At 43.4% G+C, this 496,775-nt stretch overlaps 1 protein-coding gene across 1 annotated transcript; it reads right to left on the bottom strand.

Moving 5' to 3' along the window:
• Window positions 1-160,307: 160,307 nt before the first annotated feature.
• LOC124795560 (probable cytochrome P450 4aa1) lies at window positions 160,308-466,706 on the bottom strand. The gene is made up of 13 exons (XM_047259633.1): window positions 466,639-466,706; window positions 388,435-388,663; window positions 302,449-302,605; window positions 270,008-270,117; window positions 230,731-230,821; window positions 222,651-222,830; window positions 216,353-216,425; window positions 206,315-206,441; window positions 201,638-201,713; window positions 199,447-199,559; window positions 187,594-187,843; window positions 168,311-168,490; window positions 160,308-162,071 (listed from the first exon to the last, which is right to left on the bottom strand). The coding sequence occupies exons 1-13, from the start codon at window positions 466,704-466,706 to the stop codon at window positions 161,881-161,883; spliced, it is 1,845 nt and encodes a 614-aa protein (XP_047115589.1). The 3' UTR covers window positions 160,308-161,880.
• Between the last annotated feature and the right edge of the window lie 30,069 nt (window positions 466,707-496,775).

Here is a 496,775-nt window from a genome sequence, read left to right as displayed (position 1 = left end):
TTGACGTTATTTGTCTCATGCATTTGCCACCTCAACGTTAATTAAGAAGCAGGTAAAATAAATGATTGTTAAGATTTCTCCTGTTATAATACAAGGCTCTTCAACAAGGCACCTCGGAATCTTGTAAACCACCATACGTATTTACACAAAAGCTACCTAACGTACCTTCGTGCACACTGCTAGCCGTTCCCTTCGCCAGATGGCAACGTAGGAGGTACGTGCGTTAAAATCCTGTCTCTGGCCACGGATTTGACAAACTGAACATTCATGTCTCACTACTAGTGCGGGCTGTTGAATGAGTCATGTGATACGCTCTCACCATCTGAGTTACCCGAAAATGTACCTCACAACAGTGCCACTCTACAAGTTTGATGTCTGCACAGATTCTGTTCTGATACCCTTGCCGTTTTAGTCTGTTATGAAAGATCATTCTCGATATACTTCACTACAAAGTGAAAGGTTCTTTGTGAAACCAATCCTCGGAAAATGGCATATTCTCATTACCACTTCTCCCAGAAGTGCTACGCCTGCAAGTTACTGGGAAGTTGAACTTCACGTCGATTGGTAGCACGCATTAAGGTAGCTCACTAGAAAACACCGTCGCCTACGGAATCTTTATTTGACATCATTTCACGTTTTTCACTGTTTTTGTCGTCTCCAGGATCTGCGATACACTGAATTAAAAAAAGAATCTGTACAAAGTAGTTGAATCGTGCAAGATAGTAATGAAAGAGAGATTTACATTGATCTGGAGAAAGAAAGGCGCGACGTTCAACTGGCGAGGGACAATCACAGACCGAATGCATGTTATTAGAATGTTCAGTCTGCGAGAAGCGAGAAGTGTCAAGTGTCTCCGTGAGGTGCGAGGCCCAGAAGAGACACTCTTCGTCTACCAGAGGGTGGCAACACGTAAAGCTCACCCACAAGAACGATTCAAAAGTGTAACAAATACGTCATCATGAATAAAGTCGCTGGAAATACAGCACTACTGAGAAACGTGTGTTAACAAATATAATTGTAGACCAAACATACGGACATAAAGCAGTCATCAATGAATACTGAAGACAACTGAAGGTACTTACTGATCAAAAAGGACACTATGCTCTCAGATCCTCTAAAACCACGATCTCCGCTTCGCCTTCCAAATCCGTCAACCACTCGGACCCTCGATGAACATATTTACTGTCTGTCTCTTCTCTCCCACATTCTACATCTTTTGATTTTCCTGTACTGCCCAGACCACGACCTCCAACTCCCTATCGTTATACCCGAGATTGTCGTATTAACAGCCTTCACACTCTCCAGCGATGGCACCAACACATCCCCCCCCCCCCTGGCCCCGTCCCACCCCTATAAGTTTTAAACTTGTTGTATATAAATAAACGTACCTACTATGCTGTCATAATAGGAGGAGAGGTGATACTCCTACGTGGCGCGTCCCAGGTGGCGGATAGGTAAGTCCGGTTTACCGGCGGACTTGAGTGAAATAAAATAGCTCTCGCGGACCAAACACACCCTCTGCGGTTAATAACCGTAGTTGTAAATCGGAGCTTGCTCCAACTAAGGTTGACAACCTTCGAAAGTCAAAAACGGAAAGGTCTTTTAGGAAAAAAATTCCACCGTCCTGCTCAAAAAGGCAGGAAAAGGCTACATCGGATTCGGTGGGTAGTCAACTAGAAGACAGCAGCGAATCGGAGCGTTTGCAACCATCAAAATGCACACTAAAACACAAAAATAAGATTAAACATGAGCAAATAAATTATATAGCAACACACAACATAAACTCACTACTTCAGACCGGAAAACTCAAGAGGCTCACAGATGAACTAAATAAACAAAAAATTTTAATAACAGGGATCCAAGAAATGAGAAACACCAGAGAGGACCCATTCAAATCACAAGGATACAGAATTTATAATGGGAAACCAGGACCGAGGGCAATGAAACAATGTCCCCAGTTCGGAACAGGGTTTTTAGTAAACATAAAAATAATAGATTAAGTAACGGATTTCCAAGCAGTATCACCAAGAATTGCGACTCTGATCTTTAAAACAATGAATAAAACCTATACAATAATAAATGCACATGCCCCAACAAATGAAAAAAATTGTCTAACAAAAACGAAGGAAGAGGTAGATAAATTTTGGGACCTTCTAGAACAAACTGTGAACAGAGTAAATAAAAAGAATATAAAAATCTTATTGAGAGATTTCAATGCTCAGTTGGGAAAAGCAAGGAAAAATAAAGATATAATTGTAAAATGGAGTCCACATAAATTTACGAACAAAAACGGTCAAGGACTTGTAGAACTCTGCAGAGAACACAACCTAATATCTAAATCAACATACTTTAAGAGAAAGCCAAGTAAACTTAAAACATGGAAACATCCAGACTGGAGGAAGGGAGAGTGGCAGCTAGACCACGTCAGTATGGACAAAAATTTTCATGAGGAGATCCACAATGTTAAAGTACTGAGAGGAGTAGACACAGGCTCAGACCATTATATAGTTAAAATTAAAATCAAATTCACTCCGATAAAGAAGAGGAACGGAAAAACTAATAAAATAAAAAGGCGGTTTGACCCCATCAGCTAATTAAAAATAATAAATACCAACAAATAACACAAACCATCAAATTAACAGATGATCTAGAACAACTAGTGCCTAATCTTAAAAAAGAAGCAGAGAATCTAGCTCCCTTGAACCCCCGAAGGAAACATGCCTGGTGGACATCAGAATGTGACAAATTCCATGAAGATAGACACCAAGCATGGTTAACGTTTAATACACATAAAACTGAAGATAATGCCATCAACCTAAAAAATGAAAGAAAAAAATTCAGACAAAATATTAGAAGAATCAGGAGAGGATTCCATAAAGATATTATAAACTCTTTAGTAGGTGAAACTTCTGGCAGATTAAAACTGTGTGCCCGACCGAGACTCGAACTCGGGACCTTTGCCTTTCGCGGGCAAGTGCTCTACCAACTGAGCTACCGAAGCACGACTCACGCCCGGTACTCACAGCTTTACTTCTGGCAGTACTTCGTCTCCTACCTTCCAAACTTTACAGAAGCTCTCCTGCGAACCTTATCATAAAACCAACTCAAGGAACTACTATAAAATCTTTGGGAAACAACTACAACAGTAGAGGCCCCTACACTAATACTGAAAGATGAAGATGGAAGAATGACACACAGTAACAAGGAAAATGCAGAAATCATGGCAAAAGCATTTAACAAACTTCTGAATTGCGAGGAACCCAAAGAACTCTTACAAATCAACATAAATACCTCAATAAAAACCAAACCTAACAAACTAGACCCTCCAACTTTCCAAGAAGTAGAAAAAATTCTTAAAGAACAAAAAAATTATAAGGCATGTGGAGAAGATCAGGTTTTTTTGAAATGTGGAAATATGCAAGTGACACAGTCAAGACCTCCTTACACATGCCTCTAACAAAAATTTGGGTAACAGAACGATTCCCCAAAAATTGGACCACAGCTATCATCCACCCACTACACAAAAAGGGAGATAAGAGCAACCCAGACAACTACAGAGGAATCTCTCTCCTAGATTGCACATACAAAATTCTATCCAAGATCCTATATGAAAGAATCAAGGAGCAATTAGAACAGGAGTTAGGTTTCAGACCATGGAGAAGCTGTGCAGAGCAGATAATTAGTTTAAAATTGATTATGGCATACTACAAGAAACGGAACAAACCTCTGGCAATAACATTTGTAGATTTCAAGAAGGCATATGGCTGTCTCCACAGAACTTCAGTATTAAAAATTTTAAGAAATCTAGGACTCAATCCAAAACTAATTAAAATAATACAACTCACTCTAACCAACACCAAATCGAAAGTGAAGTTTAGAGGAGAAATTTCGGAACCATTCCTCATAAAAACAGGCTTAAGACAAGGTGACTGCCTATCACCATTACTGTTCAACTGTGCACTGGAATACATAATGAGAGAATGGTACAAGGTCAATCCAAAGATGATAAGAATTGGAAGTGCAAAAGATGATATTAGCTTCAACTGCTTGGGATTCGCTGATGATCTTGCTCTCCTAGCCAACACCGTTCAAGAAGCCAGGCAATAAGTGAAATCACTACAAGAAATAGAGAAAGTAGGCCTTAGAATATCATTTGAAAAAACGGAGATTATGCTAACTGATCCACTACTTGCAAACAAAATTACAATAGGAGAACAGGATATCAAAATTGCCGATAAATTTAAATATTTAGGCGAAATAATAACATACAATCTAAATGTGAAGCCATCATGGCAGAATAGAATAAAAAAACTGAACTACGCAAATTACATTACCAAAACTACATACAACAAAAAAAGCCTATCTATAGATGCAAAATTAAAACACTATAAAACAGTTACACAACCAGAAATAACATATGCAACTGAAAGTATCTTCAAAACAACTAATACAGTAGAAATTGACAGAATACTAAAAATAGGTAGAAGAATAATTAGGACACGTATAAATAAACAGTATAAATAAATGGACACTGGAGAATAGCATCAAATGAAACCATACATAAGAAAATAGAACCAGTCATGAGCACGATCAGGAAGAAACGCATCTCATTCTTTGGACATCTGACGAGAACTCCAGAAAACAGAATTAGTAAAAAAATAATACAAAAATTGTGGAATAGCAAGAGCGACATTAAATGGATCACAGAAATTAAGGAAGATATAAAAGAACTTCAAATTACAGTAGATGACCTAAAAAACAAGACAGAGAAAACCAGAATACTGCAAGATCCGCAAACCAGACTAAAAATGAAAATCAATAAAAGGAGTACAGGAAGAGTGGTCTCAAATGAAGAAAGAAAGAAAATATCTGAAAGAATGAAGAAATATTGGGCAGACAGAAGAGCAAAACACCTTTCATATAAGAATAAATGCTAATAATTATATTACTTAAATATCATATTAAGTTACTGTTGAGCCAAATTGTATCCCTGTGTAACAACTTGTTTATAACTTTGTATTTTTGACTAGAGTGGTCCAATGAAGACCATAAAATAAATAATAAAAAAAACGTATACAATATTATCACGAATGTGAAACAGTCTAACTGTGAAGCATCATTTAAAAGTTGTATAATTACGAAGCTTTCCACTTTTTGGAGGATGTCGTTTGAAAATTTCGCGCACTGACTGAACAGAGCAATTAAACAGCAACTTTTCGTTCTACGTTCAATAAGATCATTTGCGTATCTCCATGCAATTCACTTATTCTGTGCCTGCAAAATTGTGGTGTTTTGAAGTGGAGGAAACTGTCAAAAAAGTCGGAAATACAGAGTGCAGTTATGATGTTAGATCAATTTTTTATTTCTGAAAAAAGATGAGAATGTTGTGGAACTCATGGAGCGATCAGAGAACTACAATAGCGATTTATAACAAACGTCCAAGCAAGCCTTGAATATCCCGATTTTAATGTTTTAGTTACATTACTTTGTCCAAAATATTCCTACCGGAGAGCAGATACATAGAAATGAGCCGCAGTTTAAATTCACGCCCAAGTACACGTGTCAGAGGCACAGTATTTACCTTTGCAGTCAGCCATACGACAAACTGTAAGGGTTGGTGACGGACAGTTCTTAGAAACCGTTACAGGAACTGGATACAAGAGCTGTATATATGTCTATATCAAGTGGAAAGCTAACCACAGATTTCGTCGAATATTTGGATAGATTCACTGTCATACACGTTGTTGTGCACTAAATCCCTTACAAATTTTAACTACAGTGTCAATCCGGAAAAAATTTTACTTCAGGCCAGATAATCATAGGATTGGTCAGTGTGAGCGATGTAAATTTTCCACTTGATGCACTCCAGCTTACTATTCAGTGATACAAGTACATTATCTTCCGAAATCTCTAGCAAATTCTGGAATATCTGATAGCAAAAGCCCGTCACTCTCGTATGCAGTAGTCCTTAAGTTACCTGACGTGGCAGTTCGCGTAATCAAATGATAACAAATGTTCCGATACAAAATGGTTCTTGTTCACTGAGCTTCATTTCAAGACATTAATTATTCTGCGTCATTTTGAAAATACGTTAGAATATTTATTCAATAAGTGAACAAGGTTTTCTCTCACACATGAAGACAAATGCGTTGTTGTATTTAATTTCTCTTGCAGTTGGTAATTTTCGTTAAAGCTTCTTTCGCCTTGCTCCGAAGCAAGTGTGAAGTAATCGTATATCATCTTTCACTCAATTGCATTTGCAACACCAGTTTTTAAAAGTTCATCTGCAATATTGTCACTTCTTTTCTCACCTTGTTCCTTTTGTTTTTGTTTCGGTCAGACGATGTCTTCGAACTATGATCCTGAAAATCAGTCTTCTCTCTGTTCACACGAAATCACTCTACGCCGAGCGCGAAGTTAACATAAAGATCTGTGACAAGATGGACGCTTTGTTGACATACCAACTTGTGCAGTGTAACCTCATAGTCCTTATTTGTCTAATTTCGTTACCAACAGCATTTCCAGTTTTTAGTATACACACGAGGATTGTTGACAATCCTGCTGTTTCCGCGAGTTAGTGACAAAATTCCGAGGAAGTAGTTTGCACCTTGCTGCACCAGAATCAATTCATCAGTCTTCAGTCCCAACACTGAAGCACGCACCATAGACAATGGCACATCTAGAGTTATCATCAGTGCTGTGCCGTAAATGTTTGTCCAGCTCAGTTGCAGGCCGCCTTCACATGTTTTTCAGAAGTGATTCTCCATCAGCAATTGAGGTGCTGCCGTATCTTTGAAATTTTTCCCATTTCTCATTGGCGAAGTGAGTGGGCCCCTACGTCTCCCACAGTCGCACTGTTCTCTTTGATTTCTCTTGCATCGCGACTACCAGTTTCTCTCCGCCTCATTGTTCATTCTATGAGGCAAGTTCATAAAGTAAGTGTTTTGTTACCATAACGGGCTGTGGTTTTTTTGTTTTTTGAGGGTTGGGAATACTGAGTGGTGGAGGGTGATCGCGTGACCAGAGAGAGCACCGCGGGGACACGTTGAAGCGTCCAGATGCGTGAAAGATGTCGGCAAGAAATCCCGTCAGATGGAAACCACATGCTGCAACCTGCTTCCTACTCCCGGATGCAGTTAGACCTAACGAAATTTTTTCGCGAATCAAAACGATGTACGGCTATCCGGGTGAGTGGATTCGATAGCGATGACATTCTTTTTTGATTATTTTTACGTGTCACATCAAAACGGATGTGTTTATGTGGTGCTGGGAGTTTAGTTCAGTCAGAATAAATGTTTATTACGAAAAGAGTAGTGGAAGACCTTCCATTTTGACGAGATGGTGCAAAAACTTGAGGAAACTGTTCGTGAAGAAAGCCCACTGACAGGAGTTGAAATTTCTGTAATGTTTCCACACCTCTCCAGAAATTTTTTATACGACATACTCATAGAATGACTGGGATACCAGAAAACGTGCGTAAGATGGGACCCTAAACAGCTGACAGGTCAGTACAAGCAAAATGGGGTCAATAGCCCCCGCGAGTTTCCTGAGAAACTCGAATTGGAAGGTAAGGTATTTCTGACCTCTTTTTGTGACTGGAGATGAAACGTGGGCGGCTCATAATACGCCTGAGACAAAAAGATAGTCGTCACAGTGGCTTCACACCAGTTCCCCATCTGTCAAAAAATTCAAAACCACAATTTCGAGCAAAAAAATTATGGCTTCAGTGTTTTGGGACCGAAAAGGCATAATTTTTGAAGGATTTTTGCTTCAGCAGAAGACTGTCAATGCACAACTCATATGGTTGGCATGTTTTGAATCCCCCCCTCCCTTGATGTCCTCAGATTGTCGTCTTTTCACCTCCCTCAAGGCACACTTTCAATAGACGAGCAGATGCAGTAAGAGGTTCTGAATTGGAGGAAGGAGCTCGAGGGAGAGTTTCTTGAGGAGGGCACAAAGAAGCTTGCGCCACGACTCACAACTAGCAGTGAACGGGATGGCGATTGCGTGGAAAAATAGTCAACAAATGAATCAACAATATCCTGTAAAATACTCGTTTCTAAATAACATAAAAATCTAATACACTTACTTTCTGCAAATCCTTCATCCATGTTCCGTCGTAGAGACGGATGATCCCAGAAATGACTATTGCTACGTCTCTGTTATCAAGGACACATACCTTCTCTCGTGTTCTTCTCCTATAATCCATTAAATCAATTATCTTAAAATTCTTGTACCGAATTATTGACAGTTTTTGTCTAACTGGAACCGGTGCCCGTTTTTCTCTGACTGGGCTTTCACCAAGTCAGAATCTTAATTAATTGTACGTCCTTCGCCTAGTCCTCTAGATACATAGTGAAACGGTATCTTATTTGGGCAATGGTTTGTACAACGGAACTGTCAAGAAAACACGTCCGTCGTCTACGTTTAACCGTGGCTGACGGACCATAGTTAAACAATCAGCGAGGTTACAAACTACCGAATGATAGCAAAATGAACTCAATTACTATACATTTATTTCACAAGAATCTCGTACATGCGGAAAAACTAAACATAATTAATGTCTTCGTCCAAAAGTAAAAGAATGCATTAAACTGTCTCAGTTACACGTACCTGACTGGCCGGCAAGGTACTGAGAAGCAAAGTATAAAAGAGGCTTTGTCTCCGGAGATCGGAAATGAATCGACTTGAAGAGATATGGCAGAAATAACTGGTTTACCAATGCTACCAGGAGAGGTGGTATTCAGACATGCACAAGAATTAACATGTGCACTAGCCAGGTAAACGAGCAAGACATGCCAACACACGATTCACTGTAATATGCTTCGATTCCCGAAGCGCGAAAGAATTCAAGTAACTAAAATTAGAGTCATCAATTCCGCTTTAAGTAACATCAAACGCTATCGTGACATTCCTAAAATTCACACAGTGCCAGTTTCTGTTAAGTTCAAACACCGAAACCAGAACACTCGCCACTCTTCACAACACTACCATCGGACCCCGTCTATACTTCACCAGCATTGGACCCTGAGTGTATACTGCTCTATAAACAAACCAAAAATATACCAGTTCAAAAAGCAGATAAGAAATCGCTTGACGCCTTCCTCAGAAACAGGCTCTACTCTTTCCAAATTAGCAGTGTAAGTGTAGAACAGATGAGACTTGAACTCAAACAAATAGTATCAATAGCAATTGATGGTTTTAAACCAAAAGAATTAAGACAGGAGTGAAGTGATCCCCTTAGTACACAAAAAGGGACAGAAAATTGTCGCAGAAACAAAGAAAAAAGCTTGCCTAACTTAAACGCAAGCAAAATCCCCAAGAATAGCGATCTTTTACAGATGATCGAAACATAGCGCGGAGTTCAATGCGATATGCTTATCACAGTTTCCACAGCAAAACTTTATATCGAAACCTAGCAGAAAATCCGAAGAGATTCTGGTCGTATGTAAGGTACGCCAGCGGCAAGACACAATCAGTGCCTTCTCTGCTCGATATCAATGGAAATACTATCGACGGCAATGCTGCCAAAGCTGAATTAGTTAACACTGCTTTTCGAAATTCCTTCACCAAAGAAAATGAAGTAGATAATCCAGAATTCGAATCAATAACACCCGCTAACATGAGTAACTTAGAAGTAGATATCCTCGGAATAGCGAAGCAGTTTAAATCACTTAATGAAAGCAAGTCTTCCGATCCAGACTGTATACCAGTTAGATTCCTTTCAGAGTATGCTGATGCAATACCTCCAAAAAAAACCGCTCTCTCGACGAAAGATCCGTACCCAAAGACTCGGCTGTCGCACAAGCCACGCCAATATTAAAGAAAGGCAGTTGGAGTAATCCACTAAATTACAGACCCATACCATTAAAGTAGATATGCAGCAGGATTTTGGGACATATATTGTTTTCGAACGTTATGATTTACCTCGAAGAGAACGGTTTATTGACACATAGTCAACAAGGATTTAGAAAACAATGGTCTTGTGAAACACAGCTAGCTTTTTATACACGCGAAGTGTTGAGTGCTATTGACAAGGGATTTCAAATTGATTCCTTATTTCTAGATTTCCAGAAGGCTTTTGACACTGTACCACATAAGCGACTTGTAGTGAAATTGCGTACTTATGGAATATCGTCTCAGTTATATTACTGGATTCATGATTTCCTGTGAGAGAGGTCACAGTTCGTAGTACCTGATGGAAAGTCATCGACTAAAACAAAAGTGAATTTTGGCGTTCCCTAGGTAGTGTTATAGGCCCTTTGCTGTTCCTTATCTGTGTGAACGATTTAAGAGACAATCTGAGCACTCGTCTTAAATTTTTTGCAGATGATGCTGTCATTTATCGTCTAGTAAAGTCATCAGAAGATCGAAGTCGATTGTAAAACTATTTACAAAATATATCTGTATAGTGTGAAAGTTGGAAATTGACCCTAAATGATGAAAAGTGTGAGGTCAACTTCGTTTACACGATAAATCAGTCAAATTTAAAAGCCGTCAATTACAATTACGAACAACTTAAAATGGAAAGAACATATATAAAACGTTCTGCCGGCCGAAGTGGCCGTGCGGTTAAAGGCGCTGCAGTCTGGAACCGCAAGACCGCTACGGTCGCAGGTTCGAATCCTGCCTCGGGCGTGGATGTTTGTGATGTCCTTAGGTTAGTTAGGTTTAACTAGCTCTAAGTTCTAGGGGACTAATGACCTCAGCAGTTGAGTCCCATAGTACTCAGAGCCATTGAAACATAAAACGTTCTGGTGAAGCCTAACCAAAGACTGCTTTTTATTGGCAGAACACTTAGAAGCTGCAACAGATCTACTAAAGAGACTGCCTACACTACTCTTGTCCGTCCTCTTATGGAGTACTCGTGCAATGTGTGGGATCATTCCCAGATAGGATTAACGGAGTACATTGTGACAGTTAAGAGAATGCCAGCATGTTTTGTATTATCGAAAAGTAGGGGAGAGAGAGTCACAGTCATAATACAACATTTCGGGTGGGCATCATTAAAATAAAGGCGTTTATCGTTCCTGCGGGATCTTCTCACGAATTTTCAGTCAATAATTTTGTCCTCCGAATGCGAAAATATTTTGTTGACACCGACCTACAAAGGCCGTTCAAAACGTTTTGCATAGTCATCTCAATTTTTTTTAATTTTTTGCAGGAGGAGAACGAAATTTTTTGTGAACATACTTGCAACATTTAGCTGTACATTGAGCCAACTCAATGTAGTCTCCATCAGCTGTGACGCATGTAGCCCGATGTTCTTTCCATGATGTAAATTCACATTGGTAAAATTCTGGGAATTGACTTCTACACTATCGGTAGACACAGGAAATAAGGTCTTTCTCACTATCAAATGTCTTACCACGCAGGTGGGCCTTCAGACGACCAAAGAGGTAAAAATCAGACGGAGCCAAGTCCGGACTGTAGGGAGGATGAGGAACAATTTTCCAACCCATTTTCCTGATTTTCTCCTACGTCATAAGGGCTGTATGGGGTTTGGCATTGTCGTGGTGTAGTCTGATGAGCTGACCCTGAAGCTGTGGTCTGTGGGTCTTGATGGCACGTCGCAGCTTGTCCAGTGACAAACAGTAACGGTCCGGTTAATTGTGGAGCCAGGTTCCAAACAGTCAATGAAAATGACACCACACTAATCCCAGAAGAAGGAGGCGATCACCTTTCGGCCTGCTGTTCGTGAATGTTTTGGTTTCTTCTTCCGAGGGGAACCAAAAAAATGGTTCAAATGACTCTAAGCACTATGGGACTTAACATCTGTGGTCATCAGTCCCCTAGAACGTAGAACTACTCAAACTTAACTAACCTAAGGACATCACACACATCCATGCCCGAGGCAGGATTCGAACCTGCGACCGTAGCGGTCACGCCGTTCCAAGCTGAAACGCCTAGAAACGCACAGCCACACCGGCCGGCTGAGGGGAACCAGATGACGCCCTCCATGGATTGGGTATTGCTCTCAGGTTCGGTAAAAAACAACCGTGTTTCATCCTGGGTAAAGGTCTTCATGAGACACTCGCACGCATTCTTCCTCATCGTTTTCATTTCTCTTGTCAGTAGTCTAGGCACCCAACGTGCACAGATTTTTCTGTTGCCTAGTGACTGTACCAGTTATACCACACTACCCAATGACAAACGAGTCATTTCAGCAAGCTGTCGTGTCGTCACACATCTGTGACTTTGAATGATTTGATCAATGGTCTCCTAGTTCGCATCACTCACTGCCGTCGATGGTCTACTGCATCGTGGATTGTCCAGTAGGAAGAAATCACCTTCTTTAAACCTCTGCAAGCATCGCTGGATACTGCTGCGATCCATAAACAGAGAGCAACTTCCTGTGAATCGATGTGGCAGAGTCATCGCCGGTCTTGAAGGGGAACTGCATCACCGACCGTTGTCGCAACCTGATATCTACTTCACGGTCCATTATGGCACACCTGTAAATAAAAGAAAATACTTTTATACACCAACTTATAGCTAAATGTTCCAAGTATGTTCCCAAAGAATTTCATTCTTCTCGTGCAAAAAAAAAAAAAAAAATTAGAGGCGACTTGTAACACTCCGGTTTAATCTACTGACTTATCCCGCTCGATCGGGATCTGATAGCAGCCCAAATAGATAATAATTAATGTGACCGTGTACCTAATGGGCTGGCAATCGGATTGGACTGCTACGGAAATGTTACATTCCATTTTGTCCTTCTCAAATGCTGTAATAAAGAAATGTCTGGTGCCAAGAAGAACGACAACACAGCTTCATTAATCAGCAACTTATATTCATCACAAAAACACAAAGTAAGGAGACAGCCACTGCCTTCGTCGTACAGAATTAATAACGGCTAATCTCAGCACAGGCCCTTTCGTTATTCATTATCGCCACACGCAATTTCAATCACTGCAATCCAACACTGCAATCCAACACTGCAATCCAAATAATGCCGGCGCGGTAGACGCGAAAATACAAATATCGGCACTGAAATATCACTGAATAACACTAGTAATTGTACTTGTTCACTTTCCCGTATATTTCTAACACGAAAGGGGTTAAACCGCGGCGATGGCCACCCCCTTTGTCGGTACGGCCTTGCATTGCGGCCACCGGCCTCCCCACGGCCCGGCCCGCAGCCTGGGTCCCACTCTACTGTCTCAACACTCGCTCTCGCTCTCGCAACCCGACCACACTATCGATTGTTTGTCCTGTCGACCTGTGCTGTCGCAAAACTTATAGTAAGGGCCTACGGACCCCTTACAGACTGTGCAAAACTTTTTGAACTGCCTTTGTACATGGGGAGAAACGATCATTGTAATAAAATAAGGGAAATCAGAGCTCGCACTGAACGATTCGTTTTTTCCACGCACTGTTCGAGAGTGGAATAATGGAGAATTATGATGAAGGTGGTTCGATGAACTCTCTGCCAGGCAGTTAAGTGTGATGTGCAGAGTATCCATATAGATGCAGGTGTAGGTGTAGATATAGGTGTACTCTCGAACCTCGAATGTCATCCTTTGCCGCTCTCTCATTCTTGGGTCCGACCGAAAAGAAGACCGCCAGAACCAGCGTCAGCCAACCAGGGCCCGTGGTTATTTCTTGACCTTTCAGAGAAATGGAAGAGGTTAGTCACAAATTCCGTTCTCTCCCCAGAAGAGTTCCAGAGAACGAGCAAAATTATTAACCGCCAATCATTACTCTAGACTGGTTGTTAGCCCATGAGACAAGAAGAGATGCTCGTGCCAATCCCTTCGTGTAGAATATTTCGAAACATTTTAACAAGACTAACGGACCATAAAAATGTGAGAGCGATTTACGAGGTTCAACGGCAGCGGCCACTGGCACCGCCGAGGAGCAGGTGGGCATCATCTTATTCAGTAAGATGTTTTCACTGCGGACAAATTTTAGCGTGACCGACTCCAGCCTCACTTGAGAAAGAGTGCGTGTGAGACTCAACTGCCAAAAGCCTGAATGAACACCTGTTTCAGCTACGACCGCTGCGAGCTGTGCGGGAAGAGAGTCAATGAGGTTCTGGAAGTTCTGGAAGGAACCGACAGGTGTGTGGAGCCACGCCGGTTCCAGTGCCGTGGCCAGCTGCGCCAGGTTTCTCCTTTGAGGATTCATGGTGCGAACAGCCCGGTCGAGATGGTCGCGCAGAATCTTGATGGATTTTAATCCGTGGAGTTTGGTAGCCAGCGGGGTACGGTAAATTCATCCTGCTGCTCTCGAACCACGCACCACGCACGTACGCTGCCAACTGTGCGACACGTTGCATTGTCCTGCTGATAGAGGACATCGTGCGCGTAGGGGTGGACATGGTCCCCAAGGATAGACGCATACTAGCGTTGATCCATTTTGCCTTACAGAATGACGAAATCAAGAAGGGAATGCCACGGAAGCATTCCCTATTCGCCAACCGATGAAGGATAAAACGTGTTTCATCTAAAGAGGCCAACTATCGTGACTCAGTGGACGTCCAGTTGCGTTACTGGCGTACAAATTCTAGCTTTCATCGCACATGAACAGGGGTAAGCTTAGGTATGTGCACCAGACGCCTACTACTGTGGCCCATGAGCAGTAACGTCCGCTGAACGGCAGTTAACGACATACCTTGGCAGTCACTTGGCTCATCTGTGTGGTCAGTTCCTCAACAGTTCACATATCCTGAGCAATCGTTCACCCCTGGTGTACCACAGTTGCCTCGGCGCCGGTTTTGGAAGCGCAATTTTGCCGTGCACGGTAGGCTGGCGTTGCGCCAACAGTTTACAAACTTAGCCGTTTCGGAAATGCTTCCACCCTTGGCCCGAAAGCCAACGATCACGGCATTTTGGACATCAGATAAACCGAGCCATTTCCACATTATGACCATGACTGCATTGTTTTCCGCGTTCCTCCGACATGCTTTATATGCTCCCCCCCCTCCCCCCCCCCCCCCCCCCCCCCCCCCCCGCCGCCCCACTGCTATTTCTTTCATCTGTCCACCTGACGTCTGTCAGTGGTTATTGCACTTTGGCGTCGAACGTAGGCGGCTGTGACATTAATGTGACTAGAGAGTGTAGTTCAGGAGGTATGACATCGCAGACACTGAGATGTATGAAAACTGCCGCCTCATGAATGAAGTTTTAGTTAGTTACTTCCTTACTGCTAACTGTGAATGCAATATATTTTGCTTGTCCACACATACCACGGGATTTACCTGCAAAATTTTAGCATTGTACGTCCCACAGGTTGAGGGGGGGAGGGGGAGAAGGAGATGGATAAGAGAGGGCGAGGAGTGAGAGAGAGGGAGGAGAAGGAATTCGACAGAGAAATGGAGGAGTAAAAATAGACAGAGAGAGTGTAGGAGTAAATGAAGAGAGAAACGGAAGATGAGGATGTGGCAGAGAGGGCCCGTGGTCCATTTGGCTTGCTGCCACGCTGAGTACTGGGGAGATGGGCTCGCCAGCCTCCCCCTCCCAGTGCCACGCCTTACCAAAGGCCGCACTCTGCCTGCGGTCGGACCAGAAGCTCGTTCACTGGTTGAGTGACACAGAATTTAGTTTACTTTTACTTGAGCGAATTAATTTCTTGTTGTCGTTGGCTAATTGGGTGAGTGTCAGACAAAAAAATTCAAAGGTCCAAGGTTTAACCCTTAGTCGGCCTTGTGAATACTTTCTGTCACTTATCGCAACTTTCATCTGTGACAATGAGTTACATCTGTGGTAAATGTTTAGTTGCGTAGTGGTTTCGAATTCAGTTTAACTGTAGGTCCTCCTATATCTGCGGATAAGTCAGTTCAAAAATCAAAAGATGACAAGGGTATGCAACATCCTACAGGACAACGGCTTGTATAGCTCTCAGGTGTTGGGACCTATCGTTGGGTTGGGGGCACCTTTACAATGTACGAATTGCGTTTGTATGACACTCCTCCCCTGCGAGTCAGTGAACATACTTGTAGTGCAACCTCTTACTAATGTTATTTAATTTTGTGACATAGCAGTCTGATTGTTCACTTGAGTACTTGTTCCTACCCTTTTTGTTCTTCTGTCGCTAATTTTTCACGCACTTGTCTATATCGTTAAAAATGGCACTTCCTTTGTTTTCCGCACTCATAAGTGATTTAACTCCGTATGTACAATTAGAACAAGAAATTTTGTAATATGCCGATAACATGAGTGCATAATAACAAATAATAGTAATAATAGTAATAATAATAATAATAATAATAATAATAATAATAGGAACTGTACGATGGATGACCTTAGATTCTACGACCTAGTAGACTAATAAAGCAAAAAACTATAATTCAAATTTTATGATTGTTTCCTCATTTATTTCTACTATGAATGATGTCAAAGTCAGTGTGATTGTTAGTAAGAGGGTTCAAATATTTCATACAACACACTGGTAAACAAGACAAAATGCTAAAAGTTAATTTGTATTTTTTATATTACCGTCACTTCGGAACTAGACTTACATAATCGACTTTTCATGCTCAGATAACTGGACATAAAAACCTGAAAAGGAAGAAACCCAGGAATAATACAGGATTACCCAGAAATCAGCTAATAGATCATGTGCAGCACCTAAACATTGTAGCACTAGACCAATAATGTCAGTCACTACCTGACACATTTTATTTAGAAAAAGATTTTTATCGCATTCAACTTGCAGTCAAAGGAAACACTTACGTAATAATGCCATCTCCGGTATTCACTTTTTTCTTGTAGTCAAGTTGTTGCAGGAAACATAAGTATCTATTACTTCTTTCATGGATGCGCTCGTTATAATGAAATGAAATAACGAAAATAATTCTAATAATAAATAAAAATAACAAATAGAGTTGGAAAAGGTACAGTATTCCAAATAGTAAATGTTATTATTTGTTTATTCTTCCAAAGATTATTTTACAATCCTATAATATACACTCCTGGAAATGGAAAAAAGCACACATTGACACCGGTGTGCCAGACCCACCATACTTGCTCCGGACACTGCGAGAGGGCTGTACAAGCAATGATCACACGCACGGCACAGCGGACACACCAGGAACCGCGGTGTTGGCCGTCGAATGGCGCTAGCTGCGCAGCATTTGTGGACCGCCGCCGTCAGTGTCAGCCAGTTTGCCGTGGCATACGGAGCTCCATCGCAGTCTTTAACACTGGTAGCATGCCGCGACAGCGTGGACGTGAACCGTATGTGCAGTTGACGGACTTTGAGCGAGGGCGTATAGTGGGCATGCGGGAGGCCGGGTGGACGTACCGCCGAATTGCTCAACACGTGGGGCGTGAGGTCTCCACAGTACATCGATGTTGTCGCCAGCGGTCGGCGGAAGGTGCACGTGTCCGTCGACCTGGGACCGGACCGCAGCGACGCACGGATGCACGCCAAGACCGTAGGATCCTACGCAGTGCCGTAGGGGACCGCACCGCCACTTCCCAGCAAATTAGGGACATTGTTGCTCCTGGGGTATCGGCGAGGACCATTCGCAACCGTCTCCATGAAGCTGGGCTACGGTTCCGCACACCGTTAGGCCGTCTTCCGCTCACGCCCCAACATCGTGCAGCCCGCCTCCAGTGGTGTCGCGACAGGCGTGAATGGAGGGACGAATGGAGACGTGTCGTCTTCAGCGATGAGAGTCGCTTCTGCCTTGGTGCCAATGATGGTCGTATGCGTGTTTGGCGCCGTGCAGGTGAGCGCCACAATCAGGACTGCATACGACCGAGGCACACAGGGCCAACACCCGGCATCATGGTGTGGGGAGCGATGTCCTACACTGGCCGTACACCACTGGTGATCGTCGAGGGGACACTGAATAGTGCACGGTACATCCAAACCGTCATCGAACCCATCGTTCTACCATTCCTAGACCGGCAAGGGAACTTGCTGTTCCAACAGGACAATGCACGTCCGCATGTATCCCGTGCCACCCAACGTGCTCTAGAAGGTGTAAGTCAACTACCCTGGCCAGCAAGTCTCCAGATCTGTCCCCCATTGAGCATGTTTGGGACTGGATGAAGCGTCGTCTCACGCGGTCTGCACGTCCAGCACGAACGCTGGTCCAACTGAGGCGCCAGGTGGAAATGGCATGGCAAGCCGTTCCACAGGACTACATCCAGCATCTCTACGATCGTCTCCATGGGAGAATAGTAGCCTGCATTGCTGCGAAAGGTGGATATACACTGTACTAGTGCCGACATTGTGCATGCTCTGTTGCCTGTGTCTATGTGCCTGTGGTTCTGTCAGTGTGATCATGTGATGTATCTGACCCCAGGAATGTGTCAATAAAGTTTCCCCTTCCTGGGACAATGAATTCACGGTGTTCTTATTTCAATTTCCAGGAGTGTATGTCAAATGATAAAACAACAAAACATGTTAAAATGTTAACTATTTCTTGAATGCAGGATTATAATTCCCCATAATTGATTGTTACAATCATTTATATCTTACGTACAATTCTATTTTTGTGTAAAATATATGTAAACCAGATGATTCCTAATACCAAAACTATTGTTACTCTTTTCGTCATTCACATATCAACGACCACTGCTTTTCAGCTGATACACGCATCACTGCGATAGCCCTGCCTCCCAGCCGATTCTCCACAGTTTCCACTCTGTGTGTCCAAAAAACAATTAGCAACCTCAATAATTTTGGAGAGGTTCAGCGCATGACTTTCCAATGGCAAAGATTCTACTGTGAAAGTATGTGGCAGAACGAAAGAGGTGTGTTAGTATTCGCTAATATTACATTTTAACAACTGTACTGTGTGTTGTTTAGGTACTCCTTTACTGTCTAATATAGTTGAGTATATGTATGATGCAAGAGTCTTTTGCGCATCCTGGTTGACAGCTCGAAGTCATCACCATCAGTAATATGAAAGTGGAAAAATAACGAATCAGTTTTTAATGTTAGGAAAAAACTAAAACGAAGCTCCTCTTAATGACTTTTTTATGCATCGTGACACAAACGATTTTCTTATATACTGCGTGACAATGAAACTGTTTTCTAAACTTAAGCGACTGCCGTGCGAACATAAAGCTGCAAGTAAGCTCCCAGACTATGAACATGAAATTGTTTCCATAACTTGTAAATTTGTGCCTGATAACGCTTACTTTGGAAACAGTAGGCAGCGACAATCTCTCGAGGTACATAAACTTGCGCTTCAGCGAAACGCCTTGTCATTAGGCAACGTATACAAGACAAGTGGTTGCCGGGATGCCTAATCGTAGGAACTTCCTAATTCTCCAGGCTGCAGCTGCTACACAATGAACGTGTTTTTGCTCTTGTTGAACGAAAGAGATGATTTCATTGATGATCTGTTGCATGCGAAGTGGTCCGAACAATGTAAATCAGCAAATAATAAGTGAACAAAGTAGTTTATTTAGATAAACACTAGCAGGGGAGACATTCAATGTGAGTTAAACAGAATCTACACCGAAGAAACAGAGCTAATTAATATTGATTGCCACAAAAACCTCTTCACCTTTACGGCAATGATATTTGTTGTCGAGAGAGAGTAGGATGATACTGCAAATGTATGTTTTCATTCATTATGAGAGTCTAATATTTTCAGTGAAAAGAATTTAGAGGTATGGTAGCTATCGGATAGTACATAGTTGCCCACTTACTCTCACTGACAGATAGCTGTCTGGTGGGCAGACCAATTAAGAGAAGAAAGTGGTAAATAGTTTTAAACAGTGATTGATTCTGCATGATGCACACACTTTCAGTCATATCCATCAAGCTAAGACGAAGATTTGTTAGACAGTTGACTCAATACCTAGAGGAATTTCAATCGAAACCGGTCCCAGACATCGGTTTTTGCAGAGGTTGATAATAGCTACACACTGAAATCAGCTGATGGAATTCATGGGAATGCAGAAACAAAGAAAAATTAATTTTTAAAAATATTAAAAAGTATATGTGGAGAAACGGTGCTAACCTTAAAATAGATGCCTAGTTTTAGCCAACAATATTTCATATTTGTCCACTTCTGGTATATGCTCGATGGATCACATTTGAAAGCTGATGCGAGTCATTTTCTTTTTCCATTTTACGTCAAACGTATGCACTACACGGCCAATCTATTCAGAAAATGTTCTCGCACTGTCTTATACAAATATGTGACCGACATACAATTCAGCCATCACAGCACTCTTTCTACCCACGACCAGGGCACACAAAATTTGAAGAAAATTTGAAACGACAAATGCAAGTGTTTCTGGCAACCTTCAGAAAGAACAGTGAATTTCCTTTCATATTTCTGTTGAGGTCTACAGCGCAAAGTACGAGGACATTTCAGATTAATTTGCACTGAGACAGAGTAGCTTTTCAGTTTCATAAACTGATGTCTGTCCCCGCTTCTACGACGTACAGTCAGTTCCACAAGAAAGTGAGCGCCATAATTTTAAATGTAATGTCCGCAGCGACTTCTCTGGTAGTGTCTGTTGGTCCATCGTTGACAGGGGACATTGGGTGGTTAAGTAACTGTCAGTGTCAATGAAATTCACCAACAGCCGTGTAACTTAAGATATAATTTCATTTTATTGTGAAAACTATCAGTTTCAGCATTAACGGTCTCGAATCTGTAATCATTTCGCTTTTGTACAGTGTTAAATATGTCACGGCTGCAAAATACTAACACAAATTCTTTACAGACTAATGGACAAAATGGGAGAAGCCCACCTCGGGGAAGGATCAGTTTGGATTTAGTAGAAATGTTGGAACACGTGACGCAATACTGACTTATCTTAGAAGATAGTTTAAGAAAAGGCAAACCTACGTTTGTAGCACTTGTAGACTTAGAGAAGGTTTTTGAAAAAGTTGATTGGAAAACTCTCTTTCAAATTCTAAACATGACAAGGATTAGATACAGGGAGCGAAAGGCTATTTACAATTTGTGCAGAAACCAGATGGCAGTTATAAGAGTCGAGGGACATGAAAGGGAAGCAGTGGTCGGGAAGGGAGTGAGACAGAGTTGTAGCCTATCCCCGATGTTATTCAATCTGTATATTGAGCAAGCAGTAAAGGAAACAAAATAAAAATCCGCAGTAGGTATTAAAATCGATGGAGAAGAAATAAAAACGTTGAGGTTTTCCGATGACACTGTAATTCTGTCAGAGACAACAAAGGACTTGGAAGAGCAGTTGAACGGAATGGACAGTGTCTTGAAAGGAGGGTATAAGATGAACATCAACAAATTCAAAACGAGGATAATGTAATGAAGTCTAATTAAATCAGGTGCTGCTGAGGGAATTAGATTAGGAAATGAGACGCTTAAAGTAGTAGATTAATTTAGCTATTTGGGGACCAAAATAACTGATCATGGTGGAAGTAGAGAGGATATAAAATGTTGACTGGCAACCGCAGGGAAAGCGTTTCTGAAGAAGAGAAATTTGTTAACATCGAGTATAGATTTAAGTGTCAGGAAGTATTTTCTCAAAGTATGTGTATGGACTGTAGCCATGAAGAGAAGTGAAACGTGGACTGCATCAAACCAATCTCTGGACTGAAGACCACAACAACAACAACAACAACATAGATAAACAATGTGAGAGTTGAATACTTCGTTTTGTCGGTTGCAGTTTAAAATGAATGTAAAGTATCTGAAGCGTCCCTTATTTATTTATTTATAAAAATGCCTTCTGAGGTCCGTTAACAAGCTATTTTGTTCGAATGAGACAAACTGGGTGCTTCATGAGCATAATGTCCGAAACATCGCACCCGTCTTGTACAGTGTGGAAACAAAACAGTGAGGTATCCACGACGGACAGGCCTGCAGTGTCTCCGGAAGAAAATCCAATCTCAAATGTTTGGCCATGTATTAACAAGAAGCTTAAAGGAAAGCCAATATATACTTTGAAGCAACTGGCATACAAAACCAGGACGATATGAAGATAGTTACCGAGAGAATATGCAGAAAATCTCATGAAAAGAGTGTCAAAAAGGTGCCAAGCTATAAACGATAGTGGTTCCGATTAGATTAACTATTCGATAATTGTACAGTGGTAATAACATGTATTTTCATGTAAACATATATTTGTAATAGCGTCTTTAATTTAATTTCGTACAGATAACGGCGTACACTTTCTTGTGGAACCGATTGTAATACACTTTAACCGACGTGTATTCGTATCTAAAGGAAAACAGAAATGGCGTTCGCAAGCACGAATGAACGACTACTAAGGTCATTGCACAGTGATTACTTACTCAGTATTACCTTTTCTACATTGCTTCTACATTAAGATACATTTCTCATGATCGGAAGAATTTGGCTGATACCTTAGTGGAGTCAGTGGGAAAAAAAGCCAGACATATTAATCTAAAGCTGGCAGCTACCGAAGCGTAATATTTACTTCTTTTCTATAAAATAATTTCTACCGTTCCTATTCTCTAACGTCATCACAACGTCGATCACCGCAGTAACAAATTGTTAGAAGTGAACTGCTTTTTCGCGCGATCGCAACGGTCGCAGGTTCGAATCCTGCCTCGGGCATGGAGGTATGTGATGTCCTTAGGTTAGTTAGGTTTAAGCAAGTCTATGTTCTAGGGGACTGATGACCTCAAATGTTAAGTCCCATAGTGCTCAGAGCCATTTAAACCATTTGAACTGGGTCTAAAACACAGGAGATATTTGTGGTAGAACAGTACCGAAATGCCTTAGTCGTACACGTATGCGTATCGTGTGAGGCACTTCCTAGAACGCTCAATACAACAAGGTCACGGCTGCTTACTTACGTAATTTGCTCTCTGACCGGCGCAGAGGGAGGGAGACAATGTACATTTAATGCCTTGTTGACACGGACGTCATTAGGAGAGGTGTACCAGTTCACTTGGTCGAGGTCGGTAGCAGATACCAGTCCTGATCCTGTTGAAGAAAACATCCTGGTATTCGCTTAAACTTGTATGGCGCAGTCGCATAGTACCTGACCAGCATCAGAACGTTTGTCTCGTAGATTTCACACCTCCTCGTCTGAAGTTACGTATTCTAAAAAATCAGAAAAACAAATGAGCTATATGTCCTAAGCAACTGGTCAACCGATCCGCGAAGTAGTAAAATAAGATTTTTCGGAATGGAGATCTACGGTCCATCACGCGGCCTCAGTTGTCAGCTAGTTAATTGCAAGTCTCGTCCATCATATGTCATATTGCGACAACTTGTGAAACGTGCGAGTAGGGTTACAAATAAAATGCTCTTTGATCTTCGTCATGGTAGCGGTTTGTTATCTCGTGCCCTGCGTTGAACACTGCATGGCTGCAGATCTCTGATTCTAGGTGCAGCTGTCCTTGAATCGTCAAGTTATGCAACGAAGGTACACAAAAGTATGCGCGATGTGTAGAAATTCTCCTGCCAGAATTACTCAACGGAGAAAACTGAGTGCGCTGAATGGGAATTACTACAGGGGCACACAGCTTCTGGCATTCATTCAGAGGGACTAAGTAAAAGTTTCACGTACACCGTTTTATATTATTGCGAACGGGAAACAATTGGGTAATACCGAAGCTAATCATAGCTGTGGCATGCCAGAGAAATTAACTATCGGGGAACAAACTATCGAACTCTGAAGTGGTCTATAGGATCGCTAGTCAGTGAGGCAACAAAGAGGGTTTCCGTTGTCAATCATGTAGGAGGGCCTGTGACACAATGATCCATCGAGAGAGTCAATATGACTCAGGTTTCAGTGTGCTACAGCCATAGCACACTGATCACAAAAACCAGTGGGTTACGTATTCTAAGAAATCAGAAAAACAAATGAGCTACGTGTTCTAAGCAACTAGTCAACTAATCTGTGAAGCTGTAAAATAATATTTTATGGAATGGCGATCTACGGTCCATCACGCGGCGTCAGTTGTCAGCTTGTGAATTTCATGTCTTGTCCATCATATTTCATATTGCGACAACTTGTGAAATGTGCGAGTAGGATTACAAGTAAAATATACTACAAACATAATTTGAGCTTTAATTTTGATTCACAGGTACAGAAATAAAAGTGTGTGTGAGGAGGGGGGGGGGGGGGGGGGGGAGGTGAGTGAGCGTTTCCAGCAAACCAATCTAAGAAGAATGCTCTGGAGGTAAACCACCACTAGCACTCTTATATCAAGCGATGGAGGTGGTAAAGTGATTACAAGTGAAACCCAAAGTTAGAACGCTTGGAACAATTTCTACCAAACACGGCACTTGTTTAACTTATTGTACGAAATATATACTCTTGGTTTAAAATAACCCGAACTACGCCAGGGGACGAGATAGGACCGTGAGTACGGTGACACGTAAAAATAATCAAAAAATAATGACATCGCTATCGAATCCACTCACGCGGATAGCCGTGCGCGTTACAATCCGGATCCCGGGACGGGGAGACGAGCCGGCCCCAGTCAGGATCGACACGGTGGCTTGAAGGAGAGGGCCAGTGAGCCGGCAAGCCTAGATGTCGTTTTTAGGCGGTTTCCCACATCCCACTATATAAAAACAGGGCTGGTATCCACCTACGGTCTCAAGATACACGCCACGCAAACATTTGTCCTCTAACTTGCACATATAATTTATTTTGGACATAGATGTACGGGGTACCCTAAATATGTCTTGGAGGAAAAATAGCTGACTGATGACCTCAGATGTTTAGTCTTCTTAAATCAGTAATCAGCAGTAGCAACTATTTTTTTTTTGGTCATCAGTCTACTGACTGGTTTGATGCGGCCCGCCACGAATTCCTTTCCTGTGCTAACATCTTCATCTCAGAGTAGCACTTGCAACCTACGTCCCCAATTATTTGCTTGACGTATTCCAATCTCTGTCTTCCTCTACAGTTTTTGCCCTCTATAGCTCCCTCTAGTACCATGGAAGTCATTCCCTTATGTCTTAGCAGATGTCCTATCATCCTGTCCCTTCTTCTTATCAGTGTTTTCCACATATTCCTTTCCTCTCCGATTCTGCGTAGAACCTCCTCATTCCTTACCTTATCAGTCCACCTAATTTTCAACATTCTTCTATAGGACCACATCTCAAATGCTTCGATTCTCTTCTGTTCCGGTTTTCCGACAGTCCATGTTTCACTACCATACAATGCTGCACTCCAGACGTACATCCTCAGAAATTTCTTCCTCAAATTAAGGCTGGTATTTGATATTAGTAGACTTCTCTTGGCCAGAAATGCCTTTTTTGCATAGCGAGTCTGCTTTTGATGTCCTCCTTGCTCCGTCCGTCATTGGTTATTTTACTGCCTAGGTAGCAGAATCCCTTAACTTCATTGATTACGTGACCATCAATCCTGATGTTAAGTTTCTCGCTGTTCTCATTTCTACTACTTCTCATTACCTTCGTCTTTCTCCGATTTACTCTCAAACCATACTGTGTACTCATTAGACTGTTCATTCCGTTCAGCAGACCATTTAATTCTCCTTCACTTTCACTCAGGATAGCAATGTCATCAGCGAATCGTATCATTGATATCCTTTCACCTTGTATTTTTATTCCACTCCTGAACCTTTCTTTTATTTCCATCATTGCTTCCTCGATGTACAGATTGAAGAGTAGGGGCGAAAGGCTACAGCCATGTCTTACACCCTTCTTAATACGAGCACTTCGTTCTTGATCGTCCACTCTTATTATTCCCTCTTGGTTGTTGTACATATTGTATATAACCCGTCCCTCCCTATAGCTTACCCCTACTTTTTTCAGAATCTCGAACAGCTTGCACCATTTTTTATTGTCGAACGCTTTTTCCAGGTCGACAAATCCTATGAAAGTGTCTCGATTTTTCTTTAGACTTGCTTCCAATATTAGCCGTAACGTCAGAATTGCCTCTCTCGTCCCTTTACTTTTCCTAAAGCCAAACTGATCGTCACCTAGCGCATTCTCAATTTTCTTTTCCATTCTTCTGTATATTATTCTTGTAAGCAGCTTCGATGCATGAGCTGTTAAGCTGATTGTGCGATAATTCTTGCACTTGTCAGCTCTTGCCGTCTTCGGAATTGTGTGGATGATGCTTTTCCGAAAGTCAGATGGTGTGTCGCCAGACTCATATATTCTACACACCAACGTGAATAGTCGTTTTGTTGCCACTTCCCCCAATGATTTTAGAAATTCTGATGGAATATTATCTATCCCTTCTGCCTTATTTGACCGTAAGTCCTCCAAAGCTCTTTTAAATTCCGGTTCTAATACTGGATCCCCTATCTCTTCTAAATCGACTCCTGTTTCTTCTTCTATCACATCAGACAAATCTCCACCCTCATAGAGGCTTTCAATGTATTCTTTCCACCTATCTGCTCTCTCCTCTGCATTTAACAGTGGAATTCCCGTTGCACTCTTAATGTTACCACCATTGCTTTTAATGTCACCAAAGGTTGTTTTGACTTTCCTGTGTCCTGAGTCTGTCCTTCCGACAATCATATCTTTTTCGATGTCTTTACATTTTTCCTGCAGCCATTTCGTCTTAGCTTCCCTGCACTTGCTGTTTATTTCACTCCTCAGCTACTTGTCTTTCTGTATTCCTGATTTTCCCGGAACATGTTTGTACTTCCTCCTTTCATCAATCAACTGAAGTATTTCTTCTGTTACCCATGGTTTCCTCGCAGCTACATTCTTTGTAGCTATGTTTTCCTTCCCAACTTCTGTGATGGCCCTTTTTAGAGATGTCCATTCCTCATCAACTGTATTGCCTACTGCGCTATTCCTTATTGCTGTATCTATAGCGTTAGAGAACTTCAAACGTATCTCGTCATTCCTTAGTACTTCCGTATCCCACTTCTTTGCGTATTGATTCTTCCTGACTAATGTCTTGAACTTCAGCCTACTCTTCATCACTACTATATTGTGATCTGAGTCTATATCTGCTCCTGGGTACGCCTTACAATCCAGTATCTGATTTCGGAATCTCTGTCTAACCATGATGTAATCTAATTGAAATCTTTCCGTATCTCCCGGCCTTTTCCAAGTATACCTCCTCCTCTTGTGATTCTTGAACAGGGTATTCGCTATCACTAGCTGAAACTTGTTACAGAACTCAATTAGTCTTTCTCCTCTTTCATTCCTTGTCCCAAGCCCATATTCTCCTGTAACCTTTTCTTCCACTCCTTCCCCTACCACTGCATTCCAGTCGTCCATGACTATTAGATTTTCGTCCCCCTTTACATACTGCATTACCCTTTCAATATACTCATACACTTTCTCTATCTGTTCATCTTCAGCTTGCGACGTCGGCATGTATACCTGAACTATCGTTGTCGGTGTTTGTCTGCTGTCGATTCTGATTAGAACAACCCGGTCACTGAACTGTTCACAGTAACACACCCTCTGCCCTACCTTCCTATTCATAACGAATCCTACACCTGTTATACCATTTTCTGCTGCTGTTGATATTACCCGATACTCATCTGACCAGAAATCCTTGTCTTCCTTCCACTTCACTTCACTGACCCCTACTATACCTAGATTGAGCCTTTGCATTTCCCTTTTCAGATTTTCTAGTTTCCCTACCACGTTCAAGCTTCTGACATTCCACGCCCCGACTCGTAGAACGTTGTCCTTTCGTTGATTATTCAATCTTTTTCTCATGGTAACCTACCCCTTGGCAGTCCCCTCCCGGAGATCCGAATGGGGGACTATTCCGGAATCTTTTGCCAATGGAGAGATCATCATGACACTTCTTCAAATACAGGCCACATGTCCTGTGGATACACGTTACGTGTCTTTAATGCAGTGGTTTCCATTGCCTTCTGCATCCTCATGTCGTTGATCGTTGCTGATTCTTCCGCCTTTAGGGGCAATTTGCCACCCCTAGGACAAGAGAGTGCCCTGAACCTCTATCCGCTCGTCCGCCCTCTTTGACAAGGCCGTTGGCAGAATGAGGCGGACCTCTTATACCGGAAGTCTTCGGCCGCCAATGCTGATTATTTATCAAAATTTGAGCAGTTGCGGGGATCGAACCCGGGACCGAAAACGTTTTGATTGTGAATCAAAGACGCTACCCCTAGACCACGGGTACCAGTAGCGACTATCGAATCTATAATTTTCTGCGTCTGTGGGATAATTGTCAGCAGCCCAGATAATCCTCAACCATTGTGGCTCCAATTGTCAGTAAGAACGAATTATACGTAAAATATAATTCCACTGTGAGACTATGGCATGCCGTTTTCTTCTTTATGCATATATTACGTTAGATACGGAAAGAACTAAATTATGTTCATAACGTGAAAACGAACTTAAATTCCGTAGATGGTTTTAATCGTATAAATACAGTACACGAACTGTATACCGAAATTTTCTATGAATTCATTCTACATTAATTTAACCCAAAACTTGATTATATACAATAAATTTAGAACCTCTGGAAGTGCAAAAGTAAGGAGGACTTTGGTGAACCCACTTTTGGGTTAGGAAGGTAGAGCTTCCTCTGGGAGAAGCTGTCTCCACCTTGTTCGGTCGTGGGCCGTAACTTGATGAAGATTCACAGCCCTCAGGTCGTTGTGCGGAGGTTCGGCCCGCCGCTGTCCTGGTCCTCTGGGGCCATTTCCCATGATATCCACTGTGTATGCTGGCTTTGCAGTGGAGTCTTTCTCTGCTAGCAGAGCTCGCAGACGGCTTTGCCACATTTTCCTCTGGATTGGAGTGAACCCGTAACGTTTCCTGATAGGTCCTTGTAAACGCGACCCAGCCGATTGACGCCACCTGTCCATCTGAGCACCTTACTCTCCATGCCGCCCAATCGTCGTTCTGCTTGTTTTGTAGCTGGACAACGCTCGGTGCCGTAGAGAGCAACCGGACGGATGACAACATGGTAGATGTTTGACTTCCGACGGTCGCAGGTGACGCCTGCTGTCGTTCGCCACTTCATCCAGCTGCCTGTGCCCTTGCGCTGACCTCGTCTGTAAGTTGGCCATCGCTAGAGATTGCAGACCCGAAATACTTTTCCACAGGAACTCACACCCACTGAGTACGTGGTTTGCCACCAGGGGATCCCGAGTGGAGTCTGGTACTGCTTCCACTGCTTCCACTTACTTACGCCATCTTTCCTGTCTGCCCATCCTCGGCCTCCTCTCATCCTTTGCCGCCCCCTGTACTGTTAGGTCTCGAGGACTATGGTGCCTTTCGATTTTTCAACCCCTACTTCCCAGGTTGAGTGGTTAATAGCTTGGAAGAAGGAAGCGGGCAGTCTGTAAATTCTCAACGATGGAAAATGAGCGTTTGGCGTCATTGGCCGGGAGGCCCCTCGCGGGGCAGGTCCGGCCGCCATATCGCAGGTCTTATTACATTCGGCGCCACATTGGGCGACCTGCACGCCGGATGGGGATGAAATGATGATGAACACAACACAACACCCAGTCCCTGAGCGGAGAAAATCTCCGACCCAGCCGGGAATCGAACCCGGGTCCAGAGGACGGCAATCCGTCACGCTGACCACTCAGCTACTGGGGCGGACATTCTCAACGATGGTAAGGACGGATGAATCATCTTTCATCAACAAAAACAGTCCTAAATGGCAACTACAGATGGAGACTATCGGTACGGTGCAGTTGGCAGACAAAAAAGTTGCGTCTGTTCTCTATAGGAGCAGCTACAAAAAACGTCTATGCTCCATGTCTGGAGCGTCCTAAATTCAGGCTGGCAGCAGCTTCTATGATGTCATATGAATGCATGGTCTGTGTTATTTCGGACATATTCGAAAGAAAAGAAAGAACAGTCACCACGCAGAATCCGCAGCTGTGAAACATTACACGTAAATTAAAGGTGGATCGCTGCTGTCAGCTGCAGAAGAACAGTACGACGATAGGTGGCTCTCGGTGGAAATGCGAAGCGTGTCGAGATAGCCCGCCCAAATGCGACAACGCCGTGTCACGTATGGTGCAGTGTTTAACGCACCTGCCTAGTAAGCAGGAGACCCGGGGTTCCAATCCCGATCCGGAGTACATTTCCGATCATTGTCGCTAATTCAGCGTAATGTCTCACTGGAGCTGACAGTAGTGATCGCCCTTTAATTTACGATTCTATACTACTTGGAAACAGGTTTTGTGAAAATCGGGTCGTAAAACCGCTGTGACAACGTTATCGAAATGAAACTTGACACCATTGCAACGAATAAATATATTGTTAGCGCCGACGAATCAGTGACTGAACCATAGCTAGTTACCAGTCTGGCACCCGAAGCACTAAAAAATGGACATCGTTGACCGGCTAGAGGATAATACAAGTTGACATAATTAAAAGAAAAAAAGACAGTTCTGTATAGGATAAAATTCGATAGCACCAATATGGAATCGCGCTGATGGAAACCGATGTTTTATCGAAAATAGTTTCAGCGAGATTTAGTCGTCAACTTAAAGAATGAGATTTTCACTCTGCAGCGGAGTGTGCGCTGATATGAAACTTCCTGGCAGATTGAAACTGTGTGCCGGACCGAGACTCGAACTCGGGACCTTTGCCTTTGGTAGAACACTTGCCCGCGTAAGACAAAGGTCGCGAGTTCGAGTCTCGGTCCGGCACACAGTTTTAATCTGCCAGCAAGCTTCATGACAGCGCACACGCCGCTGCAGGGTGAACATCGCATTCTGGAAACATCCCCCAGGCTGTGGCTAAGCCATGTCTCCGCAATATCCTTTCTTTCAGGAGTGCTAGTTCTGCAAGGTTCGCAGGAGAGCTTCTGTAAAGTTTGGAAGGTAGGAGACGAGGTACTGGCGGAAGTAAAGCTGTAAGGACGGGACGTGAGTCGTGCTTGGGTAGCTCAGTTGGTAGAGCACTTGCCCGCGAAAGGCAAAGGTCCCGAGCTCTAGTCTCGGTCCGGCACACAGTTTTAATCTGCCAGGAAGTGCCAACTTAAAGGTCTACGAAAGGTTATACTACAAGGTGACTCGAAGGGTATATTAGAAGGCGACTCGAAGGTTAGCGCAAAAACTGAAGCAGCTCATACAGCTGGATTAAGAACTGGTCTTGGAAGTAACCATGAGCTTTGAAATGTGAGGGAGAAAAATGAACATCAATGCACACATCCCGTAAGTTCAGCAAAGGTAGTATTCTGTTTACTCTGCACTGTTACACGTAGCAGACGGCGGTGTTCGAATTGGCGACCAACACATACAGTAGAAGGATAACTTGTTCTTAGAAAATTCTGGCGCACTCTACCAAGTGCATAAGGGATCCCATAAACCTCATCAAACGTTACAAGCATTCTGGAGTGTATCCTGGTCGGGAACTGCGTCACGTACACGAGGCTTTTGATATTACCCCTCAAAAAAAATTTAAACAATAAAATAAAAGAAACAGAGGGCTCCGACCGGTAGCGTGTAACATGACGGTGTTTACCGTAAGTGTGGCGCTGTGCCGTGAGACCCTTGGAAAAGTGAAGGCACGAATGCTAAGAGTTCGCTCGCACATGCATGGAGAACCCTCTCGTTCAGCATCACAATGCTAGACCACACACGACCGGCCCGACATCGGCAACTATCCCACGCCTTGAGTTCTCCGGTATCGGTCGTCCACCATATCGTACCAGCTTAGTTCCGTACTATTTTCATCTGTTTCCAAAACTTAAAAAACACCTTCGAGGACATCACGTTGATAGTGATGAAGCGGCGCAGAGCAGAGGTGAGGTTGTGACTTCGTCAACAAACGTCCTGCAGCGACCGTTATCGACAACCTGGTGTCTCACTGAGAGTAATATGTTCGCCGCCAGAGTGACTAGGTCTGCTGAGAAATAAGTCTGTGGACATGAACAATAAAGATCTAGAAAGGTAATAAAGTTTGTTTTATTTAAAAAGCTTTTAGACTTTTCACTTACAAAATTACGAGGCACTGCTTTGCAGCAAGCTCTGGTACTTACACAGAAAGTTGAGCAGATGCTTCGTCTAGTTGCATCTAAACGTACGAGTGTATACACAGAAACAGTACATTACCTTTCCTGAACTTAAGGCGTGTGTGCATTGATTTTACTTGATGCTCCTCACATTCCAAAGCTTTCAACGCCTCGGCATTACTTCCAAGATAATAAGTATCCGTCCAAAAGTCGTTGTATTTGTATTTCGACTCCTTTATCAGCTGCATGAATTTGTGGGCAACCTTTTCGATCATTGTTTATTATAGATAGTTGCGAGGTACGTACACTACTGGCCATTAAAACTACTACACCACGAAGATCACGTGCTACAGACGCGAAATTTAACCGACAGGAAGAAGATGTTGTGATATGCAAATAATTACCTTTTCAGAGCATTCACACAAGGCTGGCACCGGTGGCGACACCTACAACGTGCTGACATGAGGAAAGTTTCCAACCGATTTCTCATACGCAAATAGCTGTTGACCGGCGTTGCTTGGTAAAATGTTGTTGTGATGTCTCGTGTGACGAGGAGAAATGCGTACCATCACGTTTCGGACTTTGATAAAGGTCGTATTGAAGCCTATCGCGATTGGGGTTTATCGTATCGCAAAATTGCTGCTCGTGTTGGTCGAGATCCAATGACTGTTACCAGAATATGGAATCGGTGGGTTCATGAGGGTAATACGGAACGCCGTTCTGGATCCCAACGACCTCGTATCACTAGAAGTCGAGATGACAGGCATCTTATCGGCATGACTGTAACGGTTCGTGCAGCCACGTCCCGATCCCTGAGTCAACAGATGTGGATGTTTGAAAGACATCAACCATCTGCACTAAGAGTTCGACGACATTTGCAGCAGCATGGACTATCAGCTCGGAGACAATGGCTGCGGTTACCCTTGATGCTGCATCACAGACAGGAGCGCGTGCAATGGTGTACTCAACGACGAACCTGGGTGCACGAATGGCAAAACGTCATTTTTTTGGATGAATCGAGGATCTGTTTACAGCATCATGATGGTCGCATCCGTGTTTGGCGACAGCTCGGTGAACGCACATTGTAAGCGTGTATTCGTCATCGCCATACTGGCGTATCACCCGGCGTGATGTTATCGGGTGCCATTGGTTACACGTCTCGGTCAACTCTTGTTCGCATTGACGGTACTTTGAACAGTGGACGTTACATTTCAGATGTGCTACGACCCGTGGCTCTACCCTTCATTTGATCCCTGCGAAACCTTACATTTCAGCAGGACAATGCACGACATCATGTTGCAGGTCCTGTACGGGCCTTTCTGGATACAGAAAATGTTCGATTGCTGCCCTGGCCAGCACATTCTCCAGATCTCTCACCAATTGAAAACGTCTGATCAATGGTGGCTGAGCAACTGGCTCGTCACAATACGCCAGTCACTCGATGAACTGTGGTATCGTGTTGAAGCTGCATGGGCAGCTGTACCTGTACACGCCATCCAAGCTCTGTTTGACTCAATGCCCAGGCGTATCAAGGCCTTTATTACGGCCAGAGGTGGTTGTTCTGGGTACTGATTTCTCAGGATCTATGCAGCCAAATTGCGTGAAAATGTAATCACATGTCAGTTCCAGTATAATATATTTGTCCAATGAATACCCGTTTATCATCTACATTTCTTCTTGGTGTAGCATACATTTCTTCTTGGTGTAGCAATTTTAATGGCCAGTAGTGTATTACCACATCCAGTGCGTAATCCGTCTAATTACTTTCGCGTGGTTATTACTTGACTACAATACAAGGTCACTGAGCTTTACACAAGCACCAGCAATGAAAACAGTGTCTAGCGTCGGCAGGTAACAGGAAAAGCGCTGCAGGTCTCTGAGCCCGAAGCTGTGTGTAGGTCGCATTTCGTGACCTGCTACGTACAAGCACTCAGTCAACATATTGCACAACACAATTAAAAAAAAATGGCTCCGAGCACTATGGGACTCAACTGCTGAGGACATTAGTCCCCTAGAACTTAGAACTAGTTAAACCTAAATAACCTAAGGACATCACAAACACCCATGCCCGAGGCAGGATTCGAACCTGCGACCGTAGCGGTCTTGTGGTTCCAGACTGCAGCGCCTTTAACCGCACGGCCACTTCGGCCGGCCACAATTAAAAGGTCACTTTTTCTAAACCCCGCAGTTACCTTACGAACTGTTGTTATTGTTGTTGTTGTGGTCTTCAGTCCGAAGACTGATGCAGTTCTCCATGCTACTTTATCCTGCGCAAGCCTCTTCACCTCTGAGTAACTACTGCAACCTACATCCGTCTGAATCTGCTTACTGTATTCATCTCTTGGTCTCCGTCAACGATTTGTACTCCACAATCTTCCCTCCATAATTAAATTGGTGATCCCTTGATGTCTGCGAATGTGTCCTACAAACCGATCCCTTCTTTTCGTCAGGTTGAACCACAAATTTACCTCCTCATTAAACATGTAATATACCCACCTAATCTTCAGCATTCTTCTGTCGCACAACATTTCAACAGCTATTCTCTGGAACCGCGCGACCGCTACGGTCGCAGGTTCGAATCCTGCCTCGGTCATGAATGTGTGTGATGCCCTTAGGTTAGTTAGGTTTAAGTAGTTGTAAGTTCTAGGGGACTGATGACCTCAGAAGTTAAGTAACATAGTGCTCAGAGCCATTTGAACCATTTTTTTTCTATTCTCTTCTTGTCTAAACTACTTGTAGTCCATGTTTCACTTCTATACATGCCTACACTCCACACAAACACTTTCAGGAAGGACTTCGTGACACTTTAATCTATACTCCTCGTTAACAAATTTCTCTTCTTCAGAAATGCTTTTCTTACCATTGCCAATCTGCATTCTATATCCTCCTTACTTCGGCCATCATCAGTTATTTTGCTTCCCAAAGAGCAAAACTCATCTGCTACTTTAAGTGTCTCATTTCCTACTCTAATTCCCTCAGCATCACTTTATTTAACTGGACTACGAAGTAGGAGTCTGAAATTTGCCTCAAAGCTGCGTACGACCTTCCTCTATAATAGAGAAAACGCGTGGCGCCGCGTGACATCAACATCTGGCTCGGCGGCACTTCAAACAGTAACGTGTCAGCACATGCGAAAAACAAAAAAAAAAAAAAAAAAGCCACCGCTCAGGATTTCATATAATGTGTAACGGGTTAATGACGTCGCACTAGTATCAAATTTCACCAGACTCCCACCTGGCGCCACGGTGGACGTGTCAAACGACGGAAAGGTCGTCACATCCCTTGTTACCTACATTTCACCCCTGCTTTCGACCTCTCTGCCATGGAGGTAGGAACTGCGAAATCACATGGTTTTGCTGATCCCCACACATTTTGCTGCGGGAAACGACAGTCACAGTGCTGTGAGCGACAGGGGTGTTCCAGACAACCACTGACACTCATCCCCCCTCCCCCCCCCCCCCCCCCCCCCGCATTGTGATAGCACTCATGGGAAGTAGTGAGACAGCAATTTTTGCTTGTTGTACATGCTGTATCTACTCGAGGCCGTTCAAAATCATTCGACGAAATCTGGACCTGATCCGAAGCAGCAAGGAGTGTCTACCTTTTCTCAGCCCTCCTGTTTCGATCGTCCTGTGGAGAGGACGGGGGGGGGGGGGGGAGGGGGCTTTACAACATTGACTCTTGAGTGAATACGGCAAAGGATTCCCTGTTTGGCACCACGCTCAGTGCCACCCGTACACGTTCGTTGAGTACTTTAAAAATGTACCTGTACAGAGACAGCTAGTCACTGATTCCTAGGCGCCAATGTGACAGGCAACTATTTCGACACCCCTGACCTGAGTGGCCGTACGTCACTGAACCGGCGCCTGCTGGCCACACACGAGATCTGAGAGGTGTCGAAAGGGAAAGGTCTGTCACGACAGCACGATAGGCGATTCTTGTTCGAATGTGTGTGAATTTCTAAGGGGACAAACTGCTGAGGTCACCCGTCCCTAGACTTACACACTACTTAAACTAACTTATGCTAAGAACAGCACACACAACCATGCCCGAGGGAGGACTCGAACCTCCGGCGGGAGGGGCCGCGCAGTCAGTGACATGGAGCCTCTAAACCCGCGGCCTCCGCGCGACTGGGCGATTCTTGGCAACTGCTTTAGTACTGCAGACCGTAACAGATCTCTTTTCCTCCTAAATCTGCATTGCTCTCACTTTATAACTACAGTCGCGTCGCAGTGAAAATATCTTCTGTTCTCTCCGTAGACATCTCAGCATCCTCATCGGCAAATAAATGATACGTTTCCCTCTATCTTCACTCTATTTACGCATCAGTTAAAACAGATTTACAGTAGAAAGCTATATTATGCCAGTGTTCCGCAGCTTGGAGACACCAGCGTACTCGATGGTTGTTAACAGAGCAACCAAAATGTGGGACGTGTTGTGTGTTTGTGCGTGCCTCCACAAAGAGTGTACTGCTTGCTCTCGGTGACGACTGCCTTCGTTTTTATCTGGCACGAGAATTAATTACTTACAGAGGGAGGTGAGGTGTTAATTGCGCTAACCGTTGTACGAGTAGTATGCATCGTGAATGCGTTTTCTGTTTAGTGCATCATCCTTTGGCATCTCGTGAAGAATAGCTGACCAAGCATAATGATGCCAGTGCAACCATATGAGCTCCAATAAAATGTGCTGAGTGTACCAAGAAACGAACTGTAAGAGGGAAGATAATTACAACGCACGCTTCCCCTTTTTGTTTTAAATTGATTGCCATAACGTCTTTTACTCTGCAGACCTTATCTACAGGCATTATTTATATGTACGTGTGCCTTGGGGAGAACAGCACCAATTTTCACTGCGGCACCTCAGAGATCTGGACTTTGTCAAACACACACTGGAAAAGTATATCCAGGTGATAAAACCACTCAACCCAATATTCTCGCACAGTGCTGGAAGCACCTGAGAGAGAGAGAGAGATGAGAGAGAGAGATAGGAAGAATCAAATGAATTTTATCCATAGTGGATGCTGTCGAACTCCGTGACTGTTCCTTTATGGGGTGTAGAAAAATATGCGCTACCAGTCACAATAAAAGGTTATTTATTTGTCACACGACCGGTTTCGGGCTTGCGCCCATCTTCAGGTGTTTATGCATTCATGTACATGTTTATACTGTTGGAGATCACTGTATAAATACAAAAAAAAATTATTTGCTGGTGGCTACACAGATACAAGTGGGACAATTGTAAGTGGTAAGGCAGCAGTTGACGAAAATATATCTGTACTTACAAAAAGATGAAGCACCATTATTACAATTATCACCACAGCATAACTGTAATAATGGTGCTTCATCTTTTTCTAAGTCAAATGCTGCCTTACCACTTATAATTGCCCCACTTGTATCTGTGTAGCCACCAGCAAATAATTTTTTTTTTTGTATTTATACAGTGATCTCCAACAGTATAAACATGTACATGAATGCATAAACACCTGAAGATGGGCGCAAGCCCGAAACCGGTCGTGTGACAAATAAATAACCTTTTATTGTGACTGGTAGCGCATATTTTTCTACACGCCATAAAGGAAGAATCGCTCAGGGGTGCCTGAGTGGCTGTAAGAGCATAATCATTGAACGGCAAAGGTCGAGGTTCGACTTCAAAAATGGTTCAAATGGCTCTCAGCACTATGGGACTTAACATCTGTGGTCATCGGTCCCCTAGAACTTAGAACTACTTAAACCTAACTAACCTAAGGACATCACACACATGGTCATCGGTCCCCTAGTACTTAGAACTACTTAAACCAAACTAACCTAAGGACATCACACACATCCATGCCCGAGTCAGGATTCGAACCTGCGACCGTAGCAGTCGCGCCTTTCCGGACTGCGCGCCTAGAACCGCTAGACCACCGCGGCCGGCTGGTTCGACTTCGAGCAGGCAGAATGGTGTAGGACTGGATGTCATTTTAAGTTTCAGACGCAGTTGCAGTAAGCTGTTGCTTAGTAAAAATTCGTTTAATCATTGTTCGTCGTTAATAACTAACGAAGTTTCTGCCAGACTTTCGGTGTTTCATTAGACGTCCGTCAATTCTTTGTCGGCGATCGTTTGCTTACAACACCCCGTCTGATTTTCATTTGTGTTGGTAGGCGTCATTGATCATCTTAACTGCACATAAATGTCTCACTGTTCGTTCCAATAGCTTTATTTCGGAAATTATGATTTTTTTACCGCAAACACTGGCGCGGACACTCCCTAGCTCAAATAGCGATGTCCCCAGTTATCTCGTATGTGGTACACGTAACCACAGACTGATGCGTACATCCGCATAGGTCGACAAACGTATTGTGCACTTCATTAGGAACGTACCCTACTTTTCTGTTCTGGGTTTTATAGTGATGTAAATTTTAGTGATCGATGTTTATGTCTTGTGCATCCCTGATGTTGCTGAAGTTTTGCTTCCGCAGTCCACATTTCGTCTCCGTTAAGATTCCACTGGATGGGTGCCATGCTCACCAGAGGTATGGCGTGCCAGTTTTTTCGCTTACCTTCGTACCTCATTCACAGGTTTTATGACGCAGAAGTGAATGCCTGTAGCCTCGGTAGGTGCCACAAATTCCCTAGTTTATTACTGTGGTGCTTAGCGATTTGTATGCCGAGTCTGTCTGTCCGTCTCTCTCTCTCTCTCTCTCTCTCTCTCTCTCGCTGTGTGTGTGTGTGTGTGTGTGTGTGTGTGTGTGTCGGCCCGATGTGGTTCGTAAAGAAGGGCGGGAGACGGTAATACGTTTGTAGGATATGAGCCTCTGCCACTCAGAACTCGTCTTGGTGAAAAACGTTCGTTTCCGATAGACTCTTTATCTTTTCGTAATCTGTCTTACATGTGATGCTCGATCGCTGTCTTATAGTATGGATTTGGCGTTTCTTGAGTGCATTATTAAGTCTCCCGTGACAATCGAGGAAATAGTGCAGTTCGTCTTTGAACTTTGTCACCTCTTCCGTCATTTGGAATCTCCAGATATCGCAGTGAGTTGGGCACTTATTTAATGTCTTATTTCCTTATTTATTTGTGGCATACGTTGCCTAGAATTTTAGTGCTGGCTTTATTCGTTCTTACTCAAATTATTAGTATTATCAGTCATATAATACTGCTTCCAGAATGAGATTTTCACTCTGCAGCGGAGTGTGCGCTGATATGAAACTTCCTGGCTGTGGCTAAGCCATGTCTCCGCAATATCCTTTCTTTCAGGAGTGCTAGTTCTGCAAGGTTCGCAGGAGAGCTTCTGTAAAGTTTGGAAGGTAGGAGACGAGGTACTGGCAGAAGTACAGCTGTGAGTACCGGGCGTGAGTCGTGCTTCGGTAGCTCAGTTGGTAGAGCACTTGCCCGCGAAAGGCAAAGGTCCCGAGTTCGAGTCTCGGTCGGGCACACAGTTTTAATCTGCCAGGAAGTTTCATATAATACTGCTAATCAACGCCATAACTAATTCTACTATTAATAAGATTAGACCTACTATCATTCCGAAATATACCCACCACTACTATTGCCCTGCAAATTGCTTCCCTACTATCTGTCACTGATATAACTATAACTAACTGAAGGAAAAATGGATGCCAGTGACATATTGGGGAAATCACGTTCTAGGACAGTAGTAGTGGTATATACAGCTCACTATGGTAGTAGTTGTAGTCTTATTCTCCTCATTCCTCCTCGCGTTACGCCGTGCCTTCGAAGGGTCGACATGTTAATCTGGATTTGGCATTGTTAGTGGTGGAGGATGGCCAGATGCCCTTCCAGTCCCCACTCCGTCCCTGGGGGAGGAATTTGCTTACGCCGTATGTCTGCTTGCACTGTTATCCCACGTGAAAGCTTGTGAACATTTTTCGAAATGTTCGTAAATCATGTGACTGACAGCCCGGTAAGAGTCAATCTGCAGGGCACTGATTTGTTTGTAAATCAACCACAACATTGCGATCGCCCCTCTGTAAGTTACTGCACTAATTGAAGCTTATTTAAATGCGACAACTTTCCTGCAGTCATTTACATTCATTGTGATTTGAATTATGTGTTACATTTCTACAGAATAGTTAAATATCATTTACCGCCGAAAATACAGTATTCCACACAGTACCACACGGCCTGACGACAGTTGAACTCAGACGAAAGCTTTTTTATTAGGAGCAGTCAAATGAAAAAGTGACCAATAGAAAAGGCAAAACTGTTTATTACTTCAATAGTAAACGCCGCCGTGAGACAGCACGGTTATTGTCTCCTTGGAAAATGGAAAAATATTTGGGGTTGCCTGTGGTACCATGATAGTATCCAGGTATGCATCTCTTCGTCCGAAGGAAATCGAAGGCCATAAGTGTGTTTATTCAGGGCTTCGAAAATCAGGATAATCGCATGTGGAGAGATTGTGACTACATGGAGGCCTTTCCAGCAAAATGTCTATCGTATACACGTAAAAAGCTTGATAACCTGTGCACGAGTATTTTGTTGGCAACTTGTATCGAGTACACTGCAGAAGTTTTGCTGTGAAGCCCTTACACATACCACATGAAGTCCCTATCTCTACCCATGCGATTTCCATGTTTCTGGAGCCCTGAAGAAAGTCATTCTTGGCATTATATTTGCTTCAAACGAACAGGTAGAATGTCTACAGTCATGGTTCCATAGGCAACCACAAATATTGTTCCATGAAAGTAATGACCGTCTTGTCTCACAGTGGGAGAAATGTACTAACTGTTGAGTCGATTACTTTTGAAATAATGCATTACTGGCCATTAAAATTGCTACACCACGAAGATGACGCGCTACAGACGCGAAATTTAACCGACAAGAAGAAGATGCTGTGATATGCAAATGATAAGCTTTTCAGAGCATTCACACAAGGTTGGCGCCGATGGCGACACCTACAACGTGCTGACATGAGGGCAGTTTCCAACCGATTTCTCATACACAAACAGCAGTTGACCGGCGTTGCCTGGTGAAACGTTGTTGTGATGCCTCGTGTAAGGACGAGAAATGCGTACCATCGCGTTTCCGACTTTGATAAATGTCGGATTGTAGCCTATCGCGATTGCGGTTTATCGTATCGCGACACGGCTGCTCGCGTTGGTCGAGATCCAATGACTGTTAGCAGAATATGGAATCGGTAGGTTCAGGAGGGTAATACGGAACGCCGTGCTGGATCCCAACAGCCTCGTATCACTAGCAGTCGAGATGACTGTCATGGCTGTAACGCATCGTGCATCCACGTCTCGATCCCTGAGTCAACAGATGGGGAAGTTTGCAAGACAACAACCATCTGCACGAACAGTTCGACGACGTTTGCAGCAGCATGGAATATCAGACGTTTGCAGCAGCATGAAATATCAGCTCGGAGACCATGGCTGCAGTTACCCCTGACTCTGCATCACAGACAGGAGCGCCTGCGATGGTGTTCTCAACGACGAACCAGGGTGCACGAATGGTTAAACGTCATTTTTTCGTTTGAATCCAGGTACTGTTTACAGCATCATGATGGTCGCATCCGTGTTTGGCGACATCGCGGTGAACGCACATTGGAAGCGTGTATTCGTCATCGCCATACTGGCGTATCACCCGACGTGATGGTATGGGGTGCCATTGGTTACACATCTCGGTCACCTCTTGTTCGCAATGACGGCACTTTTGAATAGTGGACGTTACATTTCAGATGTGTTACGACCCGTGGCTCTACCCTTCTACCGGCCGAAGTGGCCGTGCGGTTAAAGGCGCTGCAGTCTGGAACCGCCAGACCGCTACGGTCGCAGGTTCGAATCCTGCCTCGGGCATGGATGTTTGTGATGTCCTTAGGTTAGTTAGGTTTAACTAGTTCTAAGTTCTAGGGGACTAATGACCTCAGCTGTTGAGTCCCATAGTGCTCAGAGCCATTTGAATCTACCCTTCTTTCGATCCCTGCGAAACCCTAGATTTCAGCAGGATAATGCACGACCGTATGTTGCAGGTCCTGTACGGGCCTTTCTGGATACAGAAAACGTTCGACTGCTGCCCTGGCCAGCACATTCTCCAGATCTCTCACCAACTGAAAACGTCTGGTCAATGGTGGCCAAGCAACTGGCTCGTCACAGCCCGCCAGTCACTACTCTTGATGAACTATGGGGATCGAGTTGAAGCAGCATGGGCAGCTGTACCTGTACACGCCATCCAAGGTCTGTTTGACTCAATGCCCAGGCGTATCAAGGCCGTTATTACGGCCAGAGGTGGTTGTTCTGGGTACTGATTTCTCAGGATCTATGCACCCAAATTGCGTGAAATGTAATCACATGTCAGTTCTAGTACAATATATTTGTCCAATGAATACCCGTTTATCTTCTTGGTGTAGCAATTTTAATGGCCAGTAGTGTAAATAGTTTACTTACTGTTTCTTGTTTACTTGTTCATGCTGAGTAATAAGGGGCGATCTGCAAATATTCAAGATGGAGGAAGACAACTTCTTAGCCGAGATAGCATTCTTAAACCCTTTATTTACAATGACCTGTTTTGGTGACCAGAGTAACCATCATCTGACTTCAGTATGGTTAACAGCAGAGATTTGCCACATGCCTTAACCTGTACTGAGGTCAGATCACGGTAACTCTTGTTTACCGAAACCGTTCATCGTACATAAAGGTTTTCAAAATGCAATCTCGGCTGAGAATTTGCGTGCCTTCAAGCTGGATACATTTTTCTACGTGTCTGGTTTTCATTTGACTGGTCCTTATATGTTTCGTGGACTTCTGTGTTAAGTGTTGGGGCCACTCCTGTTCCTTATTTATATAAATATCATGCCCTCTAGTATTGCGGGTAACTCTAAAATATTTCTGTTTGCGTATGACACTATCTTGGTAGTAAAGGATGTTGTGTGCTACATTGTCTCGGTTTCAAATAGTGCAGTTCGTGACATACGTTCATGACTTGCAGAAAATAAACGAACGCTAAATCACAGTAACACTTAGTTTTTACAGTTTCTAACATACAATTCAACAAAACCCGTCGTTTTTATTTCACAGAAAGGGCATATATTTCATGAAACTAAATAGTTCAAATTTCTTGGTGTTCAGATAGATAGTAAACTGTCGTGGAAAGCCCACGTTCAGGATCTTGTTCAAAGACTCAATGCTGCCATTTTTACCACTCGAACGGTATCCGAAGTAAGTGATCGTTCGACACGAAAATTAGTCTACTTTGCTTAATTTCATTCGCTTATGTCGTATGGTGTTATATTTTAGGATAGCTCTTCCCATTCTAAAAGGATATTTTTGGCTCAGAGACGGGCCGTTCGGGCAATAATTGGTTCACAAACCTCCTGTCGACCCCTATTCACTAGTCTGTGTATTTTGACATTGGCCTCTCAATATATGTATTCTTTACTGTCGTTTCTTGTTAACAGTATCAGCTTATTCACAAGAATAAGCAGCTTTCACTCAGTTAATATTCGGCAGAAATCCAACCTGCATTTGGATCGGAATTTCTTAACTCTTGTGCAAAAAGGTGTGCAGTATACTGCTGCATCCATTTTCAGTAAGCTACCACAAGAATACAAAAATCTTAGCGGTAATCTACGCGCTTTCAAATCGAAACTGAAGAGTTTCTCACGGGTCACTCCTTCTATTCCGTTGAGGAGTTCCTCGAAAAATTAAGCTGATTCTTGTGTCATATTGTTGATTGCGTCTACATAAACTTATGGCTTGACTTTTTTTTGGGTTCATAAACATTTTATTTTTGTCTGTTATTACTTTTATGTTGTAATCTCATATACTGACAACTTCCATCACCTTGAGATTTGCTCCTCAATTCCGCCCTACGGAACTTCATGTGTAAGTAAATAAATAAAAATAAATGTTCTAACGACAGACGTTCCCCAGGCTGTCGAAGTCGCATACGTACTGCGTAGTGCAGCATTTTAGTTTTGTGAGTCCCGATGATAAACCCGCTTTTTCAACTTAACCGAGCCTCTAATTCACGTAGTAATATAGGCTAGACACTCTAAAAGCAACCACTAACGAGTCACTTTTAACAGTTAAAGCAGTTGCTCATGGTAAGCAGAACAGCGTGCTTCAAACCTCACTCAGGCAAAAATGTCATTTGTGGCGACGTATGAAAAACAGACTGCTTCTCTCAACTGAATAAGACAAAAAGCATGTATCATGTACGATGCGAAAGAATAAATACTTGTAACGAAGTCTTGATGGCCTTAAACACTTCTTGTTTTCGCTGAAGTTGATATCAAAACATCAGACTCTCCACAACTTTCTGTTACTCTTTTTGTTTCCATGCCATAACGAAATTAATCTACAGGCCCAGACAACGAGACAGAGTAAACAACGGTATTCTACCTCCTGCATACCTCATAAAAGTGAAAAAGCTAGAAGCGAATTGCGATAGAAGATGTTCCTGTACAATAAATAGACAAATTTGGAAAAAGAAGTATTGTCGAACGACAACTTTGTGATCAGCATAATAATTTTAATAATTCTGATGCTAGGTAATATATGTTTCATCTGTACAATATTTGCCTGTTTTGATAATCGTGACAACGGATGACTTGTGTATGCAGAAGACATTATAGTATGCGGTTTGTTGTACTAGGTTCTGAAGACGACTACTGTGAACAGATAAAAATGCCTGTCTCCGGCAATAAACTCGTAATGCGCAATCAGGCGTATTTCGTTTCCTGACACGGTATCTCGTGTTAACGTATGCTACCTGTAACATGCGAATCCGCACACATAAGTGGGCTACAAATCGTGAAACACTGTTTGAAAGCTTCGTGTAGAATTCTGAGGCAAATGTTGATATCTCAGAACATATCGTTCCTTTACCCGTATTAGCATTCCCATTATTAGGTGCCACGTCTACACTTTCATTTAATTTTGAGTGAGAATAGTTATTGTCTGTCTTTCTCAGTCGTCGAATGACACAATGGTTATGTGAGAATAACTTTGTCACTAAACTGTGATTTTCTTAGTCGTTGCAGACATCGAATCAAGAAAGTCAATTTGACGAATTTTGAACAGCCGCACTGCTCACGGAGAAGTACTTCAAAAAAACTGATGATGATGATGATGATTGTGACAATAATAATAATAATAATAATAATAATAATAATAATAATAATAATAATAATAATGAAAAAACTGAGTGAGCTTCTACCGGTGTTCTGGCCACAGAGAGGACAATCAGAACCCACCAACTGCCCTGTAATCCATCAGTCAGTTTGGTCATTTGGAGGCGGCATGTAGGAGTGTAAGATTCGCAGACATGGTGCCGCTACCACTCCGTCAAGTTGCTCCTCAAATGGCATCACGTCGCTGAGTGCACCCTATTCAAGCATCCTACCAAAGAAAAAATTCCTGACAGTACTTGGAATCGAACTCCCCCCACAAAGCATGGCAATCAAACAGGATGAGCAGTCAGCTACGGAGACAGACTATCATTAAGAAATGACTTTTTTTAATATTTGGTACTGAATAGCGGTATGATATATTCCAGATCAAAATTTATAGCACATTATTGTTTTAGGCCTCTATACCCCTGCATACACTGAAGCGCCAAAGAAAATGGTACAGGTATGCGTATTCAAATACAGAGATATGTAAACGGGCAGAACATCGCGCTGCGGTCGGCAACGCCTACATAAGACAACAAGTTTTTGGTGCAGTTCTTAGATCGGCTACTGCTGCTACAGTGGCGGGTTATTATGATTTAAGTCAGTTTCAACGTGATGTTATAGTTGGCGCACAAGAGACAGGACACAGCGTCTCCGAGGTAGCGATGAAGTGGAGATTTTGCCTTACGACCGTTTCACGAGTGTACCATGAATATCAGGAATTCGGTAACACATCAAATCTCCAACATCGCTGCACCCGAAAAAAGATCCTGCAAGAACGGGACCAACGACGACTGAATAGAATCGTTCAACGTGACAGAAGTGCAACTCTTCTGCCAATTGCCGCAGATTTCAATGCTGTGCCATCAACAACTGTCAGCGTGCGAACCAGTCACATCATCGATGTGGGCTTTCGCAGGCGAAGGCCCATTCGTGTACGACACGAAGCTTTGCGCCTAACCTGGGCCTGACAACACCGACATTGGACTGTTGATGACTGGAAAGATGTTGCCTGGTCCCCGAGTCTCGTTTCTAATTGTATCGAGCTGAAGGACATGTACAGGTACGGAGACAACCTCATGAAATCATGCACCCTGCATGTCAGCAGGGGACTGTTCAAGCTGATGCAGGGTCTGTAATGCTGTGGGGCGTGTGCAGTTGGAGTGATATGGGACCCCTGATACGTCTAGATACGATTCTGACAGGTGACACGTACGTAAGCATCTTGTCTTATCACCTGAATCCATTCATGTCCATTGTGAATTCCGACGGACTTTGGCGATTCCAGCAGGACAATGCGACACCCCACACGTCCATAATTGCTACAGAGTGTCTCCAGGCACACTCTTCTGAGTTTAAACACTTCCGCTGCCCACCAATCTCCCCAGACATGAACATTTTTGATCATGCCTGGGATGCCTTGCAACGTGCTGTTCAGTTGAGATCTCTTACGTATTTATGGACAGCCCTGCAGGACTTACAGTGTCAGCTCTCTCCAGCACTACTTCAGACTTTAGTCGAGTCCATGCCAGGTCGTGTTGCTGCAAGTGTACCAGTTTCTTTGGCTCTTCAGTGTAATTTTCTCATGTCTAGGGAGTAAGTAGAAAAGAGTAAAGCTAGAAAAGAGTAAAGCTATCCGTGATTGTGATTCTTGAGTTTCTGCCGGCGTATTTGATAATCAAATTATCCACGGGTGTACTGCCGGTCTACAGTGTCCAACGGGCACAATATTTCGGCGATCATACATGTCGCCATCATCAGGTGAACTGACGAATTGAGCTCAGTCCGTCAGTTCACCTGATGATGGCGACATGTATGATCGCCTAAATATTGTGCCCGTTGGACACTGTAGACCGGCAGCACATCCGTGGGTATTTTGACTATCCATGTTTGCCGAGCATTTAACTGTAGCCTACTCGTAATTAAGTTGCTATTGATATCACAGTATACACAGACTGACTTAGAGAGGGACTTAGAATGCGAACTCCGTAACGTGCTCAAAGGACATGTTATCGCTGCAACAGCTGAAGTCATTGGAAGACAATTCCCAATTATTGAAATATGAGAGCCCCAGATACGTTATAATTGTTAAAAAAAATACGCTCATAAGCAGATGCCTTCTTTATATATCAGCGAAAACATGCACCGCAATTGTATTGGCGGATGTAAGCAATTCCTCTTTGCCTGCTAAGTCAGTGTTCGTGATCTTTTTCTTTTTTTTCAGTACTCTAATTTGAGTTTTCGTAATTCAGCTGATTGCAATGTCGACAAAATCTGTAGAAAATACACTGAATGTCATGGAAACTTTCTCATACCCTTTCGAGTGTTTGAAATACACTCCTGGAAATGGAAAAAAGAACACATTGACACCGGTGTGTCAGACCCACCATACTTGCTCCGGACACTGCGAGAGGGCTGTACAAGCAATGATCACACGCACGGCACAGCGGACACACCAGGAACCGCGGTGTTGGCCGTCGAATGGCGCTAGCTGCGCAGCATTTGTGCACCGCCGCCGTCAGTGTCAGCCAGTTTGCCGTGGCATACGGAGCTCCATCACAGTCTTTAACACTGGTAGCATGCCGCGACAGCGTGGACGTGAACAGTATGTGCAGTTGACGGACTTTGAGCGAGGGCGTATAGTGGGCATGCGGGAGGCCGGGTGGACGTACCGCCGAATTGCTCAACACGTGGGGCGTGAGGTCTCCACAGTACATCGATGTTGTCGCCAGTGGTCGGCGGAAGGTGCACGTGCCCGTCGACCTGGGACCGGACCGCAGCGACGCACGGATGCACGCCAAGACCGTAGGATCCTACGCAGTGCCGTAGGGGACCGCACCGCCACTTCCCAGCAAATTAGGGACACTGTTGCTCCTGGGGTATCGGCGAGGACCATTCGCAACCGTCTCCATGAAGCTGGGCTACGGTCCCGCACACCGTTAGGCCGTCTTCCGCTGACGCCCCAACATCGTGCAGCCCGCCTCCAGTGGTGTCGCGACAGGCGTGAATGGAGGGACGAATGGAGACGTGTCGTCTTCAGCGATGAGAGTCGCTTCTGCCTTGGTACCAATGATGGTCGTATGCGTGTTTGGCGCCGTGCAGGTGAGCGCCACAATCAGGACTGCATACGACCGAGGCACACAGGGACAACACCCGGCATCATGGTGTGGGGAGCGATCTCCTACACTGGCCGTACACCACTGGTGATCGTCGAGGGGACACTGAATAGTGCACGGTACATCCAAACCGTCATCGAACCCATCGTTCTACCATTCCTAGACCGGCAAGGGAACTTGCTGTTCCAACAGGACAATGCACGTCCGCATGTATCCCGTGCCACCCAACGTGCTCTAGAAGGTGTAAGTCAACTACCCTGGCCAGCAAGATCTCCGGATCTGTCCCCCATTGAGCATGTTTGGGACTGGATGAAGCGTCGTCTCACGCGGTCTGCACGTCCAGCACGAACGCTGGTCCAACTGAGGCGCCAGGTGGAAATGGCATGGCAAGCCGTTCCACAGGACTACATCCAGCATCTCTACGACCGTCTCCATGGGAGAATAGCAGCCTGCATTGCTGCGAAAGGTGGATATACACTGTACTAGTGCCGACATTGTGCATGCTCTGTTGCCTGTGTCTATGTGCCTGGGGTTCTGTCAGTGTGATCATGTGATGTATCTGACCCCAGGAATGTGTCAATAAAGTTTCCCCTTCCTGGGACAATGAATTCACGGTGTTCTTATTTCAATTTCCAGGAGTGTATATATATATATATCCAGAGGAGAAAGGAGGTTCAGACCATAGAAGCCTCACATATTCTGTTATAGCTGTAAGTCCACGAGTTGATCTATTATTCTGTGAGGCATAAGGACATGCGCAAATATTGCGGAAAAATGCAGTCTGACGCAGCAACAATGAACGCTTGCGCGCGACATACGTACGATGCGGCATCGACTCAGCCACCTGCAAGGCGTTACGTTGCTGCTGAGTCACGAGTCAGTGGTAGGAAGAGTGACTAAGGGAAACGCAGCAGGCTACCGCTGGTGAAATCAGTAACCTGACTCCAGAAAATCTCTTCCCAGTCATGCCAAAAGTGATGACGTCACGTTAAGTCATCATTATGATGGACTTTGCAATCTGACGCACGATTATTGTACTGTTGCGAAATAAGTCATCTGTTTACAATGTTTTTTTTTTTTTTTTTTAACTTGAATTCCAATGCATCACGTGCTAGAAGTGTAGATTCTATTTGTTAACAAGGTGGTAACGCAGATAGCGTTTTACCCTCCATTGTGGCTGATTACATAGTTCACGTTTAACAGTTATGTGAATTCCTCCATTTTTTGTGGAATTCATTTATCCACTTATAGCAATCACTGCATGCATCTTGACAACAATTTTAAATTTAGTGGTATTTTTTACTTACGTCTCCCAGAGATGGGAGAGAGTGTCTGATTTGTGTGCTTGTTTCCAGATATAGCAAAACGTTTTAGATAGTAGTAGTAAGTGACAAAGACGGTCACGCATTGGTATTAACAGCCATGGACATGAAAGTGGTGATCAAGGTGATTTGGAGGTTAAGGTGTGTTTCCTCTAAATCGGAACCCAAATATTCGATTTAAGATCTGAAAAGAGTGGCAAACTGTACGTATAAAATGATACTTATTCAAGGTCGTGGCTAGATTCAGTGAAGGTTAAACAATCAGAAATGTTTTTAGTTCTAATACGGATTAACTCGGAATAGATGAGGGATAGAGAAAAATACAATGTTAGATACAAATTGGAATGTATGGCAAGGGGAATGAGAAGCACGGGGGCTCACTCACTCAGTGACCTGTAAATCAGTGGGCTATGTTATGGCTCAAAATGGTTCAAATGGCTCTGAGCACTATGGGACTCAACTGCTGTGGTCATAAGTCCCCTAGAACTTAGAACTACTTAAACCTAACTAACCTAGGAACAGCACACAACACCCAGCCATCACGAGGCAGAGACAATCCCTGACCCCGCCGGGAATCGAACCCGGGAACCCGGGCGTGGGAAGCGAGAACGCTACCGCACGACCACGAGATGCGGGCGGGCTATGTTATGTTAGTTGTGTCATGCTAACGTTAAAATAACATCTATACATTGCGATGCAATTATTTTTTCCAATAAATTCGTCAATTAATACTTACAGTTAAAAGCTCTCTTCACTGTTTCCAAATCCGTCGTCACAAATAGGGGTTTCCATGCAATAAAATGGAACTCTGAATGACCATCGACAATTACCTTTAAGAACATGGTTACTGGTGATGATGCGTGACCCCTTACGCACCTTCCAATTTGTATCTAACATTCTATTTTGCTACGTCCCTCCTGTATTCAGACATAATCCTTACTATAACTAAAAACTTATTTGACCTTCATTGAAGCTTGCCATGACCTTGAATAATGTATCATTTTATAAGTACAGTTTGCCGCACTTTTCAAATCTTATATCAAATATTGGGGTTCCAATTTAAAAAACAAATTTGAACCTCCAAATCACGCTGAAAATCACATTCAACGTCACGGCCGTTAGTAGCAATTTGTGACCCTTTTCACCACCTACAACTTTTATCTAAAACATTTTGCTGTATCTCATATATTCCCCATTATGAATTAGTGGTCCGTCATGTATATTGTGCGTGTACCCCACTATGGATTAAAAACGTCCACCCTATATATATATATATATATATATATATATATGTGTGTGTGTGTGTGTGTGTGTGTGTGTGTGTGTCTACTAGCTACAGGAAGAGCGTTTGAACCTTTTTGTGGAGAATTGCAGCAATCTTTGGACCAAAGACCACAACAATATTGAAGTAACAACACAAAAAGGTTCAAACGCTCTTCCTGTAGCTAGTGGACACACACACACACACACACACATATATATATATATATATATATATATATATATATATATCAGCCTCTTTATCTACGAATAGATGCTACAACGTACGTGCGTTTGAAGCTGCTTACTAAATTCGTCTCTTGGTCTCCCTCGATAATCTTCACTCGATAATTCACACGTTAATTAATTCATTTCCAGTGCACAGCCTGTGGTTCTAATACCATATTTAATTTAATGTTTATATCAGTTGGGTAGGCAGTGGTTCAGGATGAGTATATAGGTAAATTGTACTGTTATCTACAAGCACCGGCACCATGTAACTATATACGTCCTCCACCCGATCTATGACTGGTATTTGAAACTGTAAGAAAATGAAACGTCCTTATGATCTTATTTATTGTGTAGGTACCAGTTTCCGCCCTTCAATGCGCCATCTTCAGGCCATACTTAATGCTGAAGGGGTTATCACGATCCATATATACACTGCATCAGTAGGCCTGCATAACTGGTTTCGCAAACTATCAGTAAGTGTGGTGTCAGCACTCCAACCATCAACAGCCATCAGCTGATGGTAGTTGATTTCTGGAGTGCTGACAACGCAGTTACTGATAGTCTACATAAACCCGTTAGGCCACAGATGCAGTGTGTGTATGGATCGTGATAACCCCTTCAGCATCAACTACGGCCTGAAGATGGCGCACTGAAGCGCCGAAAATGGTAGCTACACAATAAATAAGATCATAAGGATGGCTGTAGACGCTTCATTTTTTTACAATAGTGAACGGAGGTGGTCCCCAAAATCTCCATTTAAAAGGCTGGACATACAAAAACATGATATTTGAAATTCTTATCACCTGTATTGGTTCATACAGACGCATATAACACCTAATTTTCGCCCTTTCCTCTTCCTTTCTCTAAAAAATATGATTTACGTACCGTTCGTTCAATTCAGTACCCTGGCTGAAATACTTCTATTCCATAATCATTACCCTGCAATATACAAAACATGAAACCGATGCAATGGCTGCACAAAACACCTATCTTTCTCTAAGTTAAACAGTAATGCAAATGACCATGCGAATCTCAAATTCAGTCACTAGTTTCTTGTGACATAATCACAGGCTGGAGCTACTTACAACTTGGTGAGCTAAGCTTCAAAATGGTTCAAAAAATGGCTCTGAGCACCATGGGACTTAACTTCTGAGGTCATCAGTACCCTAGACTTAGAACTACTTAAACCTAACTAACCTAAGGACATCACACACACTCATGCCCGAGGCAGGATTTGTACCTTTGACCGTAGCAGCAGCGCGGTTCCGGACTGTAGTGCCTTGAACCGCTCGTCCACAGTGGCCAGCAGCTAAGCTTCAGATTCCTTTTTGTTACATACGTTTTTGTGTGCAGTCCTTCATGATTTCCTCTGAGAAGGGTTCCCTTATCTATGGCAACGAATATAATTTGATATATCTCAAAAAGAAATTCTTCGTGTACAGGGACAAATTTGCATTTATGTAACAGTTCCCTGACACATCGTCGCATTATTGACCGATGGTCCTCCTAACATGATCCAGACAATATTATTGTCTTTATGTCGAATGATTCCATAGCACATCATGTCTGCCCACACATAACTGTGCTCCTACACAACGAGTGTCGTCCTTTCGCGCCTCACACAAACTACTATCCATCAAGGCTACTCCATAACCACATATACGTCGCGCTGTCGGCGACCAAAGGCAAAAAATCCTCGGAATATCAGTATAGCACTGTCGGCGATCAAAGAGTAAAAGTCCGTATACATTACGCAGGGAGCACGGTGCACACCAACTGGTCTGTGGCCTCAGATACAAAATACGTCCATAAGCACATGTCCACTCGGATTAAACGCGCATTCTCTAATTCCCGCTTTAGTTTCTCACTGACACAAATTGAACTACTGCCCGAGTCTACTTTTCACGCGAACATTCTGGCAAGATATTTCGGTTCTGTAGATAGGGTTCATTCATCGCATCACCTAACGAACTTCATTAGCCTATGTTTAGACGCAAAATAAATTACCCATTAATCAGTACAGCATACCTCACCACTAGCTTCTTACCCTCGAAACAGAACTTCCTCCCTCTCAGACACTGTACTTAATACACGAAAGAAAACGCAACCAAAAATATACATTTGCATATGGTTAGATGCTGTTGTTCCTCTTTATTTTTATCCATAGATACAAAATAATGTACACATACACGCACAAAAAGGATAGAATATACCACAAGATAAGAAAAACGTGTTAAATATTATCCACCCGAGCACTACTTCTTTGCCGGCCGGAGTGGCCGTGTGGTTCTGGGCGCTGCAATCTGGAACCGAGCGACCGCTATGGTCGCAGGTTCGAATCCTGCCTCGGGCATGGATGTGTGTGATGTCCTTAGGATAGTTAGGTTTAATTAGTTCTAAGTTCTAGGCGACTGATGACCTTAGAAGTTAAGTCGCACAGTGCTCAGAGCCACTACTTCTTCACTGCGTTACTAGTGACTCTCTTACGTCAATTTGCATCATTCCAGAAAACGTTTAATTCTATGTGACTAACGGTTATTAATTCTTGCAAAACTCATTATCATCGTCTGTCTATTTTGGTTTTATCAGAGAAATTTCCGCGGGGAGTTTAAGGAGCCTATCCCGCGACTGTTAATTATTCATTATTGATGAAAAGGAACTGGATTTAATTCTAGTAATCTCGGTTTAGCTGCTGTAATTTAGTCACCTGTGCTGGCTCGGCATCCCTTCTCCCATCTCTCCGAGAATTCACCGCTTTCTCTTCGTTTCCATAACGACGCTAGTTCCACTGTCTGTGATTATTTCATGGCAGGCCCCAGTTACGGCTGTTGTGATAACGGTTTTCGTTATCATTGTTACACGGCTGTGGTCGGTAATTTCCTCCTCACCGAGTCCTACTTTTGTACCTGCCATTGCCAAATTGATTATTATTGTTATTCCATTGTGGTTGTTCTCTTCTACGTTCGCCAGCATTGTTTTCTTCAAAAATATATTCTAATTCCCGTGATAAGTTTTTGAATTCTACCACGTCCCTACTGCACTTTTCCATTAAGGGCTGCTGACCCTGTAACGGTAACTTCTTATAGCACGAGCGGATAATTTTAATGCTCCAAGTTGTATTCTGGTGATTTTTTTCTGAATCATTGCCACATAATGTTTAACGGGGTTCTCGTAACCGGATGACTCGAAATCTTTACACATCGTAATTTTTAGTTTTAGCCTTTCCTGCATAGCCTTTAACCAGTATCTATCCAAGAATGATTCTCTGAAGTCCTCATACGTGTGGCATGTGATAAGAATTCCACGCACCATTTGCTGATACATTTCCTTCGAGGTACCCGCAAGTGAAGAATAATTTAAATCGCACAGGCCAATTTTGTGACAAAAGTACTCGGAATTGAGACAGCCAAATCTTGGGCTGCAAAGAATTCCTACTGTCACGATACGTCCGAAAATTTTGTACTGAAACTGTTTGAAATGGAAACCTACAGCGTCTTACGTTACCGTGTCACCATTATGATTCCTCTCGTCAGCGTGCGCCGCGGGTTCGTAATTTACTCCAACATTGCCGGTAGATCAACAAGCTGTGTGCATTCCGGCAAAGGTATGCAACTGTTTGCCAAGGACTCAGTAACACCAGTAACTCTCGTTTGTGTGGTTTTACCACGCAAATTACCAATGCGCCTTTCAAAGCTCTTCGTGTACTCTTACTGACTTCTACTGTACGCTTCCTGTCGCGTTTTGAAAGCCAATAGGTCGTGTACTTCTTCAGTTTCACCCGCTAGAATTTGATTCGTGACGTTTAATGCTTCCTGCACCTTACGAATTTCTTGTTGCAATATATCTCGTTTGCTTCTCGAAAACTGTTCGTAGCCTCACCAAGTTTGGTTACGATGTGTTGTTCTACTTGGTTCATTTTATCCTCGTTGGCTTTAATACGCTGTGTCATGATTCGACTGCCCTTACTGTAACTTGATAATTGATTTGTGCGCCACAGGAACCTGTTCTGCTAGCAGTTTCACAGCAGACAAAGAATTGTTAGGTCTGCAATACTGTTGGTACTGGTATACTGTTTTGGTACTGTATTTTTTATCCACTCGTCAAAGTCTTTTCGCATTTTTTCCTGGATTGCTTTTATTTCATCGATTTTATTGCACTCTTTATAATTTCTCTCCTAGCGCCTTTATCGTTTTCTCATTTACGCGATCAATATGATCAATGAGATGTTTGTTCCCTCCCCGAGTTCCTCGACTGTCTTTTTGCTCTGTTCTCCTAGTTCTTCGACAAAACATTTGTCTTTCTGCTCTGTTGTATTATCAGTCTTTCTGTTAGGAGGAGGAAGAGGAGGAGTAGATTGGTGTTTAAGGTCTCATTGACAACGAGGTCACTACAAACGGAGTACAGGCTCGGATTAGGGAAGGATGAAACTCGGCTGTGCCCTTTCAAAGGAACCATTCCGGCATCACGGAAATCACGGAAAACCTAAATCAAGATGGCCGGACGCAGCTTTCAGTCGTCGTCCTTCCTAACGCAGTCCAGTGTGCTAACCACTGCGCCACATCACTCTGTCTTTCTCTTGGGCGACGAGGCATGAGAGTTCGTATGAACATTTTCGTGGCTGGGAAGTGGATACTTTTCCCTCTCGTCGTCACTTCCATCGAAATTTTGAATTGTTACAACTGCTTCTACGTGCTGTGAAACTGTATTTTCCGATGTCGAATTGTCTCCTGAATTTTCGTTCTCTGGTATCAACGTGTCGCCACCAGATGGTTCATTTTCGAAACAGATAGGATTTGGCTGTTCTGCTCTACCTGTGGCATTTGCATGTGAAAATTATTCTGCAGTTGCTCCATGTTATTAGCTGCACAATCAACTTTATTTTTCTTTTGGCCACGAGTTCTGCTCTTAGTTACCGCTTACTTTAACAACAAAACTAGAAAAGATATTAAAAAAATTTAACTACTGTGCCATCCTTCCACAAATTAATTTGCCTATCACAAAGAGTCTCTGTGTTCTCAACGACAAAATATGGCGATGAAATGTACGATAGAACCAAGCTGAAAATACCAAAAATGTTTGTAAAATGTGCCAACACTACACTACTAATATCATGTGACTATAATCTCTGAAAAAAAACTATTTCATTTTGAATTTTTTGAATGCACATTCAAAGATAAATTTATTTAATGGCTGCTACACAGGAAAGCCATGAAATTTTGCATCCTGGCAGGGTCGCCATTTTTTAATGCAAAGTGCCAGTTGGAGTAATTAATTTGTTAACTGTTGTCTGACTCATGTGTGCATATATGAAATGCCACATTACACCTTTCTAGTTACATGCCTGATAAACCCATGCAAGGAACTGAAAAATTATATCTAAAGGAATGAGTTTCACCCTGTCATATTCAATATAAGGTCCAGCATCTAGCACAAATTACTCCTGCTACTAACGATTAATAATAATGCATTGGACCAACAAGAATTTAAATTTATTGCTTCATCATAAATCTGTATTTATAACATACATATATCAGTGATGAAATGGTGCTACTACTTGAAGCAGGAAGTTATGTTCACTGAACAATATTGTTGTCAACATATAGAAATTGACACTAAACAATGACTTTAAAAACTCCTGAATACATTAAACATGAAACAAAAGCTGCATTAAATCACAATAATGAATTTGATTGAATTAGTTGATGTGTGTCTGGATTCAGAAAGCAGGATATAGAAACTAACAGATTTTCTACTTTTCGTTCGAGAGACAATAACAGTGAATGTGCATTACAGATGTTAACGAAATTTAGCATGCCTTGAAGAGAAAGAACTATCCTGTGTCTTTCCAACTAACTTCCCTACCTTGCTGCAGCTGAGTGGTACTTTACCACAGCTAGTGACTGTACTACGGCATCGTGGCAGTGGTGACTAATGTTGGTCAGAATGCGTTCTGCATAACGGGTCTGTGCTTACAGAGATGGCTGGCGGTGGTTGATCCACGACCCACAACCAATTCTGCCCTACGCTGAAATAATTTTCCGAAAAATCCTATCTCAGTAGGATGACAGTATGCGTCCAGAGCAAAATCAGAGCCTATCTATACACTTGTGCAAACTTCAACATAAAATGAAGAAAAACTTCAAACGGAAGAGTAAAACATATGATCCTGAGTGAAGCTCCTCAATAAACGCGCACTTGGAGCCAAAGCTCCCCTAACATGGATCAGCAAACAAAACTTTTTCTAAGTGCTTTCCATATTCCGTCATCATAACAAGGAGACTGTCAAATCTTGCAGCTATGAACAATCTGTCAAAACCTAATGTTAAACAGAAAACTGTCTACTTGGCAGTGTTGTATGACATATGGCTGCCCTGCACTTGCTAAATACCAAGCAGAAGTACCTCATGTCCGTCGCCAGGGCAGACAGATATAGAGATGCCTGTTACTCTCACGAAAGAAGCAAGCAACTAAAAGGAATTCAGAATTCAGAATGCTGAATTCAGAGATCAGAATCAAGATTGACGCAATATTCCCGCGCCGGAAATTACGAAGCTTCGCATTTCCCCACTTTCTATCGCTTCTTGCATGCCTCTCACAATCACTGGGCGGAGCACGGTCGGAGAGTCTGTATTAAAAAACGAAGAAACATTTCTCTCCAGTCCCGCGTGTTACTTCATTATATGCTTGCCAGGGAAGCGTCCTCTACCGCCCCTCGGACGTCATGGTGTATGAGTCAATGAGCATTTCTCTTTCTACATATTACTAAAGTCACAGCGTTATCACGCTCGGTTCGCAATAACTACGCTGGTGTCCAAAATTACAGCAACGAAACGCTATTTTCCCGTCTTGTGTCTAATTCACAGTATAATCATAGAAACTGTCAATAGATGTCTGTACAATCGTGTTCTGAACGGAAGATGGCATTCCGGTCAGCGGACAACAACGTACACGATGACGTCAGGGTATCTATCAAACGGGATAGTGTTTTCCAGGTGGTCCCACATGCACAGCCGCTGTGTTTGAAGTCACCGAGGGTGTAGCATGACACAAAGAAGACGTCTACCACACTCTCTGTCTTAGAGGGCCATAAGAAGAGTGTAAGGAGGTCAGTCGCAAACTGATAAGGCCGATGGCTTAATGTGGATTGTTCTGTTGTTTCTCGAATGTGGCAACAGTTTATAGAGTCCAAAACTGTATCGTAAGATCAGGGCAGGGCCAACCAAGTGTGATACCGGAAAGATAGGACCGTTATTTGGCTGTAAGGGCACGACAGTACCGCCTTAGAACTGCTCGGCAACTGGCGTCTGACCTTGCATCATCGATTGGACGTGTTGTATCGAGGAATACGATATACAGGCTTTGGCAGAGTGGCCTTTATTGTCGGAGACATGCTGTATGTCTACCTTTGACGCGTCTTCACAGAAGAGAACGTCTAGAGTGGAGTCGTCAACAGCCCACCTGGACTGTCGAACAGTGGGCCAATGTTCTTTTCACAGAGAGTCCCTATTTGGTGTGTAGAGTGATTCACGGCAGATTCGCCCTTGGAGGGAACGTGGGGCACAATTTCTGGACCCTAACATTGTGGAAAGATTCCGGTACCGACGAGGATCCCTTATGGTGTGGACAGGGATATGTTGACCACTCGATCATCTCTTCACGAAATTGTACGAGTGAATCGGCAAGATTTAACTGCTGTCAGGTATCGCGACGAGACTCTGAGACCTCATGTGTGGTTGTGGCGAGGTGGTGTGGGCCCAGGCATCGTAATGGTGAACGATAATGCTCGAACTCGCTCGCACTTTACCTAATTGGATAGTGCCTGGCTATCTCTAGGTTATGCAAGTTAAGTGCTTTGCAGTATTCCTGCGCTTCCTAATGTGTATTTTAGGTGGTCCTATTATCAGTGTTGGTCCTATTGTGTGTTGAGCATTTTATGGTGGTTAAGATACATCGCTGTGGCGGTTTATACTGCCTTAGCAGGTCGGGCCATCTCGTTGTGCCCCTTCCATGTGGTTTATTCCCGAGGTTCGAGACAAGCTTGTTTTCTGACTGCTGTGACTTTTCGTAAAAAAATAGAGCAGTCTGTCTAATTCTATACTTTATTGGCTGCACTCCTGTGATATTATGTAACTCCCTAGTGGGGAAGTCACGTGGGAGCTTCATGATCATCCTGAGTATTCTACCCTGGAGACCTTGCAATCTTCGGATGTGGCAGTCTGCCGCATTGCCCCACGCGATTGGGGCATATTCCATTACTGGCATTATAAGAGCGAGAAACAGCGCAGTACCGCAGCGTGTGGGTAGGGTTCTCTTCGAGTTCAAGATCGGGTACAGTGCTCTCGGTCTTCCGTAGGCTTTATCCCTAAATCCCTTATGTGTGGCCACCACGTGAGGCGCCTGTCCAGGATCACTCCGAGGTACCTCGCAGTGCGAGTCCGTGGGATGACGCATCGGCTGTAGTTCGATGGGGATCTTTTTCCTGGTGAAGATGATTGCCTGACTTCTGATGGCGTTGTATTTGAGGCCCCTGTGCCTAGAGCGTCACATGACGCCTGCAGGCGGCGGCACATGAGTTCGCTTTCGCCCTTGTGGTATACAGCGCGGTGTCGTCCGCGTATAATGCGAGCGAGACTCTGTTGGCCTTTGGAGTGTCCCAGGTACATGGGAAGTACAGCAGGGGTCCGAGAACACAACCCTGCGGTACTCCCGCCTGTATGGGCCTTGCTGCAGATACGTCCGCTCCCATTGAACGTTCCACCACAGAGGTAAGACTCGATGAGACGGACGTGTGGTGTCGGTACCCCCAGTACAAACAATTTGTAGAGGAGGCCCTGGTGCCATGTTGTAGTTGTTTTTGTTGTTGTGGTCTTCAGTCCTGAGAATGGTTTGATGCAGCTCTCCATTCTACTCTATCCTGCGCAAGCTTCTTCATTTCCCACTGCCTACTGCAGCTTACATCCGTCTGAATCTGCATAGTCTGTTCATCACTTGCTCTCCGTCTACGATTTTTACCCTCCACGCTGCCCTCCAATGCTAAACTGGTGATCCCTTGATGCCTCAGAACACAGAACATGTCCTACCAACCGATCCCTTCTTCTAATCAAGTTGTGCCACAAATTTCTCTTCTCCCCAATCCTATTCAATACCACCTCATCAGTTATGTGATCTACCCATCTATTCTTCAGCATTCTTCTGTAGCACCACATTTCGAAAGCTTCTATTCTCTTCTTGTCCAATCTAGTTATCGTCCATGTTTCACTTCCATACATGGCTACACTCCATACAAATATGTTCAGAAACGACTTCCTGACACTTAAATCTATACTCGATGTTAACAAATTTCTCTTCTTCAGAAACGATTTCCTTGCCGTTGCCAGTCTCCATTTTATATCCTCTCTACTTCGACCATCATCAGTTATTTTGCTCCCCAAATAGCAAAACTCCATTACTACTTTAAGTGTCTCATTTCCTAATCTAATTCCCTCAGCATCACCCGACTTAATTCGACTACATTCCATTATCCTCGTTTTGCTTTTGTTGATGTTCATCTTATATCCTCCTTTCAAGACACTGTCCATTCCGTTCAACTGCTCTTCCAAGCCCTTTGCTCTCTCTGACAGAATTACAAAGTCATCGGCGACCCTCAAAGTTTTTATTTCTTCTCGATAGATTTTAATACCTATCCGAACTTCTCTTTTGTTTCCTTTATTGCTTGCTCAATATACAGATTGAATAACATCGGGGATAGGCTAGAACCTTGTCTCACTCCCTTCCCAACCGCTGCTTCCCTTTCATGTCCCTCGACTCTTATAACTGCCATCTGCCTTCTGTACAAATTGTAAATAGCCTTTAGCTCCCTGTATTTTACCACTGCCACCTTCAGAATTTGAAAGAGAGTATTCCAGTCAATATTGTCAAAAGCTTTCTCTAAGTCTACAAATGCTAGAAACGTAGGTTTGCCTTTCCTTAACCTATTTTCTAAGATAAGTCATAGGGTCAGTACTGTCTCACATGTTCCAACATTTCTACGGAATCCAAACTGATCTTTTACCAGTTTTTCCATTCGTCTGTAAAGAATTCGCGTTAGTATTTTGCAGCTGTGACTTATTTAACTGATAGTTCGGTAATTTTCACATCTGTCAACACCTACTTTCTTTGGGAGTGGAATTATTATATTCTTCTTGAAGTCTGAGGGTATTTCGCCTGTCTCATACATCTTGCTCACCAGATGGTAGAGTTTTGTCAGGACAGGCTCTCCCAAGGCTGTCAGTAGTTCTAATGGAATTTTCTCTACTCCGGGGGCCTTGTTTCGGCTCAGGTCTTTCAGTGCTCTGTCAAACTCTTCACGCACTATCATATCTCCCATTTCATCTTCATCTACATCCTCTTCCATTTCCATAATATAGTCCTCAAGTACATCGCCCTTGTATAGACCCTCTATATTCTCCGTCCACCTTTCTGCTTTCCCTTCATGGCTTAGAACTGGGTTTCCATCAAAGATCTTGATATTCATACAAGTGGTTCCCCTTTCTCCAAAGATCTCTTTAATTTTCCTGCAGGCAGTATCTATCTTACCCCTAGTGAAATAAGCCTCTGCATCCGTACATTTGTCCTGCTTAGCCATTTTGCACTGCCTGTCGATATCATTTTTGAGACGTTTGTATTCCTTTTTGCCTGCTTCATTTACTGATTTTTAATATTTTCTCCTTTCATCAATTAAATTCAATATTTACTCTGTTAGCCAAGGATTTCTACTAGCCCTCGTTTTTTTACCTACTTGATCCTCTGCTGCCTTCACTATTTCATCCCTCAAAGCTACCCATTCTTCTTCTACTGTATTTCTTTCCCCCATTCCTGTCAATTGTTCCCTTATGCTCTCCTTGAAACTCTGTACAACCTCTGGTTTAGTCAGTTTATCCAGGTCCCATCTCCTTAAATTTCCACGTTTTTGGAGTTTCTTCAGTTTTAATCTACAGTTCATAACCAATAGCCAACTTACAGCAACTAAAAGCTGAACAACTATTGTCGGAAGAGTTAGAAGGTGACTGAAAGAAGGATAAGGACAGTAAGACGGAGAAAATGTATGCACACTCATTGACTATTCATACTAGTAGCATAACAAATTTGCTTAACCTCTCGATTTAATGATCTGTGAAGCACTCAAAAAGAGAGTTTTAAAGGAATAAAAATATGCAAAACAGTGAGTACATTCGCGACGTTTTTCAACAGTAAAATGGATCATTAGTTTATAAATTCAATCTCTTATTAGAAATGACGAAACAACATATTGAAACATTCTCGAGTGAGGTAAATAATTACTTATCCATTTCAAAAAACAAAGGCATAAAGAGAAAACACAAGTCAGTGTTACAGAAAACCCTTTCATGATTAATTTGTTTTTGTTGTTTCCATAGAGAAATCGAACGGTACAAAAGGACGCAAAAATATAAAATGACTTTATTCAGAAATGGGCTATGTGAGATAGTAAACAACACAAGTTGCGTTCCAGGAAATTGGCCGTAATTATTGCATCTTAGATTTCTAACTCTTCGTTACGTTGCTAGTAAACGTCTCCTCGAAATCGGAGTGGATGGACCACTGACACAGATTCGACAAGAACAGATAAATGACGCACCTACCTGTATGTTCCTATGGGACGAAACATTCCAGCATTTAATTGAAATTGTTCAGGGAGGCCATAGTTCACCCTATGTCATTCGCTCGATCGCCAATGCAAATTGGCCTTACTTAAGACGTTCTCTGGTTTAATGAGAGGAGCTTCCAACAGGTTTTCCAACATTTCAACCTCTGAGTGGAAATTACCAACCGCCTATAATGAGTGCAATCCTGGTCGCATCGTTTTCTGTACGTCAGGGAGTGGAATTTTCCAGCAACTGGTGTCGACACCACGTATGGTTGCGTAAAATGCAAGAACGCTGTGTACGCGAGTGTATGAATAACCAGCAAAGCCGCAACTATTTTAGATTCTCGTCACGGTGTAATGTGAGTCGCCTGTAATAGTCGTCGTAGCGGACATGCATAAAGGGTGCAAACAGTGATAGAATTGTGTAATCAATAAACACACAGTAAAAGTAGACGAGAGAAACCATTTAATAGAGTTGATATCACAGTCGTAAACAGTGACACTCAGTTATCTAGTGACAGCAAATCTATAGATATATTAATAAAATCAAAAGGCAAGTATTTTGCTTTCCATTCTGTTATGCACGCACTACTACGTTCGCGAGCACTGTGAACCTGAGTTGCTCTATTTTCCTACTCGGATTATTGTGATACTCGAAAAACCACGTGATTCCTTTTACATGAAGTCGTGAAGCAGTGCAACTCTTTTTTACAACCTGTCCATAAAAGTGATTCTATAGGCGTTTTCCTCAACAAGATGAAGCGACGGAGCAGAGACACATACTCCTCGTTTATTTAAAATTAATGCTTATTATTTATTACAATGATTAATTTTCTGCATACTAACAGACACAGCGTAAACCAGAATGTTTTGAGAAGTCAGAAACGAGCAAATAAAATAGAGTGAGGGAAACACGGTTCCTCATTACAACGATACAGTTTCTGACGTGAAAAAAATTTCTGCCCAGATAACTTCCCGAAATAAATCCTTACAATTGCTGCGACGGTATCATACAAGTATTTATGCTGTTGTAACTCTTCAGGCTATCCCGGCGATCTAAAGACATCTTGGGTTGTCGGGCGTTCTGCCGGATATCACCGTCGTACTTGCACGATATTTCGGTCACGTAGCTCGAAGCGGCAACGCTCCAACAGGTCGTGGTGAGCAGGCGCGGACCGCAGGGGGAACGCCTGGTACCCCAGACAGCAGATGAAACCCCCAGGAGCGGGTTTGGTGGGCGCGGACCGCAGAGGGAACACCTAGAACCACAGCGGGCGGAAAACGGAGCAGCAACGCTCCAGCAGGTCGCTGGGAATGGGCGCGGACCACAGAGGAAGAGCCTGCAGCCGTTGGAGGAGGGGGAAGGCCATAGGCATAAATACTGGACCAGGTCCACTCGAGGAGCAGTCTCAGGTCGCACCTGATGAAGGTCACGAGCTACGTGACCGAAATATCGTGCAAGTATGACGCTGATATCCGGCAGAAAGCCCGACAACCCAAGATGTCATTTATGCTGTTTCTTATCCAATCCGAAGTACAACCACTTTACTAACCTTATTTTCGTCTTCTTTGAAGATGAGGACAAAAATAAGTATAGGTGATATTTCTGGTTTAGTGTCCCTTCGATTACGCGGTCGTAAGGATAAAGAGGGGAACCCCATAGGTCAAGATGGAAAATAAATTTGGCGATACCTCTTTTAACAGAATCATTCCGGCATTTGTCTTTATCGACTCAGGAAAAACTACATAAAACCTAAACATGGAGAGAAAGCTGTCAACTTGAAACCTGCTCCTTCTAGATTTAACACCAGTACGTTCATCAGAGTACGGCTTCGCTCGGTTTGTTGAAAGATATATCTGTGAACATGGCATACGGTAGCTGTTTCACGTGATGTTGGGATGTCCCTACGAACACCCCTGAAGAGTGCTTTCTAATTAAACAAATGATACAATACGAGGACAACTTATTTTATGACGCTGTCTTCTACGTCGATGCAGTTTGTCCAACGTTTTCAACGTAATAGTTTTGATGCTTTAAGTGAGATCAAGGATTGTTTCCTAGAAGCTTTTCAGTCCACTGAAAATGTCTTCCACGCAGAAATTTTATTAGATATAGGGATAAGTGGAAGTTTATCATAGAGGTAACCAAATGTTGTCCACAATTTGAACTGTCCATACTTCAAACACCTGCCATAACAATGTTAGTAGGCAAAAACATTGCCCACATGAAGGTTATTTGTATGCCATCCAATCGTCTGCTTTCATATCCCCCCCACTTGTTGGAGGACACTTGAGCAATATTGAATAAACATGTAATCTATAAGAGCAATCTCAAAAATGACATCGACAGGAAGTGCAAAATGGCTAAGCAGGGACGGCTAGAGGATAAATGTAAGGATGTAGAGGCTTATCTCACTAAGGGTAAGTTAGATACTACCTACAGGAAAATTAAAGAGACCTTTGGAGAAAAGAGAACCACTTGTATGAATATCAAGAGCTCAGATGGAAACCCAGTTCTAAGCAAAGAAGGGAAAGCAGAAAGATGGAACGAGTATATAGAGGGTCTATACAAGGGCGATGTACTTGAGGACAATATTATGGAAATGGAAGAGGATGTAGATGAAGATGAAATGGGAGATATGATACTGCGTGAAGAGTTTGACAGAGCACTGAAAGACCTGAGTCGAAACAAGGCCCCGGAAGTAGACTACATTCCATTAGAACTACTGACAGCCTTGGGAGAGCCAGTCCTGACAAAACTCTACCATCCGGTGAGCAAGATGTATGAGACAGGCGAAATACCCTCAGACTTCAAGAAGAATATAATAATCCCAAATCCAAAGAAAGCAGGTGTTGACACATGTGAAAATTACCGCACTATCAGTTTAATAAGTCACGGATGCAAAATACTAACGCGAATTCTTTATAGACGAATGGAAAAACTGGTAGAAGCCGACCTCGGGGAAGATCAGTTTGGATTTCGTAAAAATGTTGGAACACGTGAGGCAATACTGACCCTACGACGTACCTTAGAAGCTAGATTAAGGAAAGGCAAACCTACGTATCTAGCATTTGTAGACTTAGAGAAAGCTTTTGAGAATGTTGACTGGAATACTCTCTTTCAAATTCTGAAGGTGGCAGGGGTAAAAAATATTGAGCGAAAGGCTATTTACAATTTGTATAGAAACCAAATGGCAGTTATAAGAGTTGAGGGGCATGAAAGGGAAGCAGTGGTTGGGAAGGGAGTGAGACAGGGTTGTAGCCTCTCCCCGATGTTATTCAATCTGTATATTGAGCAAGCAGAGAAGGAAACAAAAGAAAAATTCGGAGTAGGTATTAAAATCCATGGAGAAGAAATAAAAACTTTGAAGGTCGCCGATGACATTGCAGTTCTGTCAGAGACAGCAAAGGACTTCGAAGAGCAGTTGAACAGAATGGATAGTGTCTTGAAGGGAGGATATAAGATGAACATCAACAAAAGCAAAACGAGGATAATGGAATGTAGTCGAATTAAGTCGGGTGATGTTGAGGGTATTAGATTAGGAAATGAGACACTTAAAGTAGTAATGGAGATTTGCTATTTGGGGAGCAAAATAGCTGATGATGGTCGAAGTAGAGAGGATATGAAATGTAGACTGGCAATTGGAAAGAAAGCGTTTCTGAAGAACAGAAATATGTTAACATCGAGTATTGATTTAAGTGTTAGGAAGTCGTTTCTGGAAGTATTTGTATGAAGTGTAGCCATGTATGGAAGTGATACATGGACTATAAATAGTTTAGACAAGAAGAGAATAGAAGCTTTCGATATGTGGTGCTACAGAAGAATGCTGAAGATTAGATGGGTAGATCACATAACTAATGAGGAGGTGTTGAATAGGATTGGGGAGAAGAGAAGTTTGTGGCACAACTTGACTAGAAGAAGGGATCGGTTGGCAGGACATGTTCTGAGGTATCAAGGGATCACCAATTTAGTAATGGAGGGCAGCGTGGAGGGTAAAAATCGTAGAGGGAGACCAAGAGATGAATACACCAAGCAGATTCAGAAGGATGTAGGTTGCAGTATGTACTGGGAGATGAAGAAAAAAATGTTCAAATGTGTGTGAAATCTTATGGGACTTAACTGCTGTCATCAGTCCCTAAGCTTACACACTACTTAACCTAAATTATCCTAAGGACAAACACACACACCCATGCCCGAGGGAGGACTCGAACCTCCGCCGGCATCAGCCACACAGTCCATGACTGCAGCGCCCTAAACCGCTCGGCTAATCCCGCGCGGCTGGAGATGAAGAAGCTTGCACAGGATAGAGTAGCACGGAGAGCTGCATCAAACCAGTCTCAGGACTGAAGACCACAACAACAACAACGTTAGAATAATGCGTACTGTATTCCATAAAACTCTGACCATAACTCTTCTCGCAGATGAAATCGAATTCACATTATTAAGGGCAGATCCATTGGCTCCCTTCGACCATCCCAAATGCGAGAAACCCTAACTCACGGTAAAAACATAGCTGAAAATTTGGTCTTCGCCTTGTTTTCAATAAGAATTCAGTAAATGCGGTAATTATCTTCATCTAGCCTCTCTTAATGCTAGTTTTTCGAGTAAATTGTGGTATATTCCTTCTCCCGATAAATCTGTGGTGCAAACTATTCACATGCTCTCAATAGCTGACAGCCTAACACCACAATGAGCACTTTATTCATGCTCTCAACTGTTACTTCAGCTTTATGGCGTCTTTCATATTGGTCGTATTCAAGAGGACTTAAGACTCGTTCGAGTTCTCCCATCCATTCACCACCCATTAGAAACAAACGATAAGACTGTTATGAAACTACAGCAGCTTTGGGTGGTATGTCGTCGGCCATTAAATGCCCAAAAGGAAGTCATTTAAGTTTACGTTAATTGAACGAAACACAACATTACACGACTCTTCTAAAACGCCACGAAATAAAATTATTCAGAAACACTCAATCTAAACCTGATTTGCTTTATTCTACCACATGTAACAAAATACCCAAAACAGATTTTCGTTGCCTCCAACGCCAAGTCTGTCACACTGCTTATTTTTCGACTTTCTTTTTGTACTTGCATAGTCTCGTTCTCTATCATATACACTTGGTGACAAATAAACAGTGAGTCTTAAAACAGAAAATTAACAAAAAAGTAACAAGTATACAACTCTATCTGGCCTTTATTTTTTTCGTGGAATTTGAAAGGTACCTGTACCGAAAAGTGTTTATTTATCATCACAATAACAGATATAGCGTTGTTCTTTGGGCAGAATGGAGAGAGCATCAGTCCAGCATTAGACTCCGGGTCACTGACTAAAAAAACTAAACTAAACTCCTCCCGAACAGACCATGAAGGCCCAAAGGTACCGACCGGCCGCCGTGTCATCCTCATCCAATAGGCGTCACTGGATGCGGATATGGAGGGGCATATGGTCAGCACGTTCTCTCTGCCGTATGTCAGTTTCCGAGACCGGAGCCGCTACTTCTCAATCAAGTAGCTCCTCAGTTTGCATCACGAGGGCTGGCACTCCGCTTGCCAACAGCGGTCGGCAGACCGGATGGCCACCCATTCAAGTGCTAGCCCATCCCGACAGCTCTTAACTCCGTTAGTCTGAGGGGAACCGGTGTTACCATTGCGGCAAGGCCCTTGGCCGGGTCACTATGTTTTCATTAAATCATTTATAAGTTCGTAATGAGCTTAAGAGCAATTTTAAGCCGTCGTGTAACATTATACCAGTCACAAAAGAAACTTGGTGTTGTTCAAATAACTGACGGTGAGTACAGTCGATATTTCTGCACCTGCTCACCCGGTGATATTCATGGCATAAATGCAGAAAGAAAGCGCTGTGCAGGGTATGTCCAAAGATACAAAAGACCATACACACACACACACACGCGCGCGCACACACACAAAAAAACACTGGCACCACCACACAACTAAACATGACTACTTTCTTAAAAACAACTATCCTAATAACTGGAAGTAAATGCCAGAATCTCCGTGTTGTTATATTTCATTTTACGACTGTGAGAAAACAATGCAATAGCAAATTTGCTCGGTTGTTGTAAGCATGTGTGAGTCTTCCTCCGCGATCCTTATGGCCTGACATATATGACACGGCACTACAGCAGGGAACACTACACACACCCGCCATAAGCAACCCAAGATTATCGTTTCCGGATCCTAAAAGGACCCTAATCTACGGTGGTGGTAGAAAGAGAAGTTGCAGCATTAGAAAATTGTAGCGAAATGCAGGAAGATCTGCAGCGGACAGGCATTTGGTGCAGGGAGTGGCAACTGACCCTTAACATAGACAAATGTAATGTATTGCAAATACACAGAAAGAAGGATCCTTTATTGTATGATTATATGATAGCGGAACAAACACTGGTAGCAGTTACTTCTGTAAAATATCTGGGAGTATGCGTGCGGAACAATTTGAAGTGGAATGTCGTATAAAATTAATTGTTGGTAAGGCAGGTACCAGGTTGAGATTCATTGGGAGAGTCCTTAGAAAATGTAGTCCATCAACAAAGGAAGTGGCTTACAAAACACTCGTTCGACCTATACTTGAGTATTGCTCATCAGTGTGGGATCCATACCAGATCGGGTTGACGGAGGAGATAGAGCAGATCCAAAGAAGAGCGGCGCGTTTCGTCACAGGGTTATTTGGCAACCGTGAAAGCGTTACGGAGATGTTTAGCAAACACAAGTGGCAGACTCTGCAAGAGAGGCGCTCTGTATCGCGGTGTAGCTTGCTCGCCAGGTTTCGAGAGGGTGCGTTTCTGGATGAGGTATCGAATATATTGCTTCCCCCTAGTTATACCTCCCGAGGAGATCACGAATGTAAAATTAGAGAGATTCGAGCGCGCATGGAGGCTTTCAGACAGTCGTTCTTCCCGCGAACCATACGCGACTGGAACAGAAAAGGGAGGTAATGACAGTGGCACGTAAAGTGCCCTCCGCCACACACCCTTGGGTGGCTTGCGGAGTATAAATGTAGATGTAGATGTAGATGTAGATGAAGCCCCGCCTCCCTCTCGAAGCGGTACCATCCTATGTCCGCGTACTGTGCTTCCACGAAACCAGAACTGGCATAACGGTCATCGGTATCTCTGATTCCTTTTGTTGTGATGAGACACGCATTCGAATCATTTTATGCGCCATGATAGTCTCTTCACTCATTTCAAAATAAGAAAAATAAATCCGTAACACAAAGCAAATTGGAGCACACAAATTATTTGGTAGTGTCTACTGCGCAGTTGTTTGATACAGTTGGCAGAGGTACTATTGGATATCATGGGCTGATATATATATATATATATATCTATATACATATATATATATATATATATATATATATATATATTATGACTTTTGAACACTATTAAGGTAAATACATTGTTTGTTCTCTATCAAAATCTTTCTTTTGCTAACTATGCCTATCAGTAGTTAGTGCCTTCAGTAGTTTGAATATTTTATTTGACATAATGCACTATAGGCACCCAGCTGCGTGCCAGCCGCCTGGAGAAAAAGCCATTAGCTAGAGAAAAAAGAGGCCATTAACCCCGCTATTGACATTCCTTTCTAGAAAGCATCGCAAATACGACACGCTCATTACTTGGAAAGATACTTACATCTGCACACGTGATTGTGACAAGCGTCTTTCTACGAGAATTGAGAGAATTTCTACTAACTTATGAAATGCCACATGACTATTGAATGATACTTTCATGCTTTACGTTGTACATAGTTGCTTATTTCATTTGATATCTGGTTTCCAGCTGTGTTGCAGCATTGGTTATATAAAATAAAATTAAATGCATTTGCTGATGTAAACACTTTCTGTCAACAGATCTATTAAATAATAATTTTATGATCGACATTCTTCGAAAAAGGAGCACTTGGAAAGGAATGAACAACAAGAAGGGACTAATAACAGTAACTGCATATATAATTTTCTTTTCAAGTACTTGGTAATTTTTTGTAGAATAAGTTTTTGTGGTGCACCACTTTAATTACATAGACATTAAGATGTGAATATATATTTCCCTTATCTGCATTGTTGTCTTTAGTGTACGATATTTTCTGCTTGTTGGTTTGTCATGTTTAGATATAAGTTATTACATTTACTGCTTCTTGCTTTGCCAATTTTCATTTTTTTGTCATTGTTGTTTGTGTCAATTGTTTTGTGCTGCTGCATTGCCTCGTCCCTTAGTTTAGCATCTGAGCTCAGTAGATTTAAGTTAGCTTAAGATGGAGTAGGCTATATAAGAGAACGAGTTGTGATGAATTGGAAGAAATGCATTGAGAAGCTATAAGAAAATGGTTTGGCCAAAAAAGTATTTTGAAACAGAGTATGAGCAAAAACGTAGGGTTTAGGGACAACAGGTTTACGTAGGATTTTCTTGGAAATAAATGATGAGGTAAGATAATGGAAAATAAATAATGAGGTAAGAAATATATGAACATATAAATACAGAAAGCATGGTTGGATAGGATTTTTTTGGTGGAAACAAATGTTGAAATAAGACGAAAGATCTATGGAATGAAGTTTTGGGTTGGACTGCAGTAGAAAATGTTACACTGAAAACAAACCCTGTCCTTTTCTCCTGTGTTATTCTGCTATGTGTTTGTGTACTCTTGTGTCTTTATGTGTTTAGCTAATAAGATTTATGTTGTAGAATTTTTCTAGTACTAAGCTATATTCACTATGATGAGGAATACTGTTATCCTCAAATATAATTTGCATTAATAATATGTTATTTTCTTTGTAAAGATGTTTATAGACATTATTAATTCTGTTCTGTTTCCATGCTCACGTGTGAAATTAATGTTTCGAAAACTATTCTCATTATTTTATATATTTTCTTATGTCATAATTCCTGTAACACTGATGTATATGTTTATTTCTATTCTTTTGTAAAGCCTGTGTTACTACAAATGTTATCTGTATTGTTATGTTCTTTAATGATGTATTTTGTACCATTGTAACTGTATTCTCATGTTATAAAATTGTAATGGACACCAGTTCAGCAAATTAAGTAACTTGTAAGCATTCATTTCAGTGCACACGCTTCTGTTGGTCATAGTATATGCACAATATGTGAGAAGTTGGGACCGTTAGTGTTTGCACATGTGTTAATAATTCAGCAAGGGACTTGTTAACAGCATTGCTGGTTCTAAGGACATTTCAAAAAAAATTTTGTGAGTGCACGAGTGGTGGTTCATGGACTTGCTATATTGTCCGCAAGACTCTTCAATGGTGATTGTACACCTGCACAGGCGCAACAGATGGCTGCTGGCCGTCTCTACAAGGACTGCAGTGGGTCTGCACCTCTGGTGGCCCACCAATACCGTAATCTCTAACAAGACTACAGTGGTCTGCTCTGTGATGACCTACCTACCAATATTCTTCAACTTCGACTGACTCTGCTGTGGGTTTGCTCTGTTGTGGCCCATTACCTGTCTGCATGTCAAGAGTCAGCACTGTCTTTCTGTTGGAAGGACGACACTACTTCTTCAAGAGTGCATGGAAATCCACTACTTCTGTGCGCAATTTCTTTTACTAATGAGACTTTGTGAAAAAACTATAATTACTATTGTGATAAATGATCAGTACTGTCTTTATGAGAACAATTTTTGCTTTTGACCAACAGTGTATCAATAAGTGTGTGCATTTGATATCTTTGTTACTGTAACTATAACATTTTTTTTCAAATCTGTATTGGCCACTGCCCAAAATAATTTGTAAATTTTTTTGTGGGAAGCATGGGGGCTATGTAAGTACGCTCTTTAGGTTTTTTTATTGGTAACACCATGTAGCGCTCTATATGAAAATCACTGACTGTGCTGTGTGCAGTCTGAGGCTGGTTTGCGTTGTTGGAGTATATGCTATTGTAGTGTTGGGCAGTTGGTTGTTAACAGCGCGTAGCGTTGCGCAGTTGGAGGTGAGCCGCCAGCAGTGGTGGATGTGGGAAGAGAGATGGCGGAATTTTGAGGGCGGACGATCTGGACGTGAGTCATTAAGATAGAGTAAATTTGTAGTATTGGATATCATGGACTGATATATATATATATATATATATATTGTGACTTTTGAACACTATTAAGGTAAATACATTGTTTGTTCTCTATCAAAATCTTTCTTTTGCTAACTATGCCTATCAGTAGTTAGTACCTTCAGTAGTTTGAATCTTTTATTTAGCTGGCAGTAGTGGCGCTCGCTGTATTGAGTAGTTCGAGTAACGAAGATTTTTGTGAGGTAAGTGATTTGTGATTTGTGATTTAATTTAGTCAGGGCCATTCTCTTGTAGGGATTATTGAAAGTCAGATTGCGTTGCGCTAAAAATATTGTGTGTCAGTTTAAGCACAGTCATGTATAATTTTTCTAAGGGGACGTTTCAGTAGTTAAGGCCCGATGTCTACCGGTATCTTACGGAAACATAGTTACAAACACTCCCCACCTGCCACTGCGACGATGTAGTGTCAGCATAATAGTAAACAAACATGATAACATAGTTTCACGGATTTATGTACGATGTACAAAAGACGGCGTAAATTCCCTTTTTTTACGTGGTAGTGAATGACTTGCGTATCTCTCTCATGTGGATGGCACATATTGCTTACGGCACGCGCTTTGTTTGGGAAACAGAGTGTGAAATCCAGTGTTGGTGAACTAGACTCACAGCTACGAAAACCTTACTCGAAAGAACCTTCCGTGGTGACGTGCCATTAATACGCGAGACGCTAGTGACAGTTTTGAAATTTAACCTAGGACGAGTCTACAGGGTCTGGTGATGAGCAACTATGCGATGCGATCTCTCCCTCTTTTTCCGATATAGTATTGGTGATGATACTGTCTTCCACGGCATTATTACGGCTCCCAACGATCTGGTCGTGCGTTATGCTCCTATTTACGACCGCAGGGACAGATTCACAAGTCCAAAAGCTCGATACATTTTTCATTTGTGATAAATAATTGTTTTTGCTTTGTTTCGCATGGCTGTCTCATATTATCAACAGAGAGGAACTGCCCGCAATGGGACAAGCTATTTGTTGCACTCACGTGCCCAAGAGTTCGCCTAAATTTCATAAAAGTCTCCGGAAATCACTCGAATTCAATGAGAGGATGGATTCTTTCTCAGTATTGTTTTATCTTTTTTAATCCTTTGACGGGACTTAGAAACAGCTTATTACGTAACTGTCCTAGGTTTGACGGAGTGCAAAATCACAGGTGAGTCTGAGTATGGCTCTTTGGAACTCACACACACTGCAATTACACGCCTACGGTTGTTGGCGTGTGCCGGTTTTCTAGAATATGCCGAGATTTATTAGCGATTTTGCATGCTTTTCTTCCACCACGGAGATACATGATAGCGCGAGGCAAGAAGTACTCCACAATTATGGCGTGCCTGCGTACACCTTATCGGTGTTGGGCACTGCCTCTTACGTTAATGCCTACCGTGTAACAAGACGATGATTCACAGAGCGGGCGTAATTTTCACGCATTTAATTATGTAATTTCTTCACACGGACCCCGCTTTTTATTTATAAGCTTATTCTCAACGTCGTATCGTACTATCCAGCTGCGGCAGTGTCTGCTGCCTTGGAAATAAATATTAAGCCTTAACTCCCTAATTCATTTACCTACTCAGCGCGTCATTATTACCGCAAGGACGAAATATTAAAAAGAAAAGTGTTAATACCTGAGTGAGACGTACATCTGGTGATGAGTGGCAAATAATTCAGTAGTAAAATTTTCAGCTCAGGTTCTAGCCTAAGGCAGGTGAAGTTCTGGTAAAATGATGGTCTCGTATTGGAAGAAAAACCAAAAGAAAGTACGCGAGATTAAGATTCAACCGGAACCCATCAGTATTCAGCTGTTTCTGGTTCAAATGGTTCTGAGCACTATGGTCATCAGTCCCTTAGAACTACTTAAACCTAACTAACCTGAGGACATCACACAACACCCAGTCATCACGAGGCAGAGAAAATCCCTGACCACACCGGGAATCGAACCCGGGAACCGGGGCGCGGGAAGCGAGAACGCTACCGCACGACCACGAGCTGCGGACGCTCTGTTTCTGGTGATATAGTCTGGTGTAAATATTAGCTTAAGTACAATATGTTTACTCGTGCTATAAAGAACAACTGGGAAGAGAATTCTTAACCAGTTAGAAAGAGCAAATAAAGTTTTACTTTACATCACGCTCACCAGATCCCTGTAAGCACAGGGGAAAGGAAGGAAGCAATGCGCCGTGGCGGCCACGTTTATAGTACTGCGTGCACGATGTCAGTGAAAAACTGCTGGCGCCAGCACTTGTATATCTAAATCTGCATCGATACTCCGCAATCCATTTTACGTCGCGTGGCGGAGGGTGCTCCGTACCATTACTAGTCATTTCCTTTACTGTCCCAGTAGCCGGCCGCTGTGGCCGAGATGGTTCTTGGCGCTTCAGTCGGGCCCGCGCTGCTGCTACGGTTGCAGGTTCGAATCCTGCCTCGGGCATGGATGTGTGTGGTGTTCTTAGGTTAGTTCGGTTTAAGTAGTTCTAAGTTCTAGGGGACTGATGACCTCAGAAGTTGAGTCCCATAGTGGTCAGAGCCATTTGAACCAGTTTTAATCTCAAATGGAATGATCACATTACACAAGCAACGGGTAAGGCTGTAACGCTGGAAATGCATATCCTCCTATTTCCATCTATTGTACTGTAAATTTTTTCCTTATTTTGTTACCTGAATATATGACATTTCTGTGCCTTTATATATTATAATTGTTTTACTATTTGTATATATATATATTTATGCATTTATGTCGATGTATAATTGATTTGTTGTGTAAAGATTATTTGTATTTATACGCTGGGTCTGGCCTAGGGAAAACTATACTATCGAACCAACACATCGATAGGTCGTGTGGAGAACCAAAGTGTTTAGGATCTTTGGTAGCGTTAACTCTGTCGCGTGGAGCGCGGACAGAGGGGGAGTCTGGCTGGGGTGGTGCAGTGGAGCAGGTGTGTTGTGTGAAGCTCCCGCGAGTTGCCGCGCTTTCGGGGTTTGGCAGCATGTAATTGCGCTCGACTCGCGATGATAGTTTCTGACACGGTGTCGCGGACGGGAAGCATTAGCTGGCGCACATCAAGAGCCCGTTTCGTCTGGTGACCGTGTCGAGAAGAAGGCGCGCCAACATCCAGCTTCTGCAACAGCGACGGCCGACAATGAGTGACTGTCGCCGCCTCCTCGATCGACGGCTTCAAAACTTCAATCAACCAACAAGGAAGACTGGAAGCACGTAAAGTTTTAGAACTGTATGGCAGACCTCAGCTTTTCAAACTTTTAAAATTGTTGCATCACAAAATTACAGCAACTTAGCATGAACCTTTGTTGCTCATTGTCCCAACTGCATTACCAAGCAGGATCCCTTCCTTTTCCGAAATGAACCCGAGTGTCGTTGAAATTCAAACGCCAGCATAGTTCCATTTCAGTGCTTTAATTTCAAAGTTCAGTTAAAGTATTCATAGCTGGCTACAATATTTAGATTACGCAAGCACAAATTAAGAGTGCGAGTTTTGTTACCGTATTTTAGCTTACCTGTGACTGCAGCTCAGCTTGGTACGTACTAAATCTTACTATTGTTAATTGTTCAGAATCATTTAATTCAAGTTCAAAGCTAAATCTCTTATTTCTAAATTGCGTAGATCCAAGTAGCTTTTGAAATGATTGTTGAGGTAGTCCAAGACTTCCGGTTTTATTAATTCTTTTGCTAAATTAAGTCAGAGTGCAGCGAAAGTTATTACTTCTGACAAACTTTCAGTTTCCACACTACACGTGTCAACCTTCAGTTGCCACGCTTCTAGTGCTAATTATATGTGTAATTACCTTTCTTTTTCAGTTACTATAGTAATTGTCCTTAGGACTGGCGACCGTAATTTCCCCCAAATCTCAAATATCTAATTTCCACTAGTTAATTGTTAACGTAACGGCCGCACATTTACTTTCTTCATTAACTTTACCCCTTTTCAAAATTAATTTCCACCAGTTTCATTTGCATTTATCCTTTCATTTAGATGTATCCCTTTCCTCCCTCTTTACCGACAGATTAACTTCGGTGACGATTGCTTTTCCCAAATTTCCATTAGGTACACGCGGTTTAATTTTTCACTGTCATTAAGGTCGATAAGTGAGGGGGAGGTTACACGTGGCGACCTGGTGACAGGACAATCTTCAGATTTGAGGTTGTTCTGGACACGAATATTGCATTGTGCAAATCTCGTAACAAAGTACTGGTTACGAAGTGGTCGATACGTCAGCGAGAATATTAGTGTGAGGAATCCTAATTAGATTTGAGATTTGGCATTTATATTGAAAATTATTAAAATGAGTGGAGGCAACAATTACCAAAATTTGGTAGACTTGGATACGGAACAATCGGTCGAACAGTGGGGAACGCGCACCGCGGTACCCATTGTTCAGGGGCAGGCGGCGAGCATGAAAGACGCGACCGCCGAAACGCAACAAAGAGCAGAAATGGAATTCCAAACTTTAGAAAATGTTTCGGAATCGGAAGTGAAAATCAAATCTGAATCCCTTGATGACTAATACGGGGGGACAATTAAAGAGGAAGCCGCTGTGGAAGTAAAACCGGTAGTTTCCGGGAATTTAACTGATTTATTGAATGTTTTGAATAACGAAATCAAAAATTGAACGAATGCTAGACAATCAGAACAAAGCTATTAATGTTGTTAACAACAATGTTGAAGTTGTTAACACAAAAGTTGATAAAATCAAAGACGATATTGTCTTGATTAATACCGAAATCGGTAATCTTAAACAGGAAATGATAGGCGTTCAGGCGGAAATTGCGAGCATAAATACTCGTTTTGATTCCGAAATTAGCAGAATCGAGAAAAGTGTAGGAGACGCAGTTGCTCCGATCATCGAGAATAAGGTGACGGAACAAATTCAATTAGTGAGAAAAGAGGATCAACAGAAGGTGGAAACTTTAAAGGCTTTAGTATCCGAAGTAGATACTAAAGTGAGGAAGCAGGCTAATACCTGCGAAGAGAAAAAGAGGGAAGTGGAAACGCTTGCGACAACCACTTGCCAAGTGATTACGAGAGTGTCGGAATTAGAAAAGGAACTTGAAGAAAAACAGAGCTATGTGCCAATCTGTGCACATAGTCCGGAATTGACGAAAGAGGAGCGGTTCGACCCCTTGAAAAAAGGCGGTATACACGCGACGGATTTCATTAAAAATTGTGAAAGAGTTTTACCCAGATCATAGACTAATGAGAGAAAAATTAATGCGGTTATTGATGTGTTGGCTGGTGATGCCAAGCGTTGGGGCTTAAACCTCAACATTACGAACCTGACTTTTGACGAGTTCAAAAATTTGTTTCTGGCTGAATACTGGTCAGAGCAAAAACAGCAAAGTATCTGGCGCGAATTTGTCGTATCGAGGCCTTTCGATGCGAATTCGCGCGGCTCGATGAAGGAGTTTTGTGAGGGCTGGATCCGCAAGTTGAAATATTTGCGCGATCGCCGCACGGAATCCGAAATAGTCTGGGAGCTCTACAAGAAGCTTCCAGATGATACAAAACGCTACGTAGGAAGCAATTACAGGACAATCAATGAGTTCCTGGAAAGAGTTGAGGACGAGGACAATTGGCGCAATAATCGCGACAGTGGTAGAGGCCGTGGAAACAACAACGGCTACCACAGGAACCACAACAACGATAACTATGGGAATAATGCATACCGCAATCTTGGCAGCAATAACAATAATGGTTCGGGCCTTAATGACAATCGGTACAATGCAAATAATAACCGGAATGACGGAATCAGTATCATACTAGCGTGATACGGGCTGCGCAGAATAGTAATAACGCCAGAGGGTGTGACCAGCCGCCTCAGCAGTATCCGGGGAGCGTATCTGCTGGGACAAGACAGGGAAACCATTAGCCGCGCCGGTGAGGGGCCGACCGGGCGTGGAGAAATTTTGGCGGCCCAATAACAGGAGAAAACCCAGGTGTCGTCGTTATGAAAATTCCGTATGGAATAATCAACGGCGGGAGAGTGTGCCAGTGTTAGGAGAAAGGAGTGCGCCCACGAGTAGTAGATCAGCTGTAGACACGGCAGTAGAAAATACATTCACTGTCAGTGAGAACAATTTAAGCAGTGTTCCGGAAATCGATTATAAAGTGGCAGCTGTAACACCCACAGTGGAACTGGAGATTGAGTTTAAGAATGATTCGCAAGTGTTGAAAGAAGATCAGGTGTCGGATAAAACGTCCGTCATCGAGCGAGGGGATGCAGAGAGGGATGAGGTCTGGTTAAGGCAGTTCGGTCGCTTATACGACGAACTAAGAGATTATAGGGGCCTGTACGGGAGAAGTGTTTATGGGGAGCGCGGGCAGGATTTGCCGCGTCTCGTGCCGCAGGAAGATAGTGATTGTGAAGTGATAGAAAGTTCTGGCCCTAACCGGCAGACTTTACCGAAAGTTGTAGTGGTAGAAGTAGCCGACCCATCCGACGCGAACATCCAGTTTAAACATTGCGAGAGTATTAAGGAGAAAGATTACGAAAATTTTAGTGATAGCCGGAAACGGTTGGTAGAAAAGCACGTAGATTACAGCGTGTATGAGGTTAGAGCTGACGTTATACGGTCAGGCGGTAGCAGTGTGGGTTGCGCAGATCCAGAGGAAGTAATTTCAGATGCTACTGGGCACATTCTTCCAGGTAGATTGGCAGATGAGATCAATCTGACCAAAGTGGAATCAACGAAGGTGACAATTAGTGAATTGATAGCAAAGCAACACTCACTAGTTGACGAGTTACAGGAAAAGGTTTCGGTATTGGAGGCGAAGCTACAGACTAAGCCTCAGGACAAACGTGTTGAAATTAAAACTGTATGTGAACAGAGGCTGAAAAAACCACCAGATAAGCCGAATTTAGGATCAAAGCCGGATGGTTGTTTCTGGAATGACATGGATATAGACGAGGATTTATTATGGGAAAATAAAGAAACAGTCGAGGACAAGTGTAGACAGACAGTAGTGTCTGTTAATATGCACGAACTACAACTAAACGTGTTGATTGACACTGGTGCAGAATTGAGTGCTGTATCTGGGAAAATATTTGAGTTACTGAAAGACAGACCTGGCATCGTAGTTATGCCAGTAACAGGAGTGAAAATTATCGGTGCTACTGGGAAGGCCAGTAAACCGGTCACAAAACAGATTTTTGTCAACTTCGAGATATGTGGGGCACGATTTGAGCAAGAGTTTGTCGTCGTGCCAGACTTAACTACGGAAGTAATTATCGGGTTAGATTGGCTATTAAAGTACCGTGCAGTGATTAATTGCGAAAGCAAAACTTTGACATGTACGTCACAACATAAAACAATGGTAGTTAGCTTTGAAGAGGCAGGAGACGGTGTGCATAGGCAATACCAGCCTATACACATTGTTAACTGGCCGAATGGTATTGATGTAGGTATGAATTTGAACTACTGTAATGTGAGGAATCTCGGCATTGACAATAGTGTAGAAACTGAATTGGAAAGTATTGTAGACGGTGTGTCAAACGTAACACACGAACAAAGACGAGGCCTGTATGAAGTGATAATGAGGAATAAGAGTGTGTTTTCAGACAAACCGGGACTTGTTGAAGGATATAAATGCAAGTTGCATGTGATTCCGCACGAACCATTCTTCGTGAGACCGTATGCTATACCGCTGTCCAAAAAGGAAGCAGTGCAACGGGAGATAGATAAGATGATCGAATGGGGAGTGATTGAAAGAAGTACGAGTCCATATAATAACGGTTTGGTCATTGTAGCAAAACGGGATGGTAGTGTGCGTATTGTGATTGACGCATGCACGTTGAATAGGGTCGTTCAACGTGAAACAGACAGACCAGAGAGTATGGAGGAGATTTTGCAACGTTTTCATGACGTTAAGTTCATGACTAGCCTCTATCTGACGGCTAGTTACTGGCAAATAGAACTCGAAGAAGAATCTAGGCCATACACCGCCTTCTTGTTTGCGGGCAGGTGTTATCAGTATAGAGTACTGCCGTTTGGACTTAATATATCTGTGTCCGTATTCATCAGGGCCCTAGATAAAGTGCTAGGACCGGCTTTGAGTTCAAGATTAACTGTATATGTTGACGACCTATTGTTGGCCAATGCCACTTGGCATGACCATTGTGACCTGTTAGATGAAGTTTTTAGAGTATTGCGCCGTGGCGGAATGACTCTAAAGCTAAAGAAATGCGAATTTGTGAAGCAGGAACTGAAATTTTTAGGGCATGTAATTACCACTGCTGGTATTACGAAAGACCCAGAGAAACTAGAGGCAATAAGGAATTGTCCTCCACCCAATTCTAGGAAACAATTAAAAAGTTTTCTAGGGCTCACAGGATTTTACCGTAAATTTGTAAAAGGCCAAGTGTTTAATGATGAAAATTTGAATAACCTCTTACGCAAAGATGTTCCGTTTGTGTGGACTGACGGGTGTCAGACCGCTTTCGAGAGATTAAAAAACGAGTTGTTAAGATCTAACATACTATTTCATCCTGATTTATCGCTACCCTTCCATCTGGGAACGGATTCGTCGAATTACGGTGTGGGGGTAGAACTGTTCCAAGAAGTTGGTAAAGGAGAGGATAAGGAACACCGGACGATAGCGTTCGCGAGTCGAACTTTATCAAAAAGTAAGTTCAAGGGTTACCTATGGGACCGTAAGGTGATTATTCATACGGACCATAAGGCGCTCACTTATCTGAAGGATTGTAAACTACTTCACGAAAGACTGACTAGGTGGTCGCTGTATTTACAGCAATTTAACTATGACATCTGTTACGTAAAAGGGACCGACAATTGCGTATCGGATGCGCTGTCGCGGTTGCCCGAGTCTAATCAAGGTCTATTGAAAGATGAGGCAGATGGAGTGGTCAAATTGTACTATTTTAAAGAAGTTGAGTGATGTAAATTAATAATGAACATTTGTAAGAATCTACGTCGTCATCAGAACGAGGATGGTTGTTTAAATATGGTGAAAACCCGATATGATGAAAAGAGTCCAGAAGGAGAGAAATTAAGGAAGCATTACAAGATATACGATCATATCTTGTACATACGTAAGGGTGAAGATAGTAATATTTGGCGGGTATGCTGGCCCAGCAAATACGTCACGGAAATAATAGACTACTACCATTTGGCGTATGGTCACTGTGGACCAAATTAATGTACGGAAAAGCTGAGTGAAGTAGTGCATTTCAACAACATGTTAAAACGAGTTACTGACAGAGTGAAAACTTGCGATTTATGTCAGAAGGTGAAGGTTACCAACTGTACGAGTCGTGGTCCTATGCAAAGTATAAGGCCTAACGACACCTTTGAGTTACTGTGCGTGGACTTGTACGGACCTTTGCCCAAGTCATCAGGAAACTTTGCCTACATTTTAGTAGTGCTAGAAGCTTTTTCCAAGTCCATCAAACTATACCCGATTAGGAAAGCTACAGCCAAAGCGGTCTATAGCAAGCTTGTGAACGATTATTTTGTTCATATTGGCAAGCCCAAGGCGATTCTATCAGACAATGGGGCACAATTTACTTCTAAGTTGTGGAATGAAGGCATGGAAAGTAATGGGGTCGAGGTGATCCATATTTCAGCTTATTGTCCGGCTGGGAATCCCGCTGAGAGGTATATGCGCGAGCTAGGCCGACTTTGCCGTACCTATTGCCATCACAACCATAGGGCATGGGACAAATATGTAGCAGTATTTGAGAGAATTATGAACACCTTGAGACATGAATCGACGGGATTTTCTCCAGAGGAAATCCTGTTGGGTGACAGAAGTAAAAGTTTAGTGGAAGAGATAATCAAATTCCCTCCACGGTTTGACATTAGTATTTGTGTGAAAAAATATCGTTTGCGAGAAGTAATGAAGCTAAAAGCCGATGCTCGCATACGTCGTCATGACGCTAAAGTGCGTTTTGCTAAGTTTGCAATCGGAGACTTAGTACTTGTAAAAGCTCATGAGAAATCGAGCGAGATAGACAATGAAATCTCTAAATTTAAGTTTGTTTATAATGGACCATATAAAGTCATTGGTATACCTCACACAAATGCTTATTGCTTAGAGTATCCAAGCTCTGGAAAACTATTAGGTATACGGAGCATTGTAGACTTGAAATTGTACCAACCTAGGATCGATTAATACCACACAATGGGTAATTTATACAGTATGTAAAATAGAGTGTAAGATTTAACGATTTGCTAGATTGCCATGCTTTTGACTGACCAAGGTCATTAAAGAAGTTGTAATTAATAAGTAATTAATTTTGATTAATCAATTTAATCATGATCTAATCAACTGAAAAATCCAAGCTGCTAGTTTAAGTTTTCAGCTGAGTCACAGTAGATTAAGCAATGTAAATATGATTTTGTAACTAGCTGTAAGATTTCATGAATATGTGTTTTACTAGTCATTGCCGATGTACTTAGACGCTGTTTTAAGTTTCAGGCTAGTACATGCGTGTGATGATGGACAGTGTTGAGTTATCCACTGTGATAGTGTTAATGGACTCCTTGAGATTACTCGGGAGTGAGTTTTTCCCAAAGAATTCAGTGAAGCGGACGTCCTGGAAATGCCGTTAGACAGGCGAGTGAGATCAAACGTGCCGCACAGGCGGGCGCAACAATACTGACGAGGTGGAGCCGCTGTCGGCTCTTGTGCCGCCGTAGGCTCTCCGTGCCGCTCTCGGCATTCTTTGTACTTGCGGGTATGAAAGACGGAATAGTTTTTCTTCCCGGACAGCTGATGTGAAAGAATTCTGCTGTCAATATTTATGTTTTTTTTCGATCTACTGAATGTTATTTTCTTGTTTAGCGTTAAGTGGAATCTCATGACGAGATAATAATTATGAAAAGGTTATATAAAATGTGTATTCTATGTAATTAATAATTAATTTGCATATTTTGATCTACCTGTTTTTATGACCATGTACTCTGATTGATTTTGTAAATAGTATTCCATTTCTTGATACTGTTAGGAATTTTGACAATTTTAGAATAGCTAAACCATTTTCTATGTATTCTATGAATTTTAATATGTTGTCAACCTGTTTTATTTTGTGCAAGATGACAGAATGGAATAAGATTAGGAGTGTCTCCACTAAATTATTATGGTCTAAAAATTGATTTATGCTTAATTAGACGAATGCTAAATTTTTTTGATGTTTTGAGCATATGCATTTCCGCTGTTTCTTTTTTGGGACATTTTCTGAGTCTATTTAGGTTACACGAACATCCTCACACAATGTGGGGCACGTGTAACGCTGGAAATGCATATGCTCCTATTTCCATCTATTGTACTGTAAATTTTTTCCTTATTTTGTTACCTGAATATATGACATTTCTGTGCCTTTATATATTGCAATTGTTTTACTATTTGTATGTATATATTTATGCATTTATGTCGATGTATAATTGATTTGTTGTGTAAAGATTATTTGTATTTATACGCTGGGTCTGGCCTAGGGAAAACTATGCTATCGGATGAATACATCGATAGGTCGTGTGGAGAACCAAAGTGTTTAGGATCTTTGGTAGCGTTAACTCTGTCGCGTGGAGCGCGGGCAGAGCAGAGGGAGTCTGGTTGGGGTGGTGCAGTGGAGCAGGTGTGTTGTGTGAAGCTCCCGCGAGTTGCCGCGCTTTCGGGGTTTGGCAGCATGTAATTGCGCTCGACTCGCGATGATAGTTTCTGACATGGTGTCGCGGACGGGAAGCATTAGCTGGCGCACATCAAGAGCCCGTTTCGTCTGGTGACCGTGTCGAGAAGAAGGCGCGCCAACATCCAGCTTCTGCAACAGCGACGGCCGACAATGAGTGACTGTCGCCGCCTCCTCGATCGAAGACTGCAAACCTTCAATCAACCAACAAGGAAGACTGGAAGCACGTAAAGTTTTAGAACTGTATGGCAGACCTCAGCTTTTCAAACTTTTAAAATTGTTGCATCACAAAATTACAGCAACTTAGCATGAACCTTTGTTGCTCATTGTCCCAATTGCATTACCAAGCAGGGTCCCTTCCTTTTCCCAAATGAACCCGAGTGTCGTTGAAATTCAAACGCCAGCATAATTCCATTTCAGTGCTTTAATTTCAAAATTCAGTTAAAGTATTCATAGCTGGCTACAATATTTAGATTACGCAAGCACAAATTAAGAGTGCGAGTTTTGTTACCGTATTTTAGCTTACCTGTGACTGCAGCTCAGCTTGGTACGTACTAAATCTTACTATTGTTAATTGTTCAGAATCATTTAATTCAAGTTCAAAGCTAAATCTCTTATTTCTAAATTTCGTAGATCCAAGTAGCTTTTGAAATGATTGTTGAGGTACTCCAAGACTAACCGTTTTTTACTGAATTTCGATGCGCTTAAGAAAGAAAGCTTCTTATTAATTTCAGTCACTAAATTAACTTTCAGTTTTCCGGTTTTATTAATTTCTTTTGCTAAATTAAGTCAGAGTGCAGCGAAAGTTATTACTTCTGACAAACTTTCAGTTTTCACACTACACGTGTCAACCTTCAGTTGCCACGCTTCTAGTGCTAATTATATGTGTAATTACCTTTCTTTTTCAGTTACTATAGTAATTGTCCTTAGGACTGGCGACCGTAATTTCCCCCAAATCTCAAATATCTAATTACCGCTAGTTAATTGTTAACGTAACGGCCGCACATTTACTTTCTTCATTAACTTTACCCCTTTTCAAAATTAATTTCCACCAGTTTCATTTGTATTTTTCCTTTCATTTAGATGTAACCCTTTCCTCCCTCTTTACCGACAGATTAACTTCGGTGACGATCGCTTTTCCCAAATTTCCATTAGGTACACGCGGTTTGATTTTTCACTGTCATTAAGGTCGATAAGTGTGGGGGAGGTTACAAGGCGAACTCTAGATTGCGGTTTATTGGTAGAATCCTGAAGCGATACAGTTCTTCAACAAAGGAAATAGCTTACAATACGTTAGTTAGTCCAGTCTTGGAGTATTGTTCGTCTGAATGGGACCCTTACCAGTTGGGTGTGATTCAAGAGATCGAGAAGGTCCAAAGATGATCGGCAAGATTCGTGACTGGTACATTTAGCCATAGCCAGAGTGTTACAAATCTCATAGAAAGTTTGAAGTGGGGCACACTTGCAGGTAGACGGCTCGCTAAACAGAAGGGGGTGCTCACTAAATTCCGGAATCCGATCTTCACCGAGGATGTAGAGCATATATTATAACCACCAGTCCTTCAACAGAGATAATAGCTTACAATACGTTAGTTCGTCCAGGCTCGGAGTATTGTTCGTCTGTATGGGACCCCTACCAGTTGGGTCTGATTCAGAACATTGAGAAGGACATCATTCAAAGATAAGGGACATAAGAGCTCGTGATGAGGCGTTCAGACAGTCGTTTTTCCCTCGCGCGACCCGCGAGTGGAACAGAGGGGGGAAAAATATGACTTTGGCGCCAATTGTGACCTCCCCCACACACCGCTTGCTGGCTAGCGGAGTATATATGTAGATGTAGATGTAACTCATTTGTATCGGTTGTGAATAAATACTTGCCACTGTTTAAGTTCCAACCCTCGTAATGTGGTGCTAGTGACAGCCTACACATGTGTCGACAGTTTCCTAGTGCGGCTGTTGACAGTCTCCAACCACTGGTGCAGAATGACGCAGAATGTTGCTTGGAGTCGATTACTTGCGATCAGATTGGAGGTGCAAGTGTTAAGGGGTTACGATGTGTTTGGTGCACAGTGCGGCGACCCTGTGATGATGTGATCAGACGTGGTTCACCATGGCGATACGCCTACCGTCACGTTCCCACTGTGACATCCGAGTTTCCCCTGGATCTGGATACTGTCGTATTGAACAAGCCGGCCAAATGGAGTCCCCATAGTGACGCCTCTTTCAAAGTGTGTCCGGTGTCGACAAGGCTGGCTCACATGAGTGCTGTTCACGACCGTTGTATAACCTACCAGGCCTGGTAACAACACCAAACATGATGAGCACTAATGCACTCTGGTGGCCGTTCCACCTATTACAGAAAACTGCAACGCTAATCATTTACATATCTACCGATGGTGTGCACGCATACGAAGTTAGCTTATACTGCTATCCGACCATACCTTATGGGAGCTGCACTTTCCTTCTCAGGCAATTTATTTAGTCGTTACCACGAACGTGGAACGCAACGAATTCCGAGAGGCACGGGCTTAATATCGGTAGATGACCGACGAAATAAGGCGTACCAACCGAAAAAAGTGAGTTCTTGTAGATTCTTTTGAGGTAATATGTAACACTTATATCGAGTAGGTTTAAAGTATGTTTATATTATGTAACTGTGTACCTGCGATTATGTAGTATGTATTCGTTGTTACTTAAAATCATTAATTGGTGACAGGAAATTCAGAGTTTTGTAATGTATATATGAAAAAATCAAAATGAGTTGTCAAAATAATAAATTTTTATAATATGTGTATGTTTATAAAAAAGACAATGTTTATCGAAAGCCGAATAAAGGTACACTTCGACGGTGCCAAGAGAGGCAATAGGAATCTGCTTTGCAATGATTTTTGCCTCGGATGTTGATCTGGCTATTATTTGGTATTCTCGCCAAAAAGGATTGGCTCTAATACGCTGAAAAGCCGATGCCAAGAAGAGATTTTATAGATCATTCGAACATCAAGAGCCGTGAGTACAGTAAGCCGCCATGTCGCATGCAACCCAAACTTTGCCATTGCTTTACTAAGAAGTTAATTTTGGAAAAGCTAATTTGTGTGTGTGGATTTTATAATAACCCAAATGTTATAGATCTGTGTCCAGAACCACATTTTCTATCCTGATCACGAACTTATGCAGGGTCCTCACCTAAGTGCTATTAAAACTGTCCTGTTTTAAAGGAAAATTTTTTGTCAAATGTAAAAGGAGTAGTAAAAGTGAAGTTGGATAGAATTTTGCTAAGGTACTCTTACTTTATTGCAAAGTATAGCTTTACAGGAATACAGTGCCAGATTGTTTAAATGTTATTGTCTAAAATACCTGCTTCACAGGTGACAAAAAAGGGCAAATAAGTCATGCTCATTTTAAGAATAGTGTGGTCTTGATTTCTATCATGAATGATTTGCAAAGTTAATTAAGCTCACTGTTGATTTTTTTGTCTTGGAAAGTAAATTATCAACTACTCCAAGTGAAGTGAAGGGTTAGCTTTGTTTGAATTAGTCTTTTCTACTGAAATAATCATAGAGCTCGACTAGTGACAACTAGTTGATGGATCCCCGTCATATTCTCCATATATTAGAAAGGTAACTGGATTATTCCTGCTGCTAAGGAAAACTGATACATGTAGAGGAGTTTAGAGCATTTATTTATTATTTATCTTTAACTATGTTTTTTTCTTTCGTGTCAGTTACGATAAAAGCCCTTCGTGTCCAAATTCAGTTCTGCACTTCATGCAATAAAGTTTCAGTATTGGTTTAAGTAATGATCTTGAGTGTAGCTGTTACTAGTATGAGCCTGGTGCAAATTTGCTTTCTATAATTACTAGTGCATGCATTATTGGTAACTGCTCATACACATAGTTCAGAGTCAGTTGACATCCTGTGTGACATTCAAAGACAAATGTTAATGAAAGTAACTTCAACAGCCAATATCCAATTTTCGAAAAGATATATTTCCAAATTAATATGCATAATTGGGCTGGCGACCGTTGATTTTTTCATTCACATACGAATTTTACCACTTTCATTAACTACCAAGGTTAAAGCCCATTTAGATTTTCTGTTTTTGTTGTTGTTGTTGTGGTCTTCAGTCCTGAGACTGGTTTGATGCAGCTCTCCATGTCCCTATATCCCGTGCAAGCTTCTTCATCTCCCAGTACCTACTGCAGCCTACACCCTTCTGAATCTGCTTAGTGTATTCATTTCTTGGTCTCCCTCTACGATTTTTACCCTTCACGCTGCCCTCCATCACAAAACTGGTGATCCATTGATGCCTCAGAACATGTCCTACCAATCGATCAATTCTTCTACTCAACTTGTGCCACGAACTTTTCTTCTCCCCAATCCTATTCAATGTTTCCTTATGTGATCTACCCATCAAATCTTTAGCATTCTTCTGTAGCACCACATTTCGAAAGCGGCTATTCTCTTCTTGTCCAAACTATTTATCGTCCATGTTTCACTTCCATACATGGCTACACTCCATACAAATACTTTCAGAAACGACTTCCTGACACTTAAATCTATACTCGATGTTAACAAATTTCTCTTCTTCAGAAACGCTTTCCTTGCCATTGCCAGTCTACATTTTATATCCTCTCTACTTCGACCATCATCAGTTATTTTGCTCCCCAAATAGCAAAACTCCTTTCCTGCTTTAAGTGTCTCATTTCATAATCTATTTCCCTCAGCATCACCCGACATAATTCTGTTACATTCCATTATACTCGTTTTGCTTTTGTTGATATTCATCTTATATCCTCCTTTCAAAACACTCTCCATTCCGTTCAACTGCTCTTCCGAGTCCTTTGCTGTCTCTGACACAATTGCAATGTCATCGGTGAACCTTAAAGTTTTTATTTCTTCTCCATGGATTTTAATACCCACTCCGAATTTTTCTTTTGTTTCCTTTACTGCTTGCTCAATATACAGATTGAATAACATCGGGGAGAAGCTACAACCCTGTCTCACTCCCTTCTCAACCACTGCTTGCCTTTCATGTCCTTCGACTCTTACAACTGTCATCTGGTTTCTGTACAAATTGAAAATAGCCCGTCGCTCCCTGTATTTTACCCCTGCCATCTTCAGAATTTGAAAGATTCTAGTCAACATTGTCGAAAGCTTTCTCTGAGTCTACAAATGCTAGAAACGTAGGTTTGCTTTTTCTTCATATATTCTAAGACGTAGAGTCAGTATTGTCTCACATGTTCCAATATTTCTACGGAATCCAAACTGATCTTCTCAGAGGTCGGCTTCTACCAGTTTTTCCATTCGTCTGTAAAGAATTCGTGTTAGTATTATGCAGCTGTGACTTATTACACTGATAGTTCGGTAATTTTCACATCTGTCAACACCTGCTTTCATTGGGAGTGGAATTATTATATTCTTCTTGACGTCTGAGGGTATTTCGCATGTCTCATACATCTTGCTCACCAGATGGTAGAGTTTTGTCAGGGCTGGCTCTCCCAAGGCTATCAGTAGTTCTAATGGAATGTTGTCTACTCCCAGGGCCTTGTTTCGTCTTAGGTCTTTCAGTGTGTCAGACTCTTCACGCAGTATCATATCTCCCATTTCATCTTCATCTACATCCTCTTCCATTTCCATAATATTGTCCTCAAGTACATCGCCGTTGTATAGACCCGCTATATACTCCTTCCGCCTTTCTGCTTTCCCTTTTTTCCTTAGAACTGGGTTTCCATCTGAGATCTTGATATTCATATAAGTGGTTCTCTTTTCTCCAAAGGTCTCTTCAATTTTCCTGTAGGCAGTATCTGTCTTACCCTGGTGAGGTATGCCTCTACATCCTTACATTTGTCCTCTAGCAACCCCTGCTTAGCCATTTTGCACTTCCTCTCTATTTCATTTTTGGGACGTATGTATTCCTTTTTGCCTGCTTCATTTATTGCATTTTTATATTTTCTCCTTTCATCAATTAAATTCAACATTTCTTCTGTTACCCATGGATTTCTTCTAGCTCTCGTCTTTTTACCTACTTGGTCCTCTGCTGCCTTCACTACTTCATCCCTCAAAGCTACCCAACTTATTCTACTGCATTTGTTTCCCCCATTCTTGTCAATTATTCTCCCTGAAACTCTGTACAAACTCTGGTTTAGTCAATTTATCCAGGTCCCATCTCCTTAAATTCCCAAGTTTTTGCAGTTTCTTCAGTTTCTACAGTTCATAACCAATAGACTGTGGTCAGAGTCCACCTCTGCCCCTGGAAATGTCTTACAATTTAAAACCTGGTACCCAAATCTTTGTCTTACCATTATATAATCTACCTGATACCGTCTAGTATATTCAGGCTTCTTCCATGTATACAATCTTCTTTCATGATTCTTGACCCAAGTGTTAGCTATGATTAAGTTATGCTCTGTGGAAAATTCTACCAGGCGGCTTTCTCTTTCATTTCTTACCCCCAGTCCATATTCACCTACTACGTTTCCTTCTCTTCCTTTTCCAATTATCTAATTACAGTCCGCCATGACTATTAAATTTTCGTCTCCCTTCACTATCTGAATAATTTCTTCAACTTCTTCCTCATCTGCAGAGCTAGTTGGTGTATAAACTCGTACTACTGTGGTAGGCATGGGCTTCGTATCTATCTTGGCCACAATAAGGCAGTCACTATGCTGTTTGTAGTAGCTTACCCTCACTCCCATTGTTTTATTCACTATTAAACCTACTCCTGATTGTGTTTTATAACCCTGTATTCACCTGACCAGAAGTCTTGTTCCTCCTGCCACCGAACGTAGCTAATTCCAACTATATCTAACATTAACCTATGCATTTCCCTTTTTAAATTTTCTAACCTACCTGCCCGATTAAGGGATCTGACATTCCACGCTCCGATCCGTAGAATGCATTTTCTTTTCCCCGATAACGACGTCCTGTTAACTAGTCCCCGCCCGGAGATCCGAATGGGCGACTATTTTACCTCCGGAATATTTTACCCTAGAAGGCGCCATCATCATTTAACCATATAGTAAAGCTGCATGCCCTCGGGAAAAATTACGGCTGTAGTTTCCCCTTGCTTTCAGCCGTTCACAGTACCAGGCCGTTTTGGTTAGTGTTACAAGGCCAGATCAGTCAATCATCCAGACTGTTGCCCCTACAACTGCTGAAAAGGCTGCTACCAATCTTCAGGAACCACACGTTTTTCTGTCCTCTCAACAGATACCCCTCCGTTGTGGTTGCACCTACGGCAGGGCTATCGGTATCGCACGCAAGCCTCCCCACCAACGGCAAGGTCCATGGTTCTGTTAATTTCATAATATTCAAAATTATAGTACTATACCTTTATCCATTAGATACACATGCGGTTAAAATTCTAAATCCTTTCGGAGGGTAACATTAGCTTGTTTCATGCCAAGTTAGTATTATAAATACTAATATTGGTACTATGGAATGTGGCAGATGTCGACATACGTCTGAAATACTCGTATCTAGTGGAAATTAGCCGGTACCTCCATTTAGACTGCAGAAAATACCTAATAAGTGCCATAGACGCCGCGTTAGTAAAGCACATTCTTTATTCAGATGACGAGATATTCACTTCCCGATCAGGCAGCTTATGATTTCTGCCTCCTCAGTAGTTTTGTCCAGGTGAAAACTACACCAATTCTTTCTAAAATACTCATGTTTAGGTGTATTGTCCCCACCTCCCTCGTCTATAATTACCTCGCGATTTTGCAACATTTCACACGCTGGTAGAGGTATAGGAATAGTCGCTTGCCACCTCCTTCACGTGCAGAGCATTAGGTAAGATATGATTATGTAATGCAACGTAGACCGGTCTCTTAAACTGACATACGACCGGCACAGTGGTGTGCTGACCACACGTCCCTCCATATCCGCGTTTTGCTTTTGTTGATGTTCATTTTATATCCACCATTCAAGACACTGTCCATACCGTTCAACTGCTCTTCCAGGTCCTTTGCTGTCTCTGACAGAATTACAATGTCATCGGCGAACCTCAAAGTTTTTATTTCTTCTCCATGGGTTTTAGTTCCAACTCCGAATTTTTCTTTTGTTTCCTTTACTACTTGCTCAATATACAGATTGAATAACATTGGGGATAGGCTACACTCCTGTCTCACTTCTTTCCCAAACACTGCTTCCATTTCATGCCCCTCGGCTCTTATAACGGCTATCTGGTTTCTGTACAAATTGTAAACAGCCTTTCGCTCCCTTTTTTTTTTTACCCCTGCCACCTTCAGAATTTGAAAGAGAGTATTCCAGTCAACATTGTCAAAAGCTTTCTGTAAGTCTACAAACGCTAGAAACGTAGGTTTGCCTATCTTTAATCCATCTTCTAAGATAAGTCATAGGGCCAGTATTACCTAACGTGTTCCAAACTAATCTTCCCCGAGGTTAGCTTCTACCAGCTTTTCCATTCGTCCCTAAAGAATTCGTGTTAGAATTTTGCAGCCGTGACTTATTAAACTGATAGTTCGGTAATTTTCACATCTGTCAACACCTGCTTTCTTTGGGATTGGTATTATTATATTCTTCTTGAAGTATGAGGGTATTTCACCTGTCTCATACATCTTGCTCACTAGATGGTACAGTTTTGTCAGGGCTGGCTCTCCCAAGGCTATCAGTAGTTCTAATGGAATGTTGCCTACTCCCTGTTGTATACTCCTTCCGCCTTTCTGCTTTCCCTTCTTTGATTATAACTGGTTTTCCATCTGAGCTCTTGGTTTTCATACTGGTGGTTCTCTTTTCTCCAAAGGTCTCTTTAATTTTTCTGTAGGCAGTCCTATCTTGCCCCTAGTTATATATGCCTCTACATTCTTACGTTTGTCCTCTAGCCATCCCTGCGTAGCTATTTTGCACTTCCTGTCGATCTCATTTTTGAGACGTTTGTATTCCTTTTTTCCTGCTTCATTTACTGCATTTTTATATTTTCTCCTTTCATCAATCAAATTCAATGTTTCTTCTGTTACCCATGGATTTCTACCAGCCCCTTCTTTTTACCTACTTCATCCTCTGCTGTCTTCACTATTTCATCTGTCAAGTATTACTTTCCCCCATTCTTGTCAATCGTTCCCTAATGCTCTCCCTGAAACTCTCTACAACTTCTGGTTCTGTCAGTTTATCCAGGTCCCATCTCATTAAATTCCCACCTTTTTGCAGTTTCTTCAGTTTTAATCTACAGTTCATGACCAATAGATTGTGGTCAGAGTCCACCTCTGCCCCTGGAAATGTCTTACAATTTAAAACCTGGTTCCCAAATCTCTGTTTTACCATTATGTAATATATGTGAAAGCTTGCAGTTTCTCCAATCAGGTCTCTTCCATGTATACAACCTCCTTTCATGTTTCTTGAACCAAGTGTTAGCTATGATCAAGTTATGCTCTGTGCAAAATTCTACCATGCGGGTTCCTATATCATTCCTTACCCCCATTCATATTCACTTACTAAGTTTCCTTCTCTCCCTTTTCCTACTCTTGAATTCCAGTCACCTATGACTATTAAATTTTCGTTTCCCTTCACTATCTGAATAATTTATTTTATCTCGTCATACATTTCATCAATCTCTTCGCCGTCTGCGGAGGTAGTTGGCATATAAACTTGTAATACTGTGGTAGGCGTGGGCATCGTATTTATCTTGGCCACAATAATGCGTTCACTGTGCTGTTTATAGTAGCTTACCCCTACTCCTGCATTACCCCTATTTGATTTTGTATTTATAAACCTGTATTCACCTGACCAGAAGTCTTGTTCGTCCTGTCACCGGACTTCACTACTTCCCACTATCACTAACTTCAGCTTATCTATCTACCTTTTCAAATTTTCTAACCTACCTGCCGGATTAAGGGATCTGACATTCCACGCTCCGATTCGTAGAACGCCAGTTTTCTTTCCCCTGATAACGATGTCCTCCTGAGTAGTCCCTGCCCGGAGATCCGAATGGAGGACTATAAAATAGCAAACCAAATCATATTACGCATTTAATGTAAATTAATTTAGAGAGTACACAAATATTGCGTTAGGGGATAGGTTTATTGGAGAAATTGTAATGATTTGTTGATGAGAGGGCTTGCAGTGAAACATATCTTTTGAAAGTACATTGTCTCGCTTCTTAAAACACAAAAAGTATTTAGATAACTTTATTGACTTAATCGATAAAATCAGAGAGCAAAATTGTGGATACACAAGCCAGAAATGAGAAATGCCTAAAGACATTACCATCTCCGACCAAAGTCCGTTCTTACGTAAATGTAAAGCGTGTGTGGTATTAGCTGTCATAAATTAATCTAATTCTTTTACGATTTTACTCCAAAATTGCTATTGACAAGGTATTTCAGATTGATTCCGTATTTCTGGATTTCCGGAAGGCTTTTGACACTGTACATCACAAGCGGCTTGTAGTGAAACTGCGTGCTTATGGTTTTCGTCTCAGTTATGTGACTGGATTTTTGATTTCCTGTCAGAGAGGTCACAGTTCGTAGTAAGTGACGGAGTGTCAGAATAAAACAGAAGTGTTTTCTGGTGTTACCCTAGGTAGTTGTATAGGCCCTTTGCTGTTCCTTATCTATATAAACGATTTTGCAGAGAATCTGAGCAGCCGTTTTAGGTTGTTTGCAGATGACGCTAATAAAGTAAAGATCAAAACAAGTTGTAAAACGATTTAGAAAAGATATCTGGATGGTGCGAAAATTGGCAGTTGACTCTAAATAATGAAAAGTGTGAGGTCATCCACATGACTGCTAAAAGGAATACCTTAAACTTCGGTTACACTATAAATCAGTCAAATCTAAAGGCCGAAAATTCAACTAAATACCTAGGAACTACAATTACGAACAACTTAAATTGGAAGGAACACACAGAAAATGTTGCGGAGAAGGCTAACCAAAGACTGCGTTTTATTGGCAGGACACTTAGAAAATGCAACAGATCTACTAAGGAGACTACCTACACTACGTTTGTCCGCCCTGTTTTCGAATACTGCTGAGCGGTGTGGGACCTTTACCAGATAGCATTGACGGAGTACATCGAAAAAGTTCAAAGAAGGGCAGCACGTTTTGTTTTAGCGCGAAGAGTTTGCGAAAGAGTCACTGAAATGATACAGGATTTGGGGTGGACATCATTAAAACAAAGGCGTTTTTCGTTGCGACGGAATCTTCTCTCGGAATTCCAATCATCAACTTTCTCCTCCGAATGCGAAAATATTTCGTTAACCGATCCACATAGGGAGATATAACCACTTCTCGCCATAGTCTGCTAACCGCGTAAATACAAAACGTCTGTGGTTCAAAAAATGGCTCTCAGCACTATGGGACTTAACTTCTGAGGTCATCAATCGCCTAGAACTTAGAATTACTTAAACCTAACTAACCGAAGGACATCACACACATCCATGCCCGAGGCAGGATTCGAACCTGCGACCCTAGCGGTCACGATGTTCCAGACTGTAGCGCCTAGAACCACCCTGCCACTCTGGCCGGCAAAACATCTGTTGTGCGAACTCTCAAAACTTTATAGGAAATATTTACAGCATTATACCAAAATATTACGTCACTCTTTATAAAACAACACAAAATCTACGTGAAGTCGATATTTTAGAATTTCACATGAAATATAATGAGAACAGTCGCCAGATGCAGTCACACCATGCGTCAGGACAACGTAGACCTAAGTCTCCCTCTGACGTACATAATTTAAAAATATAAAAGTTAATTACAACATGGCTGTTTTGTGTAATTGGTGGTAATCAAAATTATGATTGCAGTTTCAGTCATACCTCAATAATTCACAAAGTTCTTCGCTTATAAAAAAAATTAAGTCTAAAATTTCTACACAACTATAACACATTGTAATCCTCATACTTCGTTTACACAGGCACTTGAAAAAGGAAATCTTCTAAAACAGCTTTCGTAATAAGCAATGGATGTTTTGAGCAGTGGAACTGGAACTTTAGTTACAAATTACGATGAGTTTATTTCTTGCTGGTGATTTGCAGAGCTCATAACGAGTTTACCGTTCCAAAGACTGCATACGCTCTCCTTGAGTGGCTGTTGCAATCAATCTGCGAAGGCTGTAATTACTCAAATGGTCACACGAGCCGTCAGAAACCTGTTCGTGGAGCAATTACTGCGGAAGCGAAGAGGTCAGCACTGTACGAACGATACAAATTACACTATACATAAATACTTCCTACAACGGCGAGATCGATAAAACACTGCACTTAATCTTTCACGGTCTATTCAAAGCTGAAGAAACGCATGCTGAAGAAACTAGCTTTCAGAACCTCCCACCTGATTAAGTTGCCTTTTGGAGTGACACTTTCAGACGAAATGCCTAAGACACTGTGTGTTTTGCAGATGTTCACCTAGCGACATAGCCTTGAGTCATTATCAGTATTATTATCGTTCGCGAGGTAAAAGTAGACATTAAAACACATTGGAAAATTAGTGCTTTAGGCACAACGTAAATTTACAGCGACCTAACTTACAGAATTATAAGGGCGTCTATCTCAAAATGTTCAGCAACGGATTATGCTAGCTGGACTGAGATGAGTAAAGCATGACCCCTATACGAGGCAGTTATGTTCTTTCCTTTTACTATCAAGAGTGGGTCTACAGTTCTGCCAGTAGGCAACTCTCTAGACAGAGAACAACGGGTTCCTGGAACAGGAAGTCGGGTATGATCTACTGTCGTCTTCTTAGAACTTCCAACTGGGTTGGCGTTTTCTTTTTCTCCACGACTTTGCTACAAGAGATCAAGACATCTTAGTCACTCGCTAGGAACGAGTATTTGAGGCTCTGCATGCTGTCAGGACTACGAATAAATTGTGAGGTTCTCACGGAAACGCATCGCTGTTTATACCAGTATTCGATTCTTGAAAACACCCCTTGATTTGATGTGAATTTCGTAAATAGTTCGTTATTCAGTGCATCGATGAGCTAGTAAATTAGACCCGGCTACCCGGCTCTCTTTAGTTTAACACATCCGTCCTTGCTTATTAATGGTCCCACTCTGCTTTCGACATCCTCTTTGATTTGGCTTCCCCAAGTGCACAAATACTACATCATGTCTAAAAATTCATATATTGATTAGAAGTAGTTGTCATTCAGAAATTCTTTTAATTTGTTTTTAAATACTGGTTGGCTACCTATCAGACTTCTAATGCTCTTTAGCGAAGGACCATAGATTTTAGGGGTGAATTATGATAAAAAAAAAATCTTTGGTCATTTGGCAAATAGCATTAAAATTCTGACAGGTGGTCAACCAACATTTGAAAACAGATTAAAAGGATTTCTGAATGACAACTCCTTCTACTCAATAGATGAATTTTAGATGTGAAGTAGTAACAGTAAATTAAAAAAAAAAAAAAAAAATTATATTGTGTAAAGAAAACTTGCGTTAAACTGAGACGTTCCACATCATTACAGAATGTCGTATTCATGATCTACGGAACAAGTATTAACGTAATGTAACGTGCAGCTCTTGTCGCCTCTCGTTTTACCATTATACTCCTGCCAGTGCCCTGTGGCAGCTGATTTCTTTGGCCGCTTCAGTCAGTGTATCACCGATGTCCCATACACCTTCCTTCGACTCGGAAGCGTACGAGGTGGCGTAGTGATTAAGAGAATGGATTAGCATGCCGGAGGAAATAGTTCCCGTGTTCGATCACACAAGCATAATTTAGGTTTTCATATCGTTTGCCTAAATTGCTGCAGGCACATGATGGAATTGTTCCTTTGAAAAGGCCGACGTCGATATCCTTCTAAAGGACGTTAAACTCTAATATTCCTTGCCTTGACTAGAACAGTTCATCACAGATCGACTGTAGACTAGAATAACTGCGCACGCTAAACTCGTGCAATGACACAAACAGAGCTAGGTCAATCACAGAATTATAAAAATTGTTCAAATGGCTCTGAGCACAATGAGACCTAACATCTGAGGTCATCAGTCCCCTAGAACTTAGAACTACTTAAACCTAACTAACCTAAGGACATCACACACATCCATGCCCGAGGCAGGATTCGAACCTGCGACCGTAGCGGTCGAGCGGTTCCAGACTGAAGCGCCTAGAACCGCTCGGTCACAGGGGCCAGCTTATCGCAGAATTACAACACAAAGAATTTTCACTCCGGTTAGTTTACAGGAACTGTTAATCATGTATGGAACGTCAGGAATCTTGTGAGCTGAGCTGGACTATTTCACTGAAGTTATTTAGGGAAATCCTAGGAAGCTAAAGATAGACCTATTGGACGCCAAACGACATCTACCAGATAACAAATTCATTACGTCTCAGCGATAGAGACATTTAACACCGACCTCCTACGTTGCAACTACAAGCAACGCGGATTCTCGTTGTAAAAGTAAGACATGCATCAGAAAATTATTGGATAAGTGCTGCAGAATCCTCTCATCACATTCTTGATACAAAGTGATTAAACAATGTTCCATGTTCAAGACCGATTAAAAATACACGAACTATAGAGATTACACATACCGTCACAGAACACATGGCTTCTCTTATCAACAGAAGCTTAACGTTTGTCGTCCACTGCAAGTGTCCCTCCATACAGATGAGAATCACTCAAAGCGATAAACAAAGAGATTCGCTTTGTGGATCTCGGTATACGAAATAAGTGAATAAGTTCGCAAAACTGCTGTGCGTCACTTGAAAGGTTTATATACCAAATGAAATCCTAGCAAATCACAGTTAGTTTGGTATTTTACCACTTGGTGCATCTCTGAACGCAAATATAATGAAAATTATCTGTTTATCCGAAGTACTGTGACTTGGAGAATCTTTGCATGATGACCACAAGCCTTACACAGTTTCTGTTTTGCAGAGGTTGCAATATTAAGAAATGCGCCGACAAGAAAGCAGGTAACAGCGGACTAGAGTAGCAGGCTTGGGCAGCAGTAGCTGAGGACAAACAGAAGGTGTTGTACCACGGCGGAATGAGGAGCTTGGGTAGCGGATGTGACGCACAAGTATTTCTGTTTGAGACGTTCCTTGACGTGCAACCTGAGGACGAAGGATGATTTTTAAGATGATTGTATAAAGACACAGCATATCAGGAAGAGGTAACATATTTTGAGTTTGTCAGCCGCAAGCGGGAGCTCAATAATTGTTGCTGTGCAAGGATTTTATTGTGTCCAATAATCACTACGTGTTGAAGGTCAAGGAGAACTATCAATCACGTGTTCAGTGCTCTAAATAGCTCTCACCTATTTAGATTAGTTAAGTAATATTGTATTACAAATTCGAGAAAAGAAATTTTTGTAATAGAAATATTTTGTAGAGGCAGACATTATCGATTATGAGAATATGGAGAGAGAAAGAGAAGCAGACATTATCGAGTATGACAATACGGAGAGAGAGAGAATGATGGCTGTTAGTATTAGTAGGAGCTTACTTTCGAGTTATTAAAAGGATTGAATTTCAAAGAATTTCCGTTTGTAATGTACAGATATTTCACAAAGCATATCCCTACTGTTCAAAGAAAAATGTTTATTAGAATTTGCGTTGTCACGCATTCTGCTTTTGCGTATACAATAATGGATAACTTCGAAAAGAGAAGCGAAAACTAATTTGCTAAAACAACAGCTTAAAATAAAGAAGAATAAGAAGGCAACCTGCAGCGAAGTGGTGTATTTCAGATCATCGTTTGCAGTGCAGCCGGAACAAAGTTGTCTGTTGGAAGGTAAGAATTTGTTGTAGGGCCTGAACGAACGTTTTTGACAAAATATTCGCAATAGATATCAGTTGATAAAATTTCATCTAAATTCAACAGATGCGTTTATGTAATAGGGCACATTTAAATTACTTAACAATTAGCCATTATGAGTAGTTTTCTGAATCATTCTAATAGCATTGGTAAAAAGTCATTCGCATAAATAATTTGTTGTTCAAAAACGGGGTAGGTACGCCGATTCTAGATCCGAATCTGTAATTGGAATTTTAAATCAGACAGTTTTTAGGCTGTTAATGAGAAATTGAGTTACACGCAGTTCCAGCATACAGTTCCCAGCTACACAAGTAACTTTCAGCCTATCTCTACATACCCACATTGCAGTCAGCTACACGGACATCGGAGGTAACGTAAAACACATGCTTGTGCGCTCAAAAAATTTGCAGATAAAATTTAAACCATCACAAATGAGTACATGCTTCTCTGTCAGTACAACCAACGCTCCAAAATGCGTTCACATGGATCGAATACAAGTAGACATAATAGTGACCGATGTAAAAATTAGGTTACGCAGTGCAGGTTCTTGTGACAAGGTGAATAAATAAAACAGTACTGACTGACCGACTGTGGAAAGTAAAGTCGTATGGCGTGACTGGCTAGGAGACCCCGAGGGGCAGCCCCAGCCGCCTAAATGGAAAGTTTTCCCTGTTCTCCGCACACAGTGGCGCCTTTCCCTCGCGATGAGTGAGATTCATGTGTTGTACTGTATCTGACATATGTAGATGACATCTAGCGCCGGCATTTAGCTTTCTCCTCCCGAATAGCTTCAAGGGAGGGCGCCGAGGTTAATGTCCACATCGGATGGACGGATACCAACAGTGTGACAGGTCCTCACATACGACGAAACTCATGCACTAACTGGCAAGACTGAGCACTATAAGAAACAGACTAGCTCTTCAGACAATGAGGACACACCACACAGCAGTCTTTGAGTCAATAACTTGTTCTGAGGCTACTGCTTGGGAGCATCGATTGTACTTAGGTACGCATGGAACGACTGTGAGGCGGGAGCCAGGACCAGAGGAGTATCTTACTCAGAACGCCGGGGGCTTTCGGCTCTTCCTCGACTGAGGCACTGTGCGTGGTGCTGAGAGTTTTCCATAGAGACATTACAATCCGGCACAGAGCAGCTGCATACTGGCTGAAGAGGGGAAGACACGACAAAATAACAGAAATAACTGGACAAGGCATAACCGACAAACGGAAACTGAAAAAGTGGGGAATTGACACATAGCAGACAGAATGGGACACAAGTGGTAAGGGAAGTTGAAATACGAGGGTGAGTCAAATGAAAACCTTAAATTTCTAATAACAAATCGAAATTTCGCGCCGTTATCCTGTAAGTTGGTAAGCGTGCTACAAACAGCGTGCAGAATGGCCTGCAGGTGGCAGCATAGTGCAGATGCACACATACCGTCGCAGTATCAGTATAAAGATGGCCGCCCCACTTGCGACTTGCAACCAGGGAAGAACAGCGTTCTGTTATTCGGTTTATGCGTAGTGAAGGCGTGAAACCTATTGAAATTCATCGACGAATGAAGGTTCAGTACGGTGATGCTTGTTTGTCACAGCAGCAAGTCTACGAATGGAGCAGGAAGTTCGCAAATGGTGTGACTTCAGTGGAAGATGCTCCTCGTCCAGGTCAGGCACAACGAGTTGTGAGTCCACAGAACATTGCAGCAGTTGAAGCCATAGTGAAGGAAAACCGACGAGTGATACTGAATGACACTGCAGCATGTTTACTGATTAGTCATGTGTCAGCACACCACATTGAGCATGATGTGCTCCAGTTTCACAAAGTGTCTGCAAGATGGGTGCCACGGCAGCTGACTCCTGAAATGAGAGAACGACGTGTTGATGCTTGTGAAGCACTTCTTTGGCGCTTTGAACCAGAAGGTGATGGCTTCCTTGCAAGAATCGTTACTGGGGACGAAACCTGGGTTCACTTCCACCAACCGAAAACTAAAAGAGTGAGCAAGAAATGGCGCCATTCCTCATCACCAAAACCAAAGAAGTTTCGAACAGAACCATCAGCAGGGAAGGTTATGCTGACTCCCTTTTGGGACGAAAAAGGCGTCATTTTGGAGCATTGCATGCCCAGAGGGACCACAGTCACCAGTGAATCATACACAAATCTCCTAAAAATCATCTGCGGCCTGCAATCAAATCAAAGCGACATGGATTGTTGTCAGCAGGTGTCGTTTTGCAACATGACAATGCAAGGCCCCACACTGCCCGGTCAACAGTTGCAACAATCACAGACCTGCATTTTGAGTGTCTTCCTCATCCATCATACTCAACAGATCTTGCCCCAAGTGAGTTCCATATGTTTGAAGCACTCAAAGACGCAATGAGAGGAAAGAAGTTCCGTTCTGATGAAAAGGTACGCCACGCGGTGCATGAGTGGTTGCGCGGACTACCAAAAGAATTTTCTTCTAAAGGAATTTATGCAATTTGTAAGCGCTGGAGGACTAACATTGAGCGTGGGGGAGATTATGTTGAAAAGTGATACAACTTTGTACCAATTCTCCACAATAAATAGCATCTAAATAAAAATTAAGGTTTCCATTTGACATACCCTCGTACATAAATCCAACTCGCGACATGGCGCAATTTCTCACGGGTCATGACCCGTATCCTATGCATCTCCTAAAACAGACTCAAACTTGTGTCTGTGGTGAGAATGGCACACCTGAACACACAGTGCTCAGTTGCTCATTTGCGATGCCCTAGGACACATAAGACCGAGTTTAGGAGACCAGACCACAGGACAGTTAATAAGCAGACAAGATCACTGCAACTCTGTAAGCAGCATCGCAGACGATGTATCGCGAGCACTACATTCGGCATAAAAACAGGTGAGACCATACGCTAGAATAAGAAAAGCTCCACATTGGGCAGATCAGCAGTACACAGTAAAAGACACAGACACAAGCACGGATACTGAATCAGATGATTCATCACGCTCAGGAAGTGTAGACGAGATAGAGATACAAAAATAGCAAAAATAAGTTAAGGTTCTGCAATACTAAATCGAATCAATCTGAAAATGTAACTCTCTATGCACCTTGATTTACGTATGTTATCTTGACAGTGGTAATAATTTTATGTATTGATTAGTTAGGTTATAATATGTTTCCGAACTTAAGGTAACAGTGGAGATTAGAGTTGATTTAAAATATCATGGTCTGCTGCAACAGGTGCGAGGGCTTGGTAAACTACCAGCCAGTCACACCTGACGCAGAGAAAGAAGAAGAAATGTCACATCTTCTGATACTGTTACACGCTACGAAATGATGTGACATTTCTTCTTCTTTCTCTGCGTCAGGTGTGACTGGCTGGTAGTTTTACCAAGCCCTCGCACCTGATACAGCTGACCATGATATTTTAAATCAACTCTAATCTCCACTGTTACCTTAAGTTCGGAAACACATTATAACCTAACTAATCAATACATAAAATTATTACCACTGTCAAGATAACATAAGTAACAGATGTGACCATACACGCAGAACGTATAAAGGGAAGAACTGTCACATCATGTCTAAGCCAAATTGCCATCTCTTGTTTCTTCTATAAATACACTTTTAATTTCAGTTTAAAATACATTCACAACTTATTATGTATCTTATAAATTATAGAGTGAAGCAATCAGTCGTCCTTTTTTTAGATTTTATTACGCAAATCCAGATTTCGGCTAGTAGCTAGCCATTCTCAGTGCCCTATTTTATTATGTATCTCATTTATTATCATTATCTAAGCTACCAACAAGTTTAAACAAAATTGTGTACATGCATTTGTACTTAGTATATATTTGTTTTTCTTTTTAATTTTATTCTTTTGTAAAATTTTCAACAAAAAATGCACTAGAAATAAAACTGAATTTGTATGATATAACATGTAAACTCGCACAATGTACTACCTGCTATATAATAACAGGCACCAGGTCTTTACTTGAGAAATAAAGAAATGCATGAGACACAGCACGGAGATCTGGAATTTTATGTAGGACACTGGCGCAAAGTCTGGTCATCAGGATGTTTGCGTCTCACCTGCCCTTTGACAGAAAGGAAAAATTACCAACGGCGTATGACGTACCCGGTCGGTTAGCCACCGAAGTACCGACCACTTCCGACGTTGTTCGATGATCTGACAGGGTCAGGTGTATTCACCAAGGCTAGGTCTTTGGCGACTGACTGGGTATCCACCAGCAAAGTATGTGGATCGTAGAAGTCCTCTTAGTCACCTAGGCATCTGATCGGAAGGACACTCGTGTGCAGCGCAGATTCTGAAAAGCTCCGTGCTAATGATCATACTTTCGTAAGAGTGGCGTCCGCACATTCAAACATCTTGAGCTTGTCATCGGTTGTGTAGCTGTACTTGAAATCGAAAACGCCCATACTAGGTCGTGTTTGCATCAGCAGCGTTCGTTATTAGAAGTTACTAATAAGGGGCAAATTATTTAGTTTCACCTGAGTGCTTCGGTAGTTAGGTTTTCGAATATCTGCGTATTACTAAACACAGTTCGTGCGTTTCCGGCAGGGCCTAGAGTAGGGTTAAGCAGCACGTGCCGATAGTCATTTTATATGCATAGTTTAGCTTTCCACGGTCATTAGTATGAACAGGGACTGCGAGTGATGTGTGCGGATGCGAGCCGAGTTTGTGACACTTCGCCCTCAGCTTCAGGCTGCGATGGCTTCGGTTACACAGCTTGAGGCTGCAGTGGATGGGCACCACTGTTGTGGGCCGGCCTTGGGGATCCTACGGAATTCCAGCACGTCAGAGTCCTCCGATCGGTCCTCACCGGTGACCAACCCAGTTACCGCTGGCACTGAGGCTGACCCCTCACCAGTGGTCGAGTGGGAGGGAGGTCGCCCTGGGGCGAAGCAGGCGGCCGCGCGTAAGGCCTCCCCGGTTGGTCTGACAGTTTATTTTCCAGGTGCTGTCTGTGGCTGACGCGGTCGCCTGTCCTGTTTCAGAGGAAACCACTCAGCCTGCAAGATCCGGGCAATCGCAGACGGTGGGATAATTGATAGTTGGGAGCTCCAACGTTAGGCGCGTTATGGCTGACAAGAAGGGTAAGGAAACCCATGTGCACTCCGTGTGCATACCGGGTGGAGTTATTCCAGATGTGGAAAGGGTCCTCCCGGATGCCGTGAAGAGCGCAGGGTGCAGCCAACTGCAGGTGGTTATTCACGTTGGTACCAATTATGTGTGTCACTTTGGATAAGAAGGATTCTCTCTGGTTTCGAGCGGCTAACGGAAGTAAAGACTGCCAGTCTTGCTTGCAAGATGAAAGCAGAGCTGACCATTCGCTGCATAGTCGACAGGACCGATTGCGGACCTCTTCTACAGAGACGAGTGGAGCGTCTGAATCAGAGGCTCAGACTGTTCTGCGACTTTGTAGGCTGCAGATTCCTCGACTTGTGCCAAAGAGTGGTTGGGTTTCGGGTACCGCTGAATAGATCAGGTGTCCATTATACGCAGGAGGCGGCTACACGGGTAGCAGGGGCTGTGTGGCGTGGACTGTTTTTTTTTTTTTTTTTTTTTTTAGGTTAGAGGGTCTCTGGAAAACACAAGAAGGGCTTCAGTCACAAAGGGTGCAGGCTGAACACAGGACGTATAACAGTTGTAAATTGTCGTAGCTGTGTTGGGAAAGGACCAGAGCTCCAAGCGCTAACAGAAAGCACTGATGCTCAAATCGTTATAGGCACTGAAAGCTGGCTAAAGCCGGAGGTAAGCTCAGCCAAAATTTTTGCAAAGAACTTAACGGTGTTCCGAAAGGAATGCTAAACACGGTTGGCGGTGGCGTGTTTGTTGCCGTCAGAAGTAGCTTATCTTGTCGCGAAATTGAAGTAGATACTTCCTGTGAGTTAGTATGGGCAGAGGCTGGCAACCGAAATCTTGAATAAAACCAACCTGCTTTCAGAAAAAAAGGAAGGTGTTGTATTATTTATTGAACGCTCCTCGTATTTGTAATGTTTTTTTAACGATGTCTACTTGAGGTGATGTTTATGAGGTGACGTTTTGGCTCTATTTTTAATTTTATATAAATGTCATTCTGCCTGTATTTATTCGCATGTTGGGATGATCATTACTGATTGAAGTCCAAATTAAAGATCGCGTTCAACACTATTCATGATGAGCGGCTTCAACAATTAGGAGTGTCATCTTCCGTATAGTGATGCATTTACATAGCACATGTGTATAATCATTATTTATACTTGCCATTAAAAAAGGAGAAATGGGAATTCTGCATTTTCATACCTTCAAAAAACTTGTACGTCCTGTTCCATTATGACTGTATCACCCATGCCATGTTGTCATTATAGTCGACAGTATGCAGCACATTCCACTACAATGTCAACATGGCATGGATGACACAGTCATAATGGAACAGGACGTATAGCAACAAATTTTATGAGCCTATGAAAATGTAGAATTTCCATTTCTCCTTTTGTAATGGCAAGTATAAATAATGATTATACACATGTGCTATGTAAATGCATCACTACACGGATGAGAAGTTGACAGTCTTAATTGTTGAAACCTGTCATCAGGAATAAATAGTACTGAATGCACTCTTGGCAATTGGAAGTTTCTTGAAAGCAGACACAGGCTATTGCTTCCAGCCTCTAATTATGAGAACCATTAACGCAATATAAAGGGTATTCTTATTGTATCATGAGCTGGAAATCAAGAAAGACATTGCTGCATCAGCCGAATCACTGTTTATACTATGCGCACTCGCTGAATTGATGCCAAATGAGCCAAGGACGTCCGATGCTATCTCACAGAAGACTGCCTTCACGCATTACTGGAATTTCGGTAGATGATGGTAGAGAACACATGTGCCTGTGGACGATCGCTGTAAAGCGCGACTAAGTCAACAGAAGGAATTAATGTAGCAGTCAGTATACGTTGAACAACTGAGGATGACGATGATGAAGATGGCGCATGTAAATTTGAACTCTACACGTAGTTATAACGGAATACAGTATTTCATGCAGCATTAGTTATTGTGAATGCGGATTCCAGTTGTACGCCAACGATACCGTGAAACTTACTTCAAAATAAGAATATAGACCGAACAATAAGGCACTTTCCTATAAGTTAAGAAAAATATTATTGTATCGTCCATTTAGTGAGAGAAGCTGCTCACTTGAGAACTAATCGGTCGCCTAACAGTGTATTGTTTACAAGCAAGAGTCGTTCAAACATAGGAATATGAGTGGAGAATAGAAGAATGTGAAACATTTAGTCGATAGTATAACGGCAATGCTTTTTGAAACTCTCTTTGAGTCTTCGTATATTTAAGACAACAGATCATTTGCTCTATAAGGCTTTTGTATTTCCAACTTTCTTCTCACGTAATCTTGTTGTTGTTGTTGTGGTCTTCAGTCCTGAGAATGGTCTAACGCAGCTCTCCATGCTACTCTATCCTGTGCAAGCTTCTTCATCTCCCAGTACGTAATGCAGCCTACATCCTTCTGAATCTGCTTAGTGTATTCGTCTCTTGGTCTCCCTCTACGATTTTTACCCTCCACGCTGCCCTCCAATACTAAATTGGTGATCCCTTGATGCCACAGAACATGTCCTACCAACCGATCCCTTCTTCTCGTCAAGTTGTGCCACAAACTCCTCTTCTCCCCAATTCTGTTCAAAACCTCCTCATTAGTTATGTGATCTACCCATCTAATCTTCAGCATTCTTCTGTAGCACCACATTTCGAAAGCTTCTATTCTTTTCTTGTCCAAACTACTTATCGTCCATGTTTCATTTCCATGCATGGCTACACTTCATACAAATACTTTCAGGAACGACTTCCTGACACTTAAATCTATATTCGATGTTAACAAATTTCTCTTCTTCAGAAACACTTTCCTTGCCATTGCCACTCCATATTTTATATCCTCTCTACTTCGACCATCATCAGTTATTTTGCTCCCCAAATAGCAAAACTCCTTTACTACTTTAAGTGCCTCATATCCTAATATAATTCCCTCAGCATCACCCTATTAAATTCGACTACATTCCATTATCGTCGTTTTGCTTTTGTTGACGTTCATCTTACACCCTCCTTTCAAGACACGGTCCATTCCGTTCAACTGATCTTCCAAGACCTTTGCCGTCTCTGACAGAATTACAATGTCATTGGCGAACCTCAAAGTTTTTATTTCTTCTCCGTGGATTTTAATACCTACTCCGAATTTTTCTTTTGTTTCCTTTACTGCTTGCTCAATATACAGATTGAACGACATTGGGGAGAGGTTAGAACCCTGTCTCACTCCCTTCCCAACCACTGCTTCCCTTTCGTGCCCCTCGACCCTTATAACGGTTTCTATACAAACTGTAAGTAGCCTTTCGCTCCCTGAATTTTACCACTGCCACCTTCAGAATTTGAAAGAGAGTATTCCGGTCAACATTGTCAAAAGCTTTCTCTAAGTCTACAAATGCTATAAACGTAGTTTTTCCTTTTCTTAATCAAGCTTCTAAGATAAGTCGTAGGGTCAGTATTGCCTCACGTGTTCCAATATTTCTCCGAAATTCAAACTGATCTTCCACGATGGCGGCTTCTACCAGTTTTTCCATTCGTCTGTAAGGAATTCGCGTTAGTATTTTGCATCGGTAACTTATTAAACTGATAGTTCGGTAATTTTCACATCTGTCAACACCTGCTTTCTTTGGGATTGGAATTATTATATTCTTCTTGAAGACTGAGGCTATTTCGTCTGTCACATACATTTTGCTCACCAGATAGTGTTGTCAGGACTGGCTCTCCCAAGACTGTCACAGTAGTTCTAATGGAATGTTGTCTACTCCCGGGGCCTTGTCTCGACTCAGGTCTTTCAGAGCTCTGTCAAACTCTTCACGCATATCTCGCATTTCATCTTCATCTACATCGTCTTCCATTTCCATAATATTGTCCTCAAGTACATCGCCCTTGTATAGACACTCTATATACTCCTTCCACCTTTCTGCTTTCCCTTCTTTGCCTAGAACTGGGTTTCCATCTGAGCTCTTTATATTCATACAAGTGGTTCTCCTTTCTCCAAAGGTCTCTTTAACTTTCCTGTAAGCAGTATCTATCTTACCCCTAGCGAGATAAGCCTCCACATCCTTACATTTGTCCTCTAGCCATGCCTGCTTAGCCATTTGGCACTTTCTGTCGATCTCATTTTTGAGACGTTTGTATTCCGTTTTGCCTGCTTCATTTACTGCATTTTTATATTTTCTTCTTTCTCCAATTAAATTCAATATTTCTTCTGTCACCCAAGGATTTCTACCAGCCCTCATCTTTTTACCTACTTGATCCTCTGCTGCCTTCACTACTTCATCCCTCAAAGCTACCCATTCTTCTTCTACTGTATTTCTTTCCCCCATTCTTGTCAATTGTTCCCTTATGCTCTCCCTGAAACTCTGTACAACCTCTGGTTTAGTCAGTTTATCCAGGTCCCATCTCATTAAATTCCCACCTTTTTGCAGTTTCTTCAGTTTTAATCTACAGTTCATAACCAATAGATTGTGTTCAGAGTCCACATCTGCCCCTGGAAACGTCTTACAATTTATAACGTGGTTCCTAAATCTCTGTCTTACCATTATATATCTGAAACCTGCCAGTATCTCCAGGCTTCTTCCATGTATACAATCTTCTTCTATGATTCTTGAACCAAGTGTTAGATACGAGTAAGTTATGCTCTGTGCAAAATTCTACCAGGCGGCTTCCTCTTTCATTTCTTACCCCCAATCCATATTCACCTACTATGTTTTCTTCTCTTCCTTTTCCTACTATCGAATTCCAGTCACTATTAAATTTTCGTCTCCCTTCACTATCTGAATAATTTCTTTTATCTCATCATACATTTTTTCAGTTTCTTCGTCATCTGTAGCGATAGTTGGCTTATAAACTTGTACTACTGTAGTAGGCATGGGCTTCGTGTCTATCTTTGCCACAATAATGCGTTGACTGTGCTGTTTGTAGTATCTTACCCGCATTCCTATTTTTTTATTCATTATTAAACCTACTCCTTCTTTACCCCTATTTGATTTTGTATTTATAACCCTGTATTCACCTGACCAAAAGTCTTGTTCCTCTTGCCACCGAACTTCGCTAATTCCCACTACATCTAACTTTAATCTATCCATTTCCCTTTTTAAATTTTCTTACCTACCTGCCCGATTAAGGGATTTGGCATTCCACACTCCGATCCGTAGAACGCCAGTTTTCTTTCTCCTGATAACAACGTCCTCTTGAATAGTCCCCGCCCAGAGATCCGAATGGGGGACCATTTTACCTCCGGAATATTTTACCCAAGAGAACGCCATCATCATTTAACCATACAGTAAAGCTGCATGCCCTCGGGAAAAATTACGGCCGCAGTTTCCCCTTGCTTTCAGCCGTTCGCAGTACGAGCACAGCAAGGCCGTTTTGGTTATTGTTACAAGGCCAGATCAGTCAATCACCCAGACTGTTGCCCCTACAACTATTGAAAAGGCTGCTGCCCCTCTTCAGGAACCACACGTTTGTCTGGCCTCTCAAGAGATACCCCTCCGTTGTGGTAGCACCTGCGGTACGGCTGTCTGTATCGCTGAGGCACGCAAGCCTCCCTACCAACGGCAAGGTCTATGGTTCATAGGGGGCACATAATCTTAATGTTGAATATTAGTTTCCAACAGAATTATTCATCTCCTTCCACCTGTAGCTGTATTTCAGTTGTTAATTTTGTTAGAAGTGAAGATTTGTTAGAAAGCATCTTTGTTAGAAAGCATCTTTTGCAGAAGGCAGTCTATGAAATGAGGAGGACACGTGTTGGTATAACAGCAATGAATTATATAAGTCACAGCGCAGGCTTTCACATCTGGTGTTTACTTCAGTCAAATTTCTGAGGTGGTCCAGTTACAAAATTATTCACTGATCTTTCATCCCCATTTGTGGGTAGTAGCTTCAAGACAGAGATAAATCAGCAAACTGCTTGGAAAAACCTAGGATACTCCCAAATTTATAGGTGCATTGTAGTAATGTGCAATCACCATCGTTTGACACATCATGCCGAACGTGTGATTATCTATCGCTAGATTAAAAAATAATCGATAGCTCCTCTCTTGAGTTGTCATTCACTGGCGATGTGTATTAAATTGCTCGTAGTTCTGGTCAAGTATAAATGGAAGCAGGAAAAGGACTATAAACAGTAGCTTAGCTGAAGATAAAAGAAACTGTTGCTTTCAAGAAAGTGATAAGCCAGCCAGAGCGGAACATTTTCTTCACTTTCAAATGCATGAAATAAAATGTACCGTGACTAAAGTTTTAGCCAAGACAGTGCATCATCGTGCGCACACTCGTGTAGAGAGGCAACAGAAATTTACAACCATGATGACAATTTTAACAGAAGAGCGAAGGAGTTACATAAAAGAGTTATATAAAAACAGAGTAAAGATCAGTTACTTTTAAAGAAGAATGATGTTACGAACCAGAGACAATCACAAGTACGTTTTCACGTGACGAGTGATTGTATCCTCCAGCGCGCCTAAACATTTAGGACGCTTTTGTTGTTGCCGATTCATCTCTGAATATATTTCCCGCAGATTGAGACCAACCGACAGTGAACAGTTTTATAATTCGACCACGGCCACTCAGATCCGAAGTTTTAACTGCAAAATTTGGAGCAGATAAAAAATAATTTTTCCTAAACTGATTTGTGACTCTTTGTGGGTACACAGAAGACTTTTGCCTCGTGATATGTATTCACAAACTGCGGATACGTTACCACCTTAGCTATACCGTTTACGGCAAATGAATGAAAATTTGTGCCGGACAGGGACCCGACCCCGGATTTCCCGCTCTGCTCGAGCATTCGGTTTAAGCGTTTCGGCTATCCTAGCACGCTTCACGAACAGAATCAGACTTCTATATGTCCCACTGTCGGCGACTTATTTAGTTTTCTTGTCAGGTTTCCTTGGTTTTGACGTCAAATATGATAGTGCAGTGTCTGTATCTGGCAGTGTGTGTAGAGTTAGAGGCAGTGTTCCCTCAGACAGCCATGTATGTCCGAAGGAACACTGTATCGAAAATATATGAGGCGTATTCGGAAAGTAAGTTCTGATTAGGCGCGAAATGCAAACGACTGTGAAAATCCGATGGAACTCTGCACAGATGTGTTGGGCAGTGTCTTTAGTGTACCTGTCGATCGCTTCATGTCGCTCTTTTCAGTTCAGAGTGCAAAGTGATCACGTAGAAATGCCTAATACAACAGACTCTCTCACCAAGTATGTATATCTGGTGAGAGATTTCGCCTGAAGCTATGTAGCCCGCATAACGTAAATGTCATGCGTTTCTTTCTCCAAGACAATTTTCAGTCGCATTCTGCGGGGTCAATGATGACGCTCGTGGAGCGTTGTCGGTGCGAAGTGTTTGATAACCAACAATACAGCCCTTAGTTGGCTCCCTCCGTTGCTCATCTCTGCTCACGTGAACCGCTGACTAGGAGGACAACATTCTGGCACAAACAACTAAAGGCAGACTAGCGTAAAGAATTGACGGAAAGATCGTGCCGCTGCTTTCTGTGAAAGTTTGTACAACGTCACGACAAATGTCTAAGTCGGAGTGGCGACTATTTAGATGGGTAGCTGGAGGGCGTGGATAACTGATGCGAATAAAAAATTTTAACTTGCCACCCTGCGCTGAGGGCGACTAAATAGTTCCCTTTTGAAAAATTTGGATGTTTGTGGTAAGGTCTTAACGGGATCAAACCGCTGAGTTCATCGGTACCTAAGCTTACGCACTGCTTAATCTAACTTTAACTTACGCTAAGGACAACACACGTCCATGCCAGAAGGAGGACTCGAACCTCCGGCGGGGGAGGGAGGGGGGGGGGGAGCCGTGGACCGTGACAAAGCGTTTCAGACCGCGGGGCTACCCCGCGCGGCGCTTCCCTTTTAAACAAACAGTATTAAAAATAATAACTGCAGATGTGACATTCTTCTGACTTCTGCCACATAAAACGGTCGTTGCAAAATGATGACGGGACACTCTCAGGCCTGACTTTCGGAGCCGTCGCCTAGAGAGCCAACAGTGACGCCGACTGCTATTTCTGCCCGCCGGCCTGTCGTACTTGAGCGCACTGCCGCTGGAGACGTAGCGGCTGTCCAGCACGGGGACCGAGACGCGGCTCTGGAGGACGCCCTGCTGCAGCACTACGTCATCCCCAAGGTGAGCTGCTCGTCCAGTAGTCACAACACAATTCTTGCTGTGACGTGCTGTGGTCCGCCTTCTCCTAGGTGTATCTGTGTGCCTAAACAACAACACAGAGTTGCTTGTTGCTACTTTCGCTGCATGCCGCAGACCACTCCAAACTTTCAACGCTGCAGCCAAGAATACAGTGTTACGATGAAAGTGAACATTCCCCGGTATTGCTTATGTCAAGAATCCTAAATAAAAGACTGAAAAAGACGATGGAGAGGAAGTTGCGTAAGAAGTAGTGGGAGCTCCAATTGGACTCTTACGAATTTTGGAAGATAACAGTTACTCTGAAGGGAATAGACTTAGACACACATCAAAAAAAGTTTTACATCACCCCGGTTCCCAGAACGCCTGAAGATAGACATTGACTGTGGATATAGACGCCCAAACTCCAGAGTTCGTCGCCGATGAACGGCAGTCAACATGATTGGATGAACCAGCAGCTGCGGAAGCCCGTAGGCAGCAACGCTTACTGACAGGCCGTTGAGGAGGCACTGGTGGTAGCCCCTCGGTTCATCCGAGCGACCAGTTGCTCAACAGTTGCACATCTACTCGCCCGTATGTATTTCCGCCGTCCACCCCTGTCCTCTACGGCCCGTGGTGCACCACAGATTCCTAGGCGCCCGTTTTCGATAGCGCACCCGGCCGGTGTGGCCGAGCCGTTCTAGGCGCTACAGTCTGGAACTGCGCAACCGCTACGGTCGCAGATTCGAATCCTGCCTAGGGCATGGATGTGTGTGAGGCCCTTAGGTTTGTTAGGTTTACATACTTCTAAGTTCTAGGGGACTAATGACCTCAGATGTTAAGTCCCCATAATGCTCAGAGTCATTTGAACCATTTCGATAGCGCAGTTTTGCCTTGCGCGGTATACCTTTACTACTATGGCACGCGAACTGTTTACGAACTTAGCCTTTTCGTAAATGCTTCCATCTACGGCCCGTAAGACAATGGTCACGCCCTTTAGACGTTAGATAACTAGCTCCGCTTCCGCATTCCGGCAACAACTACACTGTTATTCGAGTTCCCCCGGACGCGCTTTATATACCCTCCACTGCTTGTGCTACCACCTGCCACCTCTGAGTGGTTAATTGCACGTTAACGTGGAACATAGGCGGTGATCATATCTGCGTGACTTCATCGTGTACAGTTTGGGGAAACGAAACTGGCCCGGAAAATGTTCACCACTAGACTGAACTGCGATTGGTCCCTGTTACTGAACGTCACAGAAGATGTCGATGCGGCACTGAGCTCATTTCATGAAAGTGAGAGGCGCAGCAGCTCCGGCTGACGGCTAGCTGCGATAGCTTTTTCGGTGTTCAGCTGTAGCTCTTCGAGTGTGTGAGGATTATTTAGGTGTGCCTAATCTTTCAATTTCCACCACATGTAAAAACCACTCGAAGAGAGATGAGGCGATAGAGGTGGCCAGGGGACAGCACTGCCTCCGCCTGTTGTCCTCTCCTGACCAAACCTCGTGCCATCGTGACCAGGTTGTCGACACGGTGTGTGCTGTTGCTCAGTCTTGGTGTTTTTTATTATTTAGCGTATGGCATTTAAGTACATTTCAGTACTGGATCACTTTATTCTACATTACATAAAATTTCATATATTCACAGACAAGCATCTAGTCCTTAAATATTTTCGATGGGTTTTTGGGATGCCACGAGGAATTCTTCGAACTCTCCACTGAACGCTCTAACACTGCATTCTTCACTGATGCGTTGAATGGTCTGCTTAGCCGCGCCGCAGCCACATGCTGGCGAAGACAGCAGTGCCCATTTGAAGAGTGAGTCAGTACATCTTCCATGCACAGTTCTTAATCGGTGCAGAGTTGACCAGATCTTGCGGGGCTGATCAAACCCAGGAACTGCCTCGATAATACAAGGCATTAGGTGGCAAGTTGTTGGGGCATTCGGGAGCCATTCTCTTCTCCAAGAGTTGATGTCAGACCCAAGGAGGCTGTCGAGAGCAACGGGAGGATGTCTTGAACGAAGCCTTTTGGTACTCAGATCAGGTGTATCGATGTGTACTAGTAGTTCAGGGTTTGCTTCGATCTTGCTGTATTCCCTGACTAAGGCTGCTTCTCGTCATATTTTTGGGGGTGGTATATGACTCAGGACAGGTAGCCATACGGTGGGGTAGACCTAACGGTTCCTGAAATAATGCGCATGTTGTTGTTAATTTCGACATCGATTTTGTTCACATGACTACTGTTTAGCCATACTGGTGCACGGTCTTGCTGTAAATATCCATACAGCCCTCCCATTTCTGTTGGTTGACCCACATATGGATTAAACGTTTCCTGGACACTCCGGTTACAGTCAACAGTTTGGTGAAAGAGTTGTGTCACAAAGAGGACGCCAGACATTGCCAGAAAAAGTAATGGCACTAGGGTAAAACAAAAAGCGAAAGATGGAGAACCATTACAACATAGGTGATTCGTCCAAACTGAATTTAAACCAACCTGTCAACCTGGTCACGTATCCTCGTAAATGTTTACAAATATTTTACGTTTGAACTTCGTGTATGCACGCGCAAGTATAATGCATTGCTCCTGTAGCTCTGCAATCAAACGCAGTTCGGATTTCCATGCTTGTTACTAACATGCATAGTAAGTCCGATTGTGAGTACGCTGTTTAGGTTTTTATATTGGTAACGCCACATAGCGCTCTGTATGAAAATCACTGGCTGTGCTGTGTGCAGTCTGTGGCTGGTTGGCATTGTTGGAATAATCGGTATTGTAGTGTTGGGCAGTTGGATGTGAACAGCGCGTAGCGCTGCGTAGTTGGAAGTGAGCCGCCAACAGTGGTGGATGTGAGGAGAGAGATGGCAGAATTTTGAGACCGGATGATCTGGACGTGTGTCCATCAGAGACAGTAAATTTGTAAGACTGGATGTCATAAACTGATATACACTCCTGGAAATGGAAAAAAGAACACATTGACACCGGTGTGTCAGACCCACCATACTTGCTCCGGACACTGCGAGAGGGCTGTACAAGCAATGATCACACGCACGGCACAGCGGACACACCAGGAACCGCGGTGTTGGCCGTCGAATGGCGCTAGCTGCGCAGCATTTGTGCACCGCAGCCGTCAGTGTCAGCCAGTTTTCCGTGGCATACGGAGCTCCATCGCAGTCTTTAACACTGGTAGCATGCCGCGACAGCGTGGACGTGAACCGTATGTGCAGTTGACGGAGTTTGAGCGAGGGCGTATAGTGGGCATGCGGGAGGCCGGGTGGACGTACCGCCGAATTGCTCAACACGTGGGGCGTGAGGTCTCCACAGTACATCGATGTTGTCGCCAGTGGTCGGCGGAAGATGCACGTGCCCGTCGACCTGGGACCGGACCGCAGCGACGCACGGATGCACGCCAAGACCGTAGGATCCTACGCAGTGCCGTAGGGGACCGCACCGCCACTTCCCAGCAAATTAGGGACACTGTTGCTCCTGGGGTATCGGCGAGGACCATTCGCAACCGTCTCCATGAAGCTGGGCTACGGTCCCGCACACCGTTAGGCCGTCTTCCGCTCACGCCCCAACATCGTGCAGCCCGCCTCCAGTGGTGTCGCGACAGGCGTGAATGGAGGGACGAATGGAGACGTGTCGTCTTCAGCGATGAGAGTCGCTTCTGCCTTGGTGCCAATGATGGTCGTATGCGTGTTTGGCGCCGTGCAGGTGAGCGCCACAATCAGGACTGCATACGACCGAGGCACACAGGGCCAACACCCGGCATCATGGTGTGGGGAGCGATCTCCTACACTGGCCGTACACCACTGGTGATCGTCGAGGGGACACTGAATAGTGCACGGTACATCCAAACCGTCATCGAACCCATGGTTCTACCATTCCTAGACCGGCAAGGGAACTTGCTGTTCCAACAGGACAATGCACGTCCGCATGTATCCCGTGCCACCCAACGTGCTCTAGAAGGTGTAAGTCAACTACCCTGGCCAGCAAGATCTCCGGATCTGTCCCCCATTGAGCATGTTTGGGACTGGATGAAGCGTCGTCTCACGCGGTCTGCACGTCCAGCACGAACGCTGGTCCAACTGAGGCGCCAGGTGGAAATGGCATGGCAAGCCGTTCCACAGGACTACATCCAGCATCTCTACGATCGTCTCCATGGGAGAATAGCAGCCTGCATTGCTGCGAAAGGTTGATATACACTGTACTAGTGCCGACATTGTGCATGCTCTGTTGCCTGTGTCTATGCGCCTGTGGTTCTGTCAGTGTGATCATGTGATGTATCTGACCCCAGGAATGTGTCAATAAAGTTTCCCCTTCCTGAGACAATGAATTCACGGTGTTCTTATTTCAATTTCCAGGAGTGTATATTATGACTCTGAACACTATTAAGCCAAATACATTGTTCTTTATCAAAATCTTTCATTTGATAACTATGCCTATCAGTAGTTAGTGACTTCAGTAGCTTGCTCTATTGCAGTAGTTCGAGTAACGAAGATATTTGTGAGATAAGTGATTCATGAAAGGTATAGGTTATTGTTAGTCAGAGCCATTCTTTTGTAGAGATTATTGAAAGTCAGACTGCGTTGCGCTAAAAATATTGTGTGTCAGTTTAGTGTTGATCAGAATAAGGAAAGAGAGAAATGTCTGAGTACGTTCAGTTCTGCTCAGCTGTTTGAAAATCAAATAACGTAAGGGGTTTATCAGCACTACCATTGATAAATTTTTCTAAGGGGACGTTTCACGTTTCTTTCGCGTGGCGGTCTGAAGTTTCTACAGTGTGGATACTGTTCTTAAAAGCTGGCGATCGATTTGTTTCTACTTCTGGCACAAGTGGAATGACAAGTCATTCAGCAGTTTCCTAATAGGGAGAGATACTTCGCATCGTCTAGCACGCTAGCAGCACACCGGGCGGTATGAAAACCATTAACTTTTAATTTAAGTGGTTATTTAAAACAGAATAAACAAGAAGACGTTCATAATTCATAGAAAATATATGTGAATGCATCATTGGGTGTTGTTGGAAGATGATAGGAAATAGCCTATGCATTTTCATTACTCCTCAAGATTAAAATTTAGTAGCCTTACTTATTGCAAACGTTGGTAGCTCCATGAAGTGCCTGGAGGTTTTAGTACCAACAATACTAGACGTGCAGTTAAACTGTAATAAGTAGTGGTAATGATTAACTGATTGGTGAAGTATACTTCGGTGTGCCCTATCAGGTGCGACGTGTCCTTGTCAATTTGTCTTGTCGTTGTGTTGTCGAAAGACAAACTGTGAGTGGCCTAGTATTTAAATCATTACTTTGCAAGGCATGATATCGCCGACTGCCTCAAACTGGCACGAACGAGTTTATTTCACCACAAGATCCACTGAATTTTTTAATTGAAAGCCACGCGGGGTAGCCGCGTGGTGTGAGGCGTCTTGTCACGGTCCTTGCGGCTCCCCCCGTCGGAGGTTCGAGTCCTCCCTCGGGCATGGGTGTGCGTGTTGTCCACAGCGTAAGTTAGATTAAGTGGTGTGTAAGCTTAGGGACCGATGACCTAAGCAGTTTGGTCCCATAAGATCTTACCACAAATTTACAATTTTATTTAAATTGAAAACCCTGCATTTTTCTCTATCTTTCTTTGGAAGGTTAACTACTGGTGAAAGAAAGAAAGACGTCGCCAAGCCTCTCTATAAAAAAATCTATGAAAAATTTGTAAGCCGTTTCCAAGTACAGTGGAAGAATACCAAACCACGGTTAAGTGGCAGGGTTGTAAGCGACATTTTTTTTTTTACTGTATGTTATTTAGAATAGGTAATGACTGCTTTTTAATGGCGTAAGTGGGGAGTAGGCCAATGGAATGCTTAAAACTTCTTTTCGAAAGCTAAAAAGCATAACTGTTCCATTTCACCTATCACAGCAGTAGTTGAATACAATCAGCTAAGTACGAAAAGAATTGACCATGCTATTTCAATACAATCAGCTAAATACAAGAAGAATTGACCATTCTCTTTCAAAAGCAACACGCCTGGAATCTTGGAAACAACGAGAAGGTTGATCGAAACAAAAGTATAATGAAGAGCCTTATTTCGACTATCTGCTTTTTAGCACGGAAAGAGTTAGCTCTTCGAGGTCATGACGAATCTGAGGTGGCAGTAAGTAAAAGAAATTATTTAGAACTTTTGGATTTCTTGGCTGAAGAAGAACCATACATGAAAGATCATTTAGCATCCAATGGAGTACTTAAAGGCTCTTCCTCTGGCGCACAGAATGAATTAATAGCTTGTATTATGGATGTTGTTAAAGAACAATTTTCAAGTGAGGTTAAAAATAGTCAGTTTATATCAGTACAAGCCGGCGAAAAACGCTTGTCTCGACTAGAAGTCAAATGAGTGTAATTTTTTATTTTGCAAATAACGAATCAGGACAAATTCAGGACAGATTCATAGGATTTTATGGCGTACCCAGGACCGGAGTGCACAAAGCACAGCCACTGTTTTGTTGCAAGTGCTAAGCAGCTGGAATATTGACAAAAACAAATTAGTACGACGGCTGCAGTGCGAACGGCACGGAAAAGGGGTTATGGGGTCCATTCTATTGCGAAACAAGGGTAGCCTCATTCTCTCTTCATCCACTGCTACGCACATCACTTGAACTAGTCCTCCTCCATGCTCGTAAAAAATAACGCAAGTAAAACTTTTTATGGGAAATCTATCAGGATTTCACGCATTTTTAGCCATTCCAGTAAAAGAAGTGTGCTTCTGTGAAAAATGGTATTTACACTACAAAGTCTTTGTAAAAAAAGGTGAAAGTTTCATTCAAGTGCTGTACAAAATGTTACTCTTCACTATACAGTCCTCAGAGCACTATTTAATGATGTGATTAACAATGAAGGGTGGGATAATAATTCGTTACGTCAAGCAATTGGGCAAAACAGTATACTGGATGACGAAACTTTTCTTTTTCTACTGCAGCTGTACAATTCGATTTTTCAACGTACATGCATTTTGTTTGATATCTTGCAAGGTAAAAATGTTGACATTATACGCTGTAAGCTCGAAACTGAAAACTGCAATAAGGCTGCTGAAAGACTAAGATGAGAGGAAATTATTCCGAAATGCCTTATAAACGTAGCAGGAATATCTGAAATTAATTTTAACTAAACATAAACAGATATACAGAAAGTGAGAAGACTAGCATTGCAAGTAATTGACATAGTAGTAGTAAACATGGAAACTAGATTCCAGGACTTTCTCAAATGGATTTTACAGAGCTTGTAAACGAGAAAAAGTTCTCAGGTTAAAGTAGGCCAAACAGTTTCACGATACGTGAAAGCTGAAGAACTGCTTAAAATATATCGTTTCTTTGACAGTGAGAACATTAAAAGAGAACTTACGTTATTCACAGCAGTGAGGGTAAATGTCTACAACCTCAGGACCTCCTTAAACCACTTAAACCAGTTATAAGCAATGCATTAAAAAACGTGCTGAAAGTGCGAAATTACTGTCGTTGGTTCTTGCACTTCCAGCAACCACAGCATCTTGCGAAAGAAGCATGAGTACATCAAAATTCGTTAAAACCTACTTTCGCAACGCAGTAACCAATGACAGCTGTCAAACTTCGCAATTTTGGCTGTACAGAAGGGAACTCTGAAATCTTCAGTCAAACGGCAGGAGGTCATATCTTGTGTTATCGATGTTTATGCACAGAAAAAGAACAGGAGGATAGAAATTATTTATAATAAGCTGTAACGACAAGTTACTATCTACTATAACGCTATTAATGTGTAGTTGTTTAATATTTCTATGCATTTATTTATAACACTTACTCTTATAATTTCAGTTTTAGTAGACATCTACAACTAAGTTCCATTTGCAGGTTTCTATCTTACAAGTTTGTGTTTTATGATTTTTTTCCTTTTTCGAAATTAATAATTCTCAGCCTACCCTACAAAATGTCACGTTTCGCCACTGATCGGGCTATATGGAGGATGCGTAAGCGTCTCCCAACGGAACCTCTGCAGCACTGCGGAAACAACTTTGCCAACATCCGAGCGGACCCACATTTTGCCGAGGTTTGTTTCAGGTTATCTACTACTTTTAGTGTCTCATATCCTAATGAAATAACCAAAGCGTCACACGAAGTAATTGTACTACACTTCATTATCTTCAAGTGATTCAGAGTAAACATGGGAAATCTCAATAATTTTTGTTAGCCGGGAATTGCATCTCCTTTCTTCACGAATTCGAGTCTATTGTTACAACCATTGAACCCCAGGCCACAACAAAAAAAAATCAAAATGATATAAGATTAGGTAGATAAAGTATGTTGTTGTTGTTGCTGCTGTCTTTAGTCCAAAGAATGGTCTGATGCAGCTCTCCATTCTACTCTGTTCTGTGCAAGCCACTTCAACTCAGAAGAACTACTATAACCTACACCCTTATGAATCTGCCTACTATATTAAGCTCTTGGCCTCCCTCTTTTCAGCTCTGCCTACGCCCCACCCCTCCCCCTCCCCCAAACCCAACCCACTTCTCTTCAGTACTAAATTGGTGATCCCTTGGTGTCTTAGGACGTATCCGATCAACTGATCCATTTTTCTAGTCAGGTTGCACCACAAGTTTCTTTTCTCCCCAATTCTATTCAGTACCTCCACATTAGCTAGGTGGTCTACCCGTCTAATCTTCAGCATTCATCAGCAAGATTTCAAAATCTTCTATTCTCTGGCTGTCTAAACTATTTATCATCTATGTTTCACTACCATACATGGCTGCACTCTGTAGAAATACTATCAGAAAAGACTTTGTTACTTAATTCTCTCGTTCAGAAACGCTTTACTTTCCGTTGCCACTCTATAGTTTGTATCCTCTCGACTTCAGCCATCAGCAGCTACCGTATTTTTCTGCCCAAATTGAAACGTCCCCTTTGAACAATTATACACGAGTGTCCTTAAACTGACATACAACATTTTTAGCGCAACGCAATCTGACTTTCAAAAATCCCTGCAAAAGAATGGCCCTGAGTAACATTAAACTATACCTTTCACAAATCACTTACCTCACAAAAATCTTCGCTACTCAAGCTACTGCAATACAGCGAGCGCCACTACTGCCAGCTAAATAAAAGATTCAAACTATGGAAGGCACTAACTACTGATAGGGATAGTTAGCAAATGAAAGATATTAGTAGAGAACAAACAATGTATTTACCTTGATATCATCATATATAAATATAGCAGTTCATGACAAATTACAAATTTCCGCCATCTCTCTCCCCACATCCACCACTGCTGGCGGCTCACCTCCAACTGCGCAACGCTACACGCTGTTCACATCCAGCTGCCGCTGCCCAACACTACAATGGCGAGTATTACAACAATGCAAAGCAGCCACAGACTGCACACAGCACAGCCAGTGATTTTCATACAGAGGTGGCGTTACCAATAAAAAAACCTAAACAGCCTACTTACATACCCCCCATGCTCCCCACAAAAAATTTTACAAATTGGATCGGGCAGTGGCCAATACAGATTTGAAAAAAAATTTTCATAATCACAATAACAAAGAAATCAAATGCACACACTTATTGATACAATGTTGGTCAAAAGCTAAAAATTTCTCACAGTCCATAAACACAGTCCAGATTGTTCATCACAGTAAAAATGCAGAGTTTTTCTCAAAGTCTGAGCAGTAAAAGACAATGCACACAGACGTAGTGGATTTCCATGCAGTCTTGAAGAAGTAGTGTTGTCCTTCCAACGGAAAGACAGTGCTGACTCGACATGCAGACAGGTAATGGGCCACAACAGAGTAAACCCACAGCAGAGTCAGTCGACGTTTTGAAGAATATTGGTAGTTAGGTCATCACAGAGCAGACCTACTGTAGTCCTGGTAGAAATTACGGTACTGGTGGGCCACCAGAGGTGCAGACCCACTGCAGTCCTTGTAGCAATTGGTGGGCCATCAAAGATGCAGACCCACTGTAGTCCTGGTAGAGACGGCCAGCAGCCATCTGTTGCAAATGTGCAGGTGCACAATCACCATCGAAGAGTCTTGCGGACAATATAGCAAGTCCATAAACCACCACTTGTGCACTCACAAAGTTTCTGGAATTGTCCTTAGATCCAGCAATGCTGTTATCCAGTCCCTTGCTGAATCATTAACACACGTGCAAACACTATCAGTCCCTACTTCTCACATATTGTCCATGTACTATGACCAACAGAAACGTGTGCAGTGAAATGTTACTTAATATGAAGAACTGGTAACAATTACAATTTGGTAACATAAAAATACAATAACAAAGGTACAAAATACATCATTAAAGAACATAATAATACAGATAACATTTGTAGTACAGGCTTTACAAAAGAATCGAACTAACATATACATCAGTGGAAATATGACATGAGTACATACATAAAAGATCACAATAACTTTTGAAACATCAACTTCACACATGAGCATTAAACAGAACGGAATTAATAATGTCTAACATCTTTACAAAGTAAATAACATATTATTAATGCCAATTATATTCGAGGATAACAGTATTCCTCATCATAGTGAATGTAGCTTAATATTAAAAGAAGAAAAAATTCTATGAAACTACACAGAGACAGGAAGAAAACAAATACACAAGGGTACACAAACATATAGTGGGATAACACAAAAGGGAAAGGACAGGGTTTGTTTTACTGCAGTATTTTGCATGGAGATCTCCCTTTGTTCATCATTATTCCCAAAAAGTCCTATCTAAGCCTGCCTTCTGTATTTTGTTCACATCCTCTGTCAATAATAGTTTTTCTCCACTGTACAGTATCCTATTTCTTATAAATTTATAGTAGTTAGTTTCTTATATAGTCCACCCCCTCTTAAGCTAACTTAAATCTACTGAGCTCAGATGCTAAACTAAGGGACGAGGCAATGCAGCAGCACATAAAACAATTAATATAAACAGCAATAAAAAAAATGGAAAATCGCAAAGCAAGCTACAGTAAATCTAAATTACCAAGCAATTCAACATTACAACTAATATGAGGCAATGCGCAGCAAAAAAAAAAATTAAATCTGGCTTAGCAGAGTAACACAAATTAAAGTTCAGTAGCACTATGCCTGGCAAACAGCAGCTTATATCTAAACATGACATAGCTCAAGCAGAAAAAATATTACAGTAAAGATAACAATGCAGATAAGGGAAATGTATAATCACATCTTAATGTCTAAGTAATTAAAGTGGTGCACCACAACAACTTATTGTAAAAAAAATATTACCATGTAGTTGAAAAGAAAATTATGTGTCCAGTTACTGTTACTAGTCCCTTCTTGTTGTTCTTTCCTTTCCAAGTGCTCCTTTTTTTAAAGAATGTGGATTACAAAATTATCATTTAATAGATCTGTTGACAGAAAGTGTTCACATTAGCAAATGCATCTAAGTTTATTTTATAAAACTAATGCTGTAACACAGCTGGAAAACAGGTATCAAATGAAATAAGCAATTACGCAAACCAAAGCATAAAAATACCATTCAATAGTCATGTGACATTTCATAAGTTAGTAGAAATTCTCTCAACTCTCGTAGAAAGACGCTTGTCGTAATCAGGTGTGCAGATGTAAAAATATTTCTCGTCATTTCATTAGGCATTTCAGTAAATATCATAAATTACGAGCTCCACAGTATGCTTTCAACAAGGAAATGTCAATAGCGAGTATAATGGCCCCCCTTTTTTTTTCTACTTGTGCCGCTGAAAGGCTAATGGCTTTTTTTCGGGCGGCTGTCGCCCAGGTGGGTGCCCGCGACGCATTACGTGCAGGTGGTCACTTAACTTTCTTACGGATATATTTACGACAGCAGTTTCCGCTACAGTGACAGTCTCACATAAAAATATTTCACAGGTCAAGAATTAGCGTTGCAAATCTGTAGAAAGAAAATCCTATAAATATAACAGCGTCCAAAAAATTTTCGCCAGCATTGTGATACAGTCACGCATATACACACATTTCATAACTCTTAAAGTACGATTCTTGGTTTCCAACAACCTTTTCCACAAATCAGAGTCCCTAATCACTACTCATTATTCCTTACCTTATTCGTCGACACTTCTTCAGTATTTCATCATAACAGATGCGTAGCATATTCAAATAACTCATATAGCATCAGCTTATTGATCATAACCATACCACAACAGCATAATACACATAGTCATCGTAATAATAACATCATAACACCTCAGTCAACTCTCAAAATCGTTGTAGCTTTCTCCAATAATTTCAAAACCTAAAGAAAATTCTCTGCTCATTTCAATAGTGTCATCTACCTCAAATGTACTTTAAAAATCATGCTCCCTTACCAAATACATCATTCAAAGCTCTCATAGTATGACAATGGTTCCGGAAAAATATGAGCATTTCACAAAGTACAGACAAAATACAATTTCATACGTGTGAAGTTATCCAACTGTGTATTGCGTAAACATGTGTCACTGATATAGTAAAAAAAAATGTTTATCTCTCAGTTAAATGATCAGATAGCTGGGTAATTTGTGTGTTAGAGAAATATGGTACCGATGTGTAAAGTTGTATAAGCAAATACCATATTAGCTAGGGTTCCTTGTGGTTGCCACACACATGGTACACAAAGTAAGCGTGTACCCCCCTGAGGATTAATGTAATTATACCCTCAGGTGTTACAGATTACAGCAATGAAATGAAATGTATCACTGAAAACCTTTGTATCATTGTACTTCAAATATCTTTAAAAATAAATGTTTTAAGTACAAAATTAATCACTCAAATGCGTGTCCTGTAGCGCTAAATGTGCGTCTTGCTGTAAGATAATTCTGTGGAAGTGTCGTACTTATCGTCCTCCGAAAGCTAAGTTCTGCAGAAGTCAATGTACTTACCTCATGATAAACAAAAGTGAAATGCTTTATGTATAGATATCTTAGTTATTACGCTTATTGCCATGATGAAGAAAGTACTGTGCTGTAACGTATTGTTGTGCTACGGAAAAGGCAATCTCATTGTAGCTATACCACAAAAGTTACTACTAAAACAGGTTTTACTTTGCAGAATAAAACAGAAAAACTGTGCAGATATGAAACAGAAACACCGCAAACAGATTCTAAGTCTGACAAATCATATTAGTAATGTGAAGCGAAAAATTTTGTGGGAAAGTCAAAGTTAAAAGGCAGATTATCTTTCAATAAACGGTTTTACATGTGAAATGTGGTACAATCTTTTACTCTTCAAAGTACTCAGAATTTCAGCTTGAACGCAATTATCATGCAGTATACGTCGGTAATTTTTCACAAGGTTAGCGTCAATGTTATTTTTCTCTGAGCCAGCCGGCGCACGTGGGTGCCTGCGGCGCGAGTCATTGTCTGTCTCTTTGTTGGCGCGCGTTGTTATTGGGATTAGGAGACCTAACTTCTACAAATTCGCCTTGCCGAGAGGGCCCAGCTCTGTTTGAATCCCGCCAGTTCTGATGAAATTCACGTCTGTCGTTTTGTCGGTAGTTTCCACAGTTTCTTGTTTGTCGGTCATGTGGTGGAGAATTTCTCCCTGAATCGTAACTCTGCGCCGAACTGTTGCGTCTGAAGTTATTCTGCCTCCCTTGTTTTGGTTCCCATATTGTCTGTTTCTCTGATTGTCTCTGTGATAGTCATTACTACGGAAATGCGATCTTTCTCTGTAACTATTATTACTCTGCCAACGGTTGTCGTACGGGTGGTGTCTATTTTGGTCACGATTTGCGTTGTAAGAATAGACCAGTCGTGTCCGGTTATTGTTTCTGTCGTCACGGAATTGTGACGGTTCAAAATCTGCAGATGTAGAGGTAATTTCGGGAGTACCGCAGGGAAGCGTGATAGGACCTTTATTGTTTACAATATACATAAATGACTTAGTTGACAACATCGGTAGCTCCGTGAGGCTATTTGCAGATGACACGGTTGTCTACAAGAAAGTAGCAACATCAGAAGACTCGTACGTACTCCAGGAGGACCTGCAGAGGATTAATGCATGGTGCGACAGCTGGCAGCTTTCCCTAAACGTAGATAAATGTAATATAATGCGCATACATAGGGGCAGAAATCCATTCCAGTACGATTATGCCATAGGTGGTAAATCATTGGAAGTGGTAACAACCGTAAAATACTTAGGAGTTACTATCCGGAGCGATCTGAAGTGGAATGATCACATAAAACAAATAGTGGGAAAAGCAGGCGCCAGGTTAAGATTCATAGGAAGAATTCTAAGAAAATGTGACTCATCGACGAAAGAAGTAGCTTACAAAACGCTTGTTCGTCCGATTCTTGAGTATTGCTCATCAGTATGGGACCCTTACCAGGTTGGATTAATAGAAGAGATAGACATGATCCAGCGAAAAGCAGCGCGATTCGTCATGGGGACATTTAGTCAGCGCGAGAGCGTTACGGAGATGCTGAACAAGCTCCAGTGGCGGACACTTCAAGAAAGGCGTTACGCAATACGGAGAGGTTTATTATCGAAATTACGAGAGAGCACATTCCGGGAAGAGATGGGCAACATATTACTACCGCCCACATATATCTCGCGTAATGATCACAACGAAAAGATCCGAGAAATTAGAGCAAATACGGAGACTTACAAGCAGTCGTTCTTCCCACGCACAATTCGTGAATGGAACAGGGAAGGGGGGATCAGATAGTGGTACAATAAGTACCCTCCGCCACACACCGTAAGGTGGCTCGCGGAGTATAGATGTAGATATAGATGTAGATGTAATTGTTGTGTCCTTGTTTTCGCGTTCCGCGATTATCAGTGTCAATTTCTAGTTCTTGTAACAGTCCCTGAAAAGCTTCAATGTCGTCTTTGCAACGTCCTGCTAAAATAATATGCCGTAAATGTTCAGGTAATTTGATTAAGCAAATGCGGATGAGTTCTGAGGGGCTGTATGGGTTTGACAGGTACTGATTCTTGTGCAACATGTCTTCAAAATATTTCACAAGACTGGAGAACTCAGATTGTTCGAAATGTTTCATCATTATGATACCATGTTTTACTTGGTCTTGTGTGGCTTGAGACCAATATGCTGAGAGGAAGGCATGGTAAAATTCTCCTTTACTGTGGCAATCGTGAATTACCGATCGCATTCTTACAGCTGGTTCATTCTCTAAGTAGCCACACATAAATTCTAATCTGTGTTCCAATGACCAGTTGGGAGGAAAACAATGAGAGAATTGATGGAGCCATGCTTGTGGATGAATGTCGTTGCCAGAATTCTTAAATGTTTTGAATTTACGTGTAGTAATGAACTGCTTATAGTCAAAATCATCATGTCGGCGAGTCGCATATCGGTCATTGTTAGGTCGTGTCGGCCGTTCCATCTCAAAATTCGGTGCACATTGCCAATTTCTTTCATAACTTCCGAAATGCCCTGTGTTATTATTTTGCGGCTTTTCCGTGTTTCTAAGTCCCTCTTCCCGTGTTGGAGCGCCAGTGTCCTCTGAAATACGTAATTCTTGTATTACCTGTGTCAGCTGATCTTGTACTTCCCGGATTTCTCTTTGATGTTGTGTATTAATTTGATTCTGACTTTGTTTGAATTTTCTTATTTGTTCATACTCTTCTGTGTCAGTGAAGGCTACGGGTCTTGTGTCATTCAGATCATCATCTACCCTTGTAGATAAGTTAGTGACCTGATCCGAAAGTTCGGCTACTTTCTCCGATAGTGTACTTATTTCTTCAGTGTGTTTTTCTGAACCAAGTTTCAGAGTATCTACTGTGTCCTTAAAGTTTTCCTGAGTTTTTGCAAGTTGCGTAACCGAATCGGTAGATGCAACTGAGTCAAATTTAGCTTGCAAGGTCTCATGATTTTCATGAACAATAATTTGCAGTTCTTTTATGGCTGCTTCGTGATTCTGTAATGCATTTTCATGCCGCGAAAAAATAGGTTGAAGATGCTCACAAATTTGTGTTTTTACGTCATTACAGACTTTTTGACATTTCGATTCAATGTTATGTAACTCAGTAGTTAAATCTTCACGTGTTTATTCAAGTGTTTGTTCCAATGAGTCTAACTTATTAAGATTTTGTTCCACTGTGTCTAACTTTTGAAGCTTTTGCTGTGTTTGTCTCTGATTTTGTTCCATTGTGTCTAACTGTTGCTGTGTTTGTCTCTGATGTTGTTCCATTGTGTCTAACTTTTCAAGCTTTTGTCCCATTTGTTGCATTAATTGTAATAACAATGCACTGGTGTCTGAAACATGTTCCTCAGTGCTTTTCGGCAGTGAAGTTGCACCGGCAACATTCACATTTTGACAAGTGGAAAATGTGTCTTGACTCATTTGAGAAAACGGTGGGAACCCAAAACCTGAGTCTGCAGTATTTGCAATATTGTGTTCTGTCATTCCCGATTCCTGAGGCGAACTGTTGCCGACCAATCGATCGATAACGCTTCCCTGTTCACTACCTGTTTCACTGTCTACACCATTGTTTGCCGACCGCTCCATTTCCCTATGCGCAATTACCAAATTACTACTTTGAACATTAGTTAATTCATTACTCTGCGGCGCTAACACACTGCTTTCGTCTTCACTGTCATTTCTCAGTTTACTTTGGAGCCTAGTATTACGTTTTTCACACGCCATTATTGTCACAGTATTTCACACGATTACACAGAAAAGCGCAATTTGAAGAGCAAAATAAAATAACATAGCAAGGGAAATAATGTTTACTTAATTGCCAGCGCAGCTGCGAAACACTTGGTGCAAATCTACATGCATGCCACAACTGTTTTACTGTACAACAATGAAAAACTACAACTACAAAGGAAATTCTCTCTATAATTACGCGCTAGCAATAAACAATAGCTACACTAATTACACAAACTACAAGAAAAAAAATCAGAAGATTCCAGTGAGGTATCCTAGGCTAAGGGTCGACATATGAAACGTCCCCTTTGAACAATTATACACGACTGTCCTAAAACTGACATACAATATTTTTAGCGCAACGCAATCTGACTTTCAAAAATCCCTGCAAAAGAATGGCCCTGAGTAACATTAAACTATACCTTTCACAAATCACTTACCTCACAAAAATCTTCGCTACTCAAGCTACTGCAATACAGCGAGCGCCACTACTGCCAGCTAAATAAAAGATTCAAACTATGGAAGGCACTAACTACTGATAGGGATAGTTAGCAAATGAAAGATATTAGTAGAGAACAAACAATGTATTTACCTTGATATCATCATATATAAATATAGCAGTTCATGACAAATTATAAAACTCCGCCATCTCTCTCCCCACATCCACCACTGCTGGCGGCTCACCTCCAACTGCGCAACGCTACACGCTGTTCACATCCAGCTGCCGCTGCCCAACACTACAAGGGCGAGTATTACAACAATGCAAAGCAGCCACAGACTGCACACAGCACAGCCGGTGATTTTCATACAGAGGTGGCGTTACCAATAAAAAAACCTAAACAGCCTACTTACAAAATAACAAAACTCATCTACTACTTTAAGTATCTAGTCTCCTAATCTAATTCCTTCACCACCACCTGGTTTAATTTGAATAAATTCCATTATCTTTCTTTTCCTTTCGTGAAAGTTCAAAATGGTTCAAATGGCTCTGAGCACTATGGGACTCAACTGCTGAGGTCATTAGTCCCCTAGAACTTAGAACTAGTTAAACCTAACTAACCTAAGGACATCACAAACATCCATGCCCGAGGCAGGATTCGAACCTGTGACCGTAGCGGTCTTGCGGTTCCAGACTGCAGCGCCTTTAACCGCACGGCCACTTCGGCCGGCGTGAAAGTTCACCTTATATCGTCCTTTCAAGACACTGTCCATCTCGTTTAACTGCTCTTCCAAGTCCTTTGCTGATACATTTCCTATGTCATCGGCAAACCTTAACGTTTTTATTTCTTCTCCCTATACTTTAATTTCTACTCCATATTTTACTTTGGTTTCCCTTACTGCTTGCTCCTTGTACTGATTCAATGACATCGAGATACGCTACAAACTTGTCTCACTCCCTTCTCAACCACAGCTTCGCGTTCAGGCACTTCATATCTTATAACTGCCATCTGGTTTCTGTAGAAGTTGGACATCGCTGCCTGTATTTTAGCCCTGCTACCTTACGGACTTCAAAGAAAGCACTGAAGTCAACATGGTCAAAAATCTTTCTTTAAGTCTACAGATGCTATAAACGTAAGTTTTAAGGTAACTCGTATCGTCAGTATTGCCTCGCGTGTTAGTACATTTCTCCGGAATCCAAACATTTTGCCTGAGGTTGGCTTCTACCAGTTTCTCTATCCTTCTTTGAAGAATTCGTGTTAGTATTTTGCAGCCATGAACTGACAGTAGGGTAATATTCACACCTGTCAGCGGCTGCTTTCTATGGAAAGGGTGTTGTTATATATTTTCTTGAAGTCTGAGTGTATTTCGCCTGTCTCACATATCTTGCACACCTGGTGGCAAAGTTTTGTCATGGCTGGGTCTCCCAAGACTATCAGTAGCTCTGTCGGAATATCATCTAATCCTGCCGCCTTGTTTCGATTTGACTGTTTTACTTCTCTGTCGAGTTCATTTGACAGTATCATACCTCCCATCTCGTCTTCATCTAAGTCCGTTTCCAGTTCTAAAACTTTACATTCAAACCTATCACCCTTGTAAAGACCCTCTATGTACTCCTTCCATCTTCCAGCGTTCCCTTCCTTCTTAGGACGACCTTCCCCTCTGGCCTCTTGACATTCATACAGCTGCTTCTGTTTTCTCCGAAAGTCTCTCTAATATTCCTGTAGGCGATATCTACCTTTCCCCTGGTGATTTATACTCGTAAATCCTTATATTTGTCTTCTAGCGCCGGCCGAAGTGGCCGAGCGGCTCTAGGCACTACAGTTTGGAACCACGCGACCGCTACGGTCGCAGGTTCGAGTCCTACTTCGGGCATGGATGTGTGTGATGTACTTAGATTAGTTAGGTTTAAGTAGTTCTAAGTTCTAGGGGAGTGGTGACCTCAGAAGTTAAGTCCCATAGTGCTCAGAGACATTTGAACCATTTTTTTGTCCTCTAGCCATTTCTGCTTAACTATTTTACACTTCCTATCAATCTCACTATAAGATTCTGTATTTCATTTTGACTATTTCATTCGCTGCATTTTGCTGTTTGCTCCTTTCATCTGCTCAACTCAGTACTTCTCGTGTTATCCATAGATTTCAACTAGGCTTTGACTTTTTTACCTATTTCATTTCTCAAAGCTACCCATTCGTCTTCTACTGTATTCCTTTCTCCTGTTCTAGGCAATCGTTGCCTAATGCTGCTTCTGGTTCTTTCATCTTGTTCAGATCTCATCTCTTTAATTTTCCACATTTTTGCAATTTCTTCAGTTTTAATCTTCACTTCATAACCAATAATTTTTTGTCAGAGACCACATCTGGCCCTGGAAATTTCTTTAAATTAAAATCTTGTTCCGAAATATCTGTCTTACCACTGTATTATCAGTCTGATACCTTCCTGTGTCTCCAGGTCTCTTCGACATTTACAACCTTCTTTGATGATTCTTAAACCAAGTGTGAGCTATGATTAGATTATGCGCTGTGTATAATTCTAGCAGGTGGCTCCCTCTTTCATTCCTCTTCTCCCATTCCATATTCACCAAAGCTTAGGAGGAGACAAAAAGTATCCGGTTATGTAATACAGCACAGGCAAAACTGGTAAAGAATTATTTTACTTATAAATACGAACGATAACTTAAGATTGAAGATAGCCTTAAAAGGTCATGTATATAGAATGTGAGTCATGCGGCTTATATTAAGAGAGGTAGATCAGTCTGTGCTAGAGTAAAGGAACGCAATAGAATTCTAGAAACTACCAAAAAAAAAGAATTTAATGTTGTGGAAAAGACAGCTATAAGTTTCAGAACTAGGAGTTATGAAAATTTAAGAAGAAAAGAACTATATTGGGCTGATGCACCGAGCTAAGGCTCTGGAAAGGCACTGGAGTCGCATTCTGGAGGAAGGCGGTTCGTATTCCGTTCTGACCATATATATTAAGTACTTCCCTGATTTCCCTAAATCGCCTAAGGTAAACGTCTGGACAGGTACTCTGAAACAACACGGTTCATTTCCTTCATTCGTCCCTCCCCCAATCCGAGCATATGCTCCAATGACCTGATCGTCGACGAGGCATTAAACACTAGCCTAACTCTGGACTGATTCTAAAGCAACCGAAACCCTCAGCTGTGCGTGCTCTCAGCTGTATTCCAGCTGCTACTTGAACGTCTCTGGTTTGTTCCGTAACGACGGCCTCCCTGGCATCTCGCTAGGGTGCAGCCTTGCTGCTTGAAGGGATTTATCGGCACGCACGGCCCTCTGGAACTTGTCTTGCTGGCTGTTCCGCACGCTAAGAGTGCTCGCTCGCTGAAGGCGGTGGTGGTGTGGTTCGCGGCTGCTTACGGTGGAGAGCGTGCGCTAACTCCATTTGAAGAGTCATTGCTTTCCCTACATTCACGGACGCGGGTTGCGCCTCCTTAGTCTGCCACTTACCATTTCTGGTGCCTTGGTTGACGGATGTGGTCCTGTCAGCATCCCTTGTGCCTCGAGGACCGGGCCTAGAAATAAATGATCAGCAACTCGTTTTCGTGTGATTAAGAGTTGGATGCTCAGCGAAGCCCCTGTTCTTCGCTGAGCCCTGGTAACTGGGCCTTGCAATGAGCTTACACCTGCTAGTGTGTGCAGCTCGCGCCAGTGGCCGTTAGTTGGCCTGAGTTTTAAAGGTGGAGCAGCATCCTTAGTAATCGGAAGATGCCCGTGTTTTTTTTAAGATAGTTGTAAAGGGGATCACTGTTTGGCCGGCTCTACTTCCGTTGTAATATGATTAAGTACAGAGATTGTTTCTGTAAAATCTGTATCTGTGTCTTATTTTGAATGCTCACGGGTTTGAACCTTGCATCATTTTTTTTTTCTATTTAAAACTCTTGTGGACGGGTTCTTTAGAATTACATCTGCATTTGTTTCTCAGTGATCAGCTGTTCAGACTGCTTTAAAGTATTGAAACGTTCGCTTGTCCGTTTACTTCTGTCAGCGAAACGGGCGCATGGTCAGGTTTGTTTCGTAACGAACCGTGTTCTTTCAGTAAAGACACCGAACTCGCAATAGTGGCAAAATTAATTAAAATAACAGAAAGGAGAAGCGCTACATCTATCGAGGTGACACAGGAACAAAATAATATTACAGTAGTGTTGACTTTTTGTTTTTTTTTAATGTCTGACAAGTTATGGCTGTTTTAGTCAGCTTTATCTTGCTAAGCTATTTTATATATTGTGCAGTTTTCGTTTTTCGCACGTTGACTGGGATAGTCTTTCATGATCTGATAGAAAGTACCCAGGTAAGTAGCAATTTACGTTAGTATTTCTCAATTACAAGTACTAGTGCTAACTGTTGGAATTTGTAATCAGATAGAAAAATAGGGCTCTCATGCGACATTTTCAGTCAGTAAAAGGGTGAGCTGGACCAGTTGCGGAAATGTAGTGAGGACAGATTTTATTCTCTTTCGCTTGCACAACAATCTTCTGTTTTGGATTAGAGCTAGGCTCATGGCAGTTATCCCTTGCAACACAATTAAAAATTTATTAATTCGAGGTAAGGAAGAATACGGTTCGACGTTCCGCTAGCAAGATGGTCAGAAACAGAATAGAAGCTCTGATTACAAAAAAATCGGCCATGCCCTTTCACAGGAACCATCCCACCATTTACCTGAATCGATTTACAGAAATAATGGAAAATCTAAATCTAGATGTTCCGATGGGGATTTGAATCATCGTCCATCCAAATGCGAGACCAGTACGATAAACACTGTGCCATCTTTATCTAAGTGGGTATTTCATCAAAAGAAGTGATATCATTCAATCAAATGTCAAGATTTAAAAAGATTATGTCGCCCATAATCAGTCAATATATATTATAAAAGTAAGTGTACAATTTGCCTGCCGCTAAAACTCAGAAACGAGTCCCGGTACGATCAAGGGAGTTATATGGTGTGGTAGTCCACTATCCCTCATCATTGGAGGAGGTTCCCGTTTTTACGTGAAGTGCGTGCTTTTCAACATGTAAGGGCTGGGAAGTTTCGCCCTCTGAATATTTCTAGAACATTCCAAAAAGTTCTACAGTATACGAGAATATCACAGACCATTTGAGAGTATTCTAGTGCATCCCACAATATTCCAGAATGTTCCGAAATGTTCCACAATGATCTGGTATGTTCTGCAATGTTCAGGAATAGTCTAGAACATTAGGGACGATTCTAGAATGTTCGGGAACATTCTGCGATGTCCCAGATCGTTGCAGAATTTTGCAGAACACCTTCGAATATTGTGGAATGTTCTGCAACATTGTGGGCCATTCGAAGCCATTTTGGTATGTTCTGGAATTCACCACTGTTGGTGTTACCCTTAGTAGGGGTGTATAAAGCAAGACCCGTCGTGCCCGCATCTCGTGGTCGTGCGGTAGCGTTCTCGCTTCCCACGCCCGGGTTCCCGGGTTCGATTCCCGGCGGGGTCAGGGATTTTCTCTGCCTCGTGATGGCTGGGTGTTGTGTGCTGTCCTTAGGTTAGTTAGGTTTAAGTAGTTCTAAGTTCTAGGGGACTGATGACCATAGATGTTAAGTCCCATAGTGCTCAGAGCCATTTGAACCATTTGAAGACCCGTCGTGGGTTCGAATGTGAGTTCCTTATCAGTGACGAAGGGAGGAACCGAAAAAGTAGTGCAGTTAGTGAATGAAAACAAACAGTGAAGTTTGAGTAGCCAACTGATAAAGTGACTTAATATAAATGGAAAAGTTTGTAAAGTGTACTTAGCGTTTTTGTTAACAAAAAGTTGATTTCATATAGAGTTTAGACAATGCCCATCCGGACAGGCTATTCGAAAGGGCAATTTGGGCAACTAAAAATAATATTGTCCACGATACCAACTTTTATATTCAAAAGAAAATTCACGGTGAAGAGAGAATATGCAGATCGATCGACACGATGGTAAACGTTGAAGAAAGTGTGAAATTCCCTACAGAATTTCTAAACTCTTTGAAAGTGCCAGAAATAGCATTACACTGCCTTCTACTTAAAATTGTCCGGCCGAAGTGGCCGTGCGGTTAAAGGCGCTGCAGTCTGGAACCGCAAGACCGCTACGGTCGCAGGTTCGAATCCTGCATCGGGCATGGATGTGTATGATGTCCTTAGGTTAGTTAGGTTTAACTAGTTCTAAGTTCTAGGGGACTAATGACCTCAGAAGTTGAGTCCCATAGTGCTCAGAGCCATTTGAACCATTTTTGAACTTAAAATTGAATCTCCAATCATAGTACTTAGAAATTTCAACTCATCATAATTATGTAATAGAACAAGGATTATGATCAAACAGCTATCGAATAACATCATCAAAGCTGAACTTACCACTCGAAAGCGCAAAGGAACACACTATTTATCCCCATAATACCACTTATCTCTACTGAACTGTCATTTAAATTTGAAAGACTGCAATTTCCAATCAAATTAGCCCACAGTTTTAGAATTAATAAAGCGCACAGACAAACGTCAAAATATTGTGGTGTCAACCTCAAAGACTCCTGCTTGTCTCACGTAGCTTGCTCTCGAGTAGGAAATTCGAAAAATTTGTACATATGTACTCCGGATAGCGGAATAAAAATGTTGTGTACAAACAAGTATTCTAATTAGTTAGAATATGTTTCAATATTTTTTTTACCTGTTGTACTTTAACAAGTACTGTCAACAGGTAGAGTATCTTTTTTACGTCTTGTACTTCAAAGTTTATCGTTTTATTCCAGCTAACACACAATCTCATGTCAACTCCCTTAGCGAAGCCGGGTATCACAGCTAGTAATATTGATAGTAACAATAGTAATAATAATAATTTCCTGGGTGTTGATTACAAATGACTCTGGGGCAAACAGGTTATTCTCAGGAGATACGGACAGCCGTCTCGCTGGCACGGCTGATGCCGGACTGAAGAACGACACCGGTGTACGGCCTATCGACGCGACATACAAGTGGCACCTCACCTCGTGCCACTAGACAACAAAAACTGACGTACTTCAAAATCACCTGTAGTTCTGAATGATGAAGGAAGTCTCTCACGTCACGTGATGACGAGTCAAATGGTTCGAATGGCTCTAACCACTATGCGACTTAACATCTGAGGTCATCAGTCCCCTAGACTTAGAACTACTTAAACCTAACTAACCTAAGGACATCACACACATCCATGTCCGAGGCAGGATTCGAACCTGCGGCCGTAGCAGCAGCGCGGTTCCGGACAGAAGCGCCTAGAACCGCTACGCCACAACGGCCGGTGATGACGAGCCATCGGGCAGCATTGTGCTCTCATTCTCAAGCAGATCTCGCTCGTCACCGCAGAAAGATGCAATACATTTTTGTTACTACAGCAACATGGAAACAGCTCCTGTTCATTTATGCAGCTAATGTTCTTGGTTTTCCAGCAAACAAAATACATACCTTTTGTAAAAGCATGATATCTCTTTTGTACACGAAAAGGTTTGTCTGGATTGTTAGACGTGTTTTCAGCAATTTACAAAGAAAAAACATTTGAGTTACCCACTATATTTTTGGTTTGGTTCTTTTGGTTCGTTCTCTGCCACTGTCCGCCACGCTGGCTACCTCTTCCAGATACATCCCTTCCCACACCGCTGTGCTGCGGGTTGCCGGCCAAGCAAGCAACCCAGTAAGCAGCGCCAGATCTCTCGCTTAGCCAAGGAGTTAGTTCGTCGACCTCCAAGAGGCATCGATCAGAGACTGCATTGATATCATCCGGTCAGGAAACCCAAACAGTGACCAGCTGTCATACATAGTAACAGCTAATCGCAGGATTAGAAAAAGTTGAAACGCGGAACTTTAGCCGGCCCGAGTGGTCGAGTTGTTCCAGGCGCTTCAGTGTGGAACCGCGCGACCGCTACGGTCTCAGGTTCGAATCCTGCATAGGGCACGGATGTGTGTGATGTCCTTAGGTAGGTTTAAGTAGTTCTAATTTCTAGGGCACTGATGACCTCAGAAGCTAAGTCCCCTAGTGCTCAGGGACATTTGCGGAACTGTATTTGCCGCCTCACTAGCATGTCAGTACGCGGTTGATTAAAACGACATATCACCCGACCGTTGGATTGGTCGCAAGGGGCCGGATAAAGGAACTTGTTTTGCATGAGATCCATGTTCACGTACGATCTAACACCATGCCATTATTACCTTCGGGTTTTCCTAAGGTACACTGTGATCAAAAGTATCCGGACACCTGGCTGAAAATGAATTGCAAGTTCGTGGCGCCCTCCATCGCTAATGCTGGAATTCAATGTGGTGTTGGACCACACTTAGCCTTGATGACAGCTTCCACTCTCGCAGGCATACTTTCAGTCAAGTGCTGGGATGTTTCACGGGGAATGGTAGCCCATTCTTCATGGAGTGCTGCAATCAGGAGAGGTAACAATGTCGGTCGGTGAGGCCTGGCGCGAAGTCGGCGTTTCAAATTATACCAGAGGTGTTCTGTAGGATTCCGGTCAGGACTGTGTGCAGGCCAGTCCATCAGAGGGATGTTATTGTCGTGTAACCACTTCGCCACAGGCCGTGCATTATGAACAGGTGCTCGATCGTGTTGAAAGATGCAGTCGCCATCCACGAATTGCTCTTCAACAGTGCGAAGCAAGAACGTGCTTAAAACATCAGAGTAGGCGTGTGCTGTGGTAGTGCCACGCAAAGCAACAAGCCCCCTCCATGAAAAACACGATCACGCGGCAACACCACTGCCTCCGAATTTTACTGTTGGCACTACACACGCTGCCACATTACGTTCTCCGGGCATTCGCTACACCCATACCCTGCCATCGGATCGCCACATTGTGTATGGTGATTCGTCACTCAGCACAACGTTTTTCCACTGTTCAATCGCCCAATGTTTAAGCTCCCTACACCAAACGAGGTGTGTTTTGGGATGTACCGGCGTGATGTGTGGCTTATGAGTAGCCGCTCGACCATGAAATCCAAGTTTTCTCATCTCCCGCCTAAGTGTCATAGTACTTGCAGTGGGTCCTGTAGTGACTTGCCCAGACAGCCAATCCACTATGACCGGTAGCCGAAAGGCACGCGTTTAGCTCACGCAGGCTGGCGTGAGGTCTGGAACATTACAAGGAAATGAGAACTTAGAAAACGGACGCAGTTGCCGTAATACTTAACTATTATCACAGATATGTCCCGCCTGCCTCTTCCATTTCAGCTCCGCTGCATCGCTTACGCCGTAAAGGTGTTCCGTTCGTCTGGACAACGGACTGCGAACGCGCCTTTCGCCAGTTGAAATCGGCGTTGCTTTCAAATACTTGCCTTACGCCATTCGATCCCCAGAAACCCCTTTTGTTGATGGTAGATGCATCGGATTTCGGGATCGGTGCTGTGCTTGAGCACAAAGATGGATCACACGATCGCCCTATTGCCTTTGCGTCCAAATTGCTCTCGTCTGCGGAAAGAAATTATTCACAGATAGAGAAAGAAGCCTTGGCTCTCGTATTTGGTGTTACTAAGTTTCATGATTTTTTATATGGTCGTCACTTTACCACCTAGCAAGTGTGGTGTCTGGCGATGACACCACAGGTCCTCTTGCAGTTTGGAATGCCTGTGTGATGGTCTGGATAGATGTCTGCCTCTTACACATTACGACCCTCTTCAACTGTCGGCGGTCTCTGTCAGTCAACAGACGAAGTCGGCCTGTACGCTTTTGTGCTGTACGTATCCCTTCACGTTTCCACTTCACTATCACATCAGAAGCAGTAGATCTAGGGATGTTCAGGAGTGTGGAAATCTTGCGCACAGACGTATGAAACAAGTGATACCCAATCACCTGACTATGGTCGATTTCCGTGAGCCCGCGGAGCGCCCCATTCTGTTCTCTCACGATGTCTAATGACTACTGCGATCGCTGATATGGAGTACCTAGCAGCACGTGGCAGCACAACGTATGTAATGTGAAAAACATAGTTTGCAACAACCTGTATATATTTATTTATTCACTTCTCAAACATTAAAATCGTTTCTTCTCAGGTTTTATAATAGGTGACTCGCCTGGTTTCTCCCTCGATGCATAAAATCGTGTACATGTGTGTGTTCTGTTACGTGAGCGTTGTGTGCAGTTGAGTCAGTATCTATTAAAGTAACTGTCCAGGTGTGAACAGGGCTAGCTCACACAGGCTTTCGTACAACCTTAATCACATACTCGTATACAGACAGATTATTAATTTCGGGAATCGAGAATCCCAACCAGTTTTGCCTTTTATCGTCATTGATACCGGCAAGATATCGGTCCTAGGGATTCTAAGATTTCCGAGAATGTTTTAATTTCAGTAGGCTAATATACATATACGAACGGAAAAATTACTGACTCTTTAATTTCAGGTTTGACGTCGGATGGCAAATGAGAAAAATATATTTCTTGGGCGATATAATTACAAATTAACTATGTCCTAATTTATTCCTTTACATGTATTCTGAAAAGTTACATTTGTCAATTTTCTGCACTGTAGATCAACGGGAAGTACCTTGTAGGTGCTGGTAACACAGTTTTGTAGTGGCAAAATATGTGGCATAAATGGCTTTACCTTCTGATTGCATCAACTTAGAAGCTAAATCTTATTGTACAGCCAAGGGAACATAGACCTTAGTACGGTACACAAATTTCTACTTGCTACGCCTGAGAAATTGGTGTCTTAGTAGGCAGACGAACAGACAGGGAGTGAGATAAGACATGACAAAAAAGATTTTGTGTGATATAATTACAATTTGCGGTTTTCAAATTTTTGCCCTTGTTTTTGCTGTAGACCGTTCCTTTTTTTACTAATTTCATGACTGTAGGCCACCCATCAAGTGAGTTTGCGAGTATTAAAATACACTACTGGCCATTAAAATTGCTACACTACGAAGATGACGTGCTGCAGACGCGAAATTTAACCGACAGGAAGAAGATGCTGTGATATGCAATTGATTAGCTTTTCAGAGCATTCACACAAGATTGGCGCCGGTGGCGACACCTACAACATGGTGACATGAGGAAAGTTTCCAGCCGATTTCTCATAGACAAACAGCAGTTGACCGGCCTTTCCTCGTGAAACGTTGTTGTGATGCCTTGTGTAAGGAGGAGAAATGCGTACCATCACGTTTCCGACTTGATAAAGGTCGGATTGTAGCCCATCGCGATTGCGGTTTATCGTATCACGACATTGCTGTTCGCGTTGGTCGTAATCCAATGACTGTTAGCAGATTATCGAATCGGTGGGTTCAGGAGAGTAATATGAAACGCCGTGCTGGATCCCAACGGCCTCGTATCACTAGCAGTCGAGATGACAGGCATCTTATCCGCATAGCTGTAACGGATCGTGCAGCCACGTCTCGATCCCTGAGTCAACACGTGGGGACGTTTACAAGACAACAACCATCTGCACGAACAGTTCGACGATGTTTCCAGCAGCATGGACTATCAGCTCGGAGGCCATGGCTGCGGTTACCCTCGATCCTCCACCACAGAAAGGAGCGCCTGCGATGGTGTACTCAACGACGAACCTGGGTGCACGAATGGCAAAACGTCATTTTTTCGGATGAATCCAGGTTCTGTTTACAGCATCATGATGGTCGCATCCGTGCTTGGCGACATCGCGGTGAACGCACATTGGAATCTTGTATTCGTCATCGCCATACTGGCGTATCATCCGGCGTGATGGTATGGGGTGCCTTTGGTTACACGTCTCGGTCACCTCTTGTTCGCATTCACGGCCTGTGCCTCTACCCTTCATTCGATCCCTGCGAAACCCTACATTTCAGCAGTATAATGCACGACCGCATGTTGCATGTCCTGTACGGGCCTTTCTGGATACAGAAAATGTTCGACTATTGCCCTGGCCAGCACATTCTCGAGATCTCTCACCAACTGAAAACGTCTGGTCAATGGTGGCCGAGCAACTGGCTCGTCACAATACGCCAGACACTACTCTTGATGAACTGTGGTATCGTGTTGAAGCTGCATGGGCAGCTGTACCTATACACGCCATCCAAGCTCTGTTTGACTCAATGCCCAGGCGTATCAAGGCCAGAGGTGGTTGTTCTGGGTACTGATTTCTCAGGATCTATGCACCCAAATTGCGTGAAATGTAATCACATGTCATTTCTAGTATAACATATGTGTCCAATGAATACCAGTTTATCATCTGCATTTCTTCTTGGTGTAGCAATTTTAATGGCCAGTAGTGTATGTGACATCAACTGCCGCACTTTTTGATTGCACTGACTTGAGAGGTGGCATGAGCCCCCTCTCATCTTTCTATCTTACGATTTTCGTCTCTAATTGCATGTGGTGAAAAGTTGCAATTCCTTCACACGCGGACTTCCCACGCAGCGTCTCTCGTCACCCAGGTGGTTCGGTGACAGGCAGGCTCTGCAGATCTCGAGAGGGTTAAGCCGACGAGTGTGAGGGAGTCGAGTGAATGCTTTCCAGACGCCGACATTGTCAAAAGACACGCCCGGAGGGGCCTGAAGTAGCGGCTGGGCTAGAGGTTCCGTTACTTCGCAGAAACTTAGCGAAAACACTTTCTGGCGGGCTACCAGCGAGGCGTCGGAATCACTTGTGTACCCAGGCAGTTGTGGCGGGAAAATTCCCGCGCTTTCTGCAAAATAGTAACTGTGATTGGCTTGCTCAGGGCATAGCTCCGTGACGTAGCAAAATCTGCGCAGAAATTGGCGGGAATGTTGTGTGTTCGGCCTGTACGGGTGCTCTAGGGAGTCGGCTCTCGCCTTTCGGTCGAGGACGTCGAAGCAACCAGCCATCGCCTCCGGTACGCCAGATCGTGTTCTGGCAGTTAAGAAGACAGTTTGGTAATATATATCCGCAGCACCGACAGATAGGGATTTTCCTAGGTGATAATCAGAGCTCAGCAGAGCGCGCCTGTTCGTCTTTTTCTAACTTTGTTCTGCCTTGAGTAGCAGCAATTAATGTTGGGTTAGCAGTGTGTCTCTCTTAAGATTTGAGTGGCAAGGAATTGGCTCCACATACCACTTCGTCATAAACCTCACAATCTAGTTTAGGGACAACTTCACCTTCACAGCATTTGTTTGAGTATCCAATTTGAGCCAATTTGATGTATTATAAATGTTTCATGTGTTTTTGGTTATTATTTTGTGTTTAGTCTTAATAAATCATATTGTTATTTTGGACAGATCTTTCATTCTGTTAATCGGTAGAGCAACCCATCATTTCTCACTATGTTAATGAAACCTTCCTTTATTTAACTTATTTATCAAATTAAATTATTGCAGGTGCCAAACTCTTTTCTACTCCACTTGCAGGGTTGATTACAGTCAGTTCACGTATATTTTTTAATCCATGTGCAACAGTAAAAGTAGAAGTTAGAACAGGGGTGGGGGGCTTAGAGCATCATTTACATATGTAGATTCTAGAAGAATTTAGTGTTAAACACACTGCTTGCCCCGGCACCTCGCATAAAATGGCGACCCTTAGCCTCGGATCTTTCCTGTGAATCACTGATTAACAAACAGTATCGTTAGTAGGAACATTCAAATTTTTTTTCTCTACTATTTTTATGATTAGTACCCAAGTTCTTTTTCTGGTAGTTCCGCGTTTAGTTTTAAGTAGCGGCGCATGATTACAGTTTTTGTTTTCAGTGTATATATTCTTTTGTTCATTGTTTTTGTGTTCCTTTGATGGTGTGTCCGTATCACATCACACTTTGTCGGGTTTGTGTGCGGTTTCTGTACCACAACAAATCGTACGTATAATTACAGCGTTGGAGAGGCGTTGTTGAAATTTTATGTCTGTGTGTAAAAATATATGGAGTAGATTAATTTTATTGTGCATTTTAGATAAATTTGTTTTTTATGAATGATAACGAGAAGTAAGGCACGACTATTATCGAGCGAAGCTAAAACAAAAGAGGATAGCATAATGGATAAGGGGCAGTTTACTGACGGGAATACGTTCGGAGATGAGATGGGCACATTTTTAGCAGGACAGGACGCCAGGGTCATTGATGAGGAAGGTGATTTGGACGCGATCTCAGAGCTGCGTTGCGGCCGTGATTATGATAGTGAAGTAGAGGATGAAACAGAGACAGGAACACAGGTCGAGACGGTAGCAGAAGTTTATAATCAAACGAACGAGAGCAGACAGGGGCTAGCTCGGCCACGTCAGAGCTCTAGCACCCAGGTGACCAGAGTTACATCCCCCACGTGTGAAGAGGGTCAAAAAGATGACGTAAACCCAATACTGAGCTTCCTACGATCAATGAAAGAAGAAGATGAGAAACAGCATAAGAAGGACACTCAGACTATAATTTCGCATATAGGGGAAATTCGTGGGGAATTACTAACAATAAAGAAATAATATGGAGAAGCAAAACAAATGTCAATGGCTGCACAAAAAGTAGCAGACCTGGCCAAAACGGCAGCAATAGGGGCAATGAAAGTCGCGGAAGCAAATTCTAAACTCGCAGGACGCTTGCGACGTACAACACAATCCCACTCAAAATTCCTAGCATTCTTAAAAACTCAAGGTAATATCGCGGTTGCGAACACCACGAAACGAATGGAAGAAGTAGAGAGTCGGATAGCAAAACTAGAGCAAAACGGGCACACGAGCACTGCGCGTTCGGATACCAATGATGGAGTACACAGAATTGCGTCTCCGAGGAAAAGCCCGCCGTGCTCCAGCCCAGTGACAGAGTGCGGAACTAACAATGCACACGCAGAAACAGCGAGTAATAGCTCCAATAATTGTAGCCCACTTAGGAGAGTGAATTCGGAATGCCACTTCCACTGTGATACAGAGGTAGCACATCACAGTTATCAGCAAGATAGAGCAGGACACTCAGCAGACGTGCAAGTATCGGAAACGAGTGACAACACTAGAGCGAGGATCAGACAGTATTTTGATCACAATCACTTCCTGTCGATACTAAAATTCCAGAAGTTCAAAGAAAATGGAGGGTCGATGCATCCGAAGAGCTGGGTGATGCAGTTTACAAATTCATTACCGGCATCATGGCCAACCCAGGCAAAATTAGAATTCATGTGTGGACACATCGAAGGCCAAGCCGCGGAAAAGATGCGGGGTGTGGCAGTGACGTGTCGGATTTATCAGGAATTTGTTGGTGCATTCCTGCGGACCTACTGGTCAAAGGAAACGCAAGACAGGATTAAAGAGGAAATAATATTTTGTCCTGAACTGGAAGTGTCCGGGCATACGAGCGCAACCAAATTTCTTGATGATTTACTCAAGAAGAATAAATTTTTAGATAGTCCATATAGCAACGGAGAAATCATTAAATTTTGCTTTTCCAAATTGCCAGTTAGGTACCAACAGACACTTGTCGGCAAGTGTGGATCTGACATAGAAGCATTCAAGAGTCTATTGCGCGAACTCGAAGTAGTCTTTGATAAACAAGACGCAAAGGACAGGAAGAAGGCGCAAAACAACAAATACCACGGGCCAGGAAGGGAAGACGACAAAAGATCGCATAATCGCACTGGTCAGTTAGGAAACCAGGGTTACGGAAGTCAAGGTTACGCTATTCAAGGTTATGGAAACCAAAGACACGGAAACCAGAACGTCAGGGAGCAGGGTCAATCTAGACAAGGAATCTGGGATAGGAGGAATAACGAACGGCAAAGCGACCGTAACTGGAGAGAGCGAAACCAAGGACAACAGTGGAACCGGGAGATTGAAACTAGACCCACGAATCCTAATGCACGTCAGAGGAGGGGGAGCTTAACAAGGGGTTGACGCCAGACTAGTGCGAACACAGGCCGCCGGAATTTCGCACGTAATCTCGGACCTGGCCAACTACGGATGATACATTACGAAGATTTATCAGAAATCCTGCTCGAGCAACATAAAGCAACTCCTCGACAAGAGCGGCAGCCTCTTATCACAGTAGCAATAGCTGAAAAGAGTATGAATGCGATAATAGATAGTGGAAGCTACATAACAGCAATATCTGAGGCAGCATACAAGAGGTGCTCTCAGGAGATGGACTGGCCTGTCCTATCGGTTAAGAAAACCAAAATAAAAGGGGCATTAGCGGGTAAATGTACGGAGGTCACCCAACAAACAAGACTGGAATTCTCCTGCCAAGGACACAAAATAGAGTCTAACTTCTGGATCGTGCCAAATCTGGCGATCGACATGATAATAGGAACGGACTTCCTAAATGAACATGAAGCGATAGTTGATCTAGGACGAGGTGAAGTGGTTTTGAGGAAAGGGAATCCCGTCCACACTACCGTCTAACTGTGTTCGGATAAACTATGCGTGTCTGAAAGACAGAAAGGAAGAACAGGTCGACGTTGCGGGTAGGGGAGAGGACACGGATGAGAATGAAGTCGGAATAATGGAAGAAATAAAGGAGAAAATAAGAGAAAAAGTGGAAGCAATAAATAATATAAGGTGCGACCACCGCAAAGAACTTCATAAATTACTAGTAGAACATGCGGAGGTCTTCCTTCCCAAGACAGGATCAATAAAGAACTTCCAATATGAATTTCGTGTACGTCCGCACAACCAGTTTCGTGTGCCACCCTATCCAATCCCCTTGGCATATCGACAGAAAGTAGCAGCTGAAATTATGCAACTCCTGAGTGAAGGAATAATACAACCTACGGCATCAGCCTATAATAACCCGTTAAGAGTAGTCGAGAAGGCAGATGGTAGTATTCGTTTAGTCTTGGACTCGCGACAAATTAATACCATAATAGAACCCGAAACAGACAGACCGGAACGATTAGAGGAACTCTTACAAAACTTCCATGGAATATCAGTCTTCTCATCAGTTGATCTAAAATCGAGTTTCTGGCAGATCGAGCTCCATCCAAATTGCAGACAGTACACAGCCTTTTTAGCATTTGGAAGATGTTACCGGTTTCGTCGTCTACCATTTGGTTTGAACGTTTCATCTGCCGCATTCATTCGGGGGCTGGACGGCATACTAAGCGATAATTTGAAACGTCATGTCACCAGCTATGTGGACGATTTGCTGATCGCGGAGAAATCTTGGGGAGAGCACAATGCGGTCCTCGGTGAACTCCTTGCGACATTCAAGGAATACGGAGTGACTATCAATATTGAAAAATCGAATTTTGGGACGTCCTCTGTCAAATTTCTGGGACATATCATCACGGGTGAGGGCATTGCGCCAAATCCCGAAAAGATCGAAGCGATTGAAAAGTTTCCCATTCCTACGACAAATAAGCAGTTAAGGGGGTTCTTGGGGATCATAAATTTTTACAACCGCTTTATACATGTCAAAACTCAGACCAGTCCTAGGTTGCATCAACTTACAGGAAAGAAGATTTCTTGGGAATGGGATGAGGCGGCCGAATCCGAATGGAAAGCATTAAAATTCGCATTATTACAAGCACCCATCCAATCACACCCTAATTTAGCAGAAGAGCTTTGCATAGTAACGGACAGTTCATACTCAGGTCTGGGTGTCATGATGTTCCAAGACTATGTACATGAAGGAAACAGGGTGTGGAAGACAATTGCGTTTGGTAGCAGAGTACTAGCCAAGAGTGAGAGGAATTACTCAGTAACCGAGTTAGAGGCGCTGGCTATTGTATGGGCGTTTGAAAAATTCAGATACCTTCTGTTTGGTCGCAAGAGGAGGGTCTACACAGACCACAAGGCACTCGAGTTCTTGATGACTGCAAAGCTTAATCACAGGCGGCTCATTATGTGGGCATCATATCTGCAGCAGTACAACTTTTCGATAGAATATATCCCAGGCAGTCAGAACATTATTGCAGACGCCTTATCACGGTCACCGATCGGATTTGAGCACAACATTGAAGAAGATCTGGAGGAAAATCACTACTGCCTTTTCTATATGCAGAAAGTAGCCTTTGAAAATTTTATTACCTGTAGTATGCAGGACACCAAGAAGGAGCAAGACAAGGACCTTGCCCTAGTGTTATTGAAACAGAAATGGATAGACAGAAGACACGCCACCATCAGGCAGTTCTACCTCTTGCGGAAAGGCATAATTTTCCACCGAAATTATGCCAATGACACTGAATAGGGGGTATGCATCCCTGAACACCTAAAAAACAAGGTTATATGGCATACTCACCTCAGCTATGGACACTTCGGACCACGCAAGTGCAATCTCAAGCTAAGGACCATGTGTTACTTTCGAAACATGGAGCGTCGAATTCGGAGGGTACTGTCGGTGTGTAAAGACTGCCAAAAGGCTAAGCACACCACTGTGAGCATGCAGGCACCATTATACCCAATCGTACCGACCAAATTAAGACAATTAGCAGCAACAGATTTGATGGGACCTTTGCCAAGAACAAGAAGAGGATATACTTACGTATTAGTGTTTGTTGAACTAACGTCCAAATACGTTACCTTTACGCCACTGAAGAGGGCGACAGGACGAACTGTATCACGAGCCCTAATCCGGGATTTCCTACCACAGGTTGGTCATGTGAGTAGAATTATTTCTGATAACGGACCACAGTTTAAGTCAAAAACATGGAAGGAGACGTTGCGTCGATGTAAAATTGATCCCATTTTTATATCTTCACACCATCCGAGCTCGAATGCTGCAGAACGGGTTATTACAGAACTCGGAAACTTGTGCCGGTTGTACTGTAACAAACAGCACACGACATGGGACGTTTTCCTTAAGGACTTCCAGGAGGTGATCAATGAGGCACCCCATGGGATATCAAAATTGGCACCCATTACAGTACTGAAAAACCGGATTCCTAAGGACTTGATAACCGAGGTCGTAAACTTCCCACCAAGGGCGCGAACGCAGCACCGAGCCATAGTGGAGACAGGGGAGCTCGTCTACGACACTTCCAAATTGGACAAAAGGTGCTCGTTAAGTCTTTCCGACTTTCGAACAAACAAAAAATGAAATGCTAAAAAATTCTATTCTGTTTACAACGGCCCGTACCGTATAAGGAGAGCAGCTCACCACAATGCTTATGAATTGGAGACGCTGAAAGGAAAGAAGTCCATAGGACTCCACCGCATCTCTCACATAAAGGAGTTCGTGGAATAGTAGTAGTGTAAGTGGTGTACATAGTAGAATGGGCAAATACATGAACCTTGCTATAGTAGTAGTGTAAGTGGTGTACATAGTAGAATAGTCAAATATATGAACCTTTCTTCGGGGAACAATAATCGTTGCATTAATAGATTAAGATTGTTAAAGTATTAACACGCTGCGTTTTCTCGCATAAGAATTTACTGCTGTTAACTTTTTTTGTCTATGTTCGGGATCTCCTCTGTCGTTGCGATAAGAGGTACTACCTTTCCATGAGCAATGTTTTTGTCCTTTCCTATCTGGTGTCCATGTTAAGGGATAAAGATGAGTGACGAGATGTCGCACAAACGGGCGCATACAAGAACGTGCTCTTAGAAGCGTTCTGAGAGGCAACAACCAGTTCTTGAGACGTTCATACCAATGCTTGCAGGCACGCGTCAGTGCACTGCAAGATTGTGGTATATTGCGTGATTTCGAGGATGAATATGGGCAGTATAGTTTTTTGCAGAGCTGCGCCAGCATCGTTGTCTTGCAAGTCGGGGTGAACCTGTGAGCGTTTGACTCCAATGGTGCCCTAGACGAGAGAAATGCGGGCATAAAGCCTACCATGCCAATGTGCTGGTTGGGGATTTAGCGTGCTGCTCGTGACTGTCACAGATGAATAACCAGGGACTTATACTTGGATATTCGTGACATACTGTGTAGCTGGTGTGTGGTGGGCGACGGAATCCTCAACAGGAACCAGTCCTGGCTTGGTCATATTACATTGCCTCTGGAAAGGTGTGCTTTGATCGCGAATACTGCATGACATAGAAAAAGAAGTTGCAAATATAAATTTATTGTCTTGTACAGCCATGGCTAACCCAGTCTCTGGAGTTTCAGTGAGGCATAGTGAGAACTCGGAGGCCATGTCGTACGGCGCGCACATCACTGTCGTCGATAGCGGCGAGCAGCGAGACATCTCAGCGTAACAGGAATTATGTAAGAGTGTTGTATAAGGTAAAAAAAATAATAATAATAATACAGAGAGTACCATATACTAGGATAAATTAAACTTATGATTTTAGAATAACTAGATCCTTAATATTGTGGCGGTTTTCTACCACAAGTGTTTGGCGCGCGCCTGTTGAGATGCTATTTTTCAGGTCACCAAACCACAGACCAGAGATGGAGGGACGACGGGCGAGCGAAAGTAGCATAGTTGCATGTTCTTTATAGCACATTAAAACTTAGACCTGCATAACAACATAATTTAATTAAAAGACATAGAATGTAGATCGTTGGCAAATGGTAGTTAGTTCTTGAGCATGTCTACTGTCGATCTATATAATTAATAGTAATATTAGTGCGGGCCTGCACATTTAGTTGTCCATCCAGTATAGCGTCACACACCATGTCCAGTAGTGAGATCAGTCTCTACACAAATATAACACCGAGATTTTGTTATAATGATAGCTACAGATAAATAACTATAAAATTAAAATTAGAGTGTCTGAAATAACAGACCATCAATGTATCGTTATGTAAATTTATTATAACATAGAAGGTCATGGGGAAAAGTTAGGCATAAGATTTTTGTAAGAATTGTGCAGATGACGGGGATCGTGGCAATGCAGAGGCCAGCCGGAGCAAAAACAAGAGGTCATCGGCTACCTGCAAGAAGAGAGCGTCAGCGCGCCACCTGACGTGAAGGGCGCGACAGCATCCGGTCCTACAAGCTGACAGTCACCGGGCCGTATACCTGAGGGATTAGGCGGCAGACAGCCTTCGCCAGGCCACAAGCGAAAGTGAGGCTGGCCGTTGACACTGACACGCGACCCACACGCGACAGCCTGCTAGCTCTCCGGACGCGGCAGCCGTTTGGAGGGATTCCCTGCGGCAGACCACGTTGTCGTGAGTACACAAAGAAGATCACATATCGTGTCAGAACCTGCGCCTCATGTGGCTCAGTACAGAAAGGGACGCTATATACTCACCTGTTTGGGTTTTTAAAACTCACTAGCATTGGCCGATCTGCATACACAAAGCAGTATCGTGCCACACTAACAAATGAATGGTCTCATTTCTAACTTCTCCTCCATATTAGAGAGCAGTTGTAGCAATCGTCGCTCCTAGTTCGATCCTGTATGGATGACCTCACACACTTGTGGAGTCACTCCACGTGCCATCATCCCTCGTCGGACTACAATATTGGGAAACGTAAAGTACTGTACAGCGAGAGAAGAGACCTGGACTAGTGATGTATCCCAACAAGTAGACCTCAGAGACAATTAATCGACGTGAGGAGAGCCTATCACTGTGTCTTCCTACCGTATTGCCGTGATCATATGCGTGGGTCTTGGTGCAATCTCAACAGAGTACTGCAGATGCTCCAGCACACCCTATTGCCGTTGCAACAACGTAGCAACAACACCCGACGTTTAGCCCTATGTGATGCCAGTACTGTGGAATTTGTGAAGTGCTTCGAATATTTCTAACAATGTGATTTAGTGCCTCATTCTCAGCACAGTCGTGAACATTGTGCAATGTGCACGCACAACTTGATGCCCCATGAACCTTGTTTTTTTTCTTAAATTTCTTTCTCTAGTGTTGTTTTTGTAATGTATGTTATACCTTGTATGTGTTTGTGTTTTACACTGTAATTCTTATTACAAATTACTGTATTGTTCTCCACACCATGTTTTTTTTGTATTTTGTATTTATTGTTGTGTGTAGGCAAACAGTGTGCCTGAAGTCCCCATAAACTGAAACAGATACCACCACTGTCATTGTGAATGGACCATCAGTTCAGGGAACATTTTGTAAAGGTTATTCTTGCTGCAGGGAGACAGAATGAATCGGAGGTTGTAACTAGATTCTGAAAGCTCACAAAGAGATTGTTAACTTAAATAGTATCATGTGTGAGTGAGTTCAGGTTAGTTTCATGATTCAAATTGTTGTAAAATCTTGGGCATTTAATTGCAGAGCACACCAACTCTGATTGTAAAGAATAAACTGTTCCATATTTGGCTCACATGCCCGGGCCATATCTCTGTGTGAATCGGTGTTTGGAAGGGGCTCCCTGGGTATGGATGTGTGATGTGAGTGTTAGTGTTCCATATTAAGAAGGTGAAGTTGGCTACATCATAAATAATCCACCCTCTACGAGCTGCATTTTTCAGTTGCAATGATTTTTTAATAGAGTGCGGCATGTGGAGTCAGTTTGTAAGATTGTTCTTGGACGATTGACTCACTACCTTGCTCCTAAGTGAGCCAACCGCTCACCAATTACAATCTAAAATGGCGTAGGGGCTATGAGAGGTGGCATGAGCCCCCTCTCATATTTCTATCTTACGATTTTCGTCTCTAATTGCATGCGGTGAAAAGTTGCTATTCCTTCACATGCGGACTTCCCACGCAGCGTCTCTCATCACCCAGGTGGTCCGGTGACAGGCGGGCTCTGCAGATCTCGAGAGGGTTAAGCCGACGAGTGTGAGGGAGTCGAGTGAATGCTTTCCAGACGCCGACATTGTCAAAAGACACGCCTGGAGGGGCCTGAAGTAGCGGCTGGGCTAGAGGTTCCGTTACTTCGCAGAAACTTAGCGAAAACACTTTCTGGCGGGCTACCAGCGAGGCGTCGGAATCACTTGTGTACCCAGGCAGTTGTGGCGGGAAAATTCCCGCGCTTTCTGCAAAATAGTAACTGTGATTGGCTTGCTCAGGGCATAGCTCCGTGACGTAGCAAAATCAGCGCAGAAATTGGCGCCAAGAATCTCCATTGGTGGAATGGTAGTGCTCCGGCAATGGAGTGGAATTTTCCGCCGGTTTTCGAGTTGCTGATTGGAACGTTTAACCACGGCCACTGTCGTGGGGGCGGGAATGTTGTGTGTTCGGCCTGTACGGGTGCTCTAGGGAGTCGGCTCTCGCCTTTTGGTCGAGGACGTCGAAGCAACCAGCCATCGCCTCCGGTACGCCAGATCGTGTTCTGGCAGTTAAGAAGACAGTTTGGTAATGTATGTCCGCAGCACTGGCAGATAGGGATTTTCCTAGGTGATAATCAGAGCTCAGCAGAGCGCACCTGTTCGTCTTTTTCTAACGTTGTTTTGTCTTGAGTAGCAGCAATTAATGTCGGGTTAGCTGTGTGTCTCTCTTAAGATTTGAGTGGCAAGGAATTGGCTCCACATACCACTTCGTCATAAACCTCACAATTTAGTTTAGGGACAACTTCACCTTCACAGCATTTGTTTGAGTATCCAATTTGAGCCAATTTGATGTATTATAAATGTTTCATGTGTTTTTGGTTATTATTTTGTGTTTAGTCTTAATAAATCATATTGTTATTTTGGACAGAACTTTCATTCTGTTAATCGGTAGAGCAACCCATCATTTCTCACTACGTTAATGAAACCTTCCTTTATTTAACTTATTTATCAAATTAAATTATTGCAGGTGCCAAACTCTTTTCTATTCCACTTGCAGGGTTGATTACAGTCAGTTTGCGTACATTTTTTAATCCATGTTGCAACAGTAAAAGTCGGAGTTAGATCAGGGGGAGCTTAGAGCATCATTTACATATGTAGATTCTAGAAGAATTTAGTGTTAAATACACTGCTTGCCCCGGCACCTCGCAGACTTAGAAGCTTCAGGTTCTTACACGGCCAACGGACAATACACCTTAGCATGTGACACAAATTTCAAATTAATACGTCAACCTGTTCCTGACGAAACGGACAGAGAGATAGACAGACGGACGGACAACTAGGCGACACTATAACTGTTCGGTTTTTACCGAGTGAGGCACGGGACCCTGAGAACAGAGGAACAAGCAGGTGAGTACGTTTAACAGATAGCGTTTTCTGGACGAGGAGTAATAGCATTTGGTAGACCGTTTTTTGGAACGATGGGTGAGACGCAAAAAATGGTGCAGTACAGGACTCTGATGGTTAGTAACACATATGATAGGCGGTGTAAGGTAACAGCAGACTATACGAAGTCGAGTACGGTAATGCTTAAAAGAACCCGCTACATAGCGTGTATGTGAGTGGGTGCATTACATTTACTCGAATAAACAACGTTATGATTTGAAATTCCCTTTATAAAGAGTGCACTGGAAGGTACGAGGGTTGCCCAGAAAGTAGCGCACCGCACTTTATTTTTCTCTGCCGAAAACAATGCTACGAATGCGAAACGCTACATATGTGTTATTTCAAGTCTCCTGAGTGAGCGCGCGAAGTTTCCATCACATCCGACAGATACTGCTGCTGCAGGAAAGTTTCAAAGTGCCGTCTGTAGGTGATGCACGTTACAAGTAACGTACCGTCATTGAATCTCTCACTGAAGAGAAAGAAACTGTGGGGAATATTTATAAAAGCTTGTGCAAAGTTTATGGAGCATCTGCTGTCGACAGAAGTACAGTTAGTCGCTGGGCACGTAGAGTGAGGTCATCAGAAGGCGGTTCGGCGGAGCTCCACGATTTGCAGCGGTCGGCGAGACCATCCACGGCTGTCACACCTGACATGTTGCAACGAGCTGATGTCATTCGCGAGGACTGACGCATTACGACTCGACAGTTGGCGCTGCGTCTGTCAGTCAGCAAAGGAAGTTCACACAGTGAAGCACTGGCTCCGCCACCAGAACGAGGCCTGGTACCGACAGGGCAGACACGCCCTTCTTTCGCTCTGGAGGAAGGCCATGGGACAGGATGGAGATTACATGGGAAAGTAGGCTGTGTAGATAAGACACCGTTCTTTCGTGTGTGTAATTCTCATTATTTTCAATAAAGAATTGTTGAAGAAAAAAAAAAGCGGTACATTACCTTCTGAGCAACCGTCATGGAGTAAATGTAGTAGCATTACTAGGACATATATATCTTGTGGTTGATAGCCAACAAAATATCTGTCATCTCTTCAGGTATAAACGTGATGTACTATTGTGTTGCAGCGTTGCAGGATTGGTACCGACAGGGCGTAAACGCCCTTGTTTCACGCTGGAGGAACGCCTTGTCTTACCCCTGAAACTACTCTGAACCATGAACTCAATTCACCGTCAACTCTAACTGCTGCCTGACTATCTATGTAAAGACCTTTAATTGCTTGCAGAAGTTTGCCGCCTATTCCATAATCTCGTAGAACAGACAATAACTTCCTCCTAGGAAACCGGTCATAAGCCTTTTCTAGATCTATAAAGCATAGGTACAATTCCCTGTTCCACTCGTAACACTTCTCCATTATTTGCGGTAAGCTAAAGATCTGGCCCTGACAACCTCTAAGAGGCCTAAACCCACACTGATTTTCATCCAATTTGTCCTCAACTAATACCCGCACTTTCCTTTCAACGATGCCTGAGAAAATTTTACCCACAATGCTGATTAAAGATATACCTCTGTAGTTGTTACAATCTTTTCTGTTTCCATGTTTAAAGATGGGTGTGATTACTGCTTTCGTCCAGTCTGCCGGAACCTGTCCCGACTCCCACGCCATTTCAATTATCCTGTGTAGCCATTTAAGACCTGACATTCCACTGTATTTGATGAGTTCCGACTTAATTTCATCCACCCCAGCCGCTTTATTGCACTGCAATCTATTCACCATTCTCTCCACTTCCTCAAATGTCATCCTATTTCCATCATCATTCCGATCCCATTGTACATCTAAAACTGAAACATTACTCATCGTATTTTCACCTACATTGAGGAACTCTTCAAAATATTCCCTCCATCTGTCCAAGGCATGAACAGGATTCACCAGCAGTTTTCCTGACCTGTCCAAAATACTTGTCATTTCCTTCTTACCTTCCTTCCGAAGACTGCTAATTACACTCAGAATGGTTTTCCAGCAGCTTGAGCCAAAGTCTCTAACCTGTTTCCAAAGTCTTCCCAAGATTTCTTCTTGGATGCTGCAATTATCTGTTTGGTTTTGTTTCTTTCATCAACATAACTTTCTCTGTCTACCTGAGTTCTAGTATGTAGCCATTTTTGATAGGCCTTCTTTTTCCTTTTACAGGCTGCCTTGACTGTGTCATTCCACCAAGCTGTTTGCTTCATCCTACCTTTACACACTACTGTTCCAAGACATTCTTTAGCCACTTCTAGTACTGTGACTCTGTACCTTGTCCATTCCTTTTCCAGTGGCTGTAACTGACTACATTCAACTAACTGGTACCTTTCTGAGATCACTGTTATGTACTTGTGCCTGATTTCCTTATCCTGAAGTTTCTCCACTCTTATCCTCCTACATATGGACCTGACCTCCTGCACTTTCGGCCTCACAATCCCAATTTCACTGCAGATCAGATAGTGATCAGTGTCATCAAAGAATCCCCTGAATACACGTGTGTCCCTCACAGCCTTCCTGAATTCCTGATCTGTTATTATATAGTCAATGACAGATCTGGTTCCCCTGCCTTCCCAAGTATACCGGTGAATGTTCTTATGTTTAAAAAAGGAGTTTGTGATTACTAAGCCCATACTGGCACAGAAATTCAAGAGTTGTTCCCGTTCCTGTTGGCCTCCATAGCCTCTCCAAATTTACCCATAACCTTTTCATCCCCTTCTGTTCGATTTCCAATCCTGGCGTTAAAATCACCGATGAGCAGAACACTATCCTTTTCCTTCACTCTAACAACTACATCACTGAGTGCGTCATACAAACTATCCATCTTATCTTGATCTGTCCCTTCACAATGCTAATTTACTGACACAATCCTAATTTTATTGCTAGACACTGTCAAATCTATCCACATCAGTCGTTCGTTTACATACCTTATTGCAACTACGCTGGGTTCCATTTCTTTCCTGATGTAAAGCCCTACACCAAATTGTGCTATTCCTGCTTTGACTTCTGACAGGTAGACCTTGTATTCTCCCACTTCCTCTTCTTTCTCGCACCTTACCAGAATGTCACTAACAGCTAAAACGTCAAACCCCACCTTACTTGCAGCCTCTGCCAGCTCTACCTTCTTCCCAGAGTAGCCCCCATTGATATTAATTGTTCCCCATCTCGTTACCATTCGTTTGCCAAGTCGTATCTTAGGAGTCCCTGGTTTGTCAATTAGAGGTGGGACTCTGTCACCTCCAAAGGTCCGAGGCATTTTGCTCTGATTTCTGATTGTTGCCAGCATCATATTTAAAGTACCAGGGAAGCAGGTTACTAGCCTTACTTGCCCCGGGTCCCATTGAGTTTTACCCGTAACGGTTGAGGGACTAACCGGTGGATTTGGTAGTCTTTGCCGTCTGAGCACAAAGGTGATCACGACTCAGAATATGTCCGAGATGCCCAGCTTTATTCCAAAGTAACTGGTATCCCGACTGTCAGGTTGGCCACTCATACGTTGCCCGTGGTTCATAAACTAGGACATGACAACAGGAACCCACACCATGCACAAAAATCAGAAGATTTCTCAAACTGGATAATCGGGTCCAACAAGGTTCAATCTTGGGTCTCTTATTGTTCTTAATATATATTAATATTTTACCACTCTATATTCACAAAGTTACAAAGCTAATTCTCTTTGCCAATGATAAAAACGTAGAATTCAATTACAATAACCAAGAATTAGCTGAGTAATTTGTAAGTAATATCTTTCAGAAAATTATTAAGTAGTTCTCTGCAAATGGACTCTCATTAAATTTTGATAAAACACAGTATATAAAGTCCTGTGCAGTAAAAGGCACAGCACCACTAGTAAATACAAAGTTTGAATAGAAGTTTGCAGCTGAGGCAAAATATTCTAAATTTTTGGATGTGTGCATTGATGAGAGATGGAACTGGAAGAAACATATTGATGATCTGCTGAAACGTATGAGTTCAGCTACTTATGCACTTAGAGTTATTGCAAATTTTGGCCATAAACATATAAGTAAATTAGTTTACTATGCCCATTTCATTCACTAATTTCGTATGGCATCATATTTTTGGGTAATTCATCATTAGGGAAAAAATATTTATTGTACAAAAGTGTGTAATCAGAATAACAGCTGGAGTCCAGCCAGGATCATCTTGCAGGCATTTATTTGAGGAACTAGGGATCTCCACAGTAGCTTTGTAATATACAGGATGGGGAAAAATCGTGTCACGAAATTTTAACCCTGGATAGCTGATGCCAGTGGTTAATTGCTGCATTACATACACTGCTATGCACCACTAAGTCCAAATGTTGCTAGAAAGGTTACTCATTGGGCACAAGATATACATTAATGTCATTAATGGTACAAATTAATTTTATAGATTCAGATGTCTCACGTAAGCCCAGAGGCATGTGAATAACATGATACTAATCGAAGTTCGCTTCAACATACACACCTTTACCTGGTACCCCTTCAGAGGTGTCTATTTTATAATATTACAGTTCAAGATACCCCTTTCCAAAGCATAAAAATTCAGCCAATTCTATATTAGAATTAGTTGATCTGAAACGTGTTTCCTATTGTGTATACTTTAAATGTGACAGTATTACAAAACTGAGTGTGTATACACTGAGTTAACTTTAAGCTCCTTAGATGTAAACAATGAAAAGTCAGAACGCTGCAGCAAGTAGTCATTTGTTTTCAGTTGGAGCCAACGTTACGTAGCTGACAATACTTTGTGAGGTAGCCATTGTTGTATGCTATGTTAATGTTTTGTACTTCACTTTGTTTATACTGATGGGTATCCACAAGGTTGGTGGGCTGGGGGCAGGGGATTGTAAGGGTATATACTTTAACCTTATCACAAAACTAGCTAGAATTTCAAGCAATACTTGTACTAAATCTCAGATTTCAGTTGGCATATGCGATGTAAAATACTGTGGTTTTTTATGTTTAATCCTGATTCCCCACTTTGACGAATATTAACGTGGCACTTTTCCCTGATTATATTTGTTTTTTTTTTTTTCTATTTCTGATTTTTATTTTTCGATATAAACATAACATTGTTGGTATAAGAACAAAATTTATTCCTGTGAATAACTTGCTTAATACTATGACTTAATCATAAGAATGATGTAATTTTAGATTGTTGAATTAAAATACATTGTGTATATATTAACAAAATGAAATTGTGTACATAGCACATACTGTAATGAGATTATTTGGCCTACGTTTTGTATGTACACTTATTGCTACTAATCGTTTAGAGTTTTGTAAAAACATTAATGAAGTCTGTACGTAATTTTTTTGTTTTCTTCGTACTGTATTTTTCCTTTCTCTGTTAATGTTACTTATCTTGTACTGTAATGACTTTGTCTGTACAGATGCAATGTAATGTGTTGTGCAAAACCAATATTTTGGCATATTGTGTAACATTTTTTCCATGTATGTATGAAATTTCGTTGTAATTTTAGGAGCTTCACCCGATAGGAAAATTAACATCGTTGCAAAAATTGCAAACGAAAAGACGGTTGAGGATCAGTTATGTTCAAGGATGGACGAGAGGGTGTGCTGATGTAGTGGTAGTGTACGCAGAATTAAGTTGTGGGAAGTCCGTTGATTGCTGCTTTATCAGTGGTTGAGGGAGAAGTTCTGCAAGAAAGTTTGGTCTGTGTAGTTGTAAGACGTGCAGGAGTATTGTGTGGTAGGTTTGTGCATCTTACAGGTTATCTAATACTACAATCTGCTGTTCTTCTACACCTAACAAGGAACACCATACAATGCGGTACACATAAGAAGTTACAGTTTTTTTGCATATTCCTCACGCGAGTGTAACACGCTTTTCTCTTTCTCCTTTCTATTTCTGTCCTTCAGTACAAGCCATAATAAACGAAAGCCTCATTGACTGTCGTACAAAATCATCTCAAAAAGTTTAAACGACGTTTGTAGCGTGTCTTTGTAAGGAAACAAAGAAAAATTCTGTTTTATATCATTTTTTGGTCGAAATCTTGTATACTTACAGGCCTGATTCAGTATAGTTTGTATTTTTATATTACTCATTCTTAGCACAATGAGACTGGTTACCTCAGTTCGCTTGAAGAATAAATTAATTGTTAGCAGAATTAAACCTTTTTTGCAGCAACAGTTTCAATGGGACATCCACAACAGAGGAACAGAAGAGGTTCAGGAAGAGTAATTATGGGCCACAAATGGTATAGGGTATAAAATATATTTTACCATATTTGTAAGATTTTCACATAGTTATAACTTTTTCATACATAAGGCTTTGGATATTAGAGTGTTACAGTGAATGAGGCTACAAGAGGTAAACCTTTGAACAGCAACGCTTTGAATCGAATACACAGATTTGTCATTATCCGCCGAGAGGACACTCTGAAATATGACTCTTAAGTGCTACTGTCCAACGCAGGTCACATACAGTTTAGGTATATAATATTTTGTCCTATGTGACTAATAAATTAACCGATAAATGTATGAAAAATATTCATTAGATAAATAGTCTAATTTCATAACAATGACTATTACTTTTTAAAAATGACAATAATATCATAAATTATGATAATGAAACAAAACTGCTGGAATACATTGTGGTATAAAAATTAAAAGAAATGAGCAATAGTACCCTCCATGAGTATGCTCATGGAGTATAACGATTCTGTTTACACAGAAGACACGAAGGTTGCCTTCTGTAGAATTCTTTTACAGCATTTGGTGACACTTACTCTGGACTAAGGATGTATGACATTCAAAATCCTCTTTAAAAGAAGCTAACTGTTCCCACTTCACGAAGACAGCAAGAAACTTGTCTTTGACATTCTAGTGACTTTTGAGGAACATGTTTATAAGCCTGAGAAAGGATCAGAGATGGGCATATTTCTCAGAAGTGCGCTGAGAATGAAAACGTTCCCACGCAAGTGGACCTATACTGAGCTTATGATTATGCAAAACGTCTGTTCTGGAGTAAAAAATAGATCTACAGATGACTACTAAGTGACTGTGTTTGTTTGTAGTTTACGTAAATAGTTATCAGCTTTCCACGCTAAGCAACTCGAAATGTACTGCATCACAACCTTTTATTTAGGTTTTCGATATGATGTGTTTATTCCCATACATATGGCGCACATCCACTGAAGAAATAATTCTTGTATCTATGCTTGTTGTTGATACACGTGAACTGTAAATATCAGTTACGAAAAATTTCGTACTGAATGTCAGCACACGAGTGCAGCTGAGTCTTGACTTGCCCCAGTCTGACTTCTGCAGCTGACTGCAGACTCTCAAGTGTGCAGTCTTAATGAGAGGGTAGAGGTGGTTCAGGTTCTAGACTGTGAGTCCATTTCACGCATGTAAACAGAAAAGTGTAGCTCGTCATACGGTAGTATTACTTCACTACATGGACAGCAGATCCTCAAATGCAAAGTGCACAGCGACAATCTAGAACTCAGTAAACATTGGTTCTTTGCAGAGAGATGTGTGCCCTCAGTGCACGAGGTCCACCATCAGGGTGAGAAGAGTAACGCGGTTTAAAGTCTTAAAGCGTATCACTTGGGCCGGAGAGTCGGTCCTCCCGTTGCAGTGTGTCCCCAGACTCTGGTCGCAGACGGAAGGCAGGCGGTGGTTTGTACCGCGGGACAGCGGACACCCCGCTGTTCAAGGGGCGCCGCCCTTCCGTTCTGGGCAGAGCAGAGCTGAGGGCGCCCCAACGCAACGCGGCGAGCCCCGCGGTGCCTGGCGGAGGGTGCTGCGCTCGCCCGCCCGCCCGCTAGCTGGCGGCGGCAGCGGCGGCGGCGACCGGCGTCCTGGGCGACAGGTGGACCCAGATTCCGCCGCGCGCGCGGATCGTGATGCGGTAGGCCAGTCGCAGCGACTCGCGGCCCTTGACCGGCTCCAGCCGGAAGTGGCGCAGCAGCGTCGACATCACCACCTTCATCTCCATCATGGCGAACTTGTAGCCTGTGGGGCACACGGTAGATCCACTCTTTCAGTTTCAGTCTGTGGTCTGAAATTCTCACAAAGTCACGAGAAGACCATTTTTTGCCCTGCTGAAGTATGCCACTGCGGACGGAAAATACAGGATGGAAAAAGTCGTGGCAAATGCTGACATACCTGAAGTATGTGTTCGAAAATAATCCAACACATGATGAAATAAAGTGCAAAAATGTACCTGCGTGACGTCTTCGAGAAACTCTCATATCTCCAATCCCAAAGAAAGCAGGTGCTGACAGATGTCAAAATTACCGAACTATCAGTTTAATAAGCCACGGCTGCAAAATACTAAGACGGATTCTTTGCAGACGAATGGAAAAACTGGTAGAAGCCGACCTCAGGGAAGATCAGTTTGGATTCCGTAGAAATGTTGGAACACGTGAGGCAATACTGACCCTACGACTTATCTTAGGGAATAGATTAAGGAAAGGCAGGCCTACGTTTCTAGCATTTTTACACTTAGAGAAAGCTTTTGACAATGTTGACTGGAATACTCTCTTTCATATTCTTAAGGTGGCAGGGGTAAAATTCAGGGAGCGAGAGGCTATTTACAATTTGTACAGAAACCAGATGGCAGTTATTAGAGTCAAGGGGCATGAAAGGGAAGCAGTGGTTGGGAAGGGAGTGAGACAGGGTTGTAGCCTATCCCCGATGTTATTTAATCTGTATATTGAGCAAGCAGTAAAGGAAACAAGAGAAAAATTCGGAGTAGGAATTAAAATCCATGGAGAAGAAATAAAAACTTTGAGGATCGGCGATGACATTGTAATTCTGCCACAGACAGCAAAGGACCTGGAAGAACAGCTGAACGGAATGGACAGTGTCTTGAAAAGAATAATATAAGATGAACATCAACAAAAGCAAAAGGAGGATAATGGAACGTAGTCGAATAAAATCGAATGAGGCTGCAGGAATTAGATTAGGAAATGAGACGCTTAAAGTAGTGAAGGAGTTTTTCTATGTGGGGAGCAAAATAACTCACGATGGTCGAAGTAGAGAGGACATAAAATGTAGACTGGCAATGGCAAGGAAAGCGTTTCTGAAGAAGAGAAATTTGTTAACATCGAGTATAGATTTAAGTGTCAGGAAGTCGTTACTGAAAGTATTTGTATGGAGTGTGGCCATGCATGGAAGTGAAACATGGACAATAAATAGTTTAGACAAGAAGAGATTAGAAGCTTTCGAAATGTGGTGCTACAGAAGAATGCTGAAGGTTAGATGGGTAGATCACCTAAGTAATGAGGAAGTATTGAACAGAATTGGAGAGAAGAGAAATTTGTAGCACAACTTGACTAGAAGAAGGGATCGGTTGGTAGGACATAATCTGAGGCATCAAGGGATCACAAATTTAGTATTGGATGGCAGCATGCACGGTAAAAATCGTAGAGGGAGAGCAAGAGATGAATACACTAAACAGATTCAAAAGGATGTAGGTTGCAGTAGGTACTGGGAGATGAAGAAGCTTGCACAGGATAGAGCAGCATGGAGAGCTGCTTCAAACCAGTCACTGGACTGAAGACCACAACAACAACACACCCTATAATTTTCAAGGCACAAATACGATGAGACAGCACTGTGCGACGAAATTTAGAACCTCAGTATGAGCAGCATATGCCAAAAGATAACACGAGCACGCACACACACACTGTGAATACTAGCGACACCACACAACCAAAGATGATTTTTTTGAAATAACACATTGCAAACCACCAGGTTTACCATCAAAACCATATCCCTCTACTGGTTTTGGTTAACAAACCCATCAACCCTGGATGTACAGCTGGACATTGGTGATTTACACATACATATCACTACAATGGCATCTCGGCCGGCCGCAGTGGCCGTGCGGTTCTGGCGCTGCAGTCCGGAACCGCGGGACTGCTACGGTCGCAGGTTCGAATCCTGCCTCGGGCATGGGTGTGTGTGATGTCCTTAGGTTAGTTAGGTTTAAGTAGTTCTAAGTTCTAGGGGACTTATGACCTAAGATGTTGAGTCCCATAGTGCTCAGAGCCATTTTGAATGGCATCTCGCTATAAACATGCCTCTGTCTTGGCTCACGCAATATTAGCTAATTATTACAGCAACTTACGTCAGAAAATCACAAATTTGAAATATGGTCACCAATGTCCAGACTTTCACCATGATGATGGTTTTGTGAACCGCAACTGGTAGAAGAATTGTGTTGTTGTAAGCTGCAGCAAAGAGGTTGCAAGTAGGTAGGTAGAGACCAAAGACAGACTCGCAAGAAACGCGCCTCCAACGCCCTCTCGGCCGCCAGTATTTATATCGCCACAGTGGACCGGATGGCGCAGTCTGTAACAGTCAGTCATCCAGTGTGTCACCGAGTCATCGGTCGCAGCCCAGTTACAGGCAGTCTCAGGCAGCACATAGCGACCAGAGCGGTGCGCATAGTGGGACGTCTACTTTACCAGAAGCGAGGCTAATGTGGACTATTACAGAAAGCTTGTACCACAATACCTGGACTATCTTGAGTTAAGTAACTTTCTGTTCTTATGAATAAAGAACAGTGTTAATAAATGTGTGCAGTTGTACAATATAAAAAGGATACCAGCCACCAACAACATACTCTCCTTACTTCTCATGGTACAAGCCTACAGTGACAATGAGATGACACAAAAGGAATTAAGTTGTGTTGGTACAGCTGATGATTTGCACTGCATTATTTCAAGTACGATGGCATTTCGAAAAGTAAAGATACAATGGCTCGCAGTCCTTAAATAGAACATTTATTTAGAAAAGTCAGTTACATCTTATTAACTGGATTATTTGTTATTTTTCGACATAATCACCCCCATTATCCAAACATTTGTTACGTCGGTGCACAAGCTTTTGTATCCCACAGTCATAGAAGGTTGCTGCCTGTTGTCGGAACCACATTTCAAGTTCATCTTTGATCTCCTCATCGTCGTGGAATGATTTTCCACAAAGATGTGACTTCAGGTAACGGAAGACATGGAAGTCGGTGGGCGCAAGGTCCGGGCTGTACGGCGGATGGTCCAATACGTCCCATTTGAATTGTTTGAGTAGTGCTTTGGTTACGAGTGCTGTGTGAGGCCGAGCGTTGTCATGAAGCAAGCAGACTCCACTTCTCAGCATTCCCCTGCGTTTGTTTTGAATTGCCCTTCGAAGACGTTTCAAAGTCTGGCAATATGCAGCAGAATTAACTGTCGTTCCAGGAGGCATAAATTCCAACAAAAGAATGCCTTGTCTGTCCCAAAAAACTGAAGTCATGATTTTCTTCGCTGAAATTGACGTTTTGCATTTCTTGGCTTTTGGTGAATTCGAATGCCGCCATTGCATTGATTGTTGCTTGGATTCAGGTGTATGTTGATAAACCCATGTCTCGTAACCTGTTACAATGTGATCAAGGAACTCATCACCTGCTTCAGCATAGCGTGTGAGGAAGTCCTGTGCAAAGCCCATCCCTTTCTTTTTGTGTTCTTCCGTTAACAGATTTGGAACCCAGCGCGCACACAATTTCCTGTACCCTAAATTGACAGTCACAGCGTCATAAAGAGTTGTCATTGACACATCTGGTATGATCTGGTGCAATTCTTTCAATGTGAGACGTCTATTCGCACGAATTGCTTCCTCCATTCTCCAAAGAATGGCATCGAAGATCACAGATGGCCGACCTGTTCTTTGTTCATCATGAACATCGGGCCTACCTTCAGAGAAATGACGACACCATTTCGTTACATTTTGTCGATTCATAATGTTCCCATAAACAGAAAAAATTTCTTTGGGAATATGCGCTGGTCGCTGACCTTTTGCAGGAAGAAAACGTATGACGGAGCGCACTTCGCATTTGGCGGGATTCTGAATCGGCGCAGCCATTTTAAACACGACCTACTCCAACCAGAAGCAACATTCAACTGCCGAACGACCGTGAGGAGAAAGCTAACGGTTCAAGGTTAACACCAGTGTTGCCAACTTGCTCGCCAAAAGTCTTCTGTTCCTCTGGCGTACGGTGTATCTAAGCAACATTCAACTGCCGAACGACCGTGAGGAGAAAGCTAACGGTTCGAGGTTAACACCAGTGTTGCCAACTTGCTCGCCAAAACTCTTCTGTTCCTCTGGCGTACGGTGTATCTTTACTTTGCGAAATACCCTCGTACTTAACAGCCGTAGATTGTTGCTTGAAGAAAGTTATAGCAGCCAAAGGTGACCAGAGTCAGAACTCATATTGACATTGAATCTTAACAACCAACAGGTGAGGTAGCATCCCCCAACTGTCTCCCTCTGTTCTTTCACCAGGGAGAGAGCAGGAGTCCACACAGCCTTTAAGCAGAAACCTCGATCTCCTGCACGATGGCTAACGATTTCCTGTGATATACAACAGGCTCGTAAGGCTTTAAACTTTGATTTCTCGAAAAACCTTCGGAAGCGCATTGCACGAGAGCAACATTTGTTGCAGCTCAAGTATTTACTTTGCTCCTGCGTAATGTGAGCAAAATCTTTGCCCCCAGGAGTGTGCGCTTCCCCTGTAAGACGCTATAGTTACCAGAAACTGTGACATCAACAGCATACCCCAGAATCACGATGCAGTGATTTATCACCTCCATCATATTGTAGCTCACAGACTTTCCCAGACAATTTACGCTAAAGTTGGCGAGGCGAATGTAAACATAACACCAATCCGATACGAAAAAAAGCATTTTATAAATCCAGACAATTACATTTAGGTCACAGATTCTAACATATGATGACATTAAGAATCGCATGATCCCAATCGCGGGTTAGCTAAACGCGTATTAATTAAGTACATAAACTTAATATGCAAATCTCTCCCAGCAAATCAATACTGTGCGGTTCTGAAACTACCAGTCTGTTGTGGAAGGACTGACGTGGCAATAGTTATGTGATTACCAGGAGTCACTTTTGTTAAAACTCCCGATATCGTGATGGCCGTTAGGGAAACTGCTTATGTTCAAACATTGTTGGTGGCGCACGTGGTTTTGGAGGAAATAGTTTATCTCAGTGTGTTCGAGTTTCACCACGTGGAGAGGACAGCACTCGGGCTAAAAAAGTCCTCGTCCCAGTCACAAAGACATAACAGGGGTAAGTCAGTACAGCTACTCTGTAGGTTTGGAGGTTTGGCACTGTGGGCTATGTTTTTAGCCGTGGAGACACATAGTCCAGGTTATGAAACAACCGTGGACACAGAGCTCTGCTTCATACAGTGGGTTCACACACTCGTTTGCTTTGATTCATATGACTCATCAATATCGGCGCAGCAGTCTCCACGGTGGTAGATACATGCACGTCCTGAGCTCCATTACAGTGGGGATGTACTTCCAGGAGTCCAGGCTTGCTACTACTTGCGCCATGTCGGTGGAATATGACGTCGACAGACGCCGCACTGGAGACCACGCAAGCCTGATGTAGAAGCTACAACTCGCCGATCTGCTACGTGCTGTTGATGCGCTGGTAACCACCACGGCCTATACTACCACTAGCACCAAATCTCTGTACGTCCCTTTCTCCCCCTGTACGGCTTCCCCCAATACTATTTAAAATTCGATCGATTTTCTTTCTTTCCTACCTAGCGATGACAGTTAATTGGTCAAGTGTCATCTTGGGGTTCCGTTTCAAACACTATGCGGGGTTCTGTAAGCCAGCTGTTCTGTTTGTTTGATATATTTTCTGTTCAAATGATTTCACCTGGGTAACAGAATATTTCCACTCATAATGCGGTATTGTGAATTAGTGGTTCCCGTTACGGAAGGACAGCCTCAACTTTCATTCGTATTGAAAAAATCTCTGAATTACGTTAAAATTCTACAATCTGTTTCTTTTCCAGAATAGTCCCACCTATCCCAATACATACATACAGCATGTATCGGTCGAAACACCTGCAATGGAACAACAAGTCCGATGCTGCCACTGTTATGGTTGCAGGAGATTTTCTGTGAGGATACAAAATTAATTACCTGTGCGAAGCGAAGATAGTAAACAGTTGGGAAAGGCTACAGCCAAGATTTACAAGATGCGCTGGTACAAATGAAAACTAAAGGTATGGCAGCTTAGAAAGCTGTATAGGACAACACCTCTTTCCTTTTGTGTCTGTTTATAAACTGAATTCAGATGTCAAGGAGAACTGGCGAGCAGAATTTTATCGTAGGCTACCTCAGTCACGCGCTGGCCCGTTCCAGTAGGAGCAGAGCTGAGGCGGGTCGACTTACCTATGCAGTTGCGCGGGCCCGCGCTGAACGGGATGTAGCTGTAGGGGTGGCGGCGCGAGCAGTTGTCCGCCGTGAAGCGGTCCGGGTCGAAGGCCTCCGGGTCGGGGAACACGTGCTCCAGGCGGTGCATCGCGTACGGCGCCAGCAGCACGTCCGTGCCGGCCGGCAGCGTGTGCTTGCCTGCCGCAACACACCAACACACTGCGGTCAGGAAGCTGGTGGTTGTGCCGCGTGCTGGGACCGAAGGAGTTCGCAGGTAGGAGGGGCCGGATTGGAAAGCTGGTCAGATTAACGTATTTTCTACGAGATCAACTGGATTGTCAAAATGAGGCTGTTTGCTGACGATGCTGTGGTGTACGCGAAGGTGTCGTCGTTGAGTGACTGTAGGAGGATACACGATGACTTGGAAATGATTTGTGATTGGTGTAAAGACTGGCAGCTACCTCTAAATATAGATAAATGTAAATTAATGCAGACGAATAGGAAAAAGAATCCCGAATGTTTGAATACTCCATTATTAGTGTAACGCTTGACACAGTCACGTCGATTAAATGTTTGGGCGTAACATTGCAGAGCGATATGAAGTGGGACAAGCATGTCATGGCAGTTGTGGGGAAGGCGGATAGTCGTCTTCGGTTCATTGGTAGAATTTTGGGAAGATGTGGTTCATCTGTAAAGGAGACCCGTAATAAAACACTAATACGACCTATTCTTGAGTACTGCTCGAGCGTTTGGGATCTCTATCAGGTCGGATTGAGGGAGGACATAGAAGCAATTCAGAGGCGGGCTGCTAGATTTGTTACTGGTAGGTTTGATCATCACACGAGTGTTACGGAAATGCTTCAGGAACTCGGGTGGGAGTCTCTAGAGGAAAGGAGGCGTTCTTTTCGCTACTCGCTACCGAGGAAATTTAGAGAACCAGCATTTGAGGCTGACTGCAGTACAATTTTACTGCCTCCAACTTATATTTCGCGGAAAGACCACAAAGATAAGATAAGAGAGATTAGGGCTCGTACAGAGGCATATAGGCAGTCATTTTTCCGTCGTTCTGTTTGGGAGTGGAACAGGGAGAGAAGACGCTAGTTGTGGTTCGAGGTACCCTCCGCCACGCACCGTATGGTGGACTGCGGAGTATCTATGAGATGTAGATGTAGAAAATGATGATACAGGTACGTACTAGCGAAAGATGGACTATAACACTCGTAGACTTCCGCAGTGTCGACGAATGACAATAGAAACGAACTCACACCCTTAATTTCGAATCAGTGGCGTACGTGCAGCAATACTATGTTGAAGACCGATTCAGTATAGGAGGAGGTGACATGCCATCTTCTTCCCCATAAACAGTAGTTTATTGAAAGCATATATACCATCACACGTGTATGAAGCTCCCAAATTTTCAGCCAAATTTCGGAGAAAAGAGCCTCGGAAATGGCGGAAACTGTACACAATAACAAGTTATCTGTTAAGACAGTATTCTTGTCAATAGCTTTCCTGAGGCCTAGCCTGCCGGCCGAAGTGGCCGTGCCGTTAAAGGCGCTGCAGTCTGGAACCGCAAGACCGCTACGGTCGCAGGTTCGAATCCTGCCTCGGGCATGGATGTTTGTAATGTCCTTAGGTTAGTTAGGTTTAACAAGTTCTAAGTTCTAGGGGACTTATGACCTCAGCAGTTGAGTCCCATAGTGCTCAGAGCCATTTGAACCATTTTTTTGAGGCCTAGCCTGAGCTACCTTTCAACCTGACTGGTAGCAAAAAGTTTTTAGCCATTCACAGGCTGACATCAGCTGCCTGTGACGAGTCTTGTCATCTTTCATGAGCCAAAGGGTACAGGAAGTTGAGAAGAGAAGACAGAAAGGTAGAGACCCTCAATTAAGAAATAAGTACGAGGACTGCCCAGAAAGTAATGCACCGCATTTTTTTTCTCAGCCGAAAACAGTGGTACGAATGCGAAACGTTACGTATGTGTTATTTGAAGTCTCCTGAGGGAGAGCGACAAGTTACCGTCACTTCCGACAGATAGCGTAGCTACAGGACAGTTTCAAAATGGCGTCTATAGGTGATGTACGTTTCAAGCAACTTGCCGTCATTCAATTTCTCACTGCAGAGAAAAATACTGTGGAAAATATTCGCAAACGCTTGAGGAAAGTCTATGGAGCATCTGCTGTCGACAGAAGTACAGTTAGTCGCTGGGCATGAAGAATAAGGTCACCAGAAGGGGTCGGGGAGACCATCCACGGCTGTCACACCTGATAGCCCTGACCTAGCCCCCTCGGACTTCCACTTGTTTGGGACACTAAAGGATGCTTTCGTGGAAGAAATCTTGAGAACGATGAGGAGGTAATTCACACAGTGAAGCACTGGCTCCGCCGCCACCAGGACAAGGATTGGTACCGACAGGGCATACACGGCTTTGCTTGGCGCTGGAAGAAGGCCGTAGAACGGGATGGAGATCTACATCTACATCTACATCCATACTCCGCAAGCCACTGACAGTGTGTGACGGAGGGTACCTTGAGTACCTCTATCGGTTCTCCCTTGCATTCCAGTCTCGTATTGTTCGTGGAAAGAAAGGTTGTCGGTTTGCCTCTGTGTGGGCTCTAATCTCTCTGATTTTATCCTCATGGTCTCTTCGCGAGATATACGTAGGAGGGAGCAATATACTGCTTGACTCCTCGGTGAAGGTATGGTCTCGAAACTGCAGCAAAAGTCCGTACCGAGCTACTGAGCGTCTCTCTTGCAGAGTCTTTCACTGGAGTTAATCTATCACCTACGTAACGCTTTCGCTTTCCTGAAACGAAGCGTGCTGCCCTCCGTTGGATCTTCTCTGTCTCTTTTATTAGCCCTATCTGGTAGGGATCCCACACCAGTGAGCAGTATTCAAGCAGTGGGCGAACAAGTGTATTGTAACCTACTTCCTTTGTTTTCGGACTGCATTTCCTTAGGATTCTTCTAATGAATCTCAGTCTGGCATCTGCTTTACCGACAATTAATTTGATATGATCATTCCATTTTAAATCACACCTAATGCCTACTCCCAGATAATTATGGAATTAACTGCTTCCTACGACAGTCCCCTGCGGCCCACCTGAAATCACTCTTACTTCGGAAGACCTCTCTCCATTGAGAATGACATGCTGCGCTCTGTTATCTAGGAACTCTTCAATCCAATCGCACAATTGGTCTGAGAGTGCATATGCTCTTACTTTGTTCATAAATGACTGTGGGGAACTGTATAAAACGCCTTGCGGAAGTCAAGAAACACGGCATCTACCATGGAACCCGTGTCTACGGCCCTCTAGGTCTTGTGGACGAATAGCGCGAGCTGGGTTTCACATGATCGTCTTTTTCGAAACCCGTGCTGATTCCTACAGAGTAGATTTCTAGTCTCCAGAAAAGTCATTACACTCGAACATAATACGTGTTCCAAAATCCTACAACTGATCCACGTTAGATATATAGGTCTACGTGGGAAAGTAGGGTGTGTAGATAAAACACCAATCTTTCGTCTGTGTAATTCTCATTGTGTTCAATAAAGAATTTATGAAGACAAAAAATGTCGTGCATTACTTTCTGGGCAACTCTCGTAATACAAAGACTCTCCTACCTCGAACATGGGATGAAACAGCATTATTATCAACTTCAACCGTTCGTAGACTAACGGTTGTAGTGTGAAGTGAAATAGTGATAATGCTGACAGCACATCTGAAGTGTATACGGTGTAAATTATGACGGTATCAAAGTTATAAGAACTCATGCTCATACATTTCTTAAACCAGTTACAGGTTGCATGTACTCCACAAATTTTCAGACAATTGCTCTTCAAACGATCCGTTTCGCTGAACTGCAATCTCTTGTAATTCGCGCTAAAAGCATATAATAAACATTGACGTACACAAAGCAGAGTACAACTGTGTTTTTAATATTCAACCAATTAATGCAAATTATTTTATTTATCATATTCGAAAACTATTAAATCTGACTGTAACTATACGTAATATAGGTAATAAATTAGTTATTTATATGAGCAGTGACACATATACAAAATTCAGTATCTAAACTAATTTGTAGGATGAAAAAATTACGCTGTTGCATTTCGGTTAATTTAAGACGTTCCTCTGAGTGCTCGTTTCTAAAGTGGACATTGCAGCTCTTGGGAAAAATGACTTTCTTGACAGTGTTAACGACAGAGTGGCACGGTTCATACACAGTTCCTGTATTGTTTGAGCTTGTGTTTCTGTCTTTTCGAAGCAGGAAGTCGAGTCGGTAAGGGTGTATGAAATAAACCTATCACTACGGACGGATGAAGCAATGGATGGGCCCAGCCGCTTGCGTTGTCTTAGCTCTTTAAGAAGGAATATATTAATGATAAGGTTTGATAATAAGTCTGTTCATCTCAATTGAAATTACCTTATGCGACATGATGTCTATAACAAAAAGTAAGATCCCGATAGTACATCGCATACAAGACGATAGTGCGACATGTAACAGTAAATGTACAGCGTGGTTATGATTAAACATTCGCTACTTCAGAGAATCCCCATGATAAACTAGTGATCGTAGGACAACAAAACTTTGTAGAAACGTTCGTAAGGACACCCGGAAAAGAAATAACGAATATACCTTTTATAGAAACACATTTAACTTCCACGTGAGAGCGCGACGTTTGTAAATTGCGTACCATCTTTACGTTCCACCTTACAAACGTTGCTGTTTCTAGACCATCAAAGAGGGCCTGGATACTATTTCACTATTTTTCACAGTACTCTACCAGCGGTGAACCATGGAATGTTCAGCTGTCGTGAAATAGCACGTGAAATGCTCGAAGATAGCACATTGCAACCAGCGTTTTCAAAGTAATTTCTTCAAATATCAGTGGCACAATTCGTCGTAGGCTTTTCCCAGGAGCAATTCTCAAATGTCCACATAATTCCAGCTTCCAAACAGTTTTCTTCAAACCCGGTACGGAAAGAGGAGCTCTCCTTATTATTCAGAGTGTCGACACTTGTGAATAGCCACAGCACTACCTGTTGTTTTGATAATACAGCGTTGCGAGTAAAGCCCTGCTCACTCTGTCCAAACCCATGACGATGCTTGTGTTACAACCCTACGATGCCGTCACACTAACGGCACCTAAAGGCAAGTCATGATACGAAAACTACTAACAACTCATATCCTGCAGTGCACAATCTTATAAAGCTGGGGACCCACAGGGTGAATACACTACTGGCCATAAAAGTTACTACAGCCAGAAGAAATGCAGATGATAAACGGGTATTCATTGGACAAATATATTATAGTAGAACTGACATGTGATTACATTTTCACGTAATTTGGGTCCATAGATCCTGAGAAATCAATACCCAGAACAACCACCTCTAGCCGTAATAACGGCTTTTATACGCCTGAGCATTGAGTCAAACAGAGCTTGGATGGCGTGTACAGGTACAGCTACCCATGCAGTTTCAACCCGATACCACAGTTCATCAAGAGTAGTGACTGGCGTATTGTGACGAGCCAGTTGCTCGGCCACCATTGACCAGACGTTTTCAGTTGGTGAGAGATCTGGAGAATGTGCTGGCCAGGGCAGCAGTCGAACGTTTTCTGTATCCAGAAAGGTCCATAGAGCACCTGCAACATGCGATCGTGCATAATCCTGCTGAAATGTAGGGTTTCGCAGGGATCGAATGAAGGGTAGAGCCACGGGTCGTAACACATCTAAAATGCAACGTCCACTGTTCAGAGTGCCGTCAATGCGAACAAGAGGTGACCCAGACGTGTAACCAATGACACCCCATACCGTCACGCCGGGTGATACACCAATATAGCGATGACGAATACACGCTTCTAATGTGCGTTCACCGTGATGTCGCCAAACACGGATGCGACCATCATGATGCTGTAAACAGAAGCTGGATTCATCCGAAAAAATGACGTTTTGCCATTCGTGCACCCAGGTTCGTCGTTTAGTACACCATCGCAGGCGCTCCTGTCTGTGATGCAGCGTCAAGGGTAACCGCAGCCGTGGTCTCCGAGCTGATAGTCCATGCTGCTGCAATCGTCGTCGAACTGTTCGTGCAGATGGTTGTTGTCTTGCAAACGTCCCTATGTGTTGACTCAGGGATAGAGACGTGGCTGCACGATTCGTCTATCTCGACTGCTAGTGATACGACGCCGTTGGGATCCAGCACGGCGTTCCGTATAACCCTCCTGAACCCACCGATTGCGTATTCTGCTAACAGTCATTGGATATCGACCAACTCGAGCGGCAATGTCGCGATACGATAAACCCACAATCGTGTTAGGCTACAATCCGACCTTTATCAAAGTCGCAAACGTGATGGTACACATTTCTCCTCCTTACACGAGGCATCACAACATCGTTTCACCAGGTGATGCCGGTCAACTGCTGTTTGTGTATGAGAAATCGATTGGAAACTTTCCTCATGTCAGCACGTTGTAGGTGTCACAACCGGCGCCAACATTGTGTGAATGCTCTGAAAAGCAAATCATTTGCATATCACAGCATCTTCTTCCTATTGGTTAAATTTCGCGTCTGTAGCACGTCATCTTCGTGGTGTAGCAATTTTAATGGCCAGTAGTGTAGTTTTCCGTCTACCCTGACACAGGTGTGAAAGTTTAATTATAACCACCGTCTAAATTATAATTATCATACTGACACATAATCTCTACAAGCTCAAGTTTCATTATTTTGTTTTCACGGTTAATCCTAATACGTTCTATGAACCGTTTCACAAAAAATACATTTCCCTACCTTGGATGCAACGACTGCAGCCAGTTACATCGTCCGTAATGTGACGATCTTTCCATGTGTAACACAACATTGCTCTGTTGTCTAAGTTTCCTACGTGTAGGTTCTTCCTATGTTGCTGTAAAGTGTTTCCGTGTTCTCCAATTCATCAACCTATTTGTGTACTGGAGAATGACTTCTGGCGGTATGCTGCTCGATTTCTCAGAAATATTTGCATTGAATAGCCACTTCTACCGCTGACGTGGCACCTGATGCTTCTGAGAAATCTATTACGCACAGTAGAAGTCGTATTGAACTTCCTTTCTTGTATATCCTCACCCATAGTGAGCCACTAATTGACTCGGTTATTACAATATTTTAAAAGAATAACATGAGGCGACCCCACTTTGTCCTGCGAATTGTATTTATTATTTCATTAAAACATGTTCTGTGTTTTATTATAATTATTACTACTATTATTATTTGTAGCAGCAGTAGTAGTAAAACTCTGGTAGTCTGTAGTACTTCACAACTGGGGATTGTCCCTAATGACCTCGATGTCGATAGGATGTTAAACCCGAATCTTTCTTACAACTGGAGATAAAGGCCAGTTGTATTTCAGTAGAGGTAAGGGACGCTAACTGGAGCCTTTACGAATTTATTCTGACAGTAGACTGTATGCTAAACAAAAAAAATTGGAAATAGTCTAAGCGTCATGCTCCTCTCCCCTTTACCTATTCAGAGACGTTGATGATAAATGGCTCTGAGCACTATGGGACTTAACGTCTGAGGTCATCAGTCCTCTAGAACTTAGAACTTCTTAAACCTAACTAACCTAAGGACATCACACACATCCATGCCCGAGGCAGGATTCGAACCTGCGACCGTCGCAGTCGCGCGGTTCCGGACTGCGCGCCTAGAACCGCGAGACCACCGCGGCCGGCCGTTGATGATAAAACATATTTTGAACATTATCCTAGGTTGCGAACGAACTGATACTCTGTGCCCTACGGAATGGTACACTCGACCAACACTTGTCCACTTCCTGGATTAACTTCTTTGCCGGCGAAGGGTATCACTATCAAATGGAAGTACAAAGAGAAAACCTTCAACTTTTGATTTTTGCTAGTCTCCAACTCAACTGAATCCGTATTTTTGATTACACATCTAACATGCAAGTCGCCCACATAAACATTTCCATCGCAAAATATAGACGTCGCTCGTCGATCTGCGACCGTTACCAGATAGGCCTGGTGGAGGAAATAGAAAATAGCTGAAGAAGAGCAGCACGTTTCGTTGCATGAAAGCGTCGCAGAGACGCTCACCGAACTCCAGTCGCGGACACTACGAGAGACGTGGTTTACTGTTACAATTTCCAGAGTACACATTCCTTGAAGAGCCAAACAACATGCTGCTTCGTCTGATGTATGTGTTACGAAAAGGCCATGGACGTAAGGTCAGAGAGATTCGAGCTAACAGTGAGTCTTAGCAGTAGTAGTTCTTCCCGCGAATCGAATCAAAGACATAAGGGAGAAAGTAACAGTGGTGCACGAAATTTCCTCAACTACAGACCACAAGAATTGCAGATGTAGTGGCCAAAGCTATCGTGTAACACACAGACAATTCGAGAGATACAATGAAATGTTGGAACGGAAAACGAAGTATCGGGTTGTTATAATTAAAGTGTAGCTACTCAAGGATTACCAGTGTGGCAGTAATTATCGTATGGCAGAGAAACGTGGTGGATACGGTGATTCGTTAATGTGGAATCGATTTAAGCTGGAAAAACATTAGTTCCCATTTTCACCACCAGCAGCAAATCTGGTGTTGTGCAGCAACTAGTTGACGTCTCATGTGCTCACATTTAACAAACTGTTCATAATAAAATCAACATTATTCCTTTCTTACTTTTTTGACCTTTTCTGCCCACGTCCTGTTCCTAATGCATTACGTATGAAAGCATTTCTATACGTCTTTCTTACATTCACAGCGCCAGTTTTGCACCTGGTGGCCAAGTTTAGAAGTATTTTTTTTTCTACTAAGCTTCACTGCCGTACGGTAATTACAGCGAACGTAAGATTTTTGCGAGTAGCTGCAGTTTGACTGTAGTAGCCAGTGGACAGTCGCGGAAGGCGTGTGCTTTGTCGCTGGAGGCCCGTAGTCGGCAGCAGGTGTCTGGAGGCTGTCCCAGAGCGAGGTGTGGCGACGCCCCCTCCTTCGCTCCAGCCCGCTGCCGGCCGCCACAGTCCTTTGTCTCGCAGACGACCTCGGCGACCAACACTTTCGCTCGGGCGTTCTGACATTCCCGAAAAGCTCCTCGGCGGTTCGAGGCCTTTTCGATAGCTGCCGACATTTGTATCCGAAGCTTATGTCAAGGCAGTCCTCGGTGTATTGCAATTACAAGGCAATAAGCGATTGTCCATGCCTGACGACACAAACCTCTTTGTGAGAGCGTTTTGTGAACAAAACGGTGTTCGGGCAGAAATAACGAGCCACCAACAACAGATTCCGTGTTTTACCTACGAAGTACATCTTCGTTCCCCTATTGTAACGGACCATTTTGACTCCCTTACAACCGTAGTCTTTGATTACAAATTTAGACATTCACAGGCGCAGCATTGTGTTACGTTCCTTTAACAGAGTCAATACCCAGTCAGCTACGAACAGACAGGCAATATCAGACGACAATGTACCACATTTCTAGAGTATAAATACGAGTAACAAGTTCGAAGTAGCTTCCAACGTTCTCGGGTGTACTGCCGTAAACTGTCAAAGGTAGCCCTCCGACGATTAGATCCGGTAGGACTCCAGAGAACGTTCGAAACAGAGTATACGCTGGGAAAGTCTTATATCACGTAAAGACGAACAAACGATTCATGTAATCTTTAAGACACCATTAACTCTGCGTTGTCTGCATCGACTTGTATAATGTTTCGGATGTAGCGGTAGATTATCGTAAGAGATTAAGCAGCAGTTGTTGGTTGTAGTTCGTGCTTGCTGCGGTACTCATTGCGTATAATTCTAGCCGACAGTCTATTAGAATGGACTGCTACCCGAATTTTCTTGGATAATGCAAACGAGTTACGGCGGAGGTACTGTATCACCGGAACTCAAGACTTCGAGGAAACAGAATCAGCGAACCACGCGGCTTTCGGGATTTTTTTTGGTGAAACATCTGTCTTCAGTGAAAATCGTTGCCGACGTTATTTCCTAGTAACGATTGTCTTGTCTGACGATCTTCCTGTTGTCTTCAACAAATATCAATAGAGGGAAAAGATGTTACGTGGGGCCTTCGCTTGACATTTTATATAGTTCGTGTCTGTCAGAATGTAATGTACTTAGCATCGAAATGAACATTACCTTAGCAGGTCAATTAAATTCCACACTTTTCTCGTGCGTGCATGGTATAAAAACAACAACCAAATAAAAAGAGGAAAGTAAATCCAACAATATCTCAATTTTTCATTATTATTCCCTCACGTACAGTCAGTTGTACGAGAAAGCGTATGCCGTTATCTGTATGATGTATGGAATAAAAGACACTATTATAAACACAGGTTTGCATGAAAATACATCTTTTACTAATTGCACAATTACCTAATTGTTAATCCAATGACTGCCATTATCGATTATAGCTTGGTACCTCAGTCCACTCTCCGGCAAAGCCGGCCACTGTGGCCGAGCGGTTCTAGGCACTTCAGTCCGGAACCGCGCTGCTGCTACGGTCGCAGGTTCACATCCTGCCTCGGGCATGGATGTGTGTGATGTGCTTAGGTTAGTTAGGTTTAAGTACTAAGTCTGGGCGACTGATTGATGACTTTGACTTTCTTAGAGTTTTAACAGCAGCTCCACGTGAAAGCTTTGATCCCTTTTGATGCTTTACCAGAATAACAGCCTCGTGAGAATTATTTTGCACTCATTTTAAACTGCAACCGTCAAAACAAAACATTCAACTCTCACACTGCTTATCTATACAGTGTGCAAAAGTGCATTGATTACAGATTCGAGACCACTACGAGAGACGTCGCCGTGGATGTTACGTTTAAAATCGAGGCGTGGAACTGACTGTACGAAATTCTTTTCTTCTAAGAATTTTCTTGACACCAAAAAAAAGATAGACCTATGCAAGATAAGGCATTTATAGCTAATGTATTTTTTACAAAGCAGTCATACTAAAGGAATTAACAGATAAAAGCAAGCACTCCTTTATCATTTGTCATAGCAGTGCAGTTCTCTGGGTGCCAAAGGCTGACTTGGTGGGCTGCCACGTGAAAAGTCGACGACGGTTTTCCCGGATCGTCTCAGCCGAGCCTCGTGCTCATTACTTTCCTATTTCTCCCTAATGGGCGCACTTTAGTCCATATCAGGCGATAAAGACTGAAGTTCTACTGGCGTTCTCGTGTCGTTCAGTCAGCCGAAGAGTGGAAAACGTTGCCTGCCCGAACCTCAACATATGTTCCGGATCTCAACTAATACTTAGGCAGCTTCAGAGCACCTTCGGCCTTGATGTCGAAAGCAAAAGCGTCAAAATATTCTCATTCACTTACGTAATCTCTGTCAATAGGCAAGAAGCATTAAAAAAAAATAAAATTACACTACAAGCCATTAACATTGCTACACCAAGAACAAATGCAGATAATAAATCATTGGACACATATATTACACTAGAACTGACATATCGTTACATTTTCACGCAATTTGGGTGCATAAATCCTGAGAAATTAGCACCCAGAACAACTACCTCTGGCCATAATAACGGCCTTGATACGCCTGGGCATTGAGTCACACCTTGGATGGCGTGTACAGGTACAGCTGCCCATGCAGCTTCAACACGATACCACAGTTCATCAAGAGTAGTGACTGGCGTATTGTGACGAGCCAGTTGCTCGGCCACCATTGACCAGACGTTTTCAGTTGGTGAGAGATCTGGAGAATGTGCTGGCCAGGGCAGCAGTCGAACGTTTTCTGTATCCGGAAAGGCCCGTACAGGTCCTGAACATGCGGTCGTGCATTATCCTGCTGAAATGTAGGGTTTCGCAGGGATCGAATGGAGAGTAGAGCCACGGGTCGTAACACATCTGAAATGTAACGTCCACTGTTCAAAGTGCCGTCACTGCGAACAAGAGGTGACCGAGACGTGTAACGAATGGCACCCCATACCATCACGCCGGCTGATACGCGTGTATGGCGATGACGAATACACGCTTCCAATGTGCGTTCACCGCGATGTCGCCAAACACGGATGCGACCATCATGATGCTGTAAACAGAACCTGGATTAATCCGAAAAAATGACGTTTTGCCATTCGTGCACCCAGGTTCGCCGTTGAGTACAGCATCGCAGGCGCTCCTGTCTGTGATGCAGCGTCAAGGGTACCACAGCCATGGTCTCCGAGCTGATAGTCCATGCTGCTGGAAACGTCGTCGAACTGTTCGTGCAGATGGTTGTTGTCTTCGCAAACGTCCCCACGTGTTGACTTAGGGATCGAGACGTGGCTGCACGATCCGTTACAGCCATGCGGATAAGATGGCTGTCGTCTCGACTGCTAGTGATACCACGCCGTTGGGATCCACCACGGCGTTCCGTATTACTCTCCTGAACCCACGGATTCCATATTCTGCTAACAGCATTGGATCTCGACCAACGCGAGCAGCAGTGTCGCGATACGATAAACCGCAATCGCGATAGGCTACAATCCGACCTTTATCAAAGTCGGAAACGTGGTGGTACGCACTTCTCCTCGTTACACGAGGCATCACAACAACGTTTCATCGGGCAACGCCAGTCAACTGCTGAGAAATCGGTTGGAAACTTTCCTCATGTGAGCACGTTGTAGGTGTCGCCACAGGGGCCAGCCTTGTGTGAATGCTCTTAAAAGCTAATCATTAGCATATCACAGCATCTTCTTCCTGTCGGTTAAATTTCGCGTCTGCAGCACGTCATCTTCGTGGTGTAGCAATTTTAATGGCCAGTAGTATACATACTTCCCTGGAGTAGCAGTCAGTGACAGCAAAGTGTTTTTGGACTCAGTAAACAGTTGCTACTGCTGCATTACTGTTCACAAGACAGTAGGGGTGCTACCGTCTTTATTGTCAGATTTCTCATAAAAACTGATCTTTGAGTTACTAAAATACTTCTAATTATCCCTGAATTTTAAACGCCTACGAGTTCACATTTCTACGCTGAAGCGGTGTCGACGATATTTAAATTAAACTGTAGCATCGAAGCACTTCTGAAAGAGTTCTCTCTTCTTTTTAATTTATACATCCAATTGGTATGAGACGGCTTTTAGCCGGTTGTCCTTCAGCAACATATTCCTTCCATTGCGCTCTCTGACATTACCGGAATAAACTGCGATCTCTTGAGAAGATTCCTTTGTGCTACAGACTCTGTATTCAGACATTGCACGGTGCATTAGTTCGTTGCTAACCCGTTTCACAGTCAACATATTTGCTCCTGTACGGGCATTTTCCCGACGAACCGATCAAGAAGACTTGATGGTGCGATGGAAGTGGTCAGCTCTCGTCCAGTAGGTCTTTCCACCTGCTTGCGTCATACTGGCCGGCGGCGGTGATCTCAGAGCTCTCGAAAGTCCCGCGGCGTGCCAATGGCTTCCTCTGGGTCGTGACGCCGCTCTTGGCTTTCCGCCGTATGCATAATTCACGGCTGCCTCCTGGCGGCACGCAGGTCGGCGGATCGGTACGCCTGTCGCCTCCTAGCGATGTGTTGCACGCGACACGAAGGGCGGTTTGACGGCTGGCCTCCTCTGCTGCTAGCCCATATACCCACCAGCGCTCCAACACCATCGGCGGTGTCCGCAGCTTTGTCTGGCTTCCATATGCCAGGTGTCGTATCAGCATATGATGCTTTCAGAATGAGATTTTCACTCTGCAGCGGAGTGTGCGCTGATACGAAACTTTACTGGCATATTGAAACTCTGTGCTACTGGCAGAAGTAAACCTGTGAGGACGGGGCGTGAGTCATGCTTCGGTAGCTCAGTTGGTAGAGCACTTGCCCGCGAAAGGCAAAGGTCCCGAGTTCCAATCTCGGTTCGGCACACAGTTTTAATCTGCCATCAAAGTTTCATATCAGGGCACACTCCGCTGCAGAGTGAAAATTCATTCTGGAAACATCCCCCAGGCTGTGGCTAAGCCATGTCTCCGCAATATCCTTTCTATCAGGAGTGCTAGTTCTGCAAGGTTCGCAGGAGAGCTTCTGTAAAGTTTGGAAGGTAGGAGACGAGGTACTGGCAGAAGTAAAGCTGTGAGGACGGGGCGTGAGTCGTGCTTGGGTAACTCAGCTGGTAGAGCACTTGCCCGCGAAAGGCAAAGGTCCCGAGTTCGAGTCTCGGTCCGGCACACAGTTTTAATCTGCCAGGAAAGTTTCATACGATGCTTTGTTACACTGGTAATGTACATGTGCGTCAGTGAAAAAGACCAATGAAAAGGTGTTAGCATGTGGACGTAATGTGCTGTTCCAGTCTCTTCTGTACCTAAGGTCCATCACCGTTCCCTTTGGATCCCTACGTAATTTGGTGCTCTCCGATACACACGATCGAACAGCGGAGGAGTGGTACTGAAGCGTCAACTTTAGGTTACAATATCTCCGGCTGTAATTAACATTTTACAATGCAACAAACGGCACTGATTACGTATTTGTTTATATGTTCAGATGTGCTAACAAAACTAACGGGGTTCCATTTAAAAAAACGTAGGTTTGTATTAAGAAACATACTTCCGTGCATTTTTTTATGGTTTGTATTAACCAATTACACTAGCCCCTCTCCTCACGTTCGGTCTGTGGAATCGATTCGTCAGTATTTGATGTGGTTTACGAAATATATCCAGCGATAATTTTAGGTGACTCACCCTGTATATGCCGTTATATGGCTGCACTTTTTGATCTGTGATTGAATCTACCCGTCACAGAGAATTGCAACTCTAATCATTAACGTACCCGACGATGGTGTGTACATGTACGAAGCTATACTGACATCCGATCATGTCTTCACTTTTTTTGTCAGGCAGCATATTACAAACATTCACAGTCACTTTCGAACACATAAATTGCATCACAGAATAAGACTAAGAGGTAACAAGACAACAAACTATCCTGCTGAGTTTGGCCAATATACAATTTTGAGAAATACATAATTTTGTAGTGGTAGAGGAAGAGGTACAAATGTGGAATAGGGGTGCTAATATAGAATACTATGATTTCTCGCTGTACTTCGGTTAGCTGCTTAAAAACTACGTTCAGCAACTGTATATTGCTTTGGGACGCATTCATATTACAGTTGGCAGACACTGCGAGTGAGTGAAACCGTTTTAACAGAATTTACTAGGAGGCATGATTGTTGCGAGTTGCTGGTTTTCAGTTTCATTATTGTCATAATATATAAATTATTAATGTATTTTGTAGACAGACTTTTAGCTAACACATTAAGTCGTAAAATGGCGTGTTTGTTGTCTATTTAATTTTCGATTGCATTTGCGTTTCGGTATTTCATGATGGATGTGTCACTAATGTGGAATACTAGCATTCTGTATTTGCACCCTAGTACTTTCACAACTTGTTTTAGTTATAGGAATTGTTTCAGAAATAACTTCATGACGTAGAAAGAAGTGGGATGATTCTGCTGTGTAAATAGCAGATTAAAATCTTAGAGAAAGAAAATGGGCCACTCCAGAAATCTGGATGTTGTAAATCTCGCACGAGAAACGACGTCAGAACCTTGTGTCTGCCCCCTCATGCCCCACACAAGATGCAACGGCTGGACAGGACCTTCTTGACTTCTTTCAAACCCTGTTACTCTGTGCTTGTTCGCGTGTGGATCGGGGAAAATGCAGGTCCAGTAACACACATGGACATCGCCGAACTGCATGGGAAGGTGTACCACAGTGCCAGAGAGGGGACATAGCAACCAGTGGGTTTAGTATGTAAGGAATATATCCGTTAAAACCTCATATTTTCACTGATACAGGTTTCATTGCCAACAATGAAGGAATAATTAAAGATTTACCTAATGATTCAGTGAATGAACCATTTTCAGGAGCGGCTTCTGAAAGTGGAAAGGGAGAAACAGCTGGTGGCACATCTGAAATTATGCCTTGACAAATCGCACCCGTTGCACAAATAAAGAAGAGGCCAGGAATGAAGGGAAGAAAAGCAGGTCGTTCAGCAGTCGTAACCTTGTCTTCGTACAAGAGATCTCTTGAAGCATCGACGACAGCAAAAAATAAACCGGAGACAAAGAAGCAGAGGCAGCCAAAGCTTAGGAACTAAGAACCACCTCTTTCGGAGGATCATGTTTTTAGTGTGAGAGATGATTCTTAGTAGCGTTTTGGACAACAGGGTTCCCACTAATGATGATGGCAGTTGTGTCTTTTTCTCAGGTAAATTTTCGCAGAACGACATAGGAGAAGAATGGATAACGTGTGTGATGTGCGAAATGAGGGTTCACACTAAATGTAAGTGTTACGGTAAAGGACGGTATGTGTATGACTTCTGCAAGTGAAATTACGAGGGTTGCCCAGAAAGTACTGCACCGCTTTTCTTTCTTCAACAATTCTTTATTGTACATAATGAGAATAACACACATGAAAGAATGGTGTTTTATCTATACACCCTATTTTTCCACGTAATCTCCATCCTGTCCCATGGCCTTCCTCCAGCGCGAAACAACGTCGTGTCTGCCCTGTCGGTAGCAGTCCTTGTCCTGGTGGCGGAGCCAGTGCTTCACTGTGTGAATCACCTCCTCAGCGTCCTCAAACTGTCTTCCACGAAAGAATCCTCTTATGGCCCAAACAAATGGGAGTCCGTGGGGGATAGGTCGGGCTGTAGGGCGGATGGGGTAAGACTATCCAACCCTGTTTCACGATGTGTTCAGCAGTCCTCAGATTTGTGTCTTGCAGCGAAAACATCTTCTGGTTTACTATGTCGCTGAAGTCGCTGGAAGCGAGTCTTGAGTTTTGTTGGTTGACATATGCTTCTGAGTTAATGGTACCACCTCTTGGCGCCACATAAATAAGAATCACACCTTCACAGTCCGAGAACACGGTGATGATGACCTTAGCAGCGGAAGCAGTTTCTCTGAATTTTCTCTTCTGTGGGGAGTGGTAATGGTGCCATTCCATCGACTGTTGTTTCGTTTCTAACTCTAAGTGATGAACCCAGGTTTCACCACCTGTCACAATGCCCCTCAGCTTCAAAATGTTGCTACTAACCAAGGCAAATGTTTTTTCTGTGCGATTTGTGATCCAACGTTAGACACCGCGGGACCCATCTTGCACACATTTTTGAATAGCCAAGAGTGCGGATAATTGCGTCCACACTTCCTTTGCTGATTGGCAGATGCAGCGCCAACAGCAGAGTCGTAATGCATCTGTCCTCGCGAATGACAACATCAACTCGCTTCAACGTGTCAGATGTGACAGCCGTGGATGGTCTCGCCGACCGCTGCAAATACTGGAGCTCCGCCGAACCGCCTTCTGTTGGCCTCGCCCTCCGTGCTCAGCGACCAACTGTACTTCTGTCGACACCAGGTGCTCCATAGACTTTTTGCACGAGCGTTCGTGAATATTCCCCAGAGTTTGTTTCTCTGCAGTGAAATATTCAGCGGTGGCACGTTGCTTGTAACGTACATCACCTGCAGACGCCATTTTGAAACTGTGCTGTAGCTACGCTATCTGTCGGAAGTGACGGAAACTTGTCGCGCTCACTCAGGAGGTTTCAAATAATACATATGTAACGTTTCGCATTCGTACCATTGTTTTCGGCTGAGAAAAAAAAATGTGGTGCATTACTTTCTGGGCAAACCTCGTACTTGGATCAATGAATTTAATAACTGGAAATGGTATATTTCGTGTGTTTTTCTATTGTGTTGTTATGTTTTACAGTGTTTCCTTTGACAGTGATTTATTAGATTTTCCATCATTTGTTTTAACTTAAACACACTTGAAACGAATGGAGTATTCCGTATTTGTACCTCATAGTCTGAAGTGCCAAAAATGTCAAACTCTGTGATAAGCCTAATTTAGGAACGTTCCTAAGGTAGTATGTACTCAAAAATATAGGAAGCATTAAAACACGAGGGTCACTCCAAATGAAATGCACACTATTTTTTTTAAATCCATTTTTTATTCTACATGTTTGAAAGTTTTACAGTGTGTAGATACATCCTTTAGGAACGATATTTTCATTTCCTCACATAATTTCCATCCGTCTCAACTGCCTTACGCCAGCTTGGAACCAGCGCCTGTATACCCGCACGGTAAAATTCTGGACCAACATGTTGGAGCCACTGTTTGCCAGCGTGCACAAGGGAGTCATCATCTTCAAACCTTGTTCCACGAAGAGAGTCTTTCAGTTTCCCAAAGTGATGATAGTCATATGGAGCCAGGTCAGGACTGTAAGGCGGATGTTTCAATGTTGTCCATCCGAGTTTTGTGATCGCTTCCATGGTTATTTGACTGACATGTGGCCGTGCATTGTCGTGCAACAGCAAAACATTGTGCTTTCACCGATGTGGTCGAACACGACTCAGTCGAGCTCGGAGTTTCTTCAGTGTCGTCACATATGCATCAGAATTTATGGTGGTAACTTTTCCGGCAGAAGGTGTGGTTTTGAATTTTTTTTTTTTTTCCTTGGGTGAATTTGCATGATGCCACCCCATTTATTGCCTCTTCATCTCTGGTGAAAAATGATGGAGCCATATTTCATCACCTGTCACAATTCTTCCAAGAAATCCACCTCCACCATTCTCGTAATGTTCCAAAAGTTCGCTGCATACCGTTTTTCTTGTTTCTTTGTGAGCCATTGTCAACATCCTGGGAACCCACCTGGCAGAAACCTATACTTTCAGTATTCTGCAAACACTTCATTCCCCTATCCGAAAGTATCGAGACGATTCGTTCACTGTGCTGCGTCTGTCAGCAGTCACCAATTCATTAACTCTCTGCGCATTGTCTGGAGTGTGTCCAGTACGAGGCCTGCCGCTGCGAGGACAATGCTCAATATTGATGCGCCCGCTTTCATCACGTAACCTGCTTGCCCACCGACCAACTGTACTGCGATCGACAGCAGCATCTCCATACACCTTTTTCAACCTCTTGTGGATGTTTCCCACTGTCTCGTTTTCACAGCACAGGAATTCTACGACAGCACGTTGCTTCTGACGAACGTCAAGTGCAGCAGCCATCTTGAAGACATGCTGCGCCACTCACGGGAACAGTTTGAACTAAGTTTGAAAACGAGCAGGAAGGATGTATCTACACACTGTAAAACTTTCACACATGCAGAATGAAAACTGAATTTCTACAAAAATAGTGTGCATTTCTTTTGGAATGACCCTCGTATGTCCCAAAGTATGTGCTGCAGATATTTTGTTTGCTTAATATGAAAAACTGAGAAATTTACGAACGAGAACCAAAATGGTATTCCACATTTGTCCCACCTCCTCTACTGAGGAGACGCGGGCACACGCACTGACTCTAGGTAGGCTGCAGGGGCGGCGCCGGCTGCCCGCGACACGCACCTATCACCAGGTCGTCGCCGAGGCGGCGGGCGATGAGCGGCACGCTGGGGAAGAGGCGCAGCGCCTCGCGCACGCACTGGTCGAGGTACTTCATGCGCGACAGGTCCTCGCGCGTGGGCGGCCGCCCGCAGTCGCTGCCGCCCTCGTAGAAGATGGCGCGCAGCTCCTCCATGGCGCGCTCCTGGCACTCGGGGTTCTGGGCCAGCAGGAACGTGCAGAACGCCACCGCCGCGCCCACCGAGTCCTGGCCCTGCAACCGGCACAAAAGCCAACTACACTCAAACACGTGTCTCACAGTATGTTCCCATACCGACACGTCTAAATTTCCAGTGGCTTTGAGGAATCACTTTCAGCGCTACATTACGCCATCTTCTGACCCCCTGACCCACATGTAGGAAGAATTCCAACCCTGGTCCAGTCACCACAGCGGTCAACATTCAGTCACTGGTATCCGTAAATTTCTACTTGCCTACCTCAGTCGGATAGTGATGATCGAAATGATCGCTGTGTCATGTGGAGATCTACGGATACCAGTCACTGAATGCTGGCCTCTATCTTGACTGGACCAGAGCTGGGATTCTTCTCACACGTCTGTCAGGGGGTCTGAAGATGGCGTAATGTACCGCTGAAACTAGTTGCTCAAGCAAAACAACAACTGGAAATTTCGACGGCTGAACGTCTTTTTATTCGACGTTTTATATTGAACAGACGAGATCCCGCAACCATCTGTATAATGGTGGACTTACAAAGAGTTGATCACAATTAGCTGTCAGCCTGGAGAAACTACACGTTAAGATATTTTTCACTTATATTGTATAGGATAACACCCCACTCTATATTCGGCACCTTGACGCATGTGAATCCGTTGGTGTGACGGTTTGGTGCCCGACGCGCTAGTAACGGCATACAAAAGATTTCATCACCGGAATTGGTCGACAAGTGGACTAGACCACGTCACTGAGGGCTGAGTCCTGTGTAGAAGGAGTATCCGACCACGCATCCGATTCGACTGTATACCACCTAACATCAAGACTGGCCGTTCATACAACAAAAGGAAGACTTATTCAGAAGTAAAATTAACCTGTATGTTTCTAGAGGAAGTATGAAAAGACTGTTTGCGCTGTCTACGGCAAGATGTCGTAGATTGAACTATCAACACAAAAAATAAAACTGACATTATTATTTTCATCTTTATTTGCACTTAAATGTCGGCAGTCTTGGTACACATTGAAACCCTGGCGCCACGGTAACCTACTATGTCCCAGAAAAGCGAAACAAACTGGCGCACCACTCTGACAAACTGGACACGTGTTCCGCCACTTCGTCTTCACTCCTCTACCGGCGTGATACGATACGGTCGCAGGAGGATTTAATGTCTGTCACCATAGCAGACGTGTGCCTATGATCAAGAAAAAAATTAATTACGTGATTTTCTCTTTTGGGGTCATACTTAAAACTGTATATCTACATGAAATTTCCTGGCCGATTAAAACTATGTGCCGCTCTGAGAAGCGAACTCGAGACCTTTGGTTTCGGCGGGCAAGTGATTTACCACGCGAGGTATCCAATAACGACTCACGACCCGTCCTCACAGCTTTACTTCCGGCAGTACCTCGTCTCCTAGCTTCCCAACTTCACTCAAGGCCGGCACACAGTTTTCATCTGCTACAAATTTCATATCAACGTGCAGCCGCTGCAGGGTGAAAATTTATGTCTCGAGACATCCCCCAGGCTGTGCCTAAAATATGTCTCCACCATAAGCATTCAACAAGGAGCACTAGCCCCTCAAGTTTCGCGTGAGAACTTCTGTATGTTCGGAAGGTAGGAGACGAATTAATGCCGGAAGTAAAGCAGTGAGACTGGGTTGCGAGTCGTACTTCTGTGATTCAATTGGAGGAACACACGCCCTCGCGAGGTAACGGTCGCGAGTTCGAGGCTCAGTCCGGCACACAGTTTTAATCTTCCAGGAACTTTCATATCACCGAACACTCTGCCGCAGAGTGGAAAATTAATTATAACTACACCTCGCATAAACGGCCTGGCGAATAACGTCCAGACCTCCCTGAAGTTGCCAGTGGACCATACAGCGACACACAGAGATGGTAATACTTTCGGAACATTGTTGTGCAACGTTCAAGGACTGAAAGTTAACCCTCAATAAATGTAACATAATGCAAGTAAATAGGAGAAAATATTTGACATTTTTCAATGCATCATGCACAGTCGGCTACCAGTCGTTGAACACGACAGTTTCGGCAACCGCTGATGCAGTATCAGTCAATATATGGCCAGTTCCATTCGTGTTCCATTCGCAAATGCAGCGAGGAAAAAACGACTGCCTATATGTCTCCGTAGGAGCCCAAATTTCTCTTATCTTGTCTTCATGGTCCTTACTTGAAATGCGTGTTGCTGGCAGCAGAATGGTTACGCAGTCATCTGCAAATTACCTCAGTAGTGTTTCGCGAAAAGAATGTCGCCTTCCCTCGTGGGATTCACAATTGAGTTCATGTAGCATCTCTGTAATACTCGCGTGTCGATCAAATCTGCTGTTAACAACTCTAGTAGCACGTCTCTGAATTGCTTCCAACTAGTGCGGATCCCAAAAACTCTAGCAGTACTTAAGAATGGCTCTCACTACTACTATCGACGCAGACTGCTTTATAAATAACTTCATTTTGCTCCAACTCCCCCAATAAACCGAAGTCCACCATTTGACTTTCCTGTTACCTTCCTTACACCAGCCGCTAACTTTGATTCTACGTTGGTTAGGAGGAGCACTGTATTATAGAGAGATGGCAGAAGCTATCTACAAGCGCATGCTCTGACACTGCTTTTCTCAACAACAAAGTTCTTCCTCACTCTATTGTTCCCACCATCGAGATAATGGGGATAGGGGACACTGCTCATGTAGGGCACCTTAAATTTTCACCGTAACTGCCTGCGAAGTCACCTCGACTTTCTTTTGAGAAGTTGCTCTCGAACGACCAGTTCATACGAGCGGCCTAACTGCGAATTTACCAGATGTTGTTCGTATTTTAGATAATTGGGCAATCAATAAGAATAGCTCGTTGTAGTCATAGGGTTGAGCCGCGCACTTCCGCTTTAATGCTGAGCACCTAAATCGCTGCACATAATAACGTGTAGCTGTCATCCTGCAGCCAAATAGTCTGTGCATTGGCAATAATTGCGAATTAATAAAATTTACAAAAATGTAAGTTAAAGGACAAATTAACAATTTTATAAAAATGGTTCTATTCTAACGTCTGTAATTGATGTGCACGACAGAGGATTATATTGAATAATGCTTATTCAAGAAAAGACGTCTCAAATAAACTGACAGTGGTCCTATGATATCCGTTTGAAATACAGGCAGAAAATGCCCTAGTGAAATAAAGTGAAGTGACGTGAGCGTTACGTCACTGGTAGCAGAATTTCAAAACTAAATAGTCATAAAAGATACGCAAAAACTAAGTCCATTCGTGATCACACTGCACGAAGCGTGCACTAGCTCACATAATTTTTGCTTTCATATGGAGGGGACTTTTCTTCTTAGTAAATGATACTACATCGACTGTAGCTACCTGTTTTTTGTTGTCCTATATCCGTTCACAGCGGAAAATAGCTGTCTTGTCGTATTAATTCAGCACCTGTTCTACATATTCATGTGGCCAACTACTGCGTTTAAATGTGGTAACAGTTTCAGAGTAACAGTCTTAATAATTATCTGCTGACTGTTTATGAACCTCCTTAGCCTTCTCAAAGCAGCGATAAATTTGATTTGTACTCTGAACAGTGCCCCAAGGTTATTCTGCCCACGTTTCATCCATTGGTTGGTTAATGAAAATCGCACTTGACGTCTTACCACTCATGCAGTCCAAAAACCAAAAACAAATCACTAACTGAGGGTATCATAGCAGAGGTTCATGTTCGAGTATTTAAATGTAGCCAGACACCTCACGGTTTCTAGCGTAATTATTTTTGAATTTTACTTCATGAATTTACTGTGCTCTTACACTTAATGGACCTTCTAATGTTTGCAAGCTATCCAGCTACATTCCTGTTTAATGGTTTCCTCTAACGTACGACGGAATTAAAGTCTGCAGCTAGCTGTTAGAGTAAAGTGATCTTTCTTGAGGGAAACCGGTATTCAATACTGCATTCACCTCGCTTGCTGCTAATTATAGCTTTTTTCTCGCAGAAGTTGCACTACAAGCCTGAAAGGCTGGTTGCATATTCGTTGCGTCACCTTGCAGTTGGGTTGGTTCAAATGGCTCTGACCACTACGGGACTTAACATCGGAGGTCATCAGTCCCCTAGAACTTACAACTACTTAAACCTAACTAACCTAAGGACATCACACACATCCATGCCCGACGCAGGATTCGAACCTGTGACCGTAGCGTGCAGTTGGGAGTTCAGTAATCTACACTCCTGGAAATTGAAATAAGAACACCGTGAATTCATTGTCCCAGGAAGGGGAAACTTTATTGACACATTCCTGGGGTCAGATACATCACATGATCACACTAACAGAACCACAGGCACATAGACACAGGCAACAGAGCATGCACAATGTCGGCACTAGTGCAGTGTATATCCACCTTTCGCAGCAATGCAGGCTGCTATTCTCCCATGGAGACGATCGTAGAGATGCTGGATGTAGTCCTGTGGAACGGCTTGCCATGCCATTTCCACCTGGCGCCTCAGTTGGACCAGCGTTCGTGCTGGACGTGCAGACCGCGTGAGACGACGCTTCATCCAGTCCCAAACATGCTCAATGGGGGACAGATCCGGAGATCTTGCTGGCCAGGGTAGTTGACTTACACCTTCTAGAGCACGTTGGGTGGCACGGGATACATGCGGACGTGCATTGTCCTGTTGGAACAGCTAGTTCCCTTGCCGGTCTAGGAATGGTAGAACGATGGGTTCGATGACGGTTTGGATGTACCGTGCACTATTCAGTGTCCCCTCGACGATCACCAGTGGTGTACGGCCAGTGTAGGAGATCGCTCCCCACACCATGATGCCGGGTGTTGGCCCTGTGTGCCTCGGTCGTATGCAGTCCTGATTGTGGCGCTCACCTGCACGGCGCCAAACACGCATACGACCATCATTGGCACCAAGGCAGAAGCGACTCTCATCGCTGAAGACGACACGTCTCCATTCGTCCCTCCATTCACGCCTGTCGCGACACCACTGGAGGCGGGCTGCACGATGTTGGGGCGTGAGCGGAAGACGGCCTAACGGTGTGCGGGACCGTAGCCCAGCTTCATGGAGACGGTTGCGAATGGTCCTCGCCGATACCCCAGGAGCAACAGTGTCCCTAATTTGCTGGGAAGTGGCGGTGCGGTCCCCTACGGCACTGCGTAGGGTCCTACGGTCTTGGCGTGCATCCGTGCGTCGCTGCGGTCCGGTCCCGGGTCGACGGGCACGTGCACCTTCCGCCGACCACTGGCGACAACATCGATGTGCTGTGGAGACCTCACGCCCCACGTGTTGAGCAATTCGGCGGTACGTCCACCCGGCCTCCCGCATGCCCACTATACGCCCTCGCTCAAAGTCCGTCAACTGCACCTACGGTTCACGTCCACGCTGTCGCGGCATGCTACCAGTGTTAAAGACTGCGATGGAGCTCCGTATGCCACGGCAAACTGGCTGACACTGACGGCGGCGGTGCACAAATGCTGCGCAGCTAGCGCCATTCGACGGCCAACACCGCGGTTCCTGGTGTGTCCGCTGTGCCGTGCGTGTGATTATTGCTTGTACAGCCCTCTCGCAGTGTCCGGAGCAAGTATGGTGGGTCTGACACACCGGTGTCAATGTGTTCTTTTATCCATTTCCAGGAGTGTATATGCTCTGATAAAAGTAAGCATACATATGACAGATTGTAAATTGTTGCTCTTTCTCGTGTAAGATGATCTTATAAAACTATTGAAACCAGTGCATTACATAATGCTGGCAGATTTTATAGTACATAGACGTAACTCGTCACACCCACAAATCAGTAACAGAAAGTTGTGGAGCGATTAGGAAAATGTGGAGCTTTGTATTGAGGCTGATGTTACTAACAGCAACTGACAGACAACACGAGTTGTTGTTATTCGGATTGCCTACGAACTGCGGAGTGTAAAGCGATTTCCTGTGGCAATATAAACTGTCCTTAACAGATTATTCTCAGTAACAGATACAGTCGTACTCGTGTTTGTTATGATGCTTAAAAACAATAGTGAGCTTCATTTGCAATCCGTTCCAAGTGTGAGTTTTTCTATAACGAGAATTCTGCAGTTAGCGTCTACCCAACCGTACAGTAACTAACTGTTTCCCCATTTTTTATGGATCTTATCCAAGTACGTGATTGAGGTTTGTATATTTTTAATACGTACATCTAAATTATAACATATTTACTTTTGTTTAGGTATATGGTTTATTGTAATTCACCGAATTCCTGCGAGACACTTCAACACAATATGCAGCGGTCCTTTGAAACTTTTGTTCCCGAAGCCCAGTTGAATCATATACCAAATTTTTCGAATTATTTATTGCTCGATATAGTGTTACACAACTAGGTTTTGCTTAAACACCAGCAGCTCACACAAACACTTTCGTTATTAAGTTTGGTACCATGACATTGCGAACACAACGAAAGCATGTGCATACTAATTTTTACGAGTGAATTCCACTACAGTGTCACTTAGCTAGAGCAGTTACTTGTTTGTTAATCTTTGTTTTTATGTTACTATTATTAATTAGTGAAAAATTTTAGTGACAAAGTTATTTTTAAAATGAAATGGCAACAGCGGTCTTTGAAATTATCAGAGAGCGCATCTAAATCGTTACGAAAAGTCACCGTGTAGGACAACTGCTTACAAGTGTGGAGAAAGTAGCATTTGCAAGAGAAGCATACCTCGTAACGGATTCTGATCCTTCGTCGTGAAATGTTGTAATAGCAGCAAGTTTCCCCAGTGAAACGTTTTTAAGCTCGCCAGTGTCGGTCTGTACATCGTTTGAGCAAGACCTCATCTCGCTAGTAACGATTTTAGCTAAACGTCGCTTGTTTTAAAATAAGACCAACTTGTTCAAAAGACGGAATCGACACGAGAGAGCAGTACATGCAAGTCAGAAACACTGTACCCCGTTTCACAGCGTTATTATCGCTAGAAACATGTGCTGAACCTTAAAACATGATATTATGGTTCACATTAATTGACCAGCATCTCCAGCGAACAATAAAATCTGCTTAATTTTGAAATAGAAAGACATAGTCTAATGCGAAAATTAGCATACTAAATGGGAGAAAATGTTTGCTTTGCCTGGGAACAGTAAACGCTTCAACATCTCCAAAATGAACAACCGACTCAAAGTTGTTATTAACAAAGTAGTGTACAGTTATTATTGCGTCACGTTGTGTGTAGAAACCGTAGTAAGAAGAGCAGAAATGGAAGACAGGTTTCGCTGTTTAATGCTGCAAAGCAGGTAAGACCTGTAAGGCAGTCTCCAGTCTCCAGTCAAAGCGCCAGTACAGCAGGAAACGACAATTATGCCCTAATACCATTTTAACCAAACCGAAAACTTCTCTAACCGGGCAGCAGGACTTGGAGGAGACTGCAGTAAATCAACACGGTGCAAGTAAATGTATTTTGACTGAGGCAACGCTGAGACCTAGTCCGTAAAGACTCGTGTTGAGCACCACTTTTCAAGATAATTTTGTAATAAACTTTTAGTTTCTTTCCGTCATATTATCTATCCTAAACAAGTGATATGATACAATCTACTCCTACTGTATAACTTTTCAGTTAAAGTCCACTCGGTCCTGGGCATCACGGACTCAATCGCTGTTACAAATGTGCAAGATTGCATCGATATTCCCCGACGGATTCATTCAAATGAGGAGTTCTCATGGAAGATTCATTGCCGCAGTCACGGCTTCGGCTGATTATCATGAACGGGAAAGTGAAGAATTTGTCCCTCAAGCGAATGCAAATGGAAACAGCGACGGCCACTGGTGGCGAGCGGTATTTGCATGAATCCGAAGGCGACTGTAGGTGGAAACACTTGATTCCAAAACGAGAACTTCACTCTCCGGCGAAGCACGAACAGAAACAAACCTCCCTGATACTCTAAAACAACTCTAGACCTGTACCCGAATCATTATCGTATTTGGTACTAGACAAAAATAACCCTAACGCCAGCCACACACAATTATGGACGAAGGGTAACAAGAAGCTAACGTATTTCTAGGCTGACGAAACCTATTTGACACCGTATCTTTCTACAGACTGATGTTAATGGCAACTACAACGCAGAGTATAAAATAAAAAAAAAAAATCATAAACACGCCAACAACTCAAAGAACAATTTTTTTAAACTTTGGGACCTATTTCGTAGATGCTCATTGAAAACAAATGTAACACAAGGAGTGTCAAAAAAAAAAGCTAATAGCAACACCCTTGTATATAAAAAAAATCTGTTAGAATGCATTAACTAAAATTACACATTGTTTGCTGTCGTCGTAGTTGCAGGTAGCAAAGTATGCTCTTTCACTAACTGCATCGAAATCCGGGAAGATTAATGGAAAATATTTAGCTAGTGTAACGTGAGGCGAATTGCCTCAAAAGTAAAGAAATGAAGAAAAATTTGCATAAGTAAGATGAAATGCCCAGAATGATTTTGAGGAGAAATGTCAAAAAGTGAGGGAAAATATTCTTGCTTAATTAGAATGGCAGGAAAAAGGCTGAGGAGACAACATAAAACATTTAGCTCTGGGAACGAAGATATTTAGAGCAAATGGGTAAATTTTAAAGCATTGTACAACAGACCTTAGACTAGCACGTTGTAAGGAAGAATGATAGTGATGGGAAGAAAACAGCATGGCTGAGTAGGCGTGTTATAAAGCTGCAACAAAATTGAAGACAAATTCCACACATATTTCAGAAAAACCAAAGATTTGATGACAATCAAAGGCTGAGTAAAGCCAAAAAATAGCGTAAAGAGAGAAATTTAGGAACCATTCAATGAATTCTAAATCAAATTTTGATTGCCAGACTTGTGTTTAGATTCACGGCTTCCTATGAGGTAGAGCTCAATATGCCGTTTTTAGCGGGAGGAAATTAACAGATGAGTAAGTAACTCCAGGTGTGCAAAGATGTGCCATGCGCGCTGTCACTTTGTTTAACATGTCCGAAAGAACAGACACCACGCATTCATATAGTTCATTCGCTTCGATGGACCACGAGTCCACCACCTTCAGTGCGGATGGACAATAACGTCCGACCTCCTGCTGGAATCTTAAAGTAGCGAGCATGGATCAAATGGTTCAAATGGCTCTGAGCAGTATGGGACTTAACATCTGAGGCCATCAGTTCCCCTAGAACTTAGAACTACTTAAACCTAACTAACCTAAGGACATCACACACATCCATGCCCGAGGCAGGATGCGAACCTGCGACCGTAGCGGTCGCGAGGTTCTAGACTGAAGCGACTAGAACTGCTCGGCCACAGCGGCCGGCTAGCGAGCATGGAGGACATGGATAAGGACTGCTGATAGGTGGTGCTACGTGGGAATGTGTATCGGCCGAGACCGTACCGTTCGCGCAGTTGTAATAAACACTGTGTCCCGAGTGGCGCAGTGGTTAACGCAACTACATAGTAAGCTGAAGATCCCGAGTTCGAATCCTGGTCCGAAACATATTATCACTCGTCGTCACCGATTCCGTATAAAGTCCCGATGCAGTCGACATCAAGAGTCCCTTTCCTTTCCTTTCTACCCTCCACCTTCAATTTACACACATTTAAATCTGCGTGTACGTGGATACTCTGCAAATCACACTTAAGTGCCTGGCAGAGGGTTCATCGAACCACCTTCGCAATAATTCTCTATTATTCCAATCTTGAACCTAGAGCGAATGAAAACAAACAGCTATATCTTCCCGTACGAGCTCTGACTTTCCTTATCTTACGACGGCTGTTTGGAAAGTAAGTCTGATTGGTCGCCAAATGTAAATCATTGTGAAAATCAAGAATGTGTTGTTTGCAATGTTTGCGACAGTAAGCTACACCTGCCGGCTACTTCTATACACACTCACCACTCTGACTTAGACATTTGTCGTAGCATTGTACCAACTTTCCAATACCCTCGTCATAGAAGGCAGCCGCCTGCGCTTTTCACCAATTCTCTGTGCTGGTCTGTAGTTCGTTGTCCGTGCCAAAAAGTTGTGTTCATAGCTAGCGGTCCATCTGAGAAGAGATGAAAATCAGAGGCAGCCAGTCCGGGCTGAATGGTAGGCGGTCGAACACTTCCCATCGGAAACGCTGCAGGAGCGTCTTCGTTGCCCCTGCAGCGTGTGGCTGAGAACTGTCGCAGGACAGTTATGTTATGGGGGTTGCATGAAATCAGGCGAAATCTGTCGGAAAGCAACCATACTTGGCGGGGGACACAATTTTCTAGGCATCTTTACGCGCTCACTGTGCCCTCAGAACGGAGAAGAGCGATATGATCCGATCGATTGATATGCTAGAGACACTGACCAACATATCTGTGCAGAACTTCATCGGATTATAACTGTGGTTTCAATTTCGTGCCAATCGGGCCTTACTTTCCGATCAGCCCTCGTATTATGATGATGGTTACTTCCTACGTAAGTTGACATCAATAAAATATTTTCGCATTCGGAGGGGAAAGTTCATGATTGTAATTTCGTAAAATGATTCCACCGCAACGACAAACGGCTTTGTTTTAATGGTGTCCATTCCCAGGTCCTGTATCATGTCAGTGACACTCTCTCCCCTCTTTCGCGATAATACAAAACGTGCTGCTCTTCTTTTAACTTTCTCTATGTCCTCCGTTAATCCCATCTGGCGAGGATCCCAGACGGCGCAGCAGTACTCCAGAAGAGGACAGGCAAGCGTAGTGTAGACAGTCTCTGTGGTAGATCTGTTGCATCTTCTGACAGTCTTTGGTTCTCCTTCCACACAACAGTTTCTATGTATTCCTTGCATTTTAAGTTATTCGAAATTGCAATTCATAGGTATGTAGTTGAATTTGCGGCCTTTAGATTTGATTAATTTATAGCGTAACCGAAGTTCAACGGATCCCTTTTAGCACTCGTGTGGATGACCTCACACTTTTCATTATTTAGGGTCAACTGCCAATTTTCACTCCATACAGACATCTTTTCTAAATCGTTTTGCATACTAGTGGATTACGTTGGATGCTCCGCGTCGCTGTTGTCTACATAAAGGTTCCAATGCCACGAGGTCCCAGAGAAATGCAGAAAAATCCGCAGAGCATCAACGATTGGCGTAGGGACTCAATTGATCAGCAACATACCTAAATTACTATAAACAGGCGAAGGCACGCTTTACTGTCCTATTGCACAGTGGTGATAGCTCACTGGATACCGTGACAAGGATAATATTCCTAGGATAACCAACTGGAGCGATCTTCTAAAGAGGAATGACTACATAAAAGAAATTGTAGGAAAAGCGAATGCGAGGCTGAGATTGATGTTAGGAAAATATAACTCGTTCAGCAAAGAAGTTGCTTTCGAAACACTTGTTCGATCGGTTCTTGAAAACTGAGCGTGAGTCTGGGACCCTTATCATACAGGATTTACAGAAGAGATAGAGAAGATGTAACGAAGAGCGCAATGTCCCATCACGGCTTCATTAAGTAAAAGCGAAGTGCGCAATATTAATTCTCTCTCTTTTTAACCTCTGTCGTTTCGAATAAAGTCTTATAGCTAGGTGCTGTCTTTTTTTTCACTTGTGCCCGCTAATTTACTTCGTAGGCTAGGGCTGCTTTTTGACACGTGGCACGACACACACACACACACACACAGATAGAGAGACACTCACCGCCAGCATGAAGGTGCACAGCTCGGACACGATGTCCTGATCCGTGAAGGCGCCGTTGGTCTTGTTGGCGATGTCCAGCATCAAGTCGAGCAGGCAGCGCTGCTTCCAGGAGCCTGCAACACACCAGCAACGACTGAAAAAAAAAGTTTCCTGAAATCGTAGGCTTCAGCACTACGTCTGTTACCTGCTGATAGTAGAGGCACCGTACGTGCTACGCGTCAAACGTCACTCACGGTTCTCTCAAACTTTCTTAATTTAGAAATCAGTGCCCACCATGTCGTTATAAGTAGGAACTTTGTTGCAAAGTATTCCCCTGTATGACTATATGGGCAGAGAAGATGAACAATAATACTATTTCATAGCACACCGTTTCTTCTCCAACTTCCTATACCACAACACGTCGCAACCACTGTTGTGAAAACATGAGAATAACTTCCGTTCCATCATGATAATATTCTGTTCAAGAAGAATGAAAATACTCCTTGAAAGGAATTACGGAAATATAGCGGAGAGAGATATTTTCAAAAGTATTTTTGTCATTATTAGCCTTAACAAGAAGAACACCTAATGAGCCTCACCTGATCTGTAATCAACTTTGGAATAACGTGGACTCTTAGAATGCTTCACGGCCCCTGAACTGGAAAACGCCGTCTTTAAAGCCATAATAAGTTCTGTTTGGAGCCTTATGCCTCCTGTTAGGATTGCATTACCATTATGATTACAAGAGTTGATGGTTTATGTGGGACCCACAAAAGTGACGAGGGTAACATCCGTAGTTGATCAGGACAGAGTAGGTACTACTATTTTAGCCGCGTGAATGCTTCATTTGAGCGGATATTCTTTCCGATCCTTCACAAAGAACAACGAACCAGTGGAGGTAGTTTCAATAAGTGTTAGGCAAGCTGACCGTCGCATTCCTCATATACTGCAGACCTGAGTATTCTGTCCATCTTCAGCAATTGTAGTCGTATATAATGAAATAATAAGCAACCAGCGGTATATAAGAAAAAATGGCTCTGAGCACTATGGGACTTAACATCTGTGACCATCAGTCCCCTAGAACTTAGAACTACTTAAACCTAACTAACCTAAGGACATCACACACATCCATGCCCGGGGCAGGATTCGAACCTGCGACCGTAGCGGTCGCGCGGTTCCGGACTGAGCGCCTAGAACCGCTAGACCACCGCGGCCGGTGGGCATATAAGAAATTTAACTTCTTGACCGGTTTCGAGCTCTTAGTGCCCTTCCTATGGCTATACCTATCGCATTATTTGCGAGTGTCAGTAATAAAGTGCATACAGTACAATGCCACGGTTTTAAAAAATATATGCAGGCGTAACATTCTGCTGTATGCGCATTATTATTGACACTCGCAAATAATGCGATAGACATAGCCCTCTGAGAAAGCGCACTAAGAGTCCGAAATCGATAAAGAAATTAAATTTCTTATATCCAACTGGTTGCTTACTATTTCATTATATACTGCATAGTTGACACATGTTATCAATTCTCTATCACATTTGTAACGAATTATTTCATTACTTTTTGTCAGTTCCGTTAAATTCTCTTATTTCCGCAGATATGGCATCCAACGATATTTTCGGACGCAATCTCTCTTCAACAGTTGAACATTGTGTTTGCTCTTGATGTCGGTGCTGTCCTCCATCACCGTACTATCGCGCTGGTGATCAGTAAATCACAGTGGCTGGATACTACTGCAGATAAATGTATAGTCACAGCTCTCTCTTCGCTACAGATATTTTTCCGTCCATCTTCATGATGGAGAAACATTTGTCAGTTTTTGGCTTTATTGTAGTGCGGTACACAAACCACCACCAATAATATGTTTGGACTCCAATTTAGTACCAGGTCAACCAAATGCCGGTTTCTGTATTTACATGTACGAAGAAGAGCGGATACCACTTTCAACTCTTACACATAATTTAGTCTCATTGTCGACTTGACATGCAGGAAAACTAAACTTAGTACACACTCACCATATCGTAAGCAGCGCTGTAATTTAATAAATTACGACTTTTATTCCAACAAAACGCACAGTTTTAGTCATTCACAGAGTGAATTAGCCGGGTATTAAAATATAGAACACGACGTTACATTTAATAGGTGAGGCTGCTGCAGCACGTGTTGTGAGTCTAACACTGCGGCGAGATTTGTGCCTTGTACTCACCATTCTCATTGTCCGTTTCACCATTTACAGCTGATTCCGTTGCCTTCAACCGTTTCAATTTGCGCTCTTGAAGAATCTAAAAAAAAAGAAAACACTTGTTACTGTACAGAGTTAGAGCGAGCCCATGGTAAACTTCTGCGGTGAGGAGGTAGCTGATGAGAGTCTTGTACGTAAGGCTGATACCTGTATGTCTGGGTCCCCAACTTAGGCCAGCTATTAGTTCTAGGGTTTAGTCTATTGTGGTTTTCTTTCTGGTTAACAGGTGGGGATTTAAAGTTATTCTTCGGTCGAGTTTAGTCCTAAACATCTTAGTAGTTCCCTGAGATGGCTTGGTCCGTTGTCGATTTTTAGGCAACTGGTGGTCACTGATAGTTGCTTATAAAGGCTCAGCAACAAAATTTGCTGACTTGTAAAGTAAATAAAGCAAAAACAAATAATGTATTTATCGTTTTTATTCGATTTCATGCGTTCCATAACTGTAACTTTTAAATTAGGTATTTTTAAAAATGAGCAGTACTAGATGACGCTCTACATTATCAATACTTTGAATTACTAGATTCTTTCGTTCACAGTGACAGGAATGTTGACTATTTGCTTAGCAAATATTCTCCTTCAAATAAGCAGAGCTCATTCGGCGATCGTTGTAAACAATGAACTTTTAGATATTCTCAGAAAAAACCTCATAATGTACTAAATAGGGCGAACGCTGATCGCTGATCAAGGACTTCGGACGACTACGGAACTTCTCCCGCATAACACTGATCGTAGTTGGCGCTGTATGTGCTGTGGACGATCTTACTGAAACAGCACATCTCAATATAAATTGGATAAAGACTGGGTTAAAAAAGAGCTTTGAATCACGTTGCTAAATCACGATAATCCATAGCTACTGCACGTTGATTTTCTTCCAAGAAGTTCGGATCAGTGATCACTGTTATGGACGCTGCAGATCGAAACGTTACACGCTCGTAATGAAGCTGCATCTCATGATATTGTTTTGGATTGTTATCACTGCAGTGGCGCATGTTTTATTTTTTCAGACGTCGAAGCAGATGAACGTGTGCCTCGTCACTAATGTACAACAGCTCACCGCGAGGCAACTTTTGCACGAGTTTTTCCGACGGACAAAATAACTTACGCTGAGTTAGTGCATCAGAGATAACTTTTGTGGGTGTAAGCACAGGTGATAAAGTTGAACAATTAGCAACTGGAAGGCCATGTGCTTCCTTGCGTGCCGAGCCCTAAGGAAATCACCAAAATTACCGTCTTCGATGTTTCGTTATGGTTTAATGGCCCACGGTAACACCGTTCGTCTTATTTGGATATTCCAAGTTACCCTGTAGGTGACCACTCACGATCAGAAATAGTGAAGTGTGCACGAAATTCACGCAGTTACAGAAACAGATGGTAAACGAACTTACTGACCCACAGCTCGGGATTCTTGGATTGTAACTGTTCTCCGTTAACATAAGTTAAAGAAGTTTCGTTGCCACGGCCTGTACAAGAAAACTGTAACACAAGTCTCAGACCATAGATGAAGATTGTACATGACAAACAAATGATCAGCTCCCTGGCGTTGGCATCCGCTTCCGAGCGACTTCTGGAGTACTGTTCAGATTATCTTCATAGTAACATTTTCAGTAAAGATTTCTTTGTTACAACGTTAACATTTTGTGCAGCGTTTGGTTACACCCAAAGGTAAGTGACATGAAGCAATATTTTGTTTGAAAGGTAAAGCAATTTTAAAAACAAAACAAAAATTGGGAACCCAATTTTCGAGAATAAGCCAGTGAATTTATAGGCTGAAGCTAAAGAGTGATATCGCAACCAAGCTGATGTCAATGGTCTTCTATTTGGGACCAATTATTTGTGTCTAATATTACGAAGTTAATCATAAAGGTCCTTAGATATGTATTCCGTAAAAATATGTTGGTCCTCAGATCTAAAACTCGATGTATGACAAAGGTCTGGAGATGACAGGAGGTCAGCAACTAACTAATTACGCTACTGGCCATTAAAATTCGTACACCATGAAGATGACGTGCTACAGACGGGAAATTTAACCGACAGGAACAAGATGCTGTGATATGCAAATGATTAGCTTTTCAGAGCATCCACACAAGGTTGGCGCCGGTGGCGACACCTACAACGTGCTCACATGAGGAAAGTTTCCAACCGATTTCTCATACACAAACAGAAGTTGACCGACGTTGCCTGGTGAAACGTTGTTGTGATGCCCCGTGTAAGGAGGAGAAATACGTACCATCACGTTTCCGACTTTGATAAAGGTCGGATTGTAGCCTATCGCGATTGCGGTTTATCGTATCGCGACATTGCTGCTCGCATTGGTCGAGATCCAATGACTGTTAGCAGAATACGCAATCGGTGGGTTCAGGAGGGTAATACGGAACACCGTGCTGGATCCCAACGGCCTCGTATCACTAGCAGTCGAGATGACAGCCATCTTATCCGCATGGCTGTAACGGATCGTGCAGCCACGTCTCGATCCCTGAGTCAACAAGTGGGGGCGTTTGCAAGACAACAACCATCTGCACGAACAGTTTCCAGCAGCATGGACTATCAGCTCGGAGACCATGGATGCGGTTACCCTAGACGCTGCATCACAGACATTAGCGCCTGCGATGGTGTACTCGACGACGAACCTGGGTGCACTAATGGCAAAACGTCATTTTTTCGGATGAATCCAGGATCTGTTTCCAGCGTCGTGATGGTCGCATCCGTGTTTGGCGACATCGCGGTGAACGCACATTGGAAGCGTGTATTCGTCATCGCCATACTGGCGTATCACCCGGCGTGATGGGATGGGGTGCCATGGGTTACACGTCTCGGTCACCTCTTGTTCGCAGTGACGGCACTTTGAACAGTGGACGTTACATTTCAGATGTGTTACGACCCGTGGCTATACCCTTCATTCAATCCCTGCGAAACCCTACATTTCAGCAGGATAATGCACGCCCGCATGTTGCAGGTCCTGTACGGGCCTTTCTGGATACAGAAAATGTTCGACTGCTGCCCTGGCCAGCACATTCTCCAGATCTCTCACCAATTGAAAACGTCTGGTCAATGGTGGCCGAGCAACTGGCTCGTCACAATAAGCAAGTCACTACTCTTGATGAACTGTGGTATCGTGTTGAAGCTGCATGGGCAGTTGTACCTATACACGCCATCCAAGCTCGGTTTACTCAATGACCAGGCGTATGAAGGCCGTTATTACGGCCAGAGGTTGTTGTTATGGGTACTGATTCCTCAGGATCTATGGACCCAAATTACGTGAAAATGTAATCACATGTCAGTTATAGTATAATATATTTGTTCAATGAATACCCGTTTATCATCTGCATTACTTCTTGGTGTAGCAATTTTAATGGCCAGTAGTGTAACTACAAGAGTTTTCTTTATAATCAACGTTTTGTAATATATTATGTATCTTATGTTATTTCGGCATCTGCACTGCGTTAAACAAAAGCCATGAAACGTTTCGCTTATTTTGTGTTAAAACCGGACATTGTGGATTCTTATAAAAGCCTTATAAAACATTTCGCATGTATTGTTATCGGAGAATTAAATGCTTCCTACCAAACTGCTGTTTCATCTTCTACTCCCGTTGAAGCGGTGAAGTAAATGACTCGCAGTGCAAAATTAGAAGGATTCACAAAAGAACTGTAATTCTTTCGCTCATTTTTTCTGTTTTCCGTCGTTCCTTAGTTGCTTCAAAATTCGTGGAGGGATGTTCCGTTTACGCAATAAACAAACTGCCTTCAATTAGTTGCATAGACGGAACATACCTCAGCGGGTGTCAGTACAATGTTTCAAACTGTTTATTACCCTTTCAGCTAGCCAAATGTACAAACTATAAACATCGCATTAACAGAATAAAACGTTCTCCGGACCCAACCGCGTCAATTGCTTAAAACTACACGAGCTTTCGGCCAAGCACTCCTTGGCCATTGCCAAGTGGTATGACTGACAGTGGGCTGTTGGTGCGCCCTTATATACGCTAGCTGCCGGCTGTGACGTCCCGGTGTCCGTGACATTGCCATATATATGGGCATGTTTTGAGTCGGCGTTCGGTGTGCCCTCTTCAACCGCGGGATCGCTGGATCCCACGCAGCGCCGAGCTGCAAGCCACCGTCTCTATTCAGGGTGTTTGCGGTAATTTTTATTTCAATAGCCAACTGGCAGTCATACCACTTGACAATGGCCAAGGAGTGCTTGGCCGAAAGCTCGTGTAGTTTTAACCAATTGACGCTTTTGGAAACCCGAGAACATTTTATTCAATATTATCGCCGCGAGACTCTGCATTCATATATCGCATTACTATTTGGAATTTCCGAGAAATTAGGTTAACTGTGCTACTGCATGCGTCACATTTAATGCGTCGAGTCCTTAAATTCTAAAAATCAATGCTTGATTTCATCGACAAATGACAAAAATGGTAACGACCGGTTCGACTTTACACAGTGTGTAATGACTCGTATTTCCGTCCTCCGCCACGTGACTTAGATGTTTGTTTCGGACCTTAACTGCCCAGCAGACAGAGGCATGGGCGTTCTACGTATGTGTATGGTCTAAAGGTGCAGTGGTGGCGCCGGCAGTGAGAGGGAGGAGACAGATAAGCAGAGAGAGAGAGAGAGAGAGAGACTGTGTGTGGCCTACCTTGGCGGCGAAGTTGTCGAGCGCCCTCTTCTGCTGCAGCTCGCGCTGCGCCAGGTCCGTCATGCGGTACACGAAGCTGAGCAGCAGCCACGGCTTCAGCACCCGCTGCGGCATCAGCACCTCGCCCCTGCAACGCAGCAACGCGCAGGTGTCAGAGGCGTGCCTCGCCAGAGCAGCAGCAAGTGTTCCTACCTAGCGCTCTGGGAACTGCTGTCTCCCTCAGAAGTACGGGACACAGCCTGCGTAGAAGAACGCCGGCTGCCTACAACTCAGGCGCAACGAAATTGATGTCAGACTGCAGAGAGGGTACAAACGCATCCGTCTTACGTCACACAAGTAGCTCTCAAGTGGACTTCTGTTCACCAGACGTGGACATATGCAAACACAGCCTCGTTCGGTAGGCAGTACCTCAGGACTGTCGTCGGATAATTGTGACACATTCTCGCGGCAATGCCTTAGCTAGTGCCCGAAATCTCACCTAACAAGTCGAGTTATTCACGAGATTTAGAACTGTAGCAATGTTTAAAGACAAATAAGGGTAAATGAGCTTTGAACTATCTTCCTACGCACACTCTTCATATTCCAGTTAATCGTTAAACTTCTATCAATCAATCACTATAAATTGTTGATAATTCATGTTGGCATCTATTTCGGAAATAGCTGAAATAGCTGTTGTGTACCCCTATTTGGCCCTGCGACAAATCTGTGTAGTTCCTGGGCGGAAGCAAACAACTTCATAAGTACTTCGTTTGTAAGGCGTTCTCTTCCTGCCACATCTATATGTTTGCCGCCAAATGCGTCTGTTAAATACAACACCAGCTTATATACAGTATGGTCACAGCGGCCCGCCTGGTTAGCCGTGCGGTCTAACTGCTTTCCGGGGGGAGGGGGGGGGGGGGGGGAACGTGCCGGTCCCCGGCACGAATCCGCCCGGCGGATTTAGTGCTGCCTTAGCAAATGCGGGCTGGTTCCCCTTATTCCGCCTCAGTTACACTATGTCGGCAATTGCTGTGCAAATCCTTTCTCCACGTATTTGTACACCATAATTACTCTACCACACAAACATTGAAGTCAGACTCGTCTGGTGAGAGACGTTCCCGGGGGGTCAACTGGGGGCCGAACCGCACAATAACCCTGGGTTCGGTGTGGGGCGACGGTTGGTGGGTGGACTGCTATAGCCTGTTGTGGGTTTGTGTACCACTGAGGGCTACGGCAGGGGGGAAGCCTCTCCGTCGTTTCTACGTCCCCTGTTCAATGAAAGCCATTTTCAAGGCACAAACTGCAACGGACAGAAGATGTACAGGAAAATTTAAATCCTCGGCTCTTGGAATAATTCAGGAAAGACACACATTGAACACGCTGAACACTAGTGCCACCAAAAGTGACCGAAGTCAGACGTATCGATAGTGGAAGACTACGAACTAGCACGTGAGGTAACGCTTCACCCGTGTTTACAAGGTTGCTCGTTAATTTAATATCAACAGCCTCCTTAATAACACTGTCCCAATAGCTGGACGTGCATGCCAATATCTCGGTATTGTTATATAATGTAGGGTGACCAGTGTCCAAACAATGTTGGGCAATAGCGGATCTACTTCCCAACTGTAATCGTGTGTGCCGTTACGCTCAGTACATCGGTCCTCCACGGTCCTGATACTCTGACCAATATGTGCCATGCCTCAGCTACAAGGAATGCGATATACACGCAAACTAAGATCATCCTTAATTTTAGATGGAGGTCGGAAAACGCATTTCACATGGTATTTCCGTAAAATACGACCGATCTTTCCTGAATTATTCCAAAAACCGAAGTTTTAAATTTGTCTGTACATCGCCTGTCTGTTCCAGTCTGCGCCTTGAAAATGGCGGGGTGTACTCCCGTCGCAATATCGGCGGTCGCTGTAAATATTACTTGGCTGAATTCCCATAAGTTGTGATCCTATAATTTTGCTGAACATTGTATAGAATAGAGTTAATCTATAGGAAAAAAAATATTATACATCAACAGAAAGATTTTGTTACAACTTTTGGTTATTTGTATTTGTAGGAAGAAACGGCGTACGGTGCATGTTGCTGACTGACTGTTGTACTTACGTTAGTCAAATAAAGGACATTATAACTCCTGTCCACATTCCAATTTGTAACTCATCATCTAGGCTCCATACTACGCTCCCTTCATGACAGACATTCACTCAAATCTGCTGACGTTCGCAGCTGTTTCCCGAAAGTCTACATTCGCTTTTGACTTTACACAGAAATGAGGATAAAACACAGTGGATATCAAACATATCTTTGACTTTCTAGTCTCTTACAGTCGTGAACAGAAACTGAAACACACACGTTGCGTTTATATCATTTTATGGGACGCACTGCCCCAGAAATTAAAAGTAACTCAATTTCCCCGGTTCAGATCAAGGTTTTGAGAAGGATACTTTCGCTTCTAATGCAAATGCGAAAATTGTAAATCCCTTCCAAAATATTCCCTATTGGAACGCCTTTGTCAGACTACCAGATTTCCCGGCGTCTCGCTGGAAAGAACTGAACTTCATAATCTGTAATCAAGACACTATTCGAAAGAGATGCACCGAAGCAGACCCCACTCCACTCAGTAGCTGCTTGGCTACAAGTTTTATTTGTTTTGTTTTCTAGTTTTAGGAGGCAGACGAATCAAATGATGAACTAACTGATCGAAACCGGTCGTTATAAAAAGAATAAAATTTGCGATCAAATATTATTTCGTACTCCGCAAGTTAAATCTAGTTTTGACTAAAAGACGCTTCTTAACTTTGGTAGACATATTTATTACCTGGTACTCAGTTTCCATCAGCTTTAATCTTTTTCAGACCTTTTTTCGAGGTTTCTCAGGAGGTGTTCCCTCGAAGCAGCCTTCACATTCTCTAGGCGCGTATATAACACAGATTCTTCTTTCTATGTATCAGAAGACAATAAAACGAAAATCTGGCATGGCCCCTTTCTGGCGGCACAGACATCGTTTATTTATCCCGACACTTATTAATTCCTTTTTTAGCATCTTCAGCAGTTGATTGGCCTGGTTGCAAAAGAACAAGAAATGCTATGGAAATGGCAAACTTCTCGTAATGACGTGAACAGCATTCTGCAGTTATCAACCAAGCATAGGCTTCCGAGCCGAAGAAAACTTTTGATAGCCGGAGCAGAGCTATGTTAGCGAGGGGGCGATAGGATTAGACCACGCAACTGATTGGAGAACGGTCAAACGGTTGACAGTCTGTTGAGCACCCAAGGTGATGAGTATGTGGTATATTTAATCAGATCATTATTTTGGTTCGAAACAACTGGGCAAAAAGTCTGCCTTCATCGGATCACCCCAAGAGAGTATTCGGTTCACTAAGCTTCAGTGCATACAAAATTGTGCTACATCACGAGTGAAACGGTGATATGTGAAGGTCCGTAATTGGTGGAATAAAATTATCTGAGCGAGATATAATCTTTACACAAAACTTAGTGAGAAATTGTGTGTCATGGTTATCTCTCTCATCCTTTGGTCTTTCCTGCAAATGAATAATTCACAGGCTATCATTTCGGCGCTTAATTATCACATCATTTACGTAGCGTATATTATTTGCATTACATTGTGTAATGGTTGGTGCACGAAATGCTCAGCTGTATTTGATAGCCGCTACACCGATTGCATCTAATACGGGTAGAATGACGTGGTCCTGCTCTGTTTCCGCATTCTTTCCCTTGTGTTGGAACCACGGCTGTGGCCTTGGCGTTCTTCCTGCTTCCTGGCAGGTGTTGTTTCTCATATTGCGTGCCGCGCGGTGTGAGTCTCCGTTGTATAACGGGTCACAGAGGTGAATGCAGCGGCAGCCGCACGCTGCAAAGCAACTGGCCGTACTCTGGTTTCCGCAGACCGCAGAACGTGCCAGTTCACGCGAAAGTACACTGAAGCGCCAAAGAAACTGGTAATAGGCATGCGTATTCAAATACAGAGATATGTAAACAGATGGAACACGGCGCTGCCGTTCAAATGGATCTGAGCACTATGGGACTTAACATCTGTGGTCATCAGTCCCCTAGAACTTAGAACTACTTAAACCTAACTAACCTAAGGACAGCACACACATCCATGCCCGAGGCAGGATTAGAAGCTGCGAACGTAGCAGCATCGCGATTCCGGACTGAAGCGCCTAGAACCGCTCGGCAACAGCGGCCGGCGCCAACGCCTATATAAGACAAAAAGTGTCTGGCGCAGTTGTTAGATCGATTACCGCTGTTACAATGGCAGGTTATCGAGATTTAAATGGGTTTGAACTTGGTGTTACAGTGGGCACCCGAGCGATGGGGCACAGCATCTCCGAGGTAGCGATGAAGTGGGGATTTTCCCGTACGACCATTTCACGAGTGTACAGAGAATATCAGGAATCCGATAAAACATCAAATCTCCGACATCGCTGCTGCCGGAAAAAGATTCTACAAGACCGTGACCAACGACGACTGAAGGGAATCGTTCAACGTGACGGAAGTGCAACTCTTCCGTAAATAGCTGCAGATTGCTAGGCCATCGACAAACATACGAACCATTCAACGAAACATCATCGACATGGGCTTTCGGAGCCGAAGGCCCACTCGTGTACCCTTTACGACTTTCAACACCGACATATGACTGTTGACGACTGAAAACATGTTGGCTGGTCGGACGAGTCTCGTTTCAAATTGTACCGAGTGGATGGACGTGTACTGGTATGGAGACATCATGAATCCATGGACCCTGCATGTCAACAAGGGGTAGATTAGATTAGATTAGATTAGATTAATACTAGTTCCATGGATCATGAATACGATATTTCGTAATGATGTGGAACGAGTCGAATTTTCCAATACATGACATAATTAGGTTAATTTAACAACATACTTAAGTTAATATAACAACTTTATTTTTTTTTTATTTTTTTTTTAATATTTTTTTTCTTAATTTATATCTAAAAATTCCTCTATGGAGTAGAAGGAGTTGTCATTCAGAAATTCTTTTAAGTTCTTCTTAAATACTTGTTGGTTATCTGTCAGACTTTTGATACTATTTGGTAAGTGACCAAAGACTTTAGTGCCAGTATAATTCACCCCTTTCTGTGCCAAAGTTAGATTTAATCTTGAATAGTGAAGATCGTCCTTTCTCCTAGTATTGTAGCTATGCACACTGCTATTACTTTTGAATTGGGTTTGGTTGTTAATAACAAATTTCATAAGAGAGTATATATACTGAGAAGCTACTGTGAATATCCCTAGATCCTTAAATAAATGTCTGCAGGATGATCTTGGGTGGACTCCAGCTATTATTCTGATTACACGCTTCTGTGCAATGAATACTTTATTCCTCAGTGATGAATTACCCCAAAATATGATGCCATATGAAAGCAATGAGTGAAAATAGGCGTAGTAAGCTAATTTACTAAGATGTTTATCACCAAAATTTGCAATGACCCTTATTGCATAAGTAGCTGAACTCAAACGTTTCAGCAGATCATCAATGTGTTTCTTCCAATTTAATCTCTCATCAATGGACATACCTAAAAATTTGGAATATTCTACCTGGTGGAGGCTCTGTAGCGGTGTGGGGCGTGTGCAGTTGGAGTGATTCGACTCAGATAGCTGACACGTCAGTAAGCATCCTGTCTGATCACCTGTATCCATTCACGTCCATTGTGCATTCCGAGGACTTGCGCAATTCCAGCAGGACAATGCGTCACCCCACACGTCCATAATTGCTTCACAGTGGCTCCAGGAACACACTGCTGAGTTTCAACACTTCCGCTGGCCACCAAACACCCCAGACATGAACAATGTTGAGCTTATCTGGGATGCCTTGCAACGTGCTGTTCAGAAGAGACCTGTGTCCCCTTGTAATCTTACGGATTTATGGCGATGCCTGCAGGATTCCTGGTGCAACATCCTCTAGCACGACTGCACACATTAGGCTAGTCCATGCCACGTTGGGTTGTGGCACTTCCGCGTGCTCACGGGGACCCCACACCATATTAGGCAGGTGTACCAGTTTCTTTCGCTCTTCAATGTATAAGGGGCAGTCGCCACAACTGTTGATACATTGACCGCACTGTGAGACAAAATGGCCAACGCCTTGATGGATAATCGTCTGCGCCTGCCTATGGAACCGTGATTATACCCAGGCGTCCACCATCTCGTCCGAAAAAAACCGACAGCTACGTAGGTCTTTCTTCAGGGTTCCAAAAATATGCAAATCGCATGCGAAGAGATCGGTCTGTATGGAGAATGTGTAAGGACTTCCCATCCAAAGGTAAACAGCGTAAACGAAATAACCTTGGCAGCATGTGGGCAGGCGTTCACTAAGGAAAAATGTTACACAAGGACTGACCTTGTCGAACGAGAGCGAAACCAGTGAAAGAAACAGGACTGTCTGCAATTACACTATCGTATATCCGTAGTCCGCATCCTATATTCACAGTCGTAGAGCCAAATTAAATGCTGATAATCCCGGGTGTATACGTCGATTTAATGCGATTTGTCAAATCGGCGAGAGCGTCCTGCTATAACAATTCTTAAATCAATTACATGAGACATATGCTTCTCAAATGTACGGCCGAATGCTTTTGAAGTGATGTACTTGTCCGAACTGCAGTTTAGTGGAAGTTATTCGAAAGTGGTATTCTAAACACTGATGTAACTAAATTATAATTATTGTTATATTAAGGCATTTTATATATTTTATCCTAGGCTTTAGTGTCATATTAAAACTGGGATCACTGCAAGTTTATTCTTTTGATTTGTGTTGGGGGAAGGGTGATACATCTACATCTACATCCACATGGATACTCTCCAAATCACATTTAAGTGCCTGGCCGAGGGATCATCTAACCACCTTCACCATTTTCCATTATTCCAATCTCGTATAGCGCGCGGAAAGAACGAAAACCTATATCTTTCCCTACCAGCTCTGAAATCCCTTATCTTGTCATGGTGATCGTTTCTCCCTATGTAGGTCGGCGTCAAAAAAATATTTTCGCATTCGTAGAAGAAAGGTGGTGATAGGAATTTCGTGAGAAGATTCCGTCGCAACGAAAAACGCCTTTGTTTTAATGATGTCCAGTTCAAATCCTGTATCTTTTCAGTGACTTTCTCGCCCCATTTCGCGATAATACAAAACGTGCTGCCCTTCTTTGAAATTTTTTGATACACTCCGTCAGTTCTATCTGGTAAGGATCCCACAGCGCGCAGCAGTATTCCAAAAAAGGGCGGACAAGCGTAGTGTAGGTGGTCTCCTTAGTAGATCTGCTACATTTTCTAAGTGTCTTGCCAACAAAACGCAGTCTTTGGTTAGCCTTCCTCACAACATTTTCTATGTGTTGCTTCCAATTTAAGTCATTCGTAATTGAAATTCCTAGGTATTCTGTTGAATTTATGGGCATTAGATTTGACTCATTTGTCCTGTAACCGAAGTTTAACGGATTCCTTTTACCACTCGTGTGGATGACCTTACACTTTTCGTTATTTAGGGTCAACTGCCAATTTTCACACCATACAGATATCCTTTCTAAATCGTTTTTAAGTTTCTTTTGACCTTCTGATGACTTAATTAGTAGATAAACAACAGCGTCAGCTGCAAACAACCTAAGACGGCTGCTCAGATTATCTCCCAAATCGTTTATATAGATAAGGAACATCAAAGGGTCTAAAACACAACCTTGGGGAACGCCAGAAATCACTTCTGTTTTACTCGATGACTTTCCGTCAATTACTACGAACTGTGTCCTCTCTGACGGGAAATCACGAAACCAGTCACATAACTGGGACGATATTCCGTAAGACGCTACAAGCCGTTTTTGCGGTAGATTAGATTAGATTAGTTTTTCGTTCCATAGATCCGTGCTGGGGAGATCCTCGTGGATGTGGAACATGTCAATTTTTTTTAAAGCTGAAATAACAATACTAATAGTACGAATATATATAATACATCATTTGTCTCTATTAAAAAATTCGTCAATGGAGTAGAAAAAGTTGGCCATTAGTAAGTCTTTCAGGCTCCTTTTAAACTGATCTTTATTTGTAACTAAACTACAGTGTCAAAAGCCTTCCGGAAATCTAGAAATACGGAATCAATTTGAAATCCCTTGTCAATAGCACTCACCACTTCATGCGAATAAAGTGCTTGTTGTGTTTCACAAGAACGATGTTTACTAAATCCATGTTGACTGTGTGTCAATAGAGCGTTTTCCTCGAGGCAATTCAAAATTTTCGAAACCAATATATGTTCCAAAATCCTGCTCCATATCGACGTTTATGATATGGGCCTGTAATTTAGTGGATTACTCGTACTACGTATCTTGAATATTGGTGTGACCTGTGCAACTTTCCAGTCTCTCTAAGGAACTGTAGCTCCAGAAGCGAATCTTTGGCCCAGTCCTATTTCCTACCATCCAATTTGAAACGATATCTAAATTTCACTTTCAAGAGGAACCATAACCAATCACTTGTTCGTCGGCTACATGCATAAAACTCAAAAACGTGACGCCGGTGTAAAAGGTAAGTGGAATACTTCATCATTACCATGTTTGCGAAAACCCGTGCTCTGATGATTCCCGACGAATGCCAAAGCTGTGATGGTGCTTGCTGAGAATTGTTCCAGAATAACAAAGCAAGCTTTAATAGATGTCCGAGTCCGCGTACCCAACAATTTATTTGTACATACAGCGTTCCAAAACTGAAATAGTTCTCATGATATCTCGTGTTACGGCATGCAGAAAATGTTTCTTCAGAACCCACGTGAAAATGGTCAATTATTAAATATATTCTACTCATACGTTAGGATAAATCGAAGTTATAAAATAAATATGATTACTCTAAGGGAAGAACAATGTTACAGTATTGTGAGGTAGCAAAAACAGTTGAAGGAAGTACGTATTCCCGCAGTAAAATCTTATTAAGGACAGTAAGGCAAAGATACGCTACATGCCTACGAAAACATGCTCAAAAAAAGTAAAATAAAAGTAAAAGTGGTACACTGTATAATGTGATACCACAAGCATGACAAGAGACACCCGAATGGTTCAAATGCCTCTGAGCACCATGGGTGTTAACATCTGAGGTCATCAGTCCCCTAGAATTAGAACTACTTAAACCTAACTAACCTAAGGACATCACACAGATCTATGCCCGAGGCAGGATTCGAACCGTAGCAGCAGCACGATTCCGGACTGAAGCACCTAGAACCGCTCGGCTACAGCGGCCGGCGAGACACCCGAAAAAATTTTTTCAGTAAGTACCTGTTTGAGTGATCTAAGATGCTGCAACGATTTAGGCTTCAACGAAATGTGCTGAATGTGTATAAGAATCATAAAAACGTTAATTTTGAAATTTGGATTAAAATTAAAAGAAATGTAAGCCTTCTTGTCATTACTTTTATTTTCGTAGTTTGGCCTTCAATCAGTCCGAATTTGGATTTTATTTGACATTCTTTAACTTATCCAGCGAGAAGCATGTCAGATTCTCCTAATTCTCCCAAGAGGGCTGGTAATAACAGATCACACGAAGAGTTTGAGACAAAAATTAACTGCGGAACAAGGGAAACAGACGGGGATGTACAAATCACGTGTCATTATATTCACAAAGCACATAATTTATCCCTTAAGAAGTATTTCATAAAGCGTTCTCCCACTATTGATATCTGCAAGGCGTTTCTTATCTCTGGTCTTATCCACAGGTGGACAAACACGAGAATCTTGCGCTGCTGTAATGCTTGCGTTGTCCGCTCCACCGCGAAGAGTTTTTGCCCACGAGAGCGTTCCGGTAAACAGAACCGGTTTACACACTGCACTTGCTATTATATAACAGCCGCCAATAGGCGGCGGTCCCGTTTTCTGCGGAGCAAAAACTTGTCTGTAATGTCGAACGGTCGGTATGAGTCAACACTGTTTCGTGGAGCAGACTACCACGTGAGTCTGGGAGGCAGTATGCTGATGGGACGAGAACAGGTAGCGAGAACATGCAGCTGGTGTATATATAGGTCGCACGTATTGTACTCACTTTCTGAAGGGCGACGCCTCCCTCGCTGCGTCCTGCTGTGGTGTCTTCGGGACGGGGATTCCCATCACCGCCTCTGCAAAAGCAGTCAACAGACAAACATCAGTGGCGGATGTAACGTTCAGATTTGTTACGTACGATATACATATACAGGGACTAACGGGTACAGGTGCAGATATTTCTGTTCGTGGCTCAGGACCGTGCACTTAACAATATAACATCAGTTTTTAGACCATTTGCAGAGTAATAATAGCACTATTACAGGTCGTACGTTTTTAGGTTGGTTAGTACCTCCCAGAATCTCTGGCAAGAGCAAGCCACTAATGTTTATTTTCCCGTGGGCAGCAGGTCAGATGTTGAAGTGTTGATGCGTGGAGGAAAAACAGTCTATAGTGACCGACGTAGTCCACTTAGTAGTGCAGTTACCACCATGCAGAAAACTTCAGGTCGTCATGTTTGTGACGTGTTTATGGGAAGACAGTTCGACGCAGAGAGAAACAACCAACACTCTGTACGTGTGTACAAATTAACGTACCTCATGTAAAAATATCTGCACCTGTAGCCGTTACATCACGTATCTAAAGGGTAGTCAGTAAAAGTCTGAAAAACTTGCAGGATGTTGCGACGTCGTGCCGTTTCCGAGTTAATTAGCACTGAAGTTAGCCACCAGGCCCGCCAGATGCGATTAGTGACAGTTGATCTCATAGCGTGGATGATACCGCAAGAGACTGTTCAGTTGTTGGCTCGAGTTCTATCCTTACTGGAGTTCCATGTCCTTTTGTCCTCTCGGTCTCTTGTTCAGTGTAAGAGAACTAGACGAAGTACACATTTGGCGACACCAATTCTGGCGGGTCGCTAGAATTCGCATACTGTTAAGAGGTGTGACATGTGTTGAGAATTATGGAGGTATAATTGTTATGACTATATATATATATATATATATATATATATATATATATATATATATGTGTGTGTGTGTGTGTGTGTGTGTGTGTGTGTGTGTGATCAAAAGTATCCGGTCGGAGCAGTGTCCTCTATCGGTAATGCTGGAATTCAATATGGTGTTGGCCCACCGCTAGTCTTGATGACAGCTTCCACTCTCGCAGGCATACGTTCAGTCACGTGCTGGAAGGTTTCTTGGGGAATGGCAGCCCATGCTTCACGGAGTGCTGAACAAAACATCCCAAAGGTGTTCTATAGGATTCAGGTCAGGACTCTGTGCAGGCCATTCCATTACAGGGATTTTATTGTCGTGTAACCACTCCGCCACAGCCCGTGCATTATGAACAGGTGCTCGATCGTATTGAAAGGAGCAATCGTCATCCCCTAATTGCTCTTCAACAGTGGGATGCAAGAAAGTGCTTAAAACATCAATGTAGGCCCGTACTGTGGTAGTGCCACGCAAAACGACAAGCGGTGTAAGCCCCCTCCATGAAAAACACGCCCACACCACAACACCACCGCCTCCGAATTTTACTGTTGGCACTACACACGCTGGCAGATGACGTTCACCGGGCATTCGTCATACCCATACCCTGCCATCTTATCGCCACACTGTGTACCGTGATTCGTCACTCACACAACGTTTTCCCACTGTTCAATCGTCCAATGTTTACGCTCCTTACACCAAGCGAGGCGTCGTTTGGCATTTACCGGCGTGATGTGTGGCTTATGAGCAACCGCTCGACCATGAAATCCAATTTTTCTCACCTCCCGCCTAACTGTGATAGTACTTGCAGTGGATCCTGATGCAGTTTGGAATTCCTTTGTGATGGTCTGGATAGATGTCTGCCTGTTACACATTACGAGCCTCTTCAACTGTCGGCGGTTTCTGTCAATCAACGGACGAGGTCGGCCTGTACGCTTTTGTGCTCACGTTTCCCTTCACGTCTCCACTTCACTATCACATCTGAAACATTTGACCTAAGGATGTTCAGGAGTGTGGAAATCTCGCGTACAGACACAAGTGACGGCCAATCACCTGACCATGTTCGAAGTACGTGAGTTCCGCGGAGCGCCCCATTCTGCTCTCTCACGATGTCTAATGACTACTGATGTCGCTGATATGCAGTACCCGGCAGTAGGTGGCAGCACAATGCACCTAATATGTAAAACGTATGTTTATGGGGGTGTCCGGATACTGTTGATCACATACATATCAAACAAACGAGGTAATGTGGGTGTGTGTTGCCAATGAATCCGTTGAATGTATACTCATTTAGAACAATGTTCACTCGCAGATAATATTTATGTATGACCATCTGTGTCTTTTCCTTAATTGGTTTAATGGCTCTGAGCACTATGGGACTTAACTTCTAATGTCACCAGTCCCCTAGAACTTAGAATTACTTAAACCTAACTAACCTAAGGACATCACACACATCCATGCCCGAGGCATGATTCGAACCTGCGACCGTAGCGGTCGCGCGGTTCCAGACTGTAGCGCCTAGAACCGCTCGGCCACTTTTCCTTAATATTATTTAGTTTTGCAAGCTTTTGTGCTTATCTTTCGTTAGTCATAAAGTTTCTATGACGCGCTGAATGATTTTGTGTGATTAATATTTTAGTCTCCATGAGGAGCAATAAACATTAATAAAAGTAAGAACGATGAATTTCGTCCCTGATATACTTAAAACTATGTATATCGGTAATTTACAGCATAATTCCAAATTCCATTTTTTTTCGAGTCACATTTAGTTTGGCGTACTAGGAAGCCAAGGAAGCAATTTCACAAGTCCGTCGCAGCAACAGTTAATTAAAACAGAGACTCGACAACACGATAAAGTGTTTTGGTCATCAGTCTCTTGATTGGTTCGATGCAGCCCGCCACGAATTCTTCTACTGTGCCGGCCTCTTCATCTGAGAGCAGCACCCGCAAACTGCGTCCTCAGTTAAGTGCTGGATGAACCCTACTCTTTGTCTTCTACAGCTTTTACCCTCTACGGCTCTCTCAGTGTCCATGGAAGTTATTCTCAAATGTGTTCACGCGTTATTGTCCTGTCTCTTCTCCGTAAGAGTGTCTTCCACATTTTCCTCTCCTCGGCGATTCGGCAGTGATTTCCTCATTTCTAATCGCTCGATATAGTTTTTAACATTCTTCCTTAACACCGTATCTCAAACGCTTCGAGCCTTTTCTTTTCTGGTGTTCCCTCTGTCTATGATTCACCACCCTATAACGCTGTGGTGCAGGCGTACATTATCAGAAATTTCTTCCCCCTCTGTTTAGGCGGTACATAATTTACAAAATGGAGGTTGCTATTCCTTCTCTTCCTGCAAATACGCAAAAGAAAGCTACAACTGAGATGTGACACTGGTCACGATCAAGCGAAATGCCCTGAGTTAGTATCTTCAGAGCTTTTAGCCACGTTCATTCCTGATATTGAATGAAAATTATTAAGATACTACCTCGTACGGAATCCATCCAACTTTTGAACGGCATATGTCTGTAATAGAAATGAAGTTATACCCAAAATTGGCAGAGCTGTTATTGCAAGCCTTGCCCCACACCGTTATCACGTAGCTTTCGGAGTCACTGCATACTGCCGAGATAAATCATGTTTTGCGCGTCTGAATTTCCACTCCATAGATAATATCGCTCTACAGTCATACGTAGGCAAATGATGCAATATTAGAGCTACTCACTAAATCAAGTGGCCAAATTTCCTTGATTGTTTTCCGAGTTATCATGAAGCTATTATCAAACTTGTTTAAGACATCATATATTTTGTTTTTCAACTTAGATTATAACTGAAGAAAAATATTGTGCGGTATTCGCTCTAGAGATCAGTTTGCTCAGCTAATGTTCCTGGCACAGTCATAGCAAGACAAACGCCACAACTTTCATTACGTGATCACTGAATTAGACCACACTGGGAATATGCAAACTAAAATAGAGCAAATTACGGCATTATCTGGACCCAGTGAGGTATTCAGGTAATAAATAGCAGGAGTTCGAGAGTGAAAGGCAAATCAAATTTTGGAAATTTTTGGTAAGTTCCTATGGGAGCAAACTGCTGAGTTTTGTAGGGAGCACATTACGCTCATGTGGGAGCGATCTAGATGCTTGTAAAACAATGAACTGATAGTCAATATCGCAGGAATTCTTTTTATTTCATGATTACCGGTTTCGGCGAAACTAAAGCCGCCACCATCGGATTTTAGGACACATACAGGTTACAACATCAAGGCAAACAATGGTGATATTAACAGTTGCCTATAACATTCTGGCCTTACAAAATTGTCATAAGTAGCACATAGGCGTCCAAGAGAGATGACATTATAAATGTTAAGTGTCTCCCTCACATACAAGCGCAAGCTAGGTACTGTAGAGGTCGTCGGTTCCCTAGGCTTAAACGCTACTTAATCTAACTTAAACTAACTTAGACAACACACACACACCCGTGCCCGAGGGAGGACTCGATCCTCTGCCGGGGGGAGCTGCGCGAAGCGGGACAACGTGTCCCAGACCGCGCGTTAGCAAATTAAAAATTTGTCGGCGTTTGAGGAAAGCTGGATCACTGGGATCTAAGTGTCATTTCTCATTATTAGCTGCGTTCGTGGTGTCTGTTCTATTCAAACTGAGTGGACCGTGTCGTTAACGTCAGGAAACAACAGAATGTTGAGACATTTGTTGAGATAAGTAACAGATAGGTAATTAATACGAATAAGCGGATAAGCACAGTGCCCTGGTGAAGTCGACCACCGAGCACAGTAGTACTCTTTGAAATTATTTTCTGGTCAATACACAAATGGCAATGGCATCACAAGCAATACATCAGTAAATTGGAGCATTCAATAAAATTCTAGTGGATTGACAATCTGCCAAAGCTCTGTTAGTTTCATGAATTGCATTTGATTATGTGATAGCGGAACAAACACTGGTAGCAGTTACTTCTGTAAAATATCTGGGAGTATGCGTGCGGAACGATTTGAAGTGGAATGATCATATAAAATTAATTGTTGGTAAGTCGGGTACCAGATTGAGATTCATTGGGAGAGTCCTTAGAAAATGTAGTCCATCAACAAAGGAGGTGGCTTACAAAACACTCGTTGACGTATACTTGAGTATTGCTCATCAGTGTGGGATCCGTACCAGATCGGGTTGACGGAGGAGATAGAGAAGATCCAAAGAAGAGCGGCGCGTTTCGTCACAGGGTTATTTGGTAACCGTGATAGCGTTACGGAGATGTTTAACAAACTCAAGTGGCAGACTCTGCAAGAGAGGCGCTCTGCATCGCGGTGTAGCTTGCTCGCCACGTTTCGAGAGGGTGCGTTTCTGGATGAGGTATCGAATATATTGCTTCCCCCTACTTATACCTCCCGAGGAGATCATGAATGTAAAATTAGAGAGATTAGAGCGCGCACGGAGGCTTTCAGACAGTCGTTCTTCCCGCGAACCATACGCGACTGGAACAGGAAAGGGAGGTAATGACCGTGGCACGTAAAGTGCCCTCCGCCACACACCGTTGGGTGGCTTGCGGAGTATAAATGTAGATGTAGATGTAGATGTAGATCGGGTTGTGAGTCTTTACCGACAGCTACATGAGTCTTTATCGTCAGCTGTATGAGGCTATGGATTCACTATGCACCACGGTGGTGACTAGTAAATGGCGTATTGGTTAGACGAATGTCGTGTTTTGCTGCACTCAGCGAATAGGTTTGGCATTTTAGCGCCAACCATTCGAGTCTAGTGATGCTTCGTGCATGATGTCGACAACTCAGATCAGTGTAGTTCACATTACATTCTCGTTTGGAGGTCGTGTTGTATGTAGGCGGATGAATAGATAGACAGCTAGAGAGACAGTGTATAGATACTGCGAAACAACGGACACTAGTGGTGTACGAAGGTGGACGTACGACTGGGTTCCGATATCAATAAAATATCTTGACAGAGCGCCGTTCTTGACTGGTTTTAAGAACACAACCAGGACGTCAAACATTCTTAGTGATCTGCAAGTTATGTATAACTCAGAATCATAGAACATTTTTTGAATGTCATCGCATGGTGGAGTTCGCTTTCCACCCAGAACAATTCTCTGCATTTGAGGTCACCTATGAGCCGCAATACTCGCTGAATGGAGTTTCGACTTGATCATACTGCTGCCGACACCTCATAACAACACTGCCACGAACAATCGCCGTTGTGACTGAGGCAAAAGTGGGACTTGTACTGTTTTAGGTACATGATAATTCAGTAAACACGTGTTGGAATACAGTAGGAGCGGTGATTTCAGTACATGACTGTAATATGATTGAGTAGATTGCCGCAGCCATACTGACCGGGCGGTGCTGGCCGCCTTACCGTTGAGGATGTCTATGACGCAGTGGTTGACGTCCGGCGCCACGTTGACGTCCCCCATCTTGGAGGCCAGCCTGGAGACGAGCGCCTGCGCCGATGAGGAGAACGTCTCGACAAAGTTCTCCAGCACGCTCATGTGGAAGGCGGGCTGCAGCAGCAGCCTGTGGTTCCGCCACTTCTTGCCTGTAAGAAAAGGAAATATTGAACGCATGAGCCAGTTAGTTCCCCAGATATGGAAAAAGTGCGGAGACAAAGATGCTAACGAGAACAGACCACACACTACTTAAATGGATCGCAAAACCTATATTCTGACTGACAATGTCGACGCAAAGCTACGAATACCTAAAGAGAACAGACCATTGCGTAGAAATCTATTTGTAATCCTGGGACGTGCCCCTCAAACTCACAGTGATCTCCAGCACCACGCCAGCCAATGCTTTACTGATGTTCCTCGGATACTACGAATTAGACATTACGGTAAGACGTCGTGTAGCCTCCTACTCGTAACAAAGTAGAACTGACGAAAATCAGGTCTTAGACCAAAGGATATCAACTCGGCCCAGATCTTGAATTGAAGAGTAGGACAACGTGAAAACCACTGAAGAGTTCACCCGCCTTTCCCATTCATTAGAGAACGCCTAGCCCTTGGCCGTGTGAACCCTAGTCAGGGCTTGAAACACTGCCTAACGCCGCCCGGTGTGGCCGTGCGGTTCTAGGCGCTTCAGTCTGGAACCGCGTGACCGCTACGGTCGCAGGTTCGAATCCTGCCTCGGGCATGGATGTGTGTGATGTCCTTAGGTTAGTTAGGTTTAAGTAGTTCTAAGTTCTAGGGGACTGATGACCACAGATGTTAAGCCCCATAGCACTCAGAACCATTTGAACCATTTCTGAACTGCCTAACGCGACCAGGCTAGTACAGGTTCAACAGGGAAGAAAATGACGTCCGTAATTACGGTCATAGGGAACGCCCGACCACATTATCTTTCACTGTGATCGCTATAATAATGGAATCAGGGAAACCACTGCAGACTAACCAACCACTGTACGAACTTTTAAGAAATTACAAATCATCATCATCATCATTTAAGACTGATTATGCCTTTCAGCGTTCAGTCTGGAGCATAGCCCCCTTATACAGTTCCTCCATGATCCCCTGCTCAGTGCTAACATTGGTGCCTCTTCTGATGTTAAACCTATTACTTCAAAATCATTCTTAACCGAATCCAGGTACCTTCTCCTCGGTCTGCCCCGACTCCTCTTACCCTCTACTGCTGAATCCATGAGTCTCTTGGGTAACCTTGCTTCTCCCATGCGTGTAACATGACCCCACCATCTAAGCCTGTTCGCCCTGACTGCTACATCTATAGAGTTCATTCCCAGTTTTTCTTTGATTTCCTCATTGTGGACACCCTCCTGCCATTGTTCCCATCTACTAGTACCTGCAATCATCCTAGCTACTTTCATATCCGTAACCTCAACCTTGTTGATAAGGTAACCTGAATCCACCCAGCTTTCGCTCCCATACAACAAAGTTGGTCGAAAGATTGAACGGTGCACAGATAGTCTTGGTACTGACTTCCTTCTTGCAGAAGAGAGTAGATCGTATCTGAGCGCTCACTGCATTAGCTTTGCTACACCTCGCTTCCACTTCCTTCACTATGTTGCCATCCTGTGAGAATATGCATCCTAAGTACTTGAAACCGTCCACCTGTTCTAACTTTGTTCCTCCTATTTGGCACTCAATCCGTTTATATTTCTTTCCCACTGACATTACTTTCGTTTTGGAGATGCTAATCTTCATACCATAGTCCTTACATTTCTGATCTAGCTCTGAAATATTACTTTGCAAACTTTCAATCGAATCTGCCATCACAACTAAGTCATCTGCATATGCAAGACTGCTTATTTTGTGTTCACATATCTTAATCTCACCCAGCCAGTCTATTGTTTTCAACATATGACCCATAAATAATATGAACAACAGTGGAGACAGGTTGCAGCCTTGTCTTACCCCTGAAACTACTCTGAACCATGAACTCAATTTACCGTCAACTCTAACTGCTGCCTGACTATCCATGTAAAGACCTTTAATTGCTTGCAAAAGTTTGCCTCCTATTCCATAATCTTGTAGAACAGACAATAACTTCCTCCTAGGAACCCGGTCATATGCCTTTTCTAGATCTATAAAGCATAGATACAATTCCCTGTTCCACTCATAACACTTCTCCATTATTTGCCGTAAGCTAAAGATCTGGTCCTGACAGCCTCTAAGAGGCCTAAACCCACACTGATTTTCATCCAATTGGTCCTCAACTAATACTCGCACTTTCCTTTCAACAATACCTGAGAAGATTTTACCCACAACGCTGATTAAAGAGATACCTCTGTAGTTGTTACAATCTTTTCTGTTTCCATGTTTAAAGATTGGTGTGATTACTGCTTTTGTCCAGTCTGATGGAAATTACAAATGGTTTATAAAAATAGGCAGTGTTGCGAATACCATTTTCCGGATTAGAGAGGATACGGCAATTACAAAATCCCTCTCAGCCTCCACAGCATCACTACGGAAGCGTGAGTGTGACTGACGAGGTGCTAGCCAGTGCGTTTAGTGCTGTGGAGGATATCTAAGCGAATGTTGCGTTGCGCTCCAACCGAGATGACGGCACCACACGAGACACAACCCGCAGTAACACATAAACCAAACGTCGGCGCAGCATCCACTTGCACTCGGCGATGGTCACGAGGAATTGCACGTCGGATGGACGTGCATAACACATGCAGTGTAATAGAGTGCCATAATCAGTCCCGACGTTTATCCAAGCCTGCTTTGAAAAACACAAAAACAAAAACAAAAGTTTTTTGCGGGAGACTTACAACAAAAACGTACTCTGAGACCATTCTAGAACATTTAAATATTTACAGAAAGAAAAATTATGGAACAATGTGAAAAAAAATGTAGATTAGTTACAAACTACGGCGTGCACATACTTTATTCAACTTGTAAACGTCACTACAGATATTCGTATTAAGGTTATGACATGTTCGACATGCCTGCCATCATTGGTGATAATGCGGGGCAGACGAATAGCGAAATTGTGCATGACCCGCTAAAGTGTTGCGACATCGATGCTGCCGATGACCCCCTGAATGGCTGTTTTAGCTCAGCATTAGTTTTGGGGTTACTGCTGTACACGATGGCTTTAATACAGCCCCACGAAAAGGAGCCGCATGTGTTCAGATCCGGAGAACGTGGCAGCAAATCGAGACCCATGCCAGTGGCCTCTGCGTACCCTAGAGCCAGAATGCGGTCTCCAAAGTGGTCCTCCAGGACATCAAGCACTATCCTCCATCGATGGGGTCAAGATCCGTCTCGCACGAACCCCATTTTGTTGAAATCAGCGTCGCTTTCGATAATGGGGATAAAATCATCTTCCAAAACATTCACATACCGTTCGGTATTCAACGTTCCATCAAGGGATACCGCACCGATTATTCCGTGACTGGACATTGCAAACCACACAGTCACCCGTTGAGGGTGAAGAGACTTCTCGATCGCGAAATGCAGATTGTCAGTCCACCAGATACGCAGATTTTGCTTATTGACGAACCCATCCAAATGAAAGTGGTCTTGCGCATACTAATTACCATCAGGCCCCGCGGTCAACCGTGCAGTTTGAACGTCCTAACTGTTCAGAAGTTGTGACGATCTTATTTCATATTGTTCGCCTGTAGGCCTCTTATTTATAACCTACCGGAAAATGGCTCCGAAACTTTACTTTTCTCTACTTTTAGTCAGTAGCTAAGCATACAGTCTGTGAACTAATTTTGTTACTCTTACACAATACTTGGAGGAATTTGGTTATATATTTTCCTTTTTACAATTACTTATTATCATTATTATTATTATGACTGTGCTGAGACACAACTTTGAAATCAGTCGAAACATAAAACAATTTAAAAAATATTAAAACCGGAATGTATTATATAAACAGAAACACTAAATTCTAAAGGAAGCAATTAAATTAACCGCATCCAGTTTCCTGTGTGTGAGAAAGTAGAGGGCTTTCTTGTGTAATAAATATCTGTGTTAGCTCATCACAAACAAGTATGCAACCACCACAATGTTCAAAAATGTTGAAATGTGAGTGAAATCTTATGGGACCTAACTGCTAAGGTCATCAGTCCCTAAGCTTACAGACTACTTAACCTAAATTATCCTAAGGGCAAACACACACACCCATGCCGGACGGAGGACTCGAACCTCCGCCGGGACCAGCCGCACAGTCCATGACTGCAGCGCCTTAGACCGCTTTTTTTTATTGAACAAACTAAAAGTGCATATATATATATATATATATATATATATATATATATATATATATATATATACTATGCAAGGTATCATTTAGACATATACAAATGACTGTTAGTTAAACAAAAAATATTAGAAAAACATTAAATACAATAAAGTATAACATTCTGTTTTGTTCCTTTTTTTTAGTTGTTTTTTTGGTCGATGCATGAGAACGTGGATAAGGGTGTTGCATCATGTGACAGGTACGCATGGCACACCCCAACTTTGAGGGGGGTCAAGGAAGACGCTGCGGAGATAACCGGCAAAAGTTTGTCGATAAGATGGTTTTCGGGTGAGGGTGCTATGCGCGGTCACAACTTTGTACCAGAAGTCAAGGACTGTATGTGGACCACTCTGAAAGAGATATTCTAAAGCCTGTCCTCGAAACCAGATTAGGGCATGGTGCTTAGCAAGAGGGTAGTGAAATGTCTGGGGCAACAACAGGAAATCTGCGGTTACCGTCGTTGGCGGGGCACGGGGATAAAAGCCCACGATTCGTTGGATGAGGAGCCATACGTTTTGCTTCAGGAGGCACGTAAGACGGTGCTCGTCGGTGTCTTCGAGCTGACAGTCAGGGCAGAGTGGGGAGGTGGCCAGTCCTATGGCATGCACACACCCGCAAACAGTGCGCCAGTTAATGTCAGGATGCTGTAGCACCATGGGGTCGCAAGGGTTGGACAGCAGAAACAAACGATAATAGTCGTTTGTACGGGGAGGACGGGTGACTGGAAAATCGGCCCGAACGTAGCTGAGTTCTATGAAACAATTGGCGACGTGGTACAATAATGGGGAAATAGGTGCCACATTGATCGGTGGATCGAGAGAAACTGGTCGGAGGATATCTAAGAGACTGCGTGTTAAGGACGGGACCGGCCCCTGCCAGTGCCGCAACAGAGTGTGGACGAAGAGTGCAGAAGATCGTGCCCGCACGCTGACGAGTTCGAGGCCACCTTTTGCAGGAGGCAGTGTTAGAGTGTTGTAGCGGGCTTTGAAAAGACGGTTAGTCCTGCACGGCCCACCACAATGCTGTTAGGACCAACTACTAGAGTGAACTCATACACATCTGTTTTTGCAAGTGTCAGCACGAAGTAATGCAAGACACTGTTGACGTTTATCTGCTCGGAGTCCATATTTCGCTGAAAGGCGATTACAGGTCATCTTGCCAATGGCAGAGAGTCTTAAATTTAACAGTGAAATAACAAGGTCACACTACAAACATGGTGCACCTGTGTTCTTCTATTTGAACAAACGTAATTCGAGTCCTCCTTCAACGAAAACGTGACAGTGTACGTACCGTGTGACAACTTAAAGTTACGTAATCGCTCAGGAGTAAATGGCGCTCAGAGGTTTATTATTTCAACGAGAAAACTGCTAGATGCAGTGGCGCAAGACGGAGCTCAAGGTGACCTGTCTACCAACAGAGCTTCATTTAACCTAAGAGAACCCAAGGAGAAGAACTACAGACGTCGCGAATTATACGCCAAACACACCCCAAAAAATAAAAAGAATGAGAAAGAGCCCAGATCCAATACAAAGTAATTTCAGTTACGTACTCCTGGAAGACTTGCCATTTTCACAGATATGTCGTTGAGTGGTTACTTACTGCAATTTTCAGAGTTAAGAAATTTTAAGACAGTAGAATACTTCGGTCCACAGGAACTAGATGAATGAGGTGCACTGTATTCGCCTTCAAGAAGGGGCACCTCGTTTCATATTTTCTGCGATTCCTTTTAATTCATTCCGGCGGTTGTCGAGAAAAATTCTTCAACAACAACAGATTTATTGGGAAACCCTTGGAGAAACAAGGTAGCGTTCCGCCGTTCGAAGTGAACTGGAGTTCAGCAATAATTTCCCACCCTCCTTTGTAGGAACTCATGCACGTCTGTATGTCGCTTGAGCACTTCATTGTGTAAATAACTTACGTCGTTGTTATTAGGCATTGGGAAGAAGGATAAGAGGTCAATGCCAGCGAAAATTAAAGTTGGGCAGCTTTTTGTGATATTAAGACTATCTGGTATTTCCTTACGTTCAGTTCTTAATACAGGTCTGAAATGTGGTTGGATACAGGAATTCTGGCACAAAAATGTCGGTTACTTCGTGTTAATCGGAAAGTCTCAACAAAAAAGGAGGTCAGCAAGGGTACGTCCTACAAATGTAAAAATACCACGTGTCGTCCTAGCTGCGCGGCTGTATTCGTGAAGAAGGGTCGCTGTTTGTAATAATTAACGGAAAATCATCTCAGGAAACAGAAGTGATATGTGGCGTTACCCAAGGAAGTAGTGTAGGCCCTCTGCTGTTCCTAACGTATATGAAAGATTTAGAAAACAATTCTGAGCAGCCCTCGTGGAATGTTTGCAGGTGATGCTGTGACTTAACACTCTCGTAAAGTCACCTGGTGATCAAAATCAATTTCAAAATGATTTAGACAAGATATCTGTATGCGAAAGGTGGTAGTTGACTCTATATAATGAAGAATGTGAAGTCATCCACACGAGTACTAAAAGGAATCGTCTAAATTTCTGTTACACGTTAAATCACACAAATCTAAACTCAGTAAATTCATCTAAATATTTAAGGATTAGAATTATGAATAACTCAAATTGGAAAGAAAACAGAAAATGTTGTCCGAAAGACGAAAGAAAGTGTTTTATTGGCAGAATACGTACGTAGAAAATGCAACAGGTCTGCTAAAGAGACTGCAGACGTCATACGGGTCCCCCCTCTGCTAGAGTATTGTTGTGCTGTATGGGATCCGAATCAGATCGGTTTGACGGAGGTTGTCGATTAAGTCCAAAGAAGGGAAAGTCATTCTGTGTTATCGCAAAATAGGGAAGAGTGTGTCACAGATATGATACGCGCATTGGGGTATCAATGATTTTTTTAAGGCGTTATTCGTTGTGACGAGATCTTTTCACGAAATTTCAGTCACCAACTTTCTCCGTCCCAATATGGAATTACTTTTATGACAGTAGCCAGCAGAGATAAAAAAAATCCAAGCTCATACGGAATGATTTAAGTGTTCGGTTTTCACGCGGGCTGGTCGAGAATGGAAGGGCAGAGAAATAGTCTGAAGGTGATTCCATAAACACTCCATCAGGCCCTCAAGCGTGAATTGCAGAGAAGTCATGTAGTTGTAGAAGTAGATGTGCGTAATGTATAAGGTGTCTCCTTGACATTATAGAATTCGTATTCTTGGGTAACGCCGGATAACACTTCTGTTTTCCTCGATGATTTTCTCTTCATTGTTACAAACTGCGACCTTTCTTCACGAATACAGCCGCACTGCTGAAAGAAATGTGATATTTTTACGTTTGTAGTATGTGCCCCTTCCAACCTCCTTTTGTGATGAGACTTTCCGATTAATACGAAGTGCCAGAATTCTTGTATCCAACCAGATTTCAGACGTCACCATCCTGCACCGTGTGAGCGGAATCAGGGAGACGAGTTCCGGTACTTCTGTCTCCCAGTATTTGATAGCAAGGAACAACTTATTGTTCAGTGATACTAACTCTGGCTGACTAACATTTGATCCATGGTTGATTGCTGGCGACTTCGGAGATAGTGAATCTTCGGTTCTTTGCTCTACTGTTTCTGGTAAGTGAAACACCATCAGCAGCCTGCTCTAAACCATCAGCGAAACGCGACACTGCTAATGAAGTGCTACTTGTGGACTTAATGGACAGGGGGGGGGGGGGGGGGGTGATGCGACAGTGCCCCCCAGCCACTCACCACTGCTCGTGATGAGTCCGTCCCCAATGAAGTTGTGCAACAGCCGGTAGTAGGAGATCTTCTCCGTGTGACGCTGGCTTTTTAGCACCGCCTAGAACAAAAAAAAAAAAACAATAAGTTTCGATTAAGCTGTGTTAGGTTTACAGTAATAAATTAAAATAAACCAAGAAATATGGACTAAAACTTGTAAAAATTAATCAAGCACAAGAGGAAATAGCTTTGTACATAGTTGGGTTCTTTTAAATGTGGCTCTAGAGTAACGCATTAAACAAGCGCTCAAGGAAATATATCATTTGTCAGTCCAGAAATTAAAGTGTATCTTGTATCACATATTCAGTTTCTGTTCCGTTTATGATGACATGTTATTTGGCGCTTCTCTTTCTCGTAAACTACACAGAGAGATGTTGCGGGACTAAAGTCCTCATAGAGGCAAAACTGCCTGTCCAGAGTAACCGTTCTTCTACGTACAGTACTTATTTTCCTCACTCACACAATTACGAGTGTCCGTCTCCTTAAACGTGTCAAGGAATGAGAAAAGTATTGTTTCCTTTAGCAAACACGCCGCGTAATGACGAGGATAGTAACAGCTTTTGTTTCTTTGTCTCACCCGCAAATGGAGTAAGAAGGGGCAGAACTATTCTGCTACACGTATTGCACGGTGGTTTTTAAGAGTAGGGATCCGGACAGAGGTGTACGCTGGTAATCCAAAACACTATGACCACTGCCCACCACGACGATGGATGCCGCCTGGTGACGTTGCGGGCACGTGACGTGGTAACAAAAGCAGGTAAGCGGAGCTGACAAGGATGGGGCATCACACTAGCGAAGATATGGACTGCAGATGAAATCCATTGACGTAAGCAACTCTGACAAAGGGCAGATTATTATTACGCAGAGACTGTGAACGAGTATCTCGAAAACGGTGAAGTTGGTCCAATGTCCACTTGCTGCTGTCTATGAAAAGAGGTAGAAGAACACTGAAACTATCACTGGGCGCTAAATGGTTGGACGCCCACGACTCTACACAGAACATGGGGTTCGGAGGCTTCTCTGCTCTGTAGAGGAGGACAGATGGTGATCTGTGGCATCTCTGCTGAAAGAGCACAACGCTGGTGCACGCCAAATCTTTCAGAGCACATCGTTCAACACACATTGTTGAACAAGCAGCTCCACAGCAGACCACCCCTACGTGTTCGGATGTGGACCCAACGACACCGTCAATTACCATTGCCGTGGCAAGAGACCATCGGGATTCGATCGTCGATCAATGGAAATGTGTCGGCTCTTTAGGTGAATCACATGTTTGCTACACTAGATCTATGGTCGTCTCCACAAACACCGTTATCGAGGGGAACGGCGGCTCGAAACGTGTAGAGCGCCAAGGACGCAGTCTGTCGGGAGAAGTATTATGCTGGCACCTGTGATAGTAATCGAAGGCAGGCTGACAGCTGCGAACCGGCTGCACCCCTTCATGCTTGATCTCTTCCCCGGTGGCGACGTCATCTTTCAGCAGCGTAATTGTCCGTGCCTCGGAGACAGAGTCGTGCTATAGTGGTTTGAAGGGCATTATAGTGAACTCATGTTGATATCTCGGCCACGAAATTCGCCTAACGTAAGCCCTGTGGAACCCAAAGGGAACCCTATCGGGCGAGATCACCGCGTAGACAAATCAGCTGGCCGTTATTTACACGAATTACATGACCTGTGTGTAGACTCGCCAGGGTAGCCGAAAGCGCTAATGAGCTCCTTCCTGGACTCACTCCGGCCCCGGATCGAAACCGCCCGTTGGATTAACGACAAAGGCCAGTATGCCGACCAGCCCAAATGTGCGTTTTTAGGCGGTTTTCCACGCCCTGCTATGTGAATACTGGGCTGGTCTCCACGTTCCGCCTCAATTCCACGACTCGCAGACATTTGAAAACATTCGCACTCTTCCATGGCTTACACTAGATGCAGACAGCTAGGGAACACTAATTCTGTCCAAGGGGGTTCAGGGTGGTGGTAGGAAGGGCATCCGGCGGACTTCAACTAACACTGCTAAATCAATAGTAACACGGCCGACCCCGCGTTGGCGCGGGACAAAGGCCCTGGGCGAGAAGCTAGAACATGACGTGTGAGTAGATATCTAATGCCACGTACCTCCACAAATCTACTAACAAGCTGTAGGATCACTGTGTGATGTACCTTTTGCATTTCTTGCTTTTATGTTTTCGTTTTCTTCAAAGGCAGAGAGAAAAGGTGAAGCGGCAGCCCGGCGCAGAGCCTGCGCCTACCATCATGTATTTTTTATTTTCAAGTGTTAAAAAACGTAAGATGTTTTTCCTGTTCCTCAGTAAGAGGAAGGACTCGCTCTCTGTTAATTAACGAAGAATATAGCATTATTTTACCAGTGAAGTTGTATGAGTCGTTGTTCCACGTAGTACTGTTATATAAAAATCCAAGGAGCCCACCTGTGTACTTCGGAGTTAACACAAAGATCCAATTACAATATCATGGACACAGTAAAGATTCTGTAGGTGGATATGGCGATCGAACATAGTATTATTAATTGGTAATCATAAATGTACAACAAGAGAAAGACTATTTCATCCATGTAGAACTAATATGAAAATATTCTTTACCCACTTACAGGCATAGCCCAGCTTATTGTGTTTGTCCAAGATGCTGAAAAATTAATCTACATCTGCATCTACATATATACTCCGCAATCGACCCAATGGTGTGTGGCGGAGGGCACTTTATCACCATATATAAACATTTATTATTATATTTTTTATTGTATTATAAAATGGCGACCGTGACAGGATTGGAACCCGCAGTTCCGCCCTACTGTATACTGTCGGAAATAAGTCTCTTTATTTAGTGAGATAGTATACCTGACATGCAGAATCAGTGATGTATTTCGTTCCAAAGATAGATAAACAAGCTGTTAAGCAGGTGGTCATAATGTTTTGGCTCATCAGTGTAAAAGTAACTGTTCCTTTTGGATTTGTGGGAGTCACATACATTCTTAAGGAAGTAGGTACGACACTGCAGCATTTGAAAATTAGTAACGGTTGAGGAACGAATAACTCGTACTCATTACTTTGAAACGTACAGTTGTGGTAAATGTTTTCAAGCATAGCTAGAGAACTTCGCGCATCTTATTCATGCGGTTATCTATCAAGGATCTCTTAAACAAAGAACATAGTACTCGTTTGCTCTCGGTAGTAACTTGGTTTACACTGGATATAAATTTCTGGATCTGTGCAGTGCCCAGATTGCAACATCTAACATAATGTGAATATATACCACATGCGAATAATAAGAAAAGAATGGTAAATGTGACCTGTGATGCAAAAGTCGTTACAGTTTGTGACTCGTATTCTCACAGCAACAGCATTTCACCAACACCATGACCGATAGTAAGCCGTCCTGGGCGTAGTAAAACAGAAAATAATTGAGAAGTTCTCTAGAGCTGCTGCTCTATCAACAGTGCGCTGCAACGAAGAACTTTCTCCTTCTGGCGACGTCTGGTGAATTAGAAGTACCTCGAATATCGATATTGTGGTGTTCCTTTTAATCCAAATGTTAATGCTTATAAATTAATCACATTTTAAATATTTCTGCTAAATGGAATGTGCAGCACTGAAATGTACGTGTAGGCTTGGGGAGACGGGTGGCGCGTACTTGAGGGGGCGTAGCCACTCCATCTCTTACGCCAACATTTATGATCGGCAGCTCAGTATTCTATCCTACAAGCCGTTCACACTACCGTATGTGTCAGACAGAGAACATGGGACTACAGTCGGAATCCAGATGAACTGCTACGCTAGCAAATTAAGTTGGCTCATGCGAGTCCTAGTCATCCCCACCCCTCGGCATACTCTGAGATATGCAGTGTCCACCCAGTCCTTCGGGCGTCCACTTTAAAGCCCAGGCAGGACCCTCAAGCGTGTCTGCTTAGTGCTACTCCATAACTTTAACTCGCTAAAATAAGCAGCTCCTACGAGACGTCGTTACGAGAGAAGTGAACTTCGCCGCGTGAAAGCGTCTGTAACGGTTTTTTGTTGCGGCAGGAAAAGCGTTTAAATGGAAATTTGTCGAGGTGCATTCGTCTACTGAGTAATGAAAGCTTTCCAAGGCGCAACTCAAGTAAGCGAAATCACTCGCCGTGTATTACAGGACGGAAACTCATTTGCACGCATTCCATGACAGTCTGTAATAACACAGCGTACCTTGAAATGACGTGTAACATACTTAGCACATTGCTGTAAGCCACTTTTTAAAAAGATGTTGATAGATTACGTAATGTGGAAAGTTGAACATGCGTAACGGCTCGTTCGTAACGAGTATGTTCGCGGGAGGCTTTTCTCTCCTCTTCAGTGTCCCATTACATTAGGTTCTCTTCAGTTAAAACAACACGCAGAGGTCGTTTGGGACCTTCTCAGTAAAAATACCGTGGGAAGGGACCACTGTGGCTTACACACTGGGCTCGAACTCGGAACAAGCTGGGTTCAAATCCCCATCCAGTTACTCCGCTTATATAATTCCGACTGGGCTTCAGCGCCTGTACAAAGTCATTAACTGAAGTCATTGTTCATTTACTTCGAATATCGTCTAGCCAACATCTGCGTCCAACTGGTGTATAGAGATTCAGTTCAGAAGTTGCTACCTGCTTCTAGCATAAGCTCTGGATACCTGCGGGCAGCAGATGCACATGGGATTTGGATATTATGTGCAGGTTCCTGATACACCGAAGAGATCGCTTGAAAACTGTCATTGTCGTCGAAATCACTGAAGAGGAGAGAAAAGCCTCCCGCGAATATACTCGTTACGAACGAGCCGTTACGCATGTTCAACTTTCCACATTACGTAATCAGCAGATTGTCTAATTAGTACTGCCACTGAAGCAACAATGGTTTCACTTAGTTGGATAGGTTTACGTATTTGTGGTTTCTTTAAACTGTTCAAGTCTGATACCGGTTGGATCCTATGAAAAGGACACTAGTAATTTCGTTCACTATTGGCGTCGTCTCTACATCTTCATCTGCATCTGCAAACCACTGTGAAGCGCATGGCGAGGGTACGTCCCATTCTACCAGTTATTAGGGTTTCTTCTCGTACCATTCGTGTGTTAGGGGCAGGGCGAATGGTTGTTTAAATGCCTCCGTTCACACATTAACTAATCTAATCTTGTCTTCTCTGTCTCCACGGGAGCGATGGACAGGATGTTCTTTTTAGCTGAGGACATTGAAATATCTCGAAAATTACATATCGGATGAAAACAAGTAATAGATCCAATTCTTTTGTCTCGGAAGGGGCATCCAACGATAGCACTCTCGACCCGCCGCCCTAAACCCTGCGTGGGTGGCGGGGGGCAACTTTGAAATTTTCTGTGGGAACTCCTGTTTCTTATTGCATACTACGATTCTACGGCAGAATCAACATACGTTTCGTTTCAAAGCCTTTCCTTCGTTTCGGCACAGATGGCGCTGTAATCGGAGGAATAGAAATGGGTAAATAACCGTAATTTACGACATGTTACTCAATGCCTCTTGACTGTCGAATGGCACGTGGGACCACATCTCCACCTGCGAGGGCAGGACGGCTCAGCATTCCACAACTTCTAATTGGAAACCCCATTCGCAACGTTGCATTCCTCCGACATATCGAACAGGGGGATTACTCGACGCTCCACCGTGGGCGTGTGGAGAACTACAACGTATCATAAGAGTACACTGAAACCAGAGCCCACGTATCTTCCAGACGTAGAACAGATAACGGCTCTAAACATTAAAATACTTGCGCAGTGCTTATTGCCTGCACACCCACCTATCATTTGCAGAACAGACGTGCAAGTGGACGATGACTGTTACAACCACAGAAGAAAAAACTGAAATGATCCTGATTTACGGAGAATGTCGGAGAGATGTTGAGGCTGTTGTTGCCTTGTATGCCGAGAGCTTTCCGGAGAAAGTTCACTTTCGTTCGTTCTTTTACAAGGCTGTGAACCCCTTTACAACTGATGGAAGCGTACAGACCGGCAAAAGGAAACTAAACAGGAGAAGCTAATGAAATAGCTGGTCTAGCGGCAATGCACCACAACACTCAAGATAAGCGCCCGGCGATTACTCCGCGATTCCGCTATTTCCGTAAATAGTATTGTCACAATACTCCATCGTCGTAAGTATCTTTCATACCACGTGTCACCGCATCAAGAGGTTCATGGTGCCGATTTCCGTAGCCGGGTAGTGCTTTTTGAATGGGAGCGTCAACAGATGGAAACGACCCCCACGTTTTATGCCGATAATGATGATGATGATGATGATGACGTTTGGTTTGTGGGGCGCTCAATTGCGCGGTCATCAGCGCCCGTATGAAGTCCCAATTTTCAGCGCCCGTACGAAGTCCCAATTTTTACAGACTCAAATTTTTTCACAATTCAGGTAGCGACTGCCACGGATGATGATGATGATGATGATGAAATGATGAGGACAACACAAACACCCAGTCTCCGAGCAGAGAAAATCCGCGACTCGACCGGGAACCGAACCCGGGTCCAGAGGCAGCAACGCTAGCCACTAGACCACGAACTGCGGACGTTCTGTGACGAGGTACTATTTTCCGATCAGTATACAATCACAAACCATGGCGCACCAACCGGCATAACGTGCATTACTGGTGTGTGGACAACCCCCTTTGGTTACGGCAAGTTGACCATCAACGTCCTTGGTCGGTTAACGTACAGTAATATCAGAAATTGAGTCCGCCTTCATGTAAAACACCTTGTTATTCGTTTATTTCTTTATTATCCCAAACTAGTTTCGGCGACAAATATCATCATCATCAGTCGGTTTTCCTAATCTTATTTATTGTATGTTACTGCATGTTTTTAAGCAGTTATTGGCGCTGTTTGCGACAAGTTTTCTGTGCTATTTTTTCCGTTGCCATCTTTTTACTTAGCGAACATCATGTCATGTTCGTTGGATGGTATTTGACTCCTTCTATTTTTTGTTTTTCTGTGTATAAAAGCTGCCACATACCATCCAACGAACATGACATGAGGTTCGCTAAGTAAAAAGACGGCAAGAGAAAAAAAAGAGCACAGAAAATATGTCACAAACAGCGCGAATAATTGCTTCAACCATGCTGAAATACACAGTTTTTCGCGGTTCTAGGCGCTCAGTCCGGAACCGCGCGACTACTACGGTCGCAGGTTCGAATCCTGCCTCGGGCATCGATGTGTGGGATGTCCTTAGGTTTAAGTAGTTCTAAGTTCTAGGGGACTGATGACCACAGATGTTAAGTCCCATAGTGCTCAGAGCCATTTGAACCATTTTTAAACTAGTTTCGGTGACAAATATCACCATCATCAGTGGTTTTTTTAAATCTTATTTTTAAACTAGTTTCGGTGACAAATATCACCATCATCAGTGGTTTTTTTAAATCTTTTTTAAATCTTATTTTTTTAAATCTTATGATTTAAAAAAACCACTGATGATGGTGATATTTGTCACCGAAACTAGTTTAAAAATGGTTCAAATGGCTCTGAGCACTATGGGACTTAACATCTGTGGTCATCAGTCCCCTAGAACTTAGAACTACTTAAACCTAAGGACATCCCACACATCGATGCCCGAGGCAGGATTCGAACCTGCGACCGTAGTAGTCGCGCGGTTCCGGACTGAGCGCCTAGAACCGCGAAAAACTAGTTTAGGATAATAAAGAAATGAACGAATAACAAGGTATTTTGCATCAAGGCGGACTCAATTTCTGATATTACTGTTTTTCTATGCAAACACTGACGAAATGGAAGAGTTCCAAGATAATATTATCGGTTAACGTACGTTGTGGCATCATGGGGAACAAACTCTTCCGTCCGTATTTTATCGACAGCACGCTGAAAAGATGCAAATATCGAACGTTTTGGAGCACGAACTACCGGAACTACTGCAAGATTTTGTCCCGGACGTTGCACAACGTACGTGACCAGCGCATTACGCAACTGAAGCACTGGAGGTATTAGACCCTGTTTACACTGGTCGGTGCATCGGCAGAGGTGGCCCTCTTAATGGGCCGCTAGGTAGCCGGATTTGACGTCGCCGTGGGGTTATTTAAAAGATAAGATGTACCAGAGGGTGCCTAGAGGGCGTGAAGAAGTGGTCGACCGTATCAGAAACGCCTCTGCTGACATTCCCGCAGATACGCCTCTGTCCTGTATACGGTCATTTAAAAACCTGATCACTGAGTGTGTTGAAGTTGGCGGTACTTTACGTTCGAACGCTTACTCTAATTGGAAAATTACAGTAGCGCTCGCCTCGGGCCATGACCACAGTGACCCATCGAGTATTCTCGTGTCCGATATGTCGAAGAAATACAACTTTGCGAATGGGGTTTCCAATGAGAAGTCTGTCGTACCCTCGCAGAACAGAGGTACGGTCCCACCTGCCATTGGATATTCAAGGGCCATTTTATACTCACTACTGTTCCTCCGATTAAAGAAGAAAATGCTTCAGACGAAACGTATGTGGATTTCGCTGTATAATCGTAATCTGCAATAAAAAAAATAGAGGTTAGAATTGAAGATTTCAAAGCTACCCCCGCCACCTACGCACGGGGTGGGTGGGGGTCGAATATGGCATCATTAGATGTCCCCCTCCTGGAAACAAATTGGAACTATAATTTCTTTTTTATCCGATGGGTATTTTTCGGGATATTTCAATGTCTTCAGTTATAATGAACACCTTGTATAGTGACTTGTAGTATATTCCTAGAGTAGTCATTTAAAACCGGTTCTTGAGACTTTGTTACTATGTTTTCTCGGGATAATTTCCGTCTATCTTCGAGAGTCTTCCAGTTCAGTTCATCAAACGTTTGTGACACTCTCCTTCGGATCAAGCAAACCTGTTAACTTTCGTGCTGCCCTTCTCTGTTTACGTTCAGTATCTCCTGTTAGTCATATTCGGTACGGATCCCACACACCTCAGCAATATTCCAGAACCGGCCGCACGAGTTATTTGTAAGCAACTTTCTTTGTGGACTGATTGCACTTCTCCAGTATTCTACCAATAAAGCGCAGTCTACCACCTGCTTTACCCTCGACTGAATCTATTTCCTCGTTCCGTTTCACATCCCCACAAAGTATTATACCCAGGTATTTGTATGGTTGGTTGGTTGTTTGATTTGGGGAAGGGGACCAAACAACGAGGTCATCAGTCCCATTGGGTTAGGGAAGGATGGGGAAGGAAATCGGCCGCGCCCTTTCAAAGGAACCAACCCGGTATTTCCCTGAAGCGATTTCGGGAAATCGTGGAAAACCTAAATCAGGATGGCCGGACGCTGGTTTGAACCGTCGTCCTCCCGAATGCGAGTCCAGTGTGCTAATCACTTCGCCGCCTCGCTCCGTGTTTGTGTGAGTTTACCGTTTACAACTGTGACTCACTGACGTTGTAGTGACAGGACACTACGGTTCTCGATTTGTGAAGCGTACAATTTTATATATCTGGATGTTTAAAGCTAGTTGCCGATCTTCCTAAGGCTTTGGAATCTTATCAAGATCTGACTGAATATATGTGCAGCGTCTTTCACACTGTTTCATTATAGATAACTGCATCGCCTGCAAAAAGCCTGGGGTTACTATTAATATTGTCTGCATGATCATTAATATGTAACTTGAACAGCAAGAGCCCAAGCACATTTTCAAGGGGAACACCCGAAGTTACTTCTATATCTATTGATGACTTCCCATACAAGACAAGTTGCTGTGTCCTCCATACCAAAATATCGTCAATACAGTCACGAATTTCGATCGATAGCCGATAGTATCGCACTTTTTATACTAAACGAAGATATGGCCAGAGTCAAAGGCTTTCCGAAAACCAAGAAATACTGCATCTACTTGACTACCTTGATCCAAAGTTTTGAATATATCATGTCAGAAAAGTGCGACTTGGGTTTCACATGATCGATGTTTTCGGAATCCATGCTGGTCGGCATGGAGGGGGCCATTCTGTTGGAGATACCTCGTAATATTTGAGCTCAGAAGATGTTTAAACGTCTTCAATAAATGAATGGCAAGGGTATTGGACGGTGGATTTGTAGATCACTCCACTACCATTCTTGTAAATGGGCGTGACCTGTGCTTTCTCCCAGCTACTGGACAGAGTATCACAGACTGTGTTCCGTCCTTAATCAAGACTTTGTCGGTTTCGTTTCACCCTCGTCTTTTCATCTGCCACTACAATGTCCTTATTGTATTCGGGTTCTCAGCCTAGAAAGAATTTTCACAAAATAAGAGCAAAATTTGTGTAATGGTAGACACGGACATCAATACTGAATACTTATGAGAAATTTGTATTGATAGATAATTCCTCGCGAGGTGATACGTCACGCTAGCTGGAACTTTCCTCAGGCTTCCTGATACAGCGTGCCTGTCTCATGTGGAACAGCTCCAAACTGTTGGGTGACAGCATAATGTGTACAAAATTTTATGAAGAAGGAACACATACCGAGGACTTACGTACGAAGCGCATTGGGACGCGCCATGACAAGTGCAATTATGCAGTAACATTCGTGTATTCGTACAGAGGATCGAAAATAAACATACGATTCCAGCTATTATTTGCATCACAATGGAGCAGTAGCAGCCCCGTCTACGTAATTTGTAGTTCTCGAAATTTTCTGAATCTCTACAACCTACTATATACATTACTAACCATTAAAATTGCTACACCAAGAAGAAATGCAGATGATAAACGGGTACTCATTGGACAAATACATTATTCTAGAACTGACATGTGATTACATTTTCACGCAATTTGGGTGCATAGATCCCCAGAAATCAGTACCGAGAACAACCACCTCTGGCCGTAATAACGGCCTTGATACGCCTGGGCATTGAGTCAAACAGACCTTGGATCTCGTGTACAGGTACAGCTGCACACGCAGCTTCAACACGATACCACATTTTATAAACAGTACTGACTGGAGTCATTTCCTATGCACTGTTGATGCACTGGAAAGCACTATGGCCCATGCTACCACTGGCAACAAATCTGTCAGTCCCATTCTCCCCCTCTATGGTTTCCCCCAATAGTATTTAAAATTCGATCAATTTTTTATCTTTCTTTCTTACCTAGCGGTGGCAGTTAATTGATCAAGTGTCATCTTGAGGTTCTGTTTCTAACACTCTGCGGGGTTCTGTAAACCAGATGTTCTGTCTGTTTGCTATATTCTCTGATCAAATAGTTTCACCTGGGTAACAGACTGCACTACTGGCCATTACAATTGCTACACCAAGAAGAAATGCAGATGATAAACGGGTATTCATTGGACACATATATCATACTAGAACTGACATGTGGTTACATTTTCACGCAATTTGGGTGCATAGATCCTGACAAATTAGTACCCAGAACAACCATCTCTGGCCGTAATAACGGCCTTGATACGCCTGGGCATTGAGTCAAACAGACCTTGGGTGGCGTGTACAGGTACAGTTGCCCATGCAGCTTCAACACGATACCACAGTTCATCAAGAGTAGTGACTGGCACATTGTGAGGAGCCAGTTGCTCGGCCAACATTGACCAGACGTTTTCAGTTGGTGAGTGATCTGGAGAATGTGCTGGCCAGGGCAGCAGTCGAACATTTTCTGTATCCAGAAAGGCCCGTACAAGACCTGTAACATGCGGTCGTGCATTATCCTGCTGAAATGTAGGGTTTCGCAGGGATCGAATGAACGGTAGAGCCACGGGTCGTTACACATCTGAAATGTAACGTCCACTGTTCAAAGTGTCGTCAATGCGAACAAGAGGTGACCGAGACGTGTAAACAATGGCACCCCATACCATCGCGCCGGGTGATACGCCAGTATGGCGATGACGAATACACGCTTCCAATATGCGTTCACCGCGATGTCGCCAATCACGGATGCGACCATCATGATGCTGTAAACAGAACCTGGATTCATCCGAAAAAATGACGTTTTGCCATTCGTGCACCCAGGTTCGTCGTTTAGTACACCATCGCAGGCGATCCTGTCCGTGATGCAGCTTCAAGGATAACCGCAGTCACGATCTCCGAGCTGATTGTCCATGCTGCTGCAAACGTCGTCGAACTGTTCGTGCAGATGGTTGTTGTCTTGCAAACGTCCCCATCTGTTGACTCAGGGATCGAGACGTGGCTGCACGATCCGTTACAGCCATGCAGATAAGATGCCTGTTATCTCGACTGCTAGTGATACGAGGCCGTTGGGCTCCAGTACGGCGTTCCGTATTACCCTCCTGAACCACCGATTCCATATTCTGCTAACAGTCATTGTATCTCGACCAACGCGAGCAGCAATGTCGCGATACGTAAACTGCAATCGGGATAGCCTACAATCCGACCTTTATCAAAGTCGGAAACGTGATGGTACGCATTTCTCTTCCTTGCACGAGGCATCACAACAACGTTTCACCAGGCAACGCCGGTCAACTGCTGTTTGTGTATGAGAAATCGGTTGGAAACTTTCCTCATGTCAGAACATTGTAGGTGTCGCCACTGGCGCCAACCATGTGTGAATGCTCTGAAAAGCCAATCATTTGCATATCACAGCATCTTCTTCCTGTCGGTTAAATTTCCCGTCTGTAGCACGTCATCTTCGTGGCGTAGCAATTTTAATGGCCAGTAGTGTATTTTTTACTTTTTCGCGAAGTACACGCAATTGCTTTCAATAATCTATGTTAAAAAACAGAAGAATCGAAGAAGCTGACTTATGTGTTTATCCTGAACTGTATTATCATCATAAGCGGCTGTTTTTGATAATTTGTCTCCCTCGACAGCTCTTAGCGTAATTTTCTTTTTGTACCTGTCGTTCCACCTATACCACTGGAATTGCATGAGCAACAAATATAATAGTTTTCAAAGAGAAGTTAAAAACAACTGGAGCTATTTTGTACTGGACGCCGAAGTCATTAGGGATGGACAGAAAACTAAAATCAGAGCTTAAAATCGTATTACTAGCGATTACGTGGCCCATTTCTGAACCATTACAATCACGATTAAATACTCAATGCCCAGTTCTTAACAGCATATTTTGGATAACAGCTCAGAACACCTAACACACTGACAGTATCTCCATAAACGACTTCAGACTTAATAGCCTTCATCAAGGTATTCACCTATGCTTTCACTTTGGGAATTTCACCGCTGTCACGCTAATGTGAATGCAAAGCTGCGTGGAACCCGCCGCATATAAGAATGAGCTGCGTCGATGCCAAAAGGGAGACAACCGGTTACACAACACGAGACCACTGTTCACTGATTCTCTGCGTAAAGCTTCTTGAATGCAACAGCTGATTGCTGAACATCTTTCCAGTGGCACATTGCATTGTGTACAGCAGCAATAGTCCCCACGCTATTAAATTCTGGTAGACATCTGAGAATCTACACACTGTCGCAACAGTAATCACGTCGGGTCGCCAAATATTGTGATTGAAGAAGATGATTATTTTTCAGTCGTTTAACACAACAGTAATCATGTTGGGTCATTAAATATTGTGTTGAACAACGAACATTACTTTTTGCTCTTTTAAATCGTTACTTATTAGAGAAGCGTTCAAGTGCATAGTTGATCATTTCCACATTGAGACTGTGTCCAATATTGTTACAAGTCTGAAATTTGGTCTACGTATCCATCTTCAGCTCCGGCGGAGGACAAAATCAAAAACTGTAACTGTTTTCGCCGTTGGAATATTTATTTGCTCTCATCATTATTCATGTTAAATCGCTTACATTACTGACATTTCAGCACCGATTATGTTCATTACATTCTGCTTTCTGTTCTCAGGTGGGAAAAATGTCACTATACTTCGCGTCTCGACAGCGAACTGAACAGCATAAAAGCGGTGAAGAAGTGATAACAAGCCCAAACGACAGTCAGTGACCGAAGGTCTGTTCTGTCATACGGTACATGAGGCACTATTGTGTGCTAGTGCTTAGCACATCCATTTATTCACCCTTAACCTCACAAATAAAACTGTTTCCCCGTCTATTAAGTTCTTCCCTTGTTCCCTCGTGGTTTAGTGTATCCCTTTCCTGACCTCACGACACTGAAAAACATCTGCATCGTTACCGGGAATCGAACCCAATTCCTCTGACTCTCTGGCGGACACGCTGACCCTTCACTTACCGGGGATGGTTGAAACAGGAGGAATTTCTCCACTGTATTGCTGCCGCCATAGTCTGCTGGCATCGTCATGAAAATGATTCGTTTGGCAAAGAAGCGTCTACTGTACATCGGTTCTGCAGCAGTCTACAGTGTCCCAGGATTGTAAACACACACTTTCGCACGGGGCGTTGAAAACGTCATTTCCTTTCTCTCCCACTGCCACTTTATCGACAGTTCTTGACGACGATGTGATTCTGCCACCTGCCCTACTATCTGATATCCCAACTGATTGTTTCTTTTGTTGGCTATATGTTTCTTTAATAAAATTAGCGTTCACAATCAGTCTGACAGCGTTACGTGTGTGTTCTCCACCACGCTTCCAGCACACGCAAGTCCTTTTAGGATGGCAGCGGATTATACTACGAACACGGAAGCCTGCGGAGGAAGTGCGAACGTCCACCTCGCCGTGCCTTCACTGCACTTCTTAGTGGACGTTTCCTTTCGCTCTTAACAGCCGTGCCGGTTACTGTTGCTGGGTGGTGGCCACTGAAACAAGGTGACGTTTTCGGCCTTCAAGCTATCGCATGATCGTAAATTAAGTGTCCTCGTACGTCGTTGCGTGGAACCAAAGCAGTCGCTGCGAAAACGCAATTTGACCTTTCGACTAACTTTGTAACGGTACTGACGTAGTAAAAGAGCTATAATATTTTGGAAAGGACATACAGAACGCGGTACAGTGTGAAGTTTTCCTGAGGGCTTCCGAAGAAAAAGACAAGGCGAATATGTACTGAGCTAACCACTGTCACAGTTTCCGTTGGTCCCTCGTCATGAGCAATGTATCAGAAAGTGATCTGCAATTTTAAATGGATAACAAATCAAACAAGACAGTTTACGTCTCTAGCACTGCAACCATTTGACTTAGGACGTCTAGAAAACGAGCTATGGCTGAAATGATGACGCAGTGTGTAACACCATAATTCTAATGCTGTACTGATTTATTTTGCTTTTGTTTTGTTTAACGCTACATCGTTGATCTTCTGTAAATGTGTGTGATTGAATCGATAACATAAAATTGTATACTGCTTTCTTTATACAAACTTTGATGTCATGGTTTGATTCTATGCTGTGTAGCATATCAGTCGTTTAAATTCTTTGTCCCATTTGGAGGGAACAAAACTTACTATATATAATTGTAATTTCTGTGTGAATAATTTTTTGTAGACATGTTAATATGTGCAAATGTTCTGTGTTATTCAATGCGTTTGTTTGCTGTTATGTAAACTGCTGATCCTCACTTAGGGTTCTTAGTTATTCTGTATGTAAAAGTTGTTGTGGTTCCCCCTCGGGAACGGAACTGTGTAGCGCGCGCAAATTGTGGTTGGCCTAGGTGGAAAAGGTGGAACTGAGAGTCAGTCGGGGACGAGCTACGAGACCGTGCACTGCCATGTAAAAGATGCATTTTGTGCTGGTTCCGAGAGAGGCTTTTCCTGCCGCTTTCCAATGCCTCGGATGGATGGATAAATAACTGGAAATATTCTGGGATTGGTATCAATCATCGGCACCAAGAAATGACAGAGTTTAGCAATTCTACCTGCAATTCCACCTAACAACATGCAGTTGCCACCACATTGCGCAATCATTACATCGGAATACTACAACGATGTACAGCGAAGGATCAGCTTGATGGATGTGTTAGTGTGCTCAAATATAAGGTAATTTATATTTGAATTTATGTACCTACCCTGATTTTTCTCCTCATCATAACACCTCTCAGGTTCCTCTCCGTTTGAGCTAAAGTGATATCCGAGTGTCCTTACTAAAAGAACATTAAAGCCCAATATTTTGCTCATTAATGCCTCTTCAACATAGTAAAAAGAAAGTTAAAATTAAGGTGGCAAGAGAATGAGTTAAAGTAAATGTTGTTTGCTGAAAATATTCCTATTAAAACTGCTTATTAAAGTGCTGTTGCTAACTTCAAAATTAAAAGTTCTTAAGACTGAGGCTTAGAAAGTAAATGATCACATTGTTGTCTGTAGTAAATTCTAAAAGGTGAGTCAGTTTCTTGCAATTTTGTCAACATTGTGTTTCGCTGTAGTAAAAGTGAGAAAGCTGCAGTTGTGAAACGTTATATACTCATGTTTGCTAAGTGTTTGTCTCTCTTGTGTATTGGAAGTGCATATTGATAGTAATGTTATAAAGACCATTCACTTTGTGTAAGCCCTGAAAGTAATAGTGCGTTTCGGTATCTGTTATAATTTTGCAAATTGTTTCTGCTGCTCTGTTAGTTTCAATCTTACCGTAAATATATGTATGTGTCAGAGTTCACTGCACTCGCGTGGGACAAAGTATAGGTTGTGTTGATCCGTTATAGTTACTTATACCTACTTTATTAAACGAGAACGTTAATCTTTCTCTTGCCTAATTAGGCTGGCAACCGTTTTCCTTATTCTATAAACAGTATAGCTAGGCAAAATTTTGTTTGTTACTGTTCAAATATTTACGTAATTCTGACTTTCACTTCCGATAAGCCACTTCCGTTAGGTACAACACGGTCAACACAACAAAATTCCTCTCAGAGGGTAACACTGATCTGTTGCTTTATACCATTATTTCTCTAACAAAATAATTCTGTTTTGCAAACTGCCTCCAGTTTCGAGGTTATGGTATAGCAGTAGCAGACGTGAGTGTTATAAGTGGAACTTTCCCCTATCTTGCCACAACGCTATGCAAGTTATGAACAAATATGACATAAAATCTCGTGTTCATTCATTTCGAACCGATATATTAAAAATGAAATACGTAAGATTATAAAAGTAGACACGTTTGTAACGTAATAAAAATTGTCAATGGAGCCAAATGCGCTGCACATGATTTTCTTAAACAAAGGGATGAACCAGGAAGGTTTCGATACTACAGACCATATGTTGTGGTCGCTTCTTCACCAGGGTTGATGTAGTCATGGAATTCTTTGTGTCCTGTGACAACTTACTAACTTCTGCACTCTCGTTGTAAGATAAATGTTGCAGACAACTGATGTGAGATTGTTCATCGTCTTTGGAGACTTTCCTTATGCTTATTTGATGCTGTTTTGTCAAAATCTCTTTGCTCGGATTCGCTGGAGATACTGCAGCAAGAGAGAAAACAACCTTCTGTACCACACTAATCTCTCTCTGTTCCCTGTGGTAAATATGAGGGACTAAGTGTGTACCCGACAGCAAAGGGACGATTCAGGACTATATGGCTGCTGGCATATCTTTGTTCAACAGTTCAGAATAGACGAGCGATCTGTTGGTCTTAGGTCCGATGTTACAGTCCAAGCGAGCTGACACCGAGCACTGCCCTCCGACTGGTCTTTCCACCGCGTCTGCCACCATCTGGGACACCGGACTAGAAAGTTGTGCCACAAATATAGAAGAAGTAAGTGATAACGAAAATTCTTTTGCCACAAAGAAGTGAAATCTTGATATCTAGGGACACATAATGTGTCAACAATTGAACTAAATCATTCCAAACTGGTGAGAGAAAAGAGATGCTGGGCTGACACCCGAAACACATATAAACTCGAACGTGTTATAGAGTTAACAGTAATGGAAACAGTGATCACGGATACGAGTTTTGGAACAAAGCGTCTCGCTGCAAAAAATGCAAAGTTCCCTCAGTACGAAGTGCAAACATTGACGAAAACTTGAGACCCGAGTAAAAACGACAAAGCACATTGCTGTCTAACTCGACAGCCTCCTGAAGAAAAGTGGTTTGTCGCAGGACACTATCAAGAGTCTTCTTTTCCCCCTAGGTTATATGGCTTTCCGAAGGTTCTCAACGAAGGCGTTCCTTTCCGTCCTATAGTGAGTAATATCGGCACTCCGACATATCGCGTAGCCAAGCATCTTGCTTCTGTGTTGAGTCCACAAGTAGGTGGTGTGAACATCATATCAGGAACTCTGCTGATTTTTTACGTCGTTTGGAGGGACTGCGGTTGAATGACTGATATTTTAGTGAGTTTCGATGTGGTCTCTCTCTTCACTCTTGTTCCTCTGTCTGATTCGTTGCGGTCAATTGGTGCTAGGTTTGGTGCTGAATTAACTAATCTCTTTCGGGATGTGTTGATATCCACTACCTCACCTGCGATTTCGTAATCTCACTATCGATATCTCTGACTTTGGTCATCTTCGGTGGTACTAGTGTTCAGTCTGTGTGGTATCTTTCCTGTATCAGTCCGAGAACGGAGGATTTAAATTTGCATGTACGCCGCCTGTCCTTTGCAGTTTGTCTTGAAAATGGCGGGGTGTTCTCCCAACGAAATATCGACGGTCGCTGAAAGTGTTACCTGGCTGAATTCCCGGAAATTATTTTAAAATTGACGAAAACGTAATTTTATCTCCTAAAAACGCTTATAGATACTAATTTTGTCTATGAAATGCATTGCTGGAAGAGAGAGGCATTGTAAAAATCAATGCCACTTGCCCTCTATAGCAGTAAAGGCAGAGAATGACGAGAATTTTACGTAACATGTACAACGAATACATCAGAGATGATGGAAAAGCTCACTTTGTGAAGGACAGGGAAGGAAACAGGTTCCAGTGCTACCACAGAACTTGTAAGTGCAAACTGGGAATCAGGATGACCCAGTGGGGACATGCGCCTCGCTCTCGAATACTAAGCGCGCTAGAAATTACAGCGCTGGTAGGATCGCCGTACCCATTCCAACATTTCTCTGTGTAAGGTGTAATTTGTCATGTTGTTGTTGTTGTCATCAGTCCTGAGACTGGTTTGATGCAGCTGTCCATGCTACTCTATCCTGTGCAAGCTTCATCACCTCACAGTACCTACTGCAACCTACATCCTTCTGAATCTGCTTAGTGTATTCATCTCTTGGTCTCCCTCAACGATTTTACCCTCCACGCTGCCCTCCAATACTAAACTGGTGATCCCTTGATGCCTTAGAACATGTCCTACCTAGCCGGCCGAAGTGGCCGTGCGGTTAAAGGCGCTGCAGTCTGGAACCGCAAGACCGCTACGGTCGCAGGTTCGAATCCTGCCTCGGGCATGGATGTTTGTGATGTCCTTAGGTTAGTTAGGTTTAACTAGTTCTAAGTTCTAGGGGACTAATGACCTCAGCAGTTGAGTCCCATAGTGCTCAGAGCCATTTGAACCATTTTTTGTCCTACCAACCGATCCGTCCGTCTAGTCAAGTTGTGCCACAAACTCCTCTTCTCCCCAATTCTAGTCAATACCTCCTCATTAGTTATGTGATCAACCCATCTAATCTTCAGCATTCTTCTGTAGCAACACATGTAGAAAGCTTCTGTTCTCTTCTTGTCCAAACTATTTATCGTAATTTTTCATATAAAACAAAAAGTCGTCATACTAGACCCATATTCTGCCGTGTCAATACTATGATCTGAACGAGTGACCTGAATGAAAGTTTCTACGGCCAAACAGGAATGGACCAATTTTCCCCAAAATGGGAGCTATAGATTTTGAGTCTCACACAGTTCTGAGAAATTAATCCGATCAATTAGAGGGAGCACAGCATAAAATTTAAGCATAAAGACAAAAATTCGCTTTACTGACACATTACTTCAATTGCCTTTCATTCAGTTAATTTCTTTTCTGCAACACATCCTGCGATGTTTGGCGAATAGCCTTCGCTCCGAGTGGTGGCAGGTAGCGATTACCACGGCTGCGCCGGTCAGCGGCGCTGTGAAAGTGTGCCGCTGAGGGACGAGAGCTCATTGTCAGTTGCCATGGAAACGGGCACGATGACGCGTCCTCACACAGCCGGCGCACGCGCCGCGTCCTTTCGCTGTCAGCTGGCAGCGCGCCACGCGGCCCATTGTTTCTCCCGGCGGACGACGTCCAGCCCGCTTCGCGGAGTGGACTTCCTCCTTGCGAGCAGGTGTTCCTGTTATTTGTGAAAGGATCAGTTACGCAGCCGTGATTTCACAACTGTGTGGACTATCTGATGGACAGATGTCAGTAGGCCTACTGTTTGGACACAACCGCTGCACTTCTTCGCAAACATCGATGTATATGAAGACACCTAATGACCACAAAAGCGATCCGTAAGGTCAATTGTCCTGCTTTGCTACGCAAAGTTTTCCACAGCAGGATCTTCCTAATTTTATTGTTTTCTACCGAAACAGCTTTCATTGTTCACTGTTGGAGAACACAGGGCATTCTCTTTCTAATTATCTTACTTTCAGCTGTGTTGATTAGTTTAATTTATCTGCAGTCTGTTACGAAGCAACTTTTGTCTCCTCTTCAGGCACTTTACTACTCTCAAAAGATGATATACCACTGTACGTGTAGCAACTACGAGACTGCCGAGTCGTAGTTGTTTTGAAATAAGTAACACAAAATTTCACAAGGCAAACACAGCAAAGCGGGTGAAAAGTAGTGAGAAATATCCTTTGTTCTCCACAACCAAGTATTTCACAACTGAACTCCCCAGATTCAAGAGCTTTGGAAGCGATGACATAACATATTTTTACTGTGATAAATTTTAGAGAAAATAAGCTCAAAAATGGTTCAAATGGCTCTGAGCACTATGGGACTTAACTACTGAGGTCATCAGTCCCCTAGAACTTAGAACTACTTAAACCTAACTAACCTAAGGACAGCACACACATCCATGCCCGTAGCGGTCGCGCTGTTCCAGACTGTAGAGCCTAGAACCGGCCGGCAAAAATAAGCTGTCTTAATCGTTCTACAACTTACCTTCCATTCTATTGTCTTTAGAGTAAAGCGATATAAACGAAATAAAGTTAATTTATTACTTACTTCGCACAAGCGGGAGGTGTAAATGTTGGTACCGTCGAGCAAGTGCGAAACTGCAACACTTCCAGAAAATGAGCTCTCGTTGTACTGCAGTAAATGGCCAGAGTGTAAGGAACTCAATAGAAGCAAAAAGTTTGTGTTGGGTCAGTATACACCAGACTCCATTCAGTCCAATCTTTGGGAATTAATCATTCCATTTTAATCGACTGTTCTCAACTAGCTTCACTAGCCAATGCGGTTTACGATCGGCAACGATCCGATTACAAATTTCAGTCGCATACTTTTCGAATAAATGGGGCAGCCTCGGGTATGATCATGTCTTTTATTTTTATTTCTTTATATATAGCAAGTAGAAGCCCTACAGAAATATCCCGAGCGATTTAACACCTGTTATGACGTAAGTACTTTCCTTGCCATAGTTGAGATCACTTGCAGTCGATGCTTATATCGTAACTCAACAACTATCTATGAAATCAAGCTACACAATATGTTTCAACGAGTCACTACTTACTGATAAATATTAAGTTTGTCTGAGGAAATATCGCATAACTGCTAGCTGTAGTCACCAAAGTAATATTTACCCGCCTCCAGTGAAATGTTTTATTCAGCTGGCAATCAAATGTGCACAAATATTCGTATAAAAAGAAAGTAACTTGTATCCGGTAGGGGTGAAGTTCACGTCTCGGTTCGGTGGCAAACATTTATGGTTCCTTCGATTTCATAAACTCATCGTGAAAACCGGCACGATTCGTTCAATCATACGAATGCTGTCACGGCCGGTTAACTTCTCTGTCCTTGTCCAATCCCAGGTAGTGTTCGGTCCCTTATAAATTCGACGTAGACGAGAGGCTGATCTCAACCTTTTGCTCTCTTCTTTTTCGCTTTTGTACAGTGTTTTGCAGATGACGATAGGAATTTTCTGTAACCGCTATTGATAACGCACGTAGGTCTCTCTTGCCAGAGCTTTAGCGAAATAACGATTAAATTGTGTCTAGTTATCTGTAAGCTGAGATTGGTTTCTCAGACATAGGATTACGGCAATCAGAAATAAATGAAACTTATGCATATTGTTCTGTTATACTGCACTGGTTAGGAAACCGGAGATTCTAAATGTGCGCCAGGAGGAAAGAGGAGGTGACAATTGAAGTATGACGCCCGTGGTCTCAACTTTTCTTCTTTTGTATTACTGCTGCGTACAGAACAGTACGTATGCTACTTCTTCATTCAGGTACCGCAGGCCAAAAGTCGCAATCAGTATTACGAAAACCGAGGACCAAGAAGTTCTCAATTCCAGCGTGTTCTCAATGTTGGTTTGTGTTTACATTTACTCGGATTTCCGAACGCTACATTTCTCCGTTCTTGTATTGCCTTTTCACTTTTCTTTACGGGATCGGCAGTGTCATGTGGGTTGTGGCAGTGTTTGTGGTAGTTGATAGCAAGGTGGTCTTCCTGATGCCACCCCCTCCCACCCACTCCAGGACGGAATCTGTGTACCCCATCTATCTGTGTCTACAATAAACCTCTTGTTGAAGTGTAAACCTGTTTTCTAAATGTTCGCTTGTATCAGATACGGGAACTGGGTACGAACTCGGTATTTACAAAGTTGGATGCGAGAAATCGCCTATAAACCACATCCCGATTAGCCGTCTCGCCAGCCCTCGTTGTTAATAAGCTAGGGGGATTTCATCTGGAGCTGCCTCATCTCCCTGAATCCCGGTAGTAGCGCGTTAACGATTTTCACTATACGTACGGGTTTTCCGGATGCTGCATCCTGCTGTGATATACATTAGATGCCTGCATGCAGTTTACTGTGAAGAGTAATCCTCCTTACATGACAACCGGTAATACAAAGGTAAACTCCACAGTGGAAATGTGAAGGACGATTTGGCATCGCTTTTTAAGGTAGCGCAATCAATGTCGATACGACCTGAAACATAAGCAGTTTAGAAACACCGCACTCACACGCATTGCTCATTCAACACCTCGTACCGCCTGAATTATTCATCTGCGACCATTGATTACTTGTCCGAAAATATTCAGTTGAGGATGTTACACCGTCTGCATACACCTTGAATGTGAACATTACGAGGAATATATGTCGCGCCCAATGATGCAGGGATTTCCACAGTCTTATCGGACGTAAAATTGTACCTGGTCAGAGCGGAGACATCTACAAACACAATGCTTATATTACGCTCACTTTCTAATACATTGCGCTCAAAGTTGTTTCAATCGTCCGCGATATTTACTGCGAGTGTGTTAGCGGCAATGTAATTAGCAATGCAATAGATAAAATGTATTATCCCGAAGGTGTTTGTGTAGTAAAACCACTCTCCGTTCGTAGCCATGTCACACAAACAAGTAACAGGAAACAATGCGCGATTGAAGTTGTGTCTTCTGTAGGACTGGTGGAAGGTTCATTAGACCGTGACGAAGACTGCACTGCAACGAGTTCCGACACAGGCTGTACTTTTCCGCAGTAGGAGTCTCACTTGATACGCACACGCGTTGGTGACTAGTGTCTGACATAGCCACAAAGATTTCCAGGCGATGCTTAGAATTCCATTTCCCTCTTGCCTCGTCAAGTTCCAGTCTCCACTCTGCAATGCTGCACCATCAATAGCACAGGCGCGGAGATTACCCATTTATTTTGGAGCTCCACATATCGCAGAGTTTGTTGAAAAGTGATTTCAAAAGTACTTTCTTTGTTTTTGAATTAACTCACCGCCAGCTGACTCTAGTGTTGTTTATTTAATTACGACCTACGTTTTGGCCTTTTATGCCATTTTCAACTGATTGAGTTTATGTCATTACCAAATATTGTTGGACACATAATCAATCAGCTGAAAATGGCATAGAAGACCGAAACCTAGGTCATAATTAAATAAACAACACTACAGTCAAATGGTGGTATGCCACTTAGAAATTATTGTATGAATGTTGCTCAGCAATATCAAAAACTGTTTTCTTTTTCTATCTCTGAGGATTATTTCTTTGGTAAGTAGGTTAGCATTGGACTGCTTATTCTTGATGTGATAAATGGGGGCGGGGGAAAGTCTAGTCCCTGCCGTTTGCGAGGACTAACGTTTTTTGCGTGCAGATGAATAATGGAGAGTAGTCTTATTTCGCGGAGTAAGCGCAGCAAGCGATAATTGCAAACACGATCGGGGTTTGAAACGACGGTTTGCTGTTAACACTATTAAATTAAATTACTTTTGAATGCATTATGGGAACAGCAGTGATCAATGTCTTGTAAATAATTACTATTAAAAACAGTCTTGATCACGATTTATTTTACAAGGTGACCGGTTTCGACCACTACTGTGGTCATCTTCAGACCATTGAGTAGGAACCCCTTTCTGTTGGAGAAATCTGTGATTCTCCAACAGAAAGGGGTTCCTACTCAGTCTGAAGATGACCACAGTAGTGGTCGAAACCGGTCACCTTGTAAAATAAATCGTGATCAAGACTGTTTTTAATAGTAACTATTAAATTACCCGACGAGTATAAGAAAAGAAGAGTGAATTCCGATGAAAAACATGAGTAAGTTTCGGAAACGTTAAGGTGTTAAAAGACTACTGTGTTAAACATGTCGTAGTGGTTGTGTTGCAAAGGAAAACGAAAATGAATAGGCCATAACGTAAAGGTTCTAGATGCTATGGTCAACTTGACTCATCGTACCGCAAGTTTCGTGGACATTTCGCAGCGACTGTTGCATAGAACTGAACTTTAGGAATAATTCACATCCTAAGAACAATTCTATTTTAGCAAGAACCAGAACAGAGGAATAGCCAACGGCAGACCGCCTGGGCTTTTCCCGTAAAACAAAGCACCAGATATAAAACAACCATAGGCTGATACATGCGTTCACACACTCTTCATGAACCAGTGCTACGGAAGCGCAGTTGTAATCCCGCTGACAAAAAACAGCTTCTCGGCGTTTACTTGTGGAAATTTATTTTTTAAAGTCGAGACAGATTTTTAAAATCAGAGTAAAGTTTCCCTTCCATGACTGAAAACTTTATAACTTTAAATGAAAAGGGATAGATCATGGAATAATGTTATGTGGTGATGACGGAACGACATGTGATTCGAAGGACGCAAAATATTAAATACGTTAGTGTTAGAGTGTATGCTATGGAAACGGAGAGTCTTTACCATTCACGAAATGAGCACAGAAAACAGTTTTACAGTCAGGAATGACGGAAATTCTGATGTGGCACAAAACGTTGTGCGCAGCGAAGGGGAAAACGGGGAGCCATATTTGTTCTCTTGTAGTAACTGCAGACGCACTAGCATCGTCGTGTAGCAACTCTCCGCTACCTTATTTGTGCATATCTGTCCTTTCCATGGATATAAAAACGAACCTGCAGCTACTCTGGCTCGGAGCACATTTAGGAACCTCGGTATTTAGCTACTATACGAGGTGTGGCTAGAAAAAAAACCGGACTAGTACTGGTAAAACAATAAAACGAATGCAATAAGGCTGAAAGTCGCGTGGCCTGTCACGTGACTCTCGCTCCGCCTACTGCTCGAGTTTCATCTGCCTCCTGCACTCAGTCTGCCCGTGGCGTCTGTTTTAAGTAGTTGACGTTTTGTCTGTGCGTCGGAAAATGGTGAGTGTACAGAAAGAACAGCGTGTTAACATCAAATTTTGTTTCAAACCAGGAAAATCTGCAAGTGAAACGTTTGTAATGTTACAACAAGTGTACGGCGATGATTGTTTATCGCGAACACAAGTGTTTGAGTGGTTTAAACGATTTAAAGATGGCCGCGAAGACACCAGTGATGACACTCGCACTGGCAGACCATTGTCAGCAAAAACTGATGCAAACATTGGAAAAATCGGTAAACTTGTTCGACAAGATCGCCGTTTAACAATCAGAGCAGTGTCTGAGTTAACAGGAGTTGACAAGGAAAGTGTTAGGCAGATTCTTCATGAAAGTTTCAACATGAACAAAGTGTGTTCAAAAATGGTTCCAAAGTGTCTCACAATTGAATAGAAGGAACGCCGAAGAATGATTTGTTCTGACATCCTGGAAAACATTGAAAGTGATCCCATCTTCTTACAAAATGTTATTACTTGCGATGAATCGTGGTTTTTTACTTACGATCCCGAAACTAAACGCCAATCGATGCATTGGAAAACTCCTGGTTCTCCACGACAAAAAAAAGCACGAATGTCAAAATCGAAATTCAAGGCAATGATGATTGTTTTTTTTGACATCAAAGGGATTGTGCACATTGATTGGGTACCAAAGGGACAAACAGTGAATCAGCATTACTACATCAGCGTCCTGGCTACCCTACGTGAGCGAGTACGGAGAAAACGGAACGATTTGTGGAGAAAAAAGTCATGGATCCTTCACCAAGACAATGCCCCAGCTCACAGTGCGTTGTCAGTGAAGACGTTTTTGGCAAAACATAACATTCCCATCTTAGATCATCCACCCTACTCACCTGATTTGGCCCCCTGTGACTTTTTTCTTTTCCCTAAAGTCAAGTCAGCTTTGAAAGGAACTAGATTTGAGACTATTGAAGCAGTAAAAGAAAAAGCGACGGAAGTAATGTATGGACTTACCGAAAATGATCTGCAGCATTGCTATGAACAGTGGAAAATTCGTATGGAGCGGTGTAGAGACCGAGGAGGAGAGTACATTGAAGGAGATAACATGAAATTGTAAATAATTGTAAATAAATGTTTTTTCCAGCATCAGTCCGGTTTTTTTCTAGCCGCACCTCGTATTTCATATAGACATGTATCTCTACATCTACACATCTACATTTATAATCCATAATGGCCCACAGGCTAACGAGCTACAGCAAAGTGTTGGTCGAACGACGTTTTGTAAGCTACCTACTGTGTGGATTGGCTAAACTTTCTGAGGAGTCTTCCAATGAATCGTAGTGTGACGTCGGTATTTCCTACGATTAGTTTTATGTGGTCGTTCCACAGTAAGCTGTTCCCTACGTATTTAACGAAGTGGTGCTACTAGTGACTGTGCGAACCTCTTAGTGGACATCAGTGAGGGGTGCGTCCACTCTACGTGTTTATGACCGGTTGAACTCTGCTGGAGGCACTTTGAACGAGATGTATAGACGAATGTCAGTGGAGGAATGGCAGCCCACCTTCCTCAAGAGCCGAAACCAGGAGAGTTAGTGATGTTGGAACGTGGGGCTAGTGCGAAGTCGAACTGATCCCAAAGATGTTCCGTTTGGCAGAGGTCGGGATTTTGGGCAGGCCTGTCCATTTCAGTAATCTTACTGTGCACAAAATATTGCCTCACATACGCTGCGTTATGAAAGGGTGCTGTGTCATGCTCATACAAGTAATCATGGTCTCCGAACTGTTCCTGTACTATACGCAACACACACTGCTGTAAAATGGGTATATAGCCTTTGGTATTTAATGTTTTCTTAAGCGCAATAGTGGGACCAAACCGTAACCACGAGAAGCAACCCAGTGCGGTAATACGACAACCTCTGTACTTCACTGTTAACACTAAACATGATGGCATTCGCCAAAACCAAATGCTTCCATCGGACTTCCACAGGGTACAGCGTGATCAATTAGTCCAAACCTCTGGTTTCTGTTATCCTCTGCTCAGTGCCACTGCAAGTTTTCGATGTGCTGTGTTATTTATAAATTCGTGACAGCTTATACAGGGTGGTCCATTGATTGTGACCGGGCAAAATATCTCACGAAATAAGCGTCAAACAAAAAAACTATAAAGAACGAAACTCGTCTAGCTTGAAGGGGGAAACCAGATGGCGCTATGGTTGGCCCGCTAGATGGTGCTGCTATAGGTCAAATGGATATCAATTGCGTTTTTTCAAATACGAACCCCTAGGATACCGAGCAGCATACATAGCACACGACCGTTGGGCATTTTGATCACAATAGCCATACATCAACACGATATCGACCTTTTCCGCAATTGGTAAACGGTCCATTTTAACGCGGGTAATGTATCACGAAGCAAATACCGTCCGCAGTGGCGGAATGTTACGTGATACCACGTACTTATATGTTTGTGACTATTACAGCGCCATCTATCACAAAGCGAAAAATGGTCCAACTAAAACATTCATATTTCTTTACGTACTACACGAATATATAATAAAAAATGGGGGTTCCTATTTTAAAAACAAGCAGTTGATATCCGTTGGACCTATGGCAGCGCGATCTAGCGGGCCAACCATAGCGCCATGTGCTTCCCCCCTTCAAGCTAGACGAGTTTCTCTTTTTGTAGTTTTTTCGTATGATGCTTATTTCGTGAGATATTTGGCCCGGTCGCTATCAATGGACCAGCCTGTATTAAGCTCTTTGTCACCTAAAACGTCACCTAGGTCTGGTTACAGAAATGTGTAGGTTATGAGGAGGTGCTTCACCAACGAACCGCATTCTTTTTAACCTATTATGCTGTTTTAACCGAACTGCTGATAGCACTTCGAAACTATTGAGTAATTGATGCAAGAGATTAGGGGCTATTTTTTAGAGCCTCCTTCCGCAGTGCTCGGCGGTGTCTGCCCGTCAGTGCAAGAGTTGTGCCTGATCTTGTTTTAGCTGTGGTGGTTCCTTCGCGTTCCCACTTCACTGTGACATCAACAACACTCGACTTGGGCACCTTTGGGAAAGTTGTAACGCCCCCTGTGAGTTGATTACTCAGGTCATATCGAAAGACTAGGCTACGTTGGAAGTCACTGAGATCTGACCAACCCGTTCTGCTGAAGGCTTCTCTACTAAGAACACAACACTACCCACCCACCCCGCCGCGCGGGATTAGCCGAGCGGTCTAAGGTGCTGCAGTAATGGACTCTGTGCGGCTGGTCCCGGCGGAGGTTCGAGTCCTCCCTCGGGCATGGGTGTGTGTGTTGGTTCTTAGGATGATTTAGGTTAAGTAGTGTGTAAGCTTAGGGACTGATGATCTTAGCAGTTAAGTGCCATAAGATTTCATACACATTTGAACATTTTGAACTACCCACCTCAGTTTTACTGACGCATCCGCCCTTAGTAACGTCCAATAGTCATTTCTGCATCACGCAGGAGTGTCTGGATGCTTTGATCAGATAGTGTACGTCATTATCTTGGACGTACAGCCTCATCGAGTTTCCTCCGTTATCCGCCAAGTCATTTTGAGCAGTTTCGGTCCTGTAACACATCACGCGTTGGTCTGAATTGGCTTGCAGCGGCGTCGTACCCCCATCCGAGGTTAACCACTGTTTTCAACCACGACTATGAAACATAAACAGCGTGTAGCGCCGACGTTAGGTCACAATATGCTCTGAACTTACTCAAACGTAAACATATGACGACGCAACTGGAATGCGTACTTGAACCGCAGTACCACGCACCACGCACTGGCGACGCACCACGCGCGCTGGACACCACCGTGGAAAGTCCCGCGCACGCAGGGGATCAAGGTGAGCCAGGCGGCAGGCGGCAGGCTGGTCGGGCCGTCTGCTCGCCTGTGTTTACCTCGGGCGCGGACCGAGGTCGGGTGCGCCCCGGAAAACCGCGGCCCCGACCAAGTACGACCGCTAGGCTGCCACGCGCGCTTTTGGCGCCTGTTGTTCTACTTATAAATTCGTAACAGCTTGTATTACGGTAATAAAGATTGAATACGCCGGCCGTGGTGGCCGAGCGGTTCTACGCGCTACAGTCCGGAACCGCGCGACTGTTACGGTCGCAGGTTCGAATCCTGCCTCGGGCATGGATGTGTGTGATGTCCTTAGGTTAGTTAGGTTTAAGTAGTTCTAAGTTCTAGGGGACTGATGACCTCAGACGTTAAGTCCCATAGTGCTCAGAGTCACATGAACCAACAGTGAATACGTGTCTTTTACTGTGTATGCAGTCCGCCCTCGATAGCTGAGTGGTATGAGATACGGGAAGGACATGGCCGACTGGCATCGCACCACTGTTGACTTCTATTACGCGATTCTCCGAGATCTGGATGCTCAACCGCCAACCCCGGACAACCAGTTGGAACGGCAAAGAACTAAGGCGAAGATAGTTGCGCTGGCACGCCGGAAATTGCAAGGGGTCGTGATACGGACGCGGCGCCACGATCACGCGGATTTAGAAATTCCATCCATGCATGATATAGTGTCCGACAACCGAAGGCGTCGTCGGCAGATCATCAGCAGTCTGACAACGCCTCATGGAACGCAGGTGACCACTCAGAACGACATCGTCCGCGCATTCGTCGAGCACTACCGTCGTACTTATAGTGATGACGACGCTGAAACTGCAGCAGACGACTCCATTTTGAATTACGTCACGCGCACCCTCCCCCACACGGAGGCGGATGCTTTGACAGTGGCGGTCACGCTAGACGAAGTCAACAACGCAATCGCCAAAGGTGCAGTCAACAGATCGCCCGGCATTGACGGCTTACCGATTGAGTTTTACCGTACCTTTCGGGACCTCATGGCCCCACGGTGGACGACTATGTATCAAGAACTGATAACATCTGACCAAGCAATCCCACCCGCCTTTGCTGAGGGCATCATTATACCAGTCCCCAAACCAGCCCGTGGTTCGATGGTCACGAGTTACAGACCGCTCACCCTCCTCAATGCCGATTACAAGATTTTCGCGCGCTTACTGGCAATGCGGCTCCGAACTACACTCCCTCATATCCTCTCGCCAGAACAAACGACGCCTGGCGGACAGATTAACATACAGACTGCCACAGGGGAATGCCGCGACTTAATTGCGATAGCGGCGGCCTGCAGGCTCCGGGCAGCGATCGTCGCTATAGACTTCGACAGCGCCTTCGATAAAGTGCGTCATCGTTTCCTGTTTTCGGTGGCAGCCCGAATGGGCATCCCCCCTCCGTTTCGCGACGTCATCCGGCGTCTTTACGACAGTGCCAGTTCACGTGTCCAAGTCAATGGACGTATAGCAGGGCCGGTACCTATCTGCCGTTCGATACGGCAGGGGTGCCCCCTCTCTACCCTCTGTATGCTATTGCCCTTGAGCCCCTTATTGTGGGCTTGACGACCAAGCTCTCTGGCCTCACCCTACGCCAACACACTTTTCGCTGTCGGGCATATGCTGATGACCTCCTCCTCCTCATTCGCTCCGGCTCTGAGATTCGGGATGTCCTCGACTTGATTACCCGTTATGGGGCTGCCGCTGGCAGTGCCATAAATGTCGCCAAATCTTCTGCAATGCACATTGGACGAGGCCTCCAGGAGGGTGAAGTGGCACCACTGCCGCTTGTGCGGACTTTCCGGTACCTGGGCATTACCTTTACCCCCACGGTCACACGCACGGCGGCAACGAATTTCCGTCGCCTGTTACACGTCATCCGCCACGACGTCCGCCAGAACCTCTTGCGCCGCCAGGACACACTTCAACGGGTTGCGTTTATTAATCTTTATGTGGCATCAAAATTGGTTCACATCGCGCAAGTTCTCCCTCTGCCAACTGCAATTGGGCGCAACCTTCAGGCGGCTTTTGGCTATTACCTCACGGCTGGTTCTATGTTTAAAGTCCGTTATGAGACACTTACCCTGCCCACACGGTATGGTGGCGTCGGGCTCGTCAATGTCCGTATGCGATCTGCAGCCTTGTACATGAGTACCATGAGAAAACAGTGGACGGGCCAGGGTACATCTCTAACACGCAGCTTGCTTGAGGTCCTCCTACCAGCTTCCACCTCACCACCAGTGACTGTCGGCCATATCGTGCCTCATTTGTCCCATCTTTCGACCTTTTTCGTCGACTACAGTTATATACATACCAGTCTCCCAGATACTCGCCCACCTAGGACTAAGGATTTTTACAGCCTGTTGCTGCGCTGTGTTCCCCGGAATGTGATGGAGACCAAACACCCCTCCATCCAGTGGCCCATAGTGTGGACTACCGTCCACCAGCCCTTCCTCCCTACGAACGTCCGGGCGCTGTGGTATCACATAGTCAACAGGAAATTTGCCACGAAGCAGCGCCTGCACAACATTGGCTTGTCAGAATCCCCTCTTTGTCTCCTTTGCCAGCAACTGGACACTGATGAACACCGTCTGACATGCGCCTCATCGCAAGATGTATGGCGCTTCGTGCAGCAAATCATTGCCTGCTATCTCCGGGTGCCACCAGACACAGTCGAGCCTCGAATGTTTCTATACCCGGAGGACCGACATTTTCCCGCCGCCAAATGTCATGCTATTACGTGGGTCAAAGGGTGGGCGGTCGCTTATCTCTTTAATGAGGGACCTAAATCCCGCCTCGACTTCTGGGCCTATTTACGAACAGCCCATGCAGCTCTCGAAAACACGCCACGTTACCGAACATTATTTGCTAACTATCTTCGAGCGGTCCTTGTTAGACCTCCACTGAGTTGGGGGGTGCCTGACACAGAGGGCACCCACCCCTCCTCCCCCGGCGGTGTCTGAGTTTCAACCGCCTACGATCTATTCTACTTCTGACCTCCGCGGATGGGAGAGCGCGTCGCAGATTGCGCGGATTTTATTTCTTTTTGCTTTTCCTTTTTCCTTTCTTTTTCTTTACCTAGAATTTATATTTCTTTTATCTTTCGCATATGTGTTCCCATAATTTCATGCTATTAGTGAATATTACAAAAACACATGCAAATAAATAAATAACAACGCCTTCCACTACTGTTGATTCCTGTTTCTCCCACTTCCCTAAGCACCACAGGCTCGGTGGTGGTGAGGGGGACACTGTGGCCAGGCCTCAGGTTTCGACCCCTGCCCACTTTGCCCCCCGAGCCACCACCGGTCCACTTAAAAAAAAAAAAAAAAAAGTTGGTAGAGCACCTGTAAAAAAAAAAAAAAAAAAAAAAGGATGGATAGAGCGTCTGAAAAAAAAAAAAAGTGGTCAGCGTGACAGACTGTCAATCCAAAGGGCCCGGGTTCGATTCCCGGCTGGGTCGGAGATTTTCTCCGCTCTGGGACTGGGTGTTGTGTTGTCCTAATCATCATCATTTCATCCCCATCGACGCGCAGGTCGCCGAAGTGGCGTCAAATCGAGAGACCTGCACCAGGCGAACGGTCTACCCGACGGGAGGCCCTAGCCACACGACATTTCATTTTCACTGTGTATGCAGAAAGTAACCACTATAAAAAGAAACCTGTCTTTCTCGTGTGGTGCCTCTGGTACATTAGAAATGCTTTTCTAGCCCGTCCTCGGAGCTTGCCGGAATCACACTCGCGGATGCTACCATTATTCGTTCACAACACGCTAGACAAATTACATGATGTAAGCTATCTGATCATAAAGCCTAGTTTACACGACGACACTAGGTTTCAGGCAACTGCGCTACCGGCCACTGCGCACGCGCGCCTCGCGATTGCGCAACTCCGTGGTGAAACTAAACTCTTTCGGCGTGTTCCAACTTTGGCGACACTAGTTGCATGAGTTTTTGAGGTTATGTGTGTTCGTAGTGTGTAGACAAACTGAAAAATGGCGGAACGGAGAATAATGTTCGCTTTTAGGATGTATATGCTTTGTATAGGTGTTGTGGGATTTCAGTGATTCTGATTACAAAAGTAAGCGACATATTGTAATTCTAGCTATGACAATGCTCTCGTCTACAAGACCGAAATCCCATCGTTCTATTTGGCCAAGTCTTTGTTGAGCAGTATCCATTCTCTTCTTAATGCGGCCTGCTTCGAATAATTATTGCTATTTATGTTAGTAACTATTACTGTTAATGTTAATAATTGTTGGTGTTAACGAAAAAGCCTCATCACCAACTAAAACCGCATCTTGTAGCATCCCGAGTGTTCTCGATTGTGATGAGAAGAAACCTGAACAAAATGGTTCAAATGGTTCTGAGCACTATGCGACTCAAATTCTGAGGTCATCAGTCCCCTAGAACTTAGAACTACTTAAACCTAACTAACCTAAGGACATCACACACATCCATGCTCTAGGCAGGATTCGAACTTGCGACCGTAGTGGTCGCGCGGTTCCAGACTGTAGCGCGTAGAACCGCTCGGTCAAAACGTGAACAGTTCTGGTGACATTCTAAGATAATTAAAAGAACTTCTTGGATCTTCCATACAAATTATTTCAGCAAGGATGCTCAGCAACCGAACTGACGTCTTTTCTTCATCCAGTCACGAATCGAAATACGTTTCACTCACACACAGATATATATATATATATATATATATATATATATATATATATATATATATATATATATTCTTGTCCAGCGATTCCACGCAACAAGCTTTAATTCCATCACAACTCGTGCGACGTGCAACTGCCTAAACTTTCACTTCAGACACGACTCAGGGACCTACAAAACGAGGAAACTGAAGAGTGTACTGGTGTCGCCTTGTCTACATATGAAACCACTTGCGTGCAACTTATTCCACGGAACGAGTGGCGCAACCCAATGTCGTCATGTAAACTAGGCTTAAGTGTCAGCAGGCTACCACGTATTGCGGAAATGACCACCAGACGTCGCGAAAGGCGCGCCGGCATAATGAAAGAAGGCGGGACTAATTTTGTCGTATCCTGCCCACTCGTCTAACATAGGGTGCCAAGGAAGCTGTTTTCTCAGATGGCTACACAAGTATTCGAGCAAATCTTATTAATGCAGTGTACTACAGTAAGTTAAATTGACAAAAGTTTGCGTTTTCACAACGAGGTGTCGCAAGCAGTTTGCGACATGCGAACAGTCAATATCTTTTGGTATACACGAGGTGCGACAATCATGAGACTGATTTTCTTTGCAAGATGTGCCAACCCTGCAGGCTTGCTTAGGCACAATAAAAATGGCTCTGAGCACTATGCGACTTAACGTCTGAGGTCATCAGTAGCCTAGAACTTAGAACTAATTAAATCTGACTAACCTAAGGACATCACACACATCCATGCCCGAGGCAGGATTCGAACCTGCGACCGTAGCAGTCGCTCGGCTCCAGACTGTAGCGCCTAGACCCGCACGGCCACTCCGGCCGGCTCGTAGGCACAATATCTTTGACCTCGATCTACGAGCTGCTTCCAGTCCAAGCCCCACATCGATGCAGCCGCTCAGTCGTGAGTTGTGCTGTAATAAGTTAACACATGTTTGCGTCTCTCGTCACGGAAATGGAACCGCATAATATTGCGCAACGGTATGCCATTTCTTTTTGCGTTAAATTGGGTGAAAACGCGACTACAACTTACGGTAAGCTTTAGAAGGCTTTTGGAGAGGAGGTTATGCAAGAACTCTAGTTTTTCGTTGGCATAAAATGTTTAGTGAAGGCAGAACGAATGTTGAAGATTAAGACTGCAGTGGACGACCATCAACCTCACAGACAGATGTCAACTTGGCCAGGGTGGTTGAACACGTACGATCTGATCGAAGATTATCCGCGAAAATGATTGCAGAAGAACTGAACATCGCCGGCCAGGGTGGCCGAGCGGTTCTAGACACTACAGTCTGGAACCGCGCGACCACTATGGTCGCGGGTTCGAATCGTGCCTCGGGCATGGATGTGTGTGACGTCCTCGGGTTAGTTCGGTTTCAGTACTTCTAAGTTCTAGGGGACTGAAGTTAAGTCCCATAGTGCTAGAGCCTTTTTTTTTTTTTTTTTTTTTTACTGAACATCAATCGAGAAACGGTTCGTCTAATAATAACTGAAGATATTGGTATGAGAAAGATTTGTGCAAAAATGGTCCCCAAAAATCATGAAGAGTGGGTCCCTCCTGGACGAACAAAATGGTTCAAATGGCTCTGAGCACTATGGGACTCAACTGCTGAGGTCATTAGTCCCCTAGAACTTAGAACTAGTTAAACCTAACTAACCTAAGGACATCACAAACATCCATGCCCGAGGCAGGATTCGAACCTGCGACCGTAGCGGTCTTGCGGTTCCAGACTGCAGCGCCTTTAACCGCACGGCCACTCCGGCCGGCCTGGACGAACAGTTAACCAATTTTACCACAAAGAAATTTTAGAAAGACTTCGTAAAAGAGTTCTTCGTTTCCGTGCCAACACTGCTGATAATTGGATTCCGCATCGCGATACTGCTCTGTCAGTACGGCAATTTTTAACCTCAAAACAAATTTCAGTACTACCACAGCCACCTTATTCAGCAGATATCGCTCTATGCGACTTTTTTTCTATTCCCAAGACCCAAAATGACGGTCAAGGGACACCATTTTCAAACAACAGAATATGTTCAAAAAGCTGTGACGAAGGTCTTGGAGGATATTACAGAAGATGAGCTCCAGAAATGTTTCCATCAATGGCAGAAGCGCTGGAAAAAGTGTGTGCACTCAGGAGGGAACTACTTTGAAGCAGGCAACACTACACTTGACTAAAACGGTGAGCAACATTTTTTTTTTCACATCAGTCTCATTGCTTTATTGTCGCACCTCGTAGAATTTCAATGCAAGCAGAACACAACAGTTCACAAGCCACGGCTAAAGCGTTTGCATGACGGCTCGTCTTCTAGTGCGGCCGCGGCTAGACGGAGGGGGGCTCATATTGTCTTGGTACAGGCGCCGCTCCTGCCGTGGTGCGGTCCTAGTCAGCGCACTGTTGGCTTTCGTCGCCTCACAGCCCTGTCTGCTGTAACGTTCCAGGCCGACGTGCCGGCGCTTCATGTTACGCCGGAATAATTTTAGTGTCAGACTGTTAGCAGAGCAGCAGTAACAGAACTCAGTGACTAATCACTGGATCTGAGCTGAGTAACAAATGCACCAGGGACGTCTCAACCTTTCTAAGCTATGTTGGTGATCTGATTGTGATGTAGAAATGCGGAGGGTCAAACCAAACCCAAACCAGATAACCTCATACACTGGCGGGCAGGGACAATCGAGCATTCCGGAGAAAAGTTGTAAAAAATCACATGTAATCAACGGAATGTGAATTTTCTCATGTGGTCCTAAGTCCTAGCGCTATGACTAAGCGTAGGGAGGTAAAAAGAGTCGGCTACAATCGCCAGGCAGCTGCTCATGAGCGACACGTTTCTGCAGTCAGTGCTAAGTCAGTGAGTTGGCACGAGGTGTGACACCATTGGGCCGTTGATGACAGGAAACGAGTGATTGGCAGCGGTCAATTACGCTATAACATGTGGCAATCCAATGGAAGGATTTTGGTTTGTCGATATGCCTGAAGAAAGTCACCTGCCATCACGTGTAGTGGCGACAGTGAATTACTGTAAAGATTATAGTGTTACGGTACGGTGGTGTTTTTTTGTGGTTAGACTGTGGGCTGCTTACTGAGCATAAGAAAACATTAAATGCGGAAGGATGTGAACCCATTTTACAGCGTCATGTATCGCGTACGGTAGAGGAACAAATTGTTTGCAACAGCATGAATATTCACTGTCTCATAAATTAGCGCCAGTGAAGCAATGGTTTTGCGCACAATAACATTCCTCAAATGAACTTTTCGGACGTGTCCCGGGTCGATCCCGATGGACGTACCCATGTGTGCGGTCTCCCAGGAGAATGGGCGTTGCCGGACTCCGCCCATCGGCATACGAGCCTAGAATCCGGCGTGATGGTGTGGGGTGCCACGGGGTACCCAGCAAGACCACCTACAACGACTACATGGAATTTTTATGTTGTTCATAACTACGAGGCTTTTTAGTAAGTACTGTTTTGAAATTTAAAAAATGCATACTAAGATGTCTCAATAATTTTATTTTCACATGAAAGCCTGTACCTTACTCTACGCACTGATGCCATTACAGTCTGATTCTTCCTTGTTTACGTTGTGTACTGAGTGTTTAAGATGCCTCCGATAGCGTGAGTCCCGCCGACTGTGAAGTACGGGCTGTTATAAGATTTCTTAGTGCTAAAGGCCTAAAAGCGATCGATATTCATCGTGAGATCTGTGCAGTTTACGGAGAAAACATTATGAGTGATGGAATGGTAAGAAAGTGGGTGAGAGCATTTAAAGATGGCCGCACAAATGTGCATGATGAACAACGGAGTGGGCGTCCTTCGATTGTTAATGAAAGTTTGGTGAGGAAGTGGACAATAAGGTGAGAGAAAACAGACGCTTTACGATTTCCTCCTTGCGGGATTGCTTTCCTAATGTTTCTCGTAGTGTTTTGTATGGCATTGTGACCGAGCACTTGAATTACCGAAAATTGTGCGCACGTTGGGTACCGAAAATGTTGACGGATGTGCACAAAACCAAACGTTCAGACAGTGCATTGACTTTCCTTGAGCCTTACCACAACGACGGTAACGATTTCTTAAGCCAGATTGTTACGGGCGATGAAACATGGGTGGCCTACGTCACACCAGAATCAAAGCAACAGTGCATGGAAGATGAGAAGGGCATCATTTTGCTGCAAGACAATGCCCGTGGCGAATCAGACCAAAGATCTCATCACATCTTTTCGATGGGAAACTCTAGATCATCCTCCGTACAACCCGGTTCTTGCGCCCAGTGGCTACCATCTGTCCTTGCACTTGAAGAAACACCTGGGCGGTCAGCGTACTCAAGACGATGACGAAGTCAAAGCAGTGGTGATGCAGTGGTTCACAAGTCAGGCGGCAGACTTCTATGAGGAGGGTATTCAAAAACTGGTACAACGTTATGACAAGTGCCTCAATATTGACGGAAATTATGCAGAGAAGTAGATTAAGGTACAGGCTTTCAGGTAAAAATAAAATTATTGAGATATCTTAGCACGCCTTTCTTGTTAAATTTCAAAACGGTACTTGTTGTGACTTGGCAAGACAGCCAAGCCACTAGGAGAGGAAGCCGAAAGGCACGCGTTTAAGCTCACGCAGGCGGTCTGGAACAGGTAAAGGAAGTTATAGTAGCAAAGAGCGTACGTAGCTGCGGGAATATTTAACTTTAATCCATAACTGGTGAACATCGGTCTGACGGTACATGCATCACAAGATAAATAGCAATTGATAATGGCGCCTTGCTAGGTCGTAGCAAATGACGTAGCTGAAGGCTATGCTAGCTATCGTCTCGGCAAATGAGAGCGTAATTTGTCAGTGAACCATCGCTAGCAAAGTCGGCTGTACAACTGGGGCGAGTGCTAGGAAGTGTCTCTAGACCTGCCGTGTGGTGGCGCTCGGTCTGCAATCACTGATAGTGGAGACACGCGCGTCCGACGTATACTACCGGACCGCGGCCGATTTAAAGGCTACCATCTAGCAAATGTGGTGTCTGGCGGTGACACCACAGTACACGCCTCGTATTAACAAAAATTAAGTGAACATACTTTTTTCCATATGTTCATCCGGTCATTGAAGTTACTGGTGCTGAAAGATTAACAGAATGCTGTGCACTGTCGTTAGGTATGTTATTAAAATCGAAGTCACGATATCGTATGACAGAATGTAAGACACGACTTAACACAAAAGACTGTTACGAAACTGGTAGCCTTATCGGACAATTGCCTGGGTGCAGCGCGCTTACCTCAACGTGTTCCGGTTCGATGATGACGATCATCGGCATGAAGAACGGTGCCCAGATGCGGAATATGGATCCCCACATGCGGTGCGCCGTCCTTCCCAGATCTTGAAGCACTGTAAAACAACCACACACTTAATGTAGAACGCAGACTGAACCCGGAAAATAAGTTCAAATGGTTCAAATGGCTCTGAGCACTATGGGACTAAACATCTGTGGTCATCAGTCCTCTAGAACTTAGAACTGCTTAAACCTAACTAACCTAAGGACATCACGCACATCCATGCCCGAGGAAGGATTCGAACCTGCGACCGTAGCAGTCGCGCGGTTCCGGACTGAAGTGCCTAGAACCGCTAGACCACAGCGGCCGGCGGGAAAATAAGTGCACAGAAGTAGTTTCGACAGATCAGAGTAACTATCATCAGTTATGAAACAAATTACTCATTACATTGTCATTACTCTCTCCGAAAGCAAATAAGTCGCTGAATAAGACGAATCATAAAAAATGATATCTAGGATTTTTCACGCACGTCTGTTTATGAAAATGACTGCAAATTGCTAAAATCTGCTACATCCCCATGCGTGATACTTCCAGCTTTAAAACATACACATGCGTTAAACAGATGAGTATATTTTCAATTGGGAAATAAATTTCGCAGCTATATCGTGGAGTGAGTCCGCTTGTGCAATATCCCGTCTCTCCTCTTCAGAACACAATAGTCGGCTTTTATTTAAGCCAGAATTCAAAAATTTATCCTGGTGCTCCGAAACTGCTTATTTCCTCTCTTTTCCTTCGCCAAAGAAGAGAGTCACTCCATTATGCCTTCCTTTCAAAGCTTTGAGATTATATTCCGTCATTAGGTGAAACGTTTTCACACAGCGTCCAGTTCTCATCTTCCAAAGTTATAAATACATACCCAATCCCCCAGGCCGTGGCTAAGCCATATCCTTTCTTTCAGGAGTGCTAGTTCTACAAGGTTCGCACGAGAGCTTCTGTAAAGTTTGGAAGGTAGGAGCTGAGGTACTGGAAGAAAAGCTGTGAGGACGGGGCGTGAGTCGTGATTGGGTAGCTCAGTTGGTAGAGCAGTTGCCCGCGAAAGGCAAAGGTCTCAAGTTCGAGTCTCGGTCCAGCACACAGTTTTAATCTGCCAGGAAGTTTCACATGCCCAATTAATTTGGGAAAGCGGAAGTATGCATTTACGAGTTAATTGTAGTGTAGTGGATGATATGGCTACAATTCCAGAGAGTTGGTGCGAATTCGGCGATGTACTGACTCATTCGCCTCATGTTTCTACTGTCTTACACAACAAAAAGTTAAAGTTGTTTGTCATTGCCGGCTGTGAGGCACCGATGGAGACGTTCAGCCACTGGATACATTTTATTTCGTCTCGTACAATAGCGCCTTTATGTGCGGAAATGAAGGCAGATTATGGTTGTATATCTGGTCGATGACAACATGATTAAAGCTTGAGCACAGGCTCGGACTGGGAAACCTGTATTGTTTTCAAAAAAAACGTCCCGGGATTAACTGCAAATGATTTAGGGAGCCACGAAAACCTGAATCTGGAAATCCGGACTGGGATTCGAACCAACTCCCTCCTGGATGGGAGTCCAGCGTGCCACCGCATCGCGACCTCGCTCGTTGTCTTGAGAGAATCTGGAGATGGGTGACTCATGAGTTCCTATGAAGTTCTAGTCTCAAGTTCGTGCTGCTGGTGAGAAGGTGAGAGAGAAGGGCGAAAGTAAATCCCTGTGAGGACACAATTTCTGCTTTTCTTGAACCGCTCAAACAGAAATATCCCGATGAGCATACCATCATCAACAGTGTCACACTCAGTTCTCACTCTACCAAATAATGCAGTAATACTCAGGAAGTAATCCACAAAGTTGGCACAAGGTCACCACCTCTCCTGCCCTTGCGTTCAAATAGGAGTGGTGAAAATTTTTTTCCATCGTCAGGTTTCGAACTGGCTATCTTCGCGTCGAGTGGGCTGATACAGGCTACGCAGATCGGTGTGGCAGTTAATGACACTTGCTTATATTTTACGCTGAAATACGTCGCTATAAACATTCATTTCACGCTATCATTCTGACGTGGAAAGTAAATAGTTAGAACGTGAAATTATTAAACGCTATTGGGTTTATGGTGCCTGTGCATTTTGTGTTGCCTGTTATTTGTTTCACCACCAGCAGAATACCTGGCGTTGTCCAGGTAAGTATTTATTCGACTCTTGCTAGTCCATGTCCTGCTTCCCTTTCTTTCTCTCCACCTCCTCCTCCTGACCTCTCTATCCACTTCGTCCTGCCCCCTCTCTTAATCTGCTCCTCCCCTCTTTCCATCTCCTCCTCCCTTCCTCTAACTCAGTCTCCTCCTCTATCTACTCCTCATCCCCTCTATCTCCTCCTCCCACTCTTTCTGTTCATCTCCTCTTCCGCCCTATCTCTTACATCTCCTCTTCACCCTTTCTCTCTCCATTTCCTCCTCCCCTCCCTGTCCATCTTCCCCTCTTCCCATTCTCTGTCCATTTCTTCCTCCCCCTGTCTTTCTCCTCCTCCCTCTCCCTCAGTTCATTTCATCCTCCTTCTTTTCTCTATCCATCCACCTACTCCTCTTCCCATTCTGTCGGTTTTCCCCTGCCACCTCTCTCTGTCCATCTCCTCCTCTCCTATATCTTTGTGCATCTCCTCCTTCACCCTCTCTGTCGTCCGATTTCTCCTTCTCCATTCTCTTTTCATGTTATGACCCCAGTAGCAGCTTGCTGGTTGTTATCCCTACTGCATTTCTTTCCAGACAGTAAGTAGTGTGGGCAACAGGCTACGTTCAAATCGATCCAGATTTTAGAGGGAGCTTTTTGGTAGTGGATTTTACTGCATACGCACATTTCATATATATTTAACATATTTCGCACATGTTTGTACACATAGTTCACGTGTATTTCTAGCAAATCTCATCCTGCAGATTAGTTTTCATACAGCTCAAAGTTTACGACGCCTTACCTTCTGAACTATATGTTGCACAATGATAAAATTTTGTAAGTACACTTACCGGCGTATGTGAATACTATCTGCAAAATCTGTTGCGTAGAGTCGGCAGGAAAGAAGTAATAAATTTGAGCGTCGTGCAAGATAAGGTAGTTTTTCACGCATCTCAGTGTTCATGTCTTTATATTTCGTGAACTATGTGTAGTAGAATTAGATAAATTTGCAGGTACATTCAGCAGTATATGTGAATACGGTCTGTAAAATCTGTCTCGAATACACTTAGTAATAATCTCAAATTTCAGATTATGTATAAACTTTTCTGCATGTCACTAAGTGTTCTTACTCTCAGTTTCTGGATAAATAAAGCCTGAGCTTACGCACGCGTTATAGGCTTCCCTTATTTTTCACTCTCACCCCCACCCCGTTAATAGGTAAGTGGTTCTTACCCCCACAGCGATTCTTTCCACGCAGTAGGCGATATGTGTACCAAGGTTGAAATCAGTCCAATGGTTTAGAAGGAGATGTGGAACATATATATATTTCTATAACATGTATGGATTCGTAATAACAAACACTTGGTAGTTTTCACTGCAGGAATATGATCTGGAGCTTGAGAGTTCCGTTAGTGTAAAAGAGAAGGTGACTGAAATGCTAGTTTCGTGGGAAGCTTCCCAGGTGGTCGACTGTTTGTTAGCAGACCGTCTTAGATGCAGTGGTCTTGCTGTTATCACACACCCACTTAGGAGAATACCCTGTTGGTTCAGAGTCACGGCGTGACATTCGCAACAACCACATAAAATGCCAAAGTTCTGTTGTATTTCGGTAGCTACAGACGGCACGCACGTCCTTCTTCAGAGGAAGATGATGTTTTGGGACAGGAAGGCATCGAGTCGAAAAAAAATTTGGAAATTTATGGTAAGTTCCTATGGGACCAAACTGCTGAGGTCAACGGACCCTAGGCTTACATTTGACAGCATAGTCTAACAAGTAACACCAGTTGGCTAGACCATGCTTATCACTGAAATTCTCTTTGAGAAGTGGTCGGCATTCAGTTGGTTCTCTAACTTACATAGGTCATTCATTGAGTATGTGCACCCACAGTTTAGTATTTTTCCTACCATACAGTTTAGAAATACTGTGAGCTAACTGATTGCGGCACTGGATCACTGAACACTAGGTATACACATCAACAACTTTACTATCATTTTCATTAGACTTTTGTGTTCGTCTGTGAGACACATTGTCCCAGAATTAAGCTAAAAATACTTCCCATCCTGCAATTCTGACCAATGTCTTCAGGAGGCTTCCTTTGGCTATAAGGTAAATGCCAGAGCTGTTCCAGATACAACCGACTGGGACTCCCTGTCCTCCACCGCGAGCTCGTCTGGTATGGGGATCCCCTCCCACACACTCCTGACTGGGACTCCCTGTCCCCCACCGCCAGCGCTTGTGGTATGGGAATCCCCTCCGAGTTACTCCCGACTGGAGCTCACTGTCCCCCACTGCTGGCTCACCTACTATTCGGCTGAGAAGTCTCTGTCGCTAACACGAGGTCATTACTGCAACGGCCCACTGTATCTGAACTAGACAATAAAAAATATTTAATAAACTAAGCGTAACCAAGAAAGGTCAAGTAGTGGCTCCATATGAAGATCCAGGTTTATCCCTTGAAACAACTTCTGCTGTCACTGCATACGACATATGTAAGTAGTTGATCTCTAATGACACGACAATGTCACAGTTGACGACGAACAAAAGCAATGAAAGGAAGTGTGGAAAAGATAGTCTTACGGAATATTAGCACACTTTTTAAAAATAGTTCAGAAATGTGTCTGGCTCATCTGTGAATACGTTTCATAATTGTTTCTACCGAATCGTTGAGTCGATTATCTGCAGTTGTAATCGTGTATATCTCCGACTGCAAATTCACTCCTATTAAGACGAATTCTTCGTTGTGCTACAATAATCGACAATTCAGCCATTAAGGCACATTTAGTACTGTGCCTAATGGATGAATTCCCGACATGTTAAGGCATTTGTAAGTATTAATTGTCTTGAAAGGAGGATATAAGATGAACATCAACAAAAGCAAAACGAGGATAATGGAATGTAGTCAAATTAAATCGGGTGATGCTGCGGGAAATAGATTAGGAAATGAGACGCTTAAAGTAGTAAATGAGTTGTGCTATTCGGGGAGCAAAATAACTGATGATGGTCGAAGTAGAGATGATATAAAATGTAGACTGGCAATGGCAAGGAAAGCGTTTCTGAAGAAGAGAAATTTGTTAACATCGAGTACAGATTTAAGTGTCAGGAAGTCGTTTCTGAAAGTATTTGTATGGAGTGTAGTCATGTATGGAAGTGAAACGTGGTCGATAAATAGTTTAGACAAGAAGAGAATAGAAGCTTTCGGAATGTGGTGCTACAGAAGAATGCTGAAGATTAAATGGGTAGATCACATAACTAATGAGGAGGTATTGAATAGAATTGGAGAGAAGAGAAATTTGTGGCACAACTTGACTAGAAGAAGGGATTGGTTAGTAGATCATATTTTGAAGCATCAAGGAATCACGAATTTAGTATTGGAAAGCAGCCTAGACGGTAAAAATCGTAGAGGGAGAGCAAGAGATGAATATACTAAACAGATTCAGAAGGATGTAGGTTGCAGTAGGTACTGAGACATGAAGAACCTTGCACAGGATAGAGTAGCACGGAGAGCTGCACCAAACCAGTCTCTGTACTGAAGACCACAACAACAACAACAATGATCGGAATCTACTTTAAGTATGAATATTCTGTTGGTGAACAAGTTATGAACTGATTCGCGGAATAAAATAATGAACATACGATTCCAAGGATGCTGCTACCTGCAAATGTGCTGAATGACCTTAGTCTGAAAAACAAGAACCACAACTGAAAACAACATAATTTTGAAAAGCTACCCTTATAGTAAATAAATAATAGTTCATTTGTATTGCATAAATCTTTATTATTTTTCTACTTAAGTGTCCCGAAACACTCATATGTATTCTGTATCATTTCTGTTCGATCGTAATAGTTAATGCGAATTGGATTCCCTGGTTTGCTTGCGATGAGTGCAGTCAGTCGTGTTGCTATTGTCGCATATGACGTCCTCGATATTCTACCTGTCACATCACATTCTTTAACTGCAGCTTTCCTTTGCTAATTACGTATTCGTTGCATGGTGTTCGAAATACATGCGGCGCTGGTACTATTTCTTCTGCAACGTGGCCTTCCTAAGAAAAAAGTGTTAGTGTTATATCTCTAGTATAAGAAAAGTGAAGGTGGAATCTGAAAATAAGTGCACAAATAAAATAGAAAAATAGAATTTACGACTCGTTTTTCTTTTATTTGTGGGTTTAGTTTGCACTTAGAGAAGAGATCTCTAGCAATGTTAGAAGTCCCTTTTGACTGGATATTCGTTCATCAGAGCGCAGTTCGCTTGCGCTGTCAAATGTATCGGAATACAATGGAATAACCACTGGTCTGCCGGGTGGAAGACTGCAGTCTCAAGCGTCGCCGCTCGCCACAGAGGGACAGTGCACACGTGCGCGTTGAGTCCCGCCACGGCCAACGACGCACCTGGCCGTCGAGCTCTCGTCACAGCAAAGAACCTGACTCGGCCGCTCGCTCATCGGGTTCCGCGAAGTGTATTCTTGTAACCAGAATGTGAAGCGACTCCGCCGCAGACAGCAGTCGCTGAACCCGCTCCACCTGCTCTCGCTCAAGGCCAACCACCGGAACCGCTTCTCTGCCTCTCGTCGAGTCACTGAACCCGTGCGCTGCGCAGATTTACGCTTTGGCGGGAGCCCAAAAGCTAGAGACAAAATTACATACACGAATCCTCGGTTATCCCCGGCATCCAACGCGAAAAGGGTGTCTTAAACTCAAGTGAGTGCCTCCAATGACCTGACACGAATGTATACGTGTTGGTGAAGGTCTCTCGGGTCTCCACCCGGGTGGTAGAGTTGATTTATCGCAAAGTTTCGGGAAGTGTCATACTACTCATCTTCGCTAGAAGATACTTCCCGAAACGTCGCGATATATCAACACTACCACACGGGAGACCCGAGAAACTTTCATCAGCAGCATAAGCCGGGAAAGCCTAGTCACATATATGTGTGTGTTGTTCGTAGCCGTCACGGAACGGGAGCAAGTTGTTGTGCAAAAAACTCGCTGCGACTACGCTGGTGGGTCACCTCTTGCTTCTGCATGTAGTCACTTGCGTCCACTGTCAAGACGTGCAAAACATCGCCGAATGGCTTGTGACCCTCTGCCATCTACGAACAGTATGCGTGCTATTAAGCAGAGCCCCACCAATAACGTAATCTCCCACATGCACAACTCTTATGGATGTACTTGTCTTGATGGTCGTTGGTTGTCGAGGATTGCGGTTCCGTAGATCCGTTTTATCACTGAGCTGTGTTAGCTTCATACACTACTGCCCATTAATATTGCTACTCCACGAAGATGACGTGCTCCAGACGCGAAATTTAAGCGACAGGAAGAAGATGCTGTGATATGCAAATGATTAACGTTTCAGAGCATTCACACGAAGTTGACGCCGGTGGCGACACCTACGAGCTGACATGAGGAAAGTTTCCAACCGATTTCTCATACACAAATAGCAGTTGACCGGCGTTGCCTGGTGAAACGTTGTTGTGATGCCTCGTGTAAGGAGGAGAAATGCCTACCATCACATTTCCGACTTTGATAAAGGTCGGATTGTAGCCTATCGCGATTGCGGTTTATCGTTTCGCGACATTGCTGCTCGCGTTAGTCGAGATCCAATGACTGTTAGCAAAATGTGGAATCGGTGGGTTCAGGAGGGTAATACGGAACGCCGTGCTGGATCCCAACTGCCTCGTATCACTAGCAGTCGAGATGTCAGGCATCTTATTCGCATGGCTGTAACGGATCGTGCAGCCACGTCTCGATCCCTGAGTCAACAAGTGGGGACGTTTGAAAGACAACAACCATCTGCACGAACAGTTCGACAACGTTTGCAGCAGCATGGACTATCAGCTCGGAGACCATGGCTGCAGTTACCCTTGACGCTGCATCACAGACAGGAGCGCCTGCGATGGTGTGTTCAACGACGAACCTGCGTGCACGAATGGTAAAACGTCAATTTCGAATGAATCCAGGTTCTGTTTACAGCATCATGATGGTCGCATCAGTGTTTGGCGACATCACGGTGAACGCACATTGGAAGCGTGTATTCGTCATCGCCATATTGGCGTATAACCCGGCGTGATGGTATTGGGTGCCATTGGTTATACGTCTCGGTCACCTCTTGTTTGCATTGACGGCACTTTGAACACTGGACGTTACATTTCAGATATGTTACGACCCGTGGCTCTACCCTTCATTCGATCCCTGCGAAACCCTACATTTCAGCAGGATAATGCACGACCGAATGTTGCAGGTCCTGTACGGGCCTATCTGGATACAGAAAATGTTCGACTGCTGCCCTGGCCAGCACATTCTCCAGATCTCTCACCAATTGAAAACGTCTGGTCAATGGCGGCCGAACAACTGGCTGGTCACAATACGCCAGTCACTACTCTGGATGAACTGTGGTATCGTGTTGAAGCTGCATGGGGAGCTGTACCTGTAAACGCCATCCAAGCTCTGTTCGACTCAATGCCCAGGCGTATCAATGCCGTTATTACGGCCAGAGGTGGTTGTTCTGGGTACTGATTTCTCAGAATCTATGCTCCCAAATTGCGTGAAAATGTAATCAGAAGTCAGTTCTAGTATATTTGTCGAATTAATACCCGTTTATCTTCTGCATTTCTTCTTGATATAGCAATTTTAATGGCCAGTAGTTTATTTAATTTATCAGAAGAGAAGCGAATTCAGTAGCATTATTTCACGGTGTGTCGTATTACACACTTAAAAGATTTTCACATATAGTTTGCCAACGAACCCTTGAGTAGTACATGTCTTTGCACATTGCTCTAAGCGAGAGGATGAAGTAGTTGTCTTGTGAAGACGAGCTTCTGTTGCAGCAAATATACTGAGAAACACAAGAACACTGCTCCAATCTTCTAAACGCCAGGGCTGCTATATTTTTCTTCGCGGTGACTCGAACACGTAGTGGTATCACAAAGCAGCTTCACATTGTACGATTAAATCGAACAGTAGAATGGAAAGCTTAGGAAGGTACAGATGGCTCAAGGTAAGCAGCTTTCCTAAATTTTGGCTGTTATCATAATCGCCTACTGCGAGGTGAAGTCTTTCACCATTATACGTAATCTATCAGCTGCATACAGCCAGCATCTGATCAAGAATCCCCAGCTAGTTTATAAATTCTTTTTTTATTACTCTCCGAATAACCACTTGGGACATTTTCAGTGAGTGCAGGAGAATGGATGACTGAGTAGCACCAACAGATCGACGATTTTCCAATTTATTGTGTACGTACGTCCAGAGACTCAGCGCAGGTAAAGGTGGAAGCTGTAGTTTTCCGGACTCTACGTGTCAAGTTTTTTGTAGTTACAAGAAATTCAACTTCCTTTACACTTCATCTTTCTTTCTTGTTCGTATTATAATACGGGCTAGTTTTCTGTCTGTTCTCCTTATTTCACTTGAAATGTCCTCAACCTTTTCCTTCTTGAATATTTTATGTTTATCTGTTACTGTCTTGTCGTTAGTTGACAGGAAACGTTAAGCCAACCATATGGTAGAAATACCAACGAAAGATAAGGTTTCCTTACATTATTTTACCACGAATGACGCTTCCTTGGACGAAGGCGCAAATCAAAAACTTAGGTGGGACGTTCAATAAATGATGAAACATGTTTGTTTTCTTCGCCAAATTTCGTTTGGAAAAATGCGGAATCTGTTGTGGAGCATTCCCGCTTCAGCCCCTATAGTTTCACGAAGTTCCCACTAGTGGCGGAGTTATACATAGACTCCAAAATATCGTCTGCAACGGAGGTGCGTTCCAGGCAGACAACTGTCACTGAGTGTTTTTTGGCGGAAAAAATACTCACAAGTGCTTGTAGAATGTCCACAGAGACCTGGCAGTGAACAAAAGCACGGTGAGTCGTTGGGCGAGGCAACAAGGTCACGCAGACCTGTCCGGTCTCCCTTATGCCGGCCGGCCGCACACAGCTGTGGCTCCTGCAGTGTTGAGACGTGCGGACACTCTCACTCGAGGTGATCGTCACCACAGAAATGCAAACTAACTACGCAAGGCGTCACACAGGTCTGCGCACCGGAGAAGAGGCCACAAAAGCTTCATTGGACTGTCCTTCCTCATCCATCCGATAGTCCGGATCTCGCACCTTCCGACTTCCATCTGTTTGGCCCAATGAAAGATGCACTCCTCGGGAAGCAGCAAGACGGTGGCTCCAAGGTCGACCATCGGAGTGGTACCAGGCGGGCGTACACGTCCTCGCAGTAAGCGGGCGTAAGGCTGTCGCAACGAACGGAGGTTATGTTGAGAAACAGGACTTTGTAGCCAAAAGACTGGGAAATAATATGGCGTATTGGAATTCTGAATAAAACCAATCTGCCTTCAAAAAAATGTGTTGCAAGACTTATTGAACACCCCTCGTATTTATGATACTGACTGACGACTAAGAATCGTACATAACGTTCCATCCTAATTTGAAGCAAGTAGCATTTTTTTATTATTTAGATCATTTTTTCACGTTACAAACCGAAAAATTTGAATTGTATAACAACGCTCTGTCGTAATCTGAGAAGGATGATAAAACTTTGCACACAAATGGTTTGCTCTCAGCAGTCCGTCGACTATCGGACATACGGTTTCCCCCTTATGACAGGGAAGTATGTTTACATAGAGATTACGGTATGTCAAATACGATTTTTCGTGCTTATGTTTCCACTGAAAGTTGTTTCATTAGTGGCGGGAGCAACATTCACTTCTGGCCATCCTCGAGTGTTTTTATTATCCTGATAAAGTACTGGTTAACATTGTATCACATACAAAGAAAAAAAAGGCATTCTAAAAATCCGGAAATAACTAGTTTTATTTTTATTTTCTTACAACTAATCGCAAAGCGTTTCAAACTTTAGTTCCCAGCTTGAAGCAGCAGCGGTATCATCAGACAGTCTATGTTCGCATGCTGCAAGTAATGACCTACGATTCCCGTTCTTTTGTCAGCACAGAAACCAGCTGAAAGTCGATGTCAATTTTAGTTCCACATTCTTCGTAATATTCTCCCGTTTTATATTCAGATATTCTGAAAAACTGATTCATCAATTATAATTTGAGAATATACGCTGAACCTGTTTTGTAGCAAACAAATAGCACAATACACATAAGTAAAATCAACTGTCTAACAAGTCCTAATCTGAGAGTTTTATTTGCTCCATTATTTGTTCTCTCTTACACGGCTGGTATCTCGTGACATTTAGTAAATTATACGGAAATGCAAGTGTTTATTGTAACTAAGAATTACAGTTAGCTCCACAAGAAAGTGTACGCCATAATTTTAAATGTAACGTCCGCAGCGACTTCTCTGGTAGTGGTCTTTTGCACAGTGGATGGATAAATAGTGTGAAAGTTGAATGTTGCAGATTAAAATAAGTGCAAAATATTTAAAAGCTGAAAAATGTAGAATATTTATGAAAAATGCCTTCTGAGGTCCGTTAAGAAGCTATTTTGTTCGAACGTGGCAAACTGGGTGCTTCAAGAGGATAACGATCCGAAACATCGCAGCCATTTCTGTACAGCGTGGATACAAGACAATGCGGTGTCCACGATGGATTGGCCTGCAATGTCTCCGGATGCAAACCCGATAGAAAATGTTTGGTCGTATATTAAGATAAAGCTTAAAGGAAAGCCAGTACATACTTTGAAGCAGCTGTCATAAAATCTCATGAAAAGCGTGCCAAAAAGGAGCCAAGTTATAATCGATAATGGCGGCGATTGATTTCACTATTAGGTAATTGCGCAATTAGTAATAACAAGTATTTTATGTAAACATATATTGTATTTATAATAGTGTCTTTTATTTCATACAGATAAGTGCGTACACTTTCTTATCGAACTGACTGCACTATGTAAATTCGATTCCAACAAACTAAAACAAATTACCAACACTATGTCTTGGTTCTACGCAAAGGATGAAATAACGCTGAAGCACGCTGTACTACCAGCTGCGAACGCAGCTGAAGTCAGAGAATGTCGCAAATGCAGGAAGAGGGAAAACGAAACGTCGCTTGCAGATGTGACGGGTAACAGTTCAGTTTCACCGACTGGCGCAATTACAGCAGTCACGGACTTCTCTTAACTCCTCAATGGAAAATGTTACGTGCGTCTGGCTTGGCACTTCTCCATTATTGGTGTGGTTTGACAACTAGGCAAGGCGTTACTTTTCATCCAGTCAATATTAAGAGATTTTGTCGCAAAAAACTGTTGCTGCCACAGTATCTTCGAAACAACTCCGCCAAACTGGGTGAGTGCGAATCATGCACTACTCTAGCAGCGAAGCTCCGTGCCGTTGTAGTTGTAGGGTAACAGAACCACTGAACTCCTAGTCCATTGCCAACACGAAACTAGAAGTTAAAAAAGAAATATGCCTTAGTTATTACCGCATCATGCCTCGCCGGAGGACAAAACCGATGACGCTACTCCGAAGTCTCACTGAGAACAACACGCACAAATGCTTTGAGCAATCGAGAGATCGAATGCAGACGTTTGTGGATTCAAAGCAGTCCTTCTTCGAAGATCTTGAAGATGGACTAAGTGTCTTTGATAAAAATACACGAATTAGCTTGTTTCGTGTCAGACCTCATAAAGGCATTTTTTGGCAGAGCGCAGGAAATTTACTGCGACCGATTTTATCCAATTTCATTAAAGTTGCCACAGTATAAGCTGAGCGATCGAGGCCTAAAATCAGTTGCGAACTAACTCATCGGTACAAGTAGTTACGTTTTTTTAATGCAAGCAGACTGCATTCTCTTGTTTGGAGTTGCAACATATTGACAATGAAAGAATGCACCGATAATTAGGGCGTAAATACAGAGTATGGAAGAGGGGTTCTTCGGCGCTCTAAGAATATAACGGAAACTACCATCTTGCGAATTTAATAATTTTACTATGAGAAATCTCAGATGGAGCCAAATATGATTGAAGCGATTTCATAAATTCACTGTAGCTCCATTCATTGACATATGGTCATGACACACTACAGATACGTAGAAAAACTCATAAAGTTTTGTTCGGCTGAAGCCGCACTTCAGGTTTCTGCCGCCAGAGCGCTCGAGAGCGCAGTGAGACAAAATAGCGACAGGAGCCGAGAAAGCGTATGTCGTGCTTGAAATGCACTCACATCAGTCAGTCATAACAGTGCAACGACACTTCAGGACGAAGTTCAACAAAGATCCAACAACTGCTAACTCCATTCGGCAATGGTATGCGCAGTTTAAAGCTTCTGGATGCCTCACGGTTTAAAGTTTACGGCCCCTCTTTCTTCTGCGAAAAAATCGTTACAGGACACGTGTATCTGGACATGCCGGAAAATTGGCGCATGCCACAACTGGAGACCGACAGCGCTGACTTCATCTTTCAACAGGATGGTGCCCCACTGCACTTCCATCATGATGTTCGGCATTTCGTAAACAGGAGATTGGAAAACCGATGGATCGGTCGTGGTGGAGATCATGATCAGCAATTCATGTCATGGCCTCCACGCTCTCCCGACTTAACCCTATGCGATTTCTTTTTGTGGGGTTATGTGAAAGATTCAGTGTTTAAACCTCCTCTACCAAGAGACATGCCAGAACTGCGAGCTCGCATCAACGATGCTTTCGAACTCATTGATGGGGACATGCTGCCCCGAGTGTGGGAGGAACTTGATTATCGGCTTGATGTCTGCCGACTCACTAAAGGGGCACATATCGAACATTTGTGAATGCCTAAAAAAACTTTTTGAGTTTTTGTATGTGTGTGCAAAGCATTGTGAAAATATCTCAAATAATAAAGTTATTGTAGAGCTGTGAAATCGCTTCAGTCATTTGTAATAACCCTGTACGTTCGTTCGTTTGGCGCTCAATCCACCCGTGGTTTGAAGCGATTACTTCGTAGTTCCACTCCACCCCTCCCTACACTGCAGCGGTCAAGATCACGGGTCCCCAGAAGCCGGCACCGAGATACAAGCGTAAAGTTGACTCACCGTGCCAGAAATACCTTGTGTTGCTTCGCTTGTTTACAAACACGGAGTTGGCAGTTGCGCAACAAGTGTTACTCGAGCTACTGCCCATAGCCATTCTTGCATTCCTTTTTCGGCTGCAGTACGGATGGTAATGCGGCGCGTCCACGCAGAGGGTGTGACGTCGTTGTGACGCAACTTTTAAGCGGTTCACTGTCGCTGTTGAGGCAAGCCAGCAAATAAATTAGTTTTGAAGCGTGGTAAGAAACATTAAGATACTAAAAGGTCTTGTACAGGGTGGAGCAAATAAAAGTGCCCCGCCAACAGTTTGAAACTATTCGTGGCAGCATTAACTGAGGCGGAAAAGATCTACAGCGACTTCCAGTAGGATGGAGCAACAGCCAATAGAGCCAGCTGAGTCTTGGAGAACATTTACACAATCTTCACGCCTACAGGGTTGTTAGCAGAGTTCAGCCCGGCCGCAGCTCTAGCTGGCCACCCAGGTCACCTGATCTGTCAGTGCACGATTACCATCAAGTCTAAGGTGTTCGCAACAACGCTGTCTTCAATAACTGCAGCATAACATTTCGGATGAGACTACATCAATTCCAGCAGTCCAGCGTCGATTCTCCTTCAGCAACTTCCTGACTATGGTCCGAAGCGCCAAGAGATGAATAGTGGTCACTTGCAACATCTGCTATAGTCAGGTTGGTACTGTATTACGTTTTATTCTGCTTTGTTTCTTTACACACTGTAACTCTGTTCTCGGAGCCGCTTTTACTTGTCCCTTTCTGTCGTCCTACAAAGGCGCAGTAATTCCCATGCAAATCGAACTGTGAAAATAACTGAAGGATGTGCACCTTAAGTGTAAAACAAGCTTTCAGGTAAGTACAGGCGTAATACAACACACGTTGACAAGTGAAAATAGAACTCCTGTTACTTAAAAAACCAAACGCGAAAAAAGAAGTATTCGTGAAGAAAACTTACATGTGTCGTGGTCTTCCTCTGAAGATTTGTCTCATGCAGCTCTCCATGCTACTCTACCCTGTGCAGGCCTGTCCATCTCCGAGTAAGTACTGCAACCTACATCCTTCTGAATCTCTTACTGTATAGTAAATTGGTGATCCGTTGATGTCTCAGAATGTGTCCTATAAACAAATCCCTTCTTCTAGTCAGGTTGTGCCACAACTATCTTTTCTCCCCAATTCTACTCAGTACCACGTCATCACTTATGCGGTCTTCCCACGTAATCTTGAGTACTTTTCTGTAGCAACACATTTCAAAACTTCCCACTATTTTTTGTCTATACTTTTTATCATTCACTTACTTTCAGAAACGACTTTCTAACATTTAAATCTATATCTGATGTTAAAATTTTTCTCTTCTACAGAAACAGTTTTCTTGTCCGAGTCAGTTTTCATTTTATACCCTCTCTACTTCGGCCATCATCAGTTATTTTGCTGCCTAAATACCAAAACTCGTCTGCTACATTTAGTTCCTCGTTTTCTAATCTAATACCCTCAACATCGCCTGATTTAATTCGATTACGTTCCATTATCCTTTTGTTTTTCGTGTTGCTGATGTTCATCTCATGTCTTCCTTTCAAGACATCGTCCATTACGTGCAACTGCTCCTCAAGTCCTTCGCTATTTGTGACAGAATTACAATGTCATCGTCAAACATCAAAGTTTTTTTTGTCCTTCATGAACTTTAATTCATTTTCCAAAGTTTCCTTTGATTTCTTTCACTGGAGGGTCAACGTAGATATTGAATAACATTGGGGATAGGCTGCGGACATTTATAACAGCCGTCTGGTTACTGTACAAGTTACAAGTAGCCTTGCGCACCCTGTATTTTACCTCTGCTGCCTTCAGAGTTTCAGAGTATTCCAGTCAACATTCTCAAAATCTTTCTCTAAGTCGACAAGTGCTATAAACGGAGGTTTGATTTACCTTAACCTACATTCTAAGATAAGTCGTAGTATCACCGTCGCATCACGTGATCCTACATTTATCCGGAATCGAAATTGATCTTCCCAGAGTTAGGCTTCTACCAGTTTTACATTCTTAATTTTATAGAGTTGCATTAAATGAAAAAGTGACACATTGATTTTAAAAAAAATGTGAATATTTTAAACAGTTTGGAAAACGAGTGGTTTCAATAGGCATAGAATAATGGAAAAAATTAAGACATTTCATTGTATAACTTAATAATTGTATGTTACGTGACTTACCGTTTAAAAAAAAATAGCGACAGGCTCTGATGAACTACTGCGCTGCCGATAGCTATAATGTGTTGAAAAGGTACCGCTCATTTGTAGCGCTACAGCTGAATGTGCTTCGTAGCAGTGGAGTGGCCACTTCCAGTTCTGACTGCATGGGTGGCGGTCGCGCATACGATGAGCAAATCGCGATTTCTCGGCGCACTTCAGTACCGACGCATCGTCGGAGGCACACAAGAGTGTTTCAAGGGCAAACCGCTGGCCAGCGTAGTTGTAGCGGCAAGAACTCCAGCCGCAGTGCAAGAGACCACTCGTTAACCTGACGCACAACTTGCGAGCTGTGTGCTGTTCAGGACCATCTGCTCTCAACGAGCAACGGCAGTCGAAGTTCGAATATGTTTGCTTGCACCACACAGAGATTAGGGTTGGTGTAGGAACACCGACGACGCAAGTACATCGCTAAAATAATGTAAAATTATGAAGCTTGGGTGGAGGCGGTGCACCTTCATTGTAAGTGATGGACAAGTATTGACAAAAGTTGCTTGTATTTTATCTCCTTAATTTATTGTAATTAATTTACCGAATCATTTTCGTGCATTACCCCCCCTTCATCTGCGGTTATAAGTTACAAAATGGATCAAAATTGTCGACTTCAGTTTTAACTGTCGACATACTGAAGGTTGCTTAAAAAATTTAAAATAATATCTTAACTGGCATTTCTTCTGACTTTAGAGGATTATTATTTAAATAATGAAAAACTGATCCATTTATTTATTTTTCCATGCTTAGCACAACAAGTTGTAAAGTATTGTGTCATCTACATTATGGACTCTAAAATGCGCAACTTAAGACCTATGGGCACTTGCTCAGTAGAAGAGATCCTGTTTGTTTCATAGTGGCGAATATGAGCAGGTGCTCATATTTTTGCTCATATCTCCTCAGGTATGCATTTTAGAGCCCATATTTACTGGAGATATTTTCCTTGTTTTGTCCACACTGCGATCTCTGAACGTTGCCTGCCACATAATGTCAGCAACAACAGAACCGGTTGATATATTTCACTGTCAAACGTACCAGACCGATTCTCGTTTAGAACTTTCGACTCGGTCGTTTCCGGACCAGAGTCACTTAGCTCAGATTGATGCATTTACACTTCTCCATCATCCTTGAAAGTTTGTAACATCATAACGGAATTACGCATAGTCCGAAAGGAATACGTAAACTTTTAAAGTTTTTTTTATTTTTTAATGTAATGAAGCAATTATGGACATTTGAAACTATTTTCTAAAAAATGAAAAATTATCAGAAAAATCCTAAATTAGGAGGCGTCTAAAACGGCATTTCGCCAATCATGTATTCAAGTCATTCGTGTAGTTACCTATGCTTTTACAAATAAAACAGGAATCTCAGACGAACCAGCAAAGTTTTCTGTCTTGTCACCTAATTGTCATTCGAGCTACTTTTTGGCTGGGGTCCAAGATTCTCTTTTTACTTCTTCCAGAACTCCCACCATTTCTCGGTGATATTTTACTATTGGCAAAGAAATCATTTAGTAAATGAAGGTTCTTTGTCCTGGTCGTGGTTTGTTTGTAGATGCCAGTGAACTTGGGCTCCGAGAGATTCAACGTCAACTATAGATGCCTCACAGCGCAGTTTTACTACACTTCCAACTCGTAAACTGGCCCCGAACCATGTGACTGCAGCTTCGGTCTGCACATGCAAACGCCTTGTAGGAATATCTAACAAGGGAACCTCCCCATCGCACCCCCCTCAGATTTAGTTATAAGTTGGCACAGTGGATAGGCCCTGAAAAACTGAACACAGATCAATCGAGAAAACAGGAAGAAGTTGTGTGGAACTATGAAAAAAATAAGTAAAATATACAAACTGAGTAGTCCATGGCAAGATAAGCAACATTAAGGATAATATGACATCAGGAGCGCCGTGGTCCCGAGGTTAGCATGAGCAGCTCCGGAACGACGGGTCCTCGGTTCGAGTCTTCCCTCGGGTGAAAAATTATATCTTTTATTTTCAGACAATTATTATCTGACAAACTATTATGTTTTCATCACTTTTTTGGGAGTGATTATCACATCCACAAGAAAACCTAAATCGGGCAAGGTAGAAGAATCTTTTTACCCATTCGCCAAGTGTACATGTTAGGTGGGTCGACAACATATTCCTGTCTTGTGACGCACATGCCGTCACCAATGTCGTATAGAATATATCAGACGTGTTTTCCAGTGGAGGAATCGGTTGACCTATGACCTTGCGATCAAATGTGTTCGGTTCCCGTTGGAGAGGCACGTCCTTTCGTCTACTAATCGCGCGGTTTCGCGGTGCGGTCGCAAAACACACACACTTAACTTATTACAGCGAACAGAAACGTCAATGAACGAACGGACAGATCATAACTTTGCGAAAATAAAAAAAGTAAACTTTTCACTGGATGGAAGATTTGAACTAAGGACCTCTCGTTCCGCAGCTGCTCACGTTACCACGGGACCACGCCGTTTCTGAGCTCAATGTGTCCTTGATGTTGCATATCTTGCCCATGGACTACTGAGTTTGTATATTTTGCTTATTTTTTCACAGTTCCATACAACTTCTTCCTGTTTTCTCGATTGATCTGTGTTCAGTTTTTCAAGGCCTATCCACTGTGCCAACTTATAACTAAATCTGAGGGGGGTGCGATGGGGAGGTTCCCTTGTAAGTATCAATATATCGGAAAAAAGACGGTACACCATACCACATGTTGGTATAAAGTTAAACGTCCAAAGCTCGCCATTTCCTGAGTTATGGTTTCTTTTCGTACAGCGTCAAGGCAACAACCAAACTGCAGCAACAAAGAGTCAGCCACAGAGGCTATTAGGCTATTACGTCTTATGCCAGTGGGACCAACTACAAATTTGGACGTTTTGAGTTTATAATGGCAAATAATGTAGAATATCACAAATATTCATGAACCAAGACTATGGTCTGACAGTGAAATATATTTTTCACATTGGTACTTCTGGCATATGTCATATCTCCGGCGCGAAACTGAATTAAATCTACTGACAAGATGGCGGACCATCGTACTCGTGTAGACGAAAGTTCAAGTGAGTCAAATGATAGTCATGACGGCGCAATGTGTGGTTCCAGTGACAAATACGTGTCATTCTGGTGACAGTCAAGTGTTGATGGTACGTTTTGCTTTCTAAACTACATAAACTTGGTTAAAGAAGGTGTCAATTATTCTCTTGTCGTGTACAGTATTGTGTGAGTCTGTAGTTATACGAGGAAGTGAACTAACTACATGAGGATGTGTTGTGCTGCCATCTAGGAAGTAATGTGTGAATTGTGTCAGGGAATACACTTAACTATCGATAGAGATGTGTTTTTTTATCTATTATTACAGCCGTCGAACGTTGTACACTTCAAGAATATAGTTGGTTCGCCTTAGCATATGAAATTTACTTAGGATCAACTTCTCAAATCTACATCTGTTGTCAAGATTTAGTTACCTTTTTTGGCTTGCTATGTTGGATTCGTGAAGGTACAAGTGGTAAACATGTATGCTGTAGGTTTACGTAAAGAAAAATTTCATCTTTTGCAAAATCCAGTGACATTATGAAGGTGAAGTGCATGGACATGAAAGGCAATCAAAGAGTCAAGAAGTAAAAGCTCGTACAAGTGGTAAACATGTATGCTGTAGGTTTACGTAAAGAAAAATTTCATCTTTTGCAAAATCCAGTGACATTATGAAGGTGAAGTGCATGGACATGAAAGGCAATCAAAGAGTCAAGAAGTAAAAGCTCTATGTGGTTGCGATTTCCTCAGCTCTGACACTTTCAACATTAGTTTTGATAAATAACGAAAACGTTTGTGGACTAATGGCAGTTTGGATGAACATAACATACTTCAGAATAAACAAAGAGAGCCCATTGTGATGCAGTCAGAATACACTCAAAGTGACGATGTGGAATACTATACAGCGAGCTTTTCTAAACAGGTTACAGATCGGCCAGCGAACTTCACGATACTGGCCTGACCTTCAAGTGTGGTAGAGGACGACAACTTACGAGAGCAAAGAAGAAAGACCTTGACTCAATGCTGTGCTTTATTCTCTCTCTTTACTGTCAAGTGCTCCACAGATAGGTGGAAATTCCAGTGAAGGTATATTGGCAGGAGATGAATGAGATTCCCCGAAATGGTGTTATATTGTTCAATGCATTGTCTCTTAATAGCACATAACATTTTCCCTAGATGACTGAATCAAGACTGTTGTACAGGCGACATCTACAATGACACAGTGACGTTGTTCAATTTTTACTGCACCTCCTCATAATGACGAAAATTTTGTCAGTCCTGTAATGTGTGTGTTTTGTCTGAAAAGTCTATAAAGAACGTTAAAAATAAGATCATTTACTACCCTCAATATGTCCACAGATTTCTTTTTTCTGTTCTTGAAATTTAGAGCTGAATATCGCGAAACACGGAATTTGTTGTTGGTTTACTCTGGAATATGACCTTCCATTTCGGGCCCACCAGATTATCCAATAGCTGGATTACAAAAACGGAGATGGCGGTATTTGCACAATGTGTACTTAAATGCTTCATCATCTCTTATTATAATCTCATGTGTACAACTTCTCGTTCGCTGGAAGAGGAAACAACCTGTTAAAAATTGATCGAACTGTGCGCATTATGGATCGTATTTAGCAAAGTGGATAGAGTGGCAGAAGGTACCCTCCGCCGTGCACCATACAGTGGCCTGCGGATTATGTGTATAGATGCAGATGCTGATGAGGTAACCATCGCGGTATGAACTACCAACGGTGTCAACGCAAAGTGACTAGCACAGCCTCCCCTCAAGTGTTTTGGGACGGTTCCTAGTTACTCGCTAACACACAGATCACAATGCAACAGCTCAAAACCGTGATTGTGAGACGGAAATAATGAGGGCTGATCAAATCATACATGATAAATCGAACGTTCATGGCGAAAAAAATTTGTGTAAGCTCTTGCTAAAAGAAGGTAAAATTGTGTACATTTGCAGTTACTTCGAAAACAATGAATCAGTGTCGGAAAAATCCAAAATTAGAAGGCATCTGCAATGGGACTTAACCGAACATGTGTTTAAGCCATTCACGTAGTTACCTACGACTCTACGAATAAAACGGGAACCTCTGACGAACTTGCGAACAACGTTCCGCGTTGTAAATGCGTGATTGCCTGAGAGAATACAGAATTCTCATCTGAGAAAGTGCTTGCATTTTCTATGAACTAGAAGCTTCGGGGTGATCAGCCATAAACAAGAGGAGTAATAAACAATAAAAAATGAACATTAAATCGTCGTTCACTCAATTTGGACGTTGCCTGCCCACAATATAAACACGCGATAATTTGCTAATGTTCTGCTGCTCCTGTTCTTTTTTTCCTAATTACATCTCACAAAATGTTGCAATTACTTATACATTATAGTTCTTGTATTAAACAACACAACATTACAGTTTCGGCTTTTTTTAGGTTTTCATGCCTTAATTGGGAAAAACAGAACTTTCATAGGACGGCTTTGTTGTTCGTCTATCTATCTGTCTGTCTGTCGGTCCGAGTGTTAAAAACCCTTTCTCTCAGGTACGAGTAGAAATTTATGTCACAAACTGAGGACTCTGGTCCCGTGGGGGTGTAAAAATTGATGCTTCTACGTCAGTGCAATCAAAAGACACGGTAATTTATTTCACATACTTTGACACTCTCAGTCTCGCTCATGGAAGCCTATAGGTTACTTCCTGTAGGTCTAGACTCATGAAATTTGGCGAAAAGAAAGGTTTAACAGTATAAACAATGTAAATTAGCAATTATATCACATGAAAAAAACACCTGTCATTTTTTATCTGAGTCTCTGTCTTTTCGTCCGTCTGTTAATACGGGTAGACGTATTAAGTTGAAAGAAGAGTAGACGTCCCAAGTTGAAATTCATGTCACATACTAAGGTCTATATACCCTTGGCGGTGTAGTAAATGTAAGCTCATAAGTCAATGCAACGAAAAACTACTGCCATTTAGATCACATATTTTGATGCTCGCGCATCAAAACCTATAGGGTACTTTCCGTTGATCAGTAATGATGAAATTTGGCAAAAAGTAAGGTTTTACAGTACATGTAAGGGAAAAAAATCCGGAAATTGTTAATTTGGAGCTGTATCACACGAAAAAGATGTTTCTTTTATCATTTGTCATCCGACTTGAAATTAAAACAATCAGTAGTTCTGCATTCAGGCTGAGTGGGTCGCAATGGTGTAAGTCAATCAGACAAGGAATAACTGTATTGCTCATATGACGGGTTTCGAAATTTATACAGCATCAGACTAGTATGCGAATGTTCGTCTCACACACAGTTTGAAACACCGTATCTACGAGCATTAATCGTTCCTGTATATCTGATGATGGATAAATTCCGAAACGCATCATATGAGTAATAAAGTTATTTCTTGCCTGATGTTTTGACTTTTACCATTGCGACCCAGTTAGCCTGATTGTGGAACTACTGATTATTATAAAAATGGCCGCCTGCCTCCTGCATGACTTTATATCCCATCTTTAGTAGTGAAATTAAAACATTCTCGGACATCTTGGAATCCCTGGGACGGATATCTCACCAGTATGTGTCGATAACACGCAGAAGCCGGCCGGAGTGGCCGTGCGGTTCTAGGCGCTTCAGTTTGGAACCGCGTGACCGCTACGGTCGCAGGTTCGAATCCTGCTTCGGGCATGGATGTGTGTGATGTCCTTAGGTTAGTTAGGTTTAAGTAGTTCTAAGTTCTAGGGGACTGATGACCTCAGATGTTAAGTCCCATAGTGCTCAGAGCCATTTGAACCATTTGAACACGCAGAAATGGTGGAGCTTCTCGATTCAAGGAACAGATGACCTGTCGACATACATAATTAAGTTTATATGGAGCTTTCAGTGCGCTAATCCTAATTTTTCCTTTTTTTTATTTTTTTACTCGTGTAGTGCTGTGAAAGCACTGAGAACCAGCCTTGTGAGTACCTACTGTTTGTCCACCAAACAAAGAGCCATGCAGAGGAGTCACTCTGAGAACCCGAACAATGACTGTCATGATACAAGGTAATGCAGTTTTTTGCTTGCGAAACTGGTAGCTGGTAATTCATTCTTTTACAGCTCATGTTTAGTGTGCTTCGGATGTGATTAATGGGAGTAAAACGCAGTTTACAGTAGTTCTTCACGACAGTGGTGGGGAAGATCGTTTTGGAAAACTACTCTCATGCTCATAAATTAAGGATAATGCTGATACATGGTGAAACAACGCTCTGCTGTGCGGTTTGCCGGTTTAAACCACCTGGGGTATGACCATGCGGTGCATTTGACCTGCGGTCGTCGCACGGTGACGCTGGCAGCGGTCCACATACGCAGAGGTGTGTTTGGTGCATGTTAGAGTACGGTGCAGCGAGTAAGTGTACAGACGTTTTCAGACGTGCTAATGGTGACTGTGTGTTGAAAATGGCTCAAATAACACATATTGATGACGTTATGAGGGGCAGAATACTAGGGCGACTGGAGGCTGGTCAAACACAGCAGGTCGTAGCACGGGCCCTCCGTGTGCCACAAAGTGTGATCTCAAAATTATGGCAACGATTCCAGCAGACGGGAAACGTGTCCAGGTGCTACACTACGGGACGTCCACAGTGTACAACACCATAAGAAGACCCATATCCCGCCAACAGTGCCAGCTGACAGCCACAGGGTACTACAGGTAGCCTTGCTCGGGACTTACCGCAGCCCCTGGAACAGTTGTCTCCATACACACAGTCTACAGACGACTAAACAGACATGGTTTATTCCCCCGGAGAACTGCAACGTGCATTCCACTGACCCCTCGCCACAGGAGAACCGTAAAGCCTGTGTCAATAACACAGTACATGGTCATTGGAACAGTGGTCCCAGGTTATGTTCACGGACGAGTCCACGTATAGTCTCAACAGTGATTCTCACCGGGTTTTCATCTGGCTTGAACCAAGAACCAGATATCAACCCGTTAACGTCCTTGAAAGGAACCTGTATGGAGCTCGTGGTTTGATGGTGTGGGGTGGGATTATGAATGGTGCACGTACACCCCTGCATGTCTTTGACAGAGGAACTGTAACAGGTCAGGTGTATCGGGACGTCATTTTGCGCCAGTTATGTCCGCCTTTTCAGGGGTGCAGTGTGTCCTACCTTCCTCCTGATAGATGATAACGCACGGCCCCACTGAGCTACCATCGTGGAGGAGTACATTGAAACAGAAGATATCAGGCGACTGGAGTGGCCTGCCTGTTCTCCAGACCTAAGCCCCATCGAGCACGTCTGGGATGATCTCGATCGACGTATCGCTGCACATCTTCAAACCCCTACGACACTTCAGGAGCTCCGACAGGCACTGGTGCAAGAATGGGAGACTATACCCCAGCAGCTGCTCGACCACCTGACCGAGAGTATGCCAACCCATTGTGCGGCCTGTGTATGTGTGCATGGTGATCATATCCAATATTGATGTCGGGGTACATGCGCAGGAAACAGTGGCGTTTTTTAGCACATGTGTTTCGGGACTTTTTTCTCAACTTATCACCAATACCGTGGACTTACAGATCTGTGTCGCGTGTGTTGCCTATGTGCCTATGCTATTAGCGCCAGTTTTGTGTAGTGCCACGTTTTGTGACACCACATTCTGCAATTATCCTTAATTTATGAGCACAAGTGTATTTTTTCACCGCTTCCTCGTAAATTAAAGCATTCGCGGAAGTTTATTCTTGTTACCCATATGAGTCGTCTTCTGATCTTGGGAAACCTGTTGCCGTAACTGGTTTGCTGGGTTGCGATCGAGTTCGAATACAGAGGCTACGAGGAGTGGCCTTGACACAGTAACACTGTCGGCAGACTGACGGCGAGTCGAAACACGAACTGGACCTTTTGTTACGTAAGTACTGTGACAGCTTATTTCTTCAGCCATTTGTTAGCAAATATTCAGCGCAAATCTCAACGTCACCATAACTCACCAACAAATCCACAGGGTTTTCGGGTGAAATAAAACGCATATTTCATCGCGTTTTTCTGGAGGTTAACCATGCGAAACTCAGATTTCTACTTTTTATATGTGGCGGCACGAATCCAATCAAGCCATCACTAACTTTACTTTGGTCCTACTACATTTTGCAGTTTCCGTGTGAAAGTTAGTTAAAAGGCACACATGCTCTGTCTTATGTATTTGTGGCAGAACAAACGAAATTCGGCAACGCATCACTGTCCACCAGACAGGACATTCTGGCAATATAACTGTTGGCTTAAAAATTTGTTTCGTATGTTCAGCGTCGCTCCATGGACCTGTCTTCCTTCGTGATGACGTGTCCTTCCTCTTCCACTTTCTTGCTGTTTCTCTTCGACATTTACAGTATAGGCTGTTGCATGGAGGGCAAAAAGCATTGCCGAAACCGCATGAAAATTTATGGAGTCTAAAGTGTGTTTAGACGTGGGTCTGCAGCATCACAAGAAACAGATTGTGTATAGCAAAATGCTTATGACTTTAAATGAAGCTTTGGTTCACCACCTGGCTCAACCTTCCTCATTGCAGTGCAGGATATGAATCATTTCGCCAATGAAAGCGTAATAATTTCATGAGGACCATTAGGTCATAAAACGAAGCGGACAGTTTCATTGTCGCTACGTGCGTCAAACCGTCGCCAACGAAATATACGGCTCCTGCGGCGTGCGTCACGACACTTGACACTACAGGAGCGGCCAGCGTCGGCTGGTAGCCAGTAACTATTTCAGACTAGTTTAATAATTCTTAACAGCGCGTTTAAATACATGCAAGCTCTCGATAACACACGGCCAAGATTAGACCTCTAGTGGGTACCTTTTCACTGACATCAAATTTCTCATTAGCCCTGCACGGAGCCGATCGTTCGCGATGTATGGCGGAGAAGGCGACTAGTGTGACGTCACAAGTTTGGTGAGGCGCCCGTATTTCTCGTGGGCCCAACGCCAAACGCGAAGTAAAGCACTGAAACATTGTTGGCTAGTAGATGTGATTCTAGAAGCGTGTTCCTTCAGTGTTGCCGAAAGCAAGAATGGACTACATGTCAAGCTGAACGGAAACAATAAGTCGTTACTTCGTTCGTGGAATGGTAGTTCCACTGACTATCTTCAAAACCATTGTGCCGTAAAAATATTGCCAAATCCCTATCGCCTTCGTGTAAGATGAGTTACAGAAATGCTTGCGTAATATCGCCAGTAACAGCCGCTGTATATAATGTGAACTATAATAAAACAGCAAGCATTGTCAAAAGATCTGGTCCCTCTTGTAACTCGTTCAGAGAGGGCGGGTTGATCTTTTAGCTGGTTTCTGCTTCTTTACTGTCCGATGCGGGAGGTAAAACATGGTGTCACTTGGGCCTTCGGGAGCAGCGCTTTCGACATTGTTCTTTGAAATATAACACAGCATAAGACAGTGGTGTAGGTCCTTTAAGGAGTCTCGAGTTTTGTAGACAGGTTTTTTTTATCATTGATTATGGGTGGGACATAGACTTCATCAGTTTCCCTTCTACTCATATTTCCCATGATGTGCGTAAAGAGATCACCTCGCTGTGTCTGTATATCAGTCACATTTGAACGCGTCAGCACCGTAATCTCGAGAAGATTATGGGTTATGTCATTAATTCCTGCAGTCGGTCTTTGGAATATTACTAATTTTCAGTGGGGACTGCGTCATTAAAGTAGCGTACCTCGTTCAAAATGCGTTGAATATTAGCTCATTCTCTCGCCCGTACCATAATCAGGTGCAGTAACTGATTATGGCAATCGGCGTTTTCTGCTCAGACGCCGTGAGGCGATTTGCAGTTGTCTGAGTGAGGCAAGATAGGACGTAGTTTAACAAACAGCTAACAGATGGCAGCAACAGTCGTAAACAATTGATACTCGAAGTAAAAGGATCTGAGTCCGATAATCCATTAAAGCGTCGACAGAACAGCTTCACTGGGAATACAGTGCACTTAATAAATTCAACTGCGTGTACAAGTGGAAACTGCAGAAAATGTGGCGTGAATATGCAATTAGACTTGGCTGTCTGTGAAGTCGTTCGTCATCGAGAGAGCTTGTTGCCTAGCGTGACATATCACTGCAGTGAGCCCTCCTGATATTGCTTCGTGAAGTGCACTCAAAAGTTGTCACAGCAGAAATCGCGGAAAAGTCCCGGGTTTCGGCATTAATTTCAATTTCGTGGTGTCAGTGGCAGATGGTGATTCCGTTATAACACTCTATGGTTACAGAACTTATGTTCCGAGGAGTTTACAATAAGTCAACAGATACAATCTCTGCATGAAAGCAAAGATATAAATGTCTTTGTCCATATCAGATCGCTGTATCTAATCACAGTCAGTTGGTTTCTGTACATCGAGAAGATTGTCGTGCAAGTCTGGTGCCATTTTAGTTGCAATATGTGCTACAATTCATCACCTTGAAATCAAACACGTACGAGAAACTCAAAATAGGGATACGATGCATCTCTAGAAGAGGCAAGCTATTTCTGCTACTGGTATAGCAACACGCGCTCGCCGAAGCTTCTGTGGTAAGCAACGCACTCTCATTTTAGTCTGTGTTGCTCATTAACTGTTTGCTTATTTCCTTCCGAATTGCTCTCTCTCGATACGTCTAGTAATTTTCCCTAGGAGCTGGAACGAGCTCCCACCAGCGTTTTCTTGTGTGTTTTATATATTCTTTTCCCGTGGATAGCTCCCTTGTGCCAGTAGTATTACAGAATTGCGAATTCATGGCCTTTCCCGCATTGTGAGAGCTCCCTCGACAGTACGCATATGTCAGAGGTCAATATACGGGTTCTGGATTCAATCGCAGCAATTCTGTTGGTCTGTAGCCTTTCTCGCAGTCCCTAAGAGATCAATACAAGCCACTATTGAAATACATGCTGTAAGCTGCAAGCTACGATGCTGAATGCTCAAGAAGACCATAACCTGTCTGTAGAATTCCAGGAAGGAGTGACAGAGTGGCAGGTATTCATGCTATGATCGATAGGCATCAACCATCCCGTTGCCATTTCACTTAAAGTTGTGTTGTTTAACAATCGTACCCTAACTTTTTTATTTATTAATCTTCTCACGAGTGGTGACGGAGCAACGCCATATGTCTCCCCAGAGCTGAAAAATATACTAGTCCAAGAGGGTTTACAGCCTCATATCGTGAATCTCAAATTGCTGCAACAACAAGCTACGCCGCAAGTCCCGAATGATGCAGCTCTTTGAGGAACGTGATGATTATATCAACCTCTCTCTCTAATTTGCGTAATTTCAGCTCTATCTGTTACATGTGTGATGCCTGAATTTTCTCTTTTTTTTGTGTATTGAAGGGCGAACTGCTGTAATTGTTAAAAGCCATTCAAAAGCCAAGATCGCATAAAAAATTCCTTTATTTAACACAACGGGTTTCAACGGTCTTTGCTGTCCTCTTCAGGTCTTTAACATTTTTTTGTTATAAAACATGTTCATTTTACGCTGAATCTCAGGCACGTCTTGTGCGTAAGGTTCAGCAACAACAAAAAGGTGTTAAAGGCCTGAAGATGACAGCAAAAACCGTTGAAACCGGTTGTCTTAAATGAAGGATTTTTTATGCGATCTTGGCTTTTGAATTGTTTTTAAAAATGTGTGATGCCATCGAGTTCCAGATCAAAGCTCAAGAATCATCTTCTAATCTGTAGAAGTGTCGTTAGTTTTGCGTGAAATTTTGGTGTCGTGTATCACCAGCCCTCATCGAGGACTTGGCAGCTATTTATGGGTATTTCCTTTGTCACCCTAAAGTTCTTGCTAATGACAGATTTCTCATATCCTGTACGATGGAGTCGCAGGACTTTGTCAATTGTTACGAGGTGCAGTTATAATGAAGCGAATGTCGGGTTAAGGAACGGTTGCGGCTTACACTCGTCTTATCCTTGGTACTGTTTGCCGTTTTGAAGGTGGACAGACATTCAAAATGACAGGACTGTTTCGTCTGGAAACGCTACAATGTATTACCTACTCATTTTCATCTCACAGCGAAGGCACAGATTACATCTCAACAGTGTAAATTTTTAGTATCTTCATTCACAGGTTCTACAGATTTCCCGTTGAAATGAAGTTTGTATGTCAGAGTATAAAATTGTAGGTTATTACGAACTGTTGTTCAACTGCCAAACAGCTCTTTTCCCTTTGTTCTCAACAGCGTCCTCAAGCTTTGTCAGTCTCATCACAAGTGCTTGACAACCGTGTTGCAAGACGTGCGTGTTGCTAAGCTGCACACCAGTGGTCGCACAACACGGATTGTGATGAAACTCAGCTTTTAGCAGTCACCATCATTTGGCCTTATAAACCTGTGCACCGGCTAGAACGAAAAGAGCTGTTTACTGCGCTTTAGGAGAGCTTACATCTCTCTAACTGTCCGCAAGCACCGTGCATGCAATTAACTGCAGGAATTATTTTAGGGGCATTTTGATTGTTATTTTATCAAACGTAAACTTTTCCATTATGCCATAAATTGAGGATTAACAGTTATTCAAAAACTGACCGCTGATATTGTGTATTGTGGAAACTCCATGTGACACGCAACAGACTGAGGCAAATGCGTCCATTATTGTTGTCCGCAGTTTTACAATTTCACACATGAAACATTCAGCTGCCTTTCCTAAATAAGAGGAAAAACAATACACAAACTGCACTAGTTGCAGACCTTTGTAGAGACTTAATGCAGATAGTTGAGTGCAACAAGTGAAATAATGAAACTTTTCAGTTTTATGCAGTGTAAGCACAATATTGCGCGTCGAAAATGCAACAGTGATATGAATAATATTAATTGGGGGCAACTGGGTAGAAAAAGCGGTGAAAGAGGGCGCCAAGCAGGCTCTCTGTCTGAGATCTTCGTAGTCTTTCCTTTTACATCCACCACTCTCTGCAAGCCACTACTTAGTGTGTTACGCAACTTGTGGCGCACTTTTTGTCTTTGCGGGGTTACGTCAGTGGGGCACCACTCATTTTTATATGCTGTGGTCGAAATGTTGAGAGCCTGTAGTTACAATCCGAGTTAAGATCTTTACGTATATGACTCTCACAAACGAAAGTAAATTACAGTTTTTCCATCGCAATGGCTCTGTGTTTCACGCAGTACCACCATGCTTTCTCTGCTCTACGTAATCACTGTAACCTATTTTAAGATGCTTCAGAATTACCCTACGCCCAAAAGTATGATGCTCTTTAATGTTAAGATGAAATAAAGAGAAAACACAGGTCATTCAAGACTGTCGCCATCACCGGTGTTACAAAAAGGTACGACCAAACTTTCAGGAAATATTCCTCACACACAAATAAAGAAAAGATGTTATGTGGACATGTGTCCGGAAACGCTTAATTTCCATGTTAGAGCTCATTTTAGTTTTGTCAGTATGTACTGTACTTCCTCGATTCACCGCCAGTTGGCCCAATTGAAGGAAGGTAATGTTCACTTCGGTGCTTGTGTTGACATGCGACTCATTGCTCTACACGTCAGTACGTAGCATCAACAGGTTAGTGTTCATCAGGAGCGTGGTTTTGCAGTCAGTGCAATGTTTACAAATGCGGAGTTGGCAGATGCCCATTTGATGTATGGATTAGCACGGGGCAATAGCCGTGGCGCGGTACGTTTGTATCGAGACAGATTTCCAGAACGAACGTGTCCCGACAGGAAGACGTTCGAAGCAACTGATCGGCGTCTTAAGGAGCACGGAACATTCCAGCCTATGACTCGCGACTGGGGAAGACCTAGAACGACGAGGACACCTGCAATGGACGAGGCAATTCTTCGTGCAGTTGACGATAACCCTAATGTCAGCGTCAGAGAAGTTGCTGCTGTACAAGGTAACGTTGACCACGTCACTGTATGGTGAGTACTATGGGAGAACCAGTTGTTTCCGTACCATGTACAGCGTGTGCAGCTACTATCAGCAGCTGATCGGCCTCCACGGATACACTTCTGCGAATGGTTCACCCAACAATGCGCCAATCCTCATTTCAGTTCAAATGTTCTCTTTACGGATGAGGCTTCATTCCAACGTGATCAAATTGTAAATTTTCACAATCAACAAGCGTGGGCTGACGAGAATCCGCACACAATTGTGCAGTCACGTCATCAACACAGATTTTCTGTAAACGTTTGGGCAGGCATTGTTGGTGATGTCTCGATTGGGCCCCATGTTCTTCCACCTACGCCCAATGGAGCACGTTATCATGATTTCATACGGGATACTCTACCTGTGCTGCTAGAACACGTGCCTTTACAAGTGCGACACAACATGTGGTTCATGCACGATGGAGCTCCCGCACATTTCAGTCGAAGTGCTCGTACGCTTCTCAACAACAGATTCGGTGAACGATGGATTGCTAGAGGCGGACCAATTCCATGGCCTCCACGCTCTCCTGACCTCAACCCTCTTGACTTTCATTTATGGGGACATTTGAAAGCTCTTGTCTACGCAACCCCGGTACCAAATGTACAGACTCTTCTTGCTCGTATTGTGGACGGCTGTGATACAATACGCCATTCTCCAGGGCTGCATCAGCGCATCCGGGGTTCCATGCGACGGAGGGTGAAAGCTCTTATCTACGCAACCCCGGTACCAAATGTAGAGAGTCTTCGTGCTCGTATTGTGGACGGCTGTGATACAATACGGCATTCTCCATGCGACGGAGGACATTTTAAACATTTCCTGTAACAAAGTTTTTGAAGTCACGCTGGTACGTTCTGTTTCTGTGTGTTTCCATTCGATTATTAATGTGATTTGAAGAGAAGTAATAGAATGAGCCCTAAAATGGAAATTAAGCGTTTCCGGACACATGTCCACATAACATATTTTCTTTATTTGTGTGTGAGGAATGTTTCCTGAAAGTTCGGCCGTACCTTTTTGTAACACCCTGCATAATCCAGCAGGAAAGATGAGTGCTGGAGGTTCCATAAGGAGATGACGGGAAGAATTCTAAGGGGAAAGACTTGGTTGAGGAGGAGGACGGCGAGTGAGCTGGTGTGAGGGCGCGGCGGCTGACCTTCGTGCTGGGTGAGCAGCAGCGCGTTGCCCAGGAAGGGCAGCGCGGGCGGCCCCGGCAGGCGGGCGGCGATCCACACGAGGCGCGCCCACGTCGACAGCCAGGCGACGGCCGCCAGCAGCGCCAGGCACAGCGCCGCGTCCCACGCCACGGCCACCTGCCGGCAGATGCTCTGGTTAGGCCGCTGGCGAGTCAGGCGTGACGTCATTGTGACGTTCATGTGCTGTGTCGGAGGCGACAGGGACCGTCTATCGACTTTGTGGGCGTTACAATATACATATTGAAATCAACACTGTGTTTGAATCTAACAGCCTGAACCATAGTCCAGATCCTTTGCTTGTATTGAAATATGAAAATGAGAAGTAAAGTAACCCACCAATGAAAGAGCGTAAAAAAATGAGACCTCTATGCAATATATATGTGCAGTTCATGGTTTGAAATCGATTTTGGTATAACTAAAGTTATCAGAGCAAAGTTATTTCAAATAACAAATTTTATGCCATTGCACGACTGGCATTATTCAAGTCAAGATAATAATTTCGTTAAGTAAACATCCATTTCCAACATATTTGTAGCACGAAGCACTCTTACAAAATAATTTACAAACCCTTTACTGTGTCAAACTTTCGACATACAAATCGTAACTCTGAACATTATCTAACAAAAACCATTTTGGAATCATTATACCGGGTGATCAGAAAGTCAGTATAAATTTGAAAACCGAATAAATCACGGAACAATGTAGATAGAGAGGTACAAATTGACACACATGCTTGGAATGACATGCGTTTTATTAGAACCAAAAAAATACAAAAGTTCAAAAAATGTCCGACAGATGGCGCTTCATCTGATCAGAATAGCAATAATTAGCGTAACAAAGTAAGACAAAGCAAATATGATGTTCTTTACAGGAAATGCTCAATATGTCCACTATCATTCCTCAACAATAGCTGTAGTCGAGGTATAATGTTGTAAACAGCACTGTAAAGCATGTCCGGAGTTATGGTGAGGCATTGGCGTCGGATGTTGTCTTTCAGCATCCCTAGAGATGTCGGTCGATCACGACACACTTGCGACTTCAGGTAATCCCAAAGCCAATAATCGCACGAACTGAGGTCTGGGGACCTGGGAGGCCAAGCATGGCGAAAGTGGCGGCTGAGCACACGATCATCACCAAACGACGCGCGCAAGAGATCTTCCACGCGTCTAGCAATATGGGGTGCTTCTAATAAAACCCCGTGCCATTCCAAGCATGTGTGTCAATTTTTACCTCTCTATCTACGTTATTCCGTGGTTTATTAAGTTTTTCAAATTTATACTGACTTTTTGATCACCCGGTATATCTTCTCTCATTTACGTGCTGAAGTTGCTTAGGGTAACTGCGCACAGGGCGCGACTCCTACCTTAAAGCCGTCCGCACACGTCTGCTTCCTCCGAGCACCTGGCTGCGACTCCAGAGTAGAGTTGTGGCGATTCGTGAATGAGTCGTTCATTTGAACGACTCTAAATAAAGAATCGTAAGAATCGAATCGTGATACGGATGAATCGTCGTTCAAAAGAATCGTAAGAACGATTGCGTGATTCCGAGTCGTGACGATTCCAAGTTCCAACGATTCATCGATTCTTAGTACGCTATGCTTCGAAGGCAACTTCCGAATCACGCCGAGTTTATGCCGAATGATTACGACCGCCAGATGGCAGTCAGATGGAGGATGCGTGTGAACAAAGGAAGCTCGGAACGAACAAACGAAGTAATACCGTCTTTAAACAAAAGCTTTTTAACTAATAATTTCAAGTTCGAGTTTTCGAATGTTATCGTGTTCAGATTCACATTAATTTTTACTGAAGTAATGTCGCTGTATACGATTGAATCCTACTGTTTAGAAGTACATCTTCTCTCGCAAATAATAGTGACAGCGGCAAGTTCTCAGACAAATTAAAAGCAAAATACCTATGCTTTGTATTTAGAAGAAATGAAAGTTAAGCTAAATTTGCTGTGTGGGAGGGCTGTCAGCTGCGTTATGAATTACAAGGGTGATGTGGACTTGGAAAGACATCTTAGCACAGAAAAACATAGGATGATATGAGCCAAACCACGTCTGCCTCACTGCTAGATTTTGTTACTATGAAACAGACGTCTGTAGTTAAATACGTTCAAGCCACACAACGAAACTGGCATACCACGTAATTTTACACCACCTTAAGCACAAATCGACTCCTCTGTCCTGGCATACTGAAATAAAACAATAGATGCAATCAAATCAAACGTGACCTTTCATCAATTAGGCATTACACGTATAAATCGAGAATCACACTTGTAACGTCATATGCATGTTTACTCATAAATAAACTATTTCTGCCATATCATGACACAGTTCGATTCTAACCCCATTGACAATTTCAGACATGTCCTGCCATCTGTGAGTAAGATGTAGAACTTTTTGCATTTCGTAAGAATCGTGCCATCGCAGACTAGAATGAATCGTGAACGAATCGTAGGAATCGATTCGCAATGTGAGATTGAATCGTAGGAATCGAATCGGGAAAAAGAATCGTGTTGCCCAACTCTACTCCAGAGTTTCTTACTGCGCACGTCCGGCTCTCTTAACCACCAAAGATCCTCCTACTCAAAGATATTATACTTATTCCACCTTCCGGTTGGCAACTACCGACTTTATTTTCTGGATCTACCCTGTCAGACCTTAGCACGTACCTTTCAAGACGTTAAACTGCTGCGGTAGCCTTTCTTGCAGACGAATTACAGTAGCAGCCGGTTATATTTTTTCTTGAAATCAACATTCAGATGTCAAAATAAGAAACGTTAACGCCGAACAATAGTTCAACCAATACCTCTAGTATATCCTACTATAATGGGGGTCACGAACGATGGCGGTCGACTTCAGGCTTGTTCTGCGCGCGTACGTCACGCATACTCAGACAGCCAATGAGCGCTTAAACATTTCTTCTGTGAATGCCGTAGCTAATGCGGGCATTGAATGTAATCATAGCGACTTGTTTACTGAGTTTCTATTCCATTTGTTGCGATTCGTCATCGCTTTGGTGGTGGTAAATGATAAATTCTACATAAGCGAGCGACAGACATTATTTGGGGGATATTTGCGTTCTTCAAGCGCAAGTAAGGCGCATGCGCGTGCCGCAACTGTCGCTTGGAATCGGCAATAATGCAATCCCCTCGATATGCGCGAACCGCCACCGTTCGTGGATCGGACTGTAGTTATACACATCATTAGAGAACTGCATCAGTGTGTCTGTATCTGTCCTAGTACTTTATTAGTAAGGATTACTGAATCTGACCTTCAAACACACTTCTGAGATTTTCGGTGTCACCAGAGAGAAAGACAGGAGCCACCCTGTCAGACATCAGGGAAGTCATTAGCCCCATCATATTGCTAAAGTTCTCGTTTCAGTTCTGTGTAGATGATGGGTACAGCATTTTTGCTGAAAATGATAATGATATTGGTATTATCAAATGACTGTACTGAGCTGACAATATTCGCAAGTGCTTCTTCATATCAGTAAAATGCACAGTTTTGTTGACATTAGTCATCTCACTCTTACTTTCAACGTATCTTAAAATTTGCACACTACTTTCATTGCAGAGGCCAAATGATGATGAATACTGAATTGAAGAACTCTATACATGTCGATTTTCGACATATTAAACTATATGGAAATACAGGGTGATTCAAAAAAAATACCACAACTTTAAAAATGTGTATTTAATGAAAGAAACATAATATAACCTTCTGTTATACATTATTACAAAGAGTATTTAAAAAGGTTTTTTTCACTCAAAAACAAATTCAGAGATGTTCAATATGGCCCCCCTCCAGACACTCGAGCAATATCAACCCGATACTCCAACTCGTTCCACACTCTCTGTATCATATCAGGCGTAACAGTTTGGATAGCTGCTGTTATTTCTCGTTTCAAATCATCAATGGTGGCTGGGAGAGGTGGCCGAAATACCATATCCTTAACATACCCCCATTAAAAAAAATCGCAGGGGGTAAGATCAGGGCTTCTTGGAGGCCAGTGATGAAGTGCTCTGTCACGGGCTGCCTGGCGGCCGATCCATCGCCTCGGGTAGTTGGCGTTCAGGTAGTTACGGACAGATAAGTGCCAACGTGCCTCTCCATACAGTTGATTGTGGAATTTGCAGCTCTCTGCTAGCTCTGCGAGTCGATTTTCCTGGGCTGCGAACAAATGCTTGCTGGATTCGTGCTACATTTTCATCACTCGTTCTCGGCCGTCCAGAACTTTTCCCTTTGCACAAACACCCATTCTCTGTAAACTGTTGATACCAACGTTTAATACTCCACCTATCAGGAGGTTTAACACCATACTTCGTTCGAAATGCACGCTGAACAACTGTCGTCGATTCACTTCTGCCGTACTCAATAACACAAAAAGCTTTCTGTTGAGCGGTCGCCATCTTAGCATCAACTGACGCTGACGCCTAGTCAACAGCGCCTCAAGCGAACAAATGTACAACTAAATGAAACTTTATAGCTCCCTTAATTCGCCGACAGATAGTGCTTAGCTCTGCCTTTTGTCGTTGCAGAGTTTTAAATTCCTAAAGTTGTGGTATTCTTTTTGAATCACCCTGTATAATCTTTGGCTTGCTACTACCTTCAACGTCAAAGAGTGGCACGTTACGCTTCGTGTGTCAGGGCAGCCTACTTTGCTGACATACGTCGTCATTAGTCTTGCCCTAAGCTTTTAGGATTGTGATGATTAATGTTAACAAAACTTTGCATTTGGATTTTACTGACATAAAGAACAACATGTAAATGCTTTCACAGCTCAATAGAGTCACTTGAAACTGGTATTTTGACAAAAAACCTCTTTGGCCACTTATTTTCAGCAGCCTTGTAGTACCCACCACGTAGACAGAAACGAAATGAGAAGTTACTTCAGCATCATGGTGCGACTAATGACTTCCCTGATGTCTCACAGCAGGTAAGTCAGACTGGCTCCTGTCTTTCTCTCTGGTGAGATCGAAAATATGAAAAGTGTGTCTGAAGGTCATACTCATTAGTTACCTCTAGGTGGTGCTGAATAAAAGTTTCGTTCTTGGCCGGGGTTAACTGATACCGGTGAATTTCATTTGGTTCCATAAAAATTTGAGTATCACGCTTTTGCGCGACTGTTTCCTTGTGGATTTAAGAACTGTGTTCCTGTTTTGATGTCGTGGCGAGTATTTGCCGGAGATGCTGAAAGCGAGTCTCTTAGCAGCGGACACACGTCAGTACAATGGTCGAATCTTGGGATCTTTCCTAAGAGTATTCAGATAGCTAAGTGCTTTTAATTTATGACTTTGGAGCCGTGAGAAGTTTAACCGCGTCTCGTGGTTCGAATCTAGACTGGCCACCCTTAATTACAGTGATTTTACATTTATACCAGTAAGCAAATTAATATAGGTCCACCAGCAAACGTATCCGATTAAATCCTGACGGAGAAGTACGTCGCGTAATTCGCCTCGCGCTCTACGCATTCCAGAGAGAGCGTCGATTCTGGCCGCAGAGTGTGATACTCAACTGCGAGCTTGGAAAGCTCCGAGGAGTGGACGAGAGGAACGGTCGAGTTTTACCGGCAGTGTTCGATTCTGCAGAAAGGGAAGGCAAAGAATGTGGGTACGTCTGAGGTTTGACCCGACCCCAGTACAGGGACTTTTTACGACACTTACCGGTTGTTTTTCCTCTGCCAATGATTTGCTAATGTGAGAAACGCCAGGCTATAGCATGGTATGGAGTCGTCGTTAAATTGGATAACTTATTTCAAGGTCGCAAGGCAACTGGGGCTTACCAGAGGCAACACGACCGTGGCAACGTTCAAGATGTGTGGACAGTTTTACCCCTACAAGCCAAAACACAGATCAGATGTACACTAGCTGTATGAAAAAGACAGCCAAAATTTTTTCCCTTTATGTTCATGATGATCATTTATGAGTCGCTGCAAGTTTAATTTCTGCAGAGTATTTTCTTTCATTATAAGTGGCGAGAGCCAATACATGTTTCTTGCTACTTAGAGAACCACTTATTTAATTGTTCTTACTTTATTTGTCCTGCTTTTCATGTTGAAAATGACAATACTACTGTTACTTTAAATTCAGTTGCGACCTTCAGCTCACACCATTATCTCCTAACATTTTCAACATCTTAGAAAACAAAACCTGCTGATATTCTTTCAAGCGCAAAATCAATTTTACATATAATTCACTATTACAAATTTGGTTTTTAAACCCCTGCACTCAAATTATAGCAGCAAATTTGAAAAAGTTTTCTTCTTTGCGCTTCTAACTTATTTGAATAAATGGGCGCTCGGCAGGCCAACTGATCCTGCTCGTAATGCAGACAAATAACAGACCCCATTCAGTGACGTCCCACGGGCTGTGGGGGGCACGTGCGGTGCTCGTGATTACCGAAGGAGATGACGAACGCGCTAGAGAACAAATTGCGCGGGACAGGTCTGCGTGTAACAGGCGCTGCAACAGCTCGCGTAACTGGTGCAGCAACATCGGCTACGGACTGGGCTGTCCCATGTTCTGGGTGTATCCAGTGCTCCCTTAACAAATGCGTTGTGTATTCAACCACTGTACGCTGTGGCCTCGTGGGTCGTGACGTCCTGGCTCTCCTGACGCCGCGTGGTCCACCCCGGTCGATGCTGCACTCCCTCTCCAATGCGCGTAGGGACCCGACTGACGGCAAGACCGGATATGCCATCGTCGCCGAGCACAAGCGGGCTGCATTTTCTTGAGAACAGCTGCTCCCTTTCTCGTGGGCGGCTCTCAATCAACGGCTCCTCTTGGTCCTGGCTGACATTCTCTGAACAACGTTGCTCTCTAACCGACACCACAGTCGTTGTACAGCCAGCAGTTTAGCTGGCGCAGCCATCCAGGCTGAATCTACGCCGTTGCCGGCAGTGCCATGACGACGGCGACAGCAACCGCCAGGAAGTTTCAAAATCAGCGCACGCTCCGCTGCAGAGTGAAAATTTCATTCTGGGAACTGCATCTCAGTTCAAACATGACGCCAACGTGTTGACTTAGCTGTCCCTCGGGAGACCATAATGTCTCCCAAAGGTCCACACTGCGAACAAGACAGAAGTGCAATTAACTACAGACAAATTGTGTTCTTCGATAGTCTCCTGGCATATCAAGAAAGTTTTATATTTCAACGCATTCATGATAAGGACAGATGACTCTTTAAGGAAATTATATAAATCGTTCTGACGGCGCACACTACTAACTGCAAAGATCGGCACTTAGAAACATTGCCTTTACCAATATCCTCCATCAGTGACCCATACAAATACACTGATGGAAAGAAAAATCCCAAAACCAAGAAATAATTCTTGTAGAGTAATGAATTACGGGAATACGTCTAGATAACGTATTTAAGTGACTGACGTTGTAGTATCACAAGCCCGAGAAAAGCCATTCGAAAATAAAATGCTGGTAAATTAGTAACCGGTGTAAGCACCATACTGTAGAATGGTGCTGCATGTCAGTTTGTGGGCTCGAAGTCCCTGCCCGTTGCACTTGGTCCGTCAGTACAGCGGCTGTTAAAACTGCCCTAATGATGAGATTTTCACTCTGCAGCGGAGTGTGCGCTGATATGAAACTTCCTGGCAGATTAAAACTGTGTGCCCGACCGAGACTCGAACTCGGGACCTTTGCCTTTCGCGGGCAAGTGCTCAGTTGGTAGAGCACTTGCCCGCGAAAGGTAAAGGTCCCGAGTTCGAGTCTCGGTCGGGCACACAGTTTTAATCTGCCAGGAAGTTGCTCTAATGATGTCCCATACGCGCTCGAGTGGGGACAGATCAGGTGGTCGAGAAGGCCAACGTAAAAAGTCGACGTTCTGTAGAACATGGTCGGTTCCAACAGCAGTATGTGAGCGAGCGTTAAACTTTCGGAAAACAGGCCCTGGAATGCTGCTCATGAAAGGCAGCACAACAGATAAAATCACCAGATTTTTGGTCCGGCCGTTATATGAAGTCGCACTCCAGACCATAACTCCAGGTGTAGGTCCAGTGTGTCCAGCATGCAGAGTCGTTGGTTGCAGCCACTCACCTGGCCTCTTTCTAACCAACACACGGCCGTCACTGGCACCGAGGCAGGACAAGATTTCATTAGAAAAAACAACAAACCTGCACACCGCCCTCCAATGAGCTTTCACTTGACACCACTGAAGTAGGAATAGGCGGTGGTTCGGGGTCAGTGGAATGCATACTGCAGGCTGTCTGGCTCGGAGCTGTTCTTGATGTAATCCATTTGAAATAGATCGTTACGTCACTTTGGTTTCAAGTGCTGCTAGAACTGATGCAGCATACGCAGTATGATGTGTTGATACCAGAGTCTTTGTGGACTTAAAACAATTCTTGACCAACGTCAACACACCACGTCCAATCTCGAAGGTAACTTAACTCTCATGATCGTTACAGCGCGTATTTAAAGCGAACCTGATTTGCAACATCATAGTGGTGCTACTAGCGCGAAATTTGGATATAAGTCATCTTTGAGATGTAGAAACACGTCTACCTGGTATCGCTTATCTTGCACAGCTACTCTCTTATTTTAGTCAATGTGTGGTGTTCCACGTTACTTCTTTATGGGGTGTCACGTTTTGTTTTTACCAAGAGTGTACTGCACGCGGCAGACATGTCGAACACTTCGAAGCTCTCGTTTCAAATTTTTGATAAGACCTGGTATTGATATTCATTGTTGGTGAAAACAAAACAGTCGAAACAAGCTTGTTAACAAGTTACACTCTTAGTATGCCAAGATGAAAGTATTTTACTGATGTGATCAGACTCTTATTTTTCACTGAAATGATTTAGTTTGTTGACGACGTTCGACTACTATTTTCTTGTCATCTCGCTTAGATCGCATATTCTGCCGATGGTTCGCGTCTTCCCAAGTCGGTACATGGACGTCATAACTCGAGGCCTTCATCAGGTGTTCCCTGAGAGTATTTTCGTGTTAGTCAGGATGCAGCAAGCGCGGCAACAGCTTATCACGTTATCGGTACACCACAACACATTTGCCACAATGAAGGTAACTAACACAATCGGTTACATTATGTGTTTATTCTATTTTCAAGTCTATGCGCTCTACATTGTTAGATCTTTGCGCAGAGACATTTTCTTATTTTGTGTTTCGGCGAGGGTGTAATGGAGTAGTGCGTGTACACCTGAAAACATATCATGAAACCGATTGCGTAAATGTAGGCATTTATATTGTAGTGTAGGTTGCAGTTTATTGATGATATATTACAATGCATCAGAGTGCACTGATATGACGATCGTAAAGTTTAAGGTGAAGTTTGCCAAAAGGAGGAGTGTGAAATGTATTGATAAGTACAGACCAAGACTTCAGTTTAGCACTCTCCACTATCATGTAAGAATGGCGGACAATACACAAACGGATTTTCGCAGACACATTTAGGAAGCTGATTTTTCAGGCTTAAAAAAGCTGCATGTGATCACAAGCTACTGAAGGCATCTGCAGCGTCTACCAGACAGCAGCTACCTTTTGATACGAACTGTCTCCATCTTGAGGAACTGGTAGGTCTAAACAACTATTGACCTGTTCTCTCTGAAACCACTCTGAAATTTTCTAATTTCTTGGAGTTCCTATGTATCAATAATCTATATAAGAAACTGTTTACCGTCCTTATAAACGCATTAATGAGGTGAATTTGTCAGTTGGTAATTTCCAAGGTTTTATCGTTGGCTGTCTTAAGCACCTTATGGGGCAATTGGACCTTCCGGAAACTGGTTTCTTGCGTAAAGAAATGATCTTAGCAAAGAGATAGACCTTCGGGAAACTTGTTTCTTGCGTAATTATAAGTTCTTATTCATCACTTTCTCACAGCGTAAGCCCTCTCACTTCGCGGTCACTCACACTCTAGAGTTAAAAGCGCTGGAGCTTTTGTGGAAGTTCTCTGGGACTTAAACGATTCACAAGTTTTCATCCCGATAACGTCGACTTCCCTGGCCGTCATTGCCTAGCGAGTAGAGCAGTAGAGCCCGTCCCTGCAGTTCCTGTTTGATTCCAGGATAGGGCAAGAGACTTTTCCTCATTCCAGTCTCTCCAGGACGGCTCTGGGCCCAACTTGCTGCCTAACAAGTACTGGAGATCTTTCTGAGGGTAAAACGGGGCCGCTGCGAAAGGCTTCCCACCCTCCCCCACCTAGTGCCACGGCGAAGAAAGGCTGCACTCGGCCTGCAACCAGGCCAGTAGCCCGGACACGGACTGTGCGACACAAGGAAAAAAAACTGGATTTCTGTTTCACATTACCGTTCCATTTGGCATTTTCCGTATTTCTCTTACACTGCTAGGCAAAACCTAGGGACGAGACAGATAAAATAACATACCGTATTAACTACACAGTGGAAATGAATCAACGTGAGGCAGCAGGATCCAGAGATCTTCCAGTAGTGCACAGAGAGTTGGACGGACCATGGTGTTAAGCTCAGCGTGACTATTGCGCCGAATGGTGCTGGCCCGCAACACGGGACATTACGCGAAACGGGAAAAAGACAGCCCGCGACACTGCGGTCAACGAGCAGATACGGTACACTGTGGTGGTCTTCTCCATTACATCACGGCTCGGTGATAACGTCCGGATGGCTTCACACGGGGAAGAACCATCTGGAAACTGGAACAAGGACGAGGTGTGACGAGTGTAGCCCAGGAGTTTGGTGTTACTCACAGCACTTTTCACGTGCGTGGGGGGCTTTCCCAACCACAGGCACTGCTGCCTGAAGAAGGAGAGGTGATCGACCATGGTCAACTACAGCAGCAAATCACCGCTATATTGTGACATAGGGAAGAAGAGACCCGCGACAAAAAAAAGGGGGCATTTGCTTCGACTTTAAACGTGTGTCCCTGTAGAGCAGCCTCACACTCCACAGTGGCACAGCCCAATGGGGGTGGTCTGTTCGCCCAACGGCTGGCACGGCATGTTCCGTTGACACCAGCACAAGGTGGAGCCGTTTGCGCCAATGCCGAGACTGTAGAGGCTGCACCGATGTGGAGTGGGGTCGCACGCTCTTTCCGGAAAAGACCAGATTCAGTGTGGGTGGTGATTCCCGACGTACCCTGGTACGGCGAGAAGTGGGACCTAACGCAGCCAGGAACATTACTGACCACGCCGAGTAAGTTTCCCCTGAGTACAGTACACACATAACTGCCAAGGATCACTCTATAAGTGTTTCACAGTAAGGTAAGCCAAAACTAAATACTAAAAATAGGGTTAGATATAGGCCGAAAGCCTTAGGCTCGAGTTTCTTTCCGAGGCTTCTCCTTTTGATCTAGTTGGCGACGTGAAATGCCATTTATCTTCCTAATTCCACTTCATATGTAATACATTAACAAAATTATTTTTCGCTCTCCTCTTCTTGTATACTCAGATCAAGTTAATTTTTATAGTATTAGGAAGCTGCTGTTAACATTCAAAACAAACAGTCTACAAGACTGAAACGGAAATGACCGTATCGCATTGTTGCCCAGGAGACCCATTCGGGGGAGTTCGGCCGCCGTATTTCAAGTCCTTTTTAGTTGACACCACTTCAGCGACTTGCGAGTCAATGATGATGAAGGACACACAACACCCAGTCCCCTGCCGGGAATCGAACCAGGGCCCCCAGCGAGGTAGGCGGTAACGCTACCGCTACGCTACGGAGGCGGACAATAGGCTGAAAATTGGCCCTCCTCCACCTGGCGGGACATGGGCAGCGGCACATCGGTCGCCCGAACAAGTATACCTGTGAGTGTGTGTGTGTGTGTGTGTGTGTGTGTGTGTGTGTGTGTGTGTTTGGGTGACCGAAGTGACGGCTACGAGACCAATAGTGTAAAATACGACTCGCTATATTACGAGGGCTGTTCAATAAAGATTGATCTTTTTTTTTGTTTTGACAACATACCTTTACTCATACTCATAATTTTGATGGTCCTTCTCAAAGTAGTCTCCCATGAATGCGACGCACTTGTCCCAGCGTTTCTGCCAGTCTTCAAATGCATGCTGGAAACCATTTTTTGAGAGGTCCTTCAAAATCGCCTCCTCAACCTTCCCCACTGCTTTTGATGATTGATAATGCCTCCCACGAAGGCGTTTCTTCATGTTAGGGAATAGAAAAGAGTCACATGGGGCTAAATCCGGACTATAGGGAGGGTGAGGGATGCACGTCACGTTGATTTTAGCGAGCTATTCAGCAACAACAATGGCAATATGCGGCAGCGCATTATCGTGGTACAGCATCCAGTCTGCTTCAAGGAATGTGGTCTTTTGCGCGTGATATGGACTTGCAATGTTTTCAGGACATCCCTGTAGAATTGTCCAGTTACTGATGGTTCAAATGGCTCTGAGCACTATGGGACTTAACATCTATGGTCATCAGTCCCCTAGAACTTAGAACTACTTAAACCTAACTAACCTAAGGACATCACAAAACACCCGGTCATCACGAGGCAGAGAAAATCCCTGACCCCGCCTTGAATCGAACCCGGAAACTCGGGCGCGGGAAGCGAGAATGCTACCACACGACCACGAGCTGCGGACGGTTACTATTGTGTGAGCAGATACAACATGCTGATAAACCACTCCATGAGTATCAAAGAATGAGATGACCATAACTTTCCCAGCAGAAGCAACCATTTTGCTTTTTTTTGGAGGTTGGTCATCAAACAGATTTCCACACTGAGCCATGCTGTTTGCTCTCAGGAACAAAATGATGTACCCACGTTTCATCAGCAGCGATTACTTTTGAAAGAAATTCCGGATGTTCCTCTAAAATCAACTTTAACTGAATGCAGGCCTGCACGTGAATGTCCTTTTGTTCGGGAATCAACAGTCTTGGAACCCATCGCGCACAAACACGTGTCATGTGTAATTTTTCTGTCACCAACGTGTGGGTGGCACCCAATGAAATGTTCAGTATTTAAAAAAGTGATCTTAAGGTAATCGTCGATCCTCTCTCACAATGACAGCAGTAGTGTTGATGTTTTCTTCTTTAAGACCAGTAAATGGAGTATCGGGTCCACCTTTCTTTGAAATTGATTGTCTCCCCTCTTTAAACATTTTAAACCACCTTCGAGCTGTGCTGTAGGGAAGAACAGACTCTCCATAGACCCTCTGTAACATTGTATAGGCCTTAGCTGAAGATTTGTTGAGACGAAAGCAGAATTTCAAAGTTGCGTATTGTTCCTCGCGCGTTACCTCCATTGCACCGGTAGGCGATACTGAACATGTCTGGCCTTGCCTCCCTCTCACAAGACGGAACAAGGACACCCAACAACTAAACTACTAAGGCCATAAAAATTATGATCATTCTTTATTGAACAGCCCTCCTATAACGGTAGCGGGCCAAATTGCGGGCAGGAGTGAGAAAAAAAACCGCTTCGCACTTTGTGGCTCTTAATTTATGACACTATCGAAGTCGACAGCACAACACAGCTGCCACTGCATGAAAACTTATCTCTGGTGTTCCTCGAGTAACAGGCAACAGATTACATAGTTTGTAAATTGTGAAACATTTGCAATGAGAAAGCGTCACCGCAGAAGTGACCCAAGAATTTTTGAAGGTGATAGGGGCCAAAATTTACTTTCTGTTCAGCACTTTCCGCTGGATTGACAAGCTACGTACAAAGAGAAGCCTGTTCATCCTGCATTTGTATGGTATTTGAAAACTGAGAGTCCACTCACTAGTATGGGCTTTGTTGCTCTTTGTACCAGTTGCACAAACATTATCCAAAATCAACATTTTTCACTCTACGACGTAACTCTTTTTCGCTGAAAAACATCCGATATTCGTCACGCTATTCGCAGACGACTGCAGCAGTAGAAATACGCTTCACTGATATATTTACGTTTGTTAACTAACACGACGGGATTTCGCAGTGAGGGCAGTGGACTGACATTCGTGAGAAGACGGATTAAATTCACTTCCCTACAATTCTAATTTGTGTTTTCCGCACTGTCCGCAAACTGTTTGATGCGAATTAGCACAAATACTGAGTATTTAATGTAAAGTCCCTCCTCTGAAGCCGGCCGGAGTGGACGAGCGGCTCTAGGCGCTACAGTCTGGAAGCGCGCGACCCCTGCGGTCACAGGTTCGAATCCTGCCTCGGGCATGGGTGTGTGTGATGTCGGTAGGTTGGTTGGGTTTAAGTAGTTCTGAGTTCTAGGGGACTGATGACCTCAGAAGTTAAGTCCCATAGTGCTCAGAGCCATTTGAACCATTTTGAACCTCCTCTGAAACAACGTAGCGTGCTCGTAATTCGCAGGAAATCTAATCACGTGCTTTTTAATAGCAACATTACCTCACTGTTTGCAATGATTTAAGGAAATGTATACAACTTTGGTCAGGCAGTATGCTACAGGATTTACTGGCTCAAGAACCTTGTCAGGACTCTGACATAGGCTATGGTTATTATTACGATAACACCATAATAGTTTTCAAAGGCCCCTTCTTAATGTTAGGGTCGATTTTTCCACATGTGATTTATTGTTACAGTCACCTATTCATCTTCCTTTAAGTTGTCACGACATAGTACCTCATAATCCAGGTTTTCCTAATCGTGAGTAACCCGTAATATCAAGAAGGTCATCTTAGCAAGATGGCCAAATCAACTCCACTTTAATTGTCACAATTGAAGTGTCGAACTATATCATACCCATACCACTTCCGTTATTTTAGTTAAACAACAGTTTGTTCGATCTATAGTTATGTCTAACAAAAATTGTAGCCGAAAACAGAATTGGTAAAGTAATAAAATTATAACGCATCAATTTGTGTGTCTTCTGCATTGACGCTCCTTCAGAAATAGCTTGTCAGCTTTTAATTTCGCCTCTTATGCTTCAACTTCTTCGTTCCGAGACGGTCACTGTTGTTTACGGTGAGGTTCAGCCATCAGTGGAAGCGTGGCGCAGTTACGATCCAGACTTTTCTTCCCCTGCAAGGCGGCTAGCTAATGTCCAGTCAAGGTCGTTTCACTCGAGGCAGCAGGAGACTCGACACGCACAGCCAGCACCGGCCCGAGTGACGTCAAAGCAGAAAGGCAAACCGGCTCGGTTGTGCGAGTAGTGTAAACACAAACAACTGTCGAGGTCTGCATTTTTCCGTGTGATACTCAATGACGGTATTAATGAAAAAAATTAAGAAACAGAATATTCGCTCAAAGACAGCAAGCAGCTGCCAGAATTTGTTAAAAAAGAAATGTGGCTGTACACTAGGTCTGTTGATATTTTTAAAAATATCGGGAATCCGATATGTTGATATTTAGTAAAAGAAACATCATTATCGGTCCCCGGTACATCGAAAAAAATTATCGCTATATCGACGGAAAAAATATCGACGTATCAGCGAAAAAAAGTATCGGTTGCACATTGTAAATATACTGCCAGTTTTAGAGCCGTATATTTAAATGTTGATTTATTATTAGATAGTCTGTACATGAACAAGCTACCATCGTGCTTGTCCCCCTCAGAGTAAGAACTGAAGGGAACAGGATGCACGTTCACGTTTGGCGATATCTGCTTCGCTAACAATGGTAACAGCAGGTCAGTGGTGCAATAAGAGGTGTCTGAGGGTCTTTGGTTCTGTTTCGTGACATATCGGATTTGTCTGGAACACTTCACGTCGACTTCCCTGTTTTTTAATTTCTGCGAACGCCAGCGACCTAGCAGTTGTATTGTCAGAGTTGCGTGGTGAAGTAAAACGTTGCAGTTTCCGTTGGTAGCGCAGAGAGCCGATTAGCTAAGCATTTCTCCTCACACACGTCTGCTTACCGTAAAGACCAATCTTCTCATTTAGGTTTTTGTTCATCTGTATCAGTAACTGTTTTCGGAGAATGCCGATGTGAAGAAATAGAACAGTTGTTGCGCTAAAAATTGTTTTTCAATGCAACTGGTGTGCTGTTTTTTAAATGAACACATCGCCATTTGACTGTATTGTTGTTTATTTAATTACGACCCAGGTTTCGGCCTCCTGTGCCATTTCCAAGTAATTGAGTTTATGTCATTAACATGTATTGCAGGTTATCAACTCAAAGTTGGCCATAAATTTAGAGAAATATTCGCTCTCCACTAGATTCCAGATGAAAAATTTATTGCTATATTATTTATTTATCACACTTACTGTGGAACGAATATTTTTATTAATTTATGGCCAATTTTGAGCTTGATGTCCTGGTAAATACGTGAATGACATAAACACAATCACTTGAAAATGGCATAAAAGGCCGAAACATTGGTTGTAATTAAATAAACAACAATACAGTCAAATGGCGGTGTGTTCATTTAAAATCATTGTATAACTGTTGCTCAGCAACATTAAAAACTGGTATGCTATTTCTTCACATCGGATTTTTTGTTATTCCATTGGCAACGCCACCAACCCCCCCCCCCCCCCCCCTCCCCGTACAATCGAATCTCTTCTTTGTGCCATCTATACTTGCGTCATACAGCCAAAGAGATACACTGGACGTGATGAAAGGCGAAAAAATAGTGAGCCTCCTTCACACAGTGAAAGTAAAATTATATTCTACTACAATTTCAAAAGAACAACTTCAAATATTTATCGAATATTGCGGAAAAAAAATATAAAAGAAAGATATCGGCACTCGGTATTTCCATATCGATATGGATACATCATTATATCGGTGAAGGGCATGTCGAGGAATTATATCGATACCATTTGGAACTTTTATCAGTACACAGATATATCGATATTTTATCAGCAGCCCCATTGTTCACCGTGAGATGCACTAAAAGATATTTAATTGCCAGATCGTTATATAGCCCTTCATCAGCTGCACATACTGTCTGATCAGAAGTAACCGGACACCCCTATGTAATGCGGAATCCACTACCCGATGACAGGACAGACTGCCCCGCCCAATATAAAAGGAGACGGGGAGTACGTATTGTGTTGTCGGTATAGAAGGAGTACCGGCAGAACGAGTCGGTCGGGAGAACTCGACTGTGGGCCAGTCACTGGATGGCGCCTGAGTAACAGATCCGTCAGGGACGTATCAGCCCTCCTAAAGCTGTCCAAGTCAACTGTTAGAGTTTTGACTGTGGAGTGGAAACACAAAGGAACAACCCCAGCTAAAACAACACTAAGCAGACGGCATGTACTGACGTACGGGCACTGCCCAGCACTCTGAAGGGTGGCTGTAAACAGTCCCGCGAAATCGGCAGAAGAAATCACTGCTGAGTTGCAAAGCAGTCCGGCTGGGAAACTGGCTGGGCGTTGTGAAGGGGCTACAGTGGTGGAGCAATTCCTTATGATTGACAAACTTCTGTGGTCAGCGCTGAGCGACACTCGAAGTGGCGTAGCCAGCGACCGCACTGGACAACGGGTGACTGGAAAAGGAACGACCTGGAATCACGAATCACGGTGTATCCGGTGGGAACCCAATACAAGGGTTTGGCTTTGTGAATCCCTGTAGAACAGTACCTGTTACTGTGTCTAGTGCCAACAGTGAAGTACGGAGAAGATGCTGTCACCGTACGGAGGAGTTTTTCATGATTCGAGTGTGTTCCGCTTATTACACTTAAGAAAAGTGTAACGTATTACTACCTTTACGACGTTTCTCATCGAGCCATATACGTTATCTTGAATTTCTAGCTGATTCTCTCACACAAATAATGACAAAAATTCAGAAATTCAGGGTCGCCGCCAGCCAAAGCCCTTCATAACCATTAAAAAACGGAGCTGGAAAATTATTAGTGTAATTACTTTAATAAATTAATTACAAGTATGCAAATTTCTTTAAGGAGCCAGATAAATAGCACTCCATGTCGTGCATGGAGCAACTTGATTAATTCAGGATCGGAAATCGGAGTAAGTGGGTAACATCAACACCATAGAATTTATCTTTCACGTAGATTATTTATTGTGCCTAAGTATTTGGTTGCACATCCTAACTACACATAACTGGTGCCTGACTAGAAATATTTAAGTAAGAATTACGTGAGAATGTGACAGACCACAATTTAACTACAGCAAGAAGAAACACAGAAAACGGGGGAGGAAGACAATGATACTATCATCTCCTTTGCATTCATGCCATGTAAATATCTCAGTGAGATTCGCATTACGATTCTACGTATGCACTATTCTGGACAGAGGTTTAACCAATGCACGAGGTTGAGCGATAATTATTTAACATACTAACTGCGTCTGCTGCTTGCAAACGCCCGAACTAGAGCACGTGGTGCGTTCCGAATCACACTATTGTGCTGCTTTGTAGAAAGCGCACGAAAGAACAGATATTCTTGCAGAACATTGTAGCTCACGAAACAAGCAAACTATTAAAATAAAGCCTATTGAGGTGCCGTGGTGGACCAGAAGGGTCATTGATTACCAAACACGTGGCACAAGATCGACACACAAAGACAAAAGCAACTTCCACAAAATATAAGATAAAAACTGAAGTTCTTCAGTATTTCAACAGTTAAACATAACGAAGTCCTAAGTCAACCTGCTTCCTATCACCTGAAACCCCCCTTAAGAGATACGATCCGTACTCACCAAGCGTTCACCGAAGACTGTCGCTTTCTTTCACGAGACTACCTAGCTCCCCGTGCAGCGGAAGCTACCCTCTGTTACCAACTTCACAAATAAAAGCAGCCTTCGACACAACCTTCGACTAAGATGGGTAAACCTCTCTGTTCAGGTATTTGAAACCTAAGTTGGTCATCCTGTGCTCTCCTTCGAACGAGAAGCAACATCGTCTGCTCCCAGCAGACGATGACCAACTCAGCGTTTCCCACGAAACAAAACCGAAATCCACATTAAAACACACATATAACATTCAATAGGCCTCACTTGAGTGTTCAGGCTTTCTGGAAGAGTTCATGAACTGAGCTAAAATCAGGTAGTGAAGACAATAAGTTGTACCGAATTCGAAAAACGTCTTATGAAACGACTTCACAGAGACGTTTCAAAAGACTTAATGCGAAAGGGTATGTACTCATTTTACAGCACTGTATACTACGTACGTTGGAGGAACAGTTCCTAGACGAAGACTGTATCATCATAACAATGCACCCTATTTTAACGCAGCGTCTTTCAGACAGTAGCTTGCGGATGATAACTTTCCTGAAATGGACACATTTTTCAGAGCGCAGATCAGAACCCAATGGCATACCTTTGAGATGAATTAGAACTCAGATTTCGCTTCATACCCTAGCGACCAACGTCACCACCTTCTCCGGTCTCGGGTTTGAGGAACAATGGACTGCCATACCGTGCGGAGACATTCAGACAGCTCACTGAATGTGACCACAGTACAGTGCAAGCCGTCATAAAGACACACCCTACATTAATCTGCACTGATAGGTGTCGATGTGGATGTGTATGGTAGACAGTTTATCGTGTGTCGATGTTTAAGTTGTCAAACGCTACACGGCAAAACTTCCTGGTCGTATTGGACTCTATTGCCAGACGATATAACCAGGGAGCTGAACACGAGATAGCTCACGAGACGGGGTGACCTCGAGCTTCACGGCCGCCGTCTGTCGGAAGCGAAATAACACACACACACACACACACACACACACACACACAAGCGTGCGCCGGAGGCCGTCCGGTCCAGTGGTGGTCCTCTTCCTCCGAGTAGCGGCGCCTTGCGCAGGCTGCGGGCTCTGACCTACTTGCAACGGGCCGCCCCTCACACGACCACGTGCTTCCCGCCGAACCACTCCGTTATGCAACCACCCAGAAGACAGCAAAAAGTAATCCACCCACCCACCTCAAAGCAGACTTCTAGTGTCTCGTCGTATCGCGTGATTCACTACTTAACTGGAACTCGAGCAACAGTACATTCAACAGAGCGCTAAATACCAAAACACAAGTAAATTTGGAGTTATTAGTAATGTGAACTAAAAAAGACATTAACGGCATTACGTACAGTTGGCTGAGAATGTGACCGGAGGTCTGATGGAGAGGTGTTGTGGTAGGTACTTTCAACAGATGCCTGTGATTACTTGCAATCTAATGGAGGATACGAACACTTTCGAGGGTGCTCCTGACTTCGATATTGAGCGCCTGACATAAACAACTAACTGCACAATTCACCCAAAATCTATAGAATTAAACATATCCCTTTCGCCTTGGTGACAGTAACATATCTCGGAACTCGGCCCAAGGCGCGACATTCTCGTGACGTGTCTTAGACAGCATCTCACATGTTGTCAACAGACTTTATATGCAGTGTCCCGAGGGACCAAACCAGCTGCCTCATGTCTGATGAGCATCCTCCAGACCATACTGACTCAGTACAGGATTAGTGTCGTGGTACTGTAGGTATAAGTCGCTTGCGAGACACTGTCAGCGAATAAGCGGATAGTATTGCTTAGACACGAGATCTCTATATTCTTCACTGGTAAGACACTGTGGCAGATCTGTCAGGGTCCCTCTTTTGCCTCTTATAAACATCCCACACACGACGATGCCTCCACCACATGTCTCGTAACGACATCCTGCTGGCAAGTTGCTGCATCGTCACTTTTGATTTTCCAAGTAACTGAATCCTATCAACGTGTATTGAAACATAAACCTCTTTTATGGGTCTATGGAATGAATAATTAATCTAATCTAATCTTATCAGTGCAGACGACCTTTAACGACGTGTAGCGCTATGTTAAGGAAGCAAAGGCTGTGTTATACCACTGCAAGTATACCCGTTAAAGTACCCAAGCATCCTGTAGAGTGGTAACTACAAGACTGAGTCGTGCAGTTAACACTCTAGAGGATGTTGTAATCAACATGTTATTGCCCACTCTTGCGCCATCAGTTTTTCCAGAAGCGCGACAATTCCGGTACACCCTTAACACCGTGGCGCGAGAAGTCCCCAATTCCAGCACGGCCGCAGTGCTGAAGGCCCCCTCTCGTCCCGTACCCACGATCCGGCAACATGTCTTGCCCACACTGGGCTCGGTTGTCTCACCTACAGGTAGTAATACGTCTAATGGCGTCTCAGTCACGTGACACCCAACTGCGCCTTTTTCCGTGTAGATACGAACACCCTCTGTCCAGTACGTCACCTCATGAGTGCACACGGGTGTAGCTCCCATGTCTTATCAGGTCCATTCTGCCAGCCTGGGCAGGAACGCTAGGCCAAAGGCGATGAATAAAATGTAAACAAGTGATCCAGACAGAAAAATTTCATAAGGATATCGTTTAGTGCTGCCATCAATGTATGCACCCAAATGAAGGTGGTGGACTGGGGAGATCAATGGTCGCCATGTAGCTAAGAGACGGCACCATGAGAGGTTCGTGCTAAAGTAGACAATGTGGAGGGTTAGGAAGGCAGGTACGGAATCAAGAAGCCACAAACTCATGATAACGGCTATGATAAGTTTACGTCTTATATCAGATTGTCCCCTGCCATCAGTGGTCAGCTCAGCTTCACGACTTGCCAATGAGTGGACGGATTGGCTCAGCGAATGCGTCACCTATTGCGAAGGATCTTATAAATTGTCATTAAGTACCGAAAATAAAAACAAGAAGTGTTATCTAAACGCACTAGATTCAGCTGACGTTTGAGATAGAAGCACAAGGATAGGGGTACCTGCACTGGTTCATTAGGGAAAATAGTAGCTCTTGCCAGTGTGATTAACAATGTTTCCAGCTCAGCACAACAACTGAAAGATAAAGATATTCGAGAAAAGGAAGAAAACAGAATCTGAAACTGTACGATCAATAAGAGTGTCACTGTTATCAACGGCCTTGCGAAATAAATTGACTAAAATTCAACATTTCGAATACTAACCGTCATTTCTGTGATGGCTTTGTTTGTCTATGATGATGATGAATCAACACTCAAAAGTCTTCAGTCATCCAGAGGCACCAGCGGAAATCTGAAGAATATTTCAGCAGAGGGGTCGAAACGCCGAGCAGAGAAGAAGTTTGAAGTGGAATACGATGCGGTATCACGACTCAGCTGATTTTGTCGTCAGTAGCATCAGCCACGAAAACCTGCAGGCTTACATTAAAAAATGATGTTGAGAAGAGACTTGGAGCAGAAGGAGGGGGAGATAATTGTTCAACCTCCCGACGGCAACGAGGTCATTGGAACACAAGCTCGGCTTAGGGAAAGGAGGAGGAGAAAGCGGCCGTGCCGTTTCGAAGGAACCATCCAGGCATTTGACTTAAGCGATTTAGGGAAATCATGAAAACCTAAATAAGGTTGGCCGGACGCGGATTTGAACCGACGTCCTCCAGAATGGGAGTCCCGCGTGCCCAGCCGCTGCGCTATCCTGCTCGGTGGGGGGGAGTTATGACTACGAGTTCGAATTAATCTGTGCAAGTAATACATGACATTAAAACATTTAGTTTTTCCGTGATTTACCTTAATTGTTCCAGGAAAATGTCGGAATGGTACCTTTGAGAAGGGCACGTCCAATTTCCTTCCCCATTCCCTCGTAATCCGGACTTGTGTTTCGTCTCTAATGACTCCGCCGTCGATGGAACGTGAAACTGTATTCTTCCCTCCTTTATTGTCATGCTATTGGGCTACAGCATCAGGTGAACAATTCTTTAGTCAAAGATTTTGATTGTCACTTCCTGGCAGATTAAAACTGTGTGCCCGACCGAGACTCGAACTCGTGACCTTTGCCTTTCGCGGGCAAGTGCTCTACTCCGCTGCAGAGTGAAAATCTCATCCTGGAAACATCCCCCAGGCTGTGGCTAAGCCATGTCTCCACTATATCCTTTCTTTCAGGAGTGCTAGTTCTGCAAGGTTCGCAGGAGAGCTTCTGTAAAGTTTGGAAGGTAGGAGACGAGGTACTGGCAGAAGTACAGCTGTGAGTACCTGGCGTGAGTCGTGCTTCGGTAGCTCAGTTGATATACAAAATCACATACTACGCCCGCTGAATATGTGCCAGAGAGTCACGTTCGTCAATACCCATCTGGCAGCTCGGATACCCCATATAGCGCAGATTCTGCCCATCACTGCGACAATGGCGGCCAGGTTACAGGCGGCATTCGGCTATTTCATTTGTTCTGGACACATCTTCAAAGTCCAGTATGAAGCTCTCACCTTACCGAAGCGAGACGGTGGCCTCGATCTGGTTAATGTGAGAGCCAGGACAACGGCACTTTACACCAATACTATGCTCCGGTTATGGAAAAGCCAAAATGCTAGTTTCACTGGAATGTTGACCACCGAGCTCGCGCCTGTTTCAAGACGCCCACCGACGTCTTTGGCACACATCCCACCTCCGATGTCACATATCGGCCGTTTCTTGTTGGAGTACAGCTACATATGCACCGAGCTCCCCAGGACCAGGAAGACGACCACCCGCGACATCTACCGCCTTCTCCGAAAGTCTCCACCCCGAAACCCCGTCGAAACACGTCACCCCCAGGTTTCATGGCCTACAGTTTGGAAAACGATCCACCAACCATATCACACCACTGACACCACCTCTATGTGGTACCTTCTCGTCAACGGCAAGTATACTACAAGACACAAACTGCATCGCATCGCACTGGTGGACTCACCCCTGTGCCTCAAATGCAATGTCGAAGATACAGATTTACATCGTTTTGAGTGTGGGCCAGCAGCAGCTGTCTGGACCCTCGTACAGAAGATTGTGGCTTTCTACCTCCGAGTACCACCACATCACGTTTCTCCCACTATGATGATATATCCCGACAAGATCTACTTTCCATCGGCTAAGTGGCACGCCATCACATGGATCAGTGGCATGGCTGTCGACTACCTCTTCCGAGACGACATCGTCGATCCGGCGGACTTTTGGACACGCCTCCAAGTGTATCACCACACCCTTCGCCGGCATCGACACTATCGGGCCACTTTCGCGAACTATTTACAGAGCATTTTCACCAACCCGCCTCAAAGCTGGAATCTCAACGAACCGTGACAGCCAAGGCTGGACGATCCCACGTTCCCCTTCAATGGTCAATGATAGAATGCATTTTGTTCTGCTGGCGCGCCAAAGTGGGGCATGGCGCGGAAAGTATTCCTATTTTATTTCAGTTCTCTTTCCTCCTCCTCTTCTAAGTTTTTTTTTCTCCTTACACTTGTTTATCCCTTTCACACATAGCTCTCTATCTGCAGCCTATTTGTTTTCTTTCTCTTGTGCTCAAAAAAAAAAAAAAAAAAAATAAAAAAAATAAAAATAAAAAAATAAAAAGAAAATAAAATAAAAGAAGAAATGCTGCTGATGGTGAGACTGTACACTCATTTATGTTACCAAAAAAACATACAAATACAAAAGAAGGCCGTTGCGGAAATATAGCTACCTTTTATGTTTTACGTTTTCAAAGGACATTGTGTTATTTATGAAGAACGTTGTCTTTTATTTTCATACCCAAGAGGTTTTGATTTGTTTTCTTATATATACATATAAAAAAAAAAAAGTTGGTAGAGCACTTGCCCGCGAAAGGCAAAGGTCCCGAGTTCGAGTCTCGGTCGGGCACACATTTTTAATCTGCCAGGAAGTTTCATATCAGCGCACACTCCGCTGCAGGGTGAAAATCTCATTCTGATTTTGATTGTCATTTAAATTTAGCTTTTTGCCGCAATACACGACTAAACAAATAAACTTATCTTTCTCTTTTCTTACATGATACGTTAAAATGTGAGTGGCAGAGTCTTCATCTCACAGCATTAGTCAGTGACGCACTGACCAGTTTAATGACAACAGTCAAGTAATCTCTGTATTGAAAAGTGTAACAGCAGATCAGATTACGTCACGTGGTCGAGATTTCTCGTTCTGCTCATTCAACTGATCTTTAAACTTTCACCAGGTAACATCTCATGGGCATCTTAACCACGTAGCAGCCGCTGATACAGCATCCGAACAGCCAATGTACCACTCAGCCTGGCAGTGGGCGTTAGGTGATTCCATCGCACATACATCCTGGTCTCCAGTTCTCGTTTGTTTTCTGAATACACAAACAGGTGCAACACAATTTCAGACTCGCGCAATAAGTAAATGATTAGCGACACTGCTTTCCTTCTTTGTGATAAATTCAGATAACTATTCAGTAAAAATTCGCTGCCACGACAATAATATCTACAGCAGCGATCATGAAGGCCATCAGTGATACCCTGCTGTTTCTGAAAGCAATGTTCTCTCGTCGCGACCAACCTCCAGTACACCTTTCACTCGGTCCTCGCTCTATCTCATTGGCCACTTCCTGTGCATGTAATTCTATCAGTGAAATTACTTCTAATGAAAATTCATAGCACCAGGCGGCTTTTGTAAAATTATTTTAATTTTTTATTTTTGTTTCTAGTGACATTCCATTTCATTATGTACACTATTTGCTCAAAAGTATCCGAAAACCACTGTGTGATGTGGAATCGATCACTAGATGTCGAGGGAGGTGGACCCGCCAGTATAAAAGGAGGCAGGAGGTACTGTGTTCTCAAAAGAGAAGCGAACACAGCAGACCGGGCCACCAAGGAGATTGGACTACCCACTGGATGTCACTTGAGTAACAGATCCATCAGGGGCATTTCAACAAATTTAAATGTGACCAAGTCGACTCTCGGTGATGTGGTTGTCAGGTGGAAATGCGAACGAAGGACCACAGTTAAACCAAGACCAGGTAAAGCTCATACGCTGACACAACAAGGACCTCGAGCATTGAGGACGGTGGTTGTAAACAGTCGCATGGGTGTAGTGAGTTGAAAGGAATGGGGTAAAATGGTCAGGCAGCTCTTCACAAGCCACATATTTCTGTACTTAGTGCTAAGTGACGCTTGAGATGGTGCTAAGAGAGACACCACTCGACAGGGGGTTTTCGGGAGACATGAATCTCGCAGTACCGTGTGGCAGTCGGATGGAAGAGTTTTGGCGTGGCGAATTTCTGGAAAACTTTACCTCATGACGTGTAGTTTCATCACTGAAGTACGGAGGAGGTGGTGCAGCTGTAAGAGCACTTTTCGTGGTTATTGCTAAATTCAGAAGAATAGAAACATATTTTACAACACTGTGTAATGCGTACAGTAGAATAACAGTTCGGAGAAGGTGGTTGTATCAGTATAACGATGTACCCTGTCATAAAGCAGAGTCTTAATAACATTCCTGGAATGAACAGGTCTGCTCATGTTCCTTTCCTGATTCCAATGCAACATGTTTAGGATGAAATTTTTTATACAATGAAAACAGTCTAGAGCCGTACAATAATTTTATTTTGAAAATGGTGACCCGTTTCGAACAGTGTTTGATTATCTTCAAATCCTTATTCCGTACTGACTGCTGGGGGTGGTGGCAGGGGGAATGAAGCGCTTTAGGACGTCGTGAAGATAACTGCTTCTCACAACCTTTACGATGAGTTACAGCGCCGAATCCGCTCCAACTTTGCTACTTTCTCTGGTTTCGGTTCCTAAGAAAGAACAGGTTGTCATCCCTGCACATCACTGGAAGTGTCCGCAGCTGATTTCAGACCCTCATAAAGGCGAAGGGTGGACGAACCCCTTGTTAATGTCCACTAATAGGCGTTCGGATGCGTTTGATCAGACGGTGTATGCTTCGCTCGATAGAACCTGCGTCCATTCTCTCATTTCGGTTCGAAATGCAGACCTTGGGGATCGCAGTCTTCTTTATTTTGTGCTCTACGGCTTTTTATAAAAGACATTTTTCTGTTTCCATTACACAGCTGCTAAAGCGCTTATTATGCACCAACCAGAAGATTACCAGTTACAGCATAATAAATACCTTACGAACTTCCTGGCGGTATGCATAAATATTTTTTGCAACCGTCACTTCGCAAGAAAATATCCGTGTTCTCTCGACACGTAAATTGTTACTTCTCAACGACAAAGTAATTTCGTCCAAGAAGTGTGGACGCTCTGCAAGAAATAAGTGTTTGTTGGAATGGTTTCCACACTTTCGTGCACCGGAGTTATATGTGTGTCTGTTTCCTAGTATAGAGATATAGGCTCTTTACCTCGAGAGTGTTCGCTACTGACCTACAAACCGGAACCTAATTTCTTACTTCTCACTGACAAAGTAATTCCGCCAATAAGCATGGAGGCTCTGCAAGAAATAACTGTCTATTGGAATGGTATCCACACACACATTCGTGCAACGACGTTAGCTGTTTTTCTATCGCCGGCCGAGATGGCCGAGCGGTTCTAGGGGCTACAGTCTGGAACCGCACGACCGCTACGGTCGCAGGTTCGAATCCTGCCTCGGGCATGGATGTATGTGATGTCCTTAGGTTAGTTAGGTTTGAGTAGTTCTAAGTTCTAGGGGACTTATGACCACAGCAGTTGAGTCCCATAGTGCTCAGAGCCATTTGAACCATTTTGTTTTTCTATCTCCTAGTACTGAGACATTAAAGACTGTATTGGTTAAAAACAGTCTTGGTTGCAATTTTAGTTTTTTTTTATTTTTCAACGACGCGTTTCGCCTTATTTAGGCATCTTCAGGTTATCTTTTCTAGATGGACACGAGAGGCACCAACATCTGCGTAACGCGTTCCCGTTCACAGGAGCGAGTAAGAGAGTAAGATGGGGGCTCAGGTAGGAAACATAATGCATTATGTTTACTAGGCATGCCTTATGTTTACTAGCTGAGCCCCCATCTTACTCTGTTACTCGCTCCTGTGAACGGGAACGCGTTATGCAGATGTTGGTGCCTCTCGTGTCCATGTAGAAAAGATAACCTGAAGGTGCCTAATTAAGGCGAAACGCGTCACTGAAAAATAAATAAAAACTAAAATTGTAACCAAGACTGTTTTTAACCAATAATGCTAAGCACTGGTTTTCTGCATGCCACATATGGATTGGAGGAAGTTCTACATTCGAGACTCTTTACCTAGAGAGTGTTCGCTAGCGTCCTACAAATCGGACGTGATATTTGCATACGACCCTGGTTTACTTGCTGTTCGACAGCAGTCGGTGCGGCGACGTGGCAGCCGTGTAGTATCACTGTGACCTCTGTGGCACGGGTGTCGGCCTCAGGATTGCGACGCGGAAGCGATTGCCGCGCCATTGCGGCCTGCCCAGAGCCGGCGGCCGCCCGGCTTTCTCCCGGGCCCGTGTCCAATACGAAATTATGAAACTGCGCCGTTCCCCGCATCGAGATGCGGGTGTCGACGTTGCGCAATGCGCCGCGGCTGCCGGGGGAACCGGACCCCTCGCCTCGGGGTAGACGATGACCGCCGCAGCTCACATTAGGCGCCATCGAGAGCGATGTCTGTCGCTTAGGTGAGCCTGCAGCCCCGTACCTCCCAAAGACCAATTACCCGCGCGACTGCTCTGCCTGAGGAGGTCTCAATCACTTGTCCAGTAGCTCACTTGCCGACGCTTACTAGTAGCGTGTGAGACGCAAGTGCAGAAACCCTGTCCTCTCAGCCGGCCGGAGTGGCCGAGCGGTTCTAGGCGCTACAGTCTCGAACCGCGCGACCGCTACGGTCGCAGGTTCGAATCCTGCCTCGGGCATGGATGTGTGTGATGTCCTTAGGTTGGTTAGGTTTAAGTAGTACTAAGTTCTAGGGGACTGATGACCTCAGATGTTAAGTCCCATAGTGCTCAGAGCCATTTGAACCATTTTTTTCTGTCCTCTCACTGACTCTGTACCTGCCTCTGCTCATTGTGTCACATGTGGAGAGGACGAAGATGTAAACTACTTCCGTCACACAGCGCACGGTTCACACTCATCTTGGAGAGTCCTCTGAGCCAGAAAAATCTCTCAACAAAGACTGCGAGTCCTCGGGTGTGGCCGTCAGGAGCACCGGCGGAAATATGAAGGACGGAACTGCAGAACCCGCACACCCTCCCAACAGAAGAGCCGGCACGTGGCAGTAAGCTCACCACATCACGTGGCGAACTTCACACACGATGAGCGTGGGACTACCACGATGCAAGACCGACGTGCAGAAACTGGGCCTCACCCCAGGTGAAGCAGATTTCTACGTGAATGTGGTGACGTGCAAGATCAGCGTCACGCGCTACAGTTCTGCCTGCTGCGTGAATCTTGTGCACTTTAGAAGATCTTTCTAAAGTTAATAACAAGGCTATTTCGGCAGTAGCTTTCTAGGAAAAAGTTGTTAATCGGTCACGGAAGTAAATAAATTAGACGTGGACTATTACATTCTTCGACTTCCACAGAAGAATAACAACTGTATTTGCACAGCTTTACTTATGCAATGTGTTAAAATACAAACTTTTCCCTTAGTTCGTACTCTACCTCTGCAAGCGTTCATTTAGTTTCGAAGAATTAGGAAACTGAAATGGGTTGCTGCTTTGTGTGTACTAGCAACAAAAGTACAAAAGTTGATTAGCATAGCGACGCAGCGATAAATGGGAAGCAAATTGTCAGTAGATCACAATTAATTTTCCATCATCTGAGTGAATATACCCTCCGGAAGGTGACAAACTTATTGGCTGTCTACACATACCTCCCTGGACCAACTCAGTCTCCCAGTACGTATCCCCTACTTTGCAGGCTTAGTAAGGCTTAGTATAGAATGTCTTTCTGTGCCAAATCATTCGGGAGAAAGGATAAGGTGAGTAATATCTTAGCAACGGTAAAAAATTCGTTTGCGAAATGAATTTCTCACTTTGTTATGTAGTGTGCATTGCAAAAAAAAAACCTCCGGAAAGATAAAACGTGTGGTCCACAAAGAATGTTATCCAGAATATTCCCCTGACAATTTTATTACCGGCTGGACTATTCAGGTATGTCTTCCAAATGGCGTGCGTGTGAGTTGGATTCACAATCCGGCACATAACTTAATCCCTCAAAAAAATTCTGCATTCCTACTGTTACATACCTTTTGGTGGGAGGATATGTCAATTGGATTTCTGACATTGCTCAAAACCTTAACTCCTTCACGTGACCACATAAACTCGCCTCTCTCTCTTCGTTCCTGTTCAAATGTAGGATTATTAGCCAATGTTTCTGTACAGACTTCACCTGTGTGACATTATTAAAATTCCCTTCTTGCCTTCCCTGCTGCAGACACTATTTTCACGTGTAATTCTACAAGTCACTGGTCGCCGTATGCTCTCCAACTCAGCACCAAGTCCCGCTGTAGTCGTATAATGTGCTCTTTTCTTTATTGCCAGAATTCACTGCTAGTAAAGTTACGACAGGTTAACACTTGAGCCATCGGACAACGGTCAGGTTTCCCTTACTAGCGCTGCTACGAACATCGGAAGCTATAACGAGCAAGGAATGGTCAGTGCAAGTAGCAGTCTGCATTTCACATATCGATTCCAGGAATGTTACCTCAAGAAAATTAACTAAATACCATTCCCATAGTATATTGCTTTTAAAGTTTTTAAGGAAATCGAAACCCGCCCTTATATAAGTTCGCATAAGACAGAAGCCCTTCGACTGCTTGTAGTCGCGCATAATATACAAAGTGACCTAGCGAGGTGGCGCAGTGGTTAGCACACTGGACTCGAATTCGGGAGGACTGCGGTTCAATCCCGCGTCCGGCCATCCTGATTTCGGTTTTCCGTGATTTCCCTAAATCTCTTCAGGCAAATTCCGGGATGGTTCCTATGAAAGGCCACGGCCGACTTCCTTCCCCATCCTTCCCTAATCCGATGGGATCGATGACCTCGCAGTTTGGTCTCCTCCCCAAATCAACCCAACCCAACCCAACCCTACATAGTGCAGAATCTGCAGAACGTTATATATGTACAACCAACAGCATGTTTCGCTCCCCTTAAGCTGCATCTTTTCTTTCTTTTTGCAGTAGCCGGCCGGAGTGGCCGTGCGGTTCTAGGCGCTACAGTCTGGAACCGAGCGACCGCTGCGGACACAGATTCGAATCCTGCATCGGGCATGGATGTGTGTGATGTCGTTAGGTTAGTTAGGTTTAATTAGTTCTAAGCTCTAGGTGACTAATGACCTCAGAAGTTAAGTCGCATAGTACTCAGAGCCATTTGAACCATTTTTTGCAGTATCAGAAGCTCCCTGAACTTAAAATGCAATTACGGACGAAACAATGATTTTGACAATGACAGGAGGAGCCTGCCAGTCGACAACAATTGCATTCATCTGACGTGATTTAAGATAACCATGGAAAACCTACATTAGTACTGCAGAGGTTCGTTTCAAACGCAATTTCAGAAGGCTATTGTTACTCCATCTCGCCCAAAACAGTATTTATTTGAAGACGCACACAGAACACATTTCGGTGAATAAGAATTAATTGTGGCTGTTTAATCGTCTTCGCTCAACAATTCCTTAGTCTTGTTTCCTCAAAGTAACTTGGAAGAATGAGAAAGTGTAGTTTTCTCACGGAAGCCAATTCCCTGGGACGAGATAACCAGGAGTCAATTACAACTATTCACTCTGCGTAGAAGAACGTTTCAGATTCCCTTCAGCAAATTAGTAAAAACCTCCTTTTATTCTTCCATGTTTTAGTCTGAAAAGCTTACTGTAATGGTATGATACTTGAAATTCCCTGCGGATAGAATATTTCCACTCTTTTTTTGTGGCCCGCAACCCATTACCGGAAATGGTGGCTCCGAATGCCAACATAAAGGAACAGTGGAACATACTGTAATGACAATTCTACAGCTGCTCGTCTAGTCCATAAACAACTTACGCGTGAGTTGGGGGAGACAATTATGCAAAATATATTCTTGATGTCTTGCGTATCAGTGCTGGATCAGGGACTGAACCTGATTCAAAAGATAGTACAATATTAATGTTCGGAATATCTATGCGGCTTACACTTGTAAAATCTCGTAATTATTGGGTGTGCTCTCAAGTAGCTTAATGTGAGATTACGATGTGCTTGATACTACTTTCACGGAACGTAGAATATGCGTCAGATAAAAACTGCTCATTTAAGGTGCAGAAAGGGAACTGAAGATAGTCACCTTATTATTGTAATTGTGATATTGTTTTGTAATGGAAAAATTCTGGCACAGATATACTCAGTCATTATAGCTAAATCTCACATTGTATCTGTGATATTCATAATGCTTATCTGCCAACGTCCATTACGTGAATCTTTGCGGTCTTTGAAATTATGACTTTGAGTGTTATCTAGAAATGTCGATACATTCTACGTGGCTTTCCGCAGTAATTACTTTTAACATTATGATGAACCAAGTGTTGCTCTTTTATGTCATTTTTTACTGCACGTGGTTTGTCAAGATTCGTAGCTTACTTTTTGTACGATAGTGAAAGCTGAGATGTCTGCCGAGGAGCACAGCTTGCCAGCTACTTTCCAACATTCTCGTGAATGCAGTATGATTTTAAAGATTTGGAGGAGTTATCCACAGCACGCGTTCCCTTCAGTTGGAAAAATTTATGTACCATTTTTATTTTGAGAATTCTTTTACGGATAAGAGTTTACATCCGGGGAGAGTTCACAATGCTGCGTGACAGGGTGTCCATCGTAAATAACTACTTCAGTCACACATTTGCGGTTTTTCCCTGATATAGAAGGAATTATTTTCTCAGCGTAATGCACTTTTGACGGCTGTAGCAAACAAGCGCTTGAAATACATGTTGGGATATTACTGCAGAGAAAATCGGCATATGGTGTCACAAAATTAGTAAAAATAAGTACGACTGCAGAGCTGATGCCAGTTTGTAAAAGTTCTCTTTATCAAGCGAAAATGCAAGACCCATTCAAGGCAATGAAAAGCAATGTGATACTATGTCTTTTTCTTTTGTCCTAATGATATCCGTCAACGCATTACTCGGTGACAGGCAATTATGTTCGTATCTTACTACTGGGAAATATATTGTACCCACTCTAGATTTTGCGAGACTGAATTCATGGTCTTCTTGGGGGTATTTTTGTTCTGTCGTTGCAGCTACAAAAATGCGCGATTTTTTTCGCCAGATCCTTTTCGCTTAAACCACTTCAAATGGTTCAAATGGCTCTAACCACTATGCGACTTAACATCTGAGGTCATCAGTCCCCTAGACTTAGAACTATCTTCTTAAACGTAACTGACCTAAGGACATCACACACATCCATGCCCGAGGCAGGATTCGAACCTGCGACCGTATCAGCAGCGCGGTTCCGGACTGAAGCACCTAGAACCGCTCGGCCACAAAGGCCGGCTGCATCACCAGTGGTTTATAATTAAGTTATTTACATTTTGATTTGCTTTAAGATCGGAAAACGGTTCGTTAAGAGTATGTTGATTTGTACTTCGGTGATTTTTGCTCGATTTCTCGATTACATCGGGAAATGCCGTCTGTTAGCAAATCGTTGTTTTTCTGGGTTAGACGCTGATAATTTTGGTCTAAATTTTAGATTTTGCTGCACTATGCATTTCTTATGTTTTTCACAGCAAACTTTTATGCACTCCACTGTTTTATGTTTGTTTTTGTACTTCAGAGTATGTGTTGTGGTTTTGTGTTTTGTGGCCAACATAATCTTTCCGCTACTTTGCCTTTGACTTACAACTCAGCAACATAATTAAATAGAATTACACACATACAATAGTGTAATAAAGAAAGGAAAAAAATAGGTTGTAGGTCAAAGGCAAAGTAGCGGAAGGGTTATGTTGACAATACTACGAAACACAAACCAATACACATACTCAGAAGTATACAAACAAACAGGATACAGTGGTGTGCATAAAAGTGTGCTGTGAGAATCATAAGAAATGCATAGTGCTGCAGAACAACTAAAAATTCGACCAAAATTATCAGTGTCTAGCGCAGAAAAGCAACGTGTGCTAACAGACGGCATTTCCCGATGTAGTCGAGAAATCAAGCAAAAATCACCGTAACGACAAATCAACATATTCTTAACGAACCGTTTTTCGATCTTAGAGCAAATCAACATGTAAACACCTTTATTACAGACCACTGATGATGCTTTACCTCAATAAAGCGAAACGCGTCTGGTGGAAAAAATCACGCATTTTTGTAGTTGGAACGACAGAACAAAAATACCGTCAATGATTGTAAAGCAAATACGGACAATATTGCCACACAAATGAAGAATGAATTCATTGTTTCTTCCGGAACTACTTCTACGCCCCAAGTTTACCTGGTTGCTTTGGAAAAGACGTTTTCTGGTGTAGTGTGATATTGTTTCGAAGGGAGAAGTCGGAGGAGTGAAGTGCAACAAAGCGTGGCGCGGCAAGTGTTGTGATCCTGGCTGAAGGCCGCGCGCGGCCGCTTCTTTAAGGCTACGCAACACGCACTTGGCAGCGGCCGTGCATTCAGGCGCTGCGTGTTCCCCTGCGCCAGTGGCCAGCGGGGCATGCCTCTTACATAATGGATTTGTGCCATTGTGTCGCTTCTTCGTAATCCGAACCTACCTGTCATTATCGTGCCGCCCCGGGCAGCACGGCTGGCGCAGCCAACCGGGAATCTGCCAAATAGCCGTTGCATAAGGCACCTGCCCCGCACTGCTCGTTCACGCTCGTACTCAGCTCGTACCAGACGGCGTCTCAACTCGACGAGCGAGCGGGCTGACATCTCTTGTTGTTTATCGACACTTCATTTAATACGTACAAGAGTCTTCACCGCCACTTACCCAAACACTTAGGGCACTTACAGTTTTACCTCCCCCTAGGACACAGTGTTGTGTGATGTCCTTAGGTTAGTTAGGTTTAAGTAGTTCTAAGTTCTAGGGGACTGATGACCATAGATGTTAAGTCCCATAGTGCTCAGAGCCATTTTTGAACCCCTAGGACACCGATACAGCTAGGCACTTTTGGCAGTAACCAATAGTTGCCAGGGCTCAAACCAGCGACATATGACACATGAAACTTTTAACCTTTCGGTTATTAAGGGGAATTCTGTGTATGTCAAAACCCCTCGCTAACAATGTGAGAAGAAGTGCTTTGAAAACTCCGATTACAGATTCAGAATTGCCTTTGCTACTCTACCTTTAAACACAAACAGGTCAGTGCAAATTATTTTTTCGCTACGCGATTCTAATTAACCTGAACGCTCCTCACTATTTGTAAATTAGATTCAAAATAATGAACGGTTCTCAGAAATACTCAGAGTGACTTTATCGTGAAACCCTAATTCACAATGACTAACTGTTCTGTAATGTAACTGTGCCGTGTTACAAAAACCCATCTATCGAATTTATCTGAAACTTTGCTAATGAAAACTGACCCTAATATTGTCTCAAAATGTCCATTTAGCCACTACAATTGTTTATTGCGTCGCAACGGATAACTCGGATCTGATCTGGCTGCACTGCGACAACTATGAGCTGAAATAAAGCACTGCGCTGAAGTTTGCCTTCTTATCTTATTTTGTTTTTGCTGTTTTCGTAAATTAAACTTTTGTTCATCTTCGGGGAAATGTGGTTCATTGTCGATGCAATAGTGCGAGGCCTGGCAGTGTAGGTGTTACCAAATTATTGTTCATCTGTCAATGAGTAAAATCTTCTTGAATTATTTATAAATGAATAGCAAAGTATTTCGAATTTTTTTTGAATCCTTTCAATGACGCGCAAATGACTCGTACTAACATGAATTGTGACTTTCCTTGGCATTGTCACACATCATAAAATTTATCTTCGTACACGATCTTTACATTACATCAGTTTCATACATTCCCTTTTTAATCAAATATTTTAACTACTAGTGAAGAGGGAAAACTGATTTAAATACTGAACACAAAACTGGTAATCCTCCACGGATTCCAACAGATCGATATTCTTAAACGCAATGAGAACTTTACGTTACAATTTACTCTTTGCTTTTCTCATGAAATATTTCTAATTATCAGCGGAGGGATTAAGATAATTAGGATACTGAACATGCGACTGATAATTCTGTCTGTTTACCAACACGTAGATATTATGAAGCACGGTGAGATCTTTACACTACAATATCACTGAGATACTGCTTGCAGGAAAATAAACTCAGTGTAACTTCCTTTTTCCAAGCGATGCGTCAATCTATAAAATCTTTTCTAGTTGAAATACCCGGGGAATTACCTTAGGCCTTTATGTTCGTGAAGTAAGTATTGTCCTCAGCAAGGTATTATTTCTCCCATATGTCGAAGCTCCCTGATTACATAACCGAAAAACAATAAAAAAATTCCGTTGATAAGCGTAAGAATAAAACGCAACGTCTTTCTTAGTCTCTACCATCAGCAACTTTGAGTATTACGCTGTCTTTGGGGGTCTGCATCTAGAAAAAAAAGGAAAAAAAGCAATTATGACCCGCTACTCCTCTCCATAATCTCTCTAACAATTAATGCTTCGCGTAAAATAGAGCATGGGTATTGCACGTCAGATATTTTCGTACATACAGTGTATCTTACAGAATTTCTTAAAAGAAACATTGAAAAGTAGTGTTCGCTCTACATTGGATCTTCTCATGGGGAATTTTATGGATCGGAATGTAAACTTGTCTCTTTGCGTTTCCCTGGTAACGGTCTACCGCGTGAACCAGAAACGGTTTACTACTTTCCACTCTCCACATATGTTCTCCTCCACAAACCGTGCTGGACTCGCACTGCTAGAGGAAAGGAAACTAGTTAACCACAATTTTCGAAATTCGAACATTTTCTGGGACGCGGAGCGTGTGATTAAATGAAGCTTGCAGAAGGATTAACTACCTGCGCTCGACCGTCACCTTCAACGGAAAAGATGCAGATTCGGCAACACTAGCGACAAACAAGTGACATGGACTTGGAATATCGTCACTAATAACAGCAATAACTATCTTACTGTGAAGCAGTTCCAGAGCATACCAGCAGCACTCGGCCCTCCTCCTCCTCCCCCCCCCCCCCCCCCCCTGTCCCCCTGATTGCTTGAAGAATCGAATTTCCATGTATCAAACACAGGATGAGTATAATCAGGGCGATTTCCACTCCGTTTTAAGAAAAGATAACTTTCCACGTATCTCAATGTGTGTGACGTTGTGTCTCCTGATCGATGTGTCGTACAGTGGGATCCTGCCCTCGAAGGGTGGTGCGAAGACACTTTCTATTAAAGAAGAAATAAATTACAACGTCTAGCCTGATGCTAAAGTTTTAGTGCATGCACAGCGAAAATATAGTAAGCGATGAATATTTCATTTTGCGAGATGGTGTCAGCGAAACAAAGCTTCAAACAGTTTTGTAGTTATGTGTACATTTTGCTGGAAGTCACTGAGTGTCCCCGTTCTCAAATATGTTGTTGTTGTGGTCTTCAGTCCTGAGACTGGTTTGATGCAGCTCTCCATGCTACTCTATCCTGCGCTAGCTTCTTCATCTCCCAGTACCTACTGCAACCTACATCCTTCTGAATCTGCTTGGTGTATTCATCTTTTGGTCTCCCTCTACGATTTTTACCCTCCACGCTGCCCTCCAATACCTTAATTGGTGATCCCTTGATGCCTCAGAACATGTCCTACCAACCGATCCCTTCTTCTAGTCAAGTTGTGCCACAAACTCCTCTTCTCCCCAATCCTATTCAGTACCTCCTCATTAGTTACGTGATGTACCCATCTAATCTTCAGCATTCTTCTGTAGCACCACATTTCGAAAGCTTCTATTCTCTTCTCGTACAAACTATTTATCGTCCATGTTTCACTTCCATACGTGGCTACACTCCATATAAATACTTTCAGAAACGACTTCCTGACATTTAAATCTATACTCGATGTTAACAAATTTCTCTTCTTCAGAAACGCTTTCCTTCCCATTGTCGGTCTACATTTTATATCCTCTCTACTTCGACCATCATCAGTTATTTTCTCCCCAAATAGCAATACTCCTTTACTACTTTAAGTGTCTCATTTCCTAATCTAAAACCCTCACCGTCACCCGACTTAATTCGACTACATTCCATTATCCTCGTTTTGCTTTTGTTGATGTTCATCTTATATCCTGCCTTCAAGACACTATCCATTCTGTTCAACTGCTCTTCCAAGTCCTTTGCTGTCTCTGAATTTCTTCTCCATCGATTTTAATACCTACTCCGAATTTTTCTTTTGTTTCCTTCACTGCTTGCTCAATATACAGATGGAATAACATCGGGGAGAGGCTACAACCCTGTCTCACTCCCTTCCCAATCACTGCTTTCCTTTCGTGTCCCTCAACTCTTATAACTACCATCTGGTTTCTGTACAAATTGTAAATAGCCTTTCGCTCCCTGTATTTTACCCCTGCCACCTTCAGAATTTGAAAGAGAGTATTCCAGTCAACATTGTCAAAAGCTTTCTCTAAGTCTACAAATGCTAGAAACGTAGGTTTGTCTTTCCTTAATCTAGCACCTAAGATAAGCCGTAGGGTCAGTATTGCCTCACTTGTTCCAATATTTCTACGGAATCCAAACTGATCTTCCCCAAGGTCGGCTTCTACCAGTTTTTCCATTCGTCTGTAAAGAATTCGCGTTAGTATTTTGCAGCTGTGACTTATTAAACTGATAGTTCGGTAATTTTCACATCTGCTTTCTTTGGGATTGGAATTATTAGATTCTTCCTGAAGTCTGAGGGAATTTCTCAAGTACTGAATGAATATAGTCTGGATCATTTCCGCACCTTTATTTACGCTGCCTCAAGACATAAACGCAGTCTCTAACTTTTAAGGATTGACTTGTTGTGTTTATCCTTTAACGTAAGAGTAAACCTCTTAATGGCCGCGCGGGATTAGCCGAGCGGTCTGAGGCGCTGCAGTCATGGACTGTGCGGCTGGTCCCGGCGGAGGTTCGAGTCCTCCCTCGGGCATGGGCGTGTGTGTTTGTCCTTAGGATAATTTAGATTACGCTGTGTTAGTGGTGATGATAGTGAGCAGAGCAGGGGCAACGATAAGCAAAGCAAACATTGCGTTATGTCTACAACAACAATTGCCGAAGTTGAAAGGAATCCAAGGAATCCAAGGAATTTCCCAGAGTGAGAAAGAAGTGGCAGATGTAATATTAGAGTTTCTGCAAAATGAGTCAGTGGAATCCGTGCTGTCGTATACGCTCGACTGTGTGGACAATGTAAATGAGAAGTACAATGATGACGATGTGTACTGAACAAGTGGAAGTGATACTGAAACATGTGTTGAGCCATGTTGTCGGACAGGGAGCCACAAACCCTCTGTGCAATGAAACGTGGGAAAGAACAATCGTTGTCCAAGGAGCAGGTACTAAACAAAAATACGAACATGGAAGATCATACACAGCATAGTAAAAAAAAATTATGATATATATAATCTTATAGTGCGTAAGAAAAACTACAGATTTTCAAGTGAGGACAAGTGGCAGTTGTTACAAAAACTGTGCTTACGAGTTTCAAAGATGCTCGATACAATTTCCATGATGTGCATGACAGTCACCTACTACGTTATGCACATCAAACTGCGCGTGACGTAGGTTACAGTGATTTCAAAGGAAGCAATGGATGGTTGCGTAACTTCAAACAGTACTACAGAATTGGAAGACGTAAAATAACGAAATTTAAAACAAAGCGTCAACTTGAAGTTGCACAGCAAACTGCGGAAGCGGTTCAAAAATTCCTATATGATGTAAATAAACGTATCTCATCATTCAGTAAGGAATTTGGCTTCAACTCCGACGATTCGGAATTTGAAGAGGAAACGCATGTGACAGGTTCAAATGGTTCAAAGGCTCTGAGCTTGGTACTTAACATCTGAGGTCATCAGTCCCCTAGACTTAGAACTCCTTAAATTTAACATCCATGCCCGAGGAAGAATTCGAACCTGCAACCGTAGCAGCAGCGCGGTTCAGGAGTGAAGTGCATATGAAAGGAATCTTGGAAATTAGAGGTACCAATAGAGTTGAATCAAGATCAACTAGCATCAATGAATTAACGGATTCGTATACAATTACGCCGACTGTTAATCTGCATGGTCAGTTGGGTGGAAACTTATTTATTGCGGAGCAAAAGTTGGAGGTTCTCTGCCCCCTACGATTCTTTCTCGTCTGCGTGATCTTGGAATACTGACGTCACAGCGAGCAAGAATGGGGAAAATGTGTGCAGTGTGAGCACTGCTTTTGGCCAATAGCTGGTCAAAATAACTTTATTTTGCTTGATTCCTAGTCTGCGTATTGAAATAATAAAACTATCCCTCATGAAAAGTTTTTGACATTATAATTCATACCATGTGGAATCACTAACAAATACTGCATCTGGATGTTTACTTTTTTTCCGTGCCTAAAAAACATATTATCGCAGCAACGCCTTAAAGGATAGCCACTTTCACGACAAGCTACACGACAAACTGTTTCGCATTCGGTTGCATACCATTACATTCCATCATCCCGATATACCGATATGGTTCTACATGCATTCTTTAAGAGGGGATACCTACCAGAGCGTTCTGCACGGTTTGCAGCTCCCAAGGCTTTTGCCATCGATCTTGATCTTGATGTTGAGAACCTTTGTGATCACTGTGGCCCGCCATCTTTCATTTGGTCTTCATGGTGTAACTTAAAGGTTTGTTTTGAATATTTCTTGAATGTTGAAGACGTCCATTTTGTGATGTGTAATACATGCATCCCATAGGCGGTTTGATCTCTGCACCTCCCTGACCCAAATTTTCTGTTGCCCTCCTGATGCACGTGAACATTAGTAGTAATACACTGCAGCGCCAAAGAAACTGCTATAGGCATGCGTACTCAAGTACAGAGATACGTAAACAGGCAGAATACGGCATAGCGGTCGGTAAAGCCTACATAAGATAAGTGTCTCTCGCAGTTGGTAGATAGGGAACTCCTTTTACAATGGTTCGTTATCAAGATTTACGTGAGTTTGAATGTGGTTTTATTGCAACGGCCTTGCCGCAGTGAATACACCGGGTCCCGTGAGATCACCGAAGTTAAGCGCTGTCGGGCGTGGCTGGCACTTGGATGGGTGACCATCCAGCCGGCATGTGCTGTTGCCATTTTTCGGGATGCACTCAGCCTCGTGATGCCAATTGACGAGGTACTCGACCGAACAGTAGCGGCTCCGGTCAAAGAAAACCATCATAACGACCGGGAGAGCGGTGTGCTGACCACACGCCCCTCCTATCCGCATCCTCAACTGAGGATGACACGGCGGTCGGATGGTCCCGATGGGCCACTTGTGGCCTGAAGACGGAGTGCTTTTTTCTAATGTGGTTTTATAGTCAACGCACGAGCGATGGGACACAGCATCTCTGAGGTAGCGATGAAGTGGGGATTTTCTCTACGACCATTCGACAAGTGTACCGAGAGTATCAGGAATCCGGTAAAACATCAAATCTGCGACATCGCTGTGGTCTGAATAGAATCGTGCGAAAATGGGGCCGACGACTGCTGAAGAGAATCGTTCAACGCGAGAGAAGTGCTATTCTTCGGCAAAGTGCTGCAAATTTCAAAGCTGGAACATCAAGAAGTGCCAGCGTGCGAATCATTCAACGAAACATCATCGATACGGGTTTTGGAACAGAAGGTCCACTCGTGTAGCCTTGATGACAGCACGACACAAAGCTTTATGCCTCGCCTGGGCCCGTCAACACCGAAATTGGACTGTTGATGACTGGAAACATGTTGCCTGGTCGGACGAGTCTCGTTTCAAATTGTATTGAACGGAAGGACGTGGATGGGTATGGAGACAGTCTCATGAATCCATGAACCCACCATGTCAGCAGGGGACTGTTCAAGCTGGTAGAAGCTCTGTAACAGTGTGGGGCGTGTGCTGTTGGAGTGATATGGGACCCCTGATACGTCTACGTACGAATCTGACAGGTGACACGTACTTAAGCATCCTGTCTGATCACGCGCATCCATTGATGTCCGTTGTGCATTCCGACGGACTTGGACAATTCCAGCAGGACAATGCGACACCCTACACGTCCAGAACTGCTACAGAGTGGCTCCAGGAACACTCTTCTGAGTTTAAACACTTCCGCTGGCCACCAAACTACCCAGACGTGAGCTTATCCGGGATGACTTGCAATGTGCTGTTCAGAAGAGGTCTCCATCCCCTCGTACTCTTATGGATTTATGGACAGCTCTGCAGGATTCATGGTGTGAGTTCCCTCCAGCGGTACTTCAGACATTAGTAGAGTCCATGCCACGTCGTGATGCAGCACTTCTGCGTGCTCGCAGGGGTCCTTCACGTTATTAGGCAGGTGTACCAGTTTCTTTGGGTCTCCAGTGTATTTTTTCCTGTAATAATTGTTAACACAACACTTTTAAATGAGCCCTACGAAAGAATGAACTTGCGACTTCTCACTCGAGCGGTTTTGCTCACCCGTCCTTTTGCGGCCACTACCGTAGCGACAGAACCATTCGTCTCTTATCGAAGTTGTAGGCAGCGAAATTATTATACTTGGAATACAGTCTCAGCTGAAGATGGAGGTGACGAAAAGAAATGTCGTTCGGCTCAGAGGAGGGAACGATCCAGACATTAGACTGCCGACTGCTACCATGGACCTTCGATGCCGTAGTGACGCGCTGCACTCGTACTACGGACCATTCCGTTCCTCATGACACAGGCAGCACTCAACAGTGAGCGACCCAGGAAATATTCGGCGCTAGGTTCACTTTCTAGTACCGTATGTGTGTCACGGGCAACGCCAGCCAAGAGCAGAGTCCACGGCCAGGCGCATTACTGGAGTGGTCAAGGGAACTCGAGAGCGGGCAGGTCCTGGCGGCTTTCGCTGACCTCCAACATGAGACGAGCCTCTCCTATTACTGACCACGGAAGGCGGGAAGGGCTGCTCTGTCCAGTTTGACACACATTTTAAAGGTGTGGTACTATTACAGAGTACAAGAATAGGTACATCAGGTCTCACCGTAGGTAAGAGTCCCCAGATAGAGCCACGCGACACAAAGAAAATAATCCAAGAAATGACAAAAATGCCCTAACGTGGAGCAACCGTGGAATGCAGGCATTCTCACGATACGTACTAACCTTCATGGAGAAAACTGCTTAAACACAAATTCTCTATCGTTGAATGGCTGGCTCTGAGCACTATGGGACTTAACATCGATGGTCATCAGTCCCCTAGAACTTAGAACTACTTAAACCTAACTAACCTAAGGACATCACACAACACCCAGCCATCACGAGGCAGAGAAAATCCTTGACCCCGCCGGGAATCGAACCCGGGAACCCGGGCGTGGGAAACGAGAACGCTACCGCACGACCACGAGATGCGGGCCCTATCGTTGAATCCTATGGCTAGAAATGCCAACAAAAACACAGTTTTCGCTTGCAGAAAATCCGTAGGACTATCTCCACTAGCATTTTTTTCTTGTTGCTCATAAGTATTCACTACGAACTTCCCTTGGTAGCTTTCTGTCTATTATGGAAGTCTTAAAATTCTTTTTATATCATTTGGATGATTTCTGACCATTTCTTGGTTTCATTCAATTCAACAAAAGAAATTCTAACAAAAAAACGGACTGCTGGACTTGTTCTATTCCGCGGTTTGTCCCCAAAATGGACGCTTCGCCTTCCGACATTATAGCTGTCACGGTCCTGCAGCGGCAACACTATCGCAATTATGAACGGCTGTAAAGGAAACAGGTCTCAATATTTCTGCAGAGGACTTTCAGCGACTTGTTGAGTCCTTGCCAACGATATTAGGAGGTATCTCATGATACTTCAGTTACTTCAGTGTAGTTTGATTTAACATGTTGGTTTATAGCATGATGCTTAGCCCTTGTGAGGACAATTGAGGAGTTACTTGATTGAGAAGTAGCCTATATGCTGAGGATGACACGGCTGTCGGTCGGTACCGTTGGGCTTTCCAAGGCCTTTTTGGATGGAAAGAGAGCTTGTTAATAGTTATGATTTGTCATGCATCTGTTTAGTGAAGTCACGTTATACCTGAGGATGGTCCGTTTCTGACTGAAAGTAACTGTTTAACGAACTTACAACACAGCTGTGTGCAAAGTATGACTTTCCAAAATTGTAAGCGTAATGTTTGCCCCCTCCCTACATGTTTTCAGATTACTTGTAAAAGACTGCTCCCACAAGCTCCCATTCATGCACTGCTTTGACCATGTGTCGCAGTTTCTGAGTTTCCGTACAGCAAATAAATATTTTTCTAAAGTGAGCAGATTTGCCAACTGACATTACACGGCGTGTAAATGTGCTTTGTCCTGACTGGCAGAGAACTGCAGCCCGTGAGTTATTTGAAATTTACGGCTTGTGGTTGGTTCAAAATGGCTCTGAGCACTATGGGACTTAACATCTGAGGTCATCAGTCCCCTAGAACTTAGAACTACTTAAACCTAACTAACCTAAGGACATCACACACATCCATGCCCTAGGCAGAATTCGAACCTGCGACCGTAGCGGTCTCGCGGTTCCAGACTGAAGCGCCTAGAACCGCTCGGCCACCACGGCCGGCTTGTGGTTGGTATTGGTTTGTTTACAATATTACGCGAATTTTATGCATTGGGCGCGCCAGTGTATTTTGAGTAACGCATACCATTCTGAATGCATGTGTACTTGTTGTTAGTAATATATACTTGCATAAACTATATTTAATATCGGAGAATGGTATTTCTCTCATTTTCTTGATACGGCTTTTTGATCGCAAATAAAGGTCCAGGTCGAGTACAGATTCATTGATTTTGAGTTGGACAGTACATGTAGTTTCATTCTTTCTGCTCAGAATCCCGTACGTGGAATTAAGCACTGTTAATTAACACACTCGGTTTCATTCTGGGTAACATAAAGAGCTTATGTAAATACGTGCTTACACAGTCATTTACATCATTTTAATTTATGGCAACCATTCCCGTTGAATTATATTGCGTACTTTTCGTGCATATCTCGCGGCTAATAAACATAACAAATAGGAACACTTCAGATCAGGCGAAACATGTAAAGCAGCGCACAGCCGCTCACTGCGCCGACTCCTTGAATACATTCACGCCCAGTGCTCAACCTTGCGTTCTTTCGAAACTTCTTACGTCCGTTTAGAGGCCGCAGGTAATCTATTTTAATGGCAGTGAAACGCCCTGGACTGGCGTCGAAATCGGTAGCGCAGAGGAAATGAGGTCGACTCAGTCGCATTCCGAACAATGGTTGAGCAACAGGTGCATAGCTAACCAAACCCAAGTAAGAAGAACGACCTACAGAACAAAGGAACTGTTTTTCTCTCAAGGCTGCGAGATACGATTGAGGATCCTTCGTAGCAGAATCTTCATTTCCGATAACTCTGTCCTTTCTCTACGTACGATGAACTCATCGCAGTACACAGTTTTTCATGAGGTAAATGCCTGGCCAGTTCCCACCTCGCAAAACACAGTACGCAGACCCTTAGAACACGAGAGTACGCGGCATAAAATTCATACTGCACATAGACAGTTAGCACCCATTACTTTTCCTCCCACCTTAGGACACACTACAATGTGAGATAGGAGTGGCATCTGGGCAAAGCAATAATTGCAAAATCCGGAACGAATGACTGTAGACTCGGAACGGGGAATGATGCAAAGAAAGATAGAAAAATACTCTTTAACTCGTCAGTCTGATTTCTACTTACCTTCGGTGATAAGTGACTGGTTGGTCTGTTGATATGGGGGAGGGGACCAAACAGCGAGGTCATCGGTCCCATCGGATTAGGTAAAGATGGGGAAGGAAGTCGGCCTTGCCATTTCAAAGGAACCATACTGGCATTTGCCCGAAGCGATTTGGGGAAATCACGGGAAACCTAAATCAGAAAGGCCGGACGCGGGTTTGAACCGCTGTCCTCCAGAATGAGAGTCCAGTGTGTAAGCACTGCGCCTTCTTGCTCGGTAGGGAATAAGTGAAGCCGCAAGGCTGACGTATTTCAGTAACTCAAAGTGTGGGTGGAGTCCATATGCGGAGGAACCTACCAAGTGAGAATGTGAACTGGTTTATGGTCACTGTGTCAGTAATAAACGTGTCGTAGGCATTTCAGCTTTCAGCAGTCACATAAATGACCTAAAAATTCCAGCGTGGTGACACAATAAAAATTAGTCTGCCACTCTTATAGTCAGTATGATTTACAAGGTTACCTGAGTTCCAAGCGAATCACTGAACGTCCTCCAAAGTATGCCAACAACGTCAACGAAAATCATTGCAGTCTGTTGACATGGCATTTCACACATGCAAAGTACAATGAATTTGAATAAAATTGATTAAGTATAAGAAAAGAGGAATATCAGCTGTGTGAACACGGAAATCTGAGTGTGGTGATTACAAACTCAGTTTAATTTCCTGTGAATGATTTACGGTAAAAGGTAACTTCCGTAATGAAGTTGTATAGTCACGCTATAACGTTAAATGTCATACGTAACCAAACTGTGTCTGTTGTAGTGTTGATGAACAGTCCGGGCCCCTGCTGCAATCCGGTAGTTCTTGAGGAAGAATGTGCATATACGCCTTTCTAATGATGTATGGCATGCCGAGCACCTGTACGGAGCGAAATGTAGCCCACCGTTTCCCCTGAGATATCGCCGTGCGAGCAACAAGTCCCCACAACGGCAGTCATTTTTAAAGAAAATGTTGTACACGTGCAAATTTCTCACAGAAGTTGACAGTAGTTGTTTCAGGCTGAGTGCTTTTTCAGCTCTAGTGTGACTTAAGATGTGCCTCAATACTGATATAATATCGCTCTAGCAACGGTACGACATTTAAATAGAAGCACTGTTTCTCGATCACTGTTCATGAAGCTCTTTTATTTTGATATTTTTCAATATGTACGAGAAATACGGTACGTAGGAGGGCTTTTAAGACAGAGTGGTGCGTGTTGAAATATAGTACAGAGGCTCCATTAAGATGTCATATCTGACTGTATAATGTGGTGACGCCAAATGCTGCTCGTAATATTGTGCCTCAAGATATAGTTGATATCATCGACATTCGTTTAAGGCGATATTGTGTTCATTAATCTTTGGGTCCAACATGATTATCCCAGAGTAGGCTACAATCGACAGTTGATTTATCCCCTCGATTATTAAAGATCAGAAACAGTCAGGTCAGGTGTTTGCTGCAATATTGGCATTTAAAACAGATACTTCTCACGGTTTTACTAATAACAACATCAATTTACTGAGCTATAGATATTCTAAACTCAACCGAGGTATACATATTTTTCTTGTCTCTAACAGGTTTATTATGTTTTGGATTTACGGATTAATGAACAAAATGTCGCTTTTAACGAATTTCGATGCTTGTAACGATTTCCTAGTAAACAATAATCTTAAGAGTGCCATTTTAAGCCATCCTAGTATCTATTCAGACGTGACATCTTAGCAGAGTCTCTACACTGTATTTTAGCATGCTATTTCGAAACATATACCGCTGTAGTTTAGTAATTGCGTTTTCGTTACTTCGGCTCTCTATATCTAAAAGTTCTTAGAAGGTTACTATGAATCCTGCTGGATGTGAAGTTACACAAATAAATTATGGAAACAGCGGACGCTTATTGCTAACTGCCTTTCGAATTTATTAGTTACATTTCAGACTGCTCGTCTCAGAGAAACTTCCGTTATTGTTTCAAGTCTAGCAGATGATGTACGCTCACTTCGTGGCCTTTGCAAGAAATTTTATCTTCTGAACGAATACCTCACAAAAGAAGCACTAAGCCAAGTAACATCAAACTGAAATAATAAATAAAGCTGCCAAATTACTGGACGAATCCTGTTATCGAATTTTAATTCCAGTATTAGCTGATCAAGCATTTCCGTAGGAAGTGATCCATCTACATATCATGATGGAACTATCCTCCGAGAAGAATACAGACGTGCAATGAAATCTGGAAAGTGACAGCAATGGAAGATGCTTCGTTATCAGTCTGTGTTCGACTACAGACAGGTCTGCCGTCTAGGGGAGCAGTGGCCCGCCTGCTGAGTATCCGGTGTTCGTGACCTGTTTGTCGGTATTTGCCGGTGTTTGCCCCAGTTTCGGCGTAGCGTCGCGGTACAGGACAGGTCCTGCTGGCTTCCCGTTACGTAAGCAGCCGCCCGACCGTGGCAGTGAATGTGAATGGCGGGGCGGCAGAAGCAGAACTGCTCGCTGCGAACCGCTTTCTCCGAACACTGCCCGCTCAGCCACTACAAGCTCCGTTGTACCCGCCGCGCCGCCTACGTCACTAGCGGCGTGCAAGAGGATGCTTTGTATGCGGACAGTGGTTTCACTCACAGCTCAGTGTGACACTTCCCACACGGGACTGAGAGAACTAGACACTCTGGAATGGACACCTAATAGATATCCCTAGTGTTTTGTTTGTTTACCCTTGTATATGGTGAGTGGAGAGTAGTGTGCTGCTCGCTATATATACAAGAAAATAAACCAGTCGTACATTTCTGATAAAAACAATAACAAATGCAGGACATTTAATCTCTACATCACTACGGTGAAAGACAATCTAATCGAAGGGTAAAATGGTTTTCTTTTTCCGAAGCGCCATAAATCGCTGTAGCTACTAATTCCAGTCGGTGTCTAAGAGAACGAAATGTACTAAATTAATTAATTTTTCTATGCTATTCGTTCTTCCCAAAAATATAATGAATGTACTTAACGAGCAATATTTTCTTGCAACCTGTAGCGCATATAACGAGACAAGTCCGTTCTACGCAAAACCACCAGAGCCTGTTACAATGACCCTGTATTCTGGTAAAACAGAGATAGACCCAAAGACATTGTCATTAATAATTCTACGCGTGGACTACACACACTTTTTGTGTTTACCTCAGGTTTGTTTTGCGTGTTCACTTACTTTAAATGCGCAATGCCCTTTTAATGAGCGCCGGCTCAGTGTGGGTCCGCCCATGAACTCCAGCAGTAATACGACATGTAAACAGTAAAATGAAAAGAAAGTAACTATTTTTAATAGGTGGAAGCAAGTATTATAACCATTTCGAAAAGTTGCATGCTGGGCGTCTTCGTTCGACTCACTGGACACGATCATTACTCATCCCGGGAACGGGCCATCGTCCAGAAATTTGATACAGTTCCTAAGAGCTCAGCCTGATAATCCTGGATGGAACCACGCTGGTGAATAAAATTGGAAATTAAAATTTCTTCCACTAGTAGTATTCAGGATGGCTAACTAACGGCCGTGGTCAATCACATCGGTACAGTTTAATTGGTTCATTAACATAGTTTACCGTTAACAAGGGGAACTAATCCAGTAAGGCGAATGAAATGACTGTAAAATTACGGGTTACGCTTTGTTCTGGTCCCAGCAATATTTTTGTTTTATTTAGTCTACTTGACGGTACCGAAAGATCGTGGGACGGATATACAGCAGAAGTGATGGAGGGGAAGCAGTTTTCAAAGGCAAGAGAAGCAGTCATCCTTGACGAAGTACGTGCTCAAAGACCTGCAATTTTGATGACCTTCGACACATCGGAGTGCGGCCGTTGCTCATTGTTCCCACAAGGCTGCGGCCACACAGTTCCCAGTTCTCTGTGCGTGGTTCGCACCGGTGCATACAAAATTCCTCCCTCTGTCTGTCTGTCTCTCTCTCTCTCTCTCTCTCTCTCTCTCTCACACACACACACACACACACACACATATATATATATATATATATATATATATATATATATATATATATATATGCGCGCGCAGGCTCTTGTAAATACGTAAACAGTACGTAGAGGTTTTGTTTATCAGCGAGTGCATCGAAATAGTATATGAAGTCAAGTTCTTTGTCTTGTTTGCTGTGATAATAATAAAATGTTTCTGACCTGCACAGTTTACACACGAACAACTTCCTTACTTTCTCCCAAATTCAGTATTCCTTTCTTTCATACTGCATTTGGAACAATGTCGTCCCTTTTGGTAGCGCTTCCCTTTCAGAGATATGCGTGTATGCGACAGATTGGTCTCGGTAGAGACATTAAAAGTATCTGATCTGAATAATGTAACGCAGTTATGACGTGCTCATTGAACCACACGCTCGGTGGTGACACTCAGTGTCATGCAAACTAAGATAAAAAGATAAAATTACCTGACAGCAATGTGAAAACGGTAACCACTTCTTTTCAGCATTTTACCTTCCGTAAGTACCAAAAGGGAAAAATACACTCCTGGAAATGAAAAAAAGAACACATTGACACCGGTGTGTCAGACCCACCATACTTGCTCCGGACACTGCGAGAGGGCTGTACAAGCAATGATCACACGCACGGCACAGCGGACACACCAGGAACCGCGGTGTTGGCCGTCGAATGGCGCTAGCTGCGCAGCATTTGTGCACCGCCGCCGTCAGTGTCAGCCAGTTTGCCGTGGCATACGGAGCTCCATCGCAGTCTTTAACACTGGTAGCATGCCGCGACAGCGTGGACGTGAACCGTACGTGCAGTTGACGGACTTTGAGCGAGGGCGTATAGTGGGCATGCGGGAGGCCGGGTGGACGTACCGCCGAATTGCTCAACACGTGGGGCGTGAGGTCTCCACAGTACATCGATGTTGTCGCCAGTGGTCGGCGGAAGGTGCACGTGCCCGTCGACCTGGGACCGGACCGCAGCGACGCACGGATGCACGCCAAGACCGTAGGATCCTACGCAGTGCCGTAGGGGACTGCACAGCCACTTCCCAGCAAATTAGGGACACTGTTGCTCCTGCGGTATCGGCGAGGACCATTCGCAACCGTCTCCATGGAGCTGGGCTACGGTCCCGCACACCGTTAGGCCGTCTTCCGCTCACGCCCCAACATCGTGCAGCCCGCCTCCAGTGGTGTCGCGACAGGCGTGAATGGAGGGACGAATGGAGACGTGTCGTCTTCAGTGATGAGAGTCGCTTCTGCCTTGGTGCCAATGATGGTCGTATGCGTGTTTGGCGCCGTGCAGGTGAGCGCCACAATCATGACTGCATACGACCGAGGCACACAGGGCCAACACCCGCCATCATGGTGTGGGGAGCGATCTCCTACACTGGCCGTACACCACTGGTGATCCTCGAGGGGACACTGAATAGTGCACGGTACATCCAAACCGTCATCGAACCCATCGTTCTACCATTCCTAGACCGGCAAGGGAACTTGCTGTTCCAACAGGACAATGCACGTCCGCATGTATCCCGTGCCACCCGACGTGCTCTAGATGGTGTAAGTCAACTACCCTGGCCAGCAAGATCTCCGGATCTGTCCCCCATTGAGCATGTTTGGGACTGGATGAAGCGTCGTCTCACGCGGTCTGCACGTCCAGCACGAACGCTGGTCCAACTGAGGCGCCAGGTGGAAATGGCATGGCAAGCCGTTCCACAGGACTACATCCAGCATCTCTACGATCGTCTCCATGGGAGAATAGCAGCCTGCATTGCTGCGAAAGGTGGATATACACTGTACTAGTGCCGACATTGTGCATGCTCTGTTGCCTGTGTCTATGTGCCTGTGGTTCTGTCAGTGTGATCATGTGATGTATCTGACCCCAGGAATGTGTCAATAAAGTTTCCCCTTCCTGGGACAATGAATTCACGGTGTTCTTATTTCAATTTCCAGGAGTGTAGAATAGCAAATCCCGAAATGACATTATCTAGGTGCTGGTCATATTCCCTTGAGCGATTATAGCTTTGTAAAGAACTTCGTACCTTGGACCCAAAAGCAGAGGTACTTTCAACGCCAGTTATTATCAGTCAAGAAATCCAGTCTGTAGATCATCAAAAAGCGCTTAAGAACTGATATGTCCACGTAAAAAACTCTGTGTGAGCCTCCGTACATAATATTATTTTGCAGGAAAGAAACTGAGAGAAAAAGATACTAGTGTGAAATAACAGGACACTGCCTAAGGCCGGCTGGGGTGGCCGAGCGCGTTCTGGGCGCTACAGTCTCGAGCCGCGCGACCGCTACGGTCGCAGGTTCGAATCCTGCCTCGGGCATGGATGTGTGTGATGTTCTTAGGTTAGTTAGGTTTAAGTATTTCTAAGTTCTAGGGGACTGATGACCACAGATGTTAAGTCCCATAGTGCTCAGAGCCATTTTGACACTGCCTAAAATAAATGATGGAAAGGTCCGTGAAAAACACTCCAAAAATGTTCAGAATATCTGGACGTGGATAAAGGAGTACGGTACAGGATTGTGTTGCCCTTCAGTTGTCAGCGACTGCCTCATGGCCACTGATCTGAGAGAAAGGTGGAGGCGGTTATCTACGAACCAGCTTCGTGAGAGGACTTTTGTATTTATTTTAAGCTGAAGGCGGCCGCGATGCATGCCATTGTGACTGCTAGGTGTGGTCAACCCTGCACCCTCACACAAGTTCATGACAGTTGTAGATTTAAGTAAACGTTACGCTGGAAGGTTAACTGAAGCTAATTGCGATAATGTTTCCACTGAGGCACTAACAACGTCCGCCCTTCATTTCGAAACTCTCGTGCATAGTGTTCATTCTAGATACACCTTCGTGTTTTCTTGTAACTTTCTGCAAATTAAAATATTATATTGACGACATTTACGCCAGGATCAATTATACCTAGCGTGAATTTCTGGTTATATTGCTGATTTTCGAAGGCAACCACCAAGGTAGAAATATGCATTGGGATTCCATGTGCACCAGCTGCTCGACAGCGCCGATGCGTTTTTCCCACTCAAGTGCAGGTGATTCACAAGAAAGAAACACGAGGGCTTCGGTCGAAACTTGTTATGAATTCTGATACGACGCCTCGGGCAGAGTCTCCAGCTGCAGGGACTTCCAGCGCGTTCCGGGCTTCGGGACTGGGAAATCCCCCGAGTGCTGAGGTACTGGTGAGTCTCAGTACGAATCTTTTACTTCCCGCAGGTATGGATACAGCCACAACATTACCTCGGTAATAAAGATTTTGTACTCAAATACTACCAAGTGATTCCGAAACTGTCGCCCTCCATTGTGAAAGTCCGCGAATAGTTCCACCTTGTAACTCCCAGCATTGTTAAAAAACGTTAAGTAATTTAAAAACATGGTTTTAATTCACGTAAGTTACTTATTTTCACCTCATTATGTTGGAAGACAGGAGATTATGTAGGAGCTCCAAATCCCGAACACTATGTGGTCATTACAGTAGAGTAAGAGCATTGCATTTTAATGACTATACAGTGTCGGGTTACAGACGAGACCGTTTCGCTTGTGGAACTCTGCAGCGCGCCCCTATTTCCGAGAGACAAACGTTGTCTGTTAAGCAGGGTCGGTGAAATCTTGCTCTGCGGTTGTCTTATGGTCACGGTAAGAAACGAGAAATCGTTGCTTTGAGAGAACGAAAGTCAGGGAATACATACCAGTTCGAGCTCAAGTAAATGCAGAACTGGATGTGGCATTATCTCAACAAACGGGACGGGAAAGCAAAAGGGTAAAGGTGCTTCCCAGGAAACGACTATATCCCGTTAACTAGGTTCCATAAATATACTCTTGTTGTGTGGAAGTCGTGACGAAGACAACGAGTGCTCAAGTAAGCAATTCTGGACATTCCTTACCCAATTACCACGTGTGTACAGTACTGGTGGTATATCCCTTAATTTCTAGTTACGTAAATGCTTGCGATGCAAAAATTTGTCCCTGATTTGTGTAGCAAAGCTGGGACTGGCTGCAACTGCCAGGAGAAAGAGAAGAAAATACGGGACACACATATTGTACCCCCACCACTGGGCTGTAGAGCAACTGGTTGGAAGGCAGTGATTTCAGAGATTTTCGCTTCCCCCCCCCCCCCTCCCCCCACGCCACACAACGTTGCCCCGTATCCCTAGGTATCAGAATCAAGCTGTCAGAAATCAAACTCTCTTGTGAGGAAGCTCCAAATTTCCAATTTTATTATCTCTTCTTTATTATCTTGTGGTCTTTAGCATTAATAAGAGCTTCCACGCCACAGTGTTCTAAATGCAGTGGGAGGCAAGCGATTACAATATGCCTTGGATCTGTCAGTACGACTGAACAGTTTGGAAGATCATTCCACAATAAACCAACTTTTACTTTTTAGAAGCCTAGAGATGAAATAAGATGATCTACAGCAATTGTAAATGAGTCTCAGTGTGATGATTTGTAGTTCTGGGGCACGTTTAGAACCGAAAACCCCAACCCCAACCCCAACTTTACTTATAATTGCGGTTAATACCAATTAGAAGGAAACAAAATCTAGACAATGATTACCGCCATTCTGTATTTGCCTTCCTACGTCTTACCGGCGAAAAAAATTCCGTTTATATCATTAAAAAAAGGACAGTTTTATCTTGTTTAAGAAGGAAATATGAACCAACCCATAGAGAAGCAACGCACTTTCGGAAAAGAAAAACTAAACCGAAGAATAACTACAACCCCAAAAGCGATGAATCCTAACAAAGTCGCTCATTTCGTACACAAACGTATTGATGCTACATTCCTTAAACATGCATTGAAAATTATACTATGACATACACTACTGGCCGTTAAAATTGCTACACCACGAAGATGACGTGCTACAGACGCGAAATTTAACCGACAGGAAGAAGATTCTGTGATATGCAAGTGGTTAGCTTTTCAGAACATTCACACAAGGTTGGCGCCGGTGGCGACACCTACAACGTGCTGACATGAGGAAAGGTTCCAACAGATTTCTCATACACAAACAGCAGTTGACCGGCGTTGCCTGGTGAAACGTTGTTGTGATGCCTCGTGTAAGGAGAAGAAATGCGTCCATCACGTTCCCGACTTTGAAAAAGGTCGGATTGTAGCCTATCGCGATTGCGGTTTATCGTATCGCGACATTGCTGCTCGCATTGGTCGAGATCCAATGACTTTTAGCAGAATATGGAATCGGTGGGTTCAGGAGGGTAATACGGAACGCCGTGCTGGATCCCAACGGCCTCGTATCACTAGCAGTCGAGATGACAGACATCTTATCCGCATGGCTGTAATGGATCGTGCAGCCACGTCTCGATCCCTGAGTTAACAGGTGGGGACGTTTGCAAGACGACAACCATCTGCACGAACAGTTCGACGACGTTTGCAGTAGCATGGACCATCAGCTCGAAGACCATGACTGCGGTTACCCTTGACGCTGCATCACAGACAGGAGCGACTGCGATGGTGTACTCAACGACGAATGTGGGTGCACGAATGGCAAAACGTTATTTTTTCGGATGAATCGAGGTTCTCTTTACAGCATCATGATGGTCGCATCCGTGTTTGGCGACATCGCGGTGAACGCACATTGGAAGCGTGTATTCGTCATCGCCATACTGGCGTATCAACCGGCGTGATGGTATGGGGTGCCATTGGTTACACGTCTCGGCCACCTCTTGTTCGCATTGAAGGCACTTTGAACAGTGGACGTTACATTTCAGATGTGTTACGACCTGTGGCTCTACCCTTCATTCGATCCTGCGGTACCCTACATTTCAGCAGGATAATGCACGACCGCATGTTGCAGGTCCTGTACATGCCTTTCTGGATACAGAAAATGTTCGACTGCTGCCCTGGCTAGCACATTCTCCAGATCTCTCACCAATTGAAAACGTCTGGTCAATGGTGGCCGAGCAACTGGCTCGTCACAATACGTCAGTCACTACTCTCGATGAACTGTGGTATCGTGTTGAAGCTGCATGGGCTGCTGTACCTCTACACGCCATCCAAGCTCTGTTTGACTCAATGCCCAGGCGTATCAAGGCCGTTATTACGGCTAGAGGTGGTTTTGTGGGTACTGATTTCTCAGGATCTATGCACCCGAATTGCGTGAAAATGTAATCACATGTCAGTTATAGTATAATATATTTGTCCAATGAATACCCGTTTATCATCTGCATTTGTTCTTGGTGTAGCAATTTTAATGGCCAGTAGTGTATAAAGACAAAGAGCTGTGGCGGCGCAAACTTTCGTTCTAAAAATCTTGTGAAGGTGTCACGAAAGAAGAACTGCTTAGTCCTCTAATACGGGACGTAGTACTCTGCAACTCTCGTGACGAAGACGTAACCGCACGGCCAGCAGCTGCCCGTGTCCGGCCGGTATTGGCAGCAGGATTCCTATGCCTCGCCTGTCCGATCGCTTCCAGTAACGACTCCCGAGAAAGTTAGTTGGCGCCGCCAAAGCTGTTGGCACACGAACATCGCGACTGACGCAATCTGGAGACAACTCCGTGTCATCATCGTCTCAAGAGGTTCATCGCTATCACGCATCTCGTCTGGCCACTAAGCCCAAGTGACCTCGAAGCTTTGGAATCAGCTGCTAATTCAATGCGCTTTTATAAACTCAGATCGATTTCTATTGTTTACCAGAACTAAAGAGCTTATAACAACACAAAACATAGTATGTACATGTAGTTCGTACACTCTTAATAGCAGCTCTTGTTTGCAAATGGAAGCATATTCCTACATTCGTGGCGCCTTGTAAATTTTCTCTGTCATCCGATTATGCCTTTTAATGCAAATAGCCAGGACACATATGAGTGAAATCATACTCCACTCAAAGTGTTATTCAATGGCTATTCCCTTATCGCTGTAAAACACAACATTGTGAACGAACGTGCGGTACAGTATCTGCGACAGCAGGAAAGTTTGTTTTACGTTCCCTGGTTTTTATTTTACTCGTAGACAGCTGCAAAGTTTGGATTTGTTAACAAGCCACAAACTATGTCATTCAGAGGCAATAAATATTTAGAAATAGAAAATTATTTAAACAAGACAGCAGTAAACCACTATTTTTTCCACAGATTCGTTTCTCTTGACTGAATAACGTAACCAAAGAAATTTTCAAAAGTAGCTTTCGTGTCGGACGTTTCCAAAATTTTTTCACGCGTTCGAGAGCATGGTGCAAGTTGGCGGAGTACCTAGCGAGTATGTTGGACAGGAACTACTATCGTGGTAATGTTTCGTATTTTTAAGTAACATATCATTGTAAACCTTACATCAGTTCGTTGCCGATGTTTCATGCATTCTGTCTAACACAGTGGACAATTTGCCAGTGTTATTTCTAGCAGCACTTCCAGGATCAGTACTAAATAACACCAGTAACAAGGTTTTTTGATTACGTGTCTGGGCCTCATCAAAATCCAGCCATTATGTGGACTATAGCAGACTGTGATTCACTGTCTGCTCACATATGTGAAATAATGGAGAACTTCTACGTCAATGTATCCAGCCTGATGACTTTTCCATTTCTGCCAAGTACCGAGAAGTTTCTGAATAATTAACACCGATTGGGTCTGGTTAGTCTACACCACTTTGGGCACTGTCATGCTCTGTTTACTATGTCATCGTCAATAGCTGCAAATCAGTGGGAATCACTTTTAAACGCTCTATCAGTGGGTCGGAGATTTTTCAACCGTCTACTCTCGATCGAAATATGGAAGCTTTTGCGACTACACAGAAATTTGTCGGCCACAACAGAATATTTTGTGATTTTCCGCTGATGCCTGTTCTGATAGCCTAATGTTTCTCTGGAAACGATGGACAGCACAGCCCAAGGCTAGGATGTCACCGTGGCTACTAGGTTCCTTTAGTAGACTGATTGATACCGTTCATGTGTTTTGCTATTTTCTGCGTTTACGTGCTAGTGCTGTTGATGTATTTATGAAGTTCAATAGTGTCGCTGACTAACAGAATGTTGTGATTGTCGACTCCAACCTAAATTTGTGAATCATTAACGTCTACGGTATGATCATAACAGGTACGGAGAACGTTTGATTCAGTAAAATTTCTTGTACTTCGACACAGAAAGTACAGTGATTGATCACTGATACAATTTCTCATAGAGCGTACGACATCCATACGAATAATTTTGTACATACACCTGGAATAAGAAGCACTTTGCTAGATCCTCTAAATGTTCTGAATGCGAAAGGACTACAGAACTCATATATACTCTGCTGCGAAGTGACTAAATTAAAATCGCACAGAAAAAGTTTACGTCACTGCTGAGTCTATGTATCCGTTTGGTTCGCTATAACTCATTCGATTCTATACACACAAGTAGGAATATGCAATCACATTTAGCTAAATGACGCAACATAGCGCCGTGTAGAAGTGTCCAACCTACGTACCACAAAATTGTACATTTTAGGTATAACCGTAATACTAATGTATTACGATAAGAATTCGAGTAATTTGAGACTCGTGATACGCCTTCCCTGAGAGTCGAAAACCATCTTTGAAAACATTTCGAATATTGTCTGGCCACAGGTAACCACAACAACAACGTAATTTGATTGTTGTTATGGAGATACGCCTCGTGCACAAAACCATCTCCTTGCTATAAAATAAAACTGGAAATTGCAGAGCAAAGTGAATGCTTTGTCGGAACGAAAACAGCAATTCTTATTGCGTACTTGCTAGAACGATTGTATCCGAAAGTGGTACTACGTTAGTTATCTTCCCCGGAAAACAGATAAACCTCCGTTATCGTACTAAGAATATTCTTTTTTCTTAGAGTTTAAGGGCTACTGTTTAGGAGATTCAGAAGAGGATGCCACTGAACTGATACAGATAGATCAAATCATTTTATTTGTCAGCATGTACACTACAATTGGTTAACTCTTGCCTACGGTCTGTAATGTGCAATGTAGTGCTCGAGAAGAGTGTGCAGCAGGTTTAGAAAGTTACGTCAAAAGAGGTATAAAAGGCGTGTGTCTCTGAAATTTGACATCCGTTTCTCTTAACTAGTGGTGCTTTATGTGGATACCCAACTTTGTAGGAATGATGTTCAGACAGCAAGGTGCAGGATTTGCGTTGTTAATAGTATTAGTGTCATGACTTGCCGTTAGGTGTCGGTACTGGTGAGGCGACGTAGGGTGGAACCACAAGGATCAGCTTGCATTACTGTTCCAAACAGTCAGCATGGGTCTGGACAACGTGAGCAGGACTACACTCGTAATTACGTACCGTGTTCACGTTCCACGTTACAAACGGTGTTCAGTGTGACAACCGTCTGCGTCCACGACAGCCTGGAACCGCACTGGAGACACCATTGCACAGCTGTTCGCAGCGCTTTTCCAACGGTGGGCCATGGAATGTTCAGCTGTCGTGAGACAGCTCCTGCACTGCTTGAAAACCGCGGAATAATAAAAAACTGTTTTATGAAAACAACAGCAATACTGGTTCTACTCTTCGCGAGCATCGACGCGTTAGACGAACACTGAGAGGTCCGCTTTACCTACTGGGGTTGAGGAACATGATCCAGAAGTTCGAATTGAGAATTTGGAATTTGCTCCTCGTAGAGATCGATGACTAATTTGCTCTACAAATTGTTGTGGAAGTTGTCATGGCTGACGCGCTGGATGCACTGTGCGATTTCAAGCAGCACCGGAAGTGTGTCACGACAGCTGAACATTCCGTGGTCCACCGTTGGAAGACTGCTGAGAACAATTGTGACACGGAATCTGTAGTGCAGTTCCAGGCTGCCGTGGATGTAGATGGTTGTCACACTGAAGACCGTTTGTAAAGCAGAACGTAAACATGGTACGCAGTTAAGAAATTTTATCCTATCATGTTGAAACTGAAATGTGTTTCTGTCAAAGATTTATTTGTTATTTCTCTCCTGCGTGTACTTAAAAATTGTTGGACGAAGTGTCGTGGTCCTACGATGACTCGTTTTTTCAAAGGGCCCTTCTGAAGTGACCATTAATTACAACCACTCTGTACAAAGACCAAATTTCACGTGGCGCTTGAAAAGCAAGGCAAACGTTTTACCAGTTCACGTTCTAACTACATCACATTAAATGATTAAAGTTGAAGGAACTTGGCCATTCAGTAGGAATTACGAACGATCCCTTTTGTTGTCAGACAAGATAACGCTAAAACTGGGGACTAATCGTCGATCAGAGTGGCCCTTGTGCATGCTACGAAGTGCGCAACACGTCTTCTAACGGGCGCCATTTTAGTAATTCCTCCCCAACTCCAGACACACGTCCGTAATTTCATCACGTGCAGATGCAGTAGCCGTTGTAATGAGACATCCCGTTAGGAGAGCGTCTCCCAGGGCGCAATATTGCGTAAGAATACAGTCATACCATCAGATACATGTCCGAGTCATAACTTAAAAAACTGGCAGAACCAAAAAAAGGGAGACATAGAAGAAATGCTGCTTTTCTCGGATGAACGTACGTCGGAGGTGAGTGGATTACGGAGCTCTAGTGACGGAGTCCCGCAGTTGCACGAAAGCAAGAAACTGGACACGGCGTTGATTCAGCGACGTGAACACCCGAGGGTGTTTACAGAGAGCTCGGACGATATGCTCCCCGTCACGTCCAAACTGCTCCCTATCTGTTACTCACCGCTAATGGCGCATCCAGCCCGTGCGTCACTTCGAGGCCCGCGTGCGTGTCGTGTACCACATATGGTTAACGAAGGTGAACTCGTTGCCAGAATTCATGACACTTCCACTTTATTTACGTGTTTGTGTATCTGTCTGGGGTGGGGATTATTTAGGCCCTCTCCTCGTTTTCCATATTTTTATCTCGCTTTAGCATTTTGGAGGCGCCCGCGCATTCCTCACCTGAACGTGGCCGGGTGTAGCCACACCCACTCTGCCTGCAGTCATTAATCTGACTCACGGATTCCGTTTGGGTGTGGCTCATCTGATCGCCTACGAAGATGCTCTCAGATATTTAAGAACCTTCAACATCGCAGCGCGTCAGCAATTGTTGGTTAATATATTAAAAAACTAAAAACCCGCCTCGATTTGTTGCTGCAGTTTATGGCGGGTCATGGCCCATCGAACATAGGCCGGTGTGAGGTGGAGCGTACACCATTAAGTTAAGTAGTGGTTTTGACTTTGTACATATGTACTGTTTGTGTTTTCCTTTTCTTTTTCATTTATGAATGTATAGCGACGGTGTTCTTTTAATCATTTACAAAGGTCTTCTTAGGCACTTGTGGGTTTTATTGTTGTTCTGAAGAAGGTGCAGTTATCTACGCCGAAACCTGGGTTAACACTTAACACTAGGTGCCCTTTTCGCAATCGAGGCGGGTTTTTAGTTTTTTAATAGGTTAATTATATGCTTTCGCTCATACAACCCAAAGCGCACCACTAGTCTTTAAAAGCTCTCATGACAATGCGCTTAGTGAACAGTTGTGTCAACGCCACTCACCAGAGGAGATCCATCATTGCAGCTAATGCCGAATGGTAGTACCCGTTTAGGCAGTTGAACGAGTGAATGCGGAAACCAAGTGGTCAGACATGGGACAGCGTTCAGTTGATGGTTAAATTTTGTACTTCAGTTTCATAGCTATTGTTTTACTAAAATACTTCCAACACTTTTCCGTTGTCACTGCGGTTTTTTTTCTTTTGTTAGAGCGTTTATTTTCGAAAGATTCGTCAATTCTGTAAGCGCACAGTATTACACAAAATAAAAATAAAAAAGACCTGCGCTTTTCTAATTGGATGCATCCATACCAACAGCAAAAGTTAAAATGAAATAATTTACTTCATATTATGAATTCGCAGTATTCTTTAAGTTGCTTACTTCAGTTTACAGCATGGGATATGAAAAAAAATTATAAAATGTGTTGCAAGTAGAGCAAGTGAAATGTTTGCAACAACAAGGATATTTTTTCAAGAATGTATCTGACACAGATACTGTGTTTAAATATGACAGCAATATTCTCTTACTAAGCGAGTTGTACATGTGCCGTTCACGAGTTGCTCTTAAAGCTTCAAGTGCGCCAGTAGCTGCAGCCAACCGCCACAGTTGTCCCGCATGCCTGTCAGTCCTGCAGAAGACGCTACGGCTGTTATGGAACTTCTTTACAGTAAGTCGGCTGCAGGATGAAATATCCGCTCTGCCAGGTACCGTTCTTTCCTTATTCTTCCGCACGCCTCCTAAGAGCAGGAAACCATGGGATGCAGAGGCCTATTCCGGAATACTTGCTGAGCGACCGAGCTAGGTGTCGTTGAGGCAGTGGATTCACATGCACGGAGTGAAGGGCTCAAGTACCCGTCCAACCATTAAGATTTTCCTTGGTCTTACCTGGACCACTTTAAAGTGGAAGCCGGGATGACTCCCTGACCGTACCTTCTTTCCTATTCGTCTGTAATGGCTTCCAGGTCGACGGCACATTAAAGCGTAATCTTCCTTCGAAATATACATATCTATAGTACTTATAATTGTCAAAAAGTGTGTACAATCTACTACAGCAACAAAATGATTGTACTTGTAATACGCTGGCCGGCCGGAGTGGCCGAGCGGTTCTAGGCGCTACAGTCTGGAACCCCGCGACCGCTACGGTCGCAGGTTCGAATCCTGCCTTTGGCATGGATGTGTGTGCTGTCCTTAGTTAGTTTTAAGTAGTTCTAAGTTCTAAGGGACTGGTGACATTAGAAGTTAAGTCCCATAGTGCTCGGAGCCATTTGAACCATTTGTAATACGCTGTTTATTTTTCAGCCAGTGAAGAATAAGGAATGAAAGAACACGAGGTCGATTGGACAAGACATCAGTTACACGAGTTTTGAAGGAACGGATTCTGAAATCCTCCTTCACTAGGTTAGGCATACCACAGGGAACCTAACCCAATTCGAAAACCTGTTCGTAAAAAAAAAAAAAAAAAAAGTTAAGCACCAGAAAAATACCGAAGAGAATCTGCTGGATTTTTAACTAAAAATCATGAGAAAGATGTTTGGACCAATCCGTCAAGAAAACACATAGAGACGTAGAAAGAACCAGAAGCTGCCCGACCTAATGAAACAACCGTGAAGAAAACGAAAACGCAGAGAACAGCCCTGGCAGGGCATATTGCCAGAAAGTCAGGAACGTGCCGGTCTGAAGTTGTGCTCATGAGAAAACCTGATGGAACTCGTCCAATAGGAAGAGAAAGGAGCGATGGGAGGAAGTACTACAGAAGGACCATCAGCAGCATGCGTCCTTGAGAAGTGGTTCCAAAGTGCACAAGATCGCCGTCTATGGAGGAACATTGTAAGATCGTGGCGTGATCTTCAGGGTCCGTAATCTTCGACATGTATGTATATTTCTCCCAAATACAAGTCCAGTATTGAACGAGATGCAAACAGAACAATTCGTGAAAGCATCGGTGTTATGGCGTTTCTTTTTCGTGACACTGAACTTCAAATTGAACAGCAACGGCGAATCAGGTTTGCATGGTAATTAACCACGACTTTATGTGAGGGACTTATGGAATGGAGCGACGACGTGCTAGAATCCGATAGGTGAAGGGTCGTGACCTCGGAGTGGACCTGATGAGCCCCGGCCCGGAAGCAGTGCCAGTGGCCAAGACCCAGAGGAGTGTCCCGTTGGTGCCCCTCTCAGACCGGTCCATGCCGACTGGTACAGCCGGTCGCTTACATTCCTCGTAAACAGTGTTCGGCGATTATTTAGCCACGTGTTGTGTCACATCTAGATAAAGCACGCGAAATTTCTGCCCCGTCCAACAGGTACCGTGTGTCCCACGAGCCAGCCTCCAACGTTCTTCCGTTACTAACGCTTACAGCTTGGGCGGCGGCTAACGACATTCGTAGGTATACACTATGCGGTCAGTGATGTACACTGAAGAGCCAAAGAAACTGGTATAGGCATGCGTATTCAAATACAGAGATATGCAAACTGGCAGAATACGGCACTGCGGTCGGCAATACCTATGTAAGACAACAAGTATCTGGTGCAGTTGTGAGGTCAGTTAGTGTTGCTACAATGGCAGGTTATCAAGATTTAACTGCGTTTGAACATGGTGTTATGGTTTCCGCACGAGCGATGGGACAAAGCATCTCCGAGGTAGCGATGAAGTGGAGATTTTCCCGTACGGCTATTTCACGAACGTACCGTGAATATCAGGAATCTGGTAAAACATCGAATCTCCGACATCGCTGCGGCCGGAAAAAGATCCTGCAAGAATGGGACCGACGACCACTGAAGAGAATCGCTTAACGTGACAGAAGTGCAACCCTTCCACAAGTTTCTGCAAATTTCAGTGCTGTGTCAGCGTGCGAACCATTCAACGAAACATCAACAATATGGGCTTTCGGAGCCGAAGGCCCACTCGTGTACCCTTGATGACTGCACGACACAAAGCTTTACGCCTCGCCTGGGCCCGTCAACAGCAACGTTGGACTGTTGATGACTGGAAACATGTTGCCTAGTCGGACGAGTCCCCTTTCAAATTCTTTCGAGCGGATGGACGTGTACGGGTATGCAGACAACCTCATGAATCCACGGACCCTGCATATCAGCAGGAGCTGCTCAAGCTGGCGGATGCTCTGTAATGGTGAGGGGCGTGTGCAATTGGAGTGATATGGGACCCCTGACACGTACGTAAGCATCCTGCCTGATCACCTCCATCCATTCATGACCATTGTTCATTCCGGCCTTGGGCCGTTCAAGTAGGCCAATGCGACACCCCACACGTCCAGAATTGCTACAGAGTGGCTCCAGGAACACTCTCCTGAATTTAAACAGTCCCCCTGACCACCAAACTCCTCAGATATGAACATTATAGAGCATATCTGAGATGGCTTGCAACGTGCTGTCCAGAAGAGATCTCCACCCCCTCGTACTCTTACCGATCTATAGACATCCCTGTAGGATTCATCGTGTCAATTTTCTCTAGCACTACTTCAGACATTAGTCGAGTCGATGCCACGTCGTGTTGTGGCACTTGTGCGTGCTCACGGGGGCCCTACACGATATTAGGCGGGAGTACCTGATCTTTGGCTCTTCAGCGTAAGATCAACGTTCACATCTGAAATTACTGTAATGCGCTGTTGGTAGAGGTGCAACAATGCAATCTTCAGCGTCATTACGGAGATATTGAGATGGAGAACCTCAAAATGCTGTCCAGTGGCCTCAAAGATGAGTGATTGAATTGAGATGCAAGTTTCGACGTCACTCAAGATCTTCGAAGTGTTAGTGTGGTCTGCAGCACGGCCGGATGGCCTCAATGCGCTGACGACTTACAGAGTCACCACTGCTGTCGAAAGTACAAACACCTGCACGTAGTCCCCAGAGGGAGCGTCTTAGTGGAACCAAGTGCTCGACGGTAGTCAGTAATGGAAGTCCTTGATAATGTAAGCATTGTTGATACCAGCCATACAGTGGAATCGCAGCCTAATGTGGTCGGCATCAAATAGGGACACGCCCTGTACAGAGGAGACTAAACCCTACTTCGACAGGTTAAAAGATATATTCTTCAATCGATAGCCGTACATCTTTAAAGCAGAGGACAATATCAGCGTGAGGCGCGGGTTAGGTCGTGGACACCTGCTGGAGTAGCAGGTTTTTATTAGTTTGCCGAAAGTGGTATTTATTATCACCTCACTGCTCGGCTGCCCATTAAAACTGAGCAGACGCCTTGTCGTATCATGTGTTGTGCTGAGCTTTGGCACGACGGCTGCAACACCACCAGAAACTCAGCAGCTTTTATGTCGAGACGCCGCCCTTTGGTCCCTATCAACTATACCTTACCGAGCGATAACAAAGCCATTCGTTTCTCCATCGCCCTACAATAGCCTCGTTACTATGAGCTGTGAAGTTTCACAGTGACTTGATTGCTAACGTCGCATCTACGTCCACAGTTCTCTAGCAACGTGATAATACGTGGTGGAGGGTACCTCTCCTACGACTACCTGGTCCGTCCGCACTTCTCTGCTCCTTTCGCTAAATGATGCGTGGTTAAAATGTTTGTACGGTAAGGTTCCGTATTCCCACTAATTTCTCCAATAGATTGACTGATCGTAGTTTAGTTAATACATCACACACACTGATACCTCTCTTTTCCCGTCCCAATATTTAATTCTATTACTTGCATTTTTTTATGCTAGTCATCACACAGGTACACAGTATCTTTCAAAATCACTCTTCTAGTCCGTTGCGCGAAGTTTGTCTGAAGGTAATACATAATGGAAACTCTAAATGTTGCACAAATGCTTTGTAATTCATGGAACAGGGCCTCGTAAATTTACGTACAAGTGTTATAAATCTAGCATTACTTTCAGTAATGCGTGGCTCCCGATAAACTGCAAGTATGTTATTTCTCCTATTGTTTTACCTCTTCACAGCTTGTTAAATAACAAACTGACTTCTGAAATATCTCGGTCTCGAACAGATTACTCGCTGATAAAACCTAAAACACTTTTGTGTCAAACCGTTTTACTAAGTCCTACTGTTTGTATTGTACCTTTAGCCTTGATTATACAACACAAGAAATCAAAAAATATTTCAAATGGCTCTGAGCACTATGGGACTTAACATCGAAGGTCATCAGTCCCCTAGAACGTAGAACCACTTAAACCTAACTAACCTAAGGACATCACACACATCAATGCCCGAGGCGGGATTCGAACCTGCGACCGTAGCGGCCGGCGCTAATAAGTCAAAAACTGTGGTGGCGGTGTTTACTATTCTGAGAGGTCTTTCGAATCTAATGTTTAGAAATTATGAGAACCGACGAAACTATCAAGATATATTCTTTGCCTGTTCTTCACAGCATCAATAAAGTAAAAGCTAGAATGAAACTTTATTGCAGTTCTTCGGTACCTACTTTTTTCACAAGTAAACAATTCAATTTGGCCACAAAGTGTCGAGACCTTTGTAACGAACAGTAAATAACTACATAAAAATAACATACGCGAATACTGTCTGTGTGATACACGTTCGACTTCTTAAAGCACGCCAGATGACATCAAAATGCCCTCGGTCTGTTTTGGCCGGAAGCTAAATCAAGGACTTCGAAACAACACGCATAGTTTAGGAACATAGAGGTGCGTCAGCTATGTCCTTCACAAGTCTGTTTTCATGGTTCTCACCAAAACGTTACATTTTCCTCTGGATGAGCGTGATTCAATATTAATAAATAAACGGTGGCCCTCGAGAAAGCAGCTCTTCCCGTGGCATCATTTATGAAATTAAGTGACGAACAATCTCATTATCTGTGGGTCACTCGGTGTGTTGTCTAGTGTTGCCTACGGACCTTTTCATCTTTAGGCGATCATCTGTCTGTAACAGCAATCAGACATTGTTGCCAGAGAGGTTATGTAAGCTCTCTCTTCCTATGTACTGGAAGGAAAAACGTGTGGCAAGAATTTCATCCGAATACAGCAGTTGGGAAAAATTATTTCTGTGCTTAGTTACGTGTTCCATAGATCATTTGAACCATTCCTTTATCGAAATGACGTGCAAAGAGTCAGTTTATAGGATAGGTATACATGATTAGTTTAACAGTAATACACACGTTATTTTTAGACCTACTCATGCAACTACAATTTTCTTTTTTTCCTGGCTACCAGTTTTTAAGTAGAAATTGGTCAGTGTAATACAAGTAGTTGTCCAGGAGAAATGATTTTAAATTAAAGCTATTTTATCCATGTTCGATTTTAAATTATATTATTTTAAATTATATTAAACTTGCTTCGCTACCTGTTATCGGGCAAATAACATTGTTGCTGCATATTGAACCCTTTCCTGAGCCACTGACAGCTTTAGCAATGGATAACAAAGGTGATTTTCCTCTCTGAAATTGTAATGGATTATTTACGACGAATTTCATTAACGAATATATGTATTCTGGGCGGTACAGTTAGAATGCCTAGCTCCTTGACGAGGTACCTTCATGACGACCGTGGGTGAACGCCACATATTATTCTTACCGCTCGTTTTTGTGCAATCAATACTTTCTTTCTAAGTGACGAGTTAAGCCAGAAAATTATTAGGTGGAAATATGCAAAATATTTTAGAAGGTTGATATGTTGGTTTCCAAGATTAACAGTTATACAAGGAGGAAAAGTAGCTGAACGTCATTGTTTGAGAAGCTCAGTAATATGTTTCTTCCAGTTCAGGATGTCATCAATAAGTACACACTGTTTCTTGACTCCTGCTTAGGTGCTACATCAATTGTTGGTATGACGTGTTGTACAGAAGCGAATGTAGTGTGTTTCACACTCGCTTTCATTGTACCGACCAGCTTTCCGTCTAGGATAGGTATACGCGGCTTTCTGTGGAGACGAATAAATCTGCTATAGTGGATTGTTTTAGCAATACCGAAGTTGTCTCTCAATCTTCCGAAAAATACAGTTGTTATCATGTTCTGAATAAATATTTTATGTTGGCCGTGTTCTCTTTTTTATATTCTAAAACACACAGAATGTTTAAGGAACTGCAAAACAAACAAATATGATCTGATTTCTGAGACTGAAATATTTAGATATCTTGAAACGTTGTTCTTCGCTGTAGTTTGACTAAACAGAACATATTTATTTATTTCCGCAGACACTGAGGTCAATATATATGGAGTGTGAACCATGTCGAAAAGAATAGTTTAAATAATCGGGTGTTACTTTTTTTCGGAACCAGTATCAGCATTCGCGGAACTCGAAAAAATTGTGCTTCGTGTAATTAAACGGTTTCTCCCGAATATGAGAACAATCCTTTAAGAAACGGATGTTACTTAAATGAAGTTGCGTTCATACGTAGAAAGACTAGTCCTACAGAAGAGAACAGAGAATACGAAGTGAAGTTATCGTTTTCTCATTTTAAATCAAGATAGGTCAGAGCTCTCAAGAACGGATACTAGTCATTTACATTACCGGTTTAACGACCAACTGAGTTTGCTTTTACCTGGCATTAAAGCTCGCGACCCTACAGGAAACGCTCTGAGTCCCATAAACGCTGAACAATTGTCCCAGACGGAATTAAGTTCACGGCGACTTTTGATAGGTCTCTCAGGTAGCAGCTGTTTTGGAAGCTCGGAAGCAGAAGCAATTGTCAGTTATAGGTGGTAATATATTCCCATAACGGCTTACATATTTGTCGAAAACTCTTGCACGGCAGGTAATTTAATAGCGTGTATCAATCTGTAACCTTACAAGCAGCAACTGATATATGAAATAACCATTCTATCCGAAAATATACGTACACAATTTTTTTTTGCTCTATAAGAACTATTAATTTTGCAACAAAAGGCCATTAGAAATGTCTTCTACAGCAGTAAAGTATTATATAACACAAAGACGTAATCTATATGAATTTTTTAAACTTCTGCGAAACCTGAATAAATACTGTAATCTGTTAATGTGAAAGTACAGAGGAGCATGTGGTGCCTGTTGTTATTTACCGAAGTTGTTCCGATTTCAAGTTTTACTGACAAACCCCAAGTGTCTAAAGTATCAATGTAACGTTCGATGTGACAACCTATTTCTGAGAAGTAACAAGAAGAAACAATCTCAAGTAGCAGCGAGAATCTGTTCGCCGGTCTGTTCGTTTCAAATTACCGCCGTTAATGGCGTAGCTTCGTCTGAAATTGCTTTCATTTCCTTCACCAGAACGGGACGGGTTCCTGCGTAATTACTAAGAAGATTACGATATAAATGAATGAGATGGGCTATAGTTCAGGAGAGGAACAGTAAGTGCACAACCACCTCGCAAACCGACGTTCGTCTGTCATCTTGCTTTGTTCTTAATCTCGTCTTTCTGCGTTTATTGGCGAAATGGGATGCCACATATCTTCTGTTCTTATTATCAATGAGAATTTCACATTATTTGCTTTCGTAAATTATGATTAATTAAATTGTAATACATTTTACATAAAGGATGTAGTTACTCGGGCCTAAACCCACTTGCTGATTATTTTCACATGTTATTTTGATCGCCCTATTTTAAAATGGCACCTCGTAATCATTGAACAACCGATAATAGACAAGACGAATAAGATTCTTGGATTTGGCTCACTCGGATAGTCGGTCAGTGCTTTTTCTTTTTCAATTTCATTTCTGTGGGCCAACTGCTCTTCTGGCTAACGAACCATTTAATCAGCTCAACTTCTTACATTTCACGTAATGTGACGTCAGTGCCTATTGTGTTATTGATTTGGCAACTAGCGAGAACGGACACATACTGAAAGTACTTTACAAATCCGTACCCATGCATGAAACGTGACTCGAAGCCACGACCTTCGCTTTGGATGGCAGTGACACCGCCCGGTAAGCTCGGAGCTCGTCTGCAGCAAGGTGCACAGAGGGCACAGTAGTCAAAGAAACTTCGCAAAGTGGCATTACTGTCAAATGTACACAAAATGACGTCAGAGCTGTTTAGGGAAGCCATGAGTCTTTACGTTGAAGGCGGGAATACACTTCCTCTAACATTGTACTAATGGTGCTTCCAATCACCTCTAAGGAAATAGTGCAGAATTTGTCTCCGAGGAAGGCGATAAATGCCTTCTTTTTAGGTCAAATATGTCACCAATTTATCACAGAGTAGACAGTCTTTTGTGACGAGAGACTGTGTATAGCAGCGAAAATAATTTAGGAATGCAATCAACATCCGTACGTCGCGGGCTTCTAGCACATAATAACGGCATCACTTTAAACGTAAACTTGCATTTTAAAAACTCGTAGAACCACAGAGGTATCACGCAAAACTTGAATACAGACCTAGGAGCGTATTCCGAATCTTCTTCCGTATCTACATCAATAATCCGCAAGCAACAGCAATGCGCGAATGGTGCGTGGGAAGAATGATAGCCGGGGGGACCGATCTTTACCTATGGTAAAGCTGAGCGTTGTAACGCAGGAATTTCTAGAGAATATATGACTTTCTTTTCTCAAAATACAGTGGATTGAGGGTGAAGCATAATAAATAATATCAATACGTAACTCTCAAAGCGAGACGATAACATAATTCTAGTTTTAGGGAGAGTAAATACTAATTACATTTTTTTGTTAAGTGTATTCTGTGAAACAGTACTGTCTCTAACAACCAAATGAGTACAAGATCCTTGTACGGAGAACTCTTCGGTAGTGATCGGGTGTGTGAAATCATCAGTTCGGATTGAGGGAGGCAGTGGAAATATTGTAGAGACGTGGCTATTATTTGTTGTTAGATAAAGTTCCTGCTCAGTCAGCGCTAGAGTGAGACAGAAAATGAAGAAAAAACGAATGAAAATTTACTCGTCATGCGAGTAGGAAAGTATTTTTGAGGATGTAAATGTGATACTTTATCTGAATTTTTTCTCTTCAGCATGAGAGAACGGTATTCCAATACGATCGAATGGAATATTTGTTCAGTGATTTGTGTATGTCGCTCATAGATTAGCTTCGCCTTGTGTGCAAGAAGTGTAATACAACATTAAAAATTTAAGTTGTTTGAAGTACTTAGAAAAATAGGTATAAGCTGTAGGGAAAGACGGGTAAAACGGGAAGTGTCGGTATAAGAAAAACGAAGGAGGAAGAAGAATGGAAAACCAAGAGTGAAGTGCTCAGGTTAAAAAAAGGGAACGTAAGGAAAGCAGTGTTTCTCCCCTATTCTTCAACTTGTACATGGAAAAAGCAACGACAGAATAAAAGAAAAGTTCAGAAGTGGGATTAAAATTCTGATTGAAAAGATGCCAATGGTAAGATTATTCGTGGATATTGATATCCTCAGTGAGAGGAAGGAATTAGAGGAACTATTGAGTAGAATAAAATCTCAAATGACAAATGGATATGGACAGAGTAAATCGTAGAAAGAAGAAAGTAATCGGAAGTAGCCAAATGATATTAAGAGAGTACCGGTGAATTTAACATCAAAATTGGGGTCTGTAGTAGAACAAGTCAACCAATTGTGCTATCCTGAGAGAAAAGTAATGCATGATGTACGAGCAAGAAAGATATACGAAGTACAACTGCACAGGTGAACAGAGTGTTCCTCACTAAAAGAATCTGAGAACGTATCAGTCTGAGAAAGAAATTTCTGTGAATTTACGTTTGGAGCAAAAGTTGTATGGTAGTGAATCATGAACTGTGGGAAAACTGGAAATCAGATAATCGAAGTTTTTGAGATGTGGTGTTACAGACGAATGCTGAAAATTAAGCAGACTGATGAGATATGAACTGAGGAGGTCTTCAGCAGAATCGGGAAGGGGGGGGGGGGAGGAATCTGGAAATATTGCGTAAGATGTGAAGATGTGAGACTGGAGGTTAGGGCATAGTACATCACCGAATAAGCTTCGTGTTACTGGAGGGAGCCATAGAAGGGAAAAATAGAGGCTGAGATTATACAATACGTGTTGGGTGTCAGTACTACTGTGGGAGGTTGTCACACAGGAGAAAAAGTAGTGGCGATTCGCATCAAAGCGGTCAGAAAGCTGACAAAAAGTATTCTAGGTTGGCAATGCGGGTTCTGTAGGAAAATATTTATCGGCCCAGAGCGAACAGAGACCGGCGGGAGACCAGATCAACCGATACGAGTCGTGGCGCCGATGGAACGACCGGAGCCGCCATTAAAAGGTCGTTACAGGCGAGGTGAGAAGGCAAGGTGGCGCGATGGCGGGAAGGCAAACAGGGCTGGACGGCTGCTGGGCTGGCCGGCGTGCGGTCACGAACACGGTCGGTGGCGGCGCAGCCAAACAGCGGCATTACGCCCAAGGCCGGGCAGCCGCCTGCCTGGGCGGTCGCCGCGTGGGCCTCACCCGAGCCCAGAGCCCACCTAGTCCGGTCACGGATGAGGACGGCCTCTGCCGCTGGCGGGGCCTTGGCAGCCACTTCCTCACTCACGGCGCTTCCTCACGAAACACTGAAGCTCGACGGCCAAAATGTTAGCCGTCCGCTTAAAAGCGCACTCTGGTCGCTGTACGTGATGCGGAGCTGGTACCAGGCGGTCCCGTGACCCTCCACCATTGGCATCACCACTGGCATAAGTAGCGGCGGGTTTGGGCCAGTCGGCTGCACGGAGTGGTCAGCAGCAAGATGGGACGGCAGGATGAAAGGAAGTACGTGCCGTGTTCGGAGGTGGCCGTGAGCACACGGTGGACGAAACTGCTCGATTTGTTGATGTATCGCCGCAGGCTGACCACAACGACTCCAAAGAATGGTAACCACTCACAGCCACGTAACACGGCCTCGGAACAGTGGTCGAGTGTCAGATGGTCCAGTGAGGCGTTTAACCCAGCCTGTAATTCGGACCGCACATGATTATGTGATGCTATGGGACTGTTTTTCGTGCCATGACTTTGCCGCACTCATTCAGACTGCCGCGCAAATGAACCAGCACGTCTATTTCAAAATTATCTGTAACCAAGTATTTTCTTTTCTTCTACATCTACATCTACATCTACATTTATACTCCGCAAGCCACCCAACGGTGTGTGGCGGAGGGCACTTTACGTGCCACTGTCATTACCTCCCTTTCCTGTTCCAGTCGCGTATGGTTCGCGGGAAGAACCACTGTCTGAAAGCCTCCGTGCGCGCTCTAATCTCTCTAATTTCACATTCGTGATCTCCTCGCGAGGTATGAGTAGGGGGAAGCAATATATTCGATACCTCATCCAGAAACGCACCCTCTCGAAACCTGGCGAGCAAGCTACACCGCGATGCAGAGCGCCTCTCTTGCAGAGTCTGCCACTTGAGTTTATTAAACATCTCCGTAACGCTATCACGGTTACCAAATAACCCTGTGACGAAACGCGCCGCTCTTCTTTGGATCTTCTCTATCTCCTCCGTCAACCCGATCTGGTACGGATCCCACACTAATGAGCAATACTCAAGTATAGGTGGAACGAGTGTTTTGTAAGCCACTTCCTTTGTTGATGGACTACATTTTCTAAGGTCTCTCCCAATGTATCTCAACCTGGTACCCGCCTTACCAACAATTAATTTTATATGATCATTCCACTTCAAATCGTTCCGCACGCATACTCCCAGATATTTTACAGAAGTAACTACTACCAGTGTTTGTTCCGCTATCACATAGTCATACAATAAGGGATCCTTCTTTCTATGTATTCGCAATACATTACATTTGTCTATGTTAAGGGTCAGTTGCCACTCCCTGCACCAAGTGCCTATCCGCTGCAGATCTTCCTGCATTTCGCTACAATTTTCTAATGCTGCAACTTCTCTGTCGTTCCGACTTCTACGTCGTTCCGAGATGACAACAGTCGCGTTCACTTCGTATGTTCCTAGTCTGACGAAAAACTCAGCCTCTAGATCTCATCTCTACTGGTCAGATGAATCATTCGATCTTAATTCCTTGGAAAACGTCAAAGACTGTTAGCAGCTGGAACGTAGCAACTGATACCTTCGCAATTTGATAGCTCTAAGGGATCTCATCATCAACGTGTGGTTTCAGCTGGATGTGGGATACCTGTGGAAATGATTTAGAAAGCATCGTTCCTGTGAAACACAACTAGCGCTTTACGCACACGAAGTGTTACGTGCTATTGGTAAGGGAGTTCAAATTGATTCCAGATTTCTAAATGTACACCTTGCTGCACACGACTTCGCCGGCCAGAGTGGCCGAGCGGTTCTAGGCGCTACAGTCTGGAACCGCGCGACGGCTATGGTCGCAGGTTCGAATCCTGCCTCGGGCATGGATGTGTGTGATATCCTTAGGTTAGTTAGGTTCAAGTAGTTCTAAGTTCTAGGGGACTGATGACCTCAGAAGTTAAGTCCCATAGTGCTCAGACCCATTTGAACCATTTTTTTCTAAATTTACAAAAGGCTTTTGGCACTGTGCCACACAAGCGGCTTGTAGTGAAATTGCGTGCTTACGGAATATCGTTTCTATTATGTGACTGGATTCGTAATTTACTGTCAAGAGGGGTCACCGTTCGTAAAAACTGACGGAAAGTGATCGAGTAAAACAGAAGTGATTTCTGGCGTTCCCAAGGAAGTGTTACAGGCCCTCTGCTGTTCCTTATCTATTACAGAAGATCAAAACAAATCGCAAAGCGATTTAAAAAAAATACGTCTGACTGGTGTAAAGATTGGCAATTGACCCTAATTAATGAAAAGTGTGAGATTATCAATATGAGTGCTGAAAAGAATCCGTTAATCTTCGGTTACACGGTAAATCAGACTAATCTACACGCCGTAAATTCAGTTAAGTACTTAGGAATTACAATTACGAACAACTTAAATTGGAAAGAACACTTTGAAACTTTTGTGGAGAAGGCAAGCCTAAGACTGCGTGTTATTGGCAGAATACTTAGAAGATGCAACATCTCTGCTAAAGGCACTGCCTGTATTACACTTGTCCGTCCTCTTTTGGAGCACTACGCGGCCTCGGATCCTTACCAGATAGGACTGACAGAGTACATAGACAAACTTCAGCAGAGAGCAGCACATTTTGAATTATCGCGAAATAGTGGAGAGAGTGTCGCAGACATGATACAGAATTTCGGATGGACACCATTAAAACAAAGACGCTTCTAGTTGCGGCGGAATCTTCTCACGAAATTTCAATCACCTACTTTCTCCTCCTAGTACGAAGATATTTTGTTGACGCCGACCTACGTAGGGAGAGACAATCATCATAATAAAATAATGGAAATCAGAGCTCGTACAGAAAGATAAAGATGTTCGTTTTTTCTGCGTGCTGTTCGAGAGTGGAATAATCACACTTAAGTGTGATTTGCAGAGTATCGTTGTAGATGTAGATGTAGGGGTAGAAATGTGTGCTCTTTCTCGCCGGATTAAGACTATTAGCAATGCCAGAGGTGGTGTTAACGCAGTAGTTACTAATCCTTCGTCCGATGTGGGTACCCTTCCATGTCAGAAGGCTAACTTCTCGCTGTCAGTGAAACACAGCGAGCACTTTACTTCTGACCAGAGAGAAAAGAGAAGCACTGGTAGCTTTGTATCCATGCAGTGCGCTACAATGCTCTGGATTCGTAGGTTCTGTTACTAAACATCTAGCCTACTTATTTTCTTTATTTACAGTAGCTATAAATATATGTACGTAGGTTTCCATGACCTAATAGTGTTACAAAATGACGCGGCGTGATGGCCATAGGGATTTTATTAACAGAGGTATTCATAATGTTACTAACTTGTACGATACAATACGTACCAAGGAACAGCCAGTAAAGCTTTATTTCTTAGCTCCTCCCCGGGGCCACTATTTTGTCAGTGGTCATAATGATTGTTTCCAACGAGAGACGCGTGTATAGGTGAGTCACCTGCATAGTGCACTACCCAAATGTTAGCGATTTCCTCTCCTGATTCTATCGGCAACATCTGTGCCATTAACGGAAGTCTACCGTATATTATGATGTGTTGAACTGTAATACGAAACATGTGTGTCAGGTTTTTACGCTAGGGAAGAAGTGGTAAAAACAGAAAGTAAAGATATACCTTCCGGCCGCAGTGTCCGAGCGGTTCTAGGCGCTTCAGTCCGGAACCGCACGACTGCTACGGTCGCAGGTTCGAATCCTGCCTCGGGCATGGATGTGTGTGATGTCCTTAGGTTAGTCATGTTTAAGTAGTTCTAAGTTCTAGGGGACTGATGACCTCAGATGTTAAGTCCCATAGTACTCAGAGCCATATGAACCAAAGATACACCTTGGAATGAGAAACGTGCTTCATAAACCGTACAGAAGAGTGTATGTCTTACAGCTCTCCACAGTGCTGGAAAGTGAGTGCGGCGCTGTTTAAGTTTCTGGGCGCCGCTTGATAGGAGACGTAAACGCCTCAGCGTCTTCGAACGTCCCAGTCAAGGATCAGGTCAACACAGTGGCGTTTGTTTCATTAATCGTTAGTGCAGTACAACTGGAGTTAATAGTTTTCTACAAAGGCTCCTGATTTTATTCAGTTCATAATCTAAATTTTTATCTAAAACTGGAAGTGTGTTACCTCTGGAACAGTACAGACACTATCAGACACTTTCTTGGAGGCAGGAGTCCCTGGTGCCAACAATTTTTTGTATGGGGTCCATAGCGGCTGAAATTGTTACTTTTTATTTTTTTTCCATACTATTGCACGAACTTGGGTTTAGCTAATTTTCAACTACCTTCATAATTTTGTTAGATGTTTATTAAAAATTTGCGATGATAAACAATGTTGTCTCGAAATTCCTCCGTTACAACGCTCAACTTTACCATAGTACGAGTACTATAACGACTGAACAGTCCGACAGCTGGTCTGGCAGCACGTGTGAATTGTTTTTCCCCGCCTCCTATAATCTGCCCTGAGGATGAACTCATAGACTTGATCGGTACTCACACTTTTCTTGTATTTTCCTCTCACCCACTTCCACTACTACGCGTCCATCAACATTTTAGTCTAGCTATAGCCAAGCAAACAACTGATCTATGACAATATGGATTGTTAAACAGGCATTTGGACTGGATTCGTTTCTCTTGTACTTGGTATATACAGGGTGAGTCACCTAACGTTACCGCTGGATATATTTCGTAAACCACATCAAATACTGACGAACCGATTCCACAGACCGAACGTGAGGAGAGGGGCTAGTGTAATTGGTTAATACAAACCATTAAAAATGCACGGAAGTATGTTTTTTTAACACAAACCTAGGTTTTTTTAAATGGAACCACGTTAGGTTTGTTAGCACATCTGAACATATAAACAAATACGTAATCAGTGCCGTTTGTTGCATTGTAAAATGTTAATTACATCCGGAGATATTGTAACCTAAAGTTGACGCTTGAGTACCACTCCTCCGCTGTTCGATCGTGTGCATCGGAGAGCACCGAATTACGTAGGGATCCAAAGGGAACGGTGATGGACCTTAGATACAGAAGAGACTGGACCAGCACATTACGTCCAAATGCTAACACCTTTTTATGGGTCTTTTTCACTGACGCACATGTACATTACCATGAGGGGTGAGGTACACGTACACACGTGGTTTCCCTTTTCAATTACGGAGTGGAATAGAGTGTGTCCCGACATGTCAGGCCAATAGATGTTCAATGTGGTGGCCATCATTTGCTGCACACAATTGCAATCTCTCGCGTAATGAATGTCGTACACGCCGCAGTACATCTGGTGTAATGTCGCCCCATATCCTCTGGGGTTGTAGGCACATCACGGTACACATTCTCCTTTAACGTACCCCACAGAAAGAAGTCCAGAGGTGTAAGATCAGGAGAACGGGCTGGCCAATTTATGCGTCCTCCACGTTCTATGTAACTTTAGGTTACAATATCTCCGGATGTAATTAACATTTTACAATGCAACAAACGGCACTGATTATGTATTTGTTTATATGTTCAGATGTGCTAACAAAACTAACGGGGTTCCATTAAAAAACGTAGGTTTGTGTTAAAAAACATACTTCCGTACATTTTTTAATGGTTTGTATTAACCAATTACACTAGCCCCACTCCTCACGTTCGGTCTGTGGAATCGATTCGTCAGTATTTGATGTGGTTTACGAAACATATCCCGCGGTAATGTTAGGTGACTCACCCTGTATACAGTACAAAGAATGCTGGTAGCGTTGTACATGTAAGTGCATCTCCAGCGATACAGCAATACCGTTTTTTAATTTTTCGTAATTTATATTTTTAACGTATTTTCTATACGAAGTAGAACATTTACATCATTCACAAATATACGTGTTATTTTGGAATATTACATAAGATGTTTGCCACACTACAACAGAAAGTATTATAGTATGCGACTCATTCTCTAGAGACCGCTTCCTCATTCCACAGAGTGACTCATTCGTTTTCCGTCCACTCGCAGCTCTACCAGAACGACTGCGTCACATGACTGGACAGCAGCTGCGTACCTGCCTAGTTCAGCGGAGAAATGTCAAGGCCAGCTGACACCGGGGGCCAAAGTTTCTCCCTGGGGTCCACTGTCTGTGGTGATGTTACGTTCAACAACCTTCTGTTCACTGCAGTGGAGACATGTCGCAACGCTCAGTCACTGCCGGCCGTAGCTGACTCACGGCGTCGAATTAAGTCGAGTCGCTGTGAAGCAGCAGCATCATGAGCGGCGCGATGCGATGCAGCACAGCCGGGCGCCTTGTAGCTGTCGACCCGCGGTGCACGTGATACCATCTGTCTGTCTCTCCCTCACACTATACCGTGACGAGCCCAGCCGCAGCAAACAACTCTCTTTGTCACAGAAATGTCCTCACTGCGCACTGCTGATGCAGATCAGATGCGACAAAACTGTACTCAGTTACACACTCTAACACACCACGCGATGACCTTATACTTTCCACATCATGAGACCGAAGTTGTACAACCTATTTTGTAGGGGCAGAAGACCCATTTAGCACCTACAGTCTTTCTTGGAATTTATTTCGCACTGAAGCTTGCTTGTAGATCTTCGATGGATATTCTTCCAGTACAAAACAAATATCACGTGTCGCTCAGTAACCCAACAGTCTTCATTCGGTTATATTCTGCTGATATATCAATGACATTAACAGTATTCTCTTTGTACTCAGTGCTCGTATTCTAATTATTTCTTGGCACTGAAATGTGAAGACTGCTTGAATTCGAAAACGTCCTAACTTACTGCAATGCACTACGGCTATGGGATATTATTAGCAACTAATAGGACTTAAAGTGGGATACGGAAAGTACTTACTACACATTAAGCCTGTAAATAGTCTTTATATTCAGCTGTCTAGTGGTAAAACAGTATTTATCACAAGGGCAACATGCGACAGGAAGTATTTGGTGCTACGGAAAATGTTTGAGAAAAATCCGAATGGGAGAAAGATAATCAGAAAGATTATTACTAAGGACAGTGATTAGACCTTTAAAAGAACTAATATCGTAAATGACAAGGACAACAGAAACAGGCTCGACACTTTACTAGATATAATCAGTTATGCTAATTCCATGAAAATTAAAAACTAGTCCTCAAAGAAAGTAATCAATGTTTGACGTAAGTTTTTGATATCTCTGGTGCCCACGGCGGCCAAGAAGTCCAACGGAGAGAGTGATAATTTTTATTAATGTTTTGTTAGGTATTCGTTTGTAGACTTTCGCATGGTTGGAAAATAGGTACCCATTCTCAGAAACGTGAAATCAAGAGCTAATTTGTTCCTAAAAAGAGCGAAAAATCAAGGATTATAGTGTCACTGTAGCTACTAACGTAAGTGTTTCATTTATAAGCTCCCTAAAACTATGCACTGAAAGTGCACTATCGTGAAAGCCTGATTTAAACACCACACGATATTCCGTTTTCCTCTTGGTATCGGCTTCAGAGACGTTAAACTTTTTCATACCTGTTTGGCGTATAGACCTTCTAGGAAAACTACATTACTTTTTTCTCTAACGCTACTACTGACGGAAATAGACAAAGTTTACCTAAACAAACACTTACTTCGAGTAGCTTTAAAAATCCTCTCATTATTTCCCTTTGTACTTTTATTATTATCAAGAGACAAAAAGTGTTAATATTGAGGTACCGGTATATGAGCAAATGTGCAAGAGAGTGTAAAGCGGAAATTATACAAATAAATAGAATTTTTTTCATCTGGGTATTGGTCTTGACAGTTACAGAAGATCACAGAGTCTAGATCGGTGTGAGACACCTAAAATTATAAGGGTGTTTTTTTCTGACAAAAGAACATTTCATTTTTGCAGAGATTTGCCGCAGTCTATTCACATAAAATGACAGTCTGATGGGGATTACTCTTCCAACTAGGCAATCTGATTGCCTCGGCAATGACAATGTCTGAAAGCAACTTCAGACTAACTTCTTGTATTTTCCGAAATAATGCATAACTGAAGCATGTCGTTCAAGTACGTGTTTCTATGATGACGATCTCAAAGAACCGTGTATAGTCGTGTAATTCCTTTGCGTCTAAGTCTCTAGTCACACATTGATACAAAAGGACGGTATTGAGGATGCCTCACTGAAATATCGAAGGAAGATTACCATATGCCAAACTGATGACGATGTATATGAGAAAAAGTACTATCACTGCTGTATCTTGAGAATGTCGTTATTCTATCACACGACTAGTTTCCGCGTCACATTACCGCCATCCTCAGGCTCCACCACTACCAAAAAAGTATTTCATTTCCTTGATAGCGTCCCATAGTAAATGCGCCACCAAAACTAGTCGTGTGATAGAATAAAGACATTCTCAAGATACAACTGCAGTTGTACTTTTTCTCAGAAAATGTACGTAATTGTGTAAGAGATTAAGAACTTTCTGAGAACGCTCTTTATTGATGGTAATTATTCATACATCATACCTGATCAATTTTAGAATACTGATGCATCGTCAGTTATATCTGGAAAACCATTGACATCTATATTGATTCAATGAAATCCATGCAGCAGCAGCCAACAACCACTGGTATACCATCATACCATTATACCTTGTGGGCCAAATCACGTAAAGCTATATGAAACCTGACCTGCTCGTGGGTTGAGTTTTGGTTGGTACGCCACACGTTTGGTTTTTACATGCGTTGCAGAGCAAAACAAAAAACAAAAACAGTAATTTTCATATAACTCTAACGTGGTAAAGGGTGCCGCTGGTTATCGGCTATCTATGGACTTAAGCAAAATAGATGTGACTGTTTTCCCAGATACATCTGACGATGTTCAAATGGTTCAAATGGCTCTGAGCACCATGGGACTTAACATCTGAGGTCACCAGTCCCCTAGAACTTAGAACTACTTAAACCTAACTAACCTAAGGACATCACACACATCCATGCCCGAGACAGGATTCGAACCTGCGACAGTAGCAGTCGCGCGGTTCCAGACTGTAGCGCCTAGAACCGCTCGGCCACTCCGGCTGGCGACGATGGAGTGTATATTCGGACGTCGATCAGGTGTGCTGAAGTAGTAAAACAGTATGAATAAAGTGCAGCTTGAAAGAGTCGTTAATTTTTTGCATAATAAGAAACGTCGCGAGTGCGTGACTCCTAAATACCACAGTCAACAACGATGGAGAGATTAAAATCAAAGTATAATTCTTACTGTAGACTCGTCACTTGTACGACACGTCGAAGATTTTTCCACCGACTGGATCTCAAAACACCGTCTGACCACCCTAATTAAGGTTTTTCTTCGAAAATTGGTCAGAGGGATTTCGGAGTGGCTACAACGTATAGGCTACAGACTATTTCGTCTTCTAACCTCGACCGCGCGAGCTAGTGGTCCGTTTCTAGTGTAAGCGAAGTCGGCGAACGATAAAATTTATAGATAAGGGCAAGACGAGCTGCATCCAGTGTCTGATACAAACATGTATAACAAAGGGAAAACAATCAGGAGGCGCACTGCTGACACAATAGCCTGTGAAGGAAAAGCTGCAGCTGTTGCATCAAATGTGAGCAGGGTTTTCGCAAGACGAGGCGGCAGCGGGCGGCGCGGCGCTGTGGGAACAGTTGCTTGCGCCTTCCTTCCTTCCTTCCCAGCTACCCGCTGCCGGCAGATAGGTCCCCGCCTGCCACAGCGCCTGGGGCCTAGGCCACCCGCCACCCGACTAGCGCACAGGCCGACCTCATGCATGCACTGCGTTAGCTACGGATCTGCCCTCTCCCCTACGAAGACAGCGTAGGAATAAACAGGAAGTTTTTACCCGAGTACTGATTTTGACAGTTAATCAAACTATCAAGCTGATGATTCTGAGCCACCTGAGATTATACGTTACAGCAGCGAGAGCTTGAAAAACCTGAAACCTACTGCGATAGCTTAACACGCGTATTGAATTCCGCTCTCCCACCTGATGTGCTGAGAAGCAGTTTCCACATTCGTAACATTGGACAATTTCTCTTCTAAGCCTCTTTCGAAACTCGAAAAATGAATACGTATTCACATCAGGATCATACTTCCACTTTCATTTATTCTTCCTTTCCTCATTCTCTTTTGTTTAGATATTCTTCACTAAGTCGCATTAGTTGAATGTTTAGATGCAAGCCGGCCGAGATGGCCGAGCGGTTCTAGGGGCTACAGTCTGGAACCGTGCGACCGCTACGGTCGCCGGTTCGAATCCTGCCTCGGGCATGGATGTGTGTGATGTCCTTAGGTTAGTTAGGTTTAAGTAGTTCTAGGGGACTGATGACCTCAGCAGTTAAGTCCCATAGTGCTCAGAACCATTTTTTTACATTGCAGAAGAACCCTTAAATTAAATTATGATGAACATGAATATAGTTTCGAAGAGTTTCTGTACTTCAATCAGATAACCGTCTGGTTCAGTCTTAAATTCCATTTCCCAAATCCGTTGATAAACACAAGTACCAAAGTGCCCATCGTCTAAATTTCCACACATGATGTACTCATCTATTAGTCATCTGTTACTCATTTTCTCGCTGTTATAAAACACGCAAAGCTTTTATTAGCCAGAGCGTTGGTGTGAACACCACAGTGTTTTACTATCCATGGTGTTATTAGACCTTTGAACTAACTTAGCAAGCCAGATAGAAGGAGACATACAGTTTAACGTGGACTGCGAAACATTCTGTAACTGAGCATTTTTAACATGTAGAAACATGTTAGCCGTAAAAAGAGTGGTAAATCGCAGATAAAAGTCCTAGCAATGAGTGGGAATCCAACCCGAGCCCTTCGAATCTATAATGTCGCACTTAAGAATTGAGATATAAAACCGCAAGCAGCAATACGTTAACTGTATTTTAACGATATTCGCTACATTTGTGTACTTGTGAGTAAAACCTTAGGATCATGGTGTCACAATAATAAGCCTCGTATACTAATTGAATTTTCAGTTTATTTTATTGCTTCATGAATAATAAATTTGCAAACGTCATAAACATATCTAATTATGCCAGGAGAAGCTGTAAATTTAATCGTCAGTAAAAACATTTATATGAGCAGATTCTAAATTTCGTGAACGGTGAGATATGACTTACAGAAGCTAGGATAAATGGATAATAGCAGCTATCATGATGGTGCACAACACACGGTAACCAACTACGCTCACAAAGGAACAATGGATCGCAAGGTGAAACGTATGCAATATGGTACATGTAGGAAGTAACAGCGCTGAGGAATCCACAGAAGAGTTAGGAAACTGCTGCATCCAGGTCGGCTGTCTTTGATTATTGGGAGCACGGCTCTTGACTGATGGCGCCCAGTGAGTCGTACTACAATTGTGAATCCATGCATATCCGATCGTACAGGCAGTGACTGCTACATTTACTTTGTATGTAAACTGAAATGACCGAAAAGTGTATCACTACTATACATCCAGGTATTTTGGAGAACCAGTGACTAAATTCTTGTCTTTGGTATCCGAAACCGTGATGAAATTTAAGTCGGGAATCATCGGATGGGACAATCTGAAGTCCTGGTCAATGAGAGGAACACTCGAGTTTATGCCCCAAGACAACCGTGTATACAGGGTGGTCCATTGATAGTGACCGGGCCAAATATCTCACGAAATAAGCAGCAAACCAAAAAACTACAATTACCAATTGCGGAAAAGGTTGATATCGTGTTGATGTATGGCTATTGTGATCAAAATGCCCAAAGGGCGTGTGCTATGTATGCTGCTCGGTATCCTGGACGACATCATCCAAGTGTCCGGACCGTTCGCCGGATAGTTACGTTATTTAAGGAAACAGGAAGTGTGTGAAACGTCAACCACGACCTGCAACAAATGATGATGCCCAAGTAGATGTTTTAGCTGCTGTCGCGACTAATCCGCACATCAGTAGCAGACAAATTACGCGAGAATCGGGAATCTCAAAAACGTCGGTGTTGAGAATGCTACATCGACATCGATTGCACCAGTACCATATTTCTATGCACCAGGAATTGCGTGGCGATGACTTTGAACGTCGTGTAGAGTCCTGCCACTAGGCACAAGAGAAATTACGGGACGATGACAGATTTTTTGCACACGTTCTATTTAGCGACGAAGCGTTATTCACCAACAGCGGTAACGTAAACGGTACATTTTAACAAGGGTAATGTATCACGGAGCAAATACCGTCCGCACTGGCGGAATCTTACGTGATACCACGTACTTATACGTTTGTGACTATTACAGCGCCATCTATCAGAAAGCGAAAAAAGTGGTCCATACTTCTTTACGTACTACACGAATATGTAATAAAAATGGGGCTTCCTATTTAAAAAAACGGAGTTGATATCCGTTTGATCTATGGCAGCGCCATCTAGCGGGCCAACCATAGCGCTATCTGGTTTCCCCCTTCAAGCTAGACAAGTTTCGTTCTTTGTAGTTTTTTCGTTTGATGCTTATTTCGTGAGATATTTGGCCCGGTCACTATCAATGGACCATCCTGTATTCTGGGCTCGTTCCTAAGGCGGATATGTATTGTGCTGTATTATGCATGGATCAATATTAATAAACTTCTGGATTAGTACTGGAGCCAATAGTTAACATTAACGAGTTGTGAGAAATATAGATAATTCCACCCCTTGTGTATTGTTTATTGGGAACTGAAACAGTCGCCCACGTGACAGAAATCGAAATGAACTGTGGTTCGTAAGTAGCAGGTAGGAATTATGAGCAAAATTCGTCTGCGTTGCATTTACGTGAGTGATATAGAATGCGTAGCTGATCTGCTTCCGTCTAAGAAGAAAGGTAGCCTTCTTGCGACGCTTGAAACTAATTTTCCGAAAGCACTGAAAGGACTATTAGATACTCAGAAGCCATTCACAGCCGATTAATGGCCGTGTTTTCTACGGGTCGACGTCTTGTAATCCACCCCAGAGCTAATGACAGCGTTATTTCCTCGAAGCTGCAGTTACAGTCTGGCCACATTCTGCTTCGTAGGCTATACATACGGCAATAAACTGAAATAATTTCTTTTTGCCTGCCCGTGTGGCCGTGCGGTTCTAGGCGCTTCAGTCTGGAACCGCGAGACCGGTACGGTCGCAGGTTCGAATCCTGCCTCAGGCATGGATGTGTGTGATATCCTTAGGTTAAGTCCCATAGTACTTAGAGCCATTTGAATTTGATTTCTTTTCCTGCAAGCGTAGAACTGAGGATTTAGTTCGTCTTATTAACCCGGTTAGTCTATCTGTAAGAAGTACTTAGAATAAGCTCAGTGATAAACAGAAATAATTCGAGGCCTGATGTCGCGTTTAAAAGAAAGTGCGGTAGATAAAAGAGCAGATAGCATGTGCGCCCTTTCGTCGAATATACAGAATAAATATTATTACCTACAGAAACGTCTCCTGATGTCGCGTTTAAAAGAAAATGCGGAAGATAAAGGAGCAAATAGCAAGTGCGCCCTTTCGTCGAATATACAGAATCAATATCATTACCCACAGAAACATCTGGGTACTGGTTGCATTCGTGCACAGGGAAGCCCCCTACTGTTGCAGAAAAATATTGTCCTCGAACACTTGCACTGCACTTGTGACAAAAGACAGTCGAGAATCACTCGTGGTAGTTCATAGCTGTGTTGCCAAATCTCGAATACGAATTTCGATGACAGCACTGAACAGTAAATCCGTGCGAGTTACGAGCCACTGGAGAGACGGGGCAAAAGCACAAAAATGGTGCGCGTGTCGCATCGTAAGAGGGTTACACATCCGGCGAGTACGGCGCAGGTGTGGGGCGGCAGCAGTAGGTGGCTGGTGGCGGCTGGCGATACTGACCCAGTCGGCGGCGTGCAGCACCGCAGCCATGACGACGAGCAGGCAGGCAGGCAGGCGGGCAGGCGGGCTCTCGGCGGACAGCACGGGGCGAAGAGGTGGCGGAGGCGGAGGCGGAGGAGCGGCGAGTTGCGGCGCTACTGCGCGCCCGCCAGCCCGCCGCCGGCTTATAGCGGCCGGGGCAGCCGCGGTGGGGGGGCTCTGCCAGGCGACACGCACCCGGGGGCGTCCCCTGCCTCACAATTAATCGCGTCTCGCCACTACACCGAAAGAGCGAAACTGCTCACGTGCCGACCGCGCGGCGTGTCACTTGTTACCAAAGTGCGCTACACTCGCGAAGGAAAGGTGTGAAAACTTTCCAGCCGGACACAGTGATGCCACTGACATAAACGACTTGTTCTTTCAGTGTTGAAACACTTACGTCGAGTGCTACGTTGGTGGACATAACGGTTTTCATTCTACGACTTCTTACAGCAACTCTGTGTGATGTCTTATACAGGGTGTTACAAAAAGGTACGGCCAAACTTTCAGGAAACATTCCTCACACACAAAGAAAGAAAATATGTTATGTGGGCATGTGTCCGGAAACGCTTACTTTCCATGTTAGAGCTCATTTTATTACTTCTCTTCAGATCACATTAATCATGGAATGAAAACACACAGCAACAGAAAGTACCAGCGTGACTTCGAACACTTTGTTACAGGAAATGTTCAAAATGTCCTCCGTTAGCGAGAATACATGCATCCACCCTCCGTCGCATGGAATCCCTGATGCGCTGATGCAGCCCTGGAGAATGGCGTATTGTATCACAGCCGTCCACAATACGAGCACGAAGAGTCTCTACATTTGGTACCGGTGTTGCGTAGACAAGAGCTTTCAAATGCCCCCATAAATGAAAGTCAAGAGGGTTGAGGTCAGGAGAACGTGGAGGCCATGGAATTGGTCCGCCTCTACCAATCCATCGGTCACCGAATCTGTTGTTGAGAAGCGTGCGAACACTTCGACTGAAATGTGCAGGAGCTCCATCGTGCATGAACCACATGTTGTGTCGTACTTGTAAAGGCACATGTTCTAGCAGCACAGGTAGAGTATCCGGTATGAAATCATGATAACGTGCTCCATTGAGCGTAGGTGGAAGAACGTGGGGCCCAATCGAGACATCAGCAACAATGCCTGCCCAAAAATTCACAGAAAATCTGTGTTGGTGACGTGATTGCACAATTGCGTGCGGATTCAGCCCACACATGTTGATTGTGAAAATTTACAATTTGATCTCGTTGGAATGAAGCCTCATCCGTCAAGATAACATTTGCACTGAAATGAGGATTGACACATTGTCGGATGAACCATTCGCAGAAGTGTACCCGTGTAGGCCAATCAGCTGCCGATAGTACCTGCACACGCTGTACATAGTACGGAAACAACTGGTTCTCCCGTTGCAATCTCCAAACAGTGACGTGGTCAACGTTACCTTGTACAGCAGCAACTTCTCTGACGCTGACATTAGGGTTATCGTCAACTGCACGAAGAATTGCGTCGTCCATTTCAGGTGTCCTCGTCGTTCTAGGTCTTCCCCAGTCGCAAGTCGTAGGCTGGAATGTTCCGTGCTCCCTAAGACGCCGATCAATTGCTTCGAACGTCTTCCTGTCGGGACACCTTCGTTCTGGAAATCTGTCCCGATACAAACGTACCGCGCTACGGCTATTGCCCCGTGCTAATCCATACATCAAATGGGCATCTGCCAACCCCGCATTTGTAAACATTGCACTGACTGCAAAACTACGTTCGTGATGAACACTAACCTGTTGATGCTACGTTCTGATGTGCTTGATGCTAGTACTGTAGAACAATGAGCCGCATGTCAACACAAGCACCGAAGTCAACATTACCTTCCTTCAATTGGGCCAACTGGTGGTGAATCGAGGAAGTAGAGTACATAGTGACGAAACTAAAATGAGCTCTAACACGGAAGGAGGCGTTTCCGGCCAAATGTCGCATAACATCTTTTCTTTATTTGTGTATGAGGAATGTTTGCTGAAAGTTTGGCCGTACCTTTTTGTAACACTCTATATTGTTGTTATTGTCGTTTTCAGTCTGGAGACGAAGCTTGTGAAATGAATACAGGGTGATTTTTTCCACAGCGTAAAAACTCTAGGAATTCATCGATGAGTGGCTGTGGAATCAAAAAAATCTAATGGACTTACGTCCGGAATTGCATGTTTTCCATGCTAGAGACCATTTATTCAGCCACGCATTGTTACAGAGACAACAGTCTAGTACTCGCTGTAGCACGCAGCCACAGTTACAGTAAGTGTTGAAACTGGTTTCCATGCATGTTACTCGCCGTAGCGTGTCTTGTCTCACACTTTCACATCGGCCAGGCTGCACCAGAACAGTGTCAAAGGCAGCATGAATACGCTGCTCTACCGTCTCCATATCTGGTATGGGCTCGGCATACACGATACCTTTGAGATAGCCCCATAACGAGAAATCGCGCGGGCTGAGATCCAGTGAACGAGCAGGCCTTGCAACTGGACCCCCTCGTCCGATCCACAAGACCACCGAAGATACGATTGAGATGCGTCCGGATGTTAACGGCGAAAAGGGCTCGAGCACCATCGTGTAGAAGCCACATAACCATTCGAACCACCAACGGCACTTCTTCCAACGGGGGAGGCAAAGTCACCCGGAAGAAACGCTGATCGTTCCGGCCTGTTAGGCGACGTGGGAGGAAGACTGATCCCAAAATACGGTCGCCATTTATTCCGGCCAACAAATTCCGGCTGCACCGATGCTGGTGATTCAGTGTCACCGTACCGTGAAGGTTCTGCATACTATCCCAAAAATTACTGTTATGAAAGGTGAAGATACCACTCCAGTGCCCTCATCTGTGAATAGGGTGGTGACACAAATCCCGGAATCGCGTTTGCCTGGTAATGAAACCAGTAGCAAAACTGCTCCCTATGTGGAAAGTCTGTCGCTAGAAAGCCCTGCACATACCGTGATAAGAGTAGTAACAACTGTCATGGAGGATGTTGCGCAACATATTGGTGGGCGAACTGCCCGGTGCAGACACGGCTGTCGCCTTCCGCAGTGCTAATCACATTTTCCTCCAAGTCTGGTGTCCGAACATTTCAGGTGTGTCCTTCATGATTTCCTGCTTTCTGAAGCGACCCTGTCCGAGATAAAAGGCGAAACACTGTTGCAAACATTCAATGCTTTGGTTGTTTTCGGCGGGGATAGGTCTCCTCATACAACCTTCCTGCCCGCCGCCTGTTGCCTTTCCATAAGGAAACAACATGTCGGCAAGCTCTCGATTCGAATATGGATCCATTGTGTACAACGCTGTATCACATCCATTAGGAGATAAGTCTAGAAGAGAAGTGAGTCGGACACAGCATTGCCAATTACTATGGCAGGAGAGGGCGCAAGGCCATGACGTATGAGGAACAGTACCATCCTCTAGGAGCAAACCGTGCATACTGTGACAGTGGCTGCGTGGTACAGCGAGTATTAGGCCGCCGTCTCTGTAACAAAGTATGATGAAATAAATAGTCTCTAGCATGAAAACCGTGCGTTTTCGGACATAAGTTCATTAGACCTTTTTTGTTCCGTATCCTCTCATCGTTGAATCCCTAGAGTTTTCACACGGTGGAAAAAATCACCCTGTGTATGTATCTCATATTTCCACTTTTACGTCAGTTTGTTGCATACTGTTCCTATATACGAGATGTGTGGGAAAAAGAATGAGACTGATATTTTATTTACCCAAGTTTTTATTTTTTTCGAAGCACACTATTGTAAACTTCAAAGTGGTTCCCTTCGGCATCTACTCACCGGCCGAGTCGTTGTTCCCAGTGTCGGTAGCAGCGATGAAAGCCTTCAACTGGCAGAGCCTTTAACACGTTAGTGACATTCTTTTGAATGTTCTCCAGAGTCCCAAAGTGGCGCTATTTTAAGACACTTCTCAGTTCTGGGAAAACAAAAGTGTCACAGGGACTCAGATCAGGTGAATATGGGGGATGTGGAACAACAGCAATGCCTTTTGAGGTCAGAAATTCAGTAAAGGAAGTGGCCGGGTGACGATATTGTGATACAGCACCCACTTGTGTGCCATGTCCAGTCTCACTTCATTCACTCTTTTCCTGAGCCTTTCAGGGACATCTTTGTAAAACTCTTTGTTCACAGTTTGTCCTGGAGGAACAAATTCTTTGTGCACATACCCCTACTGTCAAAGTAGCAGATCAGCACTGTTTTGATCTTTGACTTGCTCACTCGATCTTTTTTCGGTCGAGGAGATGTCTCAGTGTGCCACTCCTCACTTTGCCTCTTTGTCTCAGGATCGTTCTCAGAAGTCCACGATTCGTCACATGTGATCACACGACTGAACCATTCGTGGTCGTTGCCAATCATCCCAAGAAGGTTAGTGCACAAGTTTCTTCTATTGTCCTATTGCTCACATGTTATGTTTTTTCGGCACCATTTCGGCACAACGCTTCGCATGTGCACAACATCGGTCAAAATTTTATGTACGCTGAAAGCGTTTAAATGTAACAGGTCTCCCATCATCTTTACTGTTAAATATCAGTCTGATCTCAAAAGAGCACTCTCAGGTTAGACGTTTTCGTCGGTTTTTGAGGTTGAGCGACGTTCATCAGCAACGTGTTCTCCGCCTTCCGAAAATGATTTGTGCCAGCGCAAAACTTCTGCTCTTGATATGGAGTGTTCCTCATAGGCCTGTTTCAGTTTTTCAGAGGCCACACTCGCAGATTCCCCAAGTTTAACCCAAATCTTGATTACATAACGTTGCTCTAAATTCCGCTGTTCCATTTTAGTAACACACAACGTGATGGCTGTACTGAGCGGAAACTCGAACTGAACACCTGATAGACATGAACACACGGGTCTACACGTGTACAACAACACAACGTTGACAGATCATTCACAGTGTTGTCAGTCTTATTACTTTTCTCACGCTCCTCGTACGTAGGTTCTCGATCAGTTTTCTTAATTATATATTGCTGTGTACCTTTGAGAGTATATTACTATTTGTATCTGGCCTCAACAATGCGCCCAGTTTGGGGCACGCCAGTGTACCTCTGTGGCACAGCAAAGTACGTTTCAGACTTTCGTGACACCACTGCACGTGATTTTTTTCCTAGACGCATAAAAGCAGGCTCAAAGCGTACATACAATACATTTCTTTACGATGAAATTACTGTGAGATACAAATTCCTCAGTTAAGACTCTTGAATAGCGACATATTAACATAAATATGAGGCATGCAATAAAAAAGAACTTACTACTCTTTAAAAGAAACACTAAAAACCAAACACCAAACACATAACGTACACACAATACGAATTTTGTTATTATGGGACGACTGTAAGGTACAAACCTCACATTTTTTACTGATGCAGCCGACAGGAATTGAAAGGAAACGGCGTCCTCGCCGACAGAGGATCAAAGAATGCTGGTGAAGATTATTGACAGAATTAAAGATACTTCGTGTTAGAGCTGAGTGCAAAAAAATATATATTTATTGTTATACTATACTTGTTTAAATGCGTGTAATCACGTATAATAATGGGCGATTTCTTGCAAATCTAGCTACTCCAAGAAAAGATTTGGTGATAATTCTTTATGTTATATATACTTTATCTGAGCAAGATTACAACCCCCCCCCCCCCCGCCCCCTCCCGCCGCACTCCATGGACCATGGACCTTGGACCTAGCTGTTGGTGGGAAGACTTGCGTACCTCGGCGATACAGGTAGCCATACGATAGATGCAACCACAACAGACCAGCAAACCACCCCTCAAGGCCATATCTCCTACATCTTGTGGCACTGTTGGTTGCGGTGAAAAATTATTTGTGCTTTCAAAGGCTGTCACTGATATGTGGGAATTGGTGGAGCACCCCATTATTTTAAACTGCACCTTTCTCCTTGAGAGGGATGAACTGTAAGTGGATTCGAAAGTTGTTATCTCCACAGTAGTGTTTCCAATGAGAGTTAGAGAGATTCAGTCAGTGAATGGTGAATGAAACTCTATTGACTCCCCGTGTCCAGGATGGCACGTGTCTGTTTGCTCTTACCAGTTGGTCCTACGATACTCACACTAGCAGTCTGCAGCTATGTGAAGTTAGAAGCCATAGTTTCAATTTTATTTACTGTTGTGGTATGGCTACTACAGATGGAAATGTGATGCTCCCCCTTACATTTCGCACAGGACGCCTTTCCCCGTTTGAAACACTGATTTCTGTTGTGGCCACGTCTCAGGCATAGAAAGCAACGGTTCATTGTCTTGAGGGCGTCTATTCTTGCCTGCAAGCTTGCAGTCTTTTGGCAGTCTTGGCTCCAGTGCCCTCTTTCGTCGCAATACACACAGAAGGGCTCTGAATTTTGTTGTTTCTTCTTCCTGTTCGCCTTCGTTTTAACCTTTACATGAAAGGCAGATGCTGTTGGTACATAATTTTCCTGTGGAACAGTATCTCCATGAATTTTGCGTGTGTTGATAGCTCCTTCCACCTCATCATTTAAGAATTCCATAGGGCTTGTGAGGTTCCCAGCTTCAGTCTTTTGCCTTCGGGCATGCACAAGCCAATTTTTGTAAATTTGTTCATGAAAGGTTCGAAGGAGTTTTGGTGCAATCACTCTCCCATAAGAGTCCACATTTTCTCCTAGTGCTCGCAGTGCTTGGATGCGCTTATGGCACTCAATGTGGGTGGAATTGAGAGCCTCTGGACTGCCTGAGATCGAAGTGTTAAGATTCTCCTAGACATTCTGGTGACTTTGGATAATTCTGTTCTTATCCCCATATTTGGATTTCGAAATTTGCTTGGTTTGCTCATATGTGTCAGCTGTAGCAACAATACCATCGACCGAGTCCTTAGGTTCCCCATCAGATAACCACGGAGGGATACCTGCTTGTTCGTAGTTGACAGCATCGGTGTAAGCTTATTTGTCCGTCGCCGACATAGAAGATGGCAAACCTTGTTTCCTTCCCGTCTGGGCAAGCTGTGCAGTGACCAGGGTACATGTAAAGCTTGCTGGGACAAGTTAAATGCTAGCTGTAATGAAGTCGACAATTCGATTGCAATACTGGCAATTAATTTTGATGTTTCCCATAACTGACAGAAATTACAAAAATGCGAGTTTTCTTTGACCACCCACACACTCCTGAGAATGGCACATCGACTAATTTGCAATTACGCGCCCCAATTACCGGCAGCTACGTTGATGAATACCCGGCACCTCGCAAGGATAACTACAAGATCAAAAATACTATATAAGTTGTTGGAAGTGGTTAAGCGTTGGTAAAAATCTCGCTTCTGAGTGCACAAAGAGCTATAAGCGCAGAAATCGGCATGGAACGCGCGTTGGTGCAATGCTGCGATACAGACCGTATATCTCCCTTCGAAGACGGTGGCCAAGTCCGTACCCCGCGATGGCTGAAGGCGGAGTCCTCTTTCTCCACAATTCTCCCGTCTTCCACGCGTACGGAAACGCGGCAGAAGAAGACTCAGTTTCGGCCGATGTCGAACGCTCTAACAACGCCGAAATCCCTCCAACGGCATTTCTGAGATTCTACCCAATGATCGAGTAGGTCATATCGCCCCTAGGCGAACGAAATTACCGTCTCCGCGACGTGTTGCCAAGCACAGGTGGCTCCTGAAGCCGGGCTACCCCCAAAAGCTCCGTATTGTCCCGCGTTTGCGGTGACCCCTACCTGCCGCCCACGGCGGCTGGCGAGCTGCGGCCAACTGCAGACTTTGTATTCCACAATTCTCAGCTTCCGACACTTTTCGCCAACGCTTTAAGTTAGTGACTTAATCATGCAGACATGCAGGGAATACTGTTCGGGAGTGCCTCATATTGATCATAATTCGATAAAGTCATGATCTGATGCCCTTGTCAGTCCCTTTATTATTAATACTAATGTTGGTAAGCTAACATGTAAGTGCCCAAATCCTGGCACCTTACATCGGATTCTCGCCTATGGAACTGCTCCCAAAATCGAGGCCAAGCTTCTATGTCCACTGAAAATGGGTGCAGTTCGATAGTAGGCAATTTTATGTCCGTACAGGCGTGTTGTTGAGCCGCTGACGTTGCATTTCTGTCCCCTGAGCGCGCTCCTGCTGGAAGACCTTTCGCCTTTCGGACGGCGCGTTTGCATTTATCAGTATATTCCTCACAAGTTTCTGTGTCGCCTTCGTATTCAGCAAGTCCTGTATTGCATCGTTGAGTCTGGCTAACTCTTCCAATATTTCCTCTAGCAGTTCCTGGAAGTGTTCGACTATTCTACTTCTGTAGAACCATCCAATGCGTTTACTTGGCTGACGAAACGCGTCGCGTTCGATCGCAAAGTCGTCCAATTCCGCCGCAGCCTCCCCAAACCCGTAACTACTGCTTCTGTCATGACGAGTTGCTGGTTTTGCTTTCTGTCGCGAGATTGCGTTCAAGGTCAAGACTCCCCCGACAGTTGGATAATGTCGCTAAGGGATGGCGCTCTCCTGGGGAATAGTCCGTTAGCAGCCCCCTAGAGATGTTTGCAGTTCTCAACAGATGGCGCGGTCGTGCAGTATTCAGCTTCCACAACCCCTTAGCAGTGGTCGCTATCGCTGGGAGATGGCGTTGCAGTCTAAATTTTCATCAATCACCAGAAATTTTATCTCCACCAAGTTGTATCTCAGTCCTAGGTAATTGCATTGATGAACTAAAGTCACCCAACCCAATTGACATAATCTGCCTCTCTGAACACCATGTGACCACTGGTATAGGAACTAGGCCTAAGCACAATGAGAAACTCAGACAGGAGAGTACTGCAAATGTTAGAATAAGGAAAGGTTCTCATAAAAGTATAATTAAAAATAATGTAAGTATATTTCATCAAAATATTGGGAGTTTAAAGAATAAAGTAGATGAGCTTCTGGTTTGTTTGGAAGATTTAGAAGCTGAGAATGAAATAGATATACTATGCCTGTCTGAGCATCACATTGTTACTGATATGGATAAGGTAAATGTAAGTGGTTATAAGCTCTCTGCGCATGTAATGAGAGAAAATATGGAGAAAGGAGGAGTTGCCATATATGTCAAAAGTTATCATTGTGCAAAAAGTATAGAAACAAAAAAGTTTTGTGTAGAGAAACATATGGAAGCATGTGCCTGTGAGCTTAAATTAAATAAAGGCACATTTATAATTGTAACTGTACATAGGTCCCCATCAGGAAATTTTCATCTATTTCTGAAAAATTTTGACTCCTTGTTGTGCTATCTGTCAGACAGGGGGAAGCAAATTATTATTTGTGGGGACTTCAATGTAGATTCTCTAAAAGAGGGTAATAGGAAAAATGACCTTGAAGTATTACTCGGTTCTTTCAATTTGACACCCGTTATCGATTTTCCTACTCGGGTGGTAAAGGATAGCAGCTCACTGATTGATAACTTCTTTATAGACCAAGATAAGTTTAACCAGATAAATGCTCAGCCTGTTGAGAATGGTCTTTCTGATCATGGTGCACAGCTAGTTGCAATATATGACATAGCTCCATTCAGCAATACTAAACAGTCCTCCAAAGTAGTACGTTCAGTCAACAATTTAACAATTGCAAATTTCAGGGAAAGCCTACAGCAGCTAGACTGGGATGAGGTGTACCGTGAACCTGATGCCAATTTAAAATATAATTTATTTCATGACATTTTTGTAAATGCATTTGAAAACTGCTTCCCCAAGAAAATAGTTAAATATACTCGTAAGAAACCTTGTAACAAACCATGGCTTACTAAGGCTATAAAAATATCTTGTAACCGGAAAAGGGAAATGTATCTGACAGCAAGAAAGAGTAGTGACCCAGAAACTATCAAAAATTATAAAAACTACTGTGTTATATTAAGAAAAGTTATTAAAAAATCCAGGAGTATGTGTATCATGTCTGAAATCAGCAACTCTGATAATAAAATTAAAACAATTTGGAATATTATTAAAAGAGAAACAGGTCAACCAAGAGCAGAGGAAGACAGTATTACCATCAAATTGAATGAAAACTTTACGAACAAAAAGTCAGAAGTTGAAAATATTTTTAATAATCATTTTCTAAATGTTGTGGATATAGTAGGATCCAGGTGTTCATTAGAAGATGCTAGGCTGTTAATGGAAGAGGCCATACCTATGCAATTTGATACAATTGAAATCTCACCCACTTCTCCCTCTGAAATTAGGAAAATAATAAACTTGCTTAAAAGCAAAAACTCACATGGAATTGATGGCATTTCCAGCAAAATACTAAAAGTTTGTTCTCAACAGATAAGTAAGATTCTCAGCCACCTGTGTAATAGCTCTCTGGAACAGGGCATTTTCCCTGATAGACTGAAATATGCTATTGTTATACCTTTGCATAAAAAGGGGGATAGATCTGATGTCAACAATTACCGTCCAATCTCCCTTCTAACAGCTTTATCCAAAATTTTTGAGAAAGTAATGTATTCAAGAGTAGCTTCACATATCTGTAAAAATGAAGTACTAACAAAATGTCAGTTTGGTTTCCAGAAAGGTTTTTCAACAGAAAATGCCATATATGCTTTCACCAGTCAAATTTTGAATGATCTGAATAACCGAACACCACCCATTGGGATTTTTTGTGATCTCTCAAAGGCTTTTGATTGTGTAAATCATGAAATTCTGCTAGACAAGCTCAAGTATTGTGGCATGAGTGGGACAGTGCACAAATGGTTTAATTCGTACCTAACTGGAAGAGTGCAGAAAGTTGAAATAAGTAGTTCTCGTAACATGCAAAGATCAGCACATTCCTCAAACTGGGGAACTATCAAGAATGGGGTTCCACAAGGGTCAGTCTTGGGTCCTTTGTTGTTCTTATTATATATTAATGACTTGCAATTCTATATTCATGAAGAGGCAAAGTTAGTTCTCTTTGCTGATGATACAAGTATAGTAATCACACCTGAGAAACAAGAATTAACTGATGAAATTGTCAATACTGTCTTTCAGAAAATTACTAAGTGGTTCCTTGTAAACGGACTCTCACTGAATTTTGATAAGACACAGTACATACAGTTCCGTACAGTGAATGGTATGACGCCATTAATAAATATAGACCTTAATCAGAAGCATATAGCTAAGGTAGAATATTCCAAATTTTTAGGTATGTCCATTGATGAGAGATTAAATTGGAAGAAACACATTGATGATCTGCTGAAACGTTTGAGTTCAGCTACTTATGCAATAAGGGTCATTGCAAATTTTGGTAATAAACATCTTAGTAAATTAGCTTACTACGCCTATTTTCACTCATTGCTTTCATATGGCAACATATTTTGGGGTAATTCATCACTGAGGAATAAAGTATTTATTGCACAAAAGTGTGTAATCAGAATAATAGCTGGAGTCCACCCAAGATCATCCTGCAGACATTTATTTAAGGATCTAGGGATATTCACTGTAGCTTCTCAGTATATATACTCTCTTATGAAATTTGTTATTAACAACCAAACCCAATTCAAAAGTAATAGCAGTGTGCATAACTACAATACTAGGAGAAAGGACGATCTTCACTATTCAAGATTAAATCTAACTTTGGCACAGAAAGGGGTGAATTATACTGGCACTAAAGTCTTTGGTCACTTACCAAAGAGTATCAAAAGTCTGACAGATAACCAACAAGTATTTAAGAAGAAATTAAAAGAATTTCTGAATGACAACTCCTTCTACTCCATAGAGGAATTTTTAGATATAAATTAAGAAAAAAAAGAAAAAAAACAAAAATATTGAAAAAAAATAAAAAAATAAAAAATAAAGAAAAACAAAAAAACACATAAAAATAAAGTTGTTAAATTAACTTAAGTATGTTGTTAAATTAACCTAATTATGTCATGTATTGGAAAATTCGACTCGTTCCACATCATTACGAAATATCGTATTCATGATCCATGGAACTAGTATTAATCTAATCTAATCTAATCTAATCTAGTACTTTAGCAGTCCCATTTATGCTTTGCAAATAATACTCCAACTCTCCTTTATTACTCTGCCATCAACAAACATGCACCAAGTAACACCACATACAAATCAATCGACCCATAGTTTCCTTTGTTACAGTTTCAGTGTAATGCCACAACTTAGCTGTTTGTGCTGAGCGTGGCGTTGCGGCGGGTCGGGGTTTAATTTGTCGTGTCTATTTGTCGTTGTCACTGTGCATCTCCGGCGGTACTCCGCAAGGTTACCGCCCTTCGATTGTGATGTTCCAGCACTAATCGAAGTGCTAGGTTTTTCAGGTGCCAGCCGAGCAGCAGTAGCAGCAGCAGCAGCAGCAGCAGCAGCGGTCCCGGCCAGCAGCAGCGGTCCAGCTGGCAGCAGCCAGCCAGCCAGCCCTCCTGCAGCAGCAGCAGCAGCAGCAGCAGCAGCGGCGGTCCAGCCAGCCAGCCCAGCAGCAGCAGCAGCAGCAGCAGCAGCAGCAGCCCCGGCCCCGTCCGCGACGTTCCTGCCCGCTGTCTCCGTCACCGTCGCCGACGCCGTCAGTGCCAGCAGCGTGGGACTCTGGTCTTCGTCTTCGTCTGCCTCCGTCTTCGCCTTCCTCCGTCTTCGTCTGTCCCCAGTTTTGCCCCTCCTTTTCGTCCTGTGCTTTATTGTTTATCCCTGTCGTCGTGTCGGCCCCCACCACCACTGCCACTACTACCACCACTGCCATTGTATACATGTCGCCCTTACCATTACATGGTGTGCCCAGTCACACCCCCCTCTTTCCATCCCTCCTCTTCTCACTCTCCCTTCGCCCTCGCTCTTTGTCGCCCCCTCTCCCGCTTCTTCCTCCCGCTCCTCTCCCTCTGATCCTTTCCCCCCCACTCCTCCAGCCTGTCACTGCAGCTCCAGCTAGGGTGGTGGCCCGTCAGGCCACTGCCCATGCCCAACTCTCCCCATCGCCTTCGCCATCACCGCCACCACAGTCGCCGTCGCCATCGCCGTCGCCTTCATCGTCACCATCTCCGGCGCCGTCTGCTGCGTCCACGCCGGGACCTGCCCCTTCCCGTCACCTCCCTATAGCTCCCGTCCCTCATATCACCACCCACCCTTCTGCCGCCGTTAAACGCCCTAGTGGCACCACCACCTCCTCCGATCCCAAAAAGGCCCCACCCCGTCCTCCTTCCCCCCACCCAGAATGCCATGGATGTCTCCCCGCCTGGCCCCACTCCCTCCGCCTCCTCCTCCTCCTCCTCCCCCCCTCTTTATACAAATACCTCCTCTCCTTACCGCCAACAAGAACCTCTTCCTGCACACCCTTGCCACCCACTGCGTGGATGCCTTCCTCCTCAATGAAACCTTCCTCCAACCCCACCACACCGTCCACACTTCGCCCTATCTCCTCCACCGCTCCGATAATCCCCTCCCGATTGCGCGTGGCGGAGTTGCCATTGGTCACCACCGCCAGATCCCCGTTCAGCTCCAACCTCTCCTTCCTGACCCCACCGAACACCTGATCCTTAGTCTCTTCTTCCCCGGCCTTACGGTTACCTGCGCCACCATCTATGTCCGCTCTAACGCCCCTATTCCCTTCGACTTCCTCTCCCACATTGACCATACCTTCTCCTCCTACGTGATCGCCGCCGACCTCAACATCCATAGTCGTTCTGCCGCCCAGTTACGGCGGTGGCATCGGTTCCTCTAATCCCTTCAAGGCGACCTCATCCCCATCCCCCAGCACACCCGTCCCGAATCCAACTCCACTCCCGATGTTATCCTTTCCTCCCCCAACCTCCTTGGCCGCATAATGGTGGATGTCCTGGAGCCTATTGGTAGCGACCATCTCCCTGTCCTCCTCACTGTTTCAGAGAGTCGTCGCCCCCGCCCTGACCCTCGTCATGACCCTCCCCCTAAGTACATCTATGACTATTCCTGTGCCAACTGGAATGCCTACCGGGATACCCTTTCCACCCGGGTCAATAGCCACCCCTTCACCTACCACCACCCTGACGATGTAACCCATGCCGCCTCCTTTCTCCAGCAGACCTTGTCTGAGGCCGTGGAGGCCCACGTCCCTACTGTCGCCGTCCACCACCATCGTCCTACCTTACCCCCACAGGCTGTCCTCCTCCTCCATGAGTCCTGCCGTCTCTACCATGCCTTCCTCCGCATGCGTGACCTGGACACTCTACGACGCCACAGGCAACTCCAGCGACACATTCGTAATTTGCTCACAGCTAAGAAACGCTGGGACTGGCGACAGACATGCACCCGTTTAAATGCTACCCTACCTATCAAATTGTCCAGGTTCTGGTCAGCCTTCCGTCGCCTTACCAGAACTAAACCCTCCCCCTACTATCCTCTTCTCCATGATGATCACCCCTTCCCTGACACCCTTAGTAAGGCCAATCACTTTGCCTCTTACCTCTCCAATGTGTTTTCCATCCCCGATGATCCCCAGTTCGATTACTCCCTCTTCCTGGATGTCCGCGATCGAACTGACACCTCTGTCCCTCCCCTCGCTCCTGGTTTCCAGTACTTGGACAACATTGCACACACGGAACTCAGTGCCCCTATCACTACACAGGATCTCATTGCTACACTCCGCACAAAACGCAACACCGCTCCTGGTCACGATCGTGTCACCTACCGTCACCTTCGTGAAGCTCCTGTCTCTTTCCTCTCCACCCTGGCCAGGCTCTACAATGTAGTCCTGTCCACCGGTTACTACCCCGACCTGTGGAAAGCCTCCCGTATCCTGATGTTCCTTAAACCTGGCAAACCGCCGTCCGCCGTCTCCTCCTACCGTCCCATCAGCCTTACCTCGGTCTTCAGCAAGGTCCTGGAATCTATCCTCACCCGACGCATCCACCAGCATTTCCGCCAGCACCACCTCCTTCCTGTTACCCAGTGTGGCTTTCGGCCGTCCTTCACTTCCGACGATCTTCTCCTTCACCTCACTCATCTCCTTTCCGATCAGCTTAATTCCCGTCACTCCGCAATCTTCCTCTCCCTGGACCTCGAACAAGCTTATGACCGCATGTGGCATTCCAGTCTCCTCTTCAAGCTCCAAACCTTCGCCCTTCCCATTAACTACGTCCATCTGATCAGTTCCTTTCTCTCCCACCGTCCTTCCTACATCACCATCCATAACACAGATTCCTACACCTTCTTCCCCTCCGCCGGTGTGCCCCAAGGCTCTGTCCTCTCCCCCCTTCTGTACCTTTTGTACACGGCGGACATGCCGCCGCCGCCACCACCGTCCACCTTCTCCAGTTTGCCGATGACACCGCCTTCCTTGCCCTTGCCCCCACCCTGCAGCGCTCCCAACACCTTCTCCAATCACTTCTTGACCAGTTCACCGCTTGGTGCAACCAGTGGTTGCTCAAGGTCAATCCCTCCAAATCCCAGGCGATCATTGTAGGCAAAACCACCCCTTCCTTCCGCCTCCTTGATTTCTATCTCACCATCTATGGCCGTCCTATCACCCTCACTCCCACCCTTAAGTACCTTGGCGTCACCCTCGACCGTCGCCTCTCCTGGACTCCCCATCTCCGGACAATCCAAGCCAAGGCACGCTCCCGACTCCGTCTCCTCAAGCTCCTTTCCGGCCATACGTGGGGTCTGGACCCCTCCACCATCCTCCACACCTATGTATCCCTCATCCGCCCTATCCTTTGTTACGCCCATCCGGCCTGGATCTCCGCCCCCCCTACCTTTTATAAATCCCTTCCAATCCTTGAACGCCATGTTCTTCACCTTGCTTATCACATCCGTCTCCCCTCCCCCACACGGACCCTGTACGATCTCATTCCATTCCCCCACCTCCTCCTTTTCCTTGAAAGGATACGGATCCTGTACACCTCCCGCAAACTCGATCCTCCTCACCCGCTTGTCTCACCCATCCTCTCCCACCCCCACCCGCTGCTGCGCCTGTATTCCCACGTCCCACCCGGTCTCCATCTCTCCACCCTCCTTACCCTCTCCCAAGGTGGCTTCCGCCAGCTCCCCCTCCCTGATAATGTCCTCCTCCCCTCCATCTACCCCTCCTACCAACTTTGATCCTCCCTCCCTCTTCATGTGTCTGTTCCTTTGGGCACCCTCCCTCCCTCCTCCCTCTCTGCTCCCTTTCTCCCAACTCCTCCCTTGGGCCTCCCCTCCCCTGTCCCTCTACTCCTCCTCCCATCTCCTCAGCCATTGGCAGCTTTGTTCTCCCCTCTCCACCCCCCCTCACCCTTCTTCCCCTCTTGGCAGGTCCCCGGACTCGCACACGCTATGTGGACTTTCGCGCACCGGAGATCACCACCATCAGTGTCTCATGTGTGTGACGTCGTTTTGTGTTTTTAGTGTCCGCCGTCACGCTTCTATGTTCACTTGTGCCATCGGATTCATCAGTGTTATGTGCGTCGTGTCAACGTGTTTTCAGTGTCCTTATCGTCGAGTGTGAACAGCTCCGTGTTTTTTTGTGTCTCTGTTACCACTATTTTTTGCCCGTCACTGTGTTCTTTCTAATTCTCCATTCTGTGTACTGTTATTGTTACCACTGTGGCTGAAGAGCAGCGTAGCATGCCGCTGACAGCCTACCTGATTGTTCAGGTATTAAAATAACAATAAAGAAAAAAAAGTTGCCACTGTGCAGGCTGAAAATTAAAATTCAGAATGGCGTCTGCTCAATGTCCCTTCACTCGACACTTACAAGAGTATGTGAAAGCCGCATTGATAAAAAACACCACCTAATATCTACAGTTACTGAGGCTGCGCACCGCTAGTTATGAAAGAAAGTTCTGTAGTAATACTGTCATCCAATTTTATTGGGCAGTAAGAAAATGGATTGGCTTCTGGAAAATAATGTCCGAAATTTCCACAAAATGAAGTTTATTGTGTCCCTGATAACAAAAGAAAAAGTACTATTCAAGCCACATCTAAACTACTGGCTGTTTCCTTCCAGTTCACGATTCATACACACATTTCACATGCACAGCAGCCAGAAATCTGTCCAAACCCGACTCAAATTAAACAACATTTTCACAGTCATTAATTTCACCACTAATATGAGTTATTACATTCGGTCCTTCTTGTGTATTTCTAAAAAAGAAAGTGCTCGCCAGAAATGCTCAGTAGTTGAATACTGAAGCATGCCAAACAGATTCTATGAAGAACAAATTTTCACACACAAATATCTGTCCAACAGATTTAGTAAAAACCTCCGAATTTTCGCCAAGCAGTCCTCAACAATAACTTCTATCGACTGAGCCCACCAATAACTCAAACACTAAGTAATTCTGCATCTTACACATTATTTTTACTTGCACTAGTAACATGACCGTCTGCGTGCAAAGCTAGTGAGCGACTCCCTTCTTCCAGCCTCACTCTCGGTATAACTATCAGGTAACGAGCGGGAACCGTCTCAATTCTGATTGGCTGACCATACTGACTGACTGCCAATCAGAATACTCGCTCGTGATCATACTCATGCCAAAACTGGTCTGCACTAGTCCTTATACACAGATGCGTTTGCATCAATCTGACATGCATATATTAAAGTAATGTTTAATAAATGAAAACGAGAAGTCAATAATTCTGGAAATATTCTTTAGATGCAGATTTTACCCCAGCTCACTTTCTGGCTGATCTGTTACAATAACAATCACACCTAGACATACGTCATCAGCAAAGTAGGTAAGTCCCCTAGGATCATTTTCCCACGACAGGCTTGTGTAACTCTTGCAAGTTACTTAAAGGCTCTGAGCACTATGGGACTTAACATCTATGGCCATCAGCCCCTAGAACTTAGAACTACTTAAACCTAACTAACCTAAGGACATCACAAACAGCCATGCCCGAGGCAGGATTCGAACCTGCGACCGTAGCGGTAGCGCGGTTCCAGACTGTAGCACCTAGAACCGCTCGGCCACCCCGGCCGGCCTGATTTTATTAGTTCTTTCTGAAGTTATTCTAGATTTCATACTACGAAAATTGCAAGGTATTTGCAATTGTTTTAATTAAATTTCAGTTAAATAATTCTATACGCTGACACTTCAGGTGAGTATTTCAATTGACAACCAAAAACAAGTCTTAAATGTTTCCAGGTGAATTCCCTTTCTTGAGTGTGGTTTCTCTAACTTTAAAGTAAATTTTTCTATCTCCGAAAATATGATCGCTAGAAAGCTCAGATTTTCACACCACCTATTAATAACAAAGTGCAGTATACAAATTTTGCGATTAAACAAAAGCTTCTGTCCTTTATTTAGATTCTTATAGATAGTGAATGTACGCGTTCAGTAAGAGACATTGAATAACTTTTCCACAGCAGGCGGTGACAGATGCAGCCGAGCGGTTCTAGGTGATTCAGTCCGGAACCACACTGCTGCTACGGTCGCAGGTTCGAATGCTGCCTCGGGCATGGATGTGTGTGATGTCCTTAGGTTAGTTAGGTTTAAGTAGTTCTAAGTCTAGGGGACTGATGACGTCAGACGTTTAGTCCCATAGTGCTTGGAGCCATTTGAACACATGCACGTGTGTCTTCCAGGTAGGCCGCTAGATGTCAGCCCCCAAAGTTACATACAGCAAGCTATCCTAAAACAAACGCTCGGAACAACTACAGCGTGACGTGACGTATTTTGAGATTGAAGTCGTTCAAAACCTTCTCCGCCAGCGTCGAGTCCTCTTTAATATGTAGTAGCACTCTATCTCTTCATGTAGTCCCGGATTTCGGCTCCAAAATGTTGCTACACCCCAGTGAAATCAAGGAATCGATACAGCACCATCCATAACACGGATTCCTACACCTTCTTCCCCTCCGCCGGTGTGCCCCAGGGTTCCGTCCTCTTCTGTACCTCTTGTATACTGCGGACATGCCGCCGCCTTCACCCCCCATCCACCTTCTCCAGTACGCCGATGACACTGCCTTCCTTGCCCTCGCCCCCACCCTGCAGCGCTCCCAACACCTACTCCAGTCCCATCTTGACCGATTCGCCACTTAGTGCAACCAGTGGTTGCTTAAGGTCAATCCCTCCAAAACCCAGGCGATCATTGTAGGCAAAACCACCCCTTCCTTCCGCCTCCTCGACTTCTATGTCACCATCTATGGCCGTCCTATCGCCCTCACCCCCATGTGTAAGTACCTTGGCGTCATCCTTGACCGTCGCCTCTCCTGGACCCCCCACCTCCAGACAATCCAAGCCAAGGCACACTCCCAACTCCATCTCCTCAAGCTTCTTTCCAGCTGTACATGGGGTCTGGACCCCTCCACCATCCTCCACACCTATAAATCCGTCATCCGCCCTATCCTCTGCTACGCCCACCCTGCCTGGATCTCTGCTCCTCCTACCTTTTACAAATCCCTTCAGATCCTCGAACGTCATGCTCTTCGCCTCGCCTATCGCATCTGTCTCCCCTCCCCCACACGGATCCTGTATGACCTTATTCCGTTCCCCTACCTCCTCCTGTTCCTAAAACGGATACAGATCCTCTACACCTCCTGTAAACTCGATCCTCCTCACCTGCTTGTCTCTCCCAGCCTCTCCCGCCCCCATCCGCTGCCGCACCTGTATTTCCATGTCCCACCTGCTCTTCATCTCTCCCCTCTCCATACCCTCTCCCAAGGTGGCTTCCGCCAGCTCCCCCTCTCTGGTGATGCCCTCCTCCCCTCCATCTACCCCTCCTACCAACTTTGTTCCTCCCTCTTCCTGTGTTTGTTCCTCTGGCCACCCTCTCTCCCTTCTCTCCCCCTTCCCCCCCTTCTCCCCCCTCCTCCCCCGGGCTTCCCCTACCCCATACCTTCATTCCAGACACCTTCTCCTCTGCCACTGGCATCTTTGCTCTCCCCTCTCCCTCCTCCACCACCTTCTTCCCCTCTTGGCAGGTCCCCAGACTCACACACGCTAAGTGGACTTTCGCGCGCCGGAGATCATTGCCATCAGTTTCTCGTGTGTGTGCCATCGTGTTTGTGTTTAGTGTTTTTCGCCATCACGCTCCTTCGTTCACCCGTACCGTCTAAGTCGTCAGTGTTTGTGCACAGTGCTGACAGTTTTTTGTGTTTTTTCGTCGAGTGTGAACGGCTTCGTGTTTTTAAATTTTTGTCTCTACTGTTTTTAACCACCAATCTGTTACCTTTTTCTCTTCATTGTCTCTTTTATTGAAATGCTTGTGGCTGAAGAGTGGAGTATACTTATCCGCTCCCAGCCCACCTTTGTATGAGGTGCAAAATAACAATAAAGAAAAATAATCGACACAGTAACTTCTGCTCACACACATTTATTTTCACAACATCCATTTACAGTTAAGAAGTTATATCTGCTGCAAAGGGCAGCACAATGTACAGACTTAACAGAACAGCAACAGATGGCGTATGAGTCTTTACTCCCCGACATCTGCCGTGCAAGTCCTTTGCCGTCTCGTAACTACCAAGTCTCTGGCAAACCTTAAAATTTTTATTTCGTCATTGAGGGATAGGGGAGGGGAGGGGGGGGGGGGGGAAGCAAGTTCGCAGATGTACGCTACAACCCTATCTCACTCCGATTTCAACCAATTCCTTCGTTTCATGCCCCTCGACTTTTATAACAGTCCTCCGGTTTCTGTAAATGTTGCATATAACTTTTAACTCCCAGCATTTTATCCCTGATGCCTTCAGAATTTAGAGTGCATTGCAGTCGGCATTACCAAAACGTTTCCCTAAATCTACGAATGTTATAAACGTAATTTTTTACTCTACCTGTTGAATACATCATATGCTCAATGTTGCCTCATATGTTACAACATTTTTTTCCGGAATACAACCTGATCTTCCGCGAGGTCGGCATCTGCCACTCTTCCCATCTTGTGTAACTAATTTGTCTTAGTATTTCGCAACCATAACTTATTAAACTGGTGGTTAGGTAATATACACCCCTATCACCACCTGAACTAGAATCACAATGAAGCACCAAAGAAACTGGTGCAGGCATGCGCATTCAAATACATAGATCTGTAAACAGGTAGAATACGGCGCTACGACCGGAACGCCAATATCAGACAAGCGTCTGACGCAGTCCTTAGATCGCTTACTGCTGCTACAATGGCAGCTTATCAAGATTTAAGTGAGTTTGAACGTGATGTTATAGTCGGCGTACAGCATCTCCGAGGTAGCGATGACGTGGGGATTTTCCTGTACGACCGTTTCACGAGTGTACCGTGAATATCAGGAATCCGGTAAAATATCAAATCTCCGACATCGCTGCGGCCGGAAAAAGATCCTGCAAGAACGGGACCAACGACGACTGAAGAAAATCGTTTAACCTGACAAAAGTACGATTCTTCCGCAAACTGCGGCAGATTTCAGTGCTGCGCCATCATTAAGTGTCAGCGTGGGAACCATTCAACGAAACATCGTCCATATGGGCTTTCGGAGCCGAAGACCCACTGGTATACCCTTCATGACTGCACAGCACAAAGCTTTATGCCTCGCCTGGGTCCATCAACTCCAACATTGGACTGTTGATAACTGGAAACATGTTGCCTGGTCGGACGAGTCCCCTTTCAAATTGCATCGAGCGGATGGACGGGCACGAATATGGAGACAACATCATGAATCCATGGACCCTGTATGTCAGCAGGGGACTGTTCAAGCTGATGGAGGCTCTGTAATGGTGTGATGCTTGTGCAGTTGGAGTGATATGGGACACCTGATACACTTAAATACGACTCTGACACATGACACGTACTTAAGCATACAGTCAGATTGCCTGCATCTATTCACGTCCATTCTGCATTCCGACGGACTTGCGCAATTCCAGCAGGACAGTTCGACACCCCAAACGTCCAGAATTGCTATAGAGTCGCTCCAGGAAGACTCTTCCGTGTTTAACACTTCCGCTGGCCACCAGACTCCCCAGACATGAACATTATTGAGCATATCTCGGATGCCTTGCAACGTGCTGTTCAGAAGAGATCTCCACCCCATCGTATTCTTATGTATTTATGGACAGCCCTGCAGAATTAATGGTGTCACTTCCCTCAAGCACTATTTTAGGTCGTTTTGCGGCACTTCTACGTGCTCGCGTGAGCCCCACACGATATTAGGCAGGTGTACCAGTTTCTTTGGCTCTGCACTGTGTAACATTCCACTTCAAGTCAGAGGAGATTTCGCCTGTGTCATACATCGTTCACTAAAAATGGCAAATCAGAATACCACGGTGTCATAAAAGTGATGCTCTTCGCTAGTTTACCAGTAACGGTAATTCCTTCAAATTTTGTTTAGATTGACAACGTGACTGATTCTTTATTTCGTGCATATAAGAAATGTGCCACTGAACTTTGAAATGACAGTTCTACTCCTGAAGTTGATGCTCGGAAACAGATGAACACATTGAAAAATTGCACAGTGTTACATTTCACAGTCAGTGATTCAAAGCTTATGAAATAGTAGGCGGTATAGACGTACCAGAAGAAAGAGTATGGTATATTTCGCATGAAGAATTAACTACGGGAAAGCATTGTGCAAGATGAGTGTTGCAGTTATTGAACTGCGAGTGAATAGAAATCCGGAGAGAAATTTTTGGTCAAAGTTTGGACATTTTTAGAAAGAACTGATTTCGTGTGTCCATTTGTTGCTGTGGGAAGTTTCCCGTAAGAAATGAAACTGAAGAGAATGCAATGGATGGCAGAAGATCACCCATCACTATCTATTGGATGGCGATCAAAGGTAAACGGATCAATCTGTTCTGACGTTGCCGTTGATAATGAATCCAAGACTAAAGAAAAATCAAGGCACGTTCATAGGAGTTGTCGACCTGGAAAAAGTGTCTGACAATGTCAAATAATGCAAAATGTTTTTAATTAGCATATAAGTAGATATAAGCTGTAGGAAAATACGGGTAATACGCAATACGCAAAAAAAGCGCGAGGGAACAAAAACAATGGGAGACCGAGACAGAAATGCTCGAACTGGAAAGGGCGCAAGACACGGAAGCAATCTTTTTCCCCTACAGTTCACACTGTGCACCGAAGAAACAGTAAGGCAATAAATGAAAGTAGTATAAATAAAATTAGGCTTGAAAAGATATCAAAGATAAGAATCAGCAGTGACATTGCTATCCTCGATGGAAGTGATGGCCTTTTGAAAGAACAGGCTACTGACTGCAGCATATGGATTTAGAGTAAATCAAAGAAAGAGAGAAGCTATGGCGAGAAGCTCAATACCGAAACTGGGGACCGAGCAGTAAACAAAGTGAATGGAGTACATTACTTTGAAAGTAAAATATCACATGAGGACCATACAAGGATGATATAATGAACACACCAGCACGGGAAAGGAGGGCGTTGCTTACTCAGAAAGTGTAAATATCAGACGTAGGCCTTAATTTGAGGTAGAATTTCGTGAGGACGTATGTTTTGGAGTAAAGCACTGCTTGGGAGGATGGTGGAATGTGAGAACACTGTAGAATCGTAGCGTTCGAGGTGTGGTGCTAGAGAAGAATGTTGAAAATTAAGTCGATTCTCAGGGGAATCGGAGAGGAAAGGACACACAGTCATACAGCATTGTTAAGTGGGAGACAGCGAAACACGCTACCAGCGTAATTCGACACATCTTCCATTCGTGTGCACTTGGGCGTTCCTCCATCACGAAGTGCTATTGTACCTTGAGTGTAACTGTTTAGTACATAACAACAGTGTTGATGACGATCAAAGAGAATGGAAAGGATGAAATCTGGTGATGGCACATTGATTATCCGCGAATAAAATGAAGAAGATTGCTGAGTTTAAAACGTAACTATCAACTTTACGTAGGGTAGCGAGGAGAAATTAATCAAAATACAGCCGCACTATTTAACGACAATGAACTGCCCGTAAATACCGGTCCTTCTGCGGCCTAAACAATACTTCTTCTACTAGGATACCCCAGTTCGGATGTCACCACAGCAGTTCACAGGTAGATCTAGTGTTCCGGAGGACAGGAACAGCGGAGACGGGCAAAACAACGTGTCGAAAGCGCCCGGTGCAACAACAGCGGGCGAGCCATTAAGGAGCAATAGGATCAGGAGGCGGGTGTCCTACTGCTGCAGACACAACGCGCGACGAACGGCGGTGACGCCAACGTACATCTTCAAGTGGCCGGGATTGAGCTTATGATGGTCACGCGAGTGATAATTCTCTGTAAACGTTCAGAGCTACCAGTCTAGCAAGGATGTTGCGAAGAAGAACGTCGTGACACCCCAAGTCAACGTGGGCGTTCTGCCAGCAGCAGTACGGTAATAATTCATTTATCTTGAATTTACATTCATAACAACATATTAAAAATTTAGGGTAATAAATAATTTCACCGTACAGATTGTGACATGCTTCTGTCTGGTTTAATCCTTAAGAGAGATTGCTGTTGTTTCGTTTTGATTCTTATTATGGAATATCATACGCTGGAGAAGTTAAAGTGCGTGTTGTATAGACTTGCATTCCATTTAATCACGTTCTATCCGGTAATCAACAGTTGATGATGATGATTCGTGAACTTTAGACGTTAAAACGCGAATTAACACTCCACTAAAAACTCAGAAGCATTGTTAATTTGATAGTTCTTTCTTTACTTGGTTTATGGTTGAATTTTTAAAGTAATGAAAGTTATATTTTAAAACGTAGATAATGTGTCACTTGAAATTCACAGCTAGTAATGTGTCATTTTCCCCAGGGGTTACATCAAGCGATCACTCTCAGCGATTTTAAGATACCCGTGCTGGTGCAGTCAACAAGTAATGATCGACGTCTAAGAAGCTGCTAATTTATTATATTACACACGAATGTTCGGCTGACTCTGTTCAAGAGCTGTACGGAATATTTGTACTACGCAGGATTCCACATGATTACAATTAAGCGTTGCTCACATCTAAGTTTTGTCTGTGACAGTATCCGAAATATTAGTTTCATTATCCTTACGATGCGGCCAATCACTCAAAAGAAATTTATTGAATTGGAATGTAAATATTATTCTCAGACATTTGAGGTGTCTGACCTCAAATATAACTCCATTCCTGAAGAACGTAAAGCAGTGAAAGGTGAGCACTCAGAATTGAAATGTTCCAGTGAAGCATCGTCGCAATTTTCAACGCCGTGTTTCTGCAGAAAGGAGCGTCAGCTTTCATCTCGCTTCACAAGTACTGCCTGTTATCCCTGTTCACGTCCACTCGTGATGGTAATGGCGCCGACTGGTAGTAGGTTCTGTGCTTAAATGAACCGCACTACAACTTGTAGAAGCACGATCACTGCACTTGTCTTCAACAGCTTCGTTCTGGAGTGCATCTAAACGACTGCAACTTGCTGTGGGCGTAGTTTCGTTAGTCACTGTTCGTGATGTCATATTGTATCAATAAAATATGTCGAGAAAGGTATACTATAACAGATGTTAACACTTGAGCAATTTTGTTACGTTGTGAGATATTAGCAGGTTGATATGCAATCTAACGTATCTGTGTCATTGTATAACACAACGTTACAAGAAGACGATGATTATAAAGATTCAACTCTGCTTTCAATAACACTTGGCAGAGATTTCAATGTATCAACTTCACCATAATGATTTGGAATTTTCTATGCGAAAAACTTGGGTTATTCACTACTCTGATGCTTCTTATAAGAGTTTTCAAAATTATTAGTTCTTCCTTCAAATATTAAAGTCTTTTCCATTAGCTGCACTCCAACTCATTTTATCAGGATTCCGATGTTCCAATCCGACAAAACAAACTCAATATTTGTAACCTCTGCCCAATTACCAGTTCACTGCGTTCGGAACTTTATGTGTGGACGACTTACATGCCCATACGTTATTGTGGCAACCACGCTACGCTTTCTGCAATGTATCATTCATCAGGTTTATACCTTCACGATTCATGTGTCACATCTCCATATCTGTATCTAAACGTTCACTTTTTATACTCGGAATTTCTCCGACCCCACCAGACACTTTCTTAAGTATTGTTCTCGATTACGCGACTCGGTTCTGCCATTGTGATGAACCACTGCTACCTCGCAGCTCTGCATTGTCGACAGCGCGCTATGGTGCAGTAATTACGGCTGTCGCTTACTAGTCTCGCTAAATGTTCTCCAAGTGCAGCAGTCAAAGAAACGAGAACTAGCGTCTTAATTACTCCTAGAATCGAATATACACTGAAGAAACAAAGAATCTGGTACACCTTCCCAATATCGTGTCGGTCTCTCGCGAGCATACATAAATGGCGCAACACGGCTTGGCATGGACTTTTTCCAGGTCGACAAATCCTATGAACGTGCCTCGATTTTTCTTTAGTCTTGGTTTCATTATCAACAGCAACGTCAGAACAGATTGGACCGTTTACGTTTGATCGCCATCCAACAGATGATGCTAGGTGATCTGCGATCCATTGATTCCTCTTCACTTTCATTTCTTACGGGAAAATTCCCAGAGCAGCAAATAGACACACGAAATCAATTCTTTCTAAAAATGTCCAAACTTTGACCAAAAGTTTCTCTCCGGATTTCTATCCACTCGCAATTCCACAACTTCAACACTCATCTTGCACAAAGCTTTCTCGTAGTTAATTCTTCATGCGAAATATACCATACTCTTTCTTCTGGTACGTCTACACCGCCTACTATTTCATAAGCTTTGAATCTCTGACTGTGAAATGTAACACTGTGCAATTTTTCAGTGTGTTCTTCTGTTTACGAGCATCAACTTCAGGAGTAGAACTGTTATTTCAAAGTTCAGTGGCACATTTCTTATATGCACTGAATAAAGAAGCAGTCGCGTTGTCAATCTAAACAAAATTTGAAGGAATTACCGTTGCTGGTAAACTAGCGAAGAGCATCACTTTTGTGACACCGTGGTATTCTGATTTGCCATTTTTAGTGAACGATGTATGACACAGGCGAAATCTCCTCTGACTTGAAGTGAATGCTATACAGTGCAGAGCCAAAGAAACTGGTACACCTGCCTAATATCGTGTGGGGCTCACGCGAGCACGTAGAAGTGCCGCAAAACGACCTAGCATGGATTCGACTAACATCTGAAATAGTGCTTGAGGGAAATGACACCATTAATTCTGCAGGGCTGTCCATAAATACATAAGAATACTATGGGGTGGAGATCTGAACAGCACGTTGCAAGGCATCCCAGATATGCTCAATAATTTTCATGTCTGGGGAGTCTGGTGGCCAGTGGAAGTGTCAAACACAGAAGAGTCTTCCTGGAGCCACTCTGTAGCAGTTCTGAACGAGTGGGTTGTCGTACTGTCCTGCTGGAATTGCTCAAGTCCGACGGAATGCAGAATGGACGTGAATAGATGCAGGTAATCAGACAGTACGCATACGTACGTGTCACCTGTCAGAGTCGTATCTATACGTATCAGGTGTCCCATATCACTCCAACTGCACAAGCCTCACACCATTACAGAGCCTCCACCAACTTGAACAGTCACCTGCTGACATGGAGGGTCCATGGATTCATGAGGTTGTCTCCATACCAGTGCACGTCCATCCACTCGATACAATTTGAAAGGAGACTCGTACGACCAGGCAACATGTTTCCAGTCATCAACAGTCCAATGTTAGTGTTGACGGCTCCAGGCAAGGCATAAGGCTTTGTGTCGTGCAGTCATGAAGGGTACACGAGTCGGCCTTCAGCTCCGAAAGCCCATATCGATGATGTTTCGTTGAATGGTTCGCACGCCGACACTTGTTGATGGCCCAGCACTGTAATCTGCAGCAATTTGGGGAAGGGCTGCAGTTCTGTGACGTTGAATGATTCTCTTCAGACGTCGTTGGCCCTGTTCTTGCAGGACCTTTGCGGGCTGCAGCGATGTCGGAAATTTGATGTTTTACCGGGTTCGTAATATTCAGGGTACACTCGTGAAATCGTCGTATGGGAAAACGTCCACTTCATCGCTAGCTTCGGCGATGCTGTGTCCCATCGCTCGTGCGCCGAGTATAACATCACGCTCAACCTCACTTAAAACCTGATAACCAGCCAGTGTAGCAGCAGTAACCGATCTAACAACTGCACCAGAGACTTTTTGTCTTATGTAATCGTTGCTGCCCGCAGCGCCATATTCTGTCTGTTTGCATATCTCGGTATTTGAATAGCATGCCTATACCAGTTCCTACGGCGCTTCAGTGTATATCTTGATACTATGTGATTCTGCTAATGAAAGAGATAAAGAGATCTCCCGACAACAGCGGGTAACAATCCTTCTTTCCACTCGATACGCCACTAATTAAACGTATGTGAAGCAGGCTTACCCATGATCTGTTAGCAACTCGTAGTCTTGTGCCTAGCCTTGTTGACGCTCGACCTTGTGCCTCGTGCTTGATTCCCGGCGGGGTCGGTTATTTTCTCCGCTCGGGATGCTCTCTCGCTCTGGCCATGTGTGTGTGTGTGTGTGTGTGTGTGTGTGTGTGTGTGTGTGCGTGTGCGTGTGCGTGTGTGTTTTGTCGTTATCATTCTATCATCGTCATCATCATCATCATCATCATCCGTGTACAAGTCCCAAAGTGGTGTTAAAGAGACCTGCACCATCTAGCCGAACATCCCAGTTTGGGTCTCCTGGCCCAAAACGTCACACACTCATTTCATTCCATTTTATCCAGAGACTTGCCTCAGACGGTACTTCTAATCTCCCGCAACGAAAGGTAGATTCAAACCGGAACAGTCTGCCTCTCCCTGTCCGACTAGGCTATCCACAATATTTTCCAGCATCCTCCAGCAAGTAGGTGTTCCGTCGATTTCTGTTGTTCTAGAGGAAAAGAACCGAAACTGCCTAAATTACCTATAAAATGTCTCTTAAAATATGTATAATAACTTTTGCCAGTCATATTACTTTCGAGCAGTGCAATATCTCGAAGCAGTAGGGTAAAACTAAAATTCCCGTTCAACATTTGTTGTCATGTCGTCCTCAGTTGCGTGTAATACTACGGTATGTTGATAGTTTTTACTTTCTGACTGTCTAATTACAACTGAATGAAACAACTCTCCTGCCATACGCTTTTCGCCTTTTTCTTTGCAAGGCATCTTCAGTGCCCTTTAATATGTACATATTTTTACTATTTAGTTTACATTTGAGGATAATGAGTGTATAGGTTATAAGCAGTTATGGCGTTTGGCTTTTCTATGGCGTAGTAATATTTTAATTTCTACATACAGGTTTCGTGGATGATGTTCTACATTGTAAGCAGAACACCGTAATAAAATTCTCGTTATTTGCCTCTCATTGTATTGACGAACAATCATAGCGATGTAATAAAGACAACGTTTTGTATCAATGCATCTGGAAAAGTGAAGCCAGAGGCATGAAGCAGAGACGGGGAATAAGCGTGTCGCCCTTCACAAACTGCGTAAGCGAATTATCTCCATATTACGTAACGGCGAGTTGCATTGCGGCAAAAGGCCGTTGTGAACTGAAATGAATAACTATTCTCGTCGCGTTATTGTTACCATTGCTATTAACTCTTCTGGTGGAGATACAGACATCACCAAACTGTAAGAAAACGGTAGCACTCGACCGACAGCTGGTTTCGAATTCCAATCGTGTGGGCTGTTTTCATCAGCGACGTTTGACTAACGAGCGAAAGAGAGCCTGTGGTATCCTTACCATCTGTGTAGACAGAGAGTTTAGGAACCTCTTGGTGACCTATCCATAAAATGACACAAAACTAACAAAGTAACTTTCTCAGTGTTTGAGGTGGGTGGTAGTAGACTTCACTCGCTCTCTTCGTCATCCAAGACAACACAAACTAAAACAGAACACTTCACAGGTAGTTACTTCTGTTAACCGCATGATAAATTCAGTCGACGATACCATGCACAAGTTTCTACTGGAAGTGGTTTGTCATTGCCTACCTCCGACATTACATCTACATCTACAGCTACTTGATTACTCCGCTATCCACAATAAAGTGCCTGGCAGAGGGTTCAATGAACCACCTTCAAGCTGTCTCTCTACCGTTCCACTCTCGAACGGCGCGCGGGAAAAATGAGCACTTAAATTTTCGAGCCCTGATTTCTCTTATTTTACCGTGATGATAATTTCTCCCTATGTAGGTGGGTGCCAACAGAATGTTTTCGCAATCGGAGGAGAAAACTGGTGATTTCATGAGAAGATCCAGTCGCAACGAAAAACGCTTTTGTTTCAATGATTGCCGCTGCAATTCACGTATCATGTCCGTGGCACTATCTCCTCTATTTCGCGATAATACAAAACAAGCCGCTCTTTTTTGAACTTTTCGGATGTCATCCGTCAGTCCCACCTGATGTGGATCCCACACCGCACAGCAGTACTCCAGAACAGGACGGTGAAGCGTGGTGTAAGCAGTCTTTAGTAGATCCGTTGTACCTTCTAAGTGTTCTGCCAATGAATCGCAGTCTTTGGTTTGCTCTACCCACACAATTATCTATGTGATCATTCCAATTTAGGTTATTTGTAATTGTAATCCCTAAGTATTTAGTTGAATTTACAGCCTTAAGATTTGTGTAATCGAAATTTAGTGGATTTCTTTTAATACTCATGTGAATAACTTCACACTTTTCTTTATTCAGGGTCAACTGCCACTTTACGCACTATACAGATATCTTATCTAAATCATTCTGCAATTCGTTTTGCTTATCTGATGACTTTACAAGACGGTAAATGACAACATCATCTGAAAACAATCTAAGACGGCTACTCAGATTGTCTCCTACGTCGTTAATATAGATCAGGAACAATCTGTGACCTTTCTCACAGGAAATCACGAATCCAGTCGCACAATTGAGGCGATATTCCGTAGGCACGCAGTTTGATTAGAAGACGATTGTGAGGAACGGTGTCGAAAGCCTTCTGGAAATCTAATAATTGGAGTCAATTTGACGTCCCCTGTCGATAGCACTCATTACTTCATGAGTATAAAGAGCTAGTTGTGTTCCGCAAGAACGATATTTTCTGAACCCGTGCTGGCTATGAGTGAGTAAATCGTTTTCTTTGAGGTACGTGATAATGTTCGAATGCAGTATATGTTTCAAAACCCTACTGCAAGTCGACGTTAGTGACATGGGCCTGTAATTCAACGGATTACTCCTACTTCCCTTTTTGGGTATTGGTGTGACTTGAGCAACTTTCCAGTCTTTACTTACGGATCTTTCTGTGAGCGAGCGGTTGTATGTATTGCTAAATATGGAGCTATTGTATCAACATACTATGAGAGGAACCTGACTGGTATACAATCTGGACCAGAAGCATTGTCTTTATTAAGTTAGTTATGCTGCTTTGCGACCCTGAGGATATCTACTTCTATGTTTCTCATCTTGGCAGTTGTTTTTGACTTGAATTCAGGAATATTTGCTTAGTCTGCTTTGACGAAGGAGTTTCGGAAAATCGTGTTTAATAAATCTGCTTTAGTAGCACTGTCATCAGTGACTTCAACGTTGTTATCGCACAGTGAAGGTACTGATTGCGTCTTGCCACTGGTGTTCTTTATGTATGATCAGAATCTCTTTGGGTTTTCTGCCAGGCTTCCAGACAGAGTTTCGTTATGAAAATTATTGAAAACATCTTGCATTGAAGAGCGCGCTATATTTCTAACTCCTGTAAAACTTTGCCAGTCTTGGGGATTTTGCGTTCTTTTAAATTTGGGATGCTTTTTTCGCTGCTTCTGCAACAGCGATATGACCCATTTTATGTACCATGGCTGATCATCACTTATTAATTTATGTGGTATATATCTCTCAATTGCTGTCGATACTATCTCTTTGAAATCATTCCACAACTTTTCTACGCTTACATGACCAAGTCGGAAGGAGTGAAGACTGTCTCTTAAAACGGCGTTAAGAGCATTTTTATCAGATTTTTTAAATAGATGTACTTTGCGTTTCTTTTTGATGGTTGTAGGTGTTACGACATTCAGCCTAGCAGCAACTGCCTTTTGATCGCTAATCCCTGTATTCGTCACGATAGTCACTATTTGTCCAGGATTATTTGTTGCTAAGAGGTCAAGTATGCTTTCGCAACCATTTACGCTTCAAGTGGGCTCATGAACTAATTGTTCAAAGCAATTTTCTGAGAAAGCATTCAGTACAATTTCGGATGACATTTTATGTCTGCCCCCGGCTTTAAACATATAATTTTTCCACTGGCTATAACTGTATGAGTGGGGTACCTATTCGAAATAAGACTCAAGTTTCCTTTGAACTGTTCAGCAACTATGTCTTCTGAGTCGGGGGGGGGGGGGGGGGGGGGTCGGTAAAACGATCCAATCAAGTCCGATTGTCATGAGTAACTTCTACCCATACTATTTCGCAGGAACTCTCTACTTCAATTTCACTACAAGGCAAACTACTTCTGACAGCAATAAATACTCCACCACCGATTGTATTTAATCTATCTTTCCTGAACACTGTTAGATCGTTTGAAAAAATTTCGGCTGAACTCATTTCCGGCTTTAGCCAGCTTTCTGTACCTTTAACTATTGGAGCTTCAGTGCTTTTTATTAGGGCTCTTAGCTCTGGTTCTTTCCCAACACAGCTACGACAATTTACAACTACAATACCGATCGTTTCTACAACTAACTTACTGTGTTTTACCTGTCCCCTTTGAGATGAAGGCCCTTTCAGTGATTCCCTGAGACCCTCTGACCTAAAAAGCCGCCCAGTCCCTTCCACACAGCCCCCGCTACCCTTGTAGCCGCTTCCTGTGTGTAGTGGACTCCTGACCTATTAAGCGGAATCCGGAAACCCACTACCCGATGGCTCAAGTCAAGGAATCTGCAGTCTATCCGGTCACAGAACCGCCTGAGCCTCTGATGCAGACCCTCCACTCGGCTCTGCACCAAAGGACCACAGTCGGTTCTATCGACGATGCTGCAGACGGTGAGCTCCGCCTTAATCTCGGAAGCAAGACTGGCAGTGTATACCATATCCGCTAGCCGCCCGAAACCTGTCGTAACCTGCTCCGATCCAAAGCGACACACGTCATTGGTACCGACATGAGCCACCACCTGCAGTTGGCTGCACCCTGTACTCTTCATGGCAACCGGAAGCACTCTTTCCATATCCGGAATGACTCCCCCCGGAATGCACACGGAGTGCACACTGGCTTCCTTCCCCTAAGGGGGCCCATTACGCGCCAAGCGTTGGAGCTCCAAACTACCAACAAACCCACCCTCTGTGAATGCCCAGACCTTGTGGTCCGAGAAGCTTCCTTTGGAACAGCATGGACGACTGCTTCCGGCTCAGAGACATCGTCAGCCACAGATAACGCCCGAAACCTGTTCATCAATCGAACTGGGGAGGAACTACGATCGGCCCCTTGGAAAGTTTTTCACTGCCTGCCAGATTTTGGAATGATCTCCCACTCGACCACGATCACGGGTGAGGTGTCAACCACAGTGCAGGCAGTACCCGGGGCGGCCACAGCAGTGGACCGATTGGGGGACACGTGGGACGTGCTCGACGTCCCTCGCATCCCCACGTTCGATCCCCCACAGTGATGCTCCTTAGCAGTAGCCTCAAGCTGTGTGACGGAAGCCAACGCAGCCTGGAGATGTGAGCGAAGGGTCGCCAACTCAGCTCGCATCTGTACACAGCAGTCACAGTTCCTATCCATTACTGCAGTCGCTCCTGTTGGAAGTTCGTAAAAATGTATAATAAACGAACGGTGTACTCGCCTTATTAGCAGTAGGAACACAAGGTGCTCTGTCTCTGACGGTCCATCTGACACTGAGCTATACTAGCCAAAACAAACAAAAGCGTGTACGATACGAGGTACCGTACGGAACGCTGTTATTAAAATTAAGGGTTGTGCCTAGTAAGGACTCGAACACGCAATAAATTACAAAAATAATCTAGTAACTACACAGGTATCTGTAAATAAGTCGCTCCTGTTGGAAGCTCGTAAAAAATTTATAACAAACGAACGGTGTACTCGCATTATTAGCAGCCGGAACACGAGGTGCTCTGTCTCTTGCGGTCTATCTGGCATTATGTGAAATGTTAAATATCCGTCAGCAAATAATTTTAATGACTACTCTCGCAATGCGCTGTTCAATGTGGACTGAAAGGAAGGTGTGATGGGTCATATCCCCTCTTTCCACGAGGCGCTGCTGAGAGGTTGAGAATTCAGTCCGGGACACTGGGCACAGCCTCTGCTGATTTGGAACTGTGGCACCAGTTGTCTTCCTCTTGTTGGCCAAACGTTAGTGACAAAAGTTTAGTTAGTATTCCAAGGCTCGAACATAGCACCTGCGGATCGTTCATTAGTGAGCTTGAATTCCGACGCAGATTTTCGTCTTTCTTACTATCAGTTTTTTGAACATTATTTTCTACGGTTTCGTAGAACAACGCAAAGTAAAATCCTTACAGTCTGACAACTCGTTATAAGTTCCAATCGAATGTCTTCACTGCATCTTCAAGAAATTAGCAGCACTCGTCTTCGTTAAGCCCTAGTTTGTGGAAAAGAAACATCTCGCTCAGACGGCGTATAGCTTGTTCACAGACAGTCCACGTGGATTTTAGTGTTAGGATTTCTGTGGGAGCTGGCAGTGAACCTCGTCATTCAGTATTCCAAGACAGTGTGCAGATAAGTTTGTAAAAGGATATCCACTTCAATCGTCTTTTGTTGGCCTTATAGGTGTTATCTACTCGTATGTTAATCAGACATCATACATTTTGAAAGACTAGACTGAAAGTTTGTGATTGTTTTTCTCGCTCTTCTTTGATATTTCAGTTGTTTCCCTTGTTACTCACCCAGCTTTCCAAGCGATTTTCTAGAATTAATTCTATTACCGAATTCTTAAAACGATAAATACCGGAATCTAAATAGTTCTACTGGAAGTTCGCAGCTGAGTTCCTCAGTCTTAATTGGTGACGGAACTTATTCAGTCGCTCCCCATCCTCCCATATTTTGTCTGTGTGTAACAGCTGTTACGGCTCTGTTTGTGGAAAATTACTTGATACTGTGGCCTGTGTTTGAGTACTGCAGAGTAACAGCCGTTTCGCAGCTACGGTAGGCAGAAACGGAACTATAAAACCTCCTATATGGAAATAATACGCAACAGTCCTGCAAATGGAACACTGTCCGTCACACGCCATGGAAGACATAACAAGACACAACTCCGAAAACGCACTCAAATTAAAAAGAAAGTGTGTCTTACATTGGTCACGTGCGGAAACTGGAAATTGTGAGAACAATGTCAGTTCCTGTGGATTTTGTTAGAATAAAAGCTCACCAAGCAAAACAAAATTTCGCCGGCCGCTGTGGCCGAGCGGTTCTAGGCGCTTTAGTCCGGAACCGTGCTGCTGCTACGATCGCAGGTTCGAATCCTGCCTGGGGCATGGATGTGTGTGATGTCCTTAGGTTAGTCAGGTTTAAGTAGTTCTAAGTCTAGGGGACTGATGACCTCAGATGTTGAGTCCCATAGTGCTTAGAGCCGTTTTGAAAGAAATTTCGTATTCTGGTTCACTCTCAAACATAACTTGTTGCGTAACAGGCCTGCATTAAGCTACACGGGAGGAGATCCGGTTCCTGCTTCACGGATAACAGTTCCGCTTTCCTGCTAACTTCCTCTTGAGACATAAACATTACTCGGACATTCTTTCGGACGCCTCCGTCAAAATAAGCTGGCTCCCGTCAGCTCCCCGTAATCTTGCATTTCCTAAGAAGACGTACGGTACACACGGTCGTTAGGGAGATACTGAAAGCTACGGCACATGTCGAAATAACAAAGAACAATCCAGGGGTTCCATCTGGTCCGAGACAATAATATTACATGAGTGCTGCGTTAACTGAACTACAAGCACGCATAACTGCAGGAAAATCACCTGGGTAGCACAATTTTCCGGCAGCATCGACAGACCTCAAAGTTTGCCTTAGAGAATCAGTATTACCGGCCGGGATGGCCGAGCGGTTCTAGGCGCTTCAGTCTGGAACCGCGCGACCGCCACGGTCGCAGGTTCGAATCCTGCCTCGGGCATGGATGCGTGTGATGTCCTTAGGTTAGTTAGGTTTAAGTAGTTCTAAGTTCTAGGGGACTGATGACCTCAGATATAAAGGCCCATAGGACTCAGAGCCATTTGAACCATTTGAACCAGAATCAGTATTTGAAGCACCTATTGTTCTGCAGTAAACAGTCTAGTATCTAATCGAACCTCTAATCATCAAATACGGAAATCCGGGCTGAACTGACTCACAGTAACACTTAATTCGCTTTTTATGTTTATCATACACGGAACAGGCATCCGAAGAGCCATCCACGGCTCAGAATAAATATCTATTAGACGTATGAAAGACTGCCGAAGTTGCCAGTCGACATGCACGGTAGAGAGTCTGCGTGCAGCCAGTGGAACGCGGCCCTGCGAAGCGGTCAGCTCATCGGATTACATCTGGCTCTCGTGTCCTCTCACTCGCCCTTCCCCAGCTTAAGGTCCGGCTCCAACGATGCCGTCGTCGACAGGACGCTAAAGCTTTCCTCCCATTTGTCTAGAAAGCGACCCAGTGGGTGCGATTACATACCAGCGGTCTCATTTCAAACGTACTTGAGACGCCCGATTAAGAATTGTGGAACTCGTTACGGTTTCAGAATCAGTCCTAAACTCGACGATGGGCCACAGTTCAACTCTGTCAGCCAGCTTCCTCACTCATTTGCGATAGAGCTACAGTGGTAAGTGGGTATTGTTTATTTTCTCTTCCTTGGGAAGCGTTTTGTTTTTCAATATAGATCTTCATTTTCTTCTGTCGTAAAATTGTTTATCAAAATTCTTTTATGGAGGAGCGATGCTGCCGTTAGGACTACTTATCGCCCATCTATCAATTAGTGCCGCGATTCCCAACACGGTTTTCCTCTTCCTCCGCTCACTCCCCCCCCCCCCCCCCCCCCCCCGCCCTCTTCCCTCGCATCCTGACGTATTCCTAACTGCTTATCACAGTCTGGTTTACGTTTTCTGATGACAATCTTTTCCCTAAAGAAGAATCCAATGATATACCTCAATTTACGAAATTAAACTTTTTGTTTTCAGAATTCACTGCGCTGTGAGCTGAGAAACTAAAGCTCTGCCAATATAATTGCGTAGGCTTCCGCGGCCAGAGTCAGTCGGCATAGAAGGAAAAAAAACTACTGCTGCTGGAGAAAATCCAACGTTTTGGCCACGGTTGCAGCGGCCTTCTTCTGGGTCTAAGCTCTGCTAGTAAATATCTCTCTATTTGAACAGTTTCTCTGTTGCGTTGTTATTCGCATTGCTGACAACTACGACGAGAGGTTGTTTGCCGCCCACCGCGGTGCATGAAACGGGCTCGTGACGTCACACGCTGCTTGTCATGATGATGCGGCGCTCCTTGAGACTGGACTGCATCTTGGACTGAGTACGTATCGTCTCTGACTTTTAACTTCACTCATCGCCAGTGTATACACACTAAATATTTCATTCTCTTGAGTTAACTCCGCGAGGCAATCTTTGATGCAATCTGTTGACTTTTCGGAAGGCGTTTTCTGTCCTGTTTTTATTTCTAAACATGGAACATTTGGGAAACACATAATAGATTCACTGCTAAACTTGGTCTACTTCCTGGAACTTTTTCTCTCTATCAATTTTGCCTTTCCATTACCGTCCGTCCGCTTAGGTCTGACTGTCTCAATAAATAAGTCCCCCCACTATCTACTCTCGTAAACAGGCCACGAATTGGGCAGGAAAGAATTTATTTCTGTAGAATCACACGTGTAGCCTATTGTGACAGATTGTGACACCCTGTATGACTGTTGTCTGTGAGGAAACGGATAAAGGAATGTACTAAGGTTGTGTCGCAACGTGGAGCCATTTGTTTCTAGTCCACAAATTAACTTTCTCTAGACTCACTGTACTTCGGCGGCCTTGCAAATCACTCATTCACTCATTTTTATTAATTTTTTATTTATTTTTTTATTAAGTGAAGGTCTCGGAGTCGAAGGACATAGACGACTTTAACATAAAAGCCACCTAAAAGTAAAGAAATTGTTCTTTGCATAAATTACCATCTCCTTTCTTATATGTCTTAAACGTGTTTGTTTTTGCCGCTCGGGGTAGCCGCGCAATCTGGGGCGTTTTGTCACGGTTCGCACACCTCACCCCGTCAGAGGTTCGAGGCCTCGTGTTTGTCGTCCTTAGCGTAAGTTTAAGTTACATTAAATTCTGTGTAAGCTTAGAGACCGATGACCTCATCTGTTTGGTCCCATAAGTGCTTACCACAAATTTCCAATTTTTCCGTCTTTGTTTACTGCACGTAACTGACGAATGTGTGTAGAGTGGAGTGTATGGTTGGTGATAAGTATAGCAGAAGGATAGGTATAGCAGAAGGGTAGACCGGTTGCCTCGTATATAATAGCACAATGGGATTCAGAGCGTAATGTTCTCAGGTGACAGATGGGCGAACATTAATGGCGGCACGCCTACTCACTTTAAGAGGCGCCGCGCAGAGGTCTGAAACTCAACGTGGGACATCAGCACACAATCCTGCGACGAAGTGCGGAACGCCGCAACCTAATCTGCCATTGCGGCCAAATAAAGGTGACGTAAAGATGCTTCGCTACTAGCATTCCATCTTGCTACATTCACGGCCACTACCACGAGAATTATTTATTTACTCATGTAATCCCTTCCAAACGTATTATTAAATACTACTAATTTACTACATCCAGCAGTCAATAAGAATCAACTCGACATACTATAAAGTCGTTGCGACTCAGAACATAAACACGGAAACTTACGAAGAACAATGGCGGAAAGTGTGGCCATGGAAATGAACCTGCGTATAATACTACTACCAGCTAACTAAATGATCCATGTGGAGTATCGACGGTTAAAGGACTGAGGCTAAAACCGATACAAGTGCTTGCTGAAATAAACTGAGTTAATGACTATCGAAGTTAAAAAGCTATTTATAAATTATGTCAGTTATTATCGAAACATGATACGTTTCTTCCTAATGGTCAATTAGTCTGCGTGTAGTTGTAGGTACGATTAGAGATTTTAGAGCCACTGCACTGTTTTCATGATGTATGAAAAATGTTTATACTCCTTGCGGCCCAAGACCTCTTAGAGTAAAAAAGGTACAAGAACAAAAAAAAATTTTGATTTACTGTCCTATACTTTGACGATTTTTTTGGTGCACACAGACGATATACACGATATTGCAGTACCTGTGTTGGTAACAAGAACGAAGCGGCGTTCCTTCGGAGATGCACGAATGTCCGAAGGAACAGGCACTGCGGTGGCTACAGCCGTTATGAAACACAAGAGATGTTTTCGCAGTTGCAAGCACGAACAACCGTCAGATGCATAAAGGAATGACGACAGTGAATATTTGTGCCAGAGCTGGGCCCGAACCCGGAACTCGCTTTACGCGAGCGGTCGCCTTAACCACTTCGGATATCCATGCACGACTCACGGCCAGACCCAAACTTCCACCTGTTGTCGATCCTCTGAGTGCATGCCAGAAGGAACACTGCATGGCTCTTGTTAACAACACAGACGCTGCAATATCCTATTTATCCGCGGATACTGGGCAGCGACTTTCAATTTAAAATGTCTCCCCTGAGCAGGAATTACACAGTGTGTGTACGAGTACAAGTTGTGACGCAGGAACGACGACATATGGAAGTCTGAGTCTGGCCGCGAGTCGTGCACGGATAGCCGAACGGCTAAGCGACCATTCGCGTAAACCGGAAAATCCGGATTCGGGACCCAGTCCGGCACAAATATTGACTGTCGTCGTTCCCGTATACAGCTGACTGTTGTCCGTTGTACATTTCATGTTTGCGTGATATGCATCTACATCTACATCTACATCTACATCTACATTTATACTCCGCAAACCACCCAACAGTGTGTGGCGGAGGGCATTTTACGTGCCACTGTCATTATCTCCCTTTCCTGTTCCAGTCGCGAATACAATAATCTCACTATCGAGGATACGTGAATAATTAATTAAAGTGACATTAATATAACAAGCCGAAAAACAATAGGTAACTAGCAAACCAAATTAAAATACAAAACACGAGAAATTATTCATAGTCACTATTTATAATCCCCTCATACTCAGTGTCTATACCATCATAATAATTTCCTTCTGTGTTGTCTCTTGAAGAATGTTCTTTTTGGGCAACACTTTTTCGACGACGTCTTCTTCTTTCTCCACTGCCTCTTCTTACACCTATGGTAACTGCTGTCTGGGAATGGGAATATAATATATTGTTATAGCACTCATGAGAACGTGGACGTCTGTAGTTCGTAATCGTCTGAAGTTTTTTCCATTCGTCATATTTCTTTTCAAACTCATTTTGATGCAAAGCCTTCAGAAGTGGTATTGACAGGGTGACCGATAACGGGTCTTCTAAAATCACAATTTAGTGAATGCTTGAACTGCACTGTTAGAGGATTTTCTTTTCTGATTCAGATCGACATAGTATTCCTCGTTTGTGTTTTGTTTCCTTCTCTGTCCTTAGCAACTTCATCCTTCGGTATGACATCTATCTGGAACAAAGTTTTCTGATTTTATTTCCACTACGGAAGCCTTTCTGCCGTCCTGGTTCACTGCCTCCATCCTGTCCTGGGGAACAAATACATGTTTCAAGAGTTTATTTGCCTTTTCAGAGAGACCAAAATGTTTTAACCGTCCGGGGTGGCCGATCGGTTCTAGGCGCTACAGTCTGGAACCGCGCGATCGCTACGGTCGCAGATTCGAATCCTGCCTCGGGCATGGATGTGTGTGATGTCCTTAGGTTAGTTAGGTTTAGGTAGTTCTAAGTTCTAGGGGACTGATGACCTGAGAAGTTGAGTCCCATAGTGCTCAGAGCCATTTTTGAACCAAAATGTTTATCGCAGTCCATATATGTATGACAAGGTTCAATTACCTTATGATCTATTGGGTCAATACACTGAATTTGCCTCAGGATGTACAAGAGGGATTTTAAAATACGGCCAATTTAAACATGTATTAACTATTATTATAAGTACTGTTAGGAAAAGCATACATATTAGACTGTTGCTAAACTATCAAGAAAGTACATTCATTAAAGATAGCAGTAATTTTCCTTCTGTCCGCCATTTCTCCTCTACTAGTTGTTTTGTAAATGCCACTCACGCATTTGGTTAGGGCTTAAACACAATGCGGCACTATGCAAGAAATCGGTTGTGCTTGTATTACTCAGAAGAGATTCACACTTTAGCTTTCCAAATGTGCATTTAGATAATTTTCTTGTGAAATATTACTTACTATTTCTACTCTCAGCCCCTGGTGTAAATAATTTAAATGGCTCTGAGCACTATGGGACTCAACTTCTGAGGTCATCAGCCTCCTAGAACTTAGAACTACGTAAACCTAACTAACCTAAGGACATCAGACACATCCATACCTGCGACCGTAGCGGTCACGCGGTTCCAGATTGTAGCGCCTAGAACCGCTCGGCCGCTTCGGCCGGCTCAACCCCTGGATTCATGTAAATATTACAAAAACAATGAGGTCATCAGTCCCCTAGAACTTAGAACTACGTAAACCTAACTAACCTAAGGACATATCACACATGCATACCTGCGACCGTAGCGGTCACGCGGTTCCAAATTGTAGCGCCTAGAACCGCTCGGCCACTTCGGTCGGCTCAACCCCTGGATTCATGTAAATATTACAAAAACAGTGAGTGAATGAAAACTGTTGGTCGCATACAACTGAACGACTAATGTATCTACTATAACGAACAGCAACTTATTCAAGAACTCAATAAACTACACAGTGGTTCGTTTCCCGTAGAAACTATCGCAATGACGCATGGCCCTTCACCATTTATTAATTACAGACTTGTCAGTACATATTTAAACGATATAAACGGCAAGTGCCCGTGTCGTGCATGGGAAAGAGAGAGAGAGAGAAGGAGAAAGATGGAGAGGGATACTTGTTCTTTAGCTTTGAGCACTGTGGAGCGTGAAAGAAACGTTATGAGCGCTGAGCGTATCCAGGGAGTAGTTTAGTGAAAGATAATTAAAAATATAATTCCCGTTGTTATTGAAGTTATATATAACAAAGTAATACAAGAGTCATTAAAATAATGCCTGATTCCTTATGTTGCACACAGGTGATAAAAAATTTTGTATTCATTTTATAAAAGGCACAATTATATTACTTCAGAATTATTGATTTTATTTGACAAACGGAGTAGTGGAGAAACTGCAAGTAGGGCGGATTGCAGCTGGTTCTGTTCCTCGTAGGAATATTAAACATTTCAAATTATTGTCATAGAAGAAAGACAGTGTGGGCGATTACAAACCGAGATCTCGTTTCAGTTCTCATGTCAGCTGCCATAAATAAATTGCATGCTCGTAATTTCTGGTTTGATCAGATCTGAAACGTTTTAACTTATCGCAGTAAATCCTTTGGAGGTGCTTTATTCAACTCTCCTGTTGGATGTACTTTGTTTTCCTGAATAATTCCAATTCAGTTCGATTGCCAGTTAGCCCGTTGTAGCCAGCGCAGGCTTATTTCTTATATTAGCAGAAAGACAGAAGTGATAAATGTTATCTAGCGTATCTGGGGGATAACATGACTGCACATCATGACGCAGCTTCCTTGTATGCTGAACAGCACGTAACTTCTGGCATCGCCGGTAAGTATGTGTCAATCACTGATCGCTCCCTTATTTCTAGGTCTACTTCATTAGTATCTATATCAATGGCGTCTTTCTGTCTGTACAGATTCCCCTTCTAACGAATTATAATTGTGTTTGCTCGGCTCCTTGATTTGATACTGCAATTCTTATCGGTCACTTTTCACTTCTTTAGCTTCTAGAAATGCTTTTGCTTGAAAAAACATCGAAATCAGCACTGCCGCTCCTACTCTGTTTCAAGAAACAGGTCCTCCGATAACTGAAAAGGTAAGTAATTTCAGAAGTCTGAGCGAGCACGTATATTCCACCTCCAAGTGCAAGTGTGCTGTTCAGATCTCGGTACGAAGTGATGGCAGCTTTGCTTCTATGTATTTGCGAATTCCTTTTCTACTTTTTCTGGAAGACAGTTGTTGAATTTGTCGATGTCTCGCCTACATCATTTGAAAGAAAGCTTGAATTTGAAATTGCATCAAGCCAGAAACGACGAAATCATTCAGTAGATGAATTGTTGCCATCAGTTTTAAATGTTCCCGTTATGTACACGGAAGTGTGTGTGATTAGTAGTGATGATAACGTAGGGTTACGCCTTTGCATTCAGTTGCGAAGCCCACTAGACAATAATTGGTGGAGTTGTCATTCGCTCCACTCTACACATAACTGTAGCTGTGACGACGAAGACAACGATCTAAAAAAGAAATAAAAGCTTACAGAAGTTGGTTATGAGCTAACGGCGTATTTTAAATCTGTTAATTCTTTCCCTTTTCTGGTTGGGCTGGGACTGATTTGCTACAATATTTTATTGCTGTTCACACTGACAGTCGCACTTGATCTACGCAGCCCGTGTGGCCACCTGGTCTGCAGCTGACCCGCGACTTTACGACACGGCGACCGGATTTCGCTGTTCTGTGACGCATTCACCTGATGATGGAAGGCGCTCGCCACCTGGCGAGCCGCTGTTACGAGTCGGCGGAGCTCGACTGCTGCTGAACCGGACACCGCTCTCCTTGTTTATTTTGTTGGTGGCACCATTAACTAATCAGGAGTTTTTTGGGATACTACATTTTTATGGTGTAATAAATTTGACTACAGCGCGATGAAACCTGTGACTCCGCAGAGAGAGAGAGAGAGAGAGAGAGAGAGAGAGAAAAGAAAAACAGTACATTTCGTGTCTGGCTTGCCTGAAATGTGCAAGAAGTCCCTCTGGTCTGAACCTTCCTTCCAGTCTGAATGTACTGTCGAGGAAATAAGAGAAGAAAACATTAAACGAATCAAGAATTTATAAAAAAAAAAAAAAACAAAGAAATGAAAGTAAGGTAATATATTGCAGTCGAGTCGAAGTCGAGGTTGTTAGCGGCGAAGCACAAGTTTCAAATGATCTGGGGAACCCATGAAAATTCTAACCCAGGTTTATTGGACTGATGGCCGAGTGCATAAGCCTCGATCAAAAAGTAAGATAACCAAGGTCCCATGATCACGGTTAAAAGTAAACCGAGCTTAAAAAATCTCTGCGGTGCACCAACGTTAATAGTCGGTCAGCAAACAGTCGTCAGGCAACCATGCATTTGGCGGCGGTAACTCCGCGTATTGCAGTGGAAGGCTACCTGGAGATGCAAAGATTTTGATGCAGATGTGTATTTTCACATGGCCGCCTACTGTATATACGTTAAGTTTTCTAGACAGTCGGCCGGCCGCTGTGGCCGAGCGGCTCTAGGCGCTTCAGTCCGGAACCGCAAGACCGCTACGGTCGCAAGTTCGAATCCTGCCTCGGACATGGATGTGTGTGATGTCCTTAGGTTAGTTAGGTTTAAGTAGTTCTAAGTTCTAGGGGACTGATGACCTCAGATGTTAAGTCCCATAGTGCTTAGAGCCATTTGAACCATTTTTTTGCTAGACAGTCGCTAGTGAGTAATGTCACTGTTACATGCTGTCGCTTCCGTCAACAAGCAGAAGTGTGTTTAAACCTCAATACTAGTCCATTCTTTTATGTTTGGCGAAATAGAAACAAAAGGCCAACACTAAATTTTTCTGAGATGGATATACTTCTCAAATCGGACGGTGCGAATTCATCAGTTCTTGAAACTGCTGTAGCATAAATGGAGAAATGTACAGAGTCTCGTTTAGATCATTATTTTTCCGTTTTCTACATTCAGTTCGAATACCTACGTCATTTAAATACAGACTTCATCAAATATATGTTACTTAACAAATCTAATAGTTATAATTATGAAAAATGCGCGTCTCCTTATTTCTGAATGGAGAAATGTACAGAGTCTCGTTTAGATCATTATTTTTCCGTTTTCTACATTCAGTTCAAATACCTACGTCATTTAAATACAGACTTCATCAAATATATGTTACTTAACAAATCTAATAGTTATAATTATGAAAAATGCGCGTCTCCTTATTTCTTACTACACACTGCACACAAAACACAGTTTTCAGTGCAAACAAAAATTCATAAATACCATTCTTTTGTAAAAGATTGTTAATGAAGATTCCATAATTTAAAAAATCTATGCATTAATTTTTTCTAAATTTCTGTACTTTACGCTTCACGTAAATGGTCATACATAGTGCGCCTTTGTTTAAAAATTTGAATCGACGTGGAATCGAACTGCGTCCCTCGCACAGAGAGCAAGCACGCAGCCACTTTTTCTAAATTCCTTTTATGGGCCTCCTTCCCTCCGTTTATAGCCCTTCCATTCACTTATATTTAGTTGCCTTCTCGTACTGGTTTCTGTCCCTTGTGTCTTGTTTGATAAAAAGCAATAAGTCTCCTGGAAAATGGAAGACATTAACTAACAGAAGTACTTCGTTTCAGGTGGCAACTTCTTAATTTTTCGTTATTTATTTAAATTAAATTTCTTCTTAATTGTAAATTAAATTGTAAAGAAAATTTTTCATTTTGTGGAACTGAAAAAGGAAAGTAATAACGCAGTTAAGTTCCTTTTGATGGCTGTATAGTCATTCTCCCTTAAAACGTAAAGTAATTTTTTCTTCCTCTGAAATCCTTTATTTCGTTCTTCCTTCTAAGAATGAAACGCATGCTTCTTCATAAACGCAAAGAAATATGATATTGTGCCTCAATCCAATCGCTTGTCGTCTATAGAAACTGATATTCTTATTCTTTTGTCTGGAAAATTGGAGAAATAAATAAAATAAATTTCCTCTCCTTCGTTGTAGCATATTTTCTTTTGATTACCCTTATCCTACTTTGAAATCAGAAGGTGCATTTAAAATACGAGTAACATAGTGAGTAAAAGTATTAACCTTACTAACAAAATAGAAGGAGAGCATTTAGCAATCTCTACACTGATGCAGAGCTACCGTGTTCTTGGGTAGTTTTCAAAACTGTTCTGATAATTTCGTTTGTTCAGCAGCTCATGGTGTAATGTTGGCAGTCCAAATTTAAATTCCGTTAAACTCGGTGTTTCTGATGTTGTCACGTGGTGTACGATTTGACCTGACAGCCAGGTTGCCGTATTGTTTTTGTAAGCAGGACTCACAAGAGTGAGTGACTGGCGTCACGACTTCGTTGGGTCCGCTCCCAGATTTCGCGCGTGTCGTAACGTGTGAGTCAGTGTACAAGTGTATCCTCCTTGCGGTGAATCCGCAAGATGGATAGAGTATAACTTTGCATGCATTGGAATCCTTTTGTTGTCGGCATTGAACCGTTCTGTCCTGATAACATCTGATAACGTGAGCTGTGAATGTATTTTGCCAATATTCACTGGTGCTCCTTGGCTTTCTGGCTGAACTGTTTTCAGAAGTATACTTGTCTGGCTGTTAGGTCTGAATTTTGATGTTTGAAGTACACTGTAGACTATTCATGCTTTGCATTTTGAGTCAGTGTCTATTAATACGATCCCATCTTCTGCAAACGGCGACGCTAGTGTGCTGTATTTTACTTTGAAGATATTTTCACGGCCTACGTAATATCCAACCGCTGATACGAAACTTTTGGCTATTGGTGCTGGTACTTGGAAATTGGACGCTATATAATTAACTTTCGATAAGATGAACTCGTTCACAAATTTTACTTTCAGGACCATATCGGGACTTCGCTTGGTATATAGCTGTATGCTGGCGCGAACTTTGTTCGACATCGATCGCCAGTTGGTAGTCTGCATGCTTTGTCCGTACGACAGCAGATCTAGCCCTAGACCTCGTATCTTTGTTGCTGTGGGTAAACATTGTTGTTGTTCCAGCAGTAAATCTTTCCCTAAGTTCAGTATTATCTGTTGATCATAGCTGCTGTTGCTGCACAGTTAAGTGTTCAGTAAATGTTTTATGTGCACTATCTGGTCTTGTGCTGCAAATTTGCGATGTACGATATTCTTTCCTTGTAATATCAAGCCTGGGAGAAAGCTGTTAAGTTTCGTTAGGAGAGGTTCGACTGCAGTCGCATGTAGGGCCATTGGTAGTGGGAAACTCTCACGGACAGACCGCTTTGTATGAATAGACCAGTTACTTGCCTATTGATCAGCACCTTGATATCAACTCCTTGCAAAATGACTCTGACAGGTCGAGAGAAAATGTTGCAGATATTAAAAAAAATGGTTCAAATGGCTCTGAGCACTATGGGACTCAACTTCTGAGGTCATTAGTCCCCTAGAACTTAGAACTAGTGACACCTAACTAACCTAAGGACATCACAAACATCCATGCCCGAGGCAGGATTCGAACCTGCGACCGTAGTGGTCTTGCGGTTCCAGACTGCAGCGCCTTTAACCGCATGGCCACTTCGGCCGGCCACAGATATTAAATTTCCGCATTGCTTTCAGTAGAAAACTATGAGCGATCTGCTCCAAAGCATTCGAAAAATCAACAGACTACAGAACCCAAGGTTTTACAGATATTCGTGATGATTTTTATGTCATGATAGTCACTCAGGTGGCCGGCCATACCGCGCCCAGGCACTGCGCACGTTTCTTAATCTCCTATCACGTTTTTCAATACGTCCCTTAATACTGCGTTTACCTCTCGAACTAGCATTTTGTAATCGACGTTGTTCAAAGTTATCGGCCAAAGGAATTCGATGCTTATTGGCGAGTATTTCTTGGGTACCAATACGATGAGCCCTTCATGGAAGCTTGTGTGGAGCTGTTGGACGTTCCATCATGCATCACTGAACACTTTAATTTGCTCTTCTTTTAACATGCTCCAAGAAGTGAGGTAAAATTCAGCTGGTATGCCACCTATTCCTTTCGTGCTTTCCAACAGCGTTTCACATATTTCCTCTCCTGTAAATTCGTCACTGAGAGAAATGTTGTCCGCTTCTGTCAGGACGTGACCAGCATCATTCAGAAAAACTGATTCGAGGTTCTCGTCTACGTCTATTGGAGCATACAAGGTACGGAAATGTTGCAGCACTCCGCTTTTGATAAGAGCCTGCTGTTGTATCTTCCCGTTTCGTATCTTGATTTTCTCATTTATTTTGTCGTCATTTTCGATATTCGGATTTGGCGGTAGATTTTAGATAATCCTGTCAGCTCTGGGTCTCATTTTCAGACTCTCCAGTTTTCGTCTGTGCACTGACATTATCTGTGCTTTGATTTATCTGTGAACTGTTAGTGGTTATATATAATGTATTTTGGTACAAATCTCGGTGACACATGAAATAAAAAATTTCCAAGTACATTTCTCCCGCTTACTTTTGTTGTAACCATATTGTCTAAGGAATCTCCATACCCTTGGTTCCCATACACTACCCAGCAATTAAATTTGCTGGAGTGTTTCCTTTTGTTGCGACGCAGGCCTGCCATGTATCCAGTACCACATTTCTTAATTCCTCGTCTATAGGTAAGGTAACATCCAATTTCCAGTGTCATTTTCCATGGAAAGTTGTTTGCTTCTGTAAACTGATTCAGGTAATATAGTCTAATTACAATGATTGGAAAAATTTACAAGCCAGGTTTCTGACGCAATGACGTTACGCACTAAGTGTTGTTGAGATGTAAGTACTGACTTGACTAGAAGAAGGGGTCGGTTGGTAGGGTATATTCTGGGGCATCAAGGGATCACCAATTTAGTATTGGAGGGCAGCGTGGAGGGTAAAAATCGTAGAGGGAGACCAAGAGATGAATACACTAAGCAGATTCAGAAGGATGTAGGCTGCAGTAGGTACTGGGAGATGAAGAAGCTTGCACAGGATAGAGACGCACGAAGAGCTGCATCAGACCAGTCTCTGGACTGAAGACCACAAGAGCAACATGGTATATAATAAAACAGAAATTTTCAGAAGGGAACGTCCACAAGGATGGTGATAAGGAGAGACACCACAGTGCTTTTCTTTCCGCCACTAGCTTACACAGGATAGAGACGCACGAAGAGCTGCATCAGACCAGTCTCTGGACTGAAGACCACAAGAGCAACATGGTATACAATAAAACAGAAATTTTCAGAAGGGAACGTCCACAAGGATGGTGATAAGGAGAGACACCACAGTGCTTTTCTTTCCGCCATAGTGGCAAAGTAATACGTAAATACTTTTTAGTTTTCTATTTTTAAATGGACTTGTAGTCCGGGGTGATAAGTTACATTACAGCATCACCGGTTAAAATTCCTTCAGTTTTAATTATTGCGCCGACAAAATCCAGCTGCGAGAACGAACCTTACTGACGATGTTTGCCGTTCTCTGTGTGTCCACTCTCCAACGCTTCACTTCCTTACCAACAATGTACGACTTGGGGGACAAGTTGGCTGTACCGAAAACGTTCGAACACGAAGATCCAAGGGACCGATGACCTCAGTGCTTTGGTCCCTTAGGAATTCACACACACACACACACACACACACACACACACACAAAGTTCGCCATGTCGCCACTCTGGAAGTGCCTGGTACGCAACGGTTATTCATTCGAGGAAATGAATGATGTTAACCGTCTTGGTATCATCTATGGACTGAATAAGGTGCATTGAAACACCGAAACTGGTAGTCGTACTATAAATGACATCACAAGGACGGCCGTAGGTGTTCCATTTTCTTACAGAAAATGAAAGAAGTCATTGGAACTTCGGTAGAAGCTTTGTCGTGACACCTTTGCACATAGCGTTGTTGTCTGGAGATTTCGGTAGCATGCTACTGTGATGGTTTGCACCTTACGAGCACAACTTGTTACTACCCCTCCACAGCTGTCTTAAAACACAGTCAGCGCTACCCTTGGCGGACGACAGTCGTGCCCTCACCTTTTTCGGTCGTTGCTTGATTCGTCCTTGTCCTCAAAGTCATTGTGGTACACTCAGCACTCGTACATGGTGCTTAGGTGGTTAAAGGTGATATCTGGATTGGCTAGACAGAGCTGCAACATTTGCACTGCCGTCTCGTTCTGTTCTTTTTTTTTTTCTTTTTTCTTTTTTTCCAGTGGTGGTTATGTCGGGGAACTCAGTGGGCAGCGGCTTTAGTTACGTTCGAAATGTTACACAATACAGTAGAGCGTCGATTATCCGAACGTCGGTCAACCGAACGACCGCTTAACCGAACAGCGTGCTCGCTCGGACCTGTTACTCTCCCACCATACCGTCCATCATCCCCCTCACTCCCAAACCAAGTTTCCCACAGTAGTCGCCGCACTGGGCCATTGCTTCTAATGGGGCCTTCACAAGGCGCTACTGACCGGCCGAGCCGCCAGTCGCTGTGTTTCAACAATCGGCACACTTCTGTCGACTCGGCACTGGCAGTAGAAGTAGCGGCAGTATCAAAGCTGTTCACAGCAACAGCTGCGCCAGCTTAGAGTTGAGGCGTGCCGCTCCGCGCAGTTTGAAGGATAGCGCGCCCCCAAGAAGAGCTTCTCACGGTGCAAACAGTCACCTTCTGTTCTCTGTTACGACCACTCGTGTGCTGCTGCGTGAAGAAGTGAACTTGACGATACAAAATGCTTAAACATAAACGTGTTGTCCTTTCTATGAGGGAAAAGTACGAGATTTTTACTATATATTCCTACTGTATTCAAGCCTCGTGCCTCCTCTATACTGGGGGGCGACCCAGACCTCGGCTCGTGAGCCATGCCCTGGCACGCGAGCCGTAGCTTTCAGCCTCGTTGCACACTTCCTCCATAGCCACGGCACGCTGTCTGCGCGTGAGGAGGGGGAAGAGGGAGAAGCTCTGAACGCACCGCATTCAAATTATGGTGCAGTCGCACTGCGTACAACTTGGTTTTATATTTCACATCCACCACATCATACAAGAAAGATTAAGGAAAGACAAACCTACGTTTCTAGCATTTGTAGACTTAGAGAAAGCTTTTGACAATGTTGATTGGAATACCCTCTTTCAAATTCTGAAGGTGGCAGGGGTAAAATACAGGGAGCGAAAGGATATTTACAATTTGTACAGAAAGCAGATGGCAGTTACAAGAGTCGAGGGGTATGAAAGGGAGTGAGACAGGGTTGTAGCCTCTCCCCGATGTTATTCAATCTGTATATTGAACAAGCAATAAAGGAAACAAAAGAACAGTTTGGAGTAGGTATTAAAATCCATGGAGAAGAAATAAAAACTTTGGGGTTCGCCGATGACATTGTAATTCTGTCAGAGACTGCAAAGGACTTTGGAGAGCAGTTGAACGAAATGGACAGAGTCTTGAAAGGAGGGTATAAGATGAACATCAACAAAAGCAAAACGAGGATAATGGAATGTAGTCGAATGAAGTTGGGTGATGCTGAGGGAATTAGATTAGGAAATGAGACACTTAAAGTAGTAAATGAGTTTTGGTATTTGCCGAGTAAAATAACTGATGATGGTCGAAGTAGAGAGGATATAAATGTAGGCTGGCAATGGCAAGGAAAGCGTTTCCAAACAAGAAAAATTTGTTAACATCGAGTATAGATTTAAATGTCTGGAAGTCGTTTCTGAAAGTATTTGTATGGAGTGTAGCCATGTATGGAAGTGAAACATGGACGATAAATAGTTTGGACAGGAAGAGATTAGAAGCTTTCGAAATGTGGTGCTACAGAAGAATGCTGAAAATTAGATGGGTAGATCACGTAACTAATGAGGAGGTATTGAATAGAATTGGGGAGAAGAGGAGCTTGTGGCACAACTTGACTAGAAGAAGGGATCCGTTGGTAGGACATGTTCTGAGGCATCAAAGTGTCACCAATTTAGTATTGGAGGGCAGCGTGGAGGGTAAAAATCGTAGAGGGGGACCAAGAGATGAATACACTAAGCAGATTCAGAAGGATGTAGGCTGCAGTAGGTACTGGGAGATGAAGCAGCTTGCACAGGATAGAGTAGCATGGAGAACTGCATCAAACCAGTCTCAGGACTGAAGACCACAACAACAACAACAACACAGATCACAAACAAATCAAATTTTCGGTATTATTCAATTACTTTCGGCGCACTGAAGACATAATATAACTTTTGTCTGGTACTCGGCATACAGACAGACGTAGACACTCTCTCTCAGGCTGCCACGTGATCGTGACTTAGTTTCCGTAGTCGGAAAAAGGTCTTTCACACAAGTACGTCGATCAAAGTATTATAGCACTTTGGCAGCCTCAATACGAGGAGGACGTGGTAATTCTACCTGAGGAAAGCAATGCAAACGTCCTGGACGGTTTTCAAACGTAAAGCGATTTGGCCTTAAAACGAGAATTACCTTGCACATCAATCAGTTACATCTGCACTTGCGCAAGGGCGCTTTCAGCTGAAACGGCAAACAGCTAGAAAACAAATATAAGACTGTGAGTGTCCTCAAAATGTTTAGAAAACTATACTTGCAATTCTTCCAAAGCTACAATCAATTCTTCAAACCTCGCATTTCCTTTAACGGCAGTGAGCTTAGGGAACTGGTTTGTGTTTGTCAGAATTTGTCCATTCTACAACGCGGTTTTGTTTGTAAATACGTACCCATTAAATCAGACAGAAATTTTTTCTCACCTTGTAATGTCTTACTCTAGGCAATGTGCAGTAAAGTTTACTTAAAATGTGAGGTCTAAAATCGATTACATATGTTCTAATATTCGTTCCTGCACTTCTTTTTCCTTCATAAATTAAACGATTACGATTTTTAAATAGAAAAATCGTTCCAGGCATGCGCATCGGCTTAAAAAACGTACTTTACTGTAGTATATCCCCTTTATTTCTGTTGTTAGTTTGCCGCCAAAGTAGCAAAACTAGCGTGTTATTTTTCGCGTCTCATTCCCCAATCTAGTTCCCCCAGAATCACCTGACTTTTAATACAGCTAGGCAGCACAGTAGTTTTACTAATCATCTTATAACTCCTCTTCAGCACGCTGTCTGTTCCGTTCAATCGATTTCCCAAATCTTGTACCGTCTCTGAAAGAACTACAATGTAACTGCCAATTCCTAAAGGTTTTTTTCCTAAACTCTAATTGCCTTTTCATATTTGTTCTTAAGTGCGTTTACTACTTCCTGCTCTTTGAGCTCACCGAATAACGTGGGGAGAGGGGGTGAGGGGGAGATGATAGGCTTTCTCAGACCCTTCTCAAATACTGTCTCCTTTACATACCCTTTGATTCTCAAAACTGCTGGCCGCCTCGTAGATAACTTTCCGCTCCCTGTCTTATATCTCTGAAAACTTCATAATTTAAAAGAGCGTGTATCGATCAACACGGTCAAAAGCGTTTCCTACATCTACAAATGACAAACGATTTTAATATAGGTTTCCGTTTCTTTAATCTAGGTTTTAAGGTAAATTGTAGGGTCAATACTGCCTCACCTCCTGTTCCATTTCTCAGGAGCCCATGCAGATTGTTCCACCAAATCGGTCCCAAGAGCTGCAACAACAAATCTGCGCTCATGTAACAGTGGTTTCTGTGGGGAGGGAGCTTCAAAGATATTAAGGAGTCCTAAAACCAAGACGAGTTGATTGGTTAATACCTAAATTACATTTTCAAGCAGTCCTGGGATTGCTTGAGAGGAAATTTGCAACGTTTAGCTGACATCCGAGATAGCCATATGACATTAAAATTGATCTAGCGTTTTTCCGGTGACTATACTGTTACGACAGTATCATCTGAACAGGAAAGATCATCCATAAGTCTTCAGTTACATAATTTGCAATAAATCGGAGAAGTTTGAGATTCTCAAAATTGCTGGGGACTCGAAACAAAGATAGAGGAAACCGAATATTAAAAACACAAGCATTAAATGAAGGTGGAGAGTAATGAAATAAGAAAAGCGGTTGATTGTTGCGGTGATATAAACACTAGACATACAAAAAAAACGTTCAATGTGATTCAGTAGAACCCAAGGCCGGTTACAAATGAAAAACGAATACGTGAAGACGTAATGACAAAATGACATGAATTGCCTAGTAAAGATTTAATGCTAAAATAGATGATTTACATAGACACCTGATGTTAAAACAAATTTTAATCACTTGAACGAGATGGAGAATGGTATGGCAAATATAAATCTAACACCAGTATGAAAAGGTGAGAAAAATAGAGGAAACGAACATGAGAGGGAATGGAAGAATGGAAACGGATAAGACATAAATAGCATGTACCATAAAAATGGACGAAAAATTTCGGACACCTGTAGAGCGGATAACGAGCTCATCAACAACTGTGACAAGCTGTAAATAATCATAGGTTTTAAGCCACTTGATCGTGGCTCGCACTTCATTTATGTGGGATGTGATATAGGCTGTGGAAGAGATGGGGACTTTGCTGGAAAACTGAGCTTCACTAGAACATTAATAAAAACTTCAAAAGGCAAAACACCGAAAGAAACGCACCTTAAGTATTAGAAAACTGTATCATTTGAACATAGCCGTTTGGTTTAGAAACGTGACTTCTGACAGCAAAAACTGCAATTTCTATTCACCGCCAACAGATCTTATGCGTCAGATCAGACGAAATGTGAGATGAACTGAACGTAAAATCCATCATAAGACGTATCTGAGCAATCAGATCACTTTGACCACAGTGTGTACAAAGGAAGTTGGAAGAAAATCTACTTAAAGTAAAAAGTTATCGACAGATTGGCAAAAGACATGTGGACAGACCACAAAAGTTTTGGAGCGATTTATGAAATATAATCTTGGACAGAAGAAGTGATCATAAATGAATATTATTGTTCCCCAGCTGAGTTTGACAACTGGACAATAACTCCCCATTATACTTTAATACTATACATCACTCATGTGAAGACAAAATATGGTATTCCTGCAGTTACCACATACTAAATTTGATGAAAAATTGTGTGATCCTCACGACGTAGCATAAAATGCGTGCTAACATCTATTGGTAAAATTGAAGTATGCTCGGTGACATTATGTCATCCGTTCACTGGCGCAAGGCACACATTTCGCGGTACCCTTCCACCGTTGATACAGAGAGGAAGAGGGATACCGAATGGCCGGATCTCAGGTTCAGAGATTAAAATATCGCAGATATGTATCAGAACAGTCATTAATACAGCACCAAGATTCCGGTTATGAATTCCTGACGCAGTGTCTAGATTTTTCTATACAAGCTGCTGGAATTATTCTACATGTCCAGGTGGGTACCTTTCACTTATTTCCCAGAGAATGTACTGTTAGTAACAACGTATGACATTCTTCGGAGAACGTTCTCCAGCCGCAGACTTAGAAGATGGTGAATTTCTGAGTAACGGAGGTCAGCGTCTTGCACGAATCGCTTAAACCTGTTTTTGTAGCTTTCCCGAGCGTTGGAATTCGACAGGTCGTGTCCTTGACTCTTACGGAAGCGAAATCTGGTCCTCATCCAAGTATTACGAAATGGCACATCCAGACAGAATTCAAGGCCTCCCGCTCATATTAACGATATATGTTAACAACATCGACAAAGAATCCTGACAATAATCTCATGGTAAAAACCATTGATTGCTAAATCCTTTCCTTACAGAATCAGAATATACGATCTCAGTAAAAAAAATAGTTTTGTTGTACACATTATAAACTCAACTCTTTAAGAAATTTTAGGGTTTACACAAATATTATTTGCCTGTAAGGCTCAAGAACGAAAGATTCCTCTTTACGGTGGGGTAATGAACTAGAAAACTGGTTCTTCAGCGTAACTAAACATCTGATATCAATTCGCTATCACACTAACAAAAATTCTCGTGAATTTATCCGATCCCAAACTGCACTACAATTTCTGTCTGCGTCTTGTTCGTTAAGACGTACGTCATTTCACGAACGTTCCAACTGCGGACAGAAGCATATAGGTTAACACAGGCTAAATGCTTACCTCAAGGCAAGATGATGCAGTGAGGAGGAAATAGATACAAGCAACAGATTGTCCATCTGGGTTTTCTTCATTATTATCAATTACTTTAGTAAACAGCTTGTTGCTGCTGTCAATCATCTGTACGTCGCCATTTGTATCACTAATTCCTCTGATTGTACTTTGAAGTAAGAATATGAAAGACATGCCAACTAATTTAATTCTTAAAATTTTCCTTCCCAGTGTATTCTTTGTGAAGTTGCCATGCTAAATCTGATGTCATTTTTATAGCATTAGAAGCCAACATCGCTTGATGTGAAGTAGTTAACTTCATGACTAATTTCGACAGTAACTATCTTTAAGTCTCAGATTCTCAGCTCTACAATGTTACGATCAGCATAACGTTAACGAAGTAATCTGTGTGATCGTACAACAATCATACAAAGGGAACCATATTACCTGAATAATAATAAATTACATAGTTCCCAGAAATGTAATTATTGATCGGTCCTGTCCACTCGACTCAGAACGTGCTCCGAATACAATAACACAGCTCCATACCAGTCTGTCAAATATATAAAACTTGGCAAACAAAATATCCATAGCACCAATGAGGAGTAAAAACGAGTACATCAGTAAGGATGACGTGTCGACGACAACTGAGGAAGTCTGAGCCGATGCGCTTTAGAGCCCATGTCTGGTGGTTACAAGTTTCGTCGCCAGGCAGCGCTGCCGCTCTAAAGTAACGATGTGTACATGATTATCTCGAAGACTGTACTAATCAACAACTTACATAAAATGTTTTTTAAACCATGATACTTAACAAAAGTACACACAGGAACGTAGTGCCAACTGGACAATAAATACTGACACGGCTCACAGCACAAAACAAGTACATTACCACGCATAGGGTTGAACAGATTGTAGATACCTACGATTATTATAACGATTATTATGTGTGGGTATTAGACGTACATGAGGTTCATACTTAGAGTAAGAGAGATTTTTACGTTACGTTACTGACAGCCAGTAAATGGAAACCTACACACGTAGTGTAACAGCTATAAAGTGCGAACCAACAAAAAAATGGATAGCATTGGATTCATGAGAAAATTATAAGCAGTGGATGGTACTTTCGTAAGGTAAATATCCTAAAGAACCAACACCCCAGGCGAGGCAGGTGGTGGGTGGGGGGAATGGGAAGAGTGGGAATAGGGAAGAGGGGAATGTATATGTAATAACTGCACATAGTAATTATAGATATCTAACTCTGCCGTAGCTGGTCCCACGCCCGGGTAAATAAAGAGAAGGGGCAGGAGTAAAACCTCGTTAAAAAAAAAAACTTTGTTCACCTGGTCCGGGGTTAAAGTACCTCGTGAGGGCCCCTTGCCAGACCTCAACGACAATGAAGATGGAGATGAAGATCGTCGGTACGGTGGAACTGGCGGAAGAGGCAGCCCGGATCACCAGCGTCTGGTCTGGAATCCAGCGGGTAGTGGTCAGAGTCTGGTCACGTAGTTGATGCGGCTGAGACTCGCTCTTCTTGATCACAACTGTCAAGTCGTAAACACGTGACCGTCACAGAAAATTACCACAAAATAAGTTTCAACCTGAGTAGGCATGATGGAAAAAAGGAACGAATTCTATTACCCCAGGCAACAGTCTCTAGACTGAGTTTTCCTGATCATCGGATTCTGGGGAATCAGGAACATCATGTGCAGAAGAGCCAGAGGCTCTCAAAATCTCTAAGACCAAACCAGAAAACTTCATAGGGGCTCTCAACACAAAAACTCCCTTCAGAGTAGGTAAACTTAAACAGCTCACAAACACGATGGAAAAATTCCACATAAAGATCTTTGCGATTCAAGAAACTCGATTTACCGATGAAAATCATTTCAATTCGGGAAACTTCAGAATCGACAAAGGGAAACCCGCAGTCCATCTGAACAAGGGACCTAAACAATCTGGCACAGCTTCTATTGTGCGCAGATCAATTATAGATTCAGTAATAAAATTCCACTTAACATCGAAAAGAACCTCCACAATCTCAATAAAATCTGGAAACGAGGCACACACGCTGACAAGTGCACGTGCTCCCACAAATGACTGCAGTACAAGAGATCCACTGGTAATAGATGACGTCTGGGAACTACTGAAGGAAACCTCAAATAAAATCTCTAAGTATCATGTGAAAATTCTGTTAGAGTTTTCAATGACGACATGGCAAAGAAAAAAAATTTAGGAACACAATAGCAATTCACACGGCGCACGATGGAACAAATAAAAATGGTAAGAGAATAATAAACTTCTGTTAAAATTTTGATCTCGAAATCACGTCCACACAGTTCTTTAAACCTGCATACAAACTCGTCTGTGGGTGAGTCTCTTCAGATAGACCATGTTGCTATATCCAGTAAGAATGCCAAAGGAATACTCAATTCACGAAGAAGAAAGGGATTTTTTGAGTCAGACCACCATTTTCTGCAAATAAAGATTAGATTCCAACCAGACAGAAAAAACCACAAAGGAATAAAACATTCACAACTGATCCAGAATACTTGAAACTCAAGAAGAGGGAAATTCTTCAGGAAATTAGGCAATCAAACAAAACGAATTGGAGGGAACTTCCAGACGTAGTGAGAAACACTATGAGTTAAGGTAACCCCCAAGAAAGAGAAAACAGTGGAACAGTGTATGTGATTAAGCAATAGAAGAGAGAAAACAAGAATGGGAAACTTTCAGTAGCAACAAAACTCCAGAAAAATGGCAGAAATTTTTTAAAATACAGAAAAGTTCACCTAAGGCAATATGAAGAGGAAAAAGGTAGATACGGTATAAAACGGCTTCAAAAACTTGAACAAGAGTTTATCAAGAACAACACCTGAAATTTTTACAAAATTTTCAGAGAAAATCTGACAGAATATGAACCACCTAATCTCTGCTTTTGCCGGCCTGACGAATCACTGGAAACCAACACAAGAAACAACTCTCGAATTTTAGGTAAATATTTTCACCCACTTCTCAGCTGCGAGCCTCCGATAGAACAACTAGATTTTGAAAAACTCCCATCTAATCCTGATTCAAAACCACCATCTCTTAAAGAAGTAAAGGAAATAAGCAACCCTTCGAAGAACAACAAATTTCCAGGGGAAGACGGAATCATAGCAGAAATATGGAAATCATATTAAAATAATTTCACACAAACAACTCACAGAATTATATCAAACATTTAGGAAACTGAACAACTATCTGTAGAGTGGAAACGTGCATTAATTCATCCTCTCCACAAAAAAGGAACGAAAACCAATCCAAATAATTACGGGAGTATACAAAATTCTTTCAAAAGCCTTAGTAAGTCGCCTAGAAGAACAGGCGGACCTATTAATAGGAGAGAATCAGGCAGGGTTTCGCAAAGATCGATCTTGCTGTGAACAGATATCTTGAAAATGAGAAGGTTTAGAAATACTGTGGTAAATTCTGTCGACTTTAAAAAGGCTTATTATTCAGTAGACAGGCAATATTCCACACTTTAGAGGAATTCAGGATTGACAGGAAAATAAGATCAATTATCCAACAGATATTACCAGGTACAACATCCAATTTTAAATTCATGGGACAAACGTCAGAAGCATTTCATATTCATACTTGTGTTTGCCAGGGAGATGGCCTCTCCCCCCTTCTATTTAACACGGCTCTGGAAAAAATGCTGAGGACGTGGGAAAAGGAAAGAAATGGAATTCATCTCGGGATTAAAAAAGAGCAGAGAATCAATGTGAAGTGTCCGGCAGTCGCGGAGGATCTCGTCATTCTAACCGACAATACAGAAGAAGCCAAATTTGCACTGGAGAAGCTTCACGAAATCTCACAGAAAACTGGCCTACAAATCTCCTACGAAAAGGTTCAAGTCATGGAAAGCAAGTCTGCAGATAATCTCCCCATTGCAAGTCAGTACGGGAAAGTGAGACGTGTTGAGCACTTCAGATATGACTGAACTCGATAACCAATCAAGAAAGAATCTCCAAATTACGGAAAGCACATAAGCTCTCTTGTAATCACTTCAATTAGCAAATCTATTTCTGTCAATGCAGAAATAAGGCATTACAACACATTGGTTCTACCAAAAGCACTCTACGCTGTAAAAACTACAGTGATTCATGGTCATACCAAAGTCAGAGAGATTGAAAAGCAAAAAATAATAATTCTGAGGAAAATATAGCAACAATAACGGACACCTTCAGAAAGAGAAGGATGAAATTTTATGGACGTATCGGCAGGATGAACAAGAACAGGCTCACAAGGCACAATTTTCATATAGCAAACACTAGCAAGAACAAGACTGGGCGAATCAATGAAACAGAAGAAGACATTGAAGACCTGGGAATCACACAAGACATCATAAACGATCGACAGCAGTTCAGGAACATTATAAAGAAACATACACTTAAACAAAAAGACACGGAGAAAGGAATGGAAATAAATGGTCCGAAGAACGCGAGAGATCACCGCGAGAGTATGAAGAGGATTTAGGAAGAACGAAGGAAGAAGAAGAAATCATGACTACTGAAGTTCAATCGCTCTCTTAAAAGGGAATAACAATAATAATAATAATAATTATTATTATTATAGATATCTGTAATCTATTCGACCCTACCCCTTATTATCGACTTGTTATATGTTGTGAGTCGTGTTATGTCCTAGAAAGATTTTTATTCTCTTACCTCCTGCTGTTATGTTATATTACAACATTTATATATCTTGTATAAATTGAGCAGCGATTCCCAAAAAAAAAGGAAAAAACCGTTTTTATCCCAGTCTTTCTCTTTTCCCACCCGATGCCCACCCTTCCACCCTTACCCCCCCCCCATACCACCTCCCCTTCCCCACTTATCCTCCTTTGTCTACTTTCTGTACCTCCTCCTCTTTCTTCGCCCTTCTCAGACCGCCCAGTTGGTTTCTTTATGTCACTTACCTTACGAAAGCGCCACCCATGGTATATAACGTTCTCATGAATCCAATGTTGTTCAGTTGTTTTGTTAGATCAATTTTATAGCTGTTATACTATGTTATGTGTCTGCGATATATCTTAACCGTACTACGGAGTTTAGTTTGCAAAAACTTTTAAAATGGACGCGTCAGAACAGAACTGGGGTTTTTTTTCTGTTTCCCGCATGCATGCTTTTACACATTTGTATTCTGAAATCATAAATAAATTTATAATTTAGATAGTTTCACGTATTAATTATTCAAACTGAATAACAGATAATTATTCAAACTGAATAACGGAGTAGTACAACAATATAATAATCGAATATTACAATTAAGTGTGTGTTGATTCTACTACACTCTGCATAACTTTTACTAACAGTTTTTATGTGTATATGTAAGATATTTCTTGCAAGTGAATTTTTTACGCTAAACACATTTCACTCAACTTTTATCACTTTTCACACGTAGATGACATCTGTTGCTCTTCTTACTCTTAGGGTCATTTTCTTCGGATGTGGAGGGTTCAGATTCAAGCGATGTTCTTCTTTCTGTAGCTTCTCTTGCAGCATTTCCTCTTGGAAGATGTCCTCGTCCCTTCATATCCCCATCAATTAGCTACTCGTCAAGATTTTCTACGGAGAGCCTTCTTTGCTGTAGTGTGTTCGATTTCCATTCGGGGTAAGTCGTCTTGTATAGCACCTAAGAGTTATAAGCGGGTATGTCGGTGACATCTGAGAACGTTGTAGCCTAAAATAATTTGAGGCGTTCTCTTGGTGCCATCACTGACTTTCACACCGTCGTTCAGAGTGCCTTTGGATGTATAATATACGCGTCGTGTCCTTTGTGAAAGCAAATGTTAATGTTTAATTAGGAATCCCCCTGGTCGGCAATAGTTTTGATGGAACAGAAGGCTCGTTTCTTCACGCAATTTCAGTCATTGTGATACTTCTCTTCATCAACATTTTTGCTAGCTCATAGGAGCTGAAAAAGTTGTCGCAGGTAGTGTTATGCTCTTTCAATCCTTAGATATTGGTTCTTTTCAGGGTCACTACCTTCTCGTTTCCCAGCATATGGCGGAATATTCCAATCATAAATTGATGCCACATTTCCCCGGTTTACAAGGCATATACTGCAGAAAGGGAAATTTCCCTTGAATGCAATAAGTTGTTTGTCTATTGCAAGAAACATATTGGGATTTGACAGTTTAGGTAATATCTACCTGCACACATCTCTCTCAAATCCCTTATAGGTGCAAACTGATCTTGTTCGTATCTTGTCCAAAAGTCATCAAATCGAATAACACTTGATATTTTTGAGCGTTTCTAGTCACATTGTAGCCGTGAAAACTGAGTGACCTTTGTACTGATGCCACAAAGTTTCAGTAGACTCTTATGTGACTTGCAAGCTCCTGCTAACACAACAGACTTATGTAAGCATCTAGGTAAAGAACGTCTAACTTTTTCCAGTTATCTCCATATAAACGCATTTCTTCAGCATTAGTAGGTGAGTATAATGTTTTCAATTGGTGGAGGGAGAACCAATTAGAAATCTGAGTATTCCTTTGTATTGCGAGAAGAGACATACTTTGTTGGTCCTAGGGTCAGGTGAAGGATTGTACATGCTGCACGCCGCTCCAGTTGACGTAGAGCTTCTGTCTTCCATTCAGCTGATTCATTCTTTGACATCAGAATTGCACTGCGTACCGTTTGCTGTTCAGGTGTATCATCTGTGCCTTCTAGCGAAGATGAAGAGCTGCGTTCTGAAACATGATATTTATCCTCCGAAAGAACTTCATCACTATCAGACATCTAAATCTATATCTAAATGGATACTCTGCAAATCACATTTAAGTGCTTGACGGAGGATTCAGCGAACGACTTTCACAAAAATTCCACTCTCGAATGGCGTGCAGAAAAAACTAAAACCTGCATCTTACCCAACAAGCTCTGATTTCCCTTATTTTATTAGGAAGATCTGTTCTCCCTATGTATGTTGGTCGGCGTCAGCAAATTTTTTCGCATTCGGAAGAGAAAGTCTGTAAATTTCGTGAGAAGATCCGCTCCCCTATTTCTCGATAATACAAAACGTTCTGCTCTTCTCTGGACTTTCTCGATGAATCCCGTTAATCCTATCTGGTAGCGATCCCAGACCGCGAAGCGGTATTCCAAAAGAGGATCTTCAAGCGTAGTGTAGCAGTCTGTTTAGTCTAACTGTTGCATCTTCCAAGTGTTCCGCCTGTAAATCGCAGTCTTTGGTTCGTCTTCTCCACTATAGTTTCTATGTGCTCTTTCTAATTTAATTGGTTCGTAATTGTAATTCGCAGGTATTTAGTTGAAGTTACGGTCTCTGCATTTTATTGGTTTATCGTGTAACTAAAGTTTAACGGATTCCTTTTAGCACTCATGTGAGGAAACTCACACATTTCATTATTTAGGTTCAATTGCCTGTTTTCGCACCATACAGATATGTTTCTGGCACGCAGTGTACCTGTTTTACTAACGGCATGGCAGACACAAACACACACATACACACACACACACACACACACACACACACACACACACACACACACACATGATAGGCGGCTATGGGTTGTTACATGTTCACCAATATGCCTGCTATTGCATCATCATGCAAAAAGGCCATTATCTTGAAAAAAAAATGTAAAAAATATATGAATTGTAAAGGTATAAACCTAGTGACCTGAACAGAAGTTAATCACTTTACAAAGTGATTTGTTCACGGGAAAGAACAATGATTCGCACTAGCCCTTCCCTCCTTTCCACAGCCGGCCGCGGTGGTCTCGCGGTTCTAGGCGCGCAGTCCGGAACCGCACGACTGCTACGGTCGCAGGTTCGAATCCTGCCTCGGGCATGGATATGTGTGATGTCCTTAGGTTAGTTAGGTTTAAGTAGTTCTAAGTGCTAGGGGACTGATGACCACAGCTGTTAAGTCCCATAGTGCTCAGAGCCTCCTTTCCACAGAAATAGACTTCCAGTTGTTCAAAACAACAATGACTTCACTTGTTTATACCCTCCTTACTATACCGATACACGTTCCCTTGTTGGCAAATTGAATATTGTCAGAATGTTCAATAATAATGGAGGTTAAAATACACAGGGTCTAAAAGGACCTTAACAGCTTGAGAAGTACAATTTCTGTAGATACCAAACTAAAGCTCAAAAAAATTTTTTTTTCTTTTACAATATACTTCACTACAGGGCAAACAGAGTCAATGAAAGTAATTTGTTAACACCAAATGTTTCCAAAAGTATGGACCTATGAAAATCCTTGTGGGTCAAAATAGACCCACACACTTTACACGGTTAATATGTATTCAGTACTGCTGGCCTGTGTGGCCGAGCAGTTCTAGGCGCTTCAGTCTGGAACCGCGCGACCGCTACGGTCGCAGGGTCAAATCCTGCCTCGGGCCTGGATGTGTGTGATGTCATTAGGTTAGTTAGGTTTAAGTTCTATGGGACTGATGATCTCAGATATTAAGTCCCATAGTGCTCAGAGCCATTTGAACCATTTTTTTTATTTTTTTTTATTCAGTACTAAACAACGTTCATATGTTTTGATTTACTAGCTGCCAATTACGGTACGTAATAATTTCTTTTGCTCTAGTTGTGAGCCTACCATTACCTATATCTATATGAACCTAGGTTTAAGGACAACTTTGTTATATTGTGAGCTATGCCAATGTTTATCTTTCAATTGGAACGATGTTCCCGTCTGCAGTTTTATTATGTCAATAGTTCTTTTAAGTTTGTTTTCTTCCTTCCCTTCCCCCCACACTCTCCCTCCTATTCCCACCCCCATCCGTCACCACCAAGCTTTCCTAGGTTATTTAACTTACGAAGGTAGCAGTCACTGATTAAATTTTTGTCTTAATCCAACGTTATCTGGTTGTTTCGACAGTTGGCGCTCTATAGCTGTTATGTTACGTTACTCGCCTATTCGGGGCAAAGTGAAACTTGGCAGCATCCAGCATGTGCTGCACAAGGCAAGGTTTCCCTGTCACAGTGTAAACGATTACAGATTGTGTAAAAGTGTGCGAAGTGATGTATCAACTGGTCTTGAAAATGGAAGCAGACAGATGGACGCTAACGGAAAAAGCCGCACATACTGTCGCAAGCCAGGACCCAGCATTATGCTAGAAATAGTGATGTAACTTCCAGAAGAGCATCTGAAGATGAACCTGAAAAAGCTTTGAAAACCGGTTCATGGAATAACAAATACCTATTCAAAAAAGGGACTTTTTGCAATTTTATGTATATACAAAACACGTCCGTTGTTTCTGACTTCATCCTTTCCTTATGTATTAGTATATTTCCTAGAGGCGGTGTTCCTCAACTCGTAAGTATTTGGAAAAACTCATCTTCCTAAACCATCAAGAGCTGGTGTTAATACTTCATTAACAAGTAGATTCGACATTTTTTGGGTGTCATGACGTTATTTGCAGCAGTGACGCACGATGCATCCTCTTGTACACCGCAGAGTGAGCATCAAACCGATGGATGGAAACGCGCTATGGCTCTGTGTGTGACACTCCATAACCTACGTCAGTGTATCTCACTGTTGGTGGATGTGATGAAAGATGGCTTTTACTTCATTTGATTTCCCAACAAGATCGTTGAAATGCAGTCTGCTGTAAATAATTTTATGATACCTGAAGATGACTAAATATTCGAAACCCATAGTTAAGAAATATTTTTACTTCATAGTTTCAAATGTAGTATTGCCCTTCAAGCTGCTAAAATGCACTGTAGAGCCAAATAAACTGGTACACTTGCCTAATATCGTGTAGGGGCCCCGTGAACACTCAGGAGTGCCGTAACACGACGTGGCATGGACTAGACAAATGTCTGAAGTAGTGCTGGAGGGAACTGACACCACCAATCCTGCAGGGCTGTCCATAAATCCGTGAGAGTACGAGGTGGTGGAGATCTCCTCTGAACAGCACCTTGCAAGGCATCCCAGATATGGTCAATAATGTTCATGTCTGGGGAGTTTGATGGTCAGCGAAAGTGTTCAAACTGAAAAGAGTGGTCCTAGAGCCACTCTGTAGCAATTCTGGACATGTGGGATGTCGCATTGTCCTACTGGAACTGCCCAAGTCCGTCGGAATGCACAATGGACATGAATGAATGCAGCTGATCAGACAGGACGATTATGTACGTGTCAACTTTAAGAGTCGTATCTAGACGTTTTAGGGGTCCCATATCACTCCAACTGCACACGATCCGCAGCATTACAGAGCCCCCACCAGCTTGAACAGTCCCCTGCCATCGATTCACGAGGTTGTCTCCATACCAGTACACGTCCATCCGCTCGCTACAATATGAATCGAGATGAATCGAGACTCGTCCGACCAAGCAACCAGTCATCAACAGTCCAATGTCGTGCAGTCATCAAGAGTACACAAGTCGGGCTTCGGCTCCGAAAGCCCATATCGATTATGTTTAGTCGAATTGTTCGTACGCTGACACTTGATGGCCCAGCATTGAAATCTGCAGCAGTTTGCGGAAGGGTTGCACTTCTGTCACGTTGAACTATTCTCTTCAGTCGTTGTTGGTCCCGTTCTTTTTGGCTCTCTTTCCGGCCGCAGCGATGTCGGAGATTTGATGTCTTATCGGGTTCCTGATATCCACGGTACACTAGTGAAATCGTCGTACGGGAAAATCCCTTCATCGCTACCTCAGAGATGCTGTGTCACGTCGCTCGTGCGCCGACTATAACACCACGTTTAAACTCACTTAAACATGATAACCTACCACTGTGGCAGCAGTAAGCGATCCAACAACTGCGCCGGACACTTGTTTTCTTATATAGAATTTGCCGACCGCAATACCGTATTCTGCCTGTTTGGATATCTCTATATTTGAATACGCATGCTTACACCAGTTTCTTTGGGGCTTTAGTGTATTATCTATTGCTATTGAAATTTTGACACATCATCATTGTCAAGTAGTCTGAAAGCAGTCAGTCACTTATACACCTTTCTGACACGGTCGCACTACAACAGAGATGTGGCAACACAATAATAAATCAGTAATACCGTTTATAAAGAATATGTTACAACATACTACAATTTTACTGTCTCTTGGCAGTCCATGATATTGTCACTATGTCTTAACGCAGAGATTGCAGATAGCCTTGATAGTCCAGTTATCCCATAAAGAGCGACTGCCAAGTCGGAAGGTAGTCTTCAGAGTACTGCACTACAATGAGCTGACTGCAGGCACCGAACAGAACTGACCGATTGCTGGTGCGAAACTGTCTGTCTGCGGCGCGCCCTGTGTTGTTCCTGTGCTTGGAAGAGTTTCCATGTCCAGCAGTACGAGGCGGAAGCAATGATTTCTGTGAAATGATAATTAAATCAAGACCCTAAGCTGTCGACAGGCGTCAATATACATCAACGCCGACAGTTGAAAATATGTACCCCAACCGGGACTCGAACCCGGGATCTCCTGCTTGCATGGCAGATACTCTATCCATATGAGACACCAAGGGCACAGCGGATAGTGTGATTGCAGGGATTTATCCCTTGCACACTCCCCGTGAGACCCACATTCCCAGCTTAATGTCCACACACTACATTCGTAGTGCCCCTGCCCATTACACTCATTACCCGCGGCAGACAATCTTACCGAGTCCCGTAAGAGTTCGGGCAATGCGTGTGCATCCAGCACAGAAGAAGAGTGTCAATGCCCGGTTAGCCTTAACTATATGAAGATGGTAACTATATGAAGATGTCCGAAAGAACAGATACCATCTTCATATAATGCATTCTGTTGTTCTCAGCGCTCCCTGTCAGCTTATGTATACGACGCACTGTAAGACGCAAAGTGGAAGTAGAAAAAAATGGCTCTGAGCACTATGGGACTCAACACCTGGGGTCATCAGTCCCCTAGAACTTAGAACTACTTAAACCTAACGAACCTAAGGACACCCCACACATCCATGCCCGAGGCAGGATTCAAACCTGCTGCCGTAGCGGTCGCGCGGTTCCAGACTGAAGCGCCTAGAACCGCTCGGCCACACCGGCCGGCAAGTAGAAAGAAGTTCTAAGTTTGTGATCGCCAACTAGAGACTGCTGCATGGAACAGAGAGGCGCCAGGTGAAAGGTTGTCCCTGTGTGATGGCGTATGTCGTGGTATTTGTTGTGTATCTCTTGAGTGGTACACAAGAGAGTTAATCTCCTGTTCTTAATCTTCTACCTCTCCCTTAATGTTACTAACTTGTGTTTCTCTACTCTAATTTCTGCACAATCTGCTACTCAGCATACCGTCTTTCTAATCTGACCAATATCTCGTCAGCTCTTTTAACAGTATCAAAATCCTTTCGCAGTTCGATGAACATCACACAAGGATTTTTATTCCCCTTTATTCTTTTTCTAAAAGAATTTGTGGTGTTTCTATAGCTTCCCTTTATTTTGTGAAGCTCAGACGCATTCCTAAATTCTTATAATCAATATGATTTTGTTGTAGTATTTTTAATCCAAAGTATACTATTGATCCAGATCTATTATCTGACTAACTATTAGAATTTTTTAGGTGTCTAAAGTGTACCGAAGGACTATCTAATTCGATGGAAGGAACAGCGGTCTTACTTTCGGTCCTTGAAGATCGAGCTCCATAAAGCTGTAACATTGAGATGGACATAGGGAAGCATTCGACCATCAGAAAGCGATATATATGACTCCTACTTTTATATAATTACATATTCTTTTTCTTTTCTGCTACGAACGTGAGAAGTGTTAATGCTCATAAATTGTGTTACTAAAATTGAAATATTTCATCATTACAGCTTTCATTTAACTTTATAATACATAACATTATATATTGTTGCCATTCCACATTTTAGATTTTCCTTCACCCTCATTTAAGCATTCTTTTAGCAAAATATCTTAATCCGGCCTACAATGAAAACTGAAGGCTGGAAGAAAATTATCTGTAAATGTTTCATTCTAGTGCAATAAATTGTCATCAATTGTACTTTGACCAGGACTTTCATCGATGAGCTGCTCCTTAATTTTCTAAAATTTGGTATCTCACTTCTCAAAAGCAAAGCCGACACAATAACAAAACCGTGTGTAGCATAGTAACAGCCATAATCGTGTGTTGTGGAGGGCTCCCAGTGCTGTCGAGACTGGCAATGAGGCAAATAGAAGACAAGCGACCCGAAGTTTCCGAGCGCTATGCGACACCGTGACTGATGGGAGCGACCGTAAATGGGAAATGCGAGGAACTGGAAATTTGTGGTAAGATCTTACGGGAACAAACTCCTGAGGTCATCGGTCCCTAAGCTTATACACTACTTAATCTAGCTCGAACTAACCTACGCTAAGGACAACACACACGCACCCATGCCCGAGGGAGAACTCAAATCTCCGACGGGGGGAGCCGCAAGAACTGTGACAATGCGCCCCAGACCGCGCGGCTACACCGCGCTGCGAAATGCCTCTGAGGTCACCTTGGAGTGTACGAATAATATTAGCTTTTTTTGCTGATTCAGAAGTAGGGAGTGCGTGCGCTAAGAGAGGTTTCCCAAACAATACGTCTTCAGGAGTCCACGACTGTTTAACTATCCCTCTTATTACATCAAATCTGCCATCTAAATTAAGATCCTGTATTACGATGCATGGCGCTTTCACTACTTGAAGGTATAGGTGTGACAAGACAATAATTTTTTTATTAGAGAAAAATTAAATAATGTTAAAACGTACCTTCTTATTGTTATTATCGTATTTCAGGTACGTATAAGTGCATTTTAAATAAGTGTGTATTAAGGTGCCTCCCCCCATGAACCATGGACCTTGCCGTTGGTGGGGAGGCTTGCGTGCCTCAACGATACACATGGCCGTACCGTAGGTGCAACCACAACGGAGGGGTATCTGTTGAGAGGCCAGACAAACGTGTGGTTCCTGAAGAGGGGCAGCAGCCTCTTCAGTAGTTGCAGGGGCAACAGTCTGGATGATTGACTGATCTGGCCTTACAACACTACCCAAAACGGCCTTGCTGTGCTGGTACTGCGAACGGCTGAAAGCAAGGGCAAACTACGGCCGTAATTTTTCCCGAGGGCATGCAGCTTTACTGTATGGTTAAATGATGATGGCGTCCTCTTGGGTAAAATATTCCGGATCTCCGGGCGGGGACTACTCAAGTGGACGTCGTTATCAGGAGAAAGAGAACTGGCGTTCTACGGATCGGAGCGTGGAATGTCAGATCACTTAATCGAGCAGGTAGGTTAGAAAATTTAAAAAGGGAAATGCATAGGTTAAAGTTAGATATAGTAGGAATCATTGAAGTTAGGTGGCAGGCGACTACAAGGTTATAAATACAAAATCAAATAGGGGTAATGCAGCAGTTGGTTTAATGATGAATAAAAAAATAGGAATGCGGGTAAGGTACTACAAACAGCATAGTGAACGCCTTATTGTGGCCAAGATAGATATGAAGCCCATGCCTACTACAGTAGTACAAGTTTATACGCCAACTAGCTCTGCAGATGACGAAGAAATTGAAGAAATGTATGATGAAATAAAAGAAATTATTCAGATAGTGAAGGGAGACGAAAATTTAATAGTCACGGGTGACTGGAATTCGGTTGTAGGAAAAGGGATAGAAGGAAACATAGTAGGTTAATATGGATTGGGGCTAAGAAATGAAAGGGGAAGCCGCCTGGTAGAATTTTGCACAGAGCATAACTTAATCATAGCTAACACTTGGTTCAAGAATCATAAAAGAAGGTTATATACATGGAAGAAGCCTGGAGATACTGACAGGTTTCAGATATGAAACTTCCTGGCAGATTAAAACTGTGTGCCCGACCGAGACTCGAAATCGCCACCTTTGCCTTTCGCGGGCAACTGTTCTACCATCTGAGCTACCGAAGCACGACTCACGCCCGGCCCTCACAGCTTTACTTCTGCCAGTATCTCGTCTCCCACCTTCCACACTTTACGTTTCCAGAACAGATGTGGAATCTGACCACAATCTATTGGTTATGAACTGTAGATTAAACCTAAAGAAACTGCAAAAAGGTGGGAATATAAGGAGATGGGACCTGGATAAACTGACTAAACCAGAGGTTGTACAGAGTTTCAGGGTGAGCATAAGGGACCAATTAACAGGAATGGGGGAAAGAAATACAGTACAAGAAGAATGGGTAGCTTTGAGAGATGAAGAAGTGAAGGCAGTAGAGGATCAAGTAGGTAAAAAGACGAAGGCTGGTAGAAATCCTTGGTTAACAGAAGAACTATTGATTTCAATTGAGGAAAGGAGAAAATATAAAAATGCAGCAAATGAAGCAGGCAAAAAGGACAACATTCCATTAGAACTACTGACGGCCTTGGGAGAGCCATTCCTGGCAAAACTCTACCATCTGGTGACCAAAATGTATGGGACAGGCGAAATACCCTCAAACTTCAAGAAGAATATAATAATTCCAATCCCAAAGAAAGCAGGTGTTGACAGATGTGAAAATTACGGAACTATCAGTTTAATAAGTCACGGATGCAAAATACTAATGCGAATTCTTTACAGGCGAATGGAAAAACTGGTAGAAGCCTACCTCGGGGAAGATCAGTTTGGATCCCGTAGAAATGTTGGAACACGTGAGGCAATACTGACCCTACGACTTATCTTAGAAGGAAGATTAAGGAAAGGCAAACCTACGTTTCTAGCATTTGTCGACTTAGAGAAAGCTTTTGACAATGTTGACTGGAATACTCTCTTTCAAATTCTGAAGATGGCAGGGGTAAAATACAGGGAGCGAAAGGCTATTTACAAATTGTACAGAAAGCAGATGGCAGTTATAAGAGCCGAGGGACATCAAAGGGAAGCAGTGGTTGGGAAGGGAGTGAGACAGGGTTGTAGCCTCTCCCCGATTTTATTCAATCTGTATATTGAGCAAGCAGTGAAGGAAACATAAGAACAATTCGGAGTAGGTATTAAAATCCATGGAGAAGAAATAAAAACTTTGAGGTTCGCCGATGACATTGTAATTCTGTCAGAGACAGCAAAGGACTTGGAAGATCAGTTGAACGGAATGGACAGTGTCTTCAAAGGAGGGTAAAAGATGAACATCAACAAAAGCAAAACGAGGATAATGGAATGTAGTCGAATTAAGTCGGGTGATGCTGAGGGAATTAGATTAGGAAATGAGACACTTAAAATAGTAAAGGAGTTTTCTATTTATGGAGCAAAATAAATGATGATGGTCGGAGTAGAAAGGATATAAAATGTAGACTCTCAATGGCAAGGGAAGCCTTTCTGAAGAAGAGAAATTTGTTAACATCGAGTATAGATTTAAGTGTCAGGAAGTCGTTTCTGAAAGTATTTGTATGGAGTGTAGCCATGTATGGAAGTGAAACATGGACGATAACTAGTTTGGACAAGAAGAGAATAGAAGCTTCCGAAATGTGATCCTACATAAGAATGCTGAAGATAAGATGGGTAGATCATATAACTAATGAGGAGGTATTGAATAGGATTGGGGAGAAGAGAAGTTTGTGGCACAACTTGACTAGAAGAAGGGATCGGTTGGCAGGACATGTTCTGAGGCACCAAGGGATCACCAATTTAGTAGTGGAGGTAAAAATCGTAGAGGGAGACCAAGAGGTGAATACACTAAACAGATACAGAAGGATGTAGGTTGCAGTAGGTACTGGAAGATGAAGAAGCTTGCACAGGATAGGGTAGCATGGAGAGCTGCATCAAACCAGTCTCTGGACTGAAGATTACAACAACAACATATTAAGGTAATATAATTGGCTATGGTGAAATTCAGAAATTGATTTCAGTAGAAATTATTTTCTCGTGTTAAATTTTTAACAAAGTATTTTAGTGATATTACATATTTTCGATATTTTCTTTACTTGCATGTGTGCATTTTTGCGAGTTGATCTTCCGAAAAATATGGGCTCTACTAACGTGCACATCAGGTACAAATAAACGTCTTTCATTTTAAGACAGGGTGCTAACAAATAAAAACAGCTACTGAGAAGATAACCTGTTTCCCAAAATAGCAGAAAACTTTCATTGGTATTCTGCGCTCTTAAAGCAATAAAAATGTATTTTGTTCCCTGATTACAAATGTTACTGAGACGACAATGTTTGCTCTCCTACACAAACACACGACGAAAAGTAACCTCACAACACGCTCCAGCATGGCAGTCGCACTGTGTTCCTTAACCATCGACCATTGCTGCACTGTCGTTAAAACAACCCGAGAAACTGACGAGTGTTTTCTCGTCAAACACAAAACATGGAAGAATGAAATTAATACATAATGAACCATTCACTGTATGTGAGAGGCGCGGCCATTCTAGTGAGTGACATTATGAGCATAACACATCCAGTTAGCAAGATCTTACAAGACCCTTGCTTGGACGTCGCGATGGCAAAAGCAAAATTAGATTCGACGCTCAAGGTGTACGACGGCATGAGAGATAATGCTGATAGCCACTTTGCTCGTATAGTTGAAGAGACATGGAGATCAGTGTTCCTCGTCTTACAGGCAGACAGAGAAACAGGGAAAACTGCGATCATAATGATGATGCTATGACATACTGGAAAAGAACTGTTTTTATTCCAACACTGGACCATGCCTACGACTGACATAAGAGAACGTTTTTCTTAAGAAAATATTTGTCATTTAAAATTCAACATACTTTTGCCCTCAGAACTACTGAATCATGATGGAAATGATCTGGCACTTAAAATGAATCAGTGCTCCATTGAACTACCGTTCCTTGAAGAAGACTCGCTCTTTGTTATTAAAAACAGACCAATGGGAGAGATTCTTCAATACAAGGAAACGAGCATAAACTCCCTTAATGATCGTGATACTGCTATGCAATCGTTGCCCGTTTGTCCTAGATCTGACTATCCTACTTTGCACATGCTATACAAAATATTTGCTTGTCTACCTGCATCTATTGCTACTGTAGAAAGGCGTTTTTCAGCATTGCGGCGTACAAAGACATGGCTGAGGTCGACAATGGAGGAGGATCGACTTAATGGCTTGGCTCTGTGGAACACTGACCCTGTCCTATTGACGATGTAATTAACCAATTTGTCAGGAAGAATAGGCACATAGAATTCATCATTTAAGGAGGAGAGCCACGATTGTAACTTTTTTATATCATAAGATGGCATTGTCTTTTATATGTGTATAATCAGTTTAAATAAAACTTACTTAAACCTTGCGTGTGACTTGATATTTTTTATTACGGTAAAATTAAAGGTAGCTCAAGATATCTTTAGTTCCCCCTCCTTGAGGTTTTTGTGTATCCGCCACTGACTGAGTATCATTCAAGCTGAATGTATAGGAGCAAATATATTGACCAGGCAGATAGGAATTTTCATGCGAGATTTAGAGAACACATAGACTTGGCTAATTACAAGTCATCTTTGACAACGTATTTGCTTTACAACTAATATTAGCTGCAGCAGGTTAGCGACAACTTAACTTTCTTACAGACTGCAGAGAAAGGTCGGATACTGATTGTCCTGGAGGAAACTGAAATCTCAAAAAGTCTGCATTCTCATCCTCTCCATGCCATTAATGAACGCATTAAGGTGAATGACAAATATATTTTAGTTAATTATGGCATTATTCAGGCAAATAAAGGTGTGTATTTACTACATCTTACATGATTTATGATTTTGCTGACTTTCGGTGTCCGATCGTGATGTTGGTTTTTGGGAGTTTTCTAGATCCCCAGTTCTACGCTCTGGACATAGAACTTTTGTTCCGTGGCAACACAGGAGTGAGGGTGATCTCAGATGGTTAAGGAATTTTATTGGTAAGTAAAGTCCTCTTCTCTCTTTTATTTTGTTTTAGAAATTTTAACTGTATAGTTCCACACCCGACATTTTTAAAAAGTCTTGAGGATCCTCGCCCTTTGTATTATAATACAATATCTTCAATATTACAGTTAACACCAGATGATGGAACTTTTAAGTGTTCCAGAACCGGTAGTGTATGCAATAACAGATTGTTGACCCAGTAGCTGTTGTGCGGTTTCTTCATTTTGTAAAATATAATTCTATAGAAGCAATTTATAATTTGAAATTAAATTTCACCATAGTATTCGAGATTGTATGCCAACTAGAGAATTGTAACAGTTTATTTCAGAAGCGTAAGTTAGCACCGTATAGAGAGTCTTTACGTGTCTAATCATGAAAACATTTCTGCGCGACATGACAACAAACTAATTAAATAATTTCTCACAAAATGAAAGGTAAGTAGTAAAATGTGCACCCTACACGGACTTCGAGTTGGCTACTTTTCTGTCATATGCAGTTGCCTTTAGTCGATGCATAGCAGTCTTTCTTGTCAATAGTTGTACCTCTTCTACGCTTATTGTGCTAGCAATAGCAACTGAAAATGGGGATACGGTAACAAGTATAACTGATATTCAGTTCATCATTTTCGCCCTAGGACTTACTGACAGTCAAAGTGGCGAGTTTGTAACATTACAAGAAGTATTTTAAACTAAAATCTGTGACTCATAACGTGTTAGAAAAGCCGACGTAAAGGTTTCTGACACAGAAGTACGAGTAGTGACAAGTTCCTTCCCATCGCGTTCGTACACATTGCAAGTACTCGTTCGTATTTTGATTGTGAAGAACAAATCACCCAGCTGCCCCACGTAATCTAGCGTATGACTAACATTAAGCTTGATTAATCAGTATACGCAATTCAGTTATATTTCTCGCCATCAGAAATGTAGACATTAACAAACAATGTGATCTATAATGAGTTCCGTCTTAAGAACGAGTAATGGCAGTATTGCTACACTGAGAGCAGGCGAAGCGAACAGCTGCCTGAACGAAAAACGAACAACTTATGGAGAAGCATCTTAATGAGCAAGACGTTAAACTGCTGAATAGGTAGCCTTCAATTTCATACCCTTTTTTTCACTGGAAGCTGCTACTAACCGACATCATCTTAGCCAGATTCCGTACTTACTGCAGAATTTATAACCTTTCATCAACCTCCGGAATACGCTATAATCGACCGTGATTATACGTAACTAATCTGTCGGAAAAGCATCAACTCCGAAGAAAAAGACCAAAACGATGTGGAAAAGTAAACAGCTGATCATTAAAGTGACAAGCAGATACACTGCTCTAATAACGACTGAGTGCGAATACATGTAATTAGAAAGATTAATTTTGAATGGTTGGACGAGTTGGTCATTAATGAGAAAATAGAAGTTTAATTTAATCGTATCTATGTAATGATATGACACGGTCGCCAGTCCTAAAGTGGACAATTTATTCCTGAAACCAACTGGTTATTATCAAATTTAAACTTACATAGCTATCGATAAAGCGTGTACTTACACGGAAACTAAGTGATCATAAATCAGTTAATCAAATCAAAGTTCATATTCACAGCTTTAGGATTCTTTAAAGGAATTATACAAAAAATGAAAACTGAAAGAATTACTGCATTATGCAACACGGCCGTAAAGATGTAACTAATGACTACATGTAATCTACATGATTACTCTGCAATATACCATTACCGTTGTGACGAATGGTTCATAAAAGCCTCTTCAAGCAATTTCTCTGCTTTTCCACTCTCGAACAGTGGGCTGGAATAACGAACGCTTTGATCATTCCAAGCGAACTGCGATTTCTCTTCTTTTATTGTGATGATCATTTTTGACTATGCAGGGGGCGCCAACAAAACATGTTCGCATCCAGCGGAGAAAGTTGGTGGTTGAAATTCGATGAGAAGATCCTGCCACGACGAAAAACGCCTTTATTTTAACGACTGACCCCCCCTCCCCCCAATTCGAGTATTACTTCCGTACATTCTCTAACCTATTTCGAGATAACACTAAACGAGCTGCCCTTCTTTGAACTTTTTAGATGTCCTCCTTCTGTCTGATGCGGATCCCACACGGCGCAACAATACTTTAAAGGACGGACAAGGGTAGTGTAGGCACTCTCTTCAGTAGTCTTGAATGTGATATTTACTATTACGAATTTTAAATAGTATATCTTTCCTTATAATTAATATTCACTCTCAAGACTATTACAATTAAATGTAACTGACTGCAAAACAATAGCAACATACCAAGGAAAGAGTGGAAATCGGCAGCCAAAAGATGAGTATACGTATTTTCCAAAAACATAAAATTAATTACTGTAGATGAGAAAAAGATAATATTTATTATAGTTCAGTATTTTCAACAGTTATCACAAAAACCTCTTTCAAAAGTAATTCACATTTGTAATTCGAAAATTACATAATGACTTGGATTAATTAAGAAGGAATAAACTATCAACTGAAGAGAAATACTTAGCTACACCTTTCGGCAAAGTTGTCATCTTTTACATTACTAAACCTTGTCATTCATAGTGTGATGCTCGGAACTTAGAAAAATTGGAAACTGACTCCGTCCTAGGCAACGATGACTTGTTTTAACGATGAACATAAATTTATGATTAAAGTTCACACAGATTTTATATTGCTCTAGTTACTTATAACACTGGCAAGCCTTTAACAAAAGTAAAAGTCAGACATATTTCGATCATACATACTAAAAAGCTGCGGATGGGAAGTAATACTCGCGGTGCTAATAATCAAACCTCGTCTCCAAATGCAAATTTTTCTTACGCCTGTTGTGGCCCAACAGAAGGATACTCTTCCTTTTAACCTTCTTGAAGCCTCTTTACAAATCACGAATGTACGGTAGCCCTTGAACCTTGCATTGCTTCTAGCAACCACATGACAAACTCTTGAGTCCTCTCTCACTTGCAGCTGAATCACAGCTGTCTCCACTCGTAACTATCTCTTTGCCCTGCGCACGCAGTCCAAAGAGTACCTTTTACCACTCTCACATTATCACTGTCTCTGTATAAAACCATATCCCGAACATTGCCAGTGTACTATAAAAAGTTACAAAAATGATTTTTAATCATTTATGACTAATTCATTTCTCATACTCTCTTTAATAAAATTTAGGCAACCTGAAACGGACCATATATAACAAAGAAATAGCAAAAATATCACATTCGCGAAAAGGAATAAAATTCAGTAATACAGAAATAATACTACACTGTGTAATGACATAGTACGTTGTAATTTCACAAACTGTCCCGAATGAAAACATTCTTGCAATCGGTGACAGATTCACGGGGGTAAGTAGCAAGCCTCCAGAAGAAAATCGTGCACACAATAATGACAAAAGTTTTAGAGAAGAGTAAGTCAAATGATTCTTGTGGTAAATCATCCGTAGTCGTTGATGACGACCAGTACAAAAAATTTTTGAAAAAAATTCGTTCCTGAATGTACACTGTGGAGCGCATTTCAGATATTTCTCTTGCTAACAGACTCGCAAGAAACAGCGCTTTCCGCGGCACGGAGAGTCGGTTAAGGCTGTACCCACGGCTGGTTATAGGGCAGCGGAGACGGGCGCGGGCCACAGCCTGTAGTAGCCAGCAGTAGCAGCAGCAGCAGAGGTGTTCACGGTGCTGCAGGCTGGCTGGCCTCCAGCGCGGCCGAGTTCCCAGCTGCTGCTGCGCCGCCGATGTTCATCCCGCGACGGTGCCTGTGGAAACCCTTAGAGAGAGAGAGAGAGAGAGAGAGAGAGAGAAAGATGGATTTCCAGAAAACTGCAGTAACTGACAAAGAGTTGCTCAACTGACAAACTGTGTGAAAATCTACATAATGACGGTAGCGTTAATTACGTGGTGATATTATTATACAGCGCCTGTTCTTTTTTTTTATCGTTTCCTCAAAGATGTAGATGTGTCATCAGATTGTGTCTGACTTGGAACCTGAAAGTTGAGCTATGATTGAATGGTACGAAAGAGACATAACATGTTACGTGTAGTAGTGGGTTACGTCGTTATATCGCCAAGTGTCTTGTTTGGCACTATGACAATACTCTGTTTCAAAGGACCGGCACATTGAAGTTGAATGAAAACCAAACCATTTCGGGTGCGATACGTTACAGTATATTGCCAAATGGCATGTCAAAACAATGGTTCAAATCCCTCTGAGCACTATGGGACTTAACATCTGAGGTCATCAGTCCCCTAGAACTTAGAACTACTTAAACTTAACTAACCTAAGGACATCACACACATCCATGGCCGAGGCAGGATTCCAACCTGCGACCGCAGGTTCCAGACTGTAGCGCCTAGAACTGCTCGGCCACACCGGCCGGCCAAATGGCATGTCTATAAGTAAAAATGTCACCGTTGATTGCATTGCATTTACTATGTTTAAGTATTTGCCAATAACTGCATTTAATACTTTTTTAACAAAACACATTTCGGTTTGGTTAGATTTTTCTTTCAGGAAATATATTTATGTAACATAATTAAGAAAAAGCAAACTGTTCTAGAACTAAATCAAAAACTTTGATACAGAAAAAGATGTAGCTCTGCACATGAGCGAAACATGTAGAAACTGCATCTACATCTACAAAGATAACCCGCAAGCCACAGTAGAGCGCGTGGCAGAAGCTGCTCTGTACCACTACTTGTCATTTCCTTCCTTCTTCCACTCACAGACAGAGCGAGGGAAAAACGACTGTCTGTATGCCTCCGAACGAGTCTTAATTACTCGTATGTTGTCTTCGTGCTCCTTATGCCGAATGTACACTACTGGCCATTAAAATTGCTACACCAAGAACAAATGCAGATGGTAAACGGGTATTCATTGGACAAATATATTATACTAGAACTGATTTGTGATTGCATTTTCACGCAATTTGGGTGCATAAATCCTGAGAAATCAGTACCCAGAACAACCACCTCTGGCCGTAATAACGCCTGGTCATTGAGTCAAACAGAGCTTGGATGGCGTGTACAGGTACAGCTGCCCATGCAGATTCGTCATTGAGTCAAACAGAGCTTGGATGGCGTGTACAGGTACAGCTGCCCATGCAGCTTCAACACGATACCACAGTTCATCAAGAATACTGACTGGCGTATTGTGACGAGCCAGTTGCTCGCCCACCATTGACCAGACGTTTGCAGTTGGTGAGAGATCTGGAGAATGTGCTGGCTAGGGCAGCAGTCGAACATTTTCTGTATACAGAAAGGCCCGTACAGGACCTGCAACGTGCGGTCGTGCATTACCCTGCTGAAATGTAGGGTTTCGCAGGGATCGAAGGAAGGGTAGAGCCACGGGTCGTAACACATCTGAAATGTAACGTCCACTGTTCAAAGTGCCGTCAATGAGAAAAAGAGGTTACGGAGACGTGCAACCAATGGCACCCCATACCATCACGCCGGGTGATACGCCAGTATAGCGATGACGAATACACGCTTCCAATGTGCGTTCACCGTGATGTCGGCAAACACGGATGCGGCCATCGTGATGCTGTAAACAGAACCTGGATTCATCCGAAAAAATGACGTTTTGCCATTCGAGCACCCAGGTTCGTCGTTGATTACACCATTGCAGGCACTCCTGTCTGTGATGCAGCGTCAAGGGTAACCGCAGCGACGGTCTCCGAGCTGATAGTCTATGCGGCTGCAAACGTCGTCGAACTGTTCGTGCAGATGGTTGTTGTCTTGCAAACGTCCCCAACTGTTGACTCAGGGATCGAGACGTGGCTGCACGATCCGTTACAGCCATGCGGATAAGATGCCTGTCATCTCGACTGCTAGTGATACGAGGCCGTTGGGATCCAGCACGGCGTTCCGTATTACCCTCCTGAACCCACCGATTCCATATTCTGCTAATAGTCATTGGATCTCGACAGCACGAGCAGCAATATCGCGATACGATAAACCACAATCGCAATAGGCTGCAATCCGACCTTTATCAAAGTCGGAAACTGATGGTACGCATTTCTCCTCCTTATACGAGGCATCACAACAACGTTTCACCAGGCAACGCCGGTCAACTGCTGTTTGTGTATGAGAAATCGGTTGGAAACTTTCCTCATGTCAGCACGCTGTAGGTGTTGTCGCCGCCGGCGCCAACCTTGTGTGAATGCTCTGAAAAGCTAATCATTTGCTTATCACAGCAACGTCTTCCTGTCGGTTAAATTTCGCGTCAGTGACACGTCATGTTCGTGGTGCAGCAATTTTGATGGCCAGTAGTGTATGTAGGCGGCAGTAGAATCGTTCGGCAGTCAGCTTCAAATGCCGGTTCTGTAAATGTTCTCAGTACTGTTTCTCGAAAAGACCGTCGCCTTCCCTCCAGGGATTCCCATTTGAGTCCCCGAAGCATCTCCGTGAAACTTACGCGTTGTTCGAACCCACCGGTAACAAATCCAACAGAAAATGGAAGCGGCAGAAATCAAACGAATAAAAGCTACTGAAATGCGGCGTCACAGAAGACTTAATGTTTTGATGCATTGCCGACTAAGGAACAGAGACATCATGGAACCAGACAACGAGAAAAGAAAAGAGTATTATAAAGGACGCAACTAAATATGCAGGTAGAGCGATTGGGCACGAATTAAGAGAGGAGTAATTGCTGAAGTAGAAGAGATGGTAGAGGGGGAACAATACCAGGGACAGAATTGCATATATAACTATGTGGGCAGGCCGTCGATTATGTGGGACGAAGCAGACAAGCCGGCGGGGTGATGGAGCTGCGTCGAACCAACCTTGGGTCTGCTGACCACAACACATGACAGACATAACTGCATTACTCCACATGTATTATGACAGGTGCAGCTGCCTAATGAGGGGCAAGCCTCCCCTGACACTTCCCTGTTGTTTCAATTGCTGTTCAGGTGTCCTCCGGCCGTAGCAGTACAGAATATACTCCAGCCACCGCCACAGTTGCTATTTTGCGCCCGTCCGCTGAGCTACAAGACTGAGGCCGAATACAAGCGTCCACAAACCGTGCTGCTACCATTGTTGGACAAGTTCAGAGGAAATCATCCGAAAACACTGCATTTTGTCCATCAGCAGACCAGTCACATTGCTCAGGTGTTTACTGAGATGCAATTCATACACATCGTTATTCGTTGGTGACAACGCTAGCATAACTGAAGAACAGTATGGAATAATACATTTTGTTAACTGCTACAATGAAACTAAGATATTCTGGCAGCCACTAGACAGTTTGGGATTGGCGTGCTTCAACATCCTGGATTTAAAGAGCGCTCGACGTTTGTCATTAAATATGTGGGCCCCGTCAGCAATTCTGTTGACAGGAGAATAGTTTCTGCTGTTCACTGTACTAAGACAAATGCGAGAAATAAAATGCAGCTTTTGTCTGCTTGACGCTATTACGAGTGTTAGGCACAACTCTTGTTGCAAAACCTGCTGCAAAAGTTTAAAAAAGTGTTCTTATGTGTCCACCTACGCAACGAATAATTTACTAATGCTACTGAAGAAGAGAGTGTTAACTTCGATATGAAATGGTTTTTGTGTGGCAAGTACCAAATCTGTAAGAAATTGATTCGGCTTTTTCTGGTCACTTCCTGGGATAGTTCGACACTTGCTGTAATATTCAAATCTCGAGCCAGCAGAATAGAAGAAGCCGTACGTATGTCTTCTTTTGTTCGCAGAGACATTTAATGTTTTTCTACCTCCATTTCGTAAGCAATTAGAAGACGTTTATCATCTTAACTAGTAAACTGATCCTTGTAACTTTTCTATCTCCATGAATGCGTATGTTCTTCCTGGGTGAATCATACATTTTCTCCCTGATTTTTTGTTTCTCACTTCCCTTACATGTCTGCTACTTTGCAGCCAGCGTCATACGTCCTGCTGAAATCATTTTTAGACAACCTGTACTGACAGCTGACGAAGGTATCTTTTCAATTCGTTCCTTTCTCTTCTTTTATTGATAAGATGGATAAGGTGGAGTTTTTCTTACGTTATTCGTGGCTTTTTGCTTGTCTCCTTCGTGTAAGGACGATCATTGTTTTGATTCGACGTTTACTTCTTTGCTTAGTTCTACTCTTCTGTTACCTTCGACAGTGATTTCCGCACTGAAAAATTTCCAGCGGCTTTCGTCATTTCTTGATGTGTCACAGACGCATTTGAATCTGCTATTAAATTTGCAAATGCTGCCGCGAAGTCTCCTAAACAAGGAGTGTTTAACACTATGGTTGCTTTTGCCTCCGCAATTCGGACTGGTGGTTGCTATTGTGGACACGGCCGGGAAAGATATACTTCAAAAATGACACCTACAGTCTGCAGCTATCTTCCGTCAAATTTTCACCAATGTGATGTACGACTATGAGTCTGCATCCAGTCGCAAAAGTAAAATTGTGCCATCCAGTGTAGATCATTCACAAAGGAGATGAACACATTTAGCCGTACAGCGAATTCGGTAACAACTCATCCGACCGCTTTTCTCTTTTCGTCTTTGTACTTCAACCAGCCTTTTTCTACTGTCGAAGCATGTTTGGAGCTTCTGCTTCAGAGCATTCTGGACACCGTCGCGCTTAAATCAGTAATTCAATCAATGACATTGCTTGTGAGTTTACATACATACAGTACTCCTGAAGATAGCCGCTGACTGTGGATATTGTGTCACAGACACGGTCCCTTTCACTGTTCAGAGATGTCACTGAACCCACCCAAAGATGTAAACAGGCATGCATGAGCAGCGCCTACTAGACGGAGGGGGTCCGACAGCCGATCAGTTCCAGTCATTCCGCCACGAAGGAGGTACACGGCTCGTGTTGTCTGTAGTTCAACCATGCCTAGACGGTCAATACCGCGTTTCGATCGTGTCCGCGTTGTTACTTTGTGCCGGGAAGGGCTCTTAACAAGGGAAGTGTCCAGGCGTCTCGGAATCAACCAAAGCGATGTTGTTCGGACACTGAGCATATATAGAGAGACAGGGACTGTCGATGACATGCCTCGCTTATGCCGCCCAAAGGCTACTACTGCAATGGATGACCATTGCCTATGGATTATGGCTCGGAGGAAGCCTGACAGCAACGCCGCCATGTTAAATAATGCTTTTCGTGCAGCCACAGGACGCCATGTTTCGGCTCACCCCGCTCAGTAGCCTGCATGATGCTCAACTTCACTTCCGACGTCCATGGCGAGGTCCTTCTTTGCAACCATGACACCATGCAGCGCGGTACAGATGGGCCCAACAACAAGCCTAATGGACCGCTCAGGATTGGCATCACCTTCTCTTCACCGTTGAGTGTCGCATATGCTTCAACCAGAAAATCGTCCGAGACGTGTTTGGAGGTAACCCGATCAGGCTGAACGCCTTAGACACACTGTCCAGCGAGTGCAGCAAGGTGGAGGTTCCCTGCAGTTTTTGGGTGGCATTATGTGTGGCCGACGTATGGCGCTGGTCGTCATGGAACGCGCAGTAACGGCTGTACGATACGTGAATGCCATCCTCCGACCGATAGTGCAACCATATCGGCAGCATATTGGCGAGGCATTCGTCTTCATGGACGTCAATTCGCGCCGCCATCGTGCACATCTTGTGAATGACTTCCTTCAGGATAACGACATCGCTCGACTAGAGTGGTCAGCATGTTCTCCAGACATTAACCCTATCGAATATGCCTGGGATAGTTTGAAAAGGGCTGTTTAAGGACGACGTGACCCAACAACCACTCTGAGGGTTCTACGCCGAATCGCCGTTGAGGAGTGGGACAATCTGGACCAACAGTGCCTTGATGAACTTGTGGATAGTATGCCACGACCAATAGAGCCATGCATCAATGCCAGAGGTCGTGTTACTGGGTATTAGAGGTACAGCAGTCTGGACCACCACCTCTGGAGGTCTCGCTTTATGGTGGTACAACATGCTATGTGTGGTTTTCATGACCAATAAAAAGGGCGGAAATGATGTTTACGTTGATCTATATTCCAATTTTCTGTAAGTGTTCCGAAACTCTAAGAACCGAGGTGATGCTAAATTTTTTTTGATGTGTGTATAAGAGTTATTACAGGTATGCAACACTGTAACCTCCCGTGAATATTTGAAATACCTACAGGTAACAACTGAATGAGACATATACCCTGGATCCGCATCACAATGATCTGAAGCCTGTTTCTGTAAATGTGTGCAATATAGAAAACCTTTCTTGATATTTTACACAGTGTGCCAAAATATACTGTTCTCTCATAATTCACATGTACAGTATATCGTATTTGAGATGTCTCGTTCATCCTGGCTTTCCTAAAGGGAGCTATAATTATTTGGCTTATGATATGATAGTACACCTTGAAAACCCGACACATTTGAAGGCTTTCAAGTTCTGGTCATTTCTCTATGTAACTAGATATAGCCCTAAACGTTGAGCAGTGCCATGAAAACGCTACTAATTATTCCGACGACGGGCATCCAGTAAGTACTTTCCTGCTACGGTAAGGCGTGATTTGCATGAAACGTAATAGGTTACATGTCCCTAAAATCTACTCCACATTTTCTTTGCTAACCTGTTACTCGTTACCGCCCACTCAAACGCAGTATTTAGTATTTATGCTCCTGACGTACTGCGTGGAGTCACTGCTGATTCTTATTTCATTTTTAGTGCTCAACCACGAAGTGAAATCAGCTGGAGCAAGAAAATGTCGGGTTGCTGGAATCACTTTCTACATTTTTTTTAAGCTGTTACGCACTGATGACCACTGTCTCTGCAGGTGCTGTTTGTTCGCTGTCTACGTAGAAAAATAGTCAAGCGGCTTAGTGGGGCATAAAAATTTCGCCAGGAAGCAGACTGGCACCTGAAAGGCAGATGCTCCTAGACGTTAAGTACATTACTCGGCGTTCTTAAGTCACAGATATCTCCGCCATGAAAGCTGAGAAATAATGCGTGTAGTTAACAAAACAGCGGAACCCGTAAATTTTGTGTTTCAACAGATGACATTTGTGGGTTCCAAAGTAACCCGAGATAAAAAGGGATGAAGGCTGGTTGTTGAACAGCCCTTCGTGCGTTTGATGATTCTCATTACACTTATGTCTACATCTACACTCTGCAAGTCACCCTGCTGTGTGTGGTGGAGAGTACTTTTGGCCTCGCTATATTTCGCCCTTCTCTGTTCCATTCGTGATGGTGCGTGGCAATCATCAGTGTCGATACACTTGCCTCTGACGTCTAATCTAACCGATTTTCTTGTCGCGATCACTTGACGAGACGTAATTCTACAGATACAGAGGGTTGAAATGAAAATGGAAGTACCGATAACACAACACATTACCAAGACGAATACGGTGTAGGAAACCCGTCAGAATGGATAAGTAGGGGAACTCGGAGGGGAACGGGATACTTAATGTTTAACTATTTCTATAAAATAAAGGAACACAAGGAAACACTTCTTCAAGTGATAAAAAAACACCTTGTAGTGTAACCTAATGTACCTTATTTTAAAATCACTTAAAACAATACATTTTGCATTTTTTACAATTTTTCAAAGAAAGTCTTGCATATTTCCCGTTCCGCCCCACCCCCGGGGTATTTTTTGTTAAATTATTGCATAAACGTTGAATTTGAATTACGAATATCGTATTAAACTAGGACAAAATGTTGTATAACAGGCAATTCAGACTAAGGAATGTGTAATTTAAACAATTAAAAAGTCATTCTTCAAAATAACAAAATATTTTAATGTCATTTTGAAAAATGTACAATGCTTAATAACCACCAAACCACTAACTACTAGCCCTTTCGACAATAGTCACAAATCAGTATTTCCTCTTCACCTTCACAGTCTATGCCAGCACATGAATTGTGCGCCCACTTGAAACACCTCTGTCATGCGACCCAGCCCTAATTAGAAACGGAGTAGAAGTCCCCACAGTAGACACACTCAGCATCCCCTCTCTCTGATTCTCTCTTCTCCATCATCTTCTTCTTTTTATTTTTCTTAAGGTCTTTCATGTCCTCTATTTTGGTTTTTTTTTTTTGGGTGAAAAGTTTGATATTTTTGCCTTAAGTTGCATTGCACCTGACGTCTCTGTCCTGACATTGTTTATATTTGTGCACCCTCCTCCTTTCTGTAGGCCTACTTTACGTGCGACAGCATTCTGCAGTTCCTTCTTATAAGGAGAATCTATTAATACGACGGTTTCTCCTTTTCGTCTTGTAGTCCGCCGAGTATTTTGACAGATTAGTGGGATTGGAATGACAGCCTCGGGCGATATCTGGAAAGCTGAGTTGTTCGGCGAACATAGCTGGTTGGGAGAGTCTGGCATCCATGAACATCCAGGCTGGCTTTGCTTTCTACTTGCATCAAAATATGACGGGGCAGAACGGGACACTATCCCATTCTGCCCCGTCGCGTTCCGCCCCAAGAACACTTTTGAGGTTAACAGCTTTTATGGAGTGTAATAACTGACGTATTTAAACGCGTTAAGTAACTAAAGTATAACAAATGCCATGCACTTTAAGGGACTGTGTCATTTTAGGGTATACAATTAACAGTTAACAGCTTACCTGGCGTTGAAATTCAGCAGACGTTGGAGCAACGCAAGCGGTAACGTGACGGACAACAATTCACTTAGATCTCGCACTTCAAACTAAATCAGAATGGCTGCCCTCACTTCTATTCGGATAAATAGTTACATGCCCATACAACAGGTTGCAACACTGCCCAGTCTAGAAAAGAGCAATTTCCCATTGTGCCCCGCTATCCCGTTCTGCCCCTAGTTCCCCTACAAGTCTTCTATCGATTCTCAAGTGGATCGTATACCATTCGTCCTGGAAAACAGTGGCAAGTTGGGTAACGACCATGGGGGTGGATAGCGATCAGTCACCCTTCTGTGTAAAGCAGACCATAAAGTTTCGATAATATTGGGGTATCGTGATTACAGTGCCTAGGGCAGACGTGAAAATCCATTCTCGTACTCACATTACCAGTCCAGGACGATGGGGCTCGTGTGTCGCCTTCGAACGCAGCATCACCACTGGGGAACAAGCATTGAACTGTCGGATAGACCTGATCAACCAAAATGGTCACATAATCCTCGACAGTAATGTGGCCTTGCAGAGTAACCGTGGAGCCCATGGAATACCACGATATGGCTGCCGGAATCATCATCGAACCCCCGCCATACATCCCTCTTGGGAGGTAACTTCGGCCAGAAGTTGGATACGGTGTGAAACAGGACTCATACGAGCAAATGACCGTCTTCCATCGATCCACAGTCGAGGTTCCCATGGCTTGAGCAGCACGTTTTCCTGTTACGGGTTTTGCATCACTGATTTTGCAATTCCAGCTTGCCTTGGAATTTCCTTTTTATGGAGCTCCCTTCATGTTGTTTTGATGCTGACAGAATCCACGACATCATCATTCAGTTGTGCAGTAACTTTAGCAGTTGTCGTGCAAATCATTTTACATAACAATGCTCTGCAGTGACCGCCCGTCGCGGTCACTCATCACACACCTTCGTCCGCTTTGGGATTTAGCTTTCCCTGAATGCGCTCATCATCATCAGTTATCTGCTATATTAGCAGGTCCTTTGCATCTCAATTTTCTGCGATCCATTGCTTCCTTCTTAAGGCTGCTGTATGTTGTACCGTCCATCATGTCATCCAGTATCTGGAATCTCTTCCTTCCTCGCTTCCTTTTCCCTTCTACATAACCTTCTAAAACTGTTTTTATCAGTCCGTCATTCTTTCTTAATATATGCCCAATCCAATTTCTTTTTCTTCTCTTTATTACATCTAGTAACTGCCTTTTCTCTCCCACTCTTCTCAGTACTTCTTCTGAATGCGCTATAAATCCTCAATACGGTGCCTCTTGACACACCAAACGCTTAGGCTACCACTAATGCAAGCACTAACAATTTTCCCGCATTGGATTTCATTTATCTGCGATAAGACACAGTCACAACTACGGAAACTGCTGTTGTGGCCACGACTGACGCCCGCAATCTACTGAGTACTGAGGACAGCGCACAGGTGAAGTTCGTGTCAAGCACAAATGCGTAACTCGCAGGCTTGCCTGGCGTCTGAATTTTTGTTCAAGAGCGCCTACTCCGCGGTGTTTCAGTATTTTTGGGCAACCACTAAACATCTACATACATACTCTGCAAACCAATGTGAAGTGAATGGCTGACGTTGCTTAGGGTTGTATTACATGTTAAACTTTCTTTTCATTCCGTTTGTGTACTGAACTCTGGAGCGATGTTTGACCGAATGCCTTTGTGGGCGATGTAAAATCTTGTCTTCACGGTTCCTATGGGAGCGACACGCAAGGGTGTGAAGTATACTTCGCAATTATTCACTTAATACTGTGTCTTGAAACCTTCCACGTAGGCATTACCAGGATTATTCGGATCTATCATCAACCGACAGCCAGTTGAGATTTTCAGCATTTGTGAGGCACATTTGTTAGTAAAACAAACCTGTGACTGTGTCTGCCGTCCTTCGTTGCAGACTTTCAACGTCACATGTTAGTCTTATTTGGTATATAGTATATATATATATATACTATCACATGGACAAAGGCGTAGGTAAAGCAGGTGGAAGATTGCAGTTAGTTGGCAGGATACTGGGAAAATGCAGCCACTCCACAGAGAAGACTGTTTACAAAATATTAGAACGTCCTGTCTTAGAATATTGCCCAATGTGAATATATATATATATATATATATATATATATATATATATATAGGGTCTTAGAACGTCCTGTCTTAGAATATTGCCCAACGTGAATATATACATATACATATATATATATATATATATATATATATATGGTGAGTCATCTAACATTACCGCTAGATATATTTCGTAAACCACATCAAATACTGACGAATCGATTCCATAGACCGAACGTGAGGAGAGGGGCTAGTGTAATCGGTTAATACAAACCATAAAAAAATGCACGGAAGTATGTTTTTTAACACAAACCTACGTTTCTTTAAATGGAACCCCGTTAGTTTTGTTAGCACATCTGAACATATAAACAAACACGTAATCAGTGCCGTTTGTTGCATTGTAAAATGTTAATTACATCCGGAGATATTGTAACCTAAAGTTGACGCTTGAGTACCACTCCTCCGCTGTTCGATCGTGTGTATCGCAGAGCACCGAATTACGTAGGGATCCAAAGGGAACGGTGATGGACCTTAGGTACAGAAGAGACTGGAACAGCACATTACGTCCACATGCTAACACCTTTTTATTGGTCTTTTTCACTGACGCACACGTACAGTCGTGGACAAAACGAGCGAGACCCCTCCCCTTTTCGTTATGCTGATCCGCACAGCTTTAAAGTCTGCTACACAGAATAACAGGCAAGGTGACGAAGTGCTACCAACATACTAAGCACAGGCGTGAAATTGAAAAACTTTCCGAAATTTGTCAGACTGTTTTCAATCACGTGTAAGACTATATTAATGCTGATTAGTGTGCTAACAACAACATCTAAATATAAGATATAAATGAAAGAAGAAACGCTAATTAGTATGAACTGTACTAATAAAAACGAATTTCAGCTTATCGAGGTAACCTAGCTGTTTTAGTAAGACAAAGTACCCCAGATCGCTACGAATTAGCAAAATATTATGGGCATTCGGCCGCGAAATGGTCTGTGTCAACGTTCAGACCAGTCATACTGGATTACCGTTGCTGACCTACCATGAAAGTGTGCAAATTTAGTAATGCGTGAAGATTCATAACGGAATTCAGTTAAAAGTCATTCACTACCACACTGAAGTCAATTCAGTTATTGACAGAAGCGGAAAAAGGAGGCAGTAAAAGTATGAAATTCTACAAAAGTTTCATATCGACATCCACAGGGCGCCGGTGCAGAATAAAGGTAGCAATAAAACGTATTGGGGGCTCGAGAATTTCTTGAAATTCCTTTACTGATAGTCTATCTGCCTCCATCGAGATTAGAACCAGACCTCCCTTGCAGTAGCAAACACCTTTCACTACGCTAGCAGACAACCCAGGCAAACAGCCTTCTATTATTATCCCAGACATGAATAAGCCGGCAGTTTCGCAATGCAAATGGCAAAATGATCTGCAGTTTCTGTTGCATAGAGCTTTCTGGACTCAAAAATATGAATAGTCTACCTTTATGTCACCGCTTATGTGACAATCATTCGGGATGTTTATCGAAATAACAAAAAGCTGTTATTATCGAGTAAATTTAGTAGGATAATTCTGCACCACCCCAGGAAATAAACGGCGACGTAACTGCCAAACGCATTCTGCAATGTTTCGAATTCTCCATTAGACATGCCACAGCCAGAAAACGTTCATTAGCCGATGTGTTCCTTAAGGTAGTTAGCAATGGAAATGCTCACAGATCTAAAACGCGTTGGCATTAATAGTGGGATCTGAATTACCACGTGTATAGGCAATTGATTTTATTTGCATTCCTGTAAACGTGATTTGGATCGAAAACGTAGCTATGATTAATATTCTGATGTATCGACTGCAACCGGAACATTTCGAATAAAGAGTAGGGGAAACTATTAAGCGGCCCTCATCTTCAGTAACAGTGGTAGCTACACTCCTGGAAATTGAAATAAGAACACCGTGAATTCATTGTCCCAGGAAGGGGAAACTTTATTGACACATTCCTGGGGTCAGATACATCACATGATCACACTGACAGAACCACAGGCACATAGACACAGCAACAGAACATGCACAATGTCGGCACTAGTACAGTGTATATCCACCTTTCGCAGCAATGCAGGCTGCTATTCTCCCATGGAGACGATCGTAGAGATGCTGGATGTAGTCCTGTGGAACGGCTTGCCATGCCATTTCCACCTGGCGCCTCAGTTGGACCAGCGTTCGTGCTGGACGTGCAGACCGCGTGAGACGACGCTTCATCCAGTCCCAAACATGCTCAATGGGGGACAGATCCGGAAATCTTGCTGGCCAGGGTAGTTGACTTACACCTTCTAGAGCACGTTGGGTGGCACGGGATACATGCGGACGTGCATTGTCCTGTTGGAACAGCAAGTTCCCTTGCCGGTCTAGGAATGGTAGAACGATGGGTTCGATGACGGTTTGGATGTACCGTGCACTATTCAGTGTCCCCTCGACGATCACCAGTGGTGTACGGCCAGTGTAGGAGATCGCTCCCCACACCATGATGCCGGGTGTTGGCCCTGTGTGCCTCGGTCGTATGCAGTCCTGATTGTGGCGCTCACCTGCACGGCGCCAAACACGCATACGACCATCATTGGCACCAAGGCAGAAGCGACTCTCATCGCTGAAGACGACACGTCTCCATTCGTCCCTCCATTCACGCCTGTCGCGACACCACTGGAGGCGGGCTGCACGATGTTGGGACGTGAGCGGAAGACGGCCTAACGGTGTGCGGGACCGTAGCCCAGCTTCATGGAGACGGTTGCGAATGGTCCTCGCCGATACCCCAGGAGCAACAGTGTCGCTAATTTGCTGGGAAGTGGCGGTGCGGTCCCCTACGGCACTGCGTAGAATCCTACGGTCTTGGCGTGCATCCGTGCGTCGCTGCGGTCCGGTCCCAGGTCGACGGGCACGTGCACCTTCCGCCGACCACTGGCGACAACATCGATGTACTGTGGAGACCTCACGCCCCACGTGTTGAGCAATTCAGCGGTACGTCCACCCGGCCTCCCGCATGCCCACTATACGCCCTCGCTCAAAGTCCGTCAACTGCACATACGGTTCACGTCCACGCTGTCGCGGCATGCTACCAGTGTTAAAGACTGCGATGGAGCTCCGTATGCCACGGCAAACTGGCTGACACTGACGGCGGCGGTGCACAAATGCTGCGCAGCTAGCGCCATTCGACGGCCAACACCGCGGTTCCTGCTGTGTCCGCTGTGCCGTGCGTGTGATCATTGCTTGTACAGCCCTCTCGCAGTGTCCGGAGCAAGTATGGTGGGTCTGACACACCGGTGTCAATGTGTTCTTTTTTCCATTTCCAGGAGTGTATTTTCGTTGTTTGGATTTCGTCACGTAAATCGGTAAAAATGGACCCCTACTAGCCTCACTTTCTTGACCGTCTATCTGCCTACCCAGCCCTTAAAACCCGTTTACCTCGACTACGGGTGGACATAATAAGCGGAAATGTATCGCACTTCCTGCGGTATACGGTCCCTTGGTGGTGTAAAAAAGTGAGCTGTGTCAACACAATCTAAAGATACGGCCGTTTATGTAAAGAAGATTTACGCGAAAGGTCCAAAAATGGCTCTAAGAACTATGCCACCAAACTGCTTAGGTCATCAGTCCCCTAGACCTAGAACTACTTCAACCTACCTAACCTAACACACATCCGTGCCCGGAGAAGGATTCGAACTGACGGTGCAAGGAGCCGCGCGGTCCGCGATATGACGCTTTTGAGCGCACGGCTAACCCGCGCCAGCAAGCTGTTAATATCATCTGGTGTTACTAAAAAGTTATTCACTTTTGGTGAATGATTTTCTGCGCAGTCCATTTAAGAAAGAATAACTAAAATATATTTGATGTTACGGAAGAGGAAGCACGCCTAATTCATTTCCCCTTGTCTTTATTCATGATGTTAGATTCTCAGTCAGAGCATACATACTACCCATAGCCACGCTTTAGATCCAAGTCGTAGTCAAAGATATGCGAATACAACACATTGGCTTATACTTGAGGTATTTCGTTTCCCACGAAGTGGTGGCAGACGATCCTGTGGCGTCTTCGAAGCGCGAGTTTCTCCAGTGCTTAGCTATCTCAGCACATCAGCTGAGTGAACTTGCATAGTATGTTGGTAGCACTTCGTCGCCTTGCCTGTTATGCTGTTTAGCAGACTTTAAAGCTCCGCGGATCAGCATAACGAAGAGGCGAGGGGTCTCGCTCGTTTTGTCCACGACTGTACATTACCATGAGGGGTGAGGTACACGTACACACGTGGTTTCTGTTTTCAATTACGGAGTGGAATAGAGTGTGTCTCGGCATGTCAGGCCTATATATGTTCAATGTGGTGGCCATCATTTGCTGCATACAATTGCAATCTCTGGCGTAATGAATGTCGTACACGCAGCAGTACATCTGGTGTAATGTCGCCGGAGGCTGCCACAATACGTTGTTTCATATCCTCTGGGGTTGTAGGCACATCACGGTACACATTCTCCTTTAACGTACCCCACAGAAAGAAGTCCAGAGGTGTAAGATCAGCAGAACGGGCTGGCCAATTTATGCGTCCTCCACGTCCTATGAAACGCCCGTCGAACATCCTGTCAAGGGTCAGCCTAGTGTTAATAGCGGAATGTGCAGGTGCACCATCATGCTGATACCACATACGTCGACGCGTTTCCAGTGGGACACACTCTATTCCACTTCGTAATTGAAAACGGAAACCACGTGTGTACGTTTACCTCACCCCTCATGGTAATGTACATGTGCGTCAGTGAAAAAGACCAATAAAAAGGTGTTAGCATGTGGATGTAATGTGCTGTTCCAGGCTCTTCTGTACCTAAAGTCCATCACCGTTCCCTTTGGATCCCTACGTAATTCGGTGCTCTCCGATACGCACGATCGAACAGCGGAGGAGTGGTTCTCAAGCGTCAACTTTAGGTTACAATACCTCCGGATGTAATTAACATTTTACAATGCAACAAACGGCACTGATTACGTATTTGTATATATGTTCAGATGTGCTAACAAAACTAACGGGGTTCCATTTAAAAAAACGTAGGTTTGTGTTAAAAACATATTTCCGTGCATTTTTGTATGGTTTGTATTAACCAATTACACTAGCCCCTCTCCTCACGTTCGGTCTGTGGAATCGATTCGTCAGTATTTGATGTGGTTTACGAAATATATCCAGCGGTAACGTTAAGTGACTCACCCGGTATATTCAAGTTGGGCAATATTTTCACGAATTCACGTTGGGCAATATTCTAAGACAGGTTGCTCTAATGGTTCAAATGGCTCTAAGCACTATGGGACTTAACATCCAGCCGGCCGCGGTGGCCGTGCGGTTCTAGGCGCTGCAGTTCGGAACCGCGGGACTGCTATGGTCGCAGGTTCGAATCCTGCCTCGGGCATGGATGTGTGTGATGTCGTTAGGTTAGTTAGGTTTAAGTAGTTCTAAGTTCTAGGGGACTGACGACCTCAGAAGTTAAGTCCCATAGTGCTCAGAGCCATTTGAACCATTTTTTGAACTTAACATCTGAGGTCATCAGTCCCCTAGAACTTAGAACTACTTAAACCTAACTAACCTAAGGACATCACACACACCCATGCCCGAGGCAGGATTTGAACCTGTGACCGTAGCAGTCGCGCGGTTCCGGACTGTAGCACCTAGAACCGCTAGGCCACCCCGGCCGGCGATGCTCTAATACTTTGTAAACAGTCTCCTTTGTAGAGTGTCTGCATTTTCCCAGTATCCTGCCAACGAACTGTAATCTTCCACCTGCTTTACCTACGCCTTTGTCCATGTGATCGTCCCATTTCGTGTATCTACAAATTACTATAGACAGGTGTTTGTATGAGTTGACTGATTCAATTTGTGACTTGGAGATATTGGTCTTGTTACGGCACAGAGTAGTACGGGGAAAAAATTTAAAAAAATTGTATTAAAGCTCTCTCACACTGACACAGGCAAATTCAAGTCATGTCAGAGACAGAGGTGGAGGAAGGAAGGGAGTCGGTATGTTACAAGTGGGTCAGGTCGATGACACTGTCTGCCGAGTAAGTGTACGCATTTAGAAGAAAGTAGACTGCGACAGAAAACCAAAGGAATCGAGACAAGCTTATTCGTTACTTCGTAAGACATGCTGCAAGAGACTCTAGCTCCTTCATAGTAGCTCATTGCGAGGGACCAAACAGCAGTTAACAGCCAGTCAAGTGAATATAGCAGAATATGGAGCACACATTCGGCCAGTACGATCCGAGCATGGCGTGACAGCCTCCCGCTAGCTTCCTTTAAATACTCCACCTCTCGTCATCGAGCTGATCATTGAAATCGATGGCATTCACAGTAATAGCACTCGATTCCATGATTACGATACTGTAGTGAATCTATGTGCTACGTACTCCAGCACTATGAACTAGCCAAAGATGTACTCAAGATGGTGGCCACCACCTGATGAACTTCACGCTGCTCGCCACACCCATCTACTGAAGAGGAAACTGACTATCTTCCGACAACACCGCATCGCAGAGAGTTACAAATACCGAACTTCAACGTAGAAGCCAGCTACAGCCTCTCTTGCGAGTCACGTACCTGTTTAACACTCAGGCCATCGGATGCTGAAATCTACAACGGGTGTGGAGGAGATCACCGACCGCACGACCACCTACACAAGGTACATCGCGGATGAGTCATCAAGGGTCACCGCGGAATTCACAGTGGGACTGAACACACTCCAGAATCGAGTGCGAGAACCACCTTGTGCCAGACAACGACTGTGTCTGCAGTTCTCCACGGCGCCATCTCCTGGGCGTACAAACGCTGAACCGACTCGACAGACGTAAGACAGAATCCAGCATGCAGCTGAAAGAGCAACAAGCGAGGCTGGTGCGAAAGAACGACGACCTGTAAACGTTGCGAATACATAACCGAAATACCGGGTGATAAAAAAGTCAGTATAAATTTGAAAACTGAATAAATCACGGAATAATGTAGATAGAAAGGTACGAATTGACACACATGCTTGGAATGACATGGGGTTTTATTAGAACCAAAAAAATACAAAAGTTCAAAACATGTCCGACAGATGGCGCTTCATCTGATCAGAATAGCAATAATTAGGATAACAAAGTAAGACAAAGCAAAGATGATGTTCTTTACAGGAAATGCTCATTATGTCCACCATCATTCCTCAACAATAGCTGTAATCGAGGAATAATGTTGTGAACAGCACTGTAAAGCATGTCCGGAGTTACGGTGAGGCATTGGCGTCGGATGTTGTCTTTCAGCATCCCTAGAGATGTCGGTCGATCACGATACACTTGCGACTTCAGGTAACTGCAAAGCCAATAATCGACTGACTGAGGTCTGGGGACCTGGGAGGCCAAGCGTGAGGAAAGTGGCGGCTGAGCACACGATCATCACCAAACGACGCGCGAAATAGATCTTTCACGCGTCTAGCAATAGGGGGTGGAGCGCCATCCTGCATTTTGGTTCTAATAAAACCCCATGTCACTGCAAGCATGTCTGTCAATTTTTACCTCTCTATCTACATTATTCCGTGGTTTATTAAGTTTTCAAATTTATACTGACTTTTTGATCACCCGGTATAATAATGTTTTACTAGCGTCGTTGATGCTTCACAGGTTCCCACAGTTATCCTGACTTCATGCTGACGGATCCCCGCTCGGACTTCTGTGCAGTCATAGAATGCTGATTTTCTGATCTTTGCGAAGTGTACGGATTTACATTTCTGTACAGTTAAAGCAAGTTACCAGTCTTTCCCACACTTTGAAATCTTATGGATGTCTGATTATCTGTGCAGTACAGCGCAGATAAATGCTTCATCTGAAAAAGCTAGTCACCATTCTCAATGTCTGATTATTTGCGCAGCTTTATTCGGACTCTACATTACTGGTAAATGAATCATCTGAAAAGCCTTCGATGTCATTATTAACAATGTCTGTCAGACCACTTATGTACCAAAGGAAGAACAAGTGTTCCAGTACACTTCCCTGGGGCACGCCCGAAGTTACTTCTGCTTCCGTCAATGACTCTCTGTCGAAAGTAATATGTGGCTTCCTTCCCGCCAAGAATTCCTCAATACGTCCAGAAATCGTATTTGCTATCCCATACTTTTCTTAATAACCATTGGTGCGGAAGTGAGCAATAGAGCATCCTCCTGTTTGTCTTGATGCGTGTATTTCAAGATGTCCAACGAGAAAATAGGAGAGTTAGGTCTCTTATGACCATTGTTTTCGGAACCCTTACTAGTAAGCATGGAGGATTTTCATGTTGTTCGCAGTACCTCATTGTATTTGCGACGGGCAACGGGCAACGGGTGGTAGCCACGAGAGCCCACAGTCCATTCCATGAAGCGGTGACTACACTTCCTGATACTACCGCATCACTTACATTTCTCCCATGGCGAAGCAATAATTAATAAATGACTGTAAAGGAACAGAAATCAGAGAGGATAAAGAAAAGTATGATTAGAGCTGCAGCGGGGCATTAGTTTGGTCCTCAACATCATCAAAACGGATTCCCAGTTTAGCTTACCGCATGCCTACGTCCGACTCATGCGCCTCACTAGATTTCTTTTCAGTTTCTCTTTATTGAATACTTGGATTCAAAATATCGAATACTTGGATTGAAAAATTGTGGGGCATTAAAGGAGGTCCCCGTGCTGTTCAAAATAATTGCTCTAGCAATCGCGTCGAGAGTTTTAAGGAAACCAAGCAAAGTGAAAATAAGACTCACCGATCGTACATTTGAGCTCCACCTCTCTAGAACACGAAACCAGTGTCTTAACACCACTTCCATATCGCTCTGTTAATATTGCGGAAATGTGAAGAAACCTGTCTAATGGAGAACACGTTCCTTAACTCTACGAGTTACTCGCTGATCAGGGACTCCACCTCACAGCCGCTTTTCGCCTGCTCCGCATCTACATCTACATCAATACTCCGCAAGCCACCTGACAGTGTGTGGCGGAGGGTACTGTGAGTACCTCTATCGGTTCTCCCTTCTATTCCAGTCTCGTTCGTGGATAGAAGGATTGTCGGTATGCCTCTGTGTGGGCTCTAATCTCTCTTATTTTATCCTCATGGTCTCTTCGCGAGATATACGTAGGAGGGAGCAATATATTGCTTGACTCCTCAGTGAAGGTATGTTCTCGAAACTTCAACAAAAGCCCGTACCGAGCTACTGAGCGTCTCTCTTGCAGAGTCTTCCACTGGAGTTTATCTATAATCTCCGTAACGCTTTCGCGATTACTAAATGATCCTGTAACGAAGCGCACTGCTCTCCGTTGGATCTTCTCTATCACTTCTATCAACCCTATTTGGTGCGGATCCCACACTGCTGAGCAGTATTCAAGCAGTGGGCGAACAAGCGTACTGTAACGTACTTCCTTTGTTTTCGGATTGCGTTTCCTTAGTATTCTTCCAATGAATCTCAGTCTGGCATCTGCTTTACCGACGATCAGCTTTATATGATCAGATCATTCCATTTTAAAACACTCCTAATGCGTACTCCCAGATAATTTATGGAATTAACTGCTTCCAGTTGCTGACCTGCTATTTTGTAGCTAAATGATAATGGATCTATCTTTCTATGTATTCGCAGCACATTACACTTGTCTACATTGAGATTCAATTGCCATTCCCTGCACGATGCATCAATTTGTTGCAGATCCTCCTAAATTTCAGTACAATTTTCCATTGTTACGACCTCTCGATATACCACAGCATCATCCGCAAAAAGCCTCAATGAACTTCCGATGTTATCCACAAGATCATCTATGTATATTGTGAATAGCAACGATCCTACGACACTCCCCTGCGGCCCACCTGAAATCACTTCGGAAGACTTCTCTCCATTGAGAATGACATGCTGCGTTCTGTTATCTAGGAACTCTGCAATCCAATCACACAATTGGTCCCTTCTCGAAATCACCACTTCCAGGCGAACACGTTTGATGAAAATTCCTTCTCTCAGGATTAGTCTGTCGCTCAATCGCCACCAATACTGGCGAAGTATATTCTGAAGCTCGACTGCGTGTTTTCAGAGAAGTGTAATCTACATGCTGCCTTCACCAGTTATTTTTTCTGCTGTAGTAGAACGTTCATAGTGTGCCATTTTTCATCTGGTTGCTTACGTGCCACTCACTTTTTTCACATTTTCGTTTGCGATTTAAATTTAAATCTCATCGTAGTTCAATCTTTAGGATCCACCCGTCTTGGTGATACACGTCAACTGTGTCTTGTAACATACAGATCCTGACACTAGGCCTACATCTCACGTAATAATTTGTATTTGAAGACGTTCATATCTGATGCTTTAACATACCTCCATTATAATTTAAATTAAGGTCAAATGCAACTACAGAAAATGAGACGTAACGGAGAGATCTACGAAATTATCAGAAATAATGGCAAGCAAAGATTAAGCTTCCTTGAAAGATCATACCGAATGAATGAGGACGGATAAACGAAATAAATATTCCTGCATTTCTGAAAAAAAAAAATATCGACAGGAGAATTGAGCACAGAAATTAAAAATCAACTAGAAACAAACTACATCAAACAATCGTAAATAAGATAAAGTAATCGTTTAAATTTAAAATATTAAATTTACAAGATTTTCGAGACAGAAGATATCAAGAAATTGGGAACAACTTTGACAGAAGGAAGGAAAAGACGAAATGTGGAGAAGATGCAGGAGTGCTCGAAAACATCAGTGAAGCGCCAAAGAAACTGGTATATGCATGCATATTCAAACACACAGATATGCAAACAGGCAGAATACGTCGCTGCGGTCGGCAACGCCTCTATAAGACTACAAGTGTCTGGCGCAGTTGTTAGATCGGTTGCTACAATGGTTGCTTTTCAATATTTAAGCGAGTTTGAATGTGGTGTTGTACTCCGCGCACGAGTGATGGGAACAGAACCTGGCTCTGAGCACTATGGGACTTAACATCCGAGGTCGTCAGTCCCCTAGAACTTAGAACTACATAAACCAAACTAACCTAAGGAAATCACACTCATCCATGCCCGAGGCAGGATTCGAACTTGCGACCGTAGAGGTCGCGCGGTTCCAGACTGAAGCGCCTAGAACCGCTCGGCCACTACGCCGGCGGACACAGAATCTCCGAGGTAATTTTTGCATACGACCCTCTCACGAGTGTACCGTGAATATAAGGAATCTGGTGAAACATGAAATGCCCAACGTCGCTACTGCCAGAAAGAGAACGGGACCAACTACTACTGTAGAGAATCGTCCAACGTGACAGAAGTGCAACCCTTCCGCAAATTGATGCCGATCTCAATGCCATCAGTAAGTGTCAGTGTACGAACTATTCAACGAAACATCATCGATATGGCTTTCGGAGCCAAACGCTCACTCGTGTACCCTTGATGACAGCACGACACGAAGCTTTTCGCCCTGCCTGGGTGCGTGAACAACGACGTTGGACTGTTGATGACTGGAAACATATTGCCTGGTCTGAGGAATCTCGTTTCAAATTTTATCGAGCGGATGGATGTGTACGGGTATGAGATTATCTCATGAATCCGTGGACCCTGCATGTCAGCAGGGGACTGTCCAAGCTGGTGGAGACTCTGTAATGGTGTGGCTCGTGTGCAGATGGAGTGATATGAGAGCCCTGATACTTCTAGATACGACTCTTGACGTGTGACACGTACGTAAGCATCAAATGGTTCAAATGGCTCTGCGCACTATGGGACTTAACTGCTGTGGTCATCAGTCCCCTAGAAGTTAGAACTACTTAAATCTAACTAACCTAAGGACACCACATACATCTATGCCCGAGGCAGAATTCGAACCTGCGACCGTAGCGGTCGCGTGGTTCCAGACTTTACGTAAGCATCCTATCTGATCACCTGTATGCATTCATAAGCATTGTGCATTCCGACGGACTTGGGCAATTCTAGCAGGACAATGCGACACCCCATACCATCAGAATTGCTACAGAGTGGCTCCAGGAATACTCTTATAAGGCTAAACACTTCCGCTAGCCACCAGACTCCCCAGACATGAACATTATTGAGCGTATCTGGGATGTCTTGCTACGTACTGTTCGGAAGACAGTCTCTATATGCACAGTTTTACAGGATTCGTGGTGTCAGTTCCCTCCAGCACTACTTCAGACATTACTCGAGTCCGTGCCACGTCGTGCTACGGCACTTCTGCGTGCTCGCGGGGACCCAACACGATATTAGGCAGGTGTACCAATTTCTTTGGCTCTTAAGTGTATAAATAGAAACGTTTCTTTGTAGTACATTCCTTCTATTCTGTACAGAGGTTCCTCGTAGTAGTCTATAACTTTTCCTTGTGATGCGTTGTTTATTCGTATATTCTGTCACAATATTGTTCATGTTTTATTAACGTTTCAGAATCTCTGACTCTTTTTTTTTAATTTTGTAATCGGCCGTGCGTAAAGTACGTATATACTCATTTCATGACCCGGCAGTTTTAGCCCTGATTGTTCCACGGAACCTCATAAATAGATAAATAAAAATATATTTTCCTTTCCGGAGGAAATAGTTAAGACCATAGAAAACCTGAACATGTACTTCGAAATAGCTCTGTCTCCTTTCCAGGCAGTAGCTTTTTCGGACCGCTGCAGCAATTACTGCGAGCTGGGAAAGAGAGAATTCGGTAGAAAACCAGTACCAACCTGAGCGTTCTATCTCTAACCGTGCAGAGGCTACTAGATGAGTGACCTTTCAGCCTGTGCTTGCCGGTTACACGCAGTGTTGCTCTAACCGGTCTGTTCCTTTATTCGTGCTACTTCTTATGATCTTAGTCGCTCACACCATTGCTCAAAGCTGGCGTAATTCTTACAACATAGCATTCCTGATTCAATACAGATCGTACAAAAATGTTTTTCGGCGACGTATTGCATTGGTTGGTACGTAACCCAGTCACGAACAGGGCTGGAATTAAACACCAAAATGAAGAAGCGTACATCAGCCAGACATCGATAAAGACGTCTACCTAGAGTCCGGTAAAAACAGTATTCACTGGGTTAAAGATGTGCCAGAAGCACAATTTTCGGAAATGATTTGTCACTATGAGTGAATGTATAAGTCTCTCTGTCTAAATGTTATGAACTGAACCTTTTACATAAGTGCGAACGCAACAGTCATGTATGAAATGCGCATTAGTATTGCAACGAACACACCCAGATAATCCAACGTAAGTGCGACGGCCGTTCATTAAGCAATGCAACATCTTTTTCTCGGCCAACTTTGATTGAAAAAATTTGGAATTTGTTGTGTGATGTCGTGAAGTATTCTCGCTTGAGATCATGTAGTTTCATGAAGTTACGATGATTGGCAGCACTATACATAGCCTTTGAAATGGCGTCTGTAATGGACGTGCATCCCAAGCAGAGAGCTGTCATTGAGCTTCTTTTGGCAGAAAAACGTAGCACCGCGGATATTCATTGGCGCTCGTAGAATTTGTCCGGAGACCTGGCTGTGAACAAAAGCTCGGTGAGTCGTTGGGCGAGGTGTCTGTCATCATCGCAACAAGGTCGCGCAAACCTGTCCTATCTCCCGTGCGACTCTTGCAGTGTTGGAACATGCGGACACTGGCATTCGAAGTGATCAACGGAACACAATCAAACACCTGGCCGCTCAGCTGGACGTCTCTATTGGTAGTGATGACACACTCATCCACCAGTTGGCGTATAGTCGCTGGGTTCCTCGCCACCAAACAGAAGACCAAACGATCAACGAAAGACCATCTAGGTTGGTCGTGACAAACAAACAGTACGTGGATCACGGAGAGGTTTTTGATGCAGGGAGACCTTGCGTCCAACGTCGAGCGGTAGAGTGGTACTATGCGTGCATGCAGGCTCTCCAAGTAAGGTGGCGTAAGGCCGTCGCATTGGACGGAGATTATGTTGAAAAATAGGGTTTTGTATCCAAAAGAATGGGGAATACCATGATGTGTCGGAATCCGGAAAAGAACGAACGTGCTGACAGGAAAAAGATTTGGTGCATTAATTACTGAACACCCTTCGTAAAATATATAAAAGTAAGGGAATGAAATTTTCACTCCGCAGCGGAGTGTGCGTTGATTTCAAACTTCCTGGCAGGATAAACTATGTATTGCACCTAGACCCGAGCTCGGACCTTTGCCTTTCACGGGCAAGTGCTCTTCCAACTGAGCTACCCAAGCACGACTCACGACCCGTCCTCACAATTTCACGTCCGCCAGTACCTAGTCTCCTACCTTCCAAACTTCACAGAAGTTCTCCCGCGAACGTTTTATATAAATTGATTTAAAATACGCTTACCGAAATGTGATTTGGTAATTAGAACATATCATCCTCTCAGAGTATGCTGATAAAATAGCTCCATATTTAGCAATTATATACAACCACTCGCTCACAGAAGGATCCGTACCTAAAGACTGGAAAATTGCTCAAGTCACACCAGTACCCAAAAAGGGAAGTACGAGTAATACGCTGAATTACAGGCCCATATCACTAACATCGATTTGCACTAGAGTTTTGGAACATATACTGTATTCGAACATGATGAAGTACCTCGAATAAAAAGATTTATTGACACACAGTCAGCACTGTTTCAGAAAACATCGTTCTTGTGGAACCCGACTAGTCCCGACCGGAGTGGCCGAGCGGTTCTAGGCGCTACAGTCTGGAACCGCGCGACCGCTACGGTAGCAGGTTCGAATCCTGCCTCGGGCATGGATGTGTGTGATGTCCTTAGGTTAGTTAGGTTTAAGTAGTTCTAAGTTCTAGGGGAATGATGACCTCAGAAGTTAGGTCCCATAGTGCTCAGAGACATTTGAACCAAACCCAACTAGCTATTTGTACTCATTAAGTAATAAGTGCTATCGACAGGGGATGTCAAATTGATTCCATATTTTTAGATTTCCAGAAGGCTATCGACACCGTTCCTCACAAGCGTCTTCTAACCAAACTGCGTGTCTACGGAGTATCACCTCAGTTGTGCGACTGGATTCGTGATTTCCTGTCAGTTCGTAGTAATACACGGAAAGTCATCGAGTAAAACAGAAGTAATATCCGGCGTTCCCCAAGGAAGTGTTTTAGGCGCTCTATTGTTCCTGATCTATATTAGCGACAGAGGAGACAATCTGAGTAGCCGTCTTATATTGTTTGCAGATGATGCTATCATTTACCGTCTTGTAAAGTCATGAGATGATCAAAACGACTTGCAAAATTATTTAGATATGATATCTGTAAGGTGCGAAAAGTGGCAATTGACCCTGAATAAAGAAAAGTGTGAAGTTATTCACATGAGTGCTAAAAGAAATCAGCAAAATTTCGATTACGCGGTAAGCCACACAAATCTGAAGGCTGTAAATTCAACTAAATACTTAGGGAATACAATAACAAATAACCTAAACTGGAACGATCACATAGATAATATTGTGGGTAGAGCAAACCAAAGACTGCGAAGGTGCAACAAGTCTGCTCAAGAGGCTGATTACACTCAGCTTGTCCGCCCTATTCTGGAGTATTGTTGTGTGGTGTGGGATCCGCATCAGGTGGGACTGACGGATGACATCGAAAAAGTACAAAGAAGGGCAGCTCGTTTTGTATTATCGCAAAATAGGGGAGGTAGTGTCACAGACATGATACGTGAATTGGAGTGGCAATCATTAAAACAAAGGCGTTTTTCGTTGCGACTGGATCTTCTCATGAAATTTCAATCACCAGTTTTCTCCTCCGATTGCGAAAACATTGTGTTGGCACCCACCTACAAAGGGAGAAATGATCATCACGACGAAATAAGAGAAATCATGGCTCGCACAGAAAAATTAAAGTGCTCGTTTTTCCTGCCGTTCGAGAGTGGAATGGTAGAGAGACAGCTTGAAGGTGGTTCATTGAACCCTCTGCCAGGCAATTTGTTGTGAATAACAATCACGTACATGTGGATGTAGATGCAGTAAAAGTGATATAATTCGAGTTCAGATGGAAGACTGATTGTGTGTGAACCAGTTATTGTATATATTATTTAACATTTGCAGCCACTGTTCCTCAGTTGCTAGGAAATGCAATTTATCTTTTTACCCAAACATGTTTCACTTAATTTCCTTAGGCATCTACAGTGGTCAAAAAAGAAAAAAAAGAGATAACTGTTTGTTAGGCAATGACTGTTTTGTTTTCAGACATGTAGTGGCTCATGGCGGCACTTTTAGATTACGTAATTTTTGCATTACGTAAAAGTACAAGATTGTGGTTCAGCACTTTTTTATGTTTGCTATGCTTTGTGCGCACCCATTGACTCCTAAGCAAACAGACACAACTACATGTCACACTTTTGCCACTCACTGCGCTTTACCTGTCTGACAGGTTATCTGAGGGGCCGTGGGAACTCTACGGTGTAGCAGTGGACTGGGGCGTTGGAGGGGGGGGGGGGGGAGAGAGAGAGACTGGGTCCATGGCGTGTGCACTCTGGTCATGTTCCTCTTTGTGCATGTGTGTGTGTTTACTTTAAGTTTTATTTATTTATTTTTTATGTTACCAATTTACATTACATACATAACAGTACTACTACAAATGAAATAAATCTCATAAAATACGGTGTCACTGTCGCCTTCCGCACGTTTATTGGTCAAGTGTGACTTGCTTGACGGCCATGCCTGCTACTTTTCTGCAAGCAGTTTAGTAGTTTATTCTGTTGTCGCAGTCACGTCATGCTCACATTTTCTCTCCTCATCTCACAAAGTTAACGCGCAGTGTGAGGAAAAAATATGTAATCGCCTGTAAAAAGATTTTTTTTCCTTTTTCACAAAGTTTAAATCATCTCATGAGTAATCAGCAAGGAAATATTACAAGGGAATATTTTAATAGATAATGTTTTTGGATAAGTGTTTACTCCACCTTCTTTTGTAATCTGTGTTAAAGAAAAAAAGGATTGCAGAGAGTGGGGAATATAAAGGCTACATGGCAATACTAATAGGTCAGAGGAAAATCAGGTAAGCGTGTGATGCTGTACGGTGATGACTTGCGCCGGTGGACCATTAACCTGTGCCGATCCCATATGAACTTGTTCGACGTAACTGGATACGCCGCAAAATTTCGCCGTTCCACATTTACGACAAGGAACCATTTCTTCATAAGGACCGTAACCATATGCACTATACAGCCATTGTTGGTAAGATGTTTTCTGGCAGGTGGATGGGCAGAACACGTCTCAGGGCAATGCAAGTACGGTTGTAGGACTTCTTCTGTGAGGGGTTGCCAAATGAAAATGTATCCCCCCTTGTAGGTTACTTTATAGATTTGGACGGCTGAATGAAAGAAACGACAGAGCTGTGCACACCGCTTTTGTTGCTTGACCAGTGGCAGCGATTGGATTACTGCCTACACTACCCGGCAGTACAGGCGAGTCGCACGGAAAAGCCTGTTGAAACCTTGAAAGGGCCTATCCTCATCTACATGTACATTATGTAGTAATATAGTGGCAAATGTTTTCGAGGACTCTGAATCATATAACTGATTTTTTTATTGTTACCATGTACAAGTGTCTTGAGGGTATAAGATGAACATCAACAAAAGCAAAACAAGGATAATGGAATGTGGTCGAATTAAGTCGGATGATGCTCAGGGAATTAGAATAGGAAATGAGCCACTTAAAGTAGTAAAGGAGGTTTGCTATTTGGGAAGCAAAATAACGGATGATGATCGAAGTAGACAGGATATAAAATTAGACTGGCAATGGCAAGCAAAGCGTTTCTGAAGAAGAGAAATTTGTTAACATCGAGTATAGATTTAAGTGTCAGGAAGTCGTTTCTGAAAGTAGTTGTGTGGAGCGTAGACATGTATGGAAGTGAAACGTGGACGATAAATAGTTTAGACAAGAAGAGTAATAGGAGCTTTCGAAATGTGGTACTACAGAAGAATGCTGAAGATTAGCGGGGTGGATCACATAACTAACGAGGAGGTACTGAATAGAATTGGGGAGAAGAGGAGTTTGTGGTACAACTTGACTAGAAGAAGGGATCGGTTGGTAGGACATGTTCTGAGGCGTCAAGGGATCACCAATTTAGTACTGGAGGGCAGCGTGGAGGGTAAAAATCGTAGAGGGAGACCAAGAGATGAATACACTAAGCAGATTCAGAAGGATGTAGGCTGCAGTAGGTACTAGGAGATGAAGAAGCTTGCACAGGATAGAGTAGCATGGAGAGCTGCATCAAACCAGTCTCAGGACTGAAGACCACAACAACAACAACCATATACAAGATGTCGATCCATCACTTGATTGTGAATATGCAACGGAAATGTAAGTAAGATCGGGTTTCACCCACAAAAGTATAACAGGTTCGCTGATGTTCTCAACAGATGAGTACACAAGTGATTTATAAGACAGAATCATCAGCGCTATAATTTTCTTCGCTGACGGAACTGCGGTCTACTGGGAAGTAACCTCGCTGAATGACCGGAATGATGTGTAGAAAAATGTAGGAAACTATCTTTACTTCTTGAGATGAATAGCATTTAAGTTTATATCTTAAGAAATGTAAGTCAATGGCCATAAGAAAAAGGAAGACGCCGATACTCTTCGTTTACTGTACTACTGGTAAAGCAGTGGAATTCATCTGATTATTCAAATATTGAGCACTGGAAGGGAAGGGAAATGGAAGATTTGGGTTTCTTGGAAGAATTTTGGAAAAAATATGGTGCATCTGTTAAGGAGACTGCATAGATGACACCAGAACGATAATCCTACAGTAGCTGTCAAACATTTGGATTACGTATCGAGTAGGCATAACAATCTTAATCGAACAAATTCAGAGGAGACGTACTACAATCTTAACACATCGGTACTACCAACACGAAATTGCAACAGAAAAGTAAATGCGAATAGTTGGTTGAAAGGTCACATTTTTGTCGCAATTTTCTGTGAATAATATACGACTGTACCGCTGCTTCTGTCGTAATCTTGTGGAGGGATTTTGAGGGTGACATAAAGGGAATAGTGAAGCATACAGTCATTTTTTTCCTCTAATCAATGGAAATAGAATACAACACAAAAACGTTGATTCCGCTACGAATTTTCCTCTTCGATGTATTATACAATGGTTCTGAGAGTGTAGGTGTAAATGGAACATCACATTC

This window comes from Schistocerca piceifrons, chromosome 4 (genome assembly GCF_021461385.2).
Source record: "Schistocerca piceifrons isolate TAMUIC-IGC-003096 chromosome 4, iqSchPice1.1, whole genome shotgun sequence".
Taxonomy (NCBI): domain Eukaryota; kingdom Metazoa; phylum Arthropoda; class Insecta; order Orthoptera; family Acrididae; genus Schistocerca; species Schistocerca piceifrons.
This window is presented reverse-complemented; position numbering and strand designations above follow the sequence as displayed.

Bases quoted from the DNA above. Each gene is read 5' to 3' on its own strand.
- LOC124795560 (XM_047259633.1), bottom strand. From the start codon at position 466,706: ATGAACATCGGCGGCGCAGCAGCAGCTGGGAACTCGGCCGCGCTGGAG. The intron at 230,822-270,007 runs GTAAGCGCGCTG...TTTTTGTTCTAG, and splicing joins TCGAACCGGAACACGTTGAG to GCGGTGCTAAAAAGCCAGCG. The intron at 206,442-216,352 runs GTGAGTACAATA...GCTGCGTTGCAG, and splicing joins GAGGCGTCGCCCTTCAGAAA to GGGCGAGGTGCTGATGCCGC.